This window comes from Calypte anna, chromosome 6, assembly GCF_003957555.1.
Source record: "Calypte anna isolate BGI_N300 chromosome 6, bCalAnn1_v1.p, whole genome shotgun sequence".
Lineage (NCBI taxonomy): Eukaryota > Metazoa > Chordata > Aves > Apodiformes > Trochilidae > Calypte > Calypte anna.
Window position 1 is genome coordinate 22,422,209 of NC_044252.1, and position 476,314 is coordinate 22,898,522.

At 44.7% G+C, this 476,314-nt stretch overlaps 17 protein-coding genes across 37 annotated transcripts; 9 read left to right on the forward strand and 8 right to left on the reverse strand.

Annotated features, from left to right (window-relative positions):
* The first annotated feature begins 3,849 nt into the window (after window positions 1-3,849).
* Window positions 3,850-33,536, forward strand: TRIM8 (tripartite motif containing 8). The gene is made up of 7 exons (XM_030453436.1): window positions 3,850-5,109; window positions 5,398-6,055; window positions 29,016-29,111; window positions 29,973-30,206; window positions 30,562-30,593; window positions 31,183-31,298; window positions 32,008-33,536. The coding sequence occupies exons 2-7, from the start codon at window positions 5,486-5,488 to the stop codon at window positions 32,613-32,615; spliced, it is 1,656 nt and encodes a 551-aa protein (XP_030309296.1). The 5' UTR covers window positions 3,850-5,109; window positions 5,398-5,485; the 3' UTR covers window positions 32,616-33,536.
* A 5,961-nt stretch (window positions 33,537-39,497) lies between these two features.
* On the reverse strand, window positions 39,498-70,711 carry ARL3 (ADP ribosylation factor like GTPase 3). 3 transcript variants are annotated; one of them, XM_030453171.1, is made up of 6 exons: window positions 70,593-70,711; window positions 61,182-61,325; window positions 59,927-60,043; window positions 55,523-55,573; window positions 53,419-53,604; window positions 39,498-39,827 (listed from the first exon to the last, which is right to left on the reverse strand). In XM_030453171.1, exons 1-6 carry the CDS (start codon window positions 70,593-70,595, stop codon window positions 39,582-39,584), a joined length of 747 nt encoding a protein of 248 aa, XP_030309031.1. In that variant the 5' UTR covers window positions 70,596-70,711; the 3' UTR covers window positions 39,498-39,581. The 3 variants fall into 3 exon arrangements, with proteins under 3 accessions (XP_030309031.1, XP_030309033.1, XP_030309032.1); XM_030453173.1 differs by lacking the exon at window positions 39,498-39,827 and adding an exon at window positions 41,199-44,543; XM_030453172.1 differs by lacking the exon at window positions 39,498-39,827 and adding an exon at window positions 46,433-47,537.
* A 138-nt stretch (window positions 70,712-70,849) lies between these two features.
* On the forward strand, window positions 70,850-77,248 carry SFXN2 (sideroflexin 2). Of its 3 annotated transcripts, XM_030453640.1 has the most exons (12): window positions 70,850-70,918; window positions 71,659-71,832; window positions 72,141-72,311; window positions 73,344-73,442; window positions 73,580-73,655; window positions 73,733-73,818; window positions 74,498-74,558; window positions 74,635-74,701; window positions 75,247-75,296; window positions 75,595-75,644; window positions 75,894-75,941; window positions 76,326-77,248. In XM_030453640.1, exons 2-12 carry the CDS (start codon window positions 71,672-71,674, stop codon window positions 76,423-76,425), a joined length of 969 nt encoding a protein of 322 aa, XP_030309500.1. In that variant the 5' UTR covers window positions 70,850-70,918; window positions 71,659-71,671; the 3' UTR covers window positions 76,426-77,248. The 3 variants fall into 3 exon arrangements, with proteins under 3 accessions (XP_030309500.1, XP_008488619.1, XP_030309501.1); XM_008490397.2 differs by lacking the exon at window positions 70,850-70,918 and having other exon boundaries at window positions 71,615-71,832; XM_030453641.1 differs by lacking the exons at window positions 70,850-70,918; window positions 73,344-73,442 and having other exon boundaries at window positions 71,615-71,832.
* A 3,263-nt stretch (window positions 77,249-80,511) lies between these two features.
* On the forward strand, window positions 80,512-140,289 carry WBP1L (WW domain binding protein 1 like). 3 transcript variants are annotated; one of them, XM_030453272.1, is made up of 4 exons: window positions 80,512-80,592; window positions 124,908-125,010; window positions 136,377-136,538; window positions 137,939-140,289. In XM_030453272.1, the coding sequence occupies exons 1-4, from the start codon at window positions 80,530-80,532 to the stop codon at window positions 138,676-138,678; spliced, it is 1,068 nt and encodes a 355-aa protein (XP_030309132.1). In that variant the 5' UTR covers window positions 80,512-80,529; the 3' UTR covers window positions 138,679-140,289. The 3 variants fall into 3 exon arrangements, with proteins under 3 accessions (XP_030309132.1, XP_008488618.1, XP_030309133.1); XM_008490396.2 differs by lacking the exon at window positions 80,512-80,592 and adding an exon at window positions 115,476-115,675; XM_030453273.1 differs by lacking the exons at window positions 80,512-80,592; window positions 124,908-125,010 and adding an exon at window positions 115,476-115,675.
* Window positions 140,290-145,766: 5,477 nt separating this feature from the next.
* On the reverse strand, window positions 145,767-150,071 carry LOC103525439 (steroid 17-alpha-hydroxylase/17,20 lyase). Its single transcript, XM_008490395.2, has 9 exons — window positions 150,032-150,071; window positions 149,030-149,155; window positions 148,392-148,530; window positions 147,611-147,840; window positions 147,314-147,400; window positions 146,988-147,197; window positions 146,566-146,735; window positions 146,380-146,483; window positions 145,767-146,147 (listed from the first exon to the last, which is right to left on the reverse strand). The coding sequence occupies exons 2-9, from the start codon at window positions 149,123-149,125 to the stop codon at window positions 145,879-145,881; spliced, it is 1,305 nt and encodes a 434-aa protein (XP_008488617.2). The 5' UTR covers window positions 149,126-149,155; window positions 150,032-150,071; the 3' UTR covers window positions 145,767-145,878.
* On the forward strand, window positions 150,062-152,621 carry BORCS7 (BLOC-1 related complex subunit 7). Of its 2 annotated transcripts, none has more exons than XM_008490394.2 (5): window positions 150,062-150,237; window positions 150,888-150,950; window positions 151,354-151,397; window positions 151,838-151,858; window positions 152,327-152,621. In XM_008490394.2, exons 1-5 carry the CDS (start codon window positions 150,097-150,099, stop codon window positions 152,376-152,378), a joined length of 321 nt encoding a protein of 106 aa, XP_008488616.1. In that variant the 5' UTR covers window positions 150,062-150,096; the 3' UTR covers window positions 152,379-152,621. The 2 variants fall into 2 exon arrangements, with proteins under 2 accessions (XP_008488616.1, XP_030309387.1); XM_030453527.1 differs by having other exon boundaries at window positions 150,095-150,210.
* Window positions 152,622-154,356: 1,735 nt separating this feature from the next.
* AS3MT (arsenite methyltransferase) lies at window positions 154,357-158,540 on the forward strand. Of its 2 annotated transcripts, none has more exons than XM_030453177.1 (11): window positions 154,357-154,408; window positions 154,739-154,779; window positions 155,219-155,346; window positions 155,453-155,603; window positions 155,675-155,811; window positions 156,125-156,194; window positions 156,418-156,499; window positions 156,586-156,717; window positions 156,840-156,982; window positions 157,346-157,480; window positions 158,333-158,540. In XM_030453177.1, coding segments are annotated over exons 1-11 (1,119 nt in total). In that variant the 5' UTR covers window positions 154,357-154,407; the 3' UTR covers window positions 158,432-158,540. The 2 variants fall into 2 exon arrangements, with proteins under 2 accessions (XP_030309037.1, XP_030309038.1); XM_030453178.1 differs by having other exon boundaries at window positions 157,394-157,480.
* Window positions 158,541-162,008: 3,468 nt separating this feature from the next.
* Window positions 162,009-275,944, forward strand: CNNM2 (cyclin and CBS domain divalent metal cation transport mediator 2). Its single transcript, XM_008490393.2, has 8 exons — window positions 162,009-163,593; window positions 252,908-253,051; window positions 260,285-260,422; window positions 262,529-262,698; window positions 265,984-266,077; window positions 268,522-268,587; window positions 272,218-272,402; window positions 274,561-275,944. Exons 1-8 carry the CDS (start codon window positions 162,009-162,011, stop codon window positions 274,768-274,770), a joined length of 2,592 nt encoding a protein of 863 aa, XP_008488615.2. The 3' UTR covers window positions 274,771-275,944.
* Window positions 275,945-285,625: 9,681 nt separating this feature from the next.
* NT5C2 (5'-nucleotidase, cytosolic II) lies at window positions 285,626-348,409 on the reverse strand. 7 transcript variants are annotated; one of them, XM_030452896.1, is made up of 19 exons: window positions 347,927-348,117; window positions 327,290-327,394; window positions 327,055-327,175; window positions 316,095-316,168; window positions 299,598-299,715; window positions 298,122-298,217; window positions 296,732-296,823; window positions 296,479-296,536; window positions 295,096-295,189; window positions 294,040-294,093; window positions 292,821-292,904; window positions 292,111-292,152; window positions 290,865-290,972; window positions 290,445-290,511; window positions 289,590-289,760; window positions 288,688-288,739; window positions 288,378-288,438; window positions 287,663-287,839; window positions 285,626-287,427 (listed from the first exon to the last, which is right to left on the reverse strand). In XM_030452896.1, exons 3-19 carry the CDS (start codon window positions 327,153-327,155, stop codon window positions 287,176-287,178), a joined length of 1,701 nt encoding a protein of 566 aa, XP_030308756.1. In that variant the 5' UTR covers window positions 327,156-327,175; window positions 327,290-327,394; window positions 347,927-348,117; the 3' UTR covers window positions 285,626-287,175. The 7 variants fall into 7 exon arrangements, with proteins under 7 accessions (XP_030308756.1, XP_030308760.1, XP_030308757.1 ...); XM_030452900.1 differs by lacking the exons at window positions 327,290-327,394; window positions 347,927-348,117 and adding an exon at window positions 348,323-348,409; XM_030452897.1 differs by lacking the exon at window positions 327,290-327,394.
* A 6,434-nt stretch (window positions 348,410-354,843) lies between these two features.
* INA (internexin neuronal intermediate filament protein alpha) lies at window positions 354,844-361,222 on the forward strand. Its single transcript, XM_030452902.1, has 4 exons — window positions 354,844-354,923; window positions 354,981-355,785; window positions 359,148-359,272; window positions 359,817-361,222. The coding sequence occupies exons 1-4, from the start codon at window positions 354,844-354,846 to the stop codon at window positions 360,088-360,090; spliced, it is 1,284 nt and encodes a 427-aa protein (XP_030308762.1). The 3' UTR covers window positions 360,091-361,222.
* PCGF6 (polycomb group ring finger 6) lies at window positions 358,289-396,466 on the reverse strand. Of its 4 annotated transcripts, XR_003987704.1 has the most exons (11): window positions 396,126-396,466; window positions 394,807-394,906; window positions 393,841-393,937; window positions 393,184-393,239; window positions 392,357-392,416; window positions 391,644-391,752; window positions 387,774-387,801; window positions 384,622-384,720; window positions 379,010-379,096; window positions 372,470-372,703; window positions 358,289-358,445 (listed from the first exon to the last, which is right to left on the reverse strand). XR_003987704.1 is itself a non-coding variant. In XM_030452903.1 (10 exons), exons 1-10 carry the CDS (start codon window positions 396,414-396,416, stop codon window positions 372,647-372,649), a joined length of 984 nt encoding a protein of 327 aa, XP_030308763.1. In that variant the 5' UTR covers window positions 396,417-396,466; the 3' UTR covers window positions 371,331-372,646. The 4 variants fall into 4 exon arrangements, 3 of the variants coding, with proteins under 3 accessions (XP_030308763.1, XP_030308764.1, XP_030308765.1); XM_030452903.1 differs by lacking the exon at window positions 358,289-358,445 and having other exon boundaries at window positions 371,331-372,703; XM_030452904.1 differs by lacking the exons at window positions 358,289-358,445; window positions 379,010-379,096 and having other exon boundaries at window positions 371,331-372,703.
* An 807-nt stretch (window positions 396,467-397,273) lies between these two features.
* On the forward strand, window positions 397,274-409,948 carry TAF5 (TATA-box binding protein associated factor 5). Its single transcript, XM_030452893.1, has 11 exons — window positions 397,274-397,800; window positions 399,010-399,250; window positions 401,085-401,400; window positions 402,065-402,228; window positions 402,673-402,808; window positions 403,309-403,429; window positions 404,409-404,538; window positions 405,639-405,803; window positions 406,206-406,383; window positions 406,532-406,709; window positions 408,066-409,948. Exons 1-11 carry the CDS (start codon window positions 397,287-397,289, stop codon window positions 408,281-408,283), a joined length of 2,361 nt encoding a protein of 786 aa, XP_030308753.1. The 5' UTR covers window positions 397,274-397,286; the 3' UTR covers window positions 408,284-409,948.
* Window positions 409,949-411,570: 1,622 nt separating this feature from the next.
* ATP5MD (ATP synthase membrane subunit DAPIT) lies at window positions 411,571-414,774 on the reverse strand. Of its 3 annotated transcripts, none has more exons than XM_030452906.1 (4): window positions 414,668-414,774; window positions 412,743-412,840; window positions 412,552-412,647; window positions 411,571-411,700 (listed from the first exon to the last, which is right to left on the reverse strand). In XM_030452906.1, exons 2-3 carry the CDS (start codon window positions 412,827-412,829, stop codon window positions 412,555-412,557), a joined length of 180 nt encoding a protein of 59 aa, XP_030308766.1. In that variant the 5' UTR covers window positions 412,830-412,840; window positions 414,668-414,774; the 3' UTR covers window positions 411,571-411,700; window positions 412,552-412,554. The 3 variants fall into 3 exon arrangements, with proteins under 3 accessions (XP_030308766.1, XP_030308768.1, XP_008488613.1); XM_030452908.1 differs by lacking the exon at window positions 414,668-414,774 and adding an exon at window positions 414,373-414,487; XM_008490391.2 differs by lacking the exon at window positions 414,668-414,774 and adding an exon at window positions 414,001-414,153.
* A 92-nt stretch (window positions 414,775-414,866) lies between these two features.
* On the forward strand, window positions 414,867-438,722 carry PDCD11 (programmed cell death 11). 2 transcript variants are annotated; one of them, XM_030453274.1, is made up of 36 exons: window positions 414,867-414,991; window positions 415,790-415,901; window positions 416,500-416,631; window positions 416,808-416,975; window positions 417,724-417,885; window positions 418,492-418,615; window positions 418,951-419,132; window positions 419,755-419,862; window positions 420,295-420,501; window positions 420,788-420,912; window positions 421,504-421,564; window positions 422,232-422,378; window positions 422,495-422,746; window positions 423,573-423,716; window positions 424,405-424,605; window positions 425,151-425,321; window positions 425,717-425,936; window positions 426,251-426,394; window positions 426,965-427,080; window positions 427,227-427,744; window positions 428,277-428,339; window positions 428,820-428,928; window positions 429,412-429,501; window positions 429,801-429,903; window positions 430,427-430,604; window positions 431,208-431,264; window positions 431,916-432,038; window positions 432,323-432,445; window positions 432,657-432,852; window positions 433,207-433,323; window positions 433,904-434,047; window positions 435,045-435,295; window positions 435,923-436,091; window positions 436,347-436,500; window positions 437,042-437,207; window positions 437,895-438,722. In XM_030453274.1, exons 2-36 carry the CDS (start codon window positions 415,800-415,802, stop codon window positions 438,064-438,066), a joined length of 5,499 nt encoding a protein of 1,832 aa, XP_030309134.1. In that variant the 5' UTR covers window positions 414,867-414,991; window positions 415,790-415,799; the 3' UTR covers window positions 438,067-438,722. The 2 variants fall into 2 exon arrangements, with proteins under 2 accessions (XP_030309134.1, XP_008488612.1); XM_008490390.2 differs by having other exon boundaries at window positions 414,879-415,080; window positions 437,895-438,721.
* Window positions 438,723-441,326: 2,604 nt separating this feature from the next.
* CALHM2 (calcium homeostasis modulator family member 2) lies at window positions 441,327-446,255 on the reverse strand. Its single transcript, XM_008490389.2, has 3 exons — window positions 446,041-446,255; window positions 443,274-444,228; window positions 441,327-443,189 (listed from the first exon to the last, which is right to left on the reverse strand). Exons 2-3 carry the CDS (start codon window positions 443,814-443,816, stop codon window positions 442,773-442,775), a joined length of 960 nt encoding a protein of 319 aa, XP_008488611.1. The 5' UTR covers window positions 443,817-444,228; window positions 446,041-446,255; the 3' UTR covers window positions 441,327-442,772.
* A 2,917-nt stretch (window positions 446,256-449,172) lies between these two features.
* On the reverse strand, window positions 449,173-451,568 carry CALHM1 (calcium homeostasis modulator 1). The gene is made up of 2 exons (XM_008490437.1): window positions 451,020-451,568; window positions 449,173-449,640 (listed from the first exon to the last, which is right to left on the reverse strand). Exons 1-2 carry the CDS (start codon window positions 451,566-451,568, stop codon window positions 449,173-449,175), a joined length of 1,017 nt encoding a protein of 338 aa, XP_008488659.1.
* A 6,708-nt stretch (window positions 451,569-458,276) lies between these two features.
* CALHM3 (calcium homeostasis modulator 3) lies at window positions 458,277-460,868 on the reverse strand. Its single transcript, XM_008490436.2, has 3 exons — window positions 460,582-460,868; window positions 459,720-459,975; window positions 458,277-458,726 (listed from the first exon to the last, which is right to left on the reverse strand). The coding sequence occupies exons 1-3, from the start codon at window positions 460,866-460,868 to the stop codon at window positions 458,277-458,279; spliced, it is 993 nt and encodes a 330-aa protein (XP_008488658.1).
* Between the last annotated feature and the right edge of the window lie 15,446 nt (window positions 460,869-476,314).

The following is a 476,314-nucleotide window of genomic DNA, read 5'->3' on the forward strand; positions in this document are numbered from 1 at the left end:
ACTGTTCCTGCATCCAGCACATGATTCCAGTTCTGTTCCGGTCTACCAGTGCCAGACATGGGTGTCACTGAATCCTGGGGGTGACTGCCCATGGAGACCTCTGTGTCTTGTTTCATCCATGGGATTGTTTCCCTCCTCCTCCAGCTGTGAATAGGGGATGGCCACAAACAGATGAATTTTGTGCTCAAATCAGGATGTTGCCACCCTGCAGGTTCCTTAAATCCCTAAACATAGTTAAAACTTCAGCAAAACCCTACATGCATTCTTACACGGAGCAGGGTCGGGGAAGTTTTCTCCATTACACTAAGCCACCTCACCAGCCTTATGCTGAAGGGGAACAGGAGGGCAGTGATGGCTTCCTCCCGGCTGGTTAACTGAGTAAAAAATGAACTAGGGAGCAGATTGCTTTATATTACTTTCAGCAAGATGAAGGCTGCTGAGGAAGGTGTAGGGCTGGGTGCCCCTGGCAGCATCTCAGGGTAGGGTGATGGTCACTTTAGCAGCCTGCCACTCCCTAATATCTGTGTGTAAACACCTCCCCCTCCCACAAACTCAGTAGGGTCTACAGCCCTAAATAGCAAACAGTTTCTGCACATCCACAGGCTAGTTAAACATGGCTCAAGTCTCAAGTCTGCCTGGGAAAGCAGAGTCAGGTCCTCAACACAAGCTGCTGTGCACAGCCCCACTCATCCCCTGTCCTCAGTGATGAAGACACCTCCGTTCTGTGGATGAGCTAGCACATCCCTGCTCTCTGGGGATGAGGTCTCTCTGTTCCAAACAATGACATTACAATGCCAGACCCCAGTGACAAGTGTTTGAGCATCCTGGCCTCTGCAGGGCATGGGACAATGTTCTGCTGGCCCTTGCTGGGTAGGTACCTGTAGCCCAAAGACTTCAGGTCTTAGACAAGCACTAACTGGGGACTCAGCAGAGATTCTGATTGTTTACTAGAGAGGCTGGTGGAGGTGGTGGTCTCTCCAGGGCAGGGCAAAGAGCTGCTGAAGCAAGACTGCTAGCAAAGGGGGGCAGTGGCCCTGTGATGGCTGGGAAAACAGAGGCTTGGGGAGGCTGAGTGATGTGCACCATGACAGCTAAAAACTGTCTCTGTGACCCCTCAACACTGTCTGGGGCACATATATTGGGCCAGATCCTGGTGGACAAGAGGCCAAAGCATGGGAAGGCTTTCTGTGGCTCACTCCTGCCGGTGTCCATCAGCCACCCACTGCTGGTGGGAGCAGTCTGGGCAGACGCTTCCCTGCTTACAGCTTCCTACACACTCAAAGATACTGATGGCTGCAGAAGGGTTGTAGTGCCCAGCCTGGTTTTGATAATCCCCTTGCCAAAGGGGTTTCTCTGGGCTGGGCAGGGAGATGGCACTATCCAGAGCAGGTGTGATGACAGCAGGGCTAGCATTAGCCCCAGGGAAGCAGGATTCCCAGCTGAAAGCAGGGTACATCTTTCAGCTTGGCTCAGCCCCATCAAATCCACCTTCCACTTTTAAGCCCCACTAAATGCCAGCCAGTTGCCCCAGCTCACCCACAGCAGAGGGTACTGGGGAGCCCCAAGCAGCCCCTGTGGGAGAGCTGTGACCAGAATAGGGTGGGGACAGCTGCTGTCACCAGGGGCTGCCCAATACTGCCCGTGTTTATAAAGAAGTGAGAGTCATGAATAGTTTTGCGCTGACTTTGTGAGGAGAGGTTTGCCTCCTCATGGGTTCGGCAGACTGACAGCAGCTCTGACGCATCCCACATCGCCCTGCCCAGCTTCTGCCAGTCCCAGCCACTGGACAGTTTGTAAAAACCTCAAGGAGATGTACAGCTTGCAGGCTGAGAGTCCTGGCAGAAGAGTTACACACCAAACTGCTCGCTTTGCAAGTATCAGCACTTGAGGCCCAGAGCCATGGGCTGGATGAGCAGAATGAAGGGGGTGGCCAAGAGGTGATGCAGGCTGAGCCCCAGGCCAGAGGTAGCCTGGCTGCAGGCTTTCCCATGCAGGCAGGGATAAGCTGGCTGAGCCCAGAAATAGGATTTATTGGGGTAAAGAGGCTGTGGGAGCCTCATTCAGAAATGAGAGGCAAGCAAGGCATCCCAAGCCAGCCCAGGCACTGCACACCAGCCACCGTCTCATCAGCAGTGTGGGGTGTGCTGGGGTACAACACTGTTATTATCTACCTTGGGGTAGCACTTTGGGACTGGGTTGTGCCATCTGCCATAATGCAGATGGCAAGTAGGAGTGTTCCCTGATGTCCCATCGAAGCATTAAGCCATCAAAGGAAAGGTGGAGGCTGGGAAAGGGGTTAAGAGGACCCAAATCCAAGACTAAGCAAAAGATTGCCAGTATCTATCACTCAGTCTTCTTATTGGAGTGTCTCTTGGTAGGACCCGACTGTGCACAAAGGGTCCCTGTACAAAAAAGTGCAGAAAAGCACAGCCCTCCCCCTCTCCCCCCACTTGGGGTGTGCTGTTGGATGCTCATCCCTTCAGCGGGCAGCCATCCCCGGGGGGTGGGGGACATACCACTGAGGTTACAGGGAGCTGTAGGAGACACTGCTGGGTGGCATCAATAGACAGTTTGGTCTGTGTCTTCAAGGCTGCAGTCGTGGAATTCCTGCTAAATCCCTCCCGGCGGTGAATTGCCATTAGCAAGTGTCACCCAGGAGCAAGGTTGGAGCCAGATACTGAAACCACTGTCTGAGCCTTTGCCCCGTTGTTACTCCACCATAACCCTGAATGTACTTTTTTGGTCTAAATACTCCGGTTTTCAGCTATTTGTGACCCCCTTGCCAGTGGGAAAATGGATTTACACTATTAACAGGCTTTATTACCAGCGGCCCAGCACATTTGGCAAGGGTTGGATACACAGTATCCCGCGAAACAGCTGCAGAAACATTTGGTGGGAGAGCTGCTAACAGAGACACCTCTGTGCCCGAGGCTTTGGCAGAAGGTGCTGGGGCAGCCGGTTTTGGAAAGACCCTGTGGGACAAACGGCTGCTGCTCTGCATGGGGTGGAAATGCACCCGAAATAGTCCCGTGCAAAGTAACAGCACAGCCGGGGGGGGGGGTTCCGAGTGGTCGTAGGAGGCTCCAGAAGGCATTTCTGGTACCAGTAGCCAGCTGTGGCCCAGGTGTGAGCCCGTTCTTGGGCGATGTGACTCTTTTCTATGGAGCAGCACCCTGAGCTACCCTGGCTGCTGGCCACGTAGGGATGCTGGTGGCCAGGCAGAGCGGCCCTACCGCTGTTGTAGAGGCCGGCAGAGACCCCCCAGCAGGGGACGAGGCTCGGGTCCCCTGCGCAGAGCCCACCATGGCGCCAGCTGGTGGGGCTGCGCAGCTCCGAGCGGAGGGTGGCCCCACTGCAGCCGTGACCACTTTAAGGCAGCTGTCCCGGGGGCGGGGTGGTCCCCGTGACGCGAGAAGGGCGGACCCTCGGGGGGCGGTCTCGGTCCCGCCGCAGCGCAGCTCCGCGCAGCTCCGAAGCGGCAGTGGCAGAGGCAGCGCTCGGCGGGACGCACCGGCTCCGGCGCCTCCGCTCCGCTCCCCCCAACCCGCCCGGCTTCCGAGCGGGGCGGCCCCTCGGCGCGCCGGGGCGGGGCGCGCCCGCCCCCCCCTTCCCCTTCTCTCCCCACCACCCTCTACCACCCCTCCGGTCGATCCGTCCCCCGCGGCCGCCGCCCCCATGGCCGCCCCGCCCGCCCCCTGCCGCCGCCCCTGCCGCTTCTGAGGCACCGCCTACCCCACCTTCTCCCCCCCGCCCCCCCAGGAGATCCGCTGCGGGGATCCGCACCCCACACCCCTCCTCCCGCTCCTCGTCCCCCCCCCCGGGCCGCGGCCGCCTCCCCGGGGGCGGCGGGAGGAAGGCCGGGGCGTGGGGCTCCGGCGGTCGGGAGGGCGGTCGGTAGCCAAGGCGAGCCCAAGATGGCTGGAGGCAGCGGCGGCGGCAGGGGCAGGCGCGGGGGGCTGTGCTGAGCGGCCCCGCCGGGACGGGACGGCTCGGTTCAGGTTCGGCTCAGCTCGCAACCGCAGCCCATCCGCAGAGCACCGCCGGGCGGGCTGGGGAAGCAGCGGGAGCGGGCTTTTTTTCCGGTGACTTTATTTAATTTTTTTTTATTTTGCTTTTTGTTTTGTTTGGGTTTGTTTTTTGGTTGTTTTTTTTTACAAATTATTATATTTTTAATGCATCTCCGGTCTCCAGGAGGGCAGCTCAAAATGGCTGAGGGCTGACGGCTCCCCCGGAGCCTTACGCTTCGGCCGGCTCCTCCCGGCTGCCCGCCGCCGCCTCGCCCCTTCCCGGGGACGCTGTGCCGGGGGAAGGCTCGGACACCCCTCCCTCTGCCCCGGCGCCCCCGGCTCCATCGCATTGTGTCCTTTGGGGGGCTGCGTCCCCCGGTCGGCCATGAGAACGGGTTAGGTCGGACCCTCCCCCGCTCCCCGGACGCCTCTTTCCCTTCAGACCCGGTGGGAAGTCGGAGCAGGTTGATTTAGAGGGTTTAGATCCCCCTTGGCAAAGCCCGTCCTCTCTCCCAACCCTCTCAGAGCGCTGGAGGAGGCTGGCAGAGCTGCGCCGGGCAGGGGTGGCTCTGAATGACCGAGCTCTCTCCCATTCAAGACCTCGCAATCTCTAAGCGGTCGAGAGGGGTTTTTTTTTCCTTTTTTTTTTTTTTAAACTCCTGTCTTTTTTTTTTTTCCCCTCCCCCCCTCTCTCCTTTTCTTTTTTTTTTTTCTGCTCCGACGGGCTAGAAGCAAATTTCGGGGTCTGCAGAGAGATTTTGTTTTTTAACCATCATCATTGTCGCTATTATTATTATTTTTTACTCTTCCTCCTTTTCCCATTTTGGATCTTAACCCTTTGATCTGTTTCCTTTAAAAGACTGATTCCCAACTCCCATCAGGGGGAGAGGGAGGAGAAATACAGGGGAGGAAAAAAGCCCTGAGCCAGTCCGTGCTCTCAGCTGTTAGCCAGGTTAGTGGGGGACAAAAGTCCCTTTAAAATATTGAATGTCAGTTGCAAACCTAAGAAAAGAAAAATCCGATCCGGAACGCTAAATTTAGGAGCTTTATATGGAACTTGGACTCTGGTGCTGGATTTTGTATGGATTTTTTTCAACCTTTGGTAAGTTTTGATTCTCCTTCTGGGGTAAAAAAGAAACAAACGGCTTTTAGGGGTGGTTAAGACTTTGGGCTGTAAATCCTACAGTATCGTATTGGGGGTTTTTAACCGTTTGTGTTGCTTTTTTAACGAAGCGACGGGGACATCGCATTTTCTTGCCGGAGATTCCTAGAATGCTGCTCTGTGGTTTATTTTATCCCCGATTTTAAAATCTGCTGCGGTTGATTATTCGTCGCGTGTGCTGCGGGGAGGGGGGAGCCCAGGCATTCACCCCCAGCCTTCCCCTTGCAGGGAGGACAGACCCCAGCGTCCGCCCCTAGACCGCACTGAGTGACCGAAGTGGGTGGGGGGAAACGTCGCCAAGAGACTGCCGGCAGAGATGGCCGAGAATTGGAAGAACTGCTTCGAAGAGGAGCTCATCTGCCCCATTTGCCTGCACGTCTTCGTGGAGCCGGTCCAGCTGCCCTGCAAGCACAACTTCTGCCGGGGCTGCATCGGGGAGGCGTGGGCCAAGGAGTCGGGCTTGGTGCGGTGCCCTGAGTGCAACCAGGCCTACAACCAGAAGCCCAACCTGGAGAAGAACCTGAAGCTCACCAACATCGTGGAGAAGTTCAACTCCCTCAACCTGGAAAAGCCCCCCTCCATCTTGCACTGCGTCTTTTGCCGCCGGGGTCCCCCACTGCCGGCCCAGAAGATCTGTTTGAGGTGCGAGGCCCCGTGCTGCCAATCCCATGTACAGACCCACCTGCAGCAACCTTCCACGGCCCGGGGCCACCTCCTGGTGGAAGCGGACGATGTGCGGGCCTGGAGCTGCCCCCAGCACAACGCCTACCGCCTGTACCACTGCGAGGCCGAGCAGGTGGCCGTCTGCCAGTTCTGCTGCTACTACAGCGGGGCCCACCAGGGACACTCGGTCTGCGATGTGGAGATTCGCCGCAATGAGATCAGGGTAAGTCACACCTTCGTGGAGATGTCCAGCCCAGGGAGACAGCCGCTTTCCCTTGTCACCCTCTGTCGTGCCGTGTTTGCTTCCAAAGGCCTGTGTTTATGTAGGGCCTACACAAAATCCACACCAGTGCTGTTCCTCCACCCTGTCCCCCTGTGGCGGACATGTTAGATGGCCGCTCCAGCCCAGCAGTGACAGAGTGAGTGGGTGCTGGAGGGGCTCCCTGGGAAAGGGGATCCATGGCAGGAGGCATTCTGAGCCGTCCAGCCATAGGACCTGCAGCCTCTTGGGTCTGGGTTGTGTGGGGAAGGGTCAAGGTTTGGGGGCCGGGGGGTTTGGAAGGGCTGTCTCCCTGGTTCCTGCTGGGGTACGAAGCCATGTGGGGGAAGGCAGAGCAGCCGCTTGCATCTGAGGTCGGGTTGCCCTGAAAATGGGGCTCCCCTGGGGGACAAAGCGGCCACAGACATGGACCCTGTCCGTTGTGAGGCCTGTGAATGTCAAACTGACGGCTCTTACCACTGCCTCCCGCCGGGGCCGGCTGCTGCCATCTCCTTCCCCCCGGCGCTGGGAGACCTTCCTGTCGGAGACCCACAGCTTCTCACTGATAGGCATTTGCGTTTGGGGTTTGGCCAAACAACGCTTTTTTTTTTTTTTTTTTTTTATTAGGGGGTTTAGGGCTGCCCCCCTCTCCAGAGCAGCATGAGGCATAGTGCTGGGTTCAAGGGAAAGCAAGTCTGTATTTTGCTCGTGGCCAGACCATCTGGCGGGAGCTTTCACCCCAGCTCTCCACCCTGAAATTCGTGATGGGCATTTTACAGCCCTGTGGGCAGTGCTGCTGTGACCCCACCACCACCTTCACCCCTCCCAGGGCTGCCCCTCCACTGCCCCTCCGACCCTTCAAAAGAGGCCCTGCGCTTGTCCGCCAAATAAATATTTAACAATGAATTGAATGGTGATTACTGTAAAATGGGGATGATTTCCTGTGTATTTTAATGTTGCCAAAATGAGTCACCATTTAGCAATTAAAAAAAAAAAAAAGATGTCATAAATAAAAATTGCAGTATAATTACTTTCCAATTGGATGGCCAGGCCTGCGAAGGAGGGGGCAGCTCTGTGTAGAGAGAAGACAGACTGAGCTCACAGGAAGGTTATTTTCCTCTCCAGGTTTTTTTGGGGAAAACCAGAGACCTCCATAGAGGTGCCAGCAGCTGCACCACACACACTGCGAGGGGAAAGACCCAGCCAGGATTTTGGAGAAGCGCTTTTCTGCTTCTATTTATAGGGACTAGTTTTGTTCTCCCTCTACCAGGGTGGGAAAGCCACCTCAGAAGGTCTGCATGGGGCTGGGATGGGGCTCACGTGTGCATTTCTTGGAAGCCTTAGCCAGGGACCAAAACTATTTTTCCAGGTCCTTTTCCAGGACACTTTGATCTCATCTATTCCCATTCTTGCTGTGTGTTGTTTTTTGGGGTTTTTTGTTGCTGCTGTTGTTATGGCTGGATGCTCGCTGCTTCTCACGGATGCATGCTGCTCATGACCTGGCAGAAAGCTGCCATCCGCTCGGCTGGATTTTGGCCCTGGCATGAAATTTTAGGATACGTGGCCAGACACCGAACTGTGTTGGATGGCTGTATCGTTGAGCTGCAGACTTATTTTGTGACCTTGGCTAAATCCCTCGGTACCTCCATTGCCACGTTATCTTAATTTCCTTTCTCTGTGATGATAAGCTTGTCTCTTCCCGCTGGGCGCGTGGCTCGGTTGGGTGCACAGGGGCCAGGGCAATGGAGGACAGCCTGATGCTGGGGGACAGCATGCCCAAAGGATCCCCCTGCAGTTGAAGCAGTTCTTCCATGAACTGGCTGGAGCAGGGGAGAGCCCACAGGAAAAATACCCAGCAGGTTGCCAGCCCTCACTGCATGGCCTTGGCCAGGTTTCTGGCTGAAAGCCGCCCCTCACCAGCCTGCAGGGGAGGCGGCTGCATCAGCTCCCGAATTAGGGTGCGTGTGCTCAGCCAGTGACGGCTGCTGCCTGTGGGATCCGGGCCTGGGATTCCTGGCTGCTTGCTCACCCCATGGTGGTGAGCTGCTCTTAGAGCATCCCAGGGAAGGAGGGCTGGGGCTGGCGGGGTGGATGAGTAACGCCAGGCTTGGGAGGTCCAGGGGAGGCCTTGTCATGAGAGGTTTGTTCCGTGCGCAGCTCACATTTGGGAAGCCATTAATTGAGAAATGAGTCAAAGTTTGGAGGCTTCGAGCCTGGTCCTTGGTGAGTGGGACTTCTGAGTGTGAAGGGGTAGGACATGAACCTAGTGGTGGGGGTGGCCCCAACAGCCCAGAGGAGGGACAGGAGCCTGCAAACACCCTCCCAAATCCACCTTTTTTAGCATTTATTCTGGTGCTGCTGCCAGCGTACATTGGAGGGCATCTTACCCCTGGTTACAGTCCTAAGGGGAAGAGGTGCTCAGAACTTCCTGGGGACAGTACTAGTGCTTTCTCCGCTGGTAGCTAAGCTAAGAGAGCTTGTGCTGGAAGAAGGAGGCCCAAGGTGGGTGTCTGCAGGAGAAAAGAGGGTGTCTATGGAGGGCTTGCTTGAATAAGAGGAGCATGCTTGGTGGGTCTGGGGGAAGGGGATGCCTCAGTGGTAGGTGCTGCACCAGCCCGCAGAGTCCTGGCTCAGAATTGGTTGAACTCCCTGGTGCAACTGTAATACAAACAGTAAATAAAATATGTGGTTAATCTTTCTTTCGTGGGTGTATAAAGCGCTTACCTCCCCTTCCCCCCTGTGAGATGTTTTCTCCTTTGTTTCCTGTTTTTGTAGCGCTTAAAGGAGAAGGGGGAAAATGCTAACAACCTCCCCTCTTTTTTTCTTTTTTTTTTTTTCTTTTTTTCCTTCTTGATTTGTTTGTCAAAGTCTCAAAAAGAAACATTTGTTCTTCCATCTTTGCCTTTGCTGCCCCAGCCATGTGCCTTTTACCTGCCATCTCCCTAGCACAGGGGAACCTGCTTCTAGGGTTGAAAAAGAAAGTTGCTTCAGCATGAGGCTAATGCATTGCTTTAATTATTTATTTTTTTAAGTCATCCAGAACGGGGAAAAATACATTGCTGGGACTGGAGCACAAATCAGAAGGCAGAAGCCAAAGAGGGGACTTGTGGGGCATTACGGCGTTTGCCGTATCTTTCTGTGGGACATAGTTGGTTGAGATTGGGTACATCAGAGCTTGCTAAAGGATGTCCCAGCTGTCAATCCTTACTGGAGATGCCACCAGTGTGAAGGGAGTTAAGACAGAGGCTCTTCTTCTGCTTCCGTTTTGTTTCAAGGGATAACGTTACATTTCCCTTTGACTTAACTTGCAGTACATTTTGGGGAAATGGGGAGAAATTTCCTCCACATTCTGAAGATGTCTGATGATTTTGAACACTTAAGAGGGAGGAAATGCGTTGTGGTGCTGAGACCTGTGGGGAAACATTGAGGATGGCATGCAGCCAGAGCACCCATTGGCAAATCCAAGGGGACAGACAGGGACTGTGCTGCTGGGCCTATCTGCTGCTTGGTGCGTTTGGGCTTGCTTTCTTGGCAGCCCCCCAGAAAAGCCCAGCTCAGGTGCTTGGGCAGAGAGTATGGCAGAGAGGAGAGGTGGGTGCTTGGTGGGAGTACAGGAAGGCATGAATGCCAAGTCTGTACCAGAAACTGATCTTTGCCAGCCTTGGCCACCAGCCCCAATGCAGAGATGGCCCTTGTGCTTTTCTTACCTGCCTCAGCTGATTGCTTCTGTGGCTCAAAAGCTCTAGGTCCTTAGAAGAAAAATACCTCCAGCTTTTCTTTGATGGACAGCTCTGACACCAGAGACACCTTCCTGTTGGAAACGAGTCCCGTGTTGCATTCCCATGCTGCCATCTGTCCTGGGGACCTCAGCAGTCCTGGTACTGGGGAGGTTGGGGTCGGATCTGCTGTCAGGCTTCTGGTGTGAGCTTCTGCTGTAGGTTTTTTCACTCTGAAACAGGTTTGGTAACTTGTGTCGGGCTGGATTTTTACAGGCTTACTTATTTTCCAGATGACTTGTTTATCAGGAGTGCAGCACGCAGCTCACTGGAGGCATTGTGAGCGCAAGTGCCCAAGTGCTCTAGTGTTAATTTAGCTCTCGTGACTGTAGATGGTGTGGGTGGTGCCTGGCAGGCATTCCCCATGGTGCTCTCTGAACATACCTGCTCCACTAACAACCTTGGCAGTAGGTCCTGTGAAGCTGGAGATTTGCAGATCCTCCTTGCTGTCTCCATCTCAGCCTTCACCAGCACCCCAGAGCTGAACTACCAGCCCATTCTTATCCATGGTCAGTCTAGCCTTTGTCTCTTCCTCCCCTGGCTTTGCCCATGCCTGTATTTCAGCCCAGGGGCCTTGGGAGTCCAGTGCCAGGCTCCTAAATGTGACTGATCATTGTGCCCTGGGATGCTGTCAGTTGGTCAAGCTTCTGTGATGAGTAATGACTTCTTGGGCCTTGGGCAGTTGCAGACATCCCAGCACCCACCTATCCCTACTTTCCAGCTCTGTGCTGCTCACCACCATTGATATTTCAGGCTTTGGTTTACTGTGTTGTCTGGGGCAGCAGAGGATTTCAGTTCAACTGACAGCAGCCTGTGCTGCCCTGCAGAGCCACCCTGCTGCAAACTCATCTGGGTTTGATGGCCAAATGGCGGCAGGTTTCTTAGCGGCCCCAGATCTTTGGCTGAACTGGGACTCCCCCACTGCTTTCCTGATACACTTGAGCATTTTCCTTGCTGTTAGCCCACCAGGTTGCCAGTGGTTGCTTGTTCTAGATCTACAGCCCCGAGTCTGTAGTTGAGTCATTCAAGAAGTGACAGCAGAGATGGTGGATGCAGGGTTGGGGGGAGGAGGCTTGCAAAGGATGGGACAGCTTTGGTAAAAGAGTGGGACAGGAGCTGCAGCAGAGATTGCTCTGTTCCTGTGGGGGAAGACACTAGGTGGACAGGTGAGGCTGAAGAGTGGGGTGGAAGGACAAGGAGGAAAGAGAGATTAATCTGAAGACCTTGAGCTGCTTTGTAAGGAGCAGAGATGAACTGTATCCCAGGCATACCCCTGTGGTATACAGCAGTTGGCTGTACTTTGCAGGTGAAGTTGTCTTGGCAGAGCCTTGCCCACCCGTGCTAGCCAGCCCAAGCCAGAGAGCTTTCTGCCTTGAAGCCCTCCCTGGGTAGTGATCTTGAGATCACCCCCTGAGATGGGGGTGCTCTGGTCTGGTCTCTGAACCAGGAGGTATAAGCCCAGCTTTGGCTAGTGATGAGGGTATAGCAAACTTAGCCTAGACCCTTGTTTAGTCTAAATCCAACCCATGATATTTGCGTAAGCATCATGTGTCTGCCGGCATGGAGGTGTGCAACATGCTGTTCTTCTTGAGCCCATGAGCATGGTTGAAGAGGGAGAAATGGAGGAGACTTTGGCTGAAGCACGACATCTCAAACTGTACTGCATCCTTCAGCCTCATGTGTGGGAGCCTGGGTGAGCCCTTCAAGGAGTGCACAAGTCCCAGGACCGTCCTTCCCCTCCCCTCATTCCAGCAAAGCAAAGTTTTCAAGCTCTCACCATGTACTCAGACAAGCCTGGTCCTGATGAAGGGAAGTCCACTGTCTTTACTGCTCCAGTCTTTGCCTCTGGAGTTGAGGAGTTGCTTCTGCCCTCATCTGAGCAGGGGGAGCAGAAGTGGGGGCTGGTGAAGGGGGTGGGAGGAGAAGGCAGATTTCCATGTCTCACAAAGGGCACAAGCGATCAGATTCGTGCAACTGCCCAAGAATAAAGAGGCTCTTACAGTGCTGGCTGCCCTGACCTCTCTCCTCTCTGCTCCAGAGGACAGCGTGTGACCACACAGGGATTTCTTAGCTGTGTTTTGGAGGGAGGCAATGGGTTTTTTTATCCCCAGATCTCTGCGTAGCTTGCCTTGCAGCATATTGGCCTATTTTTTGCTCATTACCTATCTGTTTACTGTAAATCTTGGTATGCAGTGGTAGTTTTTTCTTTTCTTCTCTTTAATGTCATGTAATTGTTTTGATTTGGGTTTTTTTGTTGTTGTTGTGTTGGTTTGTGTTTTTTTTTTTCAATCTGACACTGAAATGGGGCTGTGAGCAGCAGTGCTTCCAGAGCAGGGACAAAAGTAACCAGGAAACACAGGGCAAGAGAGGAGGGATCGACACCGAAACAATGAAATAGCCAAGCAAGGAAAGACTGAATGCTCAATAGCACAAGCCTTTGCAGAAATGCCTGGCCAGTGCAGCATTTTATAATCAGCTTCTGTGCTGGGCTGGCCTGCAACAGTAGTGTGATGGGGGAGGAATGCTTTGAATTAGCTGGATGCCAGAATTAATTCTGTCAGAATTCAAATATACATTTATGTACAGATTTATAAATAAACAGCTGAAGCTGGATTCTGCTTTGCCACACAGGCTTGGGGGCAGAATCTGGTCTGGCCTGGCTTTTTTTCTTCTTTAGAAAAACACAACACAACTATGGATCTGGGTTAGTTTCTTGTCATTTTGTCAACTTTCTGCATTTTTAAGCAGTCCATAGACTCAGGAGATGCTGGTTTGGTCAGAGTAAAGTGGGTGGCTCGAAGGAGTTGGAGTGCTGAGCTTGCTTGAGATGGTAGCCAGTTTTCTGTGTTGAACCTCTGTTTGCTGATAGAGAAGCCAGGGCTGGTGCCAAAGGACCAGCAGGGAGGTGTGGAGTTCACAGGATCAGAAAAGCATGCCCTTCTCTTTGCTTCATGGAAAAAGCACAAGTATAGGCAGCCACCCCTGCTTTACCCAGGAGGACTAGAGCTGTTGTGCTTGGGAATGGGAGGAAGAGATGCCTAGTCCCAGATGTGGAGGGAGGGACAGTTATTTACAGGTGTTCACTGGGTGCACGCAAGTTTTTACATATGTCCCCAAGAACTTGCTGAAGAGATTCCCACTCCCAAATCCTTTCTGATAAGGATAGCTTTGCCCCATTCTTGTGAGGGTATTGGCAGTTGCTCGTTCTCTATCTGGTGATTCACTTGTGATGGAAACATGAGCAAAGTTCCTGGCTCAGAGCACTGTGCTGCTACTCTGTAGCAACGCCTTCTATATAACATGCACACCAAGTCATTCCTTTGTTGGGACAATGAACCAGAACTGGGAAAAACAAACAAACAAAAAACAAACAAAACCCCCCAAACTCCTTCCCCCTACCTGTCCTTTTTCAATTCCTTGGTCTGTGGGTGCTGTGGGGGACTGTCTCCAGATTGGGCTGGGAAGAGCTGAGCTGTAGATGGCTCCAGATGAGAGAGTTGGCAGGGAGTGACGTTCCGGATGGCTGTCTCTCTCTGAAATATGAGTAAATGTTGTCAGACCAGCCAACTGCATGATCTGGGCCTTGGGGAGGGCTGATCTGCCCTTTCCTTCCCCCACCCATCTCTCCTTTTGCAGGATCCCCCATTAGCTCTCTGTTCTCTCCCTGCCTGGGTAACCTGGAAGCTTCATCCAGCTGGAGCTTTGGAATAAGGGAAGGAAAATCCCCCATATCCTAATAGAGGCAGTGTTTTCCCTTGTTAATCCTAACCCTCATTTGAGCCAGTTATTGTGTGGCTTTAAAACCCCATCCCCTGGAAACAAGCCTCCCACCCCCTTCCCTCCCAGCTGATTCTGGTCGGTGGAACTGAGCTCCAGGGTTTGGTGCCTGGCCACACGCAGACACAGATCAATTGTGCTGGGGGGTGGGGGGTGGGTTGGTATTTTTGTGACAATGTTTTTTATTGCTGGTTGTGGTTGTTGTTAGAAATTTGGGGAGGCTGGCATGTGCTGTGACTGACTTGTGCGTGTGGCAAGGGGAGAGAGGGTAATACGATTGCGTCCGTCTCATTATTCTCTTGCTGGTGGGGTTGGGGGATAACTGCATCCTTTTCCCCATCCAAATCCGTGCGAGCTGCTGGTGCTGTGGTGGGAGCTCATTTTCCCTGCAGGTGAACTCCTCTGTGCTCAGACAAAGGGCTGGGGGGTGCTGGTGCCTCCCTTTGTTCTCCTCCTGTCCTGGTGCACCCGCCTCCTGACGGCAAAAAGCCCCTTGAAGGGCGCCTCTCAAATGGATGGAGCAGAATAAATGCACTGCAAGGTCTCTGTCTCCCTCACAGACCCTTTGGGGAGGAGGGAGGCTGTCCACACTCTCCCTTCCCTTGGGTATTGTGCTAGCCCCTTAGTGACAGGGGTGGCCAGATCCAGGAGGGAATTTCTGCAGCTCTCCTGCAACAGCTGCACTGTTGTGGCTGGGTGGCTGAGGCCTGCAAGCTCTTTTGGGTCAGAGGTGATTTGGTTGTAGGGAATGGGGATGGGATCTACCCCCTAAAAGGGAATGGGAGCACACTTTGGGGTCATTTTACTGCCTCTGCCTGCTGGGACAGGGCATCCAGGCAGGGAAGTGGAAGTAATGCCTTGTGTGTTGTGCAAAGACCACCCTTTGCCAAACACATCCCTGGAGAGTGTGAGCCCAGCAGGTAAAATGACATGTCCTCCAGAGGAGGATTTTATAGCATTTTACTTACAACAGGGGAGAAAAAAGGTCAGTTTAATCTGCAACAACTGAAAATCTGGTTAGGGAAGTCAGGGTGTTAACCTAAAGCAGAGATAAGTGGAGGTGGGGAGACCTGGCAGGGAGTTGGAAATTCCGTGGCAGCATGTGGAAGCAGTCCTGGAGACTCAGACTTTCTTTGCTGGTGGTAGTACCTTGCTGAACATGGGACCCTGTTAGCTACCCCTACCAATGCTGGCTTCTGGCTACTACTATTGTCTGTGAACATGCATGGTACTAATCTCCATTTATCAAAGTGCTTTTACATCAATCTGATAAACAGTACTGAGGCAACAAGCAAAAGCTAAACCTTCCTCCATGTGTTAAAACTGTTTGCTGGAGTCTTCCTCAGGAAATGTTCCTTCTTTCCAAAACACAAGGCCCAGCTTTGCAGGAGAAAGAAAGAGACAGGAGGCATCCAAAAAGACAACCTTCATGCACATGCTGCATCCAAGAACTGTAGACACAGAATCATGAAATGGTTTGGAAAACCTTGAGGAAAACCTTTGAGAAAAAACTTGTGCTTCCCAAAAGCTGGAGGCTGTGAATGTCTGTAAGCTTTTGTGAAAGATGGAGGAACCTAGGGGAGTGGGAACCCATGGGGCAGCAATCCCAGGCATGTCCCATCCACGGGGTGGTGATCCCAGGTGTCCTGAGTCCTATCCCAGCCAGCTGCTTTGCATCTGTGAAGTCCATCTCTTTTTCTGCTTGTGGGGGGGAGTGGGCATTGATGATTTGAAGGTCAAGTAGAAATCATGAGCTGGGCCCAAGGTGTGGTTGTGCTCACCATGCTAGGTAAGGAGAAGCCACCGCAGAACCAAGCTGGTTGCTGGGTTTCTGTGTGGGTGCAAGTTCACCAGGTGATGAGGAGCCACTGCTTTTGGTCCTTGTGCTCTAGAAAATGTCAGTGTGGTCACAGCTAGAAATGGCTTCCCTGGCTATACCTTGCTCACTCGTGCTGCCCCCTTGATCCCTGTGCAGCTCTCAGCCAATAGCCTTGGTGCCTTCACTGCATCCTCTTTAAAAGAGGATAATGAAACTGAAAGAGGGAAGCAGCAGGCACTGGAGGCACCTTGGACTGCTAGGCTTGATAAACCACTTTTGGTCTGCCAGAGACCTGAGGAGCTGGAGTTTTTGAGTCAGGAGAGGAACTGCCAGGAGGGAGAGGGATGGAAGCTGAGCCTTGAATCTGGCTTGCACGAATTGGCAGGACCTGGGTGGAGCAAAGCGGTTCCCCTTGTTCCCTGGAAGGAAGGAGCTGACTAGGGTCTAAGCTGTCAAGCTCCGGTCGCAGAGTCAAACCTGGAAGATAAATGATACTTCAGGGGCCTGAGATCAATAATGTCAAAGGCTGGTCTGTAATCGGGCGAGATTAAAAACCAATGACAGGCCTTGTCCTAGGAGCAGGAGTCAGCATGTTGAAGGAGAGCATCAAGGTTTGCCCTTTTGCAGCTAATCCCTGTCAGTGCCTACATCCAAAACCCACCTTCCCAGATTACCCCCTGCAACATCAGTGATTCCCTGTCTCAATCAACAGTAACCGCATCCCAGGCCCCCCCACAGCCAGCCCCTCTTCACTGGTCCCTGTGCAGCTGGTCCAGAGCACTCCTGCCCTTGGGAGAATGTCTGAGGTGAAGACAAAAGCAGTGCAGAGTGGTGCTGCCCGCCAGATGATTTTGCTGCTGGGGGCTGAGCAGAGCCTGTGAGAAGCAGAAGGGGGGTGGGTGGAGAGACTGAAGCAGGAGGTCATATTGATGCTGTGGGTACCATGATGCTGTGTGCAGTAAAGATGCTTAGCTTTGGGGAGTGCACTGGGGAGAGGAGCTTGGGAAGTAAGGGCTGCAGATGACTCTGGCTTTGTCCTAAATGCATTTGTTTTACTTGTATTTATCAATTAAGGGGTGTCACAGGTGTTTAGGCAGGAGACGGTGGGGATGCATGGTTGTGCCTGTTTTGGGGATGCTGCTGTTTGTGCACAGAGGTGGCTTTTCGCCTGGGTGGGTGCTGGGCAGGGGGCTGTGCCCCTGTGCTCAGCTGGAGCATGCTTCCTCTGGTCAGCAGCAGCCACAGTCCGGCTAAGAAGAGGGAATTGATTTATTTGCAGGAGCAAATGAAAATAAACTTGAATCCCTTTTTACTGTTCATTCTTAAAGGGGTGCACACTCTTGCAGATCTGCAGGTCAGGGCCTGTGAAAGGCACTGGGGAACAGGATGTTGCCTCTCAATCCTGAGCACAAGGGCAATTAAAGAAGGGACTGTGCCATCTCCTGCTGTAGCCCCTTGTACACACACATGCGCACACACACACACACACACACACACCAGGTGCTGGAGGTGCCACTTGACTTTGCCCCAGGCTCCTCTTCCCCTTCCTCCCTGCTCCCCCACCCCTTCCCCACCAGGAAGCCTGGCCTTTTTGTGAAGTGATGCCTCCTGACATCAGCCAGGCGCTGTGATTTCCTCCATGCCGGGGAGGGTGAGCAGGCATGGAGAGAGGGGTGCCATGTTTCCCAAAAGGTGACATATGGCCCTGGGCTTGCTGGAGCTCAGGGTGGTGGTGGCACTCATGGGGAGTCTGCATGTTCAACCCGGATGCTGCAGGGAGGTGGTTTGGCAGAGTTTTGCCTGCTTGTGCTGCTCTGCCTGAAAACACTGTTCCCATGTGTTTCTTCTTGCTGCCTGCAACTCTGATTGCTTCGGTGGCATCTTTAGTTGACCTCTATAGTGATGCTGTGTTGGATTCTGTATAGCTGAAGCTTGGGCAGTGCTGGCTGCAGGGTCTTGCTTTAAAATCAGTGGCCTGCTGCAGGAGTGGGAAAGGGCTTATGGCAAGACAGGAGCAGGATTGACATTCTTCTGTGGCCCAGGGCTGCACTAAAGCTCTGGGGACATCTTGCTTCAATGTGCAGACAAGTTGCTTCAGCAAGGGCAGGGCACAGCTCAGCTGCAAGGGAGTTCATGGGGTGCAGGCTCTTGGCTGCTCCTTGGAAGGGGGCTAATGCAACACATGGGAATTGGCCAAGTGCTTGCCAATGAGAAGCCATGGCTGGTGCCTTGCCAGGAGCTTGGGGGCCTTGCATCTCTAATTCAAGATGTGTTTACTGGCGGATGGTGTTTTGCAGCTGGCTGGCTTGAAACTACAGGTCCCAGCATGCTCCCTTCCATGTCACCAGACTGCTGAGCTCCAGCAGGAGAGTGGCACCATGACGATCGTGGGTTTGGTGCTCACTGCTGGGGGGCTTTTCCTGCCATGGAGAAAGGCTTTGGTTCATCAGGGCCAGGCTGGTCTCTGCTTCCTGCTTGCTTATCCTCCCACCACCCACTTGCTCAATGAAAGACCAGGTTGGCCTTTTTATGTCACCAGGCTGGGGAGGGGATCTGGTCCTATTCTTACTCGTTTGCAATGTAAATATTTTGGTCCTGAGTATGTTGCTGGGAGCTGAGTGTCACGTTGAGGAGTGTGATTCATTCATGCTGTTGCTGCTCAGAGCACAATGAGGCAGTCTTGGGACTGATCCCAAAGATTTCCTGTGATCGCGGCTGGTGGGGAATTTGGGACGTCACGTTTGACTAAGTCTGAACCCTCTTTGAGCAATTCCTGTAAGCCAGAAGTACTGTGCTGTGCCCAGCGTGTTCAGGGCTTGCTACCCCCAAAAGGCAGTGGGTGCAGGTGGCTTACATTTCCAGAGAGAGGAAGAATAGAGAGTGAGGCTGAGCTCTGGCTCTTGCCTTCCCCAGCTGCTGGTGGGTGGAAGAGGTCGCAGGATGGTTGGGCTTTGTGACCAGTCCCAGCCAGCCTAACAAATAAAGGTCCAAAGCAATGCAAGTTGAAAAGCTGCTGCACATTGAATCTCAGGAGTCCCCTGGCAGAGTTTCTGTGGTGGGGCCTGTGCTGCAGAAGCATTCCTGTGTGTCTTAGAGGGATGTGGTACAGCCTGAGGCAGGACATGGGACAGCTGAGCCGGAGCACTGGACGATGCCGTTCTATCCTTTGCTTCCCCTGTGGATGTTCTGCTGCCAGAAGGGACCTTTGCTCCCCTAGTTTGGTGACTGATGCAGGAATGGCTGCACCATCCACCCGGCTGGCTCCTTCCATCCCCTCATGTGTCTATTCATCCTCCCCACACCACTGGGAGCCAGGTGCGGCTTCGCAGTGCTCAGATTTGATCTGGCATCCTTCATTAGACAATGTTTGTTCACGCTGCATTTTTCTTTTTGTTGGCTTGTTTGGACATGCACTGGTACATTCACGGCACTCAGGCAGTAACGTGAGTCTCTTTCCCATTAGGAAAGTGGCCAGGATTTGGGGGGGCCAGGAGGGCAGCTTAAGCAGTAGTTTCTGAGGTATTTCCTTTTGCTGCCACACCCTGCGTAAAAGAGCAATATCCGCGGCTTCAGCTGCTATCGCAGGGCTTCGAATGTCTCTCTTTTAATATAGATTGGTATCATTTTGCATTTTAAAGTAAAAACACGCTGCAAGCTGCAGACAGCTGTCGGTTGGCAGCTTTGTTTGAACATCTGGTATTGCTGGGCTGCTGTTCAGCGCGATCTAACTATGGGATTCATAAAGATTATAATCCAGGCTTTCAGATTCTCAACAGCCGCCTTGTGAAAAAAACAGGGCAGAGAGAAACCCCAGCAGAGAGGGGACTTGAGGGGTCCTCAGCATTCAGCAGGTCATGATCAGTCCCCTCTTGGGTACAGAATGGTTTATGGGCTCACTGTGTATTGCCTTGGCTGCCCACAGGTGCTGACAGGCTGCTTCCAGGCTGCAAAATGCCATGCGCTGAGGAGCTGTAGAAGTGCAGAGTCCTTTTTTTATTTCTCTCCCCCCCTTTTTTTATTTTTTCCAGCTTGTGTGCTGAATCCGACTGAGCCTCCTATTCCTCTGGGTGGTGTCTGGTGCTGGCAAGCTGAAGCAGCAGAATCTGCTGTGGCTTTGGGTGGATGTTTGTAACAGTTGTCTGCAGCAGCAGGGCCTGGTTTGTCTTTCTTTAAAGTAGGTGATGGAGGACCCAATGCTTGGAGTGAACATCTTGGCATGTCAAAATCTTGTTTCCATGATAAATTGAGTCCTCTATTCTTCTCAACCAAAAGGTTGAGCTAGCCACCTATGTAAGCCCCATCCATCCCTCTGTGAGTCAGGTACTTTCCTTGGCACCTTTGAGAATTAAGCAGTCTCTAAGCTCCTAACAGGTTTTATAAATCTTGTTAGTTGATCTGCATTTTTGCAAAGCTCTTTGAATCCAGCCTATTGACACATAAGTCACCTTGACTTTCTGCAAGGCTTTGATTCCCAGCTCACTTTCAGGCTCCATTTGTCAGTTGGAGGTGCACAAAAAAACGTCCACCCTTATCTTTATTAGAAAAAGAGAAAAGCTGCCTGCAGAAATCTAGCTGCACTCTAGTTGATGCAGGCCAGTAATAGAGGTGCATATAAACCTGTTCTGCCCTTGTTTGTGTTGATTTAACTTACCAGTACAAATTAAAATAGCCTTGAGCAGTTAGAAGTGTTTTCCTCCTGAGCAGTTGGGAGGAAAAAAAATAAAATCATGGCCTTTAAATTAAAGCAGGTGTTTCTGTCTAGGGCTGTCTGAGTTTAGAGAAAGGCTTCAATGCCAACTATGCTGCTGGACCCCTTGTCTCTGAGTCACCAAACAAGAGGCTGATAGGGCACATGGCTGCAGGTCAGTGGTCTTGTGGCTGGGACATGGGTGCATGCAGGTGTTCCTGTGGCTGCTCTGCTCCTCAGTGGTATGTGGGTTACCTCAAGAACTTGCTCTTACATCCACATCCTTGGGCCAGGCTCCCCTCTGGAACAGAAATTAGCAATTGGGGCGTAGGAAGCTGAAGGGGCTGTTCAGAGCTCAGGTTTTCTCATGGTGGGAGTGAGCAGTGATGGGTGCAGAGCAGAGATCTTTGGGCTGGGGAGAGGCAGCTCAGCCTGCAATGGGAGGAAGGGTGGAAGAGGCTGGCTGTGTTTCACCCCTGCAGGGAGAAAGCTCTGAGATCACTCAGGCCAGCTGGATCTTGAATGCAAAATGTTTATTTGGAAAAAGGAGTGAGGGTTTCTCAATTTTGCAGGGGCTGCAGATGGGGGTAGGTTTGCTGCCAGGCGATGGGAATGGGGTTTTTTGTAGGATGGCTGCTTTTGAGGGCAAGGCCACAGTTTGGGCATGACTGTCCAGGACCCCAAGCTTGCAGTGCATTGGGAAAATGTTGGGATTCAACAGAGGTAGACAAGGGTGGGACAACAGTAGATTGAGGCAGGATTGAGCATGCTGCCAAAGCTTATTTAATTTTTTGTGGGGGTTATGGGAGTAGCCACACACAAGTGATATGTCAGAGAAACAGGGCCTGTGTGAGAAGCCTGATTTTGTGATTCAACTGAGTTTCAGTGCTGAGTGACCTCCCACTTCTGCCCTGACTGCCACCACTGGAACTGGCAGAATGCTTTCCAGAGCCAGTCTGGGAAGGTAATACAGCTGAAAAGAGACTGCTCTTTTTTTACTGGCTTAAGTTTTCATCTGGATCTGTGGTTGCTAAGGGGCAGATATATGAAAACAGAGACAAAAGAAAGAGAAAAGGAGGTTAGGGCCCTATAACATACAAGTAGATTGATTGAAATGTTCAAGGAACCATTAGCACAGAGCACAGTGAAGGTGGAAAGGACAAGACTTCTTATATGATCTCTTAGGCTTCAAAAAAATGAAACCTGATGACCTTCTGACATGGTACGGAGGAAGCATAAGACAGTGTCAGTTGTAAGGGCCATATGTACTCCAGGTGTTGGTGCCAGTCCAAGGTTCCAAGTGAATGGAAATGGGTGCTTAGGGCATTTGGGTCTGGATGCCTGAAACTGTCTGGGTTATTACAAACTCCTGCGCTTTCCTGGGGTGCTCTGGAAGTGATTGCTCAAAGGGCATTTGGTGCTGGGTCGTGCTGGGCAGGGAATGCTTGTGCAAGGGCCCACAGCCAGAGCCTTGTGCTGGAGATGGCTCACCATGAAGGTAAATTTTGTCACTAATTTATAAGCAGTCCCAAACTAGGACATTTTCCCACTAAAAGTGAAAGAGCTGAGGGGAAAGAGCTCCTCCCTTGCATCCCTGGTGGGAGAGAAGATGTGGACCTTGTCCTTCATAAACATGGAGCTAAGCCCTGGGATTCCTTCTGGCTCTCCTTGCTCCCAGGCGAGGGCAGCCTGGATTGTTCTCCCTCCCAAACTCTGGCTGGAGGGGGCTGCTGGCCAGCATCTGCACCCAGGCCTGGGCAGGGATCTCCTTTCCCTCCCTTTCCAGCAGAGTGGAAAAAGATTTCTTGATTTTTTTTCTCTGTCCTGAAGGCCTGGTCATGCCTGCAGCCACAGCCTCAGCATCTCTCTGGTCTCTCCATCTTGCTCCTGCACCACCCAAAAGCATCTGCTGTCCTCATGCTGCTGGGACGCAGTGAGGGAGCACATTTGCTCTGGATGGATGCTGTCTCTCTTGGCAGACCTAGGGCAGGAGATGGCTGTACCAGCCAAAGCATGGGCATCACCAAGGCTCATCCTTGTTCCGTGGAGCCAGTCAGTCTTGCCTGGCTGCATGCTCAGCATGTAAACCACTTCCTCCATCCCCATATCCATCTTCCTTGTGTATTTCCAGCTCCTTTCTTCCTTTCCTCCCCACACTGTGAGTGAGTCAAGCTCCAGGTCTGTCAGGGTGGTTTGCTCTGTTGTCACTGCCTATCACTGCACTTTGCATGGGGTCAGTTCATCAAATGCTGGTGATCAGCACCACCTTGCTCCTACCCTCCAATACGAGGCAAAAGTAGCTCTGGTGTTTGGGGTGCCTCTGTTTCGCGGGGCACATCACCCGTACTGGGCACCCTCTATCAGGAAGGCTTCTGCCTCTGGGACCTGAAAGGCTACTGTCACAGAAGGGTTACTTCTTCAGCCACTGTCCTTGTCACCCTGCTCCTTTATCTCCCTTATCTCCCTTTCCCCTCAAAGCAGATCTTCATCCCAGTCTTAGACGACACTGATAGCAATGGCAGCTAGGCTACAGCTTGAAGTTGTGGTCCAAAAACCGCAAGTAGAGCCCCAGCCTCCTTCCCCCTTTTGTGCAAGAGGCACAGCTGCAAGTAACTCCCGTGCCAGGGGGATGTGGGGGTAGACACAGAGGCCTGGGGAGGCAAATTAACATCCTCAGGGTCCTTCTGAAGGTTACTTTCCAATAGAGAATAGGTCCCCATTTCCTGGCCTCCAGAAATCCTGCTGCTGGCCCCATGCAACACAATGCCTCATATTTTCCCCTTACTAACAAGTTCTTCCTTTCTGCTGGGTGTAAACAAGGGGAAGAGCCATCCAGGGCTGCAGGCACTGGCACATCCCCATGGCAGTCCAGGGTCAGCTGCTACAAGGACATGGTCTGCCATGCCCACCATCCTGGAGTGCCACAGGGACAAGGGCTGACCTTGAATACTTCTATGCAGCCACACTGTAGGGGTGCCCTGTGCTGGGGTTGGTGTTGGAGGTGGGACATGGGGCTTTGCCTCTTGGGCAGCCAGTGAAGGTGCAATGTGGAGCTTAGCCTGATGGTTTCTCCTCCCTGAGAGAGAAGGCTCAGAGACCAGGCAGCGTCTTGCAGGGAGATGGAGACGGGCAGGAGGCATCTCCACCCACCCTGGCGTGAGTTCAGGATGAAGAGCTGCTCTTGCAAGAGGCACCCTACATCCTGTTCTCCCAAGTCAGCACTGGATGTTCAGCCTCCAGCCCTTTTCCACAGAACATCAGCTCTCCCAGGGCTCAGGGGGTCCCTTGATGTCAGCAAGGGGGTCTCTTTGGTGCCTGTGCACTGCGTGGCTGCTGCTAGCAAGGGCAGCTATTAATATCACAAAGGCTGTTCCCCTGCCTCTTCCTTCCCCTGCTGGGTATAAAGCAGCCCAATCTCTGCTCAGGGAGCACCGTGAGAAAAGCCCAACCCTGGAGCAGTGTGTGTGTGCTCTGGGTTGGACGAAGAAGGCGACGTCTCCTGCCCTGGCCCCAGACCTCCCCTCCTTTCTGGTGCTTACTGTTAATGTGTACAAGATGAAACCCTAACCAGAAAACACTTCCTTCCTGTCCCTGTAAGCAGATCAGCTTTCTGTGAGTGTTGTGGGGGCCACAGGGGGTTTGAAAGAACTGCTTTTGCCTGTGTCTGGTCCTTAGGAGACCATGGAGGTGTGGGAGGGATGCTCCAGGGAGTTTGTCCTCAGGCTGCAGCAGTGTGGGATCTTGTGTTTTAAGATGCTGTTTTGGGGGGGCACTGGGTTGGCATGCCTCATGCATGGTGCAGGGGTGCCAGTGAGTTGGCAGGTGGGGGACACTTTCTAGAGGGATGAGAATAGATCATCATGTGTTTTTTTTTCTCAGAAAACTGGCCAGGGCTGTAGAACAGGAAGCTTGCAAGTAGGAGGTAGAGGGAGGTGAAAGACTGTGCTTGCCTCCTCTGTCCAGGGCTCTCAATGCATTAAAATTCAGTTGCTGTTACTTTAGGCCCATCTTCAGCAACATGCTGGGACATGGGTCTCAATGGAGGCCCTTGATCCTGATTCCCGGGCTGAGCTGCAGGTGTCTGGAGCCATTCCCACAAGAGGCATCTTCCCTTCATGGCTGCCTCACTCTGGTTCCACCTTCCTCCTCCTCCTTGCCCTTCCTCCCCCTCATGCTCCGAGCTGCTCCCTCCATTCTGGCTTTCCGGTGGCTGCAAACAATGTCCTTATTCACTCCGTGGCTGGGATTTGGCCTCAAGGGGAAGGCCTGGGCACAAAGGAGAGGGAAGGAGGGAGGCAGAGAAGGGAGTGCTCCTGTCCTGGGCCAGCTGTCCAGCTGCAGCTAAAGGCACTCTCTGAGGCAGTATGGCTTTCTGCTCTCCCAGTGTCCTCCAGAAACGAGGGCTGTGCACTCTTGTGGTTTGTCCACCTGCCCTCCACTAGCCCCCTCTGAACCTGCAGCCAGCTTCAGCTCAGTTTATTGGGAATTAGCATCCCGCAGACATCCCACAGATTACTTGGTGTGCAGGGACATGGTTGCTTTTGCCATGGGAATGCCCATGAAGGATGCACAACACCATCAGAGAAGCTGCATGGACCTCAGTTTGCTATGAACACAGTAAGGCTTTTCACTGCTCCCACTCTCATTTAAAACCATCTGCTCAGCAGTTCATGGGGCACCTCTCTGGCTTTGGTGAGGTTGTCAGGCCCCTTCCTGATCCCACTGGGAGTTGGGCAGGGGCTGATGAGTGCTTGAGCCCTCAACGAAGGGGTGCCACTGGCTCTCCTCTGCCCACTCTTCCCAGGAGTACCATATGAGGACCCAGGCCACCCCTGGAGCAGGTGAAACCTTGGGGAATGTAGTGGGATTTTGCTCCCCTGGTGCTGGCCCCATAGTGACAGGCTGCTGGGGGCTTCAAAAGTTGGTATGAGAGGATCTGGGGGCTCCAGGCAAAGCAGGGACATAATGCACCATTATCATGGGCTCAGCATGAGGATAGTGGTGAGACCAGCCTGAGACAAGCCATGGAGATTGCCTGCAGGAATCTTGCCTGTATGTTTCTCCCTGCCTGGAAGGTTGGGTGGGTGTGAGCTCCTTCTCAGGCCTTCTCCTTTGCAGTGGGAGGTTGCCCAGTCAGCTGAGCTGGACCTGTGTGTGTAACACTGCTGATGGTTGTGGTGCTGCAGCCCTATAATGACTCTTGGATGAGGAGTCCAAATGCCCTGTATGCCCCAGGAGATACAGTGAGGTGTACATGGGGCAGGGGTAGTTTCACCAGTGGTGGTTTCCTCCCAGCAAGCACGAGACAGGTAATGATGGTCAGAAAGCCTTTAGCCAGCATGACCCACCGGCACCAGCTTGTGTGCATCCTCCTTGGAAAAAGACCTTGCAGCTCTTTATTTGCTTCCCACAGAGATGGCTCTCATGTAGCATTTCTTACCTAGTGCATCTCCTCAGTACCCCAAACCCACCCAGCTTGCCATGCTTGCTGGTCAGGATGCACCTTGTTCCACTGGTGGTAGAGCATCAGTGAGCAAACATAACCTCTGCTCATTTCTTTCCACTTTCAGCAGTCCTGCTCCTGCACAGGGTTTATGCCCATGGCATGTTTGCAGAGAGCCCTGCTAACCTTTTCTTAGGGTTCAGCTTTCTCCCTAGCTTCCCTTTATTTTTTTTTCTTGAGGAGGGGATGATGACTTGCAACTCCAGCAGAATAAACTTGTCCAACAACTAGCCCCATCTCACCATGGACTACAGAGTCAGGGTGGACCAGCCACTTTCCGCAGCCACAGATTAAATTATTAATTAGATGAGTTCACTCTCAGCTGGTGTTGGAATACAGAGCATTTTTGGTGGCTGTTTCACAAACTGGTGACATGTCTCAGAAAAGAATAACTGGGATCACAGAGCTGCTCAAAGTCCAGGGCAGGCGCCTGTATGGAGGGAGCTGCCGTTCTCCCAGTATCAAGGTCATGCATGAAATATGAGAAATTACCCTGAGAAATTCTGATCCTGGAGGAGGAGGAGTAGTTCATGACTTCAGAAATACCAGATTTGGGAGGGGATGGAAGGGGAAGGGATATATTTTCCTTTTCAAAATACCTAAGGAATTCAGCCCATGCTGCAGAGACCATGAGATTTCACCCTTCTGTGCCAGCAGGGGTAGTTCATACCAATGTGTCTTGTTAAGGTTTCAGTTGCTGTGGGCTGACTCCCATCTTGCTGCAATCCCAGGCACGAATGGTTTTTAAGTCACCCTGAAATCATGAGAGTGGCTTAAATGTGTGATTTAAAGAAAATGCCGCATGTCCTCTATACACTCTGATTTCTATGGCTTTAGGTTGGATTTTGTGTATTTTGATTACTTTTTCCAGCTGTGAGTGGCTATTAACTTCATATATATAAAGTTATTTTTATATATATTTATGTATATCTTCTTGATTTCACATAGAAATGCACCTCAGAGCACCTTCAGGTTTGATACAAAACACAAAGGTTGGCATGTCTGCCAGGACAGCTGCAGGGCAGTGGGAAGGGGATGATGGTAGATGCATGTCCAGGGCTGTTTGGTCCATCTGTTGGGGTTCCCTCACACTTGTGGGGCTGGTAGGGTGGCCTCCACCTGCCCAGCACCTAGCAGTGTTGGGAAATCCTGATTTCCCCCTTTAGAGTATCCCAGCAGCATGGGGGGGGGAGTTCAGCAGGGGATGCTTTGGGGTGGTTCCATGTTGGGTCCCTGATGGGGCACGGTGGGGATTTGGCCTCTGTGTCCCATGAGTTGTGAGTCTTGGATCCCACTGTATGTTTTTTTCCCAGCCTTCTTCCAGCTGGTGGCTGGGGGGGCCAGGCAGGGGACCTGGCTGCTTCTGGAGCCCCCAGGGAGGGAGGCGCAGGAAAGGGCTTGGTGTGAAGGCTTGCTATGTCTTTTGGCTCTTCAGCTTGCAGAGCAAGGAAGTCAGCCTGCATTACAAGACCTGCCTCTGCTTCCAGGCTCAGTGGGCTTCCTGCAAGCAGGGGTGCAGGATGGCATCTCCTTCCTTGGAGCAAGCAGCTTTCCCATCAATCAAGTGTGATTTCACCAGCCCCATGCAGAGGGATGTTGCAAATGGTATTTTCAGCCAGCGGTGCCTGGGAGGAGGTTGTGCTGACGTGCACCTGCCTGTGCCTCTGCCAGAGCAGGCTCCTGCCTGATGCCTCTTTGCCCTCCTTGCTGCCCATCCACCCACAGCTCTTCCCAGTGCTGGACCCAAAGCCCCATCTGAGTCCCCAGAAAAGTCACCAACAGCCCCGTTCCCTGGCCCAGCTGCCATCAGAGGACCTGGGACACAGTTCCTGCCTGAGCCCTTGGCTCTCTCTGAGCAAGCGGTGTTCAACCCACTCTACAGAGTTCAGTTTGACCATATTTAACCCAGGAGCAAGTTTCAGCCTCCTAGCACCGCAGCGGTGCAAGTAATGACCCTTTTACAACGGAAAAAAGAGATTTTAAATATATGAATCAAATCTTTCTCCACGTGGGCACTCCTGGCTATTCAGCTGGTGTTAAAAACAGCAGCGACGATTGCCCTTGGATGCTTGCAGGCCTGTGTGTTCTTGTGCACACACACCAGCAAACACCTCCCATGCCTTGGGGCCCACGTTGCTGCTTCTCAGACCCTGTTTCAGTAGATGTGCTGTCTGTCTGTGTGCCTGTCTGTGTGTCTGTGCGTGGGTGAGTGCACACACGTGGGCACCAGGCACACATGTGGAGTGGGTGGGAAGCTGGGTTTTTTTAGCTCTTCAGTTATTATTAGTGGTAGAAGCCCAGCAGCAGTGAGACTGGAGGTACTGAAGACCTTAAAAAAAAACAACAGGAGGGAGGAGGCTTCACATTCCTGCTCCTGAAGTGAGTCGGAGGTGACAGCCTTTCCCTGCAATGCAATTAATCCCAGCTGCGCCTCTGCCACCCTCCCCCTCCCGCCTCGTCCAGGAATTAATTACTTGATTATAAATCCCTGAGTGGTGGTTTGTAATAGCAATATTTGCCTTGAAATTCATCCTCAGTCCCAGTTTCTTCCCATCTCACCCCATCATCGAGAGCCTCTAATGCTGTGTCTCCACACCAGGTGAAGCTCTTCTCACCCCACTGGTCTGGCAGCTTTCCCCCGGGAAAAGTTTTTCCCAGAAGGAAAAATTAGTAGTTGATTTTGAGGGGTGTTTTATGAAGCTTCTGCTCACAGGGCCTTTCTCTCATGGGTGGTGGGTTTCCTTCCCCACACAGCAAAGTGTGCCAGGAGCAAGGTGCTATCCCTGATTGCTGGGGATTATGTTTTGTCCCAGTTATTAGGCTGATGGCCCAGGCACAGCCCCAAGGAGTTGGGACCAGGGACTGCAGGCATGTAAGGGGGAGGACCTGTTCCTCCTCTCCCTGTCCTTCCCAATTACACTGACACTGGCTCTGGGGCTTGTCACAGAGGCAGGGAAGGGAGAAAAGATTTAGCATAGCATAGAGGGGTGGTGGTATCTCATGGAAACCTGCTGGCAATGAGTGATGAGACTCAAAAAGGTACTGCAACAGTCAAAGACAAACCTCTCTGTGTCTTCCCCAGGGCTTGGCAAGGGCCTGCTTGCATCCAGGGGACCCAAATCAAGGTCCCCAGCTGATAAGGCAGCTCAGAAAACACAGCCTCTCTGCATGGCCATTGAAATTGCAAGGTTTCTACCACCAACAACCACGTGTGGATTTTCAGCTTGGTGATGGCCTCCCACTGGGAAAAAGCCCTGTCCCTTCCAAACTGCTTGGGCAGAGCTGGTGCAGGCAGCACTGAAGCTTCCTGGCACATGTGGCTACCTGGCTCTGACAGCTGCATTTCTCTCCCATCTCTGCAGAAGATGCTGATGAAGCAGCAGGACCGCCTGGAGGAGCGGGAGCAAGACATTGAAGAGCAGCTCTACAAGCTGGAATCAGACAAGCGGCTGGTTGAGGTAACTGGTGCTTTACCCTGCTGCTGCCAGCCCTGGGGGCTGTCACCCCATGGTGTGATGGGGACAGGCTCCCAGGGCACAGGGGCCAGGTGGGCAGGGAGAAGGAGAACATGCAGGGGAAGAGTGAATGACCAGCCTCACCTGCTGTCTCCAGGTCTGTCCTGGAAATTGTACTTCTGGGAGATGAAATGTGTTTTGAGTTGCTCTACAGCCTCGTGAGTCCTGGCTGTTTTTAAATATCAGAAGGCCCTTGTCTTGCCCCAGGTCAACACAGCCTTCCCCAAGCCACTCACTTCTTCCTAAGTGGGAGGGTAGGGTCTGGAGGTAGGAGATCTCTGAATGAATGGCTGAAATACCTAAGAGGTGAAAGAGATGCAAATGAGTGTTTTGCTGGGACACAGGTAAAACAAGCTCAGCTTGTGATCCTTAAAGCCCCTAAGCCTCCCAGAGCTTGGAGAGGAGGGCTCTGGGGAATGACATGACCCCAGCCTGGGGTGGGGATGAGGATAGGGTTGAGGATGGGAATGGGGGTGAGGATGGGGATGGGCAGGGTCTTTCAACTGCTTCAGTGTTGTGGCAGGTTGTTGTTGGCATTAGCTCTCCAGAGGCGATCCCCACCTAGAGTCCAGGATATATCTGCTGGATTAGCCAGACCTCCACAGTTGCCCTGTTGGGTCTCTGAAATGTAGGAGTCCCATGCAGCATCTGACTGCAGGGTCTGATCTGTTTGTGTACTGCAGGAGAGCAGAGCTGTGCTGCAGCTCTCAGGTCCCACCTGCTGGGGATATAACCCAGATGTCCTGGGGCAGCATGGTGGAGGTTGGAGGGTGCAAAGGGGCTGACTTTTCTCTTCTCCCCCAGGAGAAGGTAAGCCAGCTGAAGGATGAGGTGCGCCTGCAGTATGAGAAGATGCACCAGATCTTGGATGAGGACTTGCGGAAGACCATGGAGATCCTGGACAAGGCCCAGGCCAAGTTCTGCAATGAGAACGCAGCCCAGGTCCTCCACCTCAATGAGCGCATGCAGGAGGCCAAGAAGCTCCTCAGCTCTGTCCAGGTCATGTTTGACAAAACTGAGGACATCAACTTCATGAAGGTGAGATGAGCTGCTCCCAGGATGGGGGTAGGAGGAAGGAGGTCAGGGGGAGGTCTGTCATGTAGGGAACAGTGTGGAGCAGGCTGGGGCATTGATGGGGACTCGCTGGTGCCTCTGCAGGGCTCAGCAGAGGAAGGAGAGGAGGAATAGGGCAGGCTCAGTGACTGCCTTGTAGCAGGAGATGCCACAGCTGGTGGATGGGGCGGGCTAGCACAGTCTCTGTGGGGGGACAGAGGGCTCAGCACCCCTGGGCAGCCTGTCCCCTCCTGGAGGGCCGCAGAAGGTGACACCAAAAGGGGAGGTGGTGGCTGGGGCAGTGACTGTCCTTACTGACTAGGGTTTCTTCTCCTTATAGAACACAAAATCTGTGAAAATCTTAATGGACAGGTAAGTGTGATAGGGCAAGCATGTGGGGGGGGAGGGGCCTGTCTTGAGGGTGGTGGCAGTGTGACGTGTAGGAGGAGCAGAGCTAGGGATCCTTCAGGGCCAGGAGAGGCATGTACTGTGCCTCAGCTTCCCTATGTGTCTGTGAGGATGAAAAATACCCTCCCTCCCAGGGGCATTGAATCAAGTCCTCCCCTTGGAGCAGGGGAAATGCAGTGGTGTATTTGTTGAAGAGCAGAGCTGGAACCCAGCACCTCAGCCAGGATGGGACCAGCTGGGTTGGGGTGGAGGACTCAGTCCAGTTCTGCTCCCTCCCTTCTCCTCCCTCCAGGCCCCAGGGTTAAAGCCAGTGCTAGCAGAGCCAGAGTGAGCCAGGGGTCAGTGTGTTCACAGCAAGGCTGGAGGGGGAAGATCCTGCCGGGAAGGGACTGGCCCACTGGGAAGGGGTTCTCCTCAGTTCCCTCTGTGCTTCCTTCTTGGGAAAGGGGTTCATCACTAAGAGGGTGATGGAAACAGGAGCGAGGGGGCTTCCTGACCCTCTCCTGAGTGTCCATTTCTCATCCCTCTCCTCTCTGCCTGCGGTCTCCAACAGGACCCAGAACTGTACAGGTGGCAGCTTGCCCCCACCCAAAATTGGCCACCTTAACTCCAAGCTCTTCCTGAATGAGATTGCCAAGAAGGAGAAGCAGCTCAGGAAGTTGCTGGAAGGTGAGTGAAGCCTGAGGGGTGCTGTGGGGGTGGCACAGGACCTTGCTACAGGATACCTCCTGTATCAATAGATGGGCTCCCTGTGGATCCCAATACAAGGGGTTGGGCAGAGCTGTTGGAATGCAGGGACCCCTGGGAACCCCTCTGTGGTCAGCAGAGGCATGGAGGTGCCATGAAGCCAAATTCTGGCTCTCCTGGGAACATTTCTCTTAGCTTATGAAATGGCTGTGTATTGGCAATGACACAGCAGGTGGGGGCTGGCCACCAGCAGGAAAAGTCAGTGGAAAGATGAGGGCTGCATGTGGGCAGGGACAGCCAGGGACAGGTGTGATCCTGCATCCCCCAACCCATGCCTGGCAGCAGACCATGTCCTGGGGGGACTTCCCAGTCCTCTTTCCTTGGGGGTTTTGTGTTTTGTAACCCAGCCTGTCCTACTCTGATCCTGTTACAGTCCGTGGTCACAAGTTTGCATGGGCTCAGCCCACACATATGTTTGCAGAGCAGCACTTGGGGATGCTCTGAGCCTGTTGTCAAGGTCCCAAACCAGCACCTATTAATTCACCTGCATATGGCTGCGTGACCGATTTATTGCTGGTGGGACAGGCTGGATCCTGGGGCTTCGTTACAGGTTCTGACCAGTGGCCAGAGCACTGCAGAGCTTCACTGTGCTGTGCCTGACATCTTCCTCCTTTCCTCTTCCCCTCCTCAGGTCCTCTGAGCACTCCCGTCCCCTTCCTGCAGAGCATCCCCATGTACCCCTGCACCATCAGCAACTCCGGCGCAGAGAAGCGCAAGCACTCCACCGCCTTTCCCGAGGGCAGCTTCCTTGAGCCATCGTCTGGGACTGTGGCGAGCCAGTACATGAGCCAGGGCGCTTCAGCTGGCGAGGGGCAGTCCGCACAAGCCATGGTGCCTTGTAGCTCCACACAGCACATAGTTGGACTTCCCAGCGGCCCGCAGCCAGTGCACTCGGGCTCCGTCTTCAACCCATCTCACTACCCCAACACCACCTCATCTCAGCAGTCCGTGCTCTCCCAGTATGGTGGGCGGAAAATCCTCGTCTGCTCCGTGGATAACTGTTACTGTTCCTCTGTGTCCAACCACAGCGGGCACCAGCCCTACCCAAGGTCAGGGCACTTTCCCTGGACGGTCTCCTCGCAGGAGTACTCCCACCCGCTGCCGCCCGCCCCCGCCGTCCCCCAGTCACTCCCGGGACTTGCCGTGAGAGAATGGATTGACGCATCCCAGCAGCACGGGCGGCAGGATTTCTATAGGGTCTACGGCCAACCATCGGCGAAACACTACGTCACCAGTTAACCATCACACTCTCCAGAGAGTCCTGCTTGATGATGCGTTCAGAGAGAAAAGTCTGGTTTTGTTCAGCTTTTCTATTTTAATTTTTTTTCCCCTTTTAAATCAAACCCATTTTTTTTCCTTGCCTCACGGCCCTCCAGGATTTTGGGGAGGGTTGTTCTCTCATCTCTCTCTCTTTTTTTTTTTTTTAAATCCTTCTAAAATGAAATAATTTTTTTCCTTTTAATTCCTTTTTTAATTTAATTTGGGAAAGTTCTTCCTGCCCCTCACTGACAAAAGTCAAGGGACAAAGTACTGAGAAGAAATTGATGGGGATTTCGGTCGGGTGTCTGGGTCTGTGTGTCACGCTCTTCCTCACTCCTCTCTGCCTTTGGAAAACTTCAGAAGGGACAATGGCACCTCCTCTCTTTCCATTTCTCTGAGTTCATTTTTTCTGGTTTGATTCAGTTTTTCCCCTCTCCCCACTCCTCTCTTTGCCTTTTTAAAAAGAAAAAAAGAAAAAAAGCTATCATTGATTCAGTATGAAATGATACTTGTAGATTTTGGGTTTGTTACGATTTTTTTTTTAAGGCTGATTTTTTTTTTGTGTTATGAGGCCACTTCTCATGCATATTGGCATTTTTTTTCCTTCTTTCAGAGATTTGTAAATACACAATGGCAGGAAATATAATGCACAAAAAAAAAGGGAAAAGAAACTTTAAAAACACCAACAAAAAAAACCCAACAAAAAACCCAACAAAAAATCCAACACACAAAAAAAAAAAAAAACAAAGAACAGAACCACAAATAAATAAATAAATAAAATCTGTTCTAGTTTTCAGGAGGGGAAGTGTGGCTGAAATGCACCCCCCGCCTGCATATCGCTGATGCAACTTCCTGTAACAAGCACTTTGTATAAAAAAAAAAGTGGACTTCCTGCTATAAGGCACAGGTATTTATTCTGTAACCAATTTTAGAACACAACACACACAAAAAAATATTCAAATAAATGTGATCACTTAGTGCAACCGCCTCGCTCTGCTGCAGCTCTTCCCCAGGGAACTCCTGCTCCAGTGGGAAGCTGCTACCTCCTCAGGGATGTGACCGCTCTGGGTGCCCAGCTGGCTGAGGGCTGTTTTGGAGGGATCAGCTCAGGAGTGGGGTGGCAATGGGTGGGCCTGGCTGGTGAGGGGTTCTGACCTGTGTCCCAGCCCCACAGGGAGGGATGCTGGAGCTGTGACTCTCCACCAGCTCCCTCCCAGCCCACAAGGATGTGAGTCAGGCATGGAGCCGGCCGGGTCACATCCTGCTGCAGCCTCCAGAACAATCCCCATTGTGGAGTGGGAGCAGGGATGGGGATGGGGATGGTGACTTTTGTGCCTCAGCTGGCATTTACCACACTGGCCATGCAGCAGCCCAGCCCTCAAGGCTTTTTTTCCACCTGAAGTTCTGCTGCTCTGTGGGGCTCTGTGGGTGCTGGCAGCACCCTGGGCTGGTTCAGGGACCCTCTGGGCTTGGCTAAGGCCTGCAAGGAGGAAACCTTCAGCTGAGGCTGTGAGCTGGCCTGGGTGGCTGTGCACGGGCAAGTTCTTCAACCAGGGGAGACTGGACTGACTGTACAAAGCAGAGAAGTGCTGTAGAAGCATCAAGTTTTTTCCATTGCTCTTTTCGAGCTTGGCTTCCTTCGTTCTTTTCCTGGTTGCAAAATGTCCCTGGTTTCGTTCCGGTTTGAATTCCCCCTATGCTGCTTTGGTGAAAAATGAGAAGGGCAGAAAGTCTCAGTGAGCTGGAACTAGAGGAGCACTGAGTCCATGGGAGGGGTACCCTGAAGGAGGCAGCAGCGAATCCTTTGTAAATGGGACCCTTTCCAGGCAATGCTAAGGGGGGGTGAGCCAGCACCCTGCCCCTGTGTGCTCCTAGCCACCCTCCAGCTCCGTGCCACCCCATGTGGAGGATGCCAAGGGCAGTATCTGGGACCCACTGCCCTGCCAGGCTCTTCCCAGCCATTGTCCTGCTCAGATGCTTCAGAAGACATCCAAACCTCTGGGATATCTGGGGGTTCACTTCTCAGTCACGAGCAAGGGAGGGATCAGGATGCTCCCAGCCTCTGCCACAGGGATCCTGTAGTGCTTTCCCTGTGCCCACGTGGCCAGCTGCTGAGGGAGGAAGAGCCCTGGTGGGGATGTGGACACTTGAGGCAGGAGCAAGAGGAATGATGTCCCTCCTCATGAAGGGGGGCCTAGGAGGGATCCCCAGTGCACAGCTGGGGTCACCCCCACCCCAGGGTGCTCCCTATGTGCTTAGTGCCCCCAGGTTTGCCCTCCCAGCAGTCATCCTCCCTTGCCTCCTCCTCTTCCTCCTAGAAAGCAGGCAGCTGCTAGCCCCAGGTAGGCATTAAAGCACATGTTGCCTATAGACAGGGGGGACGGGTGCTACCCTAACCTTACCAGATGACCTGAGAGGGGCTTAGGACATATCCCCACCACTAACCACCCTCACCCTGTGCCTGCATCAGAGGGAGCAGCCCTGAAGCAGTGGGTGTCCCTTGAAGACCCTCAGTGCCATGGCCCCTCTGGCCACCCCAGCCTGGAAGAGGTTCCTGGCATCTTGGCTACCTGTGGCATCACCATGAAACCGTGCACATGGCTGGTGGTGTGGAGGGGGGCAATGGCCCCCCTGGGGTCACCCCTTGGGTGGCCTGGGATGTGTTGGGATAATGGTGTCCCAGACTGCTGGGAGAAGAGCCGATGCTCGGGTGCTCAGTGGGGTTTTATTGATGGATGGGTCTGTTGTGGGGGGTGGGAAAAGTGCGGGGAGCAGAGGCACATCCATAAACAGCTCAAGTTGTGAATGGAAAGAGACCGATTAGGAGCCGGGTGAAAACATGTCACACTGCAGAAAGAAAAATGAGCAGCTGGGCCAGACCAAATTAGTGTCTGATGAAGGACATGGGGCCTGGTGGAAAAAGGATCCCAGGGCCAGTGGTGCTGCTCAGAGGAGGCTGATGGGGAACAGCTGGAGCTGGACACGCACATCTGGTGGAGCTGGGCAAGGGGAGAGGCAATGGCGCTGATAGTCACCACACCTCTGGCCATCACCCTCAGGGTGCAGGGCCACAGCTCACCCCCCTGATCAGTGCCTGGAGGGGGGCTGACACTTCATTTTCAGGCTGATTCTGGGAGGGGGTGGCAGTACCATGGCCCATCCCAGAGGGATTTACCCAGAGGGGTTCAAGCTCTGTTGTGCCGAGGGGTCCCCAGGTGGAGGAGCCTATGCTTCTATTTCCATACATGTAAATAAGCAATCAACATAACGAGGGCGAATGCAAACCAGGCTTTCAGTTTGCAACTAAGGCCTATTTTTAACCTTGGAAAAAGGTTTCAGCAGGAAGCTGCAGGCTTGGCTCTGGTACCTGCGACCACATCCAGCTGTGTGTGTGCTCACACCCATCCCTTGCCCCAAAGCACTGCTGACCCCTTGGTGCTCACCACGCTCCACTCCCATCTCCCAGGGAAGCAGAAATCTCACATCTTTGTGGACAGATGAACACTATGACATTACACCCTGGCTTGCAGTAGCCTTTTTGGGTGGCCCTCCCAACCAACGAGCCCCCGGGTCCTGCTTCAAGCTGAGGTGTGTGCCCAGGGAACCCCCTAGCATCCTGGGGGTGAAGCTTCATGGTTAAACATGAGGAGTATATTTAGACAGCATCAATTTAAGTTTGCACATCAACCTTATAAATATGAAAGCCCATCTTGGCAAGATGTTTGATACCTCATCAGCCTTGGAAAATATGCAGGAATATTAATTAGTCAGATTTGGGTATTATCTTGTAATGAATAAATGAAGACACTTGCTGCCTAGGATGAATCACTGTTGGCTCATTGGGTTTTTTGGGTTTTGTTATTTTGTCAGATCTTTTTTCCCCAGAAAATCAGGTTTCTAAAGTAATGCAGTCTTTTTAACCCAAGGCCCATGGAGGGGCTCAGGGGATGCAGCCATACCAGAGATGTGCAGGTCAGGACACCCCAGGGTGCCCTATAAATGGGCTCCAGTGGCCAGTGTTTCACATCCTCTGGTTTGCCCTAGGTGGCTGCAGTGCCTCTGGAGACAGAGGGACAGGGGCAGCGCTGGAGCCCTTCAGCAACCTGAGGCCCAGGATGGAGGCAAGAAGTGCAGCCTTAATTTTTTAAAAACTTGGTTTTGGCTTCTTCCATTTCACCCTCCATCTTCTGCTTCTGCCCTCTTGCTCCATTTCCCCAGCTGCTTTACTCCTTCCAGCTGTGCCAGGATGGGAACTTCCTGGTTGCTGTAGAAACACAGATGAAGGACACACTTTGAACAAAAATGCCAAACAAGAAATGGCTTTGTGTGTGCCCAGACAGTGCTGTGCTGCACCAGGATGCAGTGACTTCATGGCCCTTCATATGGGGTACCTGTGCAGCTTGGGGTGAGGGGGGGCTGCAGGGCTGGTGGAGGCCCCAAAACTTCACCTTGAGCAGCAAGCAGAGGCTGGGGTTTCTCAGGGAAAGGGCTTTGAGGGTCTCCATCACCCACAGAGCACACAATGTATTGCTGCACCCAGGGATGCAGCAGCCAGTTGGGTTTTGCCAACCTCCCCAGCTCTGGCACCCTGGGCACCATCTCCTCACATGGCCTTAATCCGAGGCACCCTTGGGCCCCCAGGGGCCATCACCACCTGGTTTGCAAGATGCTGGCATCGTAGAGCAGTTTCCAGGTGGTGGGAAGAGGCTCAGGGCCCAGCTAGAGGTGGCAGAGGATGGGGAGAACAGCACAAGCCTCCAGGTCCAGGTTGGATGGCTGAGCTGACGGGCCAGGCAGCAGAGCCACAGTCCATGGGCACAGGGAAGGGGTGGCAAAGGAGACTTGTTGGAATGGACTGATGCCCTGGGAAGTGTCAGCAGGACCCTGTGCCTCAGAGCCCCGGCTCGCCGAGGCGGCGCGTGGGTGCGGGGCGCTGCCGGCTGCCGGAGCTGCCATTGTTTGCCTTCAATCAAGATGTTTCAGGCAGAATCAAAAGCACCAACTGGGGAAATCATCATCACAAAAAATCTTGCGCCTGCAAAATAGGTCAAGTAAGACTCCAAAGAGAGAGAGCGTCTGATCTGCATTGCAAGGAAGAATAGCAACAGCTGTGATCTCCAGTATATATGGATGGGCTGGGGGGGGGGATAAATATATATATCCATGCATATGTATAACCGCTTACAGCTGTTGGGCCGTATGTTCATTAGGGCCAACTGTTTTGGAGGCAGAGGGATCAGCACTAATCGGGAAAGGGAGTTTATCATCACATTCAGAGGCAAAAGTGTCAGGAACAACTGCGGCCCCCCCGCCCCACAGCCCACACCAGCTGTGCCATGCTGAATGCACCCGATTCAGTGTCCCCTCCGCCAGCCCCCTTGGGGTGTGAGAGATGCAGCTCCTGCCCTGGCTCCAAAAGTGGGCATGAGCTGTGGCCTGAGTCCCCTGACTCATCTCAGACCCAAGTGCTGGCCCCAGGAGTATGGGTTTCCATGTCTCTGTTTCCCCATTCCCCCAGACCAGGTGTCCATGCCCACGCCACCTTCCCGGCTCCCCATGGTGTGGACCCTTGGGTTATCCCTGCCTAGTGCTTGCCTCACAGGTGCCAGCTGTAAAAATGACCTCAAAATACACATAAATCCTCCTGCCTGACATCGGGGAGAGTGATGGAGCCAGGGCAGGACAGCTGGTTCAGCCACCCCAAGATGCTGGCTTTGCCTGGTCGGTTGGGACCCAGCTGTCACAGGCTGGGGAAAGCAGTGTCCCCAGCTCATGAGCAATGGTCTAGACACAGGGGGACCTTCTGTCCCCAGCAGTTTCCTCCTCAGCACCCTAATCCCCTGCCAGTTTTCCTCCTACAGCCAAAAAAGCATTAAAGCTGGAAGGCTTTGTCCGCCATTGGTAGCACAAAATAAAGGTTGCAAAAGCCAAGCAGCAAGGACAACTTCTATTTAAAAATACCTCTCATCCAAATGATATATTTGCTGGGCGTTCCTGCCAGCTCCTAATGCAGCTCAGACTTGGAGCCTCACCTACCTGACAGCTCTCCTTCCTCATAGGATTATTTATTTGGGGCTGTTTTTTGCTGCCTGGCCCTGCCGCCCATGGAGGCTGCAGCTCAGAGCTGCATAGTCACAGCACATTGCAAGCAGAGGGGCTCCTTCCAAGCCTTTCTCTTCCAACTGAGATTTTTTTTTTCCTTTTCCCATTAAATAGGATATAGATATTCATCTCAGTCAGCCAGTTAAATAGGAAGCATAGAGGGGGCAGCCCCCTCCCCCCCCCACGCTGTTCCCAGCAAGCCTTTGACGGCGTCCCCCAGCTCGACTGCAGCTTTACAGGAGTTTTGCTTCCAGTCAGTGTTGGGAAGGGAAATAAGTGAACAGATTGTAATAAAAAAATCCAACAAGCCTGAATTCAGCCAACTGAGCCCAAAGCTGCAATTTAGCCAGGAGCCAATCACAAGGCTGTGGTGCGAGCTTGCTTCCATTTAAACAAAACAAAATAAAAGAAAATTTTAAAACCTTCGGATCTGGGTGGGTGCCCAGCTAGGTAGGCAATGCAGCACTATGGCCATTGGTCCAGCTTGCCCTTTACTGACTCGTGCCCTGGCAGGGCCAGGGATGCCCACGGGGTAAGAATGCAAAGGCTGAAATCTCCAGCTCCACAGCCCCAGACAATTTCTCTGCACTGATAAACGCAGCCATCCAGGGGCTGCGAGACCATAAACAACAGGGAAATGCAGGTCGAAGAGGAACAAAAATCTCAGTGTTTATTTCTCCTTCAGGCTATGGATTATTATTATTATTTTTTTTTTTTACCCTCCCTGCATCCAATCCACTCTGTTCCTTGTCCTTTTGGGAGCACTAAATTCATCATGTGAATGTAAAGCGAGGTTTGTGCGTGGAAGGGAGCTGCGGTTTGCTGGAGCAGACACATGCAAGGTCACACGCAGCCTCGCCATAAATTACAGCATGTCCCACCGTAAACAGCAACAGGAGAGGGGAAGCGCGGCGGCTTCGGGGGCAGGGGCCGCAGGGGCCGATTCATAACGTCGTGACAAGTCAAACAGCTCTCGGGGTGCTCAGTTGCCAGAGAAATATTTTTCACATCCAATCCATTAGGCAAACAAGATGAAAAAGTATTTCCTACTTTGCTGAAAAAATACCAGGACTCACTATAAAGCATGCCCTAAAAAAAAAAAAAAAAAAAAAAAAAAAAAAGAAAGAGAAAAGAAATTAAGTGTGACCATCTGTAATGTTTTTTTCCAGCGGCTCTGACAGCCTTCCAGGCATCCTGGCCGTGCACAGAGGGAGCTGATGCTTTAAAGAGCTCTAACAGTTTCTCACTTTTTGGCCTGTCACACTGTTGCAGGAACAGTAATGAGTCAAATTATTTGGAAAGAAACGACTCCAGAATTTGCTTTCTCCCCTTGAAACCCCCTCCAAACCTCGCTCCACTGAACCAAACCCAAAGCAGCAAATATTTGCTACTTTTCTTCCTCCCCTTCCCTTTTCCTGTCAGATTGGTGGGGAACGTGTTTCATGACACTTCTTTTTTTTTTTTTTTTTAACCTACAGAATGATTTTTGAAACAAGAAGATCCTCTCAAAGTTTGCTTTTCTTGCTGGCTGGCTTTTCCGATTGTTTTGTGAAAACTGATAGGTTTTTTTTGAGTTAGAATCCAAAGAGAAAAAGCTTCTTCCAACTGACTTGACTGCTTCTGGTACCGGTGACTGTCTCTGATGGGGAGACAAAGGGGAGTGGTCAAAAAGCAGCTCCGCAGACTGACCGGCGTCTCCTTGGGAAGGCACAGTCCTCGTCTTGACCACTGGAAAAATGAGCCTGCCAGAGAGAAAGGATCACCCCCAAACACGAGTTGTCTTTCTACTAAATTTTAATTTTTTTTTTATTTTATTTTTTTTATTTTTTGACAAAGACATCTAAATTATACACTGAGTAACAACATGACCAGATATTGCAAATACCCCTTTTTGGTGAAATTCAAAAAGGGAACATAAAAGAAAGAGCTTGTGTGGACCCAGCTGGCCCACGGAATGCAACAGCCACCACCTTTTCCTTTTGCAGAAGAAAGATCCCTGTGGGGGCAGGGGGCAAGTTTGAGTGGGCTGGTCTCATCCCAGCACACTTAATAAAAAAAGTTTGGTAATCAGTTCTATTTTTGACGGACAAAAAAGTCATTAACGTGCAAGAAGCAGTGTTGGTAGGAGGAAAAATGGAAGAAGGTTGCATGCTTTGGCAAGGAGACACACTGCATCAGAACTGCAGTAAGGGAGCAAGGCTGCAGCCATAGGAGGACATGAATCCCCATGCCCAGTGCTTGTTATTGGAGCAGGGGTTTGGACCCACATTTCCTGATGTGCCTATGAGGAATTTCACTTTTCCATCATCTCCCCTCCAGAGAATGCAAAGAGGCAAGAGAGGGATTTCTCATTTATTGTTAAGGTAAAAAACAGATTTAAGGATGTGAGAGTGAATCAGGACAAACTCCCCACAGGAGAGGAATTAACCCCTGCAACAAACTTCTTGAGGCCTATGGTGGTCTCTCTGTCACTCTGAGCCTTTAAATCAAGGCTGGGTGTTTTCCTACCACAGGTGCTCTAATCCAACCACAAGTCACTGTGCTGGCAGGGTGGCATTTCATGGGTTGTGTTATGCAAGAGGTCAGGAGAGAGGAACATAATGGTCCCTTTTGGCTTTAAAACCCTCTGAATTGATGCGACGTGTGGCAAAGCTCCACCCATACCAATGAGGTGGTTTGCTTTCCCTGAATCTCACTTAAAGGAGGGCAAAGCAGATGGAGTTGGAAGGACAAAGCCTCATGCATGCAATTACCATAAACCTAACAGGAGCTGAAGGGCTGAGAGAGGGGCAGGGGTTCCACTGAACAGTGATTTGGCTGGCCCCAGCCAGTTTTACAGGTGGTATTTAGCCAAGCATTACCAAGGGAGAAGATGTAAATACATTCAGATAAGGAGCAGCAAGTGAACAGAACCTCAAATCCTTTTACATTGTCACCAGAACACACACAGAGAGATGTTTACAATACAAGGAGCATTTACAGCCATCAGACTTACCTAAGTCATGGTCATTTTAACCTTCCACTTCCATCCTCCCAGCATGACTTGCTCTCTAACTACCTGGCACAGTTACACCAAATTGATCTACTGGATTACAGGTGAAACTCTGGCTGGTACAGATGCATGCAACCAATACGTGTAGTTACACACAAATATAAGGAATGAGCCAGCAAATACTTCTGGATCCTGAGTTCAGTAAGGTAATTTTTTCCTTTCAAACTGGAAAGATGAGAAAATTAGTATATTTTACACAGATTTCCAAGTATCACCTTGTGATTCCAAAAAAAAAACCCAAAACCGTATTACTTTCCTAGATGCTTTTTGGCCCCAGAAAGCTCACTGTGACACAAGATGGGGTGTCACATGGTTAAGTTTGCCACTGGTAAAAAAGGAAGCACCAACTCAATTCCCTTTCAAGTGAGAATGATCAACACCCAAGCACCCAAGGGGACTCTGCTCTGTCCTCCCTGGGCCAGAGGAAGAGTACCCAAGCAATTAGCTCTGCACCTGGTATGCAGTGTGGGCAAATTCAAAGCTCAGGTGTATCTGCCACTAAGCAAGCACAAAGCATGCTTTTAGGAAAGGGCTTCAAGTCTTGCATCAGATAAATGAATTAATTGCAAGGAAAAGATGATGCTGGAATTCGTTTCTCCTCCTTGGGCTGACCCAGGAACACATGGTGCCCAGAGTCCTGAGGTTCCTGATAAGCCATTGCAGGTGGGGATTCATTGAACGAGCTATGTTTAAATGACCATCCCTCCTCATGACTATTCGCTCAATCCAAGCAAAGCGGGAGCTGTGTCACTTTGTGTCATTAGTGATTGCTTAACAGCTCACTTGAGCTTTCTCTTCACCCCCACACCACCCTCTCCTCCTCCCAGTTGTTCAGTTTTAAAGCAAGGCTGTGCTACTTCGCCATGCATGTCCTGCCCCAGTGCCAAAGACAGATGCACTCGGAGGGTGCTGACTCACGGACGCAGGCAGATTAAAGTTGGATTGCTAAAGCAGTTGCTGTCGCAGCTGTCCCTCTGCACCCAGCCACAGCAAAGGCAGATGAACTACACACAGATGTACGTGTAGTTCAACCCCTGAACCGCTACTGCAGATCCTGATGTATGGGGGGACCCGGGATCAGCCACAGATTATTTTAATCTGCTGGGCTGTATGTAACATGTAGGTGGTCAGGGACTGCTTCAAGTACAGTGCAGATGTTTCTGCCGTGAGGTGGAGACGTTCAGGGGAAGAGAGGAGCAAAGATCTGGGCGCTCCAGGGGTGTCAGCCGTCTGCCTGGGTCCATGAGTCAACTCGCTGACGCGTGGTAAAGCCACATGCTGTAGTACAGGCAGCTCTCCCCACGCTGCCCGCCGGTCCGTATCCAGGAGGTGGAAGGGGTAATACAGTCCCCTAGTTATTCTCTGGCCTTTTTTAGGCAGGCAGCAAACAAAGCTGGCAAGCAGGGCAGTGGGATTATTTTGCCATCTGTGCATTAGAAACTGGCCCAGGAGTCACCAAGCTCACTTCATGCAGGACATGGCTGCTTGGCTGTACTAATGACTCCTGCTCACTGTCAGCTGGGGCTGGATTTGAATCAGCTATGGGAAACACATTCTCTTTCCTATTTCAGCAACTGCGTTGTTTCAGAGCAAAGCCAGTTTGGGGAAGAATGAATCCTCATTTTAAAGAGTGCTTCCCATCTGCTGTTCACCAGGCTCCTCATCCTCCACCAGGGCAATCTGCAGTCCACACTGGGCTGGGGCACCTCAGGCCCAACCATGGGGCAGTCCCCTGAGTCTTCCATTGGACTAGGCATGGCCTGCTGAGGAAGAGGGGTGGGAGTATATTTCTTGCACGTTTCAAAAAGGAAGCCTGGGATCAGGTATCTCATTCTAGAAAGTAATCATGGACTTAATTGCATTTTGCTGCAGAGTTGCCTTAACAGCAAGGGAAAATCAACAGGGATTGTTCAACATCAAGGCTAATCTCGCATATGGAACTTACTGAACACAGGAACCACATTTTTTTGCTGGCTCAAGGTGAAATGCTGGGTTAAATTCTCCTTCAGCTGCAGAAAAAGTCCTACGCGTGCTCATCCTGCATTATTTCAACTGTAAAGAGCTTTAACTATACACATATAACCCTTCTCTCCCTTCTACAGTAGTGTCGCAATGCAACAGTACCTTGTTATGATCAAACTCCTCTTTTATGGCTATAGGAATATGTGGAATTCTTCTATCCTTATTACACAAATGACTCCTTAGCAGCTTTATTTTAAAAAACTACCCACAATTGGTAACACAACCGCATTTTCTGTCGCTGAGGGGAAGCTGTGACTGACACCTCAGCATGCCCTCAGCAATTGCAAACCCTCATGTATAGGGCAGGTCCTATGCATCTAAGTAACTACAGTAACTCACCATTCCCTCTGCTCCACACTAAATCAGTCTTGCTTCTGCTTACAAACTTGCTTACTAATCAGACATTTAATACTATTTATGCATAGGAAGGAAATATATAATTCCTTTATTGGGATAAAAAAAATATACTAAAGAGCAGGTCAAATTCCAAATCCAGCAGCATCTTTTAACTGATGTTGTTCCCTTTTTTTTTTTTTTCTCTCTCTCTGTCTTTTTTTTTTTTCTTTTAACAGCTGTAGCTGTGCACAGATGGAAAAACATTTGGTCAGAAAGCAGTAAATTAGTGTTTTCAGGCTAGAATTCTGCTCCCACCGCTCCTCCATTTCCATGCAGCTCAGAACGCTTTATTTCTTCTTAGCATTGACATTTTTGCACACCCAATTCATGCCATCCTTCAGACAGAGAAAGGTAATATTAGTCAAGTTAAGAGAAAAGGAATCCCCGAATCCCACCCTACCACCATTATGCAAAAAACATGTTCTGCCTCCTCATCTATCCCCCCCCTCGGCCCCCTGCCCCCAAAAATGCCATGGGTAAAAACCCAAGTGCTTCATTGCTCAGTAGATATTGCCACACAGATGTTATTAAGTCTTTTATCTGACCACAGAAAGTATCATTGTCTCATCCACAGGGTTGGACCAGGTGATCCCTGAGGTCCTTTCCAACCTGACAGTCTATGACTATGATCATGTTGCTATGTACGGGGTCCTTCAAGGAAGGACCACTTTGAAGTCAAGGTATGTCAGTGTCAGATGAAGGCTCAGTTCCAGATTCAGCTATTCATGATTTGTGTAACCTTGGACAAATCATCTTACATTTGAGATCATGAATTTTAGGGGGGCTGTTTGTTATACAGTCAGCTCTCTCTAAAGAATACAGCTCTAATTCTCTGCTCAGCGGTAAGCCTTGAAATCCAGATACGTGAAAGCCACTACAATAACTGGATTTGGACCCTTCTGTCTGTTCTTCAGGCTATGCCCAGAAAATGGGTCCTGAGGGGTCCCACAGGGGTTCAGTAAGAATAGATGTGGGCACTTTTTAAGAGGATGATATACTCTTTAGTGTATTCCCATTAAAATGTGTGCATGACATCTCTGACCACAGCAAGCAGGATGGCAGCACTTGTGAATACCTGAGTCATGAGTTGATTACAGAGATCTCAAATAGGATACGCTGTTGAAGGGCAAAGAGACATTTTATCTGTGCCTGTCTGTAGCTGTTGTGAGGAACACAGAACAGAGAGCAAGATGCACAGTCTCCTCACATTTGTGTCCCATCAAATCCATTACCTCTTCCCTGCCTACAAGGTATCTCTGGTGACAGGGAGGCTCAAGGAAGAAATAAGTCAGGCAGGATTCTGGGGATAAGAGTGGTACATCCTTGTGTTTGGATACTGGGCAAATGCCATCCTTGAGATCTGGAGGGGAGGGGGGACTTCACTGCATTATGTTTAGTGTTAATTTTTTGATCATTAAAATGATAGTGAGACCCTAAGAAAGACCAGAGCCTTTGGGCCAGCATCACTGCTAGCCCTGTGGTAGCCAGCAGTATCGCTGTCTTCCTATGCCCTTGTCCTCAAAGTGCCAAAGACCTCAGCTGCCCTAAGGACAGATGGCCAAAGGCAGAGCACGGCAGGCCCTTGGGGTGAACAGAGACCCACTCCAATGCCTCCATGTTGCCCCTCAGCCACAAAGGTGCTGGTCACATTGGAGGGGGGCTAAAGAGTTAAGAAAGAAGAGAGGGAGTCGTCAGGGCTTAATCAGAAGCAGAGAGGTTCTCACTTGAAAATACCAATTCACCTTGATAGCTGCACTATGTGACACTTCTTATCTGAAGGGGAGCAACAACTTCTGAAATCAGCCCTTGTTGCTGTGTTAAATAAAGAATAAGCAAGCCCAGCTTGTGCTGGGGTGCACATGGGGCCCTGCACTAATAACACTCCTAACTCTAACCTTGGGGAGGGTTGATGTCTCCGGTTTCATTTATTTATCTCCACAGCAGAGATCAGTGTAAAACAAATTGTCTGAAATCCTCAGAGCAAATGGGAAAAGACGAGAGGTAGATTCATTTTAAGGCCCAGTAGCTTTGTGTCTTCCCCTTTCAATAACACTGATAACCTAGGTGTAAAACATGTAATGCCTTAAGCAATCAATAGTGTGGTTTAAAGCTTATCACTTTAGAGAGAGAGGAAGCAAGCGATTCCCAGCATGAGGAATGCCAGGGCTTAACAATGGGGCTAGGAAGAGAGGTGTCAAGCCTTTGGCTTGATTGTGTGCTTTAGAAATCTGCATGATTGGCCTGTAAAGAGTAAAAATAAATAAATAACTAAAAAATGCTCCCACAATGATTTCAGCTTCCCCTGCCTTGGAAGCAATAATCACATTTGCACACATCATGGCATAGGAGGCAAGCAGAGCTCCTCATTCATTTTGAATGTAGGTTTATTTGCTGAACCAGAACAGCTGAGACAGCTTAAAGTAATAAATATCAGCTGACACCCTCTGCTATTCAGCACAATAATCCCAGAAACAATACATCACTGCAAAACAACAAACGTGCATCCTATCTTCTACCTAATCTGACCACAACCTGAATTCAGTGATTAAAACTCTGCCTGCTGCCTTTTGGGAGCTTGGGAAGGGGAAAGACAGACCATTTCAGCATCAGTGCAGACAGGTCATAAAGCTGAGTTTATAAGGGGATTTACCGTGGCTGTGAGCCTGGCTGTATCAAGCATATAACGAGGGCAAAAGAATGACATAGCAAAATGCAAGAGGAAAGGTGAACTCCAAACAGGCTTTAAATATGTAAGTAGGTCACTGAATGTTTAGAGCAAGAATCGATTTTAAAAAACTCTTCTGGCATGAGTTAATTGTTATGAAAATTCATATTCAATTGTAGTTATTTCCCTGCCTGACAATGATAAAATGAAAATTAACATGTGTGCTGTATTGTAGAGCTACATGTAAGACACCTTCCTCATCTACAGCTACATCCATGGCTGCTGGTGCAACTTTCTTGAGGGGGGGAATATGTGTTCTGCAGCATTATCAACTGCTTGAAGAAAAAGAAACTAAAAGGTATGTTTGCAGTTTTTCTACCTAAGGTCTGAAGCAGGATGGAAGCAGCCAGGGAAACCACTGCAAACACAAAGAGCTGCTGTGAGGAAGGTATATGGGAAGGAAGAAACAGTGCTTGAAAGAGCCAAGTCCACAATGGACACAAAAGTCAATAGTTGTCATCTTTTGTCCCTACACACTCTGTCCCTATATCTGCATGCTTAAAAGATGGTTCTGTACAGAAAGTACAATCTCTACAGTAATATTCAGATCTTGATAGATGCTCTTCCATGGTTTTGTTGAGGCACAGAGATGCTGGCAGGTGCTCTGAGGATGGAGATGGATACAATATTAGTATTCCAGCCTCAAGTCAACCCTGGGGAAAACACAGTCAGGGAAAGATTTCAGATCTTTCAGCTTTGCCTCTCTTAGGTCTCTAACAAGCATCTAGTAAACTTTACCAAAGCTAAGAGAGAGAACTCTAGGGAAGAGCATAATGCTCCTTGCAGTGAAATGCTGCTCAGCACAACCCTGCTCTGCCACAGTCACATCTGCTATTGTGCCAAGGGAGTTGTACTCTAACCCCTTTGGGAAAGGACTGGTAGATCCTTCCCTGGGAAAAATAAGAAGTCCTGCTTGAGATTAGCCTCCTGCTTGCTTATTCTCTGCATTATCAGCTTTGTGGCTATGGGAGTGAAGTAATCTGACTTCAAACACAGTGAACAAGTCTTCTACCCCATAAAAAGCCTCCTGATTTCTGCTCCCCTGCAAATGAGGGATCAGGCAAGGCCACTAACTTATGACCCCTAACGTGACCTTAAGGACAGCAAAGCTTAATCCTTTCATGTAATCCTCTGTCTGCCATAACAAATTGGGTCAGGCAAGTGCAAAATTCTCCATCTCTAGTGCTTTTGGTATGCATTATTTTAACTGTTGCTTTCTTCTCTCTCTGTGCAGCTAGGACTGTGCCTTCATTATTGGTTATTTCTCTGCACCTCCAGTCATCATACAAGCTTTTTTTTACAGGCTCCCACAAGTACATCATCCATTGTTGGGTTTTTTTTTGCCTGTGTGCAATCTTCTCTGTGTGCAAGGTCTCTGAGACCTTGTATACATGATGCAGCACTGTAGACTCCCTCTTTGCCCTGCTTAAAAATCAGAAGACTTTACGCTGTAATCTGGAAACATGACTGCTTTTCCTCAACAAGCACCAGCTCTGCCTGTCCCAAGACAGCTGCAGTCATCAAAACTGGCTTTAAATTACATTTACAAATAGCCCCTGAACTTTGTTAGGATGTGGAAGATCCCCATCTAGCCTGCCCTGACTGAGACATCCTTAAGACAAAGACTGGCTCTGAGGAACAACATTGCTGGGGGGGTCTTCTTCTGAATTTGATGAAAGTTCTGAATCACAGCATTGGCATAGGCCTTGGGCTTCAGTCTCAACTAGGTTGAAACAGCTGGGGAGGAGAAGGTGGCTCAGCCCTTCCGACAGTTCTTTGGGCCAGCTCAGCACTGGCAAAAGTAAGAGAAGCTTAGTGGCTACTCTCAGTTGCACTGGCTTTTAATGGTCTCTGGAGGACCATTTTGCTTGGGTCACAATATACTGCAGCATCATTCTGGAGGACAATTCCTTGAGGCAGGCTGAGCTCCTGCTGCCTTGACTGGAGACTCTTGCTTCAGACAAGAAACCAAGTGCAGAGCATCGTCTGGTCCAAAGCCTTAGGTCCTGAATAACAGACACCCTGTATCCTAAAAACCACCTCCAGCTAGAGGACAGGCTGAAAAGCACAGGAGTCCTGCTTGCTTTCACCCAGCCCTGGCCAGCCGGGATGGAATGTACATAGCTTTTGCATGCTGACAGTTGGAAATCTTGTCACAAAACACAACTCCAAGAAAGCCAACATGGCACCAGAGAGCTTTTAAGAAGCAATAGTTCCCTTATGTTTCTTGGCTGATATGAGCAATTACTTTCCTTGCTTTCTGGGCCCAGTGCAAGTCGGGTGGTGTAAACTGGCACAGGATTCTACTCCAGAGGTAGAGACCACATGAAAAAAAGGGCCTTCCCTAATGAGGGCTTATGGATGAAGTCAGACCCAAAGCAGACATTTTGCTTGAAAAAGCCTCTAAGCATGATGGATGCCACTCCTCCTTCAAAGGCACCATGAAGTCAGGTTAAAAAGAGAAGTGCTGCCCATGTTTACTGCCAAGAGGAAATAAAGTCTTTGGTTGGCATACCCAGAGCTGCCAGCTAGCATCCAGAGGATGGACAGCACATGGAGTTGCCAGTTAACCCACCCACCTCTCTTCTGAGCCTACCCCAGATGTTGCTGGGCCCCTTTACCAGAGTCTTGAATGGTTAATTTTAAAAGAGAAGATGACAATATGGATTCCCTCCTTAATTAACAGTTTTATTAAATAACCCATTTCAAATAATAGTTAAATTCTCTAAATTTATATCATTCTATTAACCATAATCTAATCTCATTAACCTTGAAATCCCCAGTCTTAACTACCCAATTCGATACACCATGGTGATAGCAGCTAAACTAATTAAATGACCTTAAAACTATATCTCCTTCATGTATTGGCATTATTTATCTTTGCTCATTGCTCTTCTTTCAAGCTATCACAAAAATCTTCTCTTATTCCTGCACATACCTAGCACTAGATATGCTAGCACTCTTCCTTGCAAAATCCATCTGCGATGTCTCCAATTTTACTGTAGCTAATATATTCCAGCAGCAGCAACAGCTAGCGTGCTTGCTCCTTGGCTTTCATTCTGAATACCTGATGGCTTCACATCTTCATTTACTTTGCTGTCATTCATTGTCATTTCTGAAAGAAGTCCTTAAAACAGCGACTTGAGATCTTACTACAGAGAGAGCTCCTGCTCTGGGCCACTAATACTGTGTACTACAGTCCTCAAAAACATCTTTCTTAATCTCATTCTTGAAATAAGTTCTTCTTTGATTCCTCTAAATTTTGAGCATATTTACATCTCCTCAGATTACCAGTGCTGAAGATTCTGTTTCTTCCTGGACTGATCCAGCGTTAGTTCAAAAGCCATCTCCCAAAACACTATATTCAATGAACTTCCAAGGAAAGGGAGAGCTTGGCATTCTTGCTGTCTTACTTGACAGGGCTGGTCTAACAGCAGAAGAGAAAGGTAGGGGCTCTTTTTCTGTAAGATGTAACGAGTTTGTGACTTCCCTGACCTTTCTGCTATAATAACTTATGGAATAAGCTGCTGTATTTAGGACAATGAAATGGCAGATAACAAACTGGGACATTATCTGACCTGCATCTAAATTAATTTGCCTAGATAAGCAAACGATGAACAAAATGTATAGGCCTGCAAATACTTTCATTTACCTCTTGTCTTCTGTTCCCTGGAAGTAGATGCAGAAGCAGATTTCATCTCCCTGGTAGAAGGTACCAGGCTGTCCATGTCTAACACGTGTCCCTAAATTTCATCTGCCACTTCAAAGCCCTTTCACAACTGGAGAGCTCACTTAGCCTTCCATAAACTACAGAAGGGCCTTGAGGAGGGAAAAAGGTGGCCTGTGCCTGCCTGAAACCATGTGAACCACAACCTCGCTTTCTTGATCCACTGCCATCGTGGAATGTCTTTCGTTCTGTCTCTCCTTCTGCCATCACCACTTCAAAATAAAGATCAGAGTTGAAGCTTTTCAAAAGACTGGCTGCAACATAGATGGATTTCTATCTTAACTAACTAAATAAAGGCCCTTTAGAGGACACCATCTATATTCAGGTCTAAACATCAGGTTAAGAATTTTAAATCAGAAGAACTGCTGTACTAGGTCAGACCTAATGGTCCAGCCAGGCCAGTATCCCCATTCTGGATGCCAAGGGAAAGAACATGCTGCTCTCTTTTCTTCCCTTGCTCTCTTTTCTTCCCTCCCAGTCTGTGACCCAAGCTTTTCCCCATCCAAGAGCTGCCTCCAGATCTTAGTGATCAGTGATTGCCTACAGAGCTCTTCTTCAGAAATTCACTTAGTATTCTTCTGAACTGACTAATACCTTTGGTCTCTACAACATCCTTTGCCAATGAGATCAACAATTTAATTACATAACTCACAAAAAAACACTTATTTTTCTTTCTTTTAAGCTGTTGTTTGATTATTTCATTAGGTACTCTCTTCCTCTAGCAATATGAAAAATAGCTTATAGTCTGACATTTTCACACCTTATTTTATAAATCTTGAAGATGTGCCCACTCTGTACTCTCTCTTCCAAGCTGCAAGTCCTAATTTATTTATTATGCCTGTATACAGATGCCAGTCTATGCTTCTGTTCATTCTCAACTCTCCTAATTCTGAGCAAATATATGGAATTTTATTTTTTTTTCTGATGAGTATATAGTTAAATGCTAGAACAGGTTACCTAGAGAGGCTTTGGAATCTCCATGCCTGGAGATATTTATAACTTGATTAGAACAACACCAGCAGCACCCTCTAGACTTGCAGTTTTCCCTGCTTTAAACAGCACTGGCATAGGCACAGGCCTTGGGCTTCAGTCTAAAGAGGTTGGTCTAAAGATCTCCCAAAGACCTTTCAATCTATTTTTTTTCATAGAATCATAGAATTGGCTGGGTTGGAAGGGACCTCAGAGATCATCTAGTCCAACCCTTTTACCACCGTTGTGGTTGCTAGACTATGGCACTGAGTGCCACATCCAGTCTTTTTTTAAATATCTCCAGGGACGGAGAATCCACTACTTCCCTGGGCAGCCCATTCCAATGCCTGATCACCCTCTCCGTAAAGAAATTCTTTCTAATATCTAACCTAAAGTTCCCCTGGCACAACTTAAGACCATGCCCTCTTGTCTTGTTGAAAGTTGTCTGGCAAAAGAGACCAACGTCCACCCAGTTACAACCTCCTTTTAGGTAGTTGTAGACAGCGATGAGGTCTCCCCTGAGCCTCCTCTTCTCCAGGCTGAACAGCCCCAGCTCTCTCAGCCTCTCCTCATAGGGTCTGTGCTCGAGTCCCTTCACCAGCCTGGTTGCCCTCCTTTGGACCTTTTGTTGAACTCTATCTTGCTATTACTAAAATCTTCTACAGACGAGGCAGAAATGAATGTCATGTTCCAAGGTATGGGCTCGCCATTCCTCTGTCCTGCTACAAAATAAATGTTTTCTAGGATGGCTCTTGTTTGCTCTCTAGCATTTGATTTTCCTCTCTGGCCTTTGAGCACTAAGCTGCTATTCCCAACTATCCGCTTGGGAATGGCAACTAATTTTGAGTCCATCATTGTACGTGTATAGTTAAAATTGTTGCTCCTCATTAGCATTGCTTTGCACTTGTCAAGACTGAATTTCATCTGCCATTTTACTGCCTGCTCAGTATTGTGGTCTTCTTCTGTGACTCTTCATATGCAGATTGAGATCTGACTTCCCTGTAGCATCTGCAAATAAGTTTTACTGAAACTGCAATGAAGATAAATGTCTTCCCCATTCTGTTTTTCTAAATATCAGTGAAGGGAGTACTCCTGACTGCTCAGATTGCTAGCACTGCAAGTATTTCATTAATTCAGGAAAGCCTAAGAGTGAAATAAACAAACCTAGGTCCCATTTACATTACAAAGAGCTACTATGCTGCAGGAACTGACTCCAGCAGAGAAGCCCAAGACACAGATATTACTGTTCTGCACAGGAACATTGCTCAGACCCTCTCAGTGGGTTTTTGCTGCCCCATGCATTAGGCCCTTGCCCTATTGCAACTATTGCATTTCTCTGGATGAAAAAAATTGATCGGTTTCTCTCTGGCGCCTGGGTTGAGCAAAATGCCAAATGACATTAGCAGAAGGTAAATCAGATTTCTAAAGTGCACCCTTGTACCAGTCAAAGGGGTTAATAGTAAAAGACCATTTGTTTTGTGAAAATGATTAACCTGACAGCAGTTTCTTTAAAATAAATCAATGCCTTAATTTGGCCTAGTGAAGGTGTCCTGGGTGGGTAGACGGTTGCTCTCCCCTTTCCCAGGGAGGAAGAGATCCCAAGGGCCCACAGCTCCCCCTCCCTTTGCACAGGCAATGAGACGTGTGCCCCCGTGTTCTGTACTGCAAGGGTTTGGCTGCGCTGACCCTCCTTTGTGAGGTGCCTGGTCCAGCCCCACCCTGCAGATCAACAGACAACAATCTCTTACAGATGGCCTGCTGGCACAGCAAGCCTTCTCCAGAGCCTCACCTGTACTCCCTCTCCCGAAAGCGCTGAACAAGACTGGATCTGCCAGACTCTGTCCCGAATTGTGTGTAGGTTCAGTCCCTCGGCAATTTCTGAAGCAGGGGCAGCCGTCAGCAAATCCTGCTTGTTAGCAAATATGAGCACGGGGACTCCACTAAGCTTTTCTTCATCCAAAAGCTCAGCCAGCTCCTGCATTGTTTACATGGGAGTTGGGGAGGGAGAGGGAGATGGAGAGAGGGAAAGGAAGAAAACCTTCAACTACCAGTGGTTGTCTCTAATTAGAAATATTTTTAGGACAAATGCTGGAAGAGCATGTTCCAGTGAAACCTAGGTCTTATTATAAGAGAGCAAAAATGTATACAATCATCTCTGCCCAAGGTTCAAAAGCTATTTCTTCCAATTACAGGTTACAAAAATCTTCATCTTGGTCTGAAATTAGCAGTTGCCTTAAAGGCTGCAACTCTGTGTTTTACCATTCCCTGCTCCCCGGAGGCCAAAATTGATGAAACAGCAAAAAACATGAACATTGGCAGCATGAAGAAATGTCTTAAGTTATCTTCTGACTGGCATTTGTACCTGAGCAGCCTTGACACCAGCCCTGATAACTTTGATAATAATGAGTTTCAGAGGTTTGTTCCAAGTTTTATACACTGCAATTTGAGTGGGAGAGGACTTTTTTTTTTTTCCCCAGAAATGAAAATCTCCCTGCCACAAGAAAGTGCTGATGCTTTTGACGGCACTGGCTAGTTGAAGACAAGCTAGATCAGCTTTGGTAGTTGGATTTTGGCTCCATATGCACAGCACACACTGGGTGGCATCTTGAGAAATGGGTTTGTTAATTCAAAGGGTGATTCAAAGAGGTTATTTTAATAGCTCAAATCTGAATCTGTAGTGGATCAATGATGGGTGAAATACTTCATGTCTAGAGTTATGCAGTGGCCTCATGTGAAACGAGCACACACTGTCAAGTCACTTTCCTATGTGAACATATGGAATCTGTAGGGACTGCTGGTATTGTGGGTAGAGGAGTGCATAAGGTTTTGCGGGCTCCTTATTTAGCTGGAAAAGCCTCATGTTCCCAGATACTGTTTTAACATCTTTCATCCACTGGCTAGAAAGCTTTGGACTAAATGAGTGCAGTCAGGGAGATGCTACACTGCAGCAGAAATCTGATTCCATCCCCCCAAAAAGTAATGTTTGGTTTGGAAACCAGGATGAGAGAGCTGGCTGGGAATTTTTCAACAAAATAGGTCTTTCATCTGACATGGCTGATTTATTGAAACCAAAAGCGTTTGCAGAAATATGAGGGTCCAGACTGATTCTGCCTGACTCAGGCAAGTGCTCTAAGCTTCTGCTTCCTCTCCCACTTTTTTGCCTGATAAATATTTAGTTCTTGATATAAAATGAAATGGCTCCAACAGGGAAAGATAACTCCCACCCCTAGAACAACTAACAGTTCTGCTGCTAGGGTGTGTCCTTGATACTTGAGAGGCAAAAGATCAAGCATGTCCTTCAAATCAGGCAGAACAGAGGATTTTAAACTAAACCTCCTAATCTGGGGGGTAAACTGGTTGCTAGTTATTTTGGGGCACTGTCGCTTTCTGAGTTATACAGAAGAAAGTTCAAAAGTTCTATTTTTGTTCCTAGAACATAAAACGTTACAAAACATCAAAACTTTGCAAAACGGAAATCTCATTTTCTGGCCAGTCTTAGTTACAATGTTCTTAAGTTTTTTTTTCAATTACATCCAAAAGACAATCAAGTCAGTATGATTTCCATTTCAACTTTGTAAATAAGAAAATAGGATTCCTCGGGGTCTTGGTTTGGCAAGGTTTAAAGGATTTAGAGAAGTTTTTGCTTTCAGTATTAGGCTCCTTTTGCTATTATTGTATAACTTTAATGAAAACTGTTCTCTTTGAATGGAATTAGGCTACCTATTTTCCTTGTTTCACATCTATCAAAATAATCTGCATTGATGTTGGAAGGCAAGTCTCTTGAAATGCAAATTTCCCTCATAAACAACAAAACCATCTTCCTAACTTTTGTGAGCAAGGGGCACTCAGAAGCACTGAGTTACTTCAAAGGAAGCTGGGCATAACTAACTTACCTGACCTGTTTCTTCAAACCTCTTCCTATCTGCACTGTCAATGACATAGATCTGAAAAAGAAATGAGAGGAAAAAGTTACTCTTCCCACAAGACACTCTTTCACAGTATCAGGTGCTGAAGTGAGCTGAGACTATTAATTATGCTTTTGTGCACAAAGATCCCTGTTATTATTTATAGCTAATGTTGATAAAACTTTGTAACATTCTCAAAGGAGAGGGGCCACCTCTTTTAAAGCTGGGGGAGTGGACAGCCATATGGGTAGGATCAAAAAGAAGCTGGTGACAATACTGGGGATATTTTCACCATCTCCACAGCATCTTATTGTCTGAAAAGAGCAGGAGACATCTAAGTATCTCTTCAAAGGACTGGCTTATAGGCTGAAGCTGAGCACAGGAAGGCAAAACCTGGGGAACCAGATGTGGTCTTTCACCCTAGCAAACAGTGTACAAACACTGCACTGGTGTGATTACACCACATTGCCCCACATCACCTCCTTGATAAGCCAAGGCACACAGTGGCCCTCAGGAGACAGATGAATATACTGGGGATGTGGTGTTCCTCTCCATCAAGTGATCCTACTGCTACACTTACAGGGCTGGGCACCACATCTCATGGTCCACGAGGAGGTCCCAACTAGGCACCTGTCCCTTTGGTATGGAGAAGGGTGGATCCCCTGGCCTGCAGGATCCCTGACTTGGGAGGGAGTCTCTACCCTTTCTGGACAGCATGGTGTGTACTGATTTCTTTCTGTAACTGTAAACCAGCCTTCTCAGAGAAGGCAGCTCTAGGTCTAGGTCTGCAAAGGCTAAAAGGATCCCCAAAGGTTGTCCTAAATACCTAAGTCCAGCCACCCTCCTTCCCTCTAGGAATGCTACTGCAGTTCAGAGTGCACAAGTTACATTGAAAAAAAAGGAGAAGCTCAGCATAGCAGACAGGCAAAAATGGCCTGTCTTCACTTTCTCATTACTTGGTATGGGAAGGTTTTTGAAGGAGAAGGGTGCTGGGACAGCAGACAGGGACAGGACTGGTGACAAACACTGAGCATTTTGCTACCAGTCTCTGCCATTCCCCATCATTTGTGATTGAAGCTGCTAGTATGTCATCTGCATGCTTTTCGGTGGCTTACAGGGAGCAAGTGTCAGCCTGGTTTTCAGGGAATAGATGAGCACAGCACCCCGTCATCAAAATAAATGGCATCCTTGCAGGCAGTTTCAGCACAGAACTCCAAGCTTCAAGGGTAATTTTGACCAAATAGTTTGAGGAAGGAAGATCTCTAGCAACAGTATCTATTAAACTGTAGGCACTCCCTTAATGAGCGATGTTGTTTGAAATGGGACCACACACACAGCAGGAGAACAGAACCTGTATGCCAGGCCTGAGAAGGTAACCCAGCAAACTCACAGACTTCTCTGCTGATGACTGGGGGTCTGTGGTCCTCCCGGGGCCAGGCTGATGCACACTGAGAGAGGCTGGGGGACACGTGGCAGGGACAGACACAGCTGTGTGGGGATCCATCAGCAGCACACACACTTGGTGCTGCGTGACGAGGAAAGGCCCGTGGGCACTGTGTGCCATGTGGCCTCTCACTGCAATGTGATCACAAACACATGCACCTCTCTGCCCCTCCTGAGCATCCACCACTGTGCGTCCCATTTTGGGTAGGAAATGCATACCAAAAGAAAGGAAAAAGCTGCAGGGCTGGCACTTGTGCTCTGGAGTGTAACTGGACTGTCATCTGTTCTCCTTCAGGACATCTCACAGGAAGCTCAGCAACACATGAAGGCAATGGTCAAGTGCTACTTCTCAGCTGAAAAGGAGCACCTCCTATATTATGGTGTTTCTCTGCCTTGCAGGGAAGAGCTTTGAGTTCCAACCAGCCAGGCTTTCTCCCACACTGCTCTTCCTCTTACTAGGGAGCTATTTTGCAAGATGAGAATTGTAGACAACAGCGCTTGGGGCAAAAGCCACAAAAGCATAGCACAGAGAAGGTAAAGCATGTGCAGAGTGCCTACTTCCAAACCAGAAAGCACTGTGCCAAATAGCTGCAGGTGCCTGTCTGAATATGCAATCAGCCAGATATCCACACCTTATTTGCCTGGGTTAAGCTTCCAAATATCACAGGTGTGTGATGCAAGATCAAGCTCTCATTCAAAGGCACCTGTGTGGATTTGAATTTGTAATAACTTCCTGCTTTTTAAAACCCTTTAGAGGGTCCTTTCTGCTTTATGCTACACAGTTTAGGAGAAGACAGAAGCAGGGAGTCCTGGGAACTGTATCATACCTCATCTCCACCTTCCTTCTATGGCAAGGGCCACACAAGAGCCTGTTTCTGTCTGTGGTGCTTGGAAGCACAGTTTGTTGAACAGCCACTGAGTGCATCATGCTGGAGAAATAGTGCTTGTGAAAGAAATTCCCATAAAGCCAGGTGCCTCCTTTGAGCAACAGGCCAAAAAAAAACCAACCTGGAGTAAGTGGGTTGAGCAGAAATTGCAAGCAGTGGGACTGGATGAAGAAATAACACGGGATAAGTTGGCTCAGTTTACAGAGGCACAACCTACACCAGGTTAGTCAGAGGATAAAATTACTGGCTAAAAGAGGGGTGAGGGCTTCCAGAAGAGAGAGAGATTCTAGTTTTGGTGTGTATGAACATAGCAAAGCCCTCCACTAGCATTCCAACAGCTCCTAGTCTGGGACTGGATGTCAGCAGACAGCAGGCAAGGGAGCTCAGGGCCATGAGCACACCAGTTATTCCCTCTGAAATCACACTGCCACCTGCCCCAAACTGATACTGCCTCTACCTACTCATTGTCTTACTCATATGAAAAGAAAGGTTTTTCTCAATACATTGCTTTAACTGGGGTGAAAGGAGGGCAGGGAAAACAACTGCTTTAATCTTCATAAATAACTGCTTCATTCTTCAAATTCACCTTTATTTCTGCACCTCCCATGAAGCACATGCTGGGAATGGGGAAGCCTACAGGCCAGTGCAGCTCACTGCTTTTGCCAGCAGTTTTCCAGATACTGTTTTGCAGTTGCACAGTTTTTGTTAGCCTGAGCACCTGCCACAGCAGGCAAAGATCCCCTACCTGCTGCTTTGCAGTGTTGACTCTGATCTGCACACCTACTGCCTCCCCACCTCACTCAGCTGCAGAGCTTGGACTCAGTGGGCAAAATCACTGTACAGCCATGCCATGTCCCCCTTCTCAATGGCCACAGAGGAGCACATGAAGTTTGTACTGCTGGTTTCACAAATACAGATCTTTCCCCTAGGAGATCTCACCACTGCTCTTTGCAAAAGCAACCAACTGGTCTTACACTGTAGTGGCTGCCCTCATTATCAGTATCCAAGTTAAGGCTGAAAAATTGGGTCTGCATAAGAGATTATTGAGGGTTTACTAGTCCCATTTAAATAACAGCTGAATTTGGACAGTGCTTTCTAAGCCTGCAGGTACAGCCAGGCCCTTCAGGACCCTGACATGAGCCTTGGAGCAGAATGCCCTATTCCTAGTTGCACCAAACCTTCTGTGGGAGTCAACTAAACTCCTGACATAGTAAGTGTGTGTGATAGGAAGGAGGAAGGGTGTCTTTCTGAGAAAATTTCCACCTTCCCATGGGAGCCCTCCAGACCTGGCTTAGAATTGCCTTTTTTTGCTTCCAGGGGAAACATGACTCAAGGTGGGAGAAGGCCTGGAGCCCCCAGCCTGCCTTCATCCTGGCACACATGGTTGTATGTTAAGAGATGCTCTTCGAAACTAGTCAGGACAGTACTTGGAGGGTTCCAGGGTAACGTGCTCTGGCATGGAAACACAAAGGTCTTGAACTGTAAATATAACTGTAGGCATCTGTAGCTAACTGTGAGATAATTACAGCTAAGATGTCAAGAATATTAAAGGACAGTCTTATGATTAAAGGACCGAGGAAAAAGACAGGGGGTATCTGTCCCTCATCAAGAAGCTTTCCTGATGTCAGACGCAACATTTAATTCTGCTGTGCCTCAGTTTCTCCAACTATAAAACAGAGGCACCATACTGACCTACCTCTACATATGAGGCTAATACTCAGCAGGCCTCCAGAGTCCCCAATGAAAGGAGCTATAGATGGGCAAACTACAAGTTATTAATGTTCTTTCATTTGAAGGAGACTGAGATGAGAGGAAAGGAACTGGCTATAACCAGCACCATCCTGTGAAAGTAAAAACATACAACTGAATGATTTCTACAAACATCACTGTATTTTTCTTACTGCACCCAACCAATCTTGCCATTTCACTCAGAATAACTCCTGTTACAATGGCCATGGTGTTGCTGAGGTCTGGGACATTACATTACTTGTTCCTGAATTTCTGGCTGAGACCTTGGAAAGCCATTGCATGAACACACCATTCAACTGCAGCCAATACTCACAAGGATATCAGTGTTTTCAAAATAGTTCCTCCAGTATGGCCTGATCTTCCTCTGTCCACCTATGTCCCATACATTCAGCTTGAAGCCTTGAGACTGTACACTTTTGATGTTGAAGCCCTGGAAAGAGCAGAAACAAAGCCACATAGAGCATTAACCTGAATGGCTGGAGCACGTTCACAGGCAGTGAATATATATCCCGTGCCTACAATGTGCATCAAGATGGGACGGGCAGCCAACAAGATGGATCAGCTGTGAGAAAGGTGCTGGCAAAACTGAACACAGCCACCAAACCATCAGTTTGCCAGTGTTCTGGGGTCAAGGGTTGATGCTGTCATGGCTATGGAGACAGATGATGCAGTTATTGCCCTGGGAGGGCTCAGCAGGGTGGGTGCAGGAAGAGCTGAGAGAGCTGCAGATAAGGAGAATACAAGGGCGTTGTGAGAAGCAGGAATGAGCTTATGAAAGCTGAGCAGAGAGTCCCAGCTAACACGAAGCCAGAGGTCTCAGCTCAATTCGACACGACACAGCTAATGCTGGGCTTAAAAGAGCAACAGCTGCACGTCTGAAGGGTCCATTTCATCAATTATAGCACCAATTGAAAGGGCATTCAAGTAGAAAAACAGGATGTGGCGTGGGCTGGCAGTGTGCTGCCACACCACCCAGGGGACTGGGGCTTGGAATCAGGGTGTTGGGGCTGGGAAATTTGGGAGGCAGCTATGGGTTGGGGGGAAGTATCTCCCATAGCTCTCTAGCAACCTCATCTGGTCGACACAGAACTGATGCTGCAGTGCTTCTGATGGGAGACATCGCTCTTTCCAACTTTGAGGCTCAAGGAATAGGGACCAGGGACATCAGAGAAGAAGTGCTAGAATATGCAGGACCCTTGGAAATGGCAAGATGAAAGATGCAAGTACACAGGGGCTTGCCCAATTCTGTAGCATCACCTGTATATGTCTACTGTTTGGCAAGGACAACAGGAACAAATTCTCATCCATGCACCTCTAGCATGACCCAAAAGCCTTCTGCAGAAGTCCACAGCACTCATCTACTTTTTCATTACCTGACAGATCAGGCCTGATGCTCTCTGGTGTCTTCAGGGAGCCTCGTCTTATGAAGATAACACAAAAACTTAATTGTGCACCAGGCTTCAATCACTCCCGCTTTTACTGAAATACTCTGCTGAATGATTAGTGCTCTGTATGATAGGCAGATGGGACCACAAGAACTGCCTCAGGCAGGGAAAGGCCTTTCTCACCTGTGTTGGTGTGATGTGGCTGATGTCCTCAGATGCCAACTGTTTCAGGAGTGTGGTCTTGCCTGCATTATCCAGTCCCAAGAGGAGAATTCTCACCTCCTGGTCTGGGGTGCTTTTCAGTTTACGCAGGATTGACAGTAAACCCTAAATCCACAAGAGAGATCATAGCTGTTATTCTCCCCTTTGACTCTCTCCCCTCTGCCCTCCTGCCTTGAAATGAGTTCTGTATAACAGTGGATCCCAAATTTTCTTCATCTCAGAGAGTACTGACAAGTTCTCAGAAAGTGCAAATGTTGCTCAGTGGGGTGCACCACTGGCTACATGTCCTGTCAGCTGTTTGGCATTCCCTGTGCCAGGAAGACTGTGCCTATAGATATTATGTATAGGAGTTGCAAACCAAGTCCTTGTGAGCCCTTCATTATCTTTATCACAGGGAAAACCCCATTAATTTAACATTCCTCCTAGTTAACTGCAGGTTACTGTGTACCTGACATCAGTTCTTTTCATAGTAACTCTCTGATCATCTCAAACCCCGTTTATCTGTCTAAAACATGCTGGACCCCTGGGGCACGTGCAGTTCTGATTCTCAGGATGTAGCACTTAACAACTATCTCAGATCACCACACATCCTCGCTAAGAAAAGCACAGTGGATTTCAGTCATTAGCTAGGCTCAGCTCTCTGAGCTGACAGTATCACTCAGGATTAGGAAACAGAATATGCAGGTCAGCTCATTTACAATCACACGTTACAGCAGCACACCCAAGCTTTTGTCAATGCCACTGCTGAGACCTCTCTAAAATGGCTGGAAAATATTGTGGATTCTGACACATAACTGAGAGATGCAAATCAACCCACTTCCACCTGCTTCTCATTGCCCAGTCTGGCCCCACAGGAAAGGGGCAGCTGCAGCCAAGGAGACAAGGCTGAGAGCTTACAACTATCCCGATGTCCTTGGACATGATGTGGTGCTGCTCTGCACTCTACGGCTTGGCAGGGACCTCTCCTCAGAGCCTGAGCAGTGTACACCACACTGAGATCCAGCCTGGGGACACATATGCTCTTGGAAGTAATCTGTGTAAGCAAATATGAGAGAGGAATACACCTACAGCCCTGAGGACTCCTGCTTCATCTCTCCCAGACAATTTCCATGTCCTGAAGGATAATGGCAAAGTATTTCTCTTCAGCTCACCCAAGAGCCAGAGCTGGGAACAAAGTTTCTGTATCAGCACAGATCTGGGCCCAAGAGGGACCATCTCCCAAGTTTTTTTGTCCTCCCATTTGCAAAATGGAGACACTGCTTCTTGTCAACCAGTAATGGTGAAATTAGTTAAATGTCATTAAGTGCTTTGTTGCTATGAGGAACTACACCCTTTAAATATTCCTGCTGGGAGCCAAGGACTATTTGAGCCGTGAAGGTTGCTCTCAATCCCCTCCAGATCACAGCAATCAGAAACCTGTCCTCAAGATAAAGAGCTGCAGGACGTGGTACAACCATCACCGCTGCAACACATTTTCTGTCTGTGGCAGGGCCCTTCTGCAGACTCCTGGAAAGCCCCACCTCAGCCGTTTGGAAAATGCCGCTTTCAACCCCTCACCCCCCTGCTCCAAGGTGGGGAGCATTTTAGAAAGGACACGACACTACAGGTAGCCATGTCAAAGCTTCTGGTAATGCTGGAAGAAAACACAGTGAGATTCAAAAGCTCTTGAGATTTCATGCACCCCTCTAAGCATTTTTAAGTAATTTATTGGATTTCCATTCAATTGCCAGACACAGCTCAAATATACACAAAAATGTGTAAGAAACAGGGAGAAGGAACTTCATAGAACTGGGTTGGAAGAGTATCTGAAGAAAGCTGCAGAATTGCCACTGTTTGTTGTGCTTTTAAAAAGCACTGCAAAAAGCTGAAGTTGAGAAATTCAGATCTCTTGCAAGGAGCAGCAAAACCACAGTCTTACAGCCCAATATGCAGGCTCAGGGTACCACCTCTATCATAAGCACTCCAGTAAAGAACTGGGAATCCAGGGCCTGCTCAAGAGCTGTTGGTCAGGACTCTGCTTGGTAAAGGGTGCCACACCTGCATGGTGTAGGGACAGAAAATCCCCAAACTGCTTTTAGTGGAAGTGTGCAGGCATGCAAGATCACATGCTGAGACCTGAGGGCCAGATGCTCACAGCTGGCTCTCACCCATGGGCCCGTGGCTAATGAATTTGAAGGGCTGTGTTCATTACAGTCACTGCAAGCTCTCCCAAGCCAACAGTCCATGCCCCAGCTGCAGAACCCAAGCTGTGTTCTGCCCCAACAACAGTCTGCACAACCACACATTTAAGGGGAAAAAAAAGGAAGAGCAGCAGAAATACTGCTAATGATTACTTGTTTACATGCATGTCCTAAGTGCCCTTGACATCATTAAAAAACACAAGTTTGAACTCCATGACTAGCAACACATTTTCTTTTCACCTGCAGACAATTTTACAGTTGTGTTTGCTGACTTGTAAATCCATGGATTTCAGCTCGATGCAGAGAGACCTCACAGGAGCAGGAACTCTAAAATTCACACATGCTCCCTCTTTCCAAGGAAACACTGAATTTCCCATTCTTATGGACCTGACCCACAGCCAACACACACCAGCCAAAGTACTACTGCTGACCAGAGAGCTCTGAATCAGGCCCTATCATTTTAGTTTATTGCTCACAGTTAAAAAAAGAAGCTGTTGAAATGCTAATCCTATTCACAGCACCACTTGCTAAGAGCAGAGCAGTGTATCCCAGAGAAGATCAGGATTAGGGGCCTTTATATTTCAGAATCCAAATCTAAAATAGTGAGTGCAAAAAAATGTATTACAAAGTATTGCTACCACTGAGCAATTCTCAGGGGTCGGGAAGAGGAACAGTTGTAAATGTTAACAGAGCTTCTCCCATTGTAGACAGATGCTATTTCTGGGCTAGTATGACAGCCTACGAGAAAATGATCAGCATCGTTCCATATTCTACTCAAGTGACACTGCTGCATGGCTGATCACAGGATTATCTGGGGTAGCCAATAGAAGAGAGGATATATATAGAAATAAAAGTATTCTCTAAGGTATAAAGTAAGCTGATTTAAAAGGCTGGAAGACAAGCAAGCCAACACAGAGAAGTGGATTTTATTTCAGTAGCTGCCAGAATAGGTTACACAGTCTGTATATACAACTTAAATCAAGGGCCAAATAATAGTATGGGTTACTATGATTGCTACTATTTTGTCAATATTATTTAAAACTTGCACTCAGCATTCTCTGTCTAGTTAGTGAAGATTTAAGATTAAGGAAAGCCACACACAGACGGGTTTCTAACATTTTTATTTTTTTAATTTTGTCTTATAAGCACACTAGCTAGGAAGACAGAAAGCATTTCCTGACAGCTTAGTAGACTGGAAAAAATTACTCAGTCGAGTTCCCTGCTGCACGCCATCACTATGTGGGACAAACAACCCTTACTGCACACACACTGATGGATGAGCACCTCTCTGCTCACAAACATAAGGCTGAAACTAACTTAGGCAGATGAGAGTCAGAAACCAAACCCTTTTCATTGGTGGGAGATATCAGGTAGAAAGCCATGAAATGGGAAAAATTTGTACTTGGGGGCAACAGAAGAGGAGCAGTCTCAATGCTGGGACTCAACCTGCAGTGAGGAGAGAGGACGCCCAGGATGCCTGCATGGCAGCCAGGCCCACAGTACTAGCTCACTGGGGCATCTGGGATGAGGAGCAGGACAAGTCTTGAGCAGGACAGTGGAGACATTGGCTGGCTGAGAAGCTGCATAGACAACTGATGGTAGTATAAGGGCAGTGTGTCATTTGCACAAAAGTAAGCAGACTGCGGCATCTGTAACAGAGAAGGGAACTGCAGATGCTGCTCAGATAATGAAGAGCACAGCGTGGCAGTGCGTGCAGGCTTTGAGAAGGGCAGCTGTACACAGCAGCTCAAGGCTGGGCACAGTCAGCCAGCAATCACTTTTTGGTCACCCCTGGGTTAAGCAAACTATGGTTTATATCAGATTGGTTTGTTTAAAAACATCTTTGTCCTTGGTGGAGAGCATTTGCTTTACAAGCATCATGAGACAGACTGATGGGGTCAGCAATGAGGAGACTGCATTCTCCAGAAAGTGTGTGGGAACACAAGAGAAAAAAAAAGACTCCTGACAATGACTACAAAATCAGAGTGCAGCATTAAATTCAGAGATGCAACTAAATGGGCAAGAGCACCCATAAACACATCGAGCATGAAAGCAAAGCTAATTATTAGCATTGTTCAGAAAACAGGGATGTGTGGTTTTATGAAAGTATATCATTGCTAGGTTTAAAATACCCACTGAATTATCAAAGGACTTTCAGTTATAGCTGCATGCAGTGATCCTATTATCTTAAAAAAAATACAGACATACATAAAAATACAGTGACATTTATAGTCTTAGCTAAGGGTTTTGTGGGTTTATTCAGCCTTAAATCCATGCTGTATATGGGTCTTTTGAACTAGTTGATGCATGTAACTACATCCTGTACCACAGAAGCCACTGAAAGGAAGATTCACTTTATAGGCCAAAGCAAAAATTGGTTTGGGACAAACAGAGCATCGAGATAATCTATTTATATATTCTAACAGGTTGGCAATATAAAGCCATAATGGAAAGAACAATTTCCCTTCATATTGAGGTCTGGATACACAGGGCACAGCCCACAAGCCACTGCAGAGCACATGGTTGATTCCTATTAGGAAGGAGAAGTAAATGTATTCGGTTTATTAACCACAAATCTGAGACAATGAATTTAAAATAAACCCACCTTCAATCACAAGCAATTGCTTATCCACTGGATGTGGATATTTAGCTAGAATCAAATAAATTCACCAAGATGTAATACAGCCGCAAAGCTCAGCACCTCAGCATGCCACTGTGACTACATCTCCCCATCTCTACACCCCTGCACGAACATTCTCTTCCCTCCTGCTGTTACCATAAGTCACTTATCTTCACCCACAAGACCCTCCCCAGCCAAGAGCATTTGTCGTGGAGGTGACAGCTCTTGTGTCCCCGTGGGTCCCCAGCACTGCTGAGCTCTCTCCTCAAACCTTTCTGCCTTCCCTGCAACCGTGGGAGAAACTTCACAAAATATTCACAAAAGCACCTCATGATTCTCCTGTTAATTCCTTCTCTGCCACACCTACAATCCTTGATGAAGTTTAGGTGGTGAACATGCCAAGTCTGAACCTGCCTGGGACTCGTATCACTCAGTTATCTCTCACCTCAGACAGACTGTAGTTCCACAGTATGGGGAACATCTAGCACAGCTCTGGCCTGGAATTTACTTTTAAGTAAGCAATATGGTAGCAGCTCACTGTTTTTAAAGAGCAAGTCAAAGACAAGAGTGCATGTGATAATTTCAAAAAGTCACTCAAGAGAAGCTGGCATGAGGAAGGACAAAGCGCATAGCTGAGCCAAATATCCTGCTTTCAGCAGTGGATATTTGAGGCTACATTTGTTGTCCAGGTTGCAATCCTGAACACACAGAGCTGGAGGAGGGGAGTCCTTCCTGACAACTGCACTGATTAGCTGGTGCCCTGAAGAATGACGTTTGATTACCTTTATCTTCAGATGCAGAACTGCAAATGTCACTAATGGTCATAAAATCACCCAGTCTTTTTCAAAACACAACCGAAGTAAATTAATCTATTGAGCACAGTTTATTCAATACTTCTTACTCTGGCAAAACTCCCAAAAATCATTTGCTTGCTGCATGCCTCCACCATATGGTGTCTTTCAATGCAGACTTTCTTTTCTGCATTAAAATCCAAAATTTAATAGAGTTGAATCACCTACAGGGTTTTTCTAGCTCAAACCTACTAACACAGTTTTCTGATAAAGAGGTTGCACAGTGCATTCTGGTTTGATATATTAACCACTACTAACACGGACCCTCCTTTCCTAATTAAAATCAAACTCCTCTGGTTTTAGCAAGTTTGAAGAAAGCATTATGTATTATGCCCTGTGCAGAGAAGAGCTGATGTCCAGCACAAGACAGCATCAGCAGTCTTTGTCAGGTTTCAGAACTTCAAAGTGTTGGCCAGTTGCTGGTATACTGTCCTACCTGCAGGCCCTTTCTCATACCAGCGTGGCAATGATCAATAAAATAAACAAACAAACAAACAAAAAAGACATGGAACACCACTGGGAAACCAAAGCAGTGAGGCATTATTAACGTTCTTGATAGCATTTTGATTTTAATGGTACCATTTCAAATTGCCATGCAATGAGGAACTAAAGAAATAAATTCTGGATACTAAGTATACCTACAGCAGGCAACAGGGAGATGCTAGTTTTGCTAGATACATGAGCTCAAGACCAGGAGAAAGATGCCTGACTATGCATTTAGCTATGCTGGTAATTCATCTTCTTCATTAGATCTGCCTAGTGTCATCTGGACACTCCATGACTCAGTTTCCTCAACTGTAAAATGAGGCTATGCTTTGAGAACTCTGGTTTTGACACCATGAAGTCATCTTCAATCAACAGATTTAGAAAAACACCAGCCATGCTCTGGTCCTGCCATCTATCCATAACACACTATCTCATTCAGCAAAGATTGTTATTAGAGTGATGGGGAAGCCACAAGCTCTGCTTCACACAGGACTCTCTAGACTTTGGAGAGCTGCATACCCTTTCATGTAGCAGTCTCCTTCATGCTTGCTGTGCACCCACCACAGATGCTGCACATGGTGCCAAAGACTCCAGCCCTACTCATCCCTGATGCTATGCAGTTTTATGGCTCCTCTTCCCCTCCATGCTCCACCTACAACGTTCTACTACTCCTGCTTCACAGCTGTGAGAAATGCTGTTACGTTCTGCGGAAAGAGATGCTTCCCCTCTACACTTACTCATTTTAATGTTGGATGAACACTAAAATAATTTAAACTTCAGCACTAACCCTCTTATCACTGGAGCTGGGGCAAGCCGTCACAGAAGGGGGTTTAAGCACCTCCCAATTCAATCATGACACGGCAGCAACGTGCTCATGGGCAGCTACTGCAGCTCAGATGACAAACAGTAAATTGTTACAATAGGCTGTCTGGATCATTTCTGACTGCTGATCCACACCCCCAGGCTGCTTTGGATATATTTGCTGGTGTTTCATAGAGCTTCAACCACTGAGGATTATCTTGTTTCAGTGAAAGGTGAGAATCTAGATGGACAATAGAGAGCTCTGCAGCCCTCTGCCCAGCCCAGCCAGCCCACCAGGCCCCTCCCCCCCCCAGTGCCACCCACCTTGCCTGAGAGGCTGCAACTGAAAAAACAACTCCCAGAAATGGCAAATAGACAAAGAGGCAGTAAAAAGCTGTATCAAATAACACAAACACTGGAAAACACCCAGTCCACCCTCTCCACACACAAAGCACTGGGGTAACAGCAGCCAGATCCCACCAGTTTATCAGGACATCACAAGGCAGAAGAGCAGATTTGGCTAGCAGCAGCTGCAGACCAAATGTGTCCCACAAAGCACTGCACTGCTGGAGGCAGCTGCCCTCATCTTTACAGCAGATATCCATCCCGTGATGGCTTCAGTGTCTGATGTGACATGCTCTATTATCAACTGATCTAAAATAGGGCAGATCCCATAGACCTTATCTCAATCTCCTTCTCTGTGGCCCAGCAGGGCCACAGAGATACAGCCAGAATTAATCCAGTGAAGATGAGGAGCCACCCTTCCTCCCATCACTTAGACTTCCCCCTGTGCTGTCCACTTGCATGAATCCTGGACAAAACATCTTCAGCCACAGGGATGCTCTTTTCCCATTCCTATTTCCTTCTGCCTGTACTCTCTGCACATGCTGCATCCTCAGCAGCTGCTCCCTTGCCTACTGCAGCTCTCACCACCCCTACCCAGCAGCACCAGCTCTTCTTCCTAAGTCCAATCCTTGCTGGACTCTGCCAGCATCCCACTTCTTCTACCCCAACCACTCCAGCATCTGAATTCAGATTGTTTCCAACATCCTAATCCATAATCCAACCCTCTCCCAACCTTCTTTCAGACTACAATACACCCTCACCAACCGAATGGACTTCCAGTATTGCTCTCCATCCTAACCAGATCCTTCACAACACCCAAGACCTAAATTCCTCCCTTCAGTCTGCATTGGTCCTTGTAAAAAAATTCATGTCTCTCCTCTTGAACATTTCTTTCCTCCCTGGGTCCTCTCTCATCAGCATAAAAATTCCACTTCCAGCCTTTCCTCAGTGAATTAACTCTTCTTTTCAGTGCAGACTGTCCCTCATCTCCCCAGCCCCTGAGAGAAACCGCCCAGAGTACACAATATCCCAGCAAACTATCCTAGCCCAACAACGTTGACCTAGTGCTCCCAGTAATTCACCGGACTGTTTATCCCCCCCAAAGTGGCAGGCTTCTTTTAGCCACCAAGTATCAGGCCTCAGCCCTATCCACTCCTGAACACCCAGCTCCTTCATCCAGACTTTCTCTGCTATGACAGAACTCCCCTTCCAAGGCTGTTAATCAACAACTATCCCTTCCAACTCAGCAAGCTCTCCTATAGCCCCCTCAACTTCTGCAGACAGGATCCAAGCCCTAGAGTGGCCCCCTGCCACCTTGGCTGGAATTGTCCAGTGTCCCACCACAGCTGTAGGTGCTTCCAGGTCCTCCATAGCACTCAGTCCCTGAACACTGTCCTCCCTCCTTGCCAGGCTTCTCCATCATTCCTTCCCTCCTCAGGTCGAGTGGGGCACTGCTGTTCAGCACCCCAGCCCTACAGATCACCCAAACATCCATCATGACTTCTACACCTTGACTGAATCTACTCCAGGCAGGCTGACCCCATCCCAGTGAAGGCCCCTCCTAGCATCTTCCTCAAAAACTCCCAGTCCCTGCCAGAACCTGACTCAACCCCCTTCTCCAGGTTCCCCATAGCTTTAAGCCCCTGCCAGGACCCCAGGCCCAGCCACGATCTCCCATGGCTAGAGGCCCCAAGTTTACACCAAACCCAGCCCTACCAGCACCCTGGGTACCCCCCAGCCCACGCAGACTCAGGGCCTCCATGCCCTCTTGAGTTGATGACCCTGGTCTACCAGGGCACCCCAGGCGCCTACGCTCTCCCCGCGTGGGCACCCCCGATCCCGGTGACCCCAGGCCTGCTGGAGCGGGCGTCTCCGGCCCTCACGGCCCCAGGCCTGCCAGAGCGCCTACCGTGAGCCCCGGACGGCGCTCCAGCACCGCGGGCGAGTGCCTCCGGCCCGCATCACCCCACGCTCACCCTCAGCGGCCGCCCCCGACCTCAGGCCTGTCCAGGCCCTCAATGGGGCGCCGCCGGCCCTCCGCTGCCCCTCGGGCCCCGTCCCCGTTACGGCCGCCCCCCGCCCCACTCACCATCCTCTGCGCGGCTCCGGGGTTACCATGGGCAACTGCGTCACGCACACGCCGCCGCTACGTACAGCGTCAGCGCTTCCCGCCGGACGTACGGAGCGTGACTGCGGCCGGCGGGAGGGGCGGAGCCCGGCGCCCCTGCCACTGGAAGCTCCACCCCCTCCAGCGGTGCGCGCGCGCAGAGGGAGCCACCCCCGCCGGGTGGGTGTGGGGGGGGAGATGGGCGCGGCCGCTTGGGATCCTGTGATTGGCTGGGAGCGGCCACGCGCCGGGGGCAGGTAGGGGCCACGTGGACTGGAGAAGGCGCGCGAGGGGCTTGGGGACTGCAGGTAGGGACGCGTGAGGCCGCGGGGCTGGGGCGCTGCCATGCGATGTGCTGCGCTGCGCTGTGCAGCGCCAGGGGGGCGTGCAGTGCCCTGCAGCGTAGTGCAGTTCAGTGCTGCGCCGCGGGGGTGCAGAGCCACGTAGTGCTCCGGGGGATGTGCAGTGCTACTGATGTGCATTGTAGTGCAGTACTACTGATGTGCAGTGTAGTGCAGTGCCAGTGCCATTGGACGTTGCTACAGGAGCGGCTGTGCAGGCAGTGTTCTGGGGGGCACGCAACACAGACATGGGAGCGTGCGTTGCAGTGCCACAGCGTGGGACGCACAGCTCAGTGCAGGGGTTGCAGTGCCATGTGCACAGGAGAAGGTAATTCCCCCGTGAGGAGCACTGGTGGGGCAGGGCAGGGCAGTGCAGCCCTGTGGAGGGGGGCTGGGCCCTGCGGTGTTGTAATGCACGGTCCCAGACCAAGGAGGGGGTGCCGGGTGCCTGGGGAGGGGGCAGTGCAAGCAGGGGGTCCCGATGCAGGGAGGGCACCGTGTGAAGGAGCAGCCTTGCTGCAGCATTCAGCTGGCAGCCTTGGTGCAGGAGGCTTCTGGGCTCAGGGCTGCTGAAAGTCCAATTTTCCTGTTAAATATAAACCTGCCATGGCTCTTGCCCTGTGAACTGCTCCTGTAGCAGTGGCAGGCCCAAAACTAACAGGCAAACAAGGCAGGATCCTTTGAGCCACCTTCTTCCCCCTGCCCAGACCTGTGCCAAAAATGGCCACCACCCCCCTTGACTTCAACATCGATGCTCCACTCTGGGACCAGAGCACCTTCATGGGGCGCCTGAAGCATTTCTTCAACATCACTGACCCACGGACTGTGCTGGTGTCAGAGAAGGAGCTGGACCAAGCCAAGGCCCTGGTGGAAGGCTGCAGGTGAGGGGCTGGGGTGCAGCTGTTGAAGGTGCCATCCCTGTTGCCCATGGTTGTATCAGACCACCCTGTGGGGATATGAGGGGATGGAGGCAGTGGTTCCCCAGCAGGCACGCTGGGAGGTAACATCTGTTGGAGGCAGTTTTGGGGGAGTTTCCCAGGCTTCTCCCAGGAGCCTCAAGCTGAGACAAGTTTCCTTTACAGATGTTTCCTCTACCTTTCATGTTGGGTGCCGGGGGCTCTGTGCCCTGGCAGTGCCAGGTGCCAGTGGGGCTGCTTGGCACACACCCTGATGGTCTCTGGGCTTGCAGGGCCGGGCTGGTGCCACCAGGAAGCAGGCAGGAGCAGCTGCTCTACGCCAAGAAGCTGTATGACTCAGCCTTCCACCCTGACAGTGGTGAGAAGATGAACCTCATCGGGAGGATGTCCTTCCAGGTGCCTGGGGGCATGGCTCTCACTGGCTGCATGCTCCAGTTCTACCGGTGAGACCCTGAGGACTCCAGGCTAGGGGTGCAGCCCTGACACCCCCCAGCCCCTTGAGTGGTCCCTGAAGGATGGGGCACAGTCATTCTGCCTACTCCACTCCTGAGGCATGCCCATGGCTGCTGCACCTGTATCTGTCCCATGGCTAAGCCCCATGTCCCCATGCCCTGTCCCTGGTGCCCAGCCTGTGGTGGAAGCATCATGAATCCTTCTGGCCCCCAGCATGGTCATGCTTTGTCCTGAGCTCTCAGCTTAGCTCAGCTCTTCCCCAAGCCCCTGTAATGATTAACATGGTTAAGTCCTGCACAGCTGCTGCTTGTGCTCTGTACACACATAATGGCCCCAAAACTGAGAACCAGACATGTTCCCAGGCCAGACTACTCCAGCATCCCCAGCCCACACCAACAGCTCCCTCCATTTCCCTTCTGAAATGGCTGTTGGGAGGGTGAGCAATCCTGTCTCCACGGCAGAGCACATGTAGGACAAACAGTGTCTCTCCCAGTGGATCCCTATACCTATTTGCTGGATTGGTTTTCTTGTTGCTTGTGATGTTTAGCCTGGATAAAGGATTTCCTAGTATTGATGGGTCACCCCCTTCCCAGCTTGTCTCCACCTGCCTGCATCCCAAAGCTTGCTAAGACCACACCAGTAGGAACCCAGACATCCTGGTCATCTCCCAAACCACCTCTGTTCCTATGTATCCCCTCCTTGCCACTCCCATTGTCCAGGGTTTATCTCAGCCCAGCAGGATGGCTGCTGCCCTGCAGAAAACTGGGTCTCCCACCCATGGCCGAGTGCCTCTCAGGGCTGTGGATCTTCCTGTGCTCCCCGAAGCCCTGCGGCAGCTGGGACTCCTGGGGTCATTTCCCAGCTGTGCCACTGGTTTATGGCTTTACCGCAGTGCTTCAGTTTCCCTTGGGAGACACTGGGAAAAGGGTATTGAGGGCTGTTCCCCCACCAAGCCTGCCCACAGGCACTGGCTAGGCATCCCTGATGGCCCTTGGGTGCTCTCTCATCCCCTCCCTCCACAGGACAGTGCCTGCTGTGGTTTTCTGGCAGTGGATGAACCAATCCTTCAATGCCATCGTTAACTACACCAACCGGAATGCTGCCTCCCCCATCTCTCTCAGGTGATTGTGCACCCGCATGGGATGGGGACTCTGTATCAGGACCTTCTCCATAATGATTCCCTGTGCCTGATCATGAAGGATTAGTATCAATGAGTTGGTGTTTCTTTTCTCTCCCTTCTTTGCAAATGGCTCTCCAGGCAAATTGGGGTAGCTTACATCACAGCCACCAGTACGGCCCTGGCCACCGCAGTGGCACTCAACCTCTACACCAAGGTAAGCTGGAACAAAGCCCAGGTGGGGCAGCTGGCTTCATCCTGCCCTCCTGAGCTGACTCCAGCCTGTCCCCACAGCGAGCACCCCCCTTGCTGGCCCGCTGGGTGCCCTTCGTGGCTGTGGCTGCTGCCAACTGTGCCAATATCCCCATGATGAGACAACAGTAAGTGCTATGTGCAGCCAGGGTGCTTGAGGGACCCAGTTCCCTCTGAAGGCAAGCTGGTGGCAGGCAGGATCCTGCCATGGTTTCCCCACCTTGGGGGCTGGATGGGGTGAGAGGGCGGGAAAAAGGTGATTTGGGGTCCACATAGTCATGGTTCTGGGTCTCTGGTGGAGGCTGATGAGTGGGGTGGCTCAGCCTCTGCCCAGAGGGGGATTTTGGGCTGAGGATAGCTGTTCTGGGGTCTGGGATGAAAGATCCCTCCAAACCAAAGGTCTTCTGTATGTTGTCATGGAAGAGCCCCCAGTCCATGATGTTCTGGTGCTGGGACCCCCATGTGGAGATCTGTGTCTGTTGTTCAGGATCCCCTGCAGGTTACAGCATAGGCAGCTGGGGTACTGGATGGGGGACTGTTCCCTGGCTTGGCTGCAGGTCTCAGGAGTGTGTCTGTCCCTTGGACAGCCAGACCCTGTTTGCAGCCATGCCCTGAAGATGGCAGCATTGGCTGTGCTGGGGATCACAGCACCACTGGGCATACATGGAGCCCGCTGCCGTGGGAGAGGGCTGGGGGCTGCCAGCACAGCACAGGGGACACCTTGGCACCCCCTCACCCTATTGTTGTGCCCTCCTCATGACTCCCCGGCCATCCTGTCCACCCCTCACTGCTTCCTGTCTCTTGCAGGGAGATCATCAATGGGGTGACAGTGACAGATGGGGACAACAATGAGCTGGGTTGCTCCAGGGTGAGTCTCAGGATGAGGGTCTGGGTCAGGGCACAGTGTGGTGGGGTGAGAGCTCAACCACTGCTCTTGCTTGCAGAGAGCAGCAGTAAAGGGTATCGGACAGGTTGTGGTGTCCAGGATCACCATGGCAGCGCCAGGCATGAGTAAGTGTGGGGCAGAAGGGGGGTTGGACCAGGGGTTTCCCTGTGACCTGCCACCTCACCCTCCTCTGCCTCAGTTTCCCCCTGTGAAGAACAGGGAAGGTGACCCCACATCCTGGGTGGTGTGTGGTCTCATCTCACTGATGGAGCTGATTGCACCATCCTGCCATTCCCATCAGAGCCTTCTAAGCCCTCAGCCTTCCCCATAACAACCCACAGCCTGGGGGGGATGCGGCGTGCTCCCATGGCACCCCATGAGAACAGGGCCGCTCTCTTGGCTCCTTGCCTCACAGCCCCACATTCCTTTGCCCTTCTGAGCCCCTTACCATGCCACAAGCCTGACAGGGGCAGGAGCATGAGGAGTACAGAGCATGCTGCCTTGTTGATGGAGGGATGGGAGTCCCATGCCAGATCCCTTTCGTAAGCTAACATCCAGCAGCCCCCAGGAAAACCCATCCACTTCCATGGCCTCTGGGAGGAGGCTCCTGCCAGGGTAGCCCTGCTGGCTGGCTTGTGTGGGAGCCCTGACCTTTTCTCTCTGCAACTAGTTATTTTGCCTATCATCATGGAGCGACTGGAGAAAACCCCCTTCATGCAGGTAAGCCCACCTTTCTACTGGCACAGTTTTCCATGTGGTGCCCCAGCCCTGCTCCCCTGCTGCTGGCATGCTGGGCATGAAATGATGGGTTGCAGACTGGCTTGCCTTGCCCCCTGTTTGAGTCACCAGTACACCAAAAGTATCTCGGGTGATATGGAGAGGCTGTGGGAGGGTGGCAGGGATTGGTGGCACCTCAGAGGTTTTGGGCATTCAGGCCTCTTGAAAGAAGAAGTCTCTCCACACTCTAAGTGGGGCTTGTGGTGAGGCTGGGGACTCACTCTTCACTCTTCCCTTGCAGCGGATCCGGGTTCTCCATGGGCCTCTGCAGGTGCTGCTCTCTGGGGGCTTGTAAGTATCTGCTTGAACTCACAGGGATGCCCGGAGTATGGCTCGAAGGGCTCCCTGAAACCACCCCAATAAGAAAGGCTTATTTTGCAGCAGCGGACTGAAGAGCTGCTTGCCTTTCAGCCTGGGCTTTCCCCAGTTACTGGGAGTTGCAGGGTGTGAGCAGAACCTCTTGGGTTGAGACCCCTGTGGCTGGAGGGCAAACGGGCTGCAACTCCCAATACTAACACTGGGCTCTTCTCTGTCCCACAGCCTCCTCTTCATGGTGCCAGCAGCCTGCGCCCTGTTCCCACAGAGATGGTACCTTCCCCCTCCTGCGCAGAACCCTGGGAGCCTTCCTTCTCCCCTAGCTCTTCTCTGCCCATCCCAGGGGGAGATGTGATGGGCACCCGCCCTTCAACCCGAGGCAGCTCCTGCCTCTACACGTTGGTGCCCGGGGCAGCAGGAGAGCATGTGTCTCCCCTGCTCTGAGAACTCTGTGCTGAGAGCATTGAGACCTCCAGCCCCATGGGCAGCTCTGAGCCCCCTGCACTGGGAACAGTGGATGCCAGGGACTGGGTGGTGGGCCTTGACATGAGCCTGCAAGATCCCAGGAACTGCAGGGACCTTGAATGACAATGGGAAGGGTGGGACTCCTTAGGAAGGAAGATCCCGGGTCTCAGTATCTGTTCCCTCTCCTCACAGCTCCCTTGCACTGGCTGACCTCGAGCCAGAGCTACGTGACAGCATCGTGGCCAAGCATGATGACAAAGTGCCATACGTGTATTTTAACAAGGGACTCTGAATGAAGACTACCTTGGGAGCCATCGCACCCCTTCGGCCCCCTGCCATCGCCAGCCACACATACCCTGAGCAGGGCTCAGAAGCACAGTCCAGCCAGACCTGCCACTAGCCCAGCACTGTCTCCTTCCCCCAGAGCGGCAGGGTCTGGTTCTGCATGCCCAGCTTGCAGCACTTTGGCTTGTCCTAAGCCTCCCCCATTCTGCTGCTGGGCATGTCCCTGCACCCCCATGTCCCTCTTGTTCTGGGCAATGGCTGTCCTTCCAGTGCCTTGCTTCTGCCCTGTATAGGAGGACCTGCCCAAGCTATCTGAGCCTCATGCAGTCATTGGACTTGGTCCCACAAGGCACCAGGCTCTTCTTTGGGGCTCAGAGCACATTCCTACCTCCAAAAGCAGGTGCCTTGCAATTGTTCCAGTAACCAAATCACACTGATGCCTTAAATCACAAGAGTGGCCTCTTACCAAAAGCTGGATCATGCCTTGACAGGCCAGAAGGAACCTGTCCCTTTGCATAGAGAGCACTCCCAAGTCGAGGGACCAATGCCTGGATCATGGCTCAGGCTTGCAGTTGCCACAATCTTGGAGAGAAATAACCAGTTGTTTTTAAGATGATACTCTTACATTCCTCTGAGCATGAGAGCCAGCCATCACTCCTGCCTTGCATCTCTTGGTAAGACCAAAGACCTGCAGCTTTGGGGGACAGTCAACTCGTTGCCGCCCTGAACAGGGGGAAGGAGATGAGAGTAACAAAGCTGTTGAGGCATTAACTCAGGCTCTGAATAGCAGCACTAAAAATGACAGAGAGGAGGGTTGAATAATAAAATGCAATGATTTTTTATTTCTTAATAGCTGTAGTTTCTGTTTTTGGTATATCTCTGGGTGTCTTGTTCCCTGAGCAGGGCTGGTAGGTGGTCTTATGCCTGCCTTGAAAGGGAAAAGTGCAGGCTCTGTGACTGAGCAGGCACCACCATGAAGGGCAGCATAGGGCCTTGGAGAAGGAGGAAGAGCTGTGAGCTTCTGCAAGGACTGGCATGAGCCCTAAAATCCTTGGGCATCCCATGCAGCTTTCCTCAGGGGGCTCATGGGGCTGCAAATGGTTCTGAGGCAAGTGACGAAGGGAGGTGACAGTGCTGTGCTTATGGTGGTACTTGTCTCACTGGGGGGACTGAGAAGGTTGACAGTGGGTGACTCTTCTATAGCCATAGGTGCTGTTTGTCTTCTTGGCCTGGCAAGTTTGCATAATGCTAACATGGGTCTGCTACATGGCCTCTACCACCTTAAAAAAGAATGGCTTGAATTTGTTGCGACCTGCTGTCATAGGAGGATGTTCTAGGCTAAAGTCCCTATCCTCAACCATGTCCATGTTCTTAGCAGGCTGATGAGCATCCCTTGGTTGAGACAAGCATGTTCCTAACCAGCCGTATGATGCAGCTGCCCTGCATCAGCTTCATGTCTGAGTGAAGACACAATCTGCAGCCAAAGGGCTTTCCCGGTATTAACCACTCCACTCCTATAGAGAGAGCAGCCAAACCCATATAATGCCCTGCTTGAAGGGCCAGACTATCCACAGCAGTTTTGCTTCTGTCCAAGCAGCGACAGACAGAGGATAAAAGTCTTCAACTGCATGTAGCTACAGCTGGAAAACTTCATGAGAGCTCTAAAAAAAGCAGAAAAATGTTCAGACTTATATTTGTTCCCTAGGCATTATTAGATCTCTTGTTAATGTGCAATTAAAATAATAGATAAGCACGTGAAATTAAACATATGTCACTCCTTTTGGGGGTGGAAAGAAGCCACAAGGAGACAAATCTGGTTTTCTTAAACTCCTTAACTCAGGTTTCTCTTGCACTGCACCTGAAACTACTTTCAGCACTTTCAGATAGGTAACTGTACCAGCCTGGACTGTAGTTGGGTCCAGGGTGCCTCTGGCATGCTCAGAGGCACAGTGATGCTTGTAAAATAATGTCCTGAAGCACCCTAAAGCTGCCCTTCCCCTTCTCATCAGAGCCACAGTCCTGCTGGTACCCCTTCCTGTGTTAGAAGTGTGCAGGGGGCCCGGAAGGGCAGGGAGCTCTGTGGACAGTGATGCCAAGGCAGCATCACAAAAAGCCACGTCTGGGACCACAGTGGTTTTGTCACTCCTTTTTTCATGTCTCCAGGCATACTAGAGGGACAATGGAGCAGGGGGGACCCTCTGAAGAGCTATTGGTATCTTGTACCAGCACTCCCCTGCCCTGGGGAGTGGCATGTGGTTCAGCTTATTCCTCTTGGCCAGAGGAAGAGGGTTGCTCTGGGCTAGGAGGATCAGCAAACCATCCTCAAGCCAGACCTCCCTCATCAACTTATGAAAATGGATTCCTGCTTTGGATTGATGCTATTTATGCTAGCTGAGTTTAGCTCAGAGAGGTTTCTAGGTTGTAGTTGGAGTCTCCCCCACTGGATCTAAGTCAACCCAACAGCTCAAATCACTCCTGTGTCAGGATATGGTCACTGCAGCCAGTGCTTGCCTGCGACCTCAAAACTACAGTAACTTCCCAGCCTGCCTTTATCTAACTGGGGAGCAGAGGGGTCCCAGCCAGGCTGCAGCCAGCAAGTCCCCACACTGCCAAGGGTGTCTCTGGCCGGCCCTGTGCCCATTTCCCATTACTGCAACAGGAAGGAAACCTGACTGCTAGGAGTCAGAGCTGGACTCATGCCTGTTTGAGAAGAGCTGCGAGTGTTAATTGCTCTCCAGCTATGAGTCACACCTGATGTGGGCTTGTCCTGTGCTCCCCAGCACTTGCTGCCTTCTGCCTGCTGTGCCTCTAATTTAAGGGCTAGCTAGGAACAGGAATAAAGCCTCTTTAATAACTGTGCAGGGCCAAAATGTTATTATTTCAGCATGTTTACAAGCTCCCTTTAAATGATAACCAGATCAAAGATGTCATGTTGGGCTTCAACAGAGCCCGAGGAGAGGCCAGGAGCTATAGGAAGCTGGGGTCTCCTCTGAGGCATCAGCAGCCCAACAGGAAGGCTTGGCTGTCTGCTTGCTCCTCATCCAAAAACTGGTGGAGGATGGTGAACCAACTGTTTACAGAAAGAGAAGCAAGCAGGGTGCACAAGCTCCTGGCAGGCAGGCAAGCTGATCCAGCAAGGCTAGGTGTGCCCACAGTACTGCCCTGATTGAAAAATGCCAAGGTAGGATAAGCTGCTAGATTGATTTTTTTTTTCCTGGCTTTTCCTCTCATGTTACCTAAGAATCTGATAAATTTTGTCATGCCAAACCAGCAGGAAGGCTGCCTGGCATGTGAGGAGTGGCAACGTGGCCTCTGCCACTGTGCCAGGAAGAGGGGACATCTCCCTTGAGCTGCGGATAACCCCAGTGCTCTCACTTCTCCAGGGGGTGGAAGCCCAGGCAAAGGATAACCGTGTGGGGACACACTGGGACCCAGCAGAAGTGGGGGATCTTCTTCTCTATGCCGCTCCCATCTCCTGATGGGGCTGGCACCAACACATGGCTGCCTGCCGGGGGCCTTGAGTGCAACTCTGTGCTGCTGCTGCCATTTTGGCACCTTCTTCATGTCAGCCTCCACACAGCATGTTGTGGGCTGTTTGGATCTGGAGCTCTGTGGGCACATTGGAGAGGAGGCTTAGGGGGTATGGTATCCGTGTGTGACCAGGTGAATAGGGCATGCACCTCTGGTTGCCATTGGCATGTCAAGGAGGTTGTGGCTGGACGGAAGGTGTTGTGAACCCCCTTGTTCTGCAGTGCTCAGCTGTCCCTGGGGGTGCATGGTGATGGGGTTCAGGACTAAGAGGCAACTCCCCCTACATCTCTCCAACCAGTTCCGCCACTCACAATATGGCAGCCCTCGTCCCACCCCAGGCTCCCTGCCCTGTGCGCCACACTCAAGATGGCGCTCAGACCCCGCCCCTCCCTCTCCTGCCCTAAGTGACAGCGCTCTGAGCCAATAGCGACCCAAGCTGTGCGCCATCCGCCCAATACTCAACAGGCTGGGGCGGGTCCGGGGCGCGGGGTGCCCCCTCGGCTCCCGTCCCGGGCCGCAGTCGGGCTGGGGAGGCGGGGAGCGGGGGGTGGGGGGGATGGCGAGGAGGCTCCGCGCCGCCATGGCTTTGCTGCTGTTCCAGGCCCTACCTGAGGGGCTGCCTGCCAGCGTGGAACCTGCTCAGGTAGGGGCTGCCCCGGGGGGGTGCGCCTGGGGTCGCGCCATGCTGGGGGGCAGTGTCCCTGGGGCGGGGACCGCAGGGGGGGGGGCGCGCAGGCAGGGGCAGCAGCGGTGTGAGCGCGGGGGGCTGTGCCCTTCGAGGAGATGGAGGTGGCCTTAGGGGTGGGAGGTCAGGCTGGCTGGCAGGGGCAGTGGTGTGCATGGGATGCCTGGGGCTTTGGGGTCTGGGGACGGAAAGGCTTTGGGAGACCCCCTCAAGGGATGGGGAGCTCCCGTGGCTTAAGCTGGGGGAGATGCAGAGACTTGAGTTTGGGGGTGCTTGTGTGTCGTGGGGATGGAGAGGTGCTGTTGGGGTCTAGGCATGGGTGGCAGTGCCTCTCGTAGGTGCTTTGTATGGCAGGGTGTCTGCAGGATGTGGAAGAAGATGGAGGTTGTCTGGAGATGCTGGGAAAGATGGCAATAGTGGGGGCACAAGGCTTGAGCTGTCAGGTGCACAGGGACCTGTGGAGGGAGGTGCATGTGTCTTTCAGGGTGGCAACAGGGAAGAAGGTGGCCTGTGAAGGGTCAGAGTTGCAAGAGGTTTGGGATAAGCTGAAGGGTGGTAGCGGGGCAGCTGTCCAGAGGACCGGGATCGGCAGGGAACTGGGACTTGAGTGGTGACCTGGTCTTTCCCTGTCAGGAACTGTGGTGGGCAGGCTGGGTGCAAGTCTCTGTGCAGAAGAAAGGAAGGGAGAGCATGTTTCAACTGGGTTGAGGGGGAATTAGACCTTGTCTTTTTGTAAGTTCTGACTACTTGCTTATTGCCATCTTCGTGCCTGTAAAGGCTTTTAATGATGCTGATTGCCTCTTCTTCATCACTGTTTCCTGGCTACACTGCAGTGTGTACTGTTCCGATTTCCAGTGATGTCCTTGGGTCCCCCAGTGTAGATGCCTGTAAACCTCTCCCACCTTGATCTGTAATGCTCAGTGTGACTTGGAGAGGACTATACGAGGCCAGACAACCTGTGCACAATCTGGATCTTATGGTTCATGGAGTCAAGATGTCTTTTTCTCACTCTATGTAGAACACAGATCAAATACGATAGCTTCTTATTTGATATGGTATATTACCTATAAGGTACAGATCGTAGTTTGCATTTGTTGAAGGTCTGAGCCAGTGAGATGCTGACTGTAGGTCGCAGATGCTGTGGGTTGCATGGTGCTTAATGTCACAGGGTGTAGATGGGGAGTGTCCCTTCTGGAAGGGGTCCATTGAAACACTTCTCAATGCTTCTGCAGGAGGAGGAAGAGGTGAGGAGTTTATCTATGACTACAGATGTTATCCATTTTTTGAATTTCGTTTTAGAAATTTCTTTTTGGTAGTGCCATCCCAAATCTCCATGAGCCACTCCAAAGCACAGGTTTGGCTGTAGCTACCCTTAGGGAAGCAGGTACAGGATTGTGTTGGACTATGTCTTCCCCATAATCTCGACTGCCTTGGACAGATAGATGTCCAGTTGCTCACTCCTATTCATCTGCAAGCCGAGGTACATAAACTAAGCACATTTCAGGTCTGTTTTGCTCTCTAGCTGTTGCAGTATTCCAGCTGTGAGCAGTGGTCAGGTGGTAGGATTATCCATAAGGAAGCTGTGAAAGTCTTCAACCCACTACATTCCAATTAAAATATTCTGAAGACTGAAAGATGCTCCCTGCCTTGTACAGCTTATACATTAGTCAAGGAGCTGGTAGAAGAAAGGAGTAGGAAGTAGAAAAGAAGGTAAGGAAAAAGGATGAAGGAGTGGAAGCCATCATACAGCAAGGTTGTTTGTGGGGTAATTGCATACATGACTTCTTGATATCCTCTCCAGTCAGTACACCAGAAATAATCCTAAAATAATAAGTCTTGAGTGGCACAACACATGAGAGTGGGGGAGAAGAGCTTTGGTGGCCTTTGTTTTCTTTAGAGCACTTAGATATAGATCCATCTTTTACTCATTTTCCTCATTTCCTTTCATAGTTTGTCTATATAAAACTCTTGAAGTTTATTTTAGATTTTAAATGTAGACTGTCTGTCAAAAGGCTGGTATTATCTCACTGCATTGAGATTGACAGCTACCCACTCAAAGATGTCAGTGGTAATGTACGATCTTGAAAATGAGTATGTAATGAAGCTCTGTCTGCTTTGGTGTTGCCTTGGAGCCTGATTTCCTCAAAGCTGATGGATTTGTAGAGAAGAGCTGCAATGGGGCAGCACTGGACTTGGAAGATCTCCACACCAGGGTTCCTGTGTTTCTCACTGAAACCCTGACAGCATTTGCCTCTGGTCCTCTCCAGATTGTTGCAGCCCTTCCAGCCTCTTGAAACTGCTGCCTGCTTCCATCTACCATGGCATTTGCCGTGCCTTTCTTGCTTCTGCTGTCAAGGAGAGCTTGTTGTTCAGGACCCCTGCCTCCTTGCCTGTAATTCTGTCCCACAGACCTGGTGGTCTAAGGCTGGGAGGTGCTGCAGGAAATATGTGCTCTAAATAATTCAGGAGGTGGAGTTGTGCTGCCCAGCCGCACTGAACAAACATTCCCGAGAGCACACTGTACTCTGAAGGAGGGTCTGATTTTTCAGGTTAAAATAAGTCCAGGCAGCCTAGGATCTTCAAAGGTGTTTCTTTGAACTAAGAACTTGTTTGAGGTGGTGGATGGAGGAGAATGAAGGTAATTAGCTCATCACCATCCCGAGTCCAAGTTATTAAACTCTTAATGACTATTCATTGCAGTTTCACTTGTAATCAGAGCACAAAGCTCTGTTCACTGGAGTTGAAGCATATATTGTATATTACAGACAGAAATACTGCAATGATGTAATAAAATCAGGATAAATGTCACAGGAAGAAAAAATCTAGCCATGTTCAGTTGTGACTGTAGATGTCACACCTTAACTGGACACCCTAGCTGGGTGCTCCCTTCTCAGTTTGAGGAAGAAGAAAGTGGGGAATCAGAAATAAATATATTTTAAAATGAACTTGATAAATTTATAATCAAAAACTTAAAACATTAATAACTTTTCCATTGTAGTTTGCCTCTACAGGGCAGAGTAAAGGTTATTTGAACTGTCTGTCTACTTCCCATGCCTGCAGTTTAATTATCACATAGTTTTCTCAACTGTTGTTTTTTTAAAAAACAAGAGATTTAAGTGAATGTTAACTATGTGACAAGTCTGAGGAATCTGTCTTTTTCTAATAAGGTGGTTTTGTGCCAAAATCTGACAGAAGCATTCTCTTCTTAAAAGACTCATTTCATCCCAAATTAAAGAGTTTGCTTAAAGTACAGTGACTTGAGGGATGATTCATTGTATGTGACAAAGAGGACAGATCTTTGCTTTAAGGAAGAACCCAGTGTGACTGTTGCTGTGGCTAACACCCCTGTAACAAAGTTTCTCTCCAAGGCTTTGCTCCAGCTGTGACCACAGCTCTGATTGCACCAATATGCAGCTACCACGCTTCATCCAAGTTTTTCTGCATTTGGGCCCTTTCAGAGCATCACTTCAGGTAGTTTGTGAACTGAACAGCACAGTTTTGGTTACCCTCATATAAGAGAGGATCCTCTTGTAAATTTTAGACAACTTTTTGCTTAAGGTAAAGGCAATTAGTTGTAACTGCTTTTCTATGTCTCCTCTATGACTTCTATGTCATTCAGTTGCTTCTGTAACTATAGAATATATTTTGTATGCCATGATACCTTGTAACTCTTGGTTTTTGGCTTGCTAATTTCCACAGTTTTGGCAGGAGGCAGCAGAGATCAAAGTACATCCTGTACTTACTCAGAACAGGAACCTCTAAATAACTGTGCAGGTTGGATTAAAGACTGCTCATACCACGATGATTCTACCACTATTGAACTCAGGTGTCTCATCTGTATAATACATTATGCCACTGATTAAAATTTTTGTTGTTTGTGAGTTGCCCTCACAATTGCACACAATGTTTTAAGAATTTCTCCCTACATCTGTGCAACTGACAGAAAGCCTGGTCTGAAAGTGTCCAGTGCATCCTAGGGAGGGGTGCAGCAGTTTTCTTCAGAATAATCAAAGCAGCTCTATGATGGGGACCTGTCACTGCCTTTCTAAGAATTTCCCTGCCACCCTCCAAATAGTAATTAACAAAAATATAACACTACCTTAAGAACAAACTTGGGCAGCTTTTGTGGAGTTGTGCTATGCTATGGGGGAACATGGAAAGTATCAGCTACCAGAGCTGTTTCAATATGGTTGGGGATTTTTCCATCCTCAAGGCCTTTCTAGCCAGGCTGGGTAGGACCGGGTGAGCCTGGTCTGGCTGGTGGCAGCATCCAGTACTGAGAGTGCCTGAGTGATACCTCTGCTGGATGCAGTGCTGCTGGGCAGCAGGGATCCTGCCCAAAGTTGTGACACTGCCATCTGCCCTTCTTGTGAAACAGAGGGATGGATGTGCTCCATGTTTGGCCACATTTGAATAGCAGTTACCGAGCCCTGGCTAAAACACCCATTGACCCCTTGCTTTGATTCCTAGAAGTGCTGCTCTTCTAAGTATCTTCAGCAGTGGCTTTTTGGCTTGAAAAGTGGAACTGTGGTCTTTTATATACCTCTGCCAGCCTGTTATGTTGAAGTTCATGTTTGTCTTTCTTTCTGTGGTATTAGAAAGGCATTAATGTAGATAACAGTTTGTGTTTCTTCATAATCTGAAAACACATGGATGTCTTCCAAGATAATGGGCAGTATATTTAATAAATGTAAACCAACCATCTTTTCCTTTGCCTTTTCTTTACCTTCAAGTCAGATTGAAAGGACTGGCAGGATTGAAAAGACATTAACCTGGGGCAAAAAAATAGTGATACGCTGGTGATCTTCTATCCTACTTCTCCATCCAGTGCTATCTGTGTTGTGCCCTTTGGTCATGGCTGTGCCTGTGCAAACATCTGCTTGTCAGGCATGTCGTGCAGTTGTAGTAATGCCAAACTATAGGTAGCCTTTTGTCCTGTCTCCTGACAATGTGCATATTTGTTACTGGGTTTTGGCATGTTCCTTTAATTTGAGCTACTCTATTTCACAGGGTACTGGGTAGGAATTTGGCCTTTATGGTTAGCTGCACAGAAATCTTCTCAGCTTATTAATGCATGTAGCTGGTGACTTCATGGCTGTACATGCTCCTGTCCTGCATTTTTAGGGGGTTCATGAATCCAAGACAACCACGCAAACTGCTCCTGCCAGGGCTGTGCTGCGTTTCGCAACATGGGGCAGAGGACTCAGCATGTCAGAGACATTTCAAAAGCAGACTGTGAGGCAGGGCTGGTGACAGTCTCAGAAGGGCCATTAGTCATGGCAGGGTAGAGATGCTCGTTGCATGTTGCAGAACAACCAGATTGCGCCAGGTTTTGGTCTGTGCTTCTGAGTCAGAAGAAAGCAAGCATGGAGTGTGGGGCTGTACTCCTGGGTGACTTCATGAAGAGATGTTGATGGGGAAGTCTGGTCCCTCCTTTCCCCCTGCTGTCTTGTGTGATTAGAAAACCCACAGCTAAGAAGACAGGCTTTGTGATGCCAACACCTGGGTGCTGTGGCAGTGGAGCTCTGACAGTCAATTGCCTGCATGGGTGAGCCTGTGAATAGTGCACATAAACATGCCTGAAATAACATCTGGCTGGGGAGAACAGGCTTGCCAAGCAGGAATTACATGTCTGTATCTTGCCTGTGACAAGAGCATGTTGGTGTGGCAGTCACAAATTATACTTTTCTGTGATTTTGTAGATACTGTTTGACTGCAAAGGAAAGCTTCAGGTGCTGCAGTGACCTGCTGTTTATCTGCTTGGACAAGGAGGAACTTTATTCTCCTCTAATGATGTGATTATCAGTGGCATCACTGCCCCCAGTATTATTTTTAGATGACACTATAGTCTCTTCAAAGGCTTGTGATACTGTACTGCTGTGCTTTGCATGAAGGGGCTTGCTGGGTGCAAAGTGAGATGATTCTGGCAAACAGGTGCAGCAGACTAAACCTTTTAATGACAGTGTGTCCAGTGCTTCTTGGCATGCAGAATGACATCTGCTAATAGAAAAGAGAGACTTTATTTTGTGTGTAGGTAGCTTGTGGTGCTGCTGGTTTGCAGTCCTCTTCCATGGAGCCAGGGTCTGTCCACCCAACATCGCCTGAGGATGGTCCAAACTAGCAATAGAAAAAAAGGATATGAGAGCTGGGTTATGTAGAAGATTTAGATGCAATTTCATGACTCTTCCTACTTCCCAAACACTTTTATGCCAGCGTACTGTGAAGCACAAATACAAGCACTCAGTGCACTGGCAGCTTGCTGGCAAGTGACCACTTGAGCACGGAAGAAATCCCCAGTTTATCTGTGGACAGAGCTTTTGCTGTTTAAAATGCTGCACGCCACTTGCTGACAATGGGTTGCAGGGTGTAGATACGTATGGAAAGCTAGTACTGATGAGCTGTAGGATGCTGAGTTTAGGGAAGAAGGGAGAACAGGGACCTTTCCTTTTCTCATGGCAGTTCAAGACTTCAGGATCCCAAGGGCAGTCCTCAGGAGTAGCAGAGGACAGTTCCTTTCAAGAAAGGAAAGGTATACTAAAAGTAAAGAAGAAGATTATCTCTGCTTCTTTTTTGATCTTCTGCATTACTATGAGGAGTAAGTTTGTTACTTCTAGTAGTGATGTGTTTTTATTTCATCTCTGGTTCTGGTGCATTCGAGGCAGTGATATAAATTTCAGTGGGAACTCAAAAGCAGAAAGAGGTCCATGCTTTTTTTTTTGTTTGTTTCAGTTTGAGGTTTTCTGTGGGTTTTTTTTTTTTTTTTTTTTTTTTTTTTTTCTTTTGGTTGGTTGGTTTGGGGTTCTTTTTGACTTTTTTTTTTCCTATTTTTAAATTTATTTATTTATTGGAGATCTGTGAGGTATCATGATCAGAGCAAAAACTAACTGAATCTTGGCTTCTTATTTCCCAAAAGTCCTCAAGTTGGACAGAGAGTGATATTAGCAAGAAAATGGATTTTGTTAATGGAAAGAAGATAGCTCACAGAAGGAGCTCAGCTTTAGGCAGTTATCAGTGTTTGTCTCCACATTAATTAATTTTGAAACCACTGGCCGTCTTCAACCAAATTTGATAGGAAGAGACCTTGAAGATACTTAAGATTTCAACAGAATTCCTGAAAACAAATAGGCACAGAGGGTTCTTAAAAAAAACCAAAAACAACAGGGAAGCACACTGAGTGAGAGGCTGCAGTTGAGAGCTTATTAAGCACTGTGAAATTTGTGAGTCCATGATTGACTGACTTGATATATGCCCTAGTTTCTGGAAAAGGTTCAGTTGGAGCTCAGAGTTTGCTAGCCTGCAAAGTCAATCACTCTTGTGGAACGAATTGATGGGAGGTCAGCTTTACGGAGCTCCAGTGGTTACAGAACTACTTTTATTTTTCTTTTTTGTCTCCTGCTGGCTGAACAGCAAATTGAAGGGGAAAAGGCTCATAAGCTGTGGAAACAGTTATGAAGAGTGTGTTTTGCCAGGAATCTCACCAGCCATCTTATATTTTCCTGGTGTAAAAGGTGTTGAGCTTTGGCTATTGGAACTCAGAAGGAAATTCAAACATTAATGGCATTCCAGCAGACAGTGCAGAGGCTTTTTAGTGAGCTAATCTGACTTTTCTCTCACGTCTTAGCACACAGATATGACCAGCAGTTCAAGTACTGTCATCCACAAGAGATTTTTTTGTTACTTAATACGGAACCAGAGCTCATAATCAAGATGGTCTGGGATAATGATGTGAGTCAAACAACAGTGTAATTGTGGCAGCCATACCAGAGTAAAGAGTACTCTTTGTAAAGAGTACAAAATGTGCAGAAATACTCACATTTCCCAAGGTCTGTATTCCTGACTCTTTGTAATAAGCTTTTGATTGCTTAGTAATGTATCAGTAGATGTGTGTCTTTTTAAAAACTTCTTCCTCTATGTGGGATCCTCTTTAAATCTCAGGCGGTGGATGATGGTCAACAGGAACCCATAGGACATGCATGTCTTCTGCCTCCAGCAGAAGATCAGGCCGCTCCACTGCATAGAATGTGGACAGACATTCCACTGGCTGTGGGCAGAAAATTGGTCTCAAGAAGCTAGCAACCTGCTGCAAAAGCATCTTTTAGGGCTCTCTGACTGAACTTAAACAAGAATTGGGAGTGACTGGTGTGGAACAAAAGGGTTAAATAGTGGCTGGGGTCAGTCTGAGCCAAGAGGTATGGAAAGGTTTGGAGGAGGTGGTGGGCATTGTACAGGGGTGTTGTAGATACTGGACAAAACCTTTTAAGAAGGCATTGTATCTTCAAGGCTCAGATACTGGGCTGATGTCATCTCATCCTGTAAATCAATTGTATTGGGGAAGTTACCAAAAGTATTCCACCCCCAACACTTCTTGGGGATAGGAAGGACTTTTTTTCAGGTATGATCTAAACGGTCTTTACTGTGTCCTTGGAAGCATTTGATGCATCTTGCTACCTGAATGCATGTCAAGGTCATGACTTATGTCTTGGTCTCTTGTGTGATTAATTCCTACTTTCCTTACTGATTGTCTTGTGTTCATTTGGAGACTGCTTTTCAAATAGTCAATGCTTAAGAGAAGGAGGAGGTCTGCTCGTGCATTGTGTTGTTTTCAAATTACTTTGTTGTTTTGACTTCTGTCTTTAGAAGAAGCAAATTTCACAAACAGCTTGCATTTGTCTCTAGTCTCCTGTGATTTGAAGCTTAGATAGAATAGGCTTGAAGGCATCTCTCATTGCTGATTGTCTCCATTTACTGACACCTAGCACTTGGACTCCTGTGCCTGTCTTAAATTGCAGTCTCAAAAAGAAGAGCTTTTAATTTGCTTTTAATCTCCTTTTCCTAGCTCTATTGTTTTCTCTTTGTCTAATTGTTTTGCTCCTTCTACCTACCCTTCTTATTAGGAAAGTTTTGCATCTCACACTCTATTAAATATCACCCTCATGTTTGTGGCTCGTTGTTTTGCTGAGGTTCTCACTTTTCTACTTGGTCCTTACATCTCTGTACTTCCCAGAAGAATATGTGACTATTAAACCACCAGAGAGTGGCTATGCTGTGGAAACAAGTCAGGAGCTTTTATTCCCCTTGGACCCATTTTGTGCTCTTAAGCCTGTCCCTTGACTACAAAGTCAGAGGATCACTCTATCATTAAAAGATGAATTCAGGAAGTCAGGTGTGATTTTGCTCTTCATAGCGTAGCTTTCCGCTCTGGAACCTGAAGTCTTCATTCTTTAGATGGACTTGCTGGAGTAGCTGGAGCAGCAGTTCTTTATTTTCAGCATGCTATGTATTTATAAGTATGGTGCCAGGAAAACACAAATCTGTTCTTGCCTTGTTTCACCATTGCTGCCATGTCACTTCAGGCTGATAAGAGGTTTAAGGGCTTGTTGAATTCCTCATGTGGACAAAGCCCAGACAAATCTTTTTTTTCCACAACTTTTAGCAGAGTGGATAAACTTTGGGGAACAAAAAGTATGGCACTGATGGTTTCTTCTCTCTATTGTATTACATAGCAATGTATAACAAAACCTTCTTTTACAATCATCCTACACTAAAAGATCTTAGAGGCTCAACCAAGGGATTATTCTGTGCATCTTAATAAAACAGGACTAAATTTGTATCATTAAGCACTTGGCTTTAGGTTCAGAACACAGAGATCAGCATGTGAGGAAAACAGCACTAGACAAGATGTTCGCAGTGGCCTGGCTATGCCACTTGTATCTTGATCTTCTGGAACCAAGCAAATGGAGGGTGTTCTTGTGTCCATGAAACTGTGTGCCTTGGGTAAGTGTTACCTGAGCCCTGAGTGAGCACCTGCTGTTGAAGTAGCCAGTACCATGCAGCTCATACAGAAAAAATTAATTTTATAAATCTGGAAGCCTTAAGTTCTAGTGATATTTCACAAGTTGGGACAGGCTCTGAAGTGGATGACCGTAGATTCTGTTTATTTGTATCCTTGCTGTGACAGCTCTTTCTATCACTAGCTTTTCTCTTGCACTGGCACTGCCTGCAGCAGTTCTTCTGAGGGCACCTTCCTTTGAGACAGTGTGCAGGGTAAAACTTGTTTATGCTTCTATCTAATGTCTTTAATTGAAGAAATAGGCTTTAAAAATACTGCTCTTATGTGTTTCAACCTATTAGTTTGTTCATTTACAGGTTTTACACTGCTTCTCTGTTGGCTTTTTCCCAGTCCTGACAGCAGGCATCTTGCATATACTGCAATGCTGAGGCCTTTTGAAGGTGAACTGTCATGATAGTTTACTTAAGCTGAAGGATTAGTGCAAAGGTAAATGATAGAAAAAAACAGTTTTCAACGGAATTTTATTCGGTTTAATTGTGAGTGGGTTTTTTGCAGGATGAATTTGTAGCTATTATAAAAAAGTAGATTATTATTAAAAGCTACAGTGTGCTCCTAAGTCCTTCCTTTGACAAATGAATACTTTTTGCAAGAACTTTTCAATCTGATCCTGGTTTACCACATGATATCAAGAAAGTAATTTCACATTTCTTAACTAAAACGAGGACCTTAAAATGATGAATGTATTATGAACTGTGGGGATTTATATCAAAATACATGTAGTTTTTGTGGTATCAGTTATAAATATAGTGTGTACTTTCCCTCTTCAGCTCAAGGTTTGGATGAGAGTCATTGGTTCTAAATTAGTAATTGTTAACCAAGAAACTCCTGCTTTTCCTTCTGCAAGGTTTCGGTTCAAAAGTTTTCAATGCCCTCAAGTACTATAGTCAAACTTCACCTAATTGTTGAGATAGTTTTATTGTTCTTGGCTGCTTCTGTACTTGAGTGGTGGTTGTTCTTCTCTTTGGAAAGCATTACTGTAAATAATCAACATGTGAAGACACACAAGGATGAAGCTTTTGTGCATCTTGCAAATTGCATGTGCTGGGTTTACTGGATAAAAAACAAACACTCAAAGGGAAGGCTTTTCCTTCTTCAAAACTTGCAGTTAATTGCTTCTGTAGTGAAGTCAGGAAGTTGCATTTCTTGTATCATATTCCCCTTTGGATGCAATAGCATGTAGAGATGCAGACTTGGGTCTAAAACAGCAGGTTCAGTGAGCAGAGCTGTGAGATGAAAGCCATCTTACTGAAGTACAACTGCAGAATCTGAAAAGGGAGTACATGTAGCGGGAGGAGCCATTCTTGCTCCTGAGGCTCGACGAGCTGCTGGTCTCTTCCAGGACTCCAGCCACCACACAGCGCTTCCAGGGTAGAAGTGTAGCGGGAAGAGCCTTTCTTGCTTCAGAGGCTCGATGAGCTGCTGGCCTCTCCATGCCTCGCACCAGAGTGAGCTGAGGTGCCTTCTGTGGGTGTGTGTCCCACCTTTATTGGCCCCCTGGTCTTGCTCATGCCCAATAGGGGCCTGTCCTAATCAGGCACAGGTGGACTCACACCCACTCTTTGGCAACTCAAGGCACCTGGTTGACAATGTTTCTCTACATTCCCCCCCCCCTTTTCTTTTTTTTTCTTTTTTTTTTTTCTCTTACAGCAAAGCTTTCCCGGTTTGCCCTAGCTTACAAACATTTTAACACTGGTTACAGAACACACTTATACAGGATTTAGACATACAGGATTTTTCTTCGGGCCCCGCGGGACACTCAGCTAAGAGCATTGAGGGGGCGCCGAGAGGCAGACATACAGGATTTTTACAGGATTTTTACACAAAAATATAACTTACAAGATTTAGACATATAACTTACAGGATTTTTTACACATACAGGATTTTTTCTCAGGCAACCGTTCAATGTCACACAGTCTCTACCTTTCCCAGCCCAGGCACTTTTTGTTCTTCTCCCTCCTGTATCTGCTCTTCTCTTGGCTTCCCTCTGCTCAGGGGCTTCCAAAGAGAGAATTCTTATCTTGGCTTCACTTTGCTCAGGGGTTCCTCATGGGTTTCTGGTTCCTCCGTGGGATTCCATACCATGGGATTCCATCCTCCTGGCTTCCTTCCCTCTGCTCAGGGGTTTCCAAAGAGAGAATCCTTATCTTGGCTTCCCTCTGTTCAGGGGTTTCCAATCCCAAGAGCTTGCTGGTCATACCTTTCAGGGAGAGTGTTAGCCCAGGCATTTTTTCAAATCAGGGATAATGTTCCTGTTGCCAGCTCCTCACACTGCTGCTTCTTTAGACATCTGTATGTTGCCCGCATTCTCCACCAAATGTAGCAGGAGGAGCCATTCTTGCTCCTGAGGCTCGACGAGCTGCTGGTCTCTTCCAGGACTCCAGCCACCACACAGCACTTCCAGGGTAGAAGTGTAGCGGGAAGAGCCTTTCTTGCTCCAGAGGCTCGACAAGCTGCTGGCCTCTCCATTGCCTCGCACCAGAGTGAGCTGAGGTGCCTTCTGTGGGTGTGTGTCCCACCTTTATTGGCCCCCTGGTCTTGCTCATGCCCAGTAGGGGCCTGTCCTAATCAGGCACAGGTGGACTCACACCCACTCTTTGGCAACTCAAGGCACCTGGTTGACAATGTTTCTCTACAAGTACAGAACCCAAATTGGCAGTGCAAATTTTTTTGACAGCTGCATTTTGGCTTAAAAAATCCTCAGATGCTTAGAAGAGGGTGGCCTCTTTTCCAGAGCTTTGAACTGCATACCAAAATCTTAGTCCATGAACCACGAGGGTCTGCCATGTGTACCTTGGAGAGTGAAGGGGAGAAGGAGCCCAGAGCAGGTTGCCAGCAGGTCTTGTCCATTGTGGGATGGTGTTGGGCTGGGCAGGCAGTCAGTAGTTTCAAAGTGCCCCTGGGAAGTGGATGTCAGCACTCAAGCTTGCCTTGCTTGCTTTGGCAGTGGGGAATTTAACTAGAGGGCAACCCAGCTGCTGGGAAGGCTCAGACATCTGGTTTAAGTACTTAACAGGATGCGCTACTTTTAATAATAACCTTTGTGCAAAGAGTAGGATGATCTGATACGTCTAAGGAGGACATTTTATATTTGCACACTAAAAGGACACCCTCCATTTCCAAACAAACCTGTGTCATGCATATCTTGCTGCTTACCTTGTACCTTTCATTTAGGTGATGAAATTAACCCTCTAGTTTTACTTCCTCGTTCTTCAGTGCTAACCTGTTCCCATCCCCAAGTGCTTGGCCTTTCCATATAGTAGATGCCTTTCAGATCATCCTCACGTCCTTCTGCAGAGAGGGAGCAGGGTGCATCTGTGTGGGTGGTGGGTGTTCATCTTGGCATTTGTTTCTCTCATTAAAGTGAGAGCATGCCCAGTTTGTGTCAATAACACCTTTGATCCTCTTATTTAAATGAGATAGTGGGTGTCCTGCAGAAAACACCTCTTTAAGGTGCTTTGCAACGTTGTGCTGCTGTGTGATGCTTGACAAAAGTTCATAAAGCCATATTGTAGTGGACAATACATATAGTTTCCCAAGAACAGTTTTCTATATTGTAGTCTGCAGCAAACACATTTTATTCTCAGCTGATTGACCTCATGTGGACTTGTGCCTATGTAAGTAGCAGCTGAAATCAGTGGTCTGAGCACTAATCTGCAAGTTGCAGACAGTAGGTTATTATTTAGTGCAAATGCTCTGCAAGTGTCTTGCTGCAGCATTTTCATTCAAAAGGTCACTTCCATGAGTTTGTACACAGATGAATTTAATGTTCTTTCTCAGCAAGGCAGGCCACTCTGGAGAGTGCATAATTATAATAAATAAAACTTTGTTCTCAGCTGAAAAATCCATCTGAAATAAATTTTTCCAGCCTTTCCAAGAAATGCTTTTTCTAAGATAAATAAAAGCAATTCTTGAAGATTTCACATTCATTCAACAGGAATGTTGGTGGGTGTAGGGTGCCTCCACTAAAGTCACTGAAGTCACTCATCACAGTGCGTTCTGGGCTCTATCAACTTGTATATTCAATAGTTGGCTAAGGGTAGCATTTGCAAATTTGGTTTCTTTTAAACCAATTAAACCCAAGTTCATTATTCCTTCTTGGTTTGAATCCTGGTTATTACTTTGGGTAAAATTGTTCTTAACAGCAAGTACAGAGACTTCAATTAGACTCTCAACTTGGGCAAGGTTTAAACAATGCTTTGATAGGTGCATGTTTTTTAGGGATGCACATGTATTTATACAAGCTTATGTGGCTTTTTTTTGTGGTTGGCACTTCTTTGTAGTAAAACCAGATTTGTTTTCTTCTGACTTCTGTTTTGCAACAGTGGAAATACTGTAGTCTCAGCCTAAATACAGAAGGAAAGCTAAGAGTTTCCCTCTGCCCTCTGAACTTCTAAACAAATACTTAAAAAGAAATCCCATTTGCTTTCATCTTTCAAGACACTGAGCAAAGTGAAGTACCCTAACTTCCCCCTTTTTTTTTTTTTTTTTTGTCCAAGTATAACAAAGAGGCTCTGCTAGTTGGTTGGGATAATGGAGGTGGTGGAAGCTGAATCTTGCTGCAGTTCTTTTGGATCTGTGAGCAGGTCTGGTAACCTTTGGGGTTTCAGAGGGGCTCTGTGGGGTGATCCTCGAGTTTTTTTGTTCTTCCCCCGTAGAAATCCTAGATAAGCAATTTCCAGTTTTCGCTACTCAAAACTGCTTGATAATATTCTATGGTTAGTTGTTGCAAGATTACACTTCTGCAAGACTCCCCTGGAATCTCCAAGGCTGCAAGGCAGAAAAGACATGTGGCAGCATCAATGGTAAATGAAAGATAATGCAGCTGTTCTGCTCTTGAATATGGACAGCCTGGTGCTGCAGTGCTTGGCATGAAAACTGCTTGTAAGCTGTGGCACCTAGAGTCTGTCTTGTCCTTTTTTCTTTTCATTTCGGTGACTGGGAGGCATGGAGGCCTTACTAAAGGAAGGAAGACTCTGATGTCTGGGCAGAGAAAAAGTGGGGGGCAATCGCTGAAAACTGACCACTCAGACTTCATTAAATAGAGGTGATAGTATTGGAACTGGGGATGGGGGTGGAAACTCACTTCTGCTTCCATTCATGGTCTTTGTGCTAGGTTAGATATTCATCTCTCAAAGACTTGATATCTCTTCAAGCTCCAGTGGGTTTCCATTGACACCAGAGAATGATCAAAGGGAGAATATGCTCTTTGTCATCAGACAGTGGGCTTATACTTTATAATCAAGTTCCATATCGATCTGGAGCAGATTTCATAGCCACTTTTAGATTATGACAGTCTGCTTTTTTTCTCAAGGTATTATATTCTCTCTCTTTCCTATTCCTGATTCAAGTCCATGATTTTATCTGCTGAATTGATCAGGAGTTGAATACTTGGCACTTGCTAATGAAACTTGTTTGGCAGTGAGAAAACCAGGGAAGCTCACTTACACTAATGTTGTTTTAGGATCTCTCTAGGCATCCTGACCCAATGTGGAGACATGGTTTATTTTTGAAAGATTGTATTGAGTTAGAAAATCAGCTCTTGTTCTAAAATGAAAACACACATTCAACAAAACCTGAATTTCACGTGGGTTGTATAAACATGGAATTTGCGTTAGGTCCGGTCATCGGAAAAAATATGATACTGTTGTCCAGGAAGTTACACTGCAAGAAATGTGGGGAACTTTAGAAAGTCACATTAATTGTGTCTCCTTGGGGAATTGCTCAGAAATCCTGACCTCTGCATTTCTGCTGTGTGCTTTCTATGACACTAGTGAAGACGGTCACTTGAGCAGTTGAAACATTCTTGTATACATGTGCTTGCATGACATGAACTGTGGAAAGAATAATGCTGTGCTTCCCAAACCACTTCCCAGAGACTTTCCCTCTGCCCCTACATGTGGCCCCTACATGTGGCTCATGAACCATCAGTCTAAGCACTGTCTGCTTTGATCCATGCCGTGTTTCCTATGATCAGTCATGGAAACCTTTTGCTAGGGGTTCTGTTCACATCAGTTTCTAGGGATGACGCCTGGGGTGCTCTTTGGTACCTCTGCTCTTTGCCAAGCCACCATCCAGGGTCAGTGTAAGGCTTTAGGCTGACCTGGATACCCTGTTCTACCCACATCTGCTAAAGGTTTCCTGTGCAAGATGCTAGTTTTGCACTCCTCTTTATCAACCCTGACAAGAGTTCTTATTTAAATGTTGCTCAATATTTTCAACATGATTTTGGGATGACTGTTAATTCCTTCAACTCCTTGTTTTGTTTTACAATTTCTAATCCCATTTTCTATGACTAAGTTCAGTTGCGTGGTTTCCACAGCAAGGATTAGAGTTTACTGCTCTAGGTACGTCATTCTGCCTTTGAAGCTGTTTGCTCATGCTTTCTTTGGCAAGCTCTGGTAGACATGCTTAGCAACAACAGAGATTGTATCTTTTTGAAGCTGCAAAAGGGTTAATCAGAAGCATCTTTATGAAACCAGGTTGCTTATCCTTACAAGCTTTTACTGGGATATTTTTGGTTGCTTTTGGAAGATTTATCAACTGCCTTTTATTATGTTTTTCTTTCCTTTCTTGAAGCTATCTCAATGCTATGTATGATAATGTTAAAATTAACAATGAAAAGCAACTTTTCTTGGCAGGCTCTATGATGCAAACTGGTAAACGTGACTGTCTTCATGTGGATGGCATAAGATTTTTGGCTGGCATGTTCACTGTGGTTTAATGAGTGCAGGGCATCTGAAGTACATCTGTAACTTCAAAACAAACCCAACAAAAGTACTCGCATCCCCCAGGCACGCAGATAACTGTACAGATGCTTTTTTCTTGAGAACCTTTCTGTAGGATTGGTCACAGTTGTGGCTGAGTTTACTCATGTGTGCAGGGAGAGGGGCTGATGGCTATTCAAGGGAGTATTATTCTTTATACAGGAGATTAAAGGTGTTGCTGGTGATCAGGGGATTTCTTTGCATGCAGACTCTGCACTGAAATGGAGCACCTGTGCATCTGCAGTACTTATTTAAAAACATAAAGCAGAATCTACCCCCTGATGGGAATTGCTAATTGTGTTTTTGGCTCTATCTGCCTCATCGGCAGATGTACCATTGTGAAATTTTTACAACCTGATAAAATATTAGAGGATGCTTCACTTCAAGAGGAAGTTTGAGCTGCTTTCAGATGGCGCCTTTTTTGAAACCAGGTGAGAAATGTGTGCTTGCCTCATTGGGACTTGCACCTACCTCTGCTGGCATAGCACCAGGTTGTTGATGCACGATCCATGGATTGCAAATAGTTCTGGTAAGGCAGATGTTAGATTCCATGCTCTGCATATTTGATATGATGCAGTTGAATGGATCATAAAAAGCTTAGTTTTTAATATATTGACTGAACACAGAGATAGCTGTGCATTTTAGTACAAACTTTTCCCTCATTTTTAGTTAATATCGAAAGCCATGAGGGACTTGCTGTATTGATTCCAGTATAGTGGTGAATGCTGAGCTTTGCACGTACTGACTTTTGGTACAAAGTTTTGTGTTGTTTATTTGTAATGTAAGGATCTTCCAGAAACATAGAGGAATCTGGTGACTGTGCTTTGCATTTTCTTGCTTATTAAAACTGTACAAATCTAGAATCTTCCATTTCTGTAAATTTCATTTGTCTTAACATTTTTCTTCCCAGGTAGTATAATCTTCTGGGATTTAAGTGTTTGCAGATGCAAATCTCTGTGATCACAAGCACTTAAAGGACTATCAAATGTCACATCATTAGGTCACCAGTTCAAATCTAGTCCAAAGTTGTAATGGGTATTTTTATATAATAGCACCTTTATGTCTAGGATTTATGTCTAGTTCCTTAAATGATAACAAGAGCATTTGCTATTCAGAATTCTGAATTCAAGTGGGGAGAACAAAGACTAGAAGCAGTTTTTTCTAGAGCAGAAAATACTGTTTGGTTTGTGTTAGTATGCATATGCTTGTCAGTGAACATGGTGCTTTAGGAGTAAAGACAGCCTCTTAGAGGAGCATGTGGTTTCCTGTATAAGATGTTATGCTGAAAGGTAACCTCACCTACCAGAGAAGTGTAAGCATTTGTCAAGTTTGATATTTTTAGTGTGTTTTCCTATGACTTTTAAATTGCAAGAGCCTTTGAAGAAAGTATAGGAAAACATAAATTTTGAAGAGAGAGATACTTGGAAATTGGAAATACAATAAGAATGTTTTGAATGGCAACTGGAACACTTTTGGACAAAGTACTTAAGTTTTTCCCGGCAGCTGCTCTTCTAAAGAATGATGGTTCATTAGCTAGTTTGTTGTTTTATTTTTGTTTGTTTCTTCTTGTATTCATCTCAGTATTTTTGTATAAAGCTTCACTTCCAAATCTGACCTTAAGTCTTAGGTTTCTGGCCAATAAGTGTGGGCTTCAGTTTAGAGTAAAGTCTTAGGTTTCTGAACAAAAAGTGTGGGCTTCAGTTTAGAGTAAAGTCTGGTACTTAGGATAACTCACTGGACTGTACATTCCTCAGTCTGCAGAGAGCTAAAAATGGTTTGATTCAGCTGCACGGGCTTCATGGTTCCTCCTTGTCAATTTGTTATTCTGAAGTTGGGAAATCCTTGCAATCTCTTTGAGTTGTGTTGGGGTATGGAAAGCCTTGGGAATATATAGAGAGACTGACTTCTTGTGTGCTGGGATCTGCCTCAACCACCTGTTGCTTCCAACGTTTTCCTGAATGTTTCCTAAGCGCTCTCTGGCTTGTTTCAGGGACCAGCTTGGCAATGATTCCTACATCTCAGGAATCAGTAGCTGGAGTCCTTCAGGAAAGAAGTTGAAGATGCTGAAGTATGAATTCTGGTGTTCTGTTTGTTAGAATCTGTTAGCAGAGACGTCAAGATGTGAAGAAGAGAGATGTGAAAGCTGATACAAGTTCTTTCTTTGTGCTCCTGAGTTCAGAAATTAGGATCTGAGTTGGTTTCCCCACCCTGAAGGTGGTTGCATGGCTTCTCTTGCATCTCATCACTGGTGACTTTTGTCAGTGTTGGGAGGTACAAAAAGTACTTGTGAGCTGTGGAGGCAGGAAAAAAAGACATTTAATGGCATTTAAGAGCAAACCCAAACCCCAATATAAGCAAATGCCTGCAGAACTCACTGTTGGCATTATGTCATGTGGATTCCAAACCCTGTTGTTCTTAAAAATAGGTTTTCATATGTGTGTATCCTGTTAAGAGCCTTCAGTCTTTTGGAGTTTTGATTTCTTGGCACTTGGGGAGAAATTTGGAGATTGTTAATTTTAATTCCTTATGCCACCTACTGCTACCATTTTCCTTGTTATTTCAGAGACTATTGACAATATACTTCCTACTTAGAACAGTCTGCTGAATTCATATATGTCAGAAGCACTGAGTTCTTGTTTCTGCCTCTTTTTTTGTTACTGATTTGCTTTATAAAGGCACTATTGAAGTTCTGACTTAAAAAAGGAATACCAACCACTAAACAACTTCTGTTTGTATTTCACGCTCAGATTGTGTTTTGGCTTTTAGCTGTGATTTCAGGCAGAAATCGTGCATGGATAGGAACATTTATAAATCATAATACTGGAGACTAAAAGAGAAAAGTTACTGAAGTAAAAAGGAACAACCTTTATTTAAATTTTTTTTGAAGCTGAGTCATGACAAGTTTGGCAAGTTCCAAGGGAAAATACAAATCTGGTTTTTACTTAATATAATTAACAATTAAATCTTTCCTGTACAGAAATTTGTTAGAGTGAATTATGCTTTGAGTCTCGTTTTGTGGAAGAGTGAAAGACAATATAGTTATCCTGGTAGATTTGTTTGTTTGCTTGTTTGTTTTAAACATAGATTTGGTCTGGGACAGGGGTAAATAAGAGGAAGATGTCATGGTTTTGATGTGTCTCTGAAGATTGGCCCTAAAAATATGGTAGTCATAAACAAGTGCTATTTTTCAGAAATGAGATGACTTTGCACTCATTTTCCCTTACTACAGGCAAGTCACTAAATCATGGGATGTCCATTTCTGAAACCTGTTATCTTTTACTTGGGAAGGTTGTTTTCAATACATATGCAAGCTTTATACACTGAACTAGCAAGAAAAAAAACATGTAAAATCATTTGCATAGTATAAAATAATAGATGTTGTCTATAAACATTTATGACTTCAACTCCACTTCTGATATGGTAAATTCTATTCTTATCCTGCTTATGGAAGATAAAAGAACAGAAAATTGACTTTGCCAAGCATAAAGCCCAGTACAATTTAAGAGTGGACCACAAGTTATTTAAAGTCCAAATCCTGTGTTATATAAAGGCCATCATTTGTTTTGCAAAAAAACCAGTTAATGTAAAAATATGTGTTATATGTCTTTTTGGAAATAGATTGCAGAAGAACACATTTGTCAACAGGAAGTAACCATAATCTTAGGAGGCATGCAAGTGTCACACACAGATGAACAAGACTGCAAAGAACCAAGAGAGAACCTTTCCCCCTGTCTTTTCAGGCTGTAAGTAGGACCAGACACTACCCTCTTTTATGAGGGCTGAGCAGGCTTTTGGAACTCCTTTGGTGTGTGTGCAGTCCTAATAGAAGTCTTGGTGCTTGGTTTTCATGACACAGGCTGGCTGCATGGACTCCAGCTGCAGGTTGTTGCCATCCCACAGCCACAGCTTTTCCATTCCAAGTGTGTATCAAAGGGTCCTGAGATGTTAGTAAGATTTGCAGGTCAAATTGAACATGAGAATTTAAAGGAGTCCTTGTGCTGGTTTGTCACGCTGCCAGATATGCTTTACTTAACTGTTGCATCTAATGAAGGACCTTTTGAGGCTGCATTGATCAAGACAGTGCCATGGGTGTGTTCTTCATCCAAGGGGAAAAGTGAGATCAGTAGGATAGTATGTTGTGCTGCAGCACAACCGGAAAAGAGACACTTTGGTATCCTGAGAAGAACAAGTCTCTGACTTGTACTTTGAGGCATTCCGTCTAACACATCAGTATTAATGTTATGTGGCAGGTTACTTTTTTGTCTTGTTAGGCTGACCTACCTTTACAGGAGTTGGCCATTGTCATCTGCTTTTCCTTCTGGTAGAGGATCCTTCATATTGTCCCACTGTATGCTCTTCAGCTTTGCCTGCTGTCTCCGCTTGGCTCAGTTACCTGTTGTGTTGCTCCTTGTTGGTGGGGCCAGGCATCCCACCCTTCAAAAAAGGTCTAGGCCTGGTTTGAGATAACATTGACAAGTTTTCTGGATGGGATGCATAGCATGGGAGCCACTGAAATATTGGGCCTTCAGTTATTTGGATATTGTGGTAGGAATGAAGGCAACCAGAAAAAGCAGCAGACAGGAAAATCCTTCTGTCTGCTGCAAGTGCCAGTAGCCCTGGAGGAATAAAACTGAGATGCTCTCTTAACTATTCTTCTTTCTGGGTTAGGTTTGCTTGTTTGTTTAAGGACTGAAGAGTATTTTCTGTCTCTGAATATGCTCAGAAATTGGATGTCTATATATACTGCGCTCAAAAACTTAGAGAAAGCCAAAGTGGCATTTTCACCATTTCCCATATCTTCTATACTGACATGCTGACATTCATCATAAATTGATGACAAAACATATAACTTTCTTGTTTTGGTTTTGCTTCTCTTCACATTTTAACTAGTCTGGTGATTTGATCAAAGGATATGAACAGAATTGGTTTTACAAATTTGGCTTAAAAATTCTCTAATATAAAACTGGCAAACACTGCCTTGGTATGCAAACAGGGAGGACGAGGTAAGGGGAATCTTGTGGCTGTTGAGAAACTACATATGTAGCTTTCAGTGTTTTACTTGTAATTCTGCAAAGGCCTCTTCTATTTTTAAATATAGTAGAGACCAAATAGTGGCTTCTGGAGAGCAAACAGCTAGGTTTTTCCATGAGTGTTTTTAATGCAAATATTAAGTTTACCGATTCTAATACTCTTCCCTTCATAAATGCTTTTTTTAGCCTTCAGGATATATATCCAGTATAACTGGATAAACTGACACTGCAAAGAAAATTTTAATTCCTTCAGCATATGTCTTTTTAATTTCTAATTGTGAAGCTGTAAGAGCTGTATTGTTTTGCTTTAGCAAATACATACTAAGCTTTCAGAAAAGTAACTTGATTTACAATAGGCATAGCCAGGGGGAAACATATGCTTTTCAGGTTTGTCTTGTATTGAAGGATTAGAGTATTTCTTTGCAAAATCTTTTTTTTCAGAACTCCAGTTTTAACCATTAAATAATGTTTAAGTAAGAACCAGAGCTGGATTTTTAGATTTGGCTGTATGTTTGAACAGACATTTCCAAACACAAGTCCTTGGAATGATTTTACTACTTAATAATGCAACCATTGATTTTATGTCAGCTTGATTCTGAGCAGTGTTTTGCTATATCAATGAAGATAACTGTATTATGTGAAATTGCTTAAACAAAGCTAAAGGAAGAGCAATAGAAGTAGTCTGCTGCAGAAGCTCTAGTGTTCTTCTGCTTGAGTTGCTGAACGTGGGTAACTCTTTGCAGAATGGCATTTAAGGTTACATTTTGAGTCATTAGGTTATAAACAGTCCACAAAATATTTTACATACTTCATGTTAATATTCCTCTGAAGATTAAGATTCCCTGGGGAGAAATGAGAATATCCACCAGAAACATTCTTAGTTCTTGAGGTTTATCCACAACTTCCTAGATCACTAAAAGATCAGCTGTCTCATGAAGAAATTCTTATAAAACAAATTTTGATGCAGCTCTGAGTGCTTATATGTGAGTGGAATATACAAGGCAATGCCCTTTATTTTAGTTGTCAATTTTTCTCTGGCTGAGATGTATATTGCAATTGGAAAATCTTTTTGACTTGAATTTGGTAAATTTATACAAACTGTCATGTTCAAGAATGCCTTTGAGTCCTAGGCTGTGTTGGAAAAAGACATGGCAGAAGTGTTCAGATCTGAATCTGTTCTATTGAATTAGGGTATGGAAGTAATTTCATTTCTGTTTCTCAATAAGTGTTTGGGGGGGGGGAAGTTCTTGAACACACCAGGGTGTCTCTGTGAGGTATAACCCACCATCTTATTTTTCTGCCACAAAAATGGCTGTTTTGTGCAAGGCACAATCCATAAAAAACTGGGTCTGTGAGTGAGTATGTATGAAGTTGGTCTTTTGTTCTGGAATTAGCATTTACTGACTTGCTGAATGTTTGGCATCTCCAGTGATACATCAGCATGTGTGCCTGTGCTCCTTGCTTGTGTGGTCAACCGACCTAGGGCAATAATCTGAAATAAAATGAAATCTCTAGACCACCAGCTTGTCCTTTAGAGGCAAATCTTATTTCAGATTCCACTGCTGCTTTGCAAAATACTGGGATTCATAGAACTAGCACGATGGCTTTGGCAGAATTATCGCGTCACAGCAAGATCTGGGCTCTCTGTCAAACTCTCCTGACTTAAGTGGTGTTTTTTATACCTGGGGGTACAGCTCACAAGGGACATCCTTGGCATCTGTGTGCATCGGAATTTCTTCCAGCTTGTCTAAATTAGAGGCAAAAAGCAGAATGCCTGAATGAGCATCTGGTGAAAGCTGCTGTAAGCAGCAAACCCTTAGGAGCTAGATGCAGTTTATAGATTGTAGGAGCCACTGGTGCATCTTTCTGCTCCTGGGGAGGTGAAGAAGGAGCATTTTTCCATGCATTTTCTCAGGATTTGGAAGTCTGGTTATCCTTCAGTGTAGTGCAAAAGGTAGTTGCAGACAATTTGATGGCAAGTACTTCATGCTAATGAGGAAACAGCAGGACTGAGCTTTCTCCAGCCTGCCTTGAGAGTACAGCTGAGCTCTTGACAGAGCTACATGACTATAAGGCATAATGATAGCTCAAAGACTTTACGCTTACTATACAGCTCAAGTATACACTAACCACATATTAGAGAACTAAACCTTGTCCAGTGTGCTTGATTGATAGCAAAGCTACTTAATTCACCTCTGTTACTGATCTGGTTTCCAAATGAAATCCTTCAAAAAGCCGTAAGGATCTCATGGTGGACACAGTGCTCACTCTGGCAGATACAAGTTCCATTTCACTAATGAGTTTTTACATTTACAAAAGATTGCTGTATCTTTTTTGCTTGAAACTTTACTTTGAATTTCCCTGAAATTTGGGGACATTTTTGACTGTCATTTTTTTTCCTCATGGTGACTTCAGCTCAGTATGAGCTCAGATGTCAGTAACCAGTCTGCTGTGTACTGACACTTTAAAGGATAAAGTCATACTGTCAGTTTATGCTGAGTTCTTTCCACAAATTGGCTGTATGTTTTAAGCAGTCTGACACTTTTCTTTCTCGTTCCAGACCTGTATTTTAAAGGAACCCTGAGGAAGTTTATTATAATCTAAATTACTTTTTGCTGATGTTAAAACCATCTACTAAATTCAGCGATCTATAACTGAAGAGACAGTAAATATTTTGCTGCTGGTGTAGTTCACCTTTGGTATTGCAGATAGGAAGGACCATACAAATACTTAAAGGTTCTGCAGATACAGTGGTATATATAAAAAATCGTATTGATCTAAAATTTAATGTGGAAGGTGAGTAAACAGTAATTCAATTAACTCATACAGAATGGAGAGGTTTGTTGCTTTTTTCATTCTCAAGGAAGAAAACACAAACACTTTGTTGTAATTATGTATACATTAAAATGTATACTAAATGTAAAGGAAAAAAATTAAAATTAGAGCATAATGAAAAAAAAAAGTTAGAAAATGTTGAAGTTCACAGCTTCAGTCTCTAGTGCAGTACAAGAATAAATCCCTAAAGACATTTCAGGCATCTCCAAGGCAAAATTTAGTTTGGTTGATTCAATGGTTGTTTTACAGTCCAACCTGAGTGCAGGTGCACATTGGTTATGGATATGCTGAGTGTTCAGGATTAAAGAGCAGTACACTGGGTTCGTTAAGTGACTGGAATGTAAGCTAAGGAGTAGCCTGTAGTGGTGACTGGGGTCCTAGAGGTGTTTGTTCTGCCTCTCTGCCAACAGGTTGGGAGGCAAAGAGAAAGTGCTTTGAGATGCACATGAAAAGCTATGTGTGCTTTTTGAAGATAGGAAAAGAACTTGAAATAGTCTGAAGCTTATTTCACTTTTCCAAAAGGAAAAGTGCAGAATATTTATTGGATGGAGAAAGTCAAATAGAGGGAGTCTGTGATTTTGGGATGTATCAGAAATAGAGTGCAGTTGTTGAAAAACAAAAAAAGTCCCAAATCTTTAATCATGTAGAAGTGATGACAGAAGTGTTGAAATACAGGTATTTTGTAGGACTTCTTAATAATAACTGATATGGTCTGGTATAAGATTTGTTTCAGTTAGAGTCTGAAAAGAGCATTAGAATTACATTTTTATTCTTATAGTCTATGAAAACAGACTTCAGACTTCAGCTACAGCAATTTTCTGTGTGAGCTAAGTTATGAAGGTGACTGTGATAATTTGTCACAGTAAGAACAACTTACTGCCTTACCTTGCACTAAGATCTGAATAAATGTTAACAGGGAAGGATATTTTAATTTTTAAAGAGCATCAAGCACAGGAGCACACTGCCTGCTGAGATGGTGGGAACACTAATGATTGCAGCCATCTTAAGGATAGGCAGAGAAACGTTCATGCTTTAGATGGAGCAAGTCATTCCCAGAGTGGTTTGACAGGGTGACTTGAGAAGCCTTTCAGCTGAGTGGCTCTGGGTTTGCATCTTTCATTTTTGAACAACCTTGACATTTGAAGCCTGTGCTAAAGAACAAGTGCTGAAAGGAGGACAGTCTAATGGCTAGTCTGTAATTAAATCCGTAATTAAATCCTGCTCACAAATGTTGCTGTCTGTCCCTAAGTTCTTTATGTGTTTTTACCTGGAAGATGTTTCTGTCAATGGTCTGATGTCTCTACAAGTTGCAGTGGGTCTCTGCAATGAAATCGATGGGCAGTTTTCTCACTTGTTTCCTGGAAAGGAAGATTGGTCCTGGGATTCCAAAGGAATTATTCAGAATTCCTACTCCCCCAACTGCTTCAGGGGGCAAAATACTACTGTAGAAGCCTGTGACGTGTCAGAAGTGAGTATTTCTAAAAACTGAAAATGTTTCCTTGAAGTTTCTTCAGGCACCCACAGGTCTATTGAGTTTTCTGAGTGCTGACATGGCCTGTTTATTGTTCACCTTGTGAAAAAGAAAGTAACTGGCTAACTGACAGCTTAGGTTTGTTGTGTTCTGGTTTTGGTTTGGTTTTTTTAACTTTTAATATTAACTTTTTTACTGTGGCCATGCTAATTAGCACCAATTACCTTCTTACCTACCTACCAGTTACAGGTAGGATGCAAGTGAGGTTTTGATTTGTTTACACAGATGCATATGGACTATTTGGTTTGTGCCGTAGGAAAATTTAAAAGAAAACAATGGTTGCAGGAGTAAGATGCTGCTGGTACTGTGATCTAGAGCAAATGCATGTCTGGAAGCTAGACTTAAGCAAAGAGGAAGCAGTCATTTAGTCTTTTTTCTTCAGCCTGCAACCTTGCTGCAGAGAAATGTGTGGAAGAGGTAAGGCTGTGTGAGTCACCCTGCCCTCTTCAGCCCTGCTACAGCTGGGGGAGTGTTGGCTTTATCTGGCAGTGGAGTAAAAAATACTAATGGAAATTACAGCAGTTGGGATAATACCCATACAGGCAGCTTATGGGCATTAGCATTTCTTCCTGTGATAAAGCTGAAATGAATTTTAAAGTATTTGGCATTGAACTGTTGGAATAAAGCATACGTATTCACACAAGAGGAGCATGTGTTGCCCATACACCTAAGGGAGAAATACTACAGAACTTTTGAAGGTGGGGGGAGCAAGACAGCAGGGTGGTGAAGGAATCTGCCCTTGGAATGTCTGAACCGCCTGGCCTGAAGGTATGTTGCTGAAATTTAGAAACTGGCTGTGATTCTAGGTGCCACCAGTTCTTTTAATGCTTAAGCAAAGTGCAAACTGCGCAATGTCACGGCTGGTGCTGAAACACGACACTTGGACATCGCTTCCTCCCAGCTGCCTCTTCCTTTACATAACTGCTGCCTGTCCTGGGGTGGCCTCCAGATGAGCAGAGCCCGACAGGAGGTATTTGGGTAACTGGTGGCAGTTCTGCTAGGCATTGAAAGAATAGCAATCAGTTGTACTTAGATCCGGTTGTAGTATTTCAGACAAGTTTCTGGCACTCTCCCCTCTTTAAGGTGAAGGAAAATACAGCACGATGGAGGAGATGGTGCTGGGAAGCATTAATGTTTTTTCCCTGGACACTTGAGTCACACCAACTTTATCTGAACCCAGAACCTTGCATCTGGGATCTGTCTGCATTGTTCAGAACATTCTTTCTGAGGGCTTCTGTTTGAAGCAATCCCCTCAGGTTAGCAAAGCAACAGAGTGTGTGGCCTTTTGGGGAACTTTTCTTGCCTTCCTTGTAAAGATGTGGGCCGAAGCAGAACCAGTAATACAACGAGGGAGAGATTAGGCTTTAGGGTGTTGATATTTCCTGCTGTTTCACAGCTGGCAAGCATGGGTAAACTCAGCTTGAAACTGCAGTTAGCCATACACTATGCTGCTTTGTTTATTCCTTATTTTTGCTTACTTATCATTCCAAACTGGAGATTAGTTTGTGTTTTTCCCTAAAATTGCACATTTGAAGAAGTTTTTAACAATGGAGGTTAAGATCTGATAGCTCCCTTAGAGTTTTGTCTAGTGATTTAAAAGTAGTGTCTTTAATACTGTTGTGCTGTGATCTTTTAAATGCTTGTGGTATTGAGCTTTCTTAATAGTTAAACTTGTGGTTTCCTTTAATTCTTTGCTTTGGTTGTAGAAAGATTTATGTAGGTGATCTTTAGTGCTCTTCATTTCCGAAGAGAAGTCTTCCTGTCTTTGTGCAATTAAGACCATGCCACATAGGAGGGCTTTCCTTGTGTTTGTTCCAGGCTCAACCTCAGCCTACCGCTAGCAGTTCAGGTGAAGGTACTTCTCTACTAGATAGCAGAAATCCTGTAAAACTCCAGGTACTGCACAGCCTATTGGGTTAATAGTCAGATTTTAATTTTTGTGAGATTGTGATGATTGTGATGCATGTGTGCCTCCTGTGTGAGATGGGATTTTACCTGAAGAAGCATTTTGCAGAGTGGCACTTGGGAGAAAGGAACTGATGTCCATAACCTTTTTTGGGTTTTGTCTTCTTGCTCATAGTGATGTGATGCGATTTGACTGATCCCTGACCACCTTCTGCTCCAGACTGCTGTCAGGTATATCTTGGTGATGAAATACCACGTAACTGCCCTTATCTTCAGGGGGTTCTCTGTTTTTTGTTTTATGTTATTTTTAAACACATTTCCAAACTGAAAGAGATCAAGCCCTGCCTGATCTGCAGGGGAGCTTGGTGCTGTCATAGTTGGACACAGCAGTGTCAGTGCTGCATCCTTAATAGATGCTCCGCATATATAAGTATCCATCTCTTTGAGGACCTGTAATTTAAGACTGCTTTACAACTGCCTGTTGCTTTAGACTGTGATGAAAAATCCCTCTCTTAGTACCTCAAAAGGTCGTTTTGAGCCTAATTATACCATGTAATCCAAAGGCAATAGAAAAGGAAGAAAACTGCACAAATCAGTGCTAGTCACCCTAGCACTAGTGCTGTTGGCTTTGGAAAAGCCTGTCTCAACAGTGAAGCCTGCTGCCATTTTGGCATCAAGACAGACAGACTTGGCATCAGCCCCTCTGGCACCAAAAAAAAAATGCTTCGTGGGAGCTGGCACCAACACTGTGAAACAAGGGTAAGGCCCCAGGGAAATGCCAAGCAGACGAGATGAGCACTAAAAATAGTGAGCTGCTGTCATTTGGAAAGAAAACAAATAGCAAGTCTGAGAGTAGGGCATCTAAGATCTCCATCAAGGTTGTGCTTGTAAGCAGCTTTGGGACAATGCTGTCTCCTATGATGATGTGACCAAAGGGTACACATAAGCTGTATTTTTGGTCCCCACATAGTGCAAGACTCTAAAACTGGAATAGACACCATCTTGATTCCACATATCAGGGATCCTGTTACTGTCTGCAGGCTCTGCCTTCTTCCCTGTCTGGAGCAGATCATCTCCTCTTGAGCCATTACCAAAGGTCCTGTTTGCATACTGGGGTGTAAAGAAAACAAGAGCTTTAGTGCCAAAAAGCAAGGAGCCAGGCTGGTGTCCCTGTTCCAGCCCAGATACATTATCCCTGGAGACAGTCTCAAGTGCTTAACAGCTGAACTCCCCCCTCTCTCCTCCTTCTACCCCTCCCAGTAGGCTCAGAGAAAGCCAAGTAGGCTTTCTAGTGACTTCATTACCCACTCCAGACTAAAACTGAAGCCTGAGATCAGTGCCCAAAACCTAGAAATGCTAAAGGGACAGAACTGACCCTAGCTTCACTGAAGCAGTTAGTGTGACTTCTCAGTAGGGCAATTTCAGCTCGTTAGTCCCCCTCTGCCACATTTATGAAGCTTTTTAAGACCTCTGGGCCTGAATGGCAGACATGGATATTGAAACAGTGGTCATACAAATTAGATGACTCAAATAGTCTTTGATGTTACAATTACGGCCACAACTCTCTTGCTGTGAAAAAAAGCACGCTAGACCTGTGGCTATCATTTTTCTCCTCCTTAGGGAAAAAAAGTAGTGGAAAACAATGCCACTGAGGGTTGGAAATGTCAAGCTACACTTAACAAAAACTATTTTGGTCTTGGAGAAGGACCCTGAACTTTTCATTACCACCACTCTCCCAGAGTGAGTAGGAGTGGACATCACCACTTCTGTATCCTTTCTCAGATAGATACTGGGGAAGACTCATCTTGCCTATCTCCCCCTTGTCCCCTTCTTGAGTACCTTTCCTATGGTAGCTTAATACAGAAAGCAGCCTCAGGGAAGGGATAGCATGCTGTATAAAAATGCAAAGGAAAGTATGCTACTGTTGGTATTTCTTCACTCACATATGAAAAGCAAAGAGGATGGACTGGCTCCTGCTGAAGTACCAGGTAACGAGTGGGTTGTGGCTTCCTTTGCAATGCATTCTTCTGTGGTTCAGGGCTCACACATGGCTTTCAGGTGGAGGATGTGCAGATACTGCACTTGCCTGCTTGGCTGTCAGCTGCTGTTCAAAATTCAACTGGAATCAAAGATTTGGTTGGAATCAAGCATGAGCTGTTGCCATTGGGACTCTCTGCAACAATGAGCAAGTTTTGAAGTGCTCTGTCTTTTCTACCTGGTTAACTAGTCACTAGTTAGTCACTAGACAAAGGCAGGTGACAGCAGTGAGGTTGAAATGCACTGTGTCCCTATTTGTTTATCGTCACTTAGTAAGCTGTAAAAGTTTCTTGCACTTTTAAACCACTGATCTGACAGAAGGGTTGACAGTTTAGGAAAGAGGAACCTACCCAGGGACAGATTCTAACCACTGCAAGTCCTTGTGCTTCCTTGCACATTAAAATTTATTGATCCACCAGACTGGTTGCAGCACTGGCTTACAAGCCAATTCCAACATGTATGGTGTCTTTTCCTGCAGTTATTCTTTGCTCTATCTAGCATTGATTAAACTGGTTTGGCCTGACAAACATTAAACATAAATGACTTCAGTGTCCTTGCTTTGTAGTTGAACTGCACATAAATTGAGGGGCCTGCTTTAGCCCACTCCTAAATAACACAGTAGCACCAGAGAGACACAATGGGGATGAAACGTTTCTTTTGGACCGTGTTCCCCGTAAACAGTACAGTACCTATAGGTACTGGGAAATTATCAGACTGTCTTGTTCCTGTTTGCCCTATGGAATTTGCTGATGATGGTTCCTTGTAGGCAGTGCCAATGCTATACAATACATGAACCCAGGGCACCTGCATCTCATATTGGAAAGTCATCATGTTCTTGTGAGGGTGCTGTTAGAGTGGGGAGGTGGCCCTTCACTCTTCAAGAATTGACAACGAGTGGGCAGATATTGCAGGCGGATGGCCAGCCAGAAATGGTTTCCAGGCATATCTAGAATTGCATTGCTACTCCAGCATTGGTGATCTCCAAATGTCTCATGCTGGTTTTGCTAGCAAACAAGCCTTTTTAGAACATTTGTTGTCAAAGCAGATAGTCTGCTTGTTCCTGGATGTTGTCTTATTCTAGAGAAACAGAGATCTGATTTTATGCCTTTCTGTATGTTTTTCTCTTTTTTCTTTATTCCTAGAGTCATCTCTAAGTTGGGGAAATATAAAGTCACTCTCATTCAGTTTGCTTCTTTATTACTGTGTTTCAAGTGCCTGGCAGACCTGCATAGACTCAATTCTAGCATCCAAGGCTGTGGGCTGACTAATGAAAATGGATAGGTGTTGCTCCAGGGGTGCTCCTGTTAATCAACATGAAAATGACAGTCCACTGGGGTGAATGGAAGAGTCATTAGATAAAATTGTTCCAACTTTATGGTCAACCTGTGTGTGTATATATATATATATGTGTATATATATATCTGCAATGATGGTATTAAAGTTTAATTGAGGAGATACTACGCACCACCCATATTTACTGTTTAGAACCTCTCCCTGCCTAGGACTCTAATAATGGAGCAACTGAAAATAGTCTTGTGCTTCAAGTCTGACAGATTTGATAAGCACAACTTCAATTCTTATTCCAGTCATGTTGTCATAAGTGGATCATCTAAAGGTCATTCTGTCTCTTCAAGGGGTATCAAAATGATTATTGTTTCTTGCTGGGTTTCTAAACCTGCTTGCAAGCATCTCCCATCAAACATGGAAAGTTACTCTAAAATTACTCAAATGACTTTCATCATCTACTTCAGTTGCATGTTACTTTGTGAGGTAATAAGGCATAGTGTGTGTTTGGCATGTGAAGGTTTCCAGCAGCATCGTTTGTTTGACATCATGCTTGGGGCAAATGGTGTGTTCAGAAGAGCAGTACTACATACTGGTAAAGCCTAGAGGTCTTTATTCCCTCTTTTTCAAAATAAACTAACTCACCATTATCCTGTAGGGGGATCCACAGTGATATGCAAAAAAAGGACATTTGGTGGGCCTAAACAAGCAGAATTTCAAAATAATGTGGATGCCATAATCTGTCCTGACATTAGCCTTGACTTTTTAGAGTCCTCAAGAGACTCGTCTACAGAGAAACACTAAAACCTTACATTTGTTCTACTTGTTGTAGTTTGGGTAGATGTGTTCTTGTGTCACAGATGGGTGGCATTTGCAGATGTTAAATTCCAGGATCATATATAGGAAGTGGGACCTATGCTGAGCCTGTCTTAGAGCTGATCTTGCTTTCATTAAAATAATTATTTGGGCTCTGGTTTCCCCCAAGTAGAGAGCAATAGAAAATTAGAAAGGTTTTGGAAAAGGACAGTGAGCAGCTGAATGCTTTGGGAAAAGATTTTACATTAAGAGGATTGAGAAGATTGATATCTTTTATAAGAAGATAGCTAACAGGTACAGAGTAATGAATGGGTGAGAAGGTGGATGGGGACTTCTGGTCCCACCTGCTAATAATATGAAAGTCAGATTAGAAGGTGGTGAATTCATTCCTGATGAAAGGAACTATTTGTTCACAACCATCTATGAAACTCATTGCTTCAAGACAAAGCATTGAGTCAAGGACTTACAAACTTAAAAAAAAAAAGTTGGGGGGAGGAGGGTAAAATGGTATCAGTTGGAATATCCAAAATCACTGCAAAGCAAAGATTAGAACTTCAGTGTTTTGAAAAGGCTCTAAGTGTCTTGATTAAGGTAATATAAGACACGAGCTAACTCCCCCAGCTTTTGGGTTTGTTCCTGTCCAGGGCTTTTTCCATTGTCACCTCTAGCATAAGCTACTGGCCACCATCCCTCAGAAGCTGCAGAATAGGGTGGCTGCTGCTGCTTCAGCTGAATGTGGTATTGGTTGCTTGCAAACCACCTTTTTTGTGTATTTTTTATGGGATTGCCAAATCCACACATCAACTAGGATGCTTTTGCTTTTTCACTAAGTTACTGCCTCTGATAGCTCTCCACAACTTGTCTCAGATCTGAAATGATGCTTCGCCTTTTGAGTATGTGCTGGGGAGAGGAGAGTGGTTAAAGTTAGATTCCTTCTGACAGTAGAGATACAGAAACTGCTGCATTGGCTCAGCCGTGGGATCTGCCTCATCCAGGGCTCTGGATAGCAACAGCCAAAATTGGATATTTTAAAGGACAGCGTTAAGGCCAGAAAACAGATTACTAAAACAGAAAGCTGCCCTTTTATATTATTGCTGTTTGTCCATAGAATTGAAAAAGAAAAAGTTGAGAGTTTGTTTCATCCAAGAGCACAAAAGCTGGAAAATCCTCCTGCCTGGCTGATGCTGGTTAACTGTGATGGTTTTTATCCTCCAGGAAATTACTTATGTGCCTGTTTTCTCTTCAGGGTAGGCACGACTCTTTTCCCTAAGTTTATATGATGGCTTTAAGTTGTAAAAATAAGTAACACTTGTGTATGGTCTCACAGCCTAATCATGAGGATACCCACAGAGGGGTGCTTATTTGGGTAATAACCCTGGGCTGGGCCGGGAGGAGGCAGCAGCAGCGGTCACTGAAGGGTTTTGGTATGTGGAAAATGGGTTTCTTTTTCTGACGCTGCTGTGAGCTATCTGGTGTTCTGTGATTGTTTTGTTTTGGTTTCTTTTCTTTTTTAATCTTTTGGGGTTTTCCCTGCTGTTGTAAATTAGCATTGGTAAGAACTATATGTGGTTTCTTTCTTTCCTTCTCTTCAGAAGGTCTGAAATTACTGTTCAAATTGCTACTAAATAAAAGGATTCAGTGAACTCTCTTATGGAGAAAAAGAATATTCCTTTCCTTCACAAATATTTTAATGTGTTGAACTCCAAAAGCCAAAGAGGCTAAGAGCATGGGGAGTCGCCCCCCTGTCAAATATCTGCAGAGTTGCTGCTGGGACACGTGGGAGTGGTGGTGATGTCCCTGTCCTCTCCAACAGACGAGGACAGCTGCTGATTAAAGAGAAGCACAAAAAAAAGAGGTTGCTGAACTTTCAAAGTGGAGGTAGAAAAGAGAGTTAAATTTAGATTACCTTCTGCAGTGTCATCTCCTACACTGCTGTGGAACTTGCTGTACTCCTTGCTTGGGAGAGGACAAACAAGACATGCCATCCTGGGGACCAGATGATAAATCTGTTTGTAAGGCTTAATTGCCCCTTGGCATGAAAAAGTGAAATGAGCTCAAGTGAGAAACCTTCCATCCAGGCTACTTGCATTTTCCTTGGGGAGAGGTGGACTAGAGTGTCTTCTCATCACCTGTCTGCTGCTGCAGAGGCCCAGTCATGATCCTAGAGCAATCAGAGTTGTTGCTATTTCTTTAGTAGGATGGCTGTTATTTGGAGGGGCTGAGTTGAACATTTATGTAAGAACTGCCCAGAAAAGAAAGCCGTGACAGAAGGCAGCACAAGAGTGCTTTGAATCTGTGAGGGCTTTATCCTCATCCCTAAGTTCTGGAGGTCCTCTGAGGATCTATGGTCATTGACCCTAGGGCTCCCCTGCAAGCAGCATCAGATCTAAGGTTTGTCCTTAGAAATAGATTAAGTATCTATCTGTGTTTAGAGAGATTTAATCACTGAGGATCTCTTGGCTCTTGCCAGCGATTTTAATAGATTCCCCTTTACTTGCAGCATCCAGTTAGGAGGGGGGAGAGCACTTCTGCTCCTTCACGACTCCCTGCCGGGGTCCCACACAGGCAGCACTGCCCAACAGCTCCCGTTCGCAGGGAGCTGCCTGCTGTTACCCAGCAGTTTTTTTTGGTTTTTTTTTCGGGTTTTTTTTTTCGGTTTTTTTTCTTTTTTTCTTCTTTTCTTTTCTTTCAGAACTGCCCGACCTGATGTCATTTCCCTCTTGCAACCACCCCGGCTGGGCTGCGTCTGAGATATGTCACAGGGAGTGGGAGGAGGAGGAGGGGGAGCCAGTGAGTGCGTGCAGTGTCCCAGGACCCTGTTTACTTAGTATTCCCAGCCGAGGAAGCCCTGGTTTAAATACGATCGGAGGAGAGGGCTGCCCACAGCAGATGAGGAAATGGTCACTGTGGGGCTTTAAATTCCTGCCTTCCCATGTGCTGGTGCGGAGGATGAGCCTGCAGAATGCCTTTCCTCTTGGGTCTCAGACAGGTAACAGGCTTCGGTGTGGTGGGAGCTCCTCATTCAGGTGGAGAATGTGACTGATTGCTTTTATTTTTATTCCCCCCTCCCTCTAAGGAAATGGTTTCTGAGTTTCCCAAAACGGAACTGTACAAACAGCACTCCCCCACTGTGGCGTTTATGGGGCAGCATGAGAGGCGCTTTTTATTAGTGGAGAAGGAGTAAAACTGTGAGCAGGGGTAAGAAACTCCCTTGTTGTTAGGCTTGGCGGCAGGGTGGCTCTTTGTGTCCTGCTCATGTGTGGTTTTTGTTTGGTTGGGTTTTAGGGTACTTTCCACAGTCCTTAATATGGTGGTGGTGTGTTTACATTGCTTGAAAACATGCCAAACTTGGAGCTGCTTATTTGTGCTGGAGCATTAAACTGTCTTTTAATAAGGAAAAAAAAAAAAAAAGATATATACATATCATCCCTGACAAAGGTCACCGAATGGGAAACGGCAATGTGCCGTGAGCCCCAGCTTGGCAACTTTTTAATTGTTCTGGGAGAGTTTGAGCTTGAACAAGAAACTTGGGATAATTTAATAGCTGGTAATGCCGAGTGGAATGAGAAACGGTAGCAACTGCCCAGCTGCTCCCCGCTGGAGGAGGTGCCAACTATGTGTTCCTGAGCTCGGGTAGAGCAAGCCCTTTTTTTGGTCTGGGAGGCACGTCTGTAGGGGAGTCTAACTGTAAACTCTTCCCAGCACTGCTGGGATCTGTAATCCGCAATAAATAGATACTGCATGATATCAGAGTGCTGCTTGCAGTTTCAAATTTAGAATTAAAAATTCACAATCAGTCTGTAGCATATTTTAAACTACCTACTCCCAGTTGTTCAGAAAGAACAGCAAAAGGACTTGCAGGACACTGCTGAGTAAACAGTACCGTCTCTTTTCCCTTATCAGTTCGGTTTTGGTGAAGTGCAGCTCCCCCCTCCCTCCCACCCTGCTGAACTGAAAACACTTTTACATAAGAAACTACCTCTAGTACAATGACCTTCTGTAACTGAACGCAATAGCTATAATAATAGCTCACTTGTTAGCACTCAGGGCAAAGAGGCTTTCGCTAAAAGCCTCCAAACTGAACTAAGGACTGAAATTTGGGCACAAAGGCCCAACGAATTACTTTAGGTAATGTCCTGGTTTGGGCAGGTAACTCAACTCGCAATGAGACATAACTGGTTTAAATTTTCAGATTGAGTCTAGAGTGTTTTCCTCTAAAGTTCCTTCTAAAGTAACCTTTTTGTTTTGGAGAGGTGCTGCATAAGGTATAAAACCATAAGCTAGGTGTAATTTGGCTTCATTTACTCAAACTGAACATCTGGTTATCTCAGTGGGCTAAATGGTACTTTTTTCTCTGCGTGTAACCTTGCAGCATCAATATAGAGGCATTTACAGGAAGCAGAAAAAAAGGTGTTGCCTCAAGAACACAAGAGCAAACCTCTTGACTATTTTTATCCACTGATGAGGGATATAGTGGGAAAGAGCTGCTTGAACTTTTCTTAGTTTTAATCATTTTGAGTTTTAATCATGTTTAGGCATTAAAAACCAAACTAGATATTTGTATTCAGAAATTTCTTCTGCTTCTAAAAGAGCACAAAAAAAGGTTTGTTAGTGAACAGTGCTATTTAACTAAAAGTGTGGGAGGAATTCAGGAACATCTCGTCATGCATCCGCCTCTATTGTCTCTTGTGTTTGCACTGAGGCTGTAAACACTTGGTTCTCTGGGATGTCCTTTGTTACTGTTGTTCCCACTCAACACCAGAGGTGCTGATCCTGGGTTGCACCTCGAGGGCACAAGAGGTGCTGAGTGGAGTACCCTCGAGTGGGGTGCCTTCAAGTGGGGTGCCTCTCCTTGAGCTGAATGATGAGGACCAAAGGGTCATGGTGAGAGCCTCTGCTCCCCAGGACAGGCACCCCTTGCCCTCTGCTGCACCACCCTGAACAACTGGTTCCCCTGGATCCATTCAGGATCCTGTGGCATTGCAGCACGGCAATGGACTAGTGAACACTTGGTAAAAAATAGGGTTTGGGGTTTTTTTTGCATTGTTGCAGTGGGAATTATATTTAAATGCCTAAAAAGCTAAGTCAGCTCTGGCAGTGCAACGTGGGTGTTTAAAGCTCCCATCCCAAGAGACGTGGTCTGGGCTTCCAGTTTTAAGTGAGCATTTCCTCATAGGGTTGCAGGTGGGGGCTTGAATACATTCATGTAGTTCACTGCATAAATATAAATGGAAAAAAAACCCTATAAAAATGTTGAATTCCTAACTGTTTCATTATTAATTTTAATTGCTCAGAATATATAGTGTTGTCAAGTGTTTGGTGGTTTATAATGCAAAATCCAAGACAGCTTTCGCAAAGCTGTAATTTCCTAGAAGCATCTCTCTTTCATGTGAAAGTGTTGGGACTACGGCTGGGAAGCTTCTATCAAGGCGTGAGGGAAGTAAACACTTTCACGTGGGGATTAAAATGTGAGTGTGCAGTTCTTGGAGTCTGAAAGTGAAACTTGCAATTAAAAAAAAAAATGAAACCGGCTCTTACTTAAATATATCAAAGTGTCCATGATCTGTGAAAGGACAGTGTTCCTTTAAAGACTGTTGGAGTATTTCTCCAAGATAAATCGATGCAACAAACCAATTTGTTCCTCAGATAAAGGTTAATAAAACCTCAGAGGTTCTGCATCCGCTGGGTGTGAAGATGAGTCTGCTATGGCTGATTAATCATGATGATTTAAATATAATTCCCCTGGTGCTGGCATTAGCAAAGCAATAAATGTTGTGGATTAGAATTCCTGTTTTGGAGATCTTTATTGTGCCTGGCACAGCTCAGAGGCATCATTCCTCCCCCACTTATTATACTCTAAGTATATGGATGTTTGCACTTAACGCATCTTTTTTTTTTTTTTTTTTTTTTTTCTTTTTTTTTTTCCACATTCAGCAAAACAAAATTTGTGGTGGGTGTCTTATGAAGAAATGTCCAGACTTGATTTATTTCCTGGCCTTAGTTGTCTGTTGTAAGGCAGATTTACAGGAATTTATCCCAGCATGCTGGCAGGGGCTGGCAGCTAAGATTTCAGTAACTCCCAGCAATTAAACCTGGTTTCATCTTTACCAAACTTACATGCTTTTGTTAAAATGAACCCACCAAAGGCACAGCACTTGGTTAGATGCTGGATTTATGCTTTTGTGTTCCAAAGGACTAACAAGTGTGCTGTTTATGTAGATGGGAGATTACTGGAGGCTGCAGTGCGTGCTCAGCTGGGTGGGCATCAGTCCTGGGGCTGCCCTGGTGATTCAGGGTTTCCCCTGGCCTTGCTGCCATCCCACCTGCTGTCCTCCTCTGAAAGCATCTAGTGACTTTTTAAAGATGACTTTTGGTTATGAAATAGGGAGCGGCTGGCAAACCAGGAAACTGTAGCAAGATTTGGCATTCCAGCCGAGAGTTTTCAGCAGCAATTTTAACCTACTATTGCTTGAGTCTGTTATCTGACAGAGATGCTCATCTTCTTTGGTTGCTTTGTGTTTGCATTCTCATGAGCTATTGCTGATGAGCTTGGCTAACCAACACTAGTGATAGTCTGATACGTGAGTCTGAGTGAAAGCCAAGTGGTAACTCATAAATAGTGGGTATCAAGTACAGTTTTTCCTGTTGGTTGTTTCTAGCATCTTTAAGATATTGTCAGTTACTTCTGTTCTATTAGTCTGGGTGCTTAAAGAATATAGATCGTTCAAATATAGATTGCAGGTAGCTCAAGTATTTTTAATACATTTTTCTGAATGTTGTGTCACTTGCTTAAATGTATCCTGGTTCGTTGTTAAGGGTGTGGCTGCATTCTGAAAGCAGGGAACTGCTGCCTGCAAGTAATGAGATTAGTGAAATAACTAGGTCAGGATTTTTTTTTTCTTTTAATTATTAAATAGATGCTTATTACTGAAGTCCCCTGTGAGAGCAGTGGAACCAGAAGGTCTGGAGTGGTCACAGGTTGAGCCTTAGTCCTGTTAAAACCAGTAGCATCTTGCCCTCCGGCGGATGCCAGCTTGGTAGTCTTCCTTCAGCCTGCTGCTGGGCTTTTCACTGTGTCCCACTGTCTGTATGCCTGTCACTCAGTTCCTTAGTCACCCCTGTCATTCTGTTATTAATCCCCATCTCTTCCAGTTCAAATAATGGTTTGCTATATAGTGTCTTGATGAATGCTGTGCTGAAGATTGGAGAGAGTAGGGTATTAGAATAGATCTAAAAACCTGACTATCCTAAACAGAGGGATGGCATATAACCTTCTTGAAGCAAGAGACAATTAAGACAACCTACTGGTCTTTGTGAATGCCTCCTGTTTTGATCATGCCCTAGTTTTTTACTTTAAATTTGTCTCATAGATCTCCAGCAAAATCCGATACTAAACTGGAAAGTGGAGAAAATAACTGGCTTTTTTTCCCTGGCACTGACACTAATGTTTGCTGTAGCTTCAGATGTGACAACATATGGCAGCGCCTTGAGTTCTCTTATACCTACCACTACTGGATATTTTAAGGATTATTTGTAAAAGCATTTGACAGCAAAACTGTGCTACTGGAGGAGTTGCCAGCATGGTTGTGGCTTAATCATAAACTCCAAATATCAACAAGAAAATAAGTAAAAAAAGAGAGAAGCCTTATTGTGATTCGAAGTTGCCCTATAAAGTTTGTCAGATGAAAACTAATCCAACAGGCCACATCTAAAATATGAAAAGACTCTCCAAACACACCCAGATGAGGTCTTCCAGTTCCAGAAAGAGAGCCTGCACCAGATTTAACAATTGACCTGGATAGGGAAAGAAAGGAGACTCCAGGACTGTAGAGCCTTTTCCTCAAGGCTCCTGGATTTGGAGTATGTGTCAGGGATCCAGTAAGTCCAATGTGTAAGATCTGCATCAGCTCTTACGGTGATGCCAAGGAGGCAGTGATGCACATGCAACATGTGTTGCTTTACAGGACAAAGCCAATCCTTTGAAATCAGCTGGAAGTCTCCTAGGCTTTGCAAGTGGGAGATAACAGCATGTTCAGGCTTCTTGATTTCAAAACAGGAATATTCTGCTCTAATGGAGTTGAACGCTCTCTAAGAGCAGACTCATGAAGATGCTGCTTTGTAACCCTGCCTAGAGGTGTCCGCAGTTGGTTGAACAAAGGCTGGCAGGATGGAACAGCAAGAAAACATAACTGGCCTTCAGCAGGGAAGCCTGTCCTGAAATGTGACAGCCACTGGGTACTGGGGAACAAGGTTCTTTTGGAAAGATAGCACTCCCCCTCCCTTTTTTAAAGAGTACCTAAAAAAATATCTTTGTAATATTTGGATGAAAACTCCATGATGCTAAAACAAATTAAAAATTATCATTACAAGCAATACTTGCAATGGAAATTTGTAACAAAAGAAGGCCAGTAAAATGTGAGAGTTCCAACTTTGCTCTGTGAGATGTTTTTTTCCCCATGTGTACTTTTATTTCTTATAAAACTACATTTTCAGTCTTGTGCCTTGTCCACGCCTGTTGGTGTGAAAGAGGAAATAGTGTGCTTTCATAATTCAAGTTCTAGTGATGTTGTTTCCAGGAGACATTTACGTTGTAGATAACTATATTGCTGATATGTCTTAAATAATTACAATTTGGCAGCATATGACACAAAGAATGAATGAGAGAAGGAAGCAGAGATAATAGAGTGCTGATGGTATGACAAGTATGGTCTAGGATTTAATTAGAAATTAAAGCCTGATTGAAGTGCTTAACAGTAGGCAGAAGATTCCTAATAAAAAAATGTCAGTGTCCCTGTCATGGCCTGCACTGATGGCAGTGCATAACCTCTTCCTTGGCTTGCAAAGCAATGTAGGAAACTGTACAGTGGCTCTGGTTTTCACAGAAACGAGTCTTGACATAAGTAGGGAGAGGAAAGGAGACTTAAACACTCATTTGAAAGGAGACGTCTGTAACATGTCCCAAAATCAGTTATTTCCTTTTGCTGGAATCTTTGCCTAATAGGCTTTTTCTGACGATACAGTGCCTTTACATTTTACCTTTCTCCCTCTGCTGGGTTGAGTAGCCAAGAGCAGGGGTCAGGCCATGTGACCTGCTGGGATCCTTTCCAAACTAAATTTTTCCTTGATTCTGTGAAACTGTTTGGAAACAAGGGTGGCAGTTCTGGGTCTGACACGTGGCACTGAGTCTGATGTCTCCATGTTCCCAGAAACCCATCGGTGGCCGGGCTGATAGAGGGCTGCAGAAGGCTCCAAGAGGAGCTGCATGGACTTTGAGGAGCATGGCTCATGGCCAGCACTGCAAGTACTTTAAAACCCTGGATTTCCTGAACTGTGGGATCTGAAATCTAACTGCAAGACTATTCAAAAGTACAAACTACTTATTCACTAGCAATGAAGATGGTTTCTCTTGGCCAGTGTGTAAAGAAGCTCTGAAAAGTCTGTTTTAGATGGGAAAGCAGAATGTTGTTTGGGGCTTGATCTCCAAAAGCAGGCAGGAGCAATCTGCAGGATACCAGCCTAGTGGCTGAGGATCTTCAATGTGTACACCCATCCCATCACAAACCTTTTTGTCAGCTGGGCTAACCATATGTAACCCTACATATAAGCATAAGGCTTTGTGCAAAGATTGCTTCAAATACAGTTAGGCTGGCAAGAGGCAGTCAGGCAGTTCAAATAAAAATATACTGTACTGAAAGTCTCTGAAAACAGGACTGCTTCAAGTTCTTGAGTGGGGGAAAAAATACAGTGATGTTGAAGCTGGTTTAGGTTGCTGCTGCCAAAAGACACTGTTGTGTTCCTTCTTGCTATTCTTTGAAGCAGATCACATTGAATGGGAGAAATCTGGGGGGGAGTAAAAACACGTGGGCAGGGACAAATCAATGTTGTGATGCAGAGGAATTCCTGAAACAGGACTGCAGGACTCTGCTCTTTCACCAGCTCTGTGTGATTCGTTTGCTGGTTCAACAGATCACATTGATCTTCACGTGTCACAACCATAGACCTCAGTCGGTCACCTTTTCACTTGTGCATTATCAACAGAATTATGGTTTTGCAACGGGATCTTAATTTCTCAATTCTGTTGATGTGAGAGCCAAAATCTATTCTGTTCATCAGTTGCATTAACTCTGCAAGGCCAAAAAAATGAGGAAAAGTGTAAATAAGCTGATAAAGACAGATAAGATAATAGATGTATCCTGTTACTAGCTCTTTTGCTGTCTAAAATTATAATTTTTGGTATGAAGAGCATGCCAGAGGCAGAAAATGTGCTAGCTCAACAGTGTCTCATGAAAGTTGCTATTAGCTGCTGCAGATAGAGAGGGAATACACCTCCTTACCCTGTAGGAGAATGTCGTGTCTGCTACTGGCATGCAGCATCTCAAGAAAAGAATATAAAATGTTTGCTTTAGCTACCTATGGTGAAGCAGTTTGATTGGTCTGTCCAGCAAAATGTTCTTCTCTTCCTAGAAACATGAGGCAGGTACCCCTACAGCTTGTTGTCTCTGCAGCTGAATTTTTAGGAGAATGGCCCATCGTGCTGTTTGGAGCCTTTGTGGGAATAGTGATACCTAGGGAAAGAGAGGAAGTGGTACGTCGTATGCTGAGTCAAAAGCAATCAAGACCCTTTTGGAAGCTGGTGTGGCTTCTTAGGAGAAAAATGCAGTGTGGGATTTTTTCTGCTGTTTCTTAACTGCTAGGAGGCTTTTCTGCTTATAGAAGTTACATTGGCACCACAGCATAGGAAGGACGTTGAGGTGCTGGAGATCCAGGATGCAGTGAAGGCTGATTAGGGGTCTGGAGAACAGGTCTTATGAGGAGAGGCTGAGCAGTCTGGGGCTGTTCAGTCTGGAGAAGAGGAGGCTGAGGGGAGGCCTCATAAATCTTTACAACTACCTGAAAGGAGGTTGTAGTGAGGCGGGTGTTGGCCTCTTCTCCCTAGTGCCTAGTGATAGGACAAGAGGAAACAGATTCAAATTGCACCAGGAGAGGTTCAGATTGGATATTAGGAAAAATTTCTTCACTGAAAGTCATGAAGCATTGGAACAGGCTGCCCAGGGAGGCAGTAGAGTTGCTGTCCCTGGGGGTGTTCAAAAAAATGGTAGATGTGGTTTAGTGGTTATGGTGGTCTAGGACAGGCAGTTGGACTTGATGATGTTGAAGGTCATTTCCAACCTTGATGATTCTTTGATTCTATTCAATTGCTGCTGTAATATGGGTGCTCAGGTGAGGGACCCACAGGCCTTGTGTTGAGGAGGTACAGCTCCAACATCTGCTGTAAGTTTTTTCATCATGTCTTGCAGTATAAACGTCTGCACATTTTCTTTGCCTTTTAAATTTTAAGTGAAAGAAAGGGAAAAGCTTAGGCTTTGTTACAGATTTGTTTGCAACATCAGGTTTTTTTATTAGGAAATTGTGTAGTGTATTCTAACTTCCAGGTTAACCTAAAGCTTGCCAGAGGGTGTACAAACCACAACCTATTAAGTGCTTCTGTTTTCCCGTGTTTTATACTTTTTCTCACCCATGTTTTCAGACTAGCAGGAAAGCATGGACTTTAGTGAAGTGGTGCTCCATGTGGGAAACTGAGACCTCAAGCCGTAATCCTTTTCCATCCTACGTGTCCTGAGGACCTGCTAGGTGATGCAGTACAGCTGATTTGGCTCTGCTTCTGGACTACTTTGCTTGCTGCAGGAAGAAGTTTTACAGGAATGATGATCATATATAAAGCACATGGCTAATTATGAAGGAATCATTTTAGATTGGAATCTAACAGGAACATACTATAATTATAATTTAGATCTAAGTGTATCCAAACAGTCTTTTCTCAAATTGTAACATTCTGTTTATTAGTGCATTTGCTCCACTTGGCATTCAGCCACAATAATGCAGCAATACTGTGTAAAATGTAGAACAAATGACATCAATTTTTTGAGAGAAATCCTGGCAACATAACTTCTAACGGAAAAGGAAAGGAATGGTGAGACAGCAGCAATGAGTAGATGCGCAAGCAATGTAACTCATTAATTTGAAGATAAGGGGGTTTCTTCTGAATAGTCCTGTGTGGGTTTTTGGTGATACTTAGCTGTATTTTAACCTCTTTATGTATTTTGGAGTTTCCCAAAACCATAACTTGTGAATTGTCAAATGCTTGCAGATCTCTGAGTAAAAGATTACATTTACAGAAGATACTGACAAAGCATCTTAAAAGTGTGTCTGTTTAATTTTAGGACAAGGAAACCTGCATGGGTGTCAACAATCAAAGTTACATATGTGAAACGGGCCACTGTTGTGGACAATCCCAGTGTTGCAACTACTACTATGAACTCTGGTGTAAGTCCTTCCTTTTGTATGGCTTCCCTTCCTAATCTGCATGGCTCTCATACCATACTACAGGTCTGGCTTGTGTCCCTGGGGGATTTGTATTCAGCCCTTGTGCATGGCAATTTCATTTCACTGCAACACAAATGGGAGTTGATCTGATATGGCAAGGGAAATAGGGTTGTTACAATGGGCATTGCCTGCTTTTTTGAGGAGTAATGGGTCATCTTGCTGTGTCCATCACTGGAGATGTATTGTTTGGTCTTCTCACTGATTTGAGTAATACTGAGGGTGCTCAAAACATACTGTCTGTGAGTGAGGAAACCCCATTTGATATGCACAACACTAGTCTGACACACTCAGAGATTTAATTCAATATCTTTCATCTTATTGTTTTAGTTCTTTGCAAGAATGACAGTTTAAATCTGATTTATCTTTTTAAAGCTGCTCTTTCAAGGAGGAGTGCCAGGATGTTTATTCTCTTCAGGACTCATTGTGTTTCAAGCACAGCTCCCTGGGTGGAGAGGGTCTTGGGCAAATCTTGTGGGTTGATTGTGGTTGAGTACTGTGGGCTGTGAGGAATATACACCGCTCATTGTAACTCCTCTTATCTCCTTTTTCATAAAATCTGGGATTTAAAACTACCCATGGTTTTAGTGAGTGTATGAGTGAATATAGCTAAGACCCTTTAAATGGCAGCAGGCAGGTCAGACCAGGTCAGCAAAACTCTGATAAAGGTATTTGGAGAAACAGGAAGTTGAAATGATAGGAAAGAAAGAAATTCTGAATTTTAAAGGCAAACTTAAAAGAGTGGTACTGGTCTGATGGTGTCTTTCTTTCTTGAGGAGGAGCACAAGGTGTTGAATATGCTGTTGTACTGCCAGGAGCCTTGGCTGAGAAGGCATCTGTGCTCCCAGAATTTGGGAGTGTGGAACTCTGAGCATTATACCCCATATTAGAGACTGGAGATACTTTCTTGCCACACCCAATGGTATCTTGTAGCTTTTATGCAACTGTGCTATCTACTTACCCTTCTGCTGTCCCCACAGTTTCACTTTCTCAAAGTTGTGTGTGTGTGAAAATGTATTATACGTATGAAGAGTGTCACTTAACCTGGATCCAAGTACAGGAACAACTGGCACTTTATCCTTTAGTCTACAAACATGCTTTTACTTTTCAAATTAACCGGTGAGGCATGGCAGATGTGGCTGTAAATTAAACAGGACTCTTAACAAATGCCTTCAAGACACACTGCATCAGACTGTAGTGGCTGGCTGCGTTGATATTAATGGCAGGATCTGAATCTATTGCAGACCTTTTACAGCAGCTTTATTTTCAGCAGTCTTCAAATCATTGAAGAAATTCAGGGTCAGGTGGGCAGCTCCAGGGACTCAAGCAGGCTGAGAAATAGCCCTGAATGTGTGGCTGCCTTAGACTGCTTGGCTCAGGTCATAGCAGTCAGCAACACAGGCAGGACAGATGGCTGGATTTTGTTACGACTGTATAGGGATGCATGGACAAAGCAGAGTGGATAAGGTCAGACCCAGTTTTGGATTTGTGTGGGTGGGAATGTAGAGGAAGAGGCATGTAATGAAAGGGCTTGCAGACTCTGCAGCAAGAAGAGTCGAAAATGAGCAACAGGATGGAGTACAACCACAGACTGGAGCTTGTTGCGTGGTCGTGTTTCTGCCATGGACATCTAGAAAGAGAGGCTTAATTGAATTGCATACAAATAATGGCAGCCCAAATAATGTAGCCCCCTGCCATTTTAATGGTATGATTTTACTTTAACTGCCTTTGTGCTTTCAGTATGGCACAGACTTTTAGACTTGGCAGTGCCTGGCTGCATCATAAAAGTTCTTGGAAGATGAAACCAGATTTTGTTAGAAGGAAGCAAAGTATTTCAGACTTTTTCTAGGTCATGTTGAGATCATGGAATAAACGTGCTAGTGGTAGACACTCTGGATGGTTCCTCGCGAGGAATGGGTTTCTGTGTTGAGTTTCACATTCCTTCTGTGTTGTAGAACATGTCATGTACCATGCTGAGTTGAAGGGAGTAATGCGAGCATGAGACCTATTCTAGGTTTTCTGCAAATTCAGCCAAACATCCAACATTTATTTAAAATTGGTTAATGTTTTAAAAGCTTGCTATGCCACTATGAGTGTTAGAAAAGTCCCTGGGATTGGGAGGAGAGACACAGGGGATGCATCCTTTAAACTGTAGAAAACTTGTATTATAAAGTTTGCAACCACAGCTACAGAACTAACTTGCTGCTCCAAAAATTGTTGAATATCTTTGTTAGGTACATGTGGTGAGGCAGTCTCAGGACCTTCAAGGTGAATAGCTGTGATAGTATATGCAAATAGTCTAGAGCAGTGAACTGATGGTGTGGAGACCAACAGCTTTACATGCTTGGGAATAGATTAACTTTTTAAAAGTTAATAATAACTTTTGGTTAATGAACAGTTTGAGTTAGCAGCACCTTTTAAGTATGGTCTCATGGTTATTTGATGTTCTGATTTTAACCAGTGTATGAATGTACTTAACTAGCTTTTGAGAAGTTTCTACTCCTCTTGACCTTCTCAGGCCACCAATGCTGTGGTGTGCCTGGAGACAGACCTTCTTGTTAGTCCTGTTGAATTAAATCCTGAGTTTATTTAACACCACAGTTTTGTGGGGAGAAGCAAAGGAGGGTGGCATTTGAAATGGAAAACTAGTCTGTCTTTGCCAGATATACTTTTGAAATGTGATTCTGTTTTGTGGCCACCTGGAGTTTTTCCCATAAAAAGGATCTTTTTCCCTGTTTAAGACTTTGAGGGAAGTTTTTCTTTGAAAATGGCTGATCTCAACATTTCTAGACAGCAACTAAATTTTGCAGTAGTTGCAAACCAGTCCTTGGGGGTGGTGGAATAGTATGCAAAATCAAGGTATTATTTTGTTAAGGGCTAGAGTGGTGGAATGGAGAACTTGATACTCCAAACAGGTGGACAGCCTGTGTTTAAAATTAGATAACAGCCTAGTTCAGACTCCCCAGCCATCTCTCTCTCTCTCTTTTTTTTTTTTTTTTTTTTTTTTTTAATTTTATTTTTATTTTTAAATAAAATAGTACCACATTGCCAAATAATAAAACTTTATGCAGGTTTATATATATATATGTAGGTCTAGTAGCTATACAAAGGTATAGTTCTTAACTTAAACTTGGTAGCTGATATTATGGGTGGAAAAAGTGCGGCGTGCCTTTTAATTTTCTTGGAATAAATAATAAAAAGTGAAGGGAAGAATGGGCTTTACTGTTGCATTTCCTCACATAGGGAAAGATGTCTGTTTGGATGGTGGCTGAACTGGTTCAGTGTTTTAGCCTAACAGTTTCTTTTGGGCTCCCCAAAGAGTTCATAGTCCCCAAGGGGAGTTTGTGGTCTTGTATGAATAGCAGCAGCCACTGGATTTTGCTTAATAACAGTTTTTATTCAGGTCTGTTATGATGTGATTGTGATTTCCTGAAGTTTTCCAGTGTTGGCCTTTGTCCAGGCCTCACAGGTGTCTTACTGTGTAAACGTTCCAAATTACCACTTTTCAGAATACAGGAGAGAAGGTAATCGAGGAATGCAGTTCCCACATGTTGCAGATTGAAAACTAAGGCTCAGATGTTCTGGGTTTTCCCATGTTTAAGCGTATGATGTAGACTGAAAACCAAATCCATATCTCCTGACATCCCTGCTTGTGTCTCCTTGCTTATGGAGGACCAGTGTGAAATTAGATTACTCCAAAGGCTCTGAACATATCAGGCAAAGCTGTAGAAAGTATTTTGCATGGTGTGGTTGGAAGACTAGTATGCTGTGCTTCAGGAATTGTGGAGCATGGAGAGAGGCAGCTGCTTACTGCATGCAGAAGATCTCAGTTGCAGGAATTCAAAATTTGAGGGTTTAGCTTGGCTGCATCAAGAGAAAATTGGCCAGCAGGTCGAGGGAGGTGATTCTCCCCCTCTGCTCTCCTGAGACCCCACCTGGAGTACTGCATCCAGTTCTGGAGCCCCTGTTACAAAAAAAGAAGACATGGATGTGCTGGAGTGTGTCTGGAGAAGAGCCACGAGGATCATCAGAAGGCTGGAGCACCTCTCCTATGAAGACAGACTTTGAGAGTTGGGGTTATTCAGTCTGGAGAGGAGAAGGCTCTGAAGAGACCTTACTGTAGCCTTCCAGTATCTGAACGGGCCTACAAGAAAGCTGGTGAGGGACTTTTTAGGATATCAGTAGTGACAGGACGAGGGGGAATGGATGCAAACTGGAAGTTTTTAAGGCCAGGCTGGACGGGTCTCTGAGCAACCTGATTTAGTGGGAGGTGTCCCTGCCCACGGCAGGAGTGTAGATGATCTTAAGGTCCCTTCCAACCCTGAAAATTCTATGATTCTGTTTCTAGCTGGTCTTGAGTCCTTTAGGTACTGTACAACAAATCAGCACTGGCAGTGAGTGAGTATTCAGATGCTGGATGTTCCTGGTTTGCTTTATTTTGGCTGCTTTAGCAGTGTTACTGGGTGTCTCTGCTTCTGAAATTACAAAAAAAAGGTCTTGACTGTTTGGGCCCTTGTGAAAGGGTTGTACAGGAAAAAATGTTCTGTTTGCAGGCAGCAGTTGATGTTTTTGCTGATTTTGAACATTATGCTCATGTCTGCATGCTTCCCCTTGGAATCTCTAGACATCTCTTTTCCCTAAAAAGTGTGCTGCCAGAAAATTTTGGCAAGGATCCGGTTAGTTGCTACAACTAAAGCAATTGCTGTACCACGTACTTGTTCCAGGTCAACTTTATACTAGAAATAATTTCCAAGACTTTGCTGCAGTCTCCATAACCCTCAGTCAAACATCACATTAGTCCCATGTTTTCCTCCCCACCTGTGTTATCTTATTCTTCAGTATAACCATGTCCTTTTTCAGAAAAGGATTTGTCCTATTCCTTGCTTTCAGCCAGTCTCGAGCATGGTTGTACTTGCTTTCCTTTTCCTAACTATGTCAAAATTCACCTTTGTTCACCTTTGCTGTTACTCTTCAGCTGGTGCTTCAGTGATAACGCTGCCATGACAAAGCCTGAAAGTATAGAGCAAACAAAACACATATCACAACCATGCAGAAACTCATGATAAATAGGCTCACTGAGGCAGTTGTTTCCTTATTTCCTTGTGCTTTTTGTAGCCTATTCCAGACAGCAAAATAATTGAGTCATCATCACTGGAAGTGTTTAAAAGACATATGCATGTGGTTCTTTGGGGCATGGTTTAGTGGTGGACTTGGTAGTGTTAGGTTGATGGTTGGACTCAATGATCTTAAAGGTCTTTTCCTACCTAATCTGTTGTATGATTCTATGATGTTAAGCTTGTTTTGGTGCAGCTTGCTAAAATTTACAAATCTGAAGGAGAAGGCAAATTGTCTTGCACAGTCTGACTGTTCAGGTACTGACTTTCGCCCTGTGTGGCCTTTTTTCACCTGCTTTGTGTCAAACAGGCAAAGAAAGGCAAGAGAGCTCGCTGGTGCTGTTTCACCCTGTGCCTCTACCTCCTCTACCTTCTCTACCTCCTCTACCTTCTCTACCTCCAACCCATATTCAGGTCTGTTGGTGCAAATTGTTCTCCAGATCTTGTTTCCAGATGTTCTGGACATGATCTCAGCTGGATGTTCCCCTCTGATCTCTTTTAAACTATATTAATTTTACCAACATAGATGCCTTGGGAGAAGTAAGTCATCTGGAACTGACTGGATCTACAAACCTGTCTTCTGGAGCATAGGACCAATTGCTCTTCAAAGGCTCCCCCGCCCAGGAAATAGGTGTAAAAAGAGTCTGCAGATTTACTGCCTTAAGTTGATTCTCATTGCAAGATAAGCAAAAGATTTTTCTGACATGTGTCTTTCTCTGTCTTACTTCATGGGTGTACTGTGTGTACTGGACACTATTCTGAAAACTACAAACCAGCTGCAGTTAATGTTCATCTCCTTATGTCTGGGACCAAGCAAGCAGGAGCTGGAAAAGGCTTCAATTTTTTTCTTGTGCTATTAAACTCCACAAATACTCAGTAACTTTTTCCTGCAGTGTGGTCAGGTGGGGGCTGCAGTTCCACTGATTTAAACTGACATAAAGCTGTCGCTGAAAGTCACAGTTGTTCTCCTCTTGCTGTTGTGTTTGGCATATGGGTTTCAACCTGCTCTGCTTCCCTCAAACCAGTTCAAATCACAGTTGCACACAACTTCATGCTGGCAGGAGAAGAGGTGGAGGAGACAGCAGGAGGTATGGAGGAGGCAGGCAGGAAAGGACCACGTCATTTAGATTCCTTTTATTTTCCTTTCTTAAAACCTGGATCCTTCTGGCATTCTTGAGCAGCAGCATCAAATTATATAGGCTCATGGCTGAGATGGTTGCAGATGATGCAGTCTCTGTGCCAAGGACACTGTTAAACACAGGTGCATCTGGGTTGTGGTACCAATTAAATCTCCTATTTTTGATGATAGCATTGGTCCTCAGAAAGACAACTTTTTTTTCCAGCCATGGCTGACTGTGAGGCCATCACTTGGGGCATCACTTTTTAGTCAATGAAATTGTCCCACTTCTCCTTCTGTTCAGAACCAGCTCTCATGGAGCCAAAGCTATTACCCAGATGCTTGTCAGGCAGACGCAAAAGCACTTTGCAGTATGTTTTGGCTTGTTTTTAGGGTACTTCCTGCCAACAGGGCAATGGCATTTGCCCAAGTTTACTGTGAACTTGAGGGCAGATTTCTCTGTTCCTACCCTTGGAACACTCCAGATACATTTTCCATTTTGCACAGGATAAAAGGAGCTTCCCTCAATGGAAATGCTAATGGCAACATCCCAGACAGCAAACACAGTACAGCATCAGACTGAACATTGTTCCCCCCTTTTTTATGCGGAGAGAATGCTCTGGGTTTTTTTATTATTCAATTAGTCTGTTCTTAATTATTCTTAGTTTTATCCAAAACTATGGTTAGTGTCTCACAGAAAGGTTTTCTTTGAAGCTTTAAGCTTGGCATGTCATTTCACAGCTTGTAGAAAACATCTCCAGTGTGTAACCATGTGATGGGACTCTCTTTCCCAAGGACACTGTAAAAGCAGCAGCCTTCTCTTTCTTGGGCATTTCTTCCACTTGCAAAAGATGTTTTTCATGGGAGCTAATTTTGTTCCCAGATTTTTCTGCAGCTCCCATTTGGACTTTAAGCTTGGCAGTCATGTGGAGTTTACAGCTTTGAGCCTGTCTGATGCAGGATAAGGGGTTGGTGGTACTTTTTTATTTTTTATTTTTTATGGAAGAGTTTGATGCACTGGCAGGGAAATCTCTTGGCAAAACTAATTTCTGTGGCTGTGTTTGATTCACCCTTTGGTTGCATCATTATCTACCCTTTGGCATTACCAGTGAATTTGACAGAAAATATTACAGTGTTTCTCAAGACTCAGCCTTTCTTGGACTGAAGAGTGTTTCAACTTCTGACTCTATAATAAACAAGGAGTGAGCCTGAAATTACCCTGAAGTCCGATGGTCCCCCAGTGTGTGTTTACTTATAAACTGGTACTGTTGCTTCTGTAAATTGCTTCTGTTGATTCTGTCCTTCAGTTTTTTGCCCAAAGATCCCATTTGCTCTCTGCCTGTTATATTGCTCTCAGGCTGCAGCAAGTTTTTGTTCCCAGTGGCTACTGCCAGATTGGTGGTAGGAAGCACTCTCTCTCAAATCAGACTTTTAATGTCAGACTTGGTTCAGAATTCCCCCGTGTCTCCCAACCATTTCTCCTTTTCCAGTGACTGTAGTGATAGCTAAGCACAGCACAGCTGAAAACCAGCTTGTGTCTATTTGGGAACAAGGCACATACTGAAGTGCACAAAGAAGTCTTTTGGGGCACAGTGAAGGCAACTTGAAGCCAAATTTCACTTGGCTCTCTAATGCTGAACTTCTGTCACCTTTGCACATCTTGCTCATTTTCAGCAGGAGGCAGAGCCCTGTCCCTGCTTTTGTCATGCCTAAGGTGTTAGCGTGCACTGGTACTGTGCTCAGCCTCTGCATTTACAGCTCCTGTAGTTTTTTATCCTAGGGTGAATTTGAAATTCCAGTCCTTATCCTCGTGCCAAATGAGCCACTGTGTGCACGGACCAGTGGTCTGCCAGGCTTACTGTCCTGATGCTTGTTTGAAGCCAGGCATCACCAGGTGTGCAAATGCACAGCTCAGCCCTGGACATCTTCACTGTTCACTCCATGCTGTTAGACATAATATTTACAACTGCACTTGGCCCTGTATGCATAGCTTTATTCCAAATAAGTGACCGTACTATCTATTTGTTAGGCTTTTACAGTTTTTCTGTTCTGTAGCCAAAATTGCAGTTGTGTCCAAACTTCTGGTTAGATTATGTTGTAGAGTCTTTTATGGAGGCCCTGGACTCCCAGCACCATGCAGGACTGACAACCAGACTGCATTCATTCCATCTGTCAGCACTGATACCCCTGCTCAAGTGACTACCAAGGAGTCCCTTGTGTACCTCAGCAGCTATGGGTGCCCCATCCTGTTGCTTCCTATGCACTGAGGGGGGGTGTTCAGCCCCAAGGTGCAGATGTGCTGTTGTGTGACAAGGTAGGGGCAAAACCAGTAAAGAGGATACCAGAAGCCAGGCCAGCATATGGCTGTGGTGGGCACACACTGCTGACCTGTGATCATCCAAGCAAGTCCTTGCAGTCATGCTGAGCCAGGGGTTGAGTAATTGCTAAAATCTCGAGGAAGTGTCAGTGGTTAATGAAACCAGGCACCAACATGGTATTAGTGGGTTCTTTTTCTTGAAAATCCCATGAAATGGGATATGGGTGACAGATCTCACCCATATGTGGTTGCAAGCATGCATAGAGCCTTTGCACAAGAATGGAGGTGTTCCTGGCACTGTGGCCAGATTGCAGTCCAGTAAATTATGGTCTGTTTGTTTAAAATGCCACCTGAGCACATCTTCCCAGGAATGGCTGAGCTTACTTTGACCCCTACTCTGAGCTTTTGCATCAGTTTGCCTGCAAAGCATTTTGGGGTTTCTTTGGAATGGGTAGGGAAGTTTTCTAAAGAAATAGGTTTTTTAAATCTTCTGGATGCAGGCTTGGGTGGGAGCAGTTATTCCCTGCAGAAAAAATTGACTGCTACAGCTGAGATTGCTTAACAGTGGCAGTTCTCCAGAACATCTTAACTAACTAAGTGCTGCTTCTACCACTGCATTTAGAGTCCTTGGGAAAGGACATGATCAAATGTGTTAAAAAGCATCTGTTTTCATAACTGTAGCTAAAATCCCTGCATAGCTGGGTGTAATTTTCCATTGTTTTTGAATGCATTATCATGGACAGCTCTTTGAAAGTTTGGAGTACTTGGAAGATGAACTGCAGGCCTGCTTCAGTGCGCGGTGGTGCGCTGTGCCATTGACAAGTATGTTCTTGCTTCCTCAGCAAGCAAGAGCCAAGGGACCTTCTCTTAGCAAGAATTAAGGAGTATTGGCATGAATCTTCCAACTACAAGACAGTGGTTGCGAATGACTGGCTTTGGAACGAAGGGTGGACTAGACCAGTCCTTATAGTTCATATAGAAAGGTTTTTTTTAGAAGCAAGGGGCTGTCTGGAGAGCAGTGGACACTTTCTCAGCTCTATTTGAAGGAAGTACAGTGGGCATCTCTCAAGGGCTTTTTAGTGTGTTTCTCTGGAGTGAAGATCAAGTCTTCTCTCTGCCCTTCATGGTACAGCTGAGGAGCCTGGCTAGAAAAACTGCCTAGAAACATTGATTTCCAGACAAGCAAAAAAAAAAAAGTAAAACACACCTCCTTTGTTTGATATCAGGTTTTGATAAGTTTGGGTATTGGGTGGAACCCAGGCCATTAGGGAAAATGGTTGCACAAGGCAAGAGAGAGATTTCTGTTTGCTGTGCCAGAATGCATGGAGAATTCGCGTTACGACACAGGGAGGTGAAAGTCCCTGCTCAAAATGCTTGGAGGCACGATACGGCATATCCCGTTCACCTACAAACAACCCAGTGCAGGGCTCCGAGATCTGTTATATGGGTCAATTGCACTTTGATCTGAGCCAGAGGAGTACTCCTCTCATTCTTCACATTCCTAAACTGCTCACCTTTCCACACCCAGCTCTTAGCAGAGAAAACATTGCTATCTCAGCAGTGGATGCTGAAAATATCAGTGTGTTGTAAAGGCGGGACCAGGGGTTTTTACTAGGGAGAAACAAATGGTTTGATCTCACAGGGCAGGATGTCCATGCTGAAAATGGGCTGTAGCATTAGGAGTCTGTATTCAATCTGTTTGGGAATACCCAAGAGAGGCAGAGGTCTTTACTGAAAGAGAAATGGTGGTGTGACCTCCGATGTGTTTCTGAAGGGAGAGCTCTCCTAGGATCTTTAGCTGCAAAACCTGAGCTTTAAAATTATAGATTTTAAAGCAGGTGGGGCTGTGGGCAATAATTGCAGAAGACAAAAGCCTCATCTGGAGTGAGAGTGGTAGCTCTTTGAAGTGTCTCAAACAATTTTCTAATCATGCAAGCATGAGGGGGTATTTACAGAAAACAGGGGTTATTCCATGTTTTGGAGGGAGTAGAGGAAATTCAGGAAGTGCTCCTTTACAATTCCCTCTTAAGGAACAGTATACGTATGGTACGACAGTGCACAGAAACCAGCCCTGACCACAAATGGAGCAAAAGTTAGGTTTCTTTAGGATTCAGAGTGGGGGGCTAGTTTAATTTAGTTTCGGATAATTTAGGACATTCAATACAAAAATAAGTTTTAAAAATATTTTGAGACATTTATGTAAAAAGAGTATGTTTTTGTTAAGCATAACAATGAAGGATTTGGGCTTGAAATTAAAGAGCATTGCAAACAAAAGCAAAACATAGTGCTTGGGGTTTTTCTCTTCTTCTGCGGTCAATCTGCAGAGTGTCTTTTGTGTCTTGATTGTTATTTTCAACCAAAGTGTCTGTGGGAGACAAGTTCAATGCTATTCACAGCTCTGCTCATATTTTTGGCTAGAAGAAATGATACCCAAGGGGAGGGAGGTATGGGGAGGAGAGCTTAGCCCTGTCTCCATGTTTTGTTTTCCTCCATAGTTGTGCCCATTGAACATGCTCCACAATGAACCAAAGCATGTACAGAGCTACCCAGTTTGATCAAGGCTACCAGAGTAGTATTCACCCACACAGGTGGGTCGGTGTCGAAGCCTCGTGGTGCAACACCTATTTTTGCCTTTGGAGCAGTGTGGGGTTCAGATCCAGGCTTTCTGATGATCTTCATCACCTTCATGGAGTTTCTCAGGGTTGGATGTGGCTCTTGTGCCACGTGTCTTGTGGTTAACACTTGCTCTCTCCCGCTGCAGGGTTTTGGCTGGTGTGGACCATCATCATCATCCTCAGCTGCTGCTGTGTCTGCCATCACCGACGCACCAAGCATCGTCTCCAGGCCCAGCAGCGGCAACACGAGATCAACCTGATCGCTTACCGGGAAGCCCATAACTATTCAGCCCTGCCGTTCTATTTCCGTATGTCCCTCACACTGCTTTTCCTTGAGATCATGGGGAGCAGGGCAGCAACAAGTTTCTCATGTTGAGTGGAAGCGGGGAGAAGTGGTTGGGCTCAGCAAGAGGCAGGGGGCTGTTTTGCTGCCTAACCTTGGCTGGCGGAGGGGAGGTGACGTATTCCAGCTACTGGATATATTGTGGGTCCTCCTGAGTCTGGAGATAACCACGCCAGCTATGGCACCTTCACATCCACCTTGATTTTCCTCTGTGAGTGCAGTGATTCCCTGGATGTTTTTCTAGGAAAGCTCTTAAATTATCTTGTTCAGGATGTTATGGATGATCCTGCTTACCAGCCTGCTGGTCCCTGCCACTGGTGGGACTGAGATGGGCAAACTGGCTTCATGAAATTCAGTCACACAGGCTGGGTGGAAGTGATGCCTCAGCATGGACCATGCTGGCTCCTGCCCTGTGCTGCAGTTCCCAGATGATGCTGGTGAGCAGCCCTAGGAGTTTGGAGAAGGAGCTGTTGCCCATGACTCAGAGTACAATTGCTTTGTTCTCTCCTTTGTGCTAAAACAGCAAGTCTCAGCTTTTTTACTGGAGGTACCACTACTGAGTGTGCTGTGATGGACTCTTGAATTGTCTGTATGAACTTGCTTTTGTCATTAAACTCCTGCAGCCATCTCAGAAATAATCCCCGGCAGTGCTTTCCTCCCCAGCCTCAGGGATACACAGTTGCATATGGAAAACTGCAGTGCTCTCTTTAAATGTTCCTGGTGTTTAAGTCCATTCTGCCCACATAGGTTATTTTGTTGCCTCTTAAATAATAATTTTTAAAAATTAAATTCATAGACTTGAGGGGCTTTACAGTAAACCAAACTCTCTTGCCTTTACTGCTGATTTATTCTGGCCACACCAGAACAACAGAATCCAGCACTAAAACAATAACCAAAAGCCAGGGTTCTAAGTTCCGTGTAACGGCTTGTGTCCTTTCATATTTGCACAAAGCTTTGTGAGATTAAGTCTTCACTCTTAAAAGCAGGAACTCAGCTGAGAAGCCAGTGTTGGAGTGAGCTGGCAAGTTACCTCGCGGGCTGATCCCTCCAGCCAACACAGGCCATCCCTTGCTGTGGTTTATGGGGCTGTACTTGGATACAGGGTACAGGGCAGTGGGGGGAGGCTGTGAGATCAGGCTGCTGTTCCCAACTGTGTCCATCTCCTGTAACAGTGCCTTCCTGTACTTCCACTTGCTAATGAACAGCATTTCATGTCTTATTTGGGCCATGTTTTTACACCCTTGTAAAGCCTGTAGAGTAGGAAGGTGCTAGTAGGTGCAAACAACGTATCGATGTGTATTAGTGACTGGTTTCCTGAGATAAGCTGTTCATAAGTAACTTCTCCTCCTTCCCTCCTGCTTTTAGGGTTTCTGCCAAATTATTTACTACCTCCCTATGAGGAAGTGGTGAACCGACCACCGACCCCACCACCACCATACAGTGCCTTACATCAGCAGTGTGTCCCAGCAGGCAGCAGTAGCACAATCCCAGACACGCCAAGAAACCTGCAGCCAGCACAGAGCAGCTCAGCAGCACCCAGTGGCAATAACAGCAGTACTGACAACACCGGGTCCCCCGGCCTCGGGGACCCCGAGCCCTCCAGCCCCATGCTGGTTGAGCGAGCAGTTGCCAAAATGCAAAGCGCTGAGCCCGGCGGTACCAGCACAGGAGCCGAGCTAGTGGAGAGAACCGGTCCTGATAAGGACCTGGAGTGCAAAGAGGAACTGCTAAAAGGTTACAGCTCTGAGAGCTTAGAGCAGAGCGGTGCCATTCCCGACGCGAAGGACAAGACACCAGGCAGGCAGCGCCGCTTCACCGGCGACTCGGGCATCGAAGTCTGTGTATGCAACCGGGGCCATCATGATGATGAACTCAAGGAGTTTAATGGGCTCATCGATGATGCTCTGGATGGGCCCCTGGACTTCTGTGACAGCTGCAGCGGTCGCCCCCACGGGGATGAGGAGGAAGGGCTTTTTAATGCTCTGGAAGAGCAGCACCGTGAACACAGCCACCACCACCTGCCCCGGCAGCCCGTGTGTGTACTCTTGAACACAATAAATGAGCAGGACTCTCCAAACTCTCGTACCAATAACTCCCCCAGCTAAAGAGGCAGAATGGAAGGGAAAATCGGGGGAAAAAAAACCACAAAGAAAAAAAAAGTGGAATGAGAGGATTAAAACTTTAATAGGAGGAAAAGGTGATACAACCTTCTTTTTAAGTTCATTTTTCTTTCTCCCCCTCCAGTATAGTTTGGGGGCTAGTCCTTGAAGGGCCCGGCTTGTGGGGGACGGGTCGCTCCAGGTTTTGTTAATCGTGTCCATCCTGCTTCGCAGGGCAGGGACTGTTGTTTCTCAGTGAGACCTTCTAACAAATGGAACTTTCCCAATGGTGATTTTGGTGATGGTTATTATGAGTTGGTTTTAGTTTTCAAAAACACTGCTTTATCTCGCAATCAGTAAAGCTCAGCAAATCTCACCCTGGGAGGATACGAAATCACCGCAAGGCTTCAACCTCCAGGTGTCTTCCCAGAAGCAAGCAGCTTCTGACAGTGCTGGCAGTCAGTAGCCCAAGAGTTCTGGTTTGTTATAGTGCTCTTGAGATATTGGGGATTTGTTTTAATTTAGGTTGCTTTTTTTTTTTTTTTTTTTTTTTTTTAAATTTTGGTGTTAAGGTTTCCTGAAGCTGATGAATGCCTGAATACATCAGCCCTATAATCTCTGGTGCTTCAGTGTTTAAGACAGCAGGTAGGAAATTTCCCACTTGAAGCTGGTGACTGAAGGACCAGTTTCTTCCAGAAGGGAGTGTTAGTCTACCATAAGCAGTTTAAAAAGAAAGGGTTTGCAGAAATTTACCTTTATCTGTAATTTTAAAGATAAGTGTATTCATTCAATGCCTCAAAGAGCACAGTTAGAAGTAGAATCCAGGCAGCTGGGCTGCCTTCCAAGTACTGTGGTCTCCAAATGACCTTTTTCCCAGTGTGCTACTAAAGGACTTGGCTTTATTTTTTTTCCTTTTTTTGCACCCCAAAAGCAGCACACTTGAGTTAAGATGACAAAAAGAACAGGGCTCTCTTTGGCCAGCGTGCCTTCAAGCTTCAGTGATGCATGTTGAACAAATGGAGACAAGAGCTCCGTCCATTGCAAAGGGATGACTTACCATGTAGATGTGGAAGACCTGTGCAGTATTTTTTTTTTTTTTTAATCCAGAAGTTTGGTGCGATTTTAATGTTGACCACTTAAAAGAAATGAATGTCTGGGGTTTTTTCCTTTTTTTTTTTTCTTTTCTTTTTTTTTTCATGGTGGCAACTGGCTACTGTATAATGTCTGTGAGCGTGTGTGTGTGTGACTGCAATCCATGCATGCGAGTCCTACTGGTAATATGAAAACCTGCTGTAAGACTGCAAGAAAATTTACTGTAGCTTTGCTTTAATAAACGGTAGAGATTTTGTTAGTAACAACCTGAAGGAAAAAAAAAAAAGGAAGAGCTGAAACTAACATTCCCTGGAGTGCTCATGTGGAAGAGAGCACAGTCAGATTATGTAGCTTGTTTTTGGGTTTTCTCCCCGACCCATTTATAATTATGGTCATCCAGATCATTACTGTTATGGGGAAAAAATTGAAAACTGAATGCAGACATATTCAGATATGATTGATTGAAAACCAAAATAAGCTTTAAATAAGGTGGAAACCAAAATACAATGCCTTTTCTGATAACTTGCCATGTGTATGTGTATCTTTTTGTGAGTTAAGAACAAGACATGTCTTTAGTTTGTGGTTTTGTTTTAGTTTTTTAGCTGGAGGTATGCAGCACAGTGATGGATATAGATGGCAGAGCAAGAGAAGTGATTATTTTGGTATTCTACCCAGATGTTTGAGGAGAACTCATAACTTACAATATTTAGGGGAGTCTCCTTTGCCTTTCTCTTCCCTCAAAACAGTTGATGAAGATGGCTCTTCAGTGTGTGTCTTAGGCTGCTCATAACAATGAAGAACTTTGATCTGGATTCAGGAGACCTTGTTCCTGAATGGAGTGCGAGTGGTAACACCAAGGCTGTATGTGCCCTGGAGCTGGGCACTTTGACCACCTAGGAACAGGTGGTTTCCAGCTGTCTTCACCAACCATGTGTATCTTGTGAGAAGAGAATTAAAGATCCTCAGTGCCACCCCAAGGAATTCTTTACATAATGACACCCAGCTTTGTTCCTCTCACACATACAGAAAGTTAAAAAAAGCCCATAACTCCTTATGGAGTGGGGGTTTACTGCTGCAAATCCTGAGACAGCCCCAAGCCAGGGAAGACCCTTTGCCAAAATTTCTGTTGAACAAAGACAAAAATCTCCATGTTTGCTTTCCTGCCGTCCCTGTAAGGGTGAGAGAAGCTCCCACTTATTTTCTGGACTTAGATGTACCAGTAGGCCAAGCTGATGTTTCTAATCTTAGAAAGGCAGGAAGCAGGAGTGGTGTGCCTGTTTTATAACTTCTGGACATTTTTCAGGCTTTTAAAGACAAATGGGGCACAAGCCATGTCTCCTAAGTTCACATGTGCCCGAGATGGAGCAGGACTATTGCATGGTTCTCTGTGCTTCAGGCTTTTAGACCTGGACCAAGGCACCTGATGTGGGGAGGAGTGGTGCAGGGCAGGACAAGGGGAAGGTGAGCCTCTCTGAGACATCCTGGATGGTGCCTCTTCAGGTGAAAAAGCATGGGCAGCTAGAGGACCCCCAAAGCTCCACCTTTGGAGCTTTAGGAACAGATGTAATCCTCACACCTGTCACTTTGTAGAAAGCTAACACAGCTCATACAGTGCTCTTTTCTAAATATGTGCTATGAGTATAAAATGCTGGAGATGTGATGACAGGGCCAGGGCTCTGTAACACCAGAGCACCAAAAATTCCATCTCCAGCAATAAGGGGTGAGTGTTTTATGGGAGCTGTGAATATGTCATTTCAAAACTGAGTTGCAAACAGTGCAGCACAACTGGGGGTGAGTGTCTGTCAGTGTAGTGCTTGTTGCTTTTCTTTACAGAATCCCCTTTAAGTCTTGATGCTGAAATACTGAATACTGGAAGCCTGTTTTTGCTGGAGTCCGTGGCAGTACTGCTAACATGGCATGTTTGGCTCCAAGGGCAAGGACCCAGATGGTGTGCTGGTGGGTTTGGGGTGCATTGCCAGGGGACAGGCTCTGCAGAGCACTGTGTGGTGGCTCAGAAAGTGAGTCCCCTTGGCACAGTAAGGGTTTCTGGGACTGGTGGATGCTGCAGTATCTCCTCAGTGGTACTTGGGGACTTTGTGGCTCCAACATTAATGACTCCCACTCTGGGAACACCTCTGCAGATTTCCTGCAGTGCGCTGTCACACGTTTGTACAATCCACTGGGTGAGTGTTGGCTGAAGATGGAGGAGGAACAGAGAATCCTTTGTCTTGGTGCTTCCTGTCAGCCTGCTGTCCAAGCTTGTACCTGCCTCACTCAAGGCTAAGGAAAGTCGGGGCACAGTTAACCTTCTGCTTAAATGTAGTCATCATAAACTTCCTGGGCCAGGAAACCAGAGCAAGTCTTCAGGACAAGAGCAAAATCTGTGGGCTCTGCAAGATGTGTGAGGCTCTGCCACTGGGCAGTAGGAGCTCTTGGCTCTCAGGGCTGTGTCAGCTGAAAGAACCCGGGACACACTCGCTCCTTGCCCCCAGTGGGCCAGCATCCACTGGCTGGGCACATCCTCCCATCAGCTGCTGCTCTCTGCAGGGGTTGGTAGGGAGCCGGGGCACCAGTCCCGCTCTGGTGAATCAGCTCCCCTTTCCTCTCCCCAAAGCCCATCACACCCTACCTTTGCCCAGTCTCTATGTGGAACACATCCCGGTGAGGTTTTTCCCGCTTTTTTTTTTTTTTTTTTTTTTTGGTTATGTTGAAAAAGCCTGGGCCAGGTAGGGAGGGGAGCAGTACCGCAGCCCCTCCGCTGGAGGCAACTCCGCAGCATCTTCGTCAGAGATGTTTCCCTCCTTCCCTTGCAGCACGGATCAGGTTTTATCAGATGAGACTGGTGCCCACACCGGGGGCCATCACGGTGGTGGTGCAAGCGCTGCAGTCTCTCTACCGGGGGTGGGTCACAGGCTGCTGGGCTGTTTCTGGATTTGTTTTCGGACGGTGAACAGCTGTGTCCCGAGGTTTGTGCTTACTCAGCTCGCCTGGCACCCTGCCCACCATCGAGCCTGCAGGTATTTTGAGCATTGCCTACTCCTGTGCCGGCCATGGCTCTCCAGCACAGCCCGGGGCTGCTGGGTGCACTGTGCAAAGTGAAGCCTCTCAAAATTGTAAGGCTCCTGAGCTGAGCTCCGTACTGCAATTGAGTCAGCCCTGTGCTGTAGGGGTGCTTGTGCCGCCCAGGAGTCTGGGCAACAGAAGGGCTCAGGCTTGCTCTGCTTGGTGCACTTGGGTCCTGCCCAGGTGAGCTGCACCTCATGGGGGACCTGGGGTATCTTGTGGGAACAGGTGTGAACGAAGAAGTTCTTTGCATTGTCACTGACTCCCCTCTGGCAGCCCCCTTTGCACCAGAAGGCAGAGCCACTGGTTCCTGATTCCCCCAAGCTGCCCTCCAAGCTATTTGACACTGCTCCTTCCTCTCCTGATTCTCCCCATGCAAAGATCCCCAGCAGCCCCAGGGAGAGGGCAGAGTCCTAACAAGTCCCCAGCCATTACAGCAGCAGGATTATTGCAGATGCAAAAGCCTCGATGTTCCTTGCAGCTGCCCATGCTTGGCTGGCCAAAACCTGGCAGCAGGTGCCAAGGTCCCCTTTGGCTGGATCCAACGCTGTGCAGGTGAAGCTGTCTGGTGGGGTTGGGCACAGCAGCACAGCCCCGGAGCAACTGTCAGGACATAAATACCAGTGGGATGATTCTGTAGTGTCTCTCGCTCTTCCCAGTGTAGGGAGCAGCCATGCAGGGGGCTGTTTACCAGCTCACAAGACACTGAGCAGCTGGTGCTGGGCACTGAACCCCCTGCAGCAGCACCTTCTCCTGGTTGGAGAGGTGGGCTGGGGTGTAGGGCACAATGCCCCGCAGCAGGACTGGGCTCAGCCCGGTGGGGTCTGTGGTACGTGACTGGTGTCCAGGCCCAGGGATGGCACATGCCAGCCCTGCCCAGTGAGGAAACCCAGCCGGAGTGCAAGCTTTGTGGAAGCACCTGTGGTCAGAGGCATTCTCTGGTTTAGAAACATCCCTGGACCCAAACTCCCCCTTTCTGCCTCAAAGTACACAGTGGCCTCAAGGGTTTGCTGTCAGGGCACCCACCTCAATGACAGAGTTTTGGCAATGGCAATGTGCACAAGGTGCTGGACCCATCCTGCCTCTGGCCAGGATCCTTACCAACACAGCCCCTTGGCAAAGGGCCCTAGAAGTGCTGGAGGTCCCAGGCTGATGTTCCTGGAGGCACAGGGATGCTACAGTTAGTTGTGACCACAGGAGAGTGGAGAGGAGCATCCCTTCCAGCACCTGCTGCTGGGGACAGAATCTTGGGCAGGGGATGGACCAGGCTGGTGTGCAGTCTCCAGGGAAGCCCAGAGCATAATATCTAGCCAATTTTTCCCCAAATCTACCTTGAGCCCCATCCTCCCTTCATCCACCCACCTTCCCCTTTGTTGGTGGAGATGGAGGGATCAGAAACTCCGCAGCATCCCCTGTGTGATAGAAAAGGGCACAGGAACAGGAAGGAGCATGTGACTCAGCCATTACAGCCAGCAGAGACTCCACACAGCAACAGCAGGGCTGAGATTCTGCTGTGCTCCCCCTCCCTGCCCTGCTGCTGCTGAGTCAGCTGCAGAAATCACCCCAACGATGGCCCCTGGGGCAGGCATCTGCACAGTGGTTCTTCCTCTAGCTCCTCCTTACCACCCCAAACCCCATGGGAATGGACTGCAAGGAGGGAAGATGGTACTGGCACTGTATCTTTCCTTTACCATCCTGCTGTGGGCTGATGGGACCCATTTGGCACTGGACACCCAGTGGTGAGGAGTCTGGGTGAGTGAAGTGCTTGGAGTTCAAAAGAATTCATACACTTTGACACACAGAGTAGAAAATTTAGTGGTGGTAAAGTGTTGTGTTGGTTTTCCTGCCTGTCAGCAAGAGAGAGGGTGGGGGAAATAGAAAAGGGGGGTAAGGTAGGGGTGGGGTGGGTTGGGTTGGGGGTGTCGCACTGTGCCAGAGCTGTATGGGTCTTTCTCATCTGTCCCAGCTGCTCTCCTTCCAGGTGCTCTGAGCCATAGCTGTGCTGCTATTTAGTTAAATATTGAGGTCAAGTAACAGAGAGCCAGAACCCTAACTGTGCATTGCCCTCCATGGCATGGTGGGCTTTGGTGAAAGCAAACACAGCCCCTCACATTATGGGAACTGCTTAAAGCCAGGCACTGTGTGTCAGTGCTCAGGGTGCCATGTGGGTGGGAGATGCCACGTCAATGCACAGTGCCAGCAGTCCCCTGGCTCCCTTGTACCCACACACCAGGCTTGAGCGCCTGCAGCTGAGCTCAGCCTGTGGGGCCCAGGCACCTCTGGGTGCTCCTCTGTGTCCCTGGGGGATGAGAGCCCCAGCTTTGGACTGGAGCTGGGGCTGCCTGTGCCTCCCCACAGCAGCTCACACACAGGATGGAGTTGGACAGCCCTGAAGCATTACAACACACTCTTGTTCTGTCTGGAAGGGCCTGTGAGTGTGCACAGGTACATGTATGCATGTGTGCATACTAGCACATATGTGCATGCATATGCATGCATATGTCAGCAGGCATAAATGGATCTCTCTGCTTTTGGTTACATACTTGTAAGCATATCCCTGTGCATGTACCCGTGTGCATACGCCTGCAGGCGTGGCAGATGTGTGTGCCTATGTTACAGGTGGGAGCTGAATCTGCCGGAACTTCTAAGCTGTTTCCTTTTTCCCAGCAAGGAGCATGCAGGAGTCCCACGCTGTCCAGGATGGGGCACGGGAAGGCAGAGCTCCATGGCTCACAGTTATCTCTGGATGGGACCTCCCACCCCACATCCCTGGGGGGGGTGATGGGGCTGTTTGTGTTAAAAGCCAGGCAGAGAGGCTGTGGCCTCCCAGCTCAGCACAATGATCACAAGCTGTGGGGCCACCATGTATCTATCTCAGCACTTTCCCACCTCCCCCTGCCCTCCATTGCCTGCCCAGAAAATAGCCAAAGCCATGCTGTGTTGGGAACATCTTTATCCGGACAGCTCCTCATCCTCGGGGCAGGCAGGGGCATAGCTTCCATGGTCCTGCTCCATCCCATCCCACCCCACCACACCACAGCCTGGGATCTGTCATGAGGCTGCTCTCCAGGCATCCCGCAGCCTGGCCTTCACCTGAAACTTCTGCACCTGCAGCACGACACCAAACTTGCCCTCCAGTGAGGGCAGGGGCTGGTCCTGGGGACACTCGAGTGTGAACCTCTGCAGCATCCAGGCCAGGAAGAGGAAGAGCTCCATCTTGGCCAGGATTTCTCCCAGGCAGACACGGATCCCAGCCCCAAAGGGAAGGTAGCTGGGTGAAGGTGAGTGGATGTGCTGGCCCTTCTCATCCAGGAAGCGTCCTGCAAGGGGAAAGGGCACCACTGGAATCAGCAGGGATCAGTCCTTTCTGCCCTTGTTCACCATGTGTGCCCCTCCTGCAAGCTGCACGAGCAGAGATGGTGCATATGGCCCAACCCAGGGGGAGCAGGATTCAAACACCCACCACCAAGCCTCCCCCAGCCTCAGCCTCTCCTGCTGCTCCCACCCTTCTGTCCCCTGCACCCTGGGGAGGACAGGAACCATCAAACCCACTGGGGTTGAACTCTTCAGGCTTGTCCCACTCCTTTTCATCATGGTGAACAGACCAGAGGTTGATGATGACCCTGGCTCCCTTGGGGATGGAGTACTCCCCGATGCTGCAGAGCAAAATGCAGAGTGAAATCCTCATTCCCTCCTGTAGTCTCAACCCATGTCCTGGCTTTCCCCCGGGGATCTCACCTGGTGTCAGCAAGGGACACATGTGGGATGAGCAGGGGGGACACAGGCCGAATGCGCAGCACTTCGCTGATGGTGGCCTCCAGATAAGGCAGCAACGGGCGGTCACGGAGGTGGGGGTGACGTGCCAGGCCAATCTTCTGGTCCATCTCCTCCTGGATCTTTCTCTGGACCTGGGAGGGGACAAGGGCTCACGCCTGGGGAGATGGGGTACCCTGGGGAGGAGGGCTCCTCATCGTAATAGAGTACACTCAGGATCACCAGCACATTCTGGTGGCTTCTGCAGAAGTTAAATGCCTGCAGCCTGATCCTGCTTATTCCAAAAGCCTGACATCCCTCTTGGCTCCTGCCTTCCCCAAAGCCCCCCACCATGTCCCTGGTGCTGGAGGGAGCCCAGGCCTCCCACCTCAGGGTGCAGACCCTACCTCAGGGTAGTGGAGCAGGTATAGCACAGCCCATTTGAGCACAGTTGTTGTGGTCTCCACGCCAGCCCCAAAGATGTCCCCCACTGTCATGAGGAGGTGGTCATCTGTCAGCTCCAGCCCAGGTGCTGAGGGACTGCTGTTCTCAGCACTAAGTCTCACTTGCAGGAGAGCATCCATGAGATCCCTCACGGTGTCCCTGCAGAAGGCTTCCTGCCAGGGTACATGCAAGAGCCGGGCTGTCCTGGGCACAGTTCCCACCTCCCACCCCAGCTCCAGCACCCTGCAGCTCCCAAGCATGTCCATGAAGGTCCTATCCCCAGTGGCACCTTGTGTTCAGTGAATTTCTGCTGAAGCAGCTGGTCCCGGACCTTAAGGCATCTCTTCAGTAGGGCCAGGTCCTTGTTTGGGAAGATCTGAGGGAGAAAAGCCCCATAACCGTGAAGGGCTCCAGGTCAGCCCAGCCTCCGACAGCTACCAAGCAGTTGCTCCATGGTGCTGGGACACCAGGGCAGGGATGCTCCTTTCCCCAGGGGACTCAGGTAGCTCCTTCCTGCAGAACACATCCCAGCTCCTTCCTCTTGTCTGAGGTGAGAAGAACAGGTAGTCCTGGTGTCCCTACTCACCTGGAGCCAGGGGAAGATGTCCACCAAACTCTCCTTGGCCACGGTGTCCACAATACCCTGGCTGTACTCCAGCATGGCCTCAAACTCAGGGTCTCCACGGCGGTATGAGGAGTTGAAGCAGAGGGAGCAGACCACATTGGTGACAGCCCGTGTGAGCTCAGGGGCCATGTCCAGGGCTGTATCCTGCATAGTGCTGAGCGTCTCGCACAGGGATGCAGCTTCCCGGCAGACTAGGGTGGAAGGGAGAGGCAGGAAAGGGGATGATGGGGAAGCAAAGGGGGTGAGAGGGGGACAGCAAGGAAGGGTTCCCCCACTCATTCAGAGTGTGCAGCCTGCAAGGAACACCCACACCCACACACCACACCCATCCCTGAGGGGCTGGGATAGGCAGAAGGGAGGATGCTGGGTAGGAGCAGGGGATGGAGATGTTCAAGAGAGTCTCTGTGTGGGGCTTGATGCCCCTCTGGATGGATCTGGGAGCCCAGAGACCTGGAAGTTGCATCCATGTCTCAGTTTTACCAGCTGTGAGGAAAAGGAGACAAAACTCTGTGTGGAAAATGCCTGGGGAGAGGTGTCAGAAAAGCACTGGGGATGACAAGAGCAGCACCGAGCCCCTGCTAGGTAAGCTGCAGGGATACTGGGGGGGTGGAGGGGGTTGGTCAGAGCCACTGAGGTTCCCCTCAGTTTCCAAGACATGAGGGCAGGAAAAGTCCAGCCTGGCTCAGATGTGGGAGGGAGCGGGAGCCGGAAGGGAGACCAGGGGCCAGCAGGGGGTACTTACTGATCTTCTCAAGGGCAAGAGAGCCCTCCCCAAACATGGAGAGGGCAGCGTGCACCAGTTTGCGCTGGAACTTCCAGAGGGGGCCATAACTGGCGAAGGCAATGTCCTTGCCCCCCCGGGACAGCAGGTCCGTAGTCACCTGTGGGACAGGCAGCCCTGGGGTCACCCTGCTGTGGGGCAGCCCTGCAGGGGCCATGTGTCAGAGAGGGGGGATGCTGAGGGGGTGGATGATCATCTCATCCCTGGGACAGTCGGGATGGTGGGGCTGATGGGCAAATCCCAGACCGTGAGCTTTGCTTTCCTGCCCTTAGGTTGGTGGACAGATGTCAGGGTTAGATGCAGGAGTGCACTTGAAAGTTAGAGGCTGAGGAAGCCTGGTGGTACCTGACCCCATGTCCCCAAGCCCCGAGATGGCATCCATCCCCAAGGAAGAACAGTGACCCTCAGCATGGAGGATGGGGAGGATTCACCCTGGGGAACAGGGTAGGGAGAGGCTGCCCCCTACCATCACCTCGCTTGCAAGCAGGATGGGGAAGGAGGACAAATGCAGCTGGGTTCCTGCACCTTTCTTGGACACATCCCCTCCCTCGCCCCACACCATAAAAGAGGGGGTCCCCCCAGACCTGCCACCAACTCACAGTTCGAGGCCGTCCAGCGAAATCCTTCCCCTTCTTCAGCAGCACCTCCCTGGCATGCTGATAGCTGTTGACCACCACCACGTAGTGGGAGCCCATCCAGAGCCCATAGAGGCTGCCATAGCGGCCCTGCAGGTGCCAGAGCCGCAGGTGGAGCTGGGGGTGCCCGGCCAGGTGTAGTAGGCTCCCCACCAGCGGCAGGACTGGCAGGCTCCGCGGGCGCCCCAAAACTGTCCCCGTCCCCATGGCAGCTCTCCGCTGGGCCAGCCCCCAGGTGCAGAGCAGGGCCAGGCCCAGCAGCAGGCAGCCCAGCAGCAGCAGCAGCAGCAGCATGGTGGGGCCGGCTGTGGGGCTGCAGCAGCGCAAGGAACCTTTATAGTGTCTGCGGGGTCCTCGCCTTGACTCTGAGGCGGGTTGGCCTCCTTATCAGGGGACAGGGAGGGGGGAACCGGGCGCTGGGCCTGCAGCCAGCTCTGCAGCTGGGCACCTGTTGGGGGATGAGGGTAAGAGGGCCATGGCCACACCGGGGGCCATGGGGGAGCTAAGTCCGGCAGCTCAGGGCCAGAATCATCCCTGGGGCTCTGTTCCCAGGGCCTGTGGTGGCCAAAGGGTGCAGGGGCAGTTGAGCCCCTGGGTCTCTCCTGGGTGCTGTGAGTGCAGCTGGGGACTGGTGAAGCCTTGGGGACTGTCCCCCACTTGGGAGACCCTCGCTGTGCTCCTGGGGGGCAAGTCTGCGGGCACTGGGCAGTACTGGTCACTGCTGGTAATGCTGGGAAGCCCTGGTCAGTGCTGGTTAGCACTGGTGAGTACTCAGCAGCCCTGGGCAGCACACTGGCCAGTGTTGAGAAGCCCCGTCGGCACTGGGCAGGCCTGGGCAGGCCCGGGCAGCGCTGTTCAGTGCTGCTTAGCCCCGGGGTGTCCGTGCCCTGGGAGATGTTGGAATTTGAGGCGTCCAAGGGGAGACTGGGGCGCTGAAATTTAAACCTGGAATTCCCTGCGCCTTACGGACTCTTTTGGCTGCCGGCAATCACCGTAGAGATGCGGGGCGGGGCGAGGTGAGGTGGGATAAGATGGCGGCGGGGGGCGCGTCAGATGCCCAAGCGCGCTTCGGCCACTCGGTGAAGGGGCTCCTGACCGAGAAGGTGACGAGCTGCGGCACCGACGTGATCGCCCTCACCAAGCAGGTGCTAAAGGGCTCTCGCAGCGCCGAGGTGAGCGGCGGCCGCCGCCGGCCACGCAACTACAGGGCCCGGCATGCAGCGCGCCCGCCAGGCCTACAGGCAGGAGCCAGCGGCGGCGGCGGCTGGTTCTGCCCGCCTCGGCCCAGCGCGGCTGCCCCCTGGGACTGTGCCTGCCGGGGCATCGTCCGGGCGGCTGACCCTCCGACTGCTGGGGGTGAAGGGGGCGCCGGGAGCGGCTGGCCGGCGCGGGGCATTCTCGGAGCCGTAGTCAGTGGCGGGAGCAGGGCATGCTGGGAGTTGTAGTCCGGGGTCAGCGAGGCCAGGGCTCCCTGTTGCGGGCATGGCGGGCACCACCGTGGGGCTCTTGAGCCGCAGGTGGCAGCACCTCTGGTCCCGGCTGCCTCACGCAGTGCTCGGGAACTAGTGGGAAGCGAGAAGTTGCCTTTTACCCCATGACATCCTGCCAGAGTGACAGAGTGGAGGCGATGCCTCAGGCCCTGTGTGCTCAGAGGGGTGGGCATGGCACTGCGATGCCCCCCCCCCAAGCCTCGTACCCTGTCACTTCACCCATGGGGTGTCAGACTCTGTGCAGGTCTGCTGAGAAGCCATCACAAGCATCTTGGGGAATACAGAGCAGCCGTCTGTCAGACAGTCTGGTCTCTTTGTGTTTTGTCTTTTAGCTCCTGGGTCAAGCTGCTAGAAACATGGTGATGCAAGAAGATGCCATCCTGCACTCAGAAGATGTAAGCTGTGTTTGTCTCCTAGAGCAACAGTGTTTATAGTGGACAGGAGGAGAGAAGGGTTCTGAAATGAAAATCATGAGTTCAGGCAGCAGAACTTCCTCAAACTCATGTGTGGTGCTGGCTTTCCAGCATCCCTCAGCACAAGCCAGCACTAGCTGTGCCATCTCTACTGGAGAGCTTGAGAGACCATAGGTAGAAACAAAGCATTTAGTGTCTTTGCCTCTGGGAAAGAAGAGGTGAGCATGCCACTACTGACAGATAGCAGTGGGGTGTTTGTGAGACAACACAGTAGAACAGTGATGACCATGCTGAAGAAACTCTCTAGGGCACTGGGAACAGTCTGCCCTCTGATTCTGCTATACTGCTTCTGTCAGACATTCGTTCTCTGTCTTGTTCCCCACAGAGTTTGAGGAAAATGGCCATAATAACAACACATCTGCAGTACCAGTAAGTAGGGGACACTGCGTTCTCTCTGGGGAGCTTAGAGGGTCTCTTGATCCCTTTCCGGCCTACTTAAAGGCTTTGCATGGAGTCCACTCAGGCTGCCCGCTCCTGCCTCTCTCCTCAGAGCTGAGCAGACCCTGAAACTGGGATCAACCAGTCCTCTCCAGCTCTGATGGTATGGCACAGGCTGTTTTAGGGTGACCGCTGAGATTTTTGCCTCCTGTCTTCCATGACCTGCATCTCCTGTGAGTGTGATGCATCCAGGGCTCAAAGGGTGAAGCCAGTACCACTGCTGTCCTCTCAGGACTTAATCCATAAACCCACTGGGATTTTGTCTCCTGAATCTTTGACCAAGTCCCTTTTCTTCAACATACCATGAACCCTCTTGCTGAGGTTCTGTTATTTCTAATGCTTTTTTTTTTTTTTCTCCTTTTCTTGTCTAGGCAGGAAGCAATTCAGAAGAAGTGAGTACCCTACTGAAGGCATGCCGGGAAGACCTGGGAGATGTTAATCAGTGCTGATGGGAGGGGAAGAGTGATGGAGTAGGGTGGGGTAAAACTGAGAAAGATTTTGCAGCTGCCTTTGGAGGAGGTGTTCACCCAGTGGGATAGTGATTTAGTATTGTGAAGAGACAGGAATTTGGGTGAATGGTTGATTTATACCTAAACTTCTATTTTTTCATTAATGTGGTTGACAGAGCCTCTGAGGTTATTTGTAATAGGAGGTGAGGGTGGTGTAGATTGGAGGTGGCTGATTGTGGGTGGACAAAGAGAGGTTTGCTTTGTGGGGACACAGAGGTGGGTTGGGGAACCCAAGGGATAATTTATGCTGTAGTGTCAGTGCTAGAGCTGTTCTGGCCCCTTGGTTGCAGGCAGCAGAGCACAGTCTGGGGAGGAGATCTCACTGTGAACCTCTTCTTGCTTGGTCCCCAGTGTTGAGCAGTCATCAAACCTACAGGACCAGCTGCGTCACTTGCTGAGATGAAGTGTAGCTGAAGGCTCAAGGACATCTCGATTGTCCCTGAGGGCAGCCAAGCACCCTTTCCCCTGGTGAGCCTGGAGTTCAGGCTTGTGCCTGGATGGTGCTGGGTGTCAGCTGGAATACATGCAGAGTCTGTGTTTCTGGGCATGTGGGCCCCTCTCACATGCTGGCATCCACATCTCTGCTCCAGAATACTCCCTGCCACAACTGAAACAAACATATCTGAAACTTTACTCCCCTCAACAACTTCTGTGTCCTCTTACTTCCTGTGTAGCATGAAGTGCTCAGCCCATGCCTGCACCCCAGGTACCTGTGTTGTTCAGCTAACGATTGCTCCCTGTGTGCTTCAGATGGCTTGCTGGCCCAGCATGTGGGATGTGGTACTTCTGACTGAAGTCATGTCTTCTGTGGCCACACACAGGGCAACTTTTCTTCCTGTCTGTAACCTCTGCTCAGTTAGGAGCCATCTCCTGTGAAGTGATGGAAGAGTGCTAGTTGTGTCTGCCTGAGATCAGCAGTGAGAGAGCCAGAGGTTTCATTAGAAAGTTATGTTTGCCCCACCCTGCAAGAAATGGATGAGTAGAGCTGTGGGTTTTCAGTACAGGTGCCTGCAGTTGGACCCTGATTCTGGTATTTAGACACAAAGGTGACACAGAGTGCAATTTATTTAGGAAATGTTAATCAGTGGGAGCTGAAAGTGCCTGGCTGGATGAGAGGTGCTTCAACAGATACTGAGGTCCCACGCCAGACTTCATGAAAGTAGAGATCTGGACTCTTGCCTCTGCCAACTGGTCCAGCTGGACATGGTTTGGCCAGCCTCCTGCTCAGAGGTTATCTTATTTTCCCCTCTGGCAGAGCCTGAAATGTCATCCCTTTGCCAGCCCATCTGCACTGCCTTCGGCCTTCAACTGCATTCTTCTCCCTGGGCTACTCCTCCAGGTCTTGATGGAGCAGCCTAAGCTGTGGTGTTTGTATCTGGTTGGGAAGGTATCCAGAGGTATTCCTGGGTGAGAAGCAGGCAGGAGACCATCACAAGCTGGTGTGTTCAATTCTGCACTGCTCTGGATTGGAGGACAAATACTGGGCTCCTGCTCATAGCCTGGGGAAAAATATCAACCCAGGCTGTAAGTAGTGTCTTGTTTTCATAAGTCACTTACCTGGAACACTTGCAGTGCATGGAAAGTTCTTGTTTTCCCAGGTGTGCTTTTTATCAGCTGATAAGACAATCAAACAGTGGGTATCATCCTGCCATGTTCCTGTTGGAGTTGTGCATCAAAGTGTTGCAGGGGTTTGTCAGAGCCTTCTCCTGGGCTGGATTTCACCATATCCTCCAGTGCCACTGCCTATTGAACTTCTTAGCCTGGTAGCATCCCATCTTCTGCATTGCTATTAAGGTGCCACCACTTGTCCGGGGCCTGTGGAGGGATCTCTGCACCAGGGAGTGGGAGGGGGCGTGTGTTCCAATCTCTGGCCTCACAGCTGTACTTGGGGAATGAGTTTTTTTGCTGAGCTGCTGAAGGAGATGCGACTTGTTTGCTGAGAATAAAAGCTCTCCTAACCTCCACCAAACCGCAGCAAAGTCTGTGCTAGGGGAAGCCTGTTTGGGGTGGTGGATCTCTGCCCCTCTCCCCCAGTGCTCCCAGTTGTGTTTCAGCTCTGGAGGCTGCTTGACAGACGCAGTGTCTTTGCTGCAGGTGGCTCACTGCCTCCAAGGTCCCGGAGAATCCAGAGCTGCCCTGTAATGTTAAACTCGAGTCACCCTGGGGTGAGCAGGGAGGGGGCTGTGCAGAGCTGTTGTGGGCGGGGGTGAGGCAGCACGGTGGGTCTTCGGGAGTGTCTGTGGGCAGGGGCCGTGGGTGCAGGCAGGGGTGGGCAGTGTCACTACCGGGGGAGCAGAGCCGGCTCTGTGCCGTGCCAGGGCACGGCGGGGCCGTCTTTCCGGGATCTGGGCGCGGCGGAAGCCAGTGCCGGGTCGGAGGGCAGGCCCGGCGCGGGGTGCCGGGGTGGAACGCGGCCGTGAAGCGCTGGAGGCAGTAAGGGCAGCCTGGGCCTCGGCCATGGGGTGCTGTGGGGGGCGCCCCTGGGGCTGAGGGCTCTGGCAAGCGGGGAGGTGGAAAGTTTGTGGGCTCATCTCTCTGGGGCAGCTGGGGCTGGGGCTTTGTGGAAGGAGGTGTCATGAGGCCCCCTCGGGAGGATCCCACTAGGCTGCAAGTTTGAGGGTTCTCCCTGGGTGCTGCCGAGGGCGGGGGCGACAAAAAGCGTTCCCATACTCAGGGAAGAAGGGGGGCCCGGGGCCTGGGGGAAGGCATGGCGCGGTGCCCATCGCTGTGGCGTCAGGCACCAGCCCCGGGTCCCCGTTGCAGTGGCAGATCCCTGCGGAAAGCAGATCCACCGGGAGGTGCAGGTAAGGGGCGCGGGCGGCAGCTGGGGGGACCTGGGGCGGCTGGTGGAGGTCAGGGGGGTGAGCCCCGCCGCACCGGGTACCTGTCGCTGTCCCGGGACAAAGTTCGGTGCCATCGGCTGCTTTGCTGCTGTTTGCCAAAGGGACGGCGGGGCCGAGCAACCCTGCGCTTCCCTGTCCTCCTTCCCAGCTGCCTTCTCTGCTGGGGAAGCGGCAGCTGGAGCCTGCGAAGGCTGTGCAAACGCACCTGAGAGTGCAAGCGTGGGCTGCCGGGAGGGTGGGTTAAAGGGGTGCTTCGTGTTAGCCTAATTTGGGTGCAAATGAGAGCACCGGTGCTAGAGGACATAGGGGACATGCACAGGCTGAGTCCAGATGTGGTGTGTGGGGAGGTCCTGGGTAGCAGATTGCAGTAGTTTGGTGGCCTCTGTCCTTCCCATCTCAGGATTACTACGGCAGAGAGCTGCAGAAGTCAAAGGACCTGAAAACCAATGCTTGTGTCACCTCGTCCAGGCCCCTTCCCAAGGCAGTGAACGATGCCCTGGAGTGTGTCCATGAGGAGGTGGTGGCCAGGTAAACCCCAGGGTCTCACCTCTGCTGCTGCCTCCCTGCACCCTGTGTTCCCCCATCTCCCTGCACTGTGGAGGCACTTCCCATGGCTCAGCTTGGCATCCCACAGGTACTATGGCTGTGGTCTGTCCATCCCTGAGTGTCTGGTGTCCTGCCGGATCCTGGACCTTGGTAGTGGCAGTGGCAGAGACTGCTACCTGCTGAGCCAGCTGGTTGGGGAGCATGGCCATGTCACTGGGATAGATATGACCGAGAGCCAGGTATGGGATGGAGCTGGGGCTTCCCTTGTTCTCCCAGCATTCCCTCCACCATTGTTCCTTTCCTCTCCCAGGTCAAGGTGGCAAAGAAGCACATTGCCTACCACATGGACAAGTTTGGCTACCAAAGGCCAAATGTGGAGTTCCTTCAGGCATACATGGAGAACCTGGGTGACGCTGGACTGGCTGATGAGAGCTATGATATTGTGATGTAGGTACCGTACAGGGCTTTGCCACCCTTGGTCCTGCTGCTGCCCAGGGCCATGGGGTGGGATCCAGGTCCAGATCCCACTAGGTCACTTGCTTCAGGAGTATGCATTAGAACTAAAGGGAATATCCCAAGGCAGAATCTGGGATAGAGCCTAGGATTACAGAAATGTATTCAGTATTTAATATTTTCATGTCAAATTGGGATCTCCAAATCCTGCACGAAGCAATAGCATGTTCCCCGGCCGGTGGATGTGCAGCAGTTGCTGGTGCTGAGTATGCAAGAGGGCGCCAATGAGCCTTGGTCTCCTCCACAGTTCTAACTGCGTGATCAACCTTGTCCCCGACAAGAAGGCAGTGCTGCAGGAGGCTTACCGTGTGCTGAAGGTCATGGCAGGGCCAGTGCCCATGGCGGGAGCTAAGTGGGGTTGGGGTGACACTGGGATGAAGCAAAAATGGGATCCAGAAAGGTGGGGATGGGGGAAGGGACAAGAGGAAGGAACCTCTGCATAGGGTCCCAAGCGGGGTAGCATTGGGGGTGCCCAGTTCTCTCTGTCCTTTTTATCCCATTGCTTCCTGGGGTTTCCCTTCACTCCTTGCTGCCTTCCAGCCCGGGGGAGAGATGTACTTCAGTGACATCTATGCCAGCCAGCGCCTGAGTGAGGCCATTCAGAAACACAGAGTGCTGTGGGGTGGGTAGGACTCTGGGATGGGGGTGGCCTGGGATGAAGGGTTGGGAATTTTGCCTCCATCACCCTTGTCTCCGGTCTTGTGCCAGGGGAGTGCCTGGCAGGAGCCCTGGACTGGAGAGACCTGTACAGCATTGCCAAGGAAGTGGGGTTCAGCCCCCCATGCCTGGTCACTGCCAGCCCCATCACTATCGGCAACAAGGAGCTGGAAGAAATCATTGGTGAGGGGCTGACCAGGGAGCATTGGCTCCAGGTGGCCATGGGGCGCTGCTCTGGGATCCTGAGCTCTGCCAGTTTCCCGCCCAGGTGCCTGGTGCCCAACTCAGCAGCTTCTTCCTTGCAGGCGACTGTCGCTTTGCCTCTGCAACTTTCCGCATGTTCAAGGTGCCAGGGAGCAGCTGGTCTGGGCCAGGACAGGTCATCTACAATGGTGGGATCGTGGGGCATGAGCAAGAACTGGTGTTTGATGCCAACTTCACCTTCAAGGTGCGGGGTGAGGCTTCTCTTGTTGGGGGGAATGGTGCTGGGGCCAAGGTGATGAAGCAGTGCTGCTCAGAATTGTCATATGTGGATTTGGAGGTAAGCTTTTGTAGAGAGGTTGTATAAACCAGAGGAAGTGCAGAAAGTGACCAGAAAGTGAGCCAGACCCATGCATTGCATTAGGGTGGAAGTGGGAGCCTGAGCTCCATGGTGGCTTCACAAGGGAGTCTGGAGCCAGCTGCTTGGTGGTTGTTGATCTTTCTCAAGGTTTTAGGCCATGGTTTTGCCCCCTTGCCCATCATCTGACTGGGTGGCAAGGGTAGGGTACCCTTGGGCTGATAATCCCTGCAACTATCTCTCTGTCTCCAGGAAGGAGAGGTGGTGGATGTGGATGCTGAGATGGCTGCTATCTTGCAGACCTCCAGGTTTTCGAAGGAGTTCCTGATCCGAACCAGTGGGCCCAATGCTGCTGCACATCAGGGCTGCTGTCACAAGGGGGTGAAGGTTGGTAGCAGGCAGCTCTGCAACTGGTTTGGGGAGAAGGATGTGGGTGTCTTGTACCGTCAGAGTTGCCCTGGGGTATCAGAGGGGATATGACAGAACACCAAAAGACCTGAATCTTTCTGGGCCAGGCAGGAGCCTTTGTGGCACCAAGGGTGGTGCCTAGTGCCTGAGTTAGGACAACAGCAGCCAGCACATGTTGGAGCCCTCCAAAGGGGGAGTTTACTCTAACCACTAGGCATGAGAGTCCCTTGCCCCCACAGCATGTGCATGGTGGATGCTGAGGCTAATGGCTGGACCTGCTTGATGTCTCCCAGGAGGGGACATTCCTCCTCCAGGATGTGGCTGGGGAGAGCCTGCCCCGGGAAGGTGATGGTCCATCCTTGCAGCTCCTTCCTGCCCATCATTCTTCTAGCACCTCCCAGCTGCTAATGTGAGCTTGGCCCTGGCTGCCAGCCCTGACCCTGCAGCACAAACCACTTCTATCTGCTGGAAGCCTCTCTCCTTCTTCCCTCAGTGGTCCTTCCAGCCTGCAGATAGGCCGGGAGAGGCTAGGAAGAAGAGGTCATCAGTACATGAGTGAGATAACACCCTGCAGCTGCATGTCCCTGAAACACAACCTTGTACTTGGGGAGGGGGAGCTGTTTTTGGGTCCTCGTCCAAGAAGGAGACATTTCTCAGATTTCTCAGAGCTAAGTCCCAGAGAAGCTCTTGGTGTCCTCCTCACAGAGAACAGGAGCTGGAGTGCTCTGGGGGCTGCTCCCACATTAGAGTGGGAGAGAAATGCCACTTTCCCTATGTGTCTCTTGCTTCCTATTGGCCTAATTCTGCCCTGGGTTGTTCTCTGCCATGCAGGAGAAGATCTGTGATCCCTTCCAGCTGCTGGAGCAGCTGGCAGCCCCAGATTCTACCTGCCATGCCCGTGGCACCTGTGGTCCCCTGGGGTGCTGCTGAGAGTAAGCGAGGCCCTCATGCCAAGGGATGGCAGTGGGGCAGGAGGATGTGTCCCCAACAGCGTGCAGCTTCCACTGGAGAGAAAATAAATGGCCAAGCTCAAAGGCTATGTGTTTGTGGTCAGGACCTGAGGGCCTGTGAGGTGCTGTTGTACTTCTTGGGGCTAGTGGGACAAGTTGTGCCCAGTTGTGTTGAGAGCAGGCAGCCATCCTCTGGGTCCCCTCACAACGGGGCTGGCAGTGGCCAGCTGGCTTGGACATGCAGGTGGGGAGGGTCTCTGTGGGAAAGGGGCTGTGGTTCCCCACACGTGGGATGGCAGGTCTGGTGTGGGTTTGGCAGCAGCTGCTGGTGTTGAGCCCCTGAGGCCAGAGGAGGTGTTTGCAGGAGGCAGCTTGGCCAAGCAGGGTGCAAAAGGAGACCCCAGTGCCACGCAGGGCCTGACCCTGCAACATGCACCCCCGTGCAAGTGTCTGGCTCCATCTTGAGGCCTTTGGGAGCCCCCAGCTGACACACAAATGCTTCTGGGAAGCCAGCATCACAGCAGTAAGTAGGCAAGTTGCTTTTTTCCTTCTTTGGATCTCTCCATGCTAACTCTGGATATGCCAGGACCTGTGAACACCCACCAGACAAAGCCCCTGCAAGCTCCTGGTGGTGGGGTGAGCAGCTCAAAGGCAGCTGCAAAGGAGAGTCTTCTTGGGGTGGTGGGAGAGAAGAACCAGGCACCCTTCTGGGGTGTACACTCCAAGCCTGCTTTTCCATGAAGTCCTCAATGCATTGAATGGAGTGCAGAGCTGTCCCTGTTAATTGCATTCAGGTTGGGGAATGTCCCAAGCACAGCTCCCCATACCATACCCTATCTTGCAGACCCACAGCCCATTCCAGGAGATGTGAATTTCTCTCACATTACGTTTTTGTTTTCCCCCAGACTCCATCTAGTGGGAAAGAGTTCAAGAGGAGATATGCCTGCTGGGTTTTTTTTGTTTTTTTTTTTTTTCTTACAAATGAGTGGGCTGTCCATCTTGCTGCAACCTGAACCAATGCAGAAAGGCACCTGTTGGTGAAGGTCTGCTGTGGCCACCTCCAGATATGCAAAGAGTTAATTGCTGGCCTGAAATGTGTGAAAGGACCTGACTGATGGGATCTTGGAAGTATCTACTAAAAATAAAACCAAGAGATGATGTTTAATCTTCCCCTCTTGCTCCGCTGCCACTCTCTTCCCTGCATAGTCTTCTCCTGCGGTTGGTTACAAAGACTTTCTCAAAGTCCCTACACAGCCTGTCCTGGGGGGTTTGCAGCAATTAGCTTCTGTTATCAAAGAGAGCCTTCCCAGTGTGAGCGGAAGAGCAGATGGGGTGGGGGGTCCTACATCCAAGCCCTTTCATTAAAAAAGTATGAATCTGTGCCATGGCTTTTAGCTTGCCTGGTGAGAGAGGCTCCCACAGCATGGTGGGAAAAAGCCATAGCTAAATGCCACAGTATTTGCATAGCAACATTTTTTCCCCCATTTTTTCAGCATTTTGAGGGGATGAAGCAGCTGAGAGGTCTTTTTTTTGTTCTGAACACTGATTTTGATCATGAGAGTAGGGAACCTCAGAAAGATGTGAATGTGGGGGTGACTTCTCTGCATGGCTTTGCTTGTGCAGGCACAGCTTTAGGGTTTTCAGCCCCCAAGCTATGAAAAGAGGTGGTCCTGCAGCCCTGTCCCACCTGAGGATATCCAAACCAACCTGTCCAGCCTCCTGATCTGGGTGTTTTGGTAATTGTAGAGATGGGTCAAATTCCCTTTTCCTCGTGTGAAGCTCTGCAGCATGGGTGTCCTCCCTCTGCAGGCAGGGGGGTGCTGTGAGGGCTGCAGAAGCTGTAAGGTATGGTGCTCTGTCTCGCCCCAGGATGAAGGGGAAGTGATCTTCGAGTCCCTGTGGCTAGGAGGGAACTCCCGTGGTTTGGGATATCTGTCTCCTCCTTGGGGGAGCAGACCTGAAAAATGCCCTGGGGCTGAGCAGAATGAGGTTTGGGCCCAGGAAGGTTTTGTGGCTAGAGCCCTCGAGCACTGCTGCCACATTGGGTTGTCCTGTCTGCTCTGTTGGCTTCCAAGCATTTCAGTGGAAGGGAGGCTGGTTTACCTCTTTAAAAGGGTGGCCCTGAACCTAAGAAGGGGTCTCAGCCTTACTGATGCTCCCATGGTTGTGCATGTCTTCTTGTCCATCTCTGGTTGTCCAGGATGCTGAACTGTGTCGTGCATGGTATGTTGCTGATTGCTGCTGGAGGTGGGGTGGTGGCAGCTGGGCCATGGGGCACTCATTGCCCCAGCTGGGACAGCAGCACAGCTCGGGATGGTAGGACATAAACCCACACTGAAATTTCAGGTCTTCTGAACTCATCAGCACATTGTGCATCCATTGATGAGCAGAGCAGAGCTCATGGGGAGGCTCTGAGCATCCCCAGTGGGAGCTGCAAAGCCCTGGCCCCGCTCATGCCAAGGCTCAGAGAGGAGTCTGCCTAATTTAAAGAGGCTGGAGGAGCCCCAGGTGGCTAAGGAAGAGGCGAAGAAGAGATGAGCGCGGGTCAGCCGTATTTAATAGTTAATGTTTAATATTTAATATTTTGAGTTTAATCTCGCTCGCAGAAAGGCCAAAGCCGAGGAATCGCCGCATGGTGGGGCGGAGTGCTCGACGGCGGCTCGGGAGAGACCAGGGGCGGGTACTACTGGGATGGTGCCGGGAGAGCCGCTGTCCTCCGTCGCCAGCAGCCGCGGTGCTGAGGTCTCGACTCCGAGCACGGAGCAGCCCCGAGGAGCCCTTTGTGCCTCTGCCGAGTGCAGGGGGCAGGCAGGGCAGGCAGGAGGGCGGGGGGATGCTCCGAGCCGGGCCAAGCCGGGCTGAGTAGCGCGAGACCGCCAGGGGGCGCTGCACGACAGCCGACAGGTGCGGCGGGGGGAGGCGGGGCAGCGCACCGGAGCCGTTTCAGAGGCGGGAAGCGCGGCGGGCCCGTGGGCAGCGGCAGCCGGGCCGGGCAGGGATGGCCGGGGCACTGTCCTGTCCCGTCCCGTCCCATCCCATCCCGTCCCCGGGCGCAAGGGTTCGCCGAGCGCCGCACGCTCCGTAGCCGGCCCGCCGGCCGCACCGCGCCCCCATTGGTCGCGCTCCTCGGAGGCTCCGCCCCTCCGTCCCCCATCCCCGCCGCCATTGGCCATGGCTTTGCGGCCGGCCCCGCCCCTGCCCGCCTGGCGTACACACCGTAGTCACGCGCCCCCGGGGCTGGGGAGGTGGCGGCGGGCGGCGGGGCGGGGCTGGGCCCCCATTGACGGGGGGGCGGCCGCTGATTGGCGGAGCGCGGCGGCGGGTCCGCCCCCGATAGGCGTGCGGGGAGGGGCGGGGAGGGCCGCGGCTTGAGGCGGCGCTCGGCTCGGCCCGGCTCGGCAGTCGCTGCCCGTCGGGTCCCGGGGGCAGCTGTGACCGCCGCCTCGCCAGCAGCCGCCGTCGCGCCCGCCGCCACCGCCGCCGCCGGGGGAGCCGGGGCACGCCGCAGGCACCGCGCGGCGATGCGGGGCCGCGGCGGCGCTGAGCCCTGACTAAAGATGGCCGCGCTGCCCGGTGGGAACATGGCGGGGGGCGGCCGGGGGGCGCGGGTGCTGCTGCTGCTGTTGCTGCTGCTCGGCGGCTGCCTGGGCCGGTGGCCCTCGGCCGCCGCCTCTGCCGCGCCGCCCGCCGCTGCCGTCGTCTCCCCCTCGGCGGCGGCGGCTGAGGAGACGGTGATCATCGGCCTGCGGCTGGAGGACACGGACGACGTCTCCTTCATGGAGGGAGGCGCGCTGCGGGTGAGCGAGCGGACGCGGGTGAAACTGCGGGTCTACGGGCAGAACATCAACAACGAGACCTGGTCGCGCATCGCCTTCACGGAACACGAACGGCGGCGGGGAGGGCGTGCGGCAGCGGGGCCGGCGGGGCGCGGCGGGAGCGGCGGCGGTGGGGCGGCGGGCGGCGGCAGCGGCGCCCCGCAGCGCTGCGGCATCCGCACCTCGGACATCATCATCCTGCCGCACATCGTCCTCAACCGCCGCACCTCGGGCATCATCGAGATCGAGATCAAGCCCCTGCGCAAGACGGAGAAGAGCAAGTCCTACTACCTGTGCACCTCCGTCTCGTCCCCCGCCGCCGCCGCCCTGGTGCCCGGAGCCGCCGGAGGGCTGGCGGGTGCCGAGGGGCCGGCGGGGCCCCCGCCCTGGGGAGAAACCACCTGGATCTACCACGACGGCGAGGACACCAAGATGATCGTGGGCGAGGAGAAGAAGTTCCTGCTGCCCTTCTGGCTGCAGGTCATCTTCATCTCGCTCCTCCTCTGCCTCTCGGGTATGTTCAGCGGCCTCAACCTGGGCCTCATGGCCTTGGACCCCATGGAGCTGCGCATCGTGCAGAACTGTGGCACCGACAAAGAGAAGAACTATGCCAAGCGTATCGAGCCTGTGCGGCGCCAGGGCAACTACCTGCTCTGCTCCCTCCTGCTGGGCAATGTCCTGGTCAACACCACACTTACCATCCTGCTAGACGACATCGCTGGCTCTGGGCTGGTGGCCGTGGTGGTCTCCACCATCGGTATCGTCATCTTCGGCGAGATCGTGCCGCAGGCCATTTGCTCTCGGCACGGTCTGGCCGTGGGCGCCAACACCATCTTCCTCACCAAGTTTTTCATGATGATGACCTTCCCGGCCTCCTATCCCGTCAGCAAGTTGCTGGACTGTGTCCTGGGCCAGGAGATCGGCACGGTCTATAACCGTGAGAAGTTGTTGGAGATGCTGCGGGTCACCGACCCTTATAATGATCTAGTCAAGGAGGAGCTCAATATTATCCAGGGAGCCCTGGAGCTGCGCACCAAAACAGTGGAGGATGTGATGACTCCCCTCCGAGACTGCTTCATGATTGCTGCTGAGGCTGTGCTCGACTTCAACACTATGTCTGAGATCATGGAGAGTGGTTATACCCGCATCCCTGTTTTTGAGGGTGACCGCTCCAACATCGTGGACTTGCTCTTTGTTAAGGACCTCGCGTTTGTGGACCCCGATGACTGTACTCCGCTCAAGACCATCACCCGCTTCTACAACCATCCGTTGCACTTTGTCTTCAATGACACCAAGCTCGATGCCATGCTGGAGGAGTTCAAGAAAGGTGGGCTTGTGCCTGTGGCAGGGGCATGAGGGTGCTGCTCTGTGCTGGTGGTGGGCATCTGCCTTTCTACAGTGAGCTGGTTGGGAAAATCGGGGAGCTCTGCAGAGAGGTCTGGTCTGCTCAGGTTCCAGCTTGCTGAGGGGGGGTTGAGAAGGTGCGTTTGAGACAAAGTTTAGGCATCTGACACTTTTGCCTGTTCCCTGGGCCAGAAAGCTGATACACGGCTGGTATGTGCCCCCGGCCTCTTTTCCGCACTGCACTGGGATGTGTGTGTGGGCACCGTGCCAAGCAAGGTTGTTTTCTTTCTTGCATTTTCCACTCATCTGTCCATTATAGTGAGAACCGCTGACGGTAATCTGTGCTCGTTTCTTGGCTGTGTCTTCTCCGTGCTTTTTCAGCTGGCCTGACAGCGAGGAGCGGGTGGGCTGCTTGGGTCGTTCACCCGTATCTCTCAGGCTTAGTGTGTGCACACGTGCTGAGATAAACAAGGCGTTTTTAGCTCCATTCATAGGCTCAGCTGGCCAACCTCAGCTCTGTGCTTGTTTTCCAGTTGCTTTGAATGACACTTTGATCTTGTAGCTCATAGTTTTAGGGTCTTAAAATATATTCAAAAGCACCTGTTGGTGCTGGACTTCAGAGTTCCAGGTTTTTTTCTCTAGACTTCCCTCCATCCCTAGGACCAGAGACTCAGCAAAGACCTGACACTTTCTACCTTTACCTTTCTGGTGTAGCATGTATATAGGTTGCATCAGAACAGGACTGGGACTCTCTGGCCCCATCTTAATTGTAGGAGGTGTTGACCTGACAAATGAGTCCTAATTCCTGTTAGGGGCTCTTGATTATGAGAAAGGAAAAAAACCTTACTGGTTTCCTTTAAAAATCTGTTCCTCTCTGCAACTCAAACAGTAATGCTATATGGGCTTTGTGGAAAGCATTTTCAAAGAAACAGTTAAGTGAAATTTCTAACCGATGGGATGTGTGGACTCTTGTGGTGGAAAACTGAAGGTCATTGGAATGCCACAGAGTGTGCCCAGGGAGTTCTTTCTGATCAGCGTACCACCAGGCAGCTCAGTTCCTGGGAGACGATCTGGCTGAAAGAGGAGGTTTTTACAGCTGCACTGACCCCACAGTTAGGCTGTCAAGGAATATTTGAGTTCACCTTTCCTCAACTGCAAAAGGAACCTTGAAAAGGACTTCATAAATTGGCAGATGATCTTTCTAGGTAATAAATTTAAATTGCCACTTAAATTTCAAGTACTGTTTTGTCCACAAGCTGAGCTTTCACAGCATGGCATTTGATATCTTTCTCCTTGCTGAACTCAGTTTTGGGGATTTGGAGGGTTTCCCTACTCATTTCCTCGTCTTTATTTTAATTTTTACAGAAGGTAAACATACTCCTGCTTTTTACTGACTAGTGCAGCAGTGGATTTCTTTATATCTATTTTCTGCTGTGTAGTGATGGGGAAATCTCACTTGGGTTCAGAGTTGCTGAAGGAGAGAGGAAGGAGATCCTCACTTGGCTGTGGTTTCTGTGCTGTGGGCTCTTCAGACTCAATTATGTCACTCAACAGTTGGCTGGTTAAGATGCGTTCTGCTGCATGTGCAGGCAGAATATTAAAAAGGGTTCATATTCTCCCTCCACCCCCCTTATTATTCAGACTCCAGATAGCATGGTGGGGTTCTTCACCTGAAGAGAGATTTGTGTTTTTTCTAGTTTTGTTTATAGCCTGCAGAAATTAGTGTTATGGTGGTTGCTTTGTTTCACCTCTCTGAAAGACATTAAATGCACTCCTGTGTGTTAACATAGGTGTCCTTCAATAGCTGGGAGAATTAGGTGGGCATTTTAATCCTGCACATGGGGCTAAGTCAGATATGGCTTCTTATAATTCCTGAAACTTGTTCTTAAAATAGGCTTTTAAAATTCTTCCTGGTGTCTTGGAGGGTGCAGATCCGTTTCCGTGATAGCCAGAGGACTTTACTTGCCTGTCCTATGATATGTCCCAGTAGCACAAGTTTAGGATGACTTCCTAATGTGTGTTCACTCGTGAGATCACTATGTCCTGGAATAGTCTCTGTAGTTGTGAATTAATTCATGGTAGTTAGAGCATACTTTAATCCAGAACAGCTATGCTGGTTGGTCTGTGTTGACAAGCCCTGGTGTTAGGACCAGCTCTGTTTTAACCGATTTATTTCTGGAAGTGCAGATGTAATGGAAATAAATGGCTTCCTTTGTGTCCTTTGAAATGAATGTAAATAACTGATAGCTTGCTTGATCTGGCATGGTGCAGTGTCTTTTGCAAGAGTTCTTTAAACTTTCTTCTTCAGAGCAACCTTGCCAAATTCCCGTGAGAATGCACATATTAAGGATGAGAATCAAATTGCAAGTTACTCTCTGGTAGAATGTTGAAAATATATAAGGTTACAGTCTTAAATAATTCCCTTCCCAACATATTTACCTTCTGCTGATGTAGGCTTGCTTCAAAACTTATGTGTCTCTTTTTCCACCCAGGTCCTGGCTACCACTGTTGAGTGCAATGGGCAGCTTGTGTAATAGTGCTGACAGTTGAATATTTTCAATCAGTTTAAGGAGGGAGGTTTTTTATTTTTTTTTTTTAAGAAGTTTAGTAATTAGTTGGTTAGGGGTTTTTTTTTAAGCTCATGTTTTGGGCAGGAGCAAAACATGCTTAACCTAAATGCAGAATTAAGGTTTAGGAGTAGGAGATTAACATCCAAACCTGGCAGGACACATATCCTTGCTCTGTTGCAGAAGATGAAAAGCATAGTATTGTAGTTGTTGTGGTGCTTAGGCTGAACAGTTGAAGAATTTGGTGGTGGGTCTGTTATTAATGTTCTTTGTCCACAATTGCAAAATAAGCATGTTTCACTTCTATGCTGCTGGGTAAGAAATTTAATTTTAAGACTGAGTTGCAGCACATTCCCTCTCCCTTGTTTCTCTAGTCTCTAAAAGTGTAAATGAACATAATTTCTAAAGCACTCTGCACAAAAGCTTCTCTTCTAAAAAGTGTTGCTTACTAATAAATAAATAGCTTTCTAAAAGAGGGGCAAGTTTCCGTTGCCATCGACAGATCTTGGATGTCTCAAATCTACTGGCCTACTAGTTGAGCAGACTGTTTGACTTACTTGAATTCAGTCATTCAAATTTAATGCAGGGAAGTACAGAATAACCTTTACATTGACCTAGAAAATGACCGACTTGCTCAGCACAGAGGGGTATCTTGCTTGAAATAAATCTTCTCTTAGCTAATCTGACGTTGGCCGTTGCTGTACAGGGGAGCAAGGCATTCACCTCTTCCAGGGTTGATTTGTGTTCTGGCTCCTGAATTGCTGCACGGGAGTGAATGAGCAAAAGAATGATTTCTGAAAAGAAACTAGTGAACTGTCTCCACTGGTCTCCTTTTTCTTGTTGACAAGTGTGTGGTATTGTCTTTTTTCCCCCCCTCTTTTTGACAGTTTTCCTAGGTCTCTGCTTAAATGCTCTCTGGCACTTGCTCTTGGTGTTTTTCACAGGCAGATCTCTGCATGTGTGATCCTAAATCCAAAGCATTCTATTTCTAGCTCCCTGCCTGCCAGAGCTACAAGAATTCAGCTTGAAAAGTCTCATGTTGTAATACTAATATTTTAAGATTGGCCCACTTTCTACAAGCCATTGTATGCCTGCTTTCCTGGTGGCCTGGATGGCTTTGGAGGGCAGCAGTTTCTCAATCAGAGCCATACTTATGTGGGAAGTTTGAGTCATATGTTTTGATCTTATTTATATCTATCTCCACTTTTACCTTATACTGAAGATCAGAGTTAATAACCTGTTACAAAGAAGTCACAGTAACTGTGTGTGGCAGTTCTTAGCTCTTGTTTTCTGAATCGCATGGCAGCCTTGATAAATTTCCTAGATTCCTTGTTAAAATCATTGCCAGCTGGACCTTAAAAGATTTTTCTTTCCCAAAAACTTTGTCAGATTTAACTTTTAAAGATCTCTTCATGCTCAGTTGTTCTTGTATTGTCTGTTTTTGATAGTGTGTATGTTTGGTGTCTGAGTTTAGTGTGGGCATAGGACCTGGTGAAAAACTTGATCCATTTACTTTATAGTTCCTCATCTCCCTCCAAAGAAAACCAAGTCCCAGCAACCTGAAACCTAAAGCTCTTATTTTTAATGGAGCAGAGAAAAATACCTAGAACCACTTGTTCCTTTTTTTGAGGAGATCCTCTTTCTGTAGGCAGGCAGGACAGCAAAATATTGGTAGGCCAGGAACTCAAAGTTCTACATAACTGTTGTTGGTCTGAGGCTTTTTCCTGTTTTTAGGTCACTTACCCTTTTGGTGCAGCTTTAACCCAAGCTTGTAGATGGCTTCTTTCCTGGTCCCTTTCAGGTTTTGTGGGTTCTCATCCTGCTGAATGTGAGTCCAGACTTTCCATGAGTAACCTTTACTTAATGGATCCAAATGCTCACTTTCTAGTTTATCTAACAGGTTGTCTATCTCCTGAGCCAATTTTCTGTGTAAGGCTGTGTCTGCAGTGTTATAAGAAACTGGAAGAAACTCTATAAATCCCTTCTGGGATTATCAAAAGCATGTAAAACTCCTTGGAAAACAATATAATTTGCAAGGCAGCTTGGCTAACAAAAGGCACCTCCTCTGATCCTTCTGGGAAAAATTTTCTAAAGGAAAAGGTGTTGAGGTCCAGCGAGGAGAGTTGCTGTGCGAACAGAGTTTGGGAGTGGTTGGTAGGAGGGAATTAGCCACCAACATACAGAAGTCTCAGCCTGATATTCCTGCAGATTTGTTCCCTGAACAAAAATTGCACGTGGGGGTGGGGGCTGCCTCGTGACAAACTGTTTCTTGGCTGTCTGACAGCATAGCACCCGCAGGTACTGCACTGCCAAGAGCTTTGCTGGCCCTGCAGAGCTCCTGGGGGATGCGTGCTCGTTCCACTGGAGAGGAACGGATGTGGGTTACTGCAGGCAGCCCTCCTGCTGGTATGCTGAGGGGGAGGCGCCAAGGGGAATGCATCAGAGAACAGCTCCAGCTCTTCCTGAGCTCCTCTTCTGTGAAGTTTTATTAGGGACCAGGATGAGAAGAGAAGCTGCTGGAGAGGAGCAGGGATCCTTCATCCTGGCCTTGGTGAAGAGCCCATCTGGAGGCTCTGTTCGGCTGCTGAGAGCAGAAAGAAATGTGTGGTTCAGGTGGCTGGCAGGGAGAGGAGTAAATTAATAAAATAGCTTGAGCTGTAGATGTTTGAATGTGACACCCACGTTTGGTATGATTCTTGGATTGCTTTTTAACTGATTGCGAACAACTCTGTTGTTCAACGAAGATGAGAAATTGCCTTTTCTTCCCCTCAGCTCTTTGCTAAGTTAGCAAATGCTTACCTGCACTGCAGCTGATGGGAATGAATTCCACCACAAGTGAACCATGTTCCTGCCTGCTTTTTCTGTGTCTGTAAAGGTTATCTGTAATAGGCACATATGTAAACTTCAGGTCAGTCTACGCAGCCAGGGGCATTTCACAGCTGATTTTTGAGTAGAATAGAGAGAAGAGGCAGAATGTGAACATCTGAGCAAATTCAGTAGTGCAGGAAAATGATCAGGTAGTTTAACCATTGTATTCTTCCAGAGCTGAAGAGGTTTTTTGAGTTTCAGTATTTCATAGAATCAGAGAATGTTAGGGGTTGGAAGGGCGCTCTGGATACCATCTAGTCCAGCTCGCCAACATTTCTCTGCCCACATGAGGTTCTGAGGAGCAGAACACTTTCTTGGTGAACTTTAGTTGACTCTAAGGGTGCAAGAACAATGACAGGGAATCCTGTGCAGTAGTAGGTATCTGACAATGGCTGTGGCTGTTTAGAGAAAGTATTAGAAAAGAGAAAGTTTATTTTGTTTCCCATAGAAGCTTACTGATATCATCAGGCTGCAATTCAAGAAGGTCTGGAAACAAAGATACTGTCTTTATTAAATAGTCCTAGATGCTTACTTCTTTTTGTGAGCGAGTCTAATCAACACTGCACCTTTGTCAGCTCTTGCACCTAGACAAATGGCAATAGTGGGGTGTCTCCTGTCAGTAGCTTTGTAGTGCTGGTGGCAGAAAGAGGTGGAGCTAAAGGTTGCATTTCTGATTGTGACTTTCTGTATGAAGCTATTCAAAGGTAGGTTTTGCTTTGCAGCTTGTAATATCATTCTAGCTGTTAACTGTGGAAATGAGGAAGCTTGCCCCATCACTGCGTACCTGTTATGAACACCAATCCCCTCTCTCCTTTATTGACTGCATTGTTATAGTGAGGGGGAGTACTGGGGTGAGGGTTACTAGGTCACTTAGCATTGATGCCAGTAAACTGTAGACAAAATCTCATCTTCCTGGTGTTCACTAGTTTCAGATTTTGTCTTGTTCACTCAGAGGATAGACTTCCTATTGCACTGGAATTAAGACCTGGAGAATTTGAAGTCTTGCGGCTTTCACTTTTTCCAAACACTTTACACTGGAGGCTTAATACTAAGTTTCCTAAGTCAGTTTTACAGCTGCTTAGGCAACACCAAGTAGGCCTAGAATAAAATGAGTGACTGAGCAGTGTGTTGGATGACTCTATATCTTATCCTGCTGTTCTTTTTCCATTAATACATAATAAGACCTCACTTTTTCATTAGCTTATATATATCTTCAGAGCTGTAATGGATTTGCCAGGCAGACCACTTGCACTTCTGGTACTGGCACCCTCAGTTTCACTAATGAAGCTTGTAAAACTAGCCCTCAACAGAATACTCCAGTACGCTGAACCATACCCTGGTGAGCATGACCTGGCACTCTTATTAATGTGACAAGGTCCTGAAATGCAGCCTACCAACTGCAAATAGGAGTGCAAATATGTGGTGCTAATGAGCTAGAGCCAACAGCACATGGCTAACAGTCCCAGATCAGATGTTTGATCCAGCCTGGCTCCTGTCAAGGTCAATGAGTAATTTCTAGAGGACTATCTAGTGATGTTTTTTTGTTTCACTTTTCAGCAATGTATAAACATAGAAAGTGAGGCATAAAGCTGTCATTAACCTTCTTGTGGTGGAATCCACCTTTTCCCTTGGCCTAGAAATCAGCATGACCTGATAGTTGCTGGCAGAAAAAGCTATGCTCATGATAAACTAAGGGCTAAGTGTAAAACTGTAAAAAAAAAAAAAAAAAAAAAAAAGGCTGTAAAGCTGTTAAAAAAACTGTAAGGGATGGGATGACCTCAATGTAAGTCTTCTTTCAGAAAGGTAGGGGTAAGGATGAGAAAGGGATGGCTTGAAACAGGTTGGTTGAGAAGCCCATTGGTGCTTTAATGTCTTTTTTTATGACATAGAGTAATGAAGCTCAAACATATGAGCTAAGGCAGAGAAAGTAAAGTCTACTAAGGGATGTTTCATAGCTTCTTTAAAAACAAAACAAAACCTACAACCCCCCACCCCCTTCCACACACACAAAAACTCCACTAACGTTATGACTGCAGGACATGAAACTGCTCTTCCACAAAGTGGACTTGGGGGAATCAGGTCCCTATTTGACATTATAGCTTGAAACATGAAGTTTCAGTATTAGAAGGCTAGATGGCAGAGAGATCCATGGTGCTTGGAAACAAAGTGGATGTTCTTTTCACCTGGAGTTGCATGTACTGGATGTTGTTAACACAGTTGGTAGTTCAGCCTATCTTTATGTTCCTGGTCCCCCTGTAACAAAGAGGTTTTGATTCTTTCCAAACCTGTCTCCATTAACTCTTTCCTTTTTCATCCTTTACTCAAAAGTGCTCTTTACCTTGTTTATGGCTCTGTCTGTAGTAGCTTTTCGTTCTAGGGAGTAATGAGGAGGGGCCCATGGAGACCTTTGAGCCATTGTTCTCATGTTTTGTGTTAAAATTGCCTGGGAGATGTCCAGAATTTTGGTAGGCAGCCAATTCTCACTGAATAGAAGAACAGCTTTCAGGATTTGTCATGCCTCTGTGCTGTATATGGGACATCATATGGGCTGTCTGTCTTTGACAACTGTTTCAGTGCACAATCTGCAAATGAAGGAGATATTTCTTTGGCCTGGCTGCCATGTTGGAAATTAGGATTCTTACATGTGTGTTTACAGTTATTTTTGTGATTTAAAGACAAGAGTCAGTCTTGCTTTTTACCTACTGGTGATTATATCTGCTAGTGAGAGCATAATAGCAAGACAACCTGTCTTGTAACCCTCTTGTTTTAAAATTCTCAGGCCCTAGGTTGAACAGAAACCTCAAAGCTAATTAAGATTGAGTGAATGGGGTTTATTTGTTGTTTCTTTGTATTGAAGCATTTGGCTTGTAAATAGTTGGGTATAGTAATTTCAGTGTTTAAAATGAAATAACAGCTCTTCAAGAAATTGTACTTTGAAGGGTAGAGTAACTCTGATGCCAGTCAATCTGGGAACTGAAACCTGATGATTATTAAGGCCTTAAGAGTTACAAGGTAAGGTGATTCTGTTGCAGTTACTGATTAACCAAGCGAGAGCTTTGCTCCAACCAAAGGAACTGGGGCCAGAAGATGAGCACAAACATGTAGCACAGAAGGTCTGTATAGTTTTGTTGTCTATAATGCTTTCCATTGGGATTGCACCATTCTTTTGCTGGCAGTTCTAAAAGGATCCGCTCTTCAAATGTGAGCAGTGCTGTAACATTCCTCTGCAGGGTTTTTGCCATCCAGACCCTGCTCCTAATTTAATGGAGGTTCTGTCCAGCAGAAACAGTGAATGGAAGTCACCTTTTAATTTTTTTTTTAATCTTGAGGGGTTTTTATAATAATATAATCTCTTAGAGGGATATGATGGAGCCATCTATGAATGTTGATGTTTGTGGAGGTGAACAAGGCTTTATTTTTCCTGTTTGTCCAGGGGTAATGAGGGCAACAAAATGTCCACTTTGCTTTAGTTGGATACTCTGCTGTCAGCAAACAATTTAAAAGATTCTTGCCATTTATAGTTTCCTTGCAGTGCTCCACCTCCTGTTTTCAGAAGATTGTCCTGCCTGCCCTTTGCACTGAAGGGTTCACAGTACAGACCTTGGCCAAAAGTGGGCTTGCAGGAGCCCTTTCTATGCAACAGTTATGTATGGAAAAGGATGATCAAATGCCCCCTTTTGCTACTTGAGAATTTTTTGACAGCTTCTAGACTTCTACAAAAAAAAAAAACAAAAACAAAACAAAAACAAAAAACCTGCCTGTCTGAACTTGTTTTTGATAAAAATTTACAATCTGGCATTGAAAGTAGGTGCGGCTGTGGGTTGCAAGCTGCAGGCTTTGTTCTTCCTATCTAGTCTGGGACATCTTTCCATTGGAAGCAAGTGCAGCTCTTACAGTTACATTTCTGTACATAGCAAGTGCAGACAGGGACCTTCATTTGGTATTACAGAGCATCTAATAAGAGGCTTCAGTTAATTTTTGTACTAGTTAAGGTAGACCTAAATTGTGAATTAATTATTTAGTAGTTCTAACTTGAACTCCAAAGGATATCTAAGATTTTGCTTCAAGGTGGGATAAATTAATGTGGTGTGTTTTGCTATGTGAATTTGTGTGTTTTTTTCCCCTGCTGTGTCCAGATTAAGTCTTTTAACTTCAGATGTTATTGCAGTGTTTTGTGTAGCATGTGGAGATGGGGTGGCAAACATGGCTCAAGATACTTGTTATACAGACCTGTTGTCTAGGTCTTGCTTTTCCTTCAGTAGAGAAGTGATGCCTCACCAGAGGCTTGGGTCAGTGGCCCTGTGGGTATGTTTTTATATGGACTACATGGTCATAGTGCTATGGGATTTATGCTGCTCTTCAAATGTGATCTGGTCTTTGGGGCATGCTGGTTCCCTGCCCTTGTGGGGAACAACTTTTATCTTCTTGTTAGTAGTCTAGTTTCCCTGAAGCCTTTTGGACTGATTAGGACTGAAAGTGTTGATAACTTAACAGCCAAATTCAAGAACTTCACACAGCTCACTGGAAGTATTTTTTTTCTTCTCTGTGTTGAAGAATTGCATGCACTATGTAAAAGGGATTTCTCTCAAAACCCCTATAAAAATCATTGTCTGTTTCTCAATGAAAATCCTGTGTGGTGTACTTCAGACTCAACATCAACTACTCGAAGTTTGAGTGCTTGCATGCAAGAGAAACAAGAGACTTTCTTGTATTGCATGTAGAGGAAAACCTCCTTCTGTTCCTTCTATACTCACATATTTGTGTTTTCCTGTGACACACAGAACACAACATGCTTAAAACTTTATTCCCTTTCTATATGATGGAGCCTGCCCCTCTACTGTAATCAGGACTGATAGTTTTGTAGGTCTTTCTGTTCATTTGACAAAGGCCCGAGGGGGGGTTACAATCACTAATGTGGAATTGCTTTGCCAGTGGCTTACTGGTTTAATCCAGTTTGTGTTGAATTGTGTGAAGGCTCCCTAAGAGAACCTGGAAAAGCAGAAGGTGCATGGTTTACCTTGTAGGCAGTCTTAGTGGGTGGTGAAGTTTCCCAGCGTGGGAATCCCCTGAGGTTAGAGCTTGAGGAAGGCAACTGGGGCAGTGAAAAAACTTAATTACCTACATAATGGATGCAGTCTCCAAGAACTACAGCAATCTGTTCCTTGATGTCAGTTGTAGGGTTTAACCTGTGAGTGCAATTGCAGTGTGTGCAGCCAGTGTGAAACCAGATACAGTAGCTTTCTTTTTTTTTGCTTTCTCTGAGGCCCCTGGCCTTAAGGGTGGGAATGAAGGCTTCCCTGTGCTGTGTGATGCACCACAGACAGGAGTCCCAGAATCTCCTCATCTCTGCAGGGGCACACCTGCTGTTCATAAGATAAGAGGCCTGTCTAGGAGAGTTCTGATGTCAATGGCTGTATTCTGTTAATGTTAATTTGGGTTAGGGTTTTTTGGTTTATGTTGGGTTTACATTGTTTTTTTGTGAGTGGGGGGTTTTCTTTTGTTTTGTTTTTGGTTTTTTTTCCTCTAAAATGGCTGTTTTTAATTTTCCAGTTTTTGCTGTAGTCTTTGAACAAGCTTTCTTCTTTTTCATATGAGAGAGAATGGGGTAGGGTGTGGGGTGGAGGGAAGGACACACATATGCTTGAGTGTCAAGAACATTTTAATTTCTGATTATTGGCCTGAAAACTGGGTTTAAACTTGTTGCTTGCCTGCTGTTTGATCGTATTCCAGTGGTAAGAGGATTTAATGCATTTCTTCTTTGCAAATCATCAACCTCACATCTTCCAGTAAAGGAAAGAATTTGGGAGTAAAGCTTCCAAGAGTAATAGCCCTCTCAGCCCCATGCAACGCACACCCAAAAAGTTCCAAGGAAAATATTCAGAAAAGAGGAAGTTGTCTAGCTGTATCCCTGATGGTTTTGCTTTTAAAATATTGGGCTTTGCAGAGAGATGAATAGGTGTGTTGCTTTGCTTTGCTTTGTTTTGTTTTGTTTTTTTCAGATAGACATGCAGGCATCCTGAAACTAATAACTGTGCTGGAGTATCTTAATTGAAACATAGACTAATTATCATGTCTGTTATATCCCAAGTTTAGATTGTTGATGCTTTGTAGTTGGCCATTTTTCCCTCTATCCAATTAATCTCTAGCTGAAACACACTTGGAAGTATTGCAGGCTGTATCCAGGTACTCTGCTTTCAGCTGGCATCTACCTCCTGATAAGTAGAAAGAGGTGACTTTTTCAGGTGTTTGAAAACGTTAAACAAGGGTCCTGAGCAAAGAGCCATCATGAAGATGCTGGTAGGTTTAGGAATGTGAGAGGTGTTTATACTGAGTCTGGTCTACATCTGTTTCCTCTGAAAAACACTAAAACAGTAGTGTCCTGCCAATTTTTAGAGGAAGGTTCAATGCAAACGTTCTCTTACGAGGGAATGAAGTGCTTTAAACTCAAGAGCTTCTTTCAACAACCATCCTATCCAGTGCTACAGCTTAGTTGTGACAGAGAATGAGTGTGTACTGTGATTAAACATGTACTCCTACAGCTAGAGGCAGCATGCAGTTTCTGGGAGCAAGAACTCTTGCTTTGGTAATGCTCTTCTAATAAAAGGAATTATAACCTCCCAACGTTTTCTGTGCCTTTGAGGATTGTTGAGACATTAAAAATGTGAAGATGTGACTGGATGCAAAAATTCTTGCAGATAAGAACAGATTTTTTTTTTAAACCTCATAAAACTGAGTTTAAAGCATCCAGGAGATCTGATTTTCTTATTTCTGTTTGTTTGTTTGTTTCCTCCAAAATGGAAAAATGACCCAAGGAAATGAAGGGTGTGCTCCAAGTGAGTGGAGAGCTGGAAAAGGATAAAGTGGAGTGTTTGATCTTTTGGATTTCCTAGTGTTGCCCAAAGTTGCTTATAGACTGTGATGCCTTCTGTTTCAGTTACTTTGCTTTAGAAGGAAGGCTAATTTTTGTCCCTTTCCCCTGTATGAACTGTATGGTGTTATGGGAGACAGTATGTCTCAACTTTGCTGCTGTAATTTAAGGTACATAATAGGAGTTTGCTTTAATCTTCATCTAATAGCTTCCTTGCATGATGATTGCAACTTGTCCCAAGTCTTGTGGGACATGCAAGTAGCTCTTCTTTTTTCTTGTTGGTGACAAGATGGTAACCAAAGCATGAGTCATGAGCCAAGGAGTTTTAAGCTCTATTCCTGTTGCATCTGGCAAGTTGTTTTTGGTTTTTTTTTGGTTTTGGTTTTTTTTTTGTTTTGTTTTTTGTTTTTGTTTTTTTGGTTTTTGTTTTTTTGATTTTTGTTTTTTTGGTTTTTGTTTTTTGGGTTTTTGTTTTTTGGGTTTTTGTTTTTTGGGTTTTTGTTTTTGGGGTTTTGTTTTTTGGGTTTTGTTTTTTTGGGTTTTGTTTTGTTTGTTTGTTTGTTTTTGTTTGGTTGGTTGGTTTTTTTGCACCATGGACAAGTTGGTTACACCATAGGCTAACACAGCAGTCTTCCTCATTGCCATCCATTCTAGAGTCTTGAGCAAGCTGGCAAAAAGGGGTGCAGTGACCATAAATCAAAGTCGGTTCTCACTGCTGATGAAATTTGGGATGCAAAGGATGGCTTCGTTTGGCTTTTCCCCTTATTGTGTGCATGATGATGTGATATGGGGAAATAGCAGCCCACCAACCTGTTATTGCTCAGCAGTTAAGGAGGTGTGCAAGATCTGTTCTTTTGGGAGTCCAGCCCTGCTGGCTACCTCCTTGGCATCTGGTTTACTCTGTCCTGTTTTATCTGAGGGTATTGTAAGGGGCTGGATTCTGCCACTGTTCTGATGGTTGTGTTGTGCCCATGTGCATATAAAGGTCTAGGCATGGACTTGCCTCTATGTCATGGAATTGAAAAAAACATGTGTCCTGTTGATATCATTATCACCACTACTTCATGCTTCGGTAAATGGTGAATGTCCGATTAAATTGTTCGTTACTGCAGAAGCTCATTGCTGGGCTTGTAATCAAGGACAGCATTGTATTGTGCTGGCACGAGGGGTCATGCTGTGGTTGTGATCATATTGATCTGTCTAGCTCTGTCCTCATTCTTTATTTCTTGCTTTGACACAGGAGGTAGGAGAAGGATGAGAATTTTGCTGCTTGTCCCATTCAGAAAAATGGATGTGACAAACAGTGAGGATGTGATCCATTTTCTCATCCCTCTCCTGGGGGTTAGGCTTGTGCAAGGTAGAGGTAGACAGGTATTAGTTCATCCTTCTTCCCTTGACTGACTAAAAAGAGGTGATTGAATGGTGTCCTCCAGTAAAGTGTGAATTCAGAAATGTCATTGGAAAAGTTGCCACCAGAAGTGACAGAAATAGATTTCTAGTTTCAGATAAAATTACCTTTCTTTAATTTTTAATTCCTTTGTGTTGGAACATGGAGATGGAGGGAATGATGGCAGGAATAGGTAGGACAGCCTTTGAAAACTTCGAAAGGAAGAGGTGGGAGTCTAACAACCTTTGAGTTGTTAACCTTCTGAAGTTGTGTGGGGTACATGTCTCTACCCTTGCCCCAACACATGCACATTTTTACCTGTGACATACCGAACAAATTTCCTTCTGCCTCAGATGGTGAAGGGTTGTTAAACCTGTTTGTCTTCAAGGCAGTCATTCTGGGGATTCTCTTTATCTGCACAGGTGAGGGTCAGGAGGCCTGCAGAAGCCATCCTCCTCCTCCTGTGTCTGATGTCTGTTCTGTAGGATTGGCACTTAAGACAAAAGCTTCTGTGTTGGACGAGGGGTTTTAGTACTTACTAAGTAGCTGTAGATTCTCCTTGCAGGGTCAGGTAAGGGAGCTGCAGTACTTGTGGGGAAATCCACAGCCACAACTGAACAAGCCAGTGACTTCTCACAGTAAGAGAGGGTGCTTGAGTACAGTGCTTGGAAAAATGAATGTTAAACTAGGTTTCCATTTTCACTTACAATTCAACACTAAACTCTTGAAGTCGGTTGTTAAGTTTCTTATTTTTCTATCAGAATAATCTGGTTTTAACATGTGTCCATCAAAGTGATGACCTCAGCAGAAGGAAACAGTTTATCTGTGTCATGTACACATAGATGCATCTTGTCAGTGATCATGTTTCTTGGTATATGCCATGTCTGTAGCAGGTGACAGTAATACTAAACAGAGCTATGAGTATTTCTGTTTGCTTCTGTTTCTTTTCTTTCAGCTGCTGTAAAGTCCTGTGAGATTGCTAAGAGAGGTCTGGGTATGGAGGTGGTTGAGGAGAATCTCAGAGCTTGGGAAAGTGAGAGAACCACATTTCTTTAGAGCATGGGAGAAAGTTGAAGCATAAAATACGGGAAATGAAAACTATCATAATAAAATAGGGAAAAGAAAACAAACTAGAAAGAGAACAATCACTTAAGTATATAACCTCTTTCTGCTGCTCTTGTCACATCTAACACTCTCCTGACTTATATTTGTGCTCACCGGTGTTTTTTGGGGTATCTCAGCAATCATTTAATATTACTAAAGCAGGCAAATGAGCTTTCTTCTTACTGTTTCACCGAAGGATATGACTCATTGCTAAAGTAAGAATTCATGTAGCAGAGTGGTTAAACTAAAAGTATGGAAACTGCCAGGGTTTCCAGTGATAACTATTTCCTTTGGATGTTTTTTGTGTTATGGACATAGAATGGAACCTTTTGACTGTGGACATTGATCTATTAGGGACTGACTTGTAGCCATAAATTTAATTTGTGAGCCTCATAATCCAAGTAACTGCTTGGTAGTAGATGTTTAGCTAGATTTGAACCTGTAGAAGATTGACTTCATCTTTTAATCCGTGAGCTCATTCTTCATTCCTATTTTCTGTTTGGGTGTTATAGGTTTGAGATGGTTTTGGAAAGGGTACTGGGAAAACTTGCAAACATTTTTCAAACAAAAGATGGTTTGTCTTCATGGCTGGAAGGGTTCATTTGGACAATTGCTCTGGGTTTCTTTTTGGGTTTGTTTTTTTTTTTGTTTGGAAAACTGAAGTTCTTAGAAGATAGATGGCCTTGGCTTTCTCTGTTCCTTCTTCTGTCTCAGACATCTGTATCAGCTCTCTCACCAAGCTCTTTATCTTACTTGGCTTTTCTGTGGATGCCTGGAGGCCTTGGCTCACATTCTCAAGAGTGTCTACTGGTTCAAGAAGCCATCACTGCTATCAAATTACCTTGACAGCTGTTGTCCCATTTCATATTTGCCATCCCCTCCCCCTGGCTCTCTTGTGATTTTTGGCAGAAGCTGGGGCTATTGAGCAACAAAACTTGGATCTGAGAATCCTGTTGCTGGTGGGAAAATGAGATGAGAGCATACTTGTTAATGCTTTGCAACTTGACTTCTTGCTGATGTATAATCAGTAGCATCTTTATTTAAAAACAAAACCTACCACTAGCTACTCCGGGGTTTGAGCGGGTGGTTCATTTACTGTTCACCTGGAATTGTGTGATAGGTGCTGGTCTCTTAAAATAGCACACTCTCTACCAAGGTGTATATGACCCACCAGACAAGCTCTTTATTTGAAGTCCTTGACAAATGCCTATGTGTAAGGACTGCAAAACAGCTAGGATGCTCATGGTAATGAATGAAAGTAATTCATAACAACACAATTGACTCTGTCTTCATCTTCATGTTAGTTTTATTGATGATCTTGCCCCTTCATAACCTGGCATAGAGCTCCTGTGATTACCATTTAGTAGACATTAAAGATGGCCCTGTAAGAAGAAATTGGTCTTGCTTGGGTTTGAATTAACAAAATGTAGAGATAGCATCTGGGGACTCTTTATGTTTTTGGAGGGATTACATTGCCGTTCTTTTAAATGCAACTATGAAACACTTTGGACAACTGATAGAAATGGTAGGAGACCTGCCACTGCTGTATGGCACCTCTCCTTTTAAGTTGCTTTGTGTTTCCTTTGTCTGTTGCTTGAGAAGTTGGTTTTCATGGCATCCTTTAATCTCTGCTGATTCTTTCTTTTGTCCCTATTGGAACATGCTAGCAACTAAATTTTGTGTAACATACTGGAAAAATTAGGAAGGAAGGAGCAGATCTCAATTGGAAAGATGACAGAAAACAGTATGTATCCAGAGCACTCAGTTCTGAGGAACACATAGGAAAAGCATATAGAAATTATTTTGCTTACAATGAGTATGATTTACTATCTGATAACATCAGCGTGAAATGTAAAGCTTGTAAAAGTCTGGATCAGACCAGTCTTAATGCATGTCTTACAGCTCCTAAATTACTGTGCCAAAGGGGGAAGATTGGGCTTCTACTGAAATATGCTCTGCAACTCTTTTGTATGTGTCTGCAGAGAAGAGTGTTTTAAGCAGTTGGTGAATAGTTCTGGTGTGTGTGGAGCTAAATCACATCTTCAGTCAGTGGCTGTAAATTTGAGGGGTGGCACCTTGGGCCTCCATCCTGGTAGGAGCTGGTGGATTGTGACACCTTATGGGGTCCCAGGTGCTGTGCAGTTTTCATGGGACATGCTGAAGAAGATCTGGGGATGTAGTGTGACCAGATGTGAAGTGAAAGGGGGGAAGCCTCAGACAGTAAAGGGTCAGAGAAGATGTCCTCTGTCTTTGGGAAATCACTACTGCATCAACATTACCCCCTGGAAAAAAATAGAAGTAACGTAGCAAATGGGTTACATCTAGGTGAAAAATGCATGAAGTGTCCCTCCAGTAGCTGTTACATTTGAGGTGCAGGGTGGGATGCATGGGTTTTTTGTTTACATGTGAGGAAATAGCTTTCTACTGACTTTTATTTCCCCCTAAAGGAAAGCAAGCATGCAAAGGCCTCCGTTTGGTGTACAACTCTATTAAAGTGGGGGTTTTTGTGTGGGTTGTTTTTTGGTTTTTTTTTACGAGAAAAGTAAAGTGGCTGTTTATTCTCCCTACTCTGCATCCCTGGCTATCCTGGCTTTTAACACTGGTTTAAACAAGGTGTTCCTTGGTCCCGTCTCTTCATGGAGCCCACAGAAAGCGCTGGAAGGCCTGAGCTTCCTGTGATCCCTGGCACGTCTTCCGTTACGCAGCTCTGGTTATTGTAGCTGTGGGGGACTTGTTAGTTTTCCAACTGCAGTTCCCAGCAAACGTCTCCGCTCTGCGGTGTGGACTCCTGCATGTTCGGTGTTAAAATAGTTCTATAGCTTTCGGGCATCTTGCATTTCAAATACGGGTGGAGAAACAAGGGCTGGCCTTTAAGGCAGGGGTTTCAAAGCTTTGAGATATCAAAGGCCATGTTGACAACTTGGCAAGCACTTGTGGGCCCAAGTGCGTTAGATCTTTAGGATAGGAGCTGACTTGCTGTAGGTGTTGGAAAGGATGTTTTGCATTGTCTGAATGTATTGTCAGGTGTGTTCTGCCTTTCTTTGCAGCATGGCTGCTGAAATATCTCCTCCTTTTGTGTTAGGCTTGCCTCACTTTCCTTCCAGCCAGAGAAGGGGTTAACTTGCTGTTACAGACCACACTGCTTTCCTCTCCCCTCTCTTCTGCTTACACCCTGTTTTTGTGGAGGGAATCCGAGCTCCTGATTCTTTTGCTGCAGTGTATCATGCCATGGCTGTGGAGGCTGGCAGGGAGGTTTTTGGGGAGCATGTTGATCTCAGCAGGCTGGGAGGAAACGTCTCAGCTGTGAGCCCTTCATAGCCTCTCCTGGGTGTGGGAAGCGGGCAGGGTTCTGCAAACCCAGGAGAGCAGCCGGTTCTTGCAGGGCAGAGCTTGTCTGGCCTGGTCAAGGTCTCAGAGGTCCTACCAGGTTATGTGCTTGTTGACTGTTTGAAATACCAGCATGTGTGTCCCTTCCACTCTGCTCCTGCACTCTCCAGCCTGGCTGAATTCACTGCCACTTTGCTTTCTTACATCAGGTGTGTTGACTTCATTGGTTTGCTGTGATATTTGAGCATCTTTGGTTGACAGACAAATGTCTTACCAGTACTTGGTGAACTATGCTTACAGCTTTTAAGGTGGTTTATTTTCATCTCCTATGTGAAGAGCTGAGGTCAGTGCTACATACAGCACAGTGCAGCAGGATGAATGCAATACTTAGAGATGTACTGAAGGTTTTCTTAGGATCAGCCCTGCTGCATGCAGTGTGCAGTGCACCCAGGCTGGTTGTTCGGGTCCTTGTCTGGCTCCTGTATAGAACTTGAGGCTCACACAGAGCTCTGGCTGCACCGCTGGCTTGCTTGCTGAAGGAGCAAAGCTGACGCTGATGATTCAGCTTTTAATGTAGTCACAGGTTTTGGGCTGAGGTGGAAGCATATTTTTAAGAGCTACATTGTTTTGTGTTAAAGACTACACAACAAATCTGTAGCAATGTGGAGGAGCAGCCAGTTCTCCTAACTCCTGGTCATGTGCTTTCACCACAAAGACCCTGTTTTTTCTTTTACTTAACTGAAGAATTCCATGAGATCAAAAGCTAGTTAAGGAAAATAGAGCCCCATGTGGTCCTGTGTGGTTACTTAGGCAAGTGCTATTTTTAGGAATCCCAATTGAGTAAGCCCCGGCTCTTGCTGCTGTTAAAATCCATGGAAGCAAAACTAAAACTTCTACCTTCATCTCAATTGCATGTAGGCCACTTGGCTCAAGCCGTGTGGATTTTTTTTTTTCTCACTTGTGCCTCCCCCAGCTCATTCCCTGCCTTGTGGGGATTTTTGCCTTTCCAAGTGAGAGTTAATCAGTTCCTTGGGTGTGGGAGATTTGGGATAAAGCAGGTAGGAAGTAACGAGTTGTTCCCGTTCTGCACCTCTCTGAGGATCGTTATCAGAGTTGTTAATGAGATCCTGCCCTCCAGTCCTAGGGTTCTGCCTAACTTTGCTCAACTGCCTCTCACTTTAGCTTTTGTGGCCCAGTTTCATTTATCTGTGGAAGATGCTTCTTGCCTGCTTCTGCCAAGAACAGGGAGCCCAAGTTTGCAAAATGTAGCTTGTTTACAGCTCTTTATCCTTGGTGCTTCTGAAGAAAACTTCTTGCTCACAAAGTTGTTTACAGACCTGCTTGACCTGACTTGAAGGAGCATTTTGCAGGGGATGATGATGCCATTAAGACAATTTGTTACTGAATTAAAATACAAAAATCCAGTTATTTTTCTGGAAGTAGTTGCCTGATGGTGAACAGATTCCCCTCCACAAATTCATACCCTGGCTTGCAATATATAGAGATTTATTTTTGTGAGTATTTTTCTCTGAATTGGGCTAGAAAAGCAGTGGAGGGTTGAGGTAGAGGGCATGGCAAGAAAAGATGGTGCTACAGCCTGAAAAGCTTTTGAGTGTAGCTCCAGGGCAAGCCTGCTGAACCTTTTTGAGCTGGCTGAAAAGGCTGAGAACTACAAATGATACTTCTTTTTGATTCATAGTGCTTGGACAATTTTTTTTTCCATAATTTTTATTAAAAAAATATCACAGGGAAATCAATGTCACAATTTTAAATGGAAGAGTAAATGAGTAAGGGACTGGAGATTTAGCCAAAGGACTTGATTCTGAAGTGAGGGTGAACAAAGTTTTGTGTCTGAAGACCCTTTGGTGGCTTGTAGTTTTCTTCAGGTTGCATGATCTCTGCTTGAAGAACCCTTTGTCTAAAAAAGAATAACAAAAAAACCTCAACCCACCTGCCTCTAAAATCTTGTAGGGAATAACCTTTGTTTCATTACTGGGCTGTGTGGAGAAGGCATAGCAATATTCTGTACAATATTTGAGGTTCTTTTAAATACAGAGCAAGTGACTGGTGACCTTTTAAGTTTGGCTGACATTAACTACTTGCTAGTGTTTCATGTCAGGCTGAGGTGATGGGGAAATTAGTGAGGAATGATAGATATTTGTGCTGGTGTAAATATAGTTAGATAGGCAAAGCTTTCACGTTGTTTCACTTTTCTCCATTTAGAGATCTGCCTGGAGCTTCTCCGGCAAGGGTGCTCTTGCACAAATTTCACATCCCCTGGTACTTTGTGAGACCTAGGTAGGAGTGATTTGAAGAGCAACCACAGCCAAAGTGAACCAGAGCAGTGCCCTAAAACAGCATTAGGAAGTGTTAGCCTCAGGACAGCAGTGGATTAAAACACCATGACTGTGCGTAGAATATGGCATGCACTGTGCTGTATGCTGCTGCATATTCAGCAGTACAGATGTGATTGTGTCAATGAACAAGATTTAACAGATATATCATGACTTGTGGACTAAACTATTCCTGTTCCATATATGCATATAGTCAGCTCTTCTCCCTTCTTTTCTTCTCTTTCTACTGAGTATTTATTCCCAGACCCCCATAAAATGTGGTTACTTCTCCTGAGGCCTAGAATAATTTTCTGTCTGGACAATTTGGAGACTATATAGCTTCCCATCACAGAACTGAAGCCCAAGTGACTAGTCCCAGATTTTTTGAAAAATGTGGAATAGCTGAAACCTAGCTGTCTTTCACAGAGTGATGTTGTTTCTGATCCCCAGTCTCTGAATGGCTGCAAAGATCAGCTGTACAAAGCTATAGTATTGGGAGCCAGGGATTTTCATCATAAAATATTGATTACCTTAATTTCCTTTTCTGCAAGGAAAGCAATGTCTTCTTACTGCAGCATCTCCTTGCTACAGCTTAACGGAATAACAGACCACTGTCAAGCTACAGAGTGGAATTGGAGGGATGTAATGTCCCAGGGAGACAACCACTGACTGGGAAGATCATCAAGTAAACTGAACAAACATAACATTTCGAGCTTGCATCCTTGTACACAGAAATGTGTGTTGAGATGTTTTCAGCCTGTCAAACTTGTTCTGTAAATGTGCTTTCCAACCCTCTATTTTCTGGGTGGCAGTGCAGTAAGTGACTTTGCTAGCTAGTCTGCAAGTCAGTCTTTTCTGTTGTGTGGGGTTTTTTTGTTGGCTGTTGGGGGGTTTTTTGTTTGTTTTTTTTTGGTTTTTTTGTTTTGTTTTGTTTTGTTTGTTTTGTTTCATTTTTTCCCCTGAAAATGTTGTTTTCCTAATGGTATTTTCCAGTTATTTAAAAATTATTGTTTAGGGTTTTTTGTTGTGTTTTTTTTTTTTAAATATCCCAAACCTATGTTTTGTGTGTTAGCCTTAGCTGTGGTTTTCACTCTAGGACTCCTGTTGGGATACAGTATGGCCAAGGCATCACCTGCCTTCAAGTAAAGGGTGTCTTTACTTGCAAGATACTATTTTTAAGGTAGGTTTTGCAGGGGACCAGTGAGATATGCTTTTTCTGAGCATTTAAATTCCGATGTTTTTTAATTACTTCCTTCTGGAATTTGTTTGTTTGTTTGTTTTAAAAAAAAAAAAGGCTATGGAGTATTGCCATGATGAGTTTCAGAGTGTTCAAAGCAGAATGTAAGAGATGGCTGAATACAAATGCCCCAAAGCCATGGTTTTCATTCAGCACACTATTTGACTTCAGCCAAAGTGAGTGGGGAGGGTTAGGTCCCACAGTGGTGCCTTTAAATGGCTAATTGAATGGTTCTTCATACTTCGCTGTGGTGCTACACTTCCCCTCAAAGGGAAGGGAATAATCGTGATGCTTTTGAGAGTTGCATGAGTGTGAAAAGGCTTGCAGAAAGGCTCTGTAAGAAGCTGGCAAAAAGCAGTCCAGCAGGAGGATTTTAGCTCTTGCATAGCCACCTATTGGGTAAAGCAAATGCAGCTCTTATTCCCCAATAGAGGAAATAGTGAATATTAAGCTGAGAAGGCTGTGTTGAGAATTACAGCATTCCGAAAAGATTGCCCTGCTTTGCTTCCTCTGTTAGCCAAGCTGTTTGAGGGGAGAAGCTGACTCATGCCAAGCTGTGTTACAAGTTGCTTTGGGTAGAACAGTCAGAAAACTGTCAATTCAGCCTGAGAGAGTTGTAGGAACAGAAGCCTGGTAATATATTAAAATTACATCAAAGGCTCTGGGAGGTTTTAATGAGATCAGCACCATATTATTTTTCATGGTTAGAAGCAGAAATAACTGAATAATGTCATAGAAGTATTCTGGAATGAAGAAATGTAACAGTCAAGACCATCTCTAAACTGGTCTCCAGAGGGGCTGCTTCAATTTACAGTTTCTAGAGCTTGCACAATAGGGGCTTTAGGTCGAGCAGAGTCCTGGTGAAGGTCCCCAAATCTGAAAATCAGGTGATATTGGCAGAATGCTCCTTGTCTATCTTCTTTGCACCAGCAGCATGGCCATGTCAGCCTAAGTATTTTGCCCAGGCTTTGCTGGAGGAAAGAGGTATTTTGCCAAATGATATGCATTTTTAAAATTTGCTTTGCCTGAAATGAAGGGAAATAATACTCTGCTGGTCAGGTTGGTTGGAAGCAGGGCTGCTGTGTGTGTGTGGCCATGATAGGGATGAATATATCTGATCTGGCAACTGGTGTGATACATCTGTTAGGTTACTTTGGGTCTTGTGGAGATTATCTTTGTCCAGTGTTTCAGTGGCAGGGAAGGCGTTAGGCAGTAGAGCTCCTGTTCCTGCAGGAGCATCAGAAATGAATCAGATCCCATTGGGCTGGGTGGTGGATATGTCCCAGAAGGAGGAGGGCCATTAACTGAATCATCAATAGAGGTATTCAGCAATGTGCTTGCACTTCTCAAATTATTATGGAAACTGGTGGCTCATGAAGATGTAGATGTTAGACTGAAGCAGTGAAGTACATTGCCATTTTGGAGTAAGACAAGGGATATGGAAAACAGAGACCTTTCAGAATAAGAACCAGTTCTCATTTCCAGGTGACTAAACTAGGAAGTCTTCAGTAAGATTAATTCTTAGGCAGAATGTTTAAAGTCTTATTTGGAAAAGAGAAAAAAAATTCTCTACTTTGTGTAGCATCGTGAGCTCTGCACTGTACTCATTTTTAGACTTGAGCCTTCATTGTGCTGGAACAACTAAATCTCTTATGTACTTATCATGTCATTATCAAAAAATTTACTGTTTTTTTCCTGCCTCAGTCTCAAATACTTTCCCTCTTGCCTTCAGCCATATGACGTCTGCCATACTAATATTGTCATTTCTTCAAAGTGAACTACGAGAGGCACTGTAGAGTTGTGTGTACTAAAAAGTCTCTTTAGAATTGAGTAGAGAAGTTGCACTTACTCAGTTCCTAAGGACTTCATTGTTTTGCATATCAAGGTGGTGCCTGTATTTTAAGGTAGGAGGACAGAGGTCAGCACAGCATTTCAACAAGTTAAACAGCCAAAGATAATGCAGAAACTTGTCTTTAGTCCTGCTTAAGTCAAAGGAAGAAATCTAAGGGTTTTTTGTTTTGTTTTTTTTCCCCACTTTCCCTCCCTTTTGGACAAATTTCACATTGAATAGATAAAATCTAAAAGCAATGCAAAGAAATCCTGTGTCTCTGAACTGGCTGTTTGTGGAAAGAAAGATGCTATTCTTTCAACAGGGATGTAGCTTGGAAAAATAAGATAACCAGATATTAAAAAATCATTATTATTCAACAATTGAAATTGCATCCCACAACCAAAAAACGGTCAGGAGTCCTACCTCATGAAGGTCTGTAAGTCTTGACTTTAAGAACTGTTTCTCCCATAGTTCATTGAATTGTGTTAAAATTATGTAGACTTATATGAACGCCAGGATCATTGCAAAAGCTTTTTGACTTGTAAACTTCTGCAGTGTAGGCTCAACCTTTTTGGTAACAAGACTGATCATCTAGATTCTGCATTTCAGTTCTGTCTCTAAACTGTTCTGTGGTCCTGAGCTTCCAGTCATCCTGCTACCACATTTTATTGTAGAGTTTGACTTCTCTAGGAGGAGCTCTGAGTGTATTGAAGATGAGGCCACAGTTGAAGCTTTTCTCAGCTTGTCCAGAGCATGTTCTGAGAGTTGGGCTCTGGGATGGGTGGGGTGGGGATGTCCTCACCTCTCAGTGTAACCTCAGTTGTATTCATCCTCCATAAGCTTGTACTTAAGGTTCAGTCCCCTTTAAGGTCTTAGTGAACTTAATCTTGTGTGTCTGATATTGGTACTTACCTTTCTTTGTTCATACTGATGTTAGAAAGACGTGAGGCAATTCCCTTATCTCTACCTCATGCAAGAAGTGATATCTGATGTTACCCCTGCCACACTTTGTGATATCTGACATTATGCTCTGCATTATACTCTCACTGAGATGCAGCTCTGTATTGCCTAATAGAGGGCTCCTGATAGCTGGCTGTTGCCTATGATAAAGCACTTAAGTTAGCATAAAAAGAGTAAACAACATACACTTTACCTGAGAATGACTGACTACAGATGGGGAGGGAGGAAGCTCTCTGAAATGTTATGTGGCTCCATATATGCAGAATTATTAAGTACCTAATTCCTATGGACTTCAAGGGAGCAATGCATCCTAAGGTGTGTTTGAGTCTAAGATTCTTTATGTGGAGTAGTGACACAGAAGTCACATAGTCACAGAATTCCCTCTGGGGATGGGGTTTGTCCATCCTTTGTTCTCTTCAAATGCAAACACTATTAGACATCATAGTCTGACCCTGAAATGTTACAGTCAGAGAGGACATACTTTTCAATTTCCAAAATGCTCTGCTTGCCTTCTATATTGTCCTTTTGTTGCTTAAATTGAATGCTTAAACATATGACTACAAAAGTAGAGCATGGAGGTTTTCTTCATGCTGAAAATGCAGCGTTACGTTTTGATAACGGATAAAATGTGACCACCTGGGATGAGCAATTGGTGTGTGAGCAATTGCATGACAGAGCAAATCAATTTTCCTCTTGGGAGATAACATGCCGAAGTAGCCAGTGCTCTGTCCTATGAAGGTTTAGGATTAGAGAAATTGTGCACTGAAGTTAGTGGATTTTCCCCATTTTTTTTCTTTTTTTCCCCTTTTCTCTCCCCTCCAGTAATGGCTTAAATAATTTTGCTTTTGGAAATCTTAGCATAGGATTTCAGATGTCCTAAAAATGTGTTGTAAGTTTATTGCTTCACTAAAAGGTTTCTAGTGTTTTCTTTTTTTTTTTTCCTGACATCCCAGATATTTTTTTTCTAATTAGGCAAGCAAATAAGAAATTTATTTTAAAAGGCTTTAGGTGCCTATGGAGAAGGTTTGGCTCAGCTATGTGTGTTCTGTTCATAGAGAATCTCTCCTGGAAAACATGAGCTTATCTCTGGTTTTCTAACATTAACAGTACAGCATTATTAGATGAATTAATACTGTTGTGGGCAACTGGCAAACATACCATGCCTCAAGGAGAGATAAATGAACTACAAATAATTTTTATCTGTTAAAGTTTGTGCTGTAGAAAGGGCAATTGAATGAGCTGTTGTGCATTTTGAACAGAAGTAACATGAGTACAGAAGCAATCAGTGCATGTTTAAGCAGCCAGACAAACTTAACTTGTACAGTGGTACAGACAGCTACCTGTTCATGTGCCTCTACTTGTTTGGATGTTGTGGTTTTGCTTGGATTTTTCTTTTATTCTTTTAAAATTTTTTTTCCTTTCCAAAAATTGCCCAGCTACTGGTGTTTAAAAAGGGTAAAATAAAAAACCCCACACCTTTCCCACAAACAACTTCTTGCTTTTCCTGTGGACAACAGTTTGACTGCAGTACAAAGTTACAGAAATATTCTGAAGTTCTCAGAAAAAAAGCATCATAAAGAATATTGTTGAAAAACCTTTGTGTTATGAGAAGTTGGGCACTGAAAGTAGACAGTTTGAGGAACTGTCACGTAGATCTTTCTAAAGGCTTGTAATTAGTAGTAACTTATATATACATCAAGAATGTCTGTTCCTGCAGATGTCTGATTTGTAATTATGATATTACACCAGAGTGTGCCACAGATGTTGATACCGTAAGGTAGCACACTTAAAGTTTTTTCTTGGATTCCTCTAGAAGATGTTTTGCACAACAAATACTTTATAGAAAATGATGGACAAAGACTCAAAGATCAACCAACCACCAATTTGGTGTATGTTTGTAACAAGGTCAGCAGCTGAAGGCAGACCTGTAGTGAGCTGCAAGCACAAAACAGACTTGTGGTTAAGCTATGTGCTGGCACTGTGGACCTGGTAGGCTACAGGATGCTATTGATTCTGATGAAGCTAAATTTCAGAGAAGGTTGTGAGGTTCTGTAAAGGCTTCAAACCAACCGGACTTTAGGACTAGAATCTGGTGCATTGCAATGATGCTATTGTGGTATATTCACAAGGGGGGGAAGGGGGTAAAGTGAATCATGCAGGAGTCAGAGTTTCAGTTGTCTTAGAATCTCTGTCTTAAAGAGTGCTTGTTGATCTTTAGATGGTAGACTTACTACATATGTTAAATGACATGATTCAGCTGACAGTCACATGAATTTCATCCTAGACTGAGCAAAGGCAGCAGTCATCACCTCGTTTTCTTGGCTCACTAGGTTTCATATAGACTTTTTTCAGATGAGAAAAAAGCCATGCCTAAATATGAGATGGGAAGATGTTGGACAATGTGACATCTGTTTAGTGATCCCCTTGTGGTCAAAAGAACAACAGCCAGCAGTGCAAAAAGGACAAGCTCTGCTACCTGCATTAAGCGGAAACTTGAGACATCAGGCACATAACTTGGCTCAACATAAATCCTAGTTAAAAGAGCTTCCACTTACCCAGATTATTGCCAAATGTCTGTTTTGAGACATATGAAGACAGCATAACTGCTAAAATGGGCTGTGGACTCATTAATGAGTCCATGAGCAGAAGACAACACATGCCTGCCTGTATTGTCTAGGTCGGGCTGGTAGGTCTGGCCTGCTTCTGGTGATTGGTCCTTCTAACCCAGCTGGAAGACCCCTGGTGGCAAGTGACTCCTAGTACACTGTCTGTTCAGTTAGCTTATCTTAAGTAGTTTTTAAACGTTGTCTTCACCAGAGGGAGACCAAGACAGCATGAAGATAAAAGCTGCTCTCCATCTGTTTTATCTGTAGTCATTAATTAGAAACAGACTGGCTCAAGGCTGATTGATTCTTCTTCATAATTCAGGCATCCTGAATACAGAAACACTGCTGCTAATGGCCAAGTAGAGCACAGAGCTGAAATGAAGATAGCTGGGTTTGTTCACACAGTGATGGAGGATTTATCCAATTATTTAGTTGCTGTACTTCTGGTTGCTTGCAAAGAGATCCTTTTGCACTGGGATTTTTAGAGTTCATACTTTATGTATTTGCATGCCTTAATCCTCCAACTGACTGCTGTTGTAACTGTGTGCTTGGAGCCTTGAAGTTTCTAAATGTCTTCTGCAGTTTGTTACAAATGATTTTTCCTAAATCAAGATAATTTTAGGAATCCTGAGAGTGGGGGACATGAATACATTAGTGCAGTTTGTTTGGTTTGTTTGAGGTATGCTAATAAGACTTCTACTGAGCCTTTCTGGTGCATAAGGAAGGAATTGAGTATGTGTCTTTCTCTACTGGTGCACCTTCTTTAAATAGAATAGCCAGTCTTTGTGTTCCAAGTCTAACTTGTGTGGCTCCACACACCAGTCATGGTGGACACAACTCTGTCACATACTCTTTAATTACAGTGTTATATTCAATATTTTCCATCCCTTCATAGCCACATCAGAGGGGAGGTGATAAAGTGAACTCAGGCTTGGTAGTAAAACTTGTCAATGTTCCTCTGAGGTACATCTCCTTTTAGCCCTGACCTTTCTTGCTCTCTGTCTTCTATACTTGCACTCTGGATTTAGTTGATGAAGAGAATTTTAGTAGAAGCAAATACTCCTCTGTAGTGAGACAGGACCAGGTGCCCTGAGTTATTGATGAGTGGGTGTGGGTTCACCTGTGTCTGGCCTCCCTCCTGAGCATGTGCAGGAGCAGGGGGCCAATAAGAGAGCAGCTGACACCCACAGAGGGGGCTCTCACTCTTCAGTGAGGATGGAGAAGCCCACAGCTTGAGGAGCCCCAGGAGCAGGCAAGAAGGGGTAGATCCTGAGGCCTCAGGAACAGCCCTAGGTCATCGTCCAGGAATGGGCTAAACCCCGAGGCGTCAGGATCAGCCCTAGGAGCAAGAAGGGCTCCTCCCGCTACACTCCTCTCTATTGCTGCGCATGCCAGCTGCACAACACTTGTCAGCTCTTGATAGAACTGTGCACAGTGCCTGCTTCAGCAGGGCTGTGTGACATCTGCCTGCTGGGTTACACATGCAGTGTCAAATGGGAAAAGTGTTTTAATGTGTTCAGGTCTCTTCTAAGAGAGCTGGATGTGCAGTTGTGCAAAGCTTCATGCAGCTGCCTATGACTGACAAAGGAGTGTTTGTAGCTTTGGTAGACTTCTCAGACCACAAATGTCAGCATTTTGAGAATGTCAGTGAAAATACATAAAGAAGGTCTATGCATACTGGACTGTTCTTTTCTATGTAGTTTAAAAGTCTGGAAGTGCTGTTATGGGTTGTAATTACAAACTGAACACAGCATTTGACCTAGGACATTCAATCTACTATCTTTCAATACTGCCAAACCCTGTCAAAAGTTGAGTGTAATCAGTCCAGTTGGGTAATTCATCCTGGAAGAGTTGAGTCAGATGGGGAGTTCCTCAAGATGTTTGGAAGTGTCCATGTTTGTTTCCTCTAATTTTTTTTTAAATAGCAAATTTTTTAAGAGCCTCTTCAGATAAGATTCTCATCTAATTCACTTCTCCACTTCTTTCTATGACCAGATAAGGGAGCACCTACACTGGCACAGTATCTCTACCATTGCTCTTTAGCTGTGCTGATACTTTTAAAAGCATGCATCAGACTCTTGTTCACTTTTAATGGCCATCCAAGGTGTCCTTTATAAGGGCTGCCAGTGTCCACTGTGATACCTGCTGCTGGCAAACATCCATGTCTGTTTTTTGTTACTCCTCGTAGGAGCACAAGCATAGTCTGCAGGGACCACAGCCTGTAGAAGCACTTTCTGGTTTAGGCAGAAATCCAATTCATTTGTTGTCCTTCAAGATACTTTCATTAAGGTGCTCTTCTGGGTAAGTAAAACACTTTCTGAATAGGCACATGTGTAGCACGCACCAAAATCCACAATACAAAGGATACCGTGCTGTGCCAAACAGACCTGGAGGTCAAAGATGTAATTCAGGTCGACACGTTCACATCTCTGATCCTGCACATTTAGGAACTGCAGTGAGTTCAGGTATTTACCATAATGTGGCAAGAAAGTTAAGCACAAAACCCAAGCAAAGCTTCTAGTATAGAAGAGCAATGTGATTTAAGGCGAAATGTGAAAAGCTGTTTTTTCTTCTTTATTTTGGTCTGCGCTGTTATTTTATCTGTGTGGTCTTAGTAGTAAAAAGGACTATCAAAGATTAGAGAAACCGTACACCAATACTTCCTTCTTGTGTAGCTGAGGAGGAACTAGATCTTTTTAGGATTACTGGGCCAAGTAGCAACACTGTGAGGAGAGTGAACTAATCCAACATGGATTAGAGATGTCATCTTGTGTATAATTTTGTGTCTGAGTTGAGAACCCTGTGGAAACTGGGAACTGAGAGAAAGACTAGTGTGGAGCTTCATGTGATGCTGTTGATGTCACTTAGAGAGCAGGTTCAGTTGTTTGGCAGGAAGTGTGTGTTTGACCTTTCATAAAGCCGTGGTCTTCATGCTGGTGGTAATTAATTCCATTCCTTTTAAGGCAGTGTTGAGATTGTCTGAACCTTCCTTGGCTCCTGCCTGGATAGACTGGCCTGGGCGTAGTCTGGAGCCTGTTCATCTAAATCTATCTATCTTCTCCTGGCAGTCTATGGAGATCCGGTGTCTGTTCTTGTATTGTTTGTTCTTACTAGCTGTCTCTGTACTTGTCAGGTTTTTGACATACCTTTCCTCTTTGCTATGGACAGTTCTAAGCAGCTCTGGCCTTGTGTGACTTTGCTGGTGATCCCCACAGGCTGCTGCTGAGTAACTCTTCTGCCCTGAGACTGCCGGCAGGTACTGCTGTACCTGAAATTGAAAGAAGTGCAGAAACTAGACCTCTCCTTGAACTGTGTGCCTTTTACTCTTATTTTGGACAGGTGTGCTCTAAAATTCATTCCTCTTAAGCTCTTTTGTGTTAGATGTACTATATTTTTTGGTTTACTTAGCTAGCTGGCCATCTACGGATGCTGAGCTGAAATTACCCCATAGAGTGTGCTTTTCTGTCCTGTATTGGAGTGAGTCTTGCTTGGATACAGATTGAGTTGTGCATGCAGAGAAAATGAAACTTTGTTTAACGCCTGTTGTCAGAGATAACGTTTTATCTTTTCCTCTGAGCCATCTGCATTCAACTGTCCCTTTCTGTCTGGTCAAAATGGGAGGAGGTCAAGCCTTAGGGTGTTGGTTGGCAGAGGTGACACAAGCTGACACTAAAATAAGCCTGTTTTAATTAAACTACATGTAGCAGTCCGTTGAAACAGCTATGGTACTGCAGCTTCTGTTGCTGCAAAGGGATCTCCCTTTTGTTTTTTTCCTATTTGCAAGATTGTCTCTTGGTATTTGGAATTCTTCCAGAGCTTCAGGTTATTATGTTCTGTGTATAATTATGTGATAACAATACCAGTTAACACTGCTTCCTTAGAAGCTGACCTCTGCAGGGTCTAAGTGAGAGTGAAAGTACATTTTGCATGTTTGCATCCTGTACAGTGCAAGTAGTTTCTAATATGACTTAAACAACTGACTGGCAAAGGGAAGGCTTAGAGTACAGCTTACCTCCTTCACAGCAATTGATGCATATAACAAGTATTTAGAAATTACTTTGAAATTTAGTGAAAAGCTGCTGATGTGGAAAAAGGCTCTGTCCCCTCTGTAACTGCAAATATTTGGAATCCTGTTCCTTTGGGGCAACCATTCTCTGACTGGTCATTGCTAGAAATTTGGTGGCTATAAAAACAGTGCAGGTAGTTTGTCTAAAGTTAGGAAGAAGCACACCGAATTAATTGCTACTGTGCTAGAAAGCAAGTGCCTTGGCAATCTAGTTTGCAAGTAGTGACCCTGTGGACTCAACTGTCCTTAGTTTGCAGGTTCAAAGCTGATAATATAGATGCTGACTTTGAGTTCCACAGAGGTGACTCATACATGATTTCTATAAATCATCATAAGATAAAATTGATATAGTGGATAAATAAGCATTAATATATTCTACTTAAAACAGGAATTCAAAGTTTAAATCTAATTGTGTATCTTGGAGCTTCACCAGTGTCCTAGGTAAACCTAACTAGAAATGTTTATAAATATTGCAGGTCTAAATTCACCTTTAAATTTGGGTAAAGGATGGAATATTGAGGAGGGGGAAAAAAAGGCAAGTTGCAGAAGCTAGGAGATTACTTTGGAAGACAGCTGCTTGTTGGGGAGGTGGAAAATTACTATGAGAATATACAGCTTCTGTGCCGTAAGCAATGCATTGCTTTGGTGATGAAGGTATGCACTGAATTTGTGGCAGGGTAGGAGGGAACCATCGTATATTCAAGGGTTTACATGTAATTGGTATTTGCAAATAATCACCACATCCATGGAAACTATGGGGCTTAATCCTACTCCCAGATTTGTACAGCCAGAGCAACCTCCCATAGGAACAAGGAAGGTGATGTTACTATACAGACTTTTTAGTCTTCATCTAAAGGCATATAAAGTTTCTTTCTGCTCTAGGTTTTGCAGTCAGTCAACTCTCTTTTCATCCTAAAAAAATGTGCAAAGAAGTAACTCACTTTTTCATCTGGGGTTGAAGTACAGCATGTGATTTATGTCATAATTTTTGGTGAGTGCTGGTCAAAATCAGGCCTCCACCAAGAAGTATCCAAACTTTTTTCTTTCCAAATACACTGAACTCCATAGGCAGGTTTTAAGTAGCTCATCAACCACTACGCATTTCTATTTCAAAACATGCTGACAGCCAAAGCTAAATTGAGGAAAAAATAAGCTCTAACTGGAATTGAATGTACTTTAGAATAATGAGGGATTTTTGTTGATATTTGCATTGTATTACATGAGAACAGTATCAAATCCATATCAATATCACTATTTGGTCAGACTACTGATCATCTATTTCATGTGATTTCCTGCAAGAAGTAACTGCAGGGTCACTAAAAAGCAGAGCTGGCTTAGGTGATGACTTCTGTGTAGTATCTGTGATGTTAAGAAATGAGTTCATGTAATAATTACACTAGAGTTCAGAATGGAGAAGCTCTGGCAGTCAACTTTGCAGGTTAAAGATGAATGTCCTTAACTTGCAGCTTCACTGTTGATAAGGGATAAGCAGGGAAAACTCTATTTATTCCTTCTCTTTATCCTGTAATATTTCTTTGTGACATCACTCTGACTTTGTTGCACAGTGAAACACTGTCTGCAACCTTGTGTGGTGGAGGAGGCTGAAACCTTGTGTACTTCACTCCTTGGGATCTTCTCGAAATGATTTAATGTCTCTAATAGCTTTTCCAAATTGCTCTGGTCCTTCAATGCGAAAGTCAGTGCTGAGAAGGGGAAAAGTGCGAAAGAATGTATTCAGACTTGCATCTGTTTGCAGCACTGAAACAAGGGAAGTTTCTCTCTGCTTCCATTTTTTTGCTCAAACCACTTGGATGGGATCTACATCCCATCGTGGGATACATGGGATGCATGTGTGTTTCTGTTTAGAACTGTGCTGGGATCATGGTCATGATTGTATTCTGTTGGGGCAGCTTGCAAATTAACCCTTCTTTAACCCACATCAAATAAAGAGGCATATTTCATACCTTTTTGGACACAAGTGCTGCATGCAAATCTCACCTTTTTCAGATAGGCTGGCAGTCTGCTGTGACAGAAGCTTGTCCCATAGCAAAGTACTTGTATTTCTAGCAGCTAGACTGGCTCTCTTGGCTTTCTTTGCTTAGGAGTTTGATGATGACCTGAATTTTTGTCTAACTTGAAGGAAAAATCCATAGTGATCTTATTTTAAGACTGCACAAGGAAGAAGACATTAATCTCCATCCTGATGCTTCTTGACCAGTTTTATTTCCTGCACATGGGTTCTAAATGAGATTGGTGTGGGGGCTGTAGCAAAATGCTCTGTTGCTGCTGCTGCAGATGTCCTTGTTCACTGCAAAGTGGCTATTAATTTTATGGAATTAATACTATTTTTTGTAAAATTCTTCTGCTCCTGAGAAATAACTTCTTTTTTTGGATAGTGAGAAGCAGGCTTGTAGATACTGAAATATTAAGCCTTACTCGGAAGAGAATGTAGCAATGCCTTTTCTTAGACAAGAGGTTCTGTCTGCGCTTTTCCATCCTTTCCAACAAATTCCTCCTCTGATAGAGAATTAGATCTGGTCGCAGCCATGTGCTGTCATGCTAGGAGGCCTTTTAGTCATAACTGACATTGCTGAAGGCAGAATTTCTGTCATGATTGTGCCATTTTCACAACACAACTTACAGAACACACCTATATGTGAATGTTCTGAAACACTTAAAGCAACTCACCTTCTGGAAGCAATGATTATTGATTTAAAGAAAACAAAAAGAATGTCAGAAATGCTTATTCTTCTAAAGAGAGGGATTTATCAAAACCACTCAACCTACATTGTGCTTAAGGACCTCTTTTTAAGGAGAAATAGCTCCATGAATATTCACTACTTGCATCTGGACTTTGTCCTTGTGTATGTCCAAACACAGTAGCTTGTTCTTATGAGTAGTTTTAATTTTGCAAAGAGTTATGAGTTGATGTTATTTCCAGACTCCTTTTCTTCACCCACCCAATGCTCAGCATCAGCACTGAAATACAAAACTGACCTCTCTGGAGCACTGTTGCCTTCCAGCTTGGTAATGGTCACACAGAGCCAGAAGGGAAATATAGATGACCTTTGAGATTTGATGTTAATAGAACGTTGCCCTGACCTTCTAATTTAAAATTTCAGAACAAATACTTCTATTTATCCTCATTGTTAATTGACACAATTGCTGTTGGTTTGATCTAGCAGTAATAATCATCTCACGATGGGCTGGAATGTCTCTGCTAATGTAACTGCTAATTGGTAACTCAGTTCAGCAGAGCGCTACCTCGGGGATGTGTGCGCAGTGAAGCATGTCCTGATTTTGCTATTCCTGTACACAAGCGTGTGCTCCCACTCACTTCTCTTGGTGCCAGAATTGCTTAAAAAGGGAGTCCAAGTGAGAGATGACCCTCACGCTGTTATATTTTTTTTTCTTTGTAGTTTGACTGCTCAGTAACATAGAGACAGCAAATATTAATCTCTGCAAGCATTGCGTTGAAAGTCTGATCTGTGTTGATCTTTATAAACCAAATTATGTTCCAGTTGCATGTGCTGCATTTGCAGTGTGGCACACCACAGAGCTGGTTGACTTACTGGTCCCAATCAGTGCCCAGGAGGAGTACTTCCCTAGTGTACAAACAGCAGCTGAACTTCCATCATATACCTGGGAAATGCAGTCTCTAACTTTGTCATATATCTTAAGGAGAAGTCTCAGGCAATTAAACAAAGTTCAAACTGTTTACTGATTTAAGAGCTATATTGGTACTTTTCCTTTAAACCTAGGGGCCATTAGAGCAAGACTTGATTGCAGGAAAATTGCTGCAGTACTTGCTTGAGCTGTGAGAAATGTGAGGTGTGCGAGAGAAACTGAAGAAAAATATTTCTTTAAGTCTTTGTTACATTTCTGATGCTACCAGGAAGGCCTTTCTGCCACTGCAAAAAGGACATTAAGTGTCCTTCAAAACAAACAAAACAGCAACAAGAACCAAATCAACAACAACAAAAAAGAAGAAGAAAAAAAAAACACAAAAAGAAAACTTGTAGCTCTGAAATCACCTTGTCAGTTCTTTGTGGAAGAAGCAACATTTAGATCAAGTGTATGTTCTGTACGGCTCATCCTGATATGTCCTGCCTGTTGCATCATGGAGCGAGAAGCAGCGCTGACTGCTACGCTTTGGTGTAGGGGCGGTGTGTGCTGTTCAGCTCTGTGCTGCTGCCTGCCCTGCTACAGGTGTTGGCTGCACTGAAGTTCCCCAAAGTCCTGGTAAGCAACCTGGGTGTGGTTTGGTTTTTGTTTGTGATTTTTTGGTTTGTGATTTATTTTTTTTTTCCATTTAGTTTTTCTTCTTGGGTTGTCTCTTCAGCTTCCTTCTCATGTGTTGTGTTTGGGAGCAAGGTGTTTTATTTTTGTGGGGAAATACAAGGGCAAGAGGCAGAACTGCAGCTGGTTTATCAAAAGCACATAGAGTGTTTGGGCTTTGCTCACCATTGCAGTGTTTACTGTGCCTGGTTACATTCCCACAGCTTAACCGACACTGTAGAGCTTTTATTAGTAATTAGCTCGTTGTGGCTCTAGGGCTTTGAGACACGAGTAGTTGTTTTCATTGGGGGTATTAATTATGAATCACAAACCTGTAAACAGCTATAGCCAAGAATGTGCATGTTTGCAGATATGACTGTTTTGCTGTTCAGCCCTGGGTTAGCTCTGCACTGCCCTCATTGTTGTTGCAGAGAAGTGTATGGAAAACATGTTTTTAACCTCCTAGATGCTATTGAGTTCTTTCATAGCAGTCTGTTTAACTGTGGGGGAAACAGCCCACTCATTTGCTTTTTAAGCAGTCTGGTTTAACTATGCTAGCTTGAACGTCTTGAAGCAAGAATATTGAGAATCCAGTTTTTCAAAGGCCCTGCTTTTAAGATCATTTATAAATACACTTAAAATTATTTTACTTTAATCTTTTTTGTAAGAGGAAAGAAAGTGCTTACACAGGACAGTCTCACCATCTCAGTGTCACCGGTGCTGTCTTTATTTCCAGTGCTGCTGGGTTTTTTTGCAAGCAGCAATACATGGTTAAGATATCAAATTAAATTTTCTTCCTTTTGAAGTTCAATAGAAAATCTTTTTAATTCAATGGAGCTTAGGTTTTCCTCTTTTAAATGTGGCATCAACTTGCTTACCTCTCAAAGAAAGTGGATCCTTACATACCAGGAATCTTGGAAAGCTCCTGACAGCCTCTTGCAGCCATGGAGATTGAGCAAGATAGAGAGTGGGTTGCAGGGACTTGGGTTAGAAGGCTGGTAGACATGATAGGATATCTATATTTCTGCTGGGAAATGATCTGTTTATGGGATGAACAGCCCTTAGCCACTGTAGTTGTCAACAAAATGTAGAGAGGGAAGAAAAAAAGACAACCCAAACCAGGATAACTGCATTTCTTAAATCTCTGGCCCTGACTTGTGGGAAAGCAAGAGCTATTTTAATGCCTGTGTTGAGTTGTGGATGTCTGAGAAAAAGAGCTGCTGCTTGGGGAAGGAGAGCTAGCCTTTGCTAGCTGTCTTTTCATCAGAGAAATGCTGTATCTTCCTCTCTTATACTCTACTTCGTGTGCAGTCCATGAGCACCTCTGCTTGTGTTAGACTTAGGTTTTGAGGGATACAAGGAGACTAATCACCGGTGCTAGGTTTATTTCCCAGTAGGTTCCTTCCTTCCCTTCACTTGCTTTAAGAACTCTCCCTCTACTTGTCTAACCACAGAAAAAAAAACAAACACCCAAATTTGACAAACTAATTTTGTAGGGGTAATAAAAACTGAATCATAAGTTGTCTTTGAGATGTAATTTTCTTGGGCAAATTCTTGAAGCACTTTGATTATTGCTTATTTCCTGTCTTTAAATGTGTTTTGTAGTGGTGTATGGGAGGAAACACAGAAGATGTATGTTAGATAATTTGATTTTTATTGCAAGATCTTGGTCTGCTTTAGATTTATAAAAAAGGATTGGACAAAGTGTTTTTATCCAGTCTTCTCTCCTCCTATTCCAAGTTAAGAAACAGATGGTCTGACCTGTGCAGGGCTTTTAAGTGTTGGAATTGGCATCAGTGTCGTCTTAAGGATTATTAAAAAAAACACAACAAAACCCAGGAAGCACAGTGTCTTTGCTCAGTGTGAAAGCTGGTCTGTACAAAAATAGCAGGCTCACAATATGTGACTGAGATGATTCCTGTGACCCAGATAAAGCATTTACTTGAATATAATAGAATGTATTGTTTTCCATAATGAGTATTGATTTGGTAGAGTGATATTGTTGATGAGAGAGAAATGATCGAAAATTGAATCAGTTGAACACCTTTTAAGTTTTACTGGTGTTGTCTTTTCATTTAATGCAATTCTGATTTGGATCTCAAAATAAAATCAAGCCTTCTGAGTACAGCATAGCTAAGGAGTACTTTGTTGTTAAATATGTGCATAACTACTCTGGTTAAGAGAAAACAGTCCCATGAAAATAGATGATAAACCAGGGTATTTTAATAAGAAATGAAGATGTCAGCCCTGCTGAATAAGTCTGCATGGATTATCTTTGGAGTGGTCATAATGCATTTTTGCATTTGTCATAATGCTTCTTGATAGTCTTTATGGATGTGGTCATTGCTTTTGCTGAATGAAATTATTTTATGTCTTGCTTCTAATTTTTACTAAACTTCTTAAACCGCATTTAACCATTGCCATCTGCATGGAGATGTTTGATTTGTGTTTGTCAGTGGGTAGCCTACAACATCCACCTGGAACCAGCATTTGCTCTTGCCACTCGTAGTACAATTTGAAAAGGAACAGGAGAATTGTTGTAGGCTGGGTTATTTTACTAATAGCCACTTCACCTTGGCTATGAACTGAGCTGCTCGGGGCTGGAGGAATACTCTTGGGAAGGTTGCTGGGAGTGCTGGGTATGTGCTTTTGTTCACTGGGCATCTACAGTTGGCCTTGGGGAAAGATGAGGTTCTGGGCTTGGGCATTATTGATCTCACCTCTTGCAGCTATTTCTACAGATAAACCACTCAGCTCTGCTTAAGATGAAGCTGTAGGCATAACTGCTCTGCTATCATGGTTTAAAAGTGATGCTAAGTGCTTGTTGAATGGGCTGTGATGGCAGTGCAGGTGGAGAAGAGGGGTGGTTTGCTTATTATTGATGTCTTTCTAGAGGAGAACATGGGAACTGAATAAGAATCCACTACTGGAGCAGTAATAGCTACTGCCTGTCCTTTCTGATGCATTTTTACCCTTCCTTAATTATCATGCACCATTCTGAATAAAGTCTGTCTTGTCTTTCCTCATGTCCTCTCTGCGTGCCATCTCCGGACAGTTATCTTGCTTGCAACTGCTTCATCTGTTGGCATTTCCTTAAACAAGAAAGTCTATGGAAAAGTGTTCTTTTTGTTGCTGCCTCCTTTAAAAAAGAAATATCTGGCACATCTCTAATTGAAGCCAAGCAGTTGTTGAACAGGATGAAAATTGTTTGATCTTGCTTGTTACAATATTTGCTTCCCTGAGCTGTTATGCTAAGAGCAATGTTGGCTTTTGTTTCTACATGGCAGGCCTACACAGGCAGCTTGTGTAGTGGATAAATAACATGCTAATTGCAACAGAGCTTGACCCTTCAGCAGAAGTGGAGCTGCCTGCCTTGTGCATATTGCCAGATAAGAGTTTCCACATAGGCAGTTAGCGTGGAGGAGTTAATGAGCTGTGAATTCACGCCTACCTTGCTTGTAGTTATTGCTTGTGTCACCACAACTCTAATGGCATTGCATGCATCCTAATTTTCTCAACATTCTGGTCTTTGAGTTCACGTCTTTGCAGGTATTCCCTATTTATGTGATTATACTTGTTCGCAAGAAACATAACATATTGCTAATAACTGTTTCTGTATGAACATTCCTTTCTTAGCCCCTCTTTGTCAAACAAGCAAACCCTTTTACCTGAACTTCAGTCATGTTGTAGGTTTAGTTTTGTTTTGTTCACCTTCACCTTAGGATAATAAGTCTTACTGAAACCAAAATAACTTTCCTGAAGACATTTAATGTAGATGTTTATCGGCTACTCCAGTTCAGACCTGATGGCATAAAGTGAAATTCTTGCTTCTACCAGTTCATTTGACTCTAGCTGTTTCTAGCTGTGGAGAGACATCCACAACCATAATATATTAACTTTGAAAGGAGGAGTACAATTTAATGCAATGTATTTTCATCTAGAAACATCTAGGACTGATGTGTGTTTGCATGTGTGGAGGCTTTCTTATTCAGATGCAGATCTATGTCATATTTTGAAAGCCTGCCTGTCCAGCTTTATAGACTGTGTTCCTGTGTGGTGTTTTGCTGGGGGTTTTGTATCTTTGGGACAGTGGGGCTTTTGCATTTTTGGTTTGGCTTGTTTTTGGTTTTTTTTTTGTTTTTTGCAAGCAGGTTCATATTGAGAAGATGCTTATGGGGCTAGGAAATAGCTTTCCCACTGGAGAATGTGAATGTTCTGTGAATTTTGTTTGTGGCATGTTCTTTGATCTCGTCGGGCATAACCAGTTTGGCAAAATTAACTATTCTGCCAAGGTTTTGAAGTCACAGTGGTTTTTCCCCCTCTGTTAACTAACTGCATTATGATTTCTGCAGTCGAAACCTGCATTTGGCCAGGCAACAGTACAAATCCAAACATGCAAGTAGTTCAGCTGTTGAGGAGGACCTAGAGACATCTAGGATGAGGAAAGGCACAGTGTTGAAACCAAGAATGCTTAGGACAACTTGAAGAATTTAAAGAAGGTCCTCTCTGAAAGAGGCTTATGAGGAGATACAGCTTTTTGTCTTGAATTAAACACAAGACATGAACTTTCAAGGGACAATGGAAATAAGATGAAATGGAGAGGTTTTTAATTTTACCGTTGATGTGAGCTTTTCATTGACTCTCTTGGATGTGGGCCAAGGACAAACCATGAAATTCTTCATCAGGGCAGGCTCAGCTGTTTCTTCTGGTTTGATGGAGCAATGGTTCTCTTGTGCAAGGCTTCTGCTGCAGAAGTTCGTAAAGATTTCCTATTGGAAAAGAGCTAAGGGCATTGCTGTTGAATTAGCTGAAACATTTTAATCCTCATGCTAGACTTCCTGCAGATACATCTTCAAGCAAGGTATGTGTTGAACCTCAGCGAGGAGTAGGTGTTTGGAAAAATTTAGAAGATAAAACAAGTATGATGTATTGTAAAATATAGAAGGAAATACAGAAACTGAGTCCCTTCCTGCCCTTCCTCTTCAGACCCTCGGTTTCTCTCTTACTGTTGGAATTATGATATGCTATTATTGAATTAGTAATTAATCTCTCCTGATGAATTTATGCCACTGACTGTAAGTACTTCAATGGAAGCTACTGATGACTTGCCTCTACAACAAAGGAAAGTTGCTCCCCCATGAGTATTCACTTTCTTTTTGGAGGGTATCATAACTGTTGAAATTTCAGTGGGAAGTTACAGTGCTACAATAGCTTCTGCTTAATTTCCATAGGAACTGCTTTCTAATGCTAATTTCACGGTTGATAAATACAGTCCCTTGTTGCCTAGGCAACAACTTATGGCACAAATGTTTATTACTGCACTACTGGTTAATGAGTCTCTAGTGTTCTCAGAAATTTACAGCCAGTATTAAGTGGGTTTATTCAATTTAAGATTGAGTCACCCCCAACCTAAGAGACCGATGGGCAAAATGTTTCCAGACAGAAGTGGTACCCAAGTGCAATAGTGACAGAGTAACCTGAAGGAGTAGCAGAAACATTGAGTAACAGCACTGCCACAGTATCCATCTTGGTTGTTCTTTTAAAGGTCTGCTGTTTTTAAGAGGGTGACTCTGTTATGAAAATTATTTGAAAATAAATATATAAATAAATAAAATATAAATAAAATATAAATAAAAATATATATTAAAAATATTTAAAAGTTTGCAACTGAGATATCTAGAAATACACTAGAAATAGGTCAACATTCATGATCTTTCTTAGTGTTGTCTAGCCTCACCAAGTGAACCTGACAGTCTCTAAACAATTTTAGTCAGATTTTTATGTGCTGACATGAGTTTGCATCCTGTCATTCACAAATGTATTGTAAACCAAATGAGAGCACGTTTGATTTGATGTCTTGAGGCAACAGTAATATTTCCAATATGAAAGTGTCAAGTCAAGGGACCTTTTGCTAGCAGCTGATTTTGTACCAAGTGCTCAGTTTTGGGTTTTTTTTTGTTTGTTTTTTGTTTTGGTTGGTTTGTGGTTTTTTGTTTTGGTTTGTTTTTTGTTGTTGTGGGTTTTTTTTTGGGGGGGGTTTGGGGGGGGCCTGGGGGAGGTTTGGGGGGTTTTGGGGGGGCCTTGGGGGGTTTTGGGTTTTTTGGGGGTTTTGGGGTTTTTTTGGGTTTTTTAGAATGTCTCATTTGTAAAGACTTGTTTAACTTGATTCAGTTCTCATGTAATTAAGGCAAGAATTCCTTGGTCCTCAGTTGGTTGAGAGGGGTCTCTGCTTGTTGACCTTTTCTTTGGTGACTCAGCATGGAGAACTCAACACTTCCCTGCTGGGCAGAGACCATTGTTAACATCTATTCCATTATTATTTTTCATTTAAAAGCTAATTTACTCTTTTGCCTTCAATCCCTGTCATCTGCATTATTCCGGCTGTTAAGTAATAGGAAAGTTTGTCTTTGGCAGGCTGCACATGTCATCTTGCCTTGGGAAATCAAAAGGGAAGATTACATAACAGCTGACAGTAAATTTGGCTCCAGAATGTCATTAAACTAATGAACATTCCCAGTCACAATATTTAGTTCAAAACTCAAATCTCTTCATGTGAGTCATAGAGTTGCACGTAGGTGAACTGCAGAATTTCAGGAGTTTTCTGATCCCACACTGCTAAAGGAAACACACTCCTTGGTTAAAAATTAGAAATGCAATCCAGACATATGGAAGCCAATTGTCCTTAAGTGAATTTAGAATAATATAACTTAAATTTTGTTGTTCTCTAAAATGATTATTATAGTTCCCTAAATTCAGAAGGAATCCCAGGATGCTTATTTGAATGCAGAAAAGCATTGCCTGTTTTCATCTGTAAAAAGGTTTAAAGAAAAAAAAAAAGGGATCTTTTTTTGGATTTTTTTTTTAAAGCAATTCTATTTTGTTATTGTTGGAGGCCGAAGAATTCTGGAAATTGAAATACCTAAGAAAGACCAAATGCCTAGTACAGCTGCTTATTTACCACAGCTGCTTTTTAAAACACAAAAACACCTCAGAATGAATTTCTGTTGCTGGTGTATATGTTTTAACTGAAACACAAAGCTTTGGCCTAGAATTGCTAAATCCCACGTCTTATGATTGTAGCTCCTGAAGAGCTTCTGTAAAATGAGAGAAGGGGAAATGATCACTTTCATTTAGTTTCAAAATATGGTTTTTCTTGAAGAAACTGTTTGCCACATTCCAGAAGTCCCTCTTCCTTTGATATTTGTAGTAAGAATATATTTGGTTGCACAGGGTGCTGTTCTTATGCTGTGGCTGCATTAGCATAGCTGTGTTGGGTTTTTGCTGTTAGAAACTATGTTGTAGCTGCTATAATATCATTACAAGTCGGAATACTAAAATCCTTATGGTACTATATTGACACTCCACATGTTTGAGAACCTGCAGTGGTTGGGGTCAGAGGCTTGGCTTCTGTAATGTGGGTTTTTTAAATTTTTTTGTTACAGTGTTCAGGTTTGGGTGAGGGGTTTTTTTGTTGTGTTTTTTGTTTTTGTTTTGTTATGTTTTGGTTTGGTTTTTGTTTTTAATCTCTTCTTTAGAAAGGCCTTTAGTTTTCTAATGAGAAACCAGGGTTCCAAATGACAGGAGGATAGAGTAAGATGCATGGATGTGGGCTGGTGTTCAGGGTGCCGTTTACTGTAATCATAGAATCATAGAATTGGCTGGGTTGGAAGGGACCTCAGAGATCATCGAGTCCAACCCTTGAACCACCGTTGCGGTTGCTAGACCATGGCACTGAGTGCCACATCCAGTCTCTTTTTAAATAGCTCCAGGGACAGAGAATCCACTACTTCCCTGGGCAGCCCATTCCAATGTCTGATCACCCTCTCTGTAAAGAAATTCTTTCTAATATCTAACTTAAACTTCCCCTGGCACAACTTAAGACCATGCCCTCTTGTCTTGTTGAAAGTTGTCTGGCAAAAGAGACCAACCCCCACCCGGCTACAGCCTCCATTCAGGGAGTTGTAGAGAGTGATGAGGTCTCCCCTGAGCCGCCACTTCTCCAGGCTGAACAGCCCCAGCTCCCTCAGCCTCTCCTCATAAGGTCTGTGTTCTAGTCCCTTCACCAGCCTGGTTGCCCTCCTTTGGACCCGCTCCAGGACCTCGATATCCTTCCTAAACTGAGGGGCCCAGAACTGGACACAGTACTCGAGGTGTGGCCTCACCAGGGCTGAGTACAGGGTCAGAATCACTTCCTTGGACCTGCTGGCGACGCTGTTCCTGATACAGGCCAGGATGCCATTGGCCTTCTTGGCCACCTGGGCACACTGCTGGCTCATGTTCAGCTTCCTGTCAATCCAGACTCCCAGGTCCCTTTCTGCCTGGCTGCTCTCCAGCCACTCTGTGCCCAGCCTGGAGCTCCCCATGGGGTTGTTGTGGCCAAAGTGCAGGACCCAGCACTTGGCCGTGTTGAGCCTCATCCCGTTGGAATCAGCCCAACTCTCCACTCTGTCCAGGTCCCTCTGTTGATCTAATGGTGCCTTCAAGGCTGAATTGAGTCTCTTTCAGCAGAACTTGTCCCCATTCCTATTTCTTTATCACAAAACTGTTGTTTTGTGTAGGATCAAGGTAAGTGACTGATGTTCTTTCAAAATCTATTCAGAATCTGCTTAAAATTAATGCTCCATTTGGATAACTTGGTGCTTGCAGTCTTGTGTTACTGCTGCAAGTAGTACAGGCAGAGTGGGTCAACCTGGGAGCTGCAATTACAAGTGAAAAATATATGGTTCTGTTTACTTGTAGGCAGGTTTGATTTACTAGCTCCACTTTTTTTGTATGCATAGCCTACCATGCTCAGTATTCAGAGGCAAAATGTTAATGTTCATATGAAATACTTAAAGCTGGATGTAGTGTTCAAGGTGTTGACCAAGTGTACAAAATGTTTTGTTAAATGTTCAGGCCCACTGCCTCAGGGAAACTCTTCCAAGTGTACTAAAGCAAGATGGTGAGCTGTGAAGAGTCAGCTGGCTAAGCGCTGGCACAGAAAAGGCTGAGCAAGATGTTCAGTTGCAGACCCTTCTTAAGGAGCAGGATTCTTCCATGGTACCCTCTTGAGAAGGATGCCACCTTTTCCTGGGAAAATCCCTAAATTGCAGATACGTTCTGGGGAATATCAGTAAGAGATAAGACCTGACAATGCCTCCATATTACCTCATGACTGTTGTTGTGAAGAGTGTGCTGTGCTAGGTGGACCTCTTTTGGCTTGACCCTGTGGGGCTGTTCTGTTGGGAAGCTCCTAGTGGAGTCTCAGGACTCAGGCTGAGGTTCCATGAATGGTCACAATTGGAGCATCAAGTGAGGTTGGTCCTGCCAGAGCCTCTTTGTCCATTTGCACCTTCTATGAGTCAGTTTCAAGATATTAAATCCACCGTAAACTATTCACTTTTTTCTGAGTTAGCTTTCTGCAAATCAGGTGTCCCGAGTCAGGAGACAGGATAGAAAATAACCAGAAGGGGCGACTTCAGGACAGATGTGTCAGTGAGTTTGTGTCAACAGTGTCTGATAAGCATGGAAAAGGCCAACACTGTGCTGCTGTTTTGAGCAATACTCCACAATGTGTACATTGGCCTTTTTGATAGACTTACTAGAATGATGTTGTAAGGAGCTTATATCAAGTATGAACTGCTACCAGTCTCCCTGCAAGTTCCTAGCACAGGTTTGTTAGCTGTTTGTTCTTTTTTGTTTTTGTTTTTTAAACTCTGCTTGCTCAAGCCAGATGTCTTGAACATCTGTTGCTGCCTGTATGCTTCTTGATGTGTCTTACTGGTGGGAGTTTCAAGATGCTGAGTTAGTATGTATGCCATCCAGCTTGCTTCAGAAGAGAAAGCTGCCACATCCTCTAACCCTGAAGCTGAGCTCCTTCAGGTGTTAGAGATGTCTCAGCTGTCTCTCAGGGAACCTTTTAATGCTCTTTACACTGTGTTTTGGGTGATGTGAAAGCATCCTGACATGACATATGTCATGCTGGGTATAGTTAGTGATGTTACTTTCACAACTATTTTCTTTGGTCATTGATATATCCTCCTCCTCTCTCCTTCCTTTATCTGCCACTGAAAATAAAAGCTGCCTTTAGCCATTTTTAACTTAATTATGAAACACAGCTGGCAGAAAACCTGATGTTGTAGGTAGAGCTAGCTTTGCTGTGGTTGCTGCAATCAGAATGGCCATACCCTGCATCAGCAGCTCTTGGTTTGCATCTGACAAGTTCGGAACATTGAAGAGTTCATTATAACTGAGATAAACCCTCTGCTGCTGTTAAATAGTTTATGTGCTTTTTTGTGGTTAACCTCTCTAGGAGAACTTTGTTCTGTTGCAAATGGGGACCTTTTTTCCTTGAAAACAGTTATTTTTTTAATATGGAAGCCTACATTTGTCTTCTGTCAGCAGGCAAGATTATATTATATCCTATTCCTATTTAAGGAGCAGTGAATCCTCAGTTGATTGGAAGAGTTTTTCCCCTTTTATGTATCACTGTTTTGTCTTCAGATTTTTAAATGCCTGTTTCTAGGAATGATATCTGATGCAACATGTATTTCTAATGCCTGTTTTAAGAACATGCACTCATCATTTTTATGTGGGGACCAGACTTTTTCTTATGCCTGATGAGATATGACTGTAATTAACTCAGCATGGAGCTTGGGGTAACTGTCTGGGCTTTTTTTATGTTAGAGCAGCCTGAAATCAAATTTCCCAACCTTACTGGGAAAGATTTTTGAAACCAGGATGGAGCGTGTGGCAGTAATGAGGGAGGGGAGAATAGCAGTAGCCTGAGGGCTGTAAGGATTTTTTTTGGATATGGTTGAATGTGAAGATGCACTTCCCACCCATTCTATTGCTGATCCACTCCTGAAGCACTGTACCTGTGGGACCAGTTCCTCTGGCACCTTTGTGACTCCCACCAGAAGCACTGGGTTAATGAATCTGAGTGACTGGATGAAGCTGGATCCAGCCAAAGATGCATATTTATGAGTTTACCCTGCTGTGATGTTTTCAGATGCCAGTATGTGGAAGAGCCATTCTAAGTCAAACCAGGAGCGTAGCTTGGGACCTGTTTCTAGTAGTGTCAGAGAACAGAAGCCTTGAGAATGAAAGAACTGAGTATATGTACATCTCCACATGTTATGCCCTGAAATAACCATGTCAGAGGAATGGGATGTCAATATATATATGTCATAAGGCAGGAAGTAAAAGGTTTAAGTGAAATCTAGGTACATATTTGGGATAAGTGGTGAGAGAGCAATGGAATAGGTTAACTAGGGAAGCTTTGGACAGCACTTGGACTGGAGGACACTCAAGGGATGATATTGGTAGGAAGATGGAAATGGTATCATGTTTGCTTCATTAGATTATTTGTCATTATAGACATGAGACAGAGGTATATACGAAAGGGGTGGGTTGTTTGGGTTTTTTTGGTTGTTTGCTTACTCAAAATAAAGTGGTCCTTTCTATTTGTCAGTGAGGCATATTTCCCCCCTGTGAAGAATCTCCCATGACAACTGTATCTCTGTTCTTAGAGATACAATGGCCAAGATTTGTTAACCTCTGAAGGGAACAGTTCAGAGAATGAGAGCACAGTTTAGGTGATGAGGCTCTGGTTAGATCACCGTAATGCTTTGCATCACAGGTGTTGTTTCTCTAACCGTTATTACAACATACATAAAACATCTTAAAAACACTGGAGAAATAGAGCTACTTTTGGAAAAGCATTTAGGAAGGCAGAATTTGGAGGTAATCTGAAGTGACAGAGCTATTGGCTTAAGATAGCTTCAGCCTGTGGCTTGTGTGGTGCGTTAATGTACACCATTAAGTAACACGGACATTGAAAGGCATGGAAAAAAAAGGGGGGGGGGGGGGGGGGGAAGGAAATATGTGGTAAGGGAGATACTACTTACCTTCTTTTCAGGAAATAAATGTTCGTTTATTGAGTGGGGAGGTGAGGAAGAATTCAGCCAGACAAGCCAGTTGTGATCACAAGCTGTGATCAAGTTACTACAGGTTGACTGAATCAATACAATGATAGGTACTGTTCACCTGAGATACTAAAACTACTCACCTTTGGTAACTTGTCTAAAGCACAGCTTAGAATTATTTCTAATATAACATTTTTCCCACCTTCAGTGGTAATAGCACAGATTAACAAGGGAATCTAGCTGTGCAATACAGAAGTGCATTAATGTAAAATTTCTGCTTCCTGCGTAGCCATTATTTCCTTTCACTTTTTTCCTGTAAGACTTCATTATTTGCCTTAAAACATGTAGAGTGTGGACATGAGACTGTGGTTGAAGGGAATATGACAAAACCTATCACAAGATTTAGCTGTGTATTGTTTGACAGAAGATGGGATATTTTTATACCAGCAGTTACAGAGAAAGCTGAGTTGGCTTCCCTTTGGGCTAGTCTTAAAAACCCAAAATACATGAGGGCCTGGTGCAGAGATTTTTGTGACTGCCTTGGGCCCAAAGGTAGCACATCAATCTACTAGTGCTAATCTGCTGTACTTAGGCTAATAAGCTGCAGGGTCCTGCATATCTGTCCTGTGTGAAGTTGTCTCTGCTCTGTAGCCTGTATTCTGCCTTAGACATGCTCTTTGCATGTGCCCAGTAGATATTTCCAGTCTGCGTATAGGATCTGTGACTGGGAGTGTGGTAGGGTAGGGTTTGTCAATCTTGACTGGAGGCAGGTGGTGATGATGATTTCCCTTCATCTTTTCCCCTTAAGACTTTGTGTCTCCATGTGGTTTTCTGATGAACCTCAAAGTGAAGGGTAAGTCCTGACATGTTTAATAACTTACAGTTGTTTTCAGTCACCTGTGGACCCTTCTCATCTACTTACCATCTTGAAGAGATGGGAATAAATTTTCTGTGGGTTTTATCAGGTATATTTGTCTCTTGCTTTGCCTGGCACCACCCTACATTTTTCAGGGTGATGGTTGATAGCTTTGAAATCAAAGCAAATTCTCACTGGCCATTTCTGCTGTATATTTTTACCCAGGGTACTTTAAAGTCAGGGTAACCCAAATGATTTCTGTGTCTGGAAAAATCTTTCTGGTTAAAGTTGACCCTGTTTTATCTGGGTGTTCTAAAGAAACAGTAGCCAACTCCTGTCTATTCTTGATGTCTGCATGTCTATTCTAGATATCTGCATACATTTTAATTTGGTTTTATTTTTTAAAATATTATGCTATGCTTTTTTGTGCTTTTATTGCTTACTTTCTCTAGTATTATCCCTGAATGATATGGGCAATCCCAGGGTACTTTGACCTCTGTTGAGCAACCTTTGCCTTCTCTGTGGATTTTTAATGTGTTCTTTGTCGTAATTCCAGAGTTGGGATGTTATTTCATCCTCTGGTGGCTACTGCAACATTAAGTATGTAACCTTCTTTTAGTGTCAGACAGGCTCTGGAAGCAGAACCGAGAGGTCTCAGATGCGTTTAAGGGAAAGATGACGCTTGGCCTCTGAACAAGATAGGTTTTGTTTCAGTGGGAAAACTTGTCTTAAACCAGATAAGTTTTGTTTATCCCTTAAAGCTATTCCTGAGACACTGTCAGTCCACAGTACCTTTCCAGATGCATGATGTTGTTCTCAGGCAATTGAGAGCTCTCCTGATTCCACCGGGCATGTGAGAGCCATACTGGAGGGATTGCTGAAGTCAAGAGCCCCAGCCACCTCTGGAGGCACCTTTGTCGTATTTATTACAACAGCATGGGCTGATTACTCTAGAATAAAGTCTCATGCTGTAAAGGCACAGCATACAGGATCATGACCTATCTTGGCTCACCAGTATACAATCTCAATGGCCTGGGAAGAGGACAGTAATATTTGACACTATAGCTGTGAGGAGGGTTTTTGAAGAAATGGCTATCAAAATTAGGGATGATGGTGGGCCAAAAAGATTGATCACATGAGAAAAGAGATCAGAAAGCAAAGATGAGGACTCTTTGTTAAGTTGAAGTAGATGTGAAATTGTGACACTGTCTAAATTGCTGCCTTCTGCCTCCCACAGCTAACCTGCCTTCTGGCTCCCCTAAGGTCCTCTCTGCAGTTTCAGGTGGCTGGGAGGAGGGAAGGTGCCTTGTGTGTCCCATTCAGAGCCTGATGACAGCTGGAGTGAGATGCCAAGGCTCCTTCCCTCCTATACACCAGTGCAGGATACCTGTGCATGTGGCTAACAGTGCAGTGCAAGGGACACCTTTTAGTGTCAGCATGCCCCTCTGCTTCCCTCATTTTGCATGCAGGGATATAAATACATTACCAAACTAGCCTCTAAATTTGAGGTGCCATCAAATCTTGCCGTCAAATCTCACATGCAGGCTTGAAAGATGTCTGGAGCAGACTGGTTTTAGTGACTAGCTTTGCAAAAAAAAAAAACATATTGGACTATGACCAGACACCTCATTCTGTTCATTCCATTTCCAGGAGAAGTAGGTTGGAAGTAGGCTGGGATGAATGCATGCCTTGTCTGGTTCCTCCCCTCCTCTGCAGATAGAAACTCTTGTTTGTGGGGGAGGATGTAGGATTTCTGGAGCTTAACTTTATGAGGAGGACCTGACCTCAATATTAGCTCATCTTGAGGAAAAAAATATCACTAGCAAATTTAGTGGCCCTTTAAAATAAATTTGGGTTTGCTTTGTCTAGAACTGTGCTGGGATTGTGGCTGGGCACAATAAGCCCAGGATAATGTAAGTAATTCAAGTAATGAACTCTTGAGCAGAAACCTGCCTGCAGGAGCTGCGGCAGCCCTCCTCGAGTTCTGCTCTTAATATCTGATTGGTTTTGGCAGCCTTTACCTTCTGGGAGTCTTGTTCCTATATCTTTCCTGACTTACTCCCATTACACCTTCCATTTTTCCTTTCCTTTTCATTTGAAAGCAGCTGTTTTCCATGTAAAAGGCTTGGTATTATGTATTCAAGGACGAACAAATTCTTGGAGCTCAGATTTTGCATGTAGGGAAATATAGGCTGGATCTGGTGAATATCCAAATGCAACTGCCATTGTCACCCTCCATGGAATTAATAATTGATCTGAACAGCATCCTAAGCTTTTAGATTAGCAGTTTCCATTTCTCAGTGGTGTTGAGTAGCTGTCCTGTGATAGTCTCTGTAACTGTACAACATGATAACAGGTAATGTTTTGAATTCCTCCCTTATTGGGCTTGCTCTGTGTAGGAATATAGATTTGAGTGGTCTGTGCCCTTCTCTGGATGTGCTGGGGTCTGTGCCCAGGGCTGTATTTGGTTGGTCTCTGGAGGATCAGCACAAGCATGTGCTTGCTCCCCCATTGAGGGAATAGGAGTGTGTGTGCAGAAGGAGCTGCAGATATCGAGACTTGAACTTCAGTCCTGCAGTCCTCATGCTCCGTGAACCTTGTCCCTGATTACACCCTGAAAATAATAATATGAAAATACTGTGTAGTCCAGTCATTTTGTCATGGCCTGTGTTATATAGAATGAAGTTAAGGCACTGGTGCATGGGGAATGTTCAGAAAATAGGCAGCGGTCTCTGCAGCTGCATTCTGCCCCTGTCTGACATGGCCTCAGGGAAGATGCTTGTATTTGATGTCTCTGGTTCTTTCTCAGCTTTCAGTAAATGCAATATTGGAAGCACCTTTAACACTTAAGATAAATCTTTGACTTAAGGGAAAAATGCTAAGTGAATTTTCTGATGCATCTCAGCAATAACTATATTAGAGGCCCTGCTTTCCCAGTCCTCAGAGCACAAAATGACCCCAAACTGCCTCCTTCAGCCCCAATGACTCACATAGAAGCAAAACCTGTGCTATGTCCTGAAATTTCAAACTCTGATGATGTTCTTAGAAAGGTCCTTAGGTCAGCAATCACCTGCTCAATTCATCAGCCACTTGAATGTTGATTGCATTAAGAAAAGATTTTGTTGTTGAAGGGTCAACAGCAGATCAGCTGGGTTTCTTGGAAATGCGTTTTATACCTGCCCTGTTAGTAGCCTGTCTCTTCTTAACCTTCTCAAGATTCTGCAGTTCAGGCCAAAAAATCAGCATGATGTCCCAATAAAGTGAAGGAAATAGGGCAATACAGAATGCTGGTGTATGCTGCTGTCCCTCTGAAGATCTTGATCATGTTAAAGAGATGGGATTTTTAAAATCAGTTTTATTTATTTTTCTGTAAATCTTCAGACTTGTTTTTTGTTTGTTTTTTTGTCACACAGTCTGGTTGCAAAAATAAAAACAACTATTTTGAAGGATCCTGCATGATTCTTCTGCTCCAGATAGTCTGAGGCTCTCTTGATATTTTGAAAATGCAGTGAATATTTATAGTTGGAGAACTGAAGAAAACTGAGTATATGAAATGAGACTGTAGTCTGATAACTAAGTGGCTCACTAGAGAAGGAATAGAGAGCATGTGGTTGTCTACAGGAAATATGTGCTTGGATGACAACCCAAAAAATGCTAAACCTTTCTTGTTCGAGAAAATGATGGGATTGAGAGCATAAATAGTTTAGTGAAGTAACTGAAAGGGATCTTGATAAGGACTAGAGCAGCAACCTGAAGGTATTCTTGGTAGCTAGTTTGGCACATCACTTTTTTATGTTCATGTGTCATGTAACAATTTACTCCTCTTCCCCATCTCTGCATCTTTCTACATCTTTTCCCCTTCTACTCTGCTCTGGTGAGAACCGACCTGTATACTGTATTCAGTTCTGGAGCCTTAACACAGGAAGCCATGGAGCTCTTGGAGCAAGTCCAGAGGAGGGCCACAAAGATGATCAGAGGGCTGGAGCACCTCTTGTGTGGACAGGCTGAGAGAGTTGGGGTTGTTCAGCCTGGAAAGACAAGACTCTGGGGAGACCTTTCAGTGGCCTTCCAATACCTGAAAGGGGCCTACAGGAAAGCTGTGGAGGGACTTTTTAGCAGGCCATGTAGTGATAGGACAAGGGGTAATGGTTGTAGGCTGAAAGAGGGTAGGCTTAGGTTAGAAAAAATTCTTCACTGTGAGGCTGGTGAGACACTGGAACAGGTTGCCCAGGGAGGTTGTGGATGCCTCATCCCTGGAAGTGTTCAAGACTAGGTTGGTTGGAGCAATCTGGTCTAGTGGGAGGTCTCCCTGCCCATGCAGAGGGTTGGAACTAGATGATCTTAAGTGACCCTTCCAACTGAAACGATTCAATGACTCTGTGACCTCATAGCCTAGTTCTTATGTTTGTAAAATATTTCTACATCCCTAGACAGATGCTTTCCTACTGGTTCTTCATGTTTTGGTGTTTGTCTTACCCACCTACTGCCATGCTGTAACAAATAATTATTTTGGATAGCTTGCTACTCTAGATTATCAACTCTTTCTTCAGAGACTGCAGCAAATTTTCCTGAACTATTTTTGGTTTTCTGTGTTACACTTATCCTTCAAGGCATCTTTAAATGTTTGGTCCTCAAAAATTGCACAAGAAGTCGTATCCATGACCTGTTCCTGGCAGCTTTTTTAACTTTGTTGTATGGACAGCTTCCCCTCTCAATAACAGCCTGTGCAAAATCAGAGGCAAAAACTCACTTCTTCTGGGCAGTCTCCTGGTAGGATAGGACTGTTTGCTAGTAAAGAGCCCAGCTTGGCTGCTGAGCTGTGACACATGCTCTGCAGGCTGCAATCAATATTGTTCATTTAATGGTGTTAAAGATCACTTGCTTTTACCAAATATCTCACACTGCTTCTGGCTCTTTCATCTTTCAGGAGGAGGATGAAGCCCATTCTGTGCTGAAGGGCTAATGCATTTGAGCTGTGAATAGTAAAATCTGGGGATTAGTGGATGGGTTTAATCCCACTACTGAACCCAATTACCTCTAATCTTATTACAACACTCAGCTGATTAAAAGGAATGGTGATTCCGGTGGGAATACAGCTTTCCGTAAGACATTTGCAGATCTTCATGTCCATAATTTTGTAAGCTTCCCTATGCTCCTGTGTGGGTCTGAGTGATTTACTCCTTTGCTCCTTTGCTCCTTTGCTGAGCCTTTCAAGGACCTGGTGTTTGAGCATCACTAATAATGGCATTTAATTGACTGGAGCAGTGCTTGTATTTAACCTTCCTACTTTCCTATAATAAAATCCTTATTAATTGGAATATGTTCCCATGGTCTCTCTTGTATGTTGAAGATCCTTACAAATGGAAAGAAGCAGCAAATGTATTTGTCATGGGGGAGAAGCTCTCTGGCCTGCCTGAAATCGATGCGTCTGCAAGATTAATATATTTAAATAGCAAAAGAAACACTGCCTGTGCTTACTCTCCTCTTCTGTTACTGATGACCCCAAGGTGTAAGTGATCCGATTGGTGCCACAGCCATCAGGAGAGAATCGCAGTGCTAAATATTGCAGTAGAGGTGACAACTTGTTTGTGCTAGGTGTGACAGTGTTCATTCATTAGCCAAGTACAAATATCCCTTTGATAGGCTATAAACTTGCAAGCATCTGTGTAGACTAAAAGCTTTTCTATTTTCTGTTGCTTCTCCCATAAGCCTAGGAATTCTGTTTAGTGAAGTTCTGTGCTAAGGTAAGTTGATATTGGTACACTGAATAGGCAGAAGAACATGGGTCTGGAGAAGAGAAAACTTACTCAGGATAATGATGAATCAGCTGTAAAGTGGGAACAGAGTTTAGGATCTCCTCACTCCTGCCCTTTGTTCTTACTGCCAGACCATCCCCTCTTTACTTTTTGTAATAATTGCACATGTGAGTCCAACTTTGAGTCACTTTAATCCTGCAGAGCATTCACTGTTTGAGAATTTTAACTATGGCTGATATGAATCCCTCACTTAATTTCCAGAAAAACTCATGGATTTGCCCATTCCAGCCATTGTAGCCAGAGCCGTGCTCCCTGCAAGCTGCCCAACTGCTGGAAACGTGGCTCTGTGTGCTGCTGAGCTCTCCGGGAGAGGGGAAGTTCTCTTACCTGAGTCAGAGCTTCTCTAGTGTTGTGGAAAAAAACAAATTTTCCTTAATGCAGGACAAAATTATATTTTTCAACAAGACAATGCAAGAAAATTTCCCAAGATCAGTAATGTGTCTCAGTATTGGTTATTGTCCCACTGCCATCATCTTCATGGGATGCTCTGCTGCCTTTGGCCCCACCAACACTCTTCACTTCAGTCTTTAGAGGCTAACAGAACAGGTATTAAACACACTTTCAAGATATGCAAGGCTAAAATTAAACCTTTTCTGTCTCTTCACAACCAGAGGAGCCCAACCTTCTCTGAGTGGTTAGACAAGTGAATGTCTGCCCCATTCCCTGAAACAGCTGCTAGTCACTGAGGGTACTGAATGTCATCTTATCTGTCTCTCAAAGTCAAATGTTTTCATAATGTTGTAAATTGCTACCACCTTCACATCATTTTTGCCCATTGCCTCAGTTTTCTTTTGGAAGTGGAATGTGGGTGTCTGTACATCAGTCTGTGGCTAGCCATGCCTAAAATCTCCCCTGCAGCAAAACTGAATGAGTTATGTTTGGGTTTATAGGGTTTTTTTGGTTTTTGGTTTTTTTTTCCCTTTAATCTTTAACTTGTCTCAATCCAGATGGATGCTGAACCATGTTAGTCACTGCATGTACCCAGCAGTTGTACCCATCTGTGTGTGTGCATACGCACATGTAATATGGGATCTTGCACATACACTAAATATGTATACATATTTAAGGGTTAAGGTTTCTCTAGTAAGTTAAAAATTAATTAATTGCAAGAATTACTGCTGTCTTCCACCTTGCATAGCCTAAACCATCCAGGCCTTGATGAGCAAGTAGTTTTCTTCTGGATGGAAAAAAGAATCAGCCTTGCTTGGTGCAATGATAGCACTGTGAAGAACACCTTAGGGCACTGCAATCAAAATGATGATAGGCAGGTGTAAAGTGACGCCTCCTAAGATGTTGTGCTTGAACTTGAATTTCTGAATTACAAGGTGATACCTGTTACAAGCATTAGAGGAACATACTGGTCAACTTTACTATTTTTCTTGTACCTTTAGAAGATTAATGTAATCTTCTAAGATTTGGTGCCAGAACTGAACTTCTTGCCAACTGCTAATTGCTGGTCACTTTGGAGTGGTGATCACAGTGAGTTGTGCCCACTGGTGTTTCACCATTGTTTCTCCCAGAGGCTGACGTCAAATTAAGCCAAAGGAGTAAGAATGAGGGCAGCAAACTTGGGAGAGAAGAGAGAATTATGTAAAAACTGGCAGATTTTCTACAGTAGAGAGATCAAATTACGGAGCTTTACCAACATGTAGCAGTGTCAGCATTACTGAACCCTGTTAAGATGTATGCCAAGTCTGTGGCTGGCTGCCTGCCTGTGGTAGTGTTTTGATGGTTTTTTCTATATAAAGCATTTTTTGATTAAAGAATGTTTATATTGCATTCAGAGCTGGCTGAATAAATATCCATTTAATAAAAAATAAAATAAATTCAAACTCAAGTCTTTCATGTTGTAGTTACGTAGGATTTTTGGTTGTGATTTAGCGTATTGAAATAACAGTAGGTGTCTTTCAGAGTTACATTCATTAATAGTCCACCTATCCTGCTGAAGTTTTGAAGTCACCCACTGAATTTGCAGAGGTCACTGACTGAGAGCTCAGGAAGAGAATTTGTTTGAAGTGATAAAGCATCTTTTGATGACCATAACTTAATTGGTGTGTACATAAAGGAATACAGAGAGGCTATTTAAATTTCTGAATTTTAATGACCAAATGAAATTTAGCTGGAAATGGGAAAAGCAGTATAAAAAAATAAAGTCCAGCCATGAATAAAAGGAGTGAGAAGATGGCAACTGCTAGTTCCAGGGGCTGATTATCATACATTTCAGACAAGTTCACTTCCTTCACTGCAGACAAAACCTCTTCTTTGATAGAAGAGTTTTAAAATGCAAATCATGTTCAGGTGAACTTAGGCATTTAAAAACTATTTGTCTAATATAGTTAAAACACAAATTATCAAAATAACGCTAAATGCATGTGACTTCAAGCCTACATTCTCTCTACTTTCATACAAACTGTATGTATGCTTAAAAAAACCCTCACTAACCTAACACCATCTCATAACAAGAAGGAAGAATGAAGTATGGTTATCTTATTCATCAAACAGGTGTGTATTGTGTTATCACAGAACCACCACACTCCAATGGCAGTGTCAGGACAGGAACTGGCACGGGAGACAGGGACAGGGCTGCTCAGCCTCGCTGTCCATGCTCCTAAGTTTGGAACTGCCACCAGAGGGTTTACCAGTAGCTTTGAAGATCAAGGTTTTTTGTTGGGTTTTGTTTTTTTTTTTTCTTTTTTTTTTAAATGCCACTCAGACTGGAAGCAAATACTTTACGTCTTTGGCAGAGAACTTAGTTTTTTGTTGAAAATATTATAACTGGGTTTCTTTAGCTCAAGGAAGATGGAATTTCGGTTCCTGAGGATCTTTGTAGGAATTTTAATTCTAAATTACGTACCTTTATTTCCCTGTCTGAAGTCCAACCTGATTATAGTGTCTGATGCTTCATGAACTGCTGAAGTCAGAAATCCCTGCTTTATAGTCTCTGAAAGCAGCTCTGAAGTTCTTGCTTTCAAACAGTATGAAGCATTAATCTCAAATTGTAACAGTTCACAAGGTGTCTGCTAAAATCCTGATCTGCTTGAATCGTGGAGCAGAAGGTGAATCCAAGATGCTTTGTAACTCGTCCTTATTTTAAGGTGTGATGTTTTTTTGTCATGACCTGAAGCACTTTTATGTGATCATGAAAAGCGCTGCTACTTTTCTAAGAAATTGCCCTAAACTTCTGAGAGGACCTCTAGACAACCTCTCGTGTTAACTTGTTCTTTTTTGTTGTTGGAAGAGCTCCTGTGGGAGGGCACACGTGGAAACTGCAGTTTCTGACTGTGTTGTGCTTGCTTGCTGTATTTTGGTTATCAGGGAAATAGAGGAATGTTCGATAGTGATTGTAGAGCACACAATTATGTGTGGGCCTAGGAGGAGTATTTTTGTTCTATTAATGCATATTTACATCTTGTGGCAGGAGCTCCTAGTTTTTCTGGCTAGTAGACATCCATGTTTGACACTGAGGATATGATACCTGGAAGACCCCAAACCAAGAGCCATGCTCATGCTCTCCATATTCCATATGTTTAACCTGTTTACCTTTGGACTCCTGCCTTGCAAATTTAGGGTGCTTGGGGTTAGAGCCATATGTTGTAATTGAAGCCCATCGTGTTCCCTTGGTTATTCCAAAGGAGTTGATCTATAAGTAGAACCCTGTTTCTCCTCACTAGGTATTGAATAAATGATGCTCTTGGTAGGAGGTCTGCAAGGACTGCAGCTTTGCTCTCAAGTGTTGTTCCTGGCTTGCCTGTAAGAAACCTGCAAGCTCTTTTCTTTGCTCTTTATTTTCTGCTTCTCCATTCAAAACTGTTTTGTCCACAACAATAAATGAATTGCCCAGAGGCAAAAGCACAAGTGCTGTTATTTTCTTTTTCTTTCCTGGTGAGACCCAAAGCAACATGTCTGTGGACTCAGGTCCTTTTGCTATTCCTTTTTCTGCATGCTGTTGGACCCATACTGCTCTGCTTTGTAATGGAGTAGGAATGTGTGAAGGTCACTCACTGTGTCTCAGCTGAGGAGCAGGAGACTTCCAGCTCTGGGAATTTAGCTTCCTTAGCCACTGTAGCATGATCTTTGTAATAATCTCATTAAACTTGGTGAGATCAAGTACGTGGTTGAGTTTTAACACATAAGAATGATGTAGCAAAACTGACAAATACCCATTCCTGTTGTCAGTCATGGATGTTTAACAAGGCAAAAGATACTCTGATAGTAGGAAAAAAAAGTTTCTGGAATTGTAATACTGTTTTAAAGCTCTTTTGCAAGGTCAGGGTTCCTCCCCAATCTGACTTGGATGAAATTGCTTCTCTTGTCCCATGCTGGATTTTTTTTCACTAGAATGGTTATATCAAAAGCATTGTCTGGATTTGTGGAGAGTACTTATATTGTTTCAAACATGTACTGGTACAGTGAGTCAGTACAGCTTTTGTGCAAAAATGCTCCTATGCTTGTATCTTAGTGAAATAAAGGCTGGCAAATGAAAATCTGTGGAACAATTTTTGTGAATGAAGACTACACAGCAAACATAAAGCTGGTAAAGGCTGCTTACTGCTGAAAGCCTGTCTCCTAGCACCAGATCAGTTTCTCACCAGTATTGCAGTTAAGGGTTTTTTTGGAAGTGCTGCAGAACTAATAACTCTGAAGTAATTTTGTGGTGAAAACCCATTTTCCTTTTCACAAAAAAATCTTCATCTCCATTCCATTTCAATCTGGAATAAATAGGGAGGGAAATAGAAGACAACTGCTTGCATAGGTTCCCCAAAAAACTTGAATATTCTCCACATATATGACAATGACAAATCTCATTGGTGAAATGAAAAAACTAGCAATAAAATAGGATTAAAGTTAATTTAAAACAAATCTTGTAATTAAAAAGTTCTTGCAAAGTTGCACGAACTTGTCATTGTAACATCTTCTGTCTACAAGCATGGTTTGACAGCTGAAAGAGAATTTAAAGTTGTTAAGCTTCACTAAATCACCTGTTTTTCTGACAGCTCAACAACAACAAATTATATCTATAAAAGGCATGACATAAAGGTTAATGTTCTAAGCAGTCTATGCCTGTTCTTTTTCTGCTTGGCACCATGTTGACCACCTGCTATATGAGTCTTGTTTGAAGCTCCTTCCCTGCTAGGGGTGGAAGGAGGTGGAGGACAATGCTTTCGTATTTCAGGGTGCCCTTTTGGATCCAAGGAGACAAATTATTCAGAAAGCAAAGCATTTTGTCAGTTGGGAAGGACTATTAGAGTATTGTCGAATTTCTTCCTGTAGATGGAGTTGCAAGTATGTTAAAGGGAAGGAAAACAATCAGGAGACCAAAACATCCTTTAACATATCTATTTTCATAAATCTACTACAGCTGTAATTAGAATGTTATTTACTCACCCGTAAATTGTTTTAGCAGACATAGTGCCACTAATTTGTTCCTGCTCTTGGTATTACTAAAAGAGTCCTTACGAAGAAAAAACAAGCCTGAGGTTAGTCATGATAAATTCTTCATTTAAAAAAAGAAACCTCAGTGATGTAAAATTATCTTCTAGAGCTGTTGTAGAGCTCCTACTGTTAAATTTAGGGTCTTAATGCAGCTGTAGTGGAGCAGAAAGCATTCTGTAAGAGTGCTTTTGAGTAAGAAGATCAGTGCCAAATGCATTATTGGGCTCTGAGCTGCTTCACTATTTAAGGTGTTCTGTAAAGGAAAAGCACAAGGTTAGTTAAAATTATGTCAGAAAGTGCAGCCTTGCTGAAATGTGCTCAATATGTTCCTGAGCCTCACTGTAAATCACTTGGTACTTTACATGCTAAGGTATGCAATAACTTACATGTGTTTCTTTTTATGGGGTGCAAGGAAAGTGTGCTGAAAATTAGAACACAATTTATAATAGGTTCAAGCAAGTATGCCCATACAAAGGGATGTCCTGTAATGGTGCCATCAGCTTTGGGCACTGGCAGTCAGAGTTAGAGGCTGATGTGTGTAGTCAGCATACTAATAACTGCAGTGAGAATGGACTCGAGAGAAAGCAATTATAACTCCACCGCGCTCCCTCTGTCTAGACTTTTTTGGAAATCAAGTTGGTGTTTCCAATCTATTTCACCTGCTCTTGGGGTAATCATCAACCATGACCCAAATCTCATATTTGGACTGTAGAGATCCTACCACCATCTGTTGTGAAGATACCTCTATTGAGGGCAAGAATGACACAAGAAGCCTGCTCCAATAGCCTGTGTTTCTATCTGCTTAGCTGTGCCAATGTTACTTAGTGTTGTACCATGAAGTAAATCAGGGAATGGAATTTTATTTAAAAACATCTCTCCCTCTAATGGTTATTTTTAGGTGTGATCTGTTTCCCATGTCACCTCGCAGCCCTCTGTACCCACGCAGTGACAGAAGCCTTGCAAAGCCAGGCTCCTGTGGTGAGTGGCTTGGTGGGTGGAGGCTACCATGGAGGAACTTCTCTACAGCTACTATCACAGCTTCTCTTGCTATGAAAGCTGATGTGCAGAACACATCTTACTAAATGACATAGCTTCCATTAACACCTGTTGCTGTACAATCCTTCAGTTTTGAATTTTAAAGCATAAATCCTTGCCATCAGAGCTATAAGATAAGGGCTATTTGGTTGAAGATAGGAAAAAAAAATCTTACAGCTTCAGAAATTATGCAGCCCTGTGGGAGACAATGAAGCTATTGGCTTGTGTCATGCTGGGTCTTAATCCTGGACTGTGTCATTCTCAGGCGTCTTAAAAGAGCTACATTGGTGCATCAGTTGTTGGTGGTGGTTCATGCATATATCCTGTTCACTGGTCCAGGAGGCTGGAGGTGGTCATTTCTTTCCCATATAGACACTTTCTCTTAGGTAACTTTCTCTAGGGGGAAACTGTTACCCCAGAGGCTGTTGAGAGAGTGGCTGTGACATGCTGAGGGAAGTGGAAGAGGCAGCAAGGACAGGGCATACAGGAGTAACAGCAGCATTTAGTTACCCGGTGGTAACTAATGGGGTGGGGAGGATGACGTACTGGGGCATGATTCTGGAAACTGTAAAACCCCCAAGGACTGCGCTAGCTAGAGCCAGTGTGTGTCAGGGAGGCTTCGCAGAGCTGTCTTGGAAGGAAAGTAATAACAAATTATTAGAAGTAAGTAGCAGTGGGATAAAAGATATTCCTTGTTTTGCTATGTAACTAGTTAAAGAATTGGATGTAAAGACAAAATGGTCAGTGCTCTCAATGAAGAGGAGATATCAGTGAAATTTCTTATTGTCCTGGGCTGAGAATATTTATCTAATCGAGAACAGTAAAGCCTAGGGTCTGACAGGTGCAGAAGGACTTTGTGATAGTGGTAAACCACCAGGTTAAATTCATTGAGGAATGAAAAGCTAGCTCAGAACTAGCTCTTGCCATGCAAGAATGCAGTGTGGGGGTAATAATATGCTCCCTGTGCCTGTCTTTCCTGTTCCATCAGGCCACAGTAGGCACTCAGAAACCAAATAGAAGTGGGGCCTAAGTGAAGCAATCTGAGTGTTGAACTCTGCAGTTACTAGAAAGGTAGGTACAGTCTCTGGTGAGAGGGAATTAGGATTACAACACAGTATGTACTTACAGGAATCTTGGAAGCAGCCCAGTTTCTGAGGAGAGTTTAGGCTTAAACATGGGGTGGTGCTGCTGTTCCACAGATCCTGACTGCATCGGGGTTGTGGGGGGGCACATGCTTAGACTGCCAAGCATGTAGGGAAGCCATGGTATTCCTTCTTAATAAACTGGTGTGTAGGTTATTTATCTCCCCAGGACGTTATTCAAGAAATGTGCTTTCTGCAGATTTTCACTCAGTTGTTAATTGCATGGAGGTCATCCTCTACTCACTCAGTGCAAAGATAACATACTTTCCATTAAAGAGCCACGTTTTTTTTGGCATAAACATACATAACTTAGTTTTAGGATTTAGCAGATTTGGTGAAGGAATCTAGAGTGCCTCTTAGCTCCATTACTTCAGGGATCTATTGCTGATCTGCAACCCTCAGACAGCAGTAGCTGGTGATCCTGCCTATTGGATTACCAGGGTAACTATGCTTAGAGAGATAATGTCATCTGAAGGAATTAAAAAACTTGGATTTTTTTAGTCCAGCTAAGCAAGGAGTGAGAATCAATATATTTGTTCCCTGTAATGAATAAGAAGGTTAAACCTCAAAAAAGAGAAGAGCTGCATAAGGTTAAGGACAACAGTAGAGTAAGAATGAGCTGGTATCAAGTGGCAATGGATGCATATTTATTGGAAGTAAGGGGAAGATTCCTTTACCAATACAGCAGTCAAGTCAGGAATGGTGTGCCAGTTGGTCATGGGGATAACATCACAGCAAGATGGTGCTTGATGGTGCTTATAAAAGGGTTATAAACCAATTTGTCTGTAGCAAATGCCACACAATAACCTTTACAGTCCCGTTGCAGTGTGAGAAGGTAAGATATAAGTTGTAAATAAACTGTTCTTTATAGCAATTTTATCATTTTAGGAAACAGGGAGTAAGAAATAATTTTTTTTAACTTAAGGGGTGAACTCAAACACAATCCCATTAGAGCTATGCTTGGCTGCTTATTCATTTGTGGCATTTGTGATTAAATGCTTAGGAAGACAGAGCTCATTTAGTATTCCCTGGTGGACAGTTGGTTCAGGCATTATGGTTTTGATTGAAAAGCGGCCATTGACCAACACTGAATTTAGCTGTACTGCAAAAGGAAGAGCTGATCACAAGCAGTGGATAACTGTAGACTGAAGTAAGAGGGTAAGGTCCTATCACTCCTACCAAGGAGGAGCTGCGAAATGCTGTCACTTCCCCATTAACTTATGTTATCATAAGTTCCTAGACAGGAGCAAGCTCACATATTTCGTTGAGGCTCAGGATCCGACTAGAACATCCTATTATCTGTAATTACCACTTAAAACCCTTCTGGAATGGTTGCAAGTGTCTAGTAAAAAAGTACAATCATGTGCTTCTTTCTCTATGCTGATCACAATAATAGGTAATAAATACAACTGTGAAGTGTTTTGTTCTTCAATTATTGTTTGCATTACCTCTGTCTGACATTGTTGGATATTCTGCTTGAGCAGATGAGCATCCATCCTGTTTTTTGACTCTTCATAAAGCTTTGTTCTTATAGTGCCATGTGGCAGTGGGTTTCTTGATGTAATTGTTCATTGTCTGAAAACTGCTGCCTTTTTTTTCCATAGGTTTTGAATTTATCTGGTTTATTTCTTTATCAGAAAGTTTAGTCTGATTTCCTGGAGAAAGCTACTCTACTGTTTTAGTCTTTTATCATCTTCTGTCCGATAACTTTTGAAACTCCTTGTTTTATGACATTTGGTAGATAAGAAAAGGTCTCCCAAATGTAAAATTCCTACTAGTTTTGGGAAGCTTGAGGTGAGGAAGTTGAGGAGTGAAAAAAAATCCCCAGATCTTGTGTTCTCTGCAGTGGAGGTGGCACCATCAACTTCATCATGCATCTGTTCACTTTCTTCTCATCTTACTGGCTGTCAGATCTGTGCCCACATTTCTGAGCCAGCCATGGCATGTGCTGCTTCATGCCCAAATGTTGAGGGTTTATGAAGAACCTGAAGATATTGATGGGAAATATAGATCAGAAAGGGAGCAGTGGGAGTGTATGAAATGGAATATAGCACAGGGGGAAGGGGGAAACATGCCTGCTTTTCCATAGTCATGTTTCATTAGGTCTGTTAACTCTGGAATGGCTTGCATTAGGAGAGGAAAGTAATAGTATCTACCTACTACTCTGAAAATGGGCTAAATTTCCTTTTGGATAGTAAATTATGTTCCTATATATGAAAAGGATATATAATTAAGATCAGTGCAATGCTTTGGTGTTTTGCTTTGTGTTTAGTTTTGGGTTTCTTTCCTGGTTTTGCTTGTTTGTTTGGGGGTTTTATTTATTTTTGTTTGTTTGTTTGGTGTTTTTTGTTTGGTTTTTTTTGTTGTTTGTTTGTTTTGTTTTGTTTTGATAGAATCACAGAATGGTTTGGGTTCCAAAAGACCTCCAAAGATCATCTAGTCCAACCCCCTTAAAACTAGCAGGGACATCTTCAACTGGATCAGTTTGCTTAGAGCCTGGTCCAACCTGAGCTTGACTGTTTCCATCTGCAGCCTTTCTAGACAACCTGTTTGAATATTTCATCACCCTTGTAAAAAAATTCTCCCTTATACCTAGTCTGAATCAACCCTCTTTTTAGTTTAAAAACTTTACCCCTTTTATTTTCTTGGGGGTTTTGATGGCTTTGGTTTTTGTAGTGGGGTGAATTAGATTACTGTGTTGGCATAAGACCACATCATATCTCAGTTCTATTGGTCTACAAGAGTAGGGATGAAATTTGAGCAAACTGAAGGTGAGGAAACAGAACTGGCAGGGTAGCTAGGTGCTACAAAATATTCTATGATTCTATGCCTTTTGGTAATTTATTTTGAAGGGATTTTTGTATTTCATAACATAATTACAGTATTGCTTAATTAAGTGCAGTGGCTGTATGGCCACTGACCTGTGTTGCTAAAAGCATCTTGAAAGCAGTGGTAGGCTGTGATGTTACTACCAGGATAGCCGTGGATGTAAATCTAGTGTTATAGACACTAGGCTGTCATGTCTTTTTATACTCTTTTTTTCTTCTGAAGTTTTGGTAGACATTCTTATTTCCACTTCACAGTAACCTGCTGCATAGCCTAGATAGGTAATATTCAGGAAACTACTGCTTTTTATGCAGACACTGAGAGCAATGCTAACAGCATTTATGTTTTAAGTACCTGTGATGTTCTGATATTCAACTAGAGGTATCTCTACCTAGTTGAAGTAATCTGTGAAATTAATTTTTCTTTAAAGGTCTTGAATTCAACATTTACAAGCCTCAGTCATAATTATTCTGTTCTGAAAGCTGGAGAAATTTTGTATGTGCATCTAAATACAAAGTTTCATCCTTCACTAGTGAGAACAATGAATCAAAAGCAGAAATATTTCAGTAGGTGTGGGATGCTATGATGAAATACTCATCACATATATCTGTGCAGTTGAGAGACAAGGAAATTAAGAAGCAGCTGGTGAACTACACCATAGATTGAATTTGGAGCTGATAATTACAAGCCTGTTTGAGCCAAGCACTTTTCCCTTTCACGCATGCCTTGGGAAGTGCCAAACCAATGAATTATTCTTTCTACCAAGAGCAAAGGGTAACTTTTACTACTGTATTATTCTATTCAGTGTGTTTTTACTGGATGTAGAACAGACACAGAGAACGTAATAGAAGTATCACACATGACTGAGGAAAAGTAATCTGCAGATTTTTTATTGCATTCATCTTAATTATAGATATTGCAGCCCTCATTGTAAATCCTTGGATACCCTCTGACTTCTTGTGAGGTTTCTCAGTTGCCTCCCATAGGAGCTGCCAGACAAAGTCATAGCCAACCCAGCATCCAAATGCTTCAGGGAAACATGGACCGAGGAGTAGTATGTAGTAGGACCCACCTTCCAACTAGGTTCCATCCTGGTTTACAGTAGAGAAGCTTGGATGTACAAAGTCTTGTGCTCTCTCACTGTGTGATTGTGCTGTCTTTATTTAGAAAGCCTTCTGGATGAGAAAGAAGAAACCTTCCTGGTTCACTTTGCTCCTCTTTGGTGGCTCATCATGAATCTAAGTTGTTTTAAGCTTTTTTCCTGAAGGGGTATTTTAGATAGCAGTACAGTGCCACCTGTAGGGAAGTACTTAAAGAAGCACAGAAAGGCATAAACTGGAGTGACTATGTAGGTGTATGGATGGTAAAGAGTAGGTCCTGCTGCTTCCCATTCAGAGTATTATGTCCATACTTGGATTTTAGTGTGCGTAAACCACACTTGTATCCTCAAGCAGTGCTCAGTGATGCTCACTGTCCCCAGAATTCCCTCTATGTGAAAGTCCAACAGACAACCTGAACTGAAACAAAAAGTGATCAGGAACTTAAGAGTTATAAATGAGGCTGAAAGTCCTCAGTACTTATACTTTCAATTACAAATTATTTGTATTGATGATTTAAGTGAGTGAAATGCTGGTGTAGAAAAAAATTAACTTCTCTGCCTGGGTTCTGGTGTGAAGACGGCAAAAGCATGTAAGCCTTCTGGAAAACTAGGCACAGACTGGCAAACAAGGTTATGTACTCAATGCCCCCAAGGGGCCATGCAGGGGCTGGTTGTGCTGACTGTGGCATTGCTTCTGTAGCTGAGCCTCCCCACAGCCCATGCATTTCTTTGATTCACCTTGTAGGTCTGTGTTGAGTGGGCATCTGGAGGCTGTCTGTAAGTATTTGAGGTGTATAATAATCTAGAGAAGAAAGTTACCACCTGCTGCTGCTGGAACAAATACTGAAGATGCTAAATAAAAAAGACTCTAAGATGAGATAGTCTGCAGCAGAGGAAATAAAAATTGCTTTGTTACCACAGGTGACGTATGGAGTTTCTCTTTCAAGTATATCAACCATCTGAAGAACTGCTGTCCCCTTTTCCTCTCAAATATATAGATATATAGGAAGGTTCAGACAGTACTTCACAGACTACATGCCTGATTTTTTCATTTGCCCAGAGACCAGCTTTCTTTCTTTTCTGGTTTATTTTCTCTGCATAAGAGGCTCAGAAAACACACATCAAATATTACCCATATTTCACAGATTTTTTTGCTAGCAGGAAGTATACAGCCCCACAAACTCCCAGTCAGGGCATGTGAAGGACTGACACAGTGACATGCTAGCTTTAAGTCTAATGCCATTTAAAGTTCTGTTTGTCCCAGTGTGAATCAGTGTTTTAAATGCCCTCATCACTTTGAGGGGTAGGTTGCTTAACAAGGCCTGGGAAATTACTCTTCTGTTTGTAGTCATTGTCTTAGAGGGAATTTGTCATCTTAATTTAGTACAGTGCATAACTGTAAAGTAGGCTGCAGAGGACTCTCTATGGTCTACAGTTAGAACCAAGGCATTACAGGTTGTGTGGCTTCTGGTGAAATGCAGGTGATCTGACTGGTGAAATGGCCTTTTTCATGATGAAGATGGCAGTTACATACACAGACGGGTGTATGGAACTGTCTGGACCCCAGGTTTTTGGGCTCTTATGTTTGACATATTGAAGAAGGCAATCTTACCCCCTTGATTGATTCGTGCCCCTAGACCTGCTCTGAGCTGGCACATTTTGTCTTCATTAGGTAAGATGTTCTTGTGCTTGACATTTATGGAAAATTGGCAGTGGCTTCAGACAATTTCATTTTGTAGCCTTTAAGAACTTTCCCCTGGACCCTATGAGGTAATTGAGCATTTGTTTTTTCAGAGCTCTGCAGGATCAGTTGAAGGCAGTAGCTCTGGACCTCTTGCTTTTTTTTTTTTTTCAGCTCTCCTAAAGCCTCTTGCTAGTGTATACTACCAAGGAAGGAGTTTTGCACCTTGTCTAGCAGCATCAACCCTTGCCCAGAGTTGTGTTTTGAAGGATTGAGTTCATGTGGACATCAGAAAACTCCTGTGAAAGCGAAGCAGAAGCAGCTAGGGGAAATACTCTAGTCCTTGAGTAAAGGTGACTTAATGTTAGATAGAAGCTCTTTGTGTGGGAATGGAGTTGACATAAGTCTGCTAATGCTTTGATTCCATTTCTTCAAGAGAAGAAGGGAATCTGTCAGCTTCCAGGAAAATAAAAGAAAAATAATTTTCTAGCTACTCTTTTGATACCTGGGATTACCCAAAAGTTACTGCTGTTGCAGGAGTACCTGTAATACTGTTAACTCAAAAAAAACACCTTAGTGAAATCAGGGTATTGAGCAGACAGCAGTAGGCAAGCCTTACATGGTGTTTTGTTTTCCATCTTACTAAAGGACTTAAAAATCCTAGTTTAAAACATCAGTGATTCTTTGTTTTAGTGACATATCTCACAAAATATGGTCCAAATCCACAATGAGATATTTGAGCACACAAACTGTTTTTGGGTTTGTTTTTTTTTTGAAAGCCAGCTTTCAAGTTAGCTCTGGATCTACATGGGAAAGGGCTTTTTCTTCCCTTTTACCAGGTCAGGCCTACCAATTTCCCAGCTGATGGGATGTTTTATAAATTAGTGCTGTTTGGAAGACAGGGTCAGGACAGGGTCAGCTTAGGTTTATGGTGGAAACTCCGTGACATCTCAGCTCTGGAGTGACTGACATTTCTCCATAGTGAGACTCAAGGAGTGTAGGAGTGTGGTCTCCTGTGCCTTGTGGCTATGTTCTGAGTAGGGCAAGCTGCAAAGGGAAGGTTCACTTGCAGATGCCATGCATGGGGTGGAGTCCTTTGGCTGGAAGGTCACTGACTTCTTCTCGGAGCTTGCATGACCGTGGGGAGCAGAAAGGCCCCGAGGTCTGAAGCCTTGCACCTTGACGCAAGTGTTGCAAGACTAAATGGCTGTGAATGGAACAACTTGCCAGCAACATTTTCCATTTGCGGCTCCATGTTGAGGTAATTAGCCCAAATGAGCTCAAACTGCTGGAAAACTGCAAGAGCAGTGGAAAATAAAAAGGTCACTGTGCATTGCAGGGGTTAAACAGCTGGACTTAAAAACCTGCAGCTCTCTCTGAATTAAAGAGAAAACGTCTGTCTTGCAATAGGTCTAATGCTTCTCAAAAGGGCTTCCAAGACATTAATAACTTTTTCTTGCCTCTTTATTTCATTGCTTGAATCAGAATTGTTTATACATCTCTTTTAAATTTGTCTTTAGCTTCATGGTTGATGAAAACTCATCAGGGAAGAGTTCAGTCTACACCATAATTATGCATGTTGGGTTTTGACATCTATGCCAAAAGTAACAAACAGCACAGTGCACCCTCTTGAGCAGCCCCTTCCCACCAGCCTCATGGCAAATAACTTAATTTTTAAAATAGTTTAAAATATTTTTTTTAGAAAAAGAAGACAAAGCAGCATGTGTCCTCATGACAAGTTTAGATTTCTCATCCATTTTCCACTTGGATCTTGCTTCTTTAAAATACCAGAATCATTAATTTTGGCATTGAAAATTTGTTTTGGCTCAGTTAGCAGATCTAGTATTTAGAACTGGTAAAGGGGAACTGGCATAGATGGGTATGTCCTGAGGGTGTTTTTCTTTGCATGAACTCTGTTGAGTATTTCCCATGGAGGAGGCTAAGCTCACAGGTATCAGTTGATGCTGTTACTTTCTAAGGCTAAGAGAGGATTAGATTAAAGAGGCTTTCAGTAACTGAGAATAATTGCAATAGAGCCCTTCATAGTAGAAATAGAAAACTGCTGATGAGAAGCTATGAAGGGATCAGAAGGGAAACTGGATTTGGAAAGCAAACTTACACGCATATGTACTCTTGCTTAAAATCTATTACTCTCTAATTCTCCTAAAGAGAATGTGTGAGCATTTGTTTTGCTTGGTCTACTGTGCTGTTCTCATGCAGAGGCTTTTCTTTTGCTATCTCATTTTAGCCAGGGCATTATTTTTGGGTAAGAGGAGGTAGGTGAAAGAGCTCCTGTTTTATTCAGTTGTTCTTTCTCTCCTTTGTTTTATAGCTCTTCTCCTGTCCTTCCAGTGTGGCTGTTTTTAACATTTTAGATGTGTTTCTTACTATGAGCAGTGGTAAAGAACATTTTTTAGCCTGCCTATTGCTGACAGTAGAAGTGAAGAACTGAACTGCAAGCCCTCAAATAGGGCCCCTTTTCCTTTTTCTCTTCTTGCCCCTCTTCAATGAGTACTGTTGCTGCTGGGAGGTGGAGTTTACACGTTCTCCATGCCTTGTTTTTTCCCCATATTATAGGCTTCTGACAGGTGGTACTGACCATTCCCAATGAGAGATTATAAGGAGAGGATATGCTGCTCAGATTCCTCAAAACAGGAAGGAATATACCAAGAGCTCCTGTTAGGGAGAAGTGAGCCATGGTAGATCTCTTTTCAGCTCTTGAGTGTTCTTAAAGTCCAAAACTGAGATTGCTTCTCCCTGAAAATTTAACAGAAAAAAGCAAGCCCAAACCAGTGGTAGTGGTAGCTCTTGCCATGCAAGAATGCAGTGTGGGGGTAATAATATGCTCCCTGTGCCTGTCTTTCCTGTTCCATCAGGCCACAGTAGGCACTCAGAAACCAAATAAAAGTGCAGTAATACAAAAATAGCATTGAATTCTGGTATGTCTAAAGAGAAGTCATTGATTTGAAATATGGCTGGTTCTAAGTACTTGTATGTGTACTTCTACCCTTAGGCCCTTCTCATATTTTTATGATATAATTATCAAATTCCTTTTTTGTTCTCCCCCTTCACTCTCCCACCCCATGCAATACTTTTCTATACCTATTTTAGTGGTGGGTCAAAGCAGTGATCTTTTTTCCCAGATGATGAAGAATCTACAACTTCTTTTGTTTTGTATTTCTTAGGCTATTGAAAAATGTTATTTGTTGGGGTGGTGAAAAATGTCTTGCCACCTACTAACAAATTAAATGTGCAATTGAGTGAGTTAAGACTCTCTTAGTGAAAGAGTTCAATCTTATACTAACAAAGCTTATCTCTGCATGCTTGTGAAGTTGCAGTCCAGTGACTACTCTTGCCATGCATTTGCATTGGTAAGGGGCTGCTCCATCAGTTAATGTAAACAAACCCACCATCACTGGCCATCACAACTTCCGAGATGGTTCTCTGTGCTTCTACCTTTGAGTTGGTTCCCATGCTTGGGATGGTGACTGAATGATTGTGCAGGGCACGTGGAGTCTCTTTGCAACTGTGAATCTGCGTTTGGGCAGGGAGTAAGATATCTGTTGAAGTACAGCAGCATGGCTACATTTCACTGTGTTATATCCCTGCAAGTAATCCTCTGGTTAGAAAACTGTCAAGAGAAATGTTGGAAAACTTAAACACCATCTCTGTGCATTGTTTTGGGTAAACTGTCTGAGAAAAATTACTTACCCAGGTAGGAGTTTCTAGTGTTTCTGCTTTCCCTGGTTTTAGTATATGTGCCAAATTCTGCCTGCTCTAACATGGATGAAGAGAGAGTATCTGTTCCTCTTCCTCAGCAATCTCAGTTGGTGAAATTTCAGTTGTTTGTTTACTAACCTAGTGATTTTAGGTGGACTTGCATTTCATAGATCAAAAGCTAAATGTAGGGATTGATAAACTATGAGGATCCCTGGTGAGCTCACAATAACACAGTTGTATTCCCCTCTCTCTCTTTGCCTGAAGGCCCTGGCATGGACTTTCACTCCACATATGAGCAATGCCTAGGACCACGTTGAAGCAAGATCCAAAGCAGAAGTCTCTAATTTGCTTTTTATTTTACGCCATTGAATTCCCCGTCTGCACTTTCCTCACCAGAGTTAGCAGGCCAAACCCTTATGCTTGGGATTATATTTGTCAAAACCAACAGACAGCAAAATCCAGCTGTCTGGAGAGATGGTCCCTTGTGTATCTGAAGAGCACAGCAGGCACCAAACCTCAGTGCCTGATGTTCCGCCTGCCAAGCAATGATCTTGTACACAACATCAGGACAGTTCACTGGAGAGCCCCACGTGCTGGGGCTTGGGCAGCTTTCAGCCTGGTACTCCATGTGCTGGGGCCTTCTCCCATCAGGAGCCACAGGTCACATTCCTCTCCAGCTCTTACTCTAAAGCAGGGAGCTTTGGTTGCCAAATAAATCTTTTCAGGCAGGAAGGAATTTTATGTAGGGAGGATTTACCTGTTAGTGGATTAGGGTATCCCAGAGTCAGTGGCCCTGCCAGCTCCACAAGAACCTGCCCACTGCTGCCTGCTACCCTCTTGCAGCTTTTGCAACCAGGCTCTGCATGACCCTGCTGCTGTTTGGCAACCTGCTCATTTCTCCCAAGGGGGATGTTGAGCAGGTAGCCTAGGAAGGATTCTGTCAGGGCTGCTGTTTTCAGGGATATCGTTATGTCTTTTGGATGGGGGATAGGAGCTTAGCTTCAGAAAGATTTTACAGCATGTTGTTGATTCTTAAGTTGTCCCAGGACCTCTAAATGACCAACTGTCAATTAACTCTGACCTCTTGTGGTTTCAAAATCTGGATCCAAATGCTGAGGTTTGACTGTCTCTGTCTCAAACTCCTGACCGCAGTTCCTATTTTTAAGCAGGAATGGAAGACCATGATCTTCTGGAATTCATTAGCTTTCCCCCACCCCCCTGCTGCTCTCCCCAGCTCCTTTGCCATCTCTCAGAGATGTTGCTGTGTTAGAGCTGCTGTCTCAGAGCTGCTGACTACTGCAGTAGTATATCAGAGTCATAGCTTGGGATACCTACACAGCATCACGTTTTACAGGAGCATCTCAGTACAGAAGCAACTTCTAAGTCCAAACTGCCTCATCCTGGCACTTTCTCCCTTACTATTGCTTGCCTGTTCTCTTCTGTTCATGTTTTTGTTACTGGGGACATCCAGTGGTGTGGCTGACATCCTCTGGGTCAGGGTAGAGCTACAGTTGTCCCTGCAGCTGCCTGTACCACACTTGTTTTCCCATGGCAGCTGGACCACCTGCTGATGTCCAGCTCGGCCTCTCCACCCGTGGCCACTCAGAAGAAACCCTGGAGGCTTCAGCTCTCCTCACAAAGCGCTAACTCGATTATTGGACTTTGGATTAAAGTAAAGGCTCTGGGAGCAGAGCACAGATCACAGCGTTAGTCCACTGAGACATGTGCTTAGCAGCAGGGGTGTGTTTCCTTTGGGTTTCATATTTAGGTTAGAAATGCTTTCTTTTGGGGGCCAAATTATCATTCTCAGACACTGTAGTCAGTCTTACTATCAGCCTCACAGAGATTGCATGTATAAAGGAAGTGACAGAAATAGATAAGTTTGTTTCCAAAACAAAACCCTTTGGTCCAGAGAAAAGATACCTGCCTCTAGGGAAAGAGAAGAAGGCCCCCATCTCTCCTACTTCTCTGAGCTCAAGGTCTCTCATCCTTTGTCTCCGACTTGTTTCCCATCTCTTATCATTTACTAGAAAAACATTCCAGCATGTGTGCAATGTTAGACCACCAAAAAAGATGAAGATGACATGGATGCACAGCTACTTATCTATTTATAGGGAGAGAAGAACAAAAATTATATGGGAAAATTAAAATCTGTAAGTACTCTGGGAGAGATGGATGGAAAAAAGGATGCTTTCATTGTTCACAAGGTTCAGGAGACTTTCTCACGAACAGCTTGGTGTAACCCCCTGGGCAACTGACTTGTATGACCAATGGGATTTCTGTGCACAACCTCCCCTTTTGTTTCTCAAGTATCTTGCTCACTTCAGCAAATAACTGCTACAGCAGTTGTACCTTCTTGTGGTAGTGTGCTCTTGCCTTCCTTCTTGGTACTTTGTATGCTCATCCTCTGGTGTAACTCGCACACTAATATTAACACTTCTGATCATGTAACTCGTATTCATGCTCTTCTTTCCAACAAAAGTTTGTGTTGTTTTCATTCCAGTTACCATTTCATAGTCCTTTAAACAATTGAAGATATTGCTTATGTCCTTTGAGAACAGAAAGCTGCTGCCAGATCAGTGAAATCTCTTTCTGAAGTTACTTTCTTGTTGCCTATGCTTTCTCCTGCTATTTGTCTACTTAGTTCCAGAAGCACCACCATCTTCTCTCAGATCTCCCCTGCTAACCAGGTTTCATTAGCCCTAGTGTTTGGAAAACACATCTGCTTCTTACATCTTTGAGGAAAGAATTGCTGTAATATTTGTTTACAGTTCAATGATTGTTCTTGATTAAAGCTCCTAAAGATGTGCTCTCGGCTCCCACCTCAGAGGTTGACACATCACAAGGGGTCTAGGAGCAGTTTTCAGTTTTTGAAAGAGTGTTTTGTAAGAAACCATTAAAGTGGGACACATGAGGGTAGAGGGTGATGCTGCCTCAAATGCAATAAGAAATTTAAGGCACATGACTTAGGGTGGGAATGGAGGTCCCTCCATTGCAGGTGAGATGCAGGATGGGTAAGATCTGAGTATATTTCTTCTTGTATCCTTTTATATGTCTCCCCTCCGTACATCTAGGGCAGTGCCAACCTCAACTGTACTTTCTTCCATGAGCCCTTTCACACAGCTCATTTTGGCCGCAAAAACCTTTCCTAGAATTATCTGCAGAGTGCTCCCCTTGGGTCACTTCTACTGTGACACTTCAGGAAACAGCCATTCTGCAGTGGCCAGACCACCAGGCCAACTTGGTGATATTTATACCTACTGAAATGGCACATCTGATAAAGCATTGGAGCAATTATGCTGTCCCAGCCATCATCTCTACAGTCCTTCTACCTCCTCCTCCCTTGCCCCTTTGAAACGGAGGTACTCAGGCCTCTCTTATCCTTGTGTTGCCATGGCTTCCACTGTGGAATACAGTACAGAAGCAGGCAAATTACAAGGTAATTTAATGAGCTGGGGCAGAGAGTGTGGTTTGAGCACTGGTTCAAATGCTACCCCTGTGGAAGTAACATGAATCCTACTTGCAATTCTTGTCATTCTCCCTTTTCTTCTCTTCCCCCTTCCCTGTATTTTGTTTCTGTTGATAAGTCTCTAAATGTTGCCTTTGAAAAAACCACTATTGCCAACCACTAATTTCAGCTTCAGCTTTCCTTAGAAATACACCCGTGTGGGATTCAGGGCTCTGGGACTGTCCCAGGATTGCATCTGCTCTCACTTTCTGCCCAGAGGAGCCTGGGGCAATCTGTTCAGTGATACACCACACTCTGTCCTCCTTGGCCTGGAAGCTCCTCTGCTTTTGAGTTTGGTCATTTGAGCACTTAAAGTGGTGGTTGGTTTCCATATTTGTCATGTAAGATCTTGCTAATATCACTAGAAAAATAGCTTTACTTTGCAGGGACCTGTAACAGTTTGATTTCAGGCTTTTAAGTTTTGTATATTGTATACAGTGAGGAAGATTGCTTAATACTTGGATGAAAAACTTTCAGAAAATAATGTGGTCTGATAATTTTTTTTAGCTTGCATCCAAGGACTGTTTCTGATGTTTCAGTAAAAGGTATCTTAAAAACAATAAGCCTCTTGTCAGTAGAGAGCTCAGCTGTACAGGGTTCTGCATTCCCAACGAGCATTTTTAGCAGCCCACAAATTGTAAGAGGTTGAAGACTATTGTAGCAGTCAATCTGGCAAATCATTTCCTTTGAGTTGTGACACTGCATAAATATTTTGCTGTCCTGCCAAGAACTGTTGTTCTGCCAGACCTGTCATCATCTCAGTGAATAATAGATGTGAGCTCCTGATCACTGGTGGTTGTAAAAGAACTTTATGTTCCTGGGAAGCTAGGATTGGTTTGGAATTCTCGGTCTCAGGATCTAGAACTAGACTTGTTCTCTGGTCACCATATTGTGATCTGGTCTTGTTCTAGATCACAGAATAGTACTTTTCCCTTGTACTGTGTGGCTGAAGCTATTATAGAGTTGATAATTTTCAGCCAGCAAGAAGGTTGTGATGTTGTGAAGTGGGACAGAGATCTGTAGAGTTTCTGTAAGAAGCCTGTGAGATTTCACTGCTTCAGTTGTGCAAGTGCATTTTTTTTCATCCTTGGTCCTATATGCTTTTCTGGATATTTGATGCAATAGGAGTTGCAGGGAGGGAGAGAAGACAGTGCTTAACATCAACAGCTTTTCTATAAGAAAGGAATACAGTAGCTGTGGAAGTAAGCAAATGAGACACCACCAGCCTTTAAAGGCTGAGAGGGAACAAATTCTGCTCCTGGGAGTAATTAATTTCTGGGAAGATGTCTGCCACTTCTGCTATACACAGCTTTTGTGTGAAGCTCTCCATTAAACTCTACAGATAGTGTCTACTCTGGGTATGGTGTTATTTCAGTAGCTTTATTGTACTTTAGAAAAACATTGAGCTATATATTTTCCAGGTCATCCAAGAGTTCTTTTTATTGGTGGTTAATTGTTATGAAACTGCTAGTAAAGTACCTGGTCTTTTTGCTGAAAATTTTCTTTCTTGTGAAAACCAGGCTTCTGTGCTCATCTAGGAAGGCATTTAGGCAGGGTGGGTTGGCTGGATGTTAAAACAGGCTTCTGTGGCAGTTTTAAGTACTATAGTATAAGTGCTCTAAATGCACTTCTAAGTGCTTGGACAAATGTGATGACATGGAACTGAGTGCTGTTAGCTTAAAAAAAAAAGCACGGAATATTCTTCATCCATTTTACTAATTCCCCAGAAGCATGGGTAAAGTATATATTATCAGTCAAAAAAAACCTCTCAGATTTTCCAATTGTTATGTTTCCCTCATCTTAATCACTGCAACCAATTGGTCGATTTTATGTGTATCTTTTGGTGAAAGGTAAGAAATTTGGTATTGAGGACACCAAAACAAGGAGGAGTAATTAGAGATTAAAATTCATACCCCTCAGACTTGTGCAAATGTCTTATGAAGAAGTTCTGTCATGTAACTATCAATGTGTATTTCTTTTATATAGAAGGGGCATTAGAGTATGGAGCATTCTCACAAGGTTAGCAGTTGTGGTAGTAATTTGAAGTATTTCCTCTAAAAGAGCGTAATTGCTCAGGACCTCAGTGAAGCTGATGGAGTTTTGTTCCCCAGGAGATGGGTATTAGGGCCCCAGAAGACTTCTTTGCACCTCACTTATAGTTCATGACATATTTTGCTGGAGTGGAGGAGTTGAAAAATATGTGGACTAGATGTCTCTTCAGTGAGCCTCTTGGACTTGTCTCCCAGTCTGTTTATTTTATTGTGTATTTCTTGTGTCAGAGAAGTTCTCAAGGGAATTTACCATTCAGCATTTTATACAGAGATTATAATAAATCCAAGAGTGAGTTTTATGCTTTGTCTGCTTTATGGCAAAGCTCACTGGAACTTTAATTCATTTTTTTGTCATGTGTGACTTCAGTTCCATGAGCTAATATTAGTCATACAGTGAAGAGACATCTATATATAAACAAAGAGTTTTGTATGTTTCCATATATATTCATGTTTCTATATATAAGCAAAATGCTTTCATAGGAATATTTTAAAATATGTCACATTTTGTCATGTATTTTATGGTGGGAAAGTGTAATCGGAAAAAATGCATTTAGATCTTGTGGGACAGTAAGGTAAAATAGCTACTTGTGTGAACTGGATCTTTTTTTAGATGCAGGCGCTACAGAAATAGCCAAGTGATAGCCCCACTGTGAACTCCAAATGCATTTCCTTTTCACCAGGGCTTGCTGGGCTGTTTGTCTAACCCTTGTAAGGACAGTGATGCAGCATGCATAGCCGGGCTCCTGGCTTCTGGAAGGCCTGGAAGGATGGGGACCTTTGCATGTATTAATCTGGTGTGTGTAAAGATGCAGAGCAGTAGATGGTACATAGTTCCTCTGATTTAGACTAAGTGTGCATTTGAGCTCTACTAGGAAATACTTGATGTTTCAAGTAAATAAATTGTGCACGGTTGTCCTGGTTTGGACCAGGATAAAGGTGATTTTCTGTTTTTTATAATCACTTATTCACAGCAATTTTGGGGGGTTTTCTTTCTTCGCTTTGTCATGAAGAAATAAGAACCTTTTTTCTGCAAGTGGAAATTACAGCTATATTTTGAAGTTTGTTATCTCCTGTCATTTGGAGGGGCTGGCATAGGGTCTGCAGTTTTACTGCTGTGGGGGAGGTTGCTTGGGGGTTCGTTTGTTTTGCTGGTTGAGGTTTTATGTTATTGTTTTGGGTTTCTTCATTGTTATATATTTTTCTCCTTACTTATCCAAATACCATGCTTCTTTAAGTTTTGTGAAAATGTTCTGTATGGGCAAGAGAGGGAATTTTTCCTTTTGCTTCCTCTGAGGTAGAGATGAGCAGTCAGCCCTGACCTGTTCTGTGAAAGCAGCATCACCTGGCCATTAGCTGCATTTGTGGAGGGGACTGTCCTGAGCAGAAAGAGGATGCAGAAAGCAAATCTCCAAGATTGCTCTTCCAAGAGTAAATCTCCAAGAGCATTGCAGACCCCAAGAAGAGGTCTGGGGGAAAAGGTGTGGGTGTGTTGCTATTTCAGTGGGAGATCAACAGGGGTAAGTAAGGGTGTTACAGTCAGGAAAGTTATGAAATGCTAGACCCATCTGTTTAAAGAACTATCAAACAAACCCCATCTACATCTATATCTACATCTACATATGGCTGTGACTCTTTAGCTTTTCCAAACTCTCATGCCCCCATCCTTGGATATTCTCATGTGAACCCCATGCAGTGACAGATATCCATTCTGGTATCATTAATATGGTAGATAAATACTGCTGTTTAAACTATAGATTTTATGGCAAGTCCTCAGAGCCTAGAAGACTGATATCCTGTTTGGGGTTTGTGTTGATATTTTTGTATGGACATACTCAGAATGTCTGGATTTACAATCCATCACAACAAATAACAGTGAAGTCTGCCCATGTTTGTTGCATGACCTAGTTATCCATGTCCTTTCTAGCAGAAGTTAGAGCTGGTTTACTTCAGTGTTTGTTGGGATGTAGAAAAATTCAGTCTAAGCCTAGCTAAAAATAAACAAATGCAGAGCAGAAGCCATGACAATGGGACACCATTGCTATGAGGCCATTTCCATGGTCAGAGGATTTTAGGGATGCAAGGATGCTGGCATTGTGCACTGTCTGAGTGCTTTTAGTGTGGGCAAGGATTTGTGGGCAAAGCCGTATGGGTTGTTTGAGGCTTAATTCACCTTCTGCTCTCACAAGGGAAACTAATTTGACCTGTGCCAATGGGTTCAGCCATAGTAAATGATGTTATTTCCTCAGGTAGTGGAGTTGTCCTTTACCACAACTCTCATTGGAATACTGCAGAAGGGGCTGGGTTCATCAGGTCAGTGGATCGGAGCCCTACAAGCAGATTGTTCAAATGGACCATTGTGAGCTCGTGCTGTCCTGAGGTATCTTGATGCAATGCTATTGCATGGTATGAGGAAGAAAGTATGGGAGCCTAGGCTTAGGTAAAATCATAGAGATACCCTGACTCCCTCATTTGCAGGCAAGGTGAACAAGATAGAGGTCTGTCCCTTGCCAGAGGAGACTGAGTGAAAAAGTGTTTTGCTTATGAGAAGCTATGCCACAAAGCTTGTTCTGGAGTAAAATTGTCAAAGTAAACAAAGTCCCAGAAATGATATTAAAGCTAAGTACTTAGGTCACTGAGGAGCAAATATGTTCAGATTAATTTTGGATGGAGCTAAAATAATCATAGACTTCTGCACAACACCAAAGAAAACAGGGATGGCTCCACTACACCTTCCCTGAGCTAAAGAGGAGGATCATGAAAGAAATACCATCCTGGCAAAATTCCTGTTACATCACATTTCTTCATCACTTTATGATAAATATTTGACAAAAAGAATTCGGATAATATTGTAAGGTACATGTGAGTTGCATGTCGTCCTTTGTCATCCACACCCAGCAGCTGGAAGGCTGTTGAGCTGCTCTGATTTATGTGCCATCTTTGAAATAATTTTGGCCTGAATTTTAAAAATAACCAATGAGCAGCCATTCCGCTAATTCTTTTTATTGTCATCTTGCTTCCTCAAATGCCATGCTTAATGTCTCTGTCATTGGGTTAGGAAAACTGAGTAAATACTGTGGAAAAATATTACAATTAAATTTGGGGACAGGTTCATTTGAAATGAATTCAGCATTTACTTAAAAGAATAGTAGCCTAGACATACGAAAGGCAGCTACAGTTGCTTACTCATTTTAGTTTGTGGTCTTAGTTCCAACTTGATTTTTTTTCACAGTCTGGGTATATCCTGTTGGACCTTAGTCTTCCAGAGTAAAGGAACTCTTCATCACAGCAAAAGCAGTGGTGGCAAGTTGACAAAATCAGTCTCTTGTTTTAAGCTCTTCTCATCTTTGTTATATTTCCAGTGTCTTATTGCTCCAGGCTACCTCTTCACCTTACCTCCAGTTCTCTTCAGTGGCTGTTGCTGAAGGAGCAAAACTGTCCTATCTGAGAGGTTTTCTTCATCCATCAAGAGCTCTGGGAAAATGCAGGCTACCAGTAGGAGGCTATGCAGAGTGACGCTAAGAAACACTAATTAGATGGTTGTTCACAAATAGAAATTTTAAAAAGTTGCTTTATAAAGTTAGTAATAAAAAATATTCATAGTGTAATTGCCACAGAAATTGATCTTTGAAGTCTCTTTTATTCCATTTCTGAAAACTGACCCAGTAACACGATTTTTGAGAAAATTAATCTTGCTGTTTCTGTATGGAAAGACGATGTTTTATTACAAGTTCACTTGTAAATCTTATGTGTGTGTGTGTGTGTGTATATATATATACATCCTATGAACAAAGCCAGTTATTCTACATTTGTTCTTCAACAGTATTAAGAATGCATTAAAGTATACCATCAGTATTGTTACTCTTTCAAACAAGGTGGTTTACTGAAATCTTTCCTTTTCCTAGAGACACTGAGTCAGCACTTGAAGTAGTTCTTTTGGTCTCTTTGCATGATAGACTTTTAAAGTAACATGTCATCAAGATAAACTCTACTTAAATCCTTTGCGAAATTCAAAATCATGGTTCTTTTCCCTCTGTATACATTATTGTATTAGTATTCTGCAAAAAATTGCAGTTTGAGGTGGTTGGGTATCTCAGTGCCTAGTTCTAAAACCATAGGTGCTCCTTTGTCTGTTTGCTATTGTGTCAGACGGTTTCACCACATCCTTGGGTGGTTAAAATTATTTCCCCCCCCCCTCCTATCCATAACCTGATCTGCACATGCCCTCAACAAAGAGGATTAGGTCCAGTCAGAAGTGCTCTATTCTGTGCCATTAGCTAAAAGCAAAGTGAAGATGCTGCTGGTGGCTTCAGAAGGTTGGAAATGAATGCTCCAGTTGAGGTTCTCTGATCTTGACACTTTGCTACATTTAGGTGTGCCAAACCTTTTTAGTCTTTAAAAGAACCACTTCGCAGCCAGAATATATTCCCCTGTTCCCACTGCATTTTCTTGACAGTGTGATTCACAGTTCTGCAGCAGCCATGCTTGCATGGTTACACCTCACAGGACCTTACCCTGGCAAAAAGCCAATGGGAGTAGCAGGTTGTGCTTCGTGTGCCCTCACGTTGCTGCAGTATCCTTCATTTTCTGCTGCAGCAGCTGGAGGTTGGGCTGTGATGGCCACTGCCGCAGCACCGGGCACGGGTCGGTGCTGCCCCGTGTTATGATCCAGAGAAACAAACGTGCAGCATCAGAGCCCCAGCGCTCACGTGGCCCCGATCCTGCACTCGTGGGATGTCAAGGTCACTGGTGCTGGTCGTGTTTGGAGGCGTGTTTGTCGTGCAGCTTTGCTTGCTGTGGAAGCACACGCACCTGAGTGGTTCTGGGGCTGTATAAATCCCGCAAGGATGTCGTCACCAATTTAGAAAGCTAACAGGGGAGCTTTTCATTAAGCTTCCCCTGGCTCCTGCTGCAATATAAATTAGAAAGCCTTGCGCTGAGCTTGAAAAATTTGACAGTGCCATCGACCAGCTGGGGCTTTGAGCTGCTGGGAATGCAAACTGCATGTGATATAAATGGCCTGAAGTAAAACAGGCCATTAAAATAGAATATTAATAACCTAACAGGTTGGTAACACATGAACCCTTTTAGATTTATGCCCCAAATACTGACCTAAAAGTAAAATACAGGAGCTTCTGATGGTAATAATAATAAAAAAAGATTGTGTCTAGCCCCCAGTTCCTTTCATGACCCACAGCCCCAAGATGCTGCTCTGCCTTTTCAGCTCATATGCTTTGCCCTCAGCATGGCCTAGGTCCTTATGTAAGCAGGCTGGCCTCAGCTAACCTCCTCCTGAGGCCCAAACATGTTTCTGTTGTGCCTTCTAGTACTTTACCATTGTTAGATTTTAAATCTCATGGTGGAGATGCCAAAATCCAGAAGCTCCCCAAATTAAACCCGATTTGCTCTAGGAGTTGAGGGAGGCAGGATTAGAGGATTAGATCGGTAGGATTTTTGGCTGCAATGATACAGAACAAGGCTGTTGTTTCTGTTGGTGTCTTGTTTTGGTTACCTGAACAGCAAAGTCAGTTGAGTTCTTTCTTAGTTGTTCTGGGTTGGTTTCTATTTTTGTTGCTCATAAACATTTTTGGACATTCTTATATGGTGGAATAACTGTTGGTTAGTGAAAGTAGCCTGTTGCCCAGGTGGAGTGATGGAGAAGACTTAACGAAGGGCTCAAGAAATTGTACTCCCTAGGGCAGAAGAAAGGGGAGAAGAAGGTGTGGTGGGCACAAGTCATAGCAGCAATGCAAAGCTCCAGGAGGAGACACTGAACAGGCCATGGCAGATATTGATCATTGCTATGGAGTCCCAGGCTCAAGTATACAAGTATATATCAAGTATATATCTCAAAGGACATCTGTCTGCATTTAGCAGCAGGCCTGCACCCAGACCCCACCAGGTCTGGGGAGGACCTGGAGCTTTGAGTTCAGCAAACGCCAGGTTTTGTGCTCCCTCTGCTGGCTGCATTTTTGCTGGCTAGTGCCTGTTCTTCATCCCTGAAGGAATGCTGAAATCATCGGGGACAATCTTGAACAAATATGGAATTAATAAAATCAGCGTAGCTCCTTTTTAGGGTCCTTGAACACTAAGAAAAAATAATTGTTGACCATGCTGTGGAGGTGACAAGTTAGTAAGGAAATGTATTTCTTACACTTCTTTCCAAAAGGTCATTAGTTGCCTTGGGAAGTGGAGTCAGAGGGAAAATCAAATCAGCCTAAGTCACTCTTCAGTATCTTTTGAATATAGTGTGGAAGGCTTGAACCATGACCAAGAATGACTTCAGTATTCTGTTTGCTTGACTTGAATTTTATCTGAATTTTTTGTTCTGTGTTAGCCCAGATGGTGATCGGTCTCTCTCCAGACTCAATATTTGCTCTTCTCATTGCTGCCACCCCTTCTCTCAGCTTTAGTTTGCTGCACTCCCTTCAAGTGCTTCCTTGATTTGTTTTTTTAAACTTCCACCCTGTTTCTCATCTCAAACCACCAGTGTCCTGATATCACAACTCAGGTTAGAGCCTCAGAGGGGGATCAAAAACCACTTTGTTTTCAAGAGAGTTTTCTTTGTGAAGCTTTATGTTCTCCATCTGTTGCTTTCCTGCTTCAGGTCCAGGAGGTACTTCTCTAGGACATTAGCTTCTAGTTTTGGGAAGCATGTTCTGGGAAGCATGATCAGATGTTCTGGCCAATACTGAGAGCAGCCCATCTAGTGGTGTGCATTATACACTTTGTGTACCCTGCTTATAGACAATCCCAGCCATATGCAGTCTAAATCCTGTTCGGGACTGTATGGCTGGCAAGCATTGGCACACTGTTTGTGTCAAGGGTATAATTTCTAATGGTCAAGGAGTTTCTGAAGCTTTTCCTCTCAGCTCTTTAGTTTCACTCTTGCTGCCTGCCTACACCTGGCAATAGTTTTCCCTAGTGTTCTCACTTTGCCTGACTCTTCTCTAAGATTTCCACTCAGCAGAACACTGGGTTGAAATGACCTTTTCCCTTACTCTCAAGTTATTTCTAGTTCCCAGATAATTTCTTTCACACGTGTATCTATGGTGACTTCTCAGCTTCTGATCCAAGATTGTTGCCAGGCTCGGTTCAGTTGCACACAAAGCTGAAGCAAGTAGCAGCCTTCTAGAGTTACACTCTCACTCTTACAAGCAGCAGCAAAGTAAATTAAGTTTGGTAGCATGCTTCTCACCAGAATCTGACCAGACGGGATTGAAGGATAGGTGGCAGTGGTTTAGTTGGAGCGCATACACTGAGTGACAGGCTTCTGGAGATGGAAAATGTTATCTCATCACTTCTCTTTCACCTGCCGTGGGGGTAGCAGAGAAGTATTGAGTCCTTTCTAGGAGTCCAGTCGAGTATTTCAAGTTGCAAGTAGCTGAGCTTCTGCCCTTTCCCTTGGGAAAGTATTTCTTACAGATACAATTCACTGAGAGGAAGTAATTCTGAAACTCTTCGTCATTTTTCCTTTTTTTGGTGTCCTCCCACTTTAAACAGCTTTAACACAAAGAATCTATTTAAAGCACTGCTTTTTTATTTTCCTGTGAAGGTTGATGTGGTTTCTGGTTAATGTTTGTACAAGACTGAGAGTTCTCAGGTTTAAAGGCAAAGAACCACCATATTCCCTGTGGTTGCGCTGATAACTTTCACGCGTTTCCCTGAGGGTCTAGGTGAGGTTCATGTGGCTGAATTAAATGACTGTCAGTTATTCAGTTCCTTTCCAAAATAAATACTGAAAAAAATGTGTATTTTGGTGCAAAAATTTTATGTTTGCGTAGAAGTTCTGGGTTTCTCTTGATTCTGCGAATGGTGTCATGTTGGGAACCCAAAGGCAGCGTATACCAAATGGTATTGTGGAGGAGAAAGTAGCAGTCTGATTTCCCCATTGAAAATAATCAAAGTGCAAAAGAAAACAGCATGAATACAAATTTCTGCTAATAGAAGAGAGATTTAATGTCCTTGAACTGTGCTAGAGAAAAGAATTTTAGAAAACACTTGTTACTTACGTATAATGACTTGCAAGCTAGTGCTACTCTAGAGGGAGTTGTTTTTAATGGTTAAATTATACACCACATTTTGCATTTAATTCTTTTGCATAATGTGTTGTTAAATTGGTGAATCTCAATGATGGATCATATTGTTTACCTTTATAGAAATCAGTCAACACCAAAACAGTTGCATAAGAATAGACCAGGAGATTATTCAGAAGCACAGATCATTCATTAAGAAATTCAAGTACAGCTAAACATCTTTTGGGATCTTTCATGTCATCACAGGCATATTAAACAGTTTATAGCTTAACATTCCAGGGCGCTTACTAGCAGCAAATATACTCAGATTACTAGTTTTTACAAAAATGGACCAGCCTGGTTCTAGTTTTACCACAAAATTACTTAATGGGAATCTTCTGTTTTATAAATGTCAACCATGGCTTTGAGTTAGCACTGATTTTTGTTAATAAATGGAAACTGAAGGCTTTTAGTGAGATCTGGTCCTTGTGTGGTGGAAATAACACATACAAATCTTCCCAGCTGCTAAGTTCATAAACCTGCTCTTGCAGAAACAGGCATCTCTAGTTGCTTGCTTATGCAGATCATATACAAGTTGTTGCTCACTGCCCAGACCTTCTGAATTACACCCCTGCTGTTGGACCACTTAGTTCCTGAGATTCCTCTTTTGCTTGAAAGCTGGGCCATCAGTATTATAATTTTCTGTAGTGTAGTCTGGCTAGTGGTGTCATTTGGCTATTACTTGTTGGTCACATGCAAGGCCATATTGTGGCATTCAGGAAATTTTAGTGCTGTCTTTACATATCATTCTTGTATGCTGAAAATTTTCCAATTTACATGTCTTGTCATGTACCGGAGAACCCCAAACTGGGCACCAGTACTTCAGGTGCAGTCTACAAATGCTGAATAGAGGGTGGAAACTTTTTTTCTGTATCTTTTTCAAGGAATGGTCAAGGCACTGTAAGAGAATCAATATTTCAAGCATTTCTTCCAGTGCTGTTCCACGTGGTCGGTCAATCACATTGACTCTGTTGAGCTCATCTAGGTTCACTGACTCATGTGGATTTCACTAAGCATCTTCTTAATTAGCTTAATAAATTAATCAGAAGTTTTAGTAGAGAGCAAAATCCAAGCTGAGCAGCAAGATTTTGAGCCATGGGATGAAACTGGATTTACTTGTAACCGAACTCCTTGGTCCTTTCCCTTGCATGTAACTAAGAGATCAGCATTTGTCACAACTTGTGCTTGAAGCTGTGCCCACGTATAAGCTCCATAGGCTCTTGCTGATGATACCAACCATTGCTGTGAATGGGGGAGGGTGACACAGAAAGCAAGCACTGCCTGCCTGTGGCCCCAGAGGGATGGTGTGCCAGAGCACTGCCCACATTCTCTCCTGGTACTGCTTATTACACCTCATGCAGGTCATTTCTGCCTTCATCATCAGATCTGCCCATGATGCAGAGCTGCCTGCTTGCTAAATCTCATTCAATCAACTCTTAAAACAAGTGATTAGAGAAATATTGATGTTGTAGATGTAGTATTGTGAGAGTCTGTGGCCAGAAAATCAGCAAAGTATGGAAATTATTTATATGTTTTTCATGCACTCCTGCTCTCTCTGTTTAATTTGTGTTCTGCACTCAGAGCCCTAGGAAAAAAATAGACTGTCCAGGTTTCCTTACCTGGACACTTACTTTATGCAGCTCTTGTTAGGTATGTATTGTATGTACTTAGCAATGGAAAATAATTTTGAAGCCTTTCTCAGTTGAATAAAACAGTATGACAAATACCAGTGGCCCGATTAAGTCTTTGAATAAAACCATGGCCATTTTCTTTTTAAAACACTTTGAGAAGTCACTATTTTATTCACAAGCCACTTTTAAAGGTGGGTCCCTGCTGTGTTTTGCTCTTTTGTGATGTATAAAGAAACCTTTACACTTCTCTGGATTTTCCTTTCCTGCCTTGATTGCTTCCATATGTAGAGGGTATTTTCCAGTCACCTACACAGCAGTCTGAGAGGGCAGCCAGTCCAGGAATGCATCTTCATGCTACTCTGTCACCAGTGCCAATATGTGTTCTACTGTCTGAAGGTTCCTGGCAAATTACCAGATCTGGATCAAAATAAACTTACAAAGAAACAAGAGATGTACTTTTCACATCTGGTCTGTCTTATCAAGTGACTTCATGAACACTGGAGACAATGCAAACGAAGGAGAAGACTCAGGGAGCAAAAGGCAGCCTTTGAGTGATAAATAATAAAACTAAAAACAGAGATAATATCAGAGCCAGAAAAAATGTTTCTCGCCTTCTTTCTTATTGTAGAAAGTTCAAAATGTTCAACAACAATCTATAACTAATTCCTTACCATCTCACTTCGCCTAAGAGAGCAGTAACTGGAACAGATTTTGGTCATGACTCACGTTAGGCACTGTTGGTCAGATGAGAGCTCAGCAGCTGCTAAAATGGAGAGAATATAACATATTTTAGTGGTCCTACATTCTTGGTGGGGGCCACCTTGATGGAAAGGGCACGTAGATGGTTTTATGGCTAAAAGTTGCACACAGCTTTCCATGGCATTACAGCCCCTCGGCTTCTTCCCCAATTCTATTTCCATATATCGCTCTTGTTCCTTAGAGATGTGTCCAGGACTCCACTATTAGAAAGACTGTCCTTTTCAAAATGTAAAATATTATCATGGAATTCAGCTTTATCATAGGAAATCCAGAAATGGAGGAGAAGGATGTAATTTGGGGATTCTTATCAAAGCCAGAATTCCCTATTGATAGCAATGTTTGTTGTTGTTGAGTTTTTTGTTTGGTTTTGGTTCTGGTTTTTTGTTTATTTGTTTTTAATTATTTTTTATCCTCTTGTACAAATCTGAGCACTCTTCTCACTTACTAATGTGTGAGAATGGTGATCCTTGGGTATTAGCATCTGAACAATCATGTGCAAATGGACTTCTGCTCCATGGTAGTTCTTGAAGGAGTTACAAATTTTCAGCAGGTGTTGGAAACTAAATTACAGTATTTGGCTTGTCTGTGTTTGTTGTAGGAAATGTTTTTGTGCCACAGTTCTTCTTGAACATCATTAAAGGATGTAATTGCAGTAATACATTACAGGGCAAAAGCCATGGTAATAGTACTTACATTTTTCATATTTATGAAGTTACCTTTTTGTTTTAATGCTGTTCATTGAAAAGCAAAAGGAGCTGGATGTCCTGCAAAGAATGTAAAGAAATAAAACCTGGCATAGTGGAAGACCTTCACTACAATATGAGTGTTGATCCTTTAAAATCAGAAATCATCTTTCTGTTAATTCACCGTAGAATTAGTTCTCCTCAAGATAAGACTCAGCAGTGCTGTGGAGTTGGTATTTAAAGTATGTCCATCTGCATCTAAACGAGTAGCTCCAAGACAATCAGATTATGCAGTAGTTACTTTGGTGAGAATATCGCCTAAGTGGAATGGAAACTTCATTTTGAGTCTAATATTAGACCCTGCTTTGGAAAATTCCTTTTAAATGATCACAAGCTGGGAATAGCAAAAGAATTTAACTTTCGACAGACAGCATACACCAAGAATTTGTTTTTAACTGCTTATGTTGTGTCCCTGGGAAAGCAGATGTGAAAAACTTACCAAAGTGAATTGACTTGACCTGATGCAATGTTTATATCAGTAGTTGATAAGTTTTCCTCCCTCATCTAATTTGCTCGGGATATTTTCATTCTTTAAGCATGAGTAAGTCTAGGTTGGAATAGTTTGAATACTTTTTAGTCTAATAATCTGAATCTTAAAACATGCAGACATTATTGCCTATATTGCCTATAAAGGGGTGTAAGCAAAGTTGAACTATTTTGGTTATCTTCCATGGGTGGGGATAAGTATCGTTTTTAAGACTGGTGATGAGGAACATGAGGCAACGTTACTTGCCTCCTGGTAGTTCAGAACGTGTATTGATATTTGCTGTATTTGTATTTCAAAGTGTATTTATTGAACCCTTTGAATGTATATCCCTTTTTGTACAGCTTTACACAGGGAACTGGCTTTCAGTGGCAGCTAGGGAAACTGGCAACCAAGGATATCAAAGCGGATTTGAAGGGCCATGATATTGTTATTATTCCTGTGGCAAAAAGGACTTTAGGTGCTAATGAATACACTGAATGATGCACAGCTCAGGGATGTTTAGAGCCAGTAGTGTATCTCAGCTTTTGTCATTTTGAATATCTTAATTAATTCCTCAATACCCCCCCTCCCATATGGAACATGTCTAATTACATTATTTTTGGGTGAGGGAGAAGGAGAAGAGAAACTCATGGACTGGGCTGACCTCCTCTCCCTTGTACCCTTGTCCACATGCTTCTGTGGTTTGGCCTTTGTTGTTACCAAGGCTGAGGAGAACATCCACGGGAACCCAAAGGAGGGCTCCAGACTGGCTGCCTTCTGCCAGTGTGTGAGACAAGAAGTGGAACAGGCATCGAGAAGATAATGCAGTGAATTCAGTGCCAGGGTGACATTTTCACTGGAAAAGACATTAGAAAAGAGAACACTGATCTCTTTAGCCATCCTTTAGTTTGTTAGGAAAATTTATGGGTCCCAGGAATGCACTTCTCAAACAGAATTCAGATTATGATTTTAAGCATCTGTTAAACTTTGCTTTTTTGTTCATGAAGCCTGACACTAGCCATTTTGTCTTTATACCAGTGTGTCTGCTATAATCTCTGCTATAATTTCTGATCTTTCAGGAATTTCTAAAATGTCTAAATTTCTGATCTGTGTTCTTGCAGGCAAGTCTCACCTGGCTATAGTACAAAGAGTAAACAATGAAGGAGAAGGGGATCCTTTTTATGAAGTCCTGGGAATTGTCACTTTAGAAGATGTCATTGAAGAGATCATCAAATCTGAAATTCTGGATGAAACAGATCTATACAGTGAGTAGAAATATTTGCACTTTTTTTATAGCTGAGAGGCAAGACTCCATCCAGCAGCTGTTGTGTTTAATAGCTGTGTTCTGAGAGATGTTTAAGTTGCTGATTTAAAATCTCAATGATCAAATGGCCTACAGGTCGCTCAGATGGTAAAAGTAATTTTTGTTTTTGCACCATGAGCACTTCATGCCTTTATGCTGGATGAATTGAGGAACAGGACAGCTGTTTTTGAAACAGGATAACAGGTTTTGACCCTTCCATCAAGAAGGGTCAACACTGCAACAATCTATAACAATCCAGTCTCTTGTTAGCTGTTCTCCACCACAGTGGCCTTGTTAAGCCTTTTAGTTACAGTGCTCACAGCCTGACACATTTTTCCATAACTTCTCTGCCTCATGCGCTGGTAGTCCATGCGCTACCATATTTTAACAGGAAAGCAAGTAAAGTCCTCAACAAAGAGGACTGAAGTCTCTTTAAAGCCTCTGTCATTCATTCAGAAAACCTAAGAATGGCAAGTCTTCTTCAGGGCTAAAAACCAGCACATCCTAAATGACTCCTTTTTTTATCACTTCATACAGCTCCTTCCTTCCTTTGTAGTAACATGTCGAGGGAGATGATGTCTCAGGTCGACCATTACCTGGGACTTGGGAGATCTCTTTTCTTTCCCATTTCAGAGTTTGTCTTATCTTTGGCCAGTTATCAAGTGTCTTTACTTCTCTTTCTGTCTGCACAATCTGGCCTCTGTATACAGGACTTCCTTTCTCTCATTCTTCATCTCTCTTAACTGTCCTTTAGTTGCTTGCTGGCAGATACTATATTTTATTCTGTGTTCAGGCATAGCACAAGGATGTATCTAGATTCTATTGTAATAGAATAATTTTAAGTATCTTTAACACTGCTCATCTGTCCTTTGCTTTCTTTTTCTTTCCTCATGAAAGGGATCTGAATGTTTCTACAGCATCTTTTCCAAGCCAACACAAGCATCTTCTATCCTCCCTCCAAGCCAAATGTGAAATGAGCACTTTATACTGTGCGATAGACATATTTCAGCTTTTCTTAATAGATTGATATTGCCTGAGCTACTTTCTGTAGCTGGGCAGTGTTTTACCAGTATTATGTGTACAAAGGTTCATGTAAATCACAGTTGTGTTTTACACTGTGCTAAACAATCTAATTAATAGGTAAATCACAGAAATCCAGTTAGTATCAATTTCTTTTCATACTTTCACAAATTAATTGCTAGGCTAATCAGTTACAACATAATGCTTTTACAGGATGAATTCAGCTTTTCTTTATACTCCCCAAAAGATCCTATCTATGTCTCATCACTTTTGAGCTATTCCCATGTTTCTACAAGTGAAAAGGCATTGCATATGCTTTTTAGTGTGTTTTTTTCTCCCCTGTGTTTGTTAAGAGAAAGCACATGGATCATGTTGTGATCAAGCTTTGACCATTAATAGCATGTTAGAGAGCAAGGAAATGAGAATTTAATTTTGCGATCTGAAGACTTCCTAGGTTAACAAAATAGAGCTGGTGAACATGAGTTCATTTGAAATTCCTTTCCTGGGAAGGTTTTACAGTTGAAAATTCCTGGTTCAGAACAGGAGGGAAATTTCACTTCCTAGGCTGGAAATTTTGAGGGGTTAGTCCTGCTAGGTACTGTGAAAGTGAACTTTTAGCTTTTTTGTGAAGCACTGGAGTTAATTCCACTGTTTAAAATCAAATTAAACTCTATCAATAAGGGAGAGAGCAGAAATCTAGAGAAGCTATGAGGATCACAGGAAATGTGATAGGTTTTGGGTTTAGGCAGATTGACGTGCTGTAACCACTTTATTGTTTACAAGACATTAAGGCAGTTTGCTTTTGATGTTGATGTCAGCATACCAGTGCTAATAACCCCATCTAGTATTAGGGTTCTCTGATGCTGTTCCTTCTAAGCTGGTCTGTTCAGCTCAGACCAAGCCAACTTGAAGTCTTTGGACTGATTTTCTCTGTGCTAGATGTTTACTTAAAAGTAGACCTTATAGAGAAAAATGGCAGCATTGTTATACCTTTCCTCTGAAGTTTTAAAAATGTTTTATTTTGCATTGTTGGAAACTTGAAATTCAATGAAACAGCTGACCTTGGTGTAGGAGCTGTGCCTTTCTGCTGTTTCCATGAAAATCCATTTGAACTGTGTTAGGGTAGAAGCAATTGTGTATTTATAATTTTTCCTGAGAGCTGCTCTCACTCCTAAAGCTCTGCAGCTTCATTTCTCAAGGGTTGTATGTCCAATAAACATGTGGTATTTCTTAAGATTGTTCTAGTCTGCTATAGATTGCAGCTTACAGAAATCTTGGGAGCAAGGAGAAGACAGCACCAAGAAAAAATATTAAATATGTCTGACCTATCAGCATATGGATAGATCGAATGCTCCTGAGCATGAGACTTTTATTGGGAATGCAGATGGGGTGGACAGAAGAGGTTTCTATCATGACACAGATAGAGTCTGACTCTGTCTCAGCCAGCATCATGATTAAGACCTGTCAGTGTACATTTGGGTCTTAATAATGGAAAGTAGGAACATTTTTTCATGGATGATGGATGCACTATAGGACTCTGTCCTGCACTCCCATGGCCCTAGCCATGGTGGAAGAGCTTTTCTCAACCTTCTCAGAAGCCCAAGAGAAAAAGATATATATTCTCCATTGGCCTCACACCACAGAGTCTGCTTGAGTGAGCAGGTTTGTCTGCTGGTCTGTCTTATGTAGTGATTTCTAATTGAATTTAATCATCTCCTTAAGTGAAGCTGGAATATGCTTTTCATGCATACCACTACAGAGAGGGTTTGCCCTGTGTAAAATCTGGGATTTTCATTTTCTACAAATGAAATATGTTGTGGATAAATAGTCTGTTTGTAAGCATTACATTGTATTTTCACATCCTCACCTGCCTGCTGTTCAGCAGCCTATCTCGGCAATCACAAGCTTGTACTCCAGAGACGTTCAGTGACAGCCCGTGGGGCACATTTTTTACCAAGCTGCCACTGCTCTGGCAGCAATAGCTTTCACCTCATGATTTTTTTTTTTTTGCCTTGGCAAGTTGCTTCCCCAAGGGGAGGACCACATCTTAGCCAAACATTCCTACTTCCAAACAGCTGTCAAAACAGGTATGTTAAATACATGTGATTGTAAACTCTGTATCACTTCTCCCATTCAAACCACAGAGCTACAGGAATAAAAATTGTTTGCCCTAGTAAGTATTTCTACTGTCATCTAGTGAAACTTTAGCAGCATAGAAAAGGTTGTGGAATGCGAATTCATGTGGCCAGGCCTTCAGATATTGGCACAGTATTCAGGTATGGGCATCAGTATCCTGTGCTGGGAAAGCAGAGCTTTGTGTAGCTGGAGTCCAATCTTTAGATATACCAAGGTGGTTGCCACTTGTTAGACAGTGATGCTTTTACCTTGTTGGCCATTAGGACTGTGGACTGGCTAATGTTCTGCTGTGTAGTACTGGTAGGCTGCAGGAGCTGCATCCTTACGGGAAGCAGTTTTAGGCTGTTTAAGAGCTTCAGGTTGGTCCCACTGACTTTCTGTTAGTTGCCAAAATGCTGCAAGGGGCAAACTGGTTTTATGAACTAGGGACAAAAAGAACTAGCAAAACTAATTTACATAATTCCTAAGCCTTTGTTTTAAAATGAAACAAACTCACAGGCTTAAAAAGACCTGTGCAGGGCACAGGCTGTCAGCCTGGGTATGTGCATCACTGGAGGAGATGAGGGAGAGGGAGTGTGTGCTTATTGAGACTCTGAGATCCTGGCATCCACCCCTGAGTGCTTTGGTCTGGGCATCCTGGTACTGAGTATGGGCACAGGTTTAGTGAGAAGGGGGATTGCTTTCTTTTCCTGGAGCATCTATGATTCACGTCTCAAATAGTTGCTTGTCTCAGTCCTTGAAAAATTCTTGTGTGCCAGTTAGGGCTGCACTTTCATTTCATGAAATATTTTTGTCCTTATGCTCTTGTCTGGAGCTCACTGCAGATGTCTGTCCTGGTTAATACAGATCCTGAAGACAGCAGGACGAAAAAGAGCACAGGGAGAGAACAGGAACCCATCCCAGAACGTTGTGTGGGTGCATTTGCAGCACCCATCTCTCTGCTGTCTCCCTGACTGGCTGCTCAGGTGATACAAGGTTTGACCTCCGTGCACTGTAGCCATCTCCATCCCAGGCTGGGTGCTTCAAGGACATATATGCAGTAATTTCTGGTATTCTACATCAGGCCTAGAAGGTTAGGAATATGATAATAGAGATCACAACATTATTGGTATTTGGACCCATCCTCTTGAGATCTCTCCTTCATCCCAGGACCTCACAGTCAACCTCAATGCCTTTGATTTGCAGGAAAAGTCTAAATATTCCCAGAACCTACTGAAGGTAGTTGGAGTGTTTGTTGATATCTCACCAAAAGTTACACTGAGGCCATCGCTCATGTGTGACATTGTTCATGTTACAGAACGAGACTGCATTGCAGTACTGAAGCACCATACTGAGATAACTTCAGTGCCCAGGTCTCCATCTCACTTACTGTAGGAAGGACAAGCATGAAATACCTGGTCTGGATTCAGTTGCTTCTTTCACCATGCAATCCTTAATTCCTATGTTTTACAAGAAAGTCAGAAGTTGTTTGGATAGTGAAGAATTAAGACCACCCCTTACAAAAATCATAGAATGGTTTGGGTTGGAAGGGACCTTAAAGATCATTTAGTTCCAATCCCCCTGCATGGGCAGGGACACCTCCCACTAGATCAAGTTTCTCAAAACCCCGTCCAACCTGGCCTTGAAGCCAAGATAATGGCTTTAAGCCATATAGCTCTGCTCTCACTATGTAACATTTTTCTTGGGGCAAGCTTTCTGGACAAGCTGCCAAGGAAGCAGTAGGAGGAGTTGAAATTACTCATCACTGTATTAAGAGCCTGGATGTCTTACCTGGATGACTGATGCAGACAGAAAGATTTAAGGTATCCTCCCATGGTGTGATGCTGGCCCTGTTTTCAGGTACCAGAAGTGTAGTGTGAAGCCTGAGGTGGTACAGCTCATTCACAGGAGAAATACAGAGATTCTTTACCACCCCTCTGAAGAGACATTTCCCTGTCCCAGGGCCAAAATTTATTGCAGTAATTTTTGCCTCCCTGAAGAGAGCAATGAGAAAGCATCTCTGCCACACCATTGTAAAAAACAGCACTCGGAAAACTGCTTTCTGAGTTTTTCAGAAAAAAGCATAGTTTCTATTCTTTCCACTTACAAGACGTAGGAACTATTGAGAGCTTCTGCTATTCACTTTCTGTTGCTGCTGTTGGTATCCATATTTCCTTTAACTGAAAGTACAGATAAGGTCTGTCTCAGACTATAGTCCTAAAACAGGGACTGTTTTCAGTCTAACCACTCCTCTGGGTGGTTTCTATGTCTGATTTTGGAACAGAAGCTACAGTTCCTGATGTAGTCCAGGTCCTGGGTAAAGCACTAGTAGGACAAGAGGTTTTTGGTTTCAAAGAAGAAAAAGGGCATGGGTTGTCATCATTCTTCTCCATGTGCTTGGTAACAGGTATCTCAAGTGTTCTCATTTGCACTGCTCCCAGAATGAACTTTAGATGTATAGAGTAAATATGTTACTATTAGTACAGTATTGCTGTTGAGATGTGAGACTCCTATAATCGAGCATTGTCCATGGGAAGTTGAGGACCTGGATGTATTAATATCTAAAAGGCTAGGTAACTTGGGAAAATCTTTCTAGAAATCTGGTAATTACCAATATTGTGCATTTCCAATCCCCAAATTCAACCACTCTGAGCTTTTTGTAGTTTGTAGTATATATTTGTACACCTACAAGGCACCACATCTCAGTGGCTTCCTTGCTATGGTATATAATTTTTGTTATCTTTGCATGCATAAACAAAAATCTGGCAACAGCTATCTGGGAGTATGCATGAGGTTTCACCTACACTATTTCTTGTGCTTGCTTGAATTGTCTGCAGTGAATCAGTGTCCCAGAACTGCCTATGGTCTCTCACAAGTCCAGTAATTTCAAACCATTGACTAGGGGGCTGATAGACGAGTAGCTACAGCATTTTCAATATCTTTCCCCACTAAGACTGTAGAACCTGAGCCAGACATCAAGTATCAGGAGCTCACAGTAACTGCCTCAGGACTTGGGTTTCCTTCAATATATGGTGGAGCTCAGAGCTGTCTGACAGCATTCTGTGGGTTACAACCAATGCCATTTTACACACTGTCACGGACCAGAGCAAGACCCTGCCACCTAAGCAGGGACATTTCTCCCTGAAATGGATGTATACCATACCTCAACATTCCTATAGCTCTCCACTTACCTGGTTTCCCAGACATTTTGGCCGATTAGCTCAGCAGGTGGATGATAATAGCGACTTTGCCTCTGCAACTCCATCTTCCATGTTGTCTTTCACAAATGGGGGATTCCCCACCACAGATTAATTAAGTGGCATTTAGCTAAATTAAGGACAGGAGTCCAGGATCACTAGCTGGCCAAATCCCATATCTGAACTGCTGAAGCTACTCAGTACTTCGTTCTGGTGTTGGTGACTGGAAAGCAGACAAAGTTTCCCACTTCTAGGCTATACAACTTACCAACCTTTGCTGAAGTTTCAACAGGGTAAAAGAGACAGCACACACTAGCTATTGGAGTTACTTGGACAAAAAGGCTTGTGCATTTTGCCAGAACTGTGGAGATCCAGTGGAGTCATGGTACAGCCTGAGAAATAAGTCTTTGTATATTTTGTCTATGCAATTGCTGGGAGGTTTTGAAGGGATGTGTATGGAAAAAAGAAGTATCTAACACTGATATTTTTGTAGAACAACTTTTGGTGGTTAATAACACTGCTGGACTCCTAATCCCCACCTAGAGGTGTACACATGCAGTATGCAGAGCCAATCTGCAATTAGATGTTTGCAAGCAGAGACTTTACCCCACTGAACTGGCAGAAACTGTAGGTGCCTGGCTCTGCAGGACAGAGGCTCCCCTCCGGGGGAGCTGGCAGCCCAGCTGGATGGTTGTTTCTGGTTTGTGCTGCATGCTGATGAGCAGAGCTTTGCATGAGGGGTCTGTCAGCACCCAGCGCTCTGGGTAGCCATCCTGGCTGACTCCATCCAGCGTGGTTCTTGTTGGTCCCTGTTCTAACAGAAATCGCTTCCTTCCTTTCTTTTCCCCCTCTCCCTTCCCCAGCTGATAACAAGACGAAAAAGAAAGTAGCTCATCGGGACAGGAAGCAGGACTTCTCTGCCTTTAAGCAGACAGACAGCGAGATGAAGGTTAAAATATCACCGCAGCTCCTCCTGGCAATGCACCGGTTCCTGGCAACAGGCAAGTGTGGGTTATCTGTTTGTGTGATCATGCCAGGGCCTCAGAGGCAGCTTGTCAGCAAAGGCCGGTGAGGTGGGTGGGACAGTGCAGGTGGGAAGGGAGGCTGGATTTTGGGGTGACAAGTAATGCCACTGTTGTGTTTTTCTTTTTAAATTCTCTCCTCTCCTGTGTTCAGTGTCGGCATGAACCCTCTGAGACATTTGCCAGGGGTGGACCAGTAACTTTAAATTGGTCTGAAAGGTAAGGATGAATGCCAAGTGCCGCACTGCATGTCTAGAGTCCGTCAGATTAACGACTAGCAAGTACACCCCATTAGGAAGAGCTCAGGGAACAAACCAAAGAGGACTCGATACCACTGGCCAGCTGATTGTAATTGCACTCTGGCGCCTTCTCCAGAAAGAGATGCTGGACTTTTTGCAGGAAGGTCTAAACCTGTTCCATGAAACTTTCTGACTCCAAGTGAAAAACTCTCCCAGCACATGTAATGCAAACTGCGCAGGCGGTTGAACTGTACTTTTTAAAATGGATTTCTGGCTGGCATGTGACCTCCGTTGATGACTTCAGGTTTCAGAGGACAGTTGTCTCCATCCCAGAACACCTTGATATTTTAGCCCTTGGGTGGGCAGTCTTGCAGAGAGGCCAGGGCCTTGAATGTTTTCTTGCAGCTGATGCTGTCTTTCGTCATAAGGTTGGTCCCTTCACCTCAGAGATGAGACGTGTTAACAGGAGAGGCTGTGGAAAACATACCTTCCTATTGCTCATGCTGTCTCTTTTTGACATGTAAAGACTTCTCACATGCAGGTCTTTCAGATGGGCGTCTTTCACTGCTATGTTCAACATGTATTCATGGGTAGAAAATTATAAAGCTGTTTAGTCTCAAGTTTGCCAGCTCCAGTTGGAAATTGGTACTTCTCCTCCTCTAAAATGCAGTAATTGCCTGCCTAGATGCTCCTAGTCTGGCTTCATGCTTTATTTTACGTCTGTGACTTGAAAGAAATGTACATGATGGCTTATCACATCTCGACTGAGGGACAGTAATTCTTTAAAAGACTTGGACTCCTACGGCACATGTGCATGTGAACAGGTCCTTGGTGAAAGGAAGCAGTTCAACAGCAAGATGTGGATTTAACAGCAAGCAAGGCGTTGCTCATGTACAAGACTTGATGGAGTTTCCTAAACACCTGCTCAACAGACATAGTCTTACAGTCCTGCTTCTCTACTTGTCTTGTGGATTAAAGAACTGTGTAGCTTAAATCCAGGTCTCTCTGTGAAGCCACTGCTAAATAAGATAAAAGATACAGTTTTGGTTTCTCTGTTCTAAATTGAGAGTAGTATCTTTAGCAGATGAAAGGGACTGGATCGCTGATGGTCCTGTTCTGAAAGGAGATGTTGGGGAAGCTTACCAATGTGCATGTGTAAATCTCGATGGTGCTGGCTTAACTCTCCTACACAAGGATCAGGTTTTCTGCTTCAAACAGCTCCTGTTGAGAACACTGAAGAGCAAGTTCATAAAGAATGTGTTCTGTGTGTCAGGCATTAATCCCACGTGGTATGAAGTGACCTGCACTGTCTCTCACTTGAAGTAACTCTTCCACAGCAGCCCCAATTTTGTCTCTGATTTATGTAAAGCATCTATCTAGAGCAACTTTTTAGACCCTAAACAGTGATTTTTTTTTTCCATTTTTATATTTTAAAGTGCAATAATTGCAGTAACTTTAATATCTTTTGAGGAAGGAAAAAACAAATTCAAAGATTCTGCGTGCCCCAATTGTAAAGCTTTTCCATTTATACAACTCTCCAGTGAGCGTATACAGCTGTGACTCTGGGCTCTCAAGAGGGCTAGGCTGCCTTTTTCTTTTCCATTTCAGATGAAGACATGGTGGTTTGGTTGTTTTGAAAAATACTTCAGTAATGAAAGGTGGGGCATTCCTGTGGTTTTTTTCCCCCCTTGCAAATCTAACAGTCTCAAAAGACAGGAAGCCTGCAATTCCATAATGGATCTCTCTGCAGCTGTGTGTCTTTTTTAGGCAAATACATATTAACGAGTGTTGATAACTTCTTGCCAGGCATATGAAGTGTAATGCCAGGTTGTATCTTGTGTTATAGAAGTAGAAGCATTTGGTCCATCCCAGATGTCAGAGAAGATCCTTCTCAGGCTGCTAAAGCATCCCAACGTCATCCAGGAGCTGAAATACGATGAGAAGAACAAGAAAGCCCCAGAACACTACCTCTATCAGCGAAACAAGCCTGTCGACTACTTTGTTCTCATTTTACAGGTCAGACATGTGATAATGTAGACATGTGCTAAATCCGTCATATCCCTCTTTTACCTCTTCCAGTTGTTGAAGTTTTTCTTCTTTCAAACATGGGAATGGAGTGGTGGCTCTTTTATGACCTTGCCAGCCTTGAAGAGCTCACTGAGCTGCTTTCAGCTACGGTGAAACCAGTTGTGAAGGGTAGACAGCAGTTCCCACTGTCATCTGTTGAAAGTTACTTCTGCTTTATGTATCACTGGGGTAGGCAATGCAAAGGAAGCCCCATGTACAGCTGGCATTGGCTGCAAAATAGGGGTGCAAGAAAGGGCATATGTTAGGAGTTTGACCAGGATACTTTTTCCTTTTGCAAAAGGAGACCTGAAGTTTAGAGAAATTACATTTTTCTGTGCAAGTTTAGGTTTTAGTGCAAGTTTTCTGAACCTTTGGTGTTCTGAGAAGCCCAGGTTTCAGTGGGAGCATAGTACTGTCTGTGGAGCTGCTGCCACCTCCTGCCGCAGCCCCTGCTGTTCTTGAGCACCCTGCCATCCAAACCTTTTCTGAGATCCCTGCATTTGGGTGGTTTTTAGTTTGGAGCCCTAGGTAGTATGGAAGGACTTGCTTGTTCTGTACAGGATTGCTTCCAGTGCTGGTGTCTCCCAGGTTTTGTTACTTGACAGGAACTCTTGTAAAGCTTTACCCAACCATTTACAGAAACTTATTTTCCATCTAGCACCATTTGAGATTTTGCTGGGGAGGTGCTTATGTTTCTATCCTGCATGACTGAAATATGTTTGTGTTATAAATACATAAGCATTGTAGCTAAAGTTGTAACACAGGGCTTGTAGTCTTCCTCAAAGGAGGGAGGGAGGTTTAAATACTGTCGGTGAAAAATCAATTAAGGAACCACTGGGATGTGATATTGTAGATTCAGCATAATCCTTTTTTTAAAAAGGATCGTTTCTTTCAAGGGCTTCAGGAGCCACTGGTAGCTCTTTCACTGCTCTTTCTTGTGTGCTGAATTGTTGCAATCTGAAATATTCCAGAGGCACGATCATGCTCCTCCTGGATGAGGTAATGCTGCAAAGATGTAAATGGGAACATGGGAGATTTAAAAGAACAATCAGTTCCTTCTGAACTATTCTTCAATCAATAAATATTTTGCAAACAGAATGTGCTATGTGCAATTCTTGCTGTAGGCACATGCTATAAAAATGGTAACAAAATTGGTTCTGCAAGGATCAAGAGACGATAAATACCCTGCTTCTGTTACCTAAATGATCCTAGATTTATTCCCTCATGTCAAGAGACAAAAAATACCTTTACAGTGAAAGCATGCCAGAACACAATCAAATGTATATTTTGTGCATTGGGTTTACCAATGTAATCCCTGTAGAGCTATTGTTTTAGATGCAATGTCACCTGTTTGCAACAGCTTTTCTCATAGCTAATGTGAAGTTCTTTTGTGCCCGTTTGAGATTTGTTTTTGTCATTGTGTTTTTTCAAAATTCCTGTTAGAACATTAAACAGTGGACAACAGAAATCATATGTGCATGCATTTGAACAGGAGAGAGACACATCCCAGCCAGGACCCATTGTGGCTATGCCAAGCATGCCTGGCCTTCATACACTCACCTCTGGGAGGCTTGGACGTGCTGCATGTGCTGGGTAGAGCAGTGTTCTTAGAACTGAAACTTAACTCCTATTACTAATTACTAGTTTGTTCTTAGCAACTAGCTCCAAACTGATTGTATGTGAAGCCTGGTTGCATATGTGGTTTGGAGATCTGGTCTTGACTGATGAATGACTACCAGCAGTAGGTTCAGAGCTCTGTTTACCACCAGTCTTTGCCTGAGTGATGAAACTGGACCCTTTGGAAGGCTTATAAAGAACAAATGTAAGCTACTTATTTGTGTTATGGAGTGAAATTGGTTTTAAAAGGGGTTATATGAAGTTGTTGCTTGTGATAGCAGGAAAGTGGATTTATGAGCTAGGCACACTCTTCCTGCTAGGTGGATTTTGTGGTTTGCCTCATCTGGGACAGTCAGACAAACAGACAGACCTGATGTCAGGGCTCAAGCAGATTGAGTGTGTTTTTACGTTTTTCTGCTCCAGTTAAGCTAAAGGCATTGTTATTTCTTTTAAATAATAATATTTTATTATTAATAAATATAAATAATAGTAATAAATAATAACATAATGTTACAAATCTATATAATAATAAACACATAGAAACCTTTTGGACTAATTTTGACCTGATTATGTCTAGCTGATGTTCCGTCTGCTTAGTACACATGGGACAGGCAGTCTCTCTGCCCTTTCCAACCTAGCCAGAGGGAAAGCATTACCGGTAATTATGTTATTACAAATAATTATGTTATTGCCTGAAATACCAACCTCTGTGTGGTTCATCCTTAAAGCTGCGTGAGATTTCTTATGTCTGCAGTGATGTGCTGTAATTCTCAGTGCAGTTCCAGTAGGATGGATGGTTGTGAAACCAGGTCTCACTAAGAAGCCAGTTATTTTTGGGCTACTTTATAAACCAAAGTAACTGGGATGTTTACAACTATGTTTGATGTGGCAGCTTTCAAGTCTAGAATCCTTTGTAGGATGTGATGTTAAATATTTGGCTCATCCTACATCCGAAATGGGTGTGCTTTTGTGGTACTGTGACTTTGTACAGTTTGTGGAGCACTGATGGTCCTTCTAGGCAAAACCCTGTGAAAGGGCAGGATCTTAATTTAGGGTTGCTGGAATACGTAAAACTACTAGAAACCAAAAAACAAACCACAAAGTAGCCCCAAGACTTATCCTTCAGGGATAAAGGCTTAGTTTCTGTGGGAATCTTAGAAGGCTGACAGATGTGTTGTCTCCCATCTCCCTTTGCTATGTTTGTGTAAGAGGCGACTCTGCATATGAATGTGAGCTGTGGCTCAGAATGTCGAGGTGTCTCAAGATGCCAAGATGACTGTGCTACATATAAGCTTGTTGTGATTCTGTGGGAGTATTTGTTCTCTCTGCATTGAGGGAAGGCAGGCTGGAGCACTTGGAGCAGGGCAACAGCATCACCCTGAAGTGCTGTGGTGATGCCACTCCTCTGCAGGGCACCAAAAGACCAGGATAGCTCAGGACGCAGGAATGTGTTGCCATTCAGGGTCTGTGCCTGTTCAGGCACCGTTACAAACTGCAGGGACCATGACAGTGCTTGGGAACATCAGGCAAAACTAGCTTTCAGGGCTCAAGTCTGATCTTGTGCCTTGAGACCTATGGTCCCTTCTAATTGCAGCTCTTTCTCCTTTTCCTTAACAGGGGAAAGTGGAAGTGGAGGCTGGGAAAGAGGGGATGAAGTTTGAAGCTGGTGCTTTTTCCTACTATGGGGTGATGGCCCTCACAGCACTGCCAGGTATGTCCTCTTACCTTTTGCTTCTGCAATGCACTCCTGCACAAGCCTGCCCATTCTATGAAGGACATCCCCCGGCTTTGTCCAGCAGGCTGGTGAAAATGACACCTCCTTACCAGAGAGACTGCCAGCCTGGCACAGTGTCCCTGGGAGGGGGCTGGTGGTGGGGCTGACTCCCAGACCCAGCCCTGGCAGCGCTTTGCCAGCTCCAGAGGATGTGAGAGGTGGCCTCAGTCAGTGATGTGTTGGGTGCTGGAGGAGGAACAGCTTTGCAGTTTTGCTCACGGCAGTGTAACAGGGGTTGGATTAAGGGGAATAGATAATTAGTTGCGGAGGGCCATCTAGTGGTGCGAATCACAAACGCCCTGTTCTTCTGGGGGGAGTATTCTCTTTACCAGTCGGATTTTTAACGGCGTCTTGAGGAACCAGGAGGGCAGTGGTGCAAGAAAAGTGATTGTTCCTGTCAGCTTGTGTGGAAGTGTAACCAAGAAATAAGCAAGGGGGAAGAGCTGATGTCTGAGGGCAGGTGTGAGCCAGTTCCCACAGAGGTGTGAGCCTGTCCCCAGAACAAGCCACCACCTCACAGACACAGTTTGAGGGATTGGTGCATAATCCACTGAGAGTAGGCTCCAGAGCTGTTATTTCAGCACTCGCTTATATATTTTAGTGCCAGAAGTGTCGCCGCTAAGGTATCGACCTATACTCGGAATCCACAGCACTGCTGGGGAGATCTGGGGTGCTGATTTTGGGCATCTGCTGACCCAAAGCTGCTTGCTCAGATTTAGGGAGAGACATTTCTCATGTTAAAGTTTGATACTGCTGTCATGGCAGGGTTCATGTTCCACTTGAGAGATAGCTTGGTCTAATTGCATACTCAAGCCCTCCCTTTATGTGTGTGTACCTATGTGTATGTACCTGCGTACATGCAAATGGCACTGGAATGAAAGTGATCTTGTAAGTTATGAGCAAAGCCCTATGAAACTCTGCAGACAACAGCAGTTCTCTTGGATGCGTGAGCTCGCTTTGACAGGGAAGACAAATTCTTGCTTAACTATGTACACCTTAATTTGATCAGTCTAAATTTTACCTTTTGAGGCTTGACAGATTTGAAAGTGTGCAGAGCACTGGGCTCAGGTCTTATCTGAGCAATAGCAGCAGTGTTCATGAGGAACTGTGACCTATGTCCAACTACACCATATACTCAGCTTTGCAGCTCAGCTTTTGCAGTGTGGGCCAGGCATGGAGATGGGTTAGGCATGGTTGCCTTTCCTACCAGACCTGGACTTGGAGAGCTCTTGTGGCATTTCTGTTTTGACAGCATTGTTCAATTTGAATGTTTTCATGTGTGAGGTTTTTTTTGATGTTGCTCACCCTCCCCATAACCATGCCAGCTGTCCAAGTCCTGTGAGGTCAAATGGTCTTTTCTTTGCATGGCCTGCAATCTGTTTTGGAATGTGTCATGTCAAACTTAAGAATATGCTCTATTTTAAATTAATCTCAGCCAACCTTGCACTTGTTTACCTTTGACTGGCTGACTCTTACCAGTAGCAAACCCCTCATTTTGCTGGCTTTCCCGCCAGGTTTTAGAGAATTTTTTTTATGGTGTCTTGCAGCTTCCAGAGATTTCTGTTACGATGAGTCCATAAAAATAAGTTCCTGTTGCTGTGTGTACACAGGGGAAGTTCAGTGAAAGTCAAAGTCATTGCAGAAGAAGAGAAAACTTGCTCTTCAATGTGTCCTAATTAGACATTATGTGCCTGCTCTTCCCGCCTGGAATGTGAAGGCATTAAAAAGCATGAAAAAAACAGTCAAATAGCAACTGAAAAACCCCAACCAATAAGCAAAAAACACCCCCCAAAAACATCCCCTCCCACCAAAAGAAAAAAAAAATGAAGCTTTGTTCTTTAACTACAGCTGGAGAAGGATTTTCAGTAATGGTGAGCAGCACTGTACCCATCCTTACAGGGCTGAGCTTTGAGAATCACCACTTTTCTTGTCATTTTATTGAAAACTCGGTGTACTATGAAGTACCCTTTGTTTTATTTGTTTCTTGTTCGACTCCCATGGGGAACAGCACCCATGAAAGCTTTCTGACTTGTTTTACCTCTCTGACTCCCAGGGGGGAGTAGGTGCCACTGTTCCTTTTGTACTATTTTAAAACTGAGTGTACTTTGATGGACTGTTCTGCACTGGATGACCATTCACATTATGAAGTGAAAATTGTTCACTTCACTATAATTCCCTTGGCTTGTTTTTGGTTTATTCTTAAAAATGTTTAATTGTCTTTTTTTGTTTGTTTTGCTTTTGTTTTAACCCTTTGCTTTTTCACAGTTGATTTGCACTTTTGATTTTAGCTCTTCAGTGTGTGAAGGCTCCTTCCCCTTTCAAGTGTGGATAGCTGCCGCCTTTCTGGTCGTGATCTCATCCTTTTTCTCTCCCTCTTCTAGTTCCCTTGTCCCTGTCTCGTACCTTTGTTGTCAGCAGAACAGAGTTGTTAGCAGCAGGTTCTCCAGGTAAATCCGCATGCTTCTATTTTCACCATTCTTGTGAGTGCCCAGATGCCATAAAAAGTCAGCTGCAGTCTGTATTTATCTGTCCCCTTTGCTCGTTAGGGAGAAGTCCAGCACAGAGTTATGACTCGCAGGTAGGTATCCTGAACTTGCATTTATGGTAACTGGTGGCAACATGATGGAGTCATCAAAAAGAGGAGAACTAAAAGCATATTGAAGAAAATGTATTTGATAATGTGTTCTTGTTTCTCATACCTATGATGGTGGAAAATTAGGAGGGGATTTTTAAAAGGATGTATTTTTCCCCAGGCTGAGGCTTAAAAATTTCTGAAGAAAATGCATTTGGCAGAGGAGAATGCCTGCTGCTAAACTGCCATAAAAGGAATACTTCTTTAATGAAAGAATTTTTATATTCTTATATGGGTAAATTCTATGGTTTGTATACAGTCTGGCCATTTCAATTCCTCTGAAGTTTTGAGCTTTCTCTCAGTGAGGCGAATGCTGTGGACTGGCACAGTGATTTACTGAGCGAGATGGATTTGCAATGGAATGTGCAAGAACCTTGATGGACCTCCTGTGGGATTTTCTGGTTCCCATTTTGCTTAAGACCTTTCCTTGCTGAATAACCATGTTGACTGCCACAGAAATCCCTTTGGAAAGCAGAGACCAAGGAGGGAACAAATGGGGCCAAAAAGAGCTCTGAGACATAGTTGAGCAACTGGAAATTGGGAAGGGTCAAGAACTGAGCTTTTCAGACACTGCGTGCACTGAGTAGTTATGAAAAATAGAAGCCCATCAGGAAAGTCTGTAGGAAGAGCAGAATCCTAAAATAGTTTGGGCCACAGTGAACATATTTCTACCTGTGAGGTTTTCTATTTCAGAAGAAATGTCTTTCCCTGGACCTAAAAGCAAACAAGATAATGATATGCATATTTAAGTGAAACATCTCCTAAACATTAATACATATCTTGCATTTCATGAACTTTCACCATCTCCTCCCCTTATTTTCCCTCCTCTTCTTTTTCCACTTCTGAAAATGTATTTTGCCATCAGTCCCTAAATTAGTCTCATGCACATTCCAAACAAACTACAGGTTGTTGCCCTGCAGGGGATTTTTTTCATGCCCTGTTGAAGTTTCCTGCTGCTAAACTTTAAAAAAGGGTGAGAAGCTTAATCTTCCTTTAATTAAAGTACCTGATGGCTTTATTTTAAGCTTGGCCAATTTGATTATCTTTTTTAGCTTGGTTCTTTTGTTTTGCCAGGTCTTCTTTGTTTTTTTTTCTTTTCTGTGCTTCAAATAAGTGTACGCTTTGCACACGCAAGTTGTTTCCAATACAAATGCCAAGCATATTTTCCTAGCTTTTTTCCCAACTAAAAAATATTTCTAAAAATCACTGATGGAAAATAGTAATGGAAGCATCTACTTTGAAAGGAACTGATGTGGTAAGCCTTGTCACTATGACAGTGTGATACCAGTTTTGATGAAACTTGGACCTTCTGCTTGGTCCTTCTAAAAAAGAATCCTGTTGTTTAACCCCAAATTCATAATACGGTTGTACTGGTGCTTGTCTTCTGGTTTGTGCTCTTTATCTCCTGTAAAGGAAGATACGGGAAAACCTGGGCAGAAAAGATATATCCATGTCTGGGCTGTCCTCCTAGGTAGCTGGCAGGCTGCTGTTCTGCAAACATGAATCTGCCTCACGTTCTTCTGTTGTCTGTCCCTTATGACCCTTCCTTCTTCATGAACTTCTCTTCTCCATCCCTGACATGTGCATGGTCCACATTTCCAGATTTTTTCCTTTCCTTCAGACTTCTAGTAGTCGTACTTTTTTTTGTTCTGTCCTTTTGTTTCACCTGTCCCTTTTTTCCTTGTTCTTTAAACACATGCTTCATCATGTTGCTCTCTGTCCTTCTTTGGTTTTTGTTAGTAAAGTACCATAAGACCTCTGGTGAAAAGAAAGGTCAGATACAAATTGCAGTAGTATAAAGCTGTTCCAGACTGAAGCCTTTATCCTGAGCAGCAGTGATGCTATTCTTGTCACCCACAGCCTTATTTTGTGTACACAGGTAGGAAGGACAGGACAAATTCACTCAGCCTTCACAATTCCTTGTTCTCCAGTGGGAATTACAGCATCAAGTCCTGTGTGCAGATGGAAGTTTGGCTCCTGGCAGCAGATATTGCAGCTTGGTGTGGCTTTCAAGATGGCAAGTCAATATAGAGGAAAACCTTGCAGGGCTATGAATGCTTCCACCTAACCCTGTACTTGGTGTTGTTGTAGGGATCTGCAGTAATTCCATAGTGCAAAAATGGTAGAAAAATTGCCAAGTTGTTAGAAACTGGAGGAAAGACAACATCAGAGGGATTTTCAGGGCAATTCTGCCATTCATCTGGAAGCATCTAAAGCCCTAGGTTTAGGAAAGCCTGGATGCAGAGATGTAGAACAAGAACAGACTGTGTCATTTGAGCAAGGAGAGATCAAATTTATAATTATTAAGTGGCAGAGGTAAGGTGTTTTTTGGTTTTTTTTTTTTTTAGAAGTAAGTTTATATATATATCTTCAAAAAATAATTTGAAAAGCTTGCAAAGATACTGTTGCTTTGTATCTTCAGATTACATGAGAATGATCTTTCAGCTGAGAGCAGGGGCCATGTGGTATGTAGCAGAGTTTACATCAAGTTCTGGATTGGGCTGGCTGAGAGAAATTTAACTTAGACACAAAAATTCAGAAGTTCCAAGGAGAGTTCTGTGATCTGTATGTACTATGTTTGCACCCAGGGAAAAGCCCATTGCATGAGGGCTTGGGATTTCTCTTAGGATGCATTTCTGCCCTCCTGTCTGGAGGTCACTGTATGGGTGGAAGGTAGGAATGCAGAATGCCTGTAGCTTGCTGAAAGCACATTCACTTGAGATAAACTGTGGCCAATCACACTCACAGGGAAAGTCTGCAGTGCTTAAAGGCCAGTGGTAGAAAATGATGTCTCTACTCCTTTCCTGGACACAGATTTTTCTCTGTAGCATGAGCTGTTTTCCCTATTTTGCTGGCTGACATGTACCACATGTAGTTTGCTCTCCTTCATTGAGTTTTTGCCTCTTAAGAGAAAATGCTGAAGTCATCATCATGTAGACTGGACTCTGGTCCACTGAGGACTCCATCACACTTATGAGTTTGAAAATATCTGCTCTAACTTCGGGAACAAGGCATATGTAGGTACCAGGTGGAATAAGAGAGAGGGTAAGGCTTAGCTGGAACTGACTGGTATGGTATGGAGTTACCATCATTAAGAAAAAAAAATAATCTGTTAAGCATGGTCTGAGTATCAAGAGCTCCTGTAAGGAGCCTTGGGAAGTTACCTTTCTCTGGTGGTTATCACTCATTGACTAAAGCACTGTGACCAGTGGTGCACAGGGCATGTCCATTGCAGCATAAGCAAAGCCACTTTGTTTAAGGCATACCCAGCGATGTCAGCAGCTGCCAGCTCTGGACTCAAAATGTACTCTTTTTCAGGGTAATTTGGTTGTTTAGCTGCATGTCAAGTTATGAGTGGATTAAGTTCTTCGGTGCTACATCGCTGTATGTCTCTTCGAAACTGATGACTTAAAATGTTTTTGTCTTGCTCTTGCCCATTTCTCAGCTGAAAACAAGTCTCCTCCTCGTCCCTGTGGCTTGAATCACTCAGACTCTTTAAACCGAAGTGATCGCATCGATGCAGTGACACCAACATTAGGGAGCAGCAACAACCAGCTGAATGCATCTTTCCTCCAAGTATATGTTCCAGACTACTCAGTGAAAGCACTCACAGACATTCAGTTTGTCAAGGTAGGAAAAAAGCTGGAAAGGCCTCACTGGAAAGCTGGGCATGGCTGGTAGAATGAAGAGCCTGGGGAAGGGAGGCCCCTCTAGATTGTTCTGTGAGTAAATAGGATTATGAAAGCAGCCATTTAAGAACCACTTTAAATTTTTTTTCCCCAGTATCTACTGCCCATTGATTTGCCTTCACTGTTCCTGTGATTTAGGCTTATAAGTAGATTGGTCACATAAATTTCTGGATTTCAGGTCCCTCACAGAAAGAATATAGAAAATAACCTGTCTCTGCTTTTAGTCATGAAAGACATATCCTTGGGAAGCCTTTGGAACCATCTGAAATGGAGATCCTTCATTACCAGACAATGTCCTTTTCTAAAGGATGAGCCATTTTCTGTTTGTTGCAGTTTTTATTCACTTTTGATTTTGGTTTCAGTTTGGGGTTCTTGATCTTACTTTCGACTTGTCATCCTTCTTCTGCTTGGAGAAGTCTTGGACATTACTCTTTATCTTAACTTCACATGTTAGGCTCATGTCTCATACTACCAGTGAGTTGCTGCATGAACACAGCTCTCTCCCCAGCATGGTGCATCCCACACTGAAATGTGTGTGAGTCCTGTGGGATAGGACATCTAGCTGAGCTGAGGAACAGCTAATGCTGGCAGCAGTTCCAGCCCAGCTGGGAGTCAGGGAAGCTGACGTGACATGGTCAGAAGTTGACCTTCATGCTTTTCTTAAATTAAGTGCATGTTCACAGTTTCTTTGTATGCAACTCAGATGTTTTGTGAACTCAATTTCTGTCAAAGTTAATTCAATATTAAGATTGTGGAATAGTGTAGAAACATTAGAAATAATTAAATCAATTATTCCCTAGCCAAATTTTAAAGAAGGGTACAGTCTTGCATCCAGAATTTGACAGATGGAAGTGTGCTGGTCAATGGGTCACAACCTTCAAGGTTTAGATCAGTAAATTATTGGAAAAGTGATTCTCACTGCAGATTTCAATAATTAATCTGTTGTGCAGAGCAGCTAGTTGCTCATCTTATGCTGGTTTATGTGGAGTCCTTCTAGCTCTCACTGCATTCATACTGGGAATATGAATGTTGAATCCTCTGGTGACTCTGCAGTCAGACTTGCACACCACTCTGTGCATCACTCTGCTTTATGCGTGGGATGGCATACTCAACATTAATATTTTCATTGATCCCTGTGGGCACTTTCTGAGTTAATACCTTGTAAACCAGGGCTGTAACCTGCTCATGCATGTTTGAATTTTGCTTTTGGGAGTTGTGACCTGGTCCATCAGACTCCTTCCATTTCCAGTCCCTCTCTCATTACATCTGAAACTTATGGGGTTTATATCAGTCTTCTCTCACCTCTTTCACCTTCCTGCCTGCTGCAGCACACGGGGCTGCCAGTGCACATGCATCCTGCTGCCTGTCCTGGCTGAGAAGGCTGAGCTGGAGGAGTTTGTGTGTCTGTTTGTTTGTGGCTCTAGGAGGATTTCTCCTCTGCCACCACAGGCAGATCCCTGGGGCTATGGGCTTCCTTGCCTCTAGGGTATCATGAGCAGTAGCTCTGTGCTCTAGGCCAGCTCTTGTCACGACTTCTGCTGGGTGCAGCCAGCTCTTGCAGAGAGCAGTGAAAGACTTCATGGGCTGCTAATTTGGACTCATCTCTATGGAGATCCCAGTCTTTCCTGAAATCCAATGTTTTTATATATCAGAAGAAGGCTGTAACTCCTGCTGTTTGCTGGCCTAGACAAGAGCAGTAATGCTTGTACTTTCTGGCTTTATGGGGACTCTTAGAGCCTCACCAGGAGCTCTCTGAAGCTGGGAGAAAGACTTCACTGAACTCTGGTTCTGGCCTTAAGAATGTGCATGGTTAGAAGGAAATGGAGATCTGACTTTAAAATCTCTGCATAGGAATAAATCCCTGCCTTTGAACAGCATGGTGATCACACAGCTCTGTGCTATCTGGAGATGTTGCCATGCTGTGAGGTTGGGTTGGGATGCTCTAGACTTGCAAAGGTCAGGGATGTTTTATAGAAACAGGTAACCAGGGGTTGAAGTGTCGTCATCTGTCAAAGGAGGGCACTTTATTTTCTCAGTGTATCCCACAGGATAGACAAAAGAGTGACTGACTGTTTTTGTTCCTTCTCTTCTTGGAGCAGATCTCAAGACAGCAGTACCAAAATGCCCTGATGGCATCCCGGATGGACAAAACACCTCAGTCCTCGGACAGTGAAAACACTAAAATTGAACTGACTCTTACGGAACTGCATGATGGTTTGCCAGACGAGACAGCAAACCTGCTGAGTGAACAGAACTGTGTGACTCACAACAAGCCCAACCACAGTATGCACAGTGAAGGAGCCATCTAGGAGCTGACCCTCCACAACCCACACATCCCATCTTCTCAACAGGACCAGCCCTGGCTCCTTCCGGCCTCCTCCCTGTGTGTGAACACCGTTAGTATGTGCTTGCAACACTGTGCTGCATCCAGTGTTCTGAGACCAAAGACTTTTGTGTCCATTTGTGGAGCAGAAGAGGAAGAAACAGGAAGACAGGAGCAAAGAGCAAGAGAGACTAAAGCCCCAAGCATACTTTGGGAATGGTGAGCCACCCCTGAGAACGATTAAAATACTTCCTGCAAAGTAGAATCACGTTTATTTTTTATCTGTATTTTTGATCCTTGTTGGGTTTTTCCTCCTCAAAAACATATGGAGAAGTTTAAAAGCTCCTCCAGATATTTTTTCAAGAGAGATCATGTTTTTAAAAAGTATTTTGCAGAGTTTTAAATTGTTTCTGTCCCCCTCAAACCTCAAATAAGCTCTGTTGTGTTTTTGTGAATTGGCTTTTATGTCCTTTTTCACCCCTTTCTGGTTGTTTTTGTTGACCTGTTGAAGAAGTTAGTTACTGGTACTTGTATGTTATTTGTGTCCTAAGAATGAGCAAGCTTCAAGGAATCACTGGTTTCAGCCACCTGGAGGGCAAAGGGATTGATGTTCTAACATACTTGCAGTTAAGATTCAGGGAAGGTGCCTTTACTTTGGTGTTTAATGATCTCTCAAAATTCAGAAGGTTTCTTTGTAAAACAGGCAAAAGCATTGTTACACTTACAGTTTTGTAACCTCCAAAAACTTTGTGTATGTTGAAGAGGATATTGGGGTGGAGGGGGAAAGGAGTTAATTAGCAAAACTGCAGTCATGTGAAATGAAAGCCAGGCTTTTCCATTGTGAAGTACCTAGGTGATGTTTCATTGATGTTCCTGACTGTTGCATGATGAAGTAATGTGTGCACCCCAAAAATAACAAGCTTTTAAGCACTTGCACGCTGTAGCAGTCTGCACGGCATTACCTTGGCCAGAGCAGATGTGCAGTCTTTGCTAAGTAACAGAGAACATCAGTCCTTGTTCCCCCCTCCAATCTCTAGTATTAAAACAGAAGTTGCTGCTACAATTACACCCAAAGTACATCCTCCAGGTGACAGAAAACCTCTGCCAGTGCAAGGATGGGGCTCCTCTGCTGAGGAGTCGGGACTATCCTCTCCTCTCCTCTCCTCTCCTCTCCTCTCCTCTCCTCTCCTCTCCTCTCCTCTCCTCTCCTCTCCTCTCCTCTCCTCTCCTCTCCTCTCCTCTCCTCTCCTCTCCTCTCCTCTCCTCTCCTCTCCTCTCCTCTCCTCTCCTCTCCTCTCCTCTCCTCTCCTCTCCTCTCCTCTCCTCTCCTCTCCTCTCCTCTCCTCTCCTCTCCTCTCCTCTCCTCTCCTCTCCTCTCCTCTCCTCTCCTCTCCTCTCCTCTCCTCTCCTCTCCTCTCCTCTCCTCTCCTCTCCTCTCCTCTCCTCTCCTCTCCTCTCCTCTCCTCTCCTCTCCTCTCCTCTCCTCTCCTCTCCTCTCCTCTCCTCTCCTCTCCTCTCAAAACTTTCCAGACTCCAGTGTATTGCACTTCAGGGATTCGGAGAGGTTCATTTCCATTTCCACATCCCTTCTTTTGGGTGCATTTAGTGTACTTCCTTCTCTCTTACCCCTTTTAACAGCCATTTTAGTCATTACCATGGTAGCAGAGTGGAGAGCCTCCCACCCAGCTGCTGCTACTGCACAGCACCCTGCATTGGGCAGCAGAAAACAATTCCTTCACCCCAAAAGCCTCAAAGCAGGCAGGGTGCAAGCAAGAGGCACCCTGTGGCAGTTGTGCATCACACATTTCCCACTCCCACAGATGGAGTAAGTCCATGAAAAAAAGCACCCCTGCCCGATTTTCTCCCCTTCTATTGCTGTCTCAAAAAAAAATGTGAATGTTACCTTTAATATCTGGAGGGATTAATAATTCAGACATTGAGGTTTCTTTGCTTTTGAGACCCTTCTGTTGCCCCTGGCTATGTAACATTTCCTTTCCTTTCTTTACAACCAGGTAATCTCACCTTACCTTCAAAGAAGCCCCCAGTCTCAAATGCAGCTACCAGAGCTCTCTGTGCCTGCAGGCCTGCCCTGTTTCTCATGCTCACAGGCTGGGGAAGGCTCTGGCCTCAAGTTCCCATTGTCCATCTTTGTGAACAGTAGCAGGAAAGGTGCAGTATTTTGGTGGAGGATCTCCCCACAGGAAATTGGAGCGTGTGGTGTCAGAGCTGATTTGGTCTGCTTGTCTCTCCTCCTTTCTCTTTTGGCTTCAGAAAGAAGCCATAATTTTTGCTGTCTCTCTGCAATGTCTCTCTGCAATGGGAAAGGTGCACTTCTTCCTTGGAGTCACCCATGAGGATGAAGTCCCCACAAGGGGGCATAGAAATTTCACAGTATCTAACTTGTGCACCCAGTGAGGAGGAAAAGGGACACCCAAAACCTTACTCACACATTTGGCTTTTTATTAGTGTTTTTTCAGTCCCATCTGAAAACATTTCCATACTCTTGTTCTTTGCTCTAATGCATACCAGCCCACCACCAGTGAGCTGGCTGGCCCACCACATGCTGACATAAGCCCTGTTTGTTCCCAGAGAGCTGCCAATATTGCACCTTTCTTTCAAAGCAAAATGTTGAGATGTTACAGCATTTGTCCTCAGCAAGGGACTCACCTTGCCAGTTTTTATCTAGCATTTCTGAATGTAAAAGTTTGTCAGAAGTGTTTGACACAGTGGTGAACTAGAGGTGCAGTATCCGTTTTGTCAAACCTGCCAAAGAAGGGCAGGCTCAAGTCAAGGCAGCTCTCTCCCTGGGATGAGGTTGCTCACTGGATCTGACTTCTGCTTCTTATGGCAGGCTACAGCTTTGTTTCAGTGTCTGTCTCCCTTTTGAAAAAAAAAGGAAAAAAAGGAAAAAAAAAAAAGCCAATTTTTCCAACCAAAGCCATGTGATCCCAAAGCAAATACCTCCTGCTTTTGCCCATGCTGCACTGTTCCAAAATTTGCAGGCAATTTTTTGCATAACTGGTTTTCATCATTTGTACAGATCCAATAATGGAAAGTGAAAAAATTTCCATAAAAATAGATTATTATAGATGTGTTTCATATGGAAAATATGTACCTGACCCAGAGGGGTTAGGGGCTGCTACTTCTAATTAGCTTGAAGAGCAGAGCATGATCCTCTCTCTGTAGGGGAAAAAAAATCCAGTCTCCCTGTTCTCAGGGTATTTACAGTTTTACTGTTCAACAAATGCAAGGGGTTCCCAGTCCTCATGGGAACCATCACAACCAGAGGAGCCTGGTGCCCAGCTCAATGTCACTTCTGAGCCTCTGCACAGTGTTTGCTGGCACTAGGACTTGCCTCTCCTGACTGCAGTGGAGATGCCATGGTGCCTGCATCTGTCCCCATGCAGGGTGTCAGATGCCAGAGCAGGTCTGCTTCCTCTGCCTCTCTGGCTGCCTACCTGCACCCCAATGGCAGGTGTGGTGCTGCAGTGCCACAAGGACACATGGCAGGGCTGCTGGAGATCACCACAGCGCAGGGCACTGGCTGATGGCTTTGGGAATCATTGGGCTTGACCTCAGACCTCGGCAAGGCTTTGACTCATAGAAAGGATACTGCATCTTCCTACGTCAGCTCCTACTGCCGCCTTTGTTCCCCTCATCCATCTGCCTTTGGGTGCAGGCAGAGGGGCAGACAGTGGCCTGTTGGCCGGGGGAGGCTGGGAGGGTACCTAGCCATGGTTTCTACTGTCAATACAATTTTGCACAAGAGTTCTTTGAAGTGAGGTTTTCGACACTAATATCTTAAATGCACAACTGTGAATTATAACTTTTACACTCCTGTTGGTTGAATTTCCTTTAAATGAAATGAACCTGAATCTGTTGTAACTATGATTTTTTTTTTAATTCTGTGTATTGCCAAATCTTTGTAAAGAGTGAAGGAATGTTACCGCTTTCCAATGAGAATCTTTCTCCAAATGAGACTGACTCTGGTGACGTGGTGATCATACGAAGCACGCTGGTTCTGAGTGGAGAGGGGCTCAGGGTGGGCTTAGCAAACCAACCTTGCCCTCTCTGTTGACTTCAAGCTCAGACCCCCAGAGTTTACAAAGTTCTTGTTGCTTTATTCCCAGCTTGTCCACTCCCTAAAAGCCCTGTGCAGCCAAAGACCACTGCCTTCTAGGAGCTCAGGAGGGAGTACCCACAGAGGGATGAGGATGCTGTCAGGGTGTCTGGACTGGCCAGGGAGCAGGGGCCCTGAGGCTGGTGTGGCAGGATGAGCTGTTTCCCCGATGCAGTTGTGCCCAGTAAAGAGAGCTCCACAGGGCAGGTCCTTTCACTGCTCTGCACTTCTGCTGCAAACCTGTAGTCATGTGTGGTTTTCTCATGCTCTCTTTGCCCCCATGCACACATTCTGCTCCAGACTGAGCAGGGGTGGGATGATACTGAGACCTGTGTAGGGCAGCTGGAGCTGGCTGCTTAAGGCTTGCAGTTCTTGGGCGTTGTTGGAAGAGGGGTCAGCCACTCACTTTGTGCTCAGTTTTGTTCCTTCTCTTTTCTCCTAGAATTAACCCACTTTTCCTCACTGCAGGATCTTGTTTAATTTTTTTCTTTGTTTCTTTAAGTGCCTTTTTGTGTGGGTGGAGCTGGCAAGAGTAGAAGTCTCAGGACATGGCCCTTTGCACTCACCTCAGACCTGGAGAAAGCTCAGGGGGAGCAGGGCAAGTTGCCCTTTATGGTCCACAGATATTTCTGCTACTCAGCCTTCAGGACCAAGCTCAGATGAGGATGAGATTTTGGCACTGGTGGTGTCGGGCTCTGGCTCCAAGAAACCAAAGAGCTAGTTTTGTGCAAGGGGCTGCCTGGGCAGCAGTGATGCTTCCTGTGATCTCTGCAGAGCTCAGCTGAGGGGCCTGGGAGTGTGGATGGCAAACAGCAGCTCTGTCGCCTCACAAGCATCCTGTGTAAGTATCCTACATGATGGAGAACACAGCCACATTCTCCAGGACCCCTTGGAGTGTGCATTTTCCTTGTGCTGAAGTACACTATCTATAGAAATCATTCCCACATGAAAGATGTACCATGTTTTATATGATATCTAATACACACATCTGTGGTTTTAAAAATAGTACTTGTGTACCAGCTGTCAAGTTATCCAGTGTCTGGATTACCAGGAGAAAACTGGGGCTGGGGGTGGGGAAGGGTGATGCAGAGTGCCTCTTGTGATGCTAGCTTGAGGCTTTGTCCCAGAGGTGTCCATCCAACCAGCATTGAGGGGTTCCTGTGTTGTTGCTGTGTGCTGCCTGGCACAAAGCAGAAAACCAGCATGTGCTGAAAGCCTCAGTGTGATATGGACCTGGGCTTGCTTCCCACCTTGCTGCCTGGCAGGTGCTGCACTGGGGCTCTAAATATACCCAACAAAATACCTGCTCCTTGGATATTGAGGGTTGGTTTGGCCCACAGTGAAATGATGAGCTTACCTAACATGGTCAAAAGCTGAGCACCTTCTTGTGGCATGAAGGAAAGAGCAGCCTTCAATTCTGACTTGATCAGATGAGGGGACAAGCTCTACACTGCAGGCTGGGCTGGGGAACTGCCATCACCCCTGCTCTGGGATGATGACTTGCAGGTCTCGTGTCAGTACAATCTCTGTGGTGATACTGGCCACATATCACCAGCACACGGGACTTGGAGACAGCCATGGCTTCCCACAGAGCAATCCCTGTCCAGGTCCTGCTCTCATCCTGGAGCCTGGCTTCATGCTGGGCTGCATTCCTCCATGGTTAGTTTCATGGCCATGTCCAAGAGAGAGAATGTTGTTACTACTGTTTGAGCTTTTTGATCTAGTTTTGCGTATTTGCTGTTCTGTTAGAAGCTTAACAGTGGACCCTGGGAGAAAGCATGGGATGCCCGGTTATCCTATCACCCTTCCCTGAGTTGCAGGGATGGAAAAGAGGTGCTGGAAAGCTGCCTCCAGCACGAGGCACAGTACAGGCTGTGGAGGGAGGTGTTTCACAGATTGGTAGCACTGTCACTTGGTCAGAGTGACATCTTGTTCTCATTATCCTGAGGTCAGGCTTATAGCAGTTCTGCACCTGGGAAATACGGTACTAAAACCTGCTGGTCTTCTGTTTCCATCTGAAAAACATCTATCTACTTTCTCCTGAGGTTTCTCCTTAAGGCTCTGTTTTCTTCTGAGCAGGGCTGATCACCGGGATCCAGCAGAGGATGGTGCCCTGGCTGCTGTCTCCCTTCCAGCACAGATTTCTGGCTAACAAAGTGCTTGATGCTTAATCCTACCCCGGGCATGAGAGGTTTGGCCTTTCTTGACAGAAGATGCCTGTTGTAGAGCTGTGCCTGAGGTTTGCCAGATGACCCAAACAAGGGCCTGAAACATGTGAAAGCTGCAGGTGGCTCTGATGCTCCAGAGGTGGGTTTGATGTCTCTTGTATTCTTCTAGAAGCAGTGAGACAGTTGGTTGATAGCAAGGGAGAAAGGGTTTGTTCCAGCATTTAGAGCTTGGTGGAGCATTTTAACATCCCATTTCAGAGACTGCTGAGCTTGATAAAAGGATTTTATAAGATGTGTATTTTTATCCTCTGGGCATCACTGTTGTACCAAATCCAAGTGAGACACTTGTAGGTGTCAGATGAGTAACCTGGATCATAGGCCTTTAGTTGGAAGTGCCAATATTGGATAGATGCCTTCTGGACTTGCCCAAAGATCAATGTGGGAGCCTGGAGAGGACTCCTGCTAAGCTTCTCTGTTTGCTGAAGTGACAGACTAGACATACCTAGATTAGCTTGTGTCATCCCTGCTTTAAAGTCTCGGGTCCCAGCAGGCTGGGCAGGGCTAGTTTGGCTGGTGGGTTCTTACCCTGGGTACCTACTCTGTCCTGTACTGTACTGGCTGGGCTTCAGCAACATGGCTGTTCCTCTGCTCTTGTCCCTGTGGTTTGGTTGAGTGTTCAGGAGGTGCAGCAGTGAGGACTGGCCAATGCTGTGCCCATCCTGTCTTCATTCCCCATGCTAAGGGTCGGAGATACTGGTTAAGGGTTTCTGCCTTCCTCCCAGACCACATAAAATAAAAAGAGTGGAAACCCACCAGGACCCCAGCAGCAGTGCTCCCGTCTCATTTAATCCATGGTGTCCTGGGAATAGGGATGGCTTTTGAGAAGTTCAGGGTCAGGCCCTGCTGAGGGACCTCAGAGTTCTTGGCATGTGCTCTCTCCAGTGCTCACAGTGCTGGAGCCAACCTCCAGACCTGAATCACAGGGCAGGCGCCTGAATGCCAAACACATTGAATCTGAAAACGCGAATACTTGAGAAGTGTTCTGGAAGCCAGGAGGAGCTGGTACTCAGGAGCCAGAGATCTCACACCAAATCTTTCTCCCTCAGTCAGGGCCTCCCTGGCTGCCTTGAGCCTCCTCCTGGTTGCTGCTGGCTCGGGCTTCAATATCCCCCACCTCAGGACCGTGGTGGCTCTCCCTCCAGTGTGTTTTGTGGCTTTCTGAACCTGGTCAGCTGGCTGGCTCTTCCCTGGATCTTGTTTGCCCTCATACATGGTCTTTGCGAATTGTATCATATTGTACATGACTTTGGGTTTCCAGAGTTGTAGTATTCTGACTACAGTATTTCCATCTGTGTACATAAACCTGAATAAGCACAACTGAAATCCTGAATGAAGTGTATACGGTTCATGTACTGATTGTCATACAAATGAATTTTATAATTATTCCAATTTTGTTGTAGATTTCCAATCTTTCCTATTTATTTTGTACCAGATTTATTTGTATATTTTGTGATTTTGTTTAAAAGCATTTTGTTTATTTCTATTCTTTTTAGATAAATAATGATTTTTTTTTCTGTTGAACATTCCAGTTTATACATTTTTCCCCTCCTCCATGCTCCCCCCCTCATTTCCAAGGGATGGATTTTGGCATGTGGGTGGTGGGGCTGCTGTCAGTCGTCCTGGACCCAGTTCTCTGCTACTGGCGCATCAGTGGCTTTTAATCTCCACTTCAGTTGTCAAGACCTATGGAGAGGCTGAATCCTGTTCCCTTTAGAACCTGGTCTTGCTCTTTGCTTCGGTGGGTCTGGGCCTGTAAGTCCTTGAGACAGGGGGACTGTGCAGGGGGTTTTGCTGACCTGGAGCTGGGGAGCTGGTGGTGATGGGGAGCTGGTGGCAGTGGCAAGCAGCTGACTTTCTCAAGTTCCCTCAAGGGTGAGATCCTTTTTCTTCCACTAATAAAACCCCCTTATTTACAACCTGCTCTGCATAAATCATGTTTGTTTGTCCACAAGCATAGAGATCATCTGTCTGTCCATCCATAGCCCATGTTCCTGCCAGGCAATCCATGATGGGAGGGATGTGGCTGGTGGCAGTGGCTGCTTTGCTGGATGGGAGTCGCTGGTGGAGCGAGTCCATCCATGTCCCTGCATTAGGTGCTGCTCCCCTGGTATTGGGGCCTCAGCAGCAGCCACGTGGAGCCTGCAGTGTCAGAGGGCTGGTTCTGAGCAAGAGAACAAGTTCATGAGTAGTCCCGTGCCCAGCATCACTTCCAGCTCCACACTGGCAGAGGAACAACTCACCCTTTCCTGCACGCCAGATACAGCCCTGCTGTCGGCCCATTTTGTGCTTCTGCCATCCCTCAGCCCCTGTCCTTGCAGCCATTTCACCCCGCTGCTCTCCTGGCACTGGGCTTTCTTCCTTGCTCAGCTCTTGGCTGCTGAGCCCTGGGTTAGCGAGTTGGGCAGCATTTACTCAAGCCTTTTGGAGGGTTTTGCTGCACCCATTGCAGCCTCTGTCCCTGTTGCTGTACTGCAGGGTGGCTTGTCCCTCCTGGATCTCACTCCCCAATGTCCTGTCAGGAGGATGCTCCCTGGCCTATGCCTGTCCCTGGCAGCAGGTGGAGGATGGTAGGATGATGCAGTCATGGTTTAAGCAGAAATTAACAAGAAGGCAGAGTCCAGGGCTGTGATTGTTAAGATTGTTGAGAGCAATCATAAACAGCCCTGATTGCTAAGGATCAGGGCAGGAGAACCTGGGGCTCCTGGTAGGTAAGGTGCCAGAGGCAGGGAGCAGGGATGGGTGTTGGCAGGACTGTGGGAGCAGCACCTGAAGTGAAGGCAGCTGCAACCAGGGTCTGTGTCCTGAGGGCTCCAACAGCACCCAGGCTGCTTTCTGCCCTCTCTGCTGAGCTGGGACAGGACCCACAGACGCCAAGCTCAGTGCTTACATCCTCTGGGAGATGTGTTGGAGGTCACTGTTTGTACTTACAGGTCGTTCAGGCCCAGTAGACCATTCTGCCCTGACCCTTGTTGCTGCTGCATAATTCTGTAGGCCTCTTCTCCCAAGTAAATAATGAGAGGCCAAGAAAAAAATGGCCTGAAGCTGCATTGGGGAGGTTCAGTCTAGATATTAGGCAGAATTTATTTACTGAAAGAGCAGTCAGGCACTGGGCCAGACTGCCCAGGGAGGTGGTGGAGTCACTATCCTCAGACATACTTAAAACCTATGCAGATGAGGCACTTCAGGACCACTCTAGTTGTCATAGTGATATAATTATTTTTTTTGCAAGGGGAGATTGGTGGTTGGAGACGGTGATCTTAAGAGGTCTTTTCCAACCATGATCATTCTGTGATTCCTACTGCAGTACCAATGCAAAGGCAGAGCAGGATGTGTGGCACTCGGCTGGGCAATGAGCAGTGCCCGGGTGTGTGTCAGGTGCTGCCCGCAACTTTCCCACCACCAACTGAGGGTCAAATATTTTCCATTGCTCCAGCCTTGAAGAGGCTTCTCCCATCAGAAATAGCCCTGGGCTGGGAGTGAGCTATTTGTGGTAACCAGTTAGGAAAGAGGAATGCACAGAGCTCCCCAGACCTCCCTTCCTGCAGCCTCACACCCTCCTCAGCTGCTGAGCTAAAGCTTAAAAAATTCAAGTGGCTATACTTGGAGAAATGAGGTTTAAACATAGCAAAGCCCAGGATGGCCTTTAGTGAAAGGGTTCCGGACCAGCTCCCTCACACCCCTTCTGCATCTGACTTTGCTGTTAGATGCTCTCTAGACTTCAAAAAATCAAGAAGTCAGGGAGACAGTGCTGGTTCTGGGGCTTTTAGCAATCCCTGGTGTGTCGGCTGCTGACTGCCTGGTGGTGGGCACCATCTGCTTCCATTTAGTGTTGCTCCTCTCTTTGGCACTTTGGGCACTGGGTTACTGAACACCCTTCTGTGATGGTGGGGCTTCCTCTGGTCTGGTCTGTTTGATACAAAGAGTGTATTTAAAGGTGAGAGCTCAGTACAGCAGTGTGTTGTCCCCACGGCTGTCCCCTAGGTGCAGGGTACAGGCAGCCTTAGGCCAGGTCAGCTGGTGCCACCGCTGTGTCAGCAGCAGCCTTTCCTGGGTATTTTTCCCTGTTTAAGCAGGTTTGCAGCTCCTGGTGAGCATGGGCCATGTTGTGCCACCAATGCCACCACTCTGCATGCATGGTGGGGAGCAGCCCCTGGGCTGTGGGAAAGAGCCCTGGAAAGGCATCACGTTGGAGGCAGTGGCAGGATGTCACTCCTCCCTGAATCCAGGCCAAAATGTTTCTCCATCTCCCTGTGCCTCACGGCTGAAGCTGATGAGGACAACAAAAGCCTTGTGCTCCCACGTCACTCCCTAGAGACCAAACAAGCCCTTACAGCCAGATCCACAGCCACTGCTCAGCAATGGTTCACACAACCAGTTCCCAGAGATGTGCAGACACCTGTCCCACTGGTACCCCCACAGAACAGTCCCAGTACTTCCTGCCACCTCCAGCACAGCCCTCATCATCTCACTGACACACCACAAAGTGCCAGGCATTTCTTAGAAACATCATCATTTATTGACTGAACAACTGCCACTACAGCAGCAGCAATGTTCCCTGCTCAGATGTTGGTTGTGTATTTTATTCTTTTTTTTTTCATTTTTTTTAAAATTTTCTCCTAAGGTACTTTAGAATGGAAAAAAAAATAAAGATTAAATGAGTTTATGGTACTGAAACAAGTCAAATTCATTACAAGAGGGCCCTCATTGTAATCCCTTCACAGCGAACGGCACAGGCTGGAGTAAGGGAGGCTGCACCCATGACACGGAAGAAAACTGCAGGGCACTGCTGCCAGCTGCTTGCCAGCCCCATGCCTTCCCTGGGCTGGCTTTCACGCACAAGGATTGCTTGCCAGGGCCTGCAGGCACCCCGAGCCCCTGCCTGGCAGCCGGCAGCTATCACCCACCATGGCTGGGGGGGACACAGCCTTGCCCACCACAACCTGTGAGGAGGCTCTGCTTGCTCCATGCCAGGCCAAAGACAAGGCCAGCTGCCAGCCAGACTGGAGCTTCCTGGCTCTCACCTTGGGGCTGGCCCCAGGGCACCTGCAGTTTCCCAGTTTAGGGCAGAGATTTGTGGCCCACAGCACTCTGGAATAACAGCCCCTTTCAGTCCAAGCGGTGGCTGGGTTTGTCTTTGGGATGCTTCACTTTGTTAAAGCTGAGCAGACAGAAAGGTCAGTAACAGGCAGCAGGAAAACAAACCAGCTAATTCAATGCTAAAGCAGTAGCTTCAAGCTCCTGGGTTAATATTTAGTCCTGAAACTACAGGAGTTGGGAACATAGTGTGCGGCTCAACTGTTTGAGAAATGCATTGGAAATCATGCACCACATGCCAATGATGAAAGAGAGTTTTGAAACACCAGGAGAGGATAACAAGCATCTACAGGCCAAAACGTGCACAGCTGCAGATATGCAAGAGCTGGAATCCCACTGCCATCTCAAACGGCCAAAGGAATCAGACCATAGAGAAACTCACACCCAGCAGAAGGTAAACTGAGTGCTGGAAACCACAGCAACATCCTGGCTAACACGGGGGTGGGTGTGTGGGGGTGGTGTGTGTGTTGTAACCCAGAAGCAGAGGGTTAAGGGCAGCAACCCAATGGGCAGGAGGATTTGGATCATTTTGTCTCCTGCAGGGCCCAGCACATTCCTTCCTTCTCCACAGTGAATGTAACAAATGGCAAAAACCGTTCACAGGACACCGATCCAATGAAAATCGAATGAAACAAGTAACAGGAATGGGAGAAACGTGCAGCATCCCTCAGTGTCATGGAAGCAGCATGACAACACAGGCAGGCAGTCGAATCCGAATGCACTACCCAGGCAGAATCCGTCAGCTTTTTGAACCGTCTGCAAAACTGAAAACAAGGGTCTCCTCATAATTAGTGTTGATTTGTTAAAAGTTTCCAGACACTTTCAAAATGTGCCTTCGCAAGAATCACACCCCCCCAACCCATCATCCCAAGGGCCCCAACAAAGGAATCTGCTCCTGATCACTGCTAGAGTCACGTTTTGTCTTCAGAGACACTTTGCTTTTTCCTTCTTACTCCTCTTCCTCCTCTTCTTCCTCCTCTTCTTCTTCCTCATCATCATCTTCATCATGGCAATGTGTGATTTCCTGAGGTGCCTGGGGGAAGAGGTTGGGTGGTTTGATCTCACTGATGGAGCGGGTCAGTTGATGCCGCTTGTAGTCGGAATCTTTAAAATCCACTGAGGTGCGATTGCGTGTGGCCATCGGCGACTCCTTCTCATTGATGTCGACGTGTGTGTGCTCTACTGTGGACTCGTGTGGCATCTACACAAGGAAAAGAGAGTGGAGATGGCAAAGGTTGCCCCAGCCTCAGGGTATCTCTCTGAGACAGATGGAGAGCACACCCCAAAACGTGACCCTTTGGCCTATGTTGCACCAAATGCCACCCAAGCCCTCCAAGGTGATGGTTCCCAGCGCCTGCAGCTTGTGGAAGTGTTAATGAACACAAGTGCAGACACCATTGGGACCACTGCCCACCTCCCCAGGGTCTGCAACTCACCAGGACATGGGCAGCTCTGAAGAGGTAGCTGAAGGGGTAGTAGAGGAGGTTGATGAAGGAAGCTGCATAGAGATCAGCATAGCGCATCACCTGGCTGGCAAACAGGGTCTGCCGGGAGCCGCTGCGGAAGAGGCTCCCCATCATCCCATAGCACATGTCCATGTCATGGGTCACTTTCTACAAGCAAAAAGTAGGTTAGATCCTGGCCCAGCCAGGCACCAGTGTGGAGCCACAACAATGAAGTAGAGTACACTGAAGGATGGGGGGCTACATGAGATCTGTGGGGGTCTCCAGCAAGGCTTTCTGTGCTCAAATCTCACAGCATCAGAGCACAGTCGAGTCCCAGCTAGCAGAGGGGAAGGCAGCAGTGGGCTCAGTGCCAGCACCTGCCCCAGGCTGGCACCTCAAAGCTAACGCCTCTCCAAGCTCAGGTGTGCCAGCACCCCATTCTGCAGCAGTGAGCACCATCAGTTAGTGCTGCTGAGTGCATGAGAAGGGAGACCCTATTCCAAACCAGCCTGCCTCTCAAGAGTGCCAGTGACACCAGTGAGCTGACAAAGCTCCTCTGCTTGTGTCCACAAAGACAGAACGGCTTTGACAAGCCTGCTGTGCCCACCCAAAGGCAGAGCAAAGCATTTCAGGGCTCAGCAGTGCAGATGGGTTGTCAAGCCCTTTGCGATCCAAAAGGATAAAAAGGAATTTTAATGGTTGGTACCTTAATGCGTCTCTGGATGGAGCTGATGTCAGGGCGCTCATTGCTGCTACTGTCCAGATGCCTATTTACAGGCGAGAAGGTAAATACATGGTGTGAAAAGCCTTTCAGAACCAGGTGCTGTGGGATGAGGGCTCAGGGGAGAGAGGATGGTCTGGAGGGGAAGGTTGGGCTTGTGGGCAGAACCCAGGCCTGAGTCAAAGCTCCAGCAGCAGTGCTGCAAACCCAACCCCAGGGTTTCATCAGAGCTGCTTGTTAGCTGTCTCTAGGCTGGGAGAAGCATCAGCAAAGTTGTCACTGTTTGAACACTCACTTGTATAGCTCGGCCAAGAAAATGTCCAGACTCTGTAGCTCTTCAAAAAGGGCTGGAAATTAAAAAAAAAAAAGAAAGGGGGAAAAAAGGTAAGTTTAAATTATTGAAATAAAGAGGGCTGAATGAGAAGCCACCATCTGAAAGTTTGCTGAAAGCAAACTTGCATGGCAGTGGCACTCCGTCAAGGAGCATGGCATCTCCTGGCCCCTGTGCAGGGGGGAAGGTTCAATCATGTTCTGTGCCACTGGCACAACTTTGGGCTTCGTTTCTGGTTGCCCCTTTTGTTTTTGAGGATGAACCTTCACAGCTCCCACCAAAACCTTCCAACCAGCCATGAAGCAACTTGCATAAATCCCAAATCTATTAACAGAGCAAAGGGCAAACCTGGGAGAAAAGCAGTAGTGCTATAAGATGGGAAACACATAGCACTTTGGCAGCAGGGTAGCAGAGTGAGCGGGAAGACGAGAAAGCAGCAGGTAAGCAGGGACTCCTGGCAGATGGGAGAGCAGTCATGGCTCAGGCATTACAGGGGGAATAAACCCCCAGCTGTCTTACCAGAGAAGCCACAGCTCCATGGCAGAGGAAGTTTTGGGGCAGGGTTATGGAGGAACAATTCGACCCCACCCAGCTGCAGCTTCTCCCCTGGCCCAGTCAGTGCTTGGTTGATCTCACACAAGCAGCCTGGGAAAGAGCACAAGGAAAGGCGTGGGACCCTGTAGCCAGCTCTGGAGAACTGTTCCAGCTCCTGCCACCAACACCCAGGCCAAAGGAAAAAGGGCTGAAAGGAGAAGCAGCAAGCCAGGGTGATCTCTCCCCTGCACCCCTATGCCCAGCTGATCTCAGGGGTACAGCACCAGACAAGCAAGAGCAAAGCCTGGCTTGGGGTTTGCCCGGCTGCTGACCGCTTTTGTCTGTCCAGACATGCAGCTCCTGTGCCAGCTCAGGGATCACAAGGAAGGTCCTCCAGCCCTGGCGTTTCTTGGATTTGAGGATGTCTCCAAATATATGGTCTCCAATGTACAGGATATCCTTTCCTTTGGCCCCCAGCAGGTCACAGACTGTGTCCGAAGAGCCTAAGAGAAGAATGACAGGGCTCAGAACAGGGAGTCAAAAGGAAATGTGTGGAGTATTTCAGAGGAGCAGGGTTAGGGGCAGAGAAGGTGCATTTTCATCCCATAAACTTCCACTACTTAACATAGAACCCCTGCTTCGCCATGGAAGCACAGGGTACTGCCCACCCACCTGAAGATTCACACAGAGGCTGCTATGCCCATGCACTCTCCCACACGAATGGCAGCAGCAGACAGACCATGCTGCCTTCCACCTCATGTGAGTAATGGAGCCCTGGGCATCAGAGAGCCCTGTTTATCCACCTGCTGCCCTTCCCTAGTTCAGGGGACCCTCCAAGTGTGGTCACACTGGTGCCAGTAGCATAAGTACAGCTGGGAATGTAGCACTGGGTCAGTTGCGGCTCCCTCTCCACCACAAGCCCAGCAGTTGCAGTTCCCAGACCCTTCCAGGAGAAAAAGTAAAGGGGTGTTTGAGGAGAAACAGGTAGACTTTTTCCCTTCAATCCCAAATCAGCAGCAACGATGATGGGGAGCTGCTGGTGCAGTGTGTAGAGGGCACAGTAAAATGTGCTTTGGGAAACCCAACATTGTCTTGCACCTGGCACGAGTCCTCTCACAGCTGGAATGGCTGAAGACCACGAGGTCACATCAGAGCCACTCCACAGGACAAGAAGGGTCTTCCCTCACCTCCTGAGTACACAATGCCATGCTGCAGCGGGCCAGTGTAGGTACCAATCTTCAGTTTCCCAGTCACCTGAAGAAGGACAGACACATTGCATTAGTACAGACCAGCTGATGGTCTGGATCTTCTCTGTCCTATTGATACTTTACTCTTTGCTGCTCTCTCACTCCCAGGCAGCCTAGAGGTGGCTTTCCACATTCTCTTCTTATTGCCACCTGTGGTAGGTTACAGAAGACAGCAAAGCCTTGAGCTCTGCTGTGCCCCAGGTGACAGGGCTGCTCAGAAATTACTCAGAGGAGAAGCCAGCCCACCACCATCTTCAGGGCAGTTCTATCTGAACACCGTGGTGGCTGTGCCACTGAGACACCACACAGGCAGTGCACCAGCCTTTCCAGCTGTAGAGGTAACCTCCACGTGCCACTCACCGTGTCCACCTGCCGCAACACAGTGCCCTCCCCAAAGAAGAGGGGTTTTCGTGCATCCACCAGAATCAGGTCAAAGTAGGACTGCCACGGTCGGTGGGCACTCCCAGGCTGCAAAGGCAAAAGCAAAGCCTTGAATCAGGCACAACACAATCAACAGCAGGGAGAGTAACCAGCGTGCCATTGTCCATAGACATAACCTATGACATTGTTAGGCCATCAAAAGCCCCCAGTTCACACCTCTTGTGGTACAATGCTGGGCTGCCAGCACCACCTCCTCAAGCACTCCCATCCCAACCCAGACAGGCAGTAAGGACTGAGGATGTGTGAGGCAGAAGACTTGCACTGAATATCCATGTCACAGCACAGCCATGGTATGAAGAGGTGCTATAAATGACACCACTGCCACTGTTTCTGAAGGCAACATCCTGCACAGATCCAGACACATGACACTTTGTGGCTGCAGCTTTGCAAGGCCACGTTGGTACATCTGTCAGGAGTGGGAAGATGTCTGGACTCTATGCCACAGAGCATAGGTTCCAGTCACAGCCCTGCCTGAAGGAAGCTGGGCATTCATGAGACCTTTCTGCTCCATGCTTCCACTCTTTCTGAGATCAAGACCACAGCAAGGAGATTTTTGAGCGATTAGTTGTGGTGATTTTCCATGTTCTGAAAATGTCTCCTTTGGCTGCCTTCTGCCTTTAGAGCACAGTGTGAAAACATCTTCTGAGCATGCGATAGCCTCCCACTGGGAGAGACTGAGAGCAGTATAAATGCAGCTCATAAACATCTCTCCCAAAGTTTCAGGGCTGAGTCTCAACCTCAGAAAAAAACTGATTAAAACTTATGGACTTACTATTGTGAAGGCACAATCAGCCATAAATGTTTCTGCTCTTTTATAGAACTCTTTCCTCTCCATCAGTGCTTTATTTTAGCAACATCTAAAACATTATTCAAAATTTCTGAGATAATTCACTTCAAAATGCCACAGTTACAATGGCTTATCACTAAAATAATGTTATCATTAACACAGATTATTGTTTGAGACCAGATGATGCCCCTTTTATCTTTGTTATATTGTATTTGCTTTGATCCCATTCAAATGGGACACTAAACAGCAAGTGTATTTTAACCAGATTAAAGCAACTAATCCCATGCAGCCGATGAAGCAGGATTAAAATGCTTTCCAGCTACACAGATCATTAGGCACATCAGTTGCTATTGGAACTGCAGTCTAGAAATCGCATACCTTTGGTCCATGTGGAAAGTCGAACAAGTAAGTCATAATTTTCTGAAAGATAGAAAGAAAGTATTCAAAGATGCACTTTTAAACATACATTTGTGTAGTCATAAAAGCATACTTTTCAAGATTTACATGAAAGTCAACTTAAGATTTGGAGACAAAATCAAAGACTGGAATTTAAAAAACAGGAATTAAACCAGTAACTTTTATAATCAAAACCATATTTGGTTATATCTACACATTGCTTCAGATATATCTTGCAGTGCTTTAAACTGGCATATAAATCTTTGGAGTAGCCATGTTGCAACCTGCAGTTGAAGGAAGCATGTTTATTCCTACAACAGAGCAGAGAGCCCTTTCTGCCTCTTAGACTTCTCCAGGACCATGGCTTTTGTGACCTCGAACCATGGCACTTGAAATGGAAGTTTTGCATTTTAAAGGATGCTGAAATCTAAAATTAGTATCACTTTCTCTTGCAGTCTTTTAATTGCTGATGAACTGAGAGAGGCACAGAGGGACTTAAGCCAGGTCAGTAGCAGAACCAGGACTACAAAAGATGACTAAGGACATCATCTACATTCACCATGAAACCAGCCTACACCAAACCTAGATAACACTCGATTCTCCACCAGATGTTCTACCACAGCCCATACAAAGGCATGCTGGCTTTTGCTTATTCCATTATGTACCAACACAATAATTCAGGCAGCACTTACATCTGTGTATTTATAGTCGCTGTTGGTGACAAGAAACACCTTTCCAACTTCATTCATGCGGCTGAGCAGCAGTGGCAGCTTCCCCTGAAAGCCAAAGGACATTCAGAAGTTACAGAGATCCATCATGAGCAAAATACTCTACGATCCCACCAGACACAACAAAGCAAATCAAACCACCAAGCAAGCAAACTCACATGTTTTGGCAGTGGCCAGAGCCAGGAAAGCTGCTGGTCCATCCACATAACATCCCTCCAGAGCACAGCACAGGGGAGGGAAATGAGGGGGAAGGCTTCAGCAAGGCTGCTATACCTTTGCCAACCACAGTGCCAGGCACTCCGTGGTGCTCCCACTGATCTGCTCTGTGCCAGGCATGCTGTGCCAGCAGCAGCTCCTCCAGCTCCAAGTCCATTCCTGGAATGGGCCCGGAGGCAGGTGAAATCTGAGCTCACATGAGCCACAAGTAGGAGTGCATTATAATTCCAACCTCAAATTAGGGAGAAATTTATTCCTGGGGCTATTTTTATTGAATCATAAATCTCAGTCCATTGCCAGAGTAGCTGATTACCTCACAGAACAGTTTCCCAACAATTTTGCAGGCATGCAACTAGAAACAAGGTTAACTGCTTTAAAGTGGTACTCTGCCACAGAGCTCATCTAAACAATGATTATACCCTAAGTGGTTCAGAGGGGGCCTTGTACACTGCAAAGAGAGCAAAAGTAAGGGAACCACTGCAACTTGCTCAATTAGATGGGCTAAACACATACTCTGGGGCTATCAAGAGACCAAACACTGGTGATTCTTGCAGTACCTTTCTCTCAGTCCCTCCTAACACAAGTAACCTTCTTCTTGGATGGCTAAGGAATACTTCTGCCTAAAAAGATTCTCATCTATTGCTTTTTAAAAAGAAGTCTGCTGGGATGGAGAAAATGTGGGCAGGGAACACATTTTTTTTTACCACTGAAAGAAACAACATGAGCCTTGCCAGCATATTCACCTGGGCCCCATGATAACATTTCCTCTGTCTTTTATATTTTAGGTAAAAAATGTGCACAGGAATACAACATCATGTGGATCACTGGCTCAGAATAATGGTTATTATAACAGAAATCACAGTGTTATCTGTTTTGTGATTTAGTAAAGCAATCAGCATGTTTATTTCTTGCCTGCTTACTCAGTACAGAATGTCATACTGCACAAGTAAAAGAAATTCACACTTACATCTTTCACCACATACTTTTCAAGGTTCTCAAGGGTCTTTTCCTTGAGCGATCCCTGAAATAGAAACAACAGAAGCCAGTGAGATAACAGAAACTTATGATGTAAGAAACATCAAAGTAATGCCAACTTTCACACTTTAAAATGCTGTGAAAGTACAAACCAGGGCGAATCTGAACCAGTGACTCTAGAGATGAGAGGCTTTGAGTAGCAGGGACCATCACAAACTCTGTGATCCATCGATTCCCTCACCATGGTAAATAATCCACTTCAACAGCATTTTAACCCTTTCAGAAGGGAATACAATAGAAACAAACAAAAAATAGATTTGCCATACCAAACAAGACAGTCAACGACTTGTCTCCAACACTGACCATAATGCTTTACTCAAAGGTCAACTCCAACATGTACCACATAACACTGCATAAGGAAAGAAAAATAGATTCCTGACTTCTGCATGGCTAAAAGGACAACCGGGAGCAGAGTTCTCCTGTTATGGTTCTCCATCCCACCCCAACAGACTTCTAATGAGGAGGAACAAGAAAATCACGTCTTTAACCAGTTATTAATGCTCACAAAATTATATTATAAGTTTGTGCACATGTGTGAAAGATATGAAATGCCTCTCCTTTCTAAATAGAGAAGAGCTGATGTATGTCTCTGTTTAATGCAGGTACATTTCAGACAACTTAAGATAGTACCAATGTAAACCATTTATAGTAATTTTCTGTTTTAATAATTAAGACAATGTAAAATTGTGGACAGTAAGTGCAAATACCCTCACGGCACCACTTTCTAAAACCCATGAATTACAGTACAGAAATGGAATTTGGGCACCATAAAAAGGAACAGGAAGCAAAGACAGATATTCCTTGGTACTAGCAGGGCAGTCAAGATCTTGAATTCCTCATATACAATTGCAATATATTATTTGCTCACTAGGCGGCAAAGCAGGGCTCTTGCCCAAAAGTGGAATAGCACATCCTAAGTCATGAGTTACAAACCAGTCCCTCTAAGTCAATTACAACTACAGAGGTCCCAGGGAGTTCTTGCAATCACCTTGTAATGAACCCAGTCAACAGCATCTCTGACATCCTGGAACATACTTCTGAAGGACATGAATAGATCTCCATCTTTAAACCCCGTTTCACAGCTGTGAGGAGAAAGAAAAGAGACTGTAGCAGCCAATCACAGCTAGTAAGAAACTTGTCAAGGAGAGAGACAGTTCAAAATGCTGTTCAGAGCTTGTGTTTTCATCTTACCAAAACAGTTTCTTGTTTACTACTTTACTGCAGCCCAGACTTAAAAGAAGGCTACAGAGTTTAACAGGGTCTGCATGCTGCCCAATAACATTTGTTTAAAATTTTAGGATGCAAATTCCTACCTCCAGGCCTGCATCTCCACAGTAGTACTACAGCTTTCAGTGACTGCAACTCTCATTTCTTCCCCACAGCATTATAAGAAGGAAAAAAAGACTGGGACAGTTTGCAGCATTTTACAAAAGATCAATGCTACAGAGAAAGTAAGCAGAGTGCTGCTCTTTCTCCCTCTTTCAAACACTAAAAAAGGACGTACCATGAAAATTAACTAAATGTAAGACTTGCTCCTGAAAGAAGGAATTACTTTTGTGTTGAACAATTAAGAGTTAACATGGGAAATTTCCTCTACAAGATACTGTGTAGGCATCTTTGAGACACCGATGAGAAGAAATCAAGGAGGATTAAAAAGAGCTGTATTTGTTATGACAGCAATCATCACACCTGCCCTGAGAAAGGATACTTCACCTGATGGACTGTCAGCACAAACAGTTCTTCTCCCAGATAAAATCCCATTAAAGCTTTGCCTTCCGCTCACATAATACGCAAAGACAACCCATCACATGAGTCAGCAGCACAGCAGCACTCACATTTGCTAGCTAAAACCATGGCTTTTTTTTATGCTTATACCTATTTGAAAGCTAGGTAAATACTCATGCTGCACAAACAGCCTTTAACACCACACTGTGCCTGAACATTTCATCTTTAAGTGAACAAAGTCCTCGATTAAGACATGAGGGACTTGTGGTAACTGGCTGAGGAAATTTAGCCTTTCAAGCATGGGTCCAGTGGACATGGGCTCAAAACAAGCTGCATGGTGCCTGCAATTTATTTAATAAAGCCTGTGGTCTTAGAGACTGGCTCAAACACCAGTGTCAGTCAGTATGGTGATACTCATATACCCTGTGAAGGAAACCCTTGCCAGTTATCTCATCACCACTGAATTCTCTTAATGTCAAAAGAATAACACTTTTATAAGAATCGGACTGAGCTCTTCCCCACCAAAACCACTTGAGAGGCCTCCATTGATATTAAGAATACTGATGAAATGCATCTGTGATGTATTTCTTTTTATAACAATGATACAATTATACCATCAGCACCACAAAGGGGAAGGAATACGTACCTAGTGTACCGGTCACAGTTAGTAAAGAAATCCACTAGGCAAGCCAATAGGTAGGTCTCTGCAAAGAAACAAAGCAAGATTTTGAAACAAGAGTAACACCATACGGCCAGCTAACTTCAGGCACTGTGCCCAGAAGAAGAAAGTCAGTGTAGGAAAAAAAAAAAAAAACAAACCAACAAACAGGTAAGTAGAATATGACATTAACAAAGCTTTATTGGCTTCAAAGGCACATGTTAGATCATGTTAGACTCACCTGGTAGATTGAATAATGTGTTCAGAATGTAAAACCTATCTGTGTCATCCCTCTGGATAAATTTATTTGGATACTGTTCCCGTGTTTCAGGCCTGAGAATAGATAAAGTAGAAAAGAATGAAATCACAGAGAGGATTCAATGTGCTGACCTGCAAAATACAGTTGTAGCAGGGTCCATTAACTAGAGTCTGTTGTGCTTTAATCAACACCGAGCTTTCTCACATGCACCCAGCAGTGCTCCCTTCGCCATGCTGGCCCTGGGAAAACCAGCACAAAACCCTCATCACTGAGTCAGCAAACTCGAGCAGAGCCCACACAGGGAAACAGTGGGGTCAAGAGTCCACACCTCGACCTTAAGCCCCATGCTACTGGCTGTGAGGATGCCTTAAATCATCTGCACTATCATTGTTTGCTTATCTTAAACTTTTCCCCACTTTCCATGTGTTGCTTTACTCCCCTGAGCAGCTTGCAGCAGGGGAGTGCAGGGCTGTGCTGCAAGAGACTTGCCTGCGGCAAGTTAATCAGTAGGGTGGCGATGACTAAAGTGGTTTAATTATTCTGGTTTCCTTCATTTTTGGAGCTTCTGAAGACCACCTCACTAGAAGAGAAACTTGAGTGTATATATAAGGGCTTTTTCTAAATTTTGACTTCCTGATACAAGGACCTACAGCCCTGCAAGGACAAGGCTTGTCACCTTGGATACCCAGAGCTGGCCCATGCTTGCCTGCTTTTCATCCATCTACCCTCTCAGCAGGGATAAAAGGGATTTGCTGGGGCACATCAGGCACATAACACTGTCATCCCCTCTGCTTCCTAAAGCACATTCTCTGGGGCAAAGTGAATGTGAGCAGCCAAGGAAGGCTGAAGGAAATGGCATGCGATGCCTCACTTCCGGTACCCTCAAAGGTCAGAAGCACAATAGGGTGGAGCAAATTTGTTCCTTCCTCAAGACAGCACGGGCCCTCAAATTTTCTTAGCAATGGCTGCGGAGCTAACAGCCTCATGGGACATGTGTCCCTCTGCTCCCCACAGCCCTCACACAACAACTTTGTCTTAACTGGCAAGCTGCTGACACTTAACTGTGCCAGCACAGGTGAAGAGCAGCCCCTGGATAATCCCACTGACCCCTTCCACAGCACACTGTCTTCTATTCCCAGCACACTACAGATGTGCCTGTGCTGGCATGGACCTTTCCTTTATAAGCACACTGGGCTGTTGTGTCCAGGACCTTTGATGCATCTTCAGTCAATCCTGGAGCTGCAGAAACACCAATACAGTCTCTGCTGTTAGTGGCATCCCCATAACTCCTTACACAATGGGTGCCCAGAGGATCAGTGACACAAAAAAAAGTATACTAAGTCAAAAAGAACAGCCATGAGTCAGTACTCACCCTCTGAGGAAATTAAAGCCATGTGCACACACTAGGAGGTTCCCATAGGCATCGACTTTCAACAGGTTTCCATAGTGGGTATCAAACACCAAGCCTCTGTTAAGAAAGCGATTTGAGATATGACGGAGAGTGTGTTAAGTGGTGACCATTTCAATAGCAGTTCTTTTCAAATCAGATCTAGAACAGCTTGGTCACTTGGTATAGGGCATCAGAACAGAGTCGCTGTTACTGTGCAGATGGGGTTCCCTTCTGTTCATTTCACCCAGTGAGCAACAAGAGCCCTGCATCGCTGGGTGAAAGGTACAGCTGATCTGCTCTCCCTGAAAACAGAACCATTTAACCCAGCAGAGGCTTGGCTGTGCATGAACCAGGGAAGATGTGGGTCTCTTCCACAGGGTCACAAATTTGACACCCACGTTTGTGGCTTCCTGACAGCCCTGCAGGGCTACAAGAGGTTTGTTAAAGGAATTTTCCTCCTCTTTTTCATCACTCTGTCATAGACAGAGACATGTAATGATAGCACAAAATGCTTAGCACATTCCCGGATGTAACTCCAGTAAAACTCAGTCTCATATATCTAGTAGCTTGCATCTGGAGAATGCTGCCTTCCCACAGAGACATCCCTTCTGTCCCCCCCTTGGGATGAAAGCAGTGGATTTAATGGAGTCTTCACCACAGGTTTGTGAAGGGTTGCTGTTTTGTTACAGGCAGAAGTGCACCCAGCAAGTCTTCATGTAAAACATGCTGAAAGGAGGGAAAGAAGGAGGCTGCAAGACAGAAAGCTGCAACAACAAGCAGACAAACCCCTCTGGTTCAGTCCTTTGTAAAGAAGTTTTAAAGGAGTCAAAACACCCAAAATCCAGCAAAGGCACAAGTGGAAGCAACTTCAAGGTGCAAAGTTAGATCAAAAGCCTTGTTTAAAACATGCCATATCCTTTTTACCTCTGCAGCCAAAAGACAAACCGTAAGAATTTATTAACTTTGCACCATTTATTTTGATTCTGGCATTTGATTCATCTATTCGTCTAATGAAATCGATTGGTTTTTTTTATTGTTTACTGTCAGCTTTATTTTCAGGATGGCTTACATACCAGGACACTATTAATAAAAATCATTAAATAAAAATGTCCTGAGACATTCTAGCAGCCCCACGGACAGTAATGGCTGTTCCTCTCCTTAATCTGAATTTGACTCCAAATCCAGTTGTATCTTTACTTTGAAAGGTTATTTCTGGATCATATTCTCAGCAGGCCTCTTTTCTTACACACTCCTTCTTTGCTGGCATGGATTCATGTGTGCAAAGACCCTCCACATACTGGAGCACTCTGCTCCTTTCCCTATGATCATAATCTGTGGTCAGCCACACGCTTCACAGGCACAACTCTGAAAACCTCCCCTCACGTGTTGCTTATGAACTATAGAGAACTAATATTCAAGGCCTCAAGCAGGCTGGGTTGATATCTGTTAGTCATTTACCTGGTAGGGAATGCAGGATCATACACAAAATTGAGCAGCTCATGAGGGTATCCAATGGAAACTAATCTTTCTACGGTCAGGTCAAATCCAAGAGACTCGTATTCAGGGGATTTATACACTGTACCAAGATGAGATTTCAGTTAGAAAATTTGAAAACAGCTAGGGAGTTAAACAAGAAGGCAGTTAAATGTAATGAACCTGTTCACCCTCCACCCTCCTCCACGCCACACATTCCCTTCTTCGTTGCTGTGCTTTGCTGCCTTGGGTCCCCCAGCCCAGAAACATGAGCAATTAGCTCATGCTCCAGGACTGCAGCCGAGCAGAGCTGTAGTTCACACTTCAGCAGCAGAGTGCACCACATGAAATATCCACCAGTGTATCACAGCTCTACATCAGGAAAAATGCGCTTCAAACTGCAGCTCCTCTCCCTGCAGTCCTGTGAGGCAGATGCATGAACGCTGCCTGCTCCACCTGCTCAGATCAGGTTTTGCTTTGCTGTGTTTCTGCAAAGCTGATGAAGAAAGCAATAAATTTTGGGAACACACATATTCATGGTTAGAAAAGCCAAATTTCATCGCTACTGTGCTACTGTTACTGCTCTGGATACAATCCCAAAGCTTCCTATTGTCTCCAAATTTCATCTCAGGGAAATTTATGTTTGCTGCAGACTAAGTTAGCTTGAAGGTAGAGCTATCAAGTTAATATATGATTTGTTTGTTAATAATACCATATGGTACAGTAAAAATCTGCTAGCTATTACCCTTGTGCATCAAAATGCTACTCTCTTAAGCAAGCTTCCTGTTCTCATGCTGCAGAGAAGCTGCTCGTCTGTGACACACCTCAGCTCAATGCAAAACAAATGGACTTCTTGAACCAAGTCATTCCTACCATCAGGCCTGTCTTCTTCATGCAAATGACCTTCCCATGTACTGGAAATGTTACTGCTCAATCAGACCATTAAATTAACATTTGGAAGGAGTTCACTGTGTTTCTCTGGTGGTGTGCTTACATTTGCTGTTGGTCCCAAGATGTAACAAGGGCAAATACAACCCTTAACTGCAATGAGGGGTACGGGCCCAGCTGTCTCAAACATTTGAAATATTCAAATGTAACTGAGTAAATACAAAAATGTGCAAGTTACACAGTAAGATCATTAGAAGGCAGACTGTCTTTGCTGAGAGAGTTGTAGCACATCTGTGGGCCTTAAAATATCCATTAATACATATTGTCTATATTGCCCGGATAACCACCACCATATATACACTGTGGAATACAGAAGCTCAATCTAAGAGGAGAAAACAAATAGAAAAAATACTACAAAACTACTAAAAAGCCAAGATTATAGAAGAAACGGGACTGCCAAAAGACTCACATCATCATAACCATGATCAAGGGTTCCCATATCTCTTAATAATCTAAAAAGCACCAGAATCCTAAGAGTTCACCTTCCATTAAACTAACACCATTAAAAACACAATAAGCAAGCCTGTAGTGTTCTTAAATAAATAACTAAAATCAGTGAAAGAATTATCAACATCTTCAAGCATTATTGTATCAACAGCAAACATCAACAACTTGACACTACATGCAATGTACATAGTTTTTTCTGTCCTTTAGGAAAGGTAGGGTTGATTGAGCTACAGATAAGAAGAAGAAACCAAAAACTACATCTAATGGAGAAAGCAGTGACTGAAAAGGCAATTCTGGGGGATGAGCTAGAGTTGGAGGGAGTAGAAGGCAGCTAAATGCTGAACAACATTGTAAGAATGACTCCAGAGTATCATCTGGAAAAGGGAATTTTGCTGATGCAAGACAGTAAAGGCACTTCCCAGGGAAATCAGCAGTAAACATACACATACCCTCAGAAGGTGAAAGTGCTGCAAAGCTCCCTGTTATGTGAAGCAGTCGCCAGTTCCCCACTCTGTCCATGAAGCTACTGCACTTCTCATTAGCTTCTTAGGAATTTGATCATGTTGCCAACTTACCTATAAAACATTACTCCCAAACAAAACATTTCTCCAAGGATACCCTGCTCTGTCTGAACTCACCATCCACGGTGATGCTGCCCAGACACAAAGAATCTCAAGGAGCACGTTGGCATCTCCTCTGGACACGTAGTAGTAGTTCATCAACAGCTCCAGCAGAACCTTTCCAGGGAAATGGTAGGGCTTTCTATTAAACAACCTGGGTGTCTTGTTAACACTCCACCAGAGAACAGTGTGGTGGAAAATGTGGCCAGCTGCTCACAAAATGCCCTCAATCAATTTCTTTACTTCTGCATTTATCTCACTGTCAGATTTATCACTACAGACCTCTTTTTAACTCTCTAAGAAAACAAGCTGAAGTACCAGCAGGAAAAAGGCTGAGAACAGGTATCAGCCTCAGCCTTCATCATTCCAGTTATCTGTTGAAGCAGCACCGCAACAGGATTAATATGAATGTTAGGGTTTCTTTTTTGCGGGGCAGGGGGATCTAGTTATTCCTGTACCGCTCAAGCAGTAGATTTTGCTTCCTTGATTTCTCTTTGAATAAAACTAAACTAAGTTATTCACACCTCAGTGCCTATTTTGCTACTGCTCCACTATATCTGGAAAATAAGAGCCTCCCCCTTGATAGACAAACTAAACAGAGACACAGGAAACTAGACTCCTGGAAATCAGAAAGGGACAATAAATGTTCTCCAGTTACCACATATTTACTGTTCAAGATAAACTGTCCTTTAATTAGAGACACAGCTGTTAACAGACTGAAAGCTCATGGAGCCCACCTTGACAGCACCCTTCACCACAGCACATTCTGCGTCAGTTGGTACAAACCACAACCCACTGATATTTCTCACAAGCTGTGAGAATGCCTGTTACTGAGGTAACATCAGCTTTGGGACAAACAAATGATACACCTCCTTCAGACTGAGTATGAACAGGCTAACACTGCTGCAACTATAGCAGCGTATGTGGGGAAGATGCCCCAGTTCTCTGAATTACTAGATGAAAAAAATTAAATATTGTATTCAGGGCTGGTCACCCTCTCTCATTTCTTGTTTACTTCAGGCATCCATGGGGAAAAAAGAGTAGATATGACAGATCGATATTTTTTCTGCAGCTGCATGATGAAAAAATAGTTTTAATATTCCAGTAGCATCCCCCTCCCTCAGACCTGGTTGCTGAGACCACAACTGGAGATAATCTGCGTGCCATGGTGATGCCATGAATTGAGCTATTTGCCATGCAGTGTCTCCCAGGCTCAGCTCTTTCTGCAGCTGAGAAGGGCCCAGTCTTCAGACAACCCGAGCTCTGTGACAGGTGAAAAGGCAGAGCCTGAACCTATTTTTTTTTCATAGCGTCCGTGCCCAACACACACAGGACGACAGTAAAACCAAAGCACATGCTACAACTGATTCTGATTTCTTTTTCTTTCTTACTGGCCATGTCTCTGCCACCATGCCAAGTCCCCAGCTCCCGAGGACCGTGTTATTTTAACAGTCTGTGTTCTAGCACAGGCAAATGCTTCAGTGGCACAGGGCAATCAGTATCCAGTGCTTGTGGATTAGGCAACCAGGGTGGAAAGAAAATAACCAAAGGTCTAAAAAAAAAACAGAAGCCACTTGACAGCCTCCCCTTAATGCCATTGCTTTTAACATTATACTATTGAAAGGTAAAAAGCAATACCCCAGGAGTGAACGCTGCAAGCCTCCGGGTCTGTGATGAGTGCGGGCGTCCTTTACACAGTATGTGCTAGGAGAGAAGCTGATCTAGAATGAGCAGGGGTTGTGCAGTAAGGTATGCAATTCTCATGCATTTTTGTGGTTGTTTTTTACCTTTGCTGCCAAGACACATACAGTACCAATTTTATAGCTTTCCTGAAAAGGGAAAAAAAAAAAAGAAAAAAAAAAAAAAAAAGAAAAAAGAAAAAAAAAAAAAGAAAAAAAATCTCTAGAGGCTCCAGCTTATGCAAAATGCTGCTGCCAGGATTTTAACTCACATGAGGCAGATGCAGATTCAGAGTGTCACTCCAGTCTTGACGGAGTTACACTGGGCTCCCCTGTTAAAGAAAAAAATCAGACTGATTTTAAAACTGCAACAGCTCTGTGCCATGTGGGACGGTATTGCTGGAGCTCTGTCCTCTGGTAAGCTCAGAAGCCGGACTGGCAGCTATTCCAAATACACTTACTATTGATTTATAGAGGAGGCACAGTTGGTAATCGTGCATCCTGCAGGCAAAATTCTGTCCTCCTGTTCACAAAGCAGTCTTAGAGCATCAGTTTAGTGATAATTAGGAGACAGAGGCTATAAGCACAATTGCCCAAGTGACACAAACCCTTCGAGTTTCTCTCAGATGCAGAGCAACTGGCCAAAGAAAAGGTCTTGTGCTCTTTTTGGGGCTTTGCCATTATTGTCCATTCCTCAGTCGCTGAGAGATCATTCCTTTCAGATCACTCCTTCATATCACAAAATGCCTGCACGTGTCAGCGCAGGAGCCTCGGGAGACAGTCAGGAGCTACTCCAGGAATCTGAGAAGAGAATTTTGCCTTACACCTGAAGGCACTCCCAGCAAGAGCCTCGCACACCAGGTCAGTCTGATGCAGCACACCTAAATTCAGTTGTATACTTTAATACACTAATGCTTGGGCTTTTATGTGCAAAGCATTGTGGGGCAAATCAGTACCAAACCTGCACATAGTGCTGCATCAAACTGCAGTGCTCTGGTTTGCAAGCACACACAATGAGAAGACGAGAACTATTCTGCAACTTACAGGTATGCACAGATTAATCAGGAATGACTTTATAGAGATCCAATCTGCACTAAATACAAAGCTGAATCAATCAGAATGATGCTGCAAAAAAAGGACCCACAGAAGTATGCAGACCTCCAGGAAGGCTTCTCTGAAAATAAGTGCTTAAAGACTGCTTTACTTCATAATGAATAGCTGGGGAAGGCTGTAGTGCATGTCATGGTTCTGTTTAAGCTGTAGGGAGGAGAAAGCCCTTTGAGGGCTGCCCTTTTCTTTCCCCATTCCTTCTCCACACACACAAAGATTTCAAATTCAGGCAGAGCACCTTCTCATTGAAGATGTGCTTCAATGAGCACAGCCTCTTTGAGGGCTTTTCGATGCTTCTTATAAGTCAGTCAGGGATCATAGGAGAGAACCAGGAGCTAAGGTGATACTAAACACCTTTTTGTACTGATTCAGCTATGCCACTTTCCTGAGATGTATTTAGTGTCGCAAATGCCACACCTGCAGGCCAGTTCTGGCTCCCCATTTCTCTTCTGACCACTATGAATTTGGTGCTGGTAAAAGCCTTGAATTGAGAACAGTGACAACACATTGATTTCCCACACTACTGAGGCAGCTTAAAGGAAGCAACTCCTAATCACCAGCAAGCTGAGCTCGAGAGGTTGCTGCAATAACAAAAACCCACAGGGTGAACAGCTCCTCTGGGGAGTCAGACACGGCAAGGACTACTAAATGATGTCCTGAAGTCTCATTCATCCCTGCCTTTGGCGTTTCCCCATCTGTCACTCTTTTGCCACTGTACTCTCCTAAGATGTTATATCATCTCCAGAGAGTTTTATCCCTTCCATCTGCCAACTCCTTGCCTGCCTTCCTTTCCAGCTGGAAGCGGAGAGCAGCCCAGGGCAAGGTGGTCACAGTGTCCCCAGGAACACCTCTGCATTGGCAGGGAACTTCACAGGAGCAGCTGCTTTCTGCAGCTGATGCATCACCTGCTCTGATCCTTTGGGCACATGTTGGCTCAACTCCTTCCCCACAGAGGTTCTGAGAGCACTGTCTGTGCTGTGGGCTTCCTTGGCCCTGGCCACTGAGAGTCTCTTGGGAACTGAAACTGTGTCTACACACACTGCTTTGCCTGGCAGCTGAAACTAATTGGCTTTTGACTTCCAGGTGTTCAGATAAGATCAGTATTTCTCAAACTAGAGGTGATGACCTCCTCCAAAGGGTTGCAAAAATACTCAGTCTTCAGAAATTTTACCCACTCCCCGAGTTCTCCAGAGGTCACACAGAGACAGATTAGCCAAAAGGCAGGCAGATAATGCAAGGAGTTTAGCCTTTCCTCTGAAGCACAAGGAATGCAGCCCAATTACCGTGTTAAGTCTTGAAGAAATGAAAGTAAAGTCAGGAGAAACAGGTTATTTCAGTTGCTGCTTATTCCCCAGTGAGTAAGGCATGCAAATCAGGCAGTTAGGGACATATACGGACAGGTGGGTTGCTCATGTGCAGATTTATGTAAGTCTCAGGCAAAACATATATAATTAAGCTTGCACAAATACACTTGTGAAATTACACAAATCTAATTTAAAGAGTGGGATCAAAGTGCTGTTCATTTTAAATGATGATCCCTATTCTGAATTGCACCACAAATAATAATAATAGTAATAATAATAATAATGCAAGTATGTATTAGAAATACATTTATATCAATGTTGTACTGACAAAAAGTGCTTAGTTAAAGCCTTGAGCACCAAGATCCCCTATTACAACCCAGACCCCTCTAACAGTACACATAGCTATGTGTTCTGACTCAACAGTGTCTATCAAATGAGATCCTAGACTAGTGTCCCAAAATCTGGTAGATATCCTTGGAGCTCTCCATTCTGCCAGCATCTCCTCTACACATATCCCCAAAGCTGGGCATTTAGTGCCAGCTGCTGCCAGGATGTCAGAGACATACAGCTCTCCATGACCAACCAGGCTGCTGACTGTTTCACACAAGCACCAAATACTCATTCCCTGGCACTTCTGATCACTCAACCTGCAACTCCAGCTGAGAACCCAGAGGGAAACAGTAAGTGACCAGTCCTGGAATAAATTAAACAATAAACCCCACTGAAGCAACAATACCAAGTGAACACACTAATAAGTGTTGGGCAGGTATTCCACATACTGCTTCAGCTCAAGAGAAGTTTGTCTCAGCTGTAGTAGCAGAGATCTGAGGATCCCCAGAAGCAACCAGGTAGTAAAGAATTCTATTTGACCTCTATATATTGATCCTCGTTTCAGGGTACCTATTATCTTTATAGCCTTTTATAAAGTAATGCTGGTTTTCATATAAAATTAGAAAATGTGAGGATTTATGCTTTAGAATACTAATGACTTCAGCTTTTGAGTTATGGGGTCTTTTCTAACCAAGAGAGGTGTTGTCAGGCTCTGTCATTGAAACATAAAAAAAGGAAAATGGTAACATTTCAAGCTATGCTGCTCTCTATGTTAAAATAATTCATTGCTTACACAGGAAGGAATCTGAAATGTCATGTTTAAGTTTCACACCTGGGTGTTAGTTTCTCCCCAGTTTTGACAGCAGAGTGACACTGCTCAGCTCTGACAGATGCCCAAACTTACTCCTGGCTTGCACAGTCTGGCAGGGTTTTGCCATTTTGCATGGGTAACATGGCAGATTTTGTTTTCCATGAGAACTGGAAACCCTGCAGAGGTATCTGTACTGTGGAAGCCTCCATACAAACACATTCAGCTGGCTTGGCAGTCCCAGGAGTGGGGGTAAGCACAAACTTCCAGTTCCTCTTGCCTTGTGTTTCTCTTTCCAAAGATCCACCAAGTGTTACCTCAAATTCTGTCATGGCCACTGAAGACATTTCACTTCACAGCATCCTTGTTGAAAAGGAGGGAAAACCAGACACTTCTCTTTAAAGCCTTGTTTGTGTACAGCACTGGTTTCAGTTCCTCTCCGTCCATGTAAGCACAAGCCTGCTATGTGCCTCCCTGCACCCAGGGCAACGGAGTGGTGCATATTTGTGCTCTAATGACCTGTAAACAAACTCGCCAGGTGGTAAAGGTGTCTAACTGAAACCATAAGAAATCCAAACTGAAACCCATGGGACAACTCCTATGCTTTCTATGAGGAACCTGGTGAATCACTGACTTGTCATTTGCTTATGGACTTGGCTGAACTGTGACCATAAAGGATTTGTCTACAGTCAAAACAACTTGAAAAAAAGCCAGGAACAGACCCCACTCCTCTTGACTCTTGGGTTTTGATTTTAACCACTAGACCTTAAATACAAATACAGTGTATTATGCAAAGCAGAACTGTAGTATTTCAGCCTATATTTAAATTGAGTTTTCATAGGATCAAACAAAATGGTAGCAGCAGTATGTTTTATTTATTGGAATTGACTCAATTTTTTCAATCTGAAATTAGAAGAAACTACTGCCATATTGATAATGATTTTCACTTACCCAAGAAACCTTTTCAAACACAGATGTGCTCTGTGCAGTAAGACAAAACTGAGCGTTAAGCACACTTCAATATTTAATGTACCTTTTCTGTTACACTAGAAATTATGTATTTGTAGTGATCAGCAAACAGCACTGTGACAAAACCTCTAGGTGAAGCCCAGGGTATTTTTATATGCTTAACACAGAAGCTGCTCTGCCATGCATGAAGAGCCAGATCTTGCTCTAAGCCTCTTGAGGGCACAGATGCTTTTGATAGTAAATCTAATAACAGGATGCAAGGCAAGAGTCACTAATCAGCAGCAGGTTGAATCTCTTGGATATGAGCTTCATTGGCTCAATGGCACTCTTTTCTGACAATGACAAATACAGGGTTCTAGTTGGAAACCAGCACACACCTCAGAGAAGCACAAAGGCTATGCAGTTCCCAGCGGCAGCAGTGCCCATAAGTCAACTGTGCACCCACTCTGCAGCCCAGAAGTGATGGAAAATTCCTTACCTCTAATGCTCAAGTAAACATCTCCAAGTGCACAGCAAAGCTTTCAGCACTAAAACATCTAACCTGGAACTGTAGCAGCTCCTGTTCTCCCACCCTGCATGCAAAAAGGATCTGTAAAGACAGGATTTGTTGTTGCTTCAACAACTGGCAGTATTTTATGTTCAGCTTGATTGTGAGCCTACACTTCAGGTTGTTTTTAGGGCTGTGTTTCTACTTGTTTTAAAAAGAAAAGTGTTGTCAAATATCATCAGCTTTAACTCTTCCCAAAGCAGGCTTATTAGTGCTCTCATTGGTAAATTTCAGATATTTTTAGCTTCCTGCTGCTGCACTGTGTTTGCCTTCAACCTAACAAAGATTTGCGCTGTTTGGATATGCCTCAGAGGCTGGCAAAACAGAGCTTCGTGTTGGAAAGATTTCTTCTGCTGAATAAAAATGCATGGCTTGAGGTAACACTGAGGTCACATTTTGCACGTTGAGAGAAGCAATTCAGATAGACTCTGCATTTCAAGAAAACTTCAGTTTGTCTACTTTAATAGTTGGCATAACATTCCTTTGCACTGAAATAATATTTTAAAGATGACTACAAAGTCACCTGTTCTTCTGTGTGAATTTTTTATGGTTTTCAAGAGAATCTTTTTTTGTGCTTAACAAGTGGCCTTCACAATTTACCTCTCTCTATATAGCCCACTGGGACTCATAATCCCACACTGGAAATATCCCTGCATTTCCATGGAAACAAAACTACTGTGCCAAAATACAGGCTTAGTTCTTCAATGAAGACTTCTGAACAGAGAAGAAATAGTTGCATGTGCTCCATGTTTAAACATGATTTGCTAGCATCTAGAAATAAAATTACTTAGAGATATAGTAGCCATTTATACACTCTAGCTGAGGATTATTCAGGTGTACCAGTGTCCAGACAAATCCAGATTCTTATTTCTCTCCACCTGAAAGTGGGCCCCAAAAGCTACACATTTGTTTAGCTGAGTACACCTGGGTTTATATGTAGCACAAGTGCCCATGCTGTCAATAAGCCACATCCATAACTTTTTCTGTAGTGTGCTAAAATAAGGCATTCACAAAACATTAACTTTGTGATCACATATGTGATCTCAGAGCTAAAGCCTTCTGTACTCTGAGCTTTGGTTCCTCCTACAGAGTAAGCTGTTTGTGTCATGACAAGGGTATTTGCAACTTTACAGTACTTCTGTTGTGATATTAAGATTACTAGATAAGGGGGTCTGTTAAGAGTCTGGCAAAGAGAAGTACTGCCCATTAGTATACTAACAGCCTCCTGACCCAGCTTGGTCTTAAGTCTCATGTTTTTAAGAGCAAGAAAAAAGAATCAACTTTTCTTACACTGGGTAGATGTGTTCTTTCAGCAGCTTCTGTCTAACATTGATTCTTCAAGTCAGCAGATTAGCAGTTTGTCAGTTGGTGATTTATTGGAACAGAGCAAGAAACACATGCTGTCCCCACTCCTCGTTCCCAGTGCCTCCATGTGAGATCCCACAGATCCAGCCTCGGTTTGCTCATTACACAGCTTTAAAAGGTCAAACTGCAAAGAGCAGCAACACAAGGAGAGCAGGGACAGTAGCCACTTGAGCACTGCACTGGTATTTGAAAAAGTATCCAGCTCAAAGCATACTAGGGACAATCTAGCCTCTTCATCTGCCTTTAGCTTTTAAACACTAATGGCTAAACCAGCCTTTGAAATCTGCAAGATTCTGCACCTGTTAAACTGGAAACATGCAAATATGAAAATGTAGACAGCAGATGTGCAACCATTAGGGCATCTCTCATTTTACCCTAGGATCCTAGTTTGAAAGCTGCTATGGTCACATCTACCAGTTCCTTTCTCCAGCCACTGTACTATTTCTGTATGACACAAAGAACTGTATTATCCAGAGAACTGGGAAAGAAGCAAAACTGCTTAGTATCACCCCAAAAGAGCCACATAGCCAGTAGTCTTTATTCATGATGAAACCGAAGACAAACTTTTTAGTTTGCCTTTTTTAGAACATGGGCATTGGAGTCCAGTACCAATAAACAGACAGTAACAGTATCTGAAGAGAGGAACAAATATTCCTTTGTAGTTGCTTACAGTACAAGCTCAGAAGCTTTTTTAAGTATTCAATTCCATCTTTCATGTACAAACCTCCCACACTTATACTTTGTTTTTCATCTGTGCAACTTAGAATTTTTTTCTACAAGGTACAAATTCATTAGTCCCACTTCTCAGTTATGGAAACTGAAAAACAGAACACTGATGGAACTCAGACACAGTAGAAATACCAGATCGACTGAAGACCCAGTTCTCAATACAGCAACAATCTTTTCTCCCAGGATCACATGCAACAACAAGCCAGTCCTGTTTGAGTGTATCTTTTCCAGTCAACAGGTATAGAAAAACATTTCAAAAATAAGATGTCAGTATAAAAAATTTCCCCCTCTTCCAAACAGCAAGAATGGCTTAAACACAAATGCCTGCTTGAGAAAGGGGCAAAGCATGTTTACATATGTTGCACTTCAAGGTAAACTGAGAAAAGCTAAAGCTGTCTTTCCCATGTTTTTTCCCATGTGATGAGAAAGGAAATGCTACAGCTGAAAGCACAAGCAATTTTGCAATTAAATCCTTGCAATGCACCAAATCTTGGCAGTAAGTTGGCAATGTTTGCAGGACACAAGCTATACTCCAATCAGTTCTATTAATCTTATTTGCACACAAGAAAAACAGTACTTTTCAAGCCTTATTTCCCCTTGTTTTTTATCAGATCATCTTTCAGCAGCCAATTATAATTATATTCCTGATTTCTGGAGAATATGGAAGTAAAAGTGATTTATGTACAGGAAAAGCGCTCCAAATGAAAGCATCCTGCCTACTGATATGACATCTTATCTACCTCAGACACAAAATATAAAGCTTTCAACAAGGCCATAACTTTTGGAGAAGGATTTTAATTACAAAGGAATCTTTTCAAGCATAATTGAGTTTGTAGTTCTTAACTAATGCCCTCTCCATCTGCCAGTGGCCCAGTATGAAATTACAGCCAGTTTGAGAACCTCATTGCTTTATCCCTGCTCCTGTCAAGGGACATCTATCCATCACCTCATTGTGCAACCTGTCCCATTTAAGACCTAGTAATGCCAAGGCCTTCTGCATTTCTTGGATCCAGACCTACTAATGACAAGTGTAGATCACACTGAGAAGGAAGCAGCCAGATAAAATGCTATGTGAAACCAATCTCTCTCTTCTGCATTTCTAACGGGCCACAGCAACTCCTGGTCTCAGGAGAGAGTTGCTGTGAAGACTCTCTGCTGATGTATCTGTATCTTTCTTCCTGCAGTGTGCAGTAAACACAGAAAGCTGTGAATATTCTGGATTACATGCAACATTTTCCTTCACCAAAGCATGGGCAGTTTTGACACTACCAGTAAAACAGGCAAGCAGACCAGAATTGTTACTGACCCCTGGTTAGCCAGTTAGGATGAATAAGCAGAGATGAATCATCCAGATAATAAAAGAAACTACTATTTAGCAAACAAAAATGCACTACAAAACAACCTTCAAATCTCTCTGTCTTAAGAATTTAAACAAGAATTTTTCAAGTTCTCATTTCTGCTCTGACAGCAAATGCAGCCCTTCCCAGGTATTTGCAGATCCTGGAGTAATGCTGGATCTTTCCAAGGAGCCAGGGAACCCTGGGGAATTGGCATGGGCAGGCAGCAAGGTCAGAGGCAGTCAAGGAAGGGCTGCTGGGGTGAGGGCTGTGTAACATCACAGAAACTTGTCTTAACCTCTGCTCACTGAAATAACTGATGACAACTGCTTACGTCAAACCCTCCAGATTTTAAGCAGCAACTATTTAACCATGCACACAAACCACAGTCATAGCCTGCAGTTCTGCTCGTTCGACTTTCCTCCCAATTAACACCTAGCTTAAAAGAAGCATGCCTTTATGTAGTAAATGTGATTCACTAACAAAAGAAAGCTAAATAGCCTGAGTCCGAAGGGGACAGACAGCTTCATATGCAACAGAGCCTCTGGTATCCAGTGCACAGACCTAGGGAGACTCAGGAGTTTCCATGTATTTTTGAGATCTTACTTATTCCAGTAAGGAGTGTGCACAGTGATCCTTGATGGGAAAACAAGGAATCTAAAACCTGTGAGAGTTATTTTAATTTACTTTTGTTTTATTTTGAGCTCCCAGCAGTCAAATCAAACCTAGCTGTAATTGCAGTGGCTACAAATTCAGCAATTTATTGTCCATAATTTTTCAGAAGAGAACACTAAAGCCTTCTGCACCTTTTCTTCAAGACAAAAAGACTTTGCCTGCACAACCCACCCCTTAACAGTATTTCTCAACCCTATGCAAGGAAAGAGACAAACACAAAGAGAGAACATATAAGTTATTAACAAGAATTCAAAACTTAACCTAATTTTGACTCACTATGACAATACTACATTAGACAGCCTTGATGTTTCTCAATTCTGAGTAAAGTGGTTCTTTAACTTAATAAGGCTAAGAAATACTACCCTATAAAACAACGCATGAGTTCATATTTTATGTTCAATGTAACATGATGATACTAAAATTGCTGTCAGTTGGCAATCTGACATTTTCAGTCATGATTGTAGTAGAACACACGATCACTGCAACGTGTGTAGTACCCGCTACAATATACTTCAAAATGGAAAGGTCACTTAACAAGGTCTACAAAAATCAGACTATTCTGTACAGAAAAGAGTGCTATTGTAAGTAGGTTTGTGTCCTCAAATTGATAAAGTACAAGAGAAAATTATCTCCGCTTCTAAAGTTCAAAATAAGTCAAGTTATTCTGACTTTTCTGGTACTGAACCACCTTCTAAGCAAGACTTTTAGTGTTACCAGTTGCCACTGATTTGGGAAGAAGAAAGAGAGAAGAGTGACAATGTGTTTTCTTTCATTGACACCACAGCCTCCTCTTCACAAGACAGATAATTCAAGGTATTCTAAAATAATCATTCTTCTTCTGAGATGTCAAAGTGTAGACTGTCAGCTATGGGATGAATGTCAGTTTATTACTGATGTGAATGTTCATGACAGAGAGTGAGGAAAGGATGTGATATACAGTTTTTGGCAGGGTCAATGGCTCTGACTGCCTTCAGTCATTGAATATGAAGATTGTACTTGGGATATTTTTAAACAATTTTACAGAAAAGCGACAGCAATATCTGAAAGTACAATTGCAGAAAACTAGACATGAAGCTGATGACATTGAAGCTGCTTTCCTCTTTTTTGGTCAATTTACATGTCTTGAATGATGTCCAGAAAGCTCATGCTCAGCATACACCATCTGGTATGCAGATACCATTTCCAGATGTTAAATTAAAGATAAACTAGCTTTTACATGTTTGATTGTTTTTTTTTATTCTGGACAGTAGCATGTCCGTGTGAAAGAATGTGTAAGTGAAAACATGCCCAGACAGAAAAAACACAACAGGACACAACAGGGTCTAACAAATGTACTACAAACTACTAATGTAACACTTTATTTGCCCCACTTCTTCATTATAATTTCTAATTACTATTATATATCTATAACTATTATCATATTCTAACACCACATGCTTTAAACTCCCTACATTAAATAATTAATTTTTCTTGTGCATGACAACTGCATATACCAAAAATTGGTCAGATAATAAAACCCCACATGGAGAAGAAAGTATGACTGAGACACAAGAAGACAAACAGGTAATTTTCTAGGTTAATTTCCCAGATGAGTGAAAAAAGGGGAAGTAGTACTTACCAGACATAATGCTTTTCATCTGCAAAAGTTCTTCCAATCTAATTACATTCTCATAACTCACTGTAAATGATCTGCAACTATTATCTCTGTTGTACCACAGAATTCACAGGACAGCAGCTTAGTCCAGAATAGTCCATTTCCTGCTTGAACCACATCCCATTTCTTTTCCTACACCATACCCATCACACAACTTCCCTGAATGTATGATGAACACTGACTTTCCCTGCTTTACTGTAACACTGTGATATTCCAGCCTTGGAAGCCCCGGGTTTCCTTGTCCCTTGGCACTGCTTTAGGATGCTTGAAACATTTGCATTTTTTCCTCTCATGAAACCAGGCATCATTTTGTGGATAACAACACATTTGCTCTGTGTTTACAGGAACAAGCAACACTTGAGTAAAATGAGCAGTCAGAGAAGTGAGGATAGCATTGAAGCTCTCCTTCTGTCACGATGAAAGTTAGCAACATGCTTCAAGCTCCACGCCAGCCCTGCTGGGATTGCCCAAGTCCTTGGAAAACACATCACAGTTTGCAAAAGGCACAGAAGTTGTTTTTCCACTATGGAAGTGGAACCTACAACTTTTTTCTTTTTTTCTTTTTTTTTTTTTTTTTTTTTTTTTTTTTTTTTTTCATCTGTTCTTGAACAACTGTTTATGCTCCTTAAAGGCACTGCCACAAGGCTGTCACAGCTGAGAAACACGAACACCGAAAGTACATGCCTGCAGTCAGCTCCATCACAGATTAACAACGATACACTTCATGACTTAAAAGGTGGCAGGAACTTTAAACAGATGTATAAATAAGGTGTTGAACAACCAACCAGACCTTATATATAACTACTGCCTCATGGATAGCTTCGTGAAAGAACAAAAGTGATCCAAATATAAACTGCAATTAACAGCCACAGCCTCCAAAACTACTCATTACTGCACTGTAATGAACCATAAGCAAAGGGAAACCTTCCTGCCCCTTGCTTAACCACTGACCCCAGCTCCTGTGACTCCCACACTGCCCCTATCCACATTACACATCTCTCATTTCTTCTCAGTACACACAGTAATTAGATGACCATAGCTGACATACTGTAACCTATTATTAGGTGACCCTGACATTCTACCCCACATTTTCTCAGTTTATATTCACAATTCTAAATTGAAGTATCAAGGTGATAGGAGCTTTTTACCCACAACCTTAGAAGTGGTAATGACAAAGAAGGTAGGATAGTATGTGACATCCTCAGCTACAGCCTGTGCAATGCTACAACCTAGCAAAGTGAAAGCTGGCTTTTTATCCTTCCCTTCCTCAAAATGCATACCATAATGCAAGTCTAATTATGCAGAAAATGGTAACTTTAACCTCCCTTAATCAAAAGTCTTAGAAAACTTGCCAAGTATTTACAAGATGAAGTCATGCAAAAAATTTTATGAAATTAAAAGGTCTTATGAAACCTCCCAAAGCTTATCTGCCATAAAGAATGAGCAAAACTTTCTAAATTAACTTGTTCAGATGACACTAGACACTCCCCCTGCCTTGCCTCTCCTCAAAATCAGTCACTGACATCGCCAACTGAGGAGCGGGAAAGAAGATTACCCTCCAGGGACACAGGAGAACCTGCCAGAAAAAGACGTAGCCCACCATATACGCATAGAAGAAATCACCTCTTTATTCAAAGCCAAGCTTACAGCAGGGATACTATCAAAATATAGTGGAATATAAGAAACAATTTGACGTATTAAGCTTTGGTTTCCTTGGCATCCACAATCACTTGAAACTACACTACAGCAATGTGATTTGACCAGATTTGCAGGTAACAAATTTAAGGGAAACGCCTAAATCAAAAGTGCAATGAATAATGAACAATGTATTTGCTAACAGCAAATTACAGAAGCAGCACCCGCTAACTGGAGTGGCTCCACCAGTAACTGGTCTTGCTCAATGAGAGGAAATATTCCAAGCTAAGACTATGACAAAAAAAAAACCAAAACAGATACTCACCAGCAAGCGTATAATCCATATCAAAACCAAAACACTTTATCTTTTCCATGGCTAAACTTCTGTTTACAAAGACCCTGTAAAGAGAGAAGAAATAAAGATGTCTGTATAACCATTTTCAAAATAATCATGTTTTAGAAAAAAACTGTCAGGCTGCCTAGCTCTCTTAGGACAAAATCAGTAAACATACCCCAAAACAGAGGCATGTTTCATTTTTTGCCATGAGTTCTCCTGAAAGCAAAGCCATGGACTTTGCAAGGTTATCCTAATTATTGGTATGCTGTCTAAAGACATCCACGCATGCATGCACACACACACGGCTTTGCATGTGACCTGCAAAAATTCCTAAGAATAGAAGTGTAAAATCTCCTGAAGCAGAATTCAGAGCTCAAGAGGAAACTGGAAGCAGAAGATGGGAAGCTTGATTAAAACAAATTATTACAAAGAAGTAACAAGGGAAGGGAAAGAAAATAACATTTCTGTGAATAAACTCACAGCATCTGAACCCTCTTTGGAACTATATCTAGAAATTCAAAGCAAATCTAAACAGATCCATTTCCACATTTATGCTAATAGTGTTGAAAAAAATTATTAAATCTCTAAAAAACATCTCTAAAAATCTCTAAAAACTGAGGTAAAATTTCATCCACCAGAATATGCTGTTCTGCCTGGAAATTTTTTTCTTTTTATTTATAACTCCCCTGCAAATTCTAGACAAAACTGCTATTTTAAAAATTCCACTTCTACTATTAATGCTTATTGCAATGAGAATCTAAGCTGACTACTTCCAGGCCTTTTTTGATAATAACATTTTAATACATCATATTCAATTTATTTGAAGTAAATAACATTGTAAAGAAATAGGTCAGAGAATGCAACAAAAGCTTTTCTAGCTTCCTGTTCCAACTACTACAGTAACTAAGCTGCTTATGTTTCCCAGAACTTAAACCATATAGCAGATCTGTAATTCAACAAAGCTTCTCCCCACTATCTGCCTCAACTTTAAGAACGAGAGTCAGAACTTGGCTGCAGGATGGAAGCTGAGTTTCTCAGCACCGATCTCAAGCAGAAATCCCACATACTGCTTGAGCTTTGGTGCCGAGACAAAATTCTCCCATATGAGAAAAGTCCCTCAGCCTTCACCTGCAACTGATTTCAGTACAGGAAAAGCCTCAAAATATTTAATAAGTGCATTGCCCTCTACAGAGTAATTATCCTCTTAAAAACTGAGAGCAGCAGCAGTGCCGTCCATAGGACAGCAGTACAGCAAGGGAGACAGCAAGTGCAAAAAAACAGGCACTCGTACGTTCTGAAAAGCTGAAAGAAGCCACTGGGAGATTCTCCTCTGCATGCATGTTCTGGGCAGGTGGCCGACATAGCACCCCTTGAGCTGCCCCTGACAATCTGCTGCGGCTCCAGTTTTAACAGCAAACTGCTAAGATCAAGCTATCACAATTGTGTGCGAAGTCGTCTTACCTCATCTCTCAGCAATGTGCTCCTTGCTTAGTTTGCAGCAGTCTGATTCATCTACTTGTCTGAATCATGTTACACAATTCCTTTAAAGCTTCCCTAGTACCGGTGCAATTTTGCTTGGATCTGATTTGACTTCAGAAGATCATTATGTCTGAACCAAGCCTTAAAGCACTGTATATCTTCTTGGACAGTGCTCTAGAAAACACATCTGTGGCTAATTTAACCAGTCACTGGATATCATTGTTGTTCCACACAAATCCTCTTGGAATACAGTTTCTCTGGCAATAGTATACTTTCCCCCCTAACCTTGCACACTCTCTCGGGGAGTCACAGTTTCCTGGCAAAGTGCCTGCCTTTGACAATGGGGCTTGTCACTAAGAGGCCTTGGAGGTTATAGATGACGCCCTTTTCTGATAGTTTTATGCATAACCTAAACAAGACAAAGTGATGGGGAAAAAAACTGGAAAATGGTAAAGAAATGCCTTCTGGGAATATGAGATGGGCTCGTAAATCACTTAAATTCACTCCTGAAATATCTGGCTTTTGAGTAGGCTGAGCAATTTACCCAAACCTGCAGTTTGAATCTACGTTTGTCTTTTAACACAGATAGCTCTGATTTTCATGAGGCCAACATAAAATGCTATTTGGTACTAAACACAGCCTCATACTTTGTATAATGAAGATTATAACATTCTGTCACTGCTGATGCCAGGAAGCAATATTTATTAGCTAATTCAAGCACAGGATTTCTGTGTTTGTTTCTGCAGTTTGTTTCTGAAAGTAGAAAGCTTTAAAAAGGCATAACATACCTCTGGGAGACACTAGCGACATTTTTTGTCCCGTTTTGTTCTTGCCTTTATGCTTAGCCTGTGAAGCATAGCTTATTCATCCTTCTGAACAGGACAGGAATAGGAAGAGAAATTTAAAGAAGCTCAGATGAGCTTTTCAGAATTGCAACACTTGGGAACAGTTTCCCAAATGAGGACAAAAAACAAGCACTAAAATGGAGCTGAATGCGCTTATAAGAAGGGTAATACGACAGTGCCTATGAAAGGCAAAAAACAAGAGAGCTGTGACCCAAGAGAACTCTTCCAGTCCAGCCTGCCAATGTTTAGATGATGACGACACCAAACTGACCAAACACAGTGGAAAGATCTCTAAGCCTCAGACATATTTTCATCACTTGTTTTTAGAGTATTTACAAACTGAACCCCGTGATTGAAAAAAAAAAACAACCCGCCCAGAACAAGTTGATACAGAAGAAAGTTTACTAATGGCAATGAAACAAACAACATCTATTAGTATATTTTTTCCCAAAATAAATTCTATTATTAAAACATAAAAATTACTACACCAGCCCCCTCCTGGTAACAGCTGGTGAAGATCTCTCTCCATCAACACGTAAATATTGCCTATGACCTAGAAACCAAACGTGACAGGGTCTAACCATGGCCCTAGAGTGCAGAGGACCTGGCAGATTTCAAGGCATCTTACTGATTTGATGTGGTAAATACTTCACCCACCAGTGCTGGAGTGAAACAGAGCAAATATTTTAAAAAGCTAAAGATGGCTATTACACAACATGTTCAGGACAGGAAATGAGAACACTTTAAGCAATTTAAACTTCAATATGCCTTGGCAGATTAAATGGCAGACTAAACAGTGGCCAAAAAAATTTGAACCAATTTCTTCTTTTTCTCTTGTGAAGGCCCAGCCAGATATCAGGTTATTTTGTAGGCATTCAGGACCTCAACTTTACATCCTGATGAATGAACATGTCTCCCATGCATGGGGCCAACCTAGATACAAGAGGTAAGTAGATACCTTAAAATACTTCCTCCCAGAAGCTGACCAGCTTAATTCAGGGGATTTATCCCAAGTAGCAAATATCTGCAGTATCCTAGATACTAAAGATAAAAGTTGAGATTAAATCACCACAACAGTTTCTCTGTGGTGGTTGGCTACAAAAATGTCACATCTCCACAGACCTGATATAGAAAATTACAAGTGATGATTTTTAAGACCATAAAGCAAAATTAACACTAAGACCCTAAGAACCCACAAACCACCTGAGAGAGAGGATCCTCTGGTTTCTAAAGGAAAGAATGAGATAACAAGTTTTTTACAGCTCATCTAGATAAACAAATATCCAGGAGCTTCCACATTACAAAGAGCTGAGATAAAGTCAGAGGAAAACTAAAACCACCCAATATTTTTATGCAAGGAAGTTTTAATCTAGAATATTTTTTTCCACTTGCCAGGTTCAGAAGAAATCAGACCTTCCCTTCTGATTTCGTTGTGGGTTATTTTGTTGGGGGGTTTTATGTTTGTTTTTTGTTTGGGTTTTTTGTTCGGTTTGCTAGTTTGTTTTGTTTTGTTCTCCCATTAAAAAATAAACCTTTTAACTAGTAGCACTGGAGTTAAAAATTTACCTGATCTGAAAATTGAAAAGCACTGAGCATTAAGACAAATTAAACTGCGGGCAAAGCATGAGAACACTCTCTCCATTCCTTGTGCTGAGAGGCAGAGATGGGTATTGCCTAAACACTACTCCCCAGCTCCATACCTCTCTGTAACCTGAGCATCTCCTTAAATAGGGCATTGCCTTTCTCTTGCCTTCATCTTTCCTTCCTCATGAAAAACCAAGCTTTACATTTCTGCTTTAAGGAATATTCCTGTGAACTTCTCACAGTTTTGCAATGCTTGTGCAGTGTGGCTGGAGCAGTCCAAGCTGTTGGTGCCTGGGGCCATATCCAGCTCCATGCAGTCACTAAGCCAGCACGAAGCACAGCTGGGAGAAGGGAGGCAGCAGCCTGGACCTGGGGTGGCTTAGTCTGGCACAAATCCACATCTTTGGAAAAAGGGACTTGAGGAGCTGTTTAAGAGAAACCATGAAACACATTACCTTCCTAAAATTTCTTCCTCAAAGAGTAAACCCTGCAGCTTGGCCACAGCAGAAGGCTCTTGGTTATGACCATATTTATCTTCTTTTTGAGCTCTACAAATTGTGTTGGATAAGAGGAAAATAGGTTGTATTGCAAGGAAGAAAGAACTGCTGAGTATGCATAAAGGGAGTCACAGAGCCCTGATATCCTCAACACTGCAATTCACGGTCCTTTACATTGTTACAAGTGAACCAATATTGGTTTTGTTAACTGTTCTTGTCAATCAGTTCCAAAACAGAAACCTAAATCCCAACTCTTCCTGAGTAGATGTTCATCTTGAGAAATATTTTTATGCTATCTGTGCAAAACTGACAAAATCAACAAAATGCACAAAATTATACAACTAAGGAAAACCTTGGCATACAACTTGTCAGTGCAAGAAAATAAAAATGAACAATGTGAGGCAATGTTTCTGTGACAGAGCACCTTCATAATGTTTTTACGAATGTGTCTAGAAATACCTTACAGCAAGAAGCATTCTTTGTCAGGAGAGTGTGTTTCACTGGAAATTAAATAAATACAAAGAAACTTGCAACAGTGCTGAGTGAAACAGAAAATACAGTGGGAGCTGACTAAGCATGATATACATGTATGTTTAAAGTCTGTGGTGGACAGTTGGGCTTGAGCAAGCCACAAAATAGGGACAAACAAGCCAGAAGGCTCAGATTCCTGCTTATTCAAAATTTAGGCACTTCTTTGGTTAATCTTTACTTTATAGAAAACTTTTTTTTTCAGTAAGCAAGAAGAATTAAAAAGAAATGAGAAAACTAAATTGTTAGCTTTTAAAAGCCTCCCATATCCAAGTTCCCCACAGTCTCTAAAAAGGCTAACAATGAAAAATTAAAAAAAAACACCCCACACAACTGTTATAAAAACTATAAAACCTTCTCAGTATTACTGCCCCGTCCCCAGACGTCATATGGTTGGAGAAGTCACACTACAGGACATTATAGTTCTGTTTACAGGTGCCTTCCTTCAACTGCTATGAACTCAGACAAATCCCTCACTGACCTTATTTATGTGGCACAAATTATGTCAGTAACCTTAAGAAGATACTAAGATGTATCAAAATGCTTTGTCTTTGAGTGATGAATTCTCTGACAGATAGGATAAGAAAAAAACTGCTCTGAACTACTAAAACCAATGTAATAATTTTGCTGAGTCTTGCCTCTTCAGGAGGAAATGACCATTCCATATATTATTATTTCTCCTATTATTCTGATCTTTTTTTTTATTTTTTTTTTTTTTACAATTTTAGATTTCTGGAGTTCCATTTTAATCCATCTTCAACTGAAGAGGAATATTCTGACAGGTTAGTATATTTGCAGTCATATTTAGATACAGTGTTTAGGCTTGAGATGACTTTAGGCAGATGAAACAGTATCAGATAGGGGAGACAGATGAAGGGCATCAAAATTTCCTTGCCATTTTTAGTATCATTTCTAACATAGTGCCCTGCAATTTCACAAAAACTATCCATCTTTTCACAATTACAGTGACATAAAACTGGGAAACTGGGTTATGACTAGAACTTAGATGTCTGATGAGGCTGTATCTAGGAGCACAACTATGAGCACTTCTCTGAAATCCAGGAGGAATCAAATGGAAGGAGATAGCCTTGGCCATTTGTTTCCATTGTTTGGGTTTTCTTCCCAGGCAACAGCAAAGTGCCAAGAAGTTCACATATGGATTCCATCCCAAAATAACACCCGTCTGCTCTGTGAAACTATTAAAGCTAGGGATGATGGGACATTTTCAATCTAATTTCTTTGTTATTAATTTGGCAAGTGTTCTCCTTTCTCATATGCTCACCCATTCTACCGCCTTAACATTCCCTCTCCCTCCTCTCTCCAGTGCAAACCCTCTCTCATCAAAGCAAACCAGAGAGCCACATGTCCTCCACTACACACATGCCACTGCACAAGTCCAGGGGGGCTGCCCAAAGACATCTGAGGACAGACCATAGCCACCTTTGCCTACAGAGCTACCACATTTAAAGTTACATGAAAATACACATCTCCTATCCAGACATGACTGATGAAAATAGCATTTTCTGACTGATTTTTTTTTCTCAATTGCCACCTCAATGAACTGATCATTTTAAAGAGACTTTACATCTTGCTACCCTATTAGTTTCAAGCCTCAGAGCCCAGTTCATGTATCATTTCCACCTGTTTGCAATCACTGATGGTTCAGTAGCAGTAAAGTGAAGAAACAAGATTAGTTGTGAAAAGCCCAAAGTTTACAAATTCAAACAATCTTAAATACATATTTAACCCTAGAAATAAAAACAACCAACTCATAATTCTTTTGCTTCACCATTATTAAAGTATATACCATTTTTCCCCCAAGATTTCTGCATATATTAACAGCTTAATCGGCTTAACTCAGGTTACCACTGCAAGATGCTTTGAAAGCAAATTGAAGCACAAAGCTATGAAGCAACTTAATACGCTGTAAGCAGCCAGCAGGAGAATTAGGATGAGGCATCATGATGCCACGTCCCCTGCACTAGTCAGTAAACAACAGAGCAAGAAAACAAAACTAAAACAACAGAAACCCCATGTTCAGCCTGAAAGGTCTCAAGTTACTCTTATGAAAAATCATCAAAACATCCCAAAGTCTCTATGTTTAACAAAAAGGCCATCTCAGCCTTACTGCCCTGTTAAGCCCAAACTACAGAATAAAAGTAAATACAAATACCTGTTTCCTGGATCTTGATAACTGTCAGTAACAAGAGTGGATGGAACACCAACTTTTTCCATTATCTGCTTTAACTAGATGTGGTTGCTATTTAAACCCTAAAGAGCTATGTGAGATAATCCAGAGGCTGCATAGAAGTGCACACTCCAAGTTAAAAAATAGACACTAGGGCAATTTGGTGGCTCAGAGTCAACCTAGTTCTTGCCTAATTACAATCATGTTAAATGACAGTACTCCTCCAGAACAAATGACCCAGTGATTATCCTCTACCCGGAAAAGTCAACAACCAGTGCATGAGGGAGGTGTCCTCACCACCCAACACAGTAAGGAAAAGCCACCTAACAGCTACACATCCATTTTATTTCTGAATTGAAATGTATGTTGCCAATAGCAGAGTAATGCAGTATTCTCTTACCAGTGACCTCTGCTAGAGAATGAATAACATCTAGCTTGTATATTAATTCATCTTTAGACCTCACCTCCAACAGGCGCCAACAACGTTGTGTAACAAGGCTTGGGGCCGACACTAACACAAGCTAAACGAAAGTTAAAGCCATCAGAAATTACCCTGACAATAAAATCCCACCATTTGTCCTCCCCTACAGGTTTTCTGATTTTTGATGTTGCTTTTGAAGCACTTGAACACTACAGCACAGCATACATGTTCCTGTTTGCAAGCTTTGCTTACTTCATCAATAACCTCAATACTCTAATTTCTTAAGCAGCTATAACACCTTGATCCAAACACCAAGCGAAACTTTTGGGAGGAAAACAGCTATGGGAGGAATTCGGCTATAAATATTTGATACTGAATATTTTTGCCTATGGCACTCAGACATGATTATGATATACTCATCACACTCTGAGTCATTATGCATTACACCAGTTAAACCAGTCTCAACTGGGACTTCTGCCAACGATGTTATATATTGAACTGCCATCCATCAAGTATGATATCATAAAACACCAAAAAAGCCCACATTCCTACTATGAATGACTACAGTAAAATATTACTATTAGCGTGCTATGTTCCAAAACAATTTTTTTATACAGATTTTTAAAAGTTTCATGTCCACAAGAGCATTATTTTTATTTTTTAAGTTAAATTGTTTTGCTTGTACTGGAAACTTTTCCTCTTGTTTTATGCTGCTTCAACATTTGCAATACAAGAATATAAAATCTGGCATAGTTCATGAGAACCAGAAAGTTAAATTATTTGGTTTGGATATCTCCAATGATTTAAGCAAGCATGGAGTAAGCAAATAGTGAAACTAGATGTTAAAATTTCCCACTTCTCACAAGCATTCTTTAGAAAATCCCAATGAATGACTTGGAGCACAACAAAACTTCCAACATAGGAATTAAAAACTAGCCCCAGTTATGCTCATCTGTAAATGTGGCCCAGCTGCCAAGTTCCTCCAGCCTTCCAGATTGGGCCCATAAAATCACCGTGACCAGATTTATGGGGGGTGGGGTGGAAAATGTTTTAAATGTGATGTTATTTTAATTGTCCTTCTTCCTAAGTCACTTCAGATTCATATTTTAAAGGTTTTTTTCTTTAGCTACTAGCGTAAGAAAAATAAGAGACAGAAATAAAGACTTAAAGAAGAAGAATAACAAAGGAAAAAAAGGAAGAGAAAGAAAAGAATCTTGACAATGAATGCTTTGTCTTTTAAATGTTTTATGAAATTGGCAGTGCTTTTAGAATATCCAAGAGTCAGAGCATATTTGAACCTCATTGAAACAAGTTTACATCCTAGAATTGATGGCTGTGGCAAGCACACATATTCTACATCCAAAGAATTATTAAAATACTAAAATATGTAACAGCAAACAACAAGGGGAAATCACTTCAGTCCTATTCTATCATACAAGTCTGCACTTATCTCTTAAGTAACATCACATCTGTTAACACTAAGATCACCAAAAAAAGCAGAAATAGAAATATGACAACACTGCCTCTGGAATGAGATTGTTTCAGATTCTTACCATACTGGGTTATCAAAGTAACTCAGATGAAACTGGTACACCAAAGCCATTAATACCACAGATTTATACTACAGTCTTGGCATTGGGTTCTCTCAGTCTCTCTTTCTCTCATTCCCTCCTTCCATCTTTTTAAAATACAGTAATTTCAAAACAATAACGTGCCTACCCTTAAAGTATTTCCAGTGTTGTGCTTTCCATGAAAATCTGAAAAGCTAGCAACATTTTTGTTCAATATGGTTTGAATAAGACATTTCTAGATTCTAAAAAGGGGTACTTAAACTGCATCACTGACTAATTTTGGAACACCAGATCTCCTTTACTTTTTTCTTTAGTGAGAAACCCTCCTTTACATGAAAGCACTCTAATGTTCCATAAGGAAATTCTTTCTGAAAGTAAAGATTTCTTACACGAGTAAGGGTAAACATGATGAGGACTTCAATGTGTCATCTCTTAAGGACAAGTACTGCTTTCATTGTATTTTGTACAACACTTAGCAGACTGTCAGCACCTAACTATAACAAATGTTGAGGAAATATTTAGGGGGAAATAAAAGAGGCCTTGCTCTGATTTAATTTCCGTTAGCCTAAATAAGGAGTAACACAACTAAATTCATAGATAAAACTGTCACACAATGGTAAACCTTCAACAAGGTGAAGATTTCTTGCCAGGGAATGGTATAAAATCTCTCCCTTTTTACATGCTGTATATAATTACATTCATTAGACATTTCCATATGAGAGAGACTTAAATAATGCCATCACTTAAGATGTGTGTCCAAACATATTTGCTGGAAATTGGAAAGCCTCAGAAATGCATCACAGCATCCATTACTTAGCCTTAGACAATGCCACTTGCACAACCTGGTCTATCATATGACGCTAAGGCATTTTTTCTCTAATTAGATTCCATTTGGAAAATCAAAAGATATCTAGCACTTAAAAAACACTTCCTCAGAAATACCACCATATATGAATCACAAATACAACACGGCATTTAAGCATGAGGTTGGGAAACGATTTTGTTTTGTTTCTATATCAGACACCCTCTTGTCAGCTCCTGCTGAATCATGCTGCACGACTTCTCAAATTAAACAAATTAAACTTTGAAGGTACACCTTACCAGATGCTGTTGTTTCTCACTCTGTAACAGACCTGACATCTGATAAGGATACAGACTGCATCCATCTTCTATGCTTTGCACCTGGAACTTTGGGAGCTGTGGGCTAAACTCTTGGTCCAACCAAAACTGCAATGTTGCCTTGTGAAAACCAGCCAATGTCTGTACTCTGATTGCCCAATTATAAAATGAGTGATAACATTTCTTTTATTCCTTACTCTTATCTTGTTTATTTAGACCATAATTGTTTTACAGCAAAGATTATTTTAGGCACACCTACTGCAGGAAAGGAGGCTGAGATGTGCCATAGTGCTTCCACATACTCCAGTGGTGCACACAATTAACCATACTAGACAGAATTCTCAATTTCTGCTCCCATTTGACTTCTGCTTTATGCATGTTTGTGCATTCCAGCATCTCAGGCTATGCTCTGCCAGAGTGCACTGCAACAATTTATAAGATTTCTGCCACTGAGTATTTCTTGAGTTGAAAGCATCTATCCCAAAATCTAACTCTGATTTCTGTGTTAAGACAGGACCCCCTTGCTTGCTCCAGAACATGTATCTCAACTCAACTGCATCTAAATTCTTGCCGGCCTATACAATGAGATCTTCTAAGTTCACTTCTAACACTTCTACAAGGAAGGTGAAAACGACTTTCCTAGTCTACCAACAAGCAAAAAACAAAGGGTTAATGCTTAGTTTCCTTCACTCTGCCTCAGTACATGAGTGACTTACCGGTGGTAGGCTTCCCGGCGGTACTTTTTCAGAGTGTGCCCATCCATGTTTGCAGGGAGATCTGCTGCATTCTGGAGTCTGTCGCTCCATGAGGTTGTCATCTTCAAATGATGCTTTATTTCTGAAAGAAGCAGAAGATAAAAGCTTGCTTAAGCACAATGTTTGTTTCATCAGAAACTTGTCTGTTTCATGGTACAAAGAGATGCAATGACATGCAGGAAGTCTTGCAAAGTACCTGGTGGAATGATTTGAGTTTGCAGGTCAAGCCAGATGCTTTCCTCAGAGATGTGTGACGAGATAGGGTGTTAAAACAGAGAGCTAAGGAGGTTTTCCCACATGGCTGGTGGTGAACATGTATTTAGAAACAGAGATTTGATTTTCATTGCTGAAAAGGGGTATTTTTTTACCTTAGAGTTATTAATATTCACTAGCTATAGCTGATGGAACACCTACCCTTTGTATATTAAATAAATTAGGCAGGGCAAACCCTGCAAATACCAACAGGACTGATCTTGCCCCTTTTACCACACAGTTAAAATAAAGAGCCTTGTCTCTGGCCATTTGATCTCTAAGCAAAGACAAAATTTCAAACTGATGCTACATTAGCAGAAACAATTGGAAGGAAAGTTGAAAGATGATCTTTTGTCCTCTGCAGGTCAGACACATCCAGAAAGAACAAGAACACACCGCGAACCTTGAACACTAGCAATGTAATGTTCACCAGCAGCTCCCCACAAATATCTGCACTGGTTGTCATTCAAACCACAGGACGGTCCTTCTTGTCATGAAGATCCTACATTGAGGAAACAGGGATACCTTTCCCAAATGTGTTTTTAGTAAACTGAGGCAAACCTGTTCACCCCCTTCTCTGGACAGACACGTGTCCTGCTGTTTCCCTGGCACGAGATGGGGTGACAAAGCAACCCCACAGTGAGTCAGCTCTGTTCACCAGTCCAAGTCCTCATCCATCAAAACTACCTGACCAGAAGCAAAAAAAATTCATGTAGTTTTCCACTGGTCAGCAGGTTGAACCCAGCTCAACCTGCCACAATGCTATCATTAGAACTGGTGTGAAGAACAGGGTGGGAGATGCATCTCACAGTCACACCAAATAAGGTACAAGATGAAGCCACATTCTTGCATAACCCACACTACTTCCAGACCACAAAGCATGGCTTGCTGGCTCTTCCTCAAAAGAAAGAAAACAACTCACATGCTACATGGGTAATGATACAGCAGCCATTTCTAGACACCTTTAAAATATGACTGCCATCATCTTACAGAACGGAAAATTGATGATTTCAGCAGAGTAAAGAGCAGAGTGAGTGTCTAAACCAGCACTAGAAATCACAGCGTTTTTGGTGGTCACATGTATGCTCACTCTCCTAGAGGAAATCTGTGTAATTTTTAAGTTTTAGATTTGATTAAAGAGAAACAGTTGTGATTGTCACAGCATTTGTTATTCTATTTACTTACAAGTTGCTGGTCATAAAAATCAAACAGACAGCAAACAGCTTGGCTATAAAAAAATACGTTCCTCCCTCCTCCAGCATTCTTTGCTTGTCTCCCAGTTACTATACCCAAGGTTTACACACGCATCTTCTGCCACATCCTAAAGGTCACCAAATGTAGGCCCTGGCAGGCAGCCCAAGGGACCACATGCCAGAGATCAGAGCTTTCTGCCCCGAATTCCCTGCAAGAGCCCCAGGAGAGGAGGTCACCACAGTGAGAGGGCAACCAGCCATTCCAGCCAGCCACAACTTCCACAACAGGGCATGCAGGGAGAAGCAGCTTCTAAAATAGCCAAGGCTCCAGCCACCAAGGGCTTATAAATAATTACCAGCTATTTAAACCATGCCCAAAGGCAGATGGAAGGCAGCACTGGGCACAGAACTAAACAGCCGGCAAGCATCAACCTGTTCCACTTCACAGGCTGGGCACTGCCTGCAGGAATGCTCCTTAATAGCAGCAAGGGCTGCAGCAGTCCTGATGGAGGAGTGGGGCCCCAGCAGTACCCCCACAAGAGGGACAGGCTCCAGGTCAGCAGACAGACATGCAGCACAGTCAGGGCTCTGGCATGACCCCAAGACTGCAAACTACAGAAAAGGCGTGTGTCCCAAGAAGGTGGAAAAGCATCTGGCCTGTGCATATTTCACAATGGTCCACCCTGGTCTTACCTGGAGTTATTTTAAAGCTACTAACCTAGAACTACAGATCCAGATCCAAAAGACATATACATTTAAGGGCTATAAAAGACAAGTTAAATAGATCTGTAAAAACTGTTACATGGATGATCTTATGACTTAGCTCAGGATCTAGGTCTTCCAGCTCAAAGAAATCCAAATCCAAACTTCCTGCCATTTAGAAGGGCTACACTATTCTACCTACCCAGACAAATACTTAGTAAGATCAAAGATTTACACTTCCAGACAAAACCAGGGACTTTCCATCCTGCCAGCCTCTTCTTCCCACTTCATCTAAATCCTCCCCTTCACAATTACACCACATCAGAGATGCTGACACAAGTACTCGAACAGGACTGCTCTGAACAGCCATCCATGCCAGATGTTTGATAATCCACCAGTACTACCCTAAAAAATATCCTAAAATCCAGATGGCAGAAGAATTTTAGCAGGCTTCCTGTAGTAACCTTTCAAAAACGAGGATTCACTGAGGTGGTTTGAGCTCTTAAGTGATTAAACCCTCCTCTACAGTAGGAGAAACCAGACAGCATCTTTTTGTGTGTATATGGATTCAAAATGCTGAAATGAGGAAAACACAAAAAATCTGAATTTCCATAATTAAGTAAGAAAGGCCTGAATTATTTTAATGATCCAACAGTATTTTACTGTAGCTGCGATAAACAGAGTTCATAGGCAGGACAATGTTTGCAGACAGAGGCAACATCTTTTATTAGACCAACTGGTATGGCTGGAAAAAATAGACAAGCTATTGGGCACACAAGCTTATCTAAGTTTTCAAACTATATCAGTTGCTCTAATTAATAAAAGGTATTACTTCTGCCTTCAGGCAAACTCTAATTAAAATTACTAAAATCTTTCTTTTAATGTTCACACAGCATAAAATAAAAAATCTTACGCTGAAGTTTTATATAACATGAACTCAAAGGCATTCTTACAGCTTAGCAGACTCCACTGGCACCGTGACAATAGCTTACTACTCTGAATTAAAACAGTAACCACTGACAAAAGATACTGTGGTGGATGCTCCTACCTACATAAAGTCTCATGAACTTCAATGAAATTTTTCTAATGCTTCAAAGGTATAAAAATTAGCCTACCAGCATGGGTAAGAAACATGGGACATGATCCCTGCATACAAATTCCTTCCAAATAGAAAGAGAAAAATAAGAAGGTCTGAATCACACCATACATTTGTAAGCCACTGGAATAAACATCTAAGAGAGTGGGCAGCCAGCCAGGCAATATTCTCAACTCTGAGCAACTGAAATATGATGCATCTCACTTTAGTTACAAATCTATTTTTGAAATCAATAATCTGTAAATAGCTTCACATAAAAATAGAAATCTTTACATAGATAAAGCATGTCAGAACACCTCATCATAATTTATTGCAAACATGCTCCATGGTAGTGCAACCTTAATTAAGCATCTGACAACATGTATGGTACAGGGTTCATTTGGAAACAGTACTTAAAATCCCAGCTTCAAAGCTTTGATATAGAGCTACCATCCAGGATGGGTGCCTTGGTCCAAAAGAGCATGAGATTTTTAGCATTTATTTTGAAGTAAGTCCATTTGCTTCTTTTGTCAGATTTTGGTTTATTTCAATTATTATCCATAGCGTATTTTTTCAGGTACTCATACATACAAAATAACATGTCCAGAAACAGTCCCCTTCAAGTTTTATTATTATTTTTCTTCTCTTTTTTGGTCAGCAAATAGTTAGAAATTTCTGTACCTGATAATACCTTGATGTGTTCAGGTTAAATGCACTACCTGTATTTTCTTCTGATTTTGCATTAAGTCTTTGATGACGTAATGCCAAATCAGAGCCACACACACTAAAATGTAGAGATGAACAAAACAGCAGTGACAAAACCACTTTTTCCAAGATATTCTCAGAGAGCTTATGTAGCAGAAAATAAAAGCACCAATCACAAGGTTGTAAAGTACTCACATTGAATAGCCATGCACTTCATCCGCCTCTCCTCACACGTTCTGCTTCAAGAATCATTAATACCTTGTCAGTACGACCCACACATGTACATACGTGCACAGTGGAACACGAACAGAGAGAAAAAACATCACACCTAAGACCAGCTATTTGAAAAGCTTTGTGTCTTGTTGGAGGCCGTGGGTGTACAGACAAGGCTCATGGTGCCCCTGCAAGCAAGGCACCACGTGTTGCCCTGCAACGCTGCTCCATCTCAAGGGGCTTTAAGAGGCCTCAGCATGGGAGGAGTGAACTCCCTGAGACTTCATATTCTCAAAATACTGAAAAAGGGAAAAAGCAAAAGAAGAACTGGGGCTGGCTTGTTCAAGGCTCAGATCAGATTCCTGGTCCAGGTCATGGCATGGCCTCATAAGCAGGGCAGGAGAGGGGAAAGGCAGTTTCCTCTGTATTCAAGACTGTCCATGGTGGCTAAGAAAAGCGTGTGACTCACTTTCCCTCTCCTTTCACCAAGGGCAGAAGTAGCCTGCACATAGCTTAGGCTAGACACTTGAGTCAGCTAGAACCAGAAGAGGTGAAATCAACTCAGGTTAGCATCATACCCTGTGATCATCTGGAACATCTGACATCCTGGGATAGAGTGCACAAAGTGGCCAGGACTGTGTCTTCCCCCTCAGCAGGTGGGGGATGCACATATACATCTATACATTGCTTCTGTGTGATGTGGGGCTGGGCAGGCTTCTAGTAGCACCCAGAAGAGCAGCTCTTACACCTGCAGTCCCAAAGCACTTCACAAACTCTCATTCACAGGATAGATTTAGGTGCAGCAGAAGGTGCTGTCCCCATTTGTCAGCTAAGGATAGCAAGGCACAGAGAAGGTAATAACACAGAGCAAGTGGGAATGAAATGCAGAACTCCTAATTCCTCAGTCCCTGTGCTAAAAACCCATCTGAGTTCTAACTGCTGTCAGGATGAATCAGAGAGACACTGCATCTTCCCTGCACAGTATACTTGAACACAAATTCAAATTTCACTACTTAGCATTAACTGTCAGACACTGAGAGGTCAGCTAAAATGTATGCTAATTTTCATGCTTAACACTGACAGCTCCATAAATATAAGAATGCTTCGATATATGGGCTCTGCTTAAAACTGCATGGTAGGAATAATGCCTACACTGATATACCCTTAGCAAGCTCAAATATCTCTGCCTTTGTAAACCCTGCATTGATCCCTGGCTCTTCTGTATTGCACACACATTCCCAGCCTATTTACTTGTTTGCCATGCAACCATTTTCACTCTCGTCTTCAAAACAACCATTTCAGTCTCTTTATCAACACCACAGCTCAGGCACTGTGATCTCACCTGCTATGCCCACAATGAAGCTCTCTGCAAAGGCAATGAATCAGTCCAGTATATTAATACCAACAGTTATTACCCTTTCCCTTTTGTGCTGGTCCTTTGATGGCTGCCTCTCTGCAACAATCCTTCTGGTGCAGGCTCCCATATCAGCCAAGGGCTCACTCATCTGGGGACTACCCAAGCAGCCAGAGGCCCCACCAGAAGTATCCAGGAGGGGAGGGCCCTCAAACCATGAACCCAAATTTTTAATGTCACAAGCTCTCTGGAGAGATGTGGCAGACAAGCAACAGAGTATTTGGGCTGCTAGGAGGCAACGTGACATGAAATTTCTAGAAATAAAAATGCAAACTAATGAGAAAATGTCTGTTAAGTGCCATTTCTGAAACCCAGGAGAAGTATTCATGTGAGATGAATACTGAAATCTCAGCTCACGCTCCACTTGGGCAGACCAAATAAGAGAAATTGGGTGGGGACTCCCCAGTCCAGTTTGATGTTTCTGATAACTCAGAACTACATGTCTCAGATGGACAGGTGTCAGCATGATCACAGAATCCAGGATTACCACCAAAACACACTGGAAAAAGGGACAAGCTGCTCTTTGAGCTCCTACCAAACAATGTAAAATGTGGAGCTAAGGACAAGAAAAAGGAGTTTTTCTAAAAATAAATTCTTGGAAAAGACCAGAGATATTACTGAACTGAGATGAAGAATAATGCAGATAGGGGAGAATTCTTCAAGAAATGCCTACCACTTTGCATTTTTAAAATTGATGATACTTTGTTAATCCCTTGATGATAACAAAGCATATCCCCTTCAGTTTCCTACCAACAAAAATGTTAAACAATATACAGAAGTAAACACATTCAACCAGCCAGTCTGATAATTCCTCCACCCTCAGAATCTTAAAATAATTAACTGAATGTATTTTGGATTATGTCAGCTGATGGCAAAGCTAGAAAAGGCACTGCAAATGACAGCACAGAATCCAGTTAATGGAGAATCAGGAGACAAAAAAATAACCAGTCTTTGTCAAGGTAGTTACACTAGGTATCTAGATCATGTCTACAAATTCTTGAAGACTGAGAACTATCTGTACTTACACATCACAGAAGCCCCAAAGCAGTAGGCTTTGGTCTCACTCCAAGCCACAGGGATTGCAAGGATGACGAATGACCCTCTGATTTTACACTGAATTGCAGCGTTACACACCAGCTCTGCTAGTTCACATAGTTCCTTCCCTCTCCCCCACAACCCTGGGATGACAATTCAAACCACTCTGTTTTACTGCCAATGCTTCTGCTTAATAGCCAATGGCAAATTGTTTCCAAATGGTGTTTTCAATTACTGATGCTTTTGGAAAATTATTATGTCCATGACTTGAGATCTCTGGCAATGCTGGAACGCCCACAATTTCCAAACATAAGCATGAAGCTTGTAAATTACCTAAACCAGAAAACTGACTGTTTTCTTTTTTCTTTTCTCTCCTTATGTCTGAAGCTAAATTCTTCACTTGAAGAACTTCCACTTCTGGGTGGCTGCCTCTCTGACAGTAAGGCTTCAGGTTTATCATGGCACAAAGGACAAAATACACTCTTCCCCCTATCAGCATATTAAATTACTTTCAAGAGACACTTCAAAATGTGCTCATGCATGTGCACTCTCAGCTCATGATAATTAATCGTTGAAGTTGGCTTTAAGTAGTATAATTCTGTACGCCCATTACAGGGTATTAAAGAGGTAGAGATCTGCTGTTAAGCACCTGTTAAGGTTGGCCCCAGACACAAAAATTAAGATTTCAGTAGATCCCACTTGCAGTATACAAAGACCCATTGGCTTATATTAGAGTGATAAAACTCTTCTTGCTCCATGGATTGTATTAACCCTCCCACCTCCAGCTTGCAATCTCCAACGCTGGCTTTGAGCCCTCCTGCAAAAAGAGGGCAGCTGTTTGTCTTGGGCACCACCACAGTGCTGACACCAGTGGAGCTGCTTTTTCCAAAAACTGCTTTTAGTGAAATTGGTAAAGCATTCCCAGTCATACATTTATTTGACTATGGTCTGACTGATGGATGATGGTAATTCACAGGTTATTTCAGTACAGGAAAGCTACAAATAGGGATAATGCTATTTACGTAGCTTATTACAGGATTTTTATTTTTATTTTATTTCATGCTGAATTTTATCTGTAATAAATCCAAATGCTAAAGTGATGGCCATATATGAAATATGTTGTAAAATATATTTAACAAACCATTGTTTATTTTACATGGATTTTTTTATCAGCCTATTTCTGCTGACAACCATATGCACAGTGACTGCACACTGCCTAGAGCTCCAGAACCCAAACTGCACTAAAATGCACTAAATGCACTAGAGGCATTAAAAAAAGACAGACCTATAAACATGGAGTTTCTTGATGTGACCATCCATTTCTGCCCAAGGAGCTCTTCATTCATTTAGTAACTTCATGGAGCACTAGTTATTTAAAGTATCTTAAGTATTATTTAATTATCATCAATTTTATGGATGGTTAGAAAGGAATTTGGAAAACTGAAATCCACAGTGCAGCACGGTGAGGAGCAAACCTCAAATCTGTCCTCAAGTGTCATGAGACCACCAATTTTCCTCATTTATCTGTAGCTGAGTTTACTGCCTTAAAATGAGAACTACAAAATACCAAGTAAGCCAACAAGCATGTTTTCTAGCTTCCATATAGCTTGTGGTTCTAAATATTTCCTGCAGAAATACCATTTTAGTTAAGTTGCTTCCAACATACTGCTTCTTATACAAACAATATGTTAGAGGTAATGCTAGTTCCCTACTTCTCTAAGTCTAGTGTGCCCTGTATGGTCCCACCACAAGAAAAAAAGGAGGACCATACTTAAGGAATAATAATCCAGAACATAATCCAGAACATTGTCCAGAAAAGCAAGAGCTATGCCAGACAGAAGAATCGGCAAACAAGAGCTCTCAAAGAAATGCTGTGATGTGACTGCAGGTCAAATATGGCTACCAAATAGGGCTACCAAGCAGGACTCCATGTGCCAATCTGTCACTGCTACAAGCTCTGCTGGAAAACTGTCTTCAGCCAGCTGTCCCCATTCAAGAACCATACTGATTATACTGAGGAAGAAATAAAGCTGTGAGAGAGCGCAAGGCAGTAGTGGAAGATTGCCAATTTACAGAGTAGCTCTGCAGGTGATTTGAAAATAATCTAGAAGCATTTATGCACAGGGAAGCAGCATGAGTGTGGAGTGGAGGGCTCTCAGTATCAGTGACAGAATATGAGGCCATGACTGGAAATTAAATAAAGCAACACAAAAAATATCCCAGAGAGGACAGTTAATTATGAAGCAACAAATTTCTGAAATAGTTTTTCCCATCACCAGAGGGTTCTAAATGAAGGGGAGGAGGGGAGAGGGGAGGATGTTTACATCAGTCTTTTTTCACAGAGTGAAGAATTAGTGCAGAAAAGTCAATCTGAGATACATAGTTAAGTCAATCAAACTGAGCATCATGCCTGAGGTGACTTTTCCTCACCTTATAAATTAATGTATCACTGAATAAAAGGATGAGGCACAAGCAAGACTGGAAGAAAACTCCAGAAAGTTCTCTCCAGGTGAAATGACAAACAAAGGTTCTTCCAAGCCAACACCAGCATGACCTGTGGCACCATAACAGCCCTGGGAAACTTGTTTCCATGGGAAAAGGTCTTCAGCAGCCTGCAGCAACCTCTGCTGCAGAGGTTCCCAAAGTGTTATCCAACTGAATGCCTGCCAATAGCAAGCATGGACCTGGCTAAGAAGATATTCTCACTGCTTTTTGTTCCCAGCTGTTAAATTCCAGTAAGAAACACGTAAGACACTTCAAATATTTTGCTCACTCTGTTGTCCCCATAAGCAATTGCTCTAGTTGCATAGGGTCTTGAAAGTTTAAAAACTAGAGATGAATTTGATCCCTCTGCTGTAATACAGTCCACCCTAAAAAAACATATTTAAGCGCTGTAATGTGTATGCTTTAGCTGAAAACTGAGAGGCAACCTTTGATGCAAATGCCCACCACAATGGGGATTCAATGTTTGACTAATATTTGCAACTATTAATATTGTTGCTACAAAGATGAAGCATAACAGCTTGTTACCCAAGCTGCAGGTTAACATGAACTGCACGAAAGGCAGAAATGTCAGTATGGATCTGAATACACTGAATTCTACAAATCAGAAAGGAAAGTCAATATCACCTTTTCCATTCTGACTTTGTCCTTTTATATCAGAACAATCCGAAGCATCTTTAGCAACAACTCATCTTGCAGGTGAGAAGAGAAAACATATCCCCTGGTACTCAGCAGCCAGAGCAATCCTGCCCCTTCTCAAAGGAAACTGTCCCTTCCTTCAGTCCCCTTCAGCTTGTCACCCCTAAGTAACACACTTAGTGTTCACACCTGTGCAAGGATCTGCACAGGCAGCTGAACAACCCTGTGTGAATTACAGTTCCCACAGAGAGAGAACAAGATGAGACGTGTCAACCCCAGAGAGAGAGCTGGAACGCCATCCTTCCACATACCGATTTCAGAGCAAGGAACAACTGCCACCCTAACCTGCTATTAAGGATTATACAACAGTAGATCTTTTGGCAGCAGATCACGGTGTTTCAAAACAATGACGCCTTTCATTAGATTCCACTGTGTTTCAGGAAGCAAATAGAGACTTAATGGGCCTTCCCAGAAGCTTGGCAGCAACTGACAGTGTATTTGAGATGCACAACTCCCATCAGTAGCATGGTCATTCTGAAAGCATGCAACTGGGTCAGCTTGGATAACACAGACAGACAGAAGTCCCCTTTATCTTCTAAACACTGAAGGTGAGGGAGGACATTTTTATTGGCTTTCCTTACTGATTGTGCTTACTGGGAAAACACCCTCTTGTCTCTGTACATCACGTCCCTGCTTCATTAATATTTTACAGAAAATGCAAAGATACCAAAAGTTTATTCTGATTTTTTTTTGGTCTTTGAAAGTAAGAAGAATACACTTGTTCTTCCTTTTAGAGACACTTGAACTCTCTTCCATGCTGCATGGGCCCTCTCTTTGTTTATGGGCTACATAAACAGATGTGACAGCAAAATCAGCACCTGAACCATCTCCACAGGCTGGAAACATGAGTCCATGTCTCCCTCCAGCCTTGGCTGCAAGCAATCCTGGCTCAGCCCAGGTGCAGAGAGCCAGCTGGCTACCCAGCCTGAGTCCCAGGGCTCTGGACACAACACGCGCCAAGGGACGTGCTGTTGAGTAAGAAAGCTGGCATACTTGAACTGGGGAACACTGACTCCTCCTTCATAAAAAAAAAGTTACTGAAAATAAACACTGAGATCAACAGCTGAAGACGATTCGGTAATTCCAAGAGCTGTTCTGACAAAAGTTTTTTTTCCCCCCCTGCTAAGAGTTTTCTTCTCCAGCTCCATTTCCTCCTCCCAGCTTTGTTAAGGAAAAAGCTTACCAAAAGCTCACACACTAATTCAGTCTCTTTCTTTTGAGATCTTACCCACCAATAAGACTGTCCTGGTTTGAGACAGCATGTGCAGCTACTCAGAAAAGACTTAGCTAAAAGTAAAATTACAAGAAAGAAAATAGGTTCTATCCTGGTTTAATCCAGGGCAAAGAGGCAGATAATTGACAAATGAAACCATCTTTCCAAGAGAAGGACAACCTGACGACTATGGAACTAAACCAGATACAGGAGAGAAAGCCATAATACCCAGCAAGACTCAGGGAGTTTTCAACTTGCTGTTTGTACACAAAATGCAAAAAAGATAAAATAATGGAACTATTCAGCTATAAAGTGCATTGTGAAGATACTTATAGAAATCATAGTAAAATGTAAAATGATTCTCAGTTATCAGAACAGCAAGAGCCTTTACATCCAGGCTCAGCTCATCAAATTCACTCCTGCACTGGCTCTAACACTCTTCTGAAATGCTCAGAAAAGCCAGAAGTACAAATCCCCCTTTTCTCTCTTTCTCCTAGTTCAGTAACCATAGGTACCCCTCACCTGAGCTATACAGAAATCCTCTTTCTCCCCAGACCAGAAGCTGGACATGTACTTATTACTCCTCACAGAGATCAGACAGCTGAGTGCTCAGAACCCTCCCTGCACGCTGGTCTCAGCAAGCAGCCCCACACAGCCACTCCTTGCCCATGGGAAGGAAGCTACACAGACCTGACCTAGTAAAACTCATCAAACACAAAGATGAAAAAACAGGGAAGGTGAGGTCTGTAGGTGTTCTGAAGAGCTTTTACAGTGTACAGTTCCCCTCTGCATACAGAGCACAATTCTTTTCTGACCATTTCTTTTTTTTTTAATCAGAGGCAAACATAGCAATTATAGTGTAACTGATTACAAATGAAATTACAAGTCTGCCCTTAAGGCACAATAGTGTCACTACCTAGGTATTTTCAGTCCTCAGATCTCATTTAATCTTGAGATACCTGTAGTACTGAGGCACCACACTGCAGGAAACTCTACAGGTAAATTAATTTTACAAATACTTTCTCTGCAGTATTCCCATGCCCTTTTGTTAAGACTGCTAATTTTTACAGCATTTTAATACAACCTATGTAACTAAATTAATCAGCAAAGTAACTGAACATCTATGATGACTGTGCTTTTTCTAAGGGTCTGGCTTCTCTTTGATAAACTAACTGTCTCAGCTTTATCAAATGATACCAAAAGGTCTGTATTATACTGTTTTCCAACTGCATCAACTTTTTTTGCTTCGGAAACTTCTTACTACCCCATCCAAGCAAAACACAAACTACCAAGTCACTTGAGGAAAGCAAAGTAATCTTCCCACAGTCCCTTCAGCTCCCTGTTTTTAAACTCATTAAATTAATCCCTCTGACATAGGAGACTGTACCCTGGCAGGAGCTGAGGAGGACACATAGTGCTACCTCTGTACTTGTCTCAGCATAGATGGTGCTCAGAGGGGACACAGATGAAGCGACAGACCTACTCCATCAGCTGTGACCTGGAAGAAACCTGTCAGTCTGAAAGGTGACAGAACATTAACAACTAAGCAGGCATCATCAGCAGGTCCCTGTTTTCCCAAAATCAGAGCTGAGTGTTCCCAATGCAGAACTTTCCTGACGCAGATCTTTCTCTCTGGTTGGGGACTGCTGTCCGGGTAGAAGTCAAATGTATCTCTCAGTGTAGACTTGATTCATTCAATAGTGTGGTCTTCTGCTCCTGCTGAAGATGAGTGAACAGCTTGAGCCTCCTGAGTTCTGAGACACTGTTAAAAAACGTTTGTCTCAGAGTAGTGTGACACACACTGATACCCTGATACAATGAGAAGGACTTCTTTTTCAGCATGTTACCTGACCTACTGCAGCTGCTAAAAAATAAAAGCTGACCACACGCCCAGTCAGCACAGAGCCTTCTGTGCAGCCACAGAAATACCTCCTTCTAATTGCTTTCAAAACAGCAATTGAAAAAAATCCCAACCTGGCTCTGAGCTTCACAACACGGCAAGACAGTCCTCCACATTTCCTGACCTCTCCAATATTTGTTCTTGACCCCAACAGCATACATCAATTTATGAGTACTGAAAGTGCTTTTTATTACTGTCTCTGTTAATATCTACTCACTACATGTCTGTGAAGAAAAATGAGAGGTAGATGAGTAAAACACTGTTAGTTTTTCATCATCCATTCCCCCCTGATTGCTCAAGTTTAGCAAGCAGAGTTTTTTGGCTCGGCTCATAAAATTGCCAATGCAATATTGCAAAAGAAGCTACAATGCATGTGAAACAAGATGTTATGAACTTACCTAACCTATTATCACATAAAAAAAAAATAGGAAAGGTTAGATTGTGTTTTTACCAAACTGTTAGAAAGGCCGCAGTTTTATTTCCCTAAAATGGAAGTGGCAAAAGTCCCCAAAAGATTGAATGCTACAAATGGATACTGCACTCGGATCACAGCAAGTTCAGCTCTTTCCAATTTGTATAGAATTGCACATAAAATATCACACACATCTGATGATTTCAGCACTGACATTTTTTAACATATTCTCTATAAAATCATCCCATTTCAACACCACTATAAGGAGGATACCTTTAAAATACCAGAACAAATGTGAGACACGTTCTGCTCAGGATGTCTGCCATCACCAAGCAATTAATGGTACAGGCAAGCTAATGCCTTCTAGAGGCTAGATTCCTTATTATCTAAAAAAAACTTAGCTGAAGATCGTATGGTATGCTAGTCACTGCTTAGCAGTGACACTTCTGGGTAGAGCAAGCATTCTGAAAAGAGAGAAGCAGGGGTTTGTGTCTACTTACTTGAACCACTTACAGCTTTAGGTAGCAAATACACATTTTTATCATTTTCCCCTAGCACAGCTCTACCAAGCCTTGTCAGCTGCAACCCTGCTTTTGATTTCACATGGAAAAGGCTTCCTGACCACTTCTTCCTTCACAAAGATGCTGTTCAGGTGTTTGTGCCTCCCTTTAGACCATGTTTTATTTTACTTGTTTTTTAAAAAAAGAAAAACAGTGTGGAAATGCAGCATCCCAAAACACTGTATTGGGCACTCAAAAGGGGCACTGCCTTGCTGACCTGCTCTAGTGCACCAGCCCACTGCTTGCAACATGAAGCGGAAAATGAAATCTGACTCCTGCCTCAGTTTCCAGACAGCAGAACTAACAGATGATTTACCAGTCTGGCTTGCTTCTATGTTAAATTCCTCTTTCCAGCTTCACTCAGCCACCTGTATTCACTGTTGGGAAAGCTACAGGAACTGAACTGGAAGACCAGTTTCCAGTGGCAGTCTCAAGCTAGCTGGTGCTCACAGCACCTGCAACTTATGTTCAACTGAACAGTTTTTTTCTTTAGGCAATGAACTCACCCTGACCTAAAGGCATACAGGGAGAATACCGTTATAAAAGTGGAACCAGACAAGCAACATAAAAGAAACAACTATTAAGCCATTATGGGTATCTGTTCTTAAAAGATGAAAATGCAGTGAATGGAGGTTATCAGAAATTGCATGATTTAACCAACAGACTCAGAACCAAATCTTGTAGCCCTTTCCTTTGAGTTCAACTGTCTGGAAATGGAATTGCTTCGTAATACCCAAAGAAAAAGACTTGAAAAGATCAGAAAGAAACACTTGAAATATCTTTGCTAACATGTTCACCTCTTCCTTTGGGAAGAAAAATAAAAAGTATCTCAAATGGGGAAAGAAGAGGTAATAAATATCTAAAAACCTGTTTTATTTATTTTTAACTGTAAATGGTTCTACTTACTGACTTCCAAAATTACCTAAGCAGCATGCCCTTTACCAGCACTTAATCTTAGCTGTCATTATTGGTAATTGCTATGTTATGATTACAAAGCACTGGCATAAATCTTAGTACCTCTTCAAGCTTCTAAGGGCAGAACATTTACATGCTCTTCTCCAGCACCATGTTCATAATTATTCACTGTACATGCCTATGTGCAACTCATCACCAACTGAATCAACCCAAACACTAGCTGGATTATTATGGCTGGGCCCAAAGACTTGTGGTGAATGGAGTTAAATACAGCTGGCAGGTGGTCACAAGTGGTGTTCCCTGGAGCTCATTGTTGGGGCCAGTCTCAATGTCTTCAGTGGTCAGGAAGAGGGGATTCATTCTCTGTAAGTTTGCAGATGATGCTAAGTTGGGTGGGAGTGCTGATCAGTGTGACTGTAGGAAGGGTCTCCACAAGGATCTGGACAGGCTGGATCAATGGTTTGAGGCTGACTGTGTATGAGGTTCAAAAAGGCCAAATGCCAGGTCCTGCACTTGGGCCTCAACAACCCCATACAATACTACAGGGGGAGGGTGGCTGAAAAGCTGAAAGACCAGCAGAAAGGACCTGGGGGTGCTGGTTAACACCCAGCTGAATATGAGACAGCAGTGTGACCAGGTGGCCAAGTAGGTCAACAGCATCCTGGCTTGTATAAGAAACAGCATGGCCAGTTGGACTAGGGAAGTGATTGTCCCTCTGTACTCGGCACTGATAAGGCCACACCTTCAGTATCATGTTTAGTTTTGGGCCCTTCATTACAAAAAGACATCAAGGTACTGGAGCGTGTCCAGAGAAGGGCAACAAAGCTGGTGAAGGGTCGAGAACAAGCCTCCTGAGGAGTGTCTGAGGGAACTGGTGCTGTTTAATACAGAGAAGAGGAGCCTGAGGGGATATGTGACCACTCCCTACAACTACCTGAAAGAAGGCTGTAGTGAGGTGGGGGTTGGTCTCTTTTCCCTAGTTAGAAGCAACAGGACAAAAGGAAATAAACTTAAGTTGCATCAGGGAAGGTTTAGATTAGATATTAGAAGAAAGTACTTCACCGAAGGGGTAATTAAACACTGGAATAGGCTGCCCAGGGAGGTGGCTGAATCACCATCCCTGGAGATATTTAAGGTGTATAGATGTGGTGCTTAGGAACAGGGTTTAAGCTTAACAGACTGATATCAGAGTTAGGTTAATGGTTGGTAGAGTTGGGTTATGGTTGGACTCAATGACCTTAAAGGTCTTTTCCAACCAGCTGGAAAGTGTTTTAGTGAAGTGTACCTTCCTGGAAGGTGCAGTGAGAATTTGCTTCCTGAAAATCTAGGAAGAATGTATCTTCAGTGTTTTATGTACTATGCCACATTAACAGGGAGAGCTACAAGGCCTGGGCCAAAGCCAGTTAATCCAAAGGCCTGTTCTAAAGTAAACAGTGGAAAACCACTCTACTTCAGAGCCACCCACAGAAACCCATGCAGGAAATCTCTGATTTATGCTTTTCTCTGAACCAATCGTGCCAAGCAAGGTTAAATGACAATCATGTAGTAAGCATATATACAAAATTGTAAGTCTTTGAAAACTTCAGGAAGGCAGCTGGGAGCTGTGAACTATTAAGCTAAACTGTGAACTAAGTTTAGCTAAGAATTAAGCTAAGCTGTGAACTATATTAAGCTAAAATATGGACTGCATAACAACTTGAAGGAACCTTTGTTTTTAAATAAATCACTTGTGGTGAAAATAGAACAGTAATTTTTGAAACTGAAAAACTACAGGATGGGTACAACACAAGCAGTACTAGAGTACATTGTTCCTACACATCTGTTTCTTCTAACTTCATTTTGTAGCCACTTTCAAACCTCAAAAGAACATCTCTGTCTGCTTCCCCTTCTTCTTCCATCTACCTACAGAATCTTTGCCCATATAAAAGAGGAACTAACAGGTTGCTCACAACCAAGCATCATTTCTATAGGCATCTCTCTGCTGTGACTCCTGCCCTCCACATTTAATGGGCTCACACCTCAGCAGAATTTAAAGTAGTTTTAGCTGGTAGGATGATGCACAGGGTAAGAATCCACTTGTCATCTTGCTTCCATGTTAAGAGATGGTAGCATGCAGATAATCAAAGTGGAGTTTCCAACTTCCCCTGTCTAGTCAGAGCTTTATCTCTAACAGAACTACCAAACAAGGGCTGGCTGTGCTGGTAAATCCAACAGCAGGTATTCATGCCAAGCTGATAATAAGCCAAGGTCACCAGCAAGCAATAATTTTAGCCTCTACCACCCTGAACCAGACTTGAAGAAGCAATAGGACTGAGAGAGCTGGCACACAGCCATTCACTACTCCTCCACTGAGGAACCCAACTGTTTGGGAAGTAAAAGCAAAACTGCTTTGACCTTACAGTAAGGTGCAAACACTGTTACATATTTAAGTAGCAGTAAGATTCAACACAGATTGCTGTGAGGTTTTTTTCAGGCTCCTTTCTTGTTCTCATATTATCATATAAAAAAATAATTTCTCCTAATATGGCTTCATACAGGCAGATCTCCCAAACACCTTTTTAGCCATGCAAACACATACATGAGATTCAGTGACTACCCTTATGGAGGCAGGTTTAGATTATCAGTTGCTTACAGTGGCTGCCCTAAGTATCCACAATTTTTTTTTCCAGATGTTGCTTAAGGTCTATTTACTGTATGCTAATTTCTATTTACTGTACATGCTGGATTTTCTCTCTGGTTGTGTTAAGAAAGCAAATTCATGTTATACATGCTCTCTATGCAGAGTACACAGTCCAAGGTTTTAGGAACCATTCCAGTTGAGGAGTCACAATGCTTAAATAGCAAAACACTGCTCTGAGTATCATAACCATGACACATAATAATAATTTCCCTAGTAGCACAAATGAGACATTTTACAATAGGAAATATTTATATGATTGTGCACTTTGGAGATACTCAACAAGATAAACTTCAGCACAGAACAGTCAGCTTTGGAAGACTAAGATCGTGGCCATTTCAAATGGTATTTATGCTTCTGACACTATAAATAAAATTTTAAAAGTAGATGGAGTACAGACAATAAGTAAAGAATACTCACGCACTGACTTGGTAACATACTTCATCCCAAACACATCCCAAAGAGCAAGAAAGGGCTTCCACTCCCAGGCACATTCTGTTCAGTTTTCTGTCCTATTATTCTCACTGCTAAAAAAGCCACAGCTGTTTTATATCAGGACACCCAGTGCTCGTGAGCCACCCTGAGGCAAGGACACGGCACAGAGCAGGCACTGCGAACTCGTCCCAAGGTAAACCACTCAGGCTGTCCTCTGCTGAAGCACAGCACTGTCCTCAGTTTCCCTTGGGGCAGAGCAGAAGTGCCTTGCCCTCTTCATGGGTTTATGCTGAACAGCATGTGAGTATTTCTTATCCTGAACCAATTAGTCACTGAGGTGTTCTTTTAAATAAGTGAAGACAAGGCACAGCCCTACCAAACAGCAAGCCAGTTCCTATGACAACTTTCCACTGCAGCTTGGCTGAAGACCATTAATTCACCTTCCCTAGGCCAAGCAGCTTCTGTGTGGTAATGTTACTTCGGGTCATTACAGACCTCTGTAAGCATCTTCAGCAGTGGTTGTCTGAGCAACAGCAGTTTCATAGTACTGAATGGCCCAGATCTCACAGCATTCCCTAATTTCAAATTCCTACAAAAGAATGGATTCACTGAGTGCAACTCATGACCCTGCCCCATGTCTCTTGCCAAGATTTTCAGGGTAGAACTGCAGACAGTCCACCTTGCTGCATCTCCTTTGAGTCAGTATCTACTATTTCTGTAGGATTCGAAGGGTGCAGTTCATCTTGGTTTGCCCTGGAGTACCACAAGCCTACTCAGCAGTCAGCCCAGGGTCATGCCCAGATCACAGCTCACACTGCAAGCTAACCACCTGTCTATCACTTTTTAACTGAAGCATTACTTTATTAAGCTGAACTGCAGATAATGGGTCTGATGTGAGAAAATAAACCCAAGTGGTTCTTCAATAAGAATCAGTTAAACATTTTATTTCAATAGCTTGCAATTGAAACAGTAATAATAATAAACAATAATAATAAACTTGTCTGTTTCTAAAGGAAAAAAACTCTCCTTTTACACCACAGTTTAACACCACAGTGTTTACCAGTAAACACCACACTACAGATTCTGTTTCAACAAACATTTCGCTGGAAGTTGAAAGAAAAAAAGTCTAGGATAAATATTCCTAGTGATTTTAGGAAGGGTCTACTAATTTTCAATTCAAGCTATACTAGGAACAAAACGTAACAATCCGAGGGGTATTTATTATTATTAAAAACTGCCTATAAACTGGAAATTTGCCTGGGAAAATTTCAGCTTTCATCTGATTTCTGCTAGCATATATCCTAGAAACAGCATATAACACTAATGCTACCAATGCAAATATACTACTAGGCTGTTAATTTCAAACCTCAGCTGAAAGCATTTCTCCCATTCTTACAATTTTTCTCCCCATTTATCTCTGCAATTGTACTTAATTCAATGGAGCATTTTAAATGTAATTCCATGGTGCATTTTGCCATACAATTTGTTTGAATGACGCTCTGCAGAGTAAAGGTTGTATTGTACTATATAATGAAACTACGTCTATGCCTGAACAAACTCCAGCTGCTGTTAACCAAACCAGCAAGTTCCTGAATGATCTTTTGGACTCCGGACTAATGGCAATAGATTATTTTAAATAGCAGTTCTACTCTAAAATATGTTTAGGTTGACAGAGGCTGACAAGGACTGTGACAGACTTCCAGCAATAAGCTGATCAGTTTGCAAGTAAAACACCATGGGTTTTCCTCACTGCCACAAATACAAATTCAGTCCATGAACCAAAGATCAACATGCAGTTCTGAAAATGTTTTGGGGGCTTTTGTCGTTTTGTTTTGTTTCCTGGTTTGCAATAAAACCACACAGAACCTGAAAATCTTCATATTTTCAGTTTCTACACTGGTGAAAAATGGGTATAGGGATCAATACATTGTATTGTATTGACAGTGACATTATTCTCAACTGACACAAGAGGACAATTTGGATAGGTAAGAGGGACATGTTTCTAAGTGACTACTTCAAGAGCATTTTGCAATCTTTGATGTTCAAATGCTAAATCTTAGAGTAAAAAAAGACACCCAACTTTGACAGCATAAGTGATTATGCCTTGGGAGAAATGTTCTCAAGACCACGTCAGAGAAGCATTCAGCTTGGCAGCCTTTAGAAACACTAGCAAGGGAATAAACTCAAGGGTTTCATAATCACAGCGGTTCCAAGAATTTTTAAAACTGCCTGTGCTACAAGACACAGTATTGCCCTAATAAGTCATCCAGTCTATCAGGAACCAGGGTAGGTTTGTTTCCACCAAGCATTTTGCAACATTATTTTTGACACAAAAAAAAATAGCAAAGCAGCTTTGCGCTGTCTTTTTATTATTAGTAGTATTATTATTATTTATTTGTGAAGTGCTTCGCTCCTGTCTTCTAGGTTATCGGCTCAAGCCCGATATAGCGGGGTTGCCAAAAGCGACTCCTACAAAATCAAGCAGTGACAAGGAACCCTCGCCCTCGTTCAAGGCTGTCCGGGAAGCGTCCTGCCTGGCACCGGGATCAGACTTTCCTCAGGGAAGAGCTTCGCCTCTACCCCTCTACCCAGCCGGGCTGACGGCTACCCCCGGGCAGAAGCTGCGAGCTGGAAGGTGCCGCTGGGACCCTCCGGTCCACGTGGGGCGGAAGGCGGAAACGAACACGCCGGGTGCTGGCCCCAAACCTCAAAAGCACTTTCCTGAGTGCTCCTTCCACCTCACGCTGCACCTCGGAGGGCTGAAGGCAGAAGGAAGGCGAACGGCCACCCTGCTCCAGGGAGGGGACCAGCTTCGGGGCGCAGCCCGCCGGCCACCCAGCGGGAACAGATCGGGGCCCTACTCGGGGGCGCGGAAGGGAAGGGAAAGTCTCGGAGGTTCACCCCACCGGGACGGGAGAGCGTGGACCCTACCAGATGGTCTGAGGTAATCTGGGAGCCGCCCTGCTTAGGACGGGACGGCAACAGGGGCTCCCGGGGCGCAGCGCCCGGTCAGGGAAGGGGACCGGCTGTGTCCCGGGGAAGCGCGGAGCCGGCGGGCGCTGCCTCCGAGGTGGTCCCAACACCGGCAGAAGGGGAAGTACCGTCGGGGGGCACCCAGACTCCACTCTACCGCCCCTCCCCTCCTCAGCCCCGGCGGACGGACAGACACCCCCCACCCCCTCCCTCTTCGCCCCTTTCCCTCGCTCCCTCCCCGCTTCCCCCGGGGTGTGCGCCTGAGGGGAGCGGGAAGGGGAGGGGGCGCTTCCCAACCCTCCCAACGGCCCCCGGCGCGCGCGCACTGCCCCCGCGCGCCCGGGCCGCTCTCACCTCCTGCCGCGCTCGGAAGAACTGCCCCGCACAACTGCCGCAGCGAACGGGCGAGGGCACTGCGCAGGCGCGGCCCGAGCCCCGCCCCTCCCCGGCAGCAGGGACCGGGGAGAGGGTGCGAGCCCGGCGCTCAGCCGCAGAGGGGCGGCGGCAGGGAGCGGCGGCAATGTGCCAACCCGCGGGACAGGCGTACGGACACCCTCGGACCGACACCCCCACTTTCCCCCGGTACCTGGCATTGCCCCAGCAAAAATCTCTGGGGTTGCAAACCCAGTCCTGAACTCCCGGCCTGCCTGAGCCTTCACAATTCTGTCAGCTGGCCTCTGTGTCCCTGAGTGCCACGAAGGCTGAAGGAATCAGAGCTTTGGTTAAAACAACGCAATTCGTTACTGGTTTTGTGGGGAGTGTGTCTGCAGCACGGGCTGAGGGGCTGGAGAGCACCCATCCGCCGCCAGAGTGGTGGCAAGGAGGCGCCGGGGGTGGCTGTGGGTGGCATGGAGACTGATGGGCAGGGTCTGGGGGACACGGGTGGCAGGAGGAGGAGGTCCCACCTGCCCACCCCCAGCAAAGGTCACTGCCCTACGCCCATCACACCCGCGGGCACAGTGGCACGATGGAAAGGCTCTGGGAATTGTTACCCGGAGCAAAAACTTACCCATTTGTTCATTCCCCGTTGTACCATGCTGGATCAGTAAAAAACCTCCCTGGCAAAAGGAGCCTCCCTCTCTCTGCTTGTTTTTCCTGACCCGTGGAGGTCTGGAAAAGGCCACAGCCCCAGCAGGGTCCTGAGCAACTCCGGGTGGTCCCAGCCAGCATAAGGGTGACTGATGGCAGCCATCCTCTGCCCCAGTTTATCTTGGGCCCACACAGCTCTGCCAAACCTCTGGCGGCCATGTCTGGTCTGATCTCCCACACCTCAGTGGTGGCTGGTGGCTGGGAATGCCTCCTCTCTTTTGGCAGTAGTTGTTCTAGACATGGATTCTTTCCTTAGCTTTCCCTGTCTGCTATGTGTAATAAGGCACTGCCTGCGTGTCCAAGGCACAGGCAGTTGCTGTCTGGCAGGGTTTTGCCAGCTTGGGCACACTCGGCCCACCGTGGCTCTCCAGCCCCTGTGGGCCTCGTTCTGTCACATTGCCAAGAGGAAGCACCCAGTGGCACCAGCCTTTAACATGTGCCTTCAAGTCTGGCTAAAGCAAAGCCCATTTTTGGTGCAGATACCATGGCACAGTGCCATTGCCCACCTCTCAATGCCTTGGGACATCTTACATCACCCACAACAGGCACCCAAGAGAGAGGTTTCACTTGGAGATGCATCCACCTGTACTTGGGAGCTCATTTTCATACATCCTGGTGGTGAGGCCCATCCTGGAGTGTTTGTATGTCTGTGCATCTTTTCAGCACACATCCAACAAGCACTGGAACAGACTGCCCAGGAAAGTGGGGGAGTCACTGGCCATGGAGGTATTTAAAAGCCATGTAGATATGGTGCTTAAGGACACGGTTTGGTACTAGGCTTATGGCTGGGCTTCATGATCCTAAAGGTCTTTTCCAACCAAAATGATGGTATGTTTCCCAGGAGATGCACTGAGGCCAGCAAGGTTGGGTAAAAGCCTGCGGCAAAATTAAATAGGTGAACATCTTTCAGCCTAGGAAAGAGATTGAGGTCTACAAAATCCTGAACAGGGAGGTGGGTGGGAAGAAACCATTGTCTCAGCTCTTCCACTGTGTCCTACTAGCAAGGGTCATGGAATTAAATTAGCTGACAATAACTCTGAAGTGCAGACAAAGATGATGATTTTTCATGCAGTGGATTATCAAACTGGATTACAGAGCATGGTGGCATCCAGGATATGAACTTGCACTGATTAGATAAGGGCCAGCAGACACAGGGATGTGACTGCTGCCCATGGAGCCCCAGACCTGCAGACAGAACCAGAGAAGCTATATCAGAGAAGCATAAATCTACCACTGTCAGAAACAAACCCTTGAGTGAAAGGAACCCACTATAGACATTTTCCTATTTTTGTTAGTGCTTTTGTTTGTGCACAACTCAGTAAACATATCCTTCTTATGTGTTTATCACATATATATTTTCTCTGTGATTTTGCTGCCTTTACTTGCAGACCTCTGCCTGCAGAGGGGTGGGTCAGCCCACTTGTGCCATGAGAGATCTGGCAGCAGCCTCACAGGGAACATTTGGATCTGCTTTTTTCCCAACACCAGGAAGCACTTCCCTCACAAGTCTGCCACAGTGGAGCTGAGTGCCAAAGCACCTACCCAGACCATTAGTTTAATGGACTGTACTGGAAATAGATCAGATGATGTGTGTCCCACTACTGTGTGCACAGCTCAGAGGATGCCTTTTTTCTCTGAATCACAAACCCAGGCAGATTTGCAGCTCAGGAGTTAAACTGTTTAACGAGCCCCACCAGCAGGCAGCTGCTCTGCACAGAGGATCAAGGAGTTTTAAGGACTCCTCCTCCTGCCACAAGCGCTGATTTTTGAAGCAACTGGGAGGTTTGGAGAGGTCCTGAGCTTTCTGTAGCACAGTTCTTAATTATTGGACTGGTTTGGGTTGGGTTTTAGGAGTATTTTCTTTGTTTGTTTTTTGCTTGTTTGGATTGTGGGTTTTTTGGGGTATTTTGTGTTTGTTTGGGGTTTGGGGTTTGTTTTTTGTTTTGTTTTGTTTCCTGTTTTCTAGCCTAATAAACATCTCCCTGTGGCCATGTGTTTGGATCTCAACACAAGGTTTTCTGAGGCTGAATGCAGCCCAGGCACAACCCTGGCTTCAGTTTGTGTGCACTTTCAGCTTGCCATCTTGTAGCGGGAGGAGCCATTTTTGCTCCTGATGCTCGACGAGCTGCTGGTCTCTTCCAGGACTCCAGCCACCACACAGCGCTTCCAGGGTAGAAGCGTAGTGGGAAGAGCCTTTCTTGCTCCAGAGGCTCGATGAGCTGCTGGCCTCTCCATGCCTCGCACCACAGTGAGCTGAGGTTTTTTCTGTGGGTGTGTGTTCCACCTTTATTGGCCCCCTGGCCTTGCTCATGCCCAATAGGGGCCTGTCCTAATCAGGCACAGGTGGACTCACACCCACTCTTTGGCAACTCAAGGCACCTGGTTTGTCTTCTCTACATTTCCCCCTTTTTTTTTTTTTTTTTTTTTAACACTGATTACAGAATACAAACATTTTACAAACATTTAACACGATTTAACATGATTTTTACAAACATTTACACTTAAACATTTCTTCGGGCCCGGCGGGACACTCAACTAAGAGCATCGAGGGGGCACTGAGGGGCAGTACAGAACACACTTATACAGGATTTATACAGGATTTAGACATAGACATACAGGATTTTTACACACAAAATTTTTTTACACAAAAATACACTTACGACTTACGGGATTTAACCCTAGCTTAGGCAACCGTTCAATGTCAGCCCAGGCACTTTTTCACAAAGTCTCTGTTCTTTCTCCCTCCTGTATCTGCTCTTCTCTTGGCTTCCCTCTGCTCAGGGGCTTCCAAAGAGAGAATCCTTATCTTGGCTTCCCTTTGCTCAGGGGTTTCCAAAGAGATTTCTGGTTCCTCATGGGTTTCTGGTTCCTCCGTGGGATTCCATACTTTAATTTATACTTTACTTTAATTAATTTTTTTTCTTCTGGTTCCTCCGTGGGATTCCATACCATGGGATTCCATCCTCCTGGCTTCCTTCTGCTCTGCTCAGGGGTTTCCAAAGAGAGAATCCTTATCTTGGCTTCCCTCTGTTCAGGGGTTTCCAATCCAAAGAGCTTGATACCTTTCAGGGAGAGTGTTAGCCCAGGCATTTTTTTCAAATCAGGGATAATGTTCTGTATGTTGCCAGCTTCTCACACTGCTTCTTTAGATGTCTGTATGCTGCCCGCATTCTCCACCATATGTAGCGGGAGGAGCCATTCTTGCTCCTGATGCTCGACGAGCTGCTGGTCTCTTCCAGGACTCCAGCCACCACACAGCGCTTCCAGGGTAGAAGTGTAGCGGGAAGAGCCTTTCTTGCTCCAGAGGCTCGACGAGCTGCTGGCCTCTCCATGCCTCGCACCAGAGTGAGCTGAGGTTTTTTCTGTGGGTGTGTGTTCCACCTTTATTGGCCCCCTGGCCTTGCTCATGCCCAATAGGGGCCTGTCCTAATCAGGCACAGGTGGACTCACACCCACTCTTTGGCAACTCAAGGCACCTGATTTGTCTTCTCTACACCATCTCATTTCAGATCTGGCACACTGGTGTTTAGCTTGTCTCCAGCCTCTGGCAAAGTGAAGGTGAGGGGGAAGGAAATAGTAGAATGTGGGGGATTTAGGTCTGGGTCTTTCAAGGGCTTCCTTCCACTCTGCTGGGACATGGCTTCTACTACTCCATGATGAGGCCACACTGCAGCTCTCCCTGTGAGAGCTGTAGAGCCCTGTTGGCCAAGTCAACCCCTGAGAGCTGGGTAAGGGCTTGCCAGGGAACTGCATTTGGGCAGCAGCCACCTGGATGGAGATCCTGCTACAGCTGCCTAGAACATGGGACCAACCCCAGAACTGGCAGCTCAAGCTGAGATGGATGCCAAAGTCTTGGCTACCTTTTGCTCCTCTGTAAGAAGCAATCCTCCATCAAGCTGGAGCCACATCCTTGCTATGCAGGACAGCAGTGCTTACTCCCACTTATTGACTCAAACTCTTTGCTCATTCAGCTACAATGTCTCAGCTGTCACATCAGCAGCTGGCTCATGTTCCACCTGTTTCATGCAGTCTCCTTCCCTTCTGGAAGAATCCAGAACACCTTAACGCACTGGTAGGCAATGGGATTCAATCCCAGGGTCTTTACCCATGGATATCAGCAGTCCCTGCAGGGACCCTTGCATTTCCTTTGCTGGAGTAGGCTGTGGAAATCCTAACACAGCCACACTCACCTCCCTCCCAAGGGAAAACAATGTTCCCCATGGGGTTTCTGTCCCAGGCAGTCCCTTCTAAGCATAGGTGCAGGGGTGTGGGCTCCCATGCAATCCAGCTAGGACTGCTGCCATGCTTGCAGGGCCTACTTCAGAACTACTGTTATTAACTTCTGATCCCAAGGAGAAGTGAATCCCAGCACCATCTAACCCCATTTGGCTGGTCCCTTTGAAAGAATGACAGCTCTTTTGGAATTCATGTCTCTCTTCAGTGCCAACACTGGCTTGTTTATCCTCTCCACTGGCCTGCTGGATCTCACTCATTCTGTCCTCTGGTCACCTGTGAGGAAAAATGGGGACAAATTTTGTAGAGGAACTGGGTACCAGTGAAGGGCTCAGTGGCACAGAGATATATAGCAGAAGGCAGGATCTGGTTGCACATTTCACTGTGTTTCTCACACCTGGATAAGAGCTATTTTAAGCTGTTCTTCCATCTCACAGCCTCATTTTGAGTTGCTGTTTGCAGAGACCAGTCAGTTCTCACTGGTCTCATGGCAGGTCCTGTCACAAGATGCCATGTTCCTGGGAAATGTGTTTGGCCTGGAGGTGAGGTCTATGTCCCCTCTGTATCAGGTCTGCTAGCCCTGGATACTCCCAGCAAACCCCTGCCAGTGGGAAGGCTCAGCCTACTTGTGTTGACTGGACAGAAACAAAAGTAGCTCTTTGAGTTCCTGGCAAACAACCTGGAGCTACAATCCTCCCCTGTGTGTCCTCTGTGGCATTGCTGATCCTATTGCTGACCAATGCTGATCCTAAGTCCTGGGGACCCACTCTTCCAGGTATGTCACCACCTCTGCTTCCCCCGCACGCCAGCTTCCCCCCTTCCCCACCCTGTGGAGATCCCACACTGCCATAGGTCCCTGCTGGAGGAGAGGGGCTGTGACCAACCCCGCAGAACACCTTCATCCCAGCCACAGGCGCACAGCATGGGCTCCTTTGAGCATCAGCAGGGACAGCTGGGATAGGCCAGCAGGAGCGAGATGTATCTGTGTGTCTGCATGTCTGCCTGTCCCTTTGTCCCTTTGTGTCTGTCTGCCTCTGTCGCTCCAGCTGCCCGCTTCTGCCTGCTTCCCTCAGTGGCTTTGCCTCTCCTCGCCTGCGCGTACATCTGCGTGTCTCTCCGCACTTCTGTTTGTCCTTTTGTCTGTCCGGCTCCTAGCACGTGCACGCGTGCGTCCTACTGCGAACGCGGCCGTCCCCGTGCCGGTGCGTCCGTCTGTCTCTTTGTGCGTCTGTCACGTTTTCCATTTGCTTTATGTTTGTGTATTCCTTGAGTATCCGTGTGTCCGTCCATCCAGAGGGTGTCGGTCCCCGCCTGCGCCTCGCCCGCCGCCGCAGCTCTTCAGCACCGCGGTGCACGGACAGCTCCCGCCGCCTCATACCGCAGAGGACCTGAGGGCGCCCCGCGCACCGAACCGCGCACGGCACGGAACCGAACCGCTCCCCCTCCCCGCCGCAGAGCCCCCCCCGCTCCACACCGCGCCCCGCTCCGCACCGCGCAGGGCCCGCCCCGCCGTACATAAGCGCCGCCGCCACCGCCGGTCACGCTCCGCCGCCATGAGCTACAGCCCGGAGCCTGCGGCTCTGGCCACCTCCTACCGCCACCTCTTCGCCGAGGCCCCGCGGCGCTCCGAGGGGCCGGCGGGCCGGCGGGCGCGCCCGGGAATGGAGCTGGGACCGGGGCGGGAGCGCAGCGTCGAGCCGCGGCGGGCGCGAGCTAGCGAGAAGGAGCAGCTGCAGGGCCTGAACGAGCGCTTCGCCGGCTACATAGAGCGGGTGCGAGCGCTGGAGGAACGGAACCGGGAGCTGGCGGCGGAGCTGGCGGCGCTGCGGCAGCGGTCGGACGAGCCACGCCGGCTAGGTCAGATGCTGGGCGGGGAGCTGCGCGCCCTGCGCGCCCGGCTGGAGGAGGCGCATGGAGAGCGGGCGCAGGCGGCGCTGGAGCGGGCGCGCCTGGCAGAGGAGACGCAGCGGCTGCGGGCGCGCTGCGAGGAGGAGGCGCGGGGCCGCGCCGAGGCGGAGCAGGAGCTGCGGTCCCGGCAGCAGGCAGCTGAGGGGGCCGCCCGCGCCCGCGCAGACCTGGAGCGGCGGGCGGCGGCCCTGCTGGAGGAGCTGGCGGCCCAGCGCAGCGCTCACGCCGAGGAGTTGGCCCGGCTGAGCGCCGAGCTCCGCGCCGCCGCCCCCATGGCCCCGGTTCCGGCGGGGCGGCCGGACCTGGCGGCGGCTTTGCGGGAGCTGCGGGCCCAGTACGAGGCGCTGGCGGCCCGCAACCTGCAGGCAGCCGAGGACTGGTACCGCGCCCGCTGCGCCCGCCTCCACGAGCGGGCAGCCCGCAGCCAGGAGGCCGTCCGTGCCAGCCGCCGGGAGGCCGGCGAGTGCCGCCGACAGCTCCAGGCCCGCCTGGCGGAGATGGAGAGCCTGCGCGGCGCCCACCAGTCCCTGGAGAGGCAGCTGCAGGAGATGGAGGAGCGGCACAGCGCCGAGGCCGCCGGCCTGCAGGTGAGCCGGGTGGCGCCGGGAACCTTCTCCGCGTCCTCCCCGTGCAGGTTTTCTGTCACCGGGCAGCGCCGGGCAGCTTCGCGACACCGAACATCCTCCTTCCTTGCAACCGGCCCCAACTCTCAGCACTTCAATCCCAGAAAGCTCTTCCAGTGCTGTGTAGCACCAGGCATCTTCATCCCATGCAATACCCCCGGCACTGTACACCATAGGCTCCTTCGACCCTGCAACCCTTCCCCCCCCCCGGTGTTGTGCATCGTTGAGCATCTCCACTGCGTGCAAAATACTGCAGCGCAGCTCCATCCTCTGCAGCAGCCCCTCCCCCAGCACTGTGCAGCGCTGGGCATCCCGGTCCGATGCGGTGCCCCCTCCCGCACTGAGCAGCGCTCAGCAGCCCCTTTCTCCCGTGCTCTGCTGTGCTGCATGCATCATCCCCCTCCAGCCACCAGCACTTGATCAGCATCACCCCCTGTGCCTTGTGCAGCGCTCACCCGCCACAGCGGCAGTGTCCCTGCAGCACTGCACAGTGCCAAGCATCCCTGCAGCCTTCCCCCGCCCAGCACACGGCCTCTCTGTCTTGGCCCAGAGGGGGATTCCTTTCCCCTTTATCTATAGGCAGAGCCACAGGGAGCAGGTTTTGAGGGGAGAGGCAGGGCCAGGACACTCCCTTCAGCTCCATTCAACCCCCTTCCTGCAGGGGACAAAGCTCTTCCTGCATATAGCAGCACAGTTTGGAGCAACACCCAACCCCTGCCCCATCCCTTAAGGGTCAGCTCCAGAATGACCCTCACACTCCCTGTCACTGTGGTTAATTCATTGAAGCTGTCTGCCCAGACTTGGCCCCCTGCCCTGTGGCCTGGTTCTTGGCACCTGCACGGCAGAAATTGGAGCGCTGCAAACTTTAAGGCTGAATTTGCAGCCAGATCCCAGCATCTCTTATGTCTGTGGAAAAACTCGTGGGGTGGATGCTAAGCTCTCCATATCTCTCATTCCATCGACACAGTACTACCATATTTTCTCGCTACAGGGAGACATTAATGATTTATAATAAAATAAGTCCTGAGATTGTTCTATTATAGCTATTAAATGATCTGTGGTTTCTAAATCAAGACAAAAGCACTGCCTTACATCATACCTCAAGAATATTGTTATTCTTTGTCACACCCAAGTAATGCCTTGTCATTTTCAAGGCCAAATTTTGCCAGGCTCTCTAGAATGCCTGTATCTCCAAGCTGCTTGCAATCATCCTGAATAGTTTAGGTCTTCTTCAACAAATGTGGAAATGGGCAGTATACAATAATTCCTCTTGGATGAAAGGATTACACACAGAAATCTTCTTAAATAGCCTTGATGCTATGTAGAAAGAGGGATTCTGGGAACAACCTATCAATTGTAAAAAAAAAAAAGGCAGAAAAAAAAAACAACTAGATTAAAAATCACTGCTTGAAATTGCTTTAGCTACAGCACAGCAGCATTTTCCTATGTGATCCTCAGGATCTGCTTTAAGTGTGGTAATACTTAGGAGCCATTCAAACAATAGGCATGTAGGAGCCAAATAATTTCCCTGTCTGAAACCAATGGGAAAGGGTGGAAGTTTGGCTTAAAAGAGGATAGTCCTGTGGTTTGAGCTCTTAAAATGTTCCTATAGACTGCTGGAACAGGGACCTGTTTTTATATTTGTAGGCTACCCAGTCAAGTCTGAATCAGTATGTGAAAGTTTTCCATTAGTGGACAGGTTTGCAATGATGTGGGCAGGGGCATTTTTTCAACCAGTTGGTATAGCCAGAGTGTGCAAGAGAGCATTTTGTTGATGCAGATTACAAGCAGAGGGAAGGGGGCTGTAGGCATGGAGTGTCAGAGCACTGAGAGAAGAGCTTTCCTGGGGTTAGGTCAACCCAAGACCCTCCCTCCTGTCATGGCTCAGTGTAGCAGCAGTCTGGCTGCATCAGAGACAGACTTTTAGATAAGATTTTGATCTCTACTGCAGTAGCATCCTCAAGCATTCTGGGGCTTTTCAGCTGATGTCCCAGTGGTTTCCTTGAACCCCTTCCCATTACCCAGGCCCACTTCAGAGGCACAGCTCCATGGTGCTCTTTTGCTGCAGGAGATGGTGAGGGCAGCACAGGTCAAGGCAGACCCCAAAGATGGCTCATGAATGTTCCATGAGGTGGGCTGTGTCCAGCTAACTTCACTGGGAGATGCCCTGTGCAACGTTCAGGATGAGCTGGCCCTGCTTCTCCAAGGGTCTCTGCTCAGATTGGGCTCATTGCAGCTATCTGCTCCTTGGGCAGCTCTGTGGCTCATGGCTGTCTCTGCACCATGCACAAGACAGGTTATGGAGGGGTCAGGAGGGGGAACACAGACAGGATGATGTGGCAGAATGAAGCTTGTTAGCTGGAGCGGAGGAGCTGGAAGCATTTGCAAAGGCCCAGCTGTGGGAGAGCAGACCTTGGCAGTAACCACTGCAGGGCTTTGCATGCAGGGCTGCACATCAGTGCAAACTGCTTACTCACTCCTGCTCCAACTCACATTTCTATCGTGGCACAGTGGGGCAGCTGGCCATGGGAAACCATCTTGATCTGGGAATACCCCTATCAGAGCCTTCAAGCTGCTGCCAAGATACCTGGATGCATGTGGGAGAAAACTGGGCTGCTTTTTTTCTGGAAAAAAAAAAAAAAAAGAGAAAAATCAGTCTGCTCTGCTAGAAAGGAAGTCTGTTCAGGGACTCCTCCCCATTGCAGGGAGAGCTGGCTGTAAGAGCCATGGCAGGGTGAAGCAGAGGGGAAGGATGCTAGAAGGCTGTCATAGTCCAGCGAAGCACCTTGGCCCTCATGGTGCAGGATCCTGACTCTGTAAGCACCCCCTTCCTGCAGCCAGCTCTTCCCTTCTGTCTCTGTGGCACCAACTTTCCTTCAGACACCCTGGACATGTGTTCCAGCCCTTTAGGTACTCACTGTAGCTGGTTGGCTCCTGCAGTGCTAAGTGTTCTCATTTGTCCTGCTGAGCCACTGATCCCGCTTGGACAGTGTTTAAGCCAAGCCCTTACTTTCCCAGCAGCCTCACTTATACCTCACAGGACTAGGAACTCCACCATCATGCACTGTTTGCCCACCACCCCATCTTACAGACCCTGCTACAGATACATATAAATCCATCAATGTTTCAAACTTCCCCCCACTGCACATTCACAACCCATGCCTGGTGCTCTGCTCACTTCTCTATCCCTATTAGTGCGAAATTTCTTCTCCCAAGTTCCTGTTGAGATGTATCACTGTGGTCCAGCTGCCCATTGCAGCTTCCCTGTCAATAGGCAAAGCGGAAAACCTGTGGGAGCACATCCTTAGGTGCTCTTGCCTTTGCAGGACACCATTGGGCAGCTGGAGGATGACCTGCGAAACACCAAAAACGAGATGGCTCGGCACTTGAGGGAGTACCAAGACCTGCTTAATGTCAAGATGGCCCTCGATATTGAGATAGCTGCCTACAGGTAAGGCTGCTCTGTCCCCTCTCCACCCAACTGCCTCCCAACCTAACCCCCAACCCTGACAGGCTGGAGTATTTTCAAGAAATTATTTGGGTACAAGTCAAGGAGCAATATCATTGTGTAGCTCCTCTCCCCTGCCTGGACCTGGTCTGCTCCTGCCCAGAGCACAGCTACAGCTCCATGTCATGCCCCCAGCTGTCCCAGAAGCAGTGGTTTACAATGGGGCCAGCTGGAGTTAGAAACTTGTTTTTCTTGCAAAGTTAAAGTAGATGCAAAACGCAGAGCCCCTCTGGTTCAGGGTTTTATTTTCTTGGGGTTTCTGGAGGGAGCTGGTCTCATGTACCCCATATTGCAGATGCCCCCAAAATGCTTGATCAATGACTATGATTCTGAATCAGCTTCATGGTGCAGTGTGGACCTGAGCCTCGTGTCCACTGCAGGCTGGGGTGATGGCCTGGAGTGACTTGCTTGTGGGTCACAGCATGCCCTCAGGCTTTGCAATTGAGCTGTCCCCAAACTAACCTCTTTCCTTGTGATCTGCTTGCAGGAAGCTGCTGGAGGGAGAGGAGACCCTCTTCAGCACAGGAAGCAGCGGCCTTTCAGCGCTCAATCCCCTCCCCAACCCCACTTATTCCTTCCAGCCAAGAGGCTTTAGTTCTTCCAGTCTGTCCTTCAAAGATGAGGAACAAGGAGAGGTTTTTAAAGTGACCTCTAAAATATCATCCAGCCGGGCTGAGATGATTGAGGGGACCATAACCTCTACCAAGAAAAGGGGGAGATTAAACCTGCATGAAGGAATCTTTGCAAATGCAAAAATGTAACCCTGCCCATTTTGCATTTGAGAGGGAACAGTCTCCACTTGGCCTTTGAATGATGAAGCCATGGTATGAACCCATGCTGAAAGTCCCCTTGGAATCACATAACCCATGAGGGACACCAACCTGCAGCCAGCTTCCTCAAGGGTCTGGCCATGCAGAGGCCGAGCTTGGCACATTGCTCCCTTTTAAATGGGGTGGAGGTGTGGGCAGGTAGGTAGGTGCATGTTGGTCATTGATGTGGTGGCACAGTGGACTCATATAGCACTCACCATCCCTCCCTTCCTGTTCCTGCAGTGCTCGAGGGGAAGCTGGCTGGGATGGATTCTCAGCTGGCTCTCCAGGGACAGGGGTGGAGGGAAACAAAACTTTACACATTTGTTACACCCAGTTTCAAGGCTACAGACCCTCACTCACTATCCAAATCCACATAAAGCTAAACTGTTGCCCACTCCTTAAGATGTAGACGTGCATTTTTAATCCCAGAAGCACAGAAATATCCATACTGGACCACACCTGATGTCTGGTCTATGAGCCACTTAAGTTTTAAACTGTAAGGATTGTTCTTCTTTTGGTTTTGTTTTGTTTATCTTTTTGTCCTGACAGCTCTGGTTTTCTGCAGTGTTAGTCCAGCCAGATGCACAGGGTTTCCTAGCAGAAGGCATAGGGCAGGAAACTGGTGCATTTGAGGTCAAGGCACCACCACACCACAGGGCACAGCACACCACTGGCTCTGAAATTTCAGGGTCTGTGAGTCCCGTTGTTTGGCTGCACAGTCATCACATGAGAGCCCCACGTTCACATTATTAGAATCATGCCCCAGCTGGTGCTGGGAAGCTGCAGGACTCCTGAACACCAGCTCACAAAGTATCCTCGTCTCCGCTCCGTTACAATGTGTGCCAAATTTGATATAGGATTTGCAACCATAGGTTTCCTTCAATGCCTTAAATTGCCAATGATCGCTTTTGCAAGAGCCGGAGACTCCACGTGTGTGTGTGTGTGTGTGTGTGTGTGTGTGTTGCTTGTCAGTGCCATGGCAAGGTTATCATCACCAGAACTTACTGCCCTCGCAGTGGTCCCAGAGTAGTTCCTGGAACCAGCAAATCGTTTGCTCCCACTCTTTCCTCTTCTACTGTACAGCACAAGTTAATATATTAAAAAGAAAGAGTTACATGGATCAAATTGAGCTGTATTGTCTTCTTTGCTGCTGCTTTGCTTCGGGAATACACTTCAGTTTCTAGCCCACAGCCAGTTTGGTCCCTAGCAGCACCTCGGGTCCACTGCAAAGAGCGTGGTGTCGGATTGCATCTGCCAAACTCTGCCGCTGGGGCAGCAATGGGGCACTTCGGGGTCTCACCCTCAGGTGCCTGCTGTGTTCAGTACATATTTTTTGTAGAAATGCTCATGGTGGAGAGAACAAGGTCTCCCATGGACAAGTGCTCCCTTGTTACCTCACAAAATTCGCCTCACAGCTCTGACAGCTTGGCCCCAGGATACCCACATCTCAACTCCATCCTGCCTGCACTCTCAGGTGTTAAAAATAGCCTCTTTCTTTGCCTTCACACAGGAAGATAAATTTTTTTATGTGTGATTTACACAATAGCAAGTGAAAGACGTGAGGATGCACCCACCTCCCATGTAAACACAGCAAAGGTGCCTGCAGAGCTGGTGTGACCATTTGGAAGATGCCTATGTTCTGCCCGAGATGAGCCTTTGGAGGGGCACAGGGGAAGACAGCAGGGTGTGCGAGGAGCATGGGCAAACTTCTGTCTGGGTGACCCTAGTGGCAGCATGCTGTCCTGCTGCCTTCCCATTTCTGCCTTCTCATGCAATGTTGTGGCAATCTGCCCCAGGGATGTGGTGTGACAGTCACAGGCTTCTCTGCCAGCCCTGCAGGCCAGGACAGTCTCTTCCCTTGACCCTGCCACTGCAATAACCTCAGGGATGATGCCCTGTCAAGGCTGCTCAACATAGTGTGACACAGCCCTGGGGAGGGCAGTCCTGCAAGCAGGCAAAGCAAGGGACACATTTCAGAGGTTGGGGAGGGGACTCAGGCCATGGCTGGGGCAGTACATCTCATCAGCAGCCCCTAGGAAAACAGCACAGAACAACCTGGGGGTGCACAGGCAGAGATGGAGGGGGAGAGGCAGCACCTGCAGAGTTAAGTCCAGGGCACTGGTGCATAAAGCAAAAACCAACCTCCAAATATCTCCCCAGCTCAGCTGTCAGGAAATGTAAACACACAGAATTTGTCTGTAACTACAGAGGGAACAAAAGGCAGATGTGACTGTGCAGCTAATGTGCAGCTATATTCTGAACCTCAGATAAATACCCTCCAGCATTGCTTTGTTCCTGTCCCTTAAAGATAAGCAGCCTGACCTGTCCTTTATTCCTTGCACAGCCTCCACTGGCATTCTTGCTTGCTCAGCTGGTAATAAAGCTGAGAATTTTATTATGGTGATAATGATGCAGAAGGGCTGGAGCGGTGGAGGACAAAGAAGACTGGGTGAGGGCAAGGTGCTGTTTCAGAAACTGTCCTCTGACCTGAATTAGTTCTTTGCAAGGGCTGGCTCCAGAAATCTCCTGCGTTTCTGGAACTCTGCAATGCTTTGCTGCTGTCTCATGGTGTTAAGCTCTAGAGATGAGAAGTGAGCAGCAGGCAAGGAAAAGACCTGGGTATGAAGGATACAGCAGAAAGGACCAGGCTGGATTTTACATTGTATTATGGCTTTGAGAGCCCCTCTGTGGGCTCTGACCCTGTGATCTTTCTAATAGGGGCTCTGCTGCAAAGACTTAATTACTCTGATAGCAACTGATTGACCAACTCCACAAATGCTCCCCCAGGACTGAGGGTGAGCAAGAGTCTTTCCAGGACAGAGGCATCCTGCTTCCCTCAAGGACAGAGCCCAATCACAGGTGCTGTGTAGCAAGGGAGGAGCTCCCCAGCAGGGTCAGGGCTACCCCTAGTTCTGAGCAGCCTCACAGCTACCTGTTGCTGCAGGGGCCATAACATCTGTGCTGCAGGGGCCATAGAAGAGATATGGTCCTCCAGTGATGTCCTTTGTGAACACAGAACAAGGGGGAGCAGGCCCTCCAGCTGGCTGCCACCATTGGACAAGAACTGAGCTCTTCCCTGAAGGTGTGCTGGTGACATGTGGCCAGGAGGAATAGTGCCCTCAGTTCTTACCCTGAGGGAGACCCATGCCCTCAGTCTTGCTGTCTTTAGGTGAATGCAGAGAGCAAAGAGAGATAAGCCTGGCTCACCATGTTACTAACACTGACCTCCAGCTATCTCCATCCAGGCTTCCTTTTCTATCACTATCTGCTTCAGGGTGTGTCCTCTCACCTTAGATGCACCAGGCTTCTCCAACAGAGCACTGTGGTGGAGGGCAACAAATCCTCCTTTGGGGTCCCATCTTTCTTACTGGGTTATACACCAAGACTGTCAGAGGAAAGGATTGAGTCACACTCCAGATGCTTAAAAGACTTATACCTCTTGCAGAACCCTCAATCTCTCAGTTAAAAGGCAGTTGCAGGCACCGACTGCATCAACTCAGGAACAAGCAGAGAGCAGCCATTTCTCGATGATGCTGTGACGCTTTCATCGTCATGCTGGGGAGAACTTTATCTGCCACACAGGGGTGCAGGTTCTCACCACAGGGCTGTCCATCTGTTTTTTTTTCCCTGGATGAAGATGCTGCCTGTGCACTGTGCAGGTGTGCTTTGGCACTGCCTGGCTCTGCTCATTTCATTGCCTGGGAATTCAGCTGGGGCAGGCCTGGGTCACACTCCTGATGCTCCAGTGATTGAAGAGCCATGTTCCCACTGAGGTACTGGAACCAAGGGTCCTTCAGTTCTACCAGAGGCTCCTATAACTGTCTGAGCTGACACATACAGCTCCTTAAAAACAGACACAATGGCTGCACGTAGAGTTTTGCTAATAACGCTTACCTGGATGCATGCCGGAATTCATTAAAGCCTAAGCCAAAGAATAAGCAGCCAAAGCAAAAAAACCCAAAACATTTTCCTTTGACAGGAATGCAGACATCTCCTTTTCCAGACTGGAGAAAAACTCTGTCATTTATCAAGAAAGAATCAATAGGGAATTCAGAGAAAACTCTCCTTCTGCACTGTTGGCTGGATCCACCCAGCTCTTAGCACAGATCTCTTCAAGAAGAGCTTCTTCCCCAAGTGAGGGACCCACGCAGAGCCTGAATGCCAGCAGCTGAACAGATGCATCTGAATGATCAAACATCCACATCCGTGGGGTGTGACACTTTGAAGCAAAGTTTATATCAAAACAGTATGAGCAATGCAAGCTCATTCATGCAAGTCTTCTCAGGCAGTTGGCATCCCTGCAGATTCCAGCTGAGGAAAAGGGCTGCAGATTATGGGGGTGGGGGAATGCACTCCTGAAGTAGGGCAGTACAGCCTGTGCTGGAGTCTTAATCCAGAACAGAGAGAAAGCTGCAACTCTCTGATAAATTATTTTATCCTTGTTAAAGCAGAATGTGTTGTAAGGACATGGCTGCCCAGAACCAAGCACTCTGCTGAAGCTCAGCTGTGTCCACTGTAACAACACAGGAGCAGTGTTCATGCTAAACACAGACATACCTGCTTAGGTGGAAGGGAAATACCCCAAAATTTAAATTTCAGATTGCAATTCCAGAGCTCCAGGCACACATCCACTTGCTGCTCAGAGATGGAAACAAAGCTCTTGGGGTGCCATCAGTCCTGAACATCAGTTCTGAAAAAAGAGGCAGCAGAGCCTGTACCTATTGCAGCAGGGCCAGCTCAGCTCCTTTGCCTTTGGGCAAGGAGGCAGATGCTGGCTGTGGGCACCTCAGAAAACCATACGAGACACGAGCCCCTGGCTCCCCTACACCCAGGGCAGCCTTGTATATGCTCTGACACACGTGGCCATTCTCCCAGGTGGCATACATGCACAGACCGGACCATCATCCGGAAAGAAAAAGTTGTTTAGAGATGCAATTTGGAAGAGCTCAGGTCAGACTGAACAACCTCTGGGCAACCTGTTCCATGGTTTTACCACCCTCATAGTAAAGAACTTCTTCCTAATGTCCAATCTAAATCTACCCTACTCTAGTTTAAGACCATTGCCTCTCATTCTGTCACTACACACGCTTGTAAACAATCCCTCCCCAGCTGTCCTGTAGTATCTTCAGATACTGGAAGGCCACTATAAAGTATCCCTGGAGTTTTGTCCTCTCTAGGCTAAATAACTGGAACTCTCTCAGCCTGTCGTCATAGGAGAGGCATTCCAGCCCTCTGATCATCTTTGTGACCCTCCTCTGGACCTGCGCCAACAGGTCCAACATCATTAAGTTTAAGCAGATTTTCAATGGAAATAAAAAAAAACCACAACAAAACCCAAGCCTAAGACACAAGGCACCTCGGTAACAGATTCCTAGTCAAGCAAAGAGATGCATGAAAAAGAATGGCCAGCAATGTTTCAAGCAACCCAAAATGTTTCAGCAAGCCAAAACACTCAGGCTAGATTCTTAAGGAAGCAAGAATTATAGGATCATACTGACTGAACTCCCCTTTATGTCCTAAACCCTTCCACAGTAATTTTTTATGCTCATCAGCTTTACTGCAGCCACATTAGGGGAAGCTGAAAAAGAAAAGCTGAGCTTCCCTTACTAGGCACCAGAAAACCCATTCCAAGGGCAGAGGTTATGAATGCCTGAACACCAAAAGAAGCTTCACTGTGGGCTCATTTACAATGAAAAGAAAAAAAAACGCCAAAAAAACGCCAAAAAAACCAACCAACAAACCAAACAAAAAAACCCCACAAAAAAACCAAAACACAAAACCAAAAAAACCCAAACAACAAACAAAAACAAACAAAACCAAAAAAACTTAAAACCTCACCCCAGAATGAATCTCCTCAAAGTATCCCATAAATAACTAAACCTACTTGGAGCTGGAACAACCTGCAACACAATGAATGCAGCCCAGATGTTTACCATATGGCAACGTTTTACTCACTTGGTTGCTTTGATAACAGGTGGTGTTACTTGGCCTTCTTATACCTGGACTCATGAAGGAGTTGGCAATAGCAGCCTGCTGGCTGCCCTCACATACCCAGCAGTACTGTGGAGTTTACACACAGACCACTTAATAGAAGTTATTGCTCTAGATCAACAGAGCTGAGAAATGAGGAGCTTGTCTCAAGGTCATACAGCAAGTCAACAGAACAGAGAAAAGCAAGCAGATATCCCTGCCTTCTTCTTATCCTCTTACACAGAGGAAGACCACCACTGCTCCACTTCTGTGTGTTGTGGCACACAAATAATTCCCTACGTTATTGCAACAAATGGCTGAAATGTTTTCATGTGAAACGTGCCATGAAGAAGAAAAAGGAGACTTCAGGTTCTTGTAAAGGGTGTTGAGCTTCTCACTGGGAAGTTCTTACCTTTTGGCTGCAGGTATATGCCAGAAAGGACACACTGGTCCATCAGATAACGTAATTGCTTCTGTCACTGCAAGCTGCAGCAAAGCATGCTGCAAGCAGTGTGCACTGAGCACATTGTGGACCTGGAACAACTGGTTGCCTCCTAGCACCACATGAAAAGGGATACAAAACAGCTCTCCTAGGAACACATGATTTTTCTCAAACTTTGCCAAGTCCCCACCACCCACTTTTCTCCTGTTATTTTTTCCTTAGAAGAAAGCAGACATTTTAAGATTTAATTTCCAAATAGACTATTTTACCAAGCAATGAGGAAATACAAGCTGTTTTTTCCACTTTGTGAAATATTTCTGTTGCAGACCACTGATGCTTTGACACAAGTATATTGTTATATTAGATTCAAACCCAGTAAAGATAGTGATACAGCTCCAGCATGAATTTTACAGCTGCTCAGCAGCCAATCAATAGTGCATTTCAAATGAGATGGGATTATCATTTATCTCACAAAAACAATAAGATGTGATCTGTTCAGTGATTAGACCTCTGGCAACTTTCCAAAACCTCAGCAAACATACATATCCATTGGCTCATTCAGCAAGGGTATCCTGAGATGACAGGAATAAAATTCAACTTAATGATCACTTTGCTGCTTCTCTTTGTGCTGAACTAGTTAGGGTTACAGGGAAAAAAATAAAGGAGATTGGAAAAAATATAAAAAGCAGGAGAATAGGCCATTTGCACCATTTTTTCCATCTCTGAGCAAGTACCTATCACAGCAGAGCAAGTATATTTTAAAGTACCTAAACATTCAAGATGGCAGCTGGTGTACTCTATTCAGTATGCAGCACATTAAGACTCGTGGAAAAATTGACCACATCCTTTAAAAGAAGGACATCATCAATAATGATGTCATTATCAAAATGATTAAATCATCAAAACTCTGGCAAAACTATGGCTCTCTTATTAGGTTCTCTCAACTGCTGGAGTGAATCCTCCTCCCCTCCCCAATTTGTGCAGAGCACAAGTTTCATGATAATCATAGAATTAGCCGGGTTGGAAGGGACCTCAGAGATCATCTAGTCCAACCCTTGACCCAGCGCAGCAGTTGCTAGACCATGGCACTGAGTGCCACATCCAGTCTTTTTTTAAATGTCTCCAGGGACGGAGAATCTACCACCTCTCCGGGCAGTCCATTCCAATGCCTAATCACCCTCTCCGTGAAGAAATTCTTTCTAATATCTAACCTAAACCTCCCCTGGCACAATTTAAGACTGTGTCCTCTTGTCTTGTTGAAGGTCGTCTGTGAAAAGAGTCCAGTTCCCACCTCGCTACAACCTCCTTTCAGGTAGTTGTAGACAGCAATGAGGTCTCCCCTGAGCCTCCTCTTCTCCAGGCTGAACAGCCCCAGCTCTCTCAGCCTCTCCTCATAGGGCCTGTGCTCGAGTCCCTTCACCAGCCTGGTTGCCCTCCTTTGGACCTGCTCCAGGACCTCTACATCCTTCTTAAACTGAGGGGCCCAGAACTGGACACAGTACTCGAGGTGTGGCCTAACCAGCGCTGAGTACAGGGGAAGAATCACCTCCCTGGACCTGCTGGTGACGCTGTTTCTGATACAGGCCAGGATGCCATTGGCCTTCTTGGCCACCTGGGCACACATAATGATACTCCACACTGAGGAAAAATAAAACCAGAAATGCCAGGGCTGCAATTTTAATTTGGTAGTGACTGCTAACATTTACTAACATAAATCATTGCACATAAAAGCCTAATGATTCCTTGAAAAGCAATCCCATGCAGACTAGTATTAGACAAGCTTGAGTGATTTTTCAGTAAAACTCAGCTGTTGTTCTGCACCTACGGAATAATTGTTAAGGGTTCTCCTGGCTCATGTGTGCCACAGTCTGGTGACAATGCAGATGAGGGATGGGTGCAGCAGCAATGTTCAGATCAGAGCTCAAAGTTACACACTGCATTCACAGTGCCCTTACATTCAGAAGGCTCAGCTGCACATTTCACTGTTCTCTTGAACCTTGTCTTCTTATGACACTAAATCTGTATTAAACACAAAGGGAACACACACAACCTAACAGACACAACTCAATGCTCATGACTGGATTGTAGCTTGATTCTGCTTTTGTAAGAACTCCTCACATTAGGACTCACCATCTTCTCTTGTGGTGAGTTAGCAGATGGGTAAGGCATTTCAGAACTGTGCTGCAGTACAAATAGTATTTAATTAAGATCTGTGTTAGCCATGACGTTGCTAAAGAGAACCAGAAAATAAAAAGAGAATTATTTCATCATTGCCATCCCGAGGGACCCTGAGAGGCTCAAGAAGTTGGGTCCTGCAAACTGCATGAAATTCAACAAGGCCAAGTGCAAGGTCCTGCACCTGGGTTAAGGCAATCCTGTGCATGAAAACAGGTTGGGTGGAGAAAGGATTGAGGACAACCCTGAGGAGAAGGGCTTGGAGGTGTTGGTTGATGAGAAACTCAACATGAGGCAGCAATGTGCACCAGCAGCCCAGAAAGCCAACTGAAGCTATCCTGAGCTGCATCAAGAGAAGCATGGCCAGCTGGTTAAGGGAGGTGATTCTTCCCCTCTGGGCTGCTCTTGTGAGACCCCACCTGGAGTACTGTGTCCATTTCTGAATTCCACAACATAAGACATAGAGCTCATTGAGCATGTCCAGAGGAAAATGATCAGAGGGCTGGAGCACCTCCCCTGTGATGACAGGTTAAGGAAGTTGGGAGTTGCTCAGCCTGGAGAAGGCTCTGAGGTGACCTTATAGCAACTTTCAAATATCTGAAGGGGCCTACAAGAAAGCTGGGTTAGCGTTTTTTGCACAGGTGTGTAGCAAGATGACAACAGACAATGGCTTAAAACTTGAAGAGCAGGGATTTAGGTTGCACATAAAGAAAAAAATATTTCCTGTGAGGGTGGTGAGAAGCTGCCCCCCCTCCCTGGAACTGTTCAAGGTCAGGTTGGATGGGGCCTTGAACAACCTGATCTAGTTGGAGGTGTCTCTGCCTCTGCAGAGGGCTCAGAGCTAGATGATCGTTAAGGACCTTTCCAATTCTAGCCATTCTATGATTCATCAAGTGAGGAAATAATAGTGCCTGTAAAATAATGAATGAGTCCAAGCACACATTCCCTCACTTACAGGGCACAAAGCTGGCTCACCTCCTAAGAAGGCAGAGATGCCATCCCATAGATGGCCGATAGTTACAGAAGCTCTTCCTATCATCAGGACCAAAGGTGGCTGGAGGAAAGCCAAGGTTAAAAGGAGACCAACAGAAATAAAAAACGCAGGGCGAGAGCTGAGAGGAGATTGGCACATTTCAGAGCAAGCAGACTGATTATCTTTACACAGGAAACCACACAGCTGACAGAGCAGCCTTGGCAACAGCCAAAGGTCACCCCCACTGCACTGCTGGTGTGCCAAGAGGAGCCCTGGGGGGGGTACTGCAGCCCAGGAGAACAGATCAAGCAGCAGTGTCTTCAGGGTATGCTTTAAGGTGAGAGCAAATGAGATGTTCAGCCAGGAAAAGAAAGCTAAGAATAAGCTTCCTGAAGGCAGGTAAGGAAGAAATAAGTGGACCAGTGGGAAATAAAAGGTCACTAAGCATTCATACCAAAGTATCACAGGGAAAAGGAAAATACTTCAATCCTTCTAATTAAGCCACTCAAAGAATGAAGTACATTGTCTTGGCCTTCTACATTTAAGACGGCACATGCAAAAAAAACCCTGCAAAAACCCTCTCTTCAAAGATTTGCAGAAGCCTTTCTTTTTAAATTAAAAAATAAAAGTGGGAGTGGAATACCAAGATGCTGACATTGATATCAGAGCCAGTGGCAGCACAGTCAACTCATTGAGGCTATGCAAAATTCAGCTGTATCTTAGAACAACATGAACTGAATTAACTATCAGCTTCTTAATAGCTGTTAAATTCTGCAAATAAGACCCTCTGTGGTCATGAAATTCAACCCTGTATTAGGAAAAAATTTACAGTGTAAAATGTGACTATACCAACTCTTTTTAAAGCATTGATCTATACACAGAAAACAAAACCATGAATGATAATGAAGTAGGAAGTGGCAGTACAAAGTGTATGAACCAGATGCCTTGTGTAAAGCCAGGACAGGATGATGAGAGCAGTAGAGAAAGATCTGTTTCACAGAGGATAGCCATAAACACAAACAAAAAGGATCTAGAGGTGGCTTTGACAAAAATATGCACATTAAAAAAAAAACAAACCAAAAAGGGACTCAACTTCACAGGATTACTTCTCCTGCAACTGTGTTGAAAAATCATCTTGACCTCTTCACCGAAGTATTTCTCACTGAAATCTTCATTGAAATGAGTCCCAGAAATCCCATGTTACTCCAGCTAGCTACTGCAGTTAGCCTCAGTGGTGATTCGGGTATTAAACTATTTTTTCTTCACCACTCAACCTCCTAGTTGAAATTTACTTCTAATAACCCCAGACTATATCCAGCAGTTTCAACATCAACTGCTATAATTTTCAGGCTCACACATGTAATTTTGAAGGAGCACAGCATGGAGATGAGATAGCTCAATTTTAAATTCATGAAAATAAAGTTTATTTTACTGTTACAATATATAATTTCTTATCAACATAACTCAAAGTGTTTACAAAATAATCTCATTTCTGCTGCATTTTAAACACTACTTGAATACAAACTTTAAAGGTAAAATAGGAATTTGTAACTAGAAATGTTTGTTACATTTTAGAAGCATCACAAAAATTACTTCAAACAAGATGGTTTTTTTTCTTATGGTGTCATCCTCACTGACAAAACTTGGCATATACTGTAAAGACCTGAAGAAGGATTCATGAAAGCTTTCTTTAGACAAAGGGTGCCAGTCCTCCCAGGCTGACAGTGAGCAAGTGCATTTTAGCTAACTTGGGTGCTCTGAGACACCTTACAAAGGAATCTCCTCCCTCTCCCTTCACTGACTCCAGGGAAGGGAGGGAGTTTGCTGTAAAGGAATGATAGCTTTCATGACTCCCCACACTGATGACCCAATGTGCAGCAAGACCGTAACACATAAAGCTCCAGTCCTTAACGCTGCGTAAGACACTATGGAAATCTTAAACCAAACACAATTTGAAGTACTACAGTTGTCACAAAACCTAAAATTTTAATATGTTAAAATTTACCTAATGTCCTCTGTGAATCTGGTAGGTAAGTATTACATTAGTCAACCCTGGTCTCCACTACAATACACTCGTACACTTTAGAGAGAGTGAAAAAAAGCTGCTGTTTTCACTCACTTTCACTGCTGCTAGAAATATATGTGCTACAGGATTTCTGCTTCTGCCAGTCAAGTCAGTTGGCCCATTTTACATGACAGCAGAATCAGGCTGACAGTGATTATTTTACATACAGCAAGCAGGTAGAAAGAAATGCTACTTTTATTTTTCATGCATAGTTCAACCAGCTTATAGCCAGTTCATCTCTATAGAGATGCATGATCCACCATTTGGTATAAGCCAAACTACCAGCAAAAATATTTCCAGTGCAAAAGACAACAGAATTTTATGCTACTTCTCAAAAACAATGCTTATGATGTTCTATTTTGGTCTGCATTTCCAAAGTTTCCTTCCTCTCCCCAAATCACTTCTGAAGACAGATGATCACAGCACATTTATTTTTTTTAGTCAAATGACTGTCTCCTCTCCCAGATAAACTATACTGCCCACTGAAGATCATCCCTGAGAGCACTGGTCTAGTTAGACACTTAGAAAGAAAGCAGTATCTCATAGCTTAAGAGGAAAAAATGGCTGTTCAGCTTGTGAAACCTTGCTGGTTTAGAAAGTAAAAAATGCAGCTACTCTGAGCTTTTAAATTCCCTGAGCTGAGTGAAATTTGAAGACAGTAATTTCTAACACAAAGCATAGCAACATCCATAGCTGTACTTACAGAAGCTGTAATTTTTTTACAGTGGTAAAGTCAGATGTTAAATTACAAGCATACTGCAGTTAGTGGTGGTTCCTTGCTTCCTGTCACAGGAAATATGATGGCCTTCTTTGGTGAGAAACAGCAGTGAAGAAGCCTGATGACTTTGGATTCTTTTGATTTCTGATATTCTAGCAATCTTTAAGTTACAGTGAATGGAGCTACTACCACTCCGTAGTGCAGTACGAGCAAACCATCCTAGAGAGAGGAGAAAGAAACTGTATCATTATAACATTTCACCTTTCTCTCACCACCTGGTATGACAGTCAGTGTGTGGCAGAACATCAGCTTCAATGTCATCATTTTAAAGCATGTCCCTTCTGTGTGGTGAATTCAAGTTTTGAAATGTAACAGCTAATAATTATATTCCCCCTCTCTTCTTAGAGATGGAGAAAGGTGTTAAAACAGATAAAAGGTAAAACCTACTATTTTCCTATTATTATGAAGTTATAATGAAATTTTCTAATCTTACACATGGTGCTTTCCACATGATACTGTGAGTCAGAAAAAAAAAAAAAGTAACAATTAAGTAGTTCTAGAAGGTGCTGCCAAAAACTGTACTGGAAGACCCTGGATTACTACTATACATTTATTATGTAATAAAGCAAGGGATAAAATAAAACCTCTTGGTTTATTAAACTGTGCTTCTGTGGCTGCTCCACATTTAAAAAAGACCTTCACCTATGAAACAGGACACTTCCCAACTTATTAGCCTCACTTATGTCACTTAATTCACACACAGCTGGCAAAAGGTCTAGCATAAGTTTGCTTCCATCACTGATCCACTAGGAATCCATCCTGTTGCATCAGACCTATTTATATTGACAGGTTTTAATAAGAGTTTTCTTTTGAAGAGAGAACCATATTAATCACAACTGACAAGTTAAAACTTGTACCATATTTTGCTTCTGATGTTTTTTATCTATTAACATACAGAACCTAAGATAATTTAAGTTCCAAATAAGTTGCATGGTTCTGTGTGAGGAGATATACCAGGACATTTAAAAAAACCCAACAACTTCTAATTAAAAAATTATTTACAAAAAAAATATTGGTAATGGCTGTCATCACTATGCAAGTTCTGTATTATAATACAGTAACATGAGGAAGTACTATAGCAGTTTGAACAGAGTTTTGAAATAATTTTATTTTAAAACAGTAATGTGTTATATTTATAGAAATGCTTTCGACTTGTCAGGGTAGCCTACAACTTAAGAAAAATCTGAGATATTTTGCACTGGAGGAAATTTAAGATTAAGAAATTGATCTCAAAAAGACTCAAGATGACAGAAAGTCATGCTTTTCCACACATGAATTTCTCCTTTTCTTCCCCTGAGAATTCTTTTCAGACAGTGCCAATCAATACCTTTATGTTCTGTCTGGAAGATGACCTCTTACTCTAAAAATAGCCTTGTTTTGCCTCTAGTGCCACAAAGCTCTTTCAGCAGAAAACAACCCTAATTGGTCCTGTGTATAATTATTTTACTCTTTATTCTACCATTAGTTTCTGTATCTTTGTCTGGAAGCTAAATGGTGCCACTGGAAAAAAAGCTATTAGTCTTGTAAAAAAGAGAGAAATTGCACTATTTTGATTTCAAAGGAAAAAAATGGAAGAGCTATGGGAGTCTTTAAAGGTGATGGTGAAAGAAAACAGATTCATAACAAAGGAGAATGTATCTGTAATAGCACTACTTTGATCCATTTAGCTGTCATGCTTATTTAGTAAGACCTGAAACTGATTCTGGTTACAGATTTTTGTCATTTACTTAAAGAGCAGATTAATATTGTAAGTCAGGAAAAGATGGCACCAAAAAAGGAGGAAATTAAAAAATGAAATAAAGATATAAGGTCCTAATAATGGCCACACCAGGGCAGATCAAAGGACTACCCCACGGTGAAAGCCTAGATAAATACACATGAAAAGTGCAAGTATGCTACCTCCCTGTATGATTTTCCAATTTCAAAAGCTTTTCTCAGGAAGTTCCTGAGCCCTAAGTCAAAATAGCTTTGTAGCTCTGATTACTCATCTTCTATGAATGTTGAAATCTACAAACTTCTAAGATCCACAAGTCAAATCTAAGGGAAATTAAATCCAAATGCTTTGCATCACTGGACATGACAGAAGATGAAGATCTGATAAAAGGGAATAAAATGCAGGCACTAAGAAAAGTGGGTCAAGTAATTATTTTGTAAGAACCATCAAAACCAACTAGAAGGCTGCTATGGGAAATAGCACATTAAAATGCCTATGAAATGAAAATAGATTCCCACTGTCTTCACTTCTTTTTAGGTTGATCAGGTGCTACAATGTTACTGAAGAACCTCTTGGCTCACAGTATGTTGTTATACCTTCCCAAAGGCATACTTACTCCTTATGTCCATTAGCTACTTCAGTAGAAAAAAAGACCCATTTGAGCTTCCTTTTTTGAGGCCTGTGATCAAAACTAGTTTTTGATCTAACGAAGGATTTCTTAAAGGAAATAAATATTTATATAAGAAGAAAATGACACAATGTATTCTTTAATGAATGAGTTTTCAAATGGCACATTTGGCTGTAGGACACAAAGAAATAATCTACCTACACCGGAAACATCCCTGTTAAACCAAAGGCCAAACTCACTGCAATTCCTTCTCTACAATGAGAAGCTGAGAGTTAACCCAGTGCTGGAACTGCTTACTCTGTAATTATTTACTTTTCAAATATTAGACATTTCTGTATGTGTTCAGCTACTTTCTCTAGTTACTGTTCCTAAAAGGAAATCCAAACAGAGAATGAGTTCTCACTGGCTATTAGAAGTCTCAAAACAGGCTAACTCAGGCATGCCCAGAAGAAAAGCAAACTAAAACATGATCCCGATCCCTTCTTACAGCTCTGGTGTTCTGTCACACATTTGTGAACCTGACCTAAAAAAAGAAAAAAATTTATAGGATCCCACCTGTTACACCCAACTACAAATTTAGAGTGGATCTGACAGACAGCAACATCCTTGTAGACGCACCTTTTGATCTTATAAAAGCAGCAGCAACACAAAGTGCCCCCTTTTCTAACCTTAATATCCCCACAGCAAAGAATAAAGCACTTTCACTGCAGATGTGTGCTAAAAGCTGACAGTAATTAAATTAGATCACAGCTCTTACTGCCTAGCTCAGGAGAGAGCAAAAAACAAACAAAAATAAGGCATTTCGTTACAAAAAGGTAAAAGCTACAAAGAGACCACTATATACTGCAAGACATCTGTGCCAAGGGCCAGAGAAATAAAGGAAGCTACTCTGTTTAGCTTTTCCCATGTGTGAGCTCATTATACCCATCAGCATTGCAGAGCTCTGAGAAGGCCAGTCTCAGATAAGTGGAAATAACTAGCAGCTCTCATCACGTTGCATTTCTGCAGCAGAGGAGAGGAAGGTAATACAAGGTAGACATTATATTCCCATACAGCTAGTTAAAAGCTTCCTTCCTCAGCTACTTGATCAAACCCTTAATTACAGGAAGATCTCAATGCTTGGTAATAAGATCCAAGTCTTTAAAGAATTTCTACCAGTGTCTTTGATCTCTCGTTGCAGTAAATTCCACAACCTTTACACTGATTTAAAAATTAAGTGAAGTTGCTTCTGTTTATATAAATTCTGTGATTTTGTTTTTAACATTAACAGAGCCAGAAATCTTATTTTGAGCTAATCAGAAAGACTGAACCAACCACATATTTTCAGATGTTAAAATATATTGAGAGCTACAAGATTAGATTTATTCCTGATGTTTTTTTAGCTTTCTATCAAATACTCATAAACTAACATGTTAATTGTTCACATTCAACCAGTAAAATTCGTTGCTTGCTTACTCCAATTACCCCAAACAGGTTACTATGGGGCCAGTAACACGAATATTTATTTTACTACAGATCACATTTGATCTTCCCACACATGCTGGAAAAGCACAGCTATTCAGAACGGCTAAAACCCTGCTAGCTTGCATCTACTGTTACTCAGTAGGAAAAACAAAACAAAAACAAAAAACCACAACCCCCAAAATCTTCACAAAACACTCAAGCATTTAAGAACCATTTAGGAGTAAAGGCCCCTAAGGAATTATTCTGATCATGGCTCAGAAAAATAAATCACACACAACATATGTTATACTGCACTGCATTGGAAGAATGTTCCAATATAAATGCTGCCAAAGAACCCAAATTAAAATTCATGCCTTTGGCAAAGAGAAACTAAGCTGCATTTTTAAAATCACTTTTCTTAGCAAAAGGAGTAACTGTTGATATCAATGAAGCTGCAAATAAAAAAATGCAGGTGAGAAGAGCAGTTAATTTTCACCTCTAACAGCGACTGTACTCATCTCAATGAAAAACCCCAACGTTTATTCCTTTAGATGATTTTCTGTTGTGAAAGTAGCTACTGAGGCTTTGTTTCCTGTTATGAAGTATCTACAGTGAACCTCAGAAACTGGTAAATGACAAGAGTAGTTTTGATGAGTGGTCCCAACACTGGTTTGGAAAGGCAGGAAAGTTAATCATGGCTCAAGATGCCCCTCAAGCTTAATTTAAAATCCATCAAATGTTCCTCAGCAGTTCCTTCCCAGTCTCAACTGGATGGGATGATTACACCTCTAATGACATTTCAGGTCTTGGTGAAAAAGAAACAACTCTTACAATTTTTAGACTTGATCTAATAATCTCCCCCGTTTCTGGATAATTGTTTAAAAAAACCATTTTTGACAGATTTTTAATCCTAGAAATGCATCCTCTTTGTTTCTGCAAAATAATACAATGTGAGACTATAAAACATGAAAATGTCTCAACAACTTCAGTTTTAAAAAAGAAGCAACCGTGGTTTATTTACAACATTCCTACTATAACTATTTGGTATCCTAAGCGGTTTTGTTACAAAATGAAAACTGGCAAAAGTGAGAATGCACAAGACTTTACAAAAAGCAAAGATCTTAGAATTAATCATTAACATAATGAGTTTGTAATAATGAGACCTGAAACATCACTGGAGATGTTCTTTGTGGAGCCGCTGACTACTGCTTAGCCACTAAACATTCATCAAGGCTGATCCATTGCTAACAAGAAAGAAAACCAATGCAGTTTTCCTTAAAGTGCTTCCTCAAAAGTGCCTTTCACACATGAAAAGCTTCTGTACTAAGATGAAGCCTAAAAGCATGTGCATTTGACTGTACCCTGGACTGAGAAATAAATTACACTCCACCAGCTATTTACTGAAGATTTTAGTAGAGCATTTCAATTGCTATGTGTTCATTTCTGCATTTACTTAACATGGGCTCATTGTGTTAGAAGCAAGTTCAGTAACAATGCTGCTTCCTCATGGTTTCTATCCCCTGCTTCCTGAAGTTCTCTGGGTGACATTTTTATTTCATAAATCATATAAATATCTAAGACATCAAGTATGACATTTATTACCTTTGACTGCAGAAGCTGAGGCACACCACAAGCCTCCAAGCCCACACTAGCATGAGCCACAGGTCTGCCCTGACTGTGGGATCCCTCCTTGTTACTCAAATCAGGTACAGGTGGTGCAATGCCCAAGATACCTTGAAATCAGCTTTCCACTTCTTGCTCCTGAGACAGAAGCCCTCTTGCAGGATGAAAGGACTTGGTTGGAAATTGAAGTGTAAATGACTGTGCATGTGTGCACACAAACTAGTTACGGGGACTGAATTTCCTACTGTTTTAGTCTGTCATCTGCTTAGATTGCTTTCTAAATAAAATACCAATCCAAATCCTATTTCCCAGTGTACTAGGTTAAACATTACCTTTCCAGGCTTCCAAGTTCATATTAACACACATATTAACACATATTAATATTCACTGTACATCACAATTTTACATCTATATCTTACTAAGCCCTGGGCAGACTACTTAATTTTTTTACTGCACTTCTAAAATGGTGTGACCCTTCCAATTATAAAAATGCTTGAAAAGATTCCCGTATAAACAAAAGAATGCTTTCTTATATGCAGAGCCAGCAGCATGTAAAGTTATCAAGAATAAATAGTTGGCTGTACACTCATGCTGTGACTGGGGCCTGTTTATGCATCAAGCATATTAATTGCCTTCATTACTCTCTTATCTTTGGTTTGTGCTTTTAGGAGAAAGTTTCTTCCCCTGCCCCAGTCACAAGGCTAGCCTTATTTGGGATACTTCAGTCCTTTGCTTTCTTGTAAATACAATCACCAGGGAGGAAAACAAGGACTGTTAATTCAAAGAAAGGATGGTACAATTTATGACTGACAAGATAGCAAATTGTTTCAGACTAGAAAAAAAGAAAAACACACCACAAACCCATCATATCCAGAACATCATAACACCATCTACGCACATGGTGTATTTCTCAACTCCATTAACAATGTAAAATACATATTGTATAAGCTTGAAAGATTTTCTAAATGACAAGTTGGTGCTTCATAATAGCTTAAGAAAGTAGTCTTCTATTTTAAAATAGAAAACCTGGAACAGTGCCCTCAGCTGTCACACATACCTGTACTGCACTGTCTCCTATGACTTGACGAATTTCCCTCAGTGTCTGGTAGTGTTCTAGCAGGTGATCACCACATATTATATCTACCTGTGAAAGAACACAAACATGGTCAAGTTCGACCTACCTTTGGACTAGCAAAACTGTACCTAAGCCCTTTAAATTCGATTAGAAGAGTTCAACTTTAGCATGTTGATGCTAAAGCCATCTTTACCTTTGTTGTCCAAATGTACTTAGCATGCATAGCACCACTGCACTGCCCTAAAGCCTCCCATCCCACACTCCTATCTGGGGCTCACTTTTGAGCAGAGAGGACAGCTTATTTTTTTATTACCAATTTGGTGTGTCCACTGAAAAAAAGCTGCATGGCATTAGTTGTGAATAATTTAATGGCAATTTAGATTATGTACTAAAATGATCCCCAAAATATTCAGTCATTAATCAGTTGCAAAAGACAGCAAGTTGTTTGTGCCAATGAGAGTAAACAAGACACTGCTACTCTCATTCTTTAAAGGGAAAACACGTGAACAAGCGTGCTTGTTAGGACTGCTTGGAAGAAGTGTTATAAAAGAAAAGAACAGCTCACTGTACGCCACTGTCAGCAAATACTTCACACAGTTCTGCTTCAAAATGCAATCAGTACTTCTGTGATGCAAGTGAAGGGCATACTCAGATTCTAAGCAACATCCTCTACTGCAGCTGAGCTACGTCAATGATGTCTGCAGTTCTGGAGGCACTTTTCTTAACTGCCCACAAAAGCAGTAATTTGGGGGAAAAATAAAAAAAACATAATGAGGTATTCTGAATTCTTTGACTATTATAGAAATAAGTTTCATTATAAAGTTACTATGAATTTACTGTGCATAATGTAAATCCAGACTATCACTCCAATTTAGAGCAGTTGTTAACACAGCACTGACTCTCAACTGCAGCTTTGTAACATCTTTGTGAGTAACTTCTAGATACAGAAATGAGAGGAAACTCATGTCTGAATTACAAGGACAAAAACCTCAAAATTAAAGTTAAAAGCATGAACAATGGGCTGTGCCACAGCTTTTTGCAAGGAAAACATCTAGATTCTGCCACTGCAGTAACTGAGAATCATACTGCAATATCATTACGTATTCTTTTATATGATCACTTTCCTCTAGAGGATGCACTCTGCTTCAGCTGTTCACCTCCCCTGAATTTATGCTCTTCAGCATGCTGACCCACTATCTCTCTTTAGTTCTTCATGAAAAGATTTAGGAAGATTTATGCCTCATGCTGGCAGACTGTGCTCTTCCAAGAATGAGGAACAGAGGAATTCTACTCCTCAGAGGCGCAGAAAGGGCTAATTTACTTCACTTCACCATCTGTATAGTAGAAGCAAGATGTGTAACACTCCAATCACATTAGGCTGGATCTTAGTGTGAAGATGTAATGTGCTTAGTGTTACCTCTGCTTTTAGCTTTTTACCTCTGATATTGAGCCATACATATACAGGTCCATCCATTTAACATTAACATTTAACACAGAACCTGAATTAATTTTTTTTTGAAAGATGTTTACAGATATTTCTGTTCTTTCCTATGCATTCGAGTCTCTGTTGTTACTACTGCAGGAAAACAGGTATGTCTGCTTTGCTTTCCAGTGATGCAGGCTTAATTACTTTTGTTTTATAAGCTTACTTTAATAATTTTTATACCAAATACAGGGAAAATTCAATCCTGCTCCCACTGAAATATGTACATACATAGTTTATATAAACTACAGAAATAGGAATCTAATCTACTTGCCCAACATGGGATGCAAACAGACATCATGATGACTGCTGACAGTCTTTCAAAACAGCATCAGAATGCTAATTTGAAAATATCCCACTGTTGATACTACTGCTCTGGTAGTCATTAAAGATCCTTATAAGTCAGGAAGAGTTTTTCACATTTACTGTGTTAAAGTGTTTTGAATATCAAAGGCCTAATCTCATTCCAGTACCAAATTTCTGCCTGCTAATTGTTATGCTAAGATTCATTTTATAGGGACAAGAGAATAAAACATACAATGAGAAAAATCCTACTTCAGCATGAAAACCCGTTGCAAATTGTGTCTCGGAGGAATCCTTGTGCCACAAAGGAACTGATACATTCCACTACAAAGGAGGCATCAGCAACACAAGTGCTATGAATTTACTACAATTTCAACTGACAGGTAAAGCTGAAGCCAGCTAGTACTGACAGCTAGAGAGAGAGAACATCAAATATAGTTTGACACTTTGCAAAAAAGAAACATGAAGGCATAGCTACAGAATACTCAGTTATTTCTACTAAAATTCTTAGAAAATAAAATAGCCTTTCCATTATGCCATTTATCTTCCTTCAGTGGCATGTTCATTATTGGAGCTAGTTCTCTAGAAGCCACAACAACAATCACAAATTAACACTCACCAAGTAAGATAGAGGTAAAAATGGAAAACTTTCATGTAAAGACATCTCACATAAAATTCATCCCAAGGGGGAATTTGGCCCAGAAAACAGCAGACCTCTATCAATAGTTTCTATGCCAACACATACTATCCAGGGAAGGACAAGGAAAACACAGTTTTAGAGATTGACATGAATATCTGGGCTAATTATTCAAAAAGCTGGCAAAGCTTTCCACTTCCTCTATTTGCTGTTTTCTTTGGAACATTTCTATTCCATAAGCTGCATTAATGCATTGAGACCAGCTGAGAATCAAGTCTTTTAGCAGTCTCTCTCTCTCATTTTTACAGAATGAATGCCAAGAAAGGACAATGCTGCTGCAGGATGACCTCAAAGAAAATAACAGTTTGAAGAAAACTTTCCATTTTCTCTCCACTCTTCAGCAGAACACAAACCATACATGCATCAGCTGTTGAAGTCAAGTGCCTAATGGATTCTGAACACTCTAGGCCTGTATTTTGCTCAAATTTTTACCTACTTAGCTATTACAAGCAACTCCAGTTGATCAGAAATTTTCACAACCTGCCCTTCCCACAAATTCCAGCTAGAATATTCAAGAGAGAACTTGTAAACAGAAATATAAATAGAGAAAAATAATCTTTGCCCAAAGCATAGAGATCAAAACATCAGAAAGAGTAAGCTGCAGTCTGTCAGTTCAAGAGGTAGATAAATGAAGTCTTAACCTTTTAGACAAACAAGGGAAGTTCAATCATAATCCATTTGCAAGGTCAAATACAGAAGTCTGAAAAATAATCTGATTCTTTAGACTAGGAAAAAAGAAAAAAAGGCTGTGGCTTCAGAATGCTTTTTTGACTTGCATATATACTGTCACGTGAGCCAGATAGCTCATTCCACTTTTTCATTAACCTCAGTCTAAATCACTTATTAAGGTTAGTGAAGAAGGGCAAATATTAGCTAATATTCCACACAAACAAATTAAGTCAATGAGGTCCAAGTAGAGTCAGTAGTTCAGGAGAATGGGTAAACATACTTCCTAACACTCACTGAACCAGATGTAACATGAAGAAAGTACAACATCTCAAATAATACTTTCACATACTGTTAAACTAAGCTGATACTTAGTAGTAACTAATTGCATTCACAGAATAACCACACCTTAGTAGAAATTACAACAACAAAACCACAGATGCAATTGATACACTGAGGAGAGAAAGGAGGAAAGACTTCACCCTTCTTACAGTCAAATATGGTAAGGCACAAATAACTGCTTTGGCAGCAAGCTCTCTGTAGATAACTGTGGGGAAAAATACTGTGAATGCAGTGCAGTGTGTTTCGGAAAGAAATTTCCTTGCTTCTCACGGGTACCTAGTTCTTAGACTCTAGTCTCAAGGTGAGTGCAACAAACTCGTGTTATTTTAGGTAATTAACAGCTGGAGAAAGTTAGAAATCAAGCCCCAAAAAATATATTAAAAAGAAAAGCTTGTTGTCCCTAAGTTAGAATCTATTTGTCCTGTAACATTTTTGGGAAGTGAACCACTGCAGTCCCCAGCTCTCCTTCCAATTTCTACAGTAAAACAAAAGAGCAGTCAAGCACCCTCTACATATATATCGCTTGCATATATGGTTTACAACATATTTCCCTAAATTCTGCCTGTGTTAATTTAGTTTCTCCTTAATTTTGTTTTACAGTTTCTGTTTTGTTAGGCATCCTTGGAAGTTGGAGTAAGACATGATTCATCAAGCTTATTAATCTTCAATGACTTCCCTGATGATCAATGACAACCCTTGAAGTGAAGGCCAGGTTGGATGGGGTTTTGAGCAACCCATCTAGTGCGAGGTGTCCCTGCCCATGCAGAAGGGTTGGAACTAGGTCATCTTTAAGGCCCCTTCCAACCTAAACTATTCTATGATTCTATGGCATTGAGAAAGGAAGTTGGTTAAATTATCAGCTTTGAAGACACAGAAACATTTACTCACTAATCTTGTCCGTTAAGCAGGAAATAACTGATGGAGGAAAAAATTCTGTAGCTATTTCTATTAGCTAATCTCAAGACTGCAAAATATCCAACCCACAGACCTAGCTTGATTTTGAAAGACAGGTAACTGCAGTTTCCATAAGGGCTGCTCAGTGTTCCTGAAAATTGAGATTCTGATGTACTACAGAAAACTCATACAAACAAAACAATTCCTTCCCCTCACATAAACAACTCAATGCAAGTTTCTCTAGCCTCATTTTGAAGTACTTTTACTTCTTCAGAGTATCAAGTCACCACATCCTGAAAGGTAAAGAGACTCTCACTGAGAGAACCCTAGCAAATGAATGATGAATTCACCAGAATGATGAATTATTTATATCTCATTTGCTTTGTCACCACTGAAATGTAAGCAGCATGAATAAATACTCATACTGAGGCACACAGTCATGCTGTATTGCCTCCAACAGCTACTGCTGTATGAAGAAAACAGCCTTAACTCCAAAGCCAGCATTTAACTTCCACCAATTGTCTATTCACATCAATATCAGCTTGACTTATCAGAAACTGACAGCACTAAGAATTGTTACACACAGTGGAACACTGGCACCTTCTCAATGGAACATCTGCTGAAATATATATTGAAGAACTGAAAACTGGCTTTGACATGCATTATCAAAATTATTGAGAAATATTGTTAAATTCTTTTGTACTCTGCTCCTCTGGATTCTTATTTGAAGGCATATGCCCACATCTGCATTCATACCTTTCAACACATCCATCCACAGTATCATTCTTTCTCAGCCCTTGCTTACTTCTGTAACAATCAGTTACATTTTACTGTTATTCAACTCCTACCTGCCTCTGCCTTCATATCCTTCTACACTCAAATACTTTTCTGCCTATATACTCAATTTTATATTTGAAACAGCAGTATCTTTTGTGCTGGAATTTCACCTGCTGAATTCTTACATGGTACTTTAAAAGCTCAATGTAAATAATAAAGTATTGTAATAAAAACTTAAACATATTGCAAATGAGTTGGGAAAGTTGTTCCCATGTGGACCACGATATCTCAAAAACTTAATTTTTTAATCCTTACTGCATTAAGAAAATTTAGTGTTACACCTCAAGTCTAACGAGCAATGGAAAAGGTCTCTCTGAAGCAGTCATAACATTGATCACAGCAAATTTCTAAGTGACTCTACAAGTGATATACCTGACAAGCTGGGTCCAGATCCATTTTTCTTCTGAGGAATTTCTCCACATGACCAATTGTTGCCTCCCCTGAAACACGCACAAACTTTTTTTCCAAAGGCTGCAAAGAAGAAAGGTAACATTTCAAGGCAATGTATTCTCTTGGTCACCATCCCTTGTAAACCCCAAATCCAAATGAAAGCCCAATAACATAAGGAGACAGCTAAATTTCTGAATCCTTCTCTGATCTACTTCCAGATTACCTCATAGGGAAAGGACTAAATATGAAATAAAAAAAATTATATTTGCTATTAATTCGTCAAAGAAATTAACATTACAACAGCATTTTAGGACCTTTTCCCCCACAAGCATTTACTCATCAGAAGCTCCTGAACTATTTCCTGAAGTTTTCTATTTTCTCCAAATCAGGCCTGTGTACCAAACATGATTTGGATAATTAAACCATGTCATTTTATAATGCAAGGAGCTTAAGTCGCTTAGCATTCTAGAAGTATTATGGCTTGGGCTGGAATCAACTTAATACTCCATGAAATTCAAGAATCAATTAAAATACACTACTATGCAGAACACAAGGGCGAGACTTGTCCGAAATCTTTTCCTATAATTTCTAAATAATTTCACAGCAAAGACTCCAATGACAAGACTTTTGTTATGCCAGTCTTAAAATTTTTAATGGGTTTTTCTTCTACGGGTAAAATTTCAAACAGCTGATGGCTGAGATGGGCAGCTAAGAGAAGAGGCACAATGGCAGAGCAGATGACTGCATTCAGTGTGATAAATGGATTACCTTTAGAGCCAATTAATTTGATTTTTATGTTGACTTCTGAGCAGCTGTGATTTACTATCCAGGCTCATCATACTTTTCAATATGAAAGAAGGGTCAGACTACCCTTGAATTCAATCATAAATTTAAATATGTATCCCAGATGACTGTAGCTTTGGAACAATAGTGTGATTAATTCATGTGCAAGAGCCAGAAATGACAGTCAGACCTGATCTAGGAAACCATACTGCTGCAAGCTTCATGATGCTGAATTTATGCTTGCTGCCACGTATAAATCAGTTTATGGCAATGAACCTTGTAACCTGCTCTCTCCCCCGACTCCTCACACTTAAGAAAAAAAGCTTGAAAACATCTCATTCAGAAAATAAGCCAGATAAAGAAGTAACTAAGGATAGAGCAATACTAAAAATGAATCAGGTTACATTTTGTGAGAAGTGGCTATGAAAAGATTGGGAAAGTGGTCATGAAGTAGAGTAAAAAGGCATGAATTTATAGTGTAGTAAAGAATATAAGGATTGAAAGAAAGGAGAGAGAGTGAAGCAGGGCATTGATATACAGCAAGAAGTTTGAAAATGTAGAAAAACACCAGTTAAATGATGCATTTTTTTAAAACTCACATAGAATATGCACTAATCTAAATATGCACATAAGCTGAGTGGCACTCTTGACCATTAAAAGCAGGATTACTTGCAGCACAGAACTATTCTGAGTAATGGTGGGCAGCCTTTCATCTTTTAACATCCTCACAAGACTAAAGTTAAAACAAGCAGGAATATTTATGGCTTAAAATGGAAAAAAACAAAAGAGAAGAACTGCTTTTCTGAATCACAAACACTCCTTAATGATGTTCGAGCCAAGTATCTTTTTTAAAAGGCAAAGCTATTTGCATTGAAATGTTCCAGAGGAAAAATGTGTCTTTACACAAATTTTAGTATTACAACACTTAAGTTAAAAACAGGGTTGGACTACCCTAAAGTGCCCCATAATTAACATGGTAAAGAACAAGGCAGAATGAAGTGCAAATGCAAGACAAGATGGATGGGAGGTGGTACAAGAGCAAGATGAAAATAACAATGTGAAATATAAGGTTAAAAAGAACAAAAATGCTGGGTGTAACAAATGATGAAAACTGCAGATGTTTTCAGGAACACTGCTTTCCTCCTACAGATTAATTTCGTCTTATGAAACTATATCCACATTTCAACTCTTGGTAAAAATTCCTAAATCTGTATGAAAGTCTGAAATTGTTCTTTAGCTGTGCTGTAACAAATATAATTACTCTTAAAATAGTAAGATTAACTGCAATAAAATCTAACAGTTAAGATTTGTGTCTGAAAATATCTTGATTAAAAATCAACTTCAATGAAAACATGAAGGAAATCAGTAAAATCAAGGCAATTCATACTAAATTACTAACATGCTTTTCCCCCCTCAAATTCTTCAGCAGCAAAATTTTCCTGCTAACTGTACCAGCTAGGTGTCTCCTACATTCTATTATTCTGTGCCATTCCATCTTTTGAGTCCTACAATTCCAATACAATTAAAGATTAAATGCAAGATATACTGAGTAATTTAAAATTACACCTCCTTCTTGCTCTTGAATAGAACCCTGTTTTCTAAATGTTTAGCCAAAATAGAGGAATGACACACTGAGCATCTCTAACTACAGCATATGAAATCACCAAGGAAGGAAACGACATGCAATTCCTCTAGGAATCTGTACCAAAGCATCTCTGTAAGAAGTCTGCATGAAGAGTTATTCTTTAGCAAGGATTGGGAATGCTACTTGTTTAGCAAAACAGCCATCATTCAGGCAACAAATGTTGTCAGAGAAGAGAGGGAGAAAAGCAGCTTTCTGTTGGCTTAGTAAGTATATTGTACCAATGTTTGTTATATGTTTAAGCACATAGCAATTTATTATACTATTGTTATACCTCAGGGTATGCTGCCTCTGAATAGCCTGTGCAAGCATTCCACTACAATTAGAGAATCATGTTCAAAAACCAATATTTTTGACAATGTCTACACCTTTGTTTGGGATTCCAGTAAAAGCCATAGTAGTGCACCTTTAGAAGACAGATGCAGGAGTAACATGCTAGAATGACCTAGGTGAAATTTCATCGGTTTCATTCCCATTCTCCCACCAAAACTTTAATTATGTGGCCTGAGAAGCATTCTTTTCCTATTCTGTAATGCAATATAGATATATATATGTAGGTCTGGAAGTACACTGTAATCCCAGGTTGATTATCACTATGCTGATAAAAGTTCAGGCTGCACTCAGTGTAAGAGAATCTAAATTAAACATATTCAGCTTATGCATATTTCTGAAGTAAATAGTAAGAGAAAAGTTCAAATCACATCTGCACCTTAAAATTCCCTGTGCCTTCGTTAGCTCTGAAAAACAAGAGAAGAGTAAACACAGTCAATATTGCTACAGTTAATAGTTACTAACACCCTCAAGATCTTTATTATAATAGTGACTTACTGATTTTAGTAGTCTGGTATATCAAGCTTATTTTACAAATCAGGGTCTTCTGTTCATTAAACTCTAAAACATGAAATATTATATTTAATTTATATATCTTTTTTGTCTACCCTTTATCTGGTACTCCATTTTTCTTTGGAATTTAGCTATTTATGACTTTAAGGTTTGTCTACATGAAATGAAAAAATCCAACACAGCATAAAGCCATTTTCAAATACAACATAACATTCATTTTCATAGCAGTAGGTTGCAATATTAATGCTGCTTAAACATTCCTCCTTGATCTTCCTTATTACTGGGAACCTTAGCAGACAGTACCTAAGAAGCTGCTGACAGAACATGCCCAACCACCAAAGAAGCTTTCTGGGCCAGTTGCTCCCTTTCCAGGCTATTTATATCACAGGATTAATGCTATCCAGGAACTCAGGAAAGCAGGGGGTGTTTCTCTTGGAAGGTGAAATACACACAAAGGTGGCAAATGACCATACTGCCATCTGACTTCAGGAGAGGTTCATTGATTTGTACAGTATAAGCATGTGACCTACTACAGACCTTCTATGATCAGCACCTCCATCTTGTTGTGAAATATATAAAATTCTTAACTAATTAAGTAAAAATAATAACATTTAACCAGTTTTGCATTGCAAGTATGTACACCTGAGAGAAAAAAATGCAGTATTGCAGTGCACTAGAGAGGACAAAAATCAGATGTTAGTATAAATGGACTCTACTACTGACCGTTTTACATAGCAAACAAATGTGTTTGTAACACCTGTGCAGACCACACATTTGCAAGACACTGCAGGCTACCTTGAGTAACTCCACCTCTAAATATGTAACAGCTATTCTGAGTTCAGTAAAACTATCACCCAATTCTACTGCAGAAATGAAATTTAAAGTTACTAAAAAACAAACATGGAAAAGCTTTTCCACTCCAGCTGTTATTTTCTTTGATAGAGCCCCACAGCCACAGAAGATTAAATAATACACTCTTCTAAAGACACAATGTAGACAGTCAAACTTTCAAAGTAACAATTTCTGTTAGCTGGTTCAATCTGTTCCAATTTCTCTTCATCCATGTGCGTTCTTAATCTACCATTGCCAAGATAGGCACTTTAATTTTGACTGTTGAAGAGGAAAACCTATTAACCTTTTTATATATAAAGTATATAAGAAAATCAAATGTTAAAAAAACCCTCAGTAAAATAAAAAGTAGATGCTGTTAAGCAATGATTCTTTTTTTGTTTGGAACATTCTGTACTTCCCTACATGTAAATAACAAAATCAGAGAGGGCAGATTTCCACATAGTATAGATGGTATTTGTACAATATTGCCTGCTTTGCAGCTAACATTGGAATGGAAGCTTTAACTAAAACTACCAGAAAAAGCCAAATACAATACAGATACAGAAGTCATCTTGCTTCACAGATGGGCAGATACACATTTATCAGTTTTGAAGGTCTAAGCTGCCTTCTGCTTTGAAAAGCCCTCAGTCCTCTTGCTTTGAAAAAACCCAAAACATACCTGCTGAGACTCAATGGAGGGAGGAGCAACCATGAGACTTTAACAGGGGAGATCTAAACCAAAGGACTTTAGCTACAGTGAGTTCAAACTGTACCTAATCCTGTCTTCAAGACAATCTAAGAAAGCTTTCTTACAGAGTCACCAAGTGTTTTACCCTGAAAGAGACATCCCTGAAACTAAAGTCTAATTTAAAATTAATTTTACAGTGAAATTATCACTGAGAAAGACATGGGGCTGTTGGTATAAAAGCACACTCCAATGCCACTTCACTCCGTGTGCTCACTCTGCCACCTGCCGGGCCAGCACAGCAGTGGCTGGTGCCCATTCTGTATCCCAGGATGAGCATCCCTAAAACTCTGATCTAGATGCTAACTTAATGAGGTACAGTCAGAGAAAATAACTGCACGTACATTCCTAACCCAAGAGAGATTCACGGTAAATAACACTAGATTTACTCTTTTCTACTGAGATTTTAGTCAAGGCATTTACCTTATGTCTTTTTATATGGTTAATCACAATTTACCCAATGGGGTTAAAAAGCATGCCTGAGCAGCAGGTCACTATACTAAATAAATAATGCATTTTATATCACAATCTTTAATGAAGTCTTTATAAGTACAATTAAAAACTATATTTATGTTTTGAGTGTACAATAGACAAGTCACAGCCTGAACAGCTATATCATATCTGTTAACATACAGATATCGACTTTGCATATGACAATCCTGCTCTTAATCCTCAGTATCATTTCTTGAACACTCAAATGTATTTCCATACCACCTTACTTAGTGTAATGACAGTATATATGGCAGTATAATACCTTATTTAAAAAGAAGAAACTGAGAAGACTGTGTTGAAAGGTAACCAAGAACTGCAAGTGCCTAACTTGGCACATCCAAGACTGAATTTGTCTGCAGAATACTTGATACTACAGTTTTAGTTATGACTCCCACTGCTTTCAGCTGCGCTTGTGAGTGTTCAGCACTTCTGCAAGTCAGGAATACAGAAAATGAACACTGAAATTAAGTCAGGTATACAGATTTGAAGACATTCTAGAGAACAGTCAGAAATTACTTCCTAGGGGTTTAGCTTGAAGATCTCTTCTTCCTGCTTCACATCCATTTAATAAAATAAGCCATGTGACAAACAACACTTAAAAAACAGCCAACAAACAAACAAACAAAACTTAAACACCACTACCTACCTGGCCAAAATTTACCCATGGAGAAAATCTCTTCTGTACTGAGTGAAGTAAAGTACAATGGAAACACTGGACATAGCATATGAAAAGACTGGTATGTGATGTCTACAAAGAGTGAGGCTGAATAAGATGGTATGAATTTGCTGCTAGAATATCCCAAGTTCTGATGGTTTGGCTTTACATCATGTGTGTAATACTAATAGCTTGCTATGATGGCATATTTGAGTTGTCTGAACATTTTGTTCAGGTCAAAAGCAGGCGCAATCTGGATAGAGAGGTAACAGTTGCAAAAGTCAGGCTGCTTCCCTCCCACAGTTGAGGTTCTGCACTGTGCGGTGCCATCAGAGAAATTACAGCTTTCAATACTTACTCAGTCACCCTCTCTCAGTTAACAACATATAAATGTGCACCTGGCCACAGTGATAGAATTTCTCCTTCCCATATTCCTGAAAACAACCCAAGTGTTTGAGCTGGATTTTCCCCTCATAATCCATCACTAAAGGTGACTCCTCATACAAAAGCTTCACCATAACTCATGAAAGTCTGGGAAACAGTCAGGCAAACTTACTAGTAGACCACATTTTTAGCCCACCTACAACATTTACTCACTGTTCTCACTGCCTAGTTTACAGGTGCAGCCCCCGAGATGTGCAAGTTCTAACATGGCCAGCATTAATTGTACTGCCACCCACAGGGTTTAAAGTAGTGTAAGACGAAGGTATTTATTAATTCAGTCTACTAAAAATTACACTACTTGGTTAAAAACAAAATAAACACAAGTAAGTTTTAAAACTACACTTTTAAGAATGACATTTTCCTAGGAAGCCACCTTACACATTTCATTATCATCTAGCTATGCACAGTGGGCTGTCATTATTGCACTGTAAAGTAAAACCAGCTTCCCACCTGCTATCTGAGATGGAAGAAATGAACGTTCAGTGACAACAAAAACCCAGTAACAATCTAACACACACAAGCAGCACCCTTAGAGCAGCCACTTGATCTTATGTGTGCCCACAACTCACCCAATGAACTCCAGAAGTATAGAGATGTCAAGTTCTGGTGGGATCCGGAACACAGAGCCCAGAACTTTTCGGGGTCTTCCTCTGCTCGCTCGAACTGGCTGTGGGACAGCTAAAATATTCAAATAGCCACAATGCAGACACAACTTGAAGTAAAAGCAGCAGAATATGCTAACGTGTGCCAAGCAAAACAGCTCATAAGGAAGAAGAGTAATGTAATTAATTCTTTTTTTTTTTAATTACTAGATCAGCTCTTTATACACTCCATGCTACATATCTGAACCAGTGTTTTAATTGCACTCAGCACGGCACTTCTCCAAAGAACTGTTTATTTGTCAGCAAGACAAAAATAAATGGAATAATTTGTCATACATCAACAGACTTAGAAGTTCTTATTTTTAGTCGTTCATAATGTCTATTATTTACTAAGGACCAGAAAATAAAATCAAGGTATGTTACATGTACTTCCTGGTGGCTGGCAACATAGAATCTGTTTTAAAAATCCCATCCACTATTGGGGTTTAAGTGCTACCATTTTAATGTAATTTCGTAATTTAAGAACTGTGACAATTTATGGTAATCAGGCAACCTAGAATGTCATATTTCCAGTACTACAGATCTTCAGTTGTGAGCTTGTATTTCAGGAAAATTCTTTAAGAATAAATTACATAGTAAATATTTCCTTAACAGTGTCCTCTGAAGTGATTACAACTCACCTGGTTTGGGCACTTCTAATCCTCTTTCTTTATAGAAGTCATGCATTTGTTTTTTCTCTCCTGAAAAAATAAACAAAAAAACCTGAACATATTGGAATGTTATTTCAGATGCTGAGACTATCTATAGTTTCCAATGGTCAGAGCAGTAAAAACTTTCTGAAGTCCCTACAAACCTTCATCATCAGCAATATTCCCTATGAAGCTGGGACGCTTAAGATACCAAGACAAAGAGTTTGTTAGTAAAAACTGTGATGAAATCAGAGAAACTGGGCATAACTCATACTGAAACAGCTGCATAAACTAATATCCTTTTGGCTGTCATGACTATTTTTATACCACCTATAGTTCATCTACGTCCACTAGATGTGTGTATTTCACTCAGTTTACCCAGGCTGACTGGGCAGACTCAGTGGCCCTCAAAGCTCCAGGTAAATGATACTGTGGAAGTGAACACACGTGGTATATACATATATATATATATATATATATGTATATATATAAATTAAGGTGGAAGTAATGAAAACGTAAAAGCAGTTGATAAAATCAGTCTTAGCAACTTTTTTTTTCAACAGAGGCAAGAGAACTTTGATGTGGAATGATATAATCTGAACTTACACAAAAATGTGAGGCGTGACTATGAAATACTATCTGCAGTTAGCAGCATTTAGCAGCCAGAAAGATGTCAGTTGGCACAGCTGATTAATTAAGATTTATAACCAAATGTTACAAAACTATCTTAAAGAGCTCAGTGTAGAAACAGGGTTCTGAAATCCTGTTTCCTGTTCAGTCTTTTCTATTTCTAGATGACAATAAAGAAAGGGACTTACTTTCCTCCAAATTGACAACTAATTTATAGACTATGTCTTGCAGTTGCCGGTCCAGTCTATTAAAGAGAAAAAAAATGAAAGTGTCTTCGATACAATACAGAATGGTTTTCATGAAATTGTAACAGAGATGCCGAATAGATTACTGGAATATGACACACACACAGAGAAAAGTGACACAGGAGCAACTCTATCTGTCTACATTCATGTGCTGACAGCAGAGCTAAAACAGAAGCCATGTAAAATTAAAAGCTCCACCCTTCAAGACTACACAGACAGTTTGAGAAACTAAAATCCAATTTTCAGAGTTACTAAGTACACCATGGCAGCAAAGCTTTTTCTAAAAAAATACCTAAGCGAATATAGAAAATTTCATATAATCTAAATCTTTGCATAGTCTTTGCATAAAACACAAAGAAATGCCCACGGTAGGGGACTACAAACCCTAGAAAGGGATGCAAACTAGGTAAAACAAGAAACTGAGTGCTTTTATCTTCACTATTGAGATGAAACGTACATAAACAAAGAACACAATGTTTTTCATGTAACTGTTCTTTTCATTTGAAATAAAGTGCTACATGCGTGTAAAACAAAACATTTAAAAGCAAGCAACAAAACTTCCAAAAAACTGTAGGTATAAAGATGGCATGAACTTATTACCTGATATTATAAAGGGGCTGTGTCTGATGTACAACAATATTGCATTTTGGACATCTGTTGCTATAGTAGAAGTGTCTCACTATGCAGCTTTTACAAACTGTAAAGAAAATAAACCCCATAAAAATCACATCCATTATACAACACCATCTGTTTAAGCAAGAAGAGCACATTGAACAGTTCTGCATTTTCCTAAATTTCAAACTGCGCTGAATATGAAATGGCATATATCAAACTAGTAAGTAGTGCCCCAGAAAAAAAAAACAGGGAGGGTAGGGGGAGAGAAAAAAAGACAGAAGCATTTTCCTTTTGTAGTGTTAGAGGCTGGAAGGACTTGGAAGCCAAGATTCTTCGCTTCAGGTGTGAAGGAGGATATGGCTTAAAAAGTCAGCCTCACAGAAAGGGCTTTATTAGCTTAGACAGAAAATAGATCTGTAAAACTGTTAAAAATATACAAGGATTGAGAGGGGAAAACAAGAACATTAAAATAAGTTTTTCATTATCCATCCATTTCTATTCATCAGGTTATAGACTAACTGTTCTATGAGTGCATACAACCATTTCAGCATCTGACCTGCTGCTTACTGAGTTTTTGAATTTACAAGCTTGCACCAGCAACAGTTAAAGAATGAGCAAGGCCATTCAACTTTCTTTTCTCAGTTACAAACTCAAATTCCTAGAGCCTCATTTAAAAAAAAAAAAAAAGAAACAAACAAAAAAACCCCTCTCTTTTTATTTTGCTTGGGCTTTATCTTTCCCTACATCACCTTGTCTCAACCTGAGAAACTAAGGTGACTTCATGACTGACAGATTTCACTATTTTCTGACACTTAAAATATCCATAAACATATTTTCCTTAAGGAAAAACACATGTGCTGACATCAAATAGAGCACTATTTTTGTGAGTCAGAACATCAGCAGCTGATGAATTTGCAACTGTACTCTCAGAGTAACAATACTGATACTTACAGGTGTGCAGACATTCTGTAATAGTTGTAGCATCAATAAAGTAACCTTTGCAGATGGAACACAGGATGTACGGGGTCAACTCTGCGAGGTTTATCATACGCTACAAAGAAAGGTTTGTAAGAGTTTGAATACACAGGCTAAGCCATGAAATTTCCTGATGGCAGCTTCCAAAATATCAGAGCCTTAAACCATGAAAAAATCTGGATTAACACACTACAGAAATGGGTTTTTCGATGAGGTCTTTTCTAAAGACTTCCATCTGGTCTTCTGACTTGACCTTTTTGTGAACAGTAATCCAGTGTGTTTCATGAATCATATCTGAAAAGCAAACTATTAACAATCCTTTTGGGAAAAGCTCTTTTGGAAAAAATCCTTCAGAGTATCAAATAGTCCCCAAGCTTGAAGTGGACACTAGGAGCAAATAATATTATTTGAAAATGCTCAGCAAGTGTGTTTGTGTCCCCAGTCAAGACTGTCTAACCAGTACTGTCTCTTGTTCCTTCACACAATTAGGGCTTATACAAATACCCGTTGAAGTAAAGACTAAAATTTCACTGCCGTAAATTGTGGTTATGAACTGCATTTGTAAGGAACGGATATAACCAATTTCATAATTTTCCTGTAAGACCTCTACTACTTCAAAAAATAAGTTCCTTCTATGATCTGTCTGAAAAAGATAACACATTAGAATTTTACGTTCTGTTTCTTCCACTCTCAAAGACAGATTAAGGGGCTTTCTTTCCTTCAATGACACCATTCATCTCGCCCACATGCCGCCACTTACCACACTCTCAGCTATGCCGCGAGTTTGTAACGGCTTCACTTAAATGAGAGATAAAATGAATGATAAGAAGTCTTTTACTATATGGCCTGCACTGCCTAAGGGGGAGGGGGAGTGGGGACAGATTTGTACCTGGAAGTTTTAAGAAGTCCCCAAAAGCATGTAAATTGAAGCAGTTTGACACTCAGCAACCTCCCCACAGCAGGGCAGGATGCCCGGCCGGCCATCTCCTACCCTCCTCATAAACACACACACCGGCCCCCTCCTCTCCTCAGGGCCGGCCCCACGGTGCACTGCTCCGCTCTGGACCCCCAGGACGCTCCGGTGGGGGCTGCCCCCAACATCCCGGTCCCGCCAGAGGCTACGGCGGCTCCGCCACTGAAGTGGCGGGGAGCGCGCGCCCCCACCTGGAGCCCCCCGCGCCTCACCCCCTCCCCCCCCGCAGGGTACGCCGGGAGCGGGGCCTGGCGCGAGCCGGAGCCGTCGAGCCCTCGCCTCAGAGAGCGCCCCAGGCCCTCGGCCCCCCCCCCGCCCTTACCTCCCGGTCGTCATCCGCATCCAATTCCCCGTCGCCCGTCCCAAACCGAGCCCCCGGGTCGCCCTCGATCTCCTCTTCCTCCATCTCTTCCTCCTCTTCCTCATCATCGTCGTCGTCCTCATCGCCACTGGACCCCGAGCGGCTCCGCTCGAACTCGAAGGGGAGGGAGCGCGACCCCGAACAGCTGGGAGCCCCCTCCGTCTCCTGGTCCTCACCGGCCAGGCCCACGCCCGCTCCATCCCCGCCCGACAGCCCCGAGACCACAGAGCCAACGTCCACCTCCATGTCCATGGCTCGGGGTGGGAGGCGGGGAGTGGGGCAAACGCGGGACCGGCGGCTGCCCGCCCGCGGGGGCCGGTGGGAGCGGTAGTCGGCCTGAGGAGTCCACCTGGGGCGCATGAGCCTTAGCGGCACAGGGCACGCTGGGAACTGTAGTTTTAGCGGACACAGTGCTCGGCTGTTATGCTCGGGCGCTGAGACTCAAGCAGCCAGTAATTTAAATAGCCTGCAGCTCTCTTACCATCGCTTTACAATCGTCGCTTCTCTATCTTAGAATTAAGTCTCTCGCTAATGAAGCACAGGTAAACATTTCATTTTTCACGAAAGCCTGTCAACTATAAGATACCGGTCTCATTCAAAAATAGATTTGAATTCTTTAATACCAACGAATCTGTATTTACCAAATATGAATAAAAGAAACAATATTAGAAATGCCTGGAAAAACAAGTGATCCAGCCATAATGAATTTCACTCAGAGCAAGGCTCCTAAGGACACAATCCCAACGCCATCCTTCATCTCCTCTAAGGAGGGCCGAGGTAGTGGCTTATTGACACCAAATCAAACCATATCTGAACGAGGTTGCTCGAATTTGCACGCCTCAAGCACTGCTGAACTCCGTGATTCATATTCGCCCAGCCACTACTCGAAATAACACTTATTGAGCGACCAGGACACCCGCGGCTCGGCACCTGCCCCACAACCACTCCTTCTGCCTCATGCACCCCCTGCTGCCGGAAAGCGTTCCTGGGATTGTCGCAAAATGAAGCCGTGAGGGCCCAGGTGGGCAGCGGCGGCAGTACCCATCCTTTGCCCTGACTGTCGCAAGAGCGTCCGCGCCTGGCGGCGGCCGCCCGCCGCCGGTGAATGGGGGGCGATGCAAGATGGCGGCACTAGCTGAGGAGGCGGCGGAGGTGGTGGCTGTGAAGCCGGACCCTGACGCGGGGACATCCCCGCAGCCCCCCCCTGCCCCTCCGACCGCCACCGCTCCTGCTGCTCCCACGCCTGCGGCGGCCGAAGGGGATGCGGCGGGGGGCGGTGGGGACTCGGCGCCCCCTAAGCCTGCGGCACCGGGCCCGGCCGCCTCTCCGGCGGCGCTGGACCGGCAGACTCTCGTGGCCGTGTTGCAGTTCCTGCGGCGGAGCAACCTCCGCGAGTCCGAGGAGATCTTGCGCCGCGAAGCTCGCCTGCTCGGCGACGACCTCGGCGCCGCTGCCCTCAGCCCCACCGCCGCCGGGCTATTGGGAGCCCCGGGCGGAGATGCGGACTCCGCCGTCGGCGAAGCGTTGCTCAACCGGGTCACCACCGCTGCCGCCATCGCGATAGGAGGCAGCGTCTCCACTGTCGCCTCTTCTAGCCCCGGGGTGGCGGCGGTCCCCTCCTTGCCGCCGGGAAAAGGTGGGTCCCTCGCGGGGCTGCGGAGCCATTCCTGGAGTGGGGGCCGTTCCTTCCCGGCGGGTCCCTCTGTCAGTGATGCTGGGACACAAGGGTAGCTGTCAGGTCATACCTCCCTTGGGGTGGCCATCCCTGGGACGGGAGTCTATCCTGATCTTCGAGAGGGACCCCTGGGTGTGTCATTCCCCCGTACAACTCGGGAAGAGATCGAGAACTCCTGGGGCACGTCCCCCGCTGGCATAAGGTACCAAGAGCAGAGTATCCATCATATTTGCAGGAAACACTCAGATGGAGAGGTGCTTCCCCTTGTCTTTCTGTCCCATTTCGACTAACAGCGTAGTAGGAGGCTGAAGGTTTTCTTTGTAGTTAGAGATGATGTTCCGAGATGTGGATGCAGGGACGAGAACACAGTCTGGATTTCCAGTCTGCAGTTTGAAGTAAGAGGCATAGAGTGCTTGAGGAGGAGGCTTTATACATTTCTGGACTGAGTTGCTGGGTACTTGAGATGTCCTTTAGGTAATTGGATTTTTAATTATTATTTTTATTTTTAATCAAGGTGTTCTGTATAGTAAGAATAGTATAATGAAATTTCAGGAACTGATATGTCTGAGTTCCAGTAGATGTATGAAGTCAGATTGTTCCTGGTGTCACCTGATATGATTGTTTTTGTATAGAAGACAAAACAATGAAAATATGTAATTACTGCTATAGAGAACAGAGCTCTCAACAGTGTTTAGAAGTAACAAAAAGTCACTGCTCTGTAATGGTTGTGTAGTGGTCTTGGTGAATTGTTCACTTGATTAATTTAATTTGCTTGTTAACTGGAAGCGAAATTATAGCAGATATATCTTACAGCTTAAAGATTTTTTGGCCTCATTTGAGATTTTCTAGCCTTAACAGAAAAGATAACTTTACACTTAGAATCCTACCTGCATTAGGCACTATATTAAATATCTTCTAGGCAACTCTTGGTGGGGTAAGTGCAAAAAAATAAGCCTGAAAGTGTCAGGACAATTGGCTACTGGACTATAATGTGCCCCGATCCTCTCACTCGTATCTTTTAAACTTGGTGCTGAACAAGCACAAGGCTTAGTGTAATGTTTTCCCATGAGTGCTTTACTTTACCAGCAGAGTTGTTAGCCACTGTGTATCTGCTAGCTCTCCCAGGCTGTCTTACAACCTTTTGTACTATGCTGTTCTATGATTTTGCAGTTGGAGGAGGTGTTGTTGTGGAAGATCAGCCAGATGTGAGTGCAGTATTGTCTGCCTACAATCAGCAAGGGGACCCAACACTGTATGAGGAGTATTACAGTGGATTAAAACACTTCATTGAGTGTTCTCTGGACTGTCATCGAGCAGAGTTGTCTCAGCTGTTTTATCCACTCTTTGTGCACATGTACTTGGAATTGGTCTACAATCAACATGAGAGTGAAGCAAAGTCTTTTTTTGAAAGGTAACTTTTTTTGTTGTTTGTGCATTTGCATTATTTTGTGTTTCCTGTGTTGATTAAATCTGTGAACTATCGTAGCCTAAGTTTATGTACATATATATATTTATATATTACTTTTCTAATGCTGAAGAGATTTGGAATCTGAAATAATGGTGCTATGGGTTACAGTTACTGTTTTTAAATCCTTTTCCAATCTCCCATGTTATACATCTGTGCAAACTGCATGCTTTTGATCTGATTTTGAATCATCTTTATGGTGAGCATGATTCTTGCTGCAAAGTGTCAGTGAAGAAATGTGGCTTCTTAAGGGAAAGATTGTGGGGTCATTTTTTAGCATTGGAAAATTGCACCGAGATGCTAAAGTAATATAAGCTGTAAATATTTGCTAATGTCATATAATGTGTATTGGAATTAACTTTATGGTTAATTATAATTTTCTGTGCTCTGACTATTTTTCACTTCTCTATCACTTGAGAAAAAACCCTAAATTTAATTTGTTTTCTGAATTCAGACTGGTTATGAAATATTTCTATTTCTCTTCATTTAGTCAGCTGTTTTGTCACCTAGTGACCCCTCCTCACCTCAAAAGGGGAATTGGAAAATTCCCAGTTTTTCCCAAAGATGGGAAATTTCTCCAATTTTTGCAGTTCCCCAAAAGAAGATCCATGGGTTGAAATGGAAACAGATTTAATAAAATAATAATAAAAACCTTATATTGATACTAATATAAAATGCACAAACTAATATTCAGTCTATATAGTCGTCACAAGCTTGATCTTAAGCACTGCAAGTACCACAACTCAGGCAGAAGTGTGATAATGACTGCAAACAGGAGAGTAGGCCTTGGGAGCAGAGTGACAGGTGAGACTCCCCTGGATTGGCCACCACCAAGGAAAAGGAGTTGTCCCCATCCAACTTTCTGATTTGTAGTGAGCATGACGTTTATGGTATGGAATACTGTTGGCCAGCTTGGGTCATCTGCCCTGGCTTTTGCTTCTCCTAGCTATAGCTCCTGGCTAGCTCAGAACTGCTATAGACTTTGATCATGATGGAAAACAGCATACAGTGGCTGGTCAGGAACTGAAACAAGTACTGCAGTCTTGTCAAAAGTCACTGAATCACAGAATTGTCATGGGTGGAAAAATTCACCAGGTCCAACCATGCAGCTTTTCTGAACAGAGAATTAGTTCTGTGATTCTATCTCAGCAAAACCAGGACACAAACCAAAAGCATAAGTTTGTCTCCCTCCGATATGGTCAGCAAAAACAGTTCTTTAAATACTTAAAATGTTTCCTGCCACAAATATTCTCTTATATCATTTGAATAAAACCGGAATATTTAAATATAAAATGGAAAATTCTAGACAAGTGTTAGCTATTATATAATGCAAGTGGAGAGTGAGAAACATAGTATAAAGTGTGCATATTCATATAATGAATCAGATAGAAATACAGTAGTCTTGTGTAATGAAAAATGCCCTGCACTTTATGATACCACAAATTAGAGTTTTGTTTCTGTAAATAAACATGTTAGTGTAACTTTACTTCAGGCAGGAACCCTACGGGTGCTTGAGATTCTTTGAGGTTCTATTTGTGTGTTCTCTTCATCTTGGTTTTTATCTGCTGAGTACTCTTAAGGTACACAGTAAGTCAGTGGTGAAACCTGATATCTTCCCCAAGGTGAACTTTATTTCAGCAGGTAAATAATCCCATACATAGTCAGTAGCTTCCAAAAGTCCTTTACGCATATGTTTCACATTAAAGTAATGTAAATAAGTGTGCATGTAGGAGATGTTTTTGTGATTGATCTTTTTTTGTACCTGAAATTGTTTCAATAGATTTCATGGGGATCAGGAGTGCTATTACCAGGATGACCTGCGTGTGTTATCTAGTTTAACCAAAAAAGAACATATGAAAGGAAATGAAACCATGCTGGATTTCCGAACAAGCAAGTTTGTGCTGCGTATTTCCCGTGACTCTTACCAGCTCTTGAAGAGGCATCTTCAGGAAAAGCAGAACAATCAGATCTGGAACATTGTTCAGGAACATCTTTACATTGATATCTTTGATGGAATGCCTCGCAGTAAACAACAGATAGATGCTATGGTTGGAAGCTTGGCTGGGGAGGCAAAACGAGAGGCTAATAAGGCAAAAGTAAGAAGGCAAGATTTTTGCACTTTTAGAATTGAACGTTTCTTTCTAGTTTTTAGGGGAGATACCTTAGTGTAGACTGACAATTGTCATGAGATCTTAAAAGCCAGCATGAACAGAACAAAGGAAAAGAACTGTCCTAATAGTTGTTGACAGGAGGAGGGAGATCAAGTTGTGTCACTGGCTGGTAGAAGAAACTGTTAAACCTCCTTTAGGCAACTTTGTATTCAGCTCATTGAACTACACCTAAACTAACTCCTGAATTATTCTGTGGTTTTAAAATGAGCACCTGGCTTTTTGGCTTCCTCTCTTGTACAACAGATGTAATTCTTACTGCTAGTTGTTACTGCAATGACTGTTCGTACCTTGACAGTGCAGTACCACAGTACTGTACAGAGAAATTATGTAAGCTATAGGGATTCTGCTTCAAGGAAGTGCTAAGAGATGGTGGGAGAGCTTACAGTTGTCCAGTTGCTGGGTAAAACAGCAGAACATGTGCTGCATTTATTATAGCCTAACCAGTAATGTATGCAGTAATATTAAACATAGCAGTTTTAAAGCAGCAGCTTTATTGTTTGGACTATTATGTTGAAAAGTTTCCATTAAAAAAATAGTTTTCAGTAAGAACAGCAATTACTGTTTTATCTTGTGTTCTATTGCCTTGCAGGTTTTCTTTGGCTTATTGAAAGAACCAGAGTTTGATGTGCCTTTGGATGATGAAGATGAAGAAGGAGAAAATGAGGAAGGAAAGCCAAAGAAGAAAAAACCTAAAAAAGATAGTGTAGGGTCAAAAAGTAAAAAACAAGACCCTAATGCTCCTCCCCAAAACAGGTATCAAGGGTAGAGAAGTCTTATTTAATCCAGTTTTGTCATGCCAAATCTGCATTGCTGTTCACACAACATTTTTTAGCTCTTTGGCCATTTCAGCTGTACACAGCTTTAGCTGTAAGACTTCTAAGGGAGGTAATGGAAAGCTCAGCATCCAACTCTGTCTTTGCCCTTCGAGTCAATCTAGATTTCCCTTCATAAGATTTTACTGTTACCCACTAATCTTTTCAGGTCGTACTAAATTATTTATCTTGTTCCACTGTCTGTCTGAAATTCATAAAATACTGGCTCTTTTTCTCATTAGTTAATCTTTTACTTTGTCTTTTTTTTTTTTTCTAATTCTTGTTTCATACTTTAATAGGGTTGCATGCAAAAATTTCTCTTCCTTTGCTTAGTTTTACAATATGGATGATGCTTTTCATTGAGAAAGAAGTGTGTTTCTTGTAGAATTCCTCTGCCTGAATTGAAAGACTCTGACAAGCTGGATAAAGTAATGAACATGAAGGAAGCTGCAAGGCGTGTGCGTCTTGGCCCAGAGTGCCTGCCCTCCATCTGTTTCTATACGTTCCTTAATGCTTACCAGGTTGGTAAAAGAAGAGTTTGAGTAAGAAAGAAAAGGAAAGCAAAAGTATAAACATAATTCTTACTAAAGAAAGAAGACTTAACAGACTTGGCTATTGGAATGTTTGGAATAATTGTTACGAAGTTTATGTTCCAAAATCTTCAGAATTGTCTTTAAAGACTCCTTAAGCTAATTGATGTACATGTTCCTTTGTTTTGGTCTAAATTTGCCTTAATTCCCACCTGTACTTTTCCTGTGGGGCCCTAAGTGTATTCTACAGACGATAGCAGAAGTTTTGCACCACAATACTGGAAAACAGTACTGTTTTGTCACTATTGACTGTGTTTCATTCGTATAACTTTATTTTCAATGGTGCCAGAATTTATGTGCATTTTTGTTTAGCCTAGAGTACTTCCCTCTTATATTTGTAAATAAGTGGAGTTAATTTTTGTGTTACCTTTGTAATATATGGAATACATCATGAAAGATGCAAACAGTATAAATGTGTATTTTGTGTATAGGGACTGACTGCCGTGGATATTACAGATGACTCGAGCATGATTGTAGGAGGCTTTGCTGACTCAACTGTCAGAGTGTGGTCTGTGACTCCAAAAAAACTACGCAGTGTGAAAACAGCAGCAGGTAATTAAGACAATAACACTTCAGATGAGCATGTGTTACTTGTGACAGCTGTGTTTTGTGTAAACAGAGAAAGATGTCTTTGGCAGGAGAGTTTCTTCAGCAGTTACATGCTTTCACTTTGAGGAAGCAGTGTGTTCACTTACTGCTTCCTTTACTGCCATTAGAAACATTTTTGAAGGAATGAGAAAATTGGCGATGTCCATCTACTTAGAGCTGATCAGTGCCTAGAGCTTGAAACTAGCCATAACTCATGTGAAACTAGCCATGTTCTTAACTGGATAGTAGCTACAGGTGGTAGTAGGCTGATGGGCTTAGGTGATTTAGGGGAGCGACTCAAGGTACTCTGAGGAAAATCATAGGGAACTCTGAGAAGGATGGAGGAAAGTGTCCTGTAGCTGAAAAACTATGGAAATTCATGGAAACCAGGCTTCATTAATTCTGCTGTTCATGTAACAGTGTGTTGTGGTTGAAGCTAGATACCACACAAATGTTTCTCAACCTTGATACTTAACTGAGTTGTGTTCGTGACGTTCAATAAACAGTCTAAAGACTAAAAGTTATTTAAAGCTGTGTGTAGTGCGTAGCTGTCAAGACATGTCTTAAAAAATGTGTTTGTGGAATATTAACTTCCTGGAAAAAGGCATGAAAATTTGGCATCTCTATCAAGAAGATGTTACTGTGTTTAGAGAATGAACAATGTATATTTAAGAAATAACACGAGGGTTAATTTATTTTAGCTCTTAGTGAAGGCTTAAGAAAGAGTCATTAGTTATGCAAAGCATTATTTTCATATTCTACAATGGTAAAAAATGCTTTAAATGCCAATGTATATTTCAAACTTACCGATTCCCAGGTACTTTGTCACGTTCACGTTATACTTGCCTTTTCTAGAGAGACTATTATTTGTTTTTCCTGTTTATGGCATTTACTTGTGAACTTCTGACAGTTACTATGATACACAAACTTTGAAATATTGCAGACCTCAGTCTTATTGACAAAGAATCAGATGATGTCTTGGAGAGGATCATGGATGAGAAAACAGCAAGTGAGTTGAAGATTTTATATGGTCACAGTGGACCTGTCTATGGCACCAGCTTCAGTCCTGATAGGTAAAATAAGTTTAAAAGCTAGTTTGCTTGTCTTGAGTTTTAATTATACACTATGGAATGCAAACATGTTCTTAATGCAGCTTTTTCAGAAGGCTAAAGAAATTCTTGTTTATGCATCTTGAAAAATGATGTGAGTGTAATCAACTCAAGTGGAAGATGCCAGCACTTTTTTGAGGTTCAGGATGTAGATGGCAAATGAGACTCTCTTATTGCAAACTGTAGTTTAAGATGGTTTTAAGTAACTGAACTGTAGACAGGAAAAACACTGCAGCATTAATGTCACTTACAGTGTTGAAAACCAGAATATCAGACCAAGCAGCATATCGTTGCACTTCTTGAAGCTTCTCATATTCTGTTGAGACTTTATTTTCCAAACATATGGAATAATATCTTGAAAATACGAGATTTAAAACTATTATGTAATTATGAGAGTTTGGACAGTAGGCAGACGGTTTAAATGGCTAAAGCTTTGCTTTTGCATTTGTCTGGTTTAGGAAACAACCATCACAGAAACATAGCTGAGAAGTGAACTTTGTGTGGAACGTGGATATAGAGTATAATTATGAACTGAGAATGTGAACATGATACAAATTCTCTTTTATGGAATGCTGAGATTTTGTTTTAGTAATTTTAAAAGATTTTATTTTTTTAAAGTAACAGTATTACTAGTTACTTTAGTATTAAAATTTAGTATTTAGAATTATTACTAGTATTAAAGTAACAGTTTACTAGTAATTTTTCATATAACTGGAATTCTTGAGCAAAGACCAACTCTGGTGTTTGGTTGTTTGGTTTTTTGTTTGTTTGTAGTTTTTTGTTTGGTTTTGTTTTTTTTTTCTCCCCTCAGTATTGCTGCAAATGTTTTCAGAATTAGTAATCAACATCCAGAAGTCTCCTTTTTGCATAAGGGCCTAGGACTTGATTCTGCTTTAATTGGTTATTGTTGCTTACCCCACCAAAATGCTGATTTCTATGTGATATGCTGAGAAGATGCTGTTCAGTATATAGTTTGTCTTATAGACATCTTACAGTGTTTATGCAATGGTTGTACAGTGTGTCTAAGTTGGTTATGTGATATGCTATACTTTATCCTGTGACAGGAACTATCTGTTGTCCTGTTCTGAGGATGGCACTGTCAGATTGTGGAGTCTCCAAACATTCACGTGTTTGGTGGGATATAAAGGACACAACTATCCAGTATGGGATACACAATTCTCTCCTTATGGCTATTACTTTGTGTCAGGGGGACACGACAGAGTGGCTCGGTAAGAAACTGGGTGGATTTTTCACTTGTCTGGGTCAGTTTGTGGTGGACTACAGCCTACCCTATTCCTAGAAATAAATTTTATTTCATTATTAAAATACTGAACAAGTATTTTAATGCAAGGATTTTTCTTTTCTAATTGTCACTAATGATATCATTATCTGACGCTAAAGAGATTATGTCTTATATGACCATCTGATTATAAGTATTTTCATTTTTTTTAACAACTTGGCAAAATATTTCTGCTTTCTGAAAAGTGTATTTCTAAAGAACAAATCCTACTGATTCAATTAACTGAGCTGTAAGAAACCACTGCTTAATTACTTAATTTTATTCCTCATTGTACAACAGATACTGAACTTCATTTGGGTTCTTTTTATTAATAAAAAGCTTTTCTTTTCAGTCTATGGGCAACAGATCACTACCAGCCTTTACGGATATTTGCTGGCCACCTTGCTGATGTGACTTGTACCCGATTTCATCCAAATTCTAATTATATTGCCACGGGCTCAGCAGACAGGACTGTACGGCTCTGGGATGTATTGAATGGCAATTGTGTAAGAATATTCACTGGACATAAGGTAAAGGCCTATAGCTGGTGTGAAAGGGATTTTGTTTCTGTGATGAGATTCTGAAGAGTAGTGTTCAGAATCAGTGCACCTTGGCTGACTGATTTTGGATAGATTTAATTAACTCCTTTGGTTCTCTCCTGCCAAATGTCTGATTTAGGGACCAATTCATTCATTGGCATTTTCTCCTAATGGACGGTTCCTAGCTACTGGAGCAACAGATGGAAGAGTTCTGCTGTGGGATATTGGACACGGCTTGATGGTTGGAGAACTGAAAGGGCACACTGACACGATCTACGCGCTAAGATTCAGTAGAGATGGGGAGATTTTAGCATCAGGTAAAATTCACTGGAAACAGTGAAGTTTCCATTGTGTTCCGTAAGTCTGACAAGGAATAATAGAATTGTTTCTTTAAATTGAGGAAGACAAAGTAGAATCATTTGCTTAGCAAAAGCAGCAAATTAAAACTGTTGGTACAAGGCAAGTGCTTCACTGGACTGCAAAGTATGACTCCTCCATGTCCCAGAACTGAAGGAGAAATGCAGTTAGATGATAGTTATGCAGTTAGGTGAGAGTGAAGATGAGGATCTATGTACAGAGTTGGGGATGGAATCTGAAGTAACAAATAACTGGGGCAGAGAAGAAGTGGCGGACTAGAGAGGCACAGGATGCTGAAATGGGAGTAGAACTTGCAGCAGGACTAAAGAGAGAGGAAGGCATAGAAAGGAAGCTATCTCTACACCCATACTATTTTTTCATGGTTGATTTTTGGCATAAAAATGTGCATGTAATATTAACAATTAGGTCTATGAGATGCAGAACTTGTGAAGCCTTTGTTTTGTTTTGTTTTGTTTTGTTTGTTTTTTGCTGCCTGTCCAACTGGATTCTCTGGTGTCTATTATAGAAGAGCTCTTTTCCCAGTTTTCTTTTCATGGAAGGGAAAGTTTCATCTTTCTATGTTTAGTGAACTGATTAAATATATAGGAATTCAATGAATTTGAAGCTTGTTTTGTTCTGTCAGCTGATGAAATTTGCCAAGAAGTTCAAGATACTGATAGGAAAACGATGGATAGAAACTATGATTATTACATCATGGTATTCCTAGACTTAGGAATAATGTAGATTTATTTAGTAGTATGCTTCTAAATGCAGTACAGTGAAAATCCTGAGTGAGCTGCTACTGCAGGAGTGAAAGCAAACAGCAAGTTTGATCCAACCTTGCTTGGTCGTTATTTCAATTTATCTGCCAATGTTACAGTAAAACCAAAGGCCACTGCGCCTGCAAAATTCAGCTGTCTTCCCTGTATCAAACAAAGAAACTATTATGTGACTTAGAATCATTGACATTTCCTAAAACTGACATCTAGCCCACAGGATGGTCCTACTTTTTCAGTGCTACGTGATAACAGTCCAGACCCAGGTGTTCTGAAAGAGTAGTTCTTTGTACTTTGTTCACAGGGCATCCAAGTTAGATCACAGGAAAGCTGAAATCCTGATAACTTTTATGTGTGTTTTCAGTGTATTAGAGGCTTATTGAAGTCTGTTTCCTTGCAGGATGAAGGCATAAGTCTACAGTTATGACTGAACCTGTTTTTTTTGAGCTTTATTTTCTGTTAACTTGTTCCCCAATAACTTTTTTATGTACCTGTTTCATTAATAAAAGACTTCAAACAGTTATTCTTTTTTCTTTTTAGGTTCAATGGATAACACAGTTCGTCTGTGGGATGCTGTGAAAGCATTTGAAGATTTAGAAACTGATGACTTTACTACAGCCACTGGACATATAAACTTGCCTGAAAACTCACAGGAGCTGTTACTAGGTACATACATGACCAAATCAACCCCGGTCGTACACCTCCATTTTACACGCAGGAACTTGCTGTTGGCTGCTGGAGCCTACAGCTCACAGTAAATTGGGAAGCTGCAAGACTGTGCCAAGTCATTGCAGTAATGACCTCAGGATTTGAGACAAGGAGGAATGTCTTGGACATGTGGACCCAGTCTGCTGCAGGGAAAGCAAAACTGTATAAACTAATGCGAGCAGCATCTTCTCAGTTCTCCTATTTCGTATTTATCCACAGTGAAAATGCTGGAGATTGATAAGACATTGTGGCTTTAAAATAAGGAATTGTTGGTGGTGCTTTTTATAAATATATATATATATGTATATGAAAATGGCTGTCAGAGATGGTATTTGAGCTTGGTTGAAACTTGTGGAAAGCTAACAGCCTTGGTATGTGTTCTCAAAATGATTTTTTTAAAAGCACTTAATTTATGGTTAGCAAGTGTTTGATCAGTCTCAAACATAAGCAAAAAACTGTTCAATTTAGAAAAGAAGAATGTTTAATTCACTATAGCCTGAGCTGGACAACAGGTATAGTGAGAGTATCACAGCCACGAATAGGGCATTGAAAGAGTAACTCCTACAGTTGGACACTTGTGGATAACTGCCATGAAGTTTTGTGTGGTGGGTTTATGCATTCATGTACTAAGTCCTGAAAAGATTTCAAACTCCTGTGCTCTTTTGAGGTATCACAAAGGCTGATCTTATTATTCTGTTATCAGAAGTAGCCAGTGCTGTGTGATAAGCAACCGGAAGTGCAATGTGAACTTTATTTACTTTCATACTTTATTGTATGGAAAAAAAAACAACAAAAGGGACTGAAGCAAAACTGAAATATCCATTATTAAAAATCAGACTTAAACCCTTTTATGTTGTATTAGATCTAAAAGACTTTAAAAACCTGCATTATGTTTTATGTATCAAAATGTAAAACTAGCCAAGAAGTTGAAAAGTTACTGCAGAGTAATAGGATTATACCCTCCCAAGTTATCAATTTGCTTTTGGAAGGCCAGCTTGCCAGCTGGAAACAATTTCCACCCACCAAAACATTGTACCCCAGTAAGTCCTCCTGGACAACCGCTAAAGCTCAGTGCTTTATTTCTAAGGAAGAGTAAAACATAGAAAACACTGGAAAGTGTAACTACGGTCCAGGCCTTTGAACAGCAAATTGCACTGCCAAAGGATAGGCCTAATTTGGTGGGGATTTGGGCTTGGGGTTTGTTTATTTTTTTAGGGGTTTTGTTTTAAATCTCTTAAAAGCTGTATACAGGTAAATCTGTCTTGTGTTCATTTCTTCCCTGTAAGGAATATTTGAACAGTCTGCTGTCTCTCAAGTGATAATAAAAATAATTGAAATTTCTAGGATAAATGGTGAACTACCTCCCTTCTCATCCCTTCTGACTAACTCTTGGAGAAAAGGTCTGTTAAAGGCCTTATACATAAAAAATAAAGAGTGGAAAAGTCACTGGGAAGCTCACCTGGAATTTTTTTTGAAAGAAAAGAAGGTTAAAACTAAATTCTTGTGTTTGGTTTTTTTTTATGTAATGGTACCTCAACAAAGTTTCCTAGCTCTCTGTGACCACTTGGGTTGAATTACAATTACGGTGAATCAAACAAGTTACTGAAAACAAAGCATGTACAGTTTTGACAGCTTAAAGAAAACACTGCCACATCCTGCCTTTGTATTTTGTACAGTTTTATACTTTTGATATTATAATAAATACTAAAACCAAATGCTTTGTGTCTATATGTCACAGAATGGTATTTTCTTCCCTTGATGTTTGTAATGGATGCAAGAGCAGTGCTTGTAACTCTGCTATGTCAAACACAGTAATTCAGAAATGGTTCAGTTGATGAGCCATTTCATGTGAATGTCATTTCTAAGGGTAGGTGATGAGTTCTAGCTGAGATCTATTACACTGTTAAAACATCCATTATTCCTCTGGAAAGTTGTGTACAGCAGAGGCCACATATGCAAACAAAATCCTCAGAGAGGAAGTTGTCCAGATTTATTCAGAAGGCCCAGCGCCTACAACTAGCTCTGAGAAAATGTGAACTAGACTGATAGAGCACAGAGCCCCTGGCATTTCTTCTTTTCTTCCAGCAACCACTCCTACCTCCTGCTGCCCTCAGGAGGGGCAACGTATTTGCACGTTTGTTTCATCCACAACTGCAGATTCAATCCCTGCTGCTGGCCCACTTTATCACGTTCACATATTGACACAATATGTCATCTAAGCAAGGTACTGAACTTTAACTGAGATACAGAAAGACACTGCAGAAGACATGATAGATTTTTAGTGTTGGGCTGTGTGAATATAAGAGATTGGCAAGGAGGATTGTAAACACGCGCTAGTGACTTGCTGCTGGGGTGTCAACAAGCACATGTACACTGTTAGTCTTGTGAGTGTGAAAAGCAGTAGAACATCTGTGTTCAGATACCATAGGCCTATGCCAGACTTAGAGGCACGCTATTGAATGTGCTTGAGATTCCTGCCCTGCTGTGAGGAAGCTTGGAAAACCGGAAAACTACACTTGCAAAAAAGCCCTTGTACAGAAGCAAAAGCAGCAGTTTCAAAAACCAGCAAGGACCAAGCTGCAAGGCACCTAAATTCCCACTTTTGTGCCACTGCCTCAGTACTGCTTCACAGATCCACTGGTTCCTGGGGTAATGAGAATAAATTTGCTCTTTATATCTCTTCATCTATGGCTTTGTGGCTGTTCTGCATCCTGTTCCTACCTGTGCTGGTTCATACACTGGCAGGAAGGGGGCTAAATATATCCAGTTGTGGTAGAAACACCTCATTCAGCAGGCTACGTCCAGGAAAAATAGAAGCTGAACTGCTTAACTCACTCTTTATGAACACAGGCTGTTACAAGAGCTTAACTGGCAAAGTAAGTAATTTTCCTTCTGGCAGTTACCTCTGCAAGAGACTCCAGTGACAGAAAAAGCTCAAATACCATAATTTGATCAGTCTACTTAGTTATTCCATCAAAACCAAACAGGTTCCATGCAAAATACTGACAACTGAAGGAGAAGCTGTAATCTGCACTGTATTAATAATACTGAAGAAGTCAATCTTCCCACATAAGCTATTAGCAGAGAATGCAGGTAACTGCCAAGGATGTTACCCACCACTGACATGGAAATGTTGAGATGCTTTGATCAGAGGTAAGCTCTGTGCCAGTATTATGTGATGCTCCTGACATCTATCTTAGGTTACCACTTGATGCTCAGAACACTTCTTCAGGATGTATTGGAACAGCAGAAGAGCCTAGTTAAGGTAGCAGTAACAGGAATCAGCTACTCCACCTCCACTACAAATAACTATTTTTGACAGAAGAAAGCAAAGTGCCACATTTATGATTTTGTCACAATTTCATATTTCCAGTAAAACAAGTAATTATTCATATTTTATTAGCCACAACCAGGTTATCAGCATGCATTACATTGACGCAGATGGAAGCTTCAGACTTGTCGGGAACCTGCCAAGAGAAAAGAGGTCATAGCAAGTCCTGTACAGTGGTAACTCCGTCTCTCTCACCTTCCTCAAAGCCCAAACAATTTTAATTAAAAGCCCGGAAATTTCAGCACACCCAAGAAATTACTCATGTCCTTTTAACATACAAGAATAATGCTGAAGCTTATTGCTTTCTATCCTTTTGCAGACTATGAGGACAACCCATAGGTTTTTTCCAAGTGCCATTTCAGTTGGAATTTTTTATTCGAAAATGACTCCAGAATTTTCTTACTCTTGGTTGTTGCTATACAAGAACAAATCCAATCATTTCTAAATGGGCCTTGCATAATCAAGTGTGCAATACATACGGTTGCACTGTATGGTGCTCCTTTATTGAGTTCAGGGGAAGGTTTTAACAGGCTGCGTTAATCCATGCTTAGAATTCTGTAATACAACTAAGTCCTCAATACTACTCTATTATTTTAATATCCCACAAAGCAATAGTTATCCCTATTCACAGCAAAAGAGCAGACCAGGGGCATCTATAGCAGGCGAAGCCCAATATAACTATATGCAACATCCTTCCATTCCTCCTTCCTTCCTCTTCCTCCCTGTTGTTTCTAGTCCCAGTTACCCTGTCAGAAGAACAATAATACTGGTATCCCATACTTTCTGCATAGCCCTTTAACATACTTCATTCAGAGTGCCCCCAAGTAAGCTGATGCTATAGTTTAGCTGAGGTTTAAAATGATAAATATAATGTTCACATATTCATGTTTCTCTCTCTGATTGTATTGTATTACTAGCAACTTGTCCTGTGTCATTCTTTCTTCCTGGGCTGGCACTGAATCATTTTGATATTGGAAGAACACTTACCATTTACTTATCTGCCACAGCAGGAGTTGTCTTTTTAGGTCTAAGCTTGAAGTACAAGACAAGCAGTGCAATACCTGTGTATGTTGCTATTACATACTGAAAAACATAAATGGTAAGTTTAGTTTCAATTTAAAACCCAGAAAACACCATTACACTAGACTACAAATGTTGATATGCACTAACATACATACATTCCTCCTGCCTGTGATGGTATAGGAATTGAAGTACTTCTGAAATCCAGTGAACTGGTGCTGAGATCCTGAGTCATGGCTGGCCATGGTTGTTTGTCCTAAAAAGCAATACAGGGCAGTCAACTAAATTTTACAGTCAGTTGGACAGGATCAACCAAAAAATTGAACTGAACTCCTAACTGAACTTTTTACTTCCATCATCTGCTTTCAGGACATTCAACATACAGTGGACACACATAAGAAGCAGGCACACTCTGAACGCTTTATCTTAAGGTACAAAACAGGTGACACAAGGGCAGACAAAGAAATGAGGGGCTCTGAAGGACAGAACATTTCTAATTTTCAGTGTTCATTCAACCGATTTTTTGTTACGGGTAATATGATGATGATGACAAAAGGGAAAATTCATGAAAGCACTTGCAAAGAAGAGACCTTCCACTCCTGCCTACACAGCCATTCAACACAGGCAAACTTCTACCAATTGTTCAGGAATCTGCAATACTTAATTGAAATAAACCTTCACTTGGTTCAGCTGATAGGCAGCTTCAATTACCTACCCAAAAACTTGGTGACAAGATCCAAATGCTGTTTTGTGATTCAAAATGCTACTTTTACGCTACTTTTAGGGTGCAAGTGTCATCAATAAGAACTACCCTGCTCTCAGTTGCACATTTCTGTTGCATCTTCATTGCCCATCTTTCTATTCACAGATCTAGATAACACTTTTTTTTCTTTTTTCCCCAGTTAGTTTTCATATAGATCAACAAGTTACTTGATCCAGCTACAAAGTCTCAGAAGTGCTTTTGCAGGAAGCTACAACAAAAACATGAAGTACCTGAGGGCACATTTTCATATTTCATCTGTGTCCAGACCAAAGTTTTAGGTCTACTGTAACAATTTATTAATACAAAACATGGCATGGCTACAGTAGCAAACATGCAGAACCACTGAAGGTGAGGCTGGCACCTCTGGGGAACCCACAGTCCAACCCCAAACTCCTCAAAGGCAGAATCTGCAGGAAGTCATTCAGAAACATGCCCCGTTGGATTTTTAGTATCTTCGGAAATGAAAACACCACAAATGCTCTAGGAAACATGTTCCCATGTCTGAACACCCTTATAATAAACGAAATATTCTTTTTAATGTTCAGAGATATATTTTCTGTCTGCATACAGGGATTTTATGTTCAGGACAAACTATTGTTGTTTATCGTGTAACTCGCTTCAAAATGAAGCTCACACACCATATGGCTACCTACCGAACCAGGCTGATGCTGCAGACACCAGAACCCCAGAAGAGGAGGGATACAAGACACTGCTAGAGCAGCTCCTATGTTCATTACCACAGCTTTTATGCCAACTCAATCCAGCAGCGTGTCTCTGGTGTACAATCAGGTAACTGAACTTATAATGTAATGGCTAAAAATACTGAATAAATAAACACCTAAATATTTGCCGTACATGACCTAGAACGGCAAAGTTAACTTTTCTTATGCCTGATAGAGGTAAAAGCGTAGAAAACAGTCGCCGCGGCCTTCCGAGGACGGCTCAGAGCCCAGACATCACATTTTCAGGAGCGCCCAGTGCCCTTGCCAGGCGCGGCCCACCCTGCTCCCTGCCCTGACACCCACCGCCGACACCGCCCCTCCCCACACAGCAGCCGGGCCCATCTCGCTGGCGCAGACAGAGGCGACCCCGACGCTCCCTCGCCTCAGCTCGCGTGGGCGGGGGAAGGGACGCAGCGGCACCGGGCACTGGGAGGGGGGTGACGCCGCGGCTGAAGGTCGCGGACGCCCCGGGGGACTGCCGCGGCTCGACACCACCGAGACCCGCCCTCCTCCCCGGCAGCACAGCTCCCCAGGAGGAGGCGCGGGCAAGGGCCTGCGGCCGGGACAGGACCCTCCCTCGCCAGAGCCCCGGGGGTACCTCAGCCACCGCCGTCTCCCCGCTGCGCTCTGCCCTTCGCCAGCGCCCTCCCACAAAATGGCGGCAGGCGCTCAGCGCTGCGCGCAGCCGCGGAGGGACGCGCGAATTGGCTGCTCCCCCGGCCCCTCACGCCCTTCCCCTTCCCTTTTCCTCCCCCTTCCCTTTTCCTCCCCCTTCCCCTTTGCTCCCCCTTCCCCTTTGCTTCCGCTTCCGGTCCCATAGCACCGCGTGCCGCACGGTCGCGACCCGGTGCCGGTCCGGTGACGGCGCAAGAGACAGCGAGAGAGAGGGGCTACCGGAACAGGGCGGCTGCGGCCGCGGGAGGTCAGACCCCTGCGGGCGGCTCTTCAGCTCTTTGTGGTCCAGCTAAGAGTCGTGGCCAGTGCAGCCGGTTCGGGTACCGGCCCTGGGAGGTCTGTGTGGGTCAGCGAGGCCTTCATGAGGCGTGCCGTGATGAACCTTCATTTAATGACTTGCGTTCACGTTTAAGGGAGTTGTGTATGACTAACAAGACTTCTGTGAATTTGACAGCGTGTTGTTTCAGTGCTAATTTCTGTAGAGCAAAGTGATAAGAGTGTGAGTTGTGACTGCGTGATATAATAAGGACTGATAAACGAGGTGTCGTTTTGTAAGGTTGAACTTAAATGTATAGGGAGACACCCTTTTAACTTACAAAAAGTGAAAGTGCAGACCAGACTTAGTGTTTTGCTGACAACTTTCTTCTTGATGACTGAAGCTGATAATTCCAGCTTGCTCACTAAATATAATAAATAAATTTAGTAGTAATTTTAAAAGTAAGTAATACATTTAGGAAACCATTTTATGAGTATCTGGTGCATCTAAATGCCTGTTAAATAATATTTTGGTTGAGTAGAATTGGGCAATAGTCAAAAGTGTTAGGGATGCACATGTTTAGAAGCACCATTGCAATGTTTCAGCATAGTCAAATATTAAATACGCTTGGATTTGTGCTTCTGGTTTTGCACAGACAAACTGTAAAGTAGCCATCTGAATTCATTCTTAGTTTGGGCATAATTCACTCATTTGTCTCTTCAGTGTTTGTGAGGAACAAGTGTAACAACTGCCAGAGTTTAATCTCAAGTTTTGTCATTTGTCTTACAGAAGTGCAAGCATGGCATCTATGGAGGAAAACTTTCCTCGAGGGGGTGTCCAGAAAAAACCCACAGAAGGAAAAGCATCCAACTCCAAGTTAGAGCTGGACAATTTGTTTGATGTATGTTGTTTTGCGTGCTCAATTAACTCCTTTCAGAGCTCTTCTACTACCAGAACACAACTGCAGTCCTCCCAATTCCATTCATCTATAGTGAACTATAGAAGGCACTTCCAGAAAGAGAGATGTACTGACATATACCTTTCTCCTGATCTCTTAAAGATCTCTGATGTCTGATGCATGTTGAATGTCATGACAGAAAAAATTCAATCAAAATTATTGTTCAGGCTTTAGCTTTTAAAGTCTCCACGAGCATCGTGCTCTGATGTGCTTATGTAGTGAGGCTGGTGTTAGTGGACATAGACTGTTTGGTCTTTCTGTTAGTAGACTGTGGTGCAGATCATTTGTGCCACGCTTTTCCATGGGCTAAGGTTCTCAGTTTTATGAATAATCAACTTCTGCCCAAAAGAAAATATTTTACGAGACTTTCATGTAAACATATAGCAGCAGTTATCAAGGTTGTTGTTCTCTTTATTTTTTTTTCTGCTCTCCAATCCTAGTGTTCTAATTTCGTTCCTGGCAGCAGAGTTTTGCCTTAGTGCAAAGTTCGTCTCTTTATCCACTTTTATGTTTTTTCTTCTCTGCTTATAATATGCTTTAGGTTCACCCTGAAGAGCAATCTCGGAAAAGAAAAGGGAGCCTAAAGGATCAAGGGAAGCAGAAGAAGTTTAAGGCAGACCAAACAGCCAGTACTAAAGACAATTTTTTTAATGTTGAGCCACTCTCAATTGAGGTTTGTGGATAAATGTTTGATTTTTGTGTACATCTCTCCTCAGGGCTATAAAAACGGGATGTTCTTTCTCACTAAACCTTGTAAAATCAGTAATTCAGGACAAAATTGTGTCGACCACCCCTATATCATTGACTTGCTAAGATATCCATAGTGTGCTGTTCTTCCTGCTTTTCTAGGCGCTCTGTGAAGGGATGCTGCTCCTTGGTTGTATAAAAGAGGTCAGTGACTATGAGCTTGTCATCAGCTTGCCCAATGGACTTTTGGGATTTGTTCCTGCCACGCAGATCAGTGATGCCTACAGCAAAATGCTGAGCAAGCAGGTGGCCCAAGGAGAACTCCTGGAGGTGAGACCTTGGTCTTGAGCTGTGATTTGTTTCTGGGAGCAAGGGAGTATTAATAGACCTCAGAATCAACCCCAAGGTCTTACTTAGGAGCCTGGTTTCTTCTGTTTCACAGCTGACTTTAATCTGATTGTCTTAAGTGCCTTAGCCTTAAGAAGGTAGTCCATGAGTTCTGTAGACATCCTGTAGGACAGGCAGAGATTTGTGCAGCCTGTCTACTGCTGAACATAAATACTGATCCTGGCTGCAGGCAGTGATGGGGAGAAGTTAGGGAAGCAGTCGGAAGATGATGTAAAGGTGCAAGCATTTCTCAAGGGCATGGAGAGTAGCACAGTACTTGCAGCTTAGTTGTGTATTGACACATGCAGTCTGCATGTGTTGTGGAATATGGGATCTTTCAGGTACATAAGTTTTGCAGCGTTTTTCCCTCCTAAAGAGGGAGGTAAGGTTAGGGTCACTGTTGGCTCTGTAGGTGTTTTTAGCTGTAACTTTCTGATTCCATCCCACACTGTATTCTCTTTTAGGCAAAACCTACCACTCTTGCTGATGTCTCACAGTGTTATCCCTGCCTCTGTTGAGATCCTGATGTTTGTAGGATTTTCTGCCTTTTGTTTTAGTGTTGACAGAGAAACAGAACTTTGCTGTAGGATTTTGATGTCATAAACCTACTTCAGTACCAAATTCTGACCATCTTATATCATTTAGTAATTGTAAAATTTTTTATTTCTCACTTGATTGTTTTGCTGGGCAGGATCTGAATTTGCTTCCAGAGATGTATTTTCCTGGGACGCTGGTCAGGTGTGTGGTAACCAGTGTTGAGAAAAGTGCTGATGGACGTCGGAGTATCAAATTGTCAGTTGACCCCAAGAAGGTCAATAAGGGTCTGAACACTTCAGCACTGGCATCGGGCATGGTACGTGTTCTGGGTCTGTCACAGCCTCCAGCATTTGGAAGTTCATCTTGCACAGTGTGTAGAGGAACATTTCAGTTTGTTCTTCATGGGTTCAGAGTAGACTGTGGAGCTGATTCTACCATGGAAGAGACCTGTGAGGAGTGGACAGTATTGGGTCTTGACTTCAGGTTGTCACTCATGAAATCTTGACTCTGTTTCAATGTGGACATATCATTTAACTACTAATTTCTGAGGATACTTTTTTCTTATTTATGCAGAGAGTAATATTTGTCCTGCTTTGCAGGGGTACTTAGTTTAGGTTTTGTGTTTCCAACCATATGGTATGTGCCTGCAGTTCAAGCACCTGCTATTTTTGAGCATCGCAGTTTTTTTGCCTGCTGGGTTGTGAGCTCCATGTGTGTGTAGTTGGCTAAGTGTAGAGTTGAGACTCTACAGTCAGATAATCTCTATAGTAAGAAAGAAGGTAGTATTCTTTCTGCTGCTCTGGAAGACTCATCTCTCTGTCCTCATGAAACAGGTGGTGGGGATTCTCTTACCAGATGTGCATTCTTTGAAGACCCATCTCTTTCATGACATTAATGAATTGCCATATTTCTCTCCCAACAGCTGCTCTCTGGCTTTGTGTCTAGTGTGGAAGACCATGGCTATCTCATTGATATTGGAGTCAGTGGGACTCATGCTTTCCTGCCTCATGAGAAAGCCCAGAATTACATCAGAGCACTCAAGAGAGGTAAGTAGTAGTGCAGGAGTTGCTGGGGTTAAATCAGAGGTGGAGAATTACAAAGATTAAGGATTGTTATATCTGTGTATCTGTGGTGATCATGCATCTCAATGAACTGGCTAAAGATGGTGTCTTTGTAAGCTGCTGGTTTGCTGCAAGCTGTTGGGTTTCAGCCTGTTTTCTGACAGGCTATGCTACTGTTCCAAGCCCATCCATCCCTCCTGGCAGTAGAACACTTTGAGAGTTCTGAGCTCTTAAAATAAAGGGAAGAAGCTTTGAAAAGAATGGAAGGAGATCCCTGAGGGCTTTGGGTGGAGGTTTTATGCTACGACTTATTATTGTAGGGTCTGACTTGAAAATAGGCCAGAATCTGAACTGTGTCATTGTGGAAGTAAAGAACAAGGGAAGAGTGGTCTATTTGTCCATTGATCGATCAGAGGTTGCTGCATCCCTTGCAACAGAGCAACAGAACTGGACACTGTCTAATTTATTGCCAGGGTTAGTGGTGAAAGCTCGAGTGCTCAAGGTAAGCTCTTATTTGTTTTTTTTTTCTCTCCTTTTTTAATTTTTTTTTGTGTGTGGTTTTTTTGGTGGGGGTTAGTTTTATTTTGGGGGGTGTTGGTTTGGGGGTTTTTTTTGTTTTTTTTTTGTTTTTCCTCTTTGCTGAAGGTAAGGAGACAGATGAAATAGAGACGGAAGCTTATTCCTTAGAAAATTATGCTTCGGCTCAGTTACTTTAGAATAGCAAAGACTGTTATCTGCTTGACACTCCCTCTACTTCATTCATCTGAGGTCTGGTCTCAGTCCTGGTTGTGATGCCATGAGTATAAAGGCTTCCACCTGGAGTTGGTGATAGAGCTTGAAGCACAATAGGATCTATTTTGTGCTTCTCTGGCCTTTGCCTAGGAAAAGTATTTTACAGGCTAGAGGTAGTGTTCAGAATAAACACAGCATTATTGAAAAACTAAAATATTGTTTTTGCAAAATAATATAGAAAGCAGAACTGTTAATGGAATTCCTATCTTTTTTTATAAGCTTGTTGATTAACACTGGCACTGCCTGTTTGTGAAGTGTGTGAATTACTTTCTGGTTTTGAGCTGCATAAAATCTGAGTAGAAGGGTTTTTTTGTCATCTTTTCCATTTCTAGGTAGCCCCACTGGGGATCAAAGTGAGCTTTCTGTCTTCCTTCACTGGTATTGTAGATTTCATGCATGTGGACCCAGACAAATCCATGAACTACTCTCCAGGTCAAGTGGTAAGAAGAGTGAAGGATGTCTGGAGTTCTTATGTTGCTTGAAACATCTCTTACATTCTCCAGCATTTCATGGAATAAGCTCTGAGATCTTACTGATAATAGATGCCTTTTATTTGAATTACCATGGTGATTAGTTTAGAGCTGTAAAGAGCAAAGCCATTCCTGGGTTAATGGAAGACTTATTTGGCAAGTACAAGAGACTTGCAAAGGACAGAAAATTTATTGTGTGGTCATGTACCAGTCTAGCCCATTAACAGCAGATAGATTAAAAAAATGTCTCTGAAGCTGTTAGAACTGATGTCCTAGTAGCAATATTGAGATGTGCTTGTACATGGACAAATACCAAGCTTAATGTCTAAAAACACGAGCAATGTCCCTTTCTCCTCTTTAGTTTGCAAACTTGTGTTTGATGAACATATTATCCTCTTCCAGATAAAAGCTTGCATCCTCTCTGTTCACCCCATCTCCAAGGGGGTGCGGCTTACTCTACGTCGGGCCTTCCTCCACCCTGGGGGGTCCCCAAATCAGCTCTCCAGTGGCCGCATGGGGGCAGTGGTGGAAGAGTCAACAGTGAAAGCTTTCTACAAGCGGTTTGGTGCTATCTTTGAGCTTGATGATGGCACTCTTGCATTTGCACGGGTGAGTACCAGGGCAGTGAGGGAAGTCCTCCATAGTTATCTTTGCCTCCAGGGGAGGGAGTTTAGCAGGAGGCTTTATTTTCTACTTTTATGTTCTGTGTAAGACAGATATAACAAAATCAGGGTGACATGGACGGTGTTTGCCAAATCATATCTCCCCTTGTTTGGTCTGGAATGTAGGAAGGTTGTTGAGGAAGAACTTGGTGGAACCTGCTGCCACTTCAGCCTAAGGTCTATATCAGCGCTTCTGTTTTCCAAATACTAACTTATAATAATTTTTTTTCTAGTTGAAACATATTTCAAAAACAAGAAAATCCTTCAAACCTGGGGCATTTAAAGCAGGATGCAAACATAAATGTCGGATCATTGACTACAGCCTGATGGATGAGATGTGTATTGTATCCCTGAAGTAGTAAGTTTCATAGACTCTTAAGAAAATTGGTTGAAGCATTGGAAGGGTTTGGTTGAGAGTGGAAAATTCTACATTGATTTGCTGGACTGGAACTTGCCACTGGGGGGTTTTGGCTTGTATCCCTGTTACCTTGCAAATCATCCCCATACTTAAAAGAGGATTGGGACACTATCAATATAGTTGGTACAGGGAGGCTAAATTTGGTCTAAATCGTGTTGGAGGACAGTGGCTGAAGAGGAAATTTAACCTTAATCTGCCAAGTCCCAGCCCGTTTTGCTTCTCTCTCTTAGTACTTCCATCTGTGTGGCTTTAAGTAAAGATGAGTTCTCCATTCATGCAGCCATGGCTGGTGGCCATAACTGTGTGGCTGTCTCTTGGGTGGAGTGTGATGAACCTCCCTGAGCTTTATGTCCAGAGAGCTGTTATGGGAGGTGTGTCATCTGGAATAAAAGACAACTCGGGAGTTGTAGAGCACTTGGGCTGTGTGAAATGATGGGTATTTGGGACAAAGCAAAGAGGGGACTATTTCCTCTTACCCTGTATTTTTTCAGATTAACCGATTGGTCACTTCTTGCTGTGTTTTCTTCCTAGTCAGATTATTGAAGCGCGGTTTCTGCAATTGCAAGACATCCAGACAGGAGATGTGGTGCAGGTGAGCTCCTGAAGGACTGACACGGTACTGTGTGGCTGTTGCACTTAAAAAAGTGGTCTAGCTAATGTGCATTTCCTCTGTCTAATGTGTATGTTTAACTTCTGATCCATCTAATGAGATGAAAGTTGGGAGAAAAACCTTTCTTTGCAGGACTCTATTAATGCTATGCAGTATTTTTATTTCTCCATTTTGTTGTTTCCTGATGCTGCCAAGGCAAGCACATTTTAGCCAGATTCAGTCATTTATTTATGGCCATGAATACATTTTTAGAGAGGCTTGACTGAAAGTAAAACTCACTTTGCACTCTTAAGTAAAAGTGTAGACCATCAGTTGGCTGATGGGCAGAAAGTTACTCTGTTATGGTCATTCTTACGTTGGAGTCATGGCTGTATTGGATATGTGTTTTCTAGTTTGCCTAAGTCTATTGGAATTTTAGAGAAGTAGCCTCTGCTTGAAGAAAAGATGCTATATACCAACCTTATATTATCATGTATGAAAGTTAATGGGTCAGATTGGCTGGGTTGAGGGTTTGCCTAAAACTTTATTTTTTGGAGAATGATTAAATTGGTGATAATAGGTGGTGCAATGGCTTGGCTGTTTCCTACTTGTGCATGCTCTGCTTTTTTATGCTGAATTTGCTGATCCTCTTTCCTATTTTGGGTTCTAGGGCAAAGTGTTCGCATTGAAATCCATTGGGATGCAGGTGAAAGTGGCTGATGGGATTAAAGGGCTTGTGCCATCCATGCATCTTGCTGATACGATCCTGAAGCAGCCTGAGAAGAAGTACAACATAGGAGATGAAGTCAGGTGTCGGGTGAGAGCTGCCAAGCAGAGTCTTAAGCTGCTTTGCACCCTTTTGTTCTGAGCAGCTGGATTGATCAGACATTAGTGGATATGCTTTTTGATCCTTCTTGTACTCCATCCTACTAGGTGCTAGAGTGCAGTCCTGCAGGAAAGAAGCTGATCCTTACATTAAAGAAAAGTCTTGTCCAATCAAAGCTTCCAGTCCTCTCCAACTATGAAGATGCAAAACCTGGTCTGATCACACATGGCTTTGTGGTGTGTGCAAGGGAGTTTGGCTGCATTGTGAAGTTCTACAATGATGTCAAAGGTCTGGTACCCAAGAATGAGCTCAGCTCAGAACCCATATCTTCTCCAGATAGTGTCTTCCGTGAAGGCCAGGTAATTAATGTACCTATGTCATGCCTTGTGTTTAATACAAAAGTGAAATTTGCAGTTGAGTTAGCCCCAACATTTGTTTTCTCCTGGAAGAACCAGCTGCACCAAGAATTGTTAATATCCTTTCACTTTAAGCAGTAACTGTGTTCCATTTAAAGAGTCAGCTTTTCTTTGAGCATGTCACAGATCTGTCTTTTCTCTAGGCTCTTTTTTGGCATGGTGCCTCTAGGCAGGAGGCACCATGTTATATGCTATAGGGATGACACTTGGTTGAGCTACTGAGAATTTAGTAGTAGTTTGGAGTTCTAGACTGCATTTTCTTCTAAGAAAGTTAAAATTCTTACCTACATAATCAAAAGGATAAGATTTTCTGCTTCTAAAACCAGGCTCTCTGGGAACCATGCTGTTAACCAAGTTTTGGTCTTTGTTGTGGGCAACCTTAAAAAAATCTCATCCCTCTTCATTATTATATTCTGGTGCTTCTGTTTGTCTTTAATCCTGCTGTTTGTTGGCTGGCTAAGCAGAACTGTAACTTTCTAGTCAACATTTCTGGCTGCAGATGTGGAGATAAGAATTTTATTCTCAGTTCTGCTACAGACCTGTCACATACTTTTAGCAAGTCATTTAATTATGTACTTCCATTTTCCATCTGTGTGATCAGAATGTCATTTGTTTTTGGTTGTACCTGGTAAGTGATAGTTACCTGCCAGGTTTCCTTAGGGGTGAGAAAACAGTGTACTATGTTTTACCCTGTCCCATAGGTGGTAGCCCACTGAGGGAGCCAACTGAATTAAACTTTTTGTTTGTTTTTTTTTTTTTCTTTCTGCAGGTTGTTAAAGTAATGGTCTTAAAATGTGAACCCCAGCAGGAAAGACTCTTGTTGTCTTTCAGGTTATCAAGCAAATCTGTCCTGGAGGACAAAAAGGAAAGTACTCCAATGAAGAAACAGGAAAAGAAGTATCAAATAGGACAGGTATTGAATTTAGTGACTGCTTCCTATTTGCCTTTTCCTCCTACTTTTCCAAACAATTTGGTATCACTTTTAACAAATTTGCTTCCAGTAAAGCAGTTAGGCACTGGCATTAAGTGTGCATTTCCTATTGTGTGTTTGGCCTCCTGGAACAAAAACAGGCTCTCTGTTGTCAGAGGTCAGGATAAGGGAGTCCCAGGACAATCCTTCCAGAGGCACCAAATAGTGCTTCTGCTTTCTAGGTGGAGTCCTCTTTTTTCTGGATACTGCTGATATTCTCACTCCAAAAGCAGCTGCTTTTGCTCCCTGGAAAAAAGACAACTTCATAAAAATGTTTTGAAATGCTTCCCTGTTGTCTTTGGAAAGAACAGTTTCCAGTACACTGCAGGTATTGCTAATGTAGAAACAGGACAGTTCTAATCTCGTTTAAATTATTCTCTTTTCCCTTCAAATAAAAAGTCACAGCCAAGAGAAAGTTTCAGCTGTTGATTTCTCTTGGAGATGAAAATTATTTTACTATCTATGTTGGCATGTTTTTATTCAGTCCTGCTGATGTGAGATTTTTCTCACATATAACTATGAGGCCATGTCAGAGCCCCTGCAGCACAGCATTTGGTACCCTGGACATCAAAACAGATGAGTTCAAAGACACTTTTGGAATTTTATATCACTGTAGTCACTCTCTTTTCAGATGGTTGATGTAAAAGTCTTGAAGAAGAAAGATAATGGGCTAGAGGTCTCTATTGTAGAAGATGAAGGCTATGGGATAGCCTTGATTCCTACAATGCACCTTTCTGACTTCGTGGCTAACTGCAAGCTCCTGTGGCATTCTCTTCAAGAGGGAGATGTCTTGCCTGGAGTTATGTGCCTAAGTGACAAGGGAGAACACATGGTATCCTTGCAACCTCAACCAGTCAAGAAAAGCAGAGGGGGAGAGGGGAAGGAGCTGTGGAAGGAATTCTGAGTATCTGCAACAAACAAATTTGCTACTTAGTGTGTTACTTGAAAGTGTCTGTCAAGCTAGCAATGTTACAAAGAGTCTTTATAACTCACTTGTGTTAGTAGTGAGGCTCAAATGCTGCTATAATCCCATCAGAACCATTGTTGGATCTTGGTAACCAGCTGTGGGCTGTTAATCATATCATAACCTTGGCAAAAATTTTCTGGTTTTATACCAGAAATCGAAACCAAGATAGCATGAAGTTCGTGTTTCTGCTAGTGTGGAATATGCATCCTTAATACTGAGCAGCCTAAGAGACATTAGTTGCTAAAACTTAGTGCAGAGAGTTAAGACACAAATTGGAATTAAAGAATTTTGAGCTCCTGCACCATCTAACCTGCAAAAAGTTCTGTAGCCCAGTGATTAGCAGCACCAAGTGATTTGCTTGGCATTGAGCTCCTTTCATCTTGTCCCAAGTTTCCTAACTCGTTATTCAGATTTTGAGCAGAAAGTCTGCAGTGATTTCTGCTGTACAGGAGGAGCAAGTTGTGAGAAGTTTCTCTGAAATCCAGCCTGGGATGCTATTGACTGGTTATGTGAGGAATGTGATGCCCTTTGGAGTGTTTGTAGAGTTTCCTTTTGGTGTGACAGGACTGGCACCCAAAGTGGTAAGCAGTGCATTCACTTCAGTAAACTGCATATGCATAATTAGGCATGCTTGAAACATGGCTTTTAGCAAAGGTGCAGTAACAAAGAGCGAACAGTGGGACTGTGGGTCCTGCATTTGCACAGCTTCCTCCAGTAAGGTAAATGCTGGATTTAGGTTTGTGTTTTAATTCACTTCCAAAATGGAATAAAGGACTTCGTTGGGGTGAGCTGAAGTTCAAACAAGGATTTTATGTGACTTTAGTAATTAATTTTAATTGATGGCTTTTTGTTAGTTTTTGTTAATTTCTTATGCATTTTCATGAAGTCTTAAACCTTTTGTCTGAACAGCACTGTGGGTGGTTGATGGTTAGCAGCTGTGCTCAGTAACCCTTGCCCCTTTGTTTCTTCTGCACAGAGCATGAGTGACAAGTTTGTGACAGACACCAAGGACCATTTTGTAGTGGGACAGACGGTGATTGCAAAGGTGATGAGCATTGATGAGGAGAAGCAGCGTGTGCTCCTCAATCTGAAGGTGTCAGAGTGCAGCTCAGGCGATTCCGCTGCAGAGAGCTTTGCCCTGCTAAATCAGTATTTCAAGGAGATGAAAGAAATCAGGAGCTTGTTGAGAAGGAGAGGTAAAAGATTGCATGTGTTCTGCTGAAGAGGATGATATCACAAAGAATGGGCTCCAGAGGAGCAAAAACAAGAAACCATTTTTTTTTTTAAAGTGAAAGAAAGCTCAGATCAAGCAAAGTGTTTCTCCTTTGATTAAGTCATAGTATTTACTTCTTCATATTTCTATAGATTCAGGAGTCCAAGCTCTGTTTTCTGTTAAGAAGGTGGATATAAGTTCTTGTTCATACTTTCCTCAGCAAATGTGAACGCTTCTTGTTTTGTGAAGAAACAGCATAGATAAAACTGATTTCAAAATTTTTTCCCCTTTATCTAGGGGAGTCCTGGGGCCTTTGTGAACTGGTGCCTGGTAAGGAGCTGCAGTTGGTTGTGAAGGATGTGAATAATGATGGCTCAGCACTGTTCAGTGGCAGCTGTGTCACAGGCCTGACTGTGACAGCCACTCGCTACCATTTGGGAGGTGAGGGTCTTTGACTGCTTGCTTTGGTTTCCACTCAAAAAATTCAAGCAGAAATGTGCTGTATTATGTAGAACCAAACAAGTCACTCTGAGGTAACAAAGCAATTAAATGTATACAGACTGCTAATTTTAGCAGGAGTAATATCCCAGTACTTTTGTATTCAGAAGAGCTCCTCTCCTCAGCAGCAGATAGACTGATGACATTTTTATGCAAATGTTAGCATAATCTTTTTCAAAACCTTTTTCACACTATATTTGTGTTTAGTCAGCCTTTTCTACATTATTTAAGAGTTGCATCTTCATAAAATCAATTTAGTTCTTTGATAAAAGTATCAGGCTTCTTCCTTGCCTTAAATGTTGATAAATCTTTCCTTTTCTGTATCTGTCCACCAAGTTGACTTCATTGCAGTAACAGAGTTACAATAAATATTTAAGTAGTCTTTCTCACTGTGGTCTGTAAGAACTAAACTGAACCACAGGCAATCCTTCCTATCTGTAATTTACCACTAGATCAGTTGTTCAAAGCTTTTCACTGTCATAAGGTGATGAATCTTCTTGTTCTCATTTGTAGACAAAAGCATTGTTCCTGGTGGGAAAACCAAGGCATTGGTTCTTCATGTGGATGCCCTCACATCCAAGGTTTATGTTTCTCTTCGGGAAAAACTGTTAAAACAAAGACCCAAGCAGGTATCTGTTCAGTTTTTAGATTTTCTATTTCTCCTTGTCTATCAAACTCTAGGTGAGGGAGCTTTTCCTCTTCTAGAGCTGTGGGAGATAGAGTGGAGGGGTTCAGAATCTCAGCAGGGTAAGTTACTGTCTTCATTTCTGTCTAGAGACTCACAGAGAACTCCCAGCACTCTGCCATTGTGCAGCACATCGCAGAAGAGTTTGCTGTCGTGTCTTTGGACACAGGCCAGCTGGCAGCTGTCCCCATAGCCTCTCACTTCAATGACACCTTCCGATTTGACTCAGAAAAACTGAAGGTGGGACAAACAATCTCTGCAACCTTAAAAGAAGTGAAGGTGAATGACCACGGAGTCTTATTAGCAGTACAAGGCCCAACAAAGAAGAATGTTTTTGCAAGAGTCCGGAACGAATCTGAGACGGTATTAGAAGAGATGCTTACAGCTGTGAAACATAATCTTTCTCTGGGGGATGTTGTTACTGGTACTGTTAAATCTGTCAAACCAACCCATGTCACAGTTGCTATGGATGACAAGGTGACAGGTTCAATCCATGCATCCCGGATTCTGGATGAAGTGCCTATAGGTTCTTTTCCAACGTATACTCTTAAAGCTGGACAGAAGGTGACTGCTCGAGTCATTGGAGGCAGAGATGTGAATACTCACAGGTGGGAAATCATGCTCATAATTGTTGGAGATTGCAAGGGGTGAAAAAGTTACTCAGATGATCTAGGCTGTTCCTTCTGTCACTGGATATTGTTACAGCTCTCCTTCTTGGAATAGTTGAGGCATAAAGAAGTCTGTGATTATATTATATAATATATACAGCTTTCCATGAATTAGCTCTCTACCTGTGTCAGTATTTACCTCGAGTATAGATTGTAATAAGAAAAGATGTCTGAACTCTTAAGGTCTAATGGAAGTGTTAAATGCAAGCAGGATTTGGCTGCAGGGGATGAATCTGCTGGAGTATTTGGGTACACAAAGTGCCACTGAAATAGTACTAGGAAGAACTGAAACTCAAAAGCTTTGGTCATTCTAGAGGGCTTATACCTGTTGTTTGGTTTTGGGGTTGTGTTGGTTTTTTTGTTTGTTAGGTTTTGGTTTTGTTTGTTTGTTGTTTTGCCAGTCCAGAAGGTTTACAAGTGACTGGGGCCCCGGAAGATCATGAGAAACTTTGAACCTTTTCCTGTTCTTTAGGTACCTTCCTATCACCCATCCCTACTTCACGCAGTCCATTCCAGAGCTCAGCATTCGACCCAGGTGAGTGTTTGCCTTTGCTCTGTCTGCAGATTCTTCACAGATACAGTCTGTATCTGTTGTATTATTGCAGGTTCTGTCCTTTTTTCCTTCCATTTGCAAAGGAGCTAACAATGAGCAAGAAGCTCCACGTACAGTGTGGCAAGGCCTCTTATTCTCTCTCTCACGCTTTTGTCTGGGAGCTGTGTTATATCTCATAGTGCTCTCATAGCACATGGTTAGCTTTGAATGTCCTTTTAGATTCAGGTTCTACCAACCTGCATTCTGGTAAATCCCTTCCTGTCAAAAGGATTCCCTCTTAAGCCCAGAATAAGATAAACTCCCTGCAGAAGGCTGCAGCTGGGGAGGAGATGGGGATGAAAGTCACAAAGGTGATGTCACAGTGGTATTGTCTCACCATAATCTCTTGGGTTTCTAACTCTTTTCTTCACCATTAGAACCAAAGCTGTCTTACTGATGTCCCCTTTCTTTGTTTGTAAACAGTGAAATAGAAGGGGAATTCATGACAATTCTGAACCATGAGGAAGACAGTGGTCTCAAGAAACTTGGACTCTATGATGTTGGACAGACAGTGACCTGTTTTGTGAAAAAGGTGAGGTGTGCTTGGGGAGGCAGCAAGTGAGGGTGATCTCAGAGGCTTCAGTTCAGACCTAAACACTGGCACTTCTATGGTCCTCATTTAATAGTGGCCTCTTGGAAAGTGCAGTGTCTTACAGGGAGAGTAGGAGAACAAAGTCACATTTCTATACTTGATGGAGTTGAGCTGATTCATCCTTTTTGACATGCCTGTTTGTTGCCAGCAGATTCTTCCTACCCTGCACTCTAGCAAAATAGCTTTTGAGAAATTATGTATGCCATCAGCAACTGACTTCTGATTCCTTTGTGCACTTGCCTGTGAACCATAGCAGCACTATGCTTGCTGGTGAGAGTAGAAGCCAAGTTACCATTTTCGCTTGATGCAAGAGCCAAGGCTGGAGTTGATCTTTCTTGCTTTAAAAGTAGTGAGCCCATCAGAGAAGGGTTTTTTTTTCCAAAGTCTCATGCTGTCTTCTCCGATTATTTGGTGTCTTCTCAGTATAACATCCTCAAAAATTGGCTTGAGGTGGAAGTTGCCCCTGATGTTCGAGGAAGAGTTCCTCATCTGCTACTGTCTCTGAACACCAAGGTAAGAGGGCTTTACACATAAGCTACACAATTTTCTGTGCACATAGCTGCAAGTAGTGATTGAAAACACTTTCCTACATCCATATAAACTCAAAGACCAGTGCTCTTTCCTTGCTGTCAGGTAAGTACTGTGCCTATAGATAGTTTGGCTCAGGATAGCAGAGCCCTTGATAGCTCAGCATGGCTCACCTCAAATGCACCTCAAAAATGTGTTAAGAAAGTGTAAAGCTTCACAGGAGAATTATCAGAGTTGTGCAAAGTTCTTTTTCTGGTGATGAGTCAAAATCTCTTTTCTTTCAGGTCTTAAAACATCCAGAAAAGAACTTCAAAAATGGCCAAGCAATATCAGCTACAGTCACTGGAACAGATGTCACAGAAAGAAACCTCTGCTTGTCACTCACAGGTATAGTGAAGTCTTCACAGCAGGACCCCACTGCATATGATGTTTTCCTCAAGGGTAGGCCTGCACTGACCCCTCAGGTGAAGATGTTACACTCCAGAGCAAAGCTGTATCTCCCTGTAGGACAGAACTAACACTTGTCCTAGATGTAGCAGCATGAAAGGCAAGAAAGGTCAGACATTTAAAGATCCACTTTACTGCTGTCTCAGACCAAAGCCCTTCTCTCAGTTCTTAGGAATATATTCCCTTCTGATCTCAGAGATGAGATGGTGCCTAAATGTTAACTGGGTCAACATTTCTCAGTTAATATGGATCCTGGAACTGCAACTAAGGGGATCTCATCCAGGCTACCGACAGAAGCCTCGCTGTGAACTGAGAGAGTGCATAGACTGCACCATTCCAAAAGCTGGTGGTTTTTTTTATATGACTAGGCAATTAATATTAGCTTCACTGACTCATTACCCCTGATGCTTTGGTTGCATGCTTTTGGTGTATTATCAAGCCTTCTTTCCTTCACTTTTTCCAGGAATTCCATCACTGGAGCAGGGTACCATCACTTTAGGCATGGTAACAAAGTTAACTCCACACACTGGTTTGACCATTGCACTTCCATGTGGGAAGATTGGCAGAGTCAGCATCTTTCACCTGAATGATACGTACACAGAGAATCCTCTGGGTGACTTCAAAGTCGGCAGGATTGTCAGGTTAGTAATCCTCTTCCTTGTTCCCTCAAGGTGCAAGTCTTAGAAATATCCCCCTTTGGTAACAGGCTTTTTACTGCCCCAAGATTATTCCAGATATCTAAGGTTCAGTCTGTACCTAGTAAGTAATGCTGACTTAGGACTATGTATGCATTCAAGTGAGTCTTGTATGAAGGAGCCCCTTTTCAGCTCCCTTCCTGGACTGTTTTTTGACAGCAGCTTCTCTGTTAACTAAGGCACTGGTGGTACTGAGGGTACTGAGTTATCCCAGCTCTACTGTGGTCCTGTGGGCTGTTTGGCAAGTCAGTTGTATTTACATTTGTAATGCACAAGTAATTGCATTTTCTACTTCACAGACTCATTAGGAATGGTAGAAAGTGCAACAGTACACTGGGTAAAGCAAGCAGGTTTCAAAAAGCCCTTTGCCTAGTTTCATGATGAAGTGTTGTGTCATGCTGATTTGTGTTAGACTGCAAGTGCTCTAAGGGGTGGGTTGGTTTGTTTCTTCTAGAGCTTTATTCTGCTAGTGAAAATACCTTTTTCCTGCGTGTGTCTTTTTAACAGGTAAAAAAGCTTTCTGTTTTTTCCCCTTACTCTGCAATGCAGGTGTTACATCCTGTCCAATGAGAATGGCAAAATCCAGTTATCTCTCCGGCAGTCCCGGTATGTGTCACCCCTCCAGTCTGTTGATCTCCTACTAGTGAATAAAAAAGTGAAATACTAGTGAAATACAGTAACTTTTGGTTTGTCTGTTAGAGCAAACTGTTCCATTTATCATAGTTTTTAGACCTGGCTTAACTTTTTTGTTTGTTTACTAGGAATGAAAGGGAAAGTTCTACTGTTGACTTTGCAGTGCAGTGTGTTACTTTTCAATGTTTTTTCCAATGTTTCAATTTTAAACATTTTGATTAAATAGCAAAGCTAGTCCTAGATGTCTCTGAAAACAGCCTCTTCCTTTGTCTTGGAAGAAAAATGTATAATGAAATATTTTAGAAATAAGTGGGAAAAAAAACCCAAGCCTGTGTAGAATTCAGATAGCTCTGCTCATTTTCATAGTGTCAGAGGAAGCTATGCTGATCTGCTTTGTTTGGCTTTGTTTACAGCAGTATGTCTTTTCCCTAATGCTATGTATAGCTTGGCAGAGGTTCAGGTAGTCCATTAGTACATATGAATAAACTGAAGGGTGTCTCTGATCTAGCATATTTTTCAGGAAGTACTAATTGTTGTTAGTGCTCTTTTTTTTTTCTTATATCCAGAGCAGAATGTGGATAATTCAAATGGGTGCTTTAACTTCTAACTTCTCATTTCTTTTAGATTAAACCAAAAGAGCAACAGCAAAGTGGAGGATGTTGAAATAACATGTGTTAAGGATGTTAAAAAAGGCCAGCTAGTGAGAGGCTATGTCAAATCAATCACTCCATCGGGTGTATTCTTTGGGTGAGTAGCATAAGGAAATTATTCTGGGAAATGAGGGATCTTGAAGATCTTATTTTGAGTGTACAACTCTGGAATCTTATTTGAGGGCAGTCTCTGGCGTAGTGCAATGTTGCAAAATTAATTTTCTTCTGGGAATCAATAGATTATTGCTGCTTTCTTGAGCTGTGAAAGTAAAGTAGGGAATGTTTGTGTGACGCTATGTAGAATTTGTGGTGCTACAGATTCAGTCTCTACACTTCCCCTCCCTCCCCCATGGAATACTTATTTTTGGTTTCCCTTCACAGCTTGTCTACTTCTGTTATGGGCCGCATCCTGTTCCAGAATGTTTCCCCTTACTTTGTACAGAAACACTCTTTATATGAAAAGTACCTGCCTGAAGGAAAGCTGCTCACTGCCAAGGTGCTTGGGTATGTCCAATGTTCTTTATGAGGGGCCATGAGCTAGTTAGAAAGGAGGTGGTGGAGGAGGAGAAGATGGAAAGAGGAAGGATAAAAGCTGTGAAGATTTTGAAGAAGTTCATGTCCTTGCAGGTGTTGTAAATGCTCTGATTGGTTTTTTTGTTTGTTCCTTTGATTTTTCCCCCTCTTCTCTCCTGCTATTTGTGGGACTGCATCACAGTGTAACTGGAAAAGGAAAACATATTGAGCTCTCTCTCCTGCCTGAGGACACTGGGATGCCAAGCATCTTGCCAGAATCCTTAGGCCTACCACGATATGATGCAGAGGAAGAGAAAAGAGAAGCAGAAGATAGGGAAAAGAAAGAAGAACCTAAGTTGAAGATGAAACGGAGAAGAGCAAATTCTGAAAGTAAGCAGGTATGGATGTGATTTTGCAGGACGTGCTAAAGGGACTAGGAATATCCTCTGGAATCAGGCCAAGGTATTATACAGAGCAGGAAAAAGATTAAATTGCATCGGAGATTAGCAAATATCAGAAATTATTCTGTGTGAGTAGGATTTAACTGGATTAGCTGTCCAATTGTGTTGCCTTTGTGGCCCACCCTGTTGGCCTTGGCACCATATGTAGGTCAGCATAGGTTTATTCTCTGTTATGTGAGAGGATAGTGGGGGATGCTCTACTGTCAAGCTCTTTACTTTGTGACCAGAATTACCTTTAAGATTCATTCCAGTTGTTACCCTTCACGATGCACTCATTTCCCCTTGCTGCAGGAGACCAAGCCAAAAAAGAGAAAGATCTGCCCAGGAGATGAAAATGACAGTGGAATTGAGGTATATTACCGGGAGGAGGATAACCAGGAAGAAGAAGCAGATAAAAAGAGATCTAAGGTGAGATTCTTGGAGGAAAATCTGAGCCTAAATGACTTTGCATAGCCCTACTGAGCTGTATTAATTTTGTCTTGGATGACAATTAGTCTCATTAATGGTTTAAAACTTGAGGAGGGAAGATTTAAATTAGGTATTTGGAGGAAATTCTTTCCTATGGGGTGGTAAGGCATTGGAACAAGTTGCCCAGGGATGTTGTGGATGCTCCCTGCCTGGAAGTGTTCAAGGCCAGGTTGGATGGGGCTTTGAGCAACCTGATCTAGTGGGAGGTGTCCTTCCCTGTGGCAGCCTTGTGGGGGGGTTGGAACTAGATGATCTTTAAGGTCCCTTCTAAGCCAAACCATTCTGTGAGTGGTCCAGATCAGAGTGACACAAAAACTGGTGTTTGTGTCATCTGAAAACAGCTTGAGTTTAAATTAAAGCAAAGGCAACAAGTTTAATGTTTTTGCTGGTGGATTGTTTACAAGTGTGAAAAGTCAGCAATACTGGTTAGAGAGAAGCCATAAGCAAACAGCAGCTTTCTGATCTCAGTGTAAAAACTTCAAATTAAAACCCAGGGCATTCCCTGTCTTCTTCCAAACAGATAAGGAAACCTGCTGAAGTTCCCAGGCTTCAGGTTTCCATGGGCTTCACCTGGGATGAAGACATAAATGCAATGAATGTACCTGTGCTGAATCAGAAGGAAGAAAGCTCAGAGAGTGAGGAGGAGGAGGATCTGCAGTCTAAGGTACTGTGTATTAGTGTTGCCTGCACGGGAGACACTGCATGGTGTCTGTGATGTGTCTTGGTGTTTGTATGTCTGTCTGTGCCACAGCAAAGCCTTTTAACCCAAGGGAACATCTCTGACAGCTAATACAGAGCGTTCTTAACTACTCCAAACATTGCAGTTAACAGCAGGTACTTTGTAAGCAGAGGAGAAAAGACCCTATTTTAGCATGGCTGTATGAAAATAGGGCTTCTCATGTTGGCATGCTAAAAAAAATAATGTTTCTGGGTCAAACAAACATTTTCATGAAAATAAATTTTTTATATTTTATGTCAGCTCTGTTTTATATTTTTGAGTGTTACTGTAAATTTACAGGAAAACCTGGAGATGAAAAACCTTTTTTCAAATTATAGTCCTTATATTTAGAAAAAAAAATTATTTTATGATTTATTTTTTAGAAAAGTTTTCCAATGGGTGCAATTCAGCAAAATCGGAACAAATCTCATGCATTGCTTTAATTTTTGCTTTCCAGGATTTCCCCTGTCCATCAAAACTCACCTCTGTACAGGACATGCGTGGCCTTGTTGCCCAAGGCACAGTTGCTACATTAGACCAAATTCACCCTAACAATCCAGCAACATACCCCAGTCTTGCACAGTTTCACCCTGTGTCTCCTGGATTTATACAGAGTTCAGGGTGATGGTGAGCACTGGCTCTGAGGATAAAGATGGAACAATGAGAGTGAGTCCTGCAGTTGGGGTGCAAGACTAGCAAAGTACTTGGTCCCTCAATGTATTTCATTAAAAAAAAATGAGACTGTATGCACTGCTGCTCTTCTTAGAGGTGGGAACTGTGTGTGAAGGGGTGGCATGTGTGCATCATTTTCATCTTTGAAACAATTGGCCCCACCTCTTCCTGTGAAAACTGCCTAGCTGTGGACATTCCAGGGTCTGTCTGTGCTTTAGCTGGGCTTGCCTAGCCCCACATGAAGTGCCTCCTCGTTCTCTTTCTCTTTCAGCTGAAGAAACAAACAAAGAAGGAAAAGGAGCTGGAGAAGCAGAAGAAGGAGAAGGAGCTCTGCAAATTAGAGGCAGCACTGATGGACCCCAGTCGACAGCCTCAGTCAGCAGATGACTTTGACCGTTTGGTGCTGAGCAGTCCCAACAGCTCCATCCTCTGGCTACAGTACATGGCTTTCCACCTCCAGGCTACTGAGATTGAGAAGGCCAGAGCTGTGGCAGAGAGGGCACTTAAAACAATCTGCTTCAGGTAATTATGGAGCTCTGCCTTTCTTAGCCCTCGAGAATAAATCATGGTGGGGTAGTGGTGGTGGGAGAAGAGCATTGGTTGCATCATCACGTGTGTGGAGTGGCAGGGTGTTGGAGTTTAAAAGGATTAAATGGTAGCAATTGTCAGCTAGTCCTTTGAAGGTCTGGTCTGAGTTACCATATGTGTGACCTGTAGCTGACTTGCTGCAGCTCATGACCACAGTAACTCCCCAGGGCATCACTGAGCACACAGACATACCTCAGAAGGGTTTGGAGGAGCATAATGCTGTTGGTGGTGATGTATGTAGAACAAAACATGAAACAAAAAACTTGTCACCCTTTCCATAGGGCTGCAACTTTCTGTATTAAATCATCTCTACAGTATAATTAACTATATTGCACTTTCTTGAATCATCCTTGTGGTTTTTATTACAAACAACAGTGATCAAAAGTTGTAGTGTGAAACAATTGCTATTCTCTGTTCTGAAAGTGGTGTTTCAGTGAGCAGTATGCCACCTTTTTTTCTTCTGGAGACAGACTACAAACCAGTGAGTCTTTGTGGGATATTTGCTTAAAGCTGATGAAGGTTGGTAAAAAACTAAATTCTCGTGTTTGCATCTGCTTCAAGGGAAGAACAGGAAAAGCTGAATGTCTGGGTAGCTCTGCTGAACTTGGAGAACATGTATGGTTCTGAAGAGACACTGATGAAGATCTTTGAGAGAGCTGTTCAATACAACGAACCTTTGAAAGTCTTCCAGCATCTGTGTGATATCTATGCCAATTCTGAGAAGGACAAGGTAAGAGAGTGGAAGCAGGTTCCAGTTGTCTATTCTGTTCAGTCACACCATCAAAATATCAGTGCTTTCTTATTCTTATCAGCCTTTCTTATTCTTAATTGGTATGAATAGTTATGATTGGCAATGGACAAGGAACTATTGATACATAGTTCTTTTTCAAAAGTGTTTGGAAATACCCAGGTCAAGAGCAAGTGTTTTGAAGTGTCAAGGCTTTATTATGAATCTGTGTGATCTAACCCAGCTCTGCCCTTCTAGCAAGCAGAAGAATTATACCACACAATGCTGAAGCGTTTCCGTCAGGAGAAATCTGTGTGGCTGAAATATGCTGCTTTCCTCCTGAAGCGAGGCCAGACAGAGGCTACACACCGGCTTTTGGAACGTGCTCTCAAGGCTTTGCCCACCAAAGAACGTAAGCACTGCCCTCCCTATTGATATTCTGGACCATATGTTGATAGATCTCCAGTAGCTGGGCAGCCCTCTCTGACAATGTTGGTGTGACAATCAGCATGTGACAATGTTTGAAGAGAAAAGTGCAAGGAGTTGGTGCTAGACGTGCTGCCTTTAACTGATTTCTGCCTGGATACCATTGCTAAATCATCCTGAAATAACTCTACTGTGACAGGCAAAAGCAAAGCACCCAAAGCAAAGAAGACTAACTAATTCTTGCATCCCCTTAGAGAAGTTCAGGTGGTCTAGTCCCAGGTTTGTGGGGCTGCCTATGGATATGCAGCAAGATGCATTTTGAATGCAAGAATAAAATTCTGTCTCCTACAGAGAGATGAAATGCAGAGACCCTTCTCTCTCACACTCTGATCCTGCCTCAGTCCACAGCTTTACAACAGAGCTGGTTCTGTCTCTGTGCCTGCCTCTGTTCTGTGTAATTATCACTTGTGTTTTTTCATAGGTAAGAGGGCTGTTGTGGTAGCCTAACGTGTCATTACTTGTTACAGATGTGGATGTAATTTCAAGGTTTGCACAGCTTGAGTTCCGTTTTGGGGACCCACAACATGCCAAGGCCCTCTTTGAGAGTACCCTTAACACCTATCCCAAGCGGACAGACATCTGGAATATCTATATGGACATCATGATCAAACATGGCAGCCAGAAGGAAGTAAGGTGAGTTGTGCTGCAGTAGGCTGGGAGAAGGCAGAATACAGTGCTTTGAGTAACACTTGAAAAGAGCAGAGGTGCTCTGCAGCAGGAGGTTGTGTAGGGCCTTCCAAAGCAGAGCAAAAGAGAATTTTTATCACCTAGAGAAACAGAACTGGGGAGTGTGGAAGGGCCTATCCTTGTCAGGACTGAGGATACTCCAAGGAGATACACAGAGCACAGAGAGGGACCAATTTTTGAGTAGTGACCTGCATGACAGGAAGTTGAGGACTTGCATTGAGGTTCATCCATCCCTCTGGAGGTATTGCCTTGTATATGAAGGATGAGATTGAGCCCTTGTGCATCTTGTAACATAAAAATGGAGAAACTTTATTTTTCTGAGAGCTGACAAAAGGAAGTTGAGCTTCCCACATTGTGGATCCAGCCACATCCACTTAATGAATGCAGGGTCAAATATAGTGGATGGGTCATAGCTTAAGTTGACTAATAGCCTTAGAGTTCTGTAAGCAAATAGAAGGCTTCTACTTAGAGGTTTTGGCCAGTTGTCAGGAATCTCTTTCTTCCAGCACCAGCACTTTGCAGCATGTTGAATGGCTCCTCTCGCTTTCTGCTTTTGAACAAAGATGGGATACAGGACTTGTGTTGAGTGTTGTTACCAACACAGTGATCTGAATTACTTTTGCTTTCTTGCAGGGACATCTTTGAGAGGGTCATACATCTGAGTTTGGCACCAAAGAAGATGAAATTCTTCTTCAAACGTTACCTGGACTATGAAAAGAAATTTGGCACAACGGAAAGTGCCCTGGCTGTTAAAAGAGCAGCAGTTGAGTATGTGGACACCAGGAGTTCTCATGCTGACACCTAAGTACAGTGTGTGTAGAAACAGGGTCAGCTCTCTGTGCAGTGTGGGGACTGAAAGGTCTGGAGTTCCACCATGAATCTCCATGGACAATGATATTCTGGATAGTACTGATCTATGACCAAACCAAACTAGAAAGAACAAACCATTTAAGGAAAATATTTGGTAAATTTTTGCAGCTTTGTCCAGGTGTTACAAATAATCCTAGTCTGTTGATGACTTGGCAAATAGGTTTTTAAATATAGACTGTTTTATAACCAATACAGACATCAGCCATACCTGTTCTACTTCCCTAGGGAAATTGTGCCATTATGATCCAATATTTTTAAGTCCATGATGTCTTATAATTCATTTCTCTCTTTGTCAGAATGTCAGAGAAGATTCTTGTCTTTCAGCTGAATTAACATTTCGAAAGATTTATCTCAAGTGCCATCCTCACAGTTGGCAGAGCAGTGCAGAATAGTGGCATAGTTGTAGCAGGATGGGACCTCTGGCAATCATCTGATTCAAACCCCTGCTCAGTGGGGTTGGCTAAGAGTAAGTTGCTCAGGACCATGTGCAGTTTGGTTTTGATTTCTCCAAGGGTGGAGACTGTACAACTTTGAACAACCAGTTCCAGTATTTGACCATGTTCACAGTAAAGGTTTTTTTATGTTTAAATGGAATTTCTTGTTTGTGCCCATTTCCTCTTGTCCTGTGACTGAGCGCACTAAGAAGAGTCTGATTCTGCCTTTTGACATTTAGATAAGATCCACCTTGAGCCTTCTTAGTCTGAGGAGCCCCAGTTCTCTCAACCACTCCTTGGATGTTGCATGCTCCAGCCCATAATCATTCTGTCTCCCTGGTGGACTCTATTCACTAAGCCTGTATATCTCATGCACTGGGGAACCCAGCACTGAGCACATCACCCCAGATGTCTTACCACTGCAAAGTATGGGGAAAGGATGACCTTGCCTCAGCCTGCTGCTAATGTGTTTTCTAGTGCAGCCCAGGATGCTCCTGGACTTAAGGTGAAAGGGCACTTTAAAGTGCCTTTAAAGCCCACAGCATCCCGTTGCAATGGATCCCATGATTGCAGCCATCTCGTAACAATTGGCAGTGACGTATGACAACAAGAATTAGTGATTTTCAGAAGTGCTTGTCTCTTAAGAGAAATTAATGAAGTGACAGAAAATAGTATTTTTCTGCAGTGGAAAAAACTATCCCAATCTAACCTTCTGCTTGAAAAAAGCCAAGTATCTTGGGTACTTAAGTAGGCTCTATCACCAGTGTTGGTGCCTTATCTGTGTTCCTGTAGCTCTTCAGTATGAAGTGGATGTGATCATCTGCATTTTACAGATAAAGGGAAGGCAAGGGAAAAAAAAAGATACACAAATAGGTGTGATTATCCAATGTAGACACTAGTTGACTGGGTGCCCAGTTTTGAATTATCAAACTTTGAGTTCTCAAACTTGAAGAATTTATTCATTGTAGGTGCTCTGAACTCAAAACCCAGGACCCAGCTCTTTGGCCTCTCTGAATGTCCAGTGTTGTGGGCATGTCCACATGGAAAAGCTGAATGATTGAGCATTTAATTCATTCCCAAGTCTGTTGGGACCCAAACTCAAGTCATTTTACTGCTTGCCCCCAGGGAGAGCAGGGCACTGTTGTCAGATTTTACTTAATGTTTTTTTAGAGGGGGGAGGCTGCTTCCAGCATCCAGCAGCAGCTGCTGCTTTTTTTAAGAACACAGCTGCAATTGTAGTGTCTTCTTTTTTGTTTTAATTTTTTATTAGTTACATAATAGAATACATAAATAAGCGTGTCAATAGAAACCAAGATCCCTTTGAGGTATTGTTTCTTCTTGACTACTGAAGCTATTTTAGTCTTTGCAGTAGTCAATAGGGAAAATAAATGACTGTAATTCTCCATACTGGAGGAACCTGGTTTGAACCCATCTTCCTGCTGGGAAGTGTGCCCTAACAGGCAACCCTGAGGCTGCTCTGTGATGGGGTTGTTTTTGCTTCTTTAGGAAAAGCAGTGAGCATGTGAGCCTGCAGCCTGTGTGATCCAGCACACCAGGAAGACAGGTAGCTCGACTTTCCTCCTGGCTTTTCAGTGAGAAGCCTACCCTGCTTGTTTGTGCTGCTGTAAAAAACCACGTGAGTTAACATCCCTCAGCATTGTCACTGGGGAAGGATTAGGAGCAAGGATATTTGTGAGGGTGCTGATGGACTACACGGCCCAGAAGCTCAGGGCTATCTCAGCTGGGGGCCATGCACAGCGCCACAGAAGGGCGTAGTTGTGGCTTGCTCTGCTCCTCACTGTCAGCTGTCCACTCAGACATACCTCTCCAACAAGAGGGAGGGGAAAATGAACAAGCTGGACAAGCTCCTAACCCGTCCCAGCATGTGAAAAGTGGCTGGGGTTACTGGAGAAGAGAAACGAAATAAACAGCAAAAGCTGGTTTGTGCTCATGGTTTATTCTTGGGATAAACAAATCCATTCCCAAATACTATGTCTTGCCTCTTCAAGTGAGGGAAGGGGAGGAGAAGGAACTGGAGTAGAGGTGGTTCAAAGGAACAACTAGGGACTGTCAAGGAGGAGGAGGCAGGGGAAGTAGGATGAAGAGGCATATGCTCATGCTGCTTTGTTCCAGCAAGTTACCTTGCATCTGTATGCGGGGGTGGCATGCATGTCTGCATGTTTGCACCTGAAGGCCACTGAGAAGAAATGCAAATGAACTCTCTTTCATCTCAAGTTAATGCAATTTCATTTAGCTTGCATTTGATTGTTCCTGCAGATTAGTTGATGGTGAGGCTGGGAGCCAGCCTTCCCACAAATTCAAGGCAAATCTGTAGAGCAGATGAATAGGGATCTTGGGATTCTTTGCCTATTAAGTGGTGTTTCTGCCTCTTTGTGTGAGGGAAAAACCTCCAGCTCTTTCTTTCATGGGACCATGTTGTAAAAAAATTTCTAAGTAAGTTTTCTTTCATTTCCTGCAATTGTGTATCTTGACATACAAGACCTTTGCTACTCATTGCAAGAATAACTAAAAATCAGTATTACTAATGTGTTAATACTTTAAAATTTGCCATCCTAGGGTCATCTGGGTAGGAGAGGATCTGTAGGTTTAATAGAAAGCAAAAACAAGTTCCTGGTCCTTGAATTCATAGAGAATGTTAAAATACGCATTTTGTGCCCCCTGAAAAAATCTTGGAAGGCAGTGGGAAAGAATTAATTTAATAATTTATTTCATATATTTTTCTTTGTAAGCCACTCTGAGTTCTATGGAATTGAGTAATTTTTTTTAACAAGTTAAGGCTTTTAGGTAAACGGCACAGTATAAAAGGATGTTGTATCTATGAAGAAGCAGGAAAGGTAGCAACAACAAACTTCATTATCTTGCCAGCTCTAGAAATGGCATCGGGTATGTAGGGCTGACCCTTGTGAGAAATAGGACTGTGAGGGCTCTAGAAGAGCAGCCTCAAAGCCATACTTAGCACTTTATCATGGTGAGAGCAGTGAATTTACACCTTTCTGACTTTGCTTTTGCAGACTACAACCAAGTCTGTAAGAGACCCTCTGGTACAGGGGCCATTTAAGGCACTGGAAAAAGTTGGAAAAGTCAGTGTTAGAAAGGTAGGGAGGGGACTACTCCCCCCATCCCATTTCTACTTTTCCTTGTCATTGCAAGACTGCTGATGTGGTCTTTTGGTTGGTAACTTTCTCTCTCCCTTTTCCTCAGAGACAGATGGTCTATTAATATAGCTAATTAACTATATAGCATATACACTATATATGTATGTGTTTATATATACATATATGTAAAATTAATTCTGGTTGAAGTTTTCCTACAACTTGCAACACAAACAAGCTGGACTCTCATCTGAGGGTTGGGTGAGAAATGCAGCATATGGCAGTGTGGCTCACTGTGGGCACTGCTTACTCTCCACCTTGCCTGAAAGCTATTCTGCCCTCTTTTGGGTTTGTAAACTCATGGTTGTGACCCTTTGGGCTCATTACAAGTTGCCAGGCACTTCAGTAAGAACAAAGGGAGTTTGTTGTCCTACCCAAATTCCAACCTGGTAATTACAGAGTGTCTTTCTGTATACTGGGAATATTGGTGATTCCTCCTGCCTTAGTTATTTGGTGTGCTGTTGTATTACTGACCCATTCTTTTCTAGGTACTATTGCATTCCCCTTGCCACAGGAATTTACTTCTTGCTTCTTTCTTTTCCCTGCGCTGTTAAATCTGTAAAGTGCTCTGATACCACACAACTCCACAAGACTGCTTAAGAAGGTACTGGTGTTATCAAAACAAGCAGGTGTGCAGGGTGGCTGGGGCTAACCCTGCTGTGGGGGAGGTGGGTGGGACTGCAGGAGTTGTGGTTAGAAATGTTGTGCCCACCTCTCATTCCCTGAGGTTTCTGTTGGTGCATTAAATAGCAGGGTGCACTGGCAGCCCAGAGGTAAGGTGTGAGTTTGTTCTTTGCTCCCTTTGTTTCTCTTGGAGCAGCAGTGAGATGACTCTCTGAAGGAGGGGTTTCCGAGCTCAGTGTATTACTTATCAGTCTCTACCTTGAGGCTGTTGATCCCTATTTAACCCACTGAGAGAAGTAATCCTGCTGAGAGGAATATTTCCAGTGAATCCCTCAGCAATACACTGAACCATGCACTGACACCGATAGGCCTGTCACACACTCTGAGGAACTGCTCTCAGGACCTTTGTCTTAGGAAGCCAAAAAGAGCATTTCGTGACCTTCTGGGCTTGGCCCATTCCCTTCTACCCCTTTGGCCCACTTGTGGAGCCGGCTGTAGAGAGGAAAGCCCTTGTTCTCCCGGTAAATGTAGACTCCTGTGATGGCATTCCACTGGGGGCTCGGCTGGACACCCTCCACTGGGAATTCCTGCACCAGCTCCTTCTCCTCCTTGTCCAGTGCCACGAAGCCAAAGAATTGCTTCACATTCTTAGCTGCCAGGATCCTGGAGTGGACCTCAGCTGTGCGTCGGAAGAGCTTGTCCTCGTTGGAGCGGTACTGGGCCCAGTAAGCCTCCTGCCGATAGCTCAGCGGTGAGCAGCAATGCTTCAGGCACTTGGTGAGGAAAACCAGGACTGCAACAATGCCGATAAGTAGCCAGCCAAAGAGCTGAGAGAGAAGAGAGAGGGTGAGTTAGGACATGGCAAGGTGGCCTTGCCCACTTTGTGTGGCTTTTCTCCCTGGCGTGCCTACCTGGGACTCATATCTCAGCCTCCGTGTCACCTCGTCCCTGAACTTGGTGAGGTTTGCTGGCACGTCCTTACAGGGGAACCTGGCCAACACCTCAGCCCCATAATCTGCTGGGAACTTGTCGAGGGAGGATGGCTTGACAAACTCGCTGAGGGCACAGATGTAAGCCTCCCCACGCAGCAGTGAGATGACCGACCAGGTGACGGGCGCCACGGCTGCCCGGCCCATGATGGAGCCAAAGAGGAGGAAGGTGGCGGCAGCAGAGAAGTTCTTCACTCCACGCTTGTGGCACTCGGCCACCAGGTTCCAGGTGTGGTTGTTCCAGATAACACCAATAAGGAAGAGGGCCAGGGCAGGGACTCCAATGGCAGCCAGCCCATAAATATAGTTGCGGGCAGGGGAGCAGGGGCAGTTGAAAGCAACGACTGAGAAGAGCTCCTCGCTGCCCACTGTGCCCAGGGCTACCAAACCATTGAAGATCATCACATCTTTGCTCTTGAAGAACAAGGAGAGGAAGCGGAAGTTTTCAGCGATAAGGGCGGCCATCCTGTCCTGGGGTAAGAGGAGGTGAGTACTGCAGTGGGGGCCTGTCCTGGCCCACCTCCCAACACCAAGGGACTCACTGATGTGGGGTGAAATGGCGTTGGGCTGGCTGAAGTGCAAAGGGCTGCTCCAGCAGCACAACACCTTTACTGCTGACGCTTCCTTCTGCCTGACGTCCCAGCCTTTGGAGCTGCTTGCTGATACTGGGGATACTTAAAGGAAGAGGGATTCAGCAACATGAAATCTCAGTCATTTCACTTTCCCACCAAGCTCTCCAAAAGTGCCTCTGCAGCAAATATTACCAACAGGACAGCTGTCGTTTGCACATTCATTGTGTCTTTCCTTCTCGTAGGTTTTAGTCACCTCTCACAATTACGGTCAGCGTCACCACTGGACGCTCGATGATGTCCCAAGCCTGCAATGAAGGAGGATGCCATGTTACTGGGGAAACTGGACTGGAGTGCTGGAGCTGGGATGTGTCCCCAGCCCGGCAACTGACTCACACTAGCCCAGGTGCACGCTGCACATGTGTGCTGGCACTGTGATCCCTTACAAGTGCTATGGCTTTTGCCTGACTCTTTAGACCTGATGAGTTAATTTTTGTTAACAGGAAAAGGTATGTCAGGGATGCAGCAAGAGGTACTGCAAGTTGCCCCAGCACATCTGGGGACAGGGAGATGGAGAGGACAAGGCAGGAACTACCTCTACGGACAGGGGTGAGGGGATACTCAGGGGCTGTTGCTACCTGCAAGAGAAGTTACTTTCTGTGAAATTGAAGCTTATCTTGATGACCCAGGATACAAACACCTGCAGACAGAGCTAGGTAAGCAATTATGTAAGAGTTTTTGTTAGGATTAGGCGTGGCAGGATTATCTCCTCCTCTTCCACATATGATTGATATAACCATACTCCCTATCTTGACCCCCAGCCCTGGCTCAGCCTCTCACCACTGGACTGAAATTGAGCCCCTCAACCTGCACACCTCAATGCCAGAGATGTACTTCATTGCCCTGTCCCTCTGTGGGTTCTCCCAGCCCCTTCTCCCACTTCAACACGGATTATGCTGGGATGCCAGCCTCACTGGCAGGGCTGCCTCTGGGCTGTGTGGGCTGCAGGCACTCAGGATCAAGCAGGGAAGCATGTACCCTGATGTTTTTGAAAGAGAAGGAAATTATCAAGGAGTGTATCCATTCCCTTGGCAGTGATGCTCATTCTTCCATTCCACTTTTAACCTACATTTAATACATTTCTCAGTTTACTTTCCATCTGCACTGCATCCCCACGGGATCTCATCTCAGGAATTCCCAAGCACCTTGCTAGCTTTGGGAGCCCTCAGCCATGTGAGGAAACCCACTGGCTTCAGGGGTACTGTTGTCACCAGGGTTTGCTGAAGATAGAAGGGACCTGGGCACCTGATTTACCATCTCTAGCAGCCTGCACAGTGCTGGCAGCATCAGTGCTTATCTGGGGCTCCCAGGAAGCCCTGACCTGAAAACTACCCCATTGCCTGCATCTCCCAGAAGGGCTTCCCTAGGCCAGCCTCAACTGCAGGGATGTTGGTACAGAGGAGACAAAGGAACCTTAATACTTTTGGTGTCTTGTACTAGGCTCACTTATGCACAGTGCTTTAAATCACTCCTGTGCTTTCTGGTTCATCTGCTGCCCCACCAAATCCTGTTTTAACCCCTTACCTGTGGGAAAGGTAGGGGGCAGAAAGTTGGCCTCCATTCTCTGCAGTATATAGCCTATGACAATCCCTTTAAAGTCATGCTGTGATATCGCCGTGTTCAAACGCAAGCAGCCCTTAATGTCTTCCTGCATTTCCCCCATTTTTCCATATACAAAACTCCCTTGGCAAAGCAGCTGGACGAGCAGAAAACTGTAGTGATGTGATGGGGAGCCAGGCCCCCAGCTCCAGCTGCCATGCTCTGTGGTAGCCAGACACCAAACCTGCAAACTTGTTCAAATGCAAGGGGTTCAAACTCCTCCTATTAGAGGTACCAGTAAATAGCCCTGATAAACAAGATCCTATGCCCTTCCTGACAGTGCAGTAAAGCAAAAATAAGAGGAGCTGGTAAAGGGGCGGGTTCCCTTCCTCATCTTGGGGCTTCTGGTGCCTGTTTGGGTGAAAAGGATGGGTAGGAGGGGAGGGGAAAAATAATAGTTTGCAGCAGGTCTGTTGAAGTTTTTCCCAAAAAATATGAAAGGAGAAAATGCAGTCACTTACTTGAAAAGCTGTTGAAATCAGTTAACTTTCTTAGCTCCTCTGATGGTTTCGGCTGCAGGGGGTTCCTGGCAGCACACAGGGCTGTGCAGAGGTGGGGATGTGGCTGAGGCGGAGCGGATGGGTGAAGTGAATGCTGACGAAAACAGACTGAAGAGTTCGGCAGCTTCCTTTTTCAGTCTGTAACGTGCTCTCGGCTTTTGGGAGGAGGGTGTTCTCAGGCCCTGTGCTTGGGTGGGGCGAAGAGCAGGCGCTTGGAGTCTGCTGCATGCCGGGCTGCAGTTGTGACTTTAAAAAGGAAAAAAAAAAAAAAAAAAAAAAGGAAATACTGCGAATGAGTCACTGGAAAGAAGCACACTGTAGTTTTTCAGATCTGCGATACAGCTGTGCAAAGGCTGGACGGAATGTCCCATGGTTTCCCTGGATGGTGGGAGTGATGGGGCGCATTGCTGGGGTACAAAGGGAAAGTGTTGGAGCCTCCCCAGCCTCTGGAGGATGGATGCAGCCCCCAAGGTCCCCAGGATGTAGTAACTTCTGTTTTTGTGCATGGGAGCCAGCTGAGCCAGCAGGGAAGATGCCAGCCCAGCTGGGTTTTTATGAGAAGCAGGAATCAACCATCATGAGCACAGTGAGGTGGCCAGATTTTGCATCCCACCACCCCAGATCGCAGAGGGGCTGTTGTGAGGGTGGTGGGGCTGTGGGGGGCTGGGCACAGCTTGTGATCTGCTGAGTGTGGCGTGTTCCAGCCTGCTTGGCTTTTTGGCTGTCTGCTTCCTCTGCAGAGCGATGACTGAGGCACCAAGCACTGAGTCCCGCCTTCCTCTCCACCATCTATCCCGCAGCTTCTGCTCCCACTCAGCCTGTTGCAGAGGCTGGAGAGCCCCCCGTCCTGATTCCTCAGACTCCTTGCCGTGTCCCCAGGCTTAAACTTGGCCTTCCCCAGAGAATGTTTTCAGCACAGGCAAATCTTCGGCAACACCCATGTTCCCCTTTGCCCAGAGCAAAGTGAAGCGCAGCCCAACGTCTACAGTTAAGTTGGGATTTTTTGAACTAAGTCCTCCTTCTTATTCCCAGATCTGGGGTCCCCAAACGGGTTTTTGCAGCTCCCAGGTGCTTGAGTATTGCACCCTTTGGCACTCCCACACCTCCGCGCCAGCTCAGGGCTTGCTCCCCTCCGGCTTGGCACCTGCCAGCTTGCCAGGGGACCCCGGGGCATGCCCTGTGCCCAGGGTGCTGCTGCCAACTGAGCCCAGTGCCAGGACTACAGCCCTGCTGAAATCTCAGAGGCCATGTCAGGTTACCTAGAGATGGCTCTTCTGAAGGGCAATGAAAGATGTCCCCAAAATCCAGGAAAGAAAGGACACCCTGCCTGCTCTACAGGCACTCCCTGTGACTGCTGAAATTTCTGCATGGGGGTAGAGCTCTCATCCTGAAAGTCTAAATTGAAAGTGCAAAAGCTTTTCTTTGCACACACACACACAGGGTTTTTCTGTATCTTAATGGCTCTGCTGTGGAGCCTGCCATCCCTGCATGCTGCTTGCTGTTGTGGAGACTCTGACCTTTCTTGGTGAGCCATTGACAGCACTGAACTGTCAATAAGAGTGGAAACTGCCTTTATCTTTTAATCGCCTTTGCTTTGTAAATCAGGTTTTGTGCCTTTAAACTTCTGGGCAGGTGCCTTAATTAAAGTTTAGGGTGTGAAGATTGATGATAAAACTGTGTCACACTCCTTTCTCCTGGGAGTCAGCCAGATTCAGCCTGCCCTTGACTACAGGCTTGCTAAGGCTTTCTTACAGCAGTTCAGAGAATTTAGTTGTCATTTTGTTCCTTTGTTCTCCTGTCTCCACAGCCTCTGTGGAGTTACAGGTAATTAAGGTTTATGCAAATGACAGTCACCTCAGTTACCAGTCAGCTGTAATAAGTTGGTTCATTCTTAAACAAGAATGCAGCAGCAGAAATCCAATGTATTGGTAATAAAATCAGAACAACCAGGGAAAGTTCTTCTGAGCTGTGTTTTGCACAGTCACCTCGAAGGCCTGCATCCCACCATCCTCAGTTTCTACGGATATGGACAGCCACCTGGTATGGCATAGGATCAGTGGGACAGAGTTAGCTTGCTGCTGGCTGCCACATACTGGCCAAATGCTTAAACTCGCGCAGCCTCAGCAACCTGAGCTTGTCCCAGGGCCCCTCCCAGTTCTTTCCATTGCATTCAAATAAAGAAAACACCACCAGCGTTTGTAAATAGCTTTTATAAATCCTTATGTCTGAGCGAAGAGCTTGACCAGTAAGATGGAATTATTTATTTGGCTCCTTAAACAAATACCCAAGCAGGTTTTTAACATCATTTTTTGTGTCAGGGAGATATGCAGGTAAAATTACAAGAACAAACAGTCCTGAGCAAATTTGTGGCAGGGCGTTGGCCTGGCCCCCATCTTCCATGCTGCTGAACAGTAGCTGTTTGCCTTGTCTAGACACTGCTTCCAGAAGCATCTCTGAGCTCCTTGTAGGTGTCCTGTGACATCAAACCACACCATTCCCATCATGTGTATTGCAATATGGGATGCCCCCTCACTAGCTTGTTGCTTGGGTAAAATTTATTTTAAAGTTTTTCTTGGCCTGGAAGCTGTGTGTGTCAGTGGGGATGTAGTGTGTGCAGAGGTAACTGGGGAGACTTCTTGGGTTTCACAGTTTGGCATGAGAAAGGGGCACCCCCAGCTTGTTTTTCCAGCAGGGCATTTTTAATACTGCCAAAATCCATACAGGCTGCCTGGTGCTGAGCATGCGGTAAAAGAAAGGAAGGTTTGCACGTCTGGTAGTGTCTGCTGTGGCAATTGCCTCGACACAAACCAGGTGCTTGTTGGTGTGGGATGAATGGCACGTCCGTCTGGCTGAGGCATCACACCCCTCAGCATTCCTGGGGCTTATCTGTCATGGCCTAAGATAGCTGTCTTGGTCAGCACAAAACTCCTTGCCTGAATTGCCAATGGTGTAGGATTGGATGTGAGAGCAGATATGATCACACTGGCAAAGCTGGGACCTTAAGGTGCCCATGCCCCTGCAATCCCAATAGCACTGGCCCTCCCTCACCCCTGCCTGCCTTGGATATCCACCTACCTGCCTTGAGCATGGCCCTCACACCCCGCTGTAGTAGGCAGCTGTCTCCCTTCGGGGTGTGGGGGTGTGTGCAGGAGGCTGCCCTTCCCCTGCCCAGCCATTGCCACTGGGCAGGGCAGGTGGGTGGAGGTGCAGTGGGGGTTTGCATCTGTGCCAGCTCTTCAGGGCCGTGTTCATGGTACCTCGGTCAGTAATGCCCAAGAGCTTCTCAGTGGCTTCCCCTGCATCTACAGAGGCTTTCCTGGTCAGGTGGCAGCGAGTAGCCACCAGGTCTGTGCTCATACCCTCAAAGAACTGCTGGATGCAAACCTTGGCAAAGCTCCTGGCATGCTCTGTACATGTCTCATCAAACAGCTTGCGCTCAATGTCGATGTAATGGGACCAGTACCTGCTCTTCAGGAAGGCAGCTTGGGTGAAGCAGGGCCGGAGGGATCTGACTAAAAAAGCCAGCATGGTCATCAGCAGCACAAAGCACCATCCCAGAGCCTGCAGGAATGAGGGGGAAACCAGACCCATCACAGGCAGTAGGGCACATACCTGGCACTTCCCACCACCCAGTAGAAGTCCCCCAGGCTGTGAATGAGCCTGGCTCCACTTCAGCATATTCAACATTTGGCCTTGTTTACATTACAAAACTGGACAAGAAGACCTTATGTATCATATCAGTGCATTTTACTGAAATTTTGTTTAATGCACCCACACAGACAGCAGGCAGTGACCACAAATAACACCAGAATGAATCCTGCACCCAGCCCTTGGTCCTGCCTCTCTCACCTGGGTCTTGTATAGTCTGTGTCCTCTGACTCGCAGCTAATGTCGTTCCAGATACTCCCTGGGTGTATGCAGCTGTCCAACCGTTTTTTCTGAGCTGTTAGATGTAGTAACATCTATCATGGGTGAACAGCAGTAACAGGCTCCTCTGTTAATGGGGTCTGACAGGAAGGGTGAGATGAGGGCAGAGCCAGGACTGGGCTGGCTCGTTCACCATTGGTCTCAGCTCAGGCTGACCTTGGGCTGTGCTGCTTGAGCTTATGAAGGTGAACCTTGCTCTAAGTGCAACCCCCTAGAAATACACCTGGGAGGGGTTATCTGGGTGGGACCTCTTGTTTTGCAGCTCCCACTTCTTCCCAGCAGCTGGTAATTGGGGTCTACCCCGGAAAAGCTGCTTTATATCTTTCCAGAGGTCCCCATGCCTCTGTTTCTCTCAGTTTGGGGATAATAGTTCTGATCTGCCCAGAGAGGTCAGGGAGAGAAGCTGCTTTTAAACAGGAGCACATCAGTGACCAGAGTAGGTCAGGCTGTCCTGTCTCCAACACATCCAGAAGCATAGGGCTTGAGAGGAATAAAGCACAGGACAAGCAGTTAGGGGCAGTTCTTCATTTGTGGTTCCCTGGGACAATTATAAACACAGTGGCTGTTTCCATGCAAGCAGCAGAGGCAAATTGCATAGATGGTTATCAGCCCATGGCTTTTACACATTATAATAAGCAGTAAGAGCAACTCGTGGGTTAACAGGTGACAGCCCACCAGCCAGGTAGTAATACCCATGTCAACCTCCTCTGAGCATGCTTTAAAGGAATGTCTGCGTACAGCCTGGTTGTGCATCAATGCCCTGCAGCCCCAGGCTGCCCAGGCAGGAGTGGGGACTGAATTTATCAGGACAACGTACAGCTTCAGTCTCTGCACCAGGGTGGAGACATATTCTCTGGAGCTGAGTCTGAGCACCTCGTATCCCTGCAAAATCTGCAGTCTCTCCTCCTGCAGCTTGATCTCAACAAGGACATTTTCTCAAGGGAAAAGCAAAGTGTGTCAGTGCCTAACTCCAGTCCACCAGTGAGTGCACAGACTGACTTGATGCTTCTTACCTGTGAGATGCAGCGCAAGTACCTGACAGCCACTTCATTGGTCATGAGCTCTTGTCCATCATAGATCTCCTTGCAGGGGATGCGGGCGAGGATCCGTTTAATCTCCCCTTTGGAGAGGCTGGCATGGCTGATGTTGCCCAGGGTCTCCACTGGCACCGAGGTGCAGAAGGCACAGGTGATGCACTTGCCATCCAGCAGTGTCACTGAGACCCAGACCGCTGGGGCAATCATGGCCCTCTGTGCCATGGAGCAGAACATGTAGCGCAGGACGGCAGGGTCCTTCCCTCGCTGGCCCTGGGGTCGCCTCCACTCCTCTGCCAGCATGGAGACATTGTTATTCAGTACGAAGCCCAGCAGGAACAAGATGAAGGGGGGCACCAAGAGGATGCCCAGCCCATAGGCCAGGTTGTAGTGTGGCAAGCAGGGGCAGTTGAAATCAAAGGCTGAATACAACTGGGCACTGGCGAGGGCCATGATCCCACAGATGCCGGTCATGAAGGACTCCTGGTTGGACTGGAGGAACTGAAAGATCATCCGAAACTTGTCCATTTTCCCTTGATGTGATCCTTTCCCCTGCTGGGGTCCAAGATGTAGCTTTGGCTTACTTCATTCTCTGTGTACCTCTTCAAAGATGGGTGTCAACAAGTCTCTGTGCAGTTCACTGGTTCGTTTACACACTCCTATAGCCCCAATATTTAAAGCAGCAAATTAAGACACTTTTTCCTGCTGATTTTTCTGCTTGCAAAATTTCAGAATTTCCTTCCTTCTGCTCTTCTGTGGGTCTGTGGGACCCGGGTTGTTTCTGGTTTCCTAAACCTGGCTTTGCTCTTTTCCGTATCCCCATTTCTCCAGTCTCCTGATCACCAGTCATCTTGACTGGAGGGCACAGGTGTTACCATGGCTGTGCACTTCCCAGAGCAATCTGCCCTGGGCAGAAAAGGGAGCTGGCTGGTCGGCCTCTGTGAATCTATTTGCAAATGCAGGAGATGGGTGCTCCTCCCAGGATAGAAAGGGATGCCCCACCCCTTAGGTGTTGGCACACAGGGAAAAATGGGATGCCAGAGCTCCCCCCCTCCCTCCATGTCTGCACTGTTCCAGCAGTATCTAATGCAAGTGCCTCACAGGTCTGCCATCCCCCTGGTCTGTACCTCATACCTGCTTCTGCTTCGCTAAGAAATGCCTTTTCTCTGTTTTATTGTGCAGAGGGAAGAGAAAACGAATGACAGAGGAAGGAGGGATAAAACTATTGCTGCTCCAAAATGTTGTTTCTCTACTGCTGAAATCTGCTACTTGCTCCCATCCATCCCACAAGTGTCCATGTTTCAGCCAGATTTACAAAACAACATTTATAGCTCCTGGTTTTCACTGCCCTGTACCCTCTGGGATCGCTAAAATATCCTTCAAACATTAGCTCACACAGCCTGGATACATCCAAAAGCATGGTTTTACGGCTGGAGAAAAACAGGCAGGGAAAGGATGGAGGGCTGAAGGGACAGGAGTGCAGAGCACAAGCCTTGCTCCATGGGTGGGTCCTGCTGAAAGCATCCAAGCCCTGGGTGCCACTGCTTTTTCAGGAGATGCTCCCTGCACAGGAGAACTCTGAGAGGCAGGTTTCTGTCTGAGATTTCTTCTTTTCACCCACTTTCAGTGAGCTTGAATGCATTTCACTCTGAATGACAGCGACGAAGGCTGAACCATTTTCTTGCAGCTGCATTTGTGGGTATAATCTCAGCCTCTTGATAAATTTGGGATGTGCAGTAACTGAAAATACAGGGAGGATGTGTAAATCCTAACAGTGACCTCTCTGGCCCAAGGGCAGCCACTATTCCCTGAGGGACCATGTTTCCCATCAGTAGGGCAGCAAGTACCAGCAGATCTGGAGCTGAGCGTGCAACAGAGCTGCCTCTCCTCTGAAGATCACTTGAAATCAGAGCAAGACTACCTGAGCCAGCAATGTACATCCACTTAGCAGGAAAATCTGGGGCTGGGATTTGGCCATATGCCTTGACCTGAGGCTAAGATGTCTAAGAGCAGGTTTCCCATGCAGCCAGTGCACGGTGCAGGGAAGACTGTGCTAGTCAGGTGCTGGGCTGGCTGGTCCATACAGCAGGTGATTGCTCACAATCTAGCTATGCTGCTTTACCTGGATTTAACTCAGTAGCCACACCAAGTGATCTGGACTCAAGTGGACCTGGATATCTGCACTGCCCTTCCCATTCTTTGTGCACTAGGACCAGCACAGGAAGAGCCAACTCAAGTCTCTGATGGATGTGTCCTGGATGTAGATGCTGCACTGAAATAATTCCCCATCCTTTCCAGCCCTCTCCCCTTTCACAAGGACACAGCTCAGTGTCCTTGTGAAACTCATGGCTGTCAGCAGACCTGGGGGCTTTCCCATGCAGAGACTATGTGCACATTTGCCAGCACAAAGCTGACCAGATGGACTCCTCCACAGTTTGCCAAAACTGGGACAAACATTAATGAGATGTGATACCTGTGGCTGGGCCAGGCTTAGCTTCTACAGCACAAACAAAAAAGAAGTTCTTTGTGTTGTGGTTGCTCTCTTGCATCTGTATTCCTGGTTCACAAAACAGCTCTGGTGCTCTAAGAATGTCTCTCAAGATGGCCAAGAGATGGGGGAATATTGGCACTATAAGTGGCTGTAAAATAGCCTGCTGCGGTATTGTGTGCAGTCCCTCTGTTCCAGGCACCACCTGCGTTGCTGATGTGGGCATCAAGACACATCTGCCTGTCTGGGCACTAGCATGATTGCACTGGTGGCTGTGAGAAACATCACCAAGGCAAGTTGTACACAGGTGAGTGGCATTGAGGAGATATTTTTCTGAAGTGTTTTGTAGTGCATCAGTAGAGTTAAGAAGCCAAACCAGTTTTTTTGACCATTAGTCAGCTTTGCAGTTTCTGACATCTCCTTCTGCACCAGCCCTGGGGCTCGGTTGATAATGCCAGGTCCACCCCTAGATACCACCACAGATGTAAGCACAAAGCATGTGGATAACACGTGGCCAGACTTGGCTCTGCCTGCTGTGAAGAGGTTAATTGCATGATCTCATCAAATGGGAAGAGATTTGGCTGCATAAATATATATGAGTCTTATTGTATTGCTAGCTAAGAGCTCAGGCAGACTGCCCTGTTCACTGTGTGAGTGGATTTTTGAAGGGCAGTTCACATCAAAGCCTGTGTGAATCAACCCTTGTAAAAAGCTGAGAGCTTTTTAATCTTCAGGAAAACTCTGCCTTTCATTAAACATCAATGAGGGGTCTGGGTTCACTTGGTGTACAGCATTGGCAGTTCTCATTGTGGACAGCAATAAGTCAGTGGGATTCAAAACAGAGCCCACAAAGACAATTCCTGAGTTTTCCTTTCTGTGATACCTTGTTAGGGAGGACCTTGTTTTTGCAAGCTTGCCAGCAGAACGTTTACTCCAACCAATTTGCAAGAGAAGACAGAACTGGCACTTCCTTTCATGATCCCTACCTGCTCACGCTTTAGAAAACAGTTTCTGGGAGAGATGGCCAAGTCCCTCCTAGCATGGGGTTCTATACCTGAACACAAGACAGAAACCAAGCCAGGGAGCCAGGGAGTTTTGCATGTTCCAGTCAATGTAGGATATAGAAAGGAGGGATCAGAAAATACTCACTGTTCCCATCAGGAGAGTTAGCCCTGCTTGTTTCATGGGCTCTTGGTGAGGATCCCTGAACATGTAAGTCACATCTGAAAGTCAGGCATCAGACCAGCCTGGAGACACAAAATGCTGCTACAGATTGTGAGTGACCCTCTCTGGTCTCACTCTCACAGGACAGTGCCCACTCCTAGCAGAACTACTGGGAAGGGACCTCTGGAGATCATCTGGTCCACCTCCCATGCTCAAGCTCACTCACAAGCACATCTAATTGGGTTGTGACTATCTCTATGGATGGAGGTGTCACAATCTCTCTGGGCAGCCTGGTCCATCACTCTTAAAGTAAGTACTTTTTTCTGTTTACATCGAATTTCCTGCATTTTGGGTTTGTGCCTGTTGCCTTTTGCACCATCATAGGTCACCAGATACCTTTCACCACGGCAAAGAAGGGTTCTTCTCTGGCTTTGACGGGAAGCACAGCACAGGAATCCAGCCTCAGGGAGGCTGGAAGGGATGAACGCCCATGGTCCCACCCAACTTCAGATACCCCCTGGCCAGACTGACCCTCCTAGAAGTGTGTGATCCTTTGTAGACCCACAAAAATATACAGAAGTTCACTTAAACTATTCTCTGAGTCTAAATCCTCCAGTTTTCTCACTCTTGGCACAGATAAAAAAGCTGTTCCTCTTGCCCTTTTTTGCATTTCATATTTTGTGGCCACTCTGGGATGACTTAAAACATGAGAACATGGAAAGCAGCATGCAAAGGGGAGATGTGTAGATCTCTTCTCTGAGCAGGTTAGGAAAATAGCCAATTTGACTAGCACGGAGTGATGTATCTGAACTGAATCTCAGTCTGAGATTTGCAATGTCATGCCTGTCACAGTTTAGGCTCAGCCAGTGACTCCAACCAGGACTCTGCTCACACAGCCCCTACCCCCACTATGAGACAGGGTGGAGAAAATCCACCCAAAGGCTCTTTAATCTAGACAAGGACAGGGAGGTTTGCATTCCCCAATTACAGTAATGGGCAAAAAACAGACAGAGTCAGCTTGAGAAGATGAAGAGACTAATTTAATCTACTAGGAGAAAGGGAAAACATGGCCAGGTCTTAATACTTTTCCTCTCATCCCTTCTTCCCCGGGCAGAGGGGTTTAGGGTCAGTTCCCCATATGGTGTTTCTGCTGCTCTCTCCTCCTTAGGGGGAGGACTTCTCACATTCTTCCCTTGCTCCAGTGCAGGGTCCCTCTCATGGGAGAGAGTCCTTCCTGAAACCCTCTGCCATGAGTCCCTCCCGTGAGGTGCAGTCCCTCAGGAACTGCTCTGGCCTGGGCTGCACACAGAGTCACGGCTGCTGCGGGAACAGTCACCTCCTCTGGCACGGGGTCCTCCATGGCTGCAGATCCACATCCGCCCCTCTCCGTGATCCTGCTTCATATCTGCCCTCCTGTGACACCTCAGGGGCTTCAAATCCACATTTACCCCACTGTGGTCCTTCAGTGACTGCTCCTCCATGCTCCTTCAGGGACTGCTTCACCGCGCTCCTCCATGGGCTGCAGGGGCACAGCTGCCATCTCACCACGGGCTGAGGGAGATCTCTGCTCAGGCACCTTTCCCCCTCCTTCTTCACTGACCAGAGTGTCTTTTCTTTGGCATTGCTCTCTCTCACTTCATCTTCTATTCTGCTCTGCAGGTCCTTTTTTAACATATATTTTTACAGTTTCGTTTCCCCTTTCTTGAATACCTTACTCACAGAGAGGCACATCCAGCTTCCCATGTCTGTTTGGCCTTGGCCAGAGGAGGGGCAAGGCCTGGAAGTGAGGGAGCTTCCAGCAGCTTCTCACAGGAGCCACCCCTGTGGCCACCCCCACTTCCAAAACACCACTGCACGAACCCAAGGCAGTGAGCAATAAAAATAAGCCAGGAATGAAATTTCAAGTGCAGTGCTGGTTTAAAAGGAGAGCTCTGGACCTAAGTAGCTCAAAGTGGGAAAACCACAGTTATTCCAAACCAGCACCATCCACAGCTGGCTTTGTGCCCTCTGTGAGCATTTCCAGGGGAACTCAGCAGTCAAAAATGAATTTGTTATGCAAATAAGTAGAGCTCTGCAGCCCATCTCTATGCAACCCACAGCTCCCACCAGGCCTCAGCTGGCAGAGGGGTGCAGCTGTCCATGGGTGGGCCATAGAGTTATTTGGCTTTCCTGTGTTTTGCCATGCATCTCCTCCCTCTCTGACTCTGTGCACACAAGCATTCTGGTGAGGAGGAGACCCACCTCCCAGCAGTTTGATGAGTTATTTTGGGGGTTTAATGTATGTTTTCAGCTCCACTCCACCCTTTGTTTTGGATTTAGTCACAAGGGGGTGGTAGGTCCCTTTGCCCCCTTTCCCACCCTCCTCTTTCCTCCTGGAGGACCTGCTTGCCCCATTTACCCATGAATGGCCAAGCAGATGTTTCTTCTTCATCTCTAATCATCACAACCTCTCCACCTTCCACCCTTCTATTCGCAGCTACAAAGTGGGCATCAATGTGAGCCTCAGCCTGGAAAGATGTACGTGTCTGTACTGTGTTTGCAGTAAGGAGTTTAATTCATCCAAACAGCAATGATAGACAGAAATCTCAGTCAAACTGGCAGCATCTGGAAAGGGACTGGAAAAAGCAGGTAAGAAAGTAATTAGCATTAGAGACTCAGAGATAAGATTACATTCAGTTTCAAAACTAAGTATGGAAATGTCCAGCTGGGTGATGCAAGGATGATCCTCTGGGTAGATTGGATTGTAGTAAAATCTAGTATTTGAAAATCCATATTCTGACTTCTTTGACAGAGTAATTTTGTCCTTTCCATGGGTCAGTGTCAACCCCAGCACAGTCCTGTGGCTCTGAATATGTTAGCAAAGCCTCCATCTACTTTCCCTCTGCAAATCCAGCCCAGTTCAGGGGCAGTTATCCAGAGGTATTGTCAATGAAATTTATGCTGCTTCATGAGTTTCAGTATGTTGCCATATTTTGTTTTGAAAATGCATGAAAGTATTAATGGGTTGTTAGAGGTAGGCTGAACACTTTGGCAGCTGGGCTGGGGTCAGCCAGAGCTCTCAGCAGATGGAAAGACGTAGGAGGTGGTTTTGCTGTTTTGAGTAAACATGTTGGTGTGGTACTAAAAGAATTGCCAATTAAATTACTCCAGTGTCAGCACCAGAGTCAGCACTGACGACTCTCCAAACCCGTCTCTCTCCCCGTTTCACTGGAATGGGCAGGAGCTCCTCACACCTCTGTCAAACTGCAGCTCCAGTGGGTTTGCATACGCAGCCACATGTTGCTGCCTTGGTTAAATCCTTTCTTGAGCCAGAAGTGTTTTGTCACAGGTGGTGGGAGCTGCAAAGCCTTTAAGATGACAAAAGTACTACATAGAGCACTTGGTTGAGAAATCTCATTAACAGTCTGGGACTTTTGGGCCTTCACAGCTGGTTCATTTTGGAGGTTTTGTTAGGCACACCCTGGATATGAGCCTTTGGGATTGGTGTTTATGAGGAAGATGTGAGCACCACTGTCATCTGCTGGTCCTTGTTTTATGCAGAGTTACAGCAGTGTCCCTTCAGTGTCTGCAGGACAAAGTCCCCTCTACACATCTGTGTGCTGGGGGTATTTGGACCAGGTACTGGAGCTGTCTGCCCAGGCTGGAGGGGATCTCTCTTGCCTCTGGATTGCCTGGCTAACATCTAGGGGAGGTTTCTCATAGTACCACATTTTCAGAAGTTTATTCACCTGGTCCTGATCTGTGATGCCATGGAGAAGATCTTCCTCTTCTTCAGCTCCCCCTCCCTCCTTAGACAAGTTGAAGCTGTGCAGTTGGATCTCTTGTCGCATGCTTTTGAAGAAGTGGAGGATGCATTTGTGAGCAAAGAGCCGGCTGTGCTCGCAGCAGGTTTCCTCAAAAATCTTTTGCTCTATGTCAATGTAGTTGCTCCAGTGACGTGCCTGTAGCAGGGTGGTCTGGTTGAAGCAAGGTCTGAGCCACCGGGCAAGAAAAGCTGCTATGATAAGGATCAGCAAAATGCTCCAGCCAAGTGCCTGGGTGATAAGAAACAAGCAGTGGAACAGGAGCAAGGCAGATACAAGGACAGGCACGAGCTGTTTGCCTGTATCACAGAGACAAGGTACTCGTTAGGCTGGAGGGGCGATATGGTATACCTGGTCTTGCGTCCTTGATCTGTCTCTGAAATTCAGCACCCTCAAACTGCACTCAGAGGGTCACTACAATTTCCTCCCAGTGAATAAAGGGCATTTATCTGTGCATCAATAGTCCAGTAGGATTACGGTTTGCAAAGTTAACCTGGAACAGCCAAGCATTTGCTTTGAGCATGGTAGTGTCCCAGGGAAAGGGGGCTTCAGTGCTCTCTCTTGGGGCTCATTTATGTGCACTGAGGTAATTATCTGCCACCTACACCTGCTCCAGGGCCCAGGACTCCCTGCAGCAGGAAGAAGACATCCCAGACTACATGCATCTCCCTTTGGTAGGAAGAAATGTCTTGTTTTCAGTGCCCTCCCACAGGTCCTCATCCCTAACCTGGCATTTGATACCAAGAGCCTGGGCTAGCCAGGGCTCCACTCCTAATCATGTCCTGTTCTCCTGTTGCTTCTGGGCAAGGTGCTTTCACCTGTCTCAGCATTCCTTGTCCTTAAAACAGTTAGTCCTATCAGTTAGGACTATTAAATCCTAACCTCTGTAAAAACAGAGGTTCGCAGTTACCAAGCTCTTCTGACACTGTACAGGGCCTTAGAAGATGCCTACGTTCTTTGAAACCTGTTTTTTATTATCTTGGTTTAGAAGCTGCTGGTTCTTCTAGAAACAAAGTCCTGTTAATTCATTTCCTTCCTTTACCCTAGCTAAGTGACTATGGAGATTATCAGAGGGTGTCAACATTTGGGGCCATAAAGAAGCAAAGAGCAGTCTTGTTTCCAGCCTCCCCACGGCAAAGCTATGACAAATCAAGAAGAGCAGGAACAGATGACTTGTGTCCCGGGCACCTCACTGACAGGGGGGCTCTGCCAGCAGGGACCTACCTGGGACCAGCAGCGCAGGTACCTGGACACGGCCTTGCGGGAAGTGTTGTTCCTCATGAGCTCATCGTCCTTGCAGGAGACCTTTGCCAGCAGCTGCTGCACCTGTAGTGTGCTGATGTTTTCAAAGCCCACAAATTTCTCGGGATCCACAGAGCTGCTGAAAGCACATATCAGACATTTGCCATCGAGGAGGGCGACTATGATCCAGACAACAGGGGCAACCATGGCTCGCTGTATGATGGAGGAGCACATGTACCTGGGGCAGGAGAGACAGGAGGGGGTTAAATGCTGGGAGCTTTCTCCTCATCCAAAGTCTTGATGGATACAGGCTGCCCTAAGCCATGCAGCCCTCCTGGAGCCAGGGAACCCACTCCCAGGGCTGTCCCAAACATTGCCTCCTGCTGATGCTGCTTCTGCTCTGGGATCAAACTGTGTTGCCTCCCAGTGAGATCTGAGCCAGATCTCAGCAGTGCTTAGTGTGCTGGCTCTAAACAGGAACAGTGCACAGTCCTCCCATTGTGTCCCATGCCTTCTTCATTTATTCTTTTTTTTTCTCATCAGCTTGGTTTCTACCTGGAAAATCACTTTTCCCTGCATCCTGCTTGCCCCACTCCATGCCAACCTGTGCACTGGGTAAAACCATGTAACAGACAGAATGTGATCTTCCTGCCACCAGAGTAAGCCATCAAAAACTCAGCTGAAGGGAGGAGAACCACAAGACTGTTGATAAAGAATGACAGTGATGGAAATGCCACTCATTCTGCACAGTTAAGTGGAAAAGCCTCCACCAGGAGGATCAAAGACAGAGAACACAGCTAAGGGGAAAGCAAAAGGAGAGATACTCGTCCAGTGCAAACCCCACCTGATGATAGCCAGATCCTTCTTTCTGCGACCCAGTGGTCGCTTCCACTCTTCCAGCATCACCAGGGACTGTCTGTTGAGGATGAGGCCACAGAGGAAGAGAGCAAAGGCAGGTATGAACATGATCCCCAAGCCATATGCCATGTTGTAATGGGGCAGGCAGGGGCAGCTGAATTCAAAGGTGGTATACATCTTCACACTAGCCAGGGCTAACAGTCCACAGATCCCATTCATTACAGATTCTGAGTTGGACTGGAAATACTGGAAGATCATCTTGAAACGATCCATTGTGGGGTTTTTTGTCAGGTGTGCTCCTCCTGGGAAATTCCTGGTCTGCCTGGCACAACTTTTCTGCCTTTGCCCCCTCTTCTGTGACCGTGGAGCAGGGGACGCAGCTCAGCCCACAGTCAGTCCAGGAGGCAGGTGGGGATGGAAGACAGCTGCTGTGGCAGGAGGAAAACCCTGTGCTGGGACTTCCCCAGCAGCACACAGCTTTCACAGGTCTGTCTCTCAGCCAGTGCTTATCTTCCAGGGTAGTTGGTAGCTTTTCTAGGTGAGCAGATTGTATACAGTCTCCATCAGCTCTTTTTTTCCAGCCCAGTTTTTAATTTTCAGGGCTATCCCATGTGTCAGCCAGTGACAGGCTCTGGTAGTGCTGGGTCCTCTGTCCTGGAGATGCCAACTCTCAATGGAGAGCTGTCAGTGGATGCCTGGGAGCTTCCCTCTGTGCTGATTGAGGGCTGTTGATCGATTCATTGTCTGGGAGAAACCAGGCAAGTCAAATGACCTTATCTGTGTCGCTGCTGCCACCCCATTTCTTTTCAGTGAAGGAGGTGAGTGGGGGAGGCAGGAAGCACATGCCTGGCCCTGAGCATGCCACATCACCCGGAGCACAGATTTCCCTATGAAAATGGGCTGAAAGGACCAACCCTTCAGTTAGGAAGCTGTGAATCAATAGCTTTCAAAGCCTGAAATGGCATCCTGGGGAAAAGCCTGCTCCAAGCTACACACCATACATGTACGGTGGCACTTGTACTGCACCAACATCCATGTCCAAGGCCCTTGCACTGAGATTCCTTCTTGCTCCGCATCAGCGAGCATGGTGCAATCAGAGCAGCTGGGTCATTTGTCCCATGGGACTGGATTATCATCTTCTATCCATTTTAAATATCCTAGAGGCAATTCCTCTTTTCACCTCAGAAGGCTATTTTGCAGATAAATACCGCTCATTGCCACATAAGGAAGTTTAATGGTTTTTTTTCTGGCATATTCAATATAATTTTCCTCTTCCCAGCTTTCATCAGAAAACATTTTCAGATTTCTTCTCAGCTCAAGGTTCCACACACATTCAAGAAAGGGGGGAAGAAAAGGGTGAAACTTTTTCCTATTTTGTTACAAAAGATAGGAACCATCTCCACTGAAGCACACTCAGCAATGAGGTTTCTGCCCACACTGGCTCCCATTGCAGGTCTGGTTGCCTTGATGGGATCCTTGGTGGGAGCAGCTGGAAGGTACCTATTGATTTCTGTGGTCACATACAGTGGGTATGTGACACACACTGGCTCTCAGGGCCGCAATGTCACCCCCTCTAATCTAAACAGCAACTCAACAATTTATTGAAATACAATTGCACCATCCACCATGTTTGTGTTTTCCTTTCCATCTTTGAGTGAAGATTACTGCTAATGTTCATTCACCAGCAATAAAGACATGCAGCTGGTCTGCTAGTGTTTCCACTTTGCCATTATAGGACATCAGGATTCCTCTGTTTTGCTTTTATAGGCCATCAGGACCCCAGGCTGAACTCCACAAGTGATTTTTAGCCAGGGTGCTTGTTTTGGTTCCCAAATGCTTTATAGCTTATTGGATTGCTGACTCGGGTTCAGGAATCTTTGTGTACTCTCTGTAGAACAATTACTTTGGAGTAATCGTTTTTGACTTTCCAGCTCTCCTGAGCAAAAACATAGTAAAGGCTAAATAATTCCTCACACCTCAGGAAAATAAGATGTAGAAGGAGTAGGAAGTATCCTCTGGACAGTATAAGCTACAAGGGAATTATACTTCTCCCAAATGCAATTGTCTGGCCTGGATGTTCGAGGTCTGTAAAGGATGCTTCAGGTAATTACTGTGCTCTGTTGTAAGCAGAAATTTCACCAGCAACTCAGAGCTGAGACATGTAGCTGCTGAATCATACAAGAAATGGAATATTCCCTTGGAGCTTCCTGGGGAGAGAGAAAAAGAAGCCTTGAGGTAAGTAGCTAGACATGAACAAATATTCAAAATTATTCTCATAACTGAGCACTTCTGATTACTCAGTTCTTAGGGTGAAATGAAGAGGAAACAAGGACTAAAATCATCCATCTTCTCTTTTCCAAGGGGACCCCCACCATGTTCCCAGTGGTTTAGTCAACATTCAGAGCCTGCTGAAAGGCTGCCTGAAGCTCTTTGGGACTGCTGGGCAGGGACACTGTCCTCAGAGGAAGGCAGCTGCTCCTTGGCAACAAATCTCCAAAACTGTGCTGGAAGTTCTTATTCCTCAGCACATCTTTTGAATGTCCATGTTGGACAACCCTTTGCTGCTGCCTCAGCACTGCAGAACACAGGGAGAGGGAGTGGGATGCCCTTCCCTGCTCCTTCATGGGAGCCACAGGCTTTGTGCCTCAGATGATGGAGAGGGTGGTGACTACAGGTGAGGGAAACCCTCACCCTATAGATGAGAGCCCTTTGGTGCAGCCATCAGCCTCTCAAGCTTTGTGGAAAAGGATGATTTCATCACCTAAATTTGTGTCAGTCATTTAAAATAGGACAAATTCAGCAGAACAATATGGTCAGTTTTATGCACAAGCTTGCGGTGCTGGAGCAGTACACATGCAGCACACCTGCCTTCCCACTCTGTGCATACCCAGAGCAAGCCCTGATGCATGTATTTAGGTGGCGAGCAGTGTAGGTCCAGTGTGTCCGGGGCTGCATCAGTGGTCTGTGCCACCAGCACCACACTCAGCACAGGGTCGGTCCCCAGAGGACAGCAGCAGCAGCACCATGGATGTGCCAGTGACACCCCTTGCTCCCTGGCCTCCCCCCAAATCCAGCAATGAGTGAGCTGCTGCAGATACGCGTTGCTTTGTCATACTTTGATGTCTCTTTCCTGTGCTGGGGCTGGAACCTGCCTTCACCCAAGGAAGCTGGGTCCTGGAGCAGACATTTCACTTGTCCCAAAGCTTGCTCTGCTGGAAACAAACCGTTGTCACAAGGACTTGTCCTGGCAGCAGGATAGGGCATGTAGTGCTCCAGTAGGAACACTCCTGTCTAGTGGCGTGGGAGATGGTAGGTTAGCTCATTAGAAATCATTTGCAGTTGTATAAAACTTTGACAAATTATTTAATTACCCCAACTGAATTTCTTCTGACCTGAATGTCTGCCTCAGGCAAAACATTTTTAGAAAACTGTTACATGGGTTGATCAGCTGCTCCTGAGATGATGCAAAAGCACAAAAAAAAAAAAAAAAAAAAAAAAAAAAAAAAAAAAAGAGACTTTTTTTCCTCTGCTAGAAACAGGGGATTATGCAATTGATTTGCAACGGCACAGCAGCTCTGACATGCTTCCCTAGGGCACGGTGGTGACCGTCCCACTCTGAGCATGTGCTGCAGTCAGTGTCTCCCCACCAGCACCACAGGAGGCTGACTTGTCACTCTGCTCCTTTTTGTGCCTGTTGCCAACTCCGGAGTTGCCTTGGGACCAGCTGGGAACACAGAACCAGCCCAGCACATTCCCAGACTGCAGGAAGTGGCTGTGAAATTAATTTAGCTCTGAATTCCTCCTCCTTCCTAATTTCTTGGCTCATTAATTGCCACACGGGGATGCCACTTCCATGTTGTATTTGGTTAAAACGAGCACTGTATGGCCACAGGGAGCAGATACCAAGCGTGTTGTTTCCCTCTATAGGGGTAAGTGTGGATCTGCACGGACTCCTCTGCCGGATGCCGGGAAAATGAGTTTGTGGCAGGTGAAACCCAGCATCCCGGTGGTGGGAGAGCAGCTACGTTCTCCCAGGTCACTGCACAAAGTTTGCCACCCAGTTTCTTTGGAACCTCTCAGCTGGTGAATTGGAAAACCCCTTCCACCTGGCCGTGTTTATTCAGAGGACAAGGTTAAACGGTTCTTCAAGATTTAGAGGAAATATGCCATCTTGTGTTTAAGTGAAGGCCATTAACAGCAAAAATCACCTTTACCAGCAACAATCCTACAGACCAGTATCTTGTTGCTCTGTAGTTCAGTCCTGTTGCTAACCCTTGGGCACACAGGTCCACACTCCCAACAGCCCATCTATACTTGACCAGAGGGTTGCAACTGAGCTTTATTTTCTATTGCCTTTCCCAGAAAGTTTGAGGATCAGTTTCCCAGTGGTGTCTGAGGACAGCAGAGCAATATCATTACCTTCTTTCTCTGCAAAGCTGGAAGAGGATTTTACCCTTTGCTGCCTGGAAATTTTTCAGCATCTTCAGTTTAGCACAGCAGGAGTCACCTTCCATTTCAGCTGCCCATGAAGGACATAAGCAATATTTCCTCCCTCTAGGCACTGCACAATCTCCTGATAGTCACTGGCACTCCTGACAGTGCACATAGGCACTGTTGCTCTGTGGGGCAGAGACCACCTGAATCTGAGTATTTTTGCATAGCTGAGCGTTCTGCCCAGGCTAAGCAAAAAACTAGTAATGACCACTATATGATTAATAAAATGAAGCAAAAATAATGGCAGCATTGTGAAATATGGTTTGTCTTCACTAATAATGTTCTCTGGAGATTAGATACTCCCCTGTGCTGCCTTGTAACTTCATTAAAGCACCAACATGCAGCTGACTGCCAGTGAGGAAACACAGGGCTCAGTTAATTGTTGTTCTTGAGAGCTCAGTATACCTTGATCTCCTGGCCATAATTAGCACTTAGCTTTTTGGCTCAGGTGGAAGCCCTGCTTCCTGATCTCCGCATTATCCCAACCTTGACCGGATTTGCACAATTTCTGATGGAGAGAGCTTTTTGCAAGACCACTTATCTGCTTTCCTAGGAGCTGATGTTGAGATGAGATTATTTGAGATGGAGTTTCTTCTCATTTTGAGAGTGACTGAGGGAGTAAGGCAGATAATTAGGGAGTCAGGTTGATCTTTTAATATCCCAGATCAGTGATTTTCAAATTTTTCCTGTTTTGCTAATGCTCACATATCTTCCAACAGAGATTCAGTTCCCAGATAGCAGATTTAAGGCTGCTGACATTTAACTAGCTTTTCCTGTTATTTTTCTCAGGCTCTTTTAATTAGGCTCTAGCCCTGGGGATTCCACAGTTTACAGGATGAAAACCACTGATAACAAACTCTTCTTGAGGGATCAGTCTGTCTTAAGTTTGCAGAGATCTCGTAGGAACTATTTAGGTGCTTAAAAGGAAACAGAGATTGGATGATGAAACGCCTCTGCAGCTATTGGTGTCTGGGGCTGATAGAGGTCTCATTTGTTGTGACTGCTCCAGAATGCAGACCAAATGTCCTTCAATAACTGGATTCATGGCTTTAAGCAAAAATTTCCATCTGTAATCTGTTGTTATTCACCAAAGGCCCTCAGATAAGTCACAGGTAACTGCTGATTTTTGCCACCTATTTGTTGTCACCTTCCAAAAATGGTCTTGGTTAGCAGGTGCACAAGAACTTGGTCTGCAGACATTGTCTGCCAGTGCTCAAGTCCCATACATGGTTTATTTTTCTCTCATGCTTCTCCTGGCTGTTACACTGAAATCACTGTAAGAGAATAAAAACTTGTTTGATATAACCATAAAGGATATGGCTTTATAAAATAACCTCCTGATTATGTTTCCATATCTTATTACAAGTTGTTCCATCTTGACAGTCAAGAAGACATGACATATATGAAGTACAACTTTCTGTTGACTCTTGCTAGCAATTCAGGCAGTAATCTTTTTGGGGTACTAGGTAAGAACTCTTGAATTTTCAAGATGTAAACCATAGCACAGATTTCTTAAAAGAACTCCTGTGGCCACAGAGGTGTTGCTATAGCATGAATCTGTCTGTACTGACTGTGACTGTGGCTGTGGTAGAATTTAGTTCTTTTGGAATAAGCAAATGATGTATGCGCTCCCTAGAGACAAATTGATTACTGTCACAGATTTTTTGTAAGGAGTGATCTTATATTTCTCTCATTTACATGTCAGGACTGGAAAAAGTTTGCAAAGACATTAAGAGAAACTGTAAAAGCAATTTCATCTTTTTTCCCCCACAGGTTGTCTTTTGCTGGTTTGGTGGGGTTTTTTGTTTGTTTTTGGTTTTGGTTTTTTGGTTTTGTATTTGTTTTGGTGGTGGTGGTGGTGGGTTTTTTCTTTGTTTGTTTTAAATTTTAATAGTGGTCTTAAGAAAAAACTGTGTTTGAGTCAGGCACAGAGTTATGAAGCAGCATCTCAGTGCCACCGCTGTGCATTCGGGTGCAGTACAGCAGGGACTCAAAAAATGTGGGGCTCAGGCTGTTTGCTGCCAGAGGGATTATAGAGAGGGAAGGAACAGGGGGTAAGGTTGCAGAGCACCGTCTCTAAACGCTGTGGAAACACCTTTTCTTGGTGCAACAGAAACTGGTGCACCGACTTTAAACCAGTGCATTTATAAAGAGCAAACCGGCGCCCGTGTGCTCAGCGTGCAGCGAGGTCCCGCACCACGGGGCGGAGCTGCGGCTCCCTCTCTGCCGCACGCCGAGGGGGTGGATGTCTGTCTGTCCCTGCGTCCCTCTGTCCCATCACAGGCAGATTTTTCAGGGGTGCTGAACATCCCTGGAAGCAGTGCTGGGCAGATCAGCGCTGCCAGCCGCGCTGCTGCTCAGTGATACAGGCACTGACCTCCTGCAGCATCATTGTGGTGCTGGAGGTTGAAGAACCAGTGCCGTTATCATTCAGGATACTTGGGCTTATCTCAGGTCTATATCTCGAGTACAATTCTTTATTATTTAGGAGACATCAGGCATTTTCTGGACTAAAAGTGTGCTGAAGTAATGCTAACTCTTTCTTATGCACAACAAGCATACTGCAGAGGCTGGACTGGTAACCAAGGGAGGCAATCCTACTGGTAGGGCTGGGTGGTGGCAAGGGTTGTGATCTCTGCTTCTCTGTGCTGTAAATCATGACTTCACCAAAACAAGCGGGATATGCATCAAGACTTTATAGCCAAAACACTACAGGTGTTTTCTCGTTACAGGAAAGCCCAATCTCCTTCCACGGTTGTTAAAATTTTTCTCCACATTCCTTGGAGCTGTGAGGTGGAAGATCTACTCTTCCAGTGCCTTGTGTAGTTATTTGTTCTTGTATGAAGTGATGGTTTAAAACTCTGCTTCTATGAGAGAAAGATGTGCATGCAGAAAGGCATGAAGTGTGCTTTTTGAAGGTGTAAACCATCATGCACAGCAGTATTTAATCTGGACAGGATTTGGGTTCTCTCTGTGTGTCCAGGCATCCATGCTGACTCCAAACTTGCCACAGAGTGAGCCACAGGCAGAAAATTCAGCTTATTACAATACTTCTCTGCAGAGGAAAAAAACCTAAACCATCATCTCTTTCTCATCAGAAGCCTTTAGTCACATCCTCTGGCAGCCCCCTTTGCTAACCACCCTTGCCCCTGGCAGCACAGTCAAAGGGAGAAAACATCAACATCTCCTCATCAGAGGAGACACAGCCCCACACGGATGGCAGCTGCGGTCGCTGTCACCCAGGATGGAGCCCTCTTGGGAAGGGCTGAGCTGCTCTGACATCTCACTACCCCTAGCTGCTGCTGCTGCTTTGCTGAAAACCTTTTCTTCCAGATAAAAATCTATCTTGTCTTATCAGCTCCTCTGGTTCAGAGTAGCTCGACTGGAGAATGGGCTAGGTTTTTAGGGAGTGTGTTCAGGATTGTTTAGAAACTGTGACGAGGACTTATTAATTCAGGCAAATATCAAAATATTGTCTCCTACCTCTTCTTTTATCTGCTGCAAAGAAAGGTCTGGGGATCAGGTAACAGCTTAAATATTATGGAAGCTGTGAGAGCTTGTTAACTAGCATACATATATACACACACTGCTGCCTAGTCGTTAATTCTTCTCCAAAGTAGTAAGTGATTTCTGAACCTAAGGAAAATTTGTATTCTGCTATAAAAATACTGTTTCATTTGCCTACTGATGCTGTGGCCACCTGAGCTAAAACACATATCCCTGAAGCACTTAAAATTTATTGTGGTGCCTCACAATAGTTGCCTTTTATTTTCAGGGAAAATTAGAGTCCTGTTTCACAAGGTTGTCTTGTCATTTATCTCTTGGCTTTTTCTGTGCATAAAATTCACTTTCTCACATTGTTAATCTTCTTCTCTGTGTATATTTATATAGTGCTGACTGCTTTCTGAGTGCGGTGAACACAAATGTGAACACAAATATCTGCTTTCACCAGCAGCAGCTATTCTCTGTGATAACATGTGACTTGTCAACGATCCCTATGACAAATTTCATCTATGGTTGGACACAATAAGCAGGAAACCAACAAATCCGAGGAGCCTTGGGATGTTCAGACTTAAAAGTAGTTTTCTTTTCTCTGCCCAACTCTTAAGTCTTCTCTCTCCTATATTATGACTTTGGAGCTTGTGTCTGAGCTTAAAAGCTTCAGAGCCTGAGCCTTATGAGAGGGAAGATGGGAGGAAGAGATGGCCTCAGGTTACTGTGTGTTTGACATCAGTGCTCCTGATGTCTGCCATGTTCCTACTTACTGTCCTCAGGTACATAACCACGTGGAGTAAGCTGTACATGATTTTAGAAGTGGCAACACCAACGTCATCCAAATCAGCAGGTAGTTTTATAGAAACTATGGTAAAACCGTCCTAGCTGCCGAGCTCTGGTATACAGTTAATAATTAAGACTAAAACATGCCATCATCAGAGAGAGATGGTTCTTCACAAAACAGACTCTGCCCTCTCAGTCCTGGTCCTCAGTGCAGAGCACAAAACAGAATCGTTGTGGCTAGGATTGTAAGGGACCTTAAAGATCATCTGGTTGCAACCCCCCTGCATGGGCAGGGACACCTTCCACTAGATCAGGTTGCTCAATGCCCCATCCAACCTGACCTTGAACACTTGCAGGGAGGAGGCAATCACAACTTCCTTGGACAACCTGTTCCAATGTCTCACCAATCTCAAATAAAAGAATTTCTTCCTAATGTCTAACCTGAACCTCCCCTCTTCAAGTTTACAACCATTTCCCCTTGTCCTCTCACTACACACCTGTATAAAAAGCCTTATCCCAGCTTTCTTGTAGCCCCCTTCAGATATTGGAAGGTTGCTATAGGTTGTTATATGTATACATTTGAAAGACAAAATTATAGACTGCAATTTATAACTCTACCTAATACTAACAATCATGGACTCAGCAGAAATGGTCTTTTAAGGCACACTGCAATTTTCCATATTCTCTGCCCCAAACTAAAATCCTCACCGTCCCACAGGCAGAAATTGCCTGCTGTGCCTTGTGTCCTGCAGAGGGTAATCATCTTCTCACTCTGCCTTTGTTAACATCCCATCTCTGTTTAACCACTCCTGCCGTTCTGAAGCAAATAGCTAGAATCACAATTGTGTGGGATGAGAGGATCCTGTGGTGTTGTAATAGCCACCCCTCTGCTCTTTTAGGATTTATTTACCTGCAGTAACAGGGCTTTGAGTATAGACCTTTTCCAAGAGCTCTGAATGCCTCTGAACTGTTGTGTGTTAAGTCTCCTGAGGAACACAGTGTCTTGACTTTGGTGCCACATGCAGCATTAAATACGCTGTTGTAAATTACTCCCTGTGCCCTTCATCAATACCTTTCACAGGCAGACCCCCTGACCCCCGCCGCCTCTTCCCATTCCTTCTCTGTAGTGGGAACATGTCCCTTTGAGCTATTTCTTTTTTTAAACCCATATAAAATCTGCATTTTATTTTGCTGATGGAAGTCCTGCCCTTTGAAAAACCACACTGTAGTGACTCTGAGGAGCACTACAGAAAATATTTGAGGTCCACTTCAGGATCCATTCTGTAGTGACACCATTGGTGAGTGTGGAGGGTCAAGAGAACTGATCCTCCCCCTGACTTGGTGGCAGCCAGAGTCCCTCAGCAGTTAATAGCTTAGCAGGTTTCTAGCATCTGATTTCCCAGCCATCAAGCAGCGTGTTCAGCTCAGCTAAATGCCTCTGCACCATTTCTGGTATTCACCTCCACTTTCCCAGCCTCAGCCCTCTTCTCTCTGTCTGGCCTCCCTGCATTCCTTGCCAAGAACCAAACTGCTTGATAGGAATAAAACATCTCTGTGCAATGGAAGCTGATTTGGGGAGGAACCAAGCTATCAAACAGTGGCCACAAAACAACCACAAACCAGCTACGCTGATGCTGGCTACAGGAAGCTCCTGGAACTGACTTTCTGGGATATTTGCTGGCTTCCAACTGAAGCTTTCTGACCTGAGCAGCGGAGCAGAACAATTAAGCCATATAAGTGCAAGGCAGGGATTTTATTTTGGGTTATTTCAGATTATCAAGTTCTCAATCTCTGCATCTGGCATAATAATTGTTTTATTGCCTGTGTCCTCCTTTAGCTAGAAGGACTCTGGAAGCAGACAGAAGCATTGCAAACCCAGCTCTTACTGTTGAATTCCTGCCCAAAATAAGACTATATTCCATCCTAAAGGGTTTTGACTACTACAAATATGGATGAGGTGAAAATAAGAATTTTAATACTTATATAAAAGCAAAAACTCCGTGCTGGAAATTGGCTTTAACTACTAGAAAGGTTATAACTCTGGCCTTGACCCGTTCAGTTTGTGGAAAACACAGCTGAATGGTGGAATTGCAATTCGTAGTTATCTACTTTGCCTGCTAAATTAAACAGAGAACATCTAATGAGCTTCTCTAACATGGAACTTTCAGATCAGAAAACTGAGGCTGGAAGTGAGTCACAGGCTTTTAACAGGCAACCGTTTGAACACTGCAAAAATTAGTCAAATAGTATAGAAGCTTCTCCTTTGCTTGTAATTTTAAAATTAAAAGGGAATTTACTTCCTAAATGTCTTGGAAACTTTGAAAATCTTGTCATTAATTCATAGGCAAAGAAGGAAAATTTCCTTTAGTACCAAGTAGGCATAACTCATAGAGGCTTTTAGAAGAGAGAATGATGGGAATATGTTCATCAGAAAATGGGAGCTGAAAATGTGTATCTGTTCATGAAATAAGTAATGATGGGTGATGCTCAGTTACCAGGCTCTGATGCTGCCTGAAGAATTTTAGTGACAGCATGAACAACGTGAGTGGTATGGTTCAAATTGGAGTATTTATTAATATGAGAAGGGAGTATTTAGTCCTTATGTTCACATTTATCAATATTCAGTGACAGCATCTGATTTCATATTGTGATCTGTTGTGCAGACTGGAAATTTTGAGGAAAGAACAGATCTGTCAGTGAGATTATTCAAATGACTCCTGTTGGGGACTTGTGCTCTCTTCAACCCTGGTTTAGTTGTGCATTTCAAGGGTAGAGTTTTTAAAGGTGTTCTAGCTGTTCCTGGCTGCCAAGACATCATTAAGGCTGATATTTGTCTGCAGGACTAGTGCTTACTGCTGGGACAGGACTGTTACCCTTGAGAAAAGAAATAGTTGCACCTGTTCACCTGAATTCAGTAGTTCCTGGTATTCTCCTGGTAAGAAGTTCTTCCCACTGTGAATGCACTACAAATTTTCTTTAAGAATCAATGGGGCTTTATGATACTAACGTTGACATTTCTGAGTTTCTAGCTCCCATCATTTGAGTCAAAGAGCAAAAAAAGAGAAACAGTGATTTCAGATGCTACCAGCATGCTGCACATCCAGTGCCAGCAGCAGGGCTCTCTGTAGACTGGGAAGAGAAGGTTATTGCTGTTGTTTCCAGGTCATCTTTTTTGAGAATCAGCCAACCTTAGTGCAATCTTCTTGGGACTCCTCAGGGGGCCCAGGAGGGAATTAATTAGCAGCTTGGTCAGCCTGTCTGTGGACCTCAGAGGGTGGTGTTCAGCTTCAGGAACTACACAGGGGTTGGCCAACTTGGATGGGAACTTTTAAGGAGGTCAAATATTGGATGCATTCTGCTTTTATGATGAGTCTGAATCTGATGTGTGAGGATTGTCTCGGTTGGGTGGCTGTTTGGTTCTGCTTTTGTCATTATGCACGGTGATGTTGGGAGACTGTTTATTGTCCAGGGGCTTTGCAGATTGTGGAAGACTGGGAAATGAAACCTGAGGTCTTTCTTATTGCTTAAAATTTATTTGGAGTTTGTAAACATTGGAGGCTGTGAAGCTGCACTGATGTGCCTGAACCAGATGGGAAAAAGTTGAGGTTTTGGGATAGTAATATTGCTAGATCAGTCCATCACCATGATAGCAGTGGGGCCAGGGCCTGTCATCAGCCCTTCAAGTAAGGAGTGTTCCGAGGGAGAAAAGGAGCTGGATCAAAAAGATGTTAAAACACTACCATTCCTCATGTGCATTATAATTGGGAAACACTACCATAAAATGATTCCATCTGTAGGGTGGAATGTAGGGTTAAGACATGCTTAGTACCTTAACAGTTGGCCAGTAACTAGTATACCAAAGCTGCTGGATGCCTTCCCTTTGATAATCTAGACCACCATTTTAGTTATTGAGGATGTCAAACACATCTAGAGACACAGACTAAAAACCCTTAACTCACTTCCCCTTTCTCTAACCAATTACATTTTGTAAAAGCTTATGTTCTCCCAATATTCTTTGAGGATGCTGACTTCTCAGTATAATGTAAAGTTGGCTTGCGATGACCCAAGTAGAAACCTGGGCACCTCCACTGATAATCTGGACAGTAAATTTAATTAAAAGAAAATATTTGGATGTAGAAGTAGGATAATAGGTTGGCACTGATGTCTGTCATCAGTCTTGATTTGTACCTGTTTTAACAGAATCCCATTTAGATATGTAAAGAATATAGACTCTTTTTTAGAAGGTGAATACCCTCAAACTATGTTCTGCCTTCAGCCTCATTAGAAATACCCATCTTAACAGAGATGTGAAAGTGAGACGGAAGGGAAGATCCATTGTCCAAGATAAAATTTTGAGGGAGAAATTACCTAAAGGTAAAGTGAATGGGAGCAAAAACCCTGCAACACTCATCAATTTATGAAGCTGGTTAATTCACTGTGACATGCTATAAAGGCATCTTCAGCTCATACTGCTGGAAGTAGGGCTTTGGGCTGGCTGATAGACAGTGAAACTCCAAAGGGAAGATCAAAGGCTTAACTATTACCTGTGCTAAATTCCTGTTAGATTTCTCTTTTAGATCAAAGGACCCTTTAAATAGGGTGGAGCTGATTCCCCTGGAAATAGCCTCTGGTCAGGACTGGTCTTTCATCCAAGCTCCAGCTTAGTGGTAATATCTGGAGCACTGGGGTACAGCACAAATGGGTCTCTTGAAGATTTCTGGTGTGGAAGGAAGCAGCCTTGGGGTTGCTCTAACATCACTTGGAGCTCAGCAGGCCTCATGACTTCCCTGGCGTAGGAAGCACAGTGAGCTTGAGTTAAAAGGTACTTAAACTCTCCTCATCTAAGTAGTGCAAGACTGTATCTGATATTTGCATGCCAGAGCTCAACAAATGTGGCCAGTATGTGTGGGAGAAACTAATTTTCTAACAATCTTGTTTATTCTCCCCTTTTAGTAACTGTCACGATATCACTCACTTTTAGCATACCAAATACATAAGCAGCACTTTGCAAAATGGATGCAAAAAAAAGGTAAAAGCTCTCCAGCTTCTCTTTGTCAGTACAGGGCTCAGACCCTTACTATGACCTCGGCTGCATAAGCAAACTGACTTTGCTCATTACAATGGGATTTCCCAAAGGAATTGATTATCCAAAGGAAGCAATCCTCTTGCATTTGTTCTTTCTTGCTCTTTCATATAGAGCAGTTATTGGATCTGTATGTATTTCACACAAGCAGCCTCAGAGGGAATGTAGTAGCAACCAAGTAAAAGAAAAGAAATATCAAAAGGTGATAATATAAAGGCATGTCTACAGCTGACTTGAGCTGGGACTGGAAAAACCTGTGAGAAGACAGAGATCCTTCATCTGTCAGATGTGGACTCTATGCCACGCAAGGCTTGGAGATTTCAGTTAGCAAATTTTCAGCTGGACAGAATGCACAGTTTTAAGTGTGAGAACAATTGTTGCAGTAACTTCTCTTGAGTATCAGATCTGTGCTTGCACAGTGCATCCAAGCTGGAGTGCACATCTTCCTGTTGCTGAAGGTGAGCCCCAAATTGTTCCTGTGGTGCCAGGATCAAGGTGTGGAATTTCATGTCCTCTGTTACACCAAAGGAAGATACTATTTGGATGCTGAATATCATGGTCAGTGGTGGTCTCCACACAGCCATGCTGACTGCTGTAGAAGGCTTACAGGGTACTACACCTGAGGAGTTTGTTAATTTTTGAGGAATAGAAATGAAATGGCTTTGCTTGCTTTTATGGCATGTGTCTTCTAAACAGGAAGGGCAGCATGGAAGAACTGCTCTCCATGAAGCTGCCTGATGGAAAATATAAGTGATAGATACAGGTAAGAGATCTCAACCTGGCAGCTGTAGAGCATGAGAGGGAGGAATGTAGGGCGACTGCAGGAGGACTTTTCATAGGGTTTTCCATGCACTCTCCTATTCTCTCTCATCTGAAAGCTTTCCCTTTCCCAGAAATGTGAAATAAAATGTTAACTTTGAACAACCAGTGGGGATGAGAGCCAAGCAGGGCTTTGCCAGAGCCTGTGGGGCAAGAAAGAGTGCAGACTGTGGGGTGGTGGTTGACATGGGACAGAGGTTCAGGGTATATAAGTGGATGGGATGGAATGTGTCTGTGAGCATAGGTTAATCTCTGCAGGAAAGGAGAAAGGGAGCACGAGGTTAACTAAAGATGTGAGTCAACCCTGTTATCCTGCAGGATGCGGCTGGGGCTCTAAAAAGACCCAAGAAAAAGCCAGTTTAATAGCTTGGTGCCATCAGGAAGAGGACCCTGGTGGGATGCACAAGTGTAAATCCAGGAGAATGATTTTTCCAGTAGCTTCTGGAGTGGCTATCTGCGCATGTATGAGGCACCAAAGTGTCACATAAGTGATACTGTGTCTCTGCCTTGAAGGTCAGGCAGCAGCTTCTGCTCGTGTTCAGATCGGTGCTGATAAATGAGACAATTGCTAACGTAAAGGTCAGAAAATAAACAGAATTAATCTAGACTCTCAAACCGCCGGTACAAAATGTGTTTTTCCAGCTGCAAACTGTAAAACCAGTGTGTCACGAAAGATGGAGACTTTTTTCCTTACTCCACTTGTAGAAAACAACTATCTACCATTCTTACAAAGGAGGTGACCTATTTAGCTTTCTCAGGGAGGGAACTCCACATTGGATGATCACCTGTCATGGTGACTTTTTGTTGACTGCTATCTGAGACTAGGCACTTAAATGTCAATGAGAGTGTATTATCTACAGATCCGTTCCCCCTTCTTCATTTCAAGCCAGTCTTTCTAGAAGTATCTTCTCAGGCTGTGCTGGCTGCTGCTGTGAAATCTGTTGTCCTATTACACACAGAAACCCATAGGCAAGAAGTCTCTCGGACTGAGTGAAGGCTCTTGTTATCCCATCCTATTTTAATTCACAATGCTGAATTTGCTTTT

Coding starts and splice junctions, on each gene's coding strand:
- CALHM2 (XM_008490389.2), bottom strand. CDS start 443,816: ATGGCCGCCCTTATCGCTGAAAACTTCCGCTTCCTCTCCTTGTTCTTC. Junction 443,190..443,273: donor GGCTGAGATATGAGTCCCAG/GTAGGCACGCCA, acceptor CTTCTCTCTCAG/CTCTTTGGCTGGCTACTTAT.
- NT5C2 (XM_030452894.1), bottom strand. CDS start 345,005: ATGAAGTATGTTACCAAGTCAGTGC. Junction 316,169..327,054: donor CGCCGGGAAGCCTACCACCG/GTAAGTCACTCA, acceptor CTCTCTTTACAG/GGTCTTTGTAAACAGAAGTT. Junction 288,740..289,589: donor TGTCTGGACAGACAAAAGCG/GTCAGCAGCCGG, acceptor TTTAATTTCCAG/CCCTTTTTGAAGAGCTACAG.
- INA (XM_030452902.1), top strand. CDS start 354,844: ATGAGCTACAGCCCGGAGCCTGCGGCTCTGGCCACCTCCTACCGCCAC. Junction 354,924..354,980: donor GCCCCGCGGCGCTCCGAGGG/GCCGGCGGGCCG, acceptor GCGGGAGCGCAG/CGTCGAGCCGCGGCGGGCGC. Junction 355,786..359,147: donor CCGAGGCCGCCGGCCTGCAG/GTGAGCCGGGTG, acceptor TTGCCTTTGCAG/GACACCATTGGGCAGCTGGA.
- CNNM2 (XM_008490393.2), top strand. CDS start 162,009: ATGGCCGCGCTGCCCGGTGGGAACATGGCGGGGGGCGGCCGGGGGGCG. Junction 260,423..262,528: donor GCACCGGTTCCTGGCAACAG/GCAAGTGTGGGT, acceptor CTTGTGTTATAG/AAGTAGAAGCATTTGGTCCA. Junction 262,699..265,983: donor ACTTTGTTCTCATTTTACAG/GTCAGACATGTG, acceptor TTTCCTTAACAG/GGGAAAGTGGAAGTGGAGGC.
- ARL3 (XM_030453171.1), bottom strand. Junction 60,044..61,181: donor GCCACATCACACCAACACAG/GTGAGAAAGGCC, acceptor TGCTCTTTCCAG/GGCTTCAACATCAAAAGTGT. Junction 53,605..55,522: donor GGTTTGAAGAAACAGGTCAG/GTAAGTTAGTTA, acceptor TAAACAATGCAG/GAGCTGGCTGAGCTTTTGGA.
- WBP1L (XM_030453272.1), top strand. CDS start 80,530: ATGGCTTTGCTGCTGTTCCAGGCCCTACCTGAGGGGCTGCCTGCCAGC. Junction 80,593..124,907: donor CCAGCGTGGAACCTGCTCAG/GTAGGGGCTGCC, acceptor GTTTAATTTTAG/GACAAGGAAACCTGCATGGG. Junction 136,539..137,938: donor AGCCCTGCCGTTCTATTTCC/GTATGTCCCTCA, acceptor TCCTGCTTTTAG/GGTTTCTGCCAAATTATTTA.
- CALHM1 (XM_008490437.1), bottom strand. CDS start 451,568: ATGGACAAGTTTCGGATGATCTTTCAGTTCCTCCAGTCCAACCAGGAG. Junction 449,641..451,019: donor ACTTGCGCTGCATCTCACAG/GTAAGAAGCATC, acceptor TCATTCCTGCAG/GCTCTGGGATGGTGCTTTGT.
- LOC103525439 (XM_008490395.2), bottom strand. CDS start 149,125: ATGGGCTCCCACTACGTGGTGGTGGTCAACAGCTATCAGCATGCCAGG. Junction 146,736..146,987: donor ACCTGCTCCACTACCCTGAG/GTAGGGTCTGCA, acceptor GTCCCCTCCCAG/GTCCAGAGAAAGATCCAGGA. Junction 146,148..146,379: donor GCCTGAAGAGTTCAACCCCA/GTGGGTTTGATG, acceptor TTCCCCTTGCAG/GACGCTTCCTGGATGAGAAG.
- BORCS7 (XM_008490394.2), top strand. CDS start 150,097: ATGGCGGCGGGGGGCGCGTCAGATGCCCAAGCGCGCTTCGGCCACTCG. Junction 151,398..151,837: donor ACAACACATCTGCAGTACCA/GTAAGTAGGGGA, acceptor TTTCTTGTCTAG/GCAGGAAGCAATTCAGAAGA. Junction 151,859..152,326: donor CAGGAAGCAATTCAGAAGAA/GTGAGTACCCTA, acceptor CTTGGTCCCCAG/TGTTGAGCAGTCATCAAACC.
- AS3MT (XM_030453177.1), top strand. Junction 155,604..155,674: donor TAGATATGACCGAGAGCCAG/GTATGGGATGGA, acceptor TTCCTCTCCCAG/GTCAAGGTGGCAAAGAAGCA. Junction 156,718..156,839: donor GGAGCTGGAAGAAATCATTG/GTGAGGGGCTGA, acceptor TCTTCCTTGCAG/GCGACTGTCGCTTTGCCTCT.
- TRIM8 (XM_030453436.1), top strand. CDS start 5,486: ATGGCCGAGAATTGGAAGAACTGCTTCGAAGAGGAGCTCATCTGCCCC. Junction 30,207..30,561: donor AGGACATCAACTTCATGAAG/GTGAGATGAGCT, acceptor TTCTCCTTATAG/AACACAAAATCTGTGAAAAT. Junction 31,299..32,007: donor GCTCAGGAAGTTGCTGGAAG/GTGAGTGAAGCC, acceptor TCCCCTCCTCAG/GTCCTCTGAGCACTCCCGTC.
- CALHM3 (XM_008490436.2), bottom strand. CDS start 460,868: ATGGATCGTTTCAAGATGATCTTCCAGTATTTCCAGTCCAACTCAGAA. Junction 459,976..460,581: donor AAGGATCTGGCTATCATCAG/GTGGGGTTTGCA, acceptor CTCCTGCCCCAG/GTACATGTGCTCCTCCATCA. Junction 458,727..459,719: donor ACCTGCGCTGCTGGTCCCAG/GTAGGTCCCTGC, acceptor CTTATCACCCAG/GCACTTGGCTGGAGCATTTT.
- SFXN2 (XM_030453640.1), top strand. CDS start 71,672: ATGGCCACCACCCCCCTTGACTTCAACATCGATGCTCCACTCTGGGAC. Junction 73,443..73,579: donor GCCTCCCCCATCTCTCTCAG/GTGATTGTGCAC, acceptor ATGGCTCTCCAG/GCAAATTGGGGTAGCTTACA. Junction 75,645..75,893: donor GTGCTGCTCTCTGGGGGCTT/GTAAGTATCTGC, acceptor TCTGTCCCACAG/CCTCCTCTTCATGGTGCCAG.
- ATP5MD (XM_030452906.1), bottom strand. CDS start 412,829: ATGGCCAGCCATGACTCAGGATCTCAGCACCAGTTCACTGGATTTCAG. Junction 412,648..412,742: donor CCATCACAGGCAGGAGGAAT/GTATGTATGTTA, acceptor TATGTTTTTCAG/TATGTAATAGCAACATACAC.
- PDCD11 (XM_030453274.1), top strand. CDS start 415,800: ATGGCATCTATGGAGGAAAACTTTCCTCGAGGGGGTGTCCAGAAAAAA. Junction 421,565..422,231: donor AGACAGGAGATGTGGTGCAG/GTGAGCTCCTGA, acceptor TTTGGGTTCTAG/GGCAAAGTGTTCGCATTGAA. Junction 428,340..428,819: donor GAGCTCAGCATTCGACCCAG/GTGAGTGTTTGC, acceptor GTTTGTAAACAG/TGAAATAGAAGGGGAATTCA.
- TAF5 (XM_030452893.1), top strand. CDS start 397,287: ATGGCGGCACTAGCTGAGGAGGCGGCGGAGGTGGTGGCTGTGAAGCCG. Junction 402,229..402,672: donor AATGCTCCTCCCCAAAACAG/GTATCAAGGGTA, acceptor TGTTTCTTGTAG/AATTCCTCTGCCTGAATTGA. Junction 405,804..406,205: donor GGACACGACAGAGTGGCTCG/GTAAGAAACTGG, acceptor TTTTCTTTTCAG/TCTATGGGCAACAGATCACT.
- PCGF6 (XM_030452903.1), bottom strand. CDS start 396,416: ATGGACATGGAGGTGGACGTTGGCTCTGTGGTCTCGGGGCTGTCGGGC. Junction 392,417..393,183: donor AGTTGTCAATTTGGAGGAAA/GTAAGTCCCTTT, acceptor TTATTTTTTCAG/GAGAGAAAAAACAAATGCAT. Junction 379,097..384,621: donor ATCTGGACCCAGCTTGTCAG/GTATATCACTTG, acceptor GTTCTTTCACAG/GTAGATATAATATGTGGTGA.